Source organism: Castor canadensis, chromosome 4 (assembly GCF_047511655.1).
Source record: "Castor canadensis chromosome 4, mCasCan1.hap1v2, whole genome shotgun sequence".
Taxonomy (NCBI): Eukaryota; Metazoa; Chordata; class Mammalia; order Rodentia; family Castoridae; genus Castor; species Castor canadensis.
The window spans coordinates 131,732,805-132,309,520 of NC_133389.1; the positions used below are offsets into that span (position 1 = coordinate 131,732,805).

At 36.5% G+C, this 576,716-nt stretch overlaps 2 protein-coding genes, 1 non-coding gene and 1 pseudogene across 17 annotated transcripts; 1 reads left to right on the forward strand and 3 right to left on the reverse strand.

Moving 5' to 3' along the window:
- Positions 1-528: 528 nt before the first annotated feature.
- Positions 529-383,957, reverse strand: Znf385b (zinc finger protein 385B). 15 transcript variants are annotated; one of them, XM_074071212.1, is made up of 12 exons: positions 383,755-383,957; positions 299,331-299,482; positions 298,313-298,630; positions 290,758-290,776; positions 285,853-285,974; positions 101,643-101,785; positions 77,403-77,513; positions 41,534-41,696; positions 5,750-5,995; positions 4,356-4,534; positions 3,706-3,807; positions 529-1,995 (listed from the first exon to the last, which is right to left on the reverse strand). In XM_074071212.1, exons 3-12 carry the CDS (start codon positions 298,626-298,628, stop codon positions 1,774-1,776), a joined length of 1,623 nt encoding a protein of 540 aa, XP_073927313.1. In that variant the 5' UTR covers positions 298,629-298,630; positions 299,331-299,482; positions 383,755-383,957; the 3' UTR covers positions 529-1,773. The 15 variants fall into 15 exon arrangements, with proteins under 15 accessions (XP_073927313.1, XP_073927299.1, XP_073927298.1 ...); XM_074071198.1 differs by lacking the exons at positions 285,853-285,974; positions 290,758-290,776 and having other exon boundaries at positions 530-1,995; positions 383,755-383,946; XM_074071197.1 differs by lacking the exons at positions 285,853-285,974; positions 290,758-290,776 and having other exon boundaries at positions 530-1,995; positions 101,643-101,788; positions 383,755-383,946.
- LOC109694169 (acyl-protein thioesterase 1 pseudogene) lies at positions 209,748-210,414 on the forward strand (annotated as a pseudogene).
- Positions 347,834-347,997, reverse strand: LOC141422733 (U1 spliceosomal RNA). The gene has a single exon (XR_012447480.1). It is a non-coding gene; the product is annotated as a U1 spliceosomal RNA (small nuclear RNA).
- Positions 383,958-456,637: 72,680 nt separating the features above from the next.
- Cwc22 (CWC22 spliceosome associated protein homolog) lies at positions 456,638-538,003 on the reverse strand. The gene is made up of 20 exons (XM_074071213.1): positions 537,849-538,003; positions 517,301-517,444; positions 512,276-512,343; positions 511,980-512,090; positions 508,251-508,502; positions 504,792-504,920; positions 501,306-501,474; positions 500,906-500,959; positions 498,930-499,065; positions 498,627-498,833; positions 498,483-498,545; positions 494,244-494,351; positions 492,757-492,838; positions 488,731-488,791; positions 478,126-478,203; positions 477,316-477,468; positions 475,724-475,851; positions 473,903-474,004; positions 473,595-473,809; positions 456,638-467,933 (listed from the first exon to the last, which is right to left on the reverse strand). Exons 2-20 carry the CDS (start codon positions 517,325-517,327, stop codon positions 467,350-467,352), a joined length of 2,727 nt encoding a protein of 908 aa, XP_073927314.1. The 5' UTR covers positions 517,328-517,444; positions 537,849-538,003; the 3' UTR covers positions 456,638-467,349.
- Between the last annotated feature and the right edge of the window lie 38,713 nt (positions 538,004-576,716).

The following is a 576,716-nucleotide window of genomic DNA, read 5'->3' on the forward strand; positions in this document are numbered from 1 at the left end:
CTACATTTGAGAGTAGTTTGTTAAGCAGCAATAACTCACCAGAATAAACAGTGATGCATTAATATTTATACTTAAAAAATAGTAGAATGAGGTAAAAGAAAAGAAGCGTGTGCTGATTAGAGAAGGGGAGGGTGGAATAAAATTCTATAGAAAGAAAAAGACCGTAAACACTCTGGATACCAATAAAAGATGATGTGGAGATTTAGAGGACCTGCAGTCAGTTTTAAGAAATCAAGAACCACAAAGTTTTATCAGGCTGCTACCATAATTTTGGGCCAACTCACAACTTTGGCCCAACTTCTTAGATAGAGATTCAGAGAAAGAGCAGGAGTAAAGTTTTACCTCATGTAGCTTCTGTGAGCAATAATGAATAAACATGACAAATAAATATGCAGCAAATACCAGCTTAAAGTGCTAAATATGTAAGAAGCAATTTTTGTACCTACTAAAAAGCTTTCATCAGGTGATTTTAAACTGGAGGAATCACAGACGAAAACAACACTGGAAATACCAACAGATTTTTATTTTTTGTACTTTTATTGAAAAGGTACATTTAAAAAAATACACAGACATTTTACCATTTACAGATTGCCGATATAGATACTCTAAGAGAGTTCACTTTATTTTGTTGCCCCAGATATCACAAACACTCCAGTCTTGTTGACATCAGCTTAGAAAGGGGGACATGGGTGGGTGACCTGCAACATATTCAGTGAACAGAAAGACAAACTGTTCAATTATAAACTTTATATCTTCTGTACATTATTGCATTAGGGAGCCACAAAATTATGTAGCATCATTACAAATGAAAACAAGTTAAAAATGAAGATAATTACGTAGAAGTACATGGAGTCATTGTCTTCTTGCAGAATGCACAGGAGGTGCAAAAATATGCAATTTAGGAAGCTCTTTTTGTAGTTGTATATGTTCGCTTAGCAACTCAAACTGGTAAGGAAGCTACAAAATAAGTTAAATAAAAATAGCAAACAGGTAGTAAATATACCTATGTTATATGGCTTTCTATTTTGTTTAAATATCTCCAAATAAGATGTGAAATAAAGAAAATACATTATCGTTTGTTCTCTTAAAGAGAAAATTCAAAGCTACTTTGCTTCCTAACAATTACACAGCAATTAAAAATGTTGAATTCAGACAAGAGATACAACCTAGTACTACACAGGATACAAAGTACTTGGATCTAAAACAGTACACAATCCCTGTTGACAACAGTACACCAAAAAAGAAAACGTTGTGATCCGTTGGTAAGGTGGTATCCACAAGTAAGCACTTGTATTTGGTTTTTTGTTCCACACTAGCATACGCCTGGTTGGATTCCAGAGTTATTTACAGACATGTGAGGAAGATCCTAGTTTTCAAGTCTGTCAGGAAAATATCCCATATTGTTACTAAGCCATATTACACCCATGGAAAAATAGAGACTGATTTTCTTTCTTTTCTTGTCTTTTTTTGATCGATACTTGTTTAAGAAACCAAATATCTCAGGTACACCAATTGAATGGACTAAATGGGAGTGGGACCGGGCAGGGAGGATAAAGCCTATGTGCTCAAAATCCTAAATGACAGGAGCGGGCCATCACATTACTCTTGAATCTAGTGATGCGTTTTTCTTTGGAGGTGGGTTCGGTGGCAGGCTGCATTTTGCGGGTAGGTTGGTGGGATTACTTACTGAAACACAAAATGCTTACTTCACTGAATCCTTTTGGCTCTACTCAACTTTCTTACTGGCCTTCATTGTCTTGGGGCTTGCAGATGTTAGTATGGGGCGAAGAGGATGGAGGCTGGAGTGGCACGAATGGGTCCATGCCCTGCTGGCCTCAGGAGCGCTGGTGGGATGGCAGGAGCCTGGAAGAGCGAGGCAGAAGGCCGAGGCGGCAGTGACAGCGCAGAGGACACAGCTGCAGCAGCTGCCAGGGGCGAGGACAGGAAGGCTGGGGCCAAAGGCTTCATCATATCTTTCTGGAATGCAAGTTTTGCCTATTGTGGGGGAAACAAACCGGGAATGAGTGTGGATATTGTTTTTGAATAACTGTGCCACAGGTATCAGTAAAACACCAAAGTTAAGGAGTCCTAAATTTTAAAAACCTTTACTTTCAGAACTGAAGAAATGCTTGTTTTCACAAAACTGGTTTCAGTAGCTCTTGGCATAGTTTTACTTTGATTTGTTTCCATTTCAGTCTTTGATCCTGGGTTCAAGGGCAAAGGAAGTCTTTCTGAACACACACTAAGGTGCACAGCAGGAAAAAAAAATTGAGGCTTTTTTCAGGCAATGAGATCAATTCAAAATTCAGACTTGTCTAAAGCCATCATGTGGTCTAGGGAAAGGTTTTATGTTTTTGTCCTTTTTACTGGAAGGTGCAGGGAAGCATGACCTTCACTCCACTTCTCTTACGTAAACCGCAGGGAGGACATTAGGGACCCAGGAAGAGTTAAGAAAACAAAGTCAATTTACACGTCTCTTAACAGGCCACATAATGAGTATTCCCTGAAAAATCACAGCTAAGTAAAATTCGGTTCCTGGGAATGACTGTAAATTGGTTAGAAACATTTTCTCTTTAAAAGGAATCCCAGCGTGGAATCTTCCTGTGAAGGACGAAATCAGTCCTCAATTTCTCTCCTTTGCAATCAGCAGGAGCTTTGCAAGCTGGCTTTGTTTAATGCAGGTACCACCTGCTTACAGGAGGCTTTGGAGAAGCTGCGTGGTGATCTCAGCATCGCCTCCAGCTGGCCAGTCCCAACTTCATCTCAGCCTGAAAGCCTCGCTGTGCTCAGCCCCAAGGAGATCATGAAATTCGGGTATTTATATGACAACTATTGCTGACCTGAATAAATACCCTGATGTATTTTTACAAGGAAACTAAAACTAGTATATACTGAGAGCAGGTAAGACAGGTAAGTAGGTAAGACATTCCTGCTAGAATGGAAAGAGAGCAATACAAATTCCACTTTTTTGTACACACATGCACACATACACACACACAAGCCAGAAAGCAAGAGGACATTAAATTAAATGGATGGGTTTTTGCTTCATGAAAGTAACCCATCTTCCTAGGTTCTACACATTCCAGGATTCCTCAAGCCTTCTTTTACCTGAGCCTTTACTTTTCTTTATAGGCTAAAGAAGGTAGTCTTTGACAAAGTCTTGGTAAAGAGGAGGTATTCATTTTTAATTAAAGAGGTTCACCTTTTCTGGGCATGGAGGTACATACCTATAATCTCAGCTACTTAGACAGCTGAGGCAGGAAGATCAAGTTCAAGGTCAGCCTGGGCAGTTTAGTTAGGCTTAAACTCAGATCAGAATTTTTAAAAAGGCTGAAGATGTGTCTCAGTGGTGGAGCACTTACCTAGCATGGTACTGGGTTCAGTCCCCAGTAACAAAAACAAAAACAAAAAAGGGGGTTCACCATCTGTTTTCTAAGGAAACTTTCATTAAGGTACCTTGTAGCAGGAACTAAGCAGTTCATTCTAAAATGTCTATGAGGGGTGTTTAAAGAGAATGTGGCTTAGTGGTGGAGCACTAGCCTAGCATGCGCGTAGCCCTGGGTTTGGTCCCTAGCATCACAAAAATAGATAAGTAAACAAACAGATTCACAACCTTTCATGACAATTAGTCCATTGGCCCTCTTGATGGCACTTGCCAACCCAGCCAGGCTACTCCACAAAAGTGAGCAAGTGACAGAAACTTACTGCTAGAATGCTTGGGCTCCGCTGGAGTTTGTTGTAAGGGCTGTATTTCGGCTTCAGTGGTTTCCCTGCAACTCGGTCTTTATGCCTTCGGCTAGAAATGTGCTGAAAAAAATGTGACACATTAGCTGAATCTATGAAAGCTATGATTTCCTAGATAGATGTGATTTCTCCACTCCCAGCTCCAGGTCCACCTTCCAAGATGGCTTGGGTAAAATGTTTGCGATCTCTCAGTTAAGACTGGTTCCCTCCCTTGATTGGCTTGCCTCTGGCTCTCTCCTGTTCTCTGAAGCCTTAGCAGACTTTGCCTGGTGTAACCATGGTTATAGAGTCCATCTTCCTGACCAGATTTTGGGTTCTTGCAAGAGAGGCTTCACACCTCCCTCAGAGGCTCTGGCTGGACAAGTTCCATAAGATTGTTGTGCCATCCCTCTAACACCTCGCATAGAGCCTGAGAGACAGTAGTAGTGGACACCCAAATATTGGACACTGGCTTTCTCTTCTACTTTGCACTTGCATGTTGCAAATTTTTTGCATTCTATAAAGGATGGCAATTTGAATGAGTACTGTGAGAAACGATCTATACATGAAGAGACAAAGACAGTCAAGGGATGACCCCAAATGCCAGTGTATACTAACTCAGAGTACATTACCTGTTTGAGTTGAATTTCTGAGTTAACATGAACATCACAGATTTCACAATGAAATGTCTTGTTCTGTAGTCCTGATCCCTTACTGCCATTCTGCATCTTTAATCTTGATCCAGGTCTAGGATAGGACTTAATTGGACCAGCTCCATTACGAGCCTCAACCATAGTCTTGTGTTTAGATCCTAAAATGGAACAGATGTATATTAAATAGCTACTTGAGAACTATCGGAAGATCTTTGTTTTCTTTTTCTTGAGAAGTTTTTCAGGCTGAAGGTCTCAATTTTTTTTAATGATCATTTTAATGTTGATTATAAATTAAATCATTGCATTGTAAAAAATTAGAAAACATAAAATTATAGAATAGTATATGGAAAATATGTAGAAGCATAAGAAAGTTAAGATAACCTAGACATTTATAGCCTAAAAGTACCCATTGTGCTCAGGCTCTTTTTTTGGTATACTAAAAAAAAGTATATTTTCAAAATTCAGATTTTACTAATTAAATATCCTGAAATTTTCATATACCAAATCATAAACTACTTCTTTCTCTTTTTTGTTCCTTTGGTTTTTGAGATATGGTCTCACTATGTAGCCCAGATAGACCTTGAACTTGCAATCCTCCTATCTCTACTTTCCAAGTGCTGGGAATACAGGCATGTACCACCACACCTGGACATGTAGATATTTTCTTATTATATTTTAATGGCAGGCCAATATATTATATCATATTGGGCTACTATAATTTATCCAGTCTGTCTCTACTAATAGACTTTTAATCTGTTTCTCCTTTTTTCTCCTATGAGTGTATGGTAGTGAATATTCTGCATAAATACTTGTCTTCATCTCTGTCACTTCTTCAAAATGAGTTTTGGAAAGTGTTAGCTGCTTTTGAGGAAATGAAGAACAGAACCAGTTTTATCTCCAAACTGCTTTTGCCTTACTGTCTCCAAAATTATTATGATCATACTTTTCTAAAAATTACTCCATTTGAGGCAGATTAAAATTAGGGAAAGTTTGGGATGCTCATAGAAAAATATTGCATCTCAGATTGAGAATGCTCTGGCTCAGTGACCACCCTCACCTGGCTCAGAACCGCCCATGCGCCTCCCCACTCTACCTTCCACCCCCCCCCCACCGCATGCTCCCTTTTGTATTTCCCGTCCCTAACTTTTAATAAACTCCATTTATACCTATGTGACCTGCCATGAATCTTCCACATGGAACAAAGAACTTGGAAGTCTTCTGATCATACATTGCACCAGCGCTGTTAACACTTTGAATCAAAAATTAGAGAAGACACTGGACAAATGATGTCTGAACAAATGATGTCTGTGATATTCTGATGGACAGTTGGCTTTGTCATAAACATTATTTAAATTCGAAAGATAGTGGCTAACCTGTGTTGTGTGCCTCTAGCTGTGATAGGGAATTCACAGCCACTTTGCATAGTGAACAATAAAGTAATTTTTTGGCTTTTTCTTCTTCTGATTCAACAGCAGAGCCAGGAGCTCCATTTGTGCTTTTGGAGGGAGAAGCGGCTGCCCCAGGTGGCAAGGGTGTTGAGCCAGACTTGAGGAGGAATGAGACACCTTCAGAGCCTGATGGCTGACTGGAATCGTTGGCTTTTAACTTCCCTTTATCCTCTAAGAGAGACATAGAAATACGTCATTAAAACCTCCTATGTCATACAAACAGATAAATGAAAAACAGAGATTTGACTTCTATATCAAACAAAAAATTCAATATAGAGTTCTTACTCCAGTATAGATTTTAGTGCATTAGGCTTGATTTAAACAGAATTTCATGCTGTCAATTCTTAATATCATGATGACTTTGAAAAACAAGACTTTGTTCTCTCACTTAAAGCAGGTAATTTTCTGTCTGATATCCTTGAGGGAAGTCTTTAACATACAGCAAAACCTGCTGCTCTGCAGTGTGGTGACATGAAAGAAGTCATTAGGCAATGTTAGTTTCATTTGGCTACTTATGCTTTAGTTCTGACAGGATATAAAGTTAAAATTTAACTTTTACACCAAGTTAAAATTGTAAGTGGTTTGCGGGGCAGAGAAGAGGGAAGAAATTTGGTTAATTGTGGTTCTGGCTAGTTAAGTTTTTGTGGCCCTTTGAATGGCAATGCAGTTATTCCAAAATACAGGAAACCAGGGCTCTATTCATTATGCTTATTGGTGACTGCCAGTCTAAATCAGAAGTTTTAAATAATAACATCAACCATAAGCACCACATGAGGGTTAGCCAAATCATTTAAAGACATCTTGGCATTTTGATCACGTAGCTAACAAATGCTTATAATCCTCAAGGCCCATGTGCGGTTATGAGGGGTCAGAGTGACTCACACAGAATCTAACTCATAGGATTTCATTTGCTATTCAAGACAGGCTCTGTTCAGTGACTCCTTTGGGAAAGAAACTGGAGCATTGTCGGCAACAGCAAAATCAAAAACAGTGGAGCTGGTTCTCTTAGAAAATGTATGTAGATATGCTGATTGACTCTCATTAATAGAAGACAGAATTAAAAGTGAAAAAGTGTTAATATCTCTAGTTAATTCTAAACTATATTATCTTTGGCCTGGATGACCAAGAAGGAAGGAATGAGTAGGGAATGGCCATGTTCCATGTGTTTCTATGTTTATGTTACAATGTTTTGCATATGGACAAACCAAAGCACTCAAAATATGTTTTTTTTTTTTTTTTGGCACTACTAGGTTTGAACTCAGGGCCTCATGTTTGCTAGATGCTCTATCACTTGAGCCACACTCCCAGGTCTTATTTGCTTTAGTTATTTTATTTTAGTTATTTATGGGAGATAGGGTATCACATTTTTGCCCAGGGCCAGCCTCAGAGTGTGATTCTTCTACCTAAGCCTCCCGTGTGATTCTTCACAGACATGAGCCACTATGCCTAGGTTATTTGTTGAGGAGGGGGAGTCTTGCTAACTTTTTGCTCAGGCTGACCTCAAACCACTATTTTACTGATCTCAACCTCCTAAATAGCTGGGATTACAGGCATGAGTTACAATGTCTAGTCAACTAGTATATATTTTTTAAAAGCCTCATTGACTTGGGTCTCAGTTCCCATTTCTATCCTGTTCCCTGAATTGGATTCATACAGCCATGTCAAGACTAGACATAATAAGGGCACTATAGAGAGATTCCAGATCTGATTGTTGTTCAGAATAAATGGATACTGAGATCTTTTCTTATTCTTGGGTTCCATGTTCTATATTTTCTTTCAGCAAATATATTAAAACTTGAGGATGATACCACAATGATGGAAAAGGTCTTAGACTTTTATTAAACTGACCTCAATAGTGTGAGAGAAAGAAAGAAAATCATTCTCCTTAATTGGTAATAGTCAGTAAATTAGATTGGAGGTTATTAGGCCTGGAACTCTTTTATTTTAAGGATATCTCAGATTGAATTTGCAATCTTACAAAATTCCTACAGCAGCAAAATAATGCAGTAATCTTCATATTTGCCCCTTTGGATTTTCTCAGTTTCTTGTGATGAAAACATAAGTTATTGCACATCAAAATCTTTTTTTGCTTCAAGCATTTCATTTGAAATTTCATATAAATTTGACCTGAAAGAATCTGACCTATTTTGGTCATCTACTTACTCATTCTCTCTCATACTACTATGTTAGCATTCCTTGTTTTAAGGTCCCTCATATACACTTACATTTATGTAGAACTTTACAGCTTGCAAGAATCTTATTTCTTGCATTATCTGACTACCTCTCAAAACAAATCTGGGGAATATGTAGGGCTGAAATGCTTGTTTTTATGTTTAAGATAAGGAAACTAAAGTTCATCAAAATTAAAAAATGTCACACAGATTAGTAGGTGGCATAAATGAGCATGATATTTCTCTAATTGGTCACCATAAGGTGCACTAATCTTACATTATCTGCACAAAGGGGGCAGGATATACTTAAGATATCATTAATATTATAAAAACATCAAACAGTTACCCTAGCAGCTATTGCTTTGTTTTATAATTGCAGTTTAGTTTTAAAGCTTATTTGCCTTAAATGAATATATCTATTCTGTGCAACCTTCATTTGATCTGAGAAGATGTATAAAGTTGTGTATTTTTGTCCATATCCCTATTTCATTAAGAAAAATTAAACATATCTCCATTTTATGTCTCCTTTTAAAAACAGTCAATTTATTCATGAAAAATGCATGCTAACATTATGTTAATTGCCAACAATGTGCCAGACACTGAAAAGAATAGCAAGTAAAGCAGGTGTAGACTTCAAGAAAGTTGCAGCTTAGCAGAGATGAGCTAGTCACTCAGACACCTCTAATTTATGATAGAAACTAGGAGAGGCACAAGAGCATGGAGCAGAAAATGATTACCTCTGCCTGGGAGAAAGGGGGCATTTTTCATTAAGGAAGTGGCATTTTGAAGGTTTTGAAGGTCAAATTTAGATATGCATAGAATAGGGTTGAAAGGAGTGGGAAGTGAATGGTTAGAAGAAGAAACATAAAGACATGATCAAGGGTTAAGAAATTTCAGGATTTTCTTCAGGGTTTTCAATCTAGCTGTTGAGCACAGAGCTGGTAACAAATGTAGTGGGAAATATTACAAAGGTCAATTGAACCAAAAGACAGTGAATCTCTCAGACATATTAACATATATACTAAAGACAGTTTCCTTTTAAAAATATATTGAGAGGTACAGTGCGTTTTGTATTTACATTATCTAATATTTGGATAGATTATGCTTTAAGTGTTTTCTACCACATAGATTAGACTCTTAACGTTTTAGAGTATTAGGGAAAATTTTTGACTTTGGAAATGTACAAATGGATTTAACATATTCAGGGAATTCTGTTATTGGGTTGATATTAGCCAATAAAACAGTTCCTAAAATCAGAAGTCACTGATGCATTTATATACATTTAAATCGTGCCATTGGTTCTGTATATATAAACTTTTAAACTTCAAACCCTGATTTTATCATTTCTTATCTCAATGGCTTGATATTTTGATCAAAATCTACTCAATTATTTCTCTTTTCTTACTGGCATTTTTAAAAAAAATGTATTTGAAGGTTTAATTAATGTTGTGTTTACTTCTGTTTCCTTTAATAAAGATGCATGTCACCTGGAACTGTTAGTTAATGTGAATTCCATTTTCAAGTATTCCCTCACCGAATGTTAATTAGCAGGACTTCTGACTGTCTTAATTACTTCCTGGTTACTCAAACACCTTTTTTAAGGTTTTATCCTACAGGACTTCGAAGCAGAATTTGCTTAGCTACATCAGAATTGCCCTTTGTAACAGAAATCCATAATTTATGGGTCCAAGTGAACACATTTCTTCAAAGTAGCCTCCATGGATTACATACTCACTCACTTAACTTTCCAAAACTCAAAACATGTGAAGACCCTTCTTTTGGGAATTTTTCATATTCAGTTTGTAAACCATGTTCAGAAAATCAGTTGTCAGTATTTGTCATCCCTCTTTTTCACTTCAAAAACTATACTCAAATTAGGCCATCTTTTTCATCAAAATTACTTACACAGTACCCTGAGGGCCAGCACACTAACTCAAAAGATAAAAGGAATGTGTCAGAAGTGCTAGGCTAGAAGTACTTTTAAGAAACTAGTCCTGTTGGCAGCTGGAAGTCATCTATAGTTCTTAATTGTAAAAACAATCACAATAATATTCTACCTACAATGTAGATCTTACACTTTGAATTAGAACTTTGGAAGACATATCAAATTTTTATTATTCACTGACAAGTGTTACTCTTGAATTTGATTTTATTAATATAATAAGCTTTTTCTAACCTAGTTTTGAGGCAGGTTAGGATTAGGGAAAGTTTGGGACTGAGACCCCTTCCTGATTTACCTTAAGAGCTCCATTTTAATTACAATAAGTTAGAAAGAATAGGAACTTCCTCCCACAAGAGTGAGACACCTGAGAGTTAACATAGGTGTATACTGGAATCTGCCCAGCTCCTCCCCCTGGCTCGAAGGTCAATGGAGCCAGGTAATGAACCACCCTGGTTCCTCCCTTCGCACAGGTTAGCATAAGTTTTAAAAGCACCCAGAAGCATAATCTCTCTGCCTCCAGATTCCACCTGGTCCCTACCAGGCTCCCTTTTGTATTTCCCTTCCTTAACTTTTAATAAACTCCATTTACACTCACGTGTCCTGCCATAGATTCTTTCTGGGGGGACACAAAGAACTTGGAAGTCTTCTGATAACAGACTCCACTGCCACTGCCAATAGTTTCACTGGTTTAATTACAGATATATTTTTATGTAGTAAAATTATGTCACTATAGAAAATTTGGAAAAATTAAAAAAATTAAAATTACCCATGATTCCATCAAAATTTGTCATTATCTTACATATTTTTCACATACTTTAATAAGGCAGAAGTTGTTACTGCTCATAATTTTTTCTTAATTTCTTTTTAATTTGAGGCATAATCTGTATACCGTGAAGTACATACATCTTAACACATTATTGCGTATGTGTGCATTTGTATAAACATAACACATGCCAAACTATAGAATGTTTCTGCTACCCCAGAAGACTCATTTGAACCCCAACAGTTGATAACCCTAAAGGTAACCACCACGTCTCACATTTATCAGCTCATGTCAGTTTTGAGTATTTTTTTAAGTACTCAAGTGGAATCACACCACATGCATTCGTCTGTTTTCCTCCTAGGCAACACTATGTCTGTGAGATTCATCAGGACACTGCATACAGGAGGTTTATTTTTTTCACTGCTAGGCAATATCCCATTGCATGACCATGTCATAATTAATCTTTTTGCTATTAATGAATATTTGAAATGTTTTCAGCTTTTGCTTATATCGAATAAAGCTACTATAAACATTCTTACATATGTTCTTTAGTAGATATAAGTACTCATTTATGTTGAATATATATACATAGTATAGTCACTGGGTCACAAGATATTCATAGATCTAGCTGGGCACCAGTGGCTCACGCCTGTAATCTTAGCTATCAGGAGGCAGAGGGCAGGAGGATCATGGTTCAAAGCCAGCCCAGGCAAATAGTTTGTGAGACTCTATCTGGAAAAACTTATCACAAAAAAGGGCTGGTAGAGTGACTCAAAGTGTAGGCCTGAGTTCAAACCCAGTACTGCCAAAAAAAAAAAAAAAAAGATATTCATAGATCTACCTTTAGTAGATTCAGAAAATAATATCCCAAAATGGTTATACTAATTTATATTCCTATAAGCAACATATGAGGATTCCAATTTTTCCATATGCTTGCTAGCACATGGTAATGAGGCAGACTAGATAACACAGAGACAGAAGCAGCTGAATGGTGGGAAAAGGTTAATGCAAAATCAGAGCTGAATTACAGTAGGACATCAGAAAACAGTAAAAGTAAGACTGCCAAAATCAGGTGGGACCAATATGGCTGACTGAGAAAACTGCTGTTTTTTTGCTTCATAATAATGGCATTTTCATGTTATTAGTATCGCAGTTTTAACTGCTCCTGTCATGCATCTGAAACCATGACCCAACTGAAAATCCCAATTAAGACATAACATGGTAGTAGACCCTATTCCAGGAGCCCCCTCCCCATTCTGGGAATTCCCTGCCTTTCCCCTACCTTACTTCAAGAATAATCCTCCCTTCCATTAAGCTTGATCATAAAATGTGCTGTTCAAAACCCAAGAAGACACTACTCACTCTGAAAATGCCCACACTCATCCATTAAGTGTGTACTTTTGCTTGTCATAAAAGCTCTCTCCTAATTCCTTACTTCAACTTTCTCTGAATTCTTTTGCTGATGGTGACAAGAACCTGGAAATACTGGGTAGAGGTCTCTCTCTCTTTCTGACACTTCCTTAGTCCTCACACTAACAACAGTGTCGTGTCATCAGTCCTTTTAATTTTAGTAGCTGGAGGAGATGTGGCAGTAGTTTACTGTGCTTTAATTTGTAGCAGTATTTTACTGTGTTTTAATTTGTATTTTCCTAATGACTGATGATGTTGAACACTGTTGCATATTTTTATTAGCCAGTTATATGTTTTCTTTTATGAAGTGTTTGTTTGAATTTTCTGCTTATGTTTTAAACTTGGTTGTCAGCTTTTATTATTATTATTATTGACTTAAAGAAATTCTTTATATATTTGTATAGTAGGAAGAGGCATCCTTTGACATATGTGATACAAGTCATCACCCAGGTTGGGGTATGCTTTTCATTCTATAAATGTTGTCTTATGAGAATTTCAATTATTTAAAAAGAAAAAAATAGGAGACAAGGCAATGTGGCAGATTAGAGGATTTCTCCATTTCATTCCATGAAGTCAGGGTTACAAAGGACAGATCACATACTGAACAGAGAAAGAGAAGAACACTGGGAATCACAAAAGGGGTAGCAGGACAGCTTGTTGAAAAACACAGAGAAACAGAAAGTTGACAAAGAAAAAGCAGAAACCATTCTGCAGCTCCAAATCCCACCTCTCCAAGGGAGAGAGGAAGCCACAACCACAAGGTAAGCCAGGTGGCTGTATTGACATAGTGGTAGCTGCAGTATAAGTTTAAACTTCCCACTAACCTCAAACACAGTGCAGGAATTTGGTGTGACAGTGACTGCCCCTGCATGGCAGGCTAGTATTACAGAATAAAAACATTTTGTCGTTCCCATATCTTGTAGTGCTATAGCCCGGGCACCATCTTGGAGGGGATTTATTGTTTGAGACTGAGCTACTCTGGGGACCTGAAAAAAAGTAGTAATTGTAGCTCAGGAAGCCTAGGGACAATGTGCTACTGTGTCGGGGTGTAAGATGGTTATGAACAGGGGGTGCAGACCTGCTGAGAACTTTAAGCAACAGGAAGATGACAGGCATGGCAGTCAGTAGCCCTGCCCTCTGTAGTGAGGAGGGAACTTCATGGCCTAAGGAACATTGTGGAAACAGCTCAAAGCCCATGGCTGCAAGAGTGCTTGGCCTCTGCCTCCTAGCCTCATGAGGGTGTTACTGGGTAGGAGGACTGACAGCTCTAAATCCAAGTCCCATGTATCACATGATTGCCTCAGCTTCCTCTCTTCAACAGGGTGGTTAACTTCTGGGTAGTATTGAAACTGATGAGACCACCAGTTACAGTGTCTGATTCTTTAGTCCTCCCACTCCAGTCCAGAATTTGGTGCTCTGTTTGCTCTTCCACACTCTGATGCATTTGAGGATGCAACTATAGGCTTGGATGCTTGCTACACCTGGGAGCACAAATTGGGGCAGGGAAGTTGTGGAACAAATGGGAACCTTCCCAGCCCACATCTCCTTGTGGTCAGCAGAGGCTCCAGACACATGAAGAAGGGAAGCTTCTAAAGTGAAAGCAATGCTAAAGAAAAAAAATAAAGTGAAAGCATCCCTAAAGTGGACAATTGACCCTGAACCAGCTCTGCCCTCAATCCACACATAGCTCCAGCCTGTACACTATGAGTTACAAGAGACTCCAGCTAGTTTTCTTCTTTCTGAAGTGCTAGGGATCAGGCCAGGTGCCCTGAGCACATAGGTGAATGTTTGACTATTGAACTATACCACCAGTCCAGTGATAAGACACTGCACATCAGCCCTGACACTACTAGTGCTGCCTGAACCTTGAGAACACTTTAACTGAAAGACTACAGGTATTTAAAACCTATAGCCAATGACTTGGTAACAGATGCAGAAGCAGAAAAAATATGAAAAACATGGCGATGTCACTCCTCCAAAGGTCAACAATTCCACAATAATAAACTCCACTGATGAGGAAGTAGATGAAATCTCAGACAAAGAATTAAAAAATGATTATAAGAATGAAAAATGAATTTAAGAGGATACAATTAAACAGTCAGATGAATTCAAAGAAAATGCAAATAAACATCTGAGTGAAATAATAAAGACAATATAGGATAGGAAAGAGGAATTAAAGACAGAATATTAAATTAAAATTCTAGAGATTAAAAGCTCAATTAAGTCAAATAAAAAAGTCAGTTGAAAGCCTAGCCAATTGATTGAATCAGGTTTTAGACAGTATCAGGTAGATGAATTAGAACATTCAAAACAAGGAAAAAATATAACATAGAAATGGAGTATGTAAGACCTCTGGACATCATTAAAAGATGAAACCTATGAATCATGGGCATAGAAGAAGGAGAACTGGTGCAAGTTAAAGGCATAGAAAATGTATTTGATAAAATAATAGCAGAAGAATTCCCAAGTCTTCAGAAAGAGATGGTCATCCAGGTACAGGAGGCTTTTAGGACACCAAACAAACAAGACCAGAAAAGAACCTCTCCAAGGCATATTATAGTCAAAAAATTAAGTATACACAATAAAGAAAGAATACTGAAAGCCACATGAGAAGCACCAAGTCACATATAAAATACAAACCCATCAGAATAATAGCAGATTTTGCAATAAAATCTCTAAAAGCAGTAAGGGCATGGAATAATGTATTTCAAGCTCTGAAAAAAAAGTAAAAGCCAACTTATCTTATTGTATCCAGCAAAGTTATCCTTCATAGTTGAAGAAGAAGAAATAAAAACTTTCCATGGTAAAAACTAAAGGAATTCATGAGCATTAAGCCAGCACTATAGAAGATACTTAAAGGAAACCTACATAAAAAAGAGGAAGATAAACACATACATGAAATATGGGAAAGCATAAATCTCACCAGAAAAATAGATGAGCAAATGAGGATTAGGAAAGAGTAAAGCACTAAAAATAACAACAAAATCACAGGAATTACTATATAACTTTCAATAATAACTTTCAATTCTCCAATCAAAAGGCACAGACTGGTGGATTGGTTTAAAAAAAAAAGACCTAACATTTCTTTTTGTTATTGTTTATACATTTATTCATATGCGTATACATTGTTTGGGCCACCTCTTCCCCTTGTTCCCCCTTTCTATTCCCCCTACCCCCTTGCTTCCAAGGCAGAACCTGTTCCACCCTCTTCTCCAATTTTGTTGAAGAGAAAACATAAGAGATAAAAAGAAAGACATAGCATTTTTGCTAGTTGAGATAAAGATAGCTAAACAGAGAGATTCCTAGCATTGCTTCAATGCATATGTGTATTACAATCCGCATCTCTACCAGACCTCTTCACTTCTTCCTGGTCTACCTACAAGAAATGCACCTCATTGGCAAAACCAAAGATAGGCTTAAAGTGAAAGGATGGAAAAAGATATTCAAAGAAAATGGAACAAGAAAGCAAGCAGGAGTAGCTATACTCACATCTGACAAAGCAAACATCAAACCAAAATTAGCTGGGAGACAAAGAAGGTCATTTATATGGATAAAAAGAACAACCCATCAAGGGGATATATCAATTGTAGATAGATACGTACCAAATACTGGCACAGTCAATTTCATAAAAGAAACACTACTGAACATAAAAGTACAGATAACCCCCTAACACAATAATAGTGTGTGATTTCAATGCCCTACTCTTATCAATACAGAAACAAAACAAAACAAAACAAAACTTTAGAATTAAACAATACTGTAGATTAAGTAGACTAACAAATACCTATAGAAAATTCCAAAGAGATGTGAAATATACATTCTTCTCAGCAGCCCATGGAACTTTCTCCACAATAGATTATATTTTGGGACATAAAGCAAGTCTTAACAAATACAAGAAAACCAAAATAACTTCTTTTATTTTATCAGATCACAATGGAATAAAACTAGAAATCAGTAGTAAAGGAAAATACAACAAATATATAAACACATGGACCATGACGAATATACTTTTGAATGATCAGTGGTTCACTGAAGAAATCAGAAAATTCCTAGAATCAAATGATAATGAAAACACAACTTACCAAAAAGTTTGGGACACAGCAAAGTGTTTGGTAAGAGGAAAGTTTACAGTTATGAGTATCTACATTAAAAAAATCTGAGAGATCGTTAATAAATAACCTAAATGATCCACCTCAATAACCTAAATGATCCACCTCAAGATGTTATAAAAACAGTAAGCTAAATCCCAGATCAGTAGACAGAAATAATGAAATGAAGACTAAAAGAATGAAACAAGGAACTGATTCCATGAAAAGATGAACAAGATTGACAAAGCCTTAGCCAAACTAACCAAAAGAAAGAGGAATAAGACACAAATTAATAAAATTAGAGATGGAAAGGGGAAATCACAATAGATACCAATGAAATTCAGAGGATCATTAAGGAATATTTCAAAAACTTATATTCTATAAACTGGAAACTTTAGAAGTGGATAAATTTCTAGATGCATATGACCTACCAAAATTGAACCAGGAGGTTGTAAACCACTTAAGCACACCTATATTGAGCAATACTATTGAAAGTAATAAAGAAACTCCCAATAAATAAAAGCCTAGGATTAGATGGATTCACTGCTGGATTATACCAAACCTTCATAGAAGAACTAACAGCAATGCTCCTCAAACTACTTCATGAATTAGAAAGAGAAGGAATACTATCAAACTCATTCTGTGAAGTCAAACCAGACAAGAACACAACAACAGCAACAAAGAAAATTATAGATCAATCAATTACCTTGATGAACATAAATGAAAAAATTCTCAATAAAATACTTGCACACTTTAAAAAGATCATACAACATAATCCAGTTGGTTTCATTCCGGGATGCAAGGATGGATTATCTCAGCAGATGTAAAAAAAATCTTTGAGAAAATTCAACATCCCTTACATGATAGAAGTCCCAAAGAAAGTAGAACTAAGGGGAATGTGCCTCATCATAATAAAAACTATAGCCAATGTGCTAAATGGGGAAAAAAATTAAAGCATTTCTCCTTATTCTTTAGAAATGAGACAAAGGTATCCACTCTCTCCACTCTTATTCAATATAGTGCTAGAATTCTTAACAAGAGCAATAAGAGAAGAGAAAGAAATAAAGGGATACAAATAGGAAAGGAAGAAATTTAATTCTCCCTGTTTGGAGATGATATGATCCTATACTTAAAAGACCCTAAAGACTCCACCAAAGCCTCTTAGATCTGATAAACACTTTTGGCAAAGTAGCCTAATACAAAATCAGTGCATGAAAACCAGTAGCTTTTTTATATGCCAATAATGAGCACGCTGAGAAAGAAATCAGGAAAACAATTCCATTCATAACACCCTCAAAAAATTAAATACTGCTAGACACCAGCAGTTCATATCTGTAATCCTAGCTACTTGGCAGCTTGACATTGGGAGGATCATAGTTTGTGAGATGCAATGTTAAGAGGGTGGGGAGAAGTGGGGTATGGTGTAAAGAGGTACAATCATGAGGAAATAATTGTTCATCCATTCCATATTTAATAAGCACCTGTTATGTGATATACACTAAAGACTAGTTAAGGTTAGAAGTAAAAAGATAAAGACTTTGACTCAATGGAACTAATCATTTAGCCAGGGAGACAGAAAATAAGCGTGTGTGTATATGTGTCTGTCTCTGTGTGTATTATTGTTGCTCATAAAACAATACAGTTGATGTTTTAGTATGGTAAGTACTTTTCAATTAAAGAAAATTGGAAGGCCTTAGAAACTACCTCAAAACCATGGATTTTCTAACCTCCTGTACACTCCTCTTCCCATAAGCACAGAGAAGGGCTTTCTCTCGTTTCCTTATTGGAGAAGTCTACTTCCAGACTGTGTGAAATGAAGGATCACTACTATAGTTTTGGCATGAGCACTTGGTAAATGATTGCTGGCATCATTTATTAAGAATAGAGGTAGTAGTATTTAGGATACTAACAAAACTTTCTGGATTCTTGGGTAGGAAAACTAGGTTTTCTTAAACCTGCTCCAAGGAATCTCACCAAATAATAGAAAAGGTTAACTACCAGAGAAGAGAAGAGATTACAGATAGACACAATATCCAGGCTTTTTCATCTACTCACTGAGGTCAGCTAGGAGACTATCTTTGTTGGCAGTGAAGTTCTACTCTTCACCTTCCCGTAACCTGTGTCTGTTACCTCCTCAGAGCTGAGGAACTTTTTCCCAGGACATATTGTGTTCTTTGAGTTAATCTAGTTCTCCTAAAAATCATTTAATACCCCTCTAAAACTGCCTACACTCTTTCTCCTCTTCCCTAAGAAGAAGATATTTAAGCTTCTGTCATCTGATCCTTTCCTTGACTTTCATATTTTGTATGGCTCTGATCCACATTAAATAAATTTCTCCTCTTAATCTGTGTATTTCCAGGTAATTTCAGGTTTATGTGATCATAAACCAGATTACATATGGACTGGTAGAACATGACAGAAATTCAGATACAAGTTAAGTACGATTCCTGAGTAGGGGAGAGAGATGATGTGATTCAAATTTTCCTATGATCATTTTGACTGCTAGCGTGTGGCCACTCCTTTGTTTTTCTAAGCAAGTTTATGTCCACATCTTATGCCTTTGCAAGGATTAAGTCCTCTCCTCTTTGTCTTGCATTCTAAATTCTATAGAAGACACACCTAAATGACTAAAATGTTACCTGCTGCCTGGCCCTGGTGGCTCACGCCTGTAATCCTGGCTACTCAGGAGGCAGAGAACAGAAGGATCATGGTTCCAAGCCAGCCCATGCAAATAGTTGGCAAGACCCTATCTTGAAAAACCCTTCACAAAAAAAGGGATGGTGGAGTGACTCAATGTGCAGGCCCTGAGTTCAAGCTCAAGCACTGAAAAAAAGAAAAAAAAACCTGAAACAAATAAAATGTTAACTCCTAAATAATCTTTCTTTAGATTTACAGAGCCCAGAACATCTGGTGACTTCCAGATTACATGTTCTTTAACCCTGTGCCTCAATGAACACAAAGCATATAAATTGAACTGGGGTTTAACTTATAGAGAAGTAATGCCTCTGTTTAAAGAAAGTACAGGAACTAGCCCCAAGAGGTCAATGTTGATTGGAATATTCTGGGAGTGGGGGCAGGGGGATAAATAAGACACATACCCTGGATGTTTCACTGCACTTTCTTCCCCCTTATATAAAAACCCTTTGTATCTCTGAGTTCCCTAAATGGGACTTTGAGAAAAGCCCCTCTGTCTTTTCAGGATGCCAGCCCTTAAATCAAGTGATTTCCTTCCCACCAGCTGTCATCTCCCAACATTGGCTTTTGAGTGAGTAGACCAGGCTGGGTCCACTAAAATTATGTGGAGAATAAACCATGAAAGCATAAACAGAGAAATATCAGTTAACAGACTACTATGGTTATCCATGAAACAGCTGAGAATCATCTGAACCAAGATGGTAATGGTAGAAAATTGAGCAATAGTTTTAGGGTAAGACAAGACTTACTGACTGATTAGATGTGGGATATACAGAAAAAGAAAGGAATGAAGGATCACTACTATAGTTTTGGCATGAGCACTTGGTAAATGATTGCTGGCATCATTTATTAAGAATAGAGGTAGTAGTATTTAGGATACTAACAAAACTTTCTGGATTCTTGGGTAGGAAAACTAGGTTATTCCTAGTTCCATTCCTGGCTGATTTATTAATCTTAAGCAAGTGATTTAAGGGATTGGTACTTAAATCCTCAGACATACACAATATTACCCTTTTATTATTGATCTTAAGAGCCAGGGAGATTGTAAAGGTAAGGTGAGAGCTTTATGTGGAAGATACAATGAAATGTTAATAGTTTTTAGGAGTAGGTATAGGTGGCTCAAATAATGAGGTCAAGGTAATAGATTCTGTTCCATACTCAGGTGTTGTTGATTTCTAAATCCATGACATTTATTGTTGAGGAAAGAAAAAAAAAATGTGGACCAGCATTTTCAAACAAAATCACCACAGCTGGATTATCCTAGCTCAATACTCCAGGTTACCAAGTGGTGATTTTAATTATCAATTTTGGGGGAGCAGTTTACACATTACTTTTATCCTTATGATTTTAAAAGACTAAAATCTTATTAAGAGTTTACAGTGTCTTTTGCTTTCAATGAAAAAGTTGGTAGATTTCTCTGTTTATTGTATAGTCATTCATCATTAGTCAAAAAGAGTCTTTGAAAAATCATCCACTGATGTCTTTCCATGACAAGTCTTGCAGATTAGCAAAGGAGCACCAAAGCTTGAGAAAGTGCTCAGGACACTAAGAACACAATTTTAATAGAATCATACTTCATGCTTTCTGAGGTCTCTGAAGGATACTGCTTGCCAATCTAGACAATTTGGTTTTCCTTTTTGTCCTTAACATTTCACTAAAAACAGTTAGACAACAAAGCATCAGTGAAAGGATGGCAGGTCACATTCTTTTCTGAATTCACAAGTACCTTGAGCAACATCTCATTATTGCAAGTTAGCTCACTTTGATAAGGAATTCTGAAATCACTCTTCTGCCTTATCTCCCTACTTTCTGAATAATAAGAAATTAATGGATGTTAGTCAGAGTACCTATTTCATGTGCAGTCTTGTGAGAAATGAATTGAAAAGCCCATGGGGCTCCAGACTGGACCCCCCCCCCCGCAAAAAAAGACCCCTGCTGCAAACCTGTATCTTTGTAAATCGATGTGCTGTCAAAGACTTCTTAAGCCTTTGCTTCATTTGTCTCCTTCTTATCTATACATTTGGCACAGTACAAGAGATAGAAACCACTAATTGATGACAGATATTTTAAAGTTTAAAGTAGAGTTCCATTAAGATAGTTAATGGATTTGCAAAAAAATAAGAAGTATACAAGTAGCAAAATGAATAAGCCAATTTGATACCTTGGGGTTCTTTGCAAAACAAAATGTAGTAAGAGATGTGCAAATGCTAGAGCACCTTCACTATATTGTTGGATGCACAAAGAAAGTAGTATTCATTTGTAGTACAACAGGACTGCCTTGTCAAAAGACACAGGAAGAAAAGACCAGCACTGCAGATTACATTTAGATATAACAGTCACTTTGCCTCACTTTATTTAGTAGATGTTTTCCTGAAAGATTATGTGCAGAAAGATCTTGGAAAACAGTAATAATTGGAATCCACCATTTAAAAGATTTTTTGAAAGCAGAGCTTTCTTGGCTATGCAATAATCATACACATTATTTTTAAATCTTATAACCTTAAAGATTAGATTTGCATAAATTAGTGAAGATTAATGAAAAGTTCTGCATCTGAATAAGAGGTCAATAAATCAGCTAAACAAATGGGGCAAATGTGGTCATATGCAGGGTTATATACATATGAGCTTCCTTGTGGAAGCTTTATCCTTCTTAAAATCGCAACCAGTACTTCACCTCTTATTAGCAAATGTTTGGTCTCCTAGTTCTTCGAGAAATGGGGAACCTGGGTAAGTTCATCTATGATGTTACAATTTCTTCTATCTCTGAGGGAAAAGTTGCATATTTCTACTTGGTCTCCCTACTTTTAAAATCTCTTTTCTTTATCTTTAACTACTTTTTATTGGGTTCTTCTCTCTGTGTACAAAATCCCAAGACTACCATGTTCCAAAAATCATTGCCTGAATTGGTTCACTCCTGGAGCTTCCCATTGTTTTCTCTTTGAGTTTAGGTGGTCATGTGAAGTGCCTCTTTCTGCTTTTTCTCGTCCATCCTTATTCTACCAGTCAGTGGTCTCTGTAAGTTCCTCTCATATTGGGCACAAGTTCCTTCTTAAACCGTTTCGCTTGGTGTCCACATCATTTTCCCCTTAATGTCCATGACTCTTCGCTTGCCTACATCTCTTTAGCTTCTAAAACAATTCATTCTAAGTCCTTTGCCAGCTCCTATTTTTCTGCTTGTTCCTAAGTGCTGCATTCCTTAAGATCACCTTCTTATCCTTTTCTTGGTCATCACATGATCTAATTAGCTGTAGTGATTTCCTTTATCACATTGCCATAGATTCCTAAGTTAACCTTCTTTGCAGTGTTAAGTCCCTTTGCCCCTCTAGTTCACAGGCTATCCACTTCTAGATGTTTCAAGGGTTTTCAAATTCAACATGACTGATACTAAATGGACTGAGCTGCTCTACCTAGGACCTCTTCCAAGTAGTTCTCATCTCAGTTAATATGTTAGAACTGTCAGCAATCACTCTTGTGTTCTCTCTCTCTCTCTCTCAATTGATCATCTTCAACATGTAATTAACAACTAATGTTTATGGATACTATCTTCTAAATCTTTTTTATGAGGCTTATTCACCTTTTCATCCAATAGACATTTCTTTAGCATCTCCTATGTACTACTGTCTCATTTCAGACCCTCTTCTATTCTCTCTAAATTACCATAAAACTTCTGTACTGATATTGCTTCTTCCAGTCTTTGAGTGTATCTCCTCCCTCTTCCCTACTCTATGCCTTTATAATCCTCTTCACATAATTATTTTATGATCTTATATTAATTATAATTATTTGTACTTAAAAATCATTATCAGAATAGAGAAATTCTTGAGTCTTAATTTAGCATTGTGCCCACTTAATTTGTCTTTCTGTATACTTACAGAAAACCATAGGTGGGCAGTAAGTGTTGAGTCAAAGAAGGCTCAATTTCAAACTTTGTTCTCTAGGTAAAAAATTAAGAATAACTCACTGCTAGTAGATGAATCATAACTAATAACACAAATATACATAGAAAAACAGTTAAGAGTGATTTATTGATTGTGTAAAATACTTTAGTCATTATTGACAAGCTTATATCTTTGCAATAAATATTTAATGTCAGTTGAAGTTGAAATAATTCTCTTAAGAATGGCTCTCTTTGAGATATAGTAGGACAGAAGCAAACAAGCAATACATTCCTTTGCATCATGCCCAATCCTTTCATGTTTGACAAAATGAAAAAGTCTGTATATTTCATTATCTACTCTATTAGGAATTCTACCCAAGCATGCATAGAGATAAACAATATTCTCCTATTGAAGATATAGCTAAAGCATTTATTGCTGCCAGAAAATCAAAAGCACATGTGCAAAAAACCATCACTAAAGTATAAGCAGTCCTCTTTGCCGCTCAACTGGTGTCCTGTTTCCAGCAAGTTTTCCTTTTCTTTTGCAGTTCTGGGCATCCAATCCAGGGCCTTGTGCATGCTAGGTAAGGGCTCTACTATTGAGCCTTACCACCATCCCACTGGCATATGTTCTGATGGAACTATAGTGTTCTGTTTTTAGATTTATTGGAGGTTTCTAGCCCATCCCTGCAATGTTCTATGCAGTCAAAATTAACTTACATCATACTACATTCATTTGAGTTTTCAAGCAATTACATGGTTGATATTCTTATACCATGATGATCTTAAGAAATTCTAAGTACTATATCCTGTGCCATTATTCAGTACTCCCCGCCTTTTTAGGTAGCAGATGTTCATCACTGAAGGGACATTATGAAAGCTTTTGCATCTTAATGATGGAGCCCCTCACGGCTCACTCAAATAACCAAGGAACATAACTTTACACCTAATAGCCCAAGAGTGACCCAGTAGACTGGAGTCCTTTAGTCACCATTTAGGTTTCCTCCAACTAGATACCATTTTTAGATTGGGTCTAATTTCAAGTGTCCTCAAAGTTTACCCAGCACAGGCTGGTTTATCTCTCATCTACTCATTGGTTGACTTGCTTTATTAATCACAGGATTTCCTGATGAGAAATGTCTAACCTTGGTCCCTATGTAAAGGTGAACTGCTGGACTACCTCTTTAAACTGAAAGAGTTTTCCATAAGGCTTATGTTATTTTACAGATGTGGAAAACAAAGTAGAATACTGAAGCCATAAGCCTACAACACTAAGTAGCCAAGAAGAGATAAGGAAATTAAAGCTAGCTTTAAAAAATCTGAGAATACTAAAATATTACATCAATCTGATTCTGTCAGGTGCTTGACATCCAGTGCCACATTACCACATCCAAACTAAATTCCAGAAACCTTGTTTCTTCAAGCATCATTGATCACTGTGACGCTTACTAATTCCTAATTAACTATGTTTATGTCTGATTTTCATATCTTGGCCTTTAGACTAATCCTGAAAGCAGGGAAAACTGTCTATACATTAAAGTGACTCTTCACTAAATCAAAATCTGTATATCCTTTAGGAAAAAAAATACCATCAGAAAACCTCATTTATTTCACGTAATTTGGGGCTCATTAAAGCGAGGTGCCTAATTTATAAGCTCAAACTGGCTCTGCACTGTACTCACAGGTTCTAGTAACTTTACCAGTCTATAGTTCCACTTGGAGGTTGCTTTCAGTTTGAAAGCCTGTGTCACTGAGGTTCTGGCCATTGACCTTCCCTTGCATCACGTTTGTGGTTCAATGAAATGTCAGTTATTGCCCTCCTTATCTGAGCATGGCATGCCAATGGTCTGCATTGGCCCTTGAAACACTTTTTTGAAGAGCAGAGCTGCTAGTCTCATACTCAGATAAAACAGTTGAATCACAAATATATCCATGTTGAAAACTGGTAGTCCAAAACTCTGTATCAGTGAACTGGCACTGATATAAGTGAACTTGTCAGTTTCTCTGAGTGTCACAAAAGAGGGCTTGTTTCCTACAGTCTGACTCTAATGAGTAGCTTTCTCCTATTTTGTGTAATTTTCCAGCCATTTGACTTCTACAATAGAGAAATCATATTTCAACTTCTTTAGGTTGAAAAATTGCCCTTTTCTGATTTGTCACCAAGAGATGTGAAACAGTTATTTTTGAGGCAGCTTTATTATTGAAAATAGAATAAGTAACTCGTGTCACTCAGATCAAGTCCTCAGGGACTAGGTCCAGTAGAGATTCAAAAGCCAGGAATAAGATTAAAAACTAATTTTCTAGGTGGAATGAGGAACAGGGTCTTTTTTACTAAGTGAATGGCCCTATTTCAGAGGACTCATAGATTCACAAGGTACAAGTAAAATGTTTGAATTCAGTTCCCCCAGCCTCTTTCCTCTTCAGATGCAGAGATCTGTAAAGGGGGTTTGCTTTGATACTCTAGGCAAGGTGAGGTAGACACTAACAATGGAATGGTCAGCCCCACCGCTATTGAGGAAACTGAGTCTTTCTTCACCTAATCAGAGCAGAAAAATTGCTGTGAGGGAAACAAGCTTATTACCTCAGTTGCTCTAGGCAGCCAGATATCTGGCTTATACGCTTTTTGAACCTATACAGTTACTGCTTGTTGTAAAGAGGCTGGACGGGCATTTTTGGCCTATACTGTCCAGAATAAGAAAGTGACTAAACCTTTAAGAACATATTGCTAAAAGCCAATCATACTTTAACATTTCTGATCTAGTTTTTGTCTCTAAGTTCAATCTGCTGCTTTATGAAGTTGTCAAAGCCAGCTTTTTATTAAGACTTATACTTTGCCTTGGAAAGTCTGCTGACCATAGAAAGTCATCTTTAATTTAAAAGGCCTGGGCCCTCAAAGGGGTTTGTCTAGGGTTTCTTACCATGCTGGGTCTCAGAAATTGTTACAGTCTAGATTTCAAATGTCCCTCAAAATCCCATATCTGAAAGACCTGGTCTCCAATGTGGTGCAAGTAAAGGTGGTGGAATCTTTTACAGGTCGAGCCTCACAGGAGGTCTGCAGGTCATTGAAGGTATGCCGTTGACAGGGATAATACAGCCCCAGCCTCTGCTCTTCTTTTTTTCTTCTTCCTGTCAATGAAGTGAGCAGTTTTTCTCTGCCATGCACTCCCCATAATATATAGCCTCACCACAGGCTCAAAAGCAGCAGGGCCAATCAGCCATGGACTAAAACCTCTAAAACTGAGTGAAATAGACCTTTTCTTTTTATGTTGCTTATCTCAGGTATTTTTAGAGTAACACAGGACTATCACTAAATAGATATTTATGACTGAGTACCTTATGGTCACTTCTCTGACCCTAAGAGAATCGAGCAAGAAACAGATATGACATTTAATTGTAAACTGTGAACTTTACAACTGTAATAAAAAAAAAATCTCAGAGTTTCTTTCTTGTCCTACTTCTCTCTGAGATACAGAATCCTCATCAAGACATCAGAAGAAGTTAACATAATATAGCATATGAGACTAGAAAAAAAATGCTGTCATACTAAATAAAAGTTTTTAACCTGGTGTCTATGGACTTCCAAGGGGCCCATGAATTCAAGACATCCATGAACCTGGATGGCAAAAGTGTATCTTCTTTTTTTTCTGAGTATCAACTATATACATTTCTTTTTTATTAGCATATGTTAATTGTATAAAGGGGTTTCACTGTCATATTTTCATACATGCATATAAAGGACTTGGATCAAATTCACCCCTTCTATTATTCTTTCTTATAAAAGTATATCTTTATTTTCATTTATTTCTAATTGAAATTTAGTACTTCCTTCAAACACAAATGAATCCAGCAAACTGCAACAGACTTAGCGGTACTTGTAACTTTGTCACCAATAGAAATCAGTTTTAGAAGCTATTACAGTTATCAAAGAAAGCTTGAGTGCTGTATATGCTCATTGCCACCTCAAAATTATGGTAGACTTTAGGACTCACTGTATTTTATTAGTGTATTACTGCTAAATTATGATATCATAACACAAATTGACAGCTGTGTTTCAACAGAACTGATTTTCTTTGTAAAGCTATAACTTACATTTTATGGATATAAAAACTTCAGACTAAGAATAGGCTTCACTAGTTGGTCTAGTGAAGAGGTCAAGCACCTTTGTGTTTTATACCCATCATTTCATTCTGCCTTCATTTGTGTCCTTACCCATAAAACCAACCACTCTCTTACCAATAGTCTCAATTTCCTTTCTTACTCCCAGAGTCCTTTCATTGCATCAGCTTTTTAAATGAGGTAGTCTTACATATCATAAGTCCTATGAGGTACTGACCCCTCTATAAGAATCCCCTTCCTCTCCACCCCAAAACCAGGATCTTGTTTGTCTGGATAAATATTTTTCACTCACTAGGCAGAGAGAGCTTAAGTTCCCTATCTAGGTCTCCTCTGCCTTCCCAGACTATGTCAGTATTCTTTTCTTTCCACTTCTCGAGCTTGTCATTACAGTTCAGTAGCTATCCATCAAAAGAATAAGTTCTCATGAGAGCAAGTCCAAATCTGTCTTATTCACTGTCAGAACCCAGTGCCCATCACGATGCTATGGATTCAATAAATATGTAGATATATACAAATGAATAAATCATTTTGCTATTTTGTATTTAATATGTTTTATAACTTTTTAATATACTTTACTCATTATTTCATGTTGGTGATCACTATAAACAGCTTATTTAAATAATTACTCTGATACTGATCATCTTTCCATTTTCCATTAATACAAATAAATAATGGTACAATGGGCAGCTTCATGAATAATGTTTTATTGTTCTTCCTTAGTTTTTATTATTATTTATTTGGTATTAAATCCAGGAAGAGGAATTAACTGATCTAATGGAACATTCTTATGGTTCTTGATTTAGTCTGTAAAGTTGCCTTTCAAAGGGTTCTATCAATTTAAAATGCCACAAGTAATACAAGCAGAACAGCTGCTAATGATTTTTATCAAAGTATAGTACTTAAAAATTGTTTATTGGGTATTGATCATTTTATCTTTTGGGTTAGTCAAAGGATTAGGTACAATTTTTGTTGAAAAGAAATAAGCAAAGCCAGGCATGGTGGTCCAAACCTATAATCCTAGCACTTGGCAGGCTGAGGAAGGAGGATGATGAGTTTAAGGCCAGCCGGATCTATATGGTGAGCTCTGTCTAAAAAAATTTTTTAAAAAAAGCAGCAGCAAATAGCTCTTCCCAAACTCAAAATGCAGTACAGTCAGACTTCTATATTCCTGGATTTTGTATCCATGAATTAAAACAAACATGGATCGAAAATATTTAGGAAAAAATTGCATCTGCACTAAACATGTATAGAAAATTTTCTTGTCATTATTGCCTAAACAATATGGTATAACAGCTATTTACATAGTATCTACATTGCATTAGGTATTTTTTTTTTTACTTTAATCAAATTTTTTTTCTTTTATTATTCATATGTGCATACAAGGCTTGGTTCATTTCTCCTCCCTGCCCCCACCCCCTCCCTTACCACCCACTCCACCCCCTCCCTCTCCCCCCCACCCCCTCAATACCCAGCAGAAACTATTTTGCTCTTATTTCTCATTTTGTTGTAGAGAGAGTATAAGCAATATTAGGAAGGAACAAGGGTTTTTGCTGGTTGAGATAAGTATTCTAAAGATGATTTCAAGTACTTCGGAGGATGTAGATTGTATGCAAATACTTTGTGCCATTTTACATAAGGGACTTGAGAATATGCATGTTTTAGTATACTTAGGGGTCCTGGAGACAATCCTCATGGATAATGAGAGAATGACCGTACATTAATTAATTTCCATATGGAGTGAAATTATTTTGTTAACAGAGAACTATGAACAAAGATGTTGTATTAGGGAAGACATTATTTTAACTTAGATATGGATGTTTTGCTAGTTAAGTAGGCAAAAGTCATCATAAAACTCTGACAGAAGTTCAAATATTTGAAAGCAAGGAATAAAATAATCTACTGTAATAAGAAAATCTAGTATTTATGCCACTGACATTTAAAAGAAAACAAAGCATGTGTTTTCTAGAGACTAATTAATAGATTATAAGATATGCCCAAGAAATCATATGCCAAGAACAAATTTCACAAAAGGCTGGAAATAAAATATATGGGCTGGCAAGTCTTTCCTTATTTATTGTCATAAATGCCAGTAGGGTCTTTGCAGGAGGGGCTTTTTCTCATTCTGATCATATCCTTCCCTTTATCCTCCAGCTCAGTGGTCAAGCCCAGCTCCAGTTGGGTTACTTCTCTGTGTATATACCTAAATTTCTCTCTGAACAAGTGGAAAAGTGTTGGGTAGTACCTACTTTCAATGCTGTATTTGTACATGCAGCAGCCTGTCAACCTGTGAGGTGACAGCTATCATATTGAATACAAAAAGAAAAAAGAGCTAACCAGTGTCTTCTTGCTCTGTCCACATGCTAGGGAGCATGCCAGAGCTTCCCCAATTAAGTTTTACTTAATATCTTCATATTACACGTTAACTACGTGACTACCATGTGTACAACAGAGTACAGAGGACATAAGGGTTACACACAAAAGTCAAAATGGGAGGGTGAGGAGAAAGACATTTCTCCATTACATAAAATGTAAGAAAGACCAAGAAGGTTCTGTCACAGCTTAAATGACTATGGAGAGAGTTAGGCTCATCAAACCTTAATGTCCTGGAATGAAAACACACGTGTACATAATTACTGAACGATGATAAAATAAGCACATAAAGAGGAGTAAGGGCAGGTCACTGTTGCATGCTGGGATGGCATGAGATGATCATAGAGTCAACACAAGGACAGGGCCTGGAGTGTTTCTGAACAAATGGCTACTTTTTACAGCTACCATTTATTGTCTGTTACATGATAGGCCCTGAGCCAAGCACCTTGCATTTATTAGCTCATTAATCCTGACAACTCTAGGAGGTAATTATTAAACTCCCATTGTATAGATGAGGAAATATGTGAGGCCAGTGAAAGGTGGAGCCAACTTGTTTGACTTTGGGCTCATGCTCTTTTTACTAGTCTACAGATGCAATGCAGGTAAACGGCACTCAGGAGTCATACCTGGGGTAATATATCCTTATACAAGTCTACTTACAGCATAATTTTTTCTTTTCTTTTTTTTCAGAGTCAGGATCTTGCCTATAGCTCAGGCTGGGCTCAAACTTGCAACCATCCTGCCTCAGTGCAGGGATTACAGGTGTGTCCCACCATACCCAGTTTTTAACTTTTTTTTTTTTTTAGAACTGGGGTTTGAACTTGGGGCCTCTCACTTTCGAGACACTACCCACTTGAGCCATTCCCTTAATTCTTTTTGCTTTAGTTTACTTTTCAGATGGGGTCTTGTGCTTTTTGCCCAGGGCCAGTCCTCAGATGGCAGTCCTCCTACTTCTGTCTCCCAAGTAGCTGGGACTCCAGGTGTATACTACCATACCCAGTTTACAATTTGATTAAAAAAAAAAAAGTTGAAAAGTAGGTTGGAGGAAGAAACAACCTTCTGAGATGTGAGACTTCTATTATCACCTAGTAGAAAAACTCCCAAACAGCCTTCAAAAGCATATGCAGTATAGTCCACAAACCTTCCTCCGAGGGGAGCGTAACACAGCAGAGGAGCTGAGGGATGACCTAGTTGAGATTGTCACCTTGAAACTACCTCTTCTGAAGATAGTACTCTGGGCATAGTTCTTTCTCTAGTTCTCATTTTCCAGTGTCCGTCAGAGGACTTATAATCCTTAAATAAATGGTGTATATAAAATACTTGGCACAGTGTCAGACCCATGATGATCACTGAGTCATATGTTAATTGCTATTAGCATTGCTGTGTCTCAGCTGTTCTCTGTTGCTATGACATAATACTACAGAGTGGATAATTTATAAGTGTGAGAAGTTTGTTCCTCATAATTTTGGAGATTGAGAGTCCGAAATCAATGCAACAGAAAATTTGGAGGCTGATGATGGCCCACTTTGTAGGTGGCATTGGCATCTGGTGAAGGCATTTGTGCTGTGTCATAACACGGTGGAAAGGCGAGAAAGAGAGAGAAGACTGGGCCTAACTCATACCTTTTTATCAGGGATCTACCCGGTGATAACTAAACCATCACCATGACAACAGCATTACTTCATCAGTGGGACAGACACTGATGACCTAATCACCTCTTTTTTTTTTTTTTGCTTACTGTGATATTTACATACATGCCTATGATGCAGTTTGATCTTTGATCACATTCACCCCATCTATATTGCTCTTTCTAACCCCTCTCCCTTCTGCTTCCTGCCTTTTAACTGTTTTTAGTGGGTCTCATTATGCTATTTTCATACACACATATACACATATATATATATATATATATATATATATATATATATACGTACATATGTATGCATACATATCCATATATATAATGTGCTTCAGCACATTCACCCCCTATTACCCTCTCCTTTCCCTTTCTCTTCTCTCACTGCCCCCACAAAGTCTCACTTTCTAGTTGCCTCTTAAAGGTATCGCCTCTTAATATTGTTACAAAGGCAATTAAACTTTATCATGAGTTTTGGAGGGGACATTCAAACCATAGCATTCTGCCTTTGGAACCCCTCCTCTTTATTCCTGTCCTTCTCACATAAAAAAATACATTCATCCCACTACAGTTGTTCCAAAAATCATAACTCTTTTCAGCATCAACTCAAAGGTCCCAAATCCAGAGACTCATCTAAGTCACACATGCTAATGCAATCCCCTCTAGCTGTGAAGCTATAAGATCAAAATAAATGATCTACATCAAAATACAATGTTGGGACAGGTGATCCCATTCTAAATGGAAGACGTTCCTATTCTAGAAAGAACAAACAGATTTCAAGAAGCAAAGATTAACAGCTCCAAGTAAACCCAATAGGCAAAACAATATTAAACTCTAAAGCTCCAAAATAATCTTTCACTCCATCTGCCTCCTTCTGAATACAGTGAAGGGGTTTAAGCTACCCCATGACAGTGCTGGCCTCATTCTAGGCAGCAGCTCTCACTGGTTTGAATGTCATACCTGTTATTCTCCCAGGCTGGCACATACGAGATCTCTACAGTTTGGGGGGCTCAGGAATGGCCCTACTGGCCCTACTCCACTAGACTTTGTTCTATTAGGGCTTTCTGTGGTGTCTCTGACCCCACAGTTCTCTGAACATTGCCTGAGTAGGAGATCTCTGTGGTGGCTCTAACCTTGCAAGTAATCTCTGCCTGAGCACCTTCACAGTAGACAGCGTCCTTTGAAAAACAGGTGGAGGAAGTCATGTTCCCATAGCCCTAACAGTTTGCCTGCTTGAAAAATCAGTACCACATGACACTGACAAGGCTTACCCCAAACACCAGAGTGCCAGATCAAGCTGTATCTGAGCTTACTTGACCCACAGCTGGGGAGGCCAAGGAGCATTGTACCAGAATGCAGAGACCTGATGTGTCCCTGGGCAGCGAGCCTATGCAGGGGACCTTGGGCCTGTCCCCTGAAGCATTCTGCTTTCTTAGATTTCTCGGTCTATGATGGGAAGGGTAGTTGTGAAGGCCCCTGAAATACCTTTTGAGTCATTAGTCATGAAATGTACTCAACTTCCTTCTATCCCCATGAAAATTTCTTTAGCAAATGGTCGTTTGGTCACACTCTTAGTTTTCTCTCCCAAATATATATATTTTTTATCCTTTACATGGCCAGACTCTGACTTTTCCAGATCTTCTGCTAGGCTTCCCTTTCAACTATAAATTCCATCTTTAAGTCATTTATTTGTGCTCACATCTCACTGAATATGGTTAATGGTAGCCATGCAGCAGTCTGGATGCTCTGCTACTTAGATGTCTCTTCTGCCAGATATCCTAGTTCACCGTTCTAAATCCTATATTTCATAAAGTCCTGGGATAATGGACTCAATTCTATGAAATTCATTACAATTGCATACCAAAGATGGCCTTCACTCCAGCTTCCAGTACCATGTTCCTCGTATTTTAGACCTTATCAGAATGGCCTTTAACTGTCTATATTTCTACCAGTGCTCTGGCCACAACCACTTAAGTAAATTCTAAGAAGACTCAGACTTTGCCTATAGCTCTCCTCTTCAGAGCACTTACCAGAACTGCCCTTAATGCTAATTCATGGTAATCTAGACTTTTCCTAGCTTTCTCCTCCAAGTTCTTCCATTACCCAGTTCCAAAGCTGCTTTGACATTTTTGGGTGTTTGTTACATCAGCCCCATTCCTCAGCACCAAAATCTGTATTAGTCGGAGATACAACCAATAGGAGATAGAAAGAAGATAGAAGACAGATGGTTAGATAGGTGAGAAAGGATTAATTCAGGGAGTTGGTTCATAAGATTATGGAGGCTGAGATGCCTCATGATAGGCAGACTGTAAGCTGGAGACCCTGAGTTGCCTATAGCATTGCTCACTCCAAGTCTGAAACCTTCAGAAACAGGGAAACCAACAGTATAATCTGTCTGAGGCCAAAGGCTCGAGAACCTAAGTCCTAGAGTCGCAAAGCTGCAGTGCTTAAAGGATTGACGTCCAAGGGCAGGAGGAGGAGAGTGTCCCAACTTCAGGAAAGAGTGAAGAAATCATTTCCTCTCCTTTGTTGTTCTACCTGGAGGCTCCCGGGCTGCAGGATGGCATGCACCCACACTGAGAGTGGATCTTCCCATTCAGTTCCCCAACTCACATGTCAGTCTCCTCTGGAAACACTCTCACAGACATACCTAGTGGTAATGCTTTGACAGTCTCTAGATATTCCTTAAATGTAGACATGTGGACACCTAAAATTAGCCATCCATATTGTTAATTAGTTTTTTTTTGCATATAAGTCTAAAAGGCTTGTTTTTCTAGAGTTTAATACATGAGATTTAGAATTATGGAAGATGATGGCTGCTGATCAATACAAGGGGCAGTTCTTGTCTCTACTGATGGCAGGAGCAAGAAGGAATAGCTACAATAAGACACCATAATAAGACACCACAGGAGGACCATGAATAATTAATTAAACAAACAAAAACAAAATCTGTAAGAACAGCAACACTTTGCAAAGCTCTTACAATCATTTCATTTGATTCCCACATACTGCTGTGATATAAGCAGGGCATAATTTCTTCTTTATAAACCAGAAAAAGAGAGGTTCAGAGAATTCAATATCTTCCTTAGAGTCACAGCTTGTCAAAAGAGCAAAGAGTACAAGAGACTAAAGGTGTGCTGTTCACACACAGTGGCCACTAGCCATGTATGGCTACTTAAAGTTAAATTAGTTCAAATAAAATAAAGTAAAATGAAATATTCAGTTCTTCAGTAGCATGAGCAACATTTTCAAGTGCTGAAAAGCCACATGTGGCTAGACACACTCATGTTACACAGACAACACTGATTATAGACCATTTCCATTGTGGCAGAATCTTTTACTGGACAGTGCTGGTCTCTAGAAGGGACAGGATCAATCAATTACTGAATAATATTATGTCTAGTGTTCACAACAGTAATGTGAGTCTCAGAGAAAGGAGTCAGGGAAGATGAATATACTTTCAAAATGTTTCCAGGAAAAACATTTTCAGCTTAACGTTGTGTAGCACTAGACAGTAGTACTATAATTGGTTCAGAATCCTGAACAATGCCTAGCACATGTGCCTTGCACCTGGAATCTATAAATGCTTATTGAGTAGCTCTATTGATTATCTACCCATCACAGGAAAATACCACTGAAGGAGAGTTTTTCCAGAAGCAAATATGTGGAATGTCATTAAAATATAAATAATAACCATTGTTGAAATCTCAAGGGCATTTATGGTTATTATACATTTACAAAATTTTTCAGTGTATATGCAAGGTCCTTTTTTGTTTCAGAATCTTTTCAACGCAGCAAGGCTATAGAAATGCAGTCAAAAGAGATGAATATCAGTTAAAATAAATATGTTTGAATATGAGAATAGTTTTTAATAGTGATAGGCTCAACAAGGAGAAATCCAAGGTTCTGTTTTTTGGGGTGGTTTACAATATATCCCCAGTAAATAATAAATTGGCAGATCCTGGGAAAATCATAAATCAATCTTAACTTTTGGTCACTAGAGCAACTTCAAAAGTGGAGAAAGTAACAATATTTAGCATTCTCTCTCTCTCAAAGGAACATAAAATGCTCAAAAGTTTCAGAAGTTATTTTCCAGAGGATGGCAAACACTGAACTCAAAGAATCTTTAGCCTCACCTGGCAGGTTGCTCTTGTCAAATTCAAGGTGAAAGGGAAAAGATGGAGGCAGTTTCATTTTTTAAATAGACTTTGAAAGTCTTAATGATATATGCACTTTTTGTGAAGACACTAGCGTTAGTATAATGGTCTGTTCTCTTTAGACAGATGGGACTCATTTATGTTCTACACGACTGTACCCCAGAACTCCAGACTTAAGATGTTTGTCATAAATACAGTTAACCTATTACTTTATGAGGGCTACTAAACCTTGGCCTCCTAGATATGTGTATATGTTAAATTTATGATGGGACTTGTCTATAAATGACAGATTCTGTCAAAGCAGAAAACTATCATTTTTTTCTACTCAACAGCACAAGGTCCTGTTCTTAGAGACAGAAAGGGAAGAAGGTGCAGTTGAGACGACCTTGCTAGCTAACTGATGGAGTCCTATGGCAGTCAGTGGAAATGAGAAGCTGTCATTTGGAAAACTTGGTACCATTTGCAATACCACATAAAAACTATGAAACACACAGGGGAGCCCATAAAAATGATGAGGTAAAGGTCTCTGTTTTTATCTTTGACAGAAACACTCTTCAACCACATGGAAAGTGCACTTTCATAAGGCAATGGGGGGAACTATAAAAAGCTGAACTGCAAGCCGTTTGAGGTAAATTACACTAATCTACTAGCTCATAACTGCTTTGAGCTCACATCTGAGCAAGTGCCACATGCAAAGCATAACAACATGCTGACAACTAAAATGGCATTGACGTGTCCTGTCCCCTTTCCCTACTCTGTCTTTTTCCAGCCCCACTACCTCAGTCACCATAGGTCAGGGGTGTGGGATAAACAAAACAGTCTCCCTGCCATTGGTGGAAATTTTTTAGATGGAATGATTCAAAATTCTACTGAAAATGTGAACAGGGCTCAGAAGAACACAAATGCAGCTTTTAGGAGGTGGGACAAGGCTTGTGCCACAGTGGCAATGCCCTTTCCTAGGTGAACCTCCATCTCAGTAAACATATTTGTTGCTAGACACGTAAAGTCTACAACTGTCAAGCTGAAACATGGAGAACATTTGTCAAATGTCATTTTCCTGAACTGAGTGCTTTTATTTAAATTTTCCCTTGAAAAAATTTGTAACTTCCAAAGCTTTTCTCTATGACAGTAAACTTTACAGACAATAACTGCACAGGTATTTAGGATTATCAACAAAAGCAAACCTTAATGGACCCTTCACTACTATAGTGCCTACCAAAAAATATCAACAGCTACTAAGCAATTTTAAAGTAATACATGTTCCTACTTACTAATTCTGAAAGAAGTTGCTTAGTGGTACCTGACTTTGCCCATTGGAATATTTGTGTGGGTTTGTCCAACTCAGAGAAATTTAGAGGTAATGGGAACAATGAAAGAAGTCAGAGTTCCTGCTCATTCCTGACCTGACTGCAATTTGAATAAGCTGCGTCACACAAGCCACTTAGTCTTGCAAAACCTGGGTTTTTCAGTTACCATATTTTTGAAGAGCAGCGTAAAGGTGAAGATGAAATCTTATTGATTTTTATTTCTTTAATAGCCAACATGCTAAAAAAATCACTAAGTTGGAAAGCACCCCACTTTTATAGTATTGGGGCTTGAACTCAGGATCTCATTCTCTACCACTAGAACCATTCCCCCAGTCTTTTTTTCCTTAGTTATTTTTTAGGTAGGGTCTTGAATTTCTGTCTGGCCTGACCTCAGACTGTAATTGTTCTACTTACGCCTCCTACATAGTTGAAATCACAGGCATGTATCACCATACTTGGCTTGTTTGTTGAGATGAGGTCTCACTAATTTTTTGCCCAGACTGGACTTGAACCATGATCCTCTCTATCTCTGCCTCCCACGTGGTTGGGATTATAGGTGTGAACTACCTCACTTGATTGCAATAAAATGTCCTCTTGCTCATTGTTGCAGCCCAATGTCTGGTGAAATATATACATGTACTATACTATAGTATAGTTAATAACTGTATGTCCAGTGAATAAATAGAGATCAAGTTTGTTGCATGATCAAAGAAAAGATGTATGATAATTTCAGCCCTACCATCACAGGGTTGTTGAGGGGTCATAGGAAAACATCCCTGTGCCTGGATCTAAATCTGAGGTGTCCCTGTTGTTATATTTTAAGTAGAACATGCTGTTTCCATTGTCTTTGCTCTTAACTGCATTTACAAACATGCCTGTGGATCTAAAATCACGACTGACGTTTAGATAGCAACTGATTAAAGCCTGTTTAGCTCGGAGCAACTTTGTGGATATTAGACTAAAAATGTACATTTTTCCATGATATCTAATTAATTTTTAAAAACAAAATACTAAAGCCTAGACATATGGATTCTTAGGTTGACTACCATAATGTTTTATTATCTTCAAAATTTTTCACAGACTCTCTATTTTTTGGAGCTGCTAAGAGTTGTTAAATGTTGTCACAAAAAGCCTTCAATTTGATGTGTGGGGCATATTATTGCAGGGATGTGTACTGTCGTATGGCATTATGACACTTGAACTCCAGGGAGAAATTTGGGTGCAGCGTCTAGCCAATATGTTCTAGCCATCTTCCTGAAGCTGCCTAATGCTTGCTGTGTTTTGACCCCAATTCTCCCAAAGCACATTTCTCCTCTCTCATACCATGTTTCAAACTCCCACTGATGCATCATTAAAAGTTGGGGCTGATCCTAGGAGACCATAAAGCCATTTCTCTGTCTTGTACTTAGAATTCTGCCCCAACTTCTAAAAAGTGAATGGGATACCTATTCTTATTTGACTTTCTTTAAGAAAACATATTTAATTTAAAAAAATTATGTAGTTAGAATTTCTTGTTATAAAAAAGTTTCCTGCTAGTGTAGTTTTAGCACATTTTGTTTATTGACCTGAGAGAAAAAGCCCAGAAGGCTTGGCATGATACCCTGAAATTTTTATGTAGGTTGGCTTCATTATAACAAAGCTCTTTGTATTGCACAGATCCAGATACAACCTCAGCCAAATTATGTCTCCAAATGCAACATAAAAGAGAGAAACAGTTGTCCCAAATGTCAAAACAGCAGATAAGAAGGCTTTCCTAGCTCTTGGAAGCTTGTTAGGTCACGTCTTAGAATACATAAATTGTGCTATCGAGGAGCACTGAGAAGTCACCTGTGGGGACCATATTCTCATCAGATACTCTGAGATCACATCTTGCTTTGAGTGGTGCTCTGAATCCCAGGATGCTGCTCCCAGACGCTCCTTCTCCAACTAACTCCTTCTTTCTTCTCCCTCAAAATGGGCTCTTATTGACCAGCACTCTGCTGCTAAGTTGATGCTAAAACATGAGACTAGAGGTTGAATTAGTCAGTCCTATGCATGTTGTGAATGCTTGGATATTTGAAATCTGGCAGTTCAGATAGGGAGTAACATTTTCACTTCTCATTCATAAATCTCAGAATCACAGATACTACTTCAGACCACTTGACAGGAACTCTTCATTTAGAAGCAAAAGACCGATGCTAGGGAATTTCAGTCTTATGAGATTTGCCAACCAACAATGAATTTTCACTGTGCCTGTTAGTCTAATTTTTGGATGAGCACCTAGCAGCAGTGTTGCCTGAAATAAAGCATTTCAGTCAATTAAGTGCCACACTTGCCATTCCTCTTCCTACTCCCTTGTTCACTACATTCCACCCAGACCATTTATAAAAGACTCATCTTGCTGTCTTCTGTTTTTCAAAATGGGATTTTTAATTAAATGGAAGACAGATACCAACTGGAATCTATAACTCTGACAAAGCTGTAGAAGCTTTTCAAGGATTTAGAAATAGGTAGTTAGCAATACATTATGTTTTTCATTGTTTAGACTAGATTTCCCATCTAGGCAAAGCTCCTAATTTTCTAGTTTTAAAATTCTATAAAACACATGTGGGAATTCTTGTTTAAAAGCTACATTCAGGTGAAGGCAACAAAAGAATATTTATCTTTTTAGAAAATAAAACCCACTTTATTTTAAAATAATGTCATCTTTCAATAACTTTGGTGTTGCTTTTGTGGCTATAATAGAACAAATGGAATATTTCAATAGTATGAATATTTATACAAAATGTAGAGAAACAAGTGATTTGAATAATTTAATCAATAAGTTGACAAAAATTTGTACAGATTTTGAGTAAGGTAACATGAAAAATAAGATAACCTCAAAATACAAGTGGTTTCCATTATTTCTAATCCAAATCTGAGAGTCCCATAGTGAGTGAAGTCCATACTGTTAGATCCCAATACTGTTAGATCACAGGTACTTTGTGGGGCAGGCAGGAAAGGAGCACAGGAAGCAGAGAATGCAGGATTAAAGACCACTACACATCTACTGAAGAGAAGCTATAGCTGAGGTTTCTTTTTCTCATCTCTCCTTACTCTTATTCCCAGTACTCTTCTATATCTTAGTTCTTTTTCCTTATTTTTACCACTGCTATCTTTGACTTTGGTGAGTTCCAGTTGCTCACTAGGCAAACAGCTGCCTAGAAAGTCTGTGTTTCATGAGTGTCAATGCTCAGCGAATGCTAAAGGAAGAAAAACTGAATTATTAATTTTTATTTCAATATATGTTCATTGGGTACCCTATAGGTATAAGAAATGCTGGATTATGATCTAGGCTCCATCATTTGGATTTTTCTATCTCCCCTAGTCTTTGACATATGTTTTCTACTTCCTTTTCTGTTCATTGCTTTTACTGCTCTCCCTAGAGAAAACACAATTCCCAAATAATAATATAACTTAGTTAAAACACTTAGCACATTCAGTAGCAATGCTGGAATGTTTATAGTAGCTACCAGCTGTTTGATTATCTTAAGTCACAAAATAAGGTGAAAGAATGGAGTGACACTAACCTCCATTATTTTATCCTTTTATTTTTTAAGTTCTGGAGGTAAAGTCCATAATTCAGGTAATAAAACCTTTGGGTATTGTTTTATAAAGGCAACAGTATTCTGTGGAAAGTGAAACCAGGAAGGAAATCAGGAGATGATGGATCCTACTGTTCAAAACACTGGATAAACTCTGGAAAAATAACTGCCACAATGCTTTTGTAGCAGTTTACCATGGTTTGCAATTTTTGTTCAAATGGAAATAACATTTGATATTAGTATCTGATAGATATGGGTTAAACATTAATTAGATTAGATATATAATATGTAACATATATAATATATGACACATATATATATGTATATATATATTTTATATACATAAAGACTTTGTTCTCTAGGAGGGGAGAAATGCTATATGATAATCCAGTATTTATTATCTGTTCATCAGGTAACGCTATTTAGTGACTCTATCATATAAAGAATAGAAAGTCTTTATTAACAAATTTGGTAGTTCACTTGTTCTAGGCTGAAGTGCTTTTGGTACCAGCATCTGTGGAACCTAATCAATAATGGTCCCTTTCTACAGTGTCTGAATAGGTTTTCTGAACTTTCCTCTTACAGTAATGGATTTGCCCTTCTCTAAAGGCCCTGGGTGGCCAAGGGAAAGCATTCTTAAGCATCCTCCTCAAATGCTACAAGGATTGAGGAACAGAAGAGAATCAGAAGTGGATGTTTTCCATAACAGAGAAGTACCTGAAGCCGCAGTCAGACAAGAAAAAGGCACATGTCTTCTTAGACTCCTTTAAAAGACACTGTTGCTCATTTAGCCACTGATACAAGATGGTAGATCCATCATGGGCCCCAGGGGACAGATATGAGAAAGCCATTAAACCTCCAATTTTATGGTAGCCAGGCTAAAAAAATGTTTTTCCTCTTTCTGCTGAATGAATCTATTCAGAAATATTGCAGATTCTACATACAAGCTATGCAGACTCTTCTTATAAGGTACTACCTTTAGCAGCTTGTTTCCAATTATTTATAAAGTCCTGTTAAGCAATTCACAACTTTGTAAAGTTCCATTAAAATCTCTGGGTCCATTTGTAATTCTGAGAGGATCTCCATGAAAATATTAAAAATCAAAATTGTTTGCTACTAAGCACAGTTCCATATTCATTTAGTAATGTCACACTTAGAAAACCTCACTCCTTTGCCCCTCAACTCTCCTTTCCTAGAGTAAGAGAATTTAAAAATGTGTATTATACACAAGCTTAAGAATTCTTTCATCAAAAAAGTCTATAATACAAACCAAACATAAAAGGAATAGTATTTTAGATCCATTTCCTGATTTTTGTCTAAACATATGTGAGCAAGTAACCTCTACTTATTTTCATGCATATATACTTATATATAAGTTTACACACACATATATACTCTGATGTATATATTTTATATTTTGCAACATGGAATGGCAACATATCAAATGCTTAGATTCCGTGCTTACACATGATCTTTCCTGTGAAGGAAACATATCAATATTACAAAAATAAATCATGGAGAGTAACATGCAACAACTGAGGGAAGGAAAATAGGGTTGGGGCAGGGGAGTAAATAGGAAGCACGAAGAATGTAAAGAACAAAAAGTGTCATTGACCTGATTTGTCAGAGCTGTTGCCTGTGATTGGAGTGATGGAGCAGCTGGGATTAGCCTTTGCGCTGTCCTTGGAAGAAACCATTTTTGGTTTATTTTTCGTTGCCTCTAGTGCTTTGACCTTCTTGGCATGTTTACTTCCTTTGTAGTGGGCCTCGGCCTGGCTCTACAAAGGAGAACAAATCAGGCTCATTTTTTGCTACTTACAAACACTATGATGGATGATCATGCAGGAAAAAATACATTCAATCATAGGCACCACAGACATTTACAACTCAGCACTTGACTATGTTTCTGGCACTTAATGAAATGGTAGACCAGAATCTAAAAGGGTTTAGCATATCGAGTCCTTCTATACATCCCAGAGGACCTGTGTCTTCAAAATACTTGACATTACAGGAGTGGACCACAGGATTTGGGAAGAACTGTGATGAAGGCGAGCTTTGTCATCACTGCCTTCCCACCACTGCCCTTGAGGTTACTTTTGAAACCTCTGGCTGCCAGCAGTTGCCTGAGTGTCCTACCCACACATATGGACATGATCTTCCACAACCACTGCCCTTCAGTTAAAGACCTGTCTGCCGTATCTAGTTTCTCTGGGCTTTGCTTTGAAATCAACTGGTGTGACAAAACAACATGTATATAGATACTACTGAGTGGATAAAACACTATATTTCAGAGATATCTACATGAGCTTCATGTGTCATTTTGATGGTTCCAGTTCCAAGAACAGATAATAGGCACCACAAAAGAGGTTGGGAAAATCCTTATTTCTGATCTCACATGTGATCCTCAAGTCAAAGCAATTAAATTTATTTATACACAAAGCATATGTAGAACTCTAACTTCAATACTAGATCAAAAGGAAGAAAACAGAGCAAGACCAAAGACAAAAACAAATTATAACAAACATAGAAAACATTTAGTCATTTAATGACATTTGGAAAATTTCTCTCTGCCTAAATAAGGTTTTTATCTTTTTGACATCTAGCATTAATGTATGCATTAACAAAAAGAATCTATGTAAATTCACTTGGATCTCATCCTAAATAAAAAATATAAACATACATTTGGTAAAAACAGAATAAGATAAATCATCTATAGCATATTGGCTTAGTTACAAGGTGAAATGGGTGACAAATCTTATAAAAAACAAGATGAGTTTTTGTTAGAGGGTTTCTAAATGAATAAAAATGTTTTTTCGTCACTTTTCTTTACAACCTGTCTGTGTTTGAAGATGATAGGGCCAATGAGGCTTCAGCCATACATTAAGTGAGATAAACAGTAAAACATATTGAAGGATACAGAACAAAAATAAAAGGGACCAGAAAGGAGTGGCATTAATGAGGACTTCTAAAACTGGAAACTTTTGATTTGCAATCTGAAGAAAGGGACACATATGAGATATGAATTGGTAGTGGAAAGTACATTTCTGGTGGGAGAATTTTGGCTAAGGAAGGATTGATGCTGGAGTGGCAGAAGAGTGAGCAAGGCTGGAGAGGGGCTTATTAAACAGGTTCTTGTTGGAACATATTCAACAAGAGCCAAGAAAACTAGATATGCTGCCACAATGGAGTAGGATATCACTGAGATGAAACTGTGAAGCAAATTCATGATGGTACAAATTTCAAATGGAAAGATTTCTATAACAGCTACTTATAAATGTTGTTGCTTGAATATGAGAAAAAAGAAGGCAGACAACAAGGCAAAATCATGAGTGGAGAATATGAATATAATAAAACTGATCTAGTAATAATATCATGGATTTCTCTTTTTTTATTGGCAGTACTGGGGTTTGAACTCAGGGCCTCACACTTGCTAGGCAGGTGTCCTACAACTTGAGCCATTCTGCCAGTCCTGTTTTATGTTGGGTATTTTTAAGTTAGAGTCTTGTGAACTATTTGCCTGGGCTGGTTTGAAATGCAGTCCTCTTGATCTCTGCCTCCTTAGTAGATGACATGAGCCACAAGTATCTAGTTTATCAGGGATTTCTTGAAACTTTAGTTATTATCAGTCTTGCTGCCCCTTGTTTAACTGGAACCATTTCACTGATATTTACTAGATACCAAGCACTTTTCCAACAAGCCACAATTAGACTGAGCCATCCTAGGCTGGTTTTTGTGTTGTTGGAATGTTTTTCTGAGTTCCTGGTTTGTTTCATTCTATCTCACCAGGGAGACATTGCTTTGCTATCTTCAGACATCCAGCCATATTTGATTCAGCAGAATTGGTGATGGTGAGTACCACTTCAAACCTGACATCATGTGATTTCCAGTGTGGGTAGGGAATAAATCCAGTTTATCCAGAACTCATAAATGATGGTAATGAAGTAGTTTATGCTAAATGTTATGACTGATGCAACCACAAGTGTCAAGGGTCATGTAGTAAGTTAAACATGTATTTACTGTCCCATCAGATAGGAACTTGAAGATAAATTCATGTCATAGTCTGATATTCGGTAGTCTTTTACTGTTGTATTATTTCATAGGGCATGGAGAATTGTTATGAAAACAATGTATTGCTTTTGTAGTAGTGAAATCTGGGATAGTTTTATTTTTGTTTTATAGGTAAAGAGACAGTCATTTCCTTAGTTTATAACCTCTGTCACCCAAGGTCTGTAGTCTTGTGCCGACTGTTCATAGTCCCTAACTTCCTGAGTACCTTTCCACAGATATCTTCAGATCTTCATTGACTTATTGGTGCTCTTACTTAGTTTGCTCAAGGACTTCTCATGTTGTTCTCTGTCACGATGGGAAAAAAAGTCCCAGTGGAAGAGAAAAGTAACATTATAAATCATTCATTTATAAGTCAAGAATGGTTAAATCTGGCTAGTACAGTTGGGGAGTTATAAATTAAGAGAGCAAGCAAATAAAAAATTTAAAATGATAATAGAAAGCAATAATAATGATGACTACTATTATTAAGCACTGTTCCAGGCACTAAACTCATACATGAGTTATCTCATCAAATTCTGTTAATATCCCATGAGATGGGTACCATTATTGGCCAGCATTTTACAAATGAGAAATTGGACTTACAGAAGGTAAATAACTTAGCAAAAGTCAGTGAAAATGGTATGAAAGCCATTTAGTAGATCTAAAAATGCTTAGATGTATATGTCTAATTTTATATCCACCCATACATACATATAACCTCATTATGTTAGCATTATCATTTTATTAGAAGTGAAAAATTGCATATGAAGAAAAAGACCCTGCTTTTAACAACTCTGTAAGGGATTATTCCTTAATGCCACAGAAAATTCTGTGAGTAAGATACATCCACCTATTTTTGGGAAAAATACTAGTGTAATACATTAGATTTGATCCTTCTGGTGAGTAGCTACGAAAATTCCACTTCTTAGGATATAACAATTTTTACACAATACCAGCAGATCTGTCTCTCAGCCTCTCTCTCTATTTTTTGGTGGGGCTGGGGTTTGAACTCAGGGCTTGCATAGCAGGCACTCTACTACTTGAGCCCTACCACCAGTCCATTTTGCTCTGGTTATTTTGGAGATGGGGTCTCATGGACTATTTGCCTGTGCTGGCCTTGAACTACAGTCTTCCTGACTCAGTCTCCCAAATAGTTAGGATTACAGATATGAGCCAACAGCACCCAGCTCCAGAACATCTCTTAAAAACTCATCTTTTCAAGTACACTACCAATGCAGGGTTATTTAGTGTCCTTTGGCTAAAGAAACACTTGTTTCTCTAAATAAAACTTTCTAGTATACGATAAGCAGAGTGTGACTTCCTCATGACTACTTCCTGGCATCACTGCAGAAAGTTAACAGCATCAAATAGCACTTGAGATCAAGATCCAGCTAAGTGATACCTCATTGGGTGCCAAGGTGGAAAAAACTCTCCATAGCCATGACCCACTGTCCCTTTGAGTTCTGGGCATGGAGAGAAGGGCAACAAGGGTCCTTAGATTCCACTGACTGTTGCTGGGAAAAGTGGGGTGGAAAATAGAGTGGCAGGCACCATTCATTCATATTTGGCATCTTTCTGGTTCCCCTGTGGTATTCTTGGTAGTGGAACTTTGCTATCCTCAGTACTCTGAGGCAGTGTCAACAGCTTCTGCCTTCTGGGCAAATCTTCAAATGAAACTGAGACACTGTTAAGTAGCAAACAAGATTGACCTGACTTCATTATTTAGGAAGCTCCTTAATTGAGGAGTGAGAGAAGCAAGGATAAAAGCCAGAAATCCCAGGGATCAGGTGACACAATTTAAGCCCAGTTATCAATGGCTCTTGTATCTCCTCTAAGAGACTTGGTTGGTCAATCTGACTTACTTTCCTTCCCAATGAGTAATCAGCAGACCAATGGTTGTCTAGCACTAATGGCTCGCGTTCTGTTTCCCCTCCAGAAGTGTTGCTGTACCCTGCACCTGGCAGTGACCAGAGAAATCTTTCAGTAAGAATCACGGGAATTAAAGTTGGAGATGTTGTTAAGTGGCAGAGTGCATGCTTTGCAAGGCCCTGGGTTTGATCCCCAGCACTTCAAAATGGGAAGAGAAAGGAAGTTCATATAAAGAATTGTCAGAATCCATCCTGACCTCCTCAGAAGACTTCATCGGTCTGCAAGTCTTCTCTTTGGGCCATTCCAGGTGACCTGACCACCCAATGCCCAGTAGTAGAACAGCTTACACAGGAAATGACATTTGGGATTTTTTTCTTTTATTAATCACCTTTGGTACTAAAGCCCTTCACTTTCCCATATCCTGTACAATTTTTAGAACTCCATTGCTCCAAATAAAAACATTTTAAAAAGAGAGAGATAGGCATTACTTTAAAAATAAAAAATATAACAAAGTATTCCCATTGAGAAGTTCTACAACTCACTATGTTCTCATTTCTGGTTTTGACCTTATTTCTAATTTATACATCAGAGAGATGGCTACCATCTTGAATCATGACTTTAAAATATGTTCAGTATGCATAGAAAAAACAGTCCAAATACAAACTCATAAAGTGACTGGGCAAAAGGCAATGTCCCTGGAGAAAGTACCCTATTTCAGAACAGAACCAATCTTTTTGCATTTTAAGAAGTAATTAAATCAGTTCCCTTAATTAAAGGAAGCATATCATCAAAACTACTCACATCTGTCTTTTTCTGAGACCTCAGATATCAATGTGTTAAGCAGTGTTATGAAGGGTACAGCAGAGGTCAATTAATTAAAAAAAAACCCTATTCACTAATGTGCCAATAAAACATGTCAAATAAACTACTATAAACAGGTTATTAACAAGGGAAAAACCTGACTATTCTACAAAGAATTATTTAGCACCCACCATGTGTTAGACATTGTGAAAAATTTAAAATAAAGATGTCCCCCACACCCCCACTTAAAGAATGGTAGTTGGAAGAAAAGAAATGCACATATAATCCAAAGTGGAGGGTAGAAAATAATCCAAAGCAGAGTGAGGAAATTAGAAGGTACAGAGCAACAAACCGCTACGGAAGTCAGAGGAGAGGAACAAGCTTTTCACCTCAGAGGGGATTATGGAAGGTTCATGAAAAAGAGGCCTCAGAGTTGGGCCCTGCTCAACTGGCGTTTTGGGTTTTGTGGGGAGGGGAGGTGTTTTGTGGCAAAGAGAACAGCATGTGTTAGGGTGCTGAATCCTGTGAACTGTATCGTGCTCCCTGGGCATATCTGTTTATCAGCTTCTCTAGAACACAGAGATGTAAAGAGAACAACAAGGAAATGTTGTTACATTATTACTTTGAAAATAGTGTTCTCCTATAAAATGGAAACTATCAGAGTGTTTTTCAATTGAAAATATTCAGTGGGCATTTGAATAGCAAATGTTTATGCCATTTTATGAATGCTGCTTTTACATTACAGATTTTATCTTGTGATATAAACTATAATCCTGTATTAAACAACTAAATTACTTATTGTAAAGCTTTAATAATTATTTAGGACAAAAGCATTATTTAAGATTAAAGACTTATAGGCAAACATATTTACTTTAGAATAAAACTTTTTTTTTACTAATAAAATAAGATGAGGCACACCCAGAGACAAAGTACAACATGAGGAAACATAAAATACACCCAAGAGAAAGCCTTACATAATTCAGATTGCTAGTAAGTCTTTCTGCTGATACTTGCAAATTTTAAGGTATGCAATATCAGGAATGACATACTATAGCTTTGATAATCACTTCATTCAATTCTCATCTATTGGGATCTGTTGAAAACAACATCCAGACAAAATTGTAATCATGATGAGCTTTTCAGTTTAAAAAGGCACAATGTCTTTGCTAATTTCTAATTCCTATCTAATGAGTGCTACAGGTTTCTATGGCCAATCCAAGACTGCCATATTGCATAACTTCATGGGCCACTGTTTACAGACAGTTCTACATCACAGGAATCCTCCTGGGTTCTAACAGGCCAGGGTTCTGCACATGGCATTAGATACTTACTGGCTTTTCAGCATGGTATACACATAAAAAAACCCATTGACTCCAAATAGTTCTATATTTTTACAGAGAAAAGTGGTGGCTCTCTAGGAAAAAAAATGATGTGTACTCAAGACTGTTAATTCTGTTCAGACCCAATTTAAATTCTATCAAACAATGTAACACAGAAGTAGAGTTCTTAGTTATAGTCACTTTACAATACCACTATTAGAACACATGAGCATTACATATATATATATATATATATATATATATATATATAAATATATATATATATAAATATATATATATTTGTATATATATTTATTCACATTGTCAGAAGATTTCAATATAGGCAAATTAATACAATTCTTAAAATGCTAAGATCTTTAGTTGGCTTCAAATTAATTTTTCAAATGCACCCTGTTTGTCAGATGAGAGTCTTGATGCTCATGTTTCTGGTGCATGATTCATTGGTGGAATTAAATTACCATTGAAACATGGAGAAATTATAAATGGACCAAACAACTATGACAGAATTTATGTGATGAATTAGAGACATTGCAGTTTGAGTTAATAATCAGCTGGAATATCCTAAAAAGAGAGACTTTAAAAAACTGCCATGGTAAAATAAATGAAATGATTTTTATAGAGTTTCAAGTGAACAAAACTTTGTCTCATTTTCCCAGTTTTATATTTCACTTTAATCACTGAAGGTAGAGTATTAATTTTACAAGATTCCCAGCAATCTTTGCTTCTTCCTCAACCTATTCAGCAATATTCTATGTTACCACTTTAGTGTTGAGAAGGGCAGGGCATAAAAGAGATAATTATTGAGGGTGGCTCTACTAACTGTGACTTGAGTCCAAATCCTTTTATTTGTTCAATTCTGGGTCTGTCTCCTAGTTCTCTAATTTATTACAAATTAAGCCATAATTAAAAATTATCTTCTTTTAAAAACAAGTTTATCATGGAGATATGTTAAGGTAAATTTCAACCTAGAAGATTAATTTCTTAATTCTCTTCATGAATAATACAAATTATAGAAATTGTATTTTGAAAAAGATTTTCTCCACACCAACCTAATGAAAGAATATTTATGTGGAATTTTTCAACATAGGTAAAGGATTATAAAATGAACCTATATATAGTGTTATAATTTCTTTAGCACCATCACAATTTATGTAGGAATTTAGCAGGGAGTATCTAGCATGTTTACCCTAAGAAAATAAGATTATCTAATTCTCTATTTTACAGTATAATTTTTATCATTTTTGAAGGTGTATTTCCTTTGTCTCCTGGGTTGGGGTTCAATACCTGAGTCAATTTAATGATGTGTAAGCTCCTAATGTATGCACAAGAGTTTTGCTGAGGCAAGATGAAGTAAATGAAACTTGATAATGCATATTCTTAACATCTCTGAAACCAGATGGAGAACAAATCATTACCTCCACTGAGAATACACTTAATAAACTATTTTCTCCAAATTATATAGCCAGAGAAGGAAAATGACCACTCCACACACCAACATGATCTTATATATGAAGTAATGGGAGCATTTGTAATTTAGCAATATATCTAACTTTCTTAAACAACTACGCATATAGGGACTTAATCTTTTAGAACTTTTACACCTTGAAATTTTAATGAAACACACAGATATTATCTTTTATTTTTATAATGACAATGTTTTTGTTTTATAAAAATAAGACATTAAAGATTTGTTAATAATTACTTAATACCCTTCAGTTATTTATTTTGATTTTTCCAAAAGTACTTAAAAGTGGAAATTATCCACATCCCTCAAATTAATTTCACATATTATATAAAACAGTAAAATTTTAGTTAATGCTCAGCTATCCTGAAACACAATATAGATTTTGCAGGGATATTATAGTAACATCCTGAGTGCTGACACGGTTCTGAGTGCTGCTATAACCATGCTTCATAGTACATTTTTTTAATTTAATGATAAGTAATGAATTATAATTCAAGTTTACACATTAAAGCTGGGACGCTACAGCTAACTAATTCAAGTCTTCTGATGGTCTTTTTAATTAGGCTTTCAGGCTTCCTCATGTTAATTTTAATCAGTCCAGAAGGTATTATGCTTACTTCCATTTTTAAAGAGATTTACATAAATGATACAAAATAAATCTAAAATTGGAACTTGCATTGTGTCTCCTTATATTCTATGGATAATTTCCTTAATGTAGACAACAGTGGCAAAATAATTTTGAAACAGCAATGCTCAGAAAATTGGTTGAAGAGCAGTTTTAGTAATGATTTTGCATATTTTAATATATTACTTATTTATCATTACTTATTTAAAAACCTGCTTCACAAAAATCAGGTTTTTTTGTAAAATTTTACTTTAAAGTCCTAAACTACTTATTAAAATTTTATAATTTAGATTAAGACAAATATGTAAATGTGAAGATTAAAATATGCAAATATAACTAGGGGAGCATAATCAAACTGCACCTTAACTTGTTACTTAAGACAACCTGGGTTATATTAATACTATATCTGTAGTAAAGCACTATATTAAACTAGAAATTTTCATTCTAAAATAATCTGGTCAACCTTCCTCATATTTAAGAGTTTGGTCTACTAGAGGTGAAACAAGAAAAGTATATGTCTATAACTTTGATTCACCTGTAAAATCTGAAATATTTTAATAGAATCAGCAAATGCTAGCTACTTTCTGATTTTGTGTATGATCTAAAAGTTATACTGACCAATAACAGACATATAGCAAAGGCTATTCACAATAATATATGATACAATCAACATGAATTATTTTAATTCAACTCAACAATTTTTTGCTTAATGGGTCCAATATATGGGATTGAGTAAGCAGAATCTTCTAGGATTAAACATTTAATACTGAGGATCCATTCATTCTTTCCTGCAACAAATATTTGTTGAATACCTATTACATTCTAGGAATCATTCTAAATGTTGTGGGATATAGGTCTAGTGAGACTTGCGTTCTAATATGGGGACAGTCATGAGACATGATAAATTTGTGTATGTTTTGGTAATAAGTGTTACATGATATGTGGTACATGTATGAATATGTTAATTAGTGTTATAAAAAGTAGGAAGAATAAGGGATACACTACAATGACATGGTATGCCACTTAAAGCAGTGAGGAAACTCTGTCAAGGGGGATTTGCACAGAGATTCGAATGGGCTGAAGGAGCTAGATATCTGGGAGAAGAACATTTTGGGTACAAGGAGCAGCAAAAGGCCATTGTAGGGATTTTAGACTTCAATGGAGAGTAGATGAGGAAGTCATCCATATTTGATGTCTGTTTACTAAGGGATCACTCTGGTTGCTGTAGGGGAGACAAGATGTGTGTTCTGATGGGGGTGAGGCAAAGGAGAAGAGGAGGTTGTTATGATTATCCAGGAAATAAATGAAAAGGACTCAAAACCAAATGCCACTGAAGGCTCAGACAGGCTTCAAAACCAGGATTTCTAATCTTTCTAATCAGATCTGACTAATTCCATTTGTGTTTAGTTAGCCATTATTTGTTTCTTTTAAATTTAATTTTATTTATTTTTTAATCTACTTAATACAGTCACAGTTAAAAATATCAAAAGCATATGGCATAAAAAGTCTACCCCTGAGACTCAGCAATCAATTGTTTTTACTTTCTTGTGTATCCTGCCAAAGATAGTTTGCATGCCTATGAAGCAAATATATGCAAATATGCATATTTTTCCTTCTGTTTTTAGAGAAAGACCTACATAGCATATATGCTGCTCTGAACATTTTCTCTTCTATTTACAATAGATTTTAGAGATTTTTTTTTTTTAAAGTGGGATTTATTAGAGAGAAAGGAAAGGCTACAGCTAGAGAAGTACAGTGGAGCCCAGAAATCGATAACTCCTAGAGATTTTTTTTCAGAAGACGAAAAAGTTCTCTTACTTGTAAATAATTGTGCATATTTATCCTATTTTATAAATAAGTTTATAAGTGAATCATAATTAATTTTAATACTCCCTTATTGATGAATACATAGGCTGTTTTCTAAAGTGTGGTACCTATGGAACAAAAAAATGCTTGAAATGATTTTTCTTTTTTCATGACCAAAATTGATGTTTTTAAAAATTATTTTAATTGAGTTAAAGTAGACATTTAAGATGTGCCTAATTAGTATCCACCCTCTAATTTGTGATTACAGATGAATTGTAGTTACATATTCTCCATTTCTGGGAATCAGGCAACAAAAATGTACCTCTTCCCCTTCTCCTTCTTCCCTCTGAACTTAATAAAATTATGTACTTTTTTGGTGAGGAATAAAAGAACTTCTAGATGGGCCTTCAGTGGAAAGGATTTCAATGGCAGAGATACATAATCCCAATAAGACTCTGATAAGGGAAAGATGTCGGAAGACAAGTCTATGTATAGGGAAATGAGAATGATTTGCTTCAAATGAAATGTGGAAGCCATATTGGAAAGGGAAGTACCATATTATTTAGGCTTTAAATACTAAATATTGGGCAATAATTAACAAACAGCATAATTAGTTAGGTAGTCAATGAGAAGCCACAAAGGGCTTTTGTTCTAACATAATCTGATAGCAACAAAGACCCCACTGGAAGGAAAGAAAAGATGGGAGAGTAACTAGAAGGCTTTTACCAGAGAAAGATAGTGGGTAATGGGGATCTTAAGACACAGATTTCAGATTTCATAGGTATTATAAATGAAAAGCCAGGGCTTTTATAGAAAAGGAGACAGTGCTCTTATTAAAGTAATTCTCTGCAACCGGAGATAATGTTCCTTTTGTTTCTGCTGTGCCTATTATCCCTTCTCCTTTTTAGATCAATATTTATTCCCCCTTTCTAAAATACATCCTTAGCATCAACATTTAAATACATTCATATTTCCCTAATAATAAGCAAACTATCCCTGAACTCACATTCACTCTGATCTTTACCCTATTACTCTCTTTCTCAGGCGAATTTATGAATAAATTATATGAACATCCTCATTTTCTCTAATCTATTATGGTCCACCTCAATCTATGGATACAGACAATACCAAGACACCAATGCCCTAAATCCTAAAACTAAGTACAACTTTTACTCCTCACCTTGCTTGATCATTCAGGCATACTTCGTCCTGTTGATCTCTTGCTTTTCTGTTTGGAAGATACTGTTTTCCCAGGTTGGTTTCTCCTACCTTCATTTGAGAACCATTTGCAGGTTCCTCCTCTCCTGCCCTAAGTATTGATATATTACAAGGCTCACTCTTGGACTTCTTTTTGAGCTCTTCCTCAAAACTTTACAATCTAATCCCTCATCCATCTTCCCCACCTACATCTTTCACTTCCATTTCAACACCAACCACTCTTCTGAGCTCCAGTTACAGAATATGTCCTTGAATATTTCAAAGCAACTAAAAATAAGTTCAAAGCTAAACTCATGGTTTCACAAGTCACTGTTTTCCTACTCAATCTACCTACTCCTCTTCCAGCGTTCCTTTTCTGTCAACAGCATCTCTCTACATCTGTTAAACAAACCAAATCCAGGGGTCATCTTCATTGTCACACTCTACCCCACATTCAATTGCCAGGTCCTATATATTTCACCTCCTAAATATGTCTACAGTCAAGCTGATTCTTTATATTTACAAGAACCACCCTGGTCCAAGCTGCCAGCATCTTTTATCTACATTATACTACAGTCTTCTCTGTAGTCACACAAAAGCTCCTCTGGCTCTTGTTAGCATCTCTTCTCCACAGAGCAGTATTTTCAAAACACAAATCTTACCATACCATTCCTTAATTTAAAATCTACAAAGTCTTTCACTGTTCTTGTTTTAAACACCTAAAACAATCATATTCAATACCTGTATGGCCTACTCCCTTCCTGCCTCTGGTTTTGTTTGGTTCCTCTCTGTTCTCTGAGAGACTGAGTGTGGGTGCAGTATTGGTACCATGCTTTCCTTCTGTCCATGCCTAGTATACTGTACCTTCTCTCTTTTCTTAGTTAATTCATATTCATTTCTCAGAACCCAGCAAAGGCATCTCTTCCTGAAGAAGCTTTCTATGATCCCCTAGACTAGGTCATATGCCAACTCTTTGGATTCTTCCAGTCATAGTACTTCTCACCATTTAAAATTAATTAATTAATTAATATAATCATTTGATTAATATTTGTCTTCTCCCATTAGACAGCCTTCACTAAGGCTTGTATCTGTTAGGAGTTTTGTTCTTCATCGTATTTCATGCACTTAACACACTGCCCGAAACTTTGTAGGCATTTGATAAAAGCTGATTACATGAATGGATAAATGGATAAATGAATGGAGAAAGAATCATTACAACTTAGCAAAAGAATTAAAGTAAGAATAGAGGAAGGAAGTCAACCAGAGTTGACTTTAAAAGTTTCACATGAAAACAGTACAGACAGCAGCAAAAACATAACAAATGGTACAAATATGGGAAGTTTTGCAGAGGAAAATGAAGATTCTGTTTGGGCATCTTCTATCTAGGATCCTCATGTGATTCACAGAAGGGAGGTTCAACAAATGACTGGAAAGTCAACTGGTAGTTGAGGAAAGTAGCTTGGGTGGAGACAACTATTTGGGAGCCACAGGACAAGATGATGGGTGAAATTTTGGGGATGAATGAGGTTCCTAAGGAATTAAGCATAGGGAGGAGAAAATCTATTTGAGGAAAAAAATCTTGACAAAATAGCTATATTTAGCAGCAGAATGAGGATGAGAAGTCAGGACAAGATAGGGAAAAAGAGCCATCAGTTGATACCAGTGGGAGGTAGGAGGATATAAAGAAAGGGTGTAGGAGAGTAATATGGTGGAAATATTATGCATTTGGGTATTTACATGGAAAACTGAGACCTACTGAAACTATTTCAGGAATGGGGGAGGAGGAATAACTGAGAATGAAGGAGGGGGAGTGAATTCAACTATGATGTATTGTAAGAACTTTTGTAAATATCACATTGTACCCCCAGTACAACAACAATAAAAAAAATTTAAAAAAGAAAAATGGGATAGGCAAGAGGATAGAGAGAGAAAGATACAGAGGCTAAGAGAAGTGAAAATTTCAAAGGAAAGTAATTTAAAAACAAACACAAGTAACTGTCAATAAGGAACTACAGTTCTAGTGAAGTACAATAACATCTTAAGTGCTAAAATACTCATTTGTAACTTCAAATAACTTCATTAAATACCTGGAAAATAATATAATATGAGATCTTCATATTCTGGAGGAATGTTTACTAATGTTGCATAAAAAGTGGAGTGACAGTATATGTTTACATAAAACAAAGGTCTTACTTTTACAGCTGCTACTTCAAGGAAAATTATAGCTCCTTGCCTATCACTTCAAGGAGCTGAAGAATACACAGTCATAAGGACAATACAATGGCCAGCCAGAAAGGCTGTAAATGCAAAGTCAGGTTACAAAACTTTTTTCTGAATTCAGTAATAAAAATAGTGACAAATGGCTGCCACCAGTATCTGCTATGTAGCAGGCACAGTGCTAAGCACTTTACATGTGATATCTCATCTAACCCTGTAAAACCATATGAATCAAGTATTATTAGTCTGAGTTTACAGAGACTCTGAAAAGTTGTTACTGCCTAATCATATTGCCAGTAGTGGAAGACACTGGATTCAAATCAAGGATTGAAAGACTGGGCTTTTAGACATGTTGTCATAGCAAGTCCCAAGCCCAGGTTAAGACAGTACTCACATAGGAGGATCCAAAACAGAATAGACTTTTCAACCTTAGTCACCTGGTAAAAGATGATTGGAGAGCAGGTCATATAGAGTCATCTTCATTACAGAAAATGGGTTCAGTAATTCTCAGCCAATCCTCAGGTTTTCCCTCTTAGGGTCAATCATTCAAAAAATGTTTATGTACTGTGCCAGGCATTAGGGAGACAGAAATGGACAAAACAGACCCAATTTCTAACCTGTTATTTTCTTATGGAACCAATAAGTGTGTGTGTGTGTGTGTGTGTGTGTGTGTGTGTGTGTGTGTGTGTGTTGGGGGAATGCATGTTAAAAAAGTTATATAAATAAAGATAACATTGCTAACTTTAATACATTACATAATGTATAAAATGATCACTGAGTGTTATATAAAATTATTAGTGGAAGTGGGACTAATTTAGATTATGGAGTCTAGAAAAACTCCCCTTAGGAAAAGGATTTAAGGTGAGACCAGGAGGAGCAGTATGAACTCTACCTAAAGCAGGTGGGCCACAAGAGGCTTGGCAGGTTGAGGGAAGTGAAAGCAAGGCATTATGGCTAGAGTGTGCCAGGCAAGGTGTAGGTAGCAAGAACTAGGTTGGAGATAGGCATAACCTGTTAGGAAACTGAATTTTGAGGATACCAGGTGACTGATAGAATGAAAATTCTGGTATAAAGAATGGCTATAATCAAAAGTAGGAGTGTCTCCTACTTTTCATCTACTTTTCAGGAGATGCTGAACTTCTTTTATCAAAGATATAGCCACATGTACCAATTGATCACAAGGCCACAAAACTGTAAGTGGAAGTAGTGGGCTGAACCCAGGGTGACTGGTATAATGTTGGGAGATCTTGGTGTTCGACCAATCTCAGTATGGGGTGATAAGATTCACAAGGGATCAACTGATCAATTATTGAAAAAACAAAGCATACAGTGATTCAATCACTTATATGTCAAGATAGCCTCAGGTCAGAACATTTAACCAGTGATTTATGGCTAATTTACCCAAGTTGATCAGTGTAGATAACTTAATTGGATAATTCAGATGTCAAAACAATGTTTGGCCTGAGAGATGAATCTAGATATTATCTGGGTTAAGCATTTCACTTGAAAGACTTTCAGAGAAACATTAACCAAGTGACAAAAATGTTAGTTTTCTTAAAAGAGAGACCAGTACTAGAAGATATTACTAAATGGTTATAACTTTAGAAAAACCTCATTACTATGACTAATGTTAGTGAAGGGCCCAAAAAAAATTGTAAAAAGGTTCAAAAGAACATTTTTGATAACTGCTGGCTAACAGAGATTAAATGATTTGTTAAGAATATGTTAGAGAGATTCCAAGATGGCGGCCAGAGGGAGGAAGCAGAAAGCATGCCTCTTAAAGTGAATCTTGGAGAGACGTTGGAGACACACCTTGCAGGCAAAACCACTGAGAAGAGACAAAACTTTGACCATTCCACACCTCCAGCCGGCGCAGAGAATCTCCACTTCATGTTAAATGGAGAAACCAGGAGGGCCCCTGGGCGACCAGTCGCCCGCGCCCAGATGGCTTGGAAAGACGCAGACAAGTTTTGTTCTACTTTATGCATCCCCTTTGATGAGACAACTACAGAACAACATCTGAGGCACCATCTCCAGGATTGGAGACTGAGACGGACACCCAAATTATTAACACTGAAACTTCATTGCATTTGAACTTGGAGGTTTTTTTTTTAATTTTCTATTTTTCATTTTGTTTTTTTTTATTTATATATATATATATTTCTTTCATTTACTTATTTTTCATGTTTATTCTAATCTTTATTCTTTTTATTTTTTATTTTTAATCCTCTCTCTGTCTCTCTAATGCCTGTTCAGCTTACTGTCGATTAGTACACCAACGCTCCCTGTTTATACCTTTGAAACTTTCTTGTCTGATTCTATGTTTTGTTTTCTCCTACTTGTCTGTTTATTTGTTTTTCCCTTTTCTTTAACTTCTTGCTTTCCATCTCCTCTCACCCTTCCATTCTAAATATTACCATTGTTATTATTACAAGCTAGAAAATACTTAATTGCACACAGTACAGGGACAGAAACAACACCAAGGACAATGATGGGAAGACAGAAAAAACAGGGAAACCAGTTTCCCCACAGCAAAACATTAGTACAGGAACCAGAGGGAAATGAAGAAAACAGATACTCAGATCCAGACTCCAACAAAATGAAGATAAACTATGCCAAAGAACCCAATGAAGCCCACAAGAATAATTTAAAAGAAGACATACTACAGGTACTCAATGAGAATTTTATAGAGATGACACTGGGTATGGTCAACCAAAATGTACAGAAGACATTCAAGAAATTCCAAGACAACAAAAATAGAGAATTTGAAAAAGCAAAAGAAGAAATAAAGGAAACCATAGAAGCACTGTATAAACACCAAAGTGAAAGAGAGAACACGATTAATAAACAGATAAATGAACTCAGGACAAAAATAGACAACGTTAAAGAGGAAACCACCCAGGATATGGAAAACTGCAGAAAAAAAGAATGAAAGAGAACTGCAAAACAAAATGGAAGGCCAATCCAGCAGAATAGAACAAACAGAAGACAAAATCTCAGAACTTGAAGTTGAAATGGTAATTAAAGGAAAAACCAAAGAACTATTAATTAAAAACTCAAGACCTGTAAAAAGAAAATGTAAGAACTCACCGACTCCATCAAAAGACCAAACTTGAGAATCATGGGCAACGAAGAAGGAGAAGAGGTGCAAGCAAACGGAATGCATAATATATTCAACAAAATAATAACGGAAAATTTCCCAAATCTAGAGAAAGATATTCCCATACAGATGCAAGAGGCCTCCAGGACACCAAAGAGACCAGATCAAAATAGAACTACCCCACGACATATCATCATTAAAACAACAAGTTCAGAAACTAAGGAAAGAATATTGAGGGTTGTAAGAGAGAAAAAACAAGGAACATACAAAGGTAAACCCATCAAAATCACAGCAGACTTCTCAACAGAAACATTAAAAGCAAGAAGAGCGTGGGGTGAGATCTTCCGGGCACTGAATGAAAATAACTTCAACCCCAGGATACTCTACCCAGCAAAACTATAATTCAAAATAGATGGAGCAACAAAAATCTTCCATGATAAGCAGAAACTAAAACAATATGTGACAACAAAGCCACCACTACAAAAGATTCTTCAAGGGATTATGCACACAGAAAGTGAAACTCAACTTAACCATGAAAAGACAGGCAGCACCAAACTACAGGAAAAGAAAAAGCAAGAAAGTAGAGCGTAACTTCAACTTAGGTACACACAATCAAACCTTCAAACAACTAAGACAACTAAATGACAGGAATCACCACATACCTATCAGTACTAACACTTAATGTTAACGAACTTAATTCACCCACCAAAAGGCACTGCTTGACGAAATGGATTAAAAAGGAAGATCCAACAATTTGCTGCTTACAAGAGACCCATCTCACTGACGGAAATAAGCATAGGCTTAGGATGAAAAGCGGGAAGAAGATTTACCAGGCCAATGGCCCCCGAAAACAGGCAGGAGTAGCAATACTTATCTCTGACAAAGTAGACTTCAAACCTACATTGATCAAATGAGATAAAGAAGGACATTCCATGCTAATAAAAGGGGAAATAGACCAAAAGGAAATAATAATTATTAACCTATATGCACCCAATGTCAATGCACCCAATTTCATCAAACGTACCCTGAAAGATCTAAAAGCATATATTAACGCCAACACAGTGGTTGTGGGAGACTTTAACACCCACTTATCATCAATAGATAGGTCATCCAAACAAAAAAATCAATAAAGAAATCCAAGATCTAAAATATGCAATAGATCAAAAGCACCTACTTGATGTCTACAGAACATTTCATCCAACTTCTACACAATATACATTCTTCTCAGCAGCCCATGGAACCTTCTCCAAAATAGATCATATCCTAGGGCACAAAGCAAGCCTCAGCAAATATAAGAAAATAGAAATTATACCATGCATACTATCTGATCACAATGCAGTAAAAGTAGAACTCAACAACAAAAGTAAAGACAAAAAACATGCAAACAGCTGGAAACTAAATAACTCATTACTTAATGAACAATGGATCATCGATGAAATAAAAGAGGAAATTAGAAAGTTCCTGGAAGTCAATGAAAATGAAAACACAACCTACCGGAACCTATGGGACATAGCTAAGGCAGTCCTGAGAGGAAAGTGTATAGCCATGAGTGTATATATTAAAAAGACTGAAAGATCCCAAATCAATGACCTAATGATACATCTCAAACTCCTAGAAAAACAAGAACAAGCAAATCTCAAAACAAATAGAAGGAGAGAAATAATAAAAATAAGAGCTGAGATCAATGAAATAGAAACCAAAAAAAACCATACAAAGAATTAATGAAACAAAAAGTTGGTTCTTTGAAAAAATAAACAAGATTGATAGACCCTTGGCAAACCTGACTAAAATGAGGAGAGAAAAAACCCAAATTAGTAGAATCAGGAATGCAAAAGGGGAGATAACAACAAACTCCAAGGAAGTCCAGGAAATCATCAGAGACTACTTTGAGAACCTATATTCAAATAAATTTGAAAATCTTAAAGAAATGGACAGATTTCTAGATACATATAATCATTCAAAACTGAACCAAGAGGAAATTAATCACCTGAATAGATCTATAACACAAAATGAAATTGAAGCAGCAATCAAGAGTCTCCCCAAAAAGAAAAGTCCAGGACCTGATGGATTCTCTGCTGAATTCTATCAGACCTTTAAAGAAGAACTGATACCAACCCTCCTTAAACTGTTCCATGAAATAGAAAGGGAAGGAAAACTGCCAAACACATTTTATGAAGCCAGTATTACACTAATCCCAAAACCAGGCAAAGATACCAACAAAAAGGAGAACTATAGGCCAATCTCCTTAATGAACATTGACGCAAAAATTCTCAACAAAATAATGGCAAACCGAATTCAACAACACATCAAAAAGATTATTCACCATGACCAAGTAGGTTTCATCCCAGGAATGTGGGGGTGGTTCAACATATGAAAATCAATAAATGTAATAAACCACATTAACAGAAAGAAAGACAAAAACCACTTGATTATCTCAATAGATGCACAAAAAGCCTTTGATAAAATCCAACACCATTTCATGATAAAAGCTCTAAGAAAACTAGGAATAGAAGGAAAGTACCTCAACATTATAAAAGCTATATATGACAAACCTACACCAGCATTATACTTAACAGAGAAAAACTGAAACCATTTCCTCTAAAATCAGGAACCAGACAAGGATGCCCACTATCTCCACTCCTATTCAACATAGTACTGGAATTCCTAGGCAGAGTAATTAGGCAAGAAGAAGAAATAAAAGGAATACAAATAGGTAAAGAAACTGTCAAAATATCCCTATTTGCAGACTCCATGATCCTATACCTTAAAGACCCAAAAAACTCTACTCAGAAGCTTCTAGACATCATCAATAGCTACAGCAAGGTAGCAGGATATAAAATCAACATTGAAAAATCATTAGCATTTCTATACACTAACAATGAGCAAACTGAAAAAGAATGTATGAAAACAATTCCATTTACAATAGCCTCAAAAAAAATCAAATACCTAGGTGTAAACCTAACAAAAGGTGTGAATGACCTCTACAAGGAAAACTATACACTTCTGAAGAAAGAGTTTGAGGAAGACTATAGAAAGTGGAGAGATCTCCCATGTTCATGAATTGGTAGAATCAACATAGTAAAAATGTTGATACTCCCAAAAGTAATCTACATGTTTAATGCAATTCCCATCAAAATTCCAATGACATTAATTAAAGAGATTGAAAAATCTACTGTGAAATTTATACAGAAACACAAGGAGCCACGAATAGCCAAGGCAATACTCAGTCAAAAGAACAATGCTGGAGGTATCACAATACCTGACTTCAAACTATATTACAAAGCAATAACAATAAAAACAGCATGGTACTGGCACAAAAACAGACATAAAGACCAGTGGAACAGAATAGAGGACCAAGATATGAAGCCACACAACTATAAGCAACTTGTCTTTGACAAAGGAGCTAAAAATATACGATGGAGAAAAAGCAGCCTCTTCAACAAAACCTCCTGGGAAAACTGGTTAGTAGTCTACAAAAAACTGAAACTAGATCCATGTATATCACCCTATACCAATATTAACTCAAAATGGATCAAGGATCTTAATATCAGACCACAGACTCTAAAGTTGATACAGGAAAGAGTAGGAAATACTCTGGAGTTAGTAGGTATAGGTAAGAACTTTCTCAATGAAACCCCAGCAGCACAGCAACTAAGAGATAGCATAGATAAATGGGACCTCATAAAACTAAAAAGCTTCTGTTCATCAAAAGAAATGGTCTCTAAACTGAAGAGAACACCCACAGAGTGGGAGAAAATATCTGCCAGCTACACATCAGACAAAGGACTGATAACCAGAATATATAGGGAACTTAAAAAACGAAATTCTCCCAAAACTAATGAACCAATAAAGAAATGGGCATGTGAACTAAACAGAACTTTCCCAAAAGAAGAAATTCAAATGGCCAAAAAACAAATGAAAAAATGCTCACCATCTCTAGCAGTAAAGGAAATGCAAATTAAAACCACACTAAGATTCCACCTCACCCCTGTTAGAATAGCCATCATCAGCAACACCATGAGCAACAGGTGTTGGCGAGGATGCAGGGAAAAAGGAACCCTCTTACACTGTTGGTGGGAATGTAGACTAGTACAACCACTCTGGAAAAAAATTTGGAGGCTACTTAAAAAAGCTAAACATTGACCTACCATTTGATCCAGTAATACCACTCTTGGGGATATACCCAAAAGACTGTTACTCCAGAGGCACCTGCACACCCATGTTTATTGCAGCACTATTCACAATAGCCAAGTTATGGAAACAGCCAAGATGCCCCACCACTGATGAATGGATTAAGAAAATGTGATATCTATACACAATGGAATTTTATGCATGCAGTTCTTTTAAGAAGAACTAAATGTTATCATTCGCTGGTAAATGGATGGAATTGGAGAACATCATTCTGAGTGAGGTTAGCCTGGCCCAAAAGACCAAAAATCGTATGTTCTCCCTCATATGTGGACATTAGATCAAGGGCAAACACAACAATGGGATTGGACTTTGAGCACATGATAAAAGCGAGAACACACAAGGGAGGGGTGAGGATAGGTAAGACACCTAAAAAACTAGCTAGCATTTGTTGCCCTTAACGCAGAGAAACTAAAGCAGATACCTTAAAAGCAACTGAGGCCAATAGGAAAAGGGGACCAGGAACTAGAGAAAAGGTTAGATCAAAAAGAATTAACCTAGAAGGTAACACACACTCACAGGAAATTAGTGTGAGTCAACTCCCTGTATAGCTATCCTTATCTCAACCAGCCAAAACCCTTGTTCCTTCCTATTATGGCTTATACTCTCTCTACAACAAAATTAGAAATAAGGGCAAAATAGTTTCTGCTGGGTATTGAGGGGGTTGAGGGGAAAGGGAGGGGTGGAGTAGGTGGTAAGGGAGGGGGTGGGGGCAGGGGGGAGAAATGACCCAAGCCTTGTATGCACATATGAATAATAAAACAAAAAAGTGAGAATTTTTTGAAATTGTATCATTGCTTATGTTTGATTGAATAGCCATAGAGTGGTTAAGTATGCTTGAAAAATTGTTGCTGCTGGTGTTCTCAATTTCTATGCTTCATCCTCCTTTGCAATACTCATTAGCATTATCTTTGAAGAAAGAATTTGGACCAAGCAAAAATACAATTCATCCATACCTGAATTATCACTAATTAATGTAGTCCAAATTAGTAAGAATCTGCTGCATTTATTAAAATGGAAATTTATGCAAAAGGCAGTTATTCAATGTGAAAACCTCTAGAAAGCTAGCTTGAAAAGAATGTCAGATATTCAAATTTTTATTCTTAAATCTTCATCTGCAATAGACATCCATCATTTCCCCAACATTTATAGATATTATGGGATACCCCCTTCTTTGACCATCTGTGTACGCATATAAATAACAAAGGGTATTGTTAGTATTTTTAATTTAAAAGTGTACATAGGGAATTTTGTTCGCTTAAACAATTTCAGGTACAAAACCATAACTAACACTCTAACTACTCCTTTAGTGAATCTAATCTTTTCCATTCCTCCCAAATGACATAAGAAAAAGTCAATAAAAATTCATAGCAAAAAGACACCAAAATCATCACATAGGATTCCATAGGTGTCTCTCATAACGTAGAATGTTATTTTATAGTATAGAATGTTACTTCTTTTCTGGAGGCAACACCAGATAATCACTTCCAGCTCACAGTTCAAAGATAATGAATGCTATGTTTCAGAGAATATTCAGTGGGTGTCATAAAAGACTAAAAGGAAACTGGTGACCCTAAGCCAGCACTATGCATCTATCATGCTAAATATGGCGTTTTTAAAGCAGAACTAGAATTTCTATAAATTGAACATCAATCATCAGTAGTATATGAACGTAGAGCAGGGGGAGTGTTCATCTCAAATGCAATAAATAATTATCTGTAGATAATTTAAGCAATAAAACTGGCTAAAAAAACCAGTCCAAGTCTATCCCCCATGACTCATGTCTCTAATACTAGCTACTCAGGAGGCAGATGGTGGTTTGAAGCCAGCCCAGCAAATAGTTCAAGAGACCCTATCTTGAAAATACCCATCACAAAAGCAGGGCTGGTGGAATGTCTCAAGCAGTAGAATGCCTGTTTAACAAACAGAAGGCCCTCAGTTCTAACCCCAGTACCACCAAAAAGCCCCAAAAACACAGGTTTCTTTTTATTTTCATTATATGCTAGTAATTCTAAATGAGTAATAAATTACTCCCTAATAAAATCAGTACATTTTTGCTATTTATAAATTAACTATGTGGAAGTTAGTTTTAGAGAATTTGCAGTTATACAACTGAGCCCCTGATTCACACTGACTCTACCACACCTATTCTTTTTAAGAGTAAATTCCTAATGGTTAGAAATCATTAAAGTCATTAAGGATGCTGTTTAAGTGTGTAAACCCTGTGCTACTCATATTCTGTCATTTCAATTGTTGATTTGAAATAAACACATGATAAAACAGTGATTTTAAAGATGCATCTTGAGATATTTTATTTTCTTTATTTTAAGTGTCTATTTGGAATTGACACAGTGCTTATGGTGAGGCATAGTGATCTTGTTTGGTAAATACCAATTTTAGGTCATACATGAAATATCTTACTAACTAATATCATTACAATTATAATTTATGTCTCTTTTAAAGTTGTTATGTGCTTGAAAAACCAAGGAACAAAGAAGAAATTGCAACATCATATCATTGGTACAATTTAGAATTTAGTTGGGAGCTAAACTGTATCTTTATGTAATTGTGATTTTATTGAAATTCACTCAGTTGATACCATAATGCTATTATTCATTACTGTGACAGACTAATGTTTAGGTTTGAGTTTTTTCCATTTAAAATTATGTTAATGCAGTAAAAAAGTATTAATTGGTTACTTTTCTCTCCCTTCTTTCTATAATATTGAGGTGTATAGTATTATATGGAAACATTAATAAGAGATTCTATTCTAGCTATCATTACTTATGTAATTTCACGATTATTTCTGAAAATACCTGCATTCTGTACTGCAGGGGAGGTAGTGTTAAAAATGATCTGCAATGGGTGTTAGATATGTAAGCTGCATTGTTGATAAAGTAAAGTCATTATTTATCAGAGCTAAAGCACACTTTTTTTTTCTTTTATTATTCATATGTGCATACAAGGCTTGGTTCATTTCTCCTCCCTGCCCCCACCCCCTCCCTTACCACCCACTCCGCCTCCTCCCTCTCCCCCCCACCCCCTCAATACCCAGCAGAAACTATTTTACCCTTATTTCTAATTTTGTTGAAGAGAGAGTATAAGCCATAATAGGAAGGAACAAGGGTTTTGGCTGGTTGAGATAAGGATAGCTATACAGGGAGTTGACTCACATTGATTTCCTGTGTGTGTGTGTTTCCTTCTAGGTTAATTCTTTTTGATCTAACCTTTTCTCTAGTTCCTGGTCCCCTTTTCCTATTGGCCTCAGTTGCTTTTAAGGTATCTGCTTTAGTTTCTCTGCGTTAAGGGCAACAAATGCTAGCTAGTTTTTTAGGTGTCTTACCTATCCTCACCCCTCCCTTGTGTGTTCTCGCTTTTATCATGTGCTCAAAGTCCAATCCCATTGTTGTGTTTGCCCTTGATCTAATGTCCACATATGAGGGAGAACATACGATTTTTGGTCTTTTGGGCCAGGCTAACCTCACTCAGAATGATGTTCTCCAATTCCATCCATTTACCAGCGAATGATAACATTTAGTTCTTCTTAAAAGAACTGCATGCATAAAATTCCATTGTGTATAGATATCACATTTTCTTAATCCATTCATCAGTGGTGGGGCATCTTGGCTGTTTCCATAACTTGGCTATTGTGAATAGTGCTGCAATAAACATGGGTGTGCAGGTGCCTCTGGAGTAACCTGTGTCACAGTCTTTTGGGTATATCCCCAAGAGTGGTATTGTAAAGCACACTTTTAAATATGAAGGAAATACAAGTTAATGAGAGTTGAATCTCAGCCCCAAAAGTTACAACCTTAACAGTGTGATATATTCTTTGGAGCATCAGAGCTGTTTCCTAAGTGGTGAATGTGACATTTACTCTCCATGTGCCCTAGAACAGAAAGCTAAAGTTAAAAAAAAACCAAAACAACAACAACAAAAAAAACCCTAGGATTTTTTCTTCCCTTCTGTTTCTTTTTTAAGATTTAGGTAAGATGTAGTACTAGTCACTAAAAGTGATTAAATTCTACAACATGTTGATAAAGGAAGCTGTGGCACATTTACCCAAGGAGAAGGGAAAATCCAGTAACCTGTCCTGCGGGATCAGGGTTTTGGGAACGCAAACACAAAAAATTCTGTGTAGTTCTGGAGGGGTCATAGATTCCTTGTAGCCCGTCCATGGAATGCATATTTGACAAGCCCTGTTTTAGCCCTAGAATCTTAGGATTCTTCAATTTTCTCTCCCTCAATCTCAACTATCTCTCAAGCGTTTCTTGGCTTCACCTCCTCCAGTAATCTTTGTGCAAATACGTGTGGGGAATATGAGTACATGGAAGAGGCATTTGTTGAAAGCTGACTTTCCACTGTGATTACTCTGGCTATGGGCTAAATTTTATTATCCTGCAGTTAGTCTCCTACACTTCAGCAGTTTTTAAGGGCATTAGTTTTGTTTTCCCTAGCTAGATAACCATGTCCACAAGGGTATTTTTCATATCTTCTTTTGAGATGGAAATGATTTTGATGTTCTTTTCCTGTCTATAGCCAAGTTCACTGCCTCTCTACTTTACTAGACCAGCACACGTTAACTAGCCACTACTGTTTTGCCAACAAAGTTGTGAAAATTTAGTAACTGGCTAAAGCAAATACTTCCTCCTGTGCTTCCTTCCCTACCTCCCCACACCCCATACCATGCATCCTAGGGTTCATTATTGCCTTTTTCAGACTTCCTGAAAAATTGCTTCTTAAAGTTCTCTGGCCTCCAGGGCAAAAATGCTGTCATTTTATTCAAAGAGCTGCTTGAGAGGTGAAAGTAGCTAAAAGGTGCCTCTTTTGCAAATTGTTCTGAACTGTATTAAACCAGCCACTTACTTCAAGCAGCAGAATTGACAAGGTTATTTTTGGTTCCACCCAGCTTCTCTTTTGTTTAGTTTTACATCAATAATACATTTGTTTCTTATCATAAAGGTTGTGAACATTTTAGGCAATTGCCTTCTGAAGCATACAGAACAAAAGATCAGCTATGGTAAAGCAAATGCATCCTAAATAAAGTCTGAACATAAACTTCAAACCAGCTACTCATCATTTTGGAAACCTACAGATGTTCAGACTAGAAATTCTACCGCTCTTAATTGTACATTGAACAAACTTGTAGCTGAAAATTCCAAACCCCAAAAATCAACTTAAATGCTATTCTATTGCTAAGGATTTCACAACCAATTTTTTAAAAATTATTTTTGGTGGGACTGGGGTTTGAACTTAGGGCTTCTTGCTTGCTAGGCAGGTACTCTTGAATAACACTTGTAGACTTTTCTGCTATGGTTATTTTGGAGATAGTCTCACTTTTTGCCCAGGTCCACCTGAACCCTGATCTTCCTATCTTAATATGTACCAAATGAAAAAGTAAGATACACACCCTTAATAGTCTTTCAATTTCCAAATAGCAAGAAAAGTTTCAAATGAAAAAAATCAACAACAAAAGGACTTGAAAATCGGTTCAGGAATTTTTAAAGTTTTCACTAAAAGGGTTCTTAACACAGGAATTTTATATATATTTAAAAAAAACCCATAGTATTTTCTTTTTGTTTTTGGATTTTTTTGTTGTCTGTTTGTTTTTTGAGACAAGATCTCCCTATGTTGTCCAGGCTGGCCTCAAATTCACCGATCTTCCTGCCTCTGTCTCAAAAGTGCTAGGGTTACAGATGTGCCCTCCACACCTGGCTCACCCATAGTACTTTTTTAAAAAAGATATGCTAACATTTGATTGGCAACCCAAATACTTAATGGAAATGTACCAAAGTTTGTGTTCGTGACAGTGAATTGTAGCCACTTAATAGCTTTCTGTTGAGATATTTACATTCTTCACACCATCATATTTAGGCTAATCGTCCAGATTTGCGCTTAAAGAAAATCTAGAAAAATACTGAATTATATATGTTGATAATTTCCCATTAATTAAATATAGATCTGATGAGTCTTTAATGTCATAATACTCACTTTTTAAAAACTTCACTTTTGGCAAGATGCAGTGGCTCAAGTCTGTAATTAAGGATAACTAGAAGATGGGGATTGGGAGGATCATGGTTTGAGGTCAGCCTCGGCAAAAGTTTCTCGAGATGTCATCTCAACCAAATAACAGACATTGTCGTGAATTCCTGTCATCTTAGTTATGTAGGAAATGTAAATAGAAGAATTTGCAGTTCAGGCCTGCCCAGGCATAAACACAAGAAGACCCTACCAGGAAAAGAACCAAGGAAAAGCAGGCTAGGGGAGTGGCTTAAGTGGTAGAGGGCCAGCCTAGCAAACACAAGGTCATGAGTTCAAACTCCAGTACCTCCCAAAAAACCCAAGCTTCCCTTTTAACATAGTCTTCTCTTTCTCTCAGTGAAGAATTTAAAATCAGTCCTAAATTATTCAAATACCTATTTAAAGTAAGGCAATGTTGAGATTGTGATGTTGTTTTTGTAATATGCTACAGCTTCTGTGGGAGTGAGGTTTTTAAGTTTAATAAGGGACTACTATGTACTTCAAAACAGCTGACTGAACTTTAAGAGTTTTGTTAAACAACTGCTATTGAGCAAAGTTTTAGCATGGTATGTCCCTGTTCCTTATAATCTGCTAATATATCTGTCATCTCCAAGCAAAAAAATGTTCATCATTTTGTCAGCTCTGTCTGAATTACTTTCCTAGCTCTGAAGATTTATGCTTTTAATTACCTACTATCTGCTCCACTACCCTCCAAACTTAAGAATCAATATAAATAGTCTTATTTATGGGAAAAATGTAAAATGTTTGACAAAAGATGGCTATTATTTTTTAGATTCCCATTTGATTCTATTGATTCCTTCTATTTTCAGTACTGTACCTTTTTTTCTTGACAGAATCAGTGGGTCTTGAAAACTTACAATGTTATTAATTTAGCTAATAATTCATACTGTTTAGCAGAAGATATAAACTTTACAATGAGCTTTTCAGATCCCAGGCCAGCAATGAGATTATTATCACTGTGGTATCTCTTTATTTAATCATCTGCTGTGAAGTTCAATATAAGTGTAACCTACAAACTCCCTCATTATAAGCTCATCTTTCAGTGAGGACCAACTTCTAGGGCTTATTTTGTTTCTGAACAGGAAGCCATATAAGTATAGGTAAAATGTAGCAGGTTGGGCATCAGTCCCCTTGAAAACACACACATATATATCTTACACACAATTGTATGTATAGCAATTCCTCAGTATATCCATGAGGATCTCCCCAGGACACCAAAATCTGTGGATGCTGAAGTTCCTTACATAAAATGACACAGTACTTACATATAACCTACATATGTCTGCCAGTGTTCTTTAAATCATCTCTAGAGTATTCATAATACCTAATAAAATGCAAAAAACTGTTACCCTTGAGTTGTTTAGGGAATAATTCAAGAAAAAACAGGCTGTTTACGTTCACATGCACAGATGCAAGCAAATTTTCCCCAAATATTTTAGATCCATGGCTGGTGGAACCCATGGATGTGGATCCCATGGATATAGAGTTCTGAATGTATACAATTTATATGTAATTATGTAAACATAACTGTAAAGGAGCTACTAGCTATTCCAAGGGCTTTCAGGACAAATAGAGTAGACGTATATGGTTAACTAGAGGTGATTGTATACATATAAGTGAGGGAGGGAGCAATTAATCAGTAGCTTTATTTTTAAATTTTTTATTATTCACTTATTCACATGTGCATATGTGCATACATTGTTTGGGTCATTTCTTCCCCCTGCCCTCCCCTCCCCCCTCTCCCCCCTGGCCTCCCCTCCCCTCCTCCCTCCTCCCCTCTCGCTTCCAGGCAGAACCTGTTCTGCGCTTTTCTCCAGTTCCGTTGAAGAGTAGAAATAAGCAATAATAAGAAAGACTTAGCGTTTTTGCTAGTTGAGATAAGGACAGCTTATCTCTTATACAAAGAGATTCCTAGCATTGCTTTCACGTACAAATGTGTTACAACCCAGGTTGATTCATCTCTAACTGCTCTTTACACTGGTTCCTGATCCCCTTCATGTGCTGATGGTTGTTGATATGTGACAGTGGTCTTACAAAATGTAAATGTTCAAAATTTTTTCAGATATACAAGTTAGGGTAAAGTACCATCAAGTATAGTATCCTAAAACTCAGGAAGTATGTGATAAACTTATTTTAACACTATGCGGGCTACAGCTCCAACCTTCTAGAGGTATTTTCAAAGGAAGTACTTCTAAATTTAAAACAATGAATCAAGTTATTAAGCTACCAACTTAATAAAGACACCACAAATGTCTAAGAAAAATAGGTAAAATAGTATATTTACTGTACTTTTGTGCCAGCGCAAGAGGAAGAAGGAAAAAACAGAGGAATTGTAGGGAGAGAGAGGAGAGAAGATTGAATAGAAGTCAAAAGAAGGAGAAATATAATGGTGCAGAAAAGAACACAGGGAAGAAACACTGCTAACATGGACAGACTATCTGGAGTTAAAAGCAAGCCTGAGGAAGTCAACAGCAAATTGCAGAGTGCCCTAGAAGAATGTTGTATGGTGATCATTCAGAAAACCGAAGCAGGGGCCTCTTCTGCTTCTGCTGCAAGATGCTTGCATGATCCAAGGCTGTGTCTAACAGGCTTCTTTTTTTTCTGGTCACTCTGACTTCTCAGAAAAAGACATCTGTTACAGGGACTTGATGCCACATGATGGAGAAGTATGGTTAGGCCTGGTGGCCAAGGGAGACAGAGGACCAGCCAACTGTGTGTAGAAAAGGAGTTTATCTGAGACCCAAAATTGTAGCTTTCTCCACAGTTTTCTGAGTGCTGAGGGCTCCACTGGCTCATAGAGGATGCCAGGTAGCCCAGACAGCACCAATACTTCTTAAATGACAGATGGTGAGTGGGGGCAGTTTGTTTATACAAGACAGATGAGAGTTTGCTCTGTATTATTTTAACTGCTAAAGAAACCAGGTAGTAGGTTGGACATGGTGGTTCATACCTGTCCAGCTGCTGGGCAGGCTGAGGCAGGAGGATCTCAAATTCAGGGCCAGCCTGGACTACTCAGCTAGTTTGAGGCTGGTCTGGGTAACTTAGTGAGACTCTGTCACAAAATAAAGTTTAAAAAAAAGAAGGAAAGGAAGGAAGGAAGGAAAGAAGGAAAGAAGGAAGGAAGGAGAAAGAGAAGGGAATGGAGAGAATGGAAGAAAAGAAAAAGAAATCAGGAAGTATAAATAAGATTAAAAAAAAAGATACAGGCAGAAAGAACTAGAACAAAACCTAAATGACCTTAGCTAAATGAAAGCTGGTAAGATGATAAAGACACAAAATGAATGCTGATGTAGCACTACAGAAGTATTAACTGCACACAATTATAACCATGGGAATTTGAAATTACTTTTCTTGGGGATACTGGGGGTTTGAACTCAGGGCATCATGCTTACTAGGCAAGTGCTGTACCACTTGAGCAACTCCTCCAGCTCTTTATTGCTTTAGTTATTTTTCAGATAGGGTCTTGTGCTTTTTGCTTAGGCCAGCCTTTAACTACAATCTTCCTACTTACACCTCCTGTGTACCTTGGATTTCAGGCATGCACCATCACATCTGGCTTGTTCTTTGAGATAGGGTCTTGCTAACTTTTCCCCCCCTAGGCTGTCTTTGAACCATAATCCTCCTATTTCTGCCTCCCAAGTAGCTGGGATTATAGACTGTGAGTCACTGAACCCAGTCCCAGTCATGGAAACTGATTGTGGTAATTGAATGACTGCATTTTTCAAATCTCAGAGACTTATAGTAAAGAATAGGAGAGTAAGATCACTCAACAAGCCAGCTGTGGTGGTAATGGGGAGGCAGAGGTAAGAAGATCTCAATCTGCAGATGCCCTCAGGCAAAAAGGCAAGACCCTATCAGAAAAATAGCTGCTGCAATAAAATACTGAGAGTGTAGCTCAAGTGGTAGAGTACCTGCCTAGCAAGTATGAGGCCCCCAGTTCAAATCCAGCACTGCAAAAACATGTTCATGCAGATGGTTGGTTACCCTACCATTTTAACTTTTAAGCAAACCCTTCATGTCCTGTTCATTAGTACTTAATAATTCTAATATGAATCAATGAAATGGCTTGAGGTCATTTCCTGTATCTTCAGACATGAGGAAATAAAGCATAGCAAAAAGAACAGAGGGCTAAAATAAGAGATACTGGATAACCAAACACAATGTCAACAACAGTTGCAAACCCAGAAGTACCACAGAACAAGATGAAATAAAATGTGAATGACAATGTGAGTCAAAGTTGATGATGCTATCCAAAAATCAACACTGTAAAATTTTAAAAGTCAAATGGCTTAGCTCCATGAACGCAATAAGACACTATGCCATCAGCACTTTGGACCACTATCTCATGCTTCATCAATTGTGGCGTTAATGGTGAATTCCAAAACTTCAGGGTCAGTTACTGAATCAAGAGATTATAAAACTAAATTGGAAAGATCATTATGGTCTCATTTCAATTTGCCTATACAGCATAAGGGGCCCAGTCATGGACTAGTGTGTTTATAATGAGCTATGTTCTGAAATATAATTTTAATGATAGGATAATGATGATATAATGTCATCTCTGTTTTCAAATATTTAAGAAAAACAAGTTGAGCTGGGTGCCAGCAACTCATGCCTATAATTCCAATTACTTAGGAGGCTGAGATCAGGAGGATCAACCCCCGGTAAATAGGGTTTATAAACCGGTTTATACAAAAAGAAAAAAAACTGGGCATAGTGGTACATGCCTGTCATCCCACCTCTACAGAAAGTTTAAATAAGAGGAGAGCAGTCCAGGCTAGCCTGGACATAACAGTGAGACCCTATGTGAAAAATAACTACAGCCAAAAAGGGCCGGTGGAGTGGCTCAAGTGGCAGAGTACTTGCCTAGCAAGCAGCAGGCCATGAGTTCAAATCCCAGTACATCAAAAAAAGGAAAGATTCTGTAAGAATCTACATAAGTGGCTTTCATCTTTCTGCTACTATTCTACAAGGAATTGAAATTAATATATAAATTAGAAATTATTTGCTATCTGCTTTTTACCTAGTCTAAAAGGGAAAAATGTTAGCTTCAATTTTTTTTTTTGAAGTGTATGTTTACTTATTTCTCTGGCTAAGAGTAACTCTGGAAATGGCACTTTCCAGTTAAAAAGTGAAATTCAGATTTAGGTTTATCAATTTACCATAATTCAGTTGTGATTCATGCATTCATCAGATAATAAAAAACAACCTTGCTTGACTTTTTCCATGTTAGTGGGAAGAAAAGGTTCTTGGTGAAGAAGAAAGCACAGATGGGGCCTGCACACATTTGTGCAAATGTCTGGGACTTAGTTGGGAAGCTCTTATTCTTGGACTGCAATGGCTGCCCCTGGTAAGTTAATGGTGTTCATTTGTAAAGATTCATTTGGGAAATGTTGGTGATTAATTCTTGCTCATTTACATAACACTGTATTTTGTAAATAAAGCCATAGCCTTTTGCTTTCCAACACTGGAGTTTTACTGAGATAATAAAAGCTGCACAAAGGGGGCTACAGAAGACTTAAACTAGGTCACACTGAATTTTAATTCATGAAACTTAACCTGGGTACATTTTATATGGGTAAAGGAGGAAGGCAGAAGGCAGTCTGTCTACTGTACAAATTTGCCTTCCAGATTTTTCAATAAACATATTTTCTACACTGAAGAGTGAAGCCAATTCAGTCTGAGGCTGATTTAGAAATGTTATTAAGGAAAACTAAGGATGAGTATCTTCTTAATTCTTACATTAAAATGTAAATAAGGTGATTATAAAATAATAAACTCTCCCCCAAATAAAAAATGCTCAGTTTCAGAGCTCAGTTATGCAGATTACAGCACCATTACTAAACATCGAGAACATATACATGTCACATTTGTGAATTTGTCACCTAAACTTTGTGGCTTAACTGTCCAGAATCTAAGCATGACTCAGAAATTTAATTTCTTTCTTTATTATCAATGGAGCTTTTAAGTAGTGACAAAAACCTGGTAGTCTTATGCTTACTTGTGCATATTTTTCCAGGTCCCTGTTAGTACACACACACAAAAAATGGTTGATGCTGAATGGTGCTCAAGTCAAAGATGAAACTACTCCCAGAGGAATTCTGAGGCATAGAGAGAAAATTCCTATATCTCCTCTCATACTACCCATGATACAAATTAAAACAGAATTTGCAGTCATTCTTTCTGAGTCTTAACTGTTCCATCTGTAAGAGAGGTGAGGTGTTCATACCCCATTGATACCATGAAAATTATTTTTAATCATAGAGATTGAATTGTCCTCTCAAAGATCATGTCCTTTTTAGGTCATATTATAGAAGAGAAAGCTGAGGCTGACAGTGGTGAAGTGATTTATCAAGATCAGAATTAGGACTTACATCTACATTGAAGGACTCTTAATCTAGTGTTCTACATCGTGCTGCCCTAACTATGGAATAATAAAAATATATAGTAGAAGATATGGGACATGTTCTGGGGGGGTTCTACATAAATCAAATCCTAGATATTCTCACTCATAACTGTTTGCTAGTAAAAGTTGCTGATGGACATAGTGTTTATCTATATATAGCATAGTGTTTATCTTCTAGGAGGAGCTCAATACTCAGAACATGAGTAAAATTATTTGAGATGCACATAATAGGAAGAGCTAAGGGTTTAGAGGCAAGACATTCAGATTGTGTTCTAGTTCTGTCTTTTATTTGCTATAAAAATCTATGGAATACCAAAAGGCGAGAAACAACCTAAGTGTCCATCTATAGGGTACTAGGTAAATAAGCTATGGGAAATCCACGCATAGTCTACTATGTTAGTTTTCTACTATTTTCATAGCAAATTATCATACACTTGAGGCAACACAAATTTATTATCTTATACCTCTGAAGGTCAGAAGGCTGATGTGGGTCGCAGTGGGGCTAAAATTAAGGTGTTGGCAGGACTGACTATCTGTTTGGAGACTCCAGGAGAAAATGGATTTCTTTGCTTTTCCAGCTTCTAGAAGTTGTCCCTATTTCTTGGCTTGTGGTCCCCTCCTTTACCTTCAAATCCAACAATGGCCAGTCAAGACCTTCCAGTATTACATCACTCCGATGGCATTTTCTGTCTTTCTCTTCTCCTTTTCAGGTGCCTTGGATACAGTGGGCCCATAGTATAGGCCAGGATAACCTCTTTATTTTAGGATTGGCTGATTAGTACTCTTAATTCCATCTACTATTTTAATGCCCCTTTGCAATGTAAGATAACATTAACAGGTTCCAGAGTTTAGAATATGGACACTTTTGTCTAACACATTTGGGAGTGGTAAAAAGAGAGAGAGGGTAAGAGAGTTCTCTACGCTCTGATAAGGTAATTCTCAATGATATACTGTCATGTAAAAAATACAAGGCAAAGAAAACTATAAATAATATGCTACCTTGTATGTTAAAAAGGAAGGAAATAAGAATATATATTCACATTTAGCTATATTTGTAAAACAAACTCTGAAAAGATATGCACAAAATACTAAGCTGGGTGCAAATAAGGAATGGCAAGGAAGAATGATGGAGGAAAATTTTCAATGTATATAGGTTTTATAGTAAGTATGGAAATCAAAAGGTGTAAGTCTTCGAAATTTATACTTAAAATACTTTTTCCAGTCCAGGGATTTCTTTTTCTATGTATATTTAAGAAATAATGTGTAATTTTTTTTTAATCCGATAGTTTGAGGAGAATTTGCATATTAACAATATTGAGACTTTGAATGAACTAACATCACATTTTTCTCAATTTATTTAGGTACATTTACATCACTGAATATAAAATTTTATAGGATACTAAAAATTAACTGGACTTTTGATTGAAATTGACTAAATGTAATTTTACAAATCATGGTAAACATCTCCTTTTTAATTCAATAGCTAGTTCTTTTTCTTTTTCTTTTTTTTTAAGACAGGCTTTCACTATGTAGCCCAGCCTGTCCACAAACTCAAAATACTTCTGCTTCTACCTCCGAAGTGCTGGTATTACATGTGTGTGCTGCTATTCCCAACATTGTAATTGTTGAGTTATCAATACGTCATTTAGTGCTATATATAAAGAAAGATATTTACTATTTTTCTATTAGGAAAACATCAATATTTACTTTATTTTCGTATTATTTTATTTATACATTTTAAAATCTATGATAAAAGACAGATTTTTTTTTTAGCCCTTTTCTTATCTTTTTTTTCTTTTTTGGTGGTACTGGGGTTTGAACTTAGGGCCTCACACTTGCTAGGTAAGTGCTCTACCACTTAAGCCACTCTACCAGCTCTTATCTTTTTTTTAATCAGCATGTTTATGCTAGTTGGATAACATAATTTATGAAGCATTCCTTGTATTTTCATGATCTGGGAAAATACAGAGCATATAGTAAATTGTTCTGTGAGGTATTTAACAAGATTTAATATACACATGAAATCTGACACTTCACATAAAAACAATAATGGTTTTTCAGCACTCATTGCATTCTTTTTCATATTTTCTACTATTCAAGTATCTTCAACAAGAAAATATAATTACTGAGAATGAGTGTAAAACAGTACAGGTGAGAATGACTTTACAGAGAAATTTTTAATTTCTAATACCAATCACTTACTTTATTGTTCAAGTCTTAAGCATTGAACCCAAATCCCTTGGAAATCTGGCAGACTGAAATGGAGAAGTGGTGGGAGGTGCCCAAGAGTATGCATATATGAAGATATGTATGAATTCATTCACACCAGTCAGACTTTCAGCTTGATAAACTATGGAGAATCATGGAAAGGTGATACTCACATCTGAGTTAAAGCGAAGCTGACAGACGTTACAAGAAATAACTTGCTTCTTCTTTGGGGGAATGGATACTCCAAATGTGTGGTTAATGACTGCCTTTTGCACAGGATCCATCTGAAGAGCAAATGATAATATAGTCAATTTATACTTAAAAGGACAGACAACAGTGAGCAAATAAAAGTAGCTATATTATTCCTTAAGGTTTTAACTTTTAGTTTCTGAACAAGGATAGTAATCTCACTCAACAGTTATGTTCTTGTCTCTAGGAATTAAGGACAACAAATGACAAAAACAGAAGCAAAAAACTTGTTTGAAATCAGAACACAAAAGGACCCAAAGACATTTATCACATTACAACAAATCTAATTTCTATAAAAAAAGGAGCCTGATAAACCTTAAAGAATCATATGACAAGAAAATTTAAGCTGCTAATGTTTTCCCTGTAGGAGGTGACAATACTTAGGATGGTCTCAAATGACCTCAATGACAGTTATTACAGATATATTCAACTTCTTCAGTTTTGATTTATGGCAAAGTCATATATGTCAGGCTCTTGTTACAACATATAAAATGTGGATCTTTATTTTAAAACAAATATTAATTTTCATGTACTATAGAATGAAATTCATTCAAAAAATTCATTCTATTGGAAATGCATACCACTGTCGCACACTCAAGTACCTGTGAGAGATTGGTTAATATGAAACTTTTGTTTAAATATTGATCAAGTAAGGTTTTTAAAAATCTTTTCTGTTCATTATTGTTGTACTGGGGGTACATGGTACATTTACCAAAGTTCTTAAAATATATCATAGTTGAATTCACCCCCTCCATCATTCTCCTTTATCCCCCCCACCCCATTCCTGGAATAGTTTCAACAGGTCTTATTTTTCCATTTTCATACATGACTACATAATATTTCCACCATATTCCCCTCCTGTACCCTTTCCCATCCTCCCATTGGTGCCAACCCCCCAGACAGGACCGGTTTTATCTTCCTGTTCTCCATTGTTGAAAAAAAACCTTTTTCAAGTTTTGCTTTACAGCCTGTGATTCCCCCCCTTTTAGCTTACGTATATATAAGATGGTGAACACACTCAGAAAAAGTATGGCACAGAGCCATCCCAACATTCAGAGAAAAGCACCTCTATCTGCAAAGCATATAAAAAGACACTCAGCAGATAGTCTCTTGTGTACCCCAGAAAATAATCTCCAGCATTAACATCAGACAACTGGCAGTTCGAAAACCAATGCAGACGATGAACAAAGAATTATTCAGATGAAACATGAACAAGCCCAGATCAGCTGACACCAGCATAAGAAAATCCCCCGGGGTTAGAGTTTAGCACTGAATCAGTTGATGATATTTGATAGAGAAGAGAAATGAACACTATCCCTAACCAAGATCATAAATCAACAAAGGGCAAAATTAGCAATCAGAAGAACTTAAATATAGTAGAAAAGGAGGGTGGCTTACAGGGTTATTGAATAGTGAATTAGCCCATTTTGTGCTGTAAATTTAAGGGCAATGATAGGACAATTTGCATTCCACTATAAAGAACGGGTATGGTAGTTCACTAACAGGGGAATTTTCTAGAATGATAGAACTGTTCTTATATACTAACTGCACAAATCTACATGTGTATTAAAATGCACAAGATTATATGCACTCCCATCGATATCATATATGATAACTTAAAAAGTAAAAAAGAACAATTATTAAGTTTTTTGTTTAACTAGCAAACAGAAAATATATTACTGAAAAATCTTATGAAATCTCATTACGTGAAATCCTATGTTCAAGGTCATAATTGATTTATTATATTTTTTGGCAGTCCTGGTACTCAAACCCAGGGCCTTATAAATGCTAGGTAAGTGCTCTACAACTGAGCTATAGTCCCAGACTTGAGTTTTATTTCATGAGAATAAGACAAAAACAAAATCAAGAAAACCCTCCATGGGGTTAAAAAAAAATTCAAAAAGTCAGAAAAATAAAACGTTAGCTTACCTTCTTATTTTAATCACAAGTGCGTACACTTCAGCCCACTGAAACTATCCTTTTTGATGGTTACTAGAGATGGCATATCAGTTTGGAGAGGCTTAAAAAGAAAACATCTAACCTTGATGGCAGGATAAAAAACACCCAGTTTTGCAAAGTTGAAAAAGAAACACCATTTTATTGAGATATTTTCTGTTCCCAAACTCTGAAGAGCACTGCCCACCTGATGATGTATGGAATCCATGGGATGAACCCATATGAATATTTCCCAAGTACTAGTTTTCTGCATTCCACTTTTATTATTTCTACACTAATATTTTATCTTTAAATCAAATTAAAGTACTTTCAAAAACAATAATCTTCACAGAATCAGTTTTATTAGTGTGCATCTTTCATAATACTCATTTTTAAACATATTGAAAATGATCATTAAAAGTCAAAATGTTTATTACATAAATTAAACGCACAGTCTGGCATGGTGGTGAATGCCTGTAATCCCAGCATTCAGGAATTTGGGCAGGAGGACTGCCAGTTCAGACCAGCCTGGGAGGGTCTTGAAACCTTGCCTCAAAAAACACCATAAATAAATAAATAAATAAATACATACATATATCCTAGTTGTTTCCACATTATAATATAGAAACACAGACAAAAGAGCGATCCACCAAAAATGTAGTTTCAAATTGCTGAGGTTGTTAGCTGCCTATGTAATTTTTCAGATAACTACTGATACAACCTCAAATCTCACATTTGTACCACATCAGCCCACAAATAACTCTCTATGTTCCCCAGCCATTATGTTCCCCATTCTGAAAACTGAGTCACGCTGAGCACTCCCAACTTAAAGGCAGGCAAGGTCCCAGTCATCTGCTCCCAGAAAGCAAGGTCAGGTGCTTCCTTCTAGAGCTCTGCATGAAATCAGTCTTTCTGGTGCACACTCATAATTCTGATTTTTTTTTCACAGAATCAACTGCAGAAGCATAGCTCCCTCCCATTATCCCCTTCCTTGTTTCATATCATTAGTTCCTGCTGCCTTCCATCCTTTGAATGACTTGTCACCAACCATATCAAAATCTTATCCCCTATGTTTCTCACTTGGGAACATACTCTCTACTTTCCACCTGATCCTCTGTTTCCTAATAGAAATTTGGGGAAAAGTTCTTTTTTTTCCTCTTGTCTAAATGTCTTTTATCATCCTTATAGAAATCTGTAACTACAGTTTTATATAGGTTCAAATATCATTTGGAGGACATGATTTAATTAAAAGAAGACTTTAAATGGTATAAAAAAGAATTGTCCACTTGACAGTCTGATTTCTTGAAACAGATAAGGCTGAAGTTTTGAGTATTTGCATCTGGCTCAATGCCACCAAATACTTAAGTCACTTCAGTAGGCTCTAGACTTGGCAGTGTCATAAAAAACGTTTTCAGATTTTTTTAAAGTAGAAAGCGGTGAAATTCTAAACTTTTGTTTGTAGTATTCCTACAATGCTGTAAAAGTTCAATGAAGATAGGACACTCACTTACATTTAATTTTTCCAATAGTGTGATGTCAGTTCTCTGTATCATAATGAGATACAAGTAAGTAAATCAATGGTTATTCTTTTTTACTCAATCACTAATTTTCAAAATGAATGAAGCATTCATGATGAATAAAACATTCCTGTAAATCCTTAAATTTTATAAATGCAAATGATCCAACTTAGCAAAGTCAAGCCATGTATCTATGGAATAATGATTTCATATGTAGAATAATTATGTAAACTATTGGCTCAATTGCAATTATACAACCATCATATTTTTAAAGATTCAATTAGTATTACATAGACATTTATTTGTAAAAATGAATGTTTTCAACAACTTTACTAAAGAGTTTTCATGTTTTGAATGAACAAATATTTGTTAAATACTTCTATTAAGTTTGCTCACATCAGTTCACTGTGCACAACAAGTTGTTTGTAGATTGAGAATATTATAATTCATTGGGAGATAATGAAACAAGCTTTTTAAAGGGGAAAAAAAAACCTACCACATATCTATAGCTACCAGTATTCCTTACTTTGCAGAATTTATTGGTCCCAAATAACCCTCTTCTTTTCTAAAAAAGTAAAAGTTAGAAGTAGTCATCTAGATTTTGAGGTGAACAAGCACATTTACATGTTTTAAAGTCTTAAAGACCCATTTTCTGTGCTCATCTCTGAGTAAAAAGCCTGAAATACTTACTAACTAAAAGGTAGCAGGAGTTAGTACTTGCCAGTTTTTGTAATAAAAATCATGTAGAAATGAAAAGCAAAACCTATTAGTGCAATTAACTGGTAGGCAATAAAAATGAAAGATTAGATTGCAGCTGTTATCAGGAATTGAGGAGGTAATTGGAGGCTATGTATGGGTGAAATAACTATTATATTCAAGTGCTTATAAAATGAATTAATGAAGCTGGCCTTATCACACCATCTATTATATATTGAACATCAAAATAAGAACAAACATCTTTTTGGTATATTTGCCAAGATTATGAGGCCTACAAATCTGTGTGAATTTTTTTAAAAGATCATTACTTTCACAGTTATATCCAAAAGTAATTTGCATCTGCACAGTGTAAGCAATCACATAAAAATATGCAGCTGCAAATACAAGCTAGACACGGAGAAAAGAAACACTCTGCAGCACTTCACCAAGGGTAGATGAATCTCAGAGAGGGGTTATATGATCAAATGACTTGACATAACACGAGATGAGTTTCTAGATGGAACATTTGTAGAATTACAAACTACTCAAACATCTTAATACTTATGAAGAGGCTTGAATTGGGCTGTATTCTTGTATGAGACTTTAACTAATTTAACTAACTATTAATAAGGCTGGGAATGGGAATGAATTAAAAAATTATACAGAACTTTCTTTTATCCATACTGTTCTTAAGATGGGGGAAATCTCATCTTAAACTGAAACACCTATTAAACCAATGTTCTAAGTAGCATTTAGAACTTATTTCCTATGCAATTTAGTAGATCTGAGGCATGTTAAATTAGGGACTCATAGAAAAAAAAACATTGCATCTTATATTAACCATGCTTTGACTCAGGAACCACCCTCACCTGGCCAGGGTCCACCCATGCCCCTCCCCACTCATTGATTATTGGCTGGGAATCTCCTTCTCCCCGGCCCATACCTTATCATGGGTTTTAAAAGGACCTGAAAGGCAGAACCACACTCTCTCAGCTTCCGGCTTCCATCTGGGCCTTACTATGCTTCCCTTTCTATTTCCCTTCCCTAACTTTTAATAAACTCCATTTACACCCACGTGTCCTGCCATGGATTCTTCCTGGTGGGACACAAAGAATTTGGAAGTATTCTGATCACAGACTGCACCAGGGCCATTAACTAAACCCAACCTTTTTCTAAGCAGAAGTAGAAACCAGGTTTTTGACTTTTTTTTAAAATTTAAAACCAGTCATCCAATAAATTTATCTGGAGTCCAATCATGTTCAGATGCTGTCTGACACTAGATAGGGAAGTGAATCAAACATAAGAAAGGCCGTAATTTTAAAAGTCAAATGTGTAAAAAAAAAAGTACAAACTTTATTTAATTGGAGTCTGGGAAAAGAAGTCGCTGTTAAGCAAAATAACAAGGCATGAAAAGGCATAAAACGTGTTTCCTTTACCCCATCCCTACTTTCAGCTCCTCTCCTTTTTGTGATTTTCTTATACTTTATGAATCCAGAATCCTGCCTTTAACAGTGTGACATCAATGTGTCATCCTCCCAGGATATTTGCTTTTTAATCCCGTTCTTTAGCTGTGTAATAAAAACAACAAACAACATAATAAGAGCAGCTTAGATTTAAAGGGCCTTACTATGTGCTAGGAACTATACTAAGGATTTATCGCATGTATTCACCACCACATGAAAAAGATGCAATTATGACCCTTCTTTTACAAATGAAGACTCCTAAGATTTGTGGGGTTCAATTACTGATTATACTCAAGTTGGTAGCTGCTGGAGTCAGGATTCAAGCTCAGCAGTCTCTCTCTACACCATTCCCTGCTAATGAAACACTGCAAGGGATGATGGGGGATCATGAGTGGCAATGGTATATGGGATGTGGATATTGGGATGAGAGAATGAGTGTTCTAGAGGTTCTGCAGCCTGTGTACAGTTTGTGTCCACACTATACACAAAGTCTACTTGGTGATTAAGCAAAAGCATCCTGGGAAGTTAGTCTGGGTTTTCTCTTTCTGGTCCATTTCTGCTCTTCTTTGGATAAGCCACTGCAATTCTAGGCAGAACATAAATAAAAATTAGCGCTCTTCTATCTTCTTCCCCCATTATAGCTGTTCAGTTTGCACGCAGACAAAAAAGTTCTGGAAATACTTAGAGATTACATGTTAACAGGTGGCAGTCATCATTTGCACTATCTTTGATTTACTGCCAAGAGGACTTCAGCTACTAACCCCTCCGATTTAGGGCCTTGTGGAAGTCTGGCTACATATCAACTTTTTTACTGTGACATTATCTAATTACATTCATGCAAAAAGAATAATTATTTTTCATGCCTTTCTTTTTCAACATCAGACTTATGATGTAATAATAGGGTTTCATTAGAACTTCAAATATTTATGAAGTGATACACTTAGAAGTGATAGCTATATTATTGATGGGCAGTATTTCTCTAATGTTACATCTAAAACTGTCTTGCCTTTCATATTGAAATATCCTGACCACACCTTTACACTAATGTTAATGTTTTACTTTTTTCAAATCCTTAAAAACTTAAACAGAAACAAATTAGATACAATAGCAAAGACAAACTTCTCAAGGATGAAGAAAAAAATCGAAACTATTTCATATTGTTGGCAACATCAATTCAATCATACAATTTTGTACTATTCTGGATTTCAAATCAAAAGACTCAGTAAAAATAAACCTCATGGAACATTATACTGGGATCGCATGCTACCATGACACTTGCAGTTTTATATGTGGAATGTGCAAAAGCTGACACTTGCCTCTCTTACACAGAGCACCCTGACAAGGGTCTGCTTGAATGCCATCAATGCTGCTGAAAGGAAGATAAATGGCATGTCACTCTTGCCGCAGTCTGCTGATTAAACCAAGAGTCAAATATTTGGAAAGGTGCTTTCCCAAGAATCCCCAGCTCTTTCTGAAACCACACATTGGCCATGCCTTGCAAGTAGCATCAACTGTGGCCCTGTTACCCTGGAATATAATTTCCCCAGAGAAATGGTAACCAATCATTCAGAACTTGTATAAAGGCTAATATAACAGAGCATACACTGTTGAAAATAATATGCAAGTCACATGATAGCTTAGTGCCAGAGTCAATAAAGTTATTACTATTATTATTTCTACTGCTATTTTATCAAAATGTTACAAGCTTCCCAGTATTTAGAGACTGACTGACAATGGGCAGCATCTGATTGCTGCAGAAGTTAGGTGGGTCCCCACGATTTTGCCTTTCTCTACCTTTGCCCAGCCTCCCAAGTCACAGGCAATATTTCCTGTAGGAAACAGAAGAGGATAGGCCTGGAGGTAAGGCAGTCTATCAAAGCAGAATACAGACTAGTATTTCATTTTCTTCTTTCATCTTTTTTTTTCTTTTAAAATAAATTTAGAAAGCTTGATTTCTTTCACCTAACTTCCATATTGTCAACCCCTCTTTGAAGGCTCTGAGATTCCTCAAGCAAGATTTGCATATTCCATTGACAAAGAGGATGACTAGAGTAAGGAAAGACATCCTTGATCCATTTTGAAGGTCTGTTTTGAAAAGAAGACTAAAGTCTGCATTTTCCCTTAGTCTTTCTAGAGACATTTCATCTTGGTTTTGTTCTTTATTTTTTATTTAATTTTTTTGGTGGTACTTGGATTTGAACTCAGGGCCTACACCTTGAGCCACTCCACCAGCATTTTTTTTGTGTTGGGTGCTTTTGAGATAGGGTCTCACAAACTATTTGCCTGGGGTTGACTTTGATCCTTGATCCTCCTGATCTCTGCCTCCTGAGTAGTGAGTATTACAGGTGAGCCACCGGTGCCCGGTGGGTCTATTTCTCTTGAGAATCAAAAGAGCCATACAGAATGTTAAGAGAGTGGTGTTATGCTATAAAAGAATGCCCTCTTTCTAGATCACTCTCATAATAAAAGGTTTACTGAAGGTTAAGGTCCTTAGATTTGTTTAGGTTTTAACATTTTTGGAGGGTAAGGGTTTCATATCAACTTTAAATATATAGCTCTGCTCTTGAGAATTTTTGCTTCTGTACAACACATCCCACTTTTACAGATGCATGATTTTCCATTTGTTTATACAATTATTATATTTTTTCTTAAAACACTACCTATTAAATACCTAAAATATACTGGTTTAGGAGATGGACATAAGGTGGAGGATAAGCATTAAAATTCAACATTTTAGTTGGGGAGACTTGACTGTCTAAAGCTTTAAAAAGCATTTGAAAGTGTGGTAAGTACCACAAACATAATAAAAGTGGAGAATGGGAATCAAAAATATTAGATAAATCCTAGAAACGTTTTGGTTGCCTTGGTATCTTTACATGTGAAGACATACCAAGTATGCAAAAATAAGGATATTATTTCATGATCAAGGGAAATTGATCGAGAATTCTGTAGACAAAGAGGACATGCTCATGTTCCTCTTCTTTCAAAGCTATCTGTGAGATATCTGCAGAAGTCTTCCTTTAGCTAGTAAGTACCAAGAAAACAGGCGATCTCCGAGCCACAGCCATCATTATGTCTCCAAGAAGAATGGGCCACAATGTAATCTGTATTTGGAAGTTCTCTAAGGAAGAGTGCTAAGTACCAGGTGCACCTCATCTGGAGAACTTCCTCATGGGTTTCTGAACAGTATGGCTAGTCTGTACTTGGTTCTGTACCTAGTGGATAGCAAACTGAGTTACTTTTATTTTTAAAATAAACTCCTATTTTGTCTGGCTTATTTTCTAGTGAAATAATACTTCTCATATTTAATACATATAGAACTTTAAAGTACTGCCAAAGGGTAAAAGTAAAAAAGCCAAAAGCAAATGGAAGGTGGTTTCACCATCTTCCTCTCTGTAGAGGAAACCTGGTCAGTCTTTTGACCCATAAGTTTTAAACTGTTCTGAGCAGAAGAATAATTTTAAAGTTTTTTTCAGGCAGTTTTGTTGTTACTATGTTAACTGGAGGTGGCATGAGGTTAGACTTGTGTATCTTACTGAGGCTGACTGTCTAATTCTGACAGTGAGTCCTTGTATGTATAAATATTGTCAGTACAAATAAAAAATGTTCCATTTTCCAGGCTACTCCCTCATGTCTGGTGATTTTCCATGCGACCAGAGATCAGGAGTGATGTAGCAAAGCTGCAGTTATGCTTTGGGTAATTCAAAAAGCCACATTGAAGAGCTTTTCAAAGAGTTCAGTTTAAGGGCTTGGGGGCATGGCTCAAGTGGTAGAGTATCTACCTAGCAAGTGTAAGGCCTTGAGTTCAACAACACCCCCCAAAAGTTCAGTTTAACAAATGAAACTTTCAATTTATTTCTTCAGTGGGTATGGGACTTAGCCGCATGTGGACTCATACATGGTTGTCACCAACACACATGCACCCTGCAAGACTTTTGGGGTGTTGATTTTTCTATTTGAGCTTCAGATGAGTAAACGAAAGAAATGAAGTTCTATTGCACGGGAGTCATATTCACGTTAAAAATGCGCAGAGAAGTACATAAAGTAATGAGCTGAATTACGTTTTCAGAGAAAACTTGTGGTTTTCTTTGTTTGTTTTCATTCTTGAACAAGTAAATGCTAAGATGTGACTTGTAATCAAAAAGGGTGGGGAGACAGAGAGAGCAATCATCCATCAGGATGTAAGGACTCAAAGTTCTTGAAAGGTTTTCATTTCAACATTTGATGATTGCATAACTAAAATAATTTCTGGTCAAAGTACAAATAGAGAGCTGAGAGCTCTGTGATCCCTTTCAAAGATAATGTAACAAAAAGTTCATATAATATTGCTAGATGCCCCTTGGAAAGAATATGAGAAAAAAACGCAAAAATTTTAAGGGAAATTAAAAAAACAACTATTTGAAATCTTAATTGAATTAATAAGAATTTATCTCTCCTGCAAATTTTAATAGCCCATTAGAAAAAAATGAAATAGTGATATTATTAATATTTTTGTCTGTTTCTTTCCTCATGCTTTGTATTTCTCAATAAGTTATATTGACAGTTTAAAAAAAAGCATCTCAAGACAGGAACTGTTGACAGTAAAGTACATGACTCAAAGATAAACTCCAACAAAGCTGATTAGAGTTCACTGTTCACAGCGATGGCAACAAGAACCGGAACAACTGGATTCACTAGGAGAATCTAAAATAGATGCGTTGGATGTTTCCTGTTGTCTAGATTGTGTCTTCTCAGTGAAATAAAATGAGAAATATATCATTTCAGGAACACACACACTAAAGAATATTTTTCCAATAGATGTACAAAGAACTCAGTAAGATAGAAGAATCACTTGAGGATAGGCCATGAAAATGATTATTCTTTCTAAAACACAACTGAAGAAGAGGATAGGCCAAATATCCGAGATAAAGGATAATCTTTTGTTCTTTTAAAATTTGTGACTTGAAAACAGCTTCCCCAAAGCCTGCATGGTTAAATTTCCATAACATAAAATTCAGTCATAAAAATAAGCCTGACAAATATTTTTTAAAATAGAAAATTTTACTCTTAAGGAGAAAAAAAAAAAAAAACTCACAAGTAACCAAAGACTAAGTGCCGATATTTACAGGTGTAGTTTAAAGGACAGTTGGTGCTACATCTCCAAACCAAATCCAAGTATATAAGTAAGTAAGTGAAGGAGTGAGGGAGTGAGGAAGTAAGTAATTGGGGATGTGTTTGTTTTCTTTTAATCAGTTCAAAAATGTTCCAAGGACTTTCTAAGAGACTAGGGAAGTGATGAGCTTTCTTGATGTAAAACTCAATACACCTCCTGAACAGTCAAAAGCATTAGATGACATTCTTTCAAAACCATTCTGTCCAAGCTAAATTTGAATTGGTGTTCAGTAACTAATCAGATATATCCTGATGCTGAGGCAAAACAGGTCCATGGCACAAATTAAAAATGTATAGAGAAAAAGAAAACCCCACTAGATAGGACCCAGAAACCTGGACCTGTTTGGATACATTCTGAATTCTGCAAAACACAGTGGAAATGAAACATCCCCTCCCCCAATGGACCATGTTACATTTCTTCCCCTTGCACCAAGAAGACAATGTTAATTGGAAACTGGCAAGGCTCTTTGCAAAGCAACAAACCCGCCATGCTTTAGTCTGAGCATCTCGGCTCTTATTCCTCATCCACTTGCTCATTGCACAGTGGCAAGTGGCAAGAACAATCTACACTTTCAAATTTGCTTTTTTATTTGTTTTAGTTTGACCCCCAGAACCACCTATCTGAATAAAATCCTAACTTGAAATTCAATACATTAAAACACCAAAAACCGAGCTCTAATTAAGCAGGTAGGTCAGACTACAGATCCACCAGCATGACTTTCACTCAACGTTGTCGCTTGAAAATGGCGAAAGATTTTGAGAATTTTAGTGACTTGTTGGAGCTTTTTCAACCAGAATCCAGATCTCTTGCTATACCTGCCAGATTTAGCAAGTAAAAATATGATTCTCAGTTAAATTTGAATTTTATTTACTGTTTTATTTATTGGTGCTGGGGATTGAACCCAGGGCCTTGTGCATAACTAAGCATGAGCTCTACCACTAAGCTATGGGCCTAGCCCTAAATTTGAATTTTAAATAAACATTTTTTTTAGTATAAGTGTGTGCCAAACATTGCATGGGCATAATACTAAAAATAATTTGTTGTTTATCTGAAATGCAATTTGAACTAAGCATTCTGTGTATTATCTCCTCCCCACCCTTGTCCAAGGTTGGTCACTGTACTGGTGTTGATTCTACTGGTCCTTCTTGCAGGCTCATGGTGTTGCACTTAACATTTTAGGGTTTTAATTTACCAAATGATACTTGGATGTTTTTTGTGGACACAGGATATAAAAACTATTATGTCATGTATTCCTCTTGTTATTGACCTTTTTATAGATATGTGTGTGTGTATATGTTAGCTTTTCTCACTAGAAAACATTTTGGCTCAAGTTTATATCTGCATTTATATTATAAAATCTGCAATAGTTATGAAGTAAATTACAGAGCTGTAATAAAATGCCTCACTCAGCTTTCTGCAGTGATAATTGCTTTATTGAATAAGGCTCAGTTAATGGTACAGCTTGACATTTAACACTTGTCCATGTGATTTATAATTATTTTTACATGACTGTAAGGCATCTACAGTTCAAACCCAAAGTAGTTTTAAACTGAACTCTCTTCATTTTCTTTTGAATTTGTAAGAAATTGTAGTTCCTTCTAGGTGAAACTATTTTATCCACCAAATTTATCTCAAATATACACCAAGCCCTCTTTCCCTCTCTATGTTCTAAATAGAACCACACAAAAAAATAAGAGAAAGTGAATACAGTAAATTAAGTCACCAAGTTAAAATGCAGCATCATCCATTTTGCTTATAGTTTGGTCATGGATATAGCACCAAGATTTTCTGATCACGGAATGGAGAAAAACCTACGTGATCCACACAGTAACACTTACAAAAAGATTCAACATCATGAGACAAAAGGGCATTTGTGTTTAATGTATCCATGCGGAATGAAGATTTTCAGAAACATTTCTGAATTATTCTTCCCTTTCTGAAATTCAGTCTATCAGATGTTGGCCCTTCAAAGTCTTCATGATACTCATTGAAGTTTGTATTCCTTATTGCCCACCCCCACAATCTCTAGCATTTTTGCTAGAATTGGACAAATACCTATAGGAGAAGTTGGTGTGTTACTTGAAAAGATTTTGCGTAATTAGTTAGGAATCACTAAATGCTGCCCAACAGCATAATAATACCACAATATCAATCACCGGCAGTTATCAAAACATTACAGTTTGACTAGCCCTCCCAAAGCTGGGGTTAAAAGCTGTCCCTGGAAATCAATCATGCTCTGAGCAGAGAATATTTCAGTGATGTGAAAGCTGAAATGGAGACTATAATCTTTTGTGATTACCCTTGAGGCCGAAGTGAACGCAAAAAGAAAGTCTATGAATTGCTGATAATTTCCTGTGATGACCGACTCCCAGGAAATTCTGATATTACTCTTGCACTTTAACAAAAGGACTGTTCCCCAGGCGTGTAGCTTCAAAGAACTCCACATCTGGGGGTCACAATGCTTCTTCAAAAGCTAGTCATCCATTACAGGGGCCAGGCCTGTGAGGCAGCAGCTCTCTCTGAAGACAATGGAGGGTCTGATTGCACAGAAACTGATGAGCTGTGTGGTACATCCTGTCTTTCTAAAAAGTTCTTTTCTGAAGGAACTGATTTAAAATGTATCAGTTTTGACAACCAGACTGATACAGTCCTCTCCTGTTCCTAACAGCTATGCAGCTACAAATAGCTGGAATAATTTTTAAATTTTTATTCAGGCTGATTTTCTTCTGAGAAAGAAGTTTTCATATCAATGTACATCCCCTAAAAGCCTACACATACTTTAGACAGAACATAAAACTATTCATCTTTTTTGAGTAAACAGGAAACTTCGATGCCATTGCTCAGAATACAGGTTATAAGTGGATCTTTCTCAGAAATTGTCAATTTAAATTCAGGAAAAAAGGTGTGCCTGGGGGAACAGAATTATGGTAGATGTGTAAATCAAAGTTTGAGGATATTGTGGAATAAATTTCCATTATCAATGTGATGGATAATTTGATATGTTGACTATTGTGACTAAGTTAAAGACATCTCTTAAAATGCTCACTTTAACCTAATTGCAGGTTGATTAAAGAATAATGTGTAGCAAAGTTTCTATGGTAGAAGTCAATAGTGTTGTATAACAGAAAACATCATTGAGTCTTAACTCAATGACAACGTCTCATAGGTACATAGTCTCAGGTTCAAAATACCTTTCCATGTGGCTTTTAAAGAAAAATAGAATCCAACTAAAGGGTACACTCAATATACTGTCTTGCCGACATGAGTACTTCCTGAAGTCAGGTGATTCTGATCTGTTCTATGATAAGCTCACTCAGCTAGAATAAACTGGATACCTGCTAAGTACCAGGCATAACTATTTTAAATGGAACTGTTAATTTCTTAAACTCAAGGTCTTGGCCATATGTATATCCTTGGCCATCTACCTTAATTAGGTTTGTTCTACTGCACAAAGCCAGTCCCAGTGATAACTGTAATTTAAGGTAATTAGTTAGGAAGAGGAGATTTAATATTATTAAACTAATATTATTAGTTTAATATTAGTTTAAATAATACTAATTAATTATTAGTATTATTAAAAACTAATATTATTTATTAAGCATAGGGTGCTGCTATTTTGAGTTCTTTCATAAATATTTGATATTCATGGGTATTTTATATTATTAAAATATTGTGGCAATAAATTATATAATTATATAATTATTATGTTTTCTAAATACTGAGTCATATATCCAATTGTCCATGAATATGATCGAATAGAATTTCATGATATAATGTTTTAGACTAGGAAGAGATCACTCCCAGTTTTAAAATAGGGAAAAAGTGACTTTCTCAAGAGCAAAGAAAACAAGTCCATACCTGGGTCTTCTGACTCCTAGTCCAGCACTCTTTCTGGGTACTAAGCAGGGGATCACTCTCCCTTCTTCCCCTTCCATATGGTTCTGGCTTTCCTGGCCATCAGGATGAAGATCCAAGCCCAGGTAGCCCAGAGGCTTCCTATGATATCAGCCACATGGAGTTATTTCTCAGAGATCAGAGAGAACTCTCAAAATGGCTTTTGGGAGGAGAAGGGATGTGACTGATTAAATAAATGCCACCACCTCCTAATTTAGAAGGCCAGTACTTCAAATAGCAGCTATTAGTAATCATTTTAGTTTCTACTAGCTATAGTTCATTTTGGGAAAAGGAGATTTTGTGGGTTTGGTTATATCATTATGACAAGGAGCCATCTTACATATGATAGAAGCCTGGTGCCTACATAAGAAAAACAAAGAAGTTAGGCCTAGACACATGTTTTTAATTGTTGGAGAAATTCTGTGGACCTCTAATTATTGTAAATCATAAGCCTATGAAAGAGATAAGATATATTTTTTACTATGCTACTGAGACCTTTTACCTGGCTCTGGAAAATGCGTTCACAGTAAGAAAAAACAAGTGTGAGAATTGACAAGACAAATGTACCTTCTAGACAGAGTGTGCTGCAAAAGAGGATTTCCATACTGACTTTAGGATCCATGGGATGTTAGAAAAAAATATGTCCCACAGGAATAACCTGTGACAAGTACACACAGTTAAATTCAGGTTATGTTATGGGGAAACCAGCCCTTGATGTCTGATATTTAGATTCTTTTTTTTCCCTTTTGGGTACTAGAATTGTCTACTGGAAGAAAGGAGAAGACTGGATGACATTTTTAATCTTCTGATCTGCACAAAGGTTCAACAATGACATGGGTAGTCTATTATATTTGTAGGTACATTGAAAGAATTAAATGTAGAATCTCTTCAAAACATGCTAATACCCTCCGATTCTAGAATTCCATGGAAACAAGGTATCATTCATGTAATTTATGCTTTTTTTCATTTTATTTCAAGTATCAGAAAATAGAAAAGAAGCTATGAAAACTCAACGTGAGAGCTCAATTTGTGAAAAAGTGTTTTTCAAGATTCCTACTGAGCTTTGCAAACATGTTGAAACTTCACAGATTGCTAAACAGCACTCCAATTCATCTTCAGTACCCTCAGCAAAATTCTAAAAGCAAAGGGACTAGAATATTCCACAGTGTGTCCCTCATCCATAGGGAGACCTAAAATTTAATTCTAAGTGTAAGAATCTAGAGGGAGGGAAAAGGGAAAATAGATAAAGGCTCTGCAGGTACCATTACAATCAATTAATGTTTATAGAACAACAAACTTGGAAATACCTACTCTGGCCTGGAGAGAATGTTTTGTACAATAATATTTTTCTACTTGTTTTTTGTATTTATTAATCTTTCCTGCTTTACTAGAGGTACATAAAGGCTTAGTCACTGAGGCAAATTAACAACACTCAAGGTTTCTTCTTCTTCTTTTTTAATCAACTGGAGATTTAAGAATATTAGTTAAGAATAAATGAAATTTTTGAGAGGACCTGACATAGACTCTTTTTCCAAGTTGACTCTGCTCTTGAAAAATGCTGACCTAGGGCAGTGCCAAGACCAAAGACCTGTGTTGCCAGAAAATCTAATGAATCCTCCAAGTACACATAATCCTTGAAACTCTAGCAGTGAAGATGAGGCCCCAGAGCCATGCAAGGTTGAGGCCAGGATAATGAAAGGGACACACAAGAAGGACATAGCTTGGTGGGACTATAGCAGTCACTTCCCAGGCTGCTGAAGCCTTGTGATCCCTTACCTCATAAGGGACCATCAAAGTCTTCACGTGATGTTTCTTGGCAGCTTTTATCAACTAAATTAACTGTTCACTCTGACCAGAACCTTCTGCGATATTATGGTGAATTACAAAGAGTCCAGAGTAATTCCCATTACTAGAACATGTAGACATTAGTAAATTGTGAATGAATGATTTTTCCTGGAGCCTTAAACAAATAATTGAGTAGGCAGAGAGAACAAATTTGACAACCTGTTGTACAAACATACCTTTATACATACATACCTGCCATTCAAATAATGTTTACACATTCTAAAGGAGGCTCAAGAGTACATGGAGAAAAGGAAGATTAGAACACAGCCTGTAGTGAAATAAATATTAAGGCTTTTGAGTAAAGTAAGGAACAAGGGTCAAATTTAAAAAGGATCTGTTTGTGATTTCAAGGAGAGAGAATGTAGATGGTCACTATGTAGGTTTTTTCCTCCAACAATGTTTACATAATTTTTCTCTGTCAAATTTAATAGGGATGCAAAGTTTTCTAGGCATAGAAATACATGTATAAGTATTTGTACACAATCTTTGTTAGCTTTTGTAAATATTTCAAAGATTTTTCTATGACAATTTTTTCCAGTGATCTGGGAAGTGTTGCTGTTCACCTGTCTAAGTCCAACAGTAGTAGGTCAGCAATCTCTTTTCTTTTCAAGTGAGTTTGTGTAACCATAGAAGTGCTCATCTCAACATATTTTAAGAATATATATTTCTTTAGAACATATAAAAGATGATCCTTCAATATATTTTAAAGCACATCATGAAAAATAAAATTTCAACCATATTTTCTTTTTTATTTGACAGGCTTAAATGTGTCAGTTCAAGTGCAGTCATCTAGACGTACTAGTATCTAAGATATATGGAACAGATAACTTTTTAAGGACAGCCAGAACTATTAGAGTAAAAAGGAAGATTCGAAGGGCAAAAATCACATTTGAGTTGCATTAGCAGAGGTAAAGTATCTTAGTTTCAAAGAACAAAAGTGAAAAGCGTGTTTGAATGTTTAAATAAGGACTTCATTTAATAGAAAAAGGTATGAAAGACAGGTAAAATGTTATCTATCCTAGCTTATTTCAGATTTCCTTACATCTCTTAAGTAACATGACATAAACTAATAGCAAAGTAAATGTAATTTTAATTTCTAATTTCTTTCAGATCACCCTGATAAACACATTATTTTTAGAAAGAAAGAAAGACAAGTATTAAATGTTTGTTGATATTGCCAAGCTATGAATGACCCAGGATCTCAGAGGATCTAGAATGATAAAGTAAATGGTAAATTATCTCACAGCTTGTCATGGATGAGTCAAAGAACCATACAGTGGTTTGGGACTTTATACTTATAAATAATATTATACTGTTCCTCTTATTTGTTCATGTGTCAGGAAAAAAAATCATTTCACAGGAAGTAGTAAAAGCCAGATTATTTTTCACAAAAATAAAGGAACTGATCTTCTTGCAATAAAGAATCAGTGACCTCCATTATGCTTGTATTTTTCTGAAGTAGTCGCAAAACATGGCAGGACTCAAAGAGAATTTCAAATAGGCTCATATAACACCTGCCAGTCAGTTGAGAAATGGACAGGTGACTATGGTCCCAAGGTAGCTCTTGATTATAGCTATTGCTATGGAGAATTATGCAAATACATCTGTGTGTATATATAAATGGTGGCTGTTCAAAAGTAACTTTTCCTATTTATTTTCACATACATCATATAAGTTAGTATATGTCTAGTCTGCTCGAGCTGCTACAAAAAAATACCATAGACTGACTGGGCAGCAAAAACAACAAAAATATATTTTCTCACAGTCTTGGAGGCTGGAAGTCAGTGACTAGGGGGCCAGCACGGTCAGATTCTAGTGAGGTCCTCTTCCTGGCTTGCAAAAGGGCACCTTCTCACTGTCTTCACATGGCAAATAGAGAGGGAGATCCAGGTAGCAGTGGCTCACACCTATTATCCTAACTACTTGGGAGGCAGAGATTAGGAGGACTGTGGTTTGAAGTCAGCCTGGGCATATAGTTCATAAGATTCTATCTCAAAAACACCCAACACAAAACAGGACCGGTAGAATGACTACCTAGCAAGTGTGAGGCCCTCAGTTCAAATCCCAGTACCACCAAGGAGAGAGAGAGAGAGAAATCTCTTGTGTCTCTTCCTATAAGGTACTAACGCTATTGTAACAACCCCACTCTCATGACATCATCTAGCTGTCATTACCTTTCAAACACCATCATGTAGGAGGCTCAGGCTTAAAACACAAATTTGGGGAGACACATTCAGATCATAACAGTATGTTTATAAGTGTGTTTTTTAAATGGCCTTTTTTTGGATGTCAGTATTGGGGCTTGAGCTTGGTGTTTTGTGCTTGCTAGGCAGGTGCTCTACCACTTGAGCCATACCTCCAGCCCTTTTTGTTTTTTAATTGTTTTTCAGATAGGAGCTCATGTTTTTGCTTGGTCAGCCCCAGATGGCAACTAAGCTACCTATGCCTCCTGAGTAGAATGGGAGACATGAGCCACTGTACCCAGGTTATTTGTTGAGATAGGGTCTCACTGACTTTTTGCCTGATCTGGCCTCAAACTGTGATCCTTCTGAGTAGCTGGGATTATAGATGTGTGCCACCACAGCCAGCTTCATTTTTTATTAGTGTATATTAATTGTCCATAATGAGGGGTTTGATTATGACATTTCCATACATGCATATTAATATATTTTGATCACTACCTATCTTGGTTACTATGTGATATATTTTTCTATTCTGAAGAAGTCTGTTTTTAAAGGGAACTAAACACCAAGAATGGTTGTTTGTGAATAAAGAGGAAAATTGAGTTCACAGTAAAGGAAATAAGAGATTCTGATTCTAATGGGAGAAACAAATTGTGCATATTTTGGCAGCTCCCAAAATATAATGTACAATAAATAAGAGATGACCATGAAGCATTTGTCAAATTTAAAGTAAAGTGAGTAACAAAATAAGGAAAACAGCTCTACTTGGTAACAAAAAATAATTTCATTCTGGTATTTCTTGAACATTCTTTCAGTAACTATCACTTTGCTGATGTTTCTTGATCTTGTCTTTTTAAAGTTTATTTATACAATTTCTTACAAGTTTCTTGAGCACATAGGTATTTTCTTTTATTTATTTTGCTTATCCTCTTCTCCAAATCCAGTACTCTTTAGTGTATATATTACATTTTCAATAAAATCTAGCAAGTAACAACTCTGTTTTTGAACTAAATGTTTTTTCTTTTAAATTAAAAACAATTTTTTATGCTGGGCACCAGTGGCTCACACTTGTAACCCTAGCTACTCAGGAGGCAGACATCAGGAGGATCATAATTCAAAGCCAGCCTGTGTTGAAAAAAACTACCACAAAAACGGGCTGGTGGAGTGGCTCAAGGTGTAGGCCCTGAGTTCAAATCCAGTACTGCAAAAAAATTTTTATGAGACTTGAACTCAGGGCCTTGTACTTGGTAGGTAGATACTCTACACGCCTCCAAGCCTTAAGTAAATGCTCTTAAGACCAGAGTCTAGCACAAAGGCTGTAGTAGTTACTTGTCCAACTATCCACATCGTCCATGCAGGGAAAGCTGAGTACCACAGCTGGATAAAACTTTGTAATTAATTATTGACCTCAGATTTAAAAAATAACCACTCTCAGAAAAATAAAAGTGAAAGTAAACACCTGGGCTTATCACCTAGTACGTACAAGGGGCTCAGCGATGTTATAACATGAAGTGCTCCCTTTGCTGGATGGGGGGGAGTATGAACACTGGAAATCAAAGAATTACAACCCTTTCCCCTGTACTTTTCTCCCTTCCTTCCTTCCTTCAAAACTCTTTTATTGTGCGCCTGTGGCAGAACCCAAACATGCTACTATAAACAAGAAAACAGCCCTTGTCCTCAAAGACTTGCCATTGTAGTGAAGAAGATAGAAAATCAGATAATGAGACTGTGGTGTAACAACTTCTGTAATTTGGGGGACTCTGGTGGTAAATTTGGAAAGACAGAGAATGAGCTATAATTCAGACAGAAGACCTAAGTTGAGCCCTGAATGATCAATACCTGAAGGTAAGGTGGCAGTAGTGGAAGTAAGTGAACAGCAGTGGGGAGCCAGGTAGAAAATCCTATTAGATCCTAAACATGAAAGTCAAATCTTAAAAAAAAAAAATTCTGTTTGGCTTTGCACAGTCATCCATCTATCAGTGATTCAAAACAGCCTCTCTGTCAAGCTTAACTGATGAAGCCCTGAGCTAACATCCTCAGCCCCCACCAGCATCTTGACCCAGCGTCCATCATAACCACCAATCATGAGAACATCAGCTTCCTTGTCATGACTCTTCATGACTCTGTTTGGGCAGTGTCTCAAATTAATTGTTTATTCTTCATATAAAAGCGCTGAGACACTTTGTCAGTTGTGGAGCATAGAACAAGACAACCACTAAAAGAATGCTGTGAAGCGTATTTCTTCCTTGTGTAAACTTAGCACAGAATAACACACCTATTTTATTTTGGAAAAGAACAGAATTCTATTTCAGTTGTTTTGTTTCTCATGTAATGCTATAAAAAAAAGGAGGAAAACAGTACTCTATACATTTTTAAAATAATTTTTTAAAAAGTAGCAAAGGTTAAGAGTTTTAAACCTTTAGCTATGGTCTCAGAACAGTGTTGTCATTTTTCAGATAAAAATTAGATTAAATTTGACCTCATTTCTTGTATTTAATAACATCAGTCTTGGTTAAATATAAAGTGATATACTAGAATTCACTTTGATTTTCAAAGAACAAGTAAACTATTAGCACAATATACTTTTAAATTTTTCCAACAAGAAATTATAGCTATTTTTCAAATGTTTTGTGCTTCAGAGATATTGTTTGTAGAGGTCTATTTTTCATATTCAAAGAAATCCTTTCCTTTTTCTACTTAATGATTCTGCAGAAAATTGTCTATCATGCTTGCAGAAAAGAGAAGAAAAGATTTCTGATTGAGCTTTGTTCACAGTGAATGAGGTAGGAGGTGAAATGGGCCAAAAGACCAAGGTTGTGAAGAATCAGAACATGAGTTTCAAAGTTAGCAAATTACAATTCAAGGCTCAGCTCTTCTCTACCAATTCTCTTACTTCCTCTAGACAATAGGAGTAATAACCATGGCCTCCTAAAATGTTTTGAAGTCTGAATCCTGTATCCTCTGATGGCTAGAATTCATCACAAATATACGAAAATCAATTATAATTATTAGTAGTGAGATAACAATATTTTCCTAGGAAAATCAGGACAACTTTCCTAAAATTTTCCTGGGAAATCTACTGGATGAGTTGAGTATAAAAATGGAAAAGTCTATAGGAAAAAAGGAGTTAATTTAAATTGCATTTCAAAGTGAAAAATCACAGTAACATAATAAAGAAATTTATTTTTATTTCTTCTATTTTTTTTTTTTTTTAAGACAGGGTCTGGCCTCAAATTCAAGATCCTCTTGCCTCAGCCTCCCATGTACTGGAATAACAGACATGCCACTAAATTTCTTTTTTTATGATATAGAGCCCCACTTGAATTGGCCTAATTTTTAATACTCTATAAGAAGGGCTCTCTACCTATTAAATGACCTAGAGAGTAGAATTATTTCATGTAGTATTTTGTAGTATTTTTTACCTTAATAACCAAGTAGTATGATTATTTGAAAATTAAAAATTTAAGTCCTTCTAAGAAGAAAAAAAAGTGAACTTCTATTTTAGAATCATTCTTTGGGTTTCATTCTTTACAATTCATCGTAAGTTTAATTGTTATGCACAATAAACAAACAAACAAGGGATGTCACTGCACCTGCAACCCCTCTGCAACATTAACAAACCAGTACGAAACTTCATTTTCAATCTTAAAGAAAGTATTCTCTCCATTTTTTTTTTACAGTCCTTAAAAACAGAGAGGCATATATAAGACAACTTGATCATTGAAAACAGCACCTGACAGGATAGAGTTGTATGGACACAGCACTATTATTGCAGGTATGTGCATAATATACTTGTAGAAGGAGCTGGAAGAATGGATTCCAGGTGCCGACAGCACTTTCTTCTCCTGAAGGGAGAAGGGCAGAGAATGGCGAACTTTTCATTTTGCCTTGAATGTTAAGGTTTTATTTGGATCTCTGAAAGAAGTATTCCTGTAACACGTGCATAAAAAGAACAAACACAGAGAAGTAAAGCATAGGATGTACCATTTCTGCCTCCTCACACTCTCTACACACTACCGGACAGCACCTGGAGTTGTGAGGTGTCTACAAATGCTGTCTTTCAAACACACGGCAATCAAAATACAAATCCCTTGTAGTACTCTAAGAAGTATTGCTGAATTCAGTTATATTTGGATGTATCACAGGTGTTTTGATAGAGGACACATGGGCATGCTGGAGTTCAAGCTCTCTGAAATGGTCCCATGTAGTGCTTGGGAGAACTACTTGTCACAAGGGTCACTTGATGGATTAGTGTGGTCAAAACAGTCATGACTTCCTGAGCTGCTTTACTGGACTACAAACCTCTGTCACAAATATGCTTTAAAAACAAACAAACAAATAAACAAAGAAAACCTGTTTGACTCGTTGCCAAAAAACCCAAAGAAGACAAAAACATTCAACTGTTTACTCACTAAGTCAAAATCAGTGCTCTTTAAAAAGTTGGCTGATCCCCAACTCCTAATTACTTTACAACACTAAACCCAACAGAAGGACTGTCAGCAGATTTTATTTACAACCCTTGAGGAAAAATCCTCTTGCTGTTTTCACTTCATGCAGAAGATAAGTTTGCAAAGGGAAACGTTTGGCAGTACTTCAGATGTGCTGTCTGGTGATGCTGATAATGCAATTCTTTCTTGTGATTATGGCAGCATTTACAATGCTGTCTCATTCACATAGACCATCATGCCCCAACTGACAGCATTTATCAATGGAATAGACTTAATTTGTGCAATACCCTGAACTGTTTAAACTTTCTCTTACTATAAATTTAGACTTTGCGTAAAGACTGATTTTATGTGGAATTCTATTGTTGAAAGGTGTGTGTCTTGACACACTTACAAATTGTCTTTCATTCAAATAAAAGAAAGTCAACCTATATGAATGAAGAACATTGATAAATGATGGGTAATTCATGAATTTTTATCATAAAAGTTTAAAAGGAAATGTTAAGTATCATGCAGATAATTAATATGTAGATTTAAAGTGAGTATTTTTATTTTCCTCATAAACCACAAAGAGCCCCCAAATAAAACTTCTGTTTGTGTAAAAGTCACACTTTATCTAAAACATCTCCTAAATAAAAAGGCACCCAGGGAGATAAAGCCCACAGTCATTTTTTTTCTTTTTAGTAGTAGGGAAAAAAATCAATGTGGCTTGGTAACTGTAAATTGTGTTCCTGAGCATGTATGAACAGCATCCAGAAATACTATAAGTTCTAAAGCCACTGAAAAGTCTATCAAAATTGTACAATGCAACAGGTGAGAAGTCATCTGTGAGGATGTTGTAAAATAAACATTCTGGCTATTGTCTGGACCAACTCCCATCGGGGAAGCACCATATTCCCTAGCACAGCTGAGCAGTATAACCAATATATGGTCTAAAAGTACATTTTGGAAACAGACTACATTTATTGTTCATTTGCAAATGTAGTGAAAAAAAGAGATTAAGGAGGTACAAATTTAAAAATGCATTTACTCACTGTGTTAAAATTTGGAAAGAGCCCAACAGCAGAACTACTGTCCACGGGAAAAGACATAAATGGTTTGATATCCAGTGAAGGCTGCATCATCAGGGTAGGTGTGCGTACAAGAGCAGGAAGGGTAGTAGTATGGCATGTACCGCCTGCTAAGAACAAAACAGGAATTCAGTCTCTCGCTCACATCTACCTCCCTCCCGAACCTACAGTGCAAAAGACCACTGAGCAGCAACCTGCAAGCAAGAGAGTTATATGATGTAAGCAAGTGGTACAGGAGTAGTAAACACTGTCAAAAAGAATATTCTTCCTCATTGACTAACACAGTGATGCAGAACCCTTCCCTATGCGAGAGTCAAAGGGCTGCTCAGCCTCAGCCAAGACACACAGTGCACGGATTCCACTGGAAGGTGGAGGAGAATGAGAACATCCTGGTGTCCAACCCGTTACCTGAAACCAGCCAAAAAATGCAGGAGAGGAGAGGAGGGGCCTCCTGAAGCCAGATGCTCTTTACTATTCAGAGTAAATGGCTAGTCGGCATGTTTTATGCAAATCGGAGGTAATTACAGGGTTTTCACAAGACAAGAAAACTTGAACTTTTAGAGTTACTGTCTGCTCTCAAGAAAGTTATGACTCAGTTTGTTTCCTTCAAAAATGAACTGAAAGTTGCCTTTACCTTGAGGGAAATAGGCAGTCTAGACATTGGACAGTTCCAGAATCTAAAAGGATCTGTTATGGTCTGCCTGCAGACAAGGTGTGAGAGGACAGGCAATAGTTGGGACAGAAACTCATTTCTATTGAATTTGTATTCTCTTAGCAGCTACCCTTTGAACAGCACTTCTTTAGATATCTGGTTTAACATGTGAGTTGATACTATAAAATGCTCCCTTCCGGTAATAAACACTGTTCTTTAGCTGGTAATTTTCATGTAGTATAGCTCGGCCTGCTGGTATAGGTGGCTCTCTGAGAGACAGACTCTAGCATATCTTTTTTTTTTTTTTTAATGTAACAGCTTTATTGAGATAGAATTCACAAACCAGATAATTCACTCGTGTAAAGTGTACAATTCAATATCAGCATATTCACAGAGCTGTACAACCATCACCACAATTGATTTTAGAAAATTTCCATGGTCTATGAAAGAAATCTTGTACCTATTAGCAGTCACTCCTCATTCCCTCCCAATATCTCTAGCTCCTGCAAACTACTACTCTATTTTCTGTCTCTATAGATTTATCTATCCTGAGCATTTCATTTAAACGAACTTATACCACTTGGGGTCTTTAAAGACTGGCTTCTTTCATTTGACATGTTTTCAAGGTTTATTTGTGCTATGGCATGCATCAAAATTTCATGTCTTTTCAAGACTGAGTAAAATTCTATTGCATGAATGTCTCACATCAGTTCATGAGCATTTGGATTGTCTCCGTTTTTTGGATTATTATGAATAATACTGCCCCTCACATTCATTTACAACTTTTTGTGTGAACATATGTTTTCAGTTCTCTCAGCTTTAGACCTAGGAGAGGAATTTTGGCAATTGTTGGGCTGTAGGGTAACTATATGGACCAATCTTCTGAAGAACTGGCACACTGCTTTCCAAAGGGGCTGAGCCACCTCTTACATTACCACTAGCTGTGTACAAGGGTTCCAGTTTCTCCTGACCTGACTTTAAGGGAACTCACAATAATATGCCTCAAATCTCCTACTAACTTCAAGGAGAAATGAGCAGTATAAGAAAATGCTCCAACTATTAAAATGTTCACCAACCTCTTACACAGAGTCCCAGAATCATTAACATTCCTATTTCAGTGATACTTGTTTTGGTAATGGATTTCCTTAATAAATCCTGCACTGTATTTCAAATTATTCCAGGACATTATTGGCAGTAGTGTTTAATGGACTGTCATATCTCATTTACATTGATCCTAAAAACAGTAAGAAGAAAAAAAAAAAAAAACAAAAGAAAGGGGTGCCTAAAGCACTTATCTGTAATAGCAGATCTTCAAGTCAGCTCCATCTATTAGGAAACTTACTTAGCAGAAAGAGAAAAGGCCAAAAATATAGGTGGAGAAATAATTTTTTTTTCTGATGCCCAAGTGAATACTCTGACTTAGCCTGGTTTGCACATAACCTCACTGCACTTAATGACACATTGCTCTTCTAATAAGGTAATATTGCATACACTGGTAACTTTTGTGTTTTTCCAAGAGGGTGTATTCGTCAATACATCAAATGTTGAAAAAGCACATATTAAAATAGATATTTTAAAAACTTTGCCTTAAAATCTTAGCCAAATTGAAAACTAGAGCTATGCCTTACATTAGACCAACAGTCTTTTATAATTTATTATTGCTAAAATTATCAAAAGTCTAAAGTACAGAGTAAGTATACAGAATCTACTTTAACTGCCTAATGAACAAGTTTGTAATCGTTTAACCATTGTAGGTCTTCCAAAGGGAAGCAAAGTTGCAGCTCTGATAACACTCTGTAATACACGGCCCCTGAGGACCTGGTGAGAGTCACTTTGTACTAACAAACTCAAATCAAGTAGAATGCAACAGGGAACTTGACAAACAGATTGCTCCATCAACAAAGGTCAGAATGCACAACAATCCTCCTTACCCAATCAAATCTCTATGCTAATAAAGACTGAGGCTTGAGAACTACTTAGCTGCCACCATTCATTAGCATAAAAATTTAGCAGCTGTTTACCATTTCATTAGCATTTTAATGACAGACAATTTGCCATGTTAAACACGGATTGTTTTAAAGTACTGGTGGATCTTCTGAATAAATATAAACTATGCTTTTATCCGTTCCTTCACCTCAGCCTTGCTGTTTTCACTTTTAAAACTTACTTTTAAAATACTGCTTCACCAAGACTGAATGCTTCAAAGGAAGTTTTTGCAAATGGAAATAAATGGGGACAAAGCGCATTTCTTTGCACCAGTCAATTCACGCTTTGATCCCTCAGTCACCATCTTATGCCAGATTTTGCTGCTGCTGCTGTTGCTGCTGGGAAGCCTTTCTCCTCACCTTTGGGTGCCTGAAAATTAGTGGGAATTACAAGAAGAAATCTGGTCCAAATGCATTGCACCCTGAAAGAAAATGCTTCATTTCTCTAAAAATCAAAGATTTGCTGAGGAAAAGAAAAGGTTGAAAATTCAATAAGTGAGCATTTCAATGCAAAATTACAGCCTTTATATTGCTGTTCTCATGGGATGGTACTAACCTTTGACTTTCACAGAACCATTTGGTAACACTATTTCAGACACTTCCTATATATTGCTCTGTTTCAAATCATAGGAAAGGTGTGGAATCTGTCACGATGAATGAAGTCATAATAGAGCTAACCCTTATTTGATAAGGCTTTTTATATCATTTAGTGTACATATATTTATCAAACTCCCTGCACTAAAATTAAATATGCACCCCGACCCACACAGACATAAGCATGTATAAGCACATTTAACTCAAAGATTGGTCACCATTCTCATCATGGAAATTCCACTTACTCACAAACTCTTCTACAATGCAATTAACCTTCTCCCATAAATTTCATTTTGAGGAAACATGAAGGGGCAAGAGGGCATTTCCTCTCTGGCCTCTGATGGGTCCCTGAAATAACTGACCATAGTCAGGTTAACAGGAGGAAAAGCATACACACTTATTTAACATGCATAGGCTTGGAAGCCATATAAAATGTGAAACTCAAAGAAAGGTCAAATGTTTGAAGCTTAAATACCCTCTTCGTAGGGGGCAGGAAAATGGGGGGTTGCTTAGGAAAATTTAGAAGGGTAGTAAGTGATTTTAGAAGAAGTGGATGACCTCAACAGATAATGGACATTGACTGGAATAACATTCCTCTCAACTCTGGAGGAGGCAGCAAGTTACTAAACTGTGAGGGGCAGAACTTCACTGCCAACAAAGGTTCTCTCATTGTGCAGATAATGTCTCCCAGGTAATCTCTTGGAGGTGCCCTCAGAAGAATAGGCAAAAACTCAGTCTGGGTGGGATTAGGGTCTCTTCTCTTTTTGATGGTTAATCTTTCCTAGTTATTTGATGAGATTTCTAGAGAGGGATTATAAAACAATCATTTTAGAAGAAGTTTCCTTAGTCATACAGGGGAATTTCAGAGGCAGTTTTTGTGTTCAAGGTGCGCAAGGAGAAACAAGGTCAGAGACTTTAATTCCAAGTCAGGTTCTATGACATTTGTTTCCTTAATTCATAGTGGTCAGCATTTCAAAGCATCACACTTTGGGGTAGAGTATTCTGAGCCCAACAAATGTAAGTTATATTTATCTATCCTATGAAACCCATAATATGTGAAAGACATTCTGACTGTGATCAAAAAAAACAAAACAAAAAAACCCTATTGCTTCAGCCAATTGCATCTCTAGCATAATAGGTACTTTATCAAGTCAATGGATTATGTCATAATCCATCACAATAAAACCTTATCTGAGGGCCATTTGACACATGAAATTATTGCCTTAGTCTTTGACCTTTAGAAATAAGATTCTGAAGGCCTTTTTAAGGTTATAATTCCAAGGTTCCCTGGTGTTTCTTCTTTAGGTACCATAACAGAAACCAACAAAATACCTTACTCTTAAGAAGAAGAGCGCACCAGAGTCAGAAAACCTTCATGAAGAAGCATCTGCAGTATTTCTTCCTATGCCTTTATTATGTACTTAAAGGGGTGTCTCTTTAAGTAAGTACTGAATTAAAAAGCTTAACATAGCACAAAAATTTATTAGAGGGGGTCAATGTCAATTATAGAACTCCCAAAGATTTCTTTAAACACATTAAAATGAGTGGCATTTCAATTTTCTCTTTTTATTGCTTTCCCAGCATTGTCACCCCTTTCCAGGGCAGATCTTTGCTTTTATCCAGGACAAATACCAACCCAGCATCTCTTGTTCTTCTTTCTTCCATCAATCTGCTAAGTGAGGAAAATAATTTACTAAGGGACCACCAAGCATGCGCACCAGGGGATAGTTATGTGAATAAGGGAGGTGACTGATAAAGAGTTTTGCTTCTGAAACGATCACACAGTGATCATCCACAGAGGACATTTTTATAGCATCTAGTATGTACCAAGTATTCTCCTGAGCATAGTACACGTATGTAGACATGAATACACACACATAAGTATGTATACATCCATATATACTCATATATATTTCTATATTTACTCACACATATATTCATTTAATCCTCACAAAAAACCAATAAATAAGATATTACTATTATTTTTAATAGCCCAATTTTATAGAAGAGAAACTGAGGCACAGAGAGATAAAACCCAACCTCCCATACTTTGTTTCTGAAGGAGACAGTTTGAATTCTGAATTCTTAATTTTACTACTGTGGTATGGTCACCAAATTGGAGCTGAAACATTACAATTATATAGATACATGCTCTAGCTGTAAATAGGAGCATTTGCCATCAAACTGAGAGGTCTAAAATGCTGACCCTGCACACAGGAAGGGTATACAGTTGAGGATTAGTTAAAACTCTTATTTGACATTGACGTACTCTCTGATACTGAAATAACTAAAATATATGAGAGTTTTTAATGCTTTATGGGACCTAGTTCTAGGGCTAGAGGAATGACTTGCTTACTAAGTGTGAAGTCCTGAATTCAACCCCCCAGTACTAACAATAAAACATTCACAAGAACAATTCTATGTAACAACAAACAGTCTATGTAAACATAATGCTGGGGAACAAAACAAAATAAAGGAGTAGATGCCAAGTGATTCAATTAATATGAAATATAAAGTCAGGTAAACTAGTCTCTGTTAGGAGTGGCTATTCTTGAGGAAAGGGTAAGATGAGCGGGAGGGTACAGCGATCATCGCCCAAGGTGCTGGAAATGTTCTTTTCTTGATCTGGGGCAGGCTACACAGGTATGTAATGTTTGTATACATTCATTCAACTGTACAGTTAGGATACTCTTTTATATGCTATTACAGGAACAGTAAATTTTAAAAAAGAGGTCAGTGTTGTTAATTTTAATAAAATGTTTTGACAACTATAGGCAAAATTCCCAATAAAAGGAACATCTTCAAATATTGTCAAGTGATTAAAGTTTGTATAATGTTTTTGAATTCCTTTTTCTACTACCAGTCTGACCTTGCTCAAAATGATTTGTGAGCAAATAAAAGTTCCCTATAATGTTGATGCTTCCTTGCTGAATTTAGAGGAGGATAGAGGGGACTGACATAGAACCCAAGGATGCCATGAGAAAAATGTGTATCTGCAAATCTGAGTCTATAAAATCTTGACCATTGGCAGTTCTGTGCCTGAGTCTCCCTTGGGGCAGGTCAAGGTCCCTCCAGAGTCCCACAGCATCTCCCCTCCCCCTGGCAGAATGCTACATTAAAAGAGATCCTTTGAGCACCTCACCTTCTGAGTTCCATATTATTGTATAAGCGATAATGAAGTGCTGCATCAGAAACAGCCATGAAACCGCATCATTATAGACTGTGAGCCACAATGTCCTTTGGCTTAGTAGAAATATACCAGCATTTACACAAAAGGATGGATTCTCCACTAAGACGGCTTTTCAGACACTGTGGCAAGAGAATATACACAGCCAAGTGGTGATGTATTTGTACCTGGGTATCTTGCTCACATACTCAATTTCTTATAAATGCTGAAAAAATGGGTGAGATTGATTTATTATGTCGTACAAACTGTAGTTTGGTTAAACAAGTGACATACTTTAGTAATTCTAATCTTGTTAAAAAGCAACATTGAAAAATGTGAGGATTTCAGATTTAAGTAAATTTAGGTAGTTAAAACTGAAATTAAAATATTTTTGCTTTATTGTAGCTTCTCAGCTTGTAACCCAACAATATTAAACATGATTCTGCTAGGTAGGAAACTTCAAAAAAGGGAAAACAGGATCCTAACAAATGCTTTCTCAGGTTTTTCAAAATGTGTTTTAATATACCTGACTTGTCAAGAGGGAATGTCATGTGCTAGTTCCTAATATACTAAGTCTTTAGAGAAGCCAGAATTATCTCCAGACAGGGCTTTACTAAAATTGTCTGAGGTCAAGAATGGGTTGGGAACGTCACAGGCGCCTGACAAAATTTTCTGGCAAAAAGACTCAGGGTGACAGTCTTGAGCTACATCTGCCCAGTTACTCTTGTCAATGGCATATGGACTCCTCCATGAGATCAGAGGCCTTTCTGTGACAAACAGAGCAACTATTTGCTCTCCCTTTACAGCATGGTAGGGAATTAATGGCAGCGTGCAACTATAACTTATTTTAGAAACCTCTCTAAAAATACAGACTTTCCTAGGCGACAACTATGCCTCTCAAGTCACTGAATATTCCCAGAGAAATCGTGTTTCATAAAATTTTAGAGACAAACAAAATTTAGGAATCTACCCTTCATTTTATAGGGGTAAAATAAAATTAGGAGGGCTTGTTTTACCATAGGACCTGACTGAGGTAGAACCAAACCTGGAGCCAATGCCCAAGGTCACTGCTTTGAAACTAAAAGGTTAGTACAAGCAAAGAACTATAAGAATCATACGTTGTGTTCAATACCGTCTTTAAAAATTTAATCAGTTTAGTAGCCACTCTGTTTTCCTTTTTAATTTTGACTAAAATTTAAAAGAAAGTATTATATTTTAAGTGAGATTTTAATTTCAGTTTTTTTGTCAATATGAATAATGGAAGAAATTCAATGAAAGAAAAGCTGGTGTGGCCAAGAGCCAACATTTCTTTCCAGTTTAAAGAATGGAACCTCATTTTAAATAATTCTTTTAATATTCCAATGGGAAAAAAAGAGAGAACAACAAACTCTCTTAAAATTATGCTTTTAACCATACTGCTTGGATCAATATAACTAATTCAAATAGCCTCATGGTAGGAGGCACATTCACACTGGTGTTAGTGGGTTTTAGAAGGAAGTATTATCAAAATTGCAATGAAAATGCTACCTGAAAAGATACTTGCTTCCTGGCAATGGCCACTGACCTTCCACTGGAGCAGATCAAAGGAAGCAGCAGGGTCCTTTAGGCCTCTGGCTCTGTCTTTCAGCCTGTCCTCACACAAAAAGCCACCCTGAAAGGGGCCCGATACTGCATGCAGCTCCATAGCTGCTGCTATAAATTTTAGCTCCAGGATACTAAATATTTTCTACCCTCATGTCAGAGAACTTCAATGGCCATACCCAGTGTTTAGTCTGTTTACAGGTAAGAACTAAAAGAGGGACAAAGAGGAATAGTTGTTTATATAAACTAATCTTTTAAAAAGGCACCTCCCCCCAAGTTTGTTCAATTTAAAGAAACACTGTTAATATTTGCTCTCCTAGTGCCCTCTACTCCCACATTGGTAAAGGAAAAAAAAGTTTCCTAGGCTTAAATATTAACCAAACACTTCAAATTGGGGAAAAAAAAAAAGGTAACAGGTTCCCAGAAAGCACAACTTGGGTTGGTAATAAATAGAAATAGTAAAAACTACTAGAACCCTTCTTGTGTGTGTATCTTCATGGCCACCACAACTGTAATACAGTATAAGGCATTCAGGAAAAAAGAGTGGACTGTTCTAATCATGGCAGCCATCATAGAAGAGGCCACTCTTGGTATTCCATCATCAAAAATAGCCATTTTACCCAGGGGCAGAAGAGGTGTCTCCCAGCCTGCAGCCAGCATGAAAAACCACCATTCCTACCCCTGGTATGGGGTGTCTGATCTGGCCATGCCAGGGATGGGGTGAGCAGAGACTATGAGTAATGCTGTGCTATTGGGACTAAGATGGGAAAAAGGATGATGGGGCATTTGGAGATGGGAACAGAGAGTGCTAAGTTTATCTTAGCTTTTCAGAGTAGACTAGAATTAGCACCAATTCTATGTTTGAATTTCTTAGTATCTCCTAAGATGCTCTTTTCCCTTTGTTTATTCATTGTATGGGAGAAGGAGACAGAGCAAAAATTACATGAATAGTAACAACCTAGGTGAGCAGAGCCTCTAACACCTCCAAACACAGGAATTGGGCAACCGGCCAAGAATGTGATATTATCCTTGTCCTGAGAAACATGGAGTGTTCTGTGACTTGACCCAGGGGATGCTTAGATTCCAAAGGGTCTTCAGTGGTTATTTAGGAGGTTGGGCCAATGCCTGGTGTGGCTTCTTGGAAACCTTCCATTGTTCTGACATCCTAGAAATTGATGCTACTTGTTACAGTCATGCAGGCAGCTTTTGGGGCATCAGTGATATGCAAAACAGATCAGATACGGCCCTGAGCGGATACCCAAGGATCTTCTACACTGCAAGTGACTGATTCATCCTTAAGGTTGACTCTGTCCTGTGCATCATGTTTACTCTTACACTATTATACTAAATTTGTGCCAGCTTTTCTTTTATTATGGGATTTCATTGTCTTCTTTTTTAAAAAAAAGTCATCAGTCAACAAAGTTTTATTTTGCAATTTGATTCTCATATTCTCTCTGTACTAAAGTGTCTGTTTTTTAATGTTGTATAAACTTAAGATGTGCAACATATGGTGAAATGATTACTATATGTAAGCAATTTGAGGTCCATCATCTCATATAAATCTTTGTGTGTGAAATAAGAATACCTAAAATCTACTCTCAGAAAATTTCTAGTATGTAAATCAATATTCTTAAGTATAGTGTGTATGCAGAACTTTTGATCTCTAGATTTATTCATCTAATATAGCTGCAACTTTGTACCCTTTGATCTACATCCTTCCTCTGTGGTAACCACCTTTCAATTCTGTTTCTATGTGAATTTTTTTTTTTTTAAGACTCCACATGTAGCAGTGCGCTGCCAGTGGCTCACACCTATAATCCTAGCTACTCAGGAGGCAGAGATCAGGAGGATTGTAGTTTGAAGCCAGCCCAGGCAAACAGTCCATGAGATCTACCTCTAAAAAAACCATCACAGAAAAAAAAAAAAAGGGCTGGTGGAGTGGCTTAAGGTTATTTCGTGTAACATAACCTTTAGTTTCATCTGTATTGTTGCAAATGGCAGGATCTTCCTCACATGGAGTTTCTTTTTGACTTTCCAAAAAATTCCCAAGTAACCCTTCAGTGAACACCAAAAGTTAAAGCCATAATGATTTTCAATAGTGAAATCCCACTGAAAGTAAGACTTTAATCATATTCTTCATTATTTTTCTTTTCAGTTATTTATTTTATAAGGCAGCAAAAGAATGTAATTTCTTTTTAAAGCATTTGTTTTGACTCTTGGGCTCTGCTGTACTTGAAACAGTTTTTAAAGGTCCCTTTGCTTTAAAGACACCAATGGAGAAAACAAATGATAAAAATGGACCTGGTACTCAATGTGTTTAATTTGACAAAGCATGTTTCCAGTTAAAGGAAATGCAAAAAGAATAAAAAGCTCCAAAATTATGGTGTTTACATATTTTCAGACTTTGATTTATTTGTCTCTGTCTCTTTTCTTTAGCACCATTTTCTCTGTTCTCTTCCCCTTTTCTGTCTCCCTATCTCTCACCCATCTTTTCTGTCTTTCCTGTCGCTCTCAAGGCTTTGGTATCTCTCTGTCGCTGTATGGTACGTGCTTCTGTTTCTCTTGTCTCTTTGTCTCTGTCCCTTACCATAATGCTGCTGGGGAACTAGAAAACACTCAAAAATTTGTCATTTGCTTGGGTTTACAGCTACATTATATTAATCTTATTTTCATTATTTGCTTCTATAAATCAAAAGATTAAGAAACAGATTATGCAAGGATCAGGACATGATACAACAAATGAATTAAGTCATGTCTCTGGGTATGTCTCAAGTAAACATGTCAGTTGCAACAACTAAGCATTGTTTTTATATATGCCCCCTCATGGTATCTGCATAATAGAGTGGGGCAAGTTAGGAACTGAAATGTATCATATGATTCTGTGGTATGTTTTCACAGAAATTCAGCATCCTATCCTAAGTTACACAAACAGTATACCTTTCCACTGGAGAGCATGAGGTGTTTCTAGATATATGAAGTAGGCTTCTTACATATATTTTACATTAACAAGTTGTCTTCTAAACTCTGACATGGCTTCATTTTTCTTCTGATGAAGAAAATGACGCACATGGACAAATAACTATATGAAAAGCAAATATACAAAATGAAACTGTTGGTGGACACAGGATTACAAAACAATTCTTCCCAAATCAGGCATTGTAATAACTTTAAGCCTGTTGTAACAACTACACAACTGCATGGAACAACATTGTCTGCTAAGAAGTCACACATCACAGAGCCTCAAGGACCTTGAAAAATTAATATTGTGTTTTGTCTTTAACTTATGTGGTTTTTTTTGCAAGAGTTCAGTGAGCCCTCAGTGTTTATACCACTAATCCACCAATGAGGCAGAAAAAAAGAGGCTGATGCTCTTTCAACATTTTCCAAAGCACCTGAAATCCCACTGGGGACAATGACATAAAAACATCTCCAGTTTCTCAGTCCTTCCTTAACAGAAATACTTACTCATGTATTATATGAGTGACAAGATTGAAAGAAAAAGGATTTCTTGGATGAGAAAAACAAAGTGAAAACATTAAAATAGGAATAAGAATTTCCTAAGGACCTATCGTTTAACATATAAAATACACCTCCCTCATAACAGGCAATGCTCCCTTTGGAGATGCTAAACTTACTTGGTTACCAAGAGAGATTTCTGCACCCCAGGGTCTAAATAAACATGAAGCCACTGAGTCTGATGGAACATTTCAATTGAAACGTGCCTATCATAAAAGTCATGTGGCAAGAGTACAAATCACCCACGTCACTCAGTTTTATTACAGGCTACCAGTCACTGTGCTGTCAATCCGATATGAATTCTTGGAGATGTACAATCATCAGTTTAAATATACTTTATGAAGAGAAGAGAAAAAGAAGACAAGGTTCTAACATACTTAGGTTAAACGCAAAACTCATTTTTACCTAGTAGTTATTCTGAGACAAACTTCAAAAGAAAAAGGAACAGCTCATAAAGATAAAGGTGGGAAATTAGTAACATCTTTATTCTATTTAGCCAAGTCTCTCAATGGTATAATTCAGTTACAAACAGATTAGAAAAACCAAGCTAATAATGGACAGGACGTCTTGAAATTAGCAAACTCTATTTGTCCTAATTCTGATGCTTTTCTCTCTCTTTTTTTTTTTTTGAAATTGATTTGAACTCTTATATTTCTGTCACATACTTCATGAAAGAGTTCCCTGAGGTGTAAATGCTGATCGGTGAGCAATGCTTACCTTCGCTTTTAAGATTACAGTCCACGTTCACGTCTGCAGTCAAGCACTGTGCAAGGTATTACATTTAGAGATAAATAATTCCATCATTTCAACTTGGTGCTCCTGTGAAATGCGGTGCCAGGAAACAGTCTGTCTGAACAAGTCATACGTCCTGTAATTGCCGCTTAGCTCTAATTACTATTGAGGATAGTGTTTGCAACTTGATTCCAAGGAAAGGGCAGGCTACCTTCTGATGACACCGGACCAAATATATCCTAAAAGACTGACAAGTTACTTTCTTTCATGTAATTTTTCTAAGTATCTCCCAGGTACTCAAGAACTCCCACTGTGCCATGATAAAAGTAAAATCAAGAAATCAGACACCTGCTTCTCTCTCTCAACAAAACAATTCTCTCAAAATATCTATTTATTATAATAATTTGCAATTTTTGGTATCACTTAGATTTCAAGGCATTGTTTTTTCCCCCTAGGTGGGCAAGTAAATCTCTACTTAAAATTGCTTTTTATTTCAGAGATGAATCTGTTCTCAAAATAAACCTTATTTACATTCCGTTAGTACAGAACAGTTTATTTGCATACTATTTGGCCTGAAAAAATTGCTTCCTTTCCTATGGAACTTAGGTTTTAAATAAAGATTCAAAACATATAATTCAAAAAGACTAAAACAGATAATAATTTGATGTTGATAACAGTAATAAGAATGTTTATGCATTTCAACCTAATTTCAGTTATATGGGGGAATTTGCATGGTGAAATTATCAGATGTATAGGCTAAGAACTAAAATGATACATTATTTATTTATTTATTTATTTATTTTTTGTTCTTGGTGGTGGTGGTGCTGGGGTTTGAACTCAGGGCCTCATGCTTGCTAAGCAGATACTCTACCACCGCTTGAGCCATGCCTCCAGCTAGAATGAAACATTATTTATATCCATACCTAACTAATTTTTCTCTCCATCTAGTGGCACCTGCCTATGTGATCAGAATAAGGATTCTGATGTGGCCATGTTACACAGTGTGGCTATTACTGGACAGTTGTTTTGCTGATTGCCATTGGTACCTATGAGTTAGCTTAGTGGGCCTTTAACTGAATGAAAGAAACTTGAAATGACTGATGTTTGCAAAGGTTGGAAGGATTTTTCACCTTGAACTGTGTGACTTGGAATATTTGCCATCCATAGCCAACACTTTAGTGAAATATCAAATAAATTATACCTACCCAAATTCATAGATTTGGCATATCTGCTTATGTCAGATTTGTACAGTGACTATGAGGTACAGGTAACACTAAGTGAATAATTAGATGCAGAAATCAAGATGGTAATTCTAAAACCAACTCTTAGAAAGCATGCATTTCCCTGGGGGCCAATGAGCTCAGTCATGAATAACAACAAAATAGCACTCTAAATGGAGCACAGTATACTAGCTCTACACTTATTTGCCCCTAAATAACACTTGTATACTTCTTACTCATATAACACTTAGTTCTTCATCATTAAAATAAAATGATAGTCACGGCTGTGGTTTTCTCTTTTTTCTTAAATTGAAGTTTCACCTATGATAGAGCTTCCTCAGAAACGTATGCTCAGTAGAGTGTGCTGATGCCTCCTTCCAATGTTTTAGGCAAAGTATCCCATTTCTTTTTGTTTGCCTTAATTCATGACTGATTCTTGGAGTATTTTTCTAAAACATTTCCACACGAATGCATCCTCACATTCCTCAGCTCTCTTTTTTGTATCTCTCATATACTCTCAGTTTCACTAAGTAGCACACAAAGTGTGGGCCTCAGACCAGCTACATCAGCATCTCCTGAGAATTCGTAAGAAAACCAAATTTCCAGGCCTCAACCCAGACCTTCAGAATCCAAACTCTGGGGAGTGGGGCCCTGCAATTTGTGTTTTAACAAGCCCCCAGGTGACTTAATGCATGCAGATGTTTAAAAACCTCTGGTTGGTGTTGCAAATGTGTACTAAGAGCAGTGGGAAAATGGGGTAAGGAACATTCAAGCTTGCATGGAGAAATCTATGGGAAAGATAAGGGGTCAGTAGAGAGTGGTGGCATGTAACTGGTCATCTAAAGGATGAGTTTGGATGGATCTAGAGGAGGCACCAGACATCCCTTGCCTGGTTAAATCATCACCTTTGAGTTAGTGCAGCTCAAGGGTTTACTCTATCAAACCCCATCTATATTCAGCCATTCCATTCTTGAAGAAAACTTACTTCATTTCTATGCTTTTTTAGTCTGCCAGCTATTCTCTCTTTTCCCTTAATTTTTTTAATAATAAAACAATTATTTTAATGAAGTATTTGAAATAATTTAAAACATTTGGTCAATAAGATTATATACAAATATGGGGGTATGCTACACTTTGCAAAAAATAAAGCTAAGCATTTAAATATATAAAAAAACTAGGTATAGATCTCTTTTTAAAGTGGTCTTTTATTATACACATAATTTTTAGCATTTTACATAATAGCCTGTTGAAACAAAAAAAGTGGCCAAGTTTAAATCTTTCTGTAATATAGAATGTGGTCATACATGTCCTTTTCCATGTTGGTTTACTATTTCTCACTTTGTAAACCCTATGATCAGGCTTCAGATTTGTCCACCCTCATAAAACTATGGGTTTATCAGTCCTTCTTGACTTCTTTACCATTAGTTGAATATAATCCCAGATTTAAACTGCCCCTACTCAGTAGTACTGAGTTCTACTTTTGCATTTCCAACCATCTGCTGGACCCCTCCCACCAGCATCACAGCGGCACCTCAACTTCAACTGTACAAAATTAGTCATCCCGGTCCCCACCTCAACCCTGCCTTCTTATATCTCAGTGATGCTCCTGTAGTGATCTCTATTTTACCACCTAGCACCATGAGTCTTCGTCACACAGACTAGGAAACTTGAAGCTGTATTTGAAAGCTCCCTCTTCCTAGTTCCTGAATCAAGTTACTTATCCTTATGACATCTTATGACTGACTTCCCCTTTTCATAACCATTACAATTACCTTCACTGAGGTCCACATTAGCTGGCCACTAATTGTTGTATCAGTAGTATTCAATAGAATTCTCTCTTTTTTTTTTTTTGGTGGGAGTGGGGTTTGAACTCAGGGCTTCATGCTTGTAAAGCAGGCACTCTACCACTTAAGCCACACCCCCAGCTCAATAGAATTCTTAAGAACAGCTTGAATCAATGATTTTCCTGTTTAAATGTCTTCCTGGTTTCCCTTAATGAGTTATAGGCTCTGAAATGCAATAGACCTGTCCAAATCTCTACTCTGCTACGTACTAGCTGAGCATTGAGTGAATTAATTGTCAAGCCCCAATTTTCTCAGCTGATAAGTTGTAATAAAATAGTACTTATACCTCCTGAGGAGACCTGAAGGAAGTAATGTTAGTAGATTCTTACCACAGTGCCTAGGACATTAAAGGATTTAATAAATGACAAGCATTTTTATCACCACCACCAAAGTCACCACCAAAGCATCCAATTCCAACACCTAGTTCAGCATCCATCCCCATCTGTTTAATAACATTTATTAAGCAGGGGCTGTCACTGTGGCTCAAGTGGTAGAGCGCCTGCCTAGCAATGCCTTGAGTTAAAATCCCAGTACCACAAAAACAAAAACAAAAATATTCTTAAACAGAATTCTCCCCCAAGGACAATTATTTATTTGGTTATTTTTCTATTTTTGACCCCTTGGACAGTGTCTGACACCTGGAGATTAGTCCAGAAATGTCCACTGCAGGAAGCACTAGCTGGTTCTTATACATCCACAGTCTTAGATCTATTATTTTGCTTGCATCATTGCTCCCAAGATGCTCTTCTCTCTTCACTCCCTTTCAAGTTCCCTCCATTTTCAAGTGTCACTTTAAATGCCATTTTTTCTAGGAAGGCATGTCTCTTCCTCATAAGAAAGTATCTTGCTTTCGTCTGAACCTTCAGTACACTTCATTTTATATCTCTATTACAGTACTTAAGATACTTGATTTGTCTTATTGTGTAGGTGTCTTCTTCCCTAAGGAGCTCTAAGCAATTCTGCAATATATAGTAGACCTGCTGTTTGCCTTGTGTCCTGTCTAGAGAGGACACTTAATGATCGTGTTGAATGAATGAATGAGGTAAAAGGAATGGCACCTGTGTTTTTATTATAACAACTGTGCTGTTTCATGCTGCCTGATAATTATGATCTTCCAAGAGTACATAGACTGCTAAGCGTACGAGAGTACATGAGTAAGTTGGAGAGGATGCCTTACAAATGGGGTGCTTTCTTAACTTTAGTTTAAAAGTCAGTATTCCAGAACTCAGAAGCATTTCTCATGGAAAGAAAACTACAAGTGGCCATTACATTCCTGGGTCATCCTCAGGGGCTTAATCAACCCACAGGAAATTTGTACTGGAGAGAGCATTATGCTAGCAATAGCACCACAAGATCAACATTATCATACGGAGTCTTGAAAAGGAGTCCTGTATTTATGAACATGCTCAGTATTCCTCGCAAAACATAAAATCATGACTTTTGTTTTTTTCTTTATGTTTAAGACATATACAATCAGAGGCAGGAGTCAATTTTCTTGTGTATTCCAACAGTTACCTTCATTTCGAGCATGAAACGTGGTTTGGTTAAAGAATCAATTTATAATTGTTGATTATAAAGTACAAATTTTGAATATGGAAATCTGTAAAATTTATGTGTTTTTTAGTTTTGGAAATCAGAAATCATTTGTTTTTACTTATAATTGCAAATTTCAGCTTTTGTTTGACTTCATATAGGATTAACTTTTAATTGAAGGAGGCCTCTGACACTTTAGCTTCAGCATCTCCCTCTGAAATTTCCCTAACAAATAACATAATGATCTGTTGACAAACTTTTAATTACATCCATTACAGGGGAATGTTATTTTAAAGAAACTCTTGAGTGAGTAAATAATCCTTTTTTAATGGAAAAATGATTGCTATTCCAATGATCTGAATTGTAATTTTTGGATTTTCATAAATTACATACTTAAAGCAGGCAAGCCTATAAAAAAGTATTTATGAAGAAAATATATTTTCACTGCTACTTTTGCTTCCCCCTTGGCTGAACTAGACATTATGGTAAACTGAAAAGCAAGGTCCCTGGTTGTTAGGATGGTTTATTTGGAGAACAAAAATAATATAGCTGAAACGATTTGAAACTAATACAAAGGCACAAAATTTTGGGAACATACCAACCCAGCTATATAACATTAGTACAGGACAGAATATAATCTCCACAAGGACAGGGATTCTTTGGTTCACTGATATATCCTAAGCTCCCATCTAAGCCATGCCTTAGATGTATTATGAGCTCAGAAAACACCTGCTGCACTGGAAGGAGCGACAAAAGTGGGTCAGAATGGCTGGAACGTGTTTCACTGTAGTGGTAGGAACTGAGCAAGAATGCTGCCTTGTTCTCTCTTCAGCTCCTCACCTACATCTGGACTATCAGATGCTGTTTCTGCCTCCCACACAGATCACAAATCTTCCTGCTTCTTTCTAAGTCACTGCTGTGTTTTAGTTCCAGACAACATTTGTCTAGACTATGGCTAATGGCACTTAACAGGTCTTCCTGGGACCACTTAGGCTGTCCTATATTTGGGTCTCCACATAGTAGTGGCCAAGCAAACTGTTTTTTAAAAAAAATCTGATGATTGCCAGGCAATGGTGGTTCACACTTGTAATCCTAGCTACTTAGGAGGCAGAGATCAGGAGGATTGCAGTTTGAAGCCAGCCTGGGCAAATAGTTCATGAGATCCTATCTCAAAAACAACCAACACAAAACAGGGTTGGTAGAGTGGGTCAATGCTGGCCTAGCAAGTGTGAGGCCCTGAGTTCAACCCCCAACACTCCTCCCCCCCAAAAAAAAATCTGATGGTGCCACTCTAGTATAACAGCTTCCCACTGCATCTTCAAAGAAATCAGATGCCTTACCATAGCCCACAGTCACTCCTTGGTTAACTCCCTGCTTATGTCTAAAATTCCATCTAGTACCACCCCTCCTCCCCATCTCTCAAGCTCTTAGTTTCCTCTGTCTTTCTCAAATATGTCTAATTCCTACCTCAAGGCTTTTGCCTTTGTTGTTCCCTGCACACAGAGCTCTTTTCTCCCAATTCAGCTGTGTCTTAGCTCAGTTACCACCTCCTCAGCAAGGCCTCCTTCTCCGAGATTGCTCTTCATTGCCTCCTCTCACAAGAATACCATCTCCAGTGAGCAATGACTATGGTTAGGTGCTCTATGCCAACTTCTAGAATAGTGCCAGTCGGTTGGCAAGCACTCAATACAGATTTTCAATGAAAGAATGAATGGCCACACTTCCGCAGCCTTTTCCAGTGTGAAGACATGGTATTAGCGTCAAATAATTTGAAATACCTCTCACACATTCCTAGAGTTAGTTTTTCCCTTAGTATTCACTGATTATATTTTGAAGCTCTTATGAAGTTAGTAACATTTGAAATGGCATTTCAATATCGCAGGAGGGCTGATATATAATTGACAAAAAATGTTGGGTATATGTGAGGCATGGTATTTAGTGAATTCACCAAATACTTAGTGTATATTTCTGTTTATAGTTACATGAACATGAGCAAGCACCAAAGTCACAAAGCAGGCAAGCAGCAGAGCTGGGAGTCAAACCCATGTAGTTTGGCTCAAGAGTCCATACTTTGGGCATTTTTGCTCTATTGTTTTGATAATATAAGTATGCACCATCTTTACACTAGCAGACTATCTCTTGCACCATCCATAGCATATAAGAAAAATTACATATCAGAAGTCAGTTACTACTAAATATGCATATTTCTTTTCCATTCTCAAATAATGTCTTCCTCATTACTGACAGATAAAGGTCTGGCATACTTAGCAGCAAGTGACTTGAAGCAGTTCTAAATCATGTAGAAAAATCACAAGGAAAATTTAAATCAAATACCAAATCACACCGTGTCCTTAATATCACTGTGAAAACAGCATGATTTTTCTAGGACATGCTGTGAAGTCTGAGGTGATAAGATAGCCTATCTTAAAATGACTTGAAACCAAAAATGGATCTGTGAACATATTTCCAACTCACAAGAATGTTCTATTTTGACAGGTAAGAACATGGGGACACCGACCTCATCTTAACATAAAAGGGGTGCAAGCCACAGTGATTTCTGCAATTTCTGGGGGGTCAGGCTATTTATGAAGAAAGGTCAGTATTAGCTTATAGCACCAAGACAGAATTCCAATAAGACTCAGGTTGTCTGTCATTCATATAAGGCCCTTCTTTTCTTCCTCCACTTATTTCTCCTTTCTAAAGTGATTAATTAGCCATCTTATGTAACATGAATGAGTCAAGGAGTTGAGTTGACTGAGCACGGCCCATCTGTGCAACATGACCCTTGTGTAATAAATCTTTCGGGAAGCAGGTCTTCTTTTCCAAATGGGGCCTGTCTTCACTTTTCTCTGTGAGACTTGGCAAATGGGACATTGTGAATCTGACAGGCCACTTCTCTGCTCCTCAGCTGACAACTGTCTTATATAGTTGTCAGCTGGAAACTTTTACAGGGGCACGTAGGGGATCAGAACTTCTGAGTCATGTCCAGCCAAGAGAATAGATCATTTCTCAGCTCCCTACCCACCCCACCCCATCCCAACAGCAGCATGTCACTCCTGCAAGACAGCCTAGCTCCAGAGAGATGGCATGGAGCATGGGAGAGGGGAAGGCCTGACATCAACATGAAGCTGGCTTAGGGAGGCCCTTTGTGAGAAGTTCACAAGGAAGGGAAACCTCTGCATTTCTGTGATCTATCCTTTTATCAAGATTTTGGGGCTTGGGAGGAAATGTGAAGGAATGTATGGTCTTTTATTATAGTGTAGTAGCTTTAGAGCCAGATCCCAGTTCAAATGTTGCTTCTACCACTTATTAGTGATGAGACTTTGGAGAAATCCTTAATCTTGGAGCTGCAGTTTTCTTATTAGAAATAATATCTGCCTTATTCAGGTTTGGAAAGAAGAGAACAATGTAACATGCACAGTGTCTGGCATGAAGTTCTCTGTTTCTCTGAACCTGAAAAGGGCCAGGTGTTCAGAAGTACAAGTTAAGAAATGTTCCAATATCCTGGCATATTTCATTTTCATTTGTCTTTGTTTTGGCTTTATATCAGGGATTCTTAATTTAGAATCCATGGAACACCCCCTCTCTAGGAGTTGCCCACAAATATTTGCAATCATGCTAATTTGTCAGAGAGAGGAATCAAATTTAATCAGTTCTCAAAGGATTCTGTGATTCAAAGAGATTAAAACTCTGCATATGTTTCTGAAACATTGCAGGCAAACTGAATATCTTTTTGCAAATCAAATTTGATTTTTAATATCCTAGAAAAACCTGTGAGTGAATGGGAATTCTACAGTGAATCTTTCTGTAGGGAGATATTTGCTTCAAAAACTGCATATTTTATCCAGAGTTTATCAGTGTTTACGAAAGATTCAGATTTTCACACACCAAGTTTAATAAAAGTAGAATACATAGTGGTAGTACACACACACACACACACACACACACACACATATATATATACATTAGATGATTTCCATGAACAATTGTCAACAGAGCCTTGGGGGCAAGTTCAAGTTCAATGTAAACTGAAAGAAGGAACTCTATGAAGTCCCTGCTTTGAACTGGACAAAACTTTACTTATTCTCTGCTCCAAATACCTCATTATATGGATGAAGAAATTAAAGTTCTCAGAGATTATGTGACTTGCCCAAGGTTATCACAATAGGTCATCACAATGAAGAACAACAGCTGTGAAAATAATGATAGTGATTATGGTGATGATGACAGCATTATGATCTATTGAGTGCTTACTTGAGCTAAGCCTCTTAAAGACTTTAACCTCATGCACTGTGCTACAACCCTGGAGGAAGATTTTATTACTTCTATTCAGCAGATGCAGCATTCTTCCCAGGGCTCTACCACCAGTACATGCTCAACTCAAAACTCAGAACTCAGAGTTTAGAACTCTTTAGCTCTTAAGCTCTACCTGAAACTGCTTCCCAAAGCAAAACACACCAGAGAGTTACAAGGTCTTGAAAGATGAGTAATTAAGAGTAGTTACAACTGACAGATCACCAAGCTTTAAGGCCTATTCATATATTTGGATGGGGTTTTAAAAAATACAGTACAATAAAGTTCTTGCTAACACTACATCCTTAGATTTATACTAGGATTACAATCTCTAGAACATATGTAGGTTCGTTCTTCTACTACTTGTAGCACTGACTTTAGACACACCCCTCTGACCATGGCCAAGGGGAAAGGCCAAATGAAATCTATCCTCTTTCCTTCTTCTAGACTACATTCTGAGTGCCTGGAATTCTGTAAATCATGCCCTAATGATCCTCAAGCCAATTCCATGGTCTATTATTCAGATCCCTCATCCTGAGGTGAAAACACCTGTTGGGTCTGGGATTGGCCTCAGGTTGGCTGCTTCCAGGAAATTCAGATGGAGCTTTGCAGTGGGACTGGGGTATCCATATTCTTGTAGTATAGGATAAGGGGTGTAACAGGAGACACTTTGTGCTTCCACTTTCTGCAACAGAATGCTGAGGTATCTAGGAATTCTAGAATAGTATTTGGCCTTTTCAGAGTTTTATGAATGTATATTTTTTCAAAACAGAAGGATACAACATGCCTTATTTCATAGTTTATTGGCTTGATTTTTTTACTTTAAAATATTTCGATGTATGTGTTCCTCAATTTGTATTCTTATCCCAGGGTTTATTAGAGGCAGGGTAAAGCAGGAACTCTCTCTTGGCTTTCCTAGTCCTTTGATACCTCGCTGTGCACCCTATGTCCTTTTATTACTGTTTCCCTCACTCTGTCATTAGTAGTGACCTGGTATGGTGTCTGTCTACCCATACATCCAACTGACATTTAATGATGATGACTTTAAGACACACAACTACTAGGTGTTAGGGATATAACTGGACAAGAAACTTTCAGTCCTTGCCTTCATGAGCTTGTCTTATAAAGGATCTCTTGAACTCAGTCAGGTGGCAAACACCTGCAATTGCAAACACCTGTAATCCCATCACTTAGGAGGCTGAGGCAGGAGGGTTGCAAGTTTGAGGCTAGCCTGAGCTACATTTAGACTCAGTATCAAAAAAAAGGGGTGTGTGTGGGGGGGAGGGATTTAAAATACAGACTAACAAGTGTGATGATAGGAGCAATACTGTGTGTACTGAGGGAACATGACTCATTCATAGATATCCAGTAAGGTACTAGAGCAAGTATGGTATCCTCAACTGAAAGATCTTCAGTTTCGACTAAAGTTATCTCTGGAGTGAGAAGTGCTCCCAGAGAGGTGAGCTAGGACTAGATGTGGTCAGGTTAATGCAGTTAGACTTGTCTTAAAGGCAGTGCAGAGTCAAAGACAGATTTTAAACAAGGGCATGACATGATGAGACTTTTTCATGTTAGGAGCATTGGTGGTTGGAGAGTGGGTTCTATGTAGTAGGTGCAAGAGTTGCTCCCAGGGAAGGAGTGGAGCTCAGGAGTTCAAGAAGAAAATGTTACAGTGGTCCACATAAGAGACAATCTTGGCATGAACTGGGGGTTAGATGGCAGTGAGAAAATAATACAGATGAAAGAGGTAAAATCTACAGGATATGATGACTAATTGGATATGGGGCTGCTATATAATAGAATAAAGCAAAGCTTGAGCACATGGAAGAGTCAACTACAGAGAAAGAATACAGACGACTGATCTGAGCATCCCTCCAAGTCAGGGATTTTGGTTTTCATCTTGCAATAGGATACAGTGAGACCCAGGGTCCAAGGCCTGTGTGCGAGATTGTGCTGAGCTCTATCCCACTTTGTTGTACTTCTCCACCATCCAGAGGAATGGAAGACAAGTAACAGCCATGAATAAAGGGAATTCTTGAATGAGGCTGTAATTTTTAATTCCTTAGTCAAAGATAACCATTTATTTAAAATACTTGGCCATCATAAAAGTCACCAGGACTACTCAGTAAATGACAATGTGTCTGAATTGCTACAATTATATTTGATTTTCAGATGTTTCAATATTACAGCAAGAACTCAGATTTAGTCAATAGCTTAGGATCCTGTTCTCAACTATTTGATGTTAGCTTATTAATGTTGATCCTTCAAAGGTAAAAAGGTTAGTTAGGCTAATTCATGTCTTCCCTATTATTTCTTCTTAGACTTTACATAGTATTTCATATTATGCACTAGATATTTCATATGCAGTACAGTTAGGCCTTTTAAAAATCTAAAACTTGTTACTTTGGAACTCTTTAACAATTTTGCTATATGAATTTTTGAAGTTCAAAAGTAGAAATCAATTCTACATAAAGGAGAAAAAAAAAACAGATGAGAAAGCTTTCAAGGGTTTCATTAATATTTTAAGTCAGCTCAGAGGAAAAAGTCAAGTCATTATGTCAGCAATGCCAAGGCTACTCCGATCCCATGCTTAGATAGCTTTGGATAAACATTCTTAATTTCTTTACATTTTAGTTTCTTCATAAATAAGAGAAATAAAGTAAAAACAACTCCCAACAATGCCACAGAAAAGAGGGTTTATAATGAGCTCGACACCACTTAAAAAAAAATCCAGCATCAGTATGAGATTTGCCTTATTTCCTCTTTACACAGAGCTGTATCCCTGTGAACCAAAAGGAATGATTTCCAAAGGCTGTAATGCCTGTTAAGATTGATAACAAAATCTTTACCCAAGAGGAATGAAGAAGTAAAAATCAGAAAAATGAGGGTGTTTTAATAAAATTCTTACCTATATCTAGATTAAGAGCTTTGAATCCTATACACAAACTGCACTTTGCAGAGGGGTGAACCACAGCTAAACAGCAATCTACTTCTCGGGGACAGATGGGGCAGGGGCAGCATTACCACCTTTCTGTGCTAAAATACTGATCAGAACTGTATTAATCAGACAGATGCACCGTCCTTGCTCAGAACATAAGTCAACTCTCAGTATAATAAAATGAACTTTTCTGTCATGAGTCCTCTTAAGGCAAACAATGAAGTACAAAGTCCAGGAAAGCAGAATCTGAACTATATGTTTGGCTCTGAGCAAGGTATTTATCTATTTCCTACTGAATAAGGAGCAGAGGGGGGCTAAAACAATCCCCAATTAAACAGTGGTAAAATGTGTGGAGTAACCACTAAAATAATGACTATTGGAACACTTGCATTGTCATCAAATTAATTATAGCTACTTACAGGAAAAGACCATTAAAAGCCACAAAAACCTATAAACAAACTAGATGGAAGAGATATTAAGGAAGCTAATGTAAAGACATAATTGTACACAGAGGAAATTTTATTCTGCACATGAATATTCGTAAGTACGGACATAACAATGACTCACTACCATCTTCTCTGATGGTTTAGGAGAGTTAGGTAAGCATGGGGCAAGGAAGAGAAGGGGAGGGGAGCTCTTTACTTTACCTGCTGCCTCACTCCTTTCTTCTTTTGATGGTACTGGGGTTTGAACTCAGGGTCTCACAGTTGCTGGGCAGGCACTCTACCACTTGAGCCACTCCACCCGTCCTTTTTGTGTTGGTTTTTTTTCAAGATTGGGTCTCAAGAGCTATGTGCCTGGGGCTGGCTTTGAACCGCAATCCTCCTGATCTCTGCCTCCTGAGTAACTAGGATCACAGGCATGAGTCACCAGCGCCCAGCTCCTCCTTACTTCTTGGAATTAATTTTAGCCCTACCTTCTGGAATTTTTCTCTCCTCTACTTTCTTCCAGTCCTGATCAAGCTGCTCTCTCTGAGACCTGCTCTTCCTCTTCTGGTTCTACATGTATAGGCTGCTGTTGCTCAGGTTTTAGCACTGGTCTTCTCCTGGCAGCCTTCTATATTCTGTGTGCATGATCCGCCCCCTCCCCATCTCTCACATCCTGTCTTCCTGGGAATTATTGATACTCAGACCTTGGGCCTCTGCCCTAAGCCCCCAACTAAGACATCCAAATACCTGCCCCATGATTATAGCTAAAAACAAACTTATTTAGGCTGAGATTTTAGTCTGAAATGTGGCAGAATGAAATCACTCACACTAAAGGAATGTCCTGTGATAACAAATATATAAATTTAGAAGAGAAAAACAGTCTGTGCCAAAGACTGAGTGCCAGCATTCACAATGCTTCTTAAAAATCTTCAGTGCACCAGAATTAAATATTTTAATATAATTTATAATAACCTCATTACTGACTAAATTGAACATGACCCCTTACTCAGTTTGGGTTGTTTTACTCCTCACCAAATGTTAGAATCAGACTGAAAAACAGAAATAGGAATGCTATTTATTTGGAATTCTCCTTGGCCTCCAAGCATTGCTTCTTTCCCATGCAAACTCAAAAAGCTCTAAAACGTCACATGACTGGGAGTGAGGCTTCAGGTAATAGTGGATTCTGCATGCAGTCAGACAGGGGGAAGAATACAAAGAAAGAAAGGAAAGCAAAAGACAGGTGAGGATTAAGTTATTTCTCTCCCTACCAAAATTCTGTGTGAAGAATAAGGGTAACTAGTTATGTCAAAAAGTTTTACTGTCTTTAAAATAAAAAAGACCCCACCTTTTAAAAAGGAGGTGCCCATTTTTTTTGTGTTTTTTAAATTCATCTTTATGACATTTATTTTTTAGATAAATTCCTAACCGTGTTTATAATTTATACTCTTGATTTACAGGATATTTTAAACATTTGAAGTGCTACAAGAGTTTCATTGAAAAGCTATTAGAATTTCTTCATGGGTTCTTTTAAAAAGTGATGCATAAAATGTACATATTTTTATTGCACGTATACATTGTGCAGTGTTCAAATCAGGACAAGCACAGCTCCTCAAACATTTGTTATTTTTTGTGGTATAAAACATTCAAAATCTTTTCTTCTAGTTTTTTGGAATACATAATACATTGTCATTACTTATAGTTACCCTGCTGTGTAACATCAAAACTTTTTTTCCTACTTAACTATAACCCATTGCTCATTTTCATTTTTAGAGTCAATGGTGAAACAAAGTACAATAGTTTTGCAAAAAAACCCCAAACAAATCTGGAACTTGTTTCTTCCCCTAGATTATTCCTCTCCTTGTATTTTTTAAGTTACATGAAGGCAGTTCCACTGTACCACTTGCTCTTACCTCACCTTTTCTTTGCACAGGCACACGATCACTAGGTCCTAGATAACCTACCAAGAGGTCTCACAGTCATTCCTCTGTCTGTCCCTAGTTCAGATCCTTGTCTCTTCTCACCATTACTCATCTCTTTCACTCCAGTTTTACTCTCCTTAGACTTAGCATTATGTTGCTGCCACAGCAATAGCTCTAGAATCAAAACTGAGCCACATCACTCTTCTGCTGAAAAACCTTTCATTGTTCATCGGAAATGCAACACACACTTGCTGAGGACCCCGCCCTGTGAGCCAACTCTGAACAAAGTTGGGAATGTGATGTGAAAAGACAAATGAGGTTCCCAGGCCCATGGAGCTTTACTTTTCCCAGGTCCTTGGCACTAACATGGCTTACATGGTCTGCCACGATGAGGCCCTGACTGTCACCTGAGCTTTCTTTCTCACCATCATCTGAGCCTCATTTCTCATCCTCTCTGCCTCAAACACTGCATCAGCAATACTATTTATTTAGAGTTTTATGTATACATTACGGTGTTTCATACCTTTGTGATTGTCTTTTACTTCCCTTTGTTCTCCTTGTCCACTTTCATCTGACTATTCTCATTTATTGTTAGGAGAGGAAATCTCTTTTTGGACCACTTAGGCTAGGTGAAGTGTCCCCGTCTCCATATCCTACTACATTGCACTGTAAGGAGCTTTACATACAAATGCAGTCATTTTATGTGTACTAGTTCTAGACAAACATTTAATGATTACCTATTTGGAAAGCGATTCATATATTCAATAAATTCTATAATGATTTCAGAGAAGACTGGCAGCAGAGATACCAATAGTACAGAGTGATAATTCAGAGAAGAGGTAAGGAGGTAGGAAGTATCTGGACCCTAGCTCTAATTCCATATCCAGCATGGGCTTAAAAAATTCTGCTAGTTCAACAAATACAGAATAAACCCAACTGATTGTCTTATTCCCGTAACTCCTGCTACTGTTATGTTTGTCTTCCTGATTGAGGTGTTAATTGTGCTGTGATAAAACTGGTCTTTTTCATAGGGAAAATTTCAATAATATTTCATAAGAGATAGAATTTAAGAGAAAACTGGATATGAAAATATATTGAAGCAGTAGAAAGTAATGATTATCTGCAAATGGACAGTTATGAGATAGAGAAGCAGCTCCATACCAGTGGGTTCGGTAGGGTAAAAACTAATACTTTTCATAAAAGTTTGAGAACACTGTATGAGGCAAGCTGGATTGAAGGGATCTTGTTCTTTTTTAAAGGCCAAGATTAATGGGGAATAAGCCAAAGCTACTTCCTGAGGTAAGGTTGTAGAATAATTTATTTTTCCATTCTAAGTTACTTCTAATTTTAATTAGATGTAGATAACATAAAGTTGATTATATATCAGATATATAAATCTCATAGTGAAACATAGTTTCTCTAATAACATATGCCAAAAGGAATATATGAATATGGTTATTCTATCTGTAAGATCTATTATTATATTCTCTAATTATATAGAATTAGCATAGACTTTAAACAGAAATTTTGCCTATATCAATATATCAATATATTTCTAAAAGAATATGTGGTAACTAGTCCTGTGCTCTTTTATAGTTACCAATCCCAGGAAAAAAATCAGGTTAATTTATATTTTTATTAAAACCTTTCAAAATGCATAACTTCTTACTCTTAGAAAAAACTAGAATTGCTTTTTAACAAAAAAAATCAAGTATTTCTGATAAATTACTAAGATGCATACTAGTTATGTTTGCAGTAAGGAAAAAAATTAGTAAAATTAATTTGTAGTGGGTTGTACTGACAGTCTGTCTTCATTAAAATAAAGAAATAGTTGGCAGCTATGAATAAATGTCCAGTGCTTGAACTTCTGTAAGTTTTTGGGGGCTTATATGTTTTTAAAGACATATATTCATTTCTCATGTTAAGGAACCAAAAGGTTTTCCCTGCTTCAGCAACTCCTCACTATGTAATTATCGAGTGATATGCTATTATTGTTGGCTAAACACCTTAGACATTAATCACTTTGTTTAGTGACAGTGCTCTGAATGTGGGATGTATGTATATGTTTGCATCCATATATACATTAATAGATTCTTCATGTAATGTACCTATGTATGTATACTGCACACTTAAGTACTTTAGATGTCTATTAATAAGTTGCAATCCACTTTTTTTTTGAATTCCACTCATTCAAATGTTTAGTTTCATCTACTATGAGCCAAGCCTTGTGCTAATCTTGAGTAAAAAAATTATCCCTTTTCTCAAGAAGCACATTGCAAAAATAAAACAAACACATGTGACAATGGCAATGAGTGAGTTATGAACAATGTAATAAGTAACTCTCCTTTCTGAGCATATACCATGAATGAAGCCATATCTTAAAAGAATAACAATTATACAGAAAACCAACTAACATAGTGGGTATTTTCATATTGCCCTTCCAAGTGAAAACCATTACAGGATGTATGTCCACTTATGTACAATCACTGTGGGACTACCTAAGAGGCACAGAAAGAAATTGTATGTTCAAATCCATCTTACTCATGCACATATTCATACATGCCCTGCCCAGGTACTGAGAACCTTTATGACTAACTTGAATCATGACCAAAATTGTTTCAATTATGATCAGAATTGACTCACCTCAATACCAGGTAGGATGTGATCTTTTTGCCTTTCAAAGTCATTACACTCTGTTCTTAAAGCCTGAAAGTCACACTGGTACTTCACTGTTTATTCAATTGATCACAAATCAGAGATAATGACATTTACAATGCTAATAAACTTTGCTTCAAGTGTGTTAACTCTTGGTTTGGTGTAGTTCTATAGGAGAAAAGCTTATTTGACCTCCTACATGAAAGTTTAACTGGAACTAATTATCTGACTAAGAAAATTCCTTTACTTGTACACACGTATTAAACTAATTCCCTAATTACCACTTCCATATGAGGAACGGGACTGATGTAAAGAACAAATTAAAGTGTTATTAATTTGCCCTGGCATACACATTAAATTGCCCACAAATACGGGTACATTAAGAGAGTACTTCCTAGTCACTGTGTTTGACATAAACCTTTGAATGACAATGACATCTTATGCTGGGTATGTGTAATCAGACTAATAGGAAAATAGATATTTTTGTGGTGTCTAAATCTAGTTAATTTGTAGAAAACTAAGAATATTAATTCGGTTTTTTAATATACCAAATTTCAGGCAGTGAAATCTTTGTTTCTTTGATCACAGTTATAACCATATATTGACTGTTATTGGCTTACTGGTGTAAGATAAAAAAACGAGAATGTCCAACACAGTTTCTTTTATTAATGAGACTAAATAACCTCAAACCAAAAATAGATAATTAAAAATCCCCACTGGCTTACTTAAAAGTATGACTGGTAGCAGCTTATAAAATGTATGCTAATTGTCTACTGTTTAATTTGTTGCTTGATAGTTATGAAAAAATATATTCTTGAGCAAATATATGAATAAGTCAGTATACACACAGAGATGGGTATTGAGATGACAAGATTCTCATATCAGAATGAAATACTTGTTATGAATTTTATAAAACTTATAAACTTATGAAGTGTTTTAAGATCAGTCAATTGTTTACATAATTTGAATAGTACTTTATTCTAAAGTCCCATAAAATGTATAAATTTGGTTTCACAGTTAAGTTTAATGAAACAGGATCCAATATGTGTTCTAAAATAATAACCAATAATTTTGAGTAATTTTCTATATAGCAGATCCTTTGCTAAGTGATTTCTGTGCATTCTATAATTTTCTTTTTTTTTTTTTTGAGGTATGGGGTTTGAACTCAGGGCCTTGTATTGTCTAGGGAAAACACAACTATAATTCTACCACTATAATTTAATTTTCATTAGATCCCTACAAGCTGGACACTATTATTTCCAAATCACAGACAAAGTTTGGGGAATTTTAGTGAGTTAAGTAACTTTCCCACTTAACTGTTAATAAGTGACAGAACTTGAATTGACACCAAATTTTAGTGACTCTGGAGCCAAATTCCAGCTCATATTTGGTCTAATGTGGTTTAGAAATTGAAGGCCTGGAATGGAGTCTCATTATCAATCAATTATTAACCCTGAAACCTCAGGGAAATCACTGAACTTCTCTAAACTTCAATTTTTTAATATTATAAAATACAGCCAATGAAATGTCCTAACCATTCTTATCAGGTTACCATGAGGATTCAAAAGACAATGAAAGTAAGAAAGCCGTAGAGTACTCTACAAATATCTTATTTCATTACATTGTAATATCTTAGTATTTTTTAACTCTGTGAGGTCACATCACACAATGACCTTAAACTGGAGATCTCTTACAGAAAGAGAAGTTAGAAGCCATTGGATCAATCTTTTCTTGTACTGTTTGAAACTGTAGGCAGGTTGCATAGGACAGCATTGTGCAAGTATTAGAAAAGACTGTCACCTTTTGTGGGTATTAAGTTAAATGACAGGAAGACCAGTGTTATGGACTACAAATTTGTGCCCCTTTCCCATTGTGTTGAAGTCCTTACACAGTGTAATTATATTGGCCATAGGGCTCTTTCTGATACCAGGACACAGTGAGAAGGGAAACATTTGTAAGTCAAAAAGAGAGCCCTCACTAGAAATTCAACCGGCTACATTGATCTTCAACTTCCTGGCCTCCAGAAATGTAAGAAATAAATATTTGTTAAGTAAGTTGATAGTATTTTGTTATGGCAGCCCAAGCAGATTAATATAACCACTGTTATGTATCATGTTCACCCCTCATGTTGCCAATGTCACTTAAAGAGCAGGGCCAACTGATCCTTTTCAGCTGCCAGCTGGGTAGCAGCGTGGTCTGATAAATCACAGGAGGAGCTGACAATCTGGGGTTGTGGCCCATGAAACGTAAGAAATGTCCTAGGCAAGGTTAGCATGAATGGGGCTCAGTATACACCACTTTACCTAGAACAAAACTGTCCAAGTTCAGCAGGTTACTGTAAATATGCTCAGGAAAACAATCACATCAACTCATGAAAGAAAATAGGTCAGTAAAGTTATAGTTCCATATCTGTTTTAAAGTTATTGCTAAAACACTTGAGACTGAATCCATGCAAAGAGTAGATAGCAGAAAAATTCTGATTAATAAAATTACAGTGAACCAACTGAGCAAACAAAAGAATTTCTACATTCACAACACTGTTCACTTTGTATTTTTCCTTTTTTTTCACTGAAGCATGATTCCTTCTAAATTAATCTACTTGAGTCTCCTGAGCTAAAAGGGAAACTAACTGAAATTGTTACCTATAAAAACAAGTACACTTTAAGAAATTACTTCTGCAGCTTATTTTCCTTAGGATGAACATAAATCTTATTTCCTGAGAGTAGTGTTTTAATTTACAAGAAGATAATAAATTTTTCAAATGCAAACATATCTTCTAGAAAGTTCTACCTGAAATTCTGAATAATTCAAAAGTCACTGTTGATAAAATGTTTCTACTTACCTTCTCTTTTACACAGTCTTCCAGATGAATTAGAGAATTACTCTGGATACTTATGTCAGAAGCTCCTAGTTGCAATGCCAGTCACTATGATACCAGAAGTATGAGCTGAGCAAATTGCTTCTTGTCTAAAATAATATCTCCCAGCTCTCTTTGCAGTTAGTTGGGAACACATGACTAGGTCTGGCCAATTACATATGAATGGAAATGATTAACTTCTGGGTCATATCCTTAGAAGGAAATGTATACTTCCTCAATATTTTCTCCTTCCTGCAGCCTGGAATGTGGAAATGTGGTGAGTAGAGTCTGCAAAAAAGGAATGCAGACAAGAAGTGCCTAAGCAAGAAGATGGAGTAGTCTGGGTTCCCAACACACTGTCATATCTCCTAGGTTATCATGATAGACAGAAATCTCTTAAGAGAGTTATTGTATTCTTGAGCTGTTGTTGAATCAGTGCTATAAACCCTTATTTTTCTAGTAAAGAGCCTAGAAGTTAGTTACCACCTCCTCTGAGGCCTATCTTTTATAAAATGTTCCATGAGGAAAATTATCAAGTAAAATTATGCTGATTCTCCAGGACTGTGATAGGATGGTCTAATAGTTTATAGAAATAATACTAGAAAATCATAGTAACTCAGAAGCAGACCAGAGATGTGTGTGTGTGTGTGTATACACTGTTTTCCCTATTATTATTCTTACGTACTCATTTAGGCCCTAATCATATAGCAGAGAACAAACTAGACAATGTTATTCTATGCTTAGAGATTATACTAATTGTAGAGCACTGTATCATGAGTTGACCTAACAAGTTTGCATGTGTGCCAAAATATGTATTTTTAAAATTAATTTTTTATGATTTGGAATAATTTTAAATTTATAGAAAATATAAAGATAACACAGAGTTCTCATATACTTCTTACCTGGTTTCCTCTAATGTTAATATCTTACATTACCATGGTACCTTTTTCAATATTAAGAAACTAATATTGTTTTTGTTCTAATTGAGAAAAATTATAGATCCAGTATTCCCCTTTCCTTGCCCTCAGGGATATATTCTAAGTTTCCTGGTGAATGCCTGAAACTGTGGAGAGTAATGAACTCTTTGATTTAGTGCCTTTTCATCTTAACTAGGCACTTACCACCTACTGTGGCTATAACTTTTGTAGTCTGGGGTGCAACAGCAAAACCAGCACAGATTGCTTTTCTTTCTTTACAATTTTCACAGACAGAAGATTCTTCTCAGATCTTGGCAACCTCAATGTACAATTTTTTTCTTTCCTTACTAATTCAAGAACTTCTATCTTTTCACTTAAAGGAGGCATTTTACACTTCTCTTTGTCACATCTGAATTGCCAGCACTAGTACTCTTGCACTTTGGGTCATTATTAAGTGCAATAAGAATCACTAAATGCAAGCAGTCAATATGTCAAAAATGGATCTGATAACTGAGATGACTTCTGATTAACTACTATGCTGGACAGACAGAGGGATGATTCACATCCTGAGTGGGATGGGACACAACAGGGCAGCATGGGATTTCACTGTGCTACTCAGAATGGCATGTATTTAAAATGAATTCTTTAAGAATTGTTTATTTCTAGAAGTTCTCATTCAATATTTTCAGACCATGGCTGATCACAATGAAAACTGCAAAAAGCAAAATTTCTATACCTCAAATTATTTTGATATATATTTACCTATACCTGTCTACATATAGGTATATATCTATCTATTTCTCTATCTTTCTTCTTATCTATATTTACCTATTTACTGTAGAGTGGCTAAATTAAAGAAGAAACCAATATTAGTATATTTTTATTAAATAAATTCTAGACAGCGTTCAGATTTCACTTGCTTCTTTTCATGAACGTAATCTCTCTATCCAGTGTTCATTCATCATGCTTTTAGTCTCTTCTAGTCTGGACAGTTCTGTTTTTCTTTTTCTTTTTTTTCTTACTGTGGGCTTAGAAAGTTTGAAGAGTACTGGTCTGGTATTTTGCAACTGTCCCTCAGTTTGGGTTTGTATAATGTTTTTTTTCATGGTTGGATTGAAGTTATGACTTTCTTGAAAGAATATCAGAGACGTAAAGTACACTTTTCATAATATCATGTTAAAGGGATTGATGATAACAAATGACTTATCACTGGTGATGTTAATCTAGTCCCCCAGCATCCTGGTCCCTTTTACTAGAGAATGATATTTACAAATAGAGCAAGGCATAGAGTATGCTCGTTGCTACTGGAACATCAATATTTCTGGTCCTACCAGTGAGTAATTAAATAATCTTTGAGTGTCAGACCTAATGATGTCCATTTCTGTAAGTCTGCATTAAAATATCAATTTGTTTGAGAATACATAGATACACATACACAGACTTAGAGTTGGTAAAATCATGTTAGTTGTAGAATGATAAAATGAATTCTTTAAATGCTACAAAACTCCGGGCCTTTGTAATTCTAAGATGTTAGGCCTTAAGGAGTTTATAGATACGCAGAGATGCTTTTTGGCAGAGCTTTAGAGGAGGGCAGGCATGGCTGTCTTCATCCTGTTCCCCAGGCTGAAGTTTGGCAAACAGAAGTGGTGATAGGCATTTGAAGAATCAGGACCACACTTCAGGGATGGTAAGGTATCAAGCGAAAAGGAACCTGGATTCCTTAAAGACTTTATGGAGCCATCAAACAACCCCTGTACTGTAGACCTCCAGACTTCTTTTATGTGGGAGAATAATCAACTATGGTTTAACTGAAGTCAAATGTAATTACTAACTTCCTCTTCTGGAGAAGACACAGAGGGGGAAGTACCATTTACTACACACTGACTATATATCAAATACTTTATATACTTCATATAATCATCAAAACGACACTATGCATATAGTTGAGAAATTAAAGATTAATGAAGCGAAGACTCTTGCTTAGACTTTTGTAGCTTTTTTGATTTATATATAAACCAAACCCTGTTTTCCTATGACAGCAGGCTATGCATTTATAGTATGAGTCCTCCTACTTCTTTCCATGATCTAAACTTCAAACAGAAGAATTGGTATTAGGGCCACTTCCAGAAAGAAACCTCAGGAATCATTGCCCTTTGTCCACATAGAACCACAGGTTTTCTCTGTAGGTTAGAATGGGAAATCACTCAAACCATCCATCAAAACACTCACTGATCTATCTACTCAGTTATGCATTCATATTTACTGAGTATCTATGATATAATAAGCCCAGTACCTCTCTACATTGTTGAATGAGACAGTCTCTGTTCTCCAAAAGCTTATTGTCTAGAGGCAGAGACAGAAAAATAAACAGAAGTAAGGATTCTTAACGTCAGCACTAATGACATTATGACTACGTGACGATGTTATGATTTGCTGTGCATTGTATGATATCCAGCAGCATCTGTGGCCTCTATCCACTGAATGCCAAGGTCACCCCAACCCCTTGCTACAACCCAAAGTATTTCAGATATTGCCTAATGCCCCTGGGAGCTAAATCATCCTCTTATCCCTTATTCCCACCCTCCCACCTCATTAGAACTATTGCAGTAAGGTACTATTAAATAATAAAAGATAGGCATTTAATAACAGGGGTCTAGAAAACTCAGAAAAGTTTTCTGGAGGAGGCAACTCCTTCATAGAGGTGTGAAGTTCAGGCCTCAATTCAGTTAGATGACTTGTATGTGTATATCTGTTGAATATGTGCATAAAAAAGATCTCGGAACATGTGTAAACTCTGAGTTTATAAAGAACACAAAACATCTGGGGATTCAATGGTAGTTTAGCATGATTGGAGAGGGCAGGTATGCATGAGATGAAAATATGAAAAGGTGCATATACCTTCAGAGAAATGCAGGGGTCCAGTCATGACAAAACAAGAGACTATGATCACAAAAGGCCAAATTCAGTTTTTTGATGTGTTGAATTTGATTTGTCTGAGGGATAGTCAGGTGTAGATGTCCAGTAGAAAGTTAATTTTTCATCTTTGAAACATGGGGCATGACTCAGGCCACCTATATATAGAAGCCATACATACAGATGAAATGTTTTAGGGAGAGTATAAAATTTGAAAAAGGATGCCATGGATCTGACAGTGACAAAGTGGTCAGAGGTGAGGGAAAATCAGAGTAATCCTGATATCATAGAGGGCAAATGAGGAAAGTTTCATAAACACGGCATAAAGGTCAAATTAGATGAGGAGTGAGACACATCCACTGGAGTTGGAAATTAGGAAAACATTGACTGCCTTTGCAGATTGGTGCATTCTGGGTAGCAGCCAGTTTACAGTGGCTGGAATGAATGGGATGGGATCACGCAGAGATAGTTTCAAGAAATCTGGCAGAAAGTGTTGGAATGATGTAGACAGTGTTTATGGTAGGGTAAGTAAGAACTGCACCCAAGTAAAAATACAAAATTAGCATGAGTTTGACTTCAGACTAGTTGTGGATACTACTTATAGGCTGCTCTTATTTTAGTATCTCTGAGTCTCTGAGTATTTTTATTAACCTACCTCAAGAACTTGATGAATGTAAGTACAGCTGGATTGTTTTTACCTTTTCACAGCATATCATATGATACAGAATGACTTTGCTGTTAATTGTTTACTTGCTTGTGGTATGTCTTCAGAACAAGGGACTAACTTTAATAATTAACCCATTCTGTATTCACATTATAGACCTTCTTTTAAAAACAGAATGATCCCAATAGTTTAAAAGCAAGAATTCAAAACAGTAAATCATGAAAAAGCTCTAAAATTATACTTCCATTAAATATGCTTATGAAAATCCTTCAGTATGTAACTAGCAGCCTTGGAAGAACTGAATCATGAGAGATGAAAGCTAAAGGGAATGTTACAGAACTTCCTCCTCTTTCCTCATCCCTTATCGATTCATTGATTTTAAGAATCATTTCCCTTTCTTCTTATTGCTCCTTCCTTTCCACAACACCCTCATCATTCCTATTCACCCGTGCCCCAGACTCCTAACTGGGTTTTTAAACTTTAATCTTTACTATCAAGCCTTTGCCATACATTGCTAGCATGATGTTTCTAGAATACATATATGAACAATTCACAAACTACTCAGAATTGTGTCATGGCTTCTCACAAATTCAGAATTCTTATGCTGTACATAGCCTTTCCCATTTGTTCTAGCTATTCCTTGAATATTTCATTTTATACCTACCCTCCAGCCATAAGAGGGTTACAGGCTGTGCTCTTAGACTTGCCATCTATTTACCTGGACATTGGCAAGCAGCCCTAATTCAGGTATCTTCTCTGTAGATGACCAAAGTCTTTGTTAATCTCCTCTCCCTCTCTTAAACCCAGATGAGTCTGACCACTCTTCTATGGATGCGCACAACATATCTTACACAAATTTCTGTAGTAGTCTCAAAACCAGCTTTTTGCATGCTTTAGTTTTTCTTATTATTTTCTTGTAGTACTGGGAAGGGAAGTCAGGGCCTTGCACATGGTAGGCAAGTACTCTAGCACTGACCTACATCCACAGTTATACGTGCCTTCATTTTTACAGCTTTCTGTCCTATTGAACTCAGCTCCTTGAAGATGGGCTTCTTTTTATATTTTTATGTCTCTCCAAAACATATCAGGAGCCCAGTAAGAATCTGTCAGTTCACATGTGCTTGATACATGTGAGGAACTCAGAAAATAGCTGTTGAATAAATTTAACCTAAGCCTCTATTATTACTAACAAGGAAACAGGGCTCAGAGAAGTTAAATGACTTGCCCAAGGTCTCCCATCTAATGGGTGGCAGAATGAGGAATGGTAGACATTGTGTAACATTTAAACTAGGGCTCATATTACTATACTTGACCACCATACACATATTTTTAATGACCATGAAGATAACTAGGCTGGCCTTTTCATTCATGTCCATAAGTAAAACAGAACACTTAACTGATGAGTATGTTTTATTTGGGATGTTTTAATAGTTCTTAGTATACAATGTTAACATGTGAAGGTTCTAAAAAGCCCATTAAGGCTGTGCATAAAAGCTACATTTTAATAATGCAGAGACTATGAAACGGAAGCCAATTTCTGTTGTCTAGGTAACAAAAAAGAACTTCCTGAAAGAACAGAAGCTTATGAGTAAAAGAGGTTTAAAATGGTAGAACTTACCACCACAACAAAAATCACAGAAAAAAAAAATTAGACCAACTCCCTTCAAGTTCAGGATTCTTTCAAATCTTCAACCCAAAAGAGGATCAAGAGTACTAATGAATATTCAACTTCCATTCTTTTCTAATAATAAATCCCATTTTAAAATCCACGAAGTAAAACAAACTTGTTCTATGTTTAGAGTCTGTCAAGAGAAAAAGTGGACTTTTATAGTCCTGCAGGAATTTATGGCACTTGAATATGCAAAGACTTGACATACCTAGGTGTGAACAGGGGAGTGTGATTGTGTCAATACACCACTGGAAAGATGAGCATTTTGCTGGTCTTCTCTGTACCAGAAAAAATTTTGATATAAAGAAGTCCTGCTCTGCTGGACAGATTTTCATTTCAGAGAGGGAAATAAATAGACAAGATTATTTCTTTCATCTTTATACTGAGTGTTCTACAAGTCAAGACCTAGTACTGCCATTCCCCATGCAAGCAGAGAAGTAGGAGGTAGTATTTGAGTTCTGTCACATTTACCTATCATAATTGCTAAGATCATTTTCCAGCTTAGTCTCTCTCTCCTGGAAAGGAGCCTGAAGCTGTGAAAACCACTCATTTATCACATTCCACACCACAGTGATCCTCTGTGCAGACATTCTAGACTGGCACAATTTGCTTGACAGTCCTGAGGTCAGCCTACCTAGTGACTGAAGACTTTTACTTTCTATCTTCAAATGTTATAATGCATTGTCTTTTTTGTACCTGGATGTTTCTGACCCACCACCAGTAATGGTGAATCTGAAAATGAAAATGTAGTGACACAGTAGGGCTCAGCTTGAGGGCTATACACAGAAGAAGCATGTCACAAAATGACAGTAACTCTTAAAAAACAACCTGTCCAGCACTGCAGAAACAGCTCTGTATTAGTCTGCATCTTATGATTTCAGAAACCTGCTCTCACTTGACCCCACACTGCCAGCCTCTGGTATTTTTCACACTTTGGTCTTAGTTTTCAAGCCAGTTTCTGTTATCAGGAATATTTTCATGTGCTGGCTGGTACGCCACACATTTATAGTGACAAAGAAGCATTAAATAATAATCATACTCAAGCACCATGGGAAGAATTAAGGAAGGTGTGTCAGCTTGAATTCTGAATGTTCTTGTTATTTATCAGTTTGCCTCTCAGAGTTAATGCCAGGAGGGAGTAAAAATCATCATTTCTCTCTAGCATATACAGAATGAATAAGGGATTTAACTTTGGTCTCACTGGCTCAATTTCTGCCTGTATCAGCAGAAAGCCAAGGACTAGGTGATTCAGTTTCTCTTTTGTTCCCCCACCAAACATAAACCAGAGAAAGCTGCCCCCAGCATACACAGTCCACAGGGAAAAGGGAATATCCACAGGAGAGAACAAAAGAATGCTGGGAAAAAAGGAGAGCTTTATGAGTGGGCTTCTTGGAAATGGAATTGGCATTTCTATAATCTGTATAGCTTTTCCCTGTCCCTCAGTGATGGGGAGAGAAATATGTCCCACTAGAAAATACCAGAAATTAGAAATAATTATCAAAGGTTTACTCAACTACTAGAGCCATTATTAAAAACAGGAATGTCAATAAGATACATCAGCTTAGTCAATGGATTCCAAGTAGGTTTTCCCCACGTTTATAATTGGAATTGTGTTTTATGAAAAGCTATGCAATGGGAACATTTGAAAAGAGAGTATTATTATGATGTGAATGCTTACTGCTAATCTGAACCTAGTGTTAATCTGCTGATTTTTCCTTTGCAAGGCAGATCTAATTATAGCCAGGCATTCAATTCAGTATTCATTAAGCTGTCACCACAAGGACAAAAATTATAATGAGGAAAAATTAAGTATGATATAGTGAAAAGTATACGTTTATAAAGGCTTGAGTTGACATCCCTACTATTGTGTAGGGCATATGTAACCCTGAAGAAGTCACCTAGCCTCTTTAATCCTCTGCCACCACACCCTGTGATGGAGCAATTTGTATCTACATCAGCTCGTGTTAGATGGATGCCATCTTGAAGGTCATTAGGATGGAGGGAGAGAGAGCAAAGACTCTAGGGCCAGACCACCAGGGTGTGAACTCACATTCCACACCTTCAGAGATCTTGGGCAAGTAATGTGAACATTTGTATGTCTCAGAGCTCTCATTTATAAAATAGGGATTATGTTAGACTTCACTTCATAGGACTGAATGAGACAATGTGTACATAGAATGTAAGCCAAATGCTTCACACCTGGTACTAATACCTGTACCTTTCTACTTACTTTACCATTATTCTACTATCTAGAATGCACTAGTCCAATAAACAATGGCTTAATTTCTTCCTTTTAAATTCCCTTTCTAGTCCCTTTTCTGAGAATTTTATATGTTAATGCTTCATAAATATTATTTGATTATAATACCTTTCCTTTCAGATAAATGATTTACCTCACTCATATTTACTTATGAAGACTGATGGTAATAATAGTCCTAGAAAGTTCAGGTTAATGAGACCTTAGAGATTTTCTAATTATCCACTACTTATTACAAAGATAAAGTATCTCAATCCCAGAGTAGTTCATTCCCTCTAAGAAATTATGTGTTGTGTGTATGTATAAATTGTATGTATATTCAAACTTCTAGAAAATTTCTTTGTAATTATAGGAAATTCATTTGTTATTATTTTTTATTCTTTTTCTGTGTGTTCCATATGAAAATGTTTTTTTGTTTCTTTCTATATATTAGTGTGGTTTCAAATGAAAATTTTTTCAGATTCCAAATGGTTCTTGGAATAAACAAAACTAGAACTATTTTTATTAGGACATGTTTCACTTTGATTAGAATATTTATTAACTAGGGAAATATAGACAACCATTAATGGGTGGGGCTATGACTCCAAAGCAGACAGCGAGAACCCAGTGGAAGGCAGGGGTTGGCCTGGCTGATGCTGCTTACTTAAAAGACTTTGTGTAACAGTCATCCCTAGAAAGCTGTTCTCTGCTAATGAAACTTCAGCTTCCTCTTTTCCAAGCAGGGCTAATTTAAAAGCACCTCCACGGTTTTACCAAAATGCTGACCTTCGTACCGGCTAAGGCTGCAGGCAAGGAGCAAAGTGAGTGGCTGTTCACTCTCTCTGCTTTGGCTTACACATTATTCTGCTTATTTAACACTCTGAACCAGTTCTCTTTGACAATTCATAAAGATTCTCTTTTCCCTTCTAGATTAGATATAATGGAAATTTGTGGGTTGTCCTCACTCACAGATAAATGGAGGCTCAGGCAGAGTCTTTCACTGATTTATCAAGAGTCAGAGACGGGGACTGAATCTTGTCTCTATTTAGGGCCCATACATAAGGTCAAGTTGGACCCAGGGCTCCTTCTGACCAGTCACTCCAAGCAGCAGCTAATTTTCTATTGTTTAGTGGAAAACAGGCCCAGAGTCTGCCTAATAATCCATGTTAGTGCCAGCGGCAATATGATTTGGTATCCTGTGATTACAAATTAGGGAGAAGGGATATCAACAATTATAACAAGGAAACCTGCGCACAAGTGCATTAACAAAGAATAACTAGCTATGAATCCATTTAAAAGTAAGACAAACCTCCAGATTTCTTTCTTTTTATTGGCTCCTTCTCCATTTTTCATTGTCTTCTAGAAAACATGTTGGTCTTTCAGGGGTGATACAGTTAAGCACTCTTTACACCCTCTCCTGGTTGTTCATACAGGCAAACAGAACATCTATTTAAAAAAACAAAGCTATGTTTTTAAAGAACTGCCATTTTTATTAACTCATAAGTGTAGCACTAACCACTGTAACTTAAGAGTAAATTAAGTTACAGTAAATTGGGTGGCTAAAACACACAAATCAATCATAACAATCATAACACATGCACTTCTTTTTTCATAGAAGCCTCACCTTTGGCAATAAGTACACTTCATTAAGAGCCGAGAATGAAAGCATGGCATTGCGATTCACCCCATGTCATCATTACAATAGCAGAAGCTCATAGCAAATTCTACCCTATAAAAGTGTTAATATTTAGTAATTGGGAAAAAGAATATTGAAGAGAAGTATACAATAAGGTCTTTGAACAATAATGTTTGCAATAGGGACTATAGTATAAAAACTCCTTTGGAATTGGGTTCTATTATTTCATGATCCAGAAGGAGTTGTTGCATTATGTTAATTATTAACAAGATAGGAAAAATTAAACTGAAAGTGTGTTAACTCTAATTGAAAGCGGTATATATGAACTGCTTATAGAAGGTACTTGGCAATTGTAGTCATAGGATTCTTTACGCCTCTGTGTCTTATTTTATTGATAGCAGGCTCTAATGGATTCTTAAAAATCCACACACCCTTTTATTAAGTATCTCATAAATGAACACTGTGAATTTTCGTATGGGAATATAGTCTGTTATAACCTACTTAGGGACTCTAAAACCTAAGCATTTGCAGCAAGCTGTATTTATTCAATCCAGTATGAAAGGTATTGTTAGAAGGGAAGACAAAGAAAATAACTTCTCTAGGATTCAATTAAATTTTTCCCAAATATTAATATTGTTTTCAATTATTATAAAAATGAATTACTTGCTATCAGTGGAAATGAAAACCTGGTTTCAGGCTAGAAACATTTTCTTCAAACTATGATAAACACTGAAGCATATGAGAAAATAGCCTTCAGAAATTATACACTAAATTATCAGAAAAAGACACTACTCTATTGATTTTTATTCTTTTTGTTAGGTATTTCAAATATTTTCCTCTTAAATACTTTTTCTTTACAACAAAGTATTAGTAACAATAGTATCTTTGAGAAACAATATTTAAAAAACCTATGTTGAACACATTTGATTAAATCTCCATTTCTGTTTCTGAAATATAATTCTGAATAAGAATTTTTACTAGCAAAACTTTTCTTAAATTATTAATGGAAATATCCTCTCATTTACTATAAATCGGAAAGAATTTTGAGTAGCTCAATTTTCATACATGTAAACAAGAACAATTGCTTAAACATCTGAAAGCAATCTAAAAAAATAAAACAGTTTTAAAGAGTTCACAGAGATTCAAGTGTCAAGGCAGGCAATTGTGTTCTTGTGGTATTAATAAGAGAATAACTGAGCTTTCTTCCACCAAAATGCCAACTATCATCAACATTTTTACAGAAAGTTCTTACAGTTTTCTACACCATCCTTTGACTCATCTCAGTTATAACTGGGGTGACTACGTAATTTATCATCCAAACCAGGACACTTTGGAGAATGAAGGACACTATTAATAGGCATAGACTGAAAAGTTAAAGCTATCTTCCTTCATAATCTTTTTGCTGTTGGGTTGAAAGTGCGTACATACAGTAGTCATCTCCAAACTACAGTTTCAACTTCCAGGGCACGTAACTATCATGAGAAAATGGAGAAGGGGAAGAAAAACAACAGACATACTCCTTTCAACTTTGAAAACAGAGAAGCAGGCAAAAAGGAAAAGATCAAAAAAAAAAATAGATCCATTACTAGGGGAGGACAAAGGTTTTTTTGTTTTTTTTTTAAATCACACCATTTCCCAATTACTTGTTTTAAATTTGTTTTTGGCTTTTTCTTTAGCCCCTAGCCAACGAGTAGTATAATTAGTAGTCTGTTTAGATTAGTAGTTTGCTATTGGCATTAAGCATCTCTAAAGTCAACTTAATTTGGTGGTCACACAAATAAATTTAAATAAACATTAGACTGAGAAGCGGTTAATTCCCTCAGGTTTCATTAATGAACATATTCAAAGCTATTTCGAAGAGTCCAGTGCTTTCAAATGGCAGCTGTGCTAATTTAGTCATTGTCAACTCATCATCATACAATTTATAATACCTACTTTTTTTGCGTGTGCAGTGAAGAGACTGTTCACCATTACTGATTTCTAGTCTTCTTTGTGACAACCTATACCTAAGCCCCAGTGTTCTGGGTGTAAGTCACAGCAAATAATACCCTAACATGACTTGAGCCAGCAAATGGCACTTGGCCTAAGGTGACTCAGTTACTAAAACTACCATCACTGCCGTAAGCCCATTGTAAGCTGATGTTATTTTTGACATTAGTATTTTTGAAGCTAGATCAGATAAAGAAAGAGGAGGCTCAATGCCAAAAAATGCTTGTAAGTAGGACAATATGTTATACAAACCATGATACAAAGCTATTGTTTTAGGTGACATATGTGAACTCTTGCCATAAATTAGAAATGACTAGATTATTCTGTATATTTATGACAATATGATAAAGCAAATTCTATGTAAGCATAAAATCAATGCCAATGAAAAATAAAAATCTGATTTTTATCTTATTTAAGTATTTATCACTCAATAGAAAACTTATATTGGAAAAAAATGAAAATAATCATTTAAAATTTTAGTACAACTTAAAATTAGAACTATTCAGAGGAAAAACCATCCCTTAGATATCTTTTTTTTTTTTTAACTACCTCCCAAACAGAATTTGGCTTTAAGTGAAATGTCTTTCAAAGGCCTTCTTAATTTAAATCACAGGGTTTCTGTTGGGATTGGGGGTACTGTGGATTGTTCAACAACTACACCAACCTCCTAATATTCCTCCTGGAAGCCTATTTCCTATGTGCTTTTGCTGCTCTGGTTCCAGATAAAGTTTAGGTTACATCAATTAGGAATGCTAAGTCAATTCACATGGGGCAGAGATGGTTGGGCAGGGAGGATGGAGTAAGGCCCCAGTTGTGAGGCAGTGGGTTACAGCTGAAGTGCAGGGAGGTGATGCTTCCTAGTGGTGGTAGCAGCCAGAGCTCTGAACAGTTCAGCTCTGTGACTGGGCTTCAGACAATTCAAGCTAAACGCTATGTTTTCCATCCATCCCAAATATTCTGCAAGTCATTTAACATATTCTAATAAATCCCTTTCTTCTTGAATTGGCTAATGTAGGTTTGTTCTTTGCAGTTGAACCCTGACCAAGGAAGTATCCCTTAAAACAGGGATGCAAATTTATGAGTTTCCTTTTTCAAAAATTAGAAAAAAAAGTAGCAAGCATATACTTCTTTTATGAGAATGTTACTCCACTTTGGCCTATCACTTATCTTTCTCTGGGAATTTAGCAAATTCTTAGCACATCATAGAATTATACAACTCTCTCTCCTACTCCCTTATTACTGTCTTTTGCTGCCCTAATGGAAATACAAACTGATTCAAATTGGTGTGTTCTAGAATGTTGACTTGGCCATTCTCACACTCCCCCACTGTGTTGCCCCAGATATTTAAAAAACTTGAACATAGGTCACACCATTCTCTTCCATTTGGAGGCTTAATTATAATGTAATGAAAGCTGGAGTGGGAAATTCAAATTTTCCAAATGGACTTTTTCTTTAAAATGGTACTGCAGATTCAGATTGATATTTAGTAGTTTTTATAGAGAGCAAACAATTTAATGAATGACATTAATGGTTATAAAAAAAGCTAAGAGAAAGATTCCACAATGCTCTGTGTACAACTATGGCTCAAATGAGATTTGAAAATCCACTCCTCTAAATGTACATCAAAATAGATTTGAAGTACAGAATAGTCAAGGTGTAGGAATAAATGCATTTATAACTTAATGGAAACCATCCAGAAAACATAGCATTTAAAAAACTGTTTTCAGAGCAGGCATTTTTTAAACAGTTTAGGAGTGGGTATACATAAAAATCTCAAAGAATTACTTTGATCTCCTTTCTAAATTGTTTGAACTAAATGCTTTAGAATCTTTCAGTGAATGTACTTGTTAGTGTCTGTATTACATTACTGCATAATGAATTACTAATGAACTTAGTGGTTTAGAAGAACACAGATTCATGGTATCACAGTTCTATTGGGCAGAAGCCTGAGTGGACTAGACTGGATTCTCTACTCAGGTTCTCACCAGGCCCAAATCAAGGTGTTGGACAGTCTGGACTCTTAGCCAGAGGCTCTCAGTTCTGCCCTCTGGCTCTTCCTTCTAGAAATCCTTCCTTTTTCACAAATAGTAACATATGCTTGATAGAAGCTGAATAGCTTTATTAGCTGTCTTCCTGAAAGTAAACTGTACTCACTGTCTCTTTCAGTATAAGCTGGCAGTGTTCCTGTTGGTATAATTTTCTCAAGAACTTTGTGGTAGCTTGTGGAAGGCACTGTGATGCTCTCTGCTATACAGGCCATGTTCATGTATCTTTTTTGAGATAACCCCCTTTTAAAAAAATCTTTGGATTCTTTTGAGATGTCTAAGGGTAACATTTTTGAGTCACAGAAGCCCTCTAATTTAACTTAGACCTATGAGGCACAACCTTAATCTCTTAGGATGAAACACTCTAATCTTTTGATCTTTCAAAGTTTTCAGCAAAGAGTCATACCGTCACATGCTGGAAAACATTTTTCTATGCTACAGATTCATAAGCAATCTCTGTTTTTCATAGTTTGTCATCTAAATTGGCTGAGGTTTTCCCAAATCAACAAGTGTCTAGTTTTTTGGTTTGTTTGTTGGTTCAGCGTGTACCTCAACTTCTTTCTCTCCACTCACATTTTTCTCTAAGTCGTGAATGAAGCACCCAATTTAAACACGGCTTGGGAGTTTCCTTGGCTAGATTGATACCCCAGCTCATTGTTCCCAAATGGTTTCCACATAATTCAATTTGAGTAAGCTTCTTGCCTTACGTATCGAGTCTCTATCCTTTTAGTTCTTAATAACATACACCCCATTTCCAACTGAGCCGCCAACAGCAGTGTCTGTCCACATTTCTACCAAAAGTCTATTTGAGGAATTTTTTGGATTTTTCCCATCATGCTCCTCAAAATTCTACCAGGTTCTACCCGATTCCTAGCCTCTCCTATATTTTATGTTGTGTTATGGCAACACCCTGCTCTCAGGTATCTAATCTGTCTCTTCAGAAAGGTTCTATTTCTCTTCATTTTTATAACAGCCATAGTTTGGTTTTTATGTGAATTTAGTATGTCATCTTATCTTAAATGGTGAAGTAACACTTTAACACAAATTAGTAGTAGCCAGAGTTTATGATGCATTTACTGCTTTGACTATTTTTACAAATGAAATATGCCACATTAGCATAATAATTTGTTATAGGCATAGCTTAATTTGATGTTAATGACTGCAGATGCAGAGGTAATCTGTCCTTCACAGTTAGCGCCCCAAAGTCAGTAGCCTCATTCTTGAAATTATGCTTTCATCAGTCCTTCATGTTTCTTCTGTTCACTTTGTCTGTGGTTACCCTAGAGATTATAACACAATACACAGAGATCTTTGTGTCACTCATCCATGAGTCATACTGATTCTACTTATATCCTAATACCATTTACTGTGTATTTTAATGTGGCTTGGAAAATTTCATGAGGTAGAAATGAAGTATATGTTATATTCATGTGCTAGAAAAAAAAATAGGTTGGGTAATATTATTGCTCCATAGGTTTTTTCCCTACTTCTTTTGAATTTTAAGTTTTAAATTGAAGTGTCCCAAGACAAAAGTTCACCATATATAAAGGTCCATAAAAAGATTAGTTCAACCATTTCCCAATGTGAAGAAGTAAAAATCATCACACTAGAGCTCAAGATCTGAAAATGTCAATCCAAAGAAAGAATTTTGAAAAAATTCTCAGCTAGCCAAAAGAAAGAATTATGGTTGCTATGGTAACTGCAGTATACTCTCTTACAAACTAATATGTGGTAAGTGAAGTGCCTCTGAATGAGATTCTTTAGGATGAAGACATATTCAATAAATGCAAAGTTTTGAGAGCTCAAAAATAATATTAGCAAATCGTAAAATACTTTCAAGAAGATATCTTAAAAAAACACACATGTAGCCAAACCTAAAATCCATTCAAATGAGTTTAATTTTGGCATACCTGAGACTGTTAAATGCCTCCTCTGCAGCTGGGAGAACTCAAGATCACATGCTTTGTTGTCTGTATCCTGCTCCACTGTGATGAGAGATACTACCTTGGGCAGGGTAGGGACTGAGTTTTTCTGTGATTAATCATTATCTTATGGAGCTTACCACAGAATTTTCCTTCTTCTTTGTTCTCCTCACCATCACATGCTTCTGATGCTGTTTAGTCTTTTTTTTTTTTTTTGCAGTACTGGCACTTGAACTCAGGGCCTACACTTTAAGCCACTCCACCAGTCCTTTTTGTATTAGGTATTTTCAAGATAGGGCCTTATGAACTATTTGCCTGGGCTGGGTTCAAACCGCTATCCTCCTGATCTGTTTCCTGAGTAGCTAGGATTACAGATGTGAGCCACTGGTGCCTGGCTAATGCTGTTTAGTCTTAAGTGTCTAAAATATGTTAGGGTTGTTTTTCCATGAGTAAATTATTTGATACATTTGAATATGTCAAAGATGAAGTCTATTTTACATATTTATAATGTGCAATATTCTGTGTGTTTTTTAAAAAGTGAATCCTGTATATATGGGGTGGGATTGTACACATGATACAGCCGAACAATGAATCATGTATTACACAGTTTTGAATGTAGATTCTGAAAATACCATAAAGTTGGAATACATAGCATAATAAACTGGAATTAAAGATTTATTTGCATAACGACTTTCAAACATTCTGACATCTTTTGATACTTAGATGTTAGGCACTTTGAAAAATTAACCTTAGTATAAGTGTTATGCTTCTAAAAAGAGTACTAATTCTTATGGGTCAAAAACTTCATTTTGAAAGTAAAAACCATTTTTGTAGTCATTATTTTTTCATTTAAATTTACTTTTAACTAATACATAAAAACACAACAATCATATATTGTGATGTTTTGCTACATATATATACACACACACACACACACACACACACACACATTGTATAATGTTTAAATCAGGTTAAACATATCTCCTCAAATATTTATTATTCCTTTACTGTGAAGGCTTTCCACACACTTCCTTCTAGCTTTTTGAAATACTACCTACAGTTACCCTATTGTGCAACAGCACACCAGAACTTCTTGCTCCTACTGAACTCTCACTCGTTATTTTAATAAATAGTGGGACACTGCTATAAGCAAAGGAATTTTAATTAAATGCTTTAGATGTTTACAATGAGAAAAAGGAAATGAAGAGTTCTAAAATATTCTAGGAATCATGGCTTAATCCATATATAAAAGGAAAGCACATTTGACATAATTAGAAAATAAATGAGTAAAAGAATGCTTGAATAATTATATTATTAAACACTGTATGTGTTGTGTGTTAACAGGTAACATCTTTGCAGGAACAAATAAGTATACTCTTCTCAGTTACAAATGGTATGTGAATTTTTCATCAGACTTCCTCCCTATTTGTTATACTCATAATTGGCACAGAATCTTTTGAGTGATCTAATTACAGTACACTTGTTTGTGGTTCAAGCAATACCCACTTTCTGGATATAGAACTACAGCTAAGGGACTTGCTCAAAACTGTGCTGTTGCATTTCCAAATCAGATCAGACCCAAATCTTCTGACTCCAAAAATGATGATTTATGAATTTTATCACTTTGTGTCACATTCATGTAGATGAAAGTACTTAAAATAATGAAAATTAATGGAAAGATAAATTCCTTATCAACTTAAACTGCACAGGTCATATCAAAGAAAGAACAGCTGAATGTTTAGCTTTAACTAATTGATGAAGTTTCTTAGTCACAGTGAATTACTGGGAGAAAATGTGGAGAAATCCTTTATTCTTTTTTCTTAATATTCCTTAAGAAATAACTTAAAAATAGGAACATATTTTATAGTTTTATATGGAACTATCTTCTCCCTAAACTTTTTTGTCTGTTAAAGTGTCCCCACTGAGGAAGAGTATTTTATTTAAATGTTATACACTGAATGTTAGTACAGTGTTTTTCCCAAAGTGGATACCCAATATCCACTGTATCCCAAAAGCAGGTCCTAGGACTTTCTTAAACTGCAAACAAATATACCAGTAATGCCTGCTCTGCACAGGTAGGGTTCTTTATATTGAAAGTATAACTATTGTAACCACTTACTGTTCCTTCTGCAAGGGGCATAGCCATTTAAGTTGATTAACCAAAGTAAAGTAACTGTCTTGCTTTTCTTGTTTTCTGTAATATTGCTTGTTTACATATCTGTCTTAACTATTACAATGTGCTCCTTGAAGGCAAGAGCCAATCCTAAATTATATTTTTCTCTCTTCATTTTAGAAACCAGCACATGGTAAGTGCCTAATAAAAGTTCCAAGAACCATATCACTCTAGTAGAAAGACCCACATTCCATTTAAGAAAATCATTCATTACCAGCCCCTATTTTCCTACATAATAGCAGCACTTAAACTTCCACAGGAGAAGGAAATGGTAAAGTGCAGCTGAGTTTCTCAAGTTTTATGGATTTATGTAGATAGAAAAAACGACAAAGTGAGAATGACATTATAAACACATTGGCTGTTTCATTCTTGGATGAATGAAGACATATAACCTACTGGGTATCTCAGTGGCATCATTTTCATTGAATATAAAAGACAAAAACGCATATTCTTCAAATCTTTGAAATGCATTAGAGACCCTGAGTGCACTTCTTTAGCAACATCCAGAAGCTACATTTAGTTTTGGGGATGTGGCCAACTCATTTGATAGTTTTTTTGCTGAGGAAAGAGGACTAAGGGTTTGGGGTCAGGTGAAGCAATAAGATATTTTGAAGTTGTCAAGGAAAATTCTGAAAATATCTCAAAGCAATAATAAAATATTTATTTATGTTTAAACTTTTTGGTTATAATTCAGGTTGTCACTTTTGTGCCTTATGAAGCTAGATAACAGGTGAAAAAAATAAACAATTTTTTTACTTTTAGCATAATAACAAGTAGGATACAAAGTCCCTAAATCTAAGTATGGTAACAGTTTTGAAGTTTTGAATTGCCAATTTGTGTGTGTGTGTATACATATGTAAGTATATATAATACATACATATATAATAGCTTTGGAATGATGTACAAAATAGAACCTGATATAAAAAGTGATAAAGCTATAAAAAAAATCCTGTGTCCAAATTATCTGAAGAATCCTCCATCTCACATTCACCACTTGTATCTAGGAGCAGTTATGACACTGTGTATATTTGAGTTACTTGAAATTTTGTATTCATTGCAAAAGACCCATTATGCATATTCTGTGGAATCAATAGCTACAAGGTCCCATAAAAGAATCAATAAAGGCAGTAGTATTATCATACTAAAAATGTCATAATCAAATGAAAAAGTCTCAGTTTTTAAAAATCTTTTTCCCCAAAATATGCCAGTAGTACAAAATGGGTTTTTAATTATCTGTTTTTATTGTTAAAGCTATGATCTGTTGGACCTTTTCTGTGACAAGCTTTGAATAGTCAACATGGAAGAGATTTCAGGGACAGGATTAAAACAATTCTATTTTTTTTCTGTGACTAATCTACAATTCTTACCACAGCATAGGAGATGTACATAAAGTTTATAGAATCAAATGAAATTAAAAGTCTTTTTATAGTGGGTTCTACAAGAAAGAAGGAAAACGTTCCAAAAGAAAGGAATATTCTAGTATATCAGGATTTTCAAAGATATTTATATGCAATACTTAAAACAGCAGTAAAAAGTGTGAAATTAGGATCATACTATTTTAATGAACTCAGTTTTAAGATGTGCAATTATGGCTTCAGAGTCACATTAACCACAATACAAAATGCATACTTTCCTTTCCTTTCTTTTTTGCAGTTGTAGGGATGGAATGCAGGGCCTTGTACCTGCTAAGCAAGCACTCTTAATTTTTTTCTTATTTTTTTAAAGTTACAATAATTATAAATATTCTACTCAGAAAATCACCTAAGATTGCCAAACTGGAATTGTATTTTTGATGATGAGAGTTTGTTTTTCTGTTTGCCCATCTAGCTAAAACTAATGAATGGATAAAGAAAATGTGTGTGTATAGTAGAGTTTTACTCAACTATAAAAAAGAATTAAATGACGCCATTTGCAGGAAAATGGATGGAACTGGAGATCATATTATTGAGTGAAATAAGCCAAGTTCAAAAAGCCAAATTCTGCATTTTTTAACTCATATGCAGAATCTTGGTCTAAAATGATAAAATAACAATAGTAATGGGACTTGAGTGCAAAAGGGACACTGTGGGAAGGTTCAATTAAACTCACCAAATATTATTTTATTTTTAAATATTATTTTTAAAAGGGAGAGAGGAGGGAAGGTGGTTAAGGGAATACAATAGAGGTGAACTTACTCAAGATACACTGTGCTCATATATGGAAATTTCACATGAAACTCCAAAATAAAAAATAAATGATTTAATATTTTTTGCCTTCTACTATGGTAAGTACCCTATAATTTTTAAAGAGAAATCATCATCTATCTTGTCAACAAATGGAGTCTGGGAAACCCCAGTGATGTTCAATGGAGTCAAATTATTTTTTTTAAAGTGAAAGTTACCATGATTCAAATGTTACATTAGAGAACAAAATCATGACATTAGCACATAAATTAAATATTTAGAAGTTTATTCATTGTCACAGGCATGTCTTAATCAATCAATAACTCATTCAAGAAACACATTTTGGTATTTTCCATTGATGATTAGTATTTTAAAAGTTCCTTATGTGTAGAGAGGATAAAATTTTCTTTAAATACCTCTAAAGATCCATGTGATATCACAGGAATATCCATGTCAATTTGAAATGAAAGAATATGATTCTCACTATTTAATTTTCTTCCTCATAGACTTGGATAGCCCTTTTTGACTGAATTTTATCTAACAATATTTCCAGGACAGAAAAGGGGAAAAGAGTATTGGTGCTGAGGCAAGACAAATGTTGATTCAAGTCACTGTGCTCTTATTGATCCAGATGTCATTAGACACATTAGCCTATCCAAGACATAATTTCCTTACAAAGTGAGGTTAACAATATCACCTAACTTTTAAGTCCTATACTGAGGAGTAAATTGAGACAGCATCCTAAAGTCCTCAACACAGGACTTTGAGGAGTACACACAATCAATACACTTAGCTGGTGTTAATAAGCAACTTCTAAGGCAGCTTAAAATATTAAGTTAATTGTGGTGGGATTTAGCTAAGAGCATAAACCTCATAAAGTTTTGGTTTTTAAAAACAGAATTTCCAGGTTCTCATGATTCAAAAGAAATCCTTTTCTATTCTAAAATCAAAGCAATGGCTTAGGATCTTAAAATTCCTAGTATTACTATTTTTCTGGAGGTACTGGGGTTTGGACTCCGGGTCTCATGCTTGCTAGACAGGCGCTCTGCCAGCTGAGCCACTCTGTCAGCCCTTAAAAGTGCTAGTATTATTGTTGAACTGTCACTGTGCCATGGTAATGAATGACAGCATAATCATGCTGTACATTTTGGTTACGGTGTTTAGTACCCTCAGTGGTAACTCATATATTACCTCATGCGATTGTAGCAATAATTCTCTGAGGCAGGTCAAGTGAAAATTGTCTATAATTGACCCTTGATAAGGGAGGTTGACAGTGATTGCTTACTTGAAAAAACTCACAGGCTACTCTGATCGTCCAGGATGAGGCTCAGTTCTTCTTAGTCCAATACCTTCTCTATGCATCCTCTCCTCATATTCACTACCACCATTCTCTGTTTATGGGGCAGTAAAAAATATGCTACATTACTTGCCAATATTTCTCCTATCTTAGCTAATTTTTTGGAAGTCAAATGTAATCTCCAGGATTGGGAGTGCCCTGAGTTCAAATCCTAGAACAAAAACAAAACAAAACAAAATCCCGAAACCAACAAATCAAATTTCCATTGAGAAGCATGGCAATTTATGACCAGGTTTAACGCTGAGTCAATTCAGAATACTTGTATCAAAAGCATTCTTTAAGGGTTAGCACTGCTCTGGACCCCATGGGAGATATCAAAGCAAGGTAGTAGGATCTCAACTCTTAATAACTTTAACAGCCAACTGGAAAAATTGTCAAAAAGCAAAAGAAAAGTATAAGGCTACAAGAAAAAGGTGTAAGGGTTTTTCAAAACTGGATTCCTAAGGAAGGGCTAGCTAATCATGATGGGAAAAGGAGTATTCTCAAAAGGGGGTGGAACTGAAAAGAAATAATAATAAAAATAATTATGTCCCATTACAAGAACCATTGTATTATCTGGAACCTGGGAGGTAACCAACACAAGATAAACTGTAGTTGGAACACAGAACTTCCACCAGTCTTCTCTGTAATATAAAAATATTTAGGTTGGTAATCTTTTTTGAAACCTGTTCATCATATAAATTCAAATGCAAATAATTTATCAGTATGTCTCAATACCCAAAATAAAAGTTTTGCCTATGATAAATGTTCCAAAGCTATACTACAGTACCTACATGGATTTTAATTTGTTGCAAAGTAAAACAGCGGGACTGAGAGGAAACTTTCTTGTCTGCTTATAAATACTATCCTTGTCAAACTGGTTTTGGGGAGAATATCTCAACTACATTTCTAAAGAGTACTGTAACATTTAAAATTGTAAAATGTCTCTGTGCCTACACATACCTCTTAACTCAATCCAAAAACATTTTATATTCCATAGCACAAGAGTAGAGTAAGCATTTTCTTTTCAAGCAAGGTACAAAATTGTGGAGTAATTTGTTTCCCACATTGCATATTTTAAGAAGTACTTATAAGATGTTATTTTGCTCCATATGTACTGTAATAATGTATCCTGTATCTTTTATATAAAAGTCTCTCTCTCTCCCCATGTTAAGGATTTTGGATGCCTAATGGAAGCATGCTTAACACATGTAGTATCACTTAAAAAATACACAGCAATATGTTCTGAAGCATGAAATGTTAAGAACAGATTTCTGTAGAAATATTTAAATTTTACCACATGCCATTTTCTTACCACTTTTAGGCTGGGATCAAACCACTTTATGATTTTTCTATTAGTAACATTTACTTTTTGATTAAAATAGAGCACCAAATCAAACTGTTTTCTGTGCTGTTTTATTGTCAGATGCTCTGGTTTATAAACCAACCGTCTATTAACTTGAAGAGTGGCTTTTCAAACATAAAAAGCTCTGAAACTCACCTATTGTGAGTAAGTAGGTTTTAAAAAATTACTCATACTATTTGGAGTGTATTTATGGGTAATCAGTTATGAAGATGGACCCTAAAAACATCATGATGAATACCATATCCACTGTTTAACAAACAGGATGACAGCAGGTCCCAGTACTTATAAGATGTGTGCAGTGACAGGCACCTACCTGAATCTCTCCACCTATTAAGGGATTTGGTTCAGCGTGAAACGGAATGGCCAGGAATCACTGACCCATCAGATGCATTTATTTTCATAAATTATCACATAAGATTAATAATTAGAGGCTATTAATAAGTGATGTCCTTAAGTATGGTATTCTCAGGTCAATTAACTGCTTTTAACTTATCAAACATTAATGCTTTTAGAGGCTAGTAGCCTCTAGCAGCCTAAAACAATGCTGTAGACATAATAAGAAAACCAACATTCCCACTTCTTGCAAAGAGACTTTGCTTTCAGACCTGTGATTTTTTTGGTTCGTTTTTAAGGGTACTAGGGTTTAAACTCAGGGCCTTGCACTTGCTAGGCAGGTGCTCTACCACTTGAGCCACATAAACAGTCCTCTTTTGCTTTAGTTATTTTTCTAATAGGGTCTCATGCTTTTGTCTCAGACTGGACTTGGATCAGGATTCTCCTATCTATGCTTTCTGTGTACCTGGGATTACAGGTGAGCCCTACACCCCCACCTTATTTGTTGAGATGGAGAAGGGTCTCACTAACTTTTTGCATTGGCTGACCTTGTACCATGATTCACTTGATCTCTGCTTAATGAGCTGCTGGGATTACAGGTGTGAGTCACCATTTTGGCTTGACATCTTCCAAAGGAAACATTAATTTCTACAGGAAAAGGACGTTTGGTACTAATGAATTCTGAAGTGATTTATATACCACCATGGAAACTAAAGACCCATTGACATGTAAATCTGAGTAGAGATGATTGCATCTGTATTGGCATAAAAAGTATAATCAGTAGTCGGCAGTCAATACATTCACAGAAATAAATTAACCATATCTGTTATCAATTATATAGAAATTACTTCTGACATGTTGATCAGAGTTGATCAAGTGGTCAACTAGGAGAACATGTTTCTGGATACATAGTTTGATCTGAAATTTCAAGTTGAATTTGAAAAGAACTCTTTTTGTTCAGGGAAGAACAAATTAAAAAAGGGTTAATAGTACCTGTGACTCTGAGGACTTCCTCAAAAGGTTTCTAGAGTGTAAGACTGACCAACATCACAGGATGACATTTCTGATTACTGTGGAGCTGCATAGCAGCATCTGTGTTTTACCCATGAAGAACTCACGGGCATTCTTGAAGTACCTCATCAGATAGTACTGCCTTCAGAAAGCACAATGTCTGTTCTTACTCTTCATGTGTGCCTTCTCTTTTGCTCTGGGAAAGAGACACCTCCTTTATGTTTTCAGGAGCTGTGGAAAACTAGAGGTTTTCAAACTTAGAGTTTAGGGAGATTTATTGAATGTCTCCAAATATGAAAATGATTTAAAATTTAATGGCTACATGTCATTCTGAGTTTTCCTGTTCAAAGAGAGTTTCCTGGGAAAAATCTATTACTTTAAAAATATTGAAGAGTTTCTCATTATAAAAGCAGTACAGCTTTATCACAGAAATTTTGAAAAATGTAAGAAATGATTAAAATGAAAATAAAAACTATATTCTCATTGTTTGGGGATAACTACTCACAGTTTCATAATTTCCAATGACTCCAGACTGAGTGAAATCTGGGTGGTTATGAAATTTTCTCACAGTAGAAGCACTTGGGAGGGCACACACCCAGGACAGTGGGTGTCGAGGTACTCCTGATGCTGGATCTGCTTTGCTCTGGGACCTGTGGCTTCTTTGATATTTCTTGCATTTGCTCATTTAGACTTACTGACCCAGATTTTTGGCCTAAGAATAAGGATGTGTCATGACATCAAAGCAGACATGTGTGTGGTATGATTTGGGCCAGTATACTAGGTGAGTAAGGCTGAGCTTGCATATCTGAGACTCACAAGATATTAATGAACCATGGACATCAATAAATGTGGGGAAGAAGGACTAGAAATTTGGAGTTAGGAGAGGAGCTAATGCAATAGAAGATAAATGGAAATCCAGAGTGATCTCAAAGGAACAGTAGGTCTTAAATCAGGGAGTCAGAGAATACTAGCAAACATTGAAAAAGACTTCATTAATTCCTCATCCTGATGGCAATTTCTAGTCTAGCATTCAAAATCCTATAGTAAATTATCTTGTTAGACAGAGGACTTTTTGTGCTTCAGCTGACTGACAAATAAATGTCATATCTAAGGCCAGACATCGTGGCTCACACCTGTAATTCCAGCTACTTGGGAGTCAGAGATCAGGGAGATCATGGTTCAAGACTAGCCCTGGCAAAAAGTCCACAAGACCCCATATTGCTGAAAAGTTTGGATGTGGTGGCACACTCCTGTCATCACAGTTACTTGGGAAGCATAAATAGGAAGATCATAGTCCAGGCTGGCCCAGGCAAAAACAAAAGACCCTACTTGAAAAATAACTAAAGCAAAAAGGGGGTATGGCTCAAGTGATAGAGGTTAGCCAGTGAGTACAAAACCCTGGGATCAAACTCTGGTACCACCAATATTTCTTTTAATGCAATTTCTACTCCCTTCTACTAAGCACAATGGAATTTTCCACATACATTATCTTGAAACTTCAACTTTGCAAGTTCTCAGAAACTCTTAGTTATGCCCTTCTTTTTCTTGTTCTGCATCCACCTTTCCACCTTCAGACTTGGATACTGAAGCCAAGAGCAGAGATAGTGCTTCTTAATGATGTGAGCCCCAATCAGTGGGAAGCAGGAGTTGGAAGGAAGGAGGTATGACTCTTCCTAGCAAACTATTTGCAGAAGGAGTTCCATGTACACAGCAAACCTACCTGCTGAAGGACCTGCTGTATCTTTCCAGACTCATTCTGAAGTAATAGTCAGGCCTGCATCTCACTACTTTGCAGCTTCCCTTGTCTTGTTTCCCTTTCCCCTTATTCTTACTCTCCTGGGTGTATGCTCCTAAATAAAACCAGAACTTTTTAATCCTGTTTTCTAGAGCTGAGATTCTCAGATTGTTATGTGGGTTCAAATCATTTGGTGATCTTGTAAAATAAAATGCAGATTCTGTTTGAGGACATCTGGAATGGGGCTGAGATTCTGCATTTCAAAGTGATGCAGGACCAATAGGTCCTTCAGATAGCAAGGCTCTCGAAAATCAAAAATAAGACAGACTTCATAATCACTACAATGCAAACTCCTTGAGTATCAAGATTTTGTGTTCGCGTGTATGCATCTGTGTTTATGTTTGTGTATGGCGATGCATTTTTTCCACTGATCTATCCCCTGAATCTACAATAATTTTTGGAATGTGGGAAGTGCTCAACAGGTAATTGACTGAAGAGTAAATAAAGTAATTCTCCTAGATGACTTCAGCAATTCCTAGTCTTGATGAAAGTTTCTAATTTTAACATTCAAAATTCTAGGACAATGTACATTGTCTGGCATCAGGTTTTCTGTTTCTGGTGATTGAAAAGTAAGTGTTGAATGCCAAATATAGCTTTACATTTGTATTGCCCCAGAATTTAGGAGTTTTCCAAAAGCCAATAAAATGGTAAAGGTGCATATTAGAAACTGGCTGTTGGTTTGGAAGCACTAGGCAACAGTAGTGAGGTGCTTAGTTCAGGAAAGTTTCCGCTGGGTTTCCAAAGATCAACCCTACTTTGAGAAGCTTCGATGTCTTCTGTCAGGTGCTAGAGAGTGAAGAGAAGTGTGCTTAAGGTCCATTATATTGGGAGCACCTCTTGTTTACTCACCCAGAACTTCACTTTTCATATAATAATTTTTATTGTAGAGGGTAAGTGGCAGTTTTCTGCTGAATTTTAAAATAATGCCTCATGTATAATTCATAAAAACTGCCAGTAGCATCAACATCCTCCTTTGGAATTTGTCCTACTTAAGAAATGTCATGCATTTGACTTTTGTGATAGGTGTTACACATGTTTATGGATGTAACTGACCTTGTCCCGCTGTCTCTTCCATTGCCACCAAAGAGTCACCTGGACATTTAAGATTTGTTAGCAACAATGTCAACAGCTATTCTTTTTTGTCTAATTGTTGTCATAGAGACATGGAGAGAGCTGAATAGAGTTCTCACTGTGGAATTCCTGACAAAGGTAAAATACTAACCATGGTAGTCTATGCCACTGAATGTGTTTCTAAATAATTGTCTCAAGGTCAGGCTCTTGCACTTGAGTTTTAAGGGATTTCCAAAGACCACAAGAAGAGTTTCTACCAGGAACTCTCATTTAGAGGAACTCTTCATTACAGTTGTTTTTAAAGCATGGTTCATGTACCAGAAACACTGGCATCACCTGAGAACTTATTAAAATGCAGGTGCTTGGGCTCCATTTCAGGCCTGATGAACCAGAAACTCTGTAGTATGTCTTTTAATCAGCCCATCAGATGATAACAATGCATCCTGTTTGAGAACCACTTCTCTGTAGATAGCAAGGTGCTTTAGAATTCAGAGATAAATGGAACACAGGATGTTCTTCACAGGAATATTTGAAATCTAAAGTACAAACCAGTGTTTTTAGAACTGGGATTGAATGATGGTACTAGGAAAGAGGTACTTATTAAAACACACAAGCCTTGACTCCACCTAGCCCTAGTGAATCAGAGTGTCTGGATAGGAGCTGACTGCATGTTCTAGGGCACTTTAGACAGATCTGAGGCACCAAGAACAAGAATAAATAATAGTGTGTGATAACACTTATTTTCTATATACTCTTTGAATATTCTGGGTTGGATGCAATGATATGTATCGCTTTTATAATTGGAAAATAACAAAGGAATTATTTTAAAAGGATGATAGCACACAAAATAGCATCAAGTCATCTTAGGGACCTGAGACCTTGAGGGATTATGTTTTCCTTGTACTATGTTTAGCAGAGCAGTACAGAGCTCAGATTCTGAAATAAGAGTGCTTGGGTTCAAATCTGAGAGACTTACTAGCTGTGTAACTTTCCTTCTAAGAATCTCAGTTTCCTCATCCCACAAGCAAAGATACTAATAACAGTAGGGTTACTGTTAGAGAACTTAGCACATAAAGAGAATTCAGAATATCAGTTATTTAGTAATGTAAGGCAAACAATCCTGAGTCTCAGGTGAAGAATTGATTTAAAAGCCATTATTTCTGCATCTGGGCATCCAGGGTAGGGAGTGATGCTGTGCCTGATACAGACCAGCTGGGTGCTCTTGCAGCTGCTCTCTGTAGGTCCACAGCACAGCTAAAGCTGTTCTTGCCCTCAAAGGGAGATTAATGTGTCAAAGGCCTAGCACCATCTGATTTTGTCCTCCCAGATTTAATCAGAGAATTTTAAAGCACTGAGAAAAGAAGTTCAGGAAATTTGTTGAATTTCTACTTTCTAGAATACTTTTATATTGGAAAACAGTACATTAAGGCAATGTTCTTCAGTTTTTAACCTATATGAGTATTACCTGGAGGGCTTGTTGCTGGGTTCCACCTCAGAGTTTCTTATTCAGTAGGCCCAGGATGAGGCCCTCATAATTGGCATTTAAAAAATAAGTTTCCAGATGGTACTGTTGTTCCCAGGTTCTGATGCTGCTACTTCAGGGAGCTCACTTTGAGAACTACTTATTATAGTGTGGATATGAAGTGGCCCCCAAAGCCCTGTGATGCTATTGAGAGGTGATGGAACCTTTAAGAGGTAGGGCCTCGAAGAAGTTAGGTCACTGGAAGCATGCTCTTGGAGAGGATACTGGGACCCTGGCCCTTTTGGGTTACTCTTTACTTCCCAATCACCACACTCCTGCCAAGATGTACTGTGCTACCACAAGCCTAAAGTGAACCGAAACTCTGAAACTGTGAGCCAAAATAAACCTTTCTTTTTATTAGGTTGCTTATCTCAGGTGTTTTGTTGCAATAATGCAAAGGTGACTAACCAGCTACTCTTTCATAAGAATATTCAAAAGAATCATGAGAATGTGGTTCCCCTAAAAAGGGAGAAAAGTTAGCATCAGCTGTTCCAGACCTCAAACTCACATCTTACTCTCACTAATCTCTGCTCATCTTCATCTCTTGCTTTCTCTTTCTCTCTTTTCTTCTCTGTGTATTGCATAGGATTCAGACCTGCTGATTCTAGCCTAAGAAAATGATCATTCCTGTACTCAGTAAATATCAGAACCTCATCAACAAAGTGTAAAAGTATTCCAATCTTTACCTTAAGAGATTGATTCCCAATTTACCAGTGATTATAATTTTAGCAGCAAAATTTGAAATTTAGTTCCCCTGTACAACTATTATATATCAATAAAATAAATTAAAAATAGTTTTGCCTATTAGTTTCCCATCTCTACAGATCTTTTCATAGTCAATATCTAAGGCTCTCTCCTGCTTTAAGCTTTTGTACTTGCAATTTCCCCTGCTTTCAATGCCATTCCATCCCTGTTCTCTCCATGTCTGTAACTCCTTTCAAAACAGTTTCTTAAGACTTGATTCTTCAAAAATGCCTAGAAACTTTGATTCACACAAATAAATTGCTTGTTCTTATTTTGCAGTGCGTAAATATAGCTCATAGTTCCTATCTTTCACGTTCTTCTCTTTTCTAATAAACTCTGGCAAATCAGTCTTATTTTTCATTTTTCTATTTTCCTTTTCTTCCTCTGACCATGGCTCCCCTCCCCTACAAGCAGGAGGGGAAGTCAGATCTGGAGACAGCACCTCCTGTCAGTTTGAGCTTCTGGCATATGATGCATGGAGTGGGGGAAGCTGGGTTATTCATGAATGGGAGACCAAGAAGAAGCAGGAAACTGTAGACTAGGTTTTATTTCCTGTAAGTTAAAAAGCCCACACTCCCACTGCTAGCAATGACAAGGTACCCTATACTTCATGTCTCCAGCAGCCCCCCACATTCTAAACAGCTCATTCTTCTCTTCTACTTAGAACAGACACAATTATTATGCTTAGGAAGGTACATAGCCAGGAGTGTAGTGGCTTTTGTTCTGTTTCAATTTTTGCTTCAGTGTACAGAGAATATAATGCAGATACTATGAAACAACACATGGTCTGTTTACTAAAACAGTATCATAAAATATGATTACAAAAAAAAAAAAAAGAACTGAATGATTGGGCCCCAGGACAAAACTCAAGCACAGATTATCACCTCACACTCATAATTACCACAATAATTTGACCACAGAATAGATGCCATATGATTCAGGCCAACCAGGTGAGATTCTCCTGCTGTGCTAACAGACATTTCAGGTACATCCTAACATTACATTGATGTGACTATCCAGGGCAAAGCATGAGTCTCCAGGAATCTGCAACAGCCAATAAACTCAGGGACACACAAGCTTCTGGGAGAAACACATTTCAGTATTTGTTTCCCTTAAATAATTTATTCTATCAGATAATTGGTTTGCACATTTTTACTTCCTTCTTTTCTAATCTTTTTATAGCTTTTATGTTCAATATGTATACCCAACATCTCTGGCAGAAGCTGGGTAGCCAAGTTCTACTGTCTTCCTTATCCTTAAGCCACCCAGCCAAGAAACTCTGAGAATCTGGAAGAACTCCTACATATTCCTCAGGGCCCCAGAGAGCAAAGATGAAAGAGAAACAATGCTACTTTATATTAGAATATACATTATTGATTTTTGCAAGAGTAATCACTCTATTAGTTCACTCTAAATATGAAGGAACTAGGGCAAAATTCCATATCTATCCCTGGGGATTTAATTGAAAGGTGTTTATTTATGAGGAAGGAGCTATGCTCTTATTTTAAACCACCTTGTGAATTGATATCTGTCAATTCTCAACATTTAGACCTGGTTCCAAACTAGGAACTGTGTATATGAAAATATACATATAAAAAATAAATGAAAGTTCTACTAGTCTTAACATTTGCTGTGAAAGCATTCACTCAATTTAATGGGAGTATTATGGCATAGTAAAAAGACAGCCAGAAAGCTATGGGATGCAATTCCATTCTTATCATTTGTTGTGACTTGGCAAGTCTCTCAACTTCTCTGAATGTCAATTTCTGATTTTTAAAAAATGGTGATACTGGCATATTTCAAGTAACTGTGAAGTTTAGATCTTATAAGGTCAAACATAGTATTTTCCCCCTTTGCCTGAACCTGCTAGACATAGACTTCTCCTTTTGCCCTGGTCAACTTCCAGTGGATTAAACCAAGGTCTCACACACTAGACAAATGCTGTACCACTGAGGGACACCCTCAGCCTAAGTTCCTATTTCTAATGAGTGATTGGCTAAAATTATAACTGCTTTTTTTCCTGAAATTAGCTTGACACAGAGACAAACATTTGCTGTTCAGATGACTGAGGTTTCCATGATTGTAAAATTTCAACTGAAAATCCCTACCCACCCCCGTAACTCATTAACTCCTCCCTATAAACATAAGGCAATACCACCTTGCAGAGATGCGCTGATCTTCAGATTAGGGGTGCTCTTCCTATTGCAATCGCCTAATAAAATCATTCTTGCATTTCTGATTTTTGTCTTTGATAATATCATATACATAAAAGTGCCTGACATGTAATCAGTCATCAGCAATTGCAACATTTTATTATAGGCCTCCTTTGTGCAGTGCTCTGAGTTTAATGCTTGGAAGGCACAAAGACAAGCAGAATTCATTTTCTGCACTGGCTTCTCCTGAATCTAGTAGCTATTCCATGTATTCATGATCTACAGTCTTAGTTTTGTCAAGTTTTCTTGACGTCCATGATGATAAGATAATTTTGGAAAATTAATAAACACTATGAGTAAAATCATAAAGCACTTTAATGTGAACTTCATTATATATTCACAAAACTATAACGTTCAGCTTTAATACACAAACCAATTCTTTGACTTAGTTGAGATAGCACTGTCTCCATGAAGCTTCATGAAATAATCTTTAATCCCTGTGCTCTAGCTTGGGTGAAAAGATAACTAACTATGCATCGAGAAAACTGTTAAAATTGCACAGCAAACAATGCATACTAGATAGCTTTTAGAAAACTTAGTGCTCCAACTGTGAATATCTTTTGTATACGAAGATATAAATAAGACATATAAATTATATATAAATTATAGCTTAGGTCTTGAGAAATTTTACCTACTGATAAGGCAGAATTAGGAAGCAATAATGGTAAGGCCATACACAATGTATTCTTTTCAACAGCAGTAATCAGGGGAATGCTAGTGAATATTAACCATGGGGGACAAGGAGTCTTGATTAGTAGCACTGCCAATGCCTATAGTGTAAATATTCTCACCATGGCTGATTTTAAGCTATCAGCATGTCATTTAATAGAAATTTGGGAAGAAAGGCACCAAACTGTCTCTCTTAAGCTGGCAAGAGATGGTTCCATTCCACCCTCCCATTTGTTTTCTTGTTCCCTTCTTTCTGATGAAGAGTGTTGATGTCATAGCAGGTTGAGGGGAAAGCACAGACAAAGAATATGGATTCACATGGGATCTTGCTTCTCAAGGTGCTCGCTGGACAATAGATCACCTTCAAGTCACACTCTTGAATTCACTTTTTAAAGCAACTTACAAATCCAAGAGGATTTTGGAAATAAAATGAAAACCTACTGATATGTTTTGGGCCACTGATGAAAATGTTTGGGATACTTGATTCATGTTAAATGTTACTATCACTCTGGTCTTATGATACAAACTTAGTGTTCCTGAATCTTTTAGAAAGCATAAAATTATACAGTCACATGTCGTTTAATGTGTTCTGAGAAATTGCCATTAAGCAATTTAATTTTTGTGCCAACATCACAGGGTGTACTTAGAGAAAACTACATGTCATAGGTCAAGCAATCAAGAGATGAGGTAAAAAGATGTATGAAACTTCTGCTGGCATAACTGGCATACTGTTTTCTATATGGGCTTTGTTTTAATAAATAGAAAGAGTACACTCTGAAATAACCAGAAAAGTATAGTATAGTATAAACCACTAACAGAGTTGTTTAGGACCATTATCAAGTATTATGCACTGTGCACAATTGTGGGTGCTACAGTTTTACATAACTGGCATCACCACAGACAAATGTGTCATAATGGCTATACCACTAGGAGATAAGAATTTTTCAGCTCCATTATTTTCTTATGGGAATCACAGTTATACATACAGCTGTTGACCACAACGTTAAGATGCAGCACATGGCTGTCCATAGGGAAGACTGACACCACTGGTTTATCAGGATTTTTGCCTCTCCACAGCATACTAAGCTGTAACTTTCTAGCTATAAGTTATGGCTCATTTTTTCTCTTACCACAAATGACACTGAAAAAAAAAATTAGCACAGTTCTGAACATTTATGCAAATTACTAAGGGGTTAGGTGCTCATGGCTAGGAATGAATCAGATCTCAAGACATGCAACCATTAGTAAAAATTTGATGCCTAGTCCCAGAACTAGTTCATGGATGTCACTGTCAGATAATTGTATCCTGACATCTTGCAGCCTGGCTTAGGCCGGCGTAAACAACAAGCCCATGGAATTCCCTGGATTTATTTTTAAGGATAACACAGACAAAATCCTGATTTATGCAGCATATACTCTGTCTATGGCATTTAACGACACTGGAAAATCCTTAAGAAAAGCTTCCTGGAATAACTCAGAGAGGTCCCAAAGCTAAAAATAAGCTTTCTTTCTAAGTTTAGGCTCAAATAGTTTGAGAAGGCATCCTCCCAGGAAGGGTTATAGGAATTATTTTGGCTCCAACTATGAATTTTAGAACCTAGGAAGAGTTATTTTGGTTCTCATTCTGAACATGCAGAATTTTGTGACATTTTAAGCTATGTAAATATGAGTAAGAATTTTTAATCACAACTAGTTGGATATTTTTTCTCTGTTGCCACTTGTATAACTGCCATACTGGAGAGTGGTCTGGCAAGTTTCCCTGTAACTGGCATTGTCAACTAGCAGGAGATGGAAAGAAGACTGGCCTGCACTCTGAAGGAGCAGCTGTAGAAAGGACCTATGCAGGCCAGTTCGTGTTCTCCCATCATTATTGAGGCTTTCCTGGGAGCCCTTGGAGGGCATATGGATGGTAAAGTACTGGACATTTTGATTTGCTTTCAATTATTCCATTTAAAATAAAAGCTGCAACAATAGAGTGAATTTGATGTAAAAACTTAAAATCTTGGCACTTAGCATTAAGAAATTGTGATGCACTTGATGCTTAACTGGATCTTCCAGTGGCTGATGGCTACAGGCATGTTTGAACTGCATTATTTAGAACTGGAAGAGAAAATTAAGACTCAATGGATTATCTTTTTCCTGACAGTTTAGCTCTTAAAATCATCTAAGAACTCAAAAACATAAATGTTTGAAAGGAAATTTTAGCAGACATTCGTCCCCTCCTGTTGCCCAAAATCTAAACCTTGTATTTCTCTGAAGAATTCTGCACCTTGTGGGTTTTAGTGGGAGGTAAAATCCACTTCTCATTATAAGCATTCAAGTGGCTAAAACTCACTTTCTCAGCATTCCTTGAGGCCAGTACTTAAGCATATGTCTTAGAATTAGTCTTTTTTTCCCTGCTGTGGTGGTAAGGATCAAGTCCAGGGACTTGTACATTGTAGGTAAGTCCCCAGCCAGCCACCCCTTCTGTTATCGAGACAGGGTCTTGCTGTGTAGCTTAGACTGGCCTGGAACTTACCATGCAGCCCAGGCCTTAAATTTGGGATCCTCCAAGGATATTTTCTGGTTCAGACACTCATGGTCTCTCACATGAAACTTCATGTGAGAAATGCCTGTTGCTGTGTTTACAAGGGAAACCTTTGTTTTCCTTGAGGCTGCCTCTTTTTCTTTAATAATAAGAATCATGTAAGTGATTTATGTTCCTTTTCAGTTGCCTACGGAAAAGTTCAGGTGCAAGAATGAGGGTCAAAGAGAGAACTGCTCATTTATGCTTTTTTTTACTCTGTCTTATTTTATGACATATAAATGTGTATACAGATACACACACACATATATATTTATATAATGGTTTGTTAGTTTTTAAAATAGTGTTATTTATTCATGCCATAATCTGTGGCAAATTTCTTTGTGGAAGGTAGAATATGCATAAATACATAAACAGATGAATCAAAGTGGTTAAAAAGTATGTTAGAATGAAACTTAGAAATTATCACTAATAGAAACAGTTGCTCAGTCTATGGCCAAACCACCCTGAATGTGCCTGATCTCTTCCGATCTCGGAAGCTAAGCAGGATTGGGCCTGGTTAGTACTTGGATGGGAGAAACAATTGCTCAGCACATACAAAGTATGTGGAGACATGTAGGTGAAAAGTTATGAGAGCCCCACAGCAAGACATATGATCTAAATATCTTATAACCTAATTGGGGTAACAGGGTTGATCAAATAATACAATATAATAAATATATGATTATGTGTGTGTGTGGTGTGTGTGGTAGATGGGCAGACAAGTCATGTAGTATCCTTTCTGCTTATAGAGGATGAAATTAAAATTCTTCTCTGTCTGTCCTGAGTAAGGCCTAAGCAGGCTAACAACTCCCCTGACCCCCCTCAATACCTAGGATGGTATTTAAAATAACAAGAAACAGAAAACAAACATATTTTAAGATTTGTTAATGAAAATATCATTTTCACATGAACTACAAAATAGAGAATTGTTATTTTACTTCAGTAACTCTTTTTCAGTGCACATTTTAAAGCATCAGCTTTCTATTTTTAACCATCACTCAGGAAAAAAATTTACTTTACAACTCAGAATATATATATATATATATATATATATATATATATATATGTTCTGTATATATATAAACATAACATCTGAAACATGTTTACCAAAACACTACTTAATCCCTCCCACATGTGACACATTATAGTACTTTCTATTCGATTTTGTCTCATTTTATTTCTTAAAAAACATATTTAATGACCCACTAAATTTAATTTAATATAAACAACATTCTTTAAGTAAACAAGAAATTTAAGTTTCTAAGGGGCAAGTGTTTCAATTGTCTAAAGAACAGCTCTTCTTTATAGATCAAAGGAGACTGGGGTGAATTGGTGCAGTGTACTGGATGATGCAGCCTGCTGCTTCTTATCTACCTAGTATTTGCTTAGCAATCCAAACTATACAGATTTAAGATTCATAAAAGTCTCGCTCAGAGGGAAAATACATCCCCAAGTTGTATTCCCAGTAGGAACACATCAGTCCACATATGTAAATCAAACCTCCAATGCAGTATTAGGATCTTGGATTCTAAAAATAGGCTTAATTTATAGAATTCAGCTTCCCTCTAGCCTTAATTATAATAAAATTATATATATACGGCAAATAATTCAGTGATTTTTAAAACTGCATCATTACTAACTAATTAGTAGCAACTTGATTTTAGGTTTCTATGCAGAAAAGAAAAAGAAAATTTTCGGGAAACAGAAGAAAAAATACCCTCTGTATTAACTAAGATCACGGCTCACCCAACTTAAAGGGTTTGGAAAATAAAACATTTTTAATAAGTGTGCTCAAGCACAATCAAAATTGTGAATGGAAGGAAACATTTCCAGTTTGCCAAAATAACTCTTAGGCTTATTCATTACAGAAACATCTTGGCTGGGTCTCTACATTCCCTAGGAAAAAATTGAGGAAGTTATAGCCATTTTGCTCTACCACCTGGAGGATAATACTAACTTCTCCCTGTGTGTTTGCAAAGCTGGATCCCCTTGGACAGATGGCCCTTCCTTTCACAAACAGGCCCATTCCAGCTGCAGTCCTATCCCATTAACTTTCCAGCCTACCAATTAATACCCAACCAAATTAGAGCCTGGTGAGTGTCTGCCAGGTATGTGACACCGTGCCCCAAACCTATAATTTTAACTAATTATAGAGATTCTGGGAAGGAGGCCTTTTCGTCAGCTCCATTCCCTTCTTTGGAAACCTTAAAACCACTCCAAAACAACCACTCTTCCTTCTATTTTTACTTGTAGAGATTTTATCTGTGACATATCAGTTTGTATTTCTAATAGATAATCTCACTTTAAACATCATAGCAATACTGTTACAACACACTTTTTTCTTTTTGTAGTACTAGGGTTTGAGGCCTTGTGCTTGCTAGGCAGGTGCTCGACCACTTGACTCACTACCCTAACCCTTTTTGCCTTATATTACTTTTCAGACAGGGTCTCACACATTTTGCCTAGGGCTTCCAACCATGATCCTCTTACCTACACCTTTGTTGTACAGCTAGGGTTATAGGCTTGCACTGTGATGCCTGGCTTATTTGTTGAAATAAGGATTCATTAACTTTTGGCCTGAACTGGCCTCAAACTTCAGTTCTCCTGATCTCCAACTCCCTAGTAGCTGGGATTATAGCATGTACCACCATACCCAGTCCAATTATAGTTCTTTTTAAAATGACAGTTTGTAATAATTCTTCTCTGTTTTTCTCTTATCATTTATTTGTAAAATAAATTGCATCATTTGTTCCATAGAATGGCTTATGTTTTGGATTTTCCTGATTGGCTTTCAAAGGCATTATATTATGTATTCCTCTTTTTTCTGTGTTTCTTGAAAATTGGTAATTAGAACTAGAGGTTTGGTCAGATATGTGTTCCATCTTTTGGCAGACAGGCTTCATGAGTATTGTATTTGTTACTCCATCACATTGGAAGGTGCATAATATCTGCTGTCTCTCTCTTTTGTAATTAGTGGGTTTTGGTTTCTACCTAACTCATAAAGATTCCCCATTAACCTTTCACCAAATAATTTGGACAACAATTGATGATCATTTCCTAGGTTCATTATTGCAACAGGAGTTACAAAAAATGATGGCTTAATTCTTTCATTATTTAAGCTAAAAGTTGGCTGGAATTCTTCTATAGAGCAGACGGTTTTCTTGTCAAGTATTTGGATAATCTGAACTACAGTTTGTACTGAAGAGATGGGATTCCTGCTTATTTTATCAACCAGTTTTCAGAATGAGTTCAGAAGGATTTTTTTGTTTTTACGGGTTGATATCATTAGGCAATCACAGATGTGATTTATATTTGATGTGTTTTAGCAAGTTGCAGTCATTACTTATTGTTTCTGATTCTTTCAGATTATTTTCAGTGTATGTTTGATATGAATCTAGTAGATTTTTAAAATTACTGTATATTAATTATACAAAATCGTGGGTTTTGTTATGACATTTTCATACTTGTATATAAGTACTTGGATCATACTCTTACCCCTATTGCCCTATGTTGATAGCGTCCTTCCTTTTCAATATACCCCAGGGTCTTGTGTATCTCCTGACCCAGTCCTAGAAACACATTTTTTTGAGGCGACTGATGGGAAGTGGCTATGCTCACCATTTAAACAGGTTCTGTTTTACCCAGGAGAGATTTAGCACACTCAGGGTACAGATGAGGTACAAAATATTGGCAGCCAGCATCTGAAATTTCATTTCTTAGAGCAAAAGTTGTCAACTCATTACAGTATCTGTCATATTGAATTTAGAAACTATAATTCTTACTCACAACCTAATCCATTATTGGTAGTCTTAAGCATATGAATGAGTGTTTGTCTGTAAGACCACCCTGTATGCACACTTTACATCTGAGTAGAGGATTGGGAAAATTCAGATTATGAGTGAACTATGTCTAAACAATCTGTTGTCTTGTAGACAACAAATAGGAAATTACAAATGCAAAATTAGGCAAAGGAAACAGTCACCAGACTCAAGAGACAGCCCACAGAATAAAAGAAAATCTATGCCAGCAACCCATCTGATGAGGGACTAATGTCCAGAATTTACAGAGAACTCAAAAAACTCAGCCCTCAAAGAATCAACATCCCAATGAAGAAATGGGCACATGAATTAAGCAGGGAATTCCAAAAGGAAGAGGTTCGAATGGCCAGTAAATATAAATGACCAGTAAATACACGAAGAAGCTCAACTTCTCTGGTTATAAAAGAGATACAAATCAAAACAACACTTAGATTTCATATCACCCCAGTTACAATGACCATAGTCAAAGGTAATAACAATAACAAATGCTGGTGAGGATATGGTAAAGCAGGAATACTCATACACTGCTGGTGGGAATGCAAGTTAGTATAACCACTAAGAAAGCAGTATGAAGATTCCTCAAAAAACTAGAGATAAAATTGCCATGTGATCCAGTGATACTGCTCCTGGGCATCTGCCCAAAAGAATGTAAGACAGGACAAAGTAGAGACAACTGTACACTGATGTTCATCACAGTACTATTCACAACAGCCAAGCTCTGGAAACAATCCAGATACCCTATAACTGATGAATGGATCATGAAATTGTGGTACATATGCACAATGGAGTATTACTCAGCCACAAGGAATAATGACATGGGATGTGAAGGTAAATGGATGCAACTGGAGGAAATCATGCTAAGTGAAGTTAGTCAAGATCAGAAACACAAAAGATGCATGATTTCATATAGGGAAGATAGATCCAAAGATAAACATATATACAAAAACAAGCATGATCATATACAAACTCAAATGTAGAACATGTTTGTAACAGTGGATCTACTCTGTGGAATTCAGAGAAAGAGGGAAAGAAAAAGAGAATGACAGCACTTCAGAAATATCGCATAAGATGTGAAGGTAGGGAAAATAAAGATGTGTATTGAAAACTGTTGAAAAACATGGGGAGGGAGGTAAAGGTGTAAAGCAGAGTGTTCAAAGGGATTGAACACATCAAAGTGATGCACACCCACAGACAGCATACATTGAGACACCACTTTGAACGTCAACTTAAATATTAATAATGAAAGTTAGGACTTAAAAATAGGCACAGTGTGTGCGGGGGGTGGAGTACTAGTGGGAGGGTGAGGGTGAAGGAAGAAGATTAAGGTGATTGCATATGGTTGATGGACTTCAAATACCTGTATGAAACAGAACTAAATAACCTCTTTCAATTGGTTTGAGTGGGGGTGGGGAGGGGATGAGGGGAGAGATGATGGGGGTAATGTAAATAATGTACGATATAAGTCTAATCAGAATTGTCACTATGATTTCCCCTGTATAATGAATATTTCCTAATAAAAATTTATATAAAAAAGAAAGTGAATATCTAGGTTAAGGGGAAAATAATATCAAGTTATAAATGTAAAAAAATTAGAAAACATCCTAATACATTTATATAAATTTACTGCCTGACTCCTACATTTTTGGTTGCCTACTCTTTGTTCTCCTTTTCATACGATAATGATTTTGTGATATCACTACAGAAACATCAGAAAGATAACTCAGTCATTCCTCTAGCATGACTAACTATACTTTCCTTTAATTGTTGGTAATTGGAAGGTATAAAAAGTTGTGACCTAACACTCAAATGTACTCTTATTGATAGGCCTACTATGTTTGTGCCTTACTCATGAATTTTATCCTACAAAAAGTTTATATTCTACTTTACACAACTCTAATCAAAAAGGAAAATTCTATATGCCAGTATATTTTCTAGTATATTTTGATAGGTGTGAACTTGCATTTTTGACTATGGATCAACTAAAACTTAATCATCCATTTACATGTCTTGTGATTGAAAGGGTTTTCACAGAATAGCTTCTGGTTCTATACATTCCATCATCATTTCTGCCCTACCGATCATGTATTTCCAGTGTTATGTACAGGATTAATAACTCCATATGGTTGCTGGCCCTGCTGGGTAAGCCAGCTGACTATGTGGTAGGACCTAGAAGCCATTTGTTTCTGGGGTGGCTGGCAATAGCTTCACTATACACAGAAGTGATTGCAGATCCATTTATATCTCATAAACCCTGAGTAAATGCACATTCAAACTTTGCTCTCCTGTGCCCAAAGCTATCTCCAATGAGATGAAAAACAGAAAGTTGGAGTTGAAGAAAATACTGGTGTTTAACCAATATTGGTTGAAATATCTTACTATTGCTATATTAAAAAAAACACAGGACCATCTGACCAAACATCTCCCACACAAGTAAAGAGCCCTGACATTTAAGCTTCATAAGCTTTACAGTGATTTTACTTCTTAAAAGAATCATCACTTCAGTGTCCTGTCTTTTTCAACTGTGAATCAGAATATTTTAACTTTTCTACCTAGAATCTTTTCCTAGTTCCACGCAAATTTAGTGCTCTCTGGGGCATCTTCAGGGGACCTCTGTGAAATGTACAGAAGCCAGTCTTCCTCATGTCTATTATACATTTCCCACCAAGCCTTCCCCATGAATGCACTATCTTGAAAATAATCTCTATATATGGTATAGCAAAACAATAACAGTATCAGATACAATTTTTCCTTTATTGCATTGATGAAATCGATGGTTTATATGAATCTATAATTTATAAGAAGCTGTTTGTGAATTAAATGTATAGAATATATATAACATATCTTGTAATTCCTGGCTATAATCTAAGAGCACTATAAGTAAAAACATAAAGAAGTCATAACAGGGAGCTAGAGATATAGTTCAGTGGCACAGCACTTGCCTAGTATTCATGAGGCCCTGGGTTCCACTCCCAGCCACACACACACACACACACACACACACACACACACACTCACTCACTCACTCACTCACTCATGGCAAATGATTTTCTATCTATCGTTTTGGTTAGTACTACAGCACACTCACTTGCAAGAGTATGAACAATATACTTGCTTTCGTTATATGCTGCGCCTGTCAAGTCTGGGAGTTGCCGGCAAGTGTTTAAGGAAAGTTTCCAGAGCTATTATTAGATACAATACAGACTTTCCTACTTAGTTTTTAGCCATGAGATCTCTGGCAGATGCCTCAGTGATTACAGAGGCAAGCATGCTTGGCATCCTGGCACAGCCTGCTCCAGGATCATCATCAGCAACTGACTGGGATCTTGTGGGAGGAATTTTTATTTTTATTTCGCAGATACTTCAAAAGAAAGACAAGGCCATTCCCAATGCCAGAACTCTGAGATAAGCTATAACTTTTCTTTGTGTATCAAAAGTAGTGTGTGTGTATGTGTGTGTGTATGTGTGTGTGTGTGTGTGAGAGAGAGAGAGAAAGAGAGAGAGAGAGAGAGAGAGACAAAGATAGAGAACCAACCCACAAATTCACAAAAACCTAGTTGCCAAGGAAAATGCTTTTAAATTTAGGATTCAGAACTCTGATTATCTAGAATATAGTTTCAAATTTAGCATCATCAGGTAATATTTTTGGCATGTATTATTCATCAGATATTGAACTAAGTGCTTTGCATTATTTCAGTTCTGCAGTATCCCCACTTCCCAGATAAAGAAAAAGAGGATAACAAATCTGACCTGGTTGCAACCAGTAAATGCAGGGTGTGGTGGCATGGGGACAGGATTCCAGAGACAGTTTGTTAACCACGACTCTACACTGACTTGCAGCATTAGTGAGCTAAAAATTCTCTTGATCCTGAATTCAAGGAATAACAAAAATGTAAATCTTTTTTTAAATGTAAATCTTTATCAGTGCAAGAAGGAAAAATATTTATGTTTTCCCTCTCTTCAATAGTTTCAAACAAATCTTACATATGATCATGACAGATTTGGACAGGTTTTCATATAGTTAGCAATGTAACATTTAGGTTTCTTAATGTTTAAAGGCAGAATTAGTGTTCATATTTTTAATATGAACACTAGAAAATAAAAACTTCTTAAATAGATCATATTAAAAACAAACATAATAATAAAGTTTCAATTACACAAGATGAATAAGTTCTACCAAAAATTTTCTTTACAACACTGTACCTTTAGTTAACAATACTGTATTTGACACTTAAAGTTTATTAGGAGACTAGGTCTCATATTAAGTGCTCTTGATACAATAAAATCATATTAAAACAGCATGAAGAAACCCTAAGCTTATGCCAAACTGGTAAGAGAAAAAATAATTTATATGTTTATTTTTAAAAAATCTGATAATAGGTAGATAGACAGATAGTCTAAGGACAAAAAGGATAATAGGAATTTTTGAGCCTGACTTAGTTTGCTGTTAGTAGTGATCTTGGGGCAGCAAAGGAGAGACTATTTTGTGTGCATCATAGGACTGTGAGAATGAGGAAACATGTTGACACCGTTCTCTGCCAGATTTCTCACTTGGGAGAAGGGAAACACAAATATGGAATGGAAGAAGGAGAAGGATCCTTCAAGTGAAGGACCCTTGTTTCATTGCTTTTAGGCCCAGTCAGTGGATACTACAATACACACACACACACACACACACACACACACACATGCATAGAGCACTACACCATACAGCTACCACAGTACTCTGTGGCTGTGTATCCTAACATCCCCTGAGAACAAGCTGAGAAGCAAAGGCATTTCAGTAACAATGAGAAAACAGAATTTCCAGATCTGAGTTTTTGATTACTATCCTTATTGAAAGGAACCAGGCCTCTTGGAACAGAAAAGTACAAGTTAAGGCTAAAGTATGTGGATGTTTGTCTATACGCACCATAGAGGATGTGCTCTAACAATGAGGACATGTTAAAAAGAACCAAGCAAACACAGAAGGACTCCTGCTGATGGTCACATCGGGTACAATCTGAGCATCAAAATGAGTAGTGACAGGGATAAATGATAGTAATATTGAGTTGAAAAGGTGGTCAAATGGTATAAAGTTTTAGACAGACAAGGTGGAGTTCCAGAGATCTATAGAGTGTGCTGTGCAATCGATTATAGTACAATTAGTATAGTTCATAACAATGGATGGTATACCTGAATATTGTTAAGGGAGCAAATTGTAAATGTTCTCACCACAAAAACTTAAGTATGTTAATTAGCTTGATTTAATTGTCACACAGTTTATACATATGTCAAAATATCACATTATACTCTGTAAATGTATACAATTTTTATTTATCTACTAAAAACCTGGCAGAAAATAAAATAGTCACATTAAAAATGGGAAAAGAGAACAAAATATACTCATAAGTACATAGTACTTCTAAAAATATGTTTTAAGGTCAGAGGAAACAGAAGAAAAAACAAGGGAAGCCAGGCATGAGCCCAGCTACATTGGAGGCAAAGGCAGAAGAGCTATGGTCTGAGCCAGGCCCCCAACAAAAATCTTAAAAATCACTAATGCAGAAAAGGGGCTATGGTTGTGTCTCAAGTGGTACAGCACTTGCCTAGCCAGCATGAGGTCTTACGTTTAAACTTCAGTACTGCAAAACAAACAAACAAAACCCAAGATAAATTAGCTAACAAATGTAAAAGTAACGACAGAAGGCGAAAACTAGAATTTGACTACCACATAGTAAAAACCAATCAGGCAACAATCAAAGGGTGTTAAAACCACTAAATAAAAACTAGGGATGAGGATATTCACAGTCTTAAAAGTGTCACAGTAGAGATTGTATTTGGATTAAAAAAGGAAACTTTTTTTGTACAATGGGGAAAATAGCTTTCCCTTAACATCACAGGTAAAAGAACACACTGACATCTAACATCCTCCAAGAAAGACAGTGGGAAGGACATAGCATTGCCTATGCAGATATCCTGCCAGTAATGTTTACTCTGAATCTAATTACGAGGAAGTAATGAAACACGTCCAAAATGAACGACATTCTGCAAAGCAGGTTGTCTGTAAATATCACCATTACATGCTGCAGCAGCAAAAGCACAACCCAGAAAAGGAAAAGCACACTAAAGAGGTAAGACAATGAAACACAACATACAATCCTGGATTGACCCTTACATTGAAAAAAGAAGGAAATGGTTCAAATGCCATTGCTGGGACACAATGGGAAATACGAGTAACCTGTGTGCTACACACTAGCACTCTATCAACATTACTTTATTGGTGCTCTCAGGTATTTGAACTCACTATGGAGCCCAGCTTGGCCTTCTTCAGCCTTCTGAGTGCTGGGATTACAGCTGTTCCTACCACATCTGGTACCTACTCACTTTTAATTGCTCTTCTTAGGACTTCCCAATGTAGTTCTATTTTTTAGAGGCAAAACAACTGAATAGAACTTACTCCTCTAAGTCTCTTTATACAGGGTAAGATCCATTTATAGTATCATTTCTTAAACCTTGGTGACATTTGGCAGTTATTTTTTTCCTAATGAAATATAAGTATTGTTTGCAGCTGTATCTCAACTTCAAGGCACAAATTGCAACACTTTTCTTGAGGCAAAAACCAGGCTCTTGGAAATAAAAATTTCATAATTATAAAATATAATTTATATCTTATTCCCTAAAAGTATTTTATTATACATGCACACAGCAAAATTGAACTTCTGTCAGAATGTATTTCTGATACTTTCAATTCTATCATGTAGTTCTCAAGCTCAAAATTGGAGAGGGATCAGAAGTGAATCTGAAGCCCAGTTGTCCTAGAGGGATATCTTACCAAACAGCAAAGTTTGTTCTACTCTCATATCTGGAGCGCCACCAGTCTAGCTGGTTCATCCCGGGAGCCACAGTGCAGGGTGGACAGTGATCAGACTCTCATGGGCTGATTTGCTTTCAATGAAGGTGGGAGGAAGGCAGGACTCTGGTGAGTATCCACTCCCATTAATCCTTAGTATGTGTGTGAACACCATGTGGCTCCCTTAGCAGTAGTATCTCTCTCAAAGTTTGATTCAATTTTAACCTGCAAATTGTTAAGGACAGCATCTTGCAAGGGGCTCTGAGAAAACATATGAAACTAAAGCCTAATTTGGAATGAAATTGAATTGTCAGATATTGAAAACCAAGGTCTGAAAAAAAACACCCCAAAACAAAGGCAAGTATACTTAGAGATATATTATAAATCCTACATTCTTTGACCACAAAAATGATAATATTTGAACATAGAGAATCCACAAGAAATCATTTACTCCTCTTTTACCTTCAGAGATTTGAAATACTAAATGTCTTCAGAGACTAAGTTGGATTGCTTTGAAGCTCTCTAGGGGAAAAGACACATCATCCTTCTTTCTAGGGTCAGTGCCATTCTCCCCTACTTTCATTTACATCCCCACACATGGAGAACAGCTGGTTCTGCATACATCTGAAGACATGACTCAGGCTACTCCATTGCCCATGTATTCTTATGTATAAACAACTCAATTCCTCAGGACCTATAATCCATACTGATCTTGGTATTCTTCTGTAAACCAGCATGAAACAATCTAGCGATTCTCCAAGTATACTTTGTAGATTTTTAAGGGCCCCAAGACACCATCAGAAGGTCTGCAAAGTCAAAACTATCTTCATCACAATATCAATTGCTGTCTTTTTCAATGTGTTGGCATTTGCATGAATGAAACAAAAGCCATGACTCACAGGGTTTATTTATTTATTTATTTATTTATTTATTTATTTATTTAGTGTGTGTGTGTGTGTGTGTGTGTGTGTGTGTGTATTCATGAATAAAAAGGTTCAAAGCTTTCAAACAAAAATTAAAATTTTAGAAAACTGATATTCACCAATACTTAAAGTCTTTTCTAATGAAAATGATAAGAAAATGGCTCAGCATTTGTAATGATCTGCATATCTCAGGAAACTACTGTTCTTCAAATGATCAATTGCAGGAAGTTACAGAACCATGCATACTTAGAAGATACATTCAAAATCTGACAAGTTAATGCATTTAATACTACATGTATGAAAATTCACTGATACTTAGGCTTCATGTTGCAACTAACATTTTAAAAAAAGACAACTTGTCAAATTCTGGTGTAGTATCAAAGGGATGAAATACTACTCAGCAACTTTTTATTTCTATAATTCCTTGATAGTTGGTGATAGGATTGGGACAATATGAAGAAAGTTTAATCCCATCACTGGATGAAATAAGTCTACTCATTATTCATGCACTCCATCAAGTTCTACATCTATTCTTTTTCCCACTAAAAACTATCCCTTTTGTATCTCATCTACCATAGTGTAATGATAATTTAGGATCTTATTATCTAAGCTTCTTGATTTAAAAAAAGCTCCACTTTTATATACTTTGTTATATCTTATATAGAACATATAATTTTTAAACTTTGCCATGATGTTAAGAATAATATTATATTTTACCTTATACTATTTAAAAATGTTTGTGTACATTTTTAAAGAAATGTAACATATGTAATATAATTTCCCATTATTATTTATTGGCAAAAGGATGACTTCATGATGATGCAGTGTCATCCTTCTTTAGAATTACTGTGATAAAATGAGATGTTGGAATTTTAAGGGTGGAGACGTTTGTGAAAAACATGAAAATACTATGATACATTCTGCATTACCACTTTATTAAGTTTACAAAGCCAGTGGGAGAAATATCTGACTTCAAGTGGCTCAGCATGGCTGCTGGAGCATCTGTACAGAAAGCATGCATTGTGAACCCAATCGTTCACAGAAGAAACTAACAGCATGGAGAAATGCTAAACTTTCATGGTTGGCTCTTACCCAGTTGTTATTTCTAAGTCTGGGGACTGCTGATCACTTAAACCATCATCATTGTCAAATAACTTTCCATCAGTCTGAAAAAAACATCAATACATCTGTCTTTTATGCATTTTGATGTGATTAATAATGAGGGGTAACTATCAAGCAATATATTAAGGCTTTCATATGTATGGTCACATACTACGATGAGGAAAAGTTCTGAAGAAGCTCCTGAAAACAGGCTACTCTTGAATGTTCCCATATATACTTTTTGAAGACCCTTGTAAGCCAGAGCCTGGTTACTGCTTATGCCATCTGAAGTGCCTTCTCTCTTCTGGTCTCAGGGCTCTAGCTCATCTACCACCTCTTCTGTGAGCCTTCCCTCATCAGCTCAGTCTCAAACCAGCCCGGCCTCTAAGTTGTCTAGGGCAGGGCTCATGGACAGGTGTCCCTCAAGAATCTATCAAAAAAATTCCATTGTGTATAGACACCACAGTTTCTTAATCCATTCGTCAGTGGTAGGGCATCTTGGCTACCCTACCATAACTTGGCTATTGTGAATAGTGCTGCAATAAACATGGGTGTGCAGGTGTCTCTGGAGTAACCTGTGTCACAGTCTTTTGGGTATATCCCCAAGAGTGGTATTGCTGGATCAAATGGTAGATCAATGTTTAGCTTTTTAAGTAGCCTCCAAATTTTTTTCCAGAGTGGTTGTACTAGTTTGCATTCCCACCAACAGTGTATGAGGGTTCCTTTTTCCCCACATCCTCGCCAACACCTGTTGTTGGTGGTGTTGCTAATGATGGCTATTCTAACAGGTATCTATACACAATGGAATTTTATGCAACCATGAAGAAGAATAAAATGTTATCATTCGCTGGTAAATGGATGGAATTGGAGAACATCATTCTGAGTGAGGTTAGCCTGGCCCAAAAGACCTAAAATTGTACATTCTCTCTCATATGCGGACATTAGATCAAGGGCAAACACAACAAGGGGACTGGACTTTGACCACAAGATAAAAGCGAAAGCACACAAGGGAGATATGAGGATAGGTAAGACACCTAAAAAATTAGCTAGCATTTGTTGCCCTTAACGCAGAGAAACTAAAGCAGATACCTTAAAAGCAACTGAGGCCAATAGGAAAAGGGGACCAAGAACCAGAGAAAAGATTAGATTAAAAAGAATTAACTGAGAAGGTAACACACACGCACAGGAAATTAATGTGAGTCAACTCCCTGTATAGTTATCCTTATCTCAACTAGCAAAAACCCTTGTTCCTTCCTATTATTGCTTATACTCTCTCTTCAACAAAACTAGAGATAAGGGCAGAATAGTTTCTGCCGGGTATTGAGGGGGTAGGGGAAGAGGGAGGGGGCCGAGTGGGTGGTAAGGGAGGGGGTGGGGGCGGGGGGAGATGACCCAAGCATTGTATGCACATATAAATAATAAAACAAAACGAAAAAAAAGAATCTATCAAATAAAGCTCATTACTTATGGACTCCATCACATGCTACATTTTCTTTGTCTTGTATTCCTAAAAATCATCCTGTTTAGCATGTCTTCTACCACAGTGTGTTAGCCCAGGCCTGGGCCCCACTTTCCTAAAGAGGACTACATAGGTGAGCCTTGACGACCTATTTGCACAAACATACCACATGTACTTTTCTTTCTGTAGGGAAAGATCAAATGTTTTCATCTGATGATCCAAGGGGCTCATAATCCTGGGAAGTTTAAGAACCTAACAGGGTCTAATCTATTCCTTCCTTTCCATCCTATTGCCCCACCTCCTGTCAGCACCTTCCACGTGATTACCATAGAAGCCAAAGGCCTCCTGCCTTTGTCTACCCTGCTGTGCTCTATCCTCCACCATGCTGCCAGAGTGATCTTTTAAAAACCTAACCCTAGTGTCATATTCCACTCTATATCCTGTTACATACTTAACACTATATTGAGTGCAAGAGGTACTCAATAAATACCACTAAAAAAGTGAATGACTAAGTGAGCACCTGCTGACAGCCTGAGACCTCCCCCAGCACCCAAAAATAAACCTTCCTGACTTACTCCCTATAATACCCTAAGACCCTTTGTCCATGGGGTGGGAACTGTACATAATGAATGACACACTAATATACCAAATGAAAAACATAATCTCCTATTTATAAAGTGAGTACATTACAAATATGTTCCTAGTTTAAATGTCACAGCTAAAGAGATTACAATCAGGTTAGCAGATATGTGGTTTTGATTTATTTAGAATGACAAAGAATACCTTCATTTTGGGGAGGAGATTTCAAAGAGCTATTTCATAAATACATTTATACACTATTTAATATGCAATCATAGGTATAAGAAAGGCAAACGTAGGACTGGAGAATTTTAGGGATTAAAATTTCATGCAAGCATTGTTTTTGGCTATCAGTGTCAGGTGTCACAGCTTTGACTTTGAGACAGAAACAATCCTCCTGCCCTCTAGGTCAGGCTGACATTAACTTGCCCTACAGTTCGGCAGTACAAACGTCCCATGCTGAGTATTATCTATATGAGAATAGGACACTTTACAGTTGCATACTTGTGCTGCAGTCTGGAACATTCCATAGAGAAAACTACTTGAGTTCAATAGTTAGCCCAAAAGAGCCTAATTAACTCTTAGTCACATAAGGCTAAGGTCTAAATTGGAAAGAGGTGATCAAAGAGAGTCAGCAACTCCTGCTTTAGTGGTTGTTGCACTGGATTGAGGTTTTCCTCAACAACGGCTGTAACAGTCATAAAAAACAAAACAAAATGCCAGGTGTATGGCTGGGAGAGCCTGGGATAGAGGAAACCAGAGAGAATGTTCTGGTATACAGAATGTCTCTATAAGGCCTACCCACAATAAAAAGTCAATGTATGATCTGATAGCATCAGTAGTCATAGCCAGAGAAAGATTGACTCAGAAAAGAAGTGGTCTAAACTATATGGGAATGATTATATTTAGTGATCAGTTTTTAAACTTTTTATTTTTTAATTGACACATACTAATTAGAAATATTTATGGGGTACAGTATGTTATTTCAATACATGTATACAACGTGTCATGATCAAGTCAGGGTAAGTGACATATCCATCATCTCAGATATTTAGGTGATCATATTTTTTATTCCTCTTCTACAGTTACTTGAGTTGAAATACTGGCAGATAATGCATTGAAAGGACTCACTCTTTCCTTCACTTTCTTAAGTCATTTCTTTCTAAGGCTAACAGGGTAGTGATAGGTAGAATGTATGTCACAATGGTAGGCAAGCCTTGGTGACACAGAATAAGATGTCAGGGCAGAATAAGGTGAGAAAGTGTCTGAAGCAGAGGACTGCCCAGCACATGGAGTCATAGCTCTGGCACAGGGAGGAAAAGGAAGCTTGGATCCCATGCTGGAGCCTACCCAGGTGGGGACAATATTCATATGGGACTTGGAACTCTCTTTGCAATAAGCTGGTAGAATATGGGAAGGACAAGGAGGGCTTCCATATGGGAAAGGAGTTATGTTTTGCTTTAATTTGGAAAAAAAAATGTAATGTTCACCTCAGTAAAATAAAATCAGTACAAAACAAAATGTAAGAACATAATTCTAACCATAATATCTATTTATATTTTCCAATTTTTTCTGCTGTCACTTTCCCGGGTTAAGAGAAAAGAATCATTGCCACTAGAGATCCAGGGCTTATCATTAGCACAGAACCTGGCACATGGTACATAATAGCTACACATTGTTGAATAAATGCATGAGCCAGAAGCTCATGTACCTATTGTTCGCAGATACATGATTTCAACATTTTTGAGGCAAAGACTTGTGCTCATTGTCATGAATATAATGTGTAGAATACACCGAAGGTGACAAACTTCTTCTTCATGAAGATCCTAGAAGACTGAGTAAGTACAGTGAGAGATTTCCCCTGGAAAGACGGTGTGTATGTATATGTTTTAGGAGGTGATATGGTTTGGATGTGATTTGTACCACAAGGGTTCTTGTGCTGAAAGGTTGGTGCTTAGTATTACAGTGTTGAGGTGGCAGAACCTTTAAGAGGCAGAGACTTCTAACAGGTGCTTAGGTCATGGCAATACTGCTCTCAGAAGGGATGAATGCAGATCTCATGGGGTGGATTAGCTCCCACAAGAGTGGGATGTTATAAAGCAAGGCCACTCCACATGCTTTTTCTGGATATGGCTGTTTCTCTCTTCTTCTTTGTCATGTTGTGATGTAGCCAGGAGTGAGGAGTTTACCAGGAGCTGAACAGATAGGGCTGACCAATCTTTATACTTTCAGTCTCCCTAACTGTGAGCTAAATAAACTTATCTTCCTTATAAAATACCCAGTATCATGTATTCTGCTATAGCAATACAAAACAGACTAATACAGGAGGGGAAGAGTGTGTCCAAAATATGAGAAAAGGAAGTAATTTCTGATTTACATACAGTTCCATTATAGTAACACTCTGTTTAGGATACTGGTCTATGGAGAATGTTTCCTTGATAAATAAGGCTTATTTATATGTAGAGGAAATCACAAAAAAATATGAGAGCAGGTGACATATATTATTCAAGATAAGGGATATTTGAAGACAAATGAAAGCCCAAGTAACAGGTACTGTTAAATGCTATAAGGATAACATGGTATCCTTCATGTTGGAGCTTGGTGCCAAGGCTGTGGAATGTTATCACTGAAAGAAGAATCCTGCAACAAACTGTCATTTTGACAGTGACATTGTGCCTTTTTCAGATATTTGGTTATATCAGTAGCCTACATTTGTCTACACAGGGTGGATATTTCTTTGCCTTTATCAGAAGTAGAAGAAAAGCAAATCATTAAGGTACAGAGGTAAAAAACCAAGAGACAGTGGTCTTTTCTGGTTATCTACATAGCATTATGAATTTTCTTTGAATCCATGTGTCACAGTACAATACTTGTCTGACCGATAGCTAAACCGTTCCCTGTATTACTAGATAGCTATGAGACATTAAATCCACTGGACAAATGATACAGTCATGGCCTGAGACAATGTAAGAATTGACTAAGGCAAAAGCGTAACAGTTATCTTCAGCAAACATTCAGAAACAACGCCTTTTGGTTTCCCTGAGCCACTCGTGTTACTCAAAGATTAAAAGACATACATTACTTTAACTGCATAATAGAGAAGAAAGCCATAAAACTGTTTACATAATTCTGACTTTCATGCCTTCAGAGTACATGTTTTCTCCCAAGATTCTTTACCATTTGAGGAAAATCTGTCAAAAGGATCAAATTATACAAGTTGCCTTCAAAATTATAAGTAATGAAGGATAAACTTGCTTTCTCTAGTGTGTAAACTACATTTTTCAAATAGTATGTTCAATAATATGTTTTCAGGTAAAGGACTTATAAGTATAAAGCAGTGCAATGCAATGGTTTATCTGCAAAAATGTTGATCAAAAACAGATTGTCTAAAAACTCTGGAAATACAGAGAAAAATGAGACATTTGTTGTACTTTTTTAGATTAATAATTAGACATTTAATTGCTTTATACTTAGAGGTCCCTTACTTAAAAAGGTATCTGGAGACTGAAGAAAACACCCCAAACATATTTTAAAATATAGCTAAGATGCTGCATAAAAGCAGGTTTATGCTGTTTCTCAGTTTCATATTATATTATATTATATTATATCATATCATATTATATTACAGCCCACAACATTCTCTTTCCTTACAAATTTTAAAAAATTTAAAAGAGAAGCCCCCAATCACATTATGATTGTCCCCAACACTTTTTTTTAATGAACTACCATTTATGGATCTATAGGAGGGCAGAGAAGGACAGAAGGTTGCCTTGTTGAGGCCTCCTAGTCTTTGAGTGCTAGGCCACCAGCATGGAACATGTATATTAGGTGCTGTTAAAGCTGGAGATCAGGTATGAGCTCTTGACTATTATGGTGAACCTACAGAGGATTACTCTCTGAATGGAAAATAGTTGATATTTGTGCTATAATTTGAATCTTGACTATCCCCCAAAAGCCCATGTGTTAAATGCTTGGTCTGAGTATGGTGCTAATTGAGAGGTGGTAGAACCTTGAAGAGATGAAGTCTCATGAGAAGTCTTTAAGTCACTGGAGGTGTGCCCTAGAAGAGGGTTATGAGACACCAGTATCTTCCTCATCTTTTGCTTCTTGAACAGGGTTTTATTTTGTCACATGCTCTCACCATGACATGCTGCCTTGCCAGAGGCTCAGTGCAGTGGGGCCAATTGATTGTAGACTGAAACTTTCAAAACTACAAGCCAAATAAACCCTTTCTTTTTATAAGTTAATTGTTCCAGGTATTTTGTTGTAGTGATGAAAAGATGACTAACACAATTAGTTTCCTTTGTGTTGTTCAGGGACACATTTTCTTTAAAAAGTAAAAGTAAAGAGAGTCAGGAAGAGATGAAGAATACATTCAATAGGAGTGCATCTATCACTTAGAAAATAGAAGGAATATCATTGGACATGCCAAAACTTTATTATCAGAGAAAACATTTAGCTTTAGTAAGATTAAAGAAAACTTGGTGAGTTTCTTTTTCAATCACTACATCAGAATACCAAAAAACTCTGTCTTAGATAAAAACATTTTCAAGGGATATATTTTGAAGCATGGAGAGGGCTCTGACATAGGAGCTGAGCTATATAAACAGTTATAACTATTATAATATATGAAAAATGCCAATGACTATTAGGACATTTTTATGATTACATGGTCTCTTTCTTTGCGGTTTCTATCAGTATCTTTCTATAGTACAGCACAATAGTACTAGTATATAGTGCATGTACAGTGACCTCAAAAATCATTGTTTCTACTGCGCCCCCTACTGCAGGGTCATGTAACACTGTTTACATCAGTGTTAACACTGCTTGGAACTGTTTTGTGTGTATTTCAATGAGTTGAACAGTTTGTGCCAATTGATTCTGGGAAACTCTGCTTTTACAAGTGAGTACTTATGGGACTCCTATTACATAAAAGCATGTGTTATGAACAGTGGGGCTTTAAACTGCTTGCCTGTGCAGTCAGGAAATTAAATGTTATGATTATTACCACAACTCACCCTCATCTAAAACAATGAAAACATTTTCTAGCCCCATGGCTCTTGCCACTTTGTAATAGTAGTTCTTTGCACACCTGCTTCCCAAAGAGATGAGCAGCCTCTGAATGTTAAGATATCGCATTAATTTCTCAAGCCCTATATAACGCTAACTCATAATAAATGCTCAAAATTATTCTTTGCATGCATGAATAGTAATAATAAGTAGAGAACTATCAATAGCTCACTTATTTATTTGGTAACCATAACTGTTCAGAATTTAAAAACATCAGAAAATGTGCTGATTTTGCTGACCCCAAAGGCATCAGAAGATGATAGATTCTTGAGTCCCTGAGGTCTTGAAGCTTTATTTTAGAAAACAAAAATGAAACATAAATTGTTTAACGGCAGGAGCTTTTTTGCTTACTTTCCTTGATATTATCAGGGCCTACCTAACATAGTTTCTGGTGTATAAACTGATCATCTCTTTTCTAAATTCACAGAGGAATAAAAAAAGTTGAAGAAGTAGAAGCTAGAGAGGCTGTAGACAAGCCTATAGATGGCAATGACACATGTCAACTGATGACACAGAACAACAACGGATCATAAAAAAAGTATGTTGAAATGCAGAATCACAATAAGCTGTGACCATTGTTTTTAGGAGCCAACAAATCTCCCTCACTAGACCCTGTATGGCACTGCTTCACAGCATAGCTAGTAACAATTGCATTAAGTATTCTGAGTTAAAATAAAACATTCTAAAAAGTCAAACATGTCTAGAAATTAAAGTAGAGAAGAATATGATACACCAAAACAACATTATTTTGCTTAGATTATATACTACATGAGGAAGATGTTCTGGAATGGTTCAGGAGAAACAATGTTGGCAGGCTAGAGTTTTGAGAATTTATCACAAAAGCAAAACAAGTATTCAGAAGAAAAGGGGGAAGAGAGAGAGAAAGGCAATTGTGGACACTTTAAGGAAATAAAATTTTCCATAGAGTTACATCAATACTGAAATTCACCCAACTCCATGTATATTCTGATTTTTAAATACTCATTATTTCAGTTAGCTCCTTTGTCCAATAACGCTATGCATGTCAGTGAATATCTAAGGGCAAATGCCATCTCTACAGAGAGAGGGAATAATATTCTAGACAAAAAGTCATAAATGTGAATTCTAACTGTACCACGTTTTCAAAGCACAAAGGGAAACAAAACAATGACTTTATAGCTAAACACAATGTAATATTTAAAGAAAACATATTTCAACAGAACTGTCAGGACAATTATTCTACGTTCAACAGAGATTACATTAGCTCTTGTGATGTTAAAAGTTTAATTATATTATCCTGCCTTTGGTTTATATTAATAGGTATGATTACTGGTTTAAAGGAATATTAGAAAATTATATTTTATGGGTCATACTAACATTTATCCTAGAGGAACCTCTGTCATTCTTGGACAATAATGCTTTTACCTTCCAGATCTAAATTTCTTTTCTTCCAATAATTTTAAAGCCTGTGGATGATATAAAATGGTATAACACATAAGATTAAGGCTACTAATTGGTATACATTCACCATGTGCCACGTAACATGCAGAAGATTTTATATTCATTATTTGATTAATCCCTATGAACCCTGGAATTTTACCAGGTCGACATTATGATCCCCAAGCAAACTAAAGATAAGGGGACAGGCTAAAGAGGGCAAGTGACTTGCCAAGTGTAACAGAGCAAATAAGAGGTGGGACTGGGATTTGCATTCAAGTACATCTTGTATTTATCTCTTATAATTAAAAAGAGTAATAGCATCGGTTGATGAACATATTTATTAGAACCTAAGTAATGATTTTAAATCTAAACACTAAATTAGGCATAAGTTACTTCAGAAATGCTGTGAAAATTCATACTGAACAGGTTTAGGAATCCTTCCATATTTCACTGAGAGCAGTGCTTCTCTACCTTTTTGTCATTATGGCCTCTCAAAAGGGACCTTCTTAGGCATTTTTTTTCTTAATCATTTCCCATGAAATTTTAATACTATAGATATAACAAATGCCAATTTACATATATGTATCCGTGCTTTATAGGTGCTTTGTACATAAGAAAAGTAAGAACATTTGCTCCTTAGAATGAATTTTTGCCTTTTGGGGCCAATGCGAATGCATGATCTAAAGGATATACTTTTATGTTCCTCCAAAACTTCATAACCACTGGCTTTTGCTTACCATTTCATGGGATTAGGGCTTTTGGTTTTCAGCTTGAAGTTTTTCATCATGTTAGAATGCAAATACATGGAAAATGTTGATGGATCATTACAAGCCAATTATAACCATGATGCAAATAGAAGAGAGTCACAAATCCAGTTTGATAGGGGAAAGGATGAGAATGTGAGGCCTTTCAATACGGAATAGGACACAGGGGAAGAACAGGGCCCCTGGAGAAATGCCTGTATCACAACTGCACTTCTGTCTAATCCTGTTGAACACAGGAACACAAGTAAGTCCTGTGAGAAGAGATACTAGCTCCCATTCACTAAGAACAAGAAAATGTAGTCATAAGCCATCTTGGTGACCATCACCCTATTGATTGTTGTGTAAATATTAGATTTCCTGTCTGGGAAAAATTTGCTGTTTGGTTCCTTTCAGGCCTGTTTGCATATTTCTTAACTGCTATGTGGCCAAGAATAAGTGAGTTTATGTAATGTTCCAAAGAAACTGCTCAACACCATGGCTCATTTTAACCAAGGTATGAATAGAAGACAGAGATGAATTCACAAATACTTCTTTCACATGCTCTGTAAAATATAACTTTTACTCCCAGAGGCCAAAACGGTCTTAACCATTGAAGTAATTATAGCTCGCAACTGTAATTTAGTTAGCTCTGGTTGACTCTAAATTCACACAGGAAAATAATTCACACGTCTTATTGGAACACTGAAGTAAATAACTTCATAAAACCATAGCGTTTCAGTACTCCTAGAAAGTGTGGTAAATCCAAAGAGAAATTGATGGTTGATAATTTAATAAGACAACAATAATTATCTACTGTTTATTGGTTACTGATTTAAAGGCTAAAGTACCAGACTTGAGCCTTTATAAATGTTTCTTATTTGATCATTATAACAATCTTTAATATTTATATTCTCATTCACAGTGGAAATGAATGCAGAAAGGACAGATTTTCTTGACACTCCCAAGAAGTGGAAGAAAAGGGATTTAGACTTCTGTCATCTCAAGTTCATTCCTCTTCACCTCAGCTACAATGAATGATGAAAAACTCCACATGTGCAGATTTCAAATTTTAAATCAAATGAAGGAAATACTGGGTAAATGGAAAGATTATGGATATGGTGTGAAAATATTTTGAGACCTCACATGTAAGAAGCTACTGTAGAGATGATTTCAAGTGAAGGATCACATTTTAAAAAATAGTATCTTTGAGGTGGCTATTGGTCAGAATTATCTGGCTTTGAGGGCCAGAAACATACATGTGTTGTGGTCTTGGTACGTGATGAACAAAATGGCAGCTAATTTACATGGGTGAAGATGCACTTTCCAGAAGACTGAGAGGATTTTCCTAAATCACCTACATAGCTCATCTCCCATCAATGCTATTGAACCTTTTGACCTGAAGAGAGATCCATGTGAAAGGATGGCCCAAATTTAAATTTCCAATGAATTTTATATTTGTATACAAATGTCTCCAACATGACAAGATAATAGAAAATGAGAAGGCAGGAGTGGAATAGAGTAAAACTTTAAGAAATAATTTTATAAAGAAGGTAACCCAATGGTTAGGCACAGTGTTGAAAAACCAGGACCAAAATTTGAGTCTCCTGAGTACTTAACTTTCTGTATAGTGTTATAAGTAGAATAGGCTTAAAATTGCAATGAAAATTGTACATTGTCAATTATAGGCTTTCTCTGTGCAGACTGACCTAATATGTAAGATATTTAAACACACTGACAACAGGTAAAAACAATAAACCATTACCACAGTTTATTATATATTTACTATATTCCAAATGGGTTACCAAACATCCCTCACAGTGGCATTCTTAATAACTCTAAAATAAAGACTGGAATTGTTCTTACATATGAGGTAATGTGTGCAACTGGCCAAAACATAACCACTGCAATAAAAGATGTTTTCACCTAATTTCCTAGAGATTTCAGATGTTAGTGTAGCTGTTATTAACTGGAAAAGTCCTCAACTCATTGTGCACTTACTTATATAATGTATTAGTAAAATGTTTGTTTTCCAAATAAAAAAATCAAAGCCATAAATTCATTTAGTATTTTACAATACTGACTTGACAGTAAACGGATCATTTTATCAATGAAGCATTTTAAATATTCTTATTTAATTATGTCCCTTATTTAATTAAGTCTCCTATGTCAGATCTTGTTTAAAAGGTTTTGACAGATTTCTACTAAGATTAGTACATGGAGATGTTATATTTAAAATATTTTATATCAAAAAAAATGCAATTGTGAATATCACTAAAAATATGTGGGATATTAACACTTCACCTTTCCAATGTTCCACTACTTGAAATTAATTTTGAATCTGACAGTCTAAGCATTTCAATTATTTTAAATATTAGTAAAGACATAATCAGAGCATTTAACAACATGTAGAAGTCCAACATATTTTTATAAATAAGTCATGTTTATATTTACATCTTGAAGACTTTATTGTCTCTAACAACTACTAGCGAAATTTTAAAATCTTATGCTCACCTTGATGGAAAGAGAAAAGTATAGGTCAAATGCTAATCATGATTGCTTCTTTATACACATTTCCAAGATTGTTCTAAATTGCCGAATCTTGCCACCTGAAAAGCTGGTAGGATAAATAGTACTAATTATAGCATTGTCTATCACTATTTGAAATCTGTACAACCCTGGAAAATTAAAACTAAAGCCAAGTACATCTATGTAGATGTTTCTTACACTTTAGAACAAAGAATTTACCATTTGTAAGTTATGTTACTTACCTAGAAGCATGTTTCTTAGCAATATTCAACACAGCCAGCCTGTAATTTCTGTATAGCAAATGTATCAAGAGCTGAAGTACGTTAACCTGCCCCAAGTTTTATTACAGATCGAGCCTTCACAAGCTCTTCCTTGTATCCTAATCCTGCTGGAGTACTGGCCAGACTCCACTCACTGCCTATGTACTTGCTTGAAACGAACAAACAATACAGTGACTGTCAGTAGATGGTACCTCCTCAGCCTACAGAGCCAAAAATAATTATGGAAAAGTAGGTTAAATTCTCTGGAGTTTGAGATATACTGAATTGATCATTCTATTTCTTTAAAATTCCAAGTAATATTTTCTACTCAATTCACAAAGAAAAAAATTAGACTTTTGCAAACGAGCTTATAAAATCACATTTAAAAAATGTAATTTTAAGAAAAGGTACCCTCTTTCTTCTGTTTTTCCCTGTAAGAAATTAAAATATACTTCCGTATAAACTAAAAAGAAATTTTTCCACAAAAGGGTCTGTTATGTATGTTTTAAAGGAAGATTAGATATTAAAATTGCATTGTTCAGGAATGATCAGAAAATGCAAATATATATTTATTATTATGAGCTTAAGTATCTAATAAAATTTCAGCTTCACAACTGATTGACTATAATACAAAGATAATTATTCCAGAAATAGGTCTTTCCAACAGAAGAACATATCTTACAGTTAAGGATATTCTAGTGTTTACCTAACAAAGAAACATCTCAGACCTTTTTATTTTTCTACTGGATGTGTATTAGCAACTTAGAAAAAAAAAATATGTCTGGGCCCAGAGGAAGAAAATACAACATTCCAGTCAGTACTAAAGCCAATGAGATAAATGAATTTCTGAGACTATGCTTTCTAACATAGGAAATAAAATGACATGTCCAAATATTTTATATTTTAGCAATTTAAAAAAATTATCCTCTGATACATACTATCTTTTGCACATTATAATGGCAGAGGACAGTGGGTAATCTCTGCTTTCCTGTAGTCTACTCAGTGAAGTTTTCAGGCTTTTGTTCCTGGTTCTATAGTCCTTTATTTCTTGATTTGGGGATTCAACTTTGACAGTACTAGCTACTTTTTTTTGGTAAAAGAATGGTTAAAAAGTTAAAAATTTAAAAAGTGAGGAGAGAATAAAAAAACATATAAAAGGGAAACAAATCTAGATCATAAAGGTTAAATGAGCAAAGACTAGCTACTTGGGAGGCAGAGATGTAGAGATCTTAGTTCAAGGCCAACACAGGCAAAAATGTTCTTTGGTTCATCTCAGCAAATGAAAAGTTGGGTATGGTGATCTGCATCTGTCATTCCAGCTATATGGGAAGCACATAATAAGAGTAAATAAGAGGATTGTGGACCAGGTCCCCCTGGGCATAAATAGAAGACCTTATTTGACAAATAACTAAAGCAAAAATATCTGGGGAATGGCTCAAATGAAAGCAAAAATATTTGGGGTATGCCTAGCAAATGCAAATCTCCAAGTTTAAACATCAGTACCACACACAAAAAAATGACAAAAGACTATAAAGAATAATTTGGAACAAAAGGAGTGAGATAACTAAGGATATTCTTATTAACAGGAATGTGTCTGAAATGGGGACAGAGACCTGTTTTCCACCCCATGACTTCCCATTTGCTTTAACCAAAGTTCTCCCACTTGAGTGTACATCAGGATTCCATGGCGAGCTTGTTAAAAACAACTGCTGGGCTCTATTCCCAGAGATTTTTCTTCAATCTGTCTGCAATGGGGTCTGAAAATCTGCATGCTTAACAAGTTCCCAAGTGCGATGGTTAATTTTAGGTGTCAGTTTCATTGGATTAAGGGATTCCTGAGAACTGGTAAAGCATTATTTCTGGGTATGTCTGTGAGGATGTTTCCAGAGATTTGTGTGAGAGTTGGCAGAGTGAGCAGGGAAGATCTTCCTTCAAGGTAGTCAGGCATCATCCACTTGGCTGAACATCAAGCTAGAACAAAATGATGGCGAAGGAAAGATGAATTAATTTTCTTTCTCTCCTGGAGCTGGGATACCCTGTTTCTCTTGACCTTGGACACCCAAACCCCAAGTTTTCTGTTGTTTCAACTCTGGCACTTGCACCAGTGGTCTCTCAGTTTCTTAGGCCATCAGTCTTGGACAGACAATAACATCAGCTTCTCTGGTTCAGAGGCTTTTGAAGATGGACTTAGCCATGGACTTAGGTTCTCTAGTCTTGCAGATGATTTTCCAGAATGCAGATGGCCTGTCATGGAACTTTTTAGTCTCCATAATCACATGAGCCAATTCCCCTAATAAACGTCCTCCCATCTATCAAGATCTCTGCATATCCTATTGGTGCTACTTCTCTTGAGAACCCTGACCAGAGCACGAGGTGATACTGATGTTGTTTGCCTTGGAGCAAACAACAGAACCAAGGTTCTGGCTCAATATGTTACACTTAATACCTAGAGAGGACAATTCCCATTGTAAATTATTTTACTAAGTCATTATGTATATTCCAAGTCCCTCTTCTTCACATTTGTCACAAGGCTGCCTAAGGATGCATCCACAATTAATCACATCTTATAACAACTATTCATGAGGCAGCACTCACTACTGCAGTGGTCAATGTCAATGCATGCATAAACTTAGTCATTGCTACTCATATTGTCTCTTTAGGTGAGTGATATCATTTTTGAGTAATATAATATATTGAGTTTAATTTCCAGTTTAAAGTGTTCTCAGAAACCTATACTTTAACAACAACAAAATCTGTACTATGATTTTGACATTAAAGCCACTTTTTAAAAACCATAGTGATTTGGCTTTAAAAATAAAAGCCATTGCCTAAAAAGAATGGCATGTGAGCAGGTGTAGGGTACATATTTGTTGTTAAGAAAGCAGATGTTCATTTTTGGGGAAATGACAGCAATTTCATATTGTCTTGCAAAATTTCAATCAATTTCAGTAAAGTGCAGAAGAAAGATAATCACAAGTGGAAGCAGCTGTGGTACAAGCAGAAGTTGTGCCATCACAGGCCCAGCAATGCTGCTGAGGGCAGAAGAAACTGCCAATCCCTCTGAATAGAAACTTCAATGTAGTGAGTTGCTGGTGTGCATAATTCAGTCCACCAAACCTTTTTGTTGCTAAAGTCGCCAAGTCTGTGGTGTGTTAGTATAGCAACCTTAGCAAATTAATACAGCAACCTCACCAGCTGCTTCATATTAAGTATAAGGTAATTTCATGAAAGGAACTGGAGAACTGATCATATTCTCTCTAAAGTTTGAGCAGTCCTAGGCTAGCTCCATTTGGAAGGTTAGGATTTGTGTGTTTGCAGTTTGCACTTTATTTTTCCCTTCCTCAAGTTGGCCGTGGATGTCTCTTTAAGTAGATTGCTCTTGTCCTCAACAGAACCAGCTGAGTTTTTTGGTACTGGCTTTAGTATTTTACTTCTTGTGTTTTCTATTCCATTAATATTTGCTTTCTCTTTATTACTGTCTGCCTCCTAACTTATTTTGATTAATTTTGAAATGGTTTTTCTAGTTTTTAAAGATGCATACATGGCTCATTTAGTTTCAATTTTTGCTTTTTAATGTTAAAAACCATTTAGGAGTGTAGTATTGATCAGAAGTTTTCCCTTCCATTAACTTTTACACAATCTCTCATTTTAATTTTTGATGTTCCTCTTTTCTCCTTACTTGATCATTAAAAGACCTGAGAGTCTTTAGTATTAGCTATTCAGCCTCAGACAGATCATTCACGTTCCATGAGCTTCTGGGATGTTGATGAAGAGAATCGAGCAAGCTAAATAGGACAGTATTTGAAACTATAAATTGTTATACAAATGTAAGTTATTGTTTTAATTATTTCTGAACAATAAAGCAACTACTCATAAAAAAAAATCAGTATATCCTGAAGACATGAGGTTTGCTGTTTTAAAATGGTATGTGAGGTGATAAAGTACCGAAGATCTTTTCCCCATTGGGTAAGCATCATCCCATTGGCTGGAGGTTCAGAGAGAACTTTCTCTTTCTCCTGAAGCTGGGACACCCTTTTTGTCTTGCGTTTTGACACAAGAACCCCAAGTTTTCTGACGTTTGGACTCTGGAACTTGTACCAGCAGCCCCCAGTTTCTCAGACCCTCAGGCTTGGACAGAGAGTAACATCATCAGCTTCTCTGATTTTGAGGCCTTTGACTATGGAACAAACCATATAATTTTAATTTTTCATGTTTTGCTTGGTGTATTATTAATCATCTGTCAGGTTATCTCTGTGTTTATGATTTTACAGGAAAATACTAACCACCTACTAGCACAGTTTTACTTGATGACTTTGAGTAATTACTTTAAAAATTCATCTTTTGAAGTAATCAGACATTCTCATTTAAAAGCAGGAGCCAGGAGGAGCTGACATTGAGCACTATCCTGGGGGCTTCACATTCAAGTCTCATGGCAGCCATTGCACAGATAAAGGCATTAGAGCTAGGCTAGCACAAACCAACGGCCCAGAATTACAAATCCTAACATAATCAGTGCTCCTTCCTAGCTCTTTCCATATAAAAGCCAAAAAGTTTGGAGAGCAGGGCTGAACCAAAGAGTTTTTGCTTTTGTTTGGTTGGCTGACTTTTTATTTTTTGGTAATGATTTTCAGATAACATAAAATATTTCACATTTTTGAAACTGATAATATAAATCATGTTGAGTAAAAGATTTTTTTCCCAAAAATCAAAAAGTCCTTTTGTTTCTATGTTTTGTTTTTAACTTTGAGGAGATTTTTGTTTTTCATTTTTCCACTTTCTATGGAGAATGAAAAGTCTGAGAATGAATTGTATTACTTTGAGCTATACAATTATTTCAGATTTTCTATCAGGCTAAATACTAAGTTATAGCATACTTTATCCATTAATTCAAGAATTTTCATACTTAATTTCTAAAATACATCTAAAATTGTTCAGTAGCAGTCATTTCGTATTTAGGAATTAGGTTTTACTTAAGACCACCTAAGTGAATTAACTACTATTATTTCTGGTGAAATTATGCTTAACTGAGGAAGAATTGTAGCCTAATCAGCTTTTCAATTTTCCACAAGTACAGCTCTCTGTAGATGAAAGATAATTGCTATTAACTAGGTAGCCACTTATTTGAATAGAGTGAATATTTAGGGAGTATATGAGCTGAGTTTGGAGTCCAGAATGTACTCAGAAAAAAGTAGGAAGAAGGGGAAGTAAAATTTTATATAAAAATATGCATTGTATTATGTATAGTCACAAACATGTGGAAATATCCTAAATGCTTAAGAGCAGAGGAATGAATGTGTCTGTTTATGAAATATTATAAATCATATTTAGTGATGTAAATGTGTATTATGTGACAAGTAGGGAAAATGATGAGGAAATGTTACACAATAGAGGTCAAATATGTAAAATGTGCATATTATATATCAATGTGAGTATTTACATATACCTATATGCATATAAATGTATATAAATATACAGAAACATGCCTAGAAGAAAATCAACATATGTTGCAGTTTTATGGAAGATTTTACTTTATTCTTTTATTCTTTTCTGTGTTTTTACATTTTGGGGGCACTAAATTGAAAAAAGAAAAAGACTCATTTAAAAATGTAGTGGGAGAAGCTTGACTATTTAAAAGAAAACTTACACAGTTCATATAGCCTGGATAGAGAAGTAGCTGATTTAAATAATCTCACTTGAAAACCTTACAGTTAAATGCTGAGCACCAGCTAAGCTCTCAGGTTCTTGAGGGCCCTAATGATTGTGACTTGATGGGGATAAGGCTGCAGAGCTGGGCAAGCCTGAGGACTAACAGCACATAGGAGGCTCTTATTGATCACTGTCACAACACTAATGTGTAGTAAGTAATGCGAAATAAGTACGATAAAAGGGAATGTGGATAATGATAACAGAATATTTATAGTGAGATTAAGCCATCAATTCTCACAATTCTTTGGTGACTTTGTCTCTTCACCTATATTAGGTACACATCTGCATCCATACTGCTGCACCTCAGGAGACTACAGAGAGGGGATTATGTTAATCCAGCTCCAGACTGGCTTAAATGCATGAATTTTTCTCCCCCCAAGGCACTAAATCTTTTTTCCAATATCATGTATTTTAATGTACCATACAAAAACAGATCAGTATACATCACACAGTATTTCTGAGTATACACTCAGAAATTTTGGAATGACTAACAAAGATCATTATGGTTATTTCCAAAGTAAGCTCGCTTTACATTTCTCCATTTGAATTCCTAAACTGATAGCAATCCAGGAGATTGTCAACTGTAGAGTAAATAAATAAATTTTATAAATTTTATACTATATAGTGGAATAGAATTCAGCAATGAAAATGAAGTTCACGCATAACATAGATGAATAATCGCCAGTATGACACTGAGTGAAAGACTCAAGATATAAAAAGGGCAAAATAGTTTCTGCTGGGTATTGAGGGGGTGGGGGGGAGAGGGAGGGGGTGGAGTGAGTGGTAAGGGAGGAGGTGGGGGCAGGGGGGAGAAATGAACCAAGCCTTGTATGCACATATGAATAATAAAAGAAAAAAAATTTAATTCAATTTTTATCATACACTTCAGGAAGTATTTCTTTATCTTTCCAGCAGAATCTTAATTATGAACCAATTATTATTAATGTATTATATGCATATAAGTTAAGATATTACTCTGGCTGGTAACTTGTTAAATACACCATTTAAAAAATGCTTAACACAAAATAAGTCTGTTGTACTTTTATGAAAATAAAAAATTGGAGATAGGCATAACCTGTTAGGAAACTGAATTTTGAGGATACCAGGTGACTGATAGAATGAAAATTCTGGTATAAAGAATGGCTATAATCAAAAGTAGGAGTGTCTCCTACTTTTCATCTACTTTTCAGGAGATGCTGAACTTCTTTTATCAAAGATATAGCCACATGTACCAATTGATCACAAGGCCACAAAACTATAAGTGGAAGTAGTGGGCTGAACCCAGGGTCACTGGTATGATGTTGGGAGATCTTGGTGTTCGACCAATCTCAGTATGGGGTGATAAGATTCACAAGGGATCAACTGATCAATTATTGAAAAAACAAAGTATACAGTGGTTCAGTCACTTATATGTCAAGATAGCCTCAGGTCAGAACATTTAACCAGTGATTTATGGCTAATTTACCCAAGTTGATCAGTGTAGATAACTTAATTGGATAATTCAGATGTCAAAACAATGTTTGGCCTGAGAGATGAATCTAGATATTATCTGGGTTAAGCATTTCACTTGAAAGACTTTCAGAGAAACATTAACCAAGTGACAAAAATGTTAGTTTTCTTAAAAGAGAGACCAGTACTAGAAGATATTACTAAATGGTTATAACTTTAGAAAAACCTCATTACTATGACTAATGTTAGTGAAGGGCCTAAAAAAATTGTAAAAAGGTTCAAAAGAACATTTTTGATAACTGCTGGCTAACAGAGATTAAATGATTTGTTAAAAATATGTGAGAAAGATTCCAAGATGGCAGCTAGAGGGAGGAAGCAGAAAGTGTGCCTCCTATAGTGAATCTTGGAGAGACGTTGGAGACACACCTTGCAGGCAAAACCACTGAGAAGAGACAAAACTTTGACCATTCCACACCTCCAGCCGGCGCAGAGAATCTCCACTTCACCTTAAATGGAGAAACCAGGAGGGCCCCTGGGCGACCAGTCGCCCATGCCCAGATGGCTTGGAAGGACACAGACAAGTTTTGTTCTACTTTATGCATCCCCTTTGATGAGACAACTGCAGAACAACATCTGAGGCACCATCTCCAGGATTGGAGACTGAGACGGACACCCAAATTATTAACACTGAAATTTCATTGCATTTGAACTAGGAGGTTTTTTTTTTTTAATTTTTAATTTTTCATTTTGTTTTATTTTATTTATATATATATATATATATTTCTTTCATTTACTTATTTTTTATGTTTATTCTTATCTTTATTCTTTTTATTTTTTATTTTCAATCCTCTCTCTGTCTCTCTAATGCCTGTTCAGCTTACTGTCGATTAGTACACCAATGCTCCCTGTTTATACCTTTGAAACTTTCTTGTTTGATTCCATGTTTTGTTTTCTCCTACTTGTCTGTTTATTTGCTTTTCCCTTTTCTTTAACTTCTTGCTTTCCATCTCCTCTCACCCTTCCATTCTAAATATTACCATTGTTATTATTACAAGCTAGAAAATACTTAATTGCACGCAGTACAGGGACAGTAACAACACCAAGGACAATGATGGGAAGACAGAAAAAACAGGGAAACCAGTTTCCCCACAGCAAAAAATTAGTACAGGAACCAGAGGGAAATGAAGAAAACAGATACTCAGATCCAGACTCCAACAAAATGCCAAAGAACCCAATGAAGCCCACAAGAATAATTTAAAAGAAGACATACTACAGGTACTCAATGAGAATTTTATAGAGATGATACTGGATATGGTCAACCAAAATGTACAGGAGACACTCAAGAAATTCCAAGACAACAAAAATAGAGAATTTGAAAAAGCAAAAGAAGAAATAAAGGAAACCATAGAAGCACTGTATAAACACCAAAGTGAAAGAGAGAACACAATGAATAAATGGATAAATGAACTCCGGACAAAAACAGACAACATAAAAGAGGAAAACTGCCAGGATATGGAAAACCTCAGAAAAAAGAACAAAACAGAACTGCAAAACAAAATGGAAGGCCAATCCCGCAGAACAGAACAAACAGAAGACAGAATCTCAGAACTTGAAGATGAAATGGTAATTAAAGGAAAAACCGAAGAACTATTAATTAAACAACTCAAGACCTGTGAAAAGAAAATGCAAGAACTCACTGACTCCATCAAAAGACCAAACTTGAGAATCATGGGCATTGAAGAAGGAGAAGAGGTGCAAGCAAAGGGAATGCGTAATATATTCAACAAAATAATAACGGAAAATTTCCAAAATCTAGAGAAAGATATTCCCATACAGATGCAAGAGGCCTCCAGGACACCAAACAGACCAGATCAAAATAGAACTACTCCATGACATATCATCATTAAAACAACAAGTTCAGAAACTCAGGAAAGAATATTGAAGGCTGTAAGAGAGAAAAAACAAGTAACATACAAAGGTAAACCCATCAAAATCACAGCAGACTTCTCAACAGAAACATTAAAAGCAAGAAGAGTGTGGGGTGAGATCTTCCGGGCACTGAATGAAAATAACTTCAACACCAGGATACTCTACCCAGCAAAGCTATCATTCAAAATAGATGGAGCAATAAAAGTCTTCCATGAAAAGCAGAAACTAAAACAATATGTGACCACAAAGCCACCAATACAAAAGATTCTGCAAGGGATTCTGCACACAGAAAGTGACACCCAACTTAACCATGAAAAGGCAGGCAGCACCAAACCACAGGATAAGAAAAAGCAAGACAGTAGAGAGTAACCTCAACTTAGGTACACACAATCAAACCTTCAAACAACTAAGACAACTAAATGGCAGGAATCACCACATACCTATCAGTACTAATGCTTAATGTTACTGGACTTAATTCACCCATCAAAAGACACCGTTTGACAAAATGGATTAAAAAAGAAGATCCAACAATTTGTTGCTTACAGGAGACTCATCTCACCGACAGAAATAAGCATATGCTTAGGATGAAAGGCTGGAAGAAGATTTACCAAGCCAATGGCCCCCGAAAACAGGCAGGAGTAGCAATACTTATTTCTGACAAAGTAGACTTCAAACCTACATTGATCAAATGAGATAAAGAAGGACATTCCATACTAATAAAAGGGGAAATAGACCAAAAGGAAATAATAATCATCAATCTGTACGCACCCAATGTCAACGCACCCAATTTCATCAAACATACCCTGAAAGACCTAAAAGCATATATAAACGCCAACACAGTGGTTGTGGGAGACTTTAACACCCCATTATCATCAATAGATAGGTCATCCAAACAAAAACTTAATAAAGAAATCCAAGATCTAAAATATGCAATAGATCAAATGGACCTAGTAGATGTCTACAGAACATTTCATCCAACCTCTACACAATATACCTTCTTCTCAGCAGCCCATGGAACCTTCTCCAAAATAGATCACATCCTAGGGCACAAAGCAAGCCTCAGCAAATATAAGAAAATAGAAATTATACCGTGCATACTATCTGACCACAATGCAGTAAAAGTAGAACTCAACAACAAAAGTAAAGACAAAAAACATGCAAACAGCTGGAAACTAAATAACTCATTACTTAATGAACAATGGATCATTGATGAAATAAAAGAGGAAATTAAAAAGTTCCTGGAAGTCAATGAAAATTGACTTCATTGAAAATGAAAACACAACCTACCGGAACCTATGGGACACAGCAAAGGCAGTCTTGAGAGGAAAGTTTATAGCCATGAGTGCATATATTAAAAAGATTGAAAGATCCCAAATCAATGACCTAATGATACATCTCAAACTCCTAGAAAAACAAGAACAAGCAAATCCCAAAACAAATAGAAGGAGAGAAATAATAAAAATGAGAGCTGAAATCAACGAAATAGAAACCAAAAAAACCAAAGAATTAATGAAACAAAAAGTTGGTTCTTTGAAAAAATAAACAAGATCGATAGACCCCTGGCAAACCTGACTAAAATGAGGAGAGAAAAAACCCAAATTAGTAGAATTAGGAATGCAAAAGGGGAGATAACAACAAAAACCATGGAAGTCCAGGAAATCATCAGAGACTACTTTGAGAACCTATATTCAAATAAATTTGAAAATCTAAATGAAACGGACAGATTTCTAGATACATATGATCATCCAAAACTGAACCATGAGGAAATTAATCACCTGAATAGACCTATAACACAAAATGAAATTGAAGCAGCAATCAAGAGTCTCCCCAAAAAGAAAAGTCCAGGACCTGATGGATTCTCTGCTGAATTCTATCAGACCTTTAAAGAAGAACTGATACCAACCCTCCTTAAACTGTTCCACAAAATAGAAAGGGAAGGAAAACTGCCAAACACATTTTATGAAGCCAGTATTACACTTATCCCAAAACCAGGAAAAGACACCTCCAAAAAGGAGAATTATAGGCCAATCTCCTTAATGAACATTGGTGCAAAAATCCTCAACAAAATAATGGCAAACCGAATTCAACAACACATCAAAAAGATTATTCACCACGACCAAGTAGGTTTCATCCCAGGGATGCAGGGGTGGTTCAACATATGAAAATCAATAAACGTAATAAAAAACCACATTAACAGAAGCAAAGACAAAAACCACTTGATCATCTCAATAGATGCAGAAAAAGCCTTTGATAAGATCCAGCATCATTTCATGATAAAAGCTCTAAGAAAACTAGGAATAGAAGGAAAGTTCCTCAACATTATAAAAGCTATATATGACAAACCTACAGCCAGCATTATACTTAATGGAGAAAAACTAAAACTATTCCCTCTAAAATCAGGAACCAGACAAGGATGCCCACTATCTCCACTCCTATTCAACATAGTACTGGAATTCCTAGCCAGAGCAATTAGGCAAGAAGAAGGAATAAAAGGAATACAAATAGGTAAAGAAACTGTCAAAATATCCCTATTTGCAGACGACATGATCCTATACCTTCAAGACCCAAAAAACTCTACTCAGAAGCTTCTAGACATCATCGATAGCTATAGCAAGGTAGCAGGATATAAAATCAACATAGAAAAATCATTAGCATTTCTATACACTAACAATGAGCAAACAGGAAAAGAATGTATGAAAACAATTCCATTTACAATAGCCTCAAACAAAATCAAATACCTAGGTGTAAACCTAACAAAAGAAGTGAAAGACCTCTACAAGGAAAACTATACACTTCTGAAGAAAGAGATTGAGGAAGACTATAGAAAGTGGAGAGATCTCCCATGCTCATGGATTGGTAGAATCAACATAGTAAAAATGTCTATACTCCCAAAAGTAATCTACATGTTTAATGCAATTCCCATCAAAATTCCAATGACATTCATTAAAGAGATTGAAAAATCTACTGTGAAATTTATATGGAAACACAAGAGGCCATGAATAGCCAAGGCAATATTCAGTCAAAAGAACAATGCAGGAGGTATCACAATACCTGACTTCAAACTATATTACAAAGCAATAACAATAAAAACAGCATGGTACTGGCACAAAAACAGACATGAAGACCAGTGGAACAGAACAGAGGACCCAGATATGAAGCCACACAACTATAAGCAACTTATCTTTGACAAAGGAGCTAAAAATATACGATGGAGAAATAGCAGCCTCTTCAACAAAAACTGCTGGGAAAACTGGTTAGCAGTCTGCAAAAAACTGAAACTAGATCTATGTATATCACCCTGTACCAATATTAACTCAAAGTGGATCAAGGATCTTAATATCAGACCCCAAACTCTTAAGTTGATACAGGAAAGAGTAGGAAATACTCTGGAGTTAGTAGGTATAGGTAAGAACTTTCTCAATGAAACCCCAGCAGCACAGCAACTAAGAGATAGCATAGATAAATGGGACCTCATAAAACTAAAAAGCTTCTGTTCATCAAAAGAAATGGCCTCTAAACTGAAGAGAACACCCACAGAGTGGGAGAAAATATTTGCCAACTATATATCAGACAAAGGACTGATAACCAGAATATATAGGGAACTTAAAAAACTATATTCTCCCAAAACTAATGAACCAATAAAGAAATGGGCAAGTGAACTAAACAGAACTTTCTCAAAAGAAGAAATTCAAATGGCCAGAAAACACATGAAAAAATGCTCACCATCTCTAGCAATAAAGGAAATGCAAATTAAAACCACACTAAGATTCCACCTCACCCCTGTTAGAATAGCCATCATCAGCAACACCACCAACAACAGGTGTTGGCGAGGATGCGGGGAAAAAGGAACCCTCTTACACTGTTGGTGGGAATGTAGACTAGTACAACCACTCTGGAAAAAAATTTGGAGGCTACTTAAAAAGCTAAACATGGATTTACCATTTGATCCAGTAATACCACTCTTGGGGATATACCCAAAAGACTGTTACTCCAGAGGCACCTGCACACCCATGTTTATTGCAGCACTATTCATAATAGCCAAGCTATGGAAACAGCCAAGATGCCCCACCATTGATGAATGGATTAAGAAAATGTGGTATCTATACACAATGGAATTCTATGCAGCCATGAAGAAGAATGAAATGTTATCATTCGCTGGTAAATGGATGGAATTGGAGAACATCATTCTGAGTGAGGTTAGCCTGGCCCAAAAGACAAAAAATCGTATGTTCTCCCTCATATGTGGACATTAGATCAAGGGCAAACACAACAAGGGGATTGGACTATGAGCACATGATAAAAGCGAGAGCACACCAGGAAGGGGTGAGGATAGGTAAGACACCTAAAAAACTAGCTAGCATTTGTTGCCCTTAACGCAGAGAAACTAAAGCAGATACCTTAAAGCAACTGAGGCCAATAGGAAAAGGGGAACAGGTACTAGAGAAAAGGTTAGATGAAAAAGAATTAACCTAGAAGGTAACACCCATGCACAGGAAATCAATGTGAGTCAATGCCCTGTATAGCTATCCTTATCTCAACCAGCAAAAACCCTTGTTCCTTCCTATTATTGCTTATACTCTCTCTACAAAAAAATTAGAAATAAGGGCAAAATAGTTTCTGCTGGGTATTGGGGGGGGGAGAGGGAAGGGGCGGAGTGGGTGGTAAGGAAGGGGGTGGGGGCAGGGGGGAGAAATGAACCAAGCCTTGTATGCGCTTATGAATAATAAAAGAAAAATGAAAAAAAAATGCTTAACACAAAATAAGTCTGTTGTACTTTTATGAAAAAAAAAATTTAAATTAAAAAAAAAAGATATAAAAAGGAAACCTATGAGACTGTAAGGCTCTACAGCATTGTGTAGTGGTGACTCTGATGGATGCTCTTGTGTTTTTTATTGTTGTGCTGGGTGGGGTACATTGTGGCATTTACAAAAGTTCCCATAATCTATCAAAAATGTGCTCACCATCTCTAGCCATAAAGGAAATGTAAATTAAAACCACACTATGATTCCACCTCATCCCTGTTAGAATAGCCATCATCAAAAACACCACCAACGACAGAGATGTTGGCAAGGATGTGGGGAAAAAGGAACCCTCATACACTGCCGGTGGGAATGCAAGCTAGTGCAACCACTCTAGAAAACAATATGGAGGCTTCTTAAAAAAATAAACATAGATCTGTCATATGATCCAACAATCCCTCTCTTGGGGATATACCCAAAGGAATGTGACTCAGGTTACTGCAGAGGCACCTGTACACCCATGTTTTTTGCAGGGCTATTTACAATAGCCAAGTTATGGAAACAGCCAAGATGCCCCACTACTGACAAATGGATCAAGAAAATGTGGTATTTATGCACAATGGAATTTTACTCAGCCATGAAGAAAAATGAAATCTTATCACTTGCAAGTAAATGGATGGAACTGGAGAACATCATCCTGAGTGAGGTTAGCCAGGCTCAGAAGATCAAAAATCATATGTTCTCCCTCATATGAGGACTTTAGATCTAGGGCAAATGCAGCAATGTTGTTGGACTTGGGTCACACGTTAAGGGGAGAGCACATATACTGGAATGGGGATAAGTAGGAAACCCAAAACTTGAAAGTGTTTGATGTACCCACTGCAGAGGAAATAATACAGTAACCTTAAAATGACAGAGGTCAATATGGGAAGGTGACTGAGAACTAGTGAAGAGGTCTGGTAGAGATGAATCAATTCAGGTTGTAACACACTTGTGCAGGGAAGCAATGCTAGGAGTCTCTCTGTATAGCTGTCCTTATCTCAACTAGCAAAAACACTTTGTCTTTCTTATATTTGCTTATGCCTTCTCTTCAACAAAATTGGAAAAAAGGGCAGAACAGGTTCTGCCTGGAAGAGAGGTGGGTGGGGGAGAGAGGGAAGGGGTGGGAGACGGGGGAGAAATGGCCTAAACAATGTATGCACATATGAATAAATGAATAAAAAATATTTTAAAAAGTGATACTTGAATTCATGTTCTCCACAGCTCTCCTTTATCACCCCCCCATTCCTGGAATAGTTTCAACAGGTATCATTTTTGTCTTTACATACTTGTCTATGCAGTTTTTGCACCGTATTCACCTTCCTATCCCCTTCCCCACCTCCTCCTCCCTCCTACTGGCACCACCCCCTTCCGGGGCAGGACCTGATATACTCTCTATGTATGCATGAATATAGAATTCTTAAACCAGCTGAAACCACCACAAGAAAGGGACTAAGGTAGAATGAAGAAAAAGAGAGGAGATGAGCAAATTGGGGTTATAATACACATATACATGGAAATATCACAAGGAAACTCCCTGTGTAGCTACCTTTATCACAAACAAGCAAAAATGTCATTTTTTTCTTTTTTCTTCTACAAAATCGGGGAACAGGAGGGCATTAAATCTTTTTAATCACTATGGTAGCATTGCCATTTCTACCCAAGCACTCCACTTACACAAAGACAACATTTATATACTGGGAAAATGTGGCTTCCTAGAAACCTTGTATAATGTAGTCCTCTTATAAAACTATTTACACCCTATCATATTCTCAGATTTCTGTAACATCATGCCATCTAATTAAGAGAGTTCAGACCCATCGGATCTCTGCACAAGTGGACACATCAAAAGAATTTTTATGTCATCAGTGATGCCATCAGACAGAGTACCAGGGCTCCTCCTATACTGGATAGCAGATGTTTAAATGAAGTGTACTTTTTTAAAGGTTAGATGTATCAAGTGCTTCAACTGGGTAAATTAGAAGTGCCATCATTTTTTCTTTTCATTTTTTAAGTTACCTTTCTAGGGTGCACCCACTCTACCATGTTTGTTTTTATGCAAAGCCAGCTGGTCCTATTGGGTGGAGTTTGCCAAGGGCAGCAAAATGCTCTGTGACTGTGTATCCCTTGTGAGTGACAGCCAGCTGGAAGAAATGTGCTTTTCCTAGTTTTCCTATGATATATATTTCGAAGAAGATGGATGAGACCATAAAATTGAACAAGGTGAACAATTCCGAAGTAAGATGATATTCTGCAAACAAAAACATTAAGGTACATTTAATTTTGGGAGAAGAAACCTGAAGGGATTTAAAGATTTTTCTATTAAAATAACATCTACAAAAAGAAAAAAGTAATTGAAAAATTCACCAGGGCAATGGGTAAGGTTGCGGTTGGGTAGGAGGAAAAACCTCTACTGTTCTACAAAAGTAGGATGAATAGAATAACGATAGCCCACAACAATTAATGGTGTATTTCCAAATATCTAGTACAGAGCATGCCTACCAACACAAACACATGAATAATGCCTGGGTAACAGATTATCTATTACCTAGATCTGATCACTACACACTGTGTATATATACTGAAATGTCACAGCACCAGCAGCAGTCTTTGCAGATATAAGAAATTCACATATTAAATGTGTCTGCCCAAATGTGCTAGTCATGCCTGTTACATTAATTAAATATGAACATGGTTATGCCTTCCTTGCTTGATATTATTGGGGTGCTACCAGATTCATAGGAGGATGAACCTACAATTAAGCAACAGAAAATGCAAAAGCTTTGCTAGATGAAAAGGTGAAGAATGGCCTTCCCTCTAATAGAATTACTGGGGGGTATTTTCTTAGGGAGGGGTATAACTTTACATATGTGGGCATATCTTACCACATAGCAGAGAGTGGCGACTGCACCTAGTTGCTGGCTTCCACATTGTTTCTATAGGTCCTATCAGTGATGCTAACTGGGATATTTCAATTTTCTCATGCCCTGGAGATGTGACCCTTCAGTTTCCCTAATGTTTGACTCTTTTACTGTTGAAAGACCCCAAATGCTGATAAATCCAGTCAATGCAAACTTCAAAACTTATGAAGGCATGATTCCCAGTTCAAGACCACAGGAAAGGATGGCTGTGAGGCTATTCATTGATAAACTCCTACCTCCCACTGACTGGTGCTTGTGTCAGCACAACAACATCACTCTGGTAGACTTCAAACTCTTTTCTCTGCCTGACCACAAAACTTCTATTTGCAATTTTAGAATATTTGCAAATACACACCAATGACAAAAAGTAAATGTGTCCTCACAGGAAATTTATAACCTTTTAAGTTTTGATAAGTGCATCTGTACATTGTTAAAATAGGTGACAAAGCAAACTTCTTTTTATTAAATGTAATTAAGCAAAATAATAAAGTACTACAACCAGGTTTTTCTTACATCATTTGGAAAGTGCTAGTATGCTTAATGAAAATGTGTTCAAGAGGCTGGGCACAGTGGCTCATACCAGTAATCCCAACTACTCTAGAGGGGGAGATTAAGAGCATTGCATTTCAAGGCCAGTCTGGGCAAAAAGTTAGTGAGACCCCATCTCAACCAACAAGCCTATCATCTCAGCTTGTGAAAGAAGTAAATAGGAGGATGTGGTCCAAGCTGGCCTGGGAAAAAGTGCAGGACCCTATCTGAAAAGTAACTAAGAACAAAAAGGGCTGGGGGTGAGGCTTAAGTGGTAAAGCACCTGGCTAGCAAGTGTGGACCTGTATTCCAGCATCACCACCCCTAAAAATTGTTTGTGTACAAATGAGCAGTTAAAGTAAAAACAATTTATGCATGCTGTGACTTAATGAATTTATCGCACCCAGGGTATTTTCTATGCATTCATATATATGTAATGATTGTAATGCATAAGAATGGGATGCTCTTACATTATTCATAGTAATAGGGATGGTGCCTTGAAGTGCCAATAAAGAGTAACACCACACTCTGCTCTCTTCAATTAATAGCCCTTTTGTTTTGGGGACCAGGCTCTTCTTTTCCCTAACACAGTTTTTATTTAATATATCTCTCATCTCTTTTTGTCCCTTATAGCAGACCAAATATTGTTTCCCTGGCATAGATATCTGCTGTCAAAATTGCTGTAATTTAACATTCCCAATCACAGACATTTAAAATCTATTTGCACTTTAAAGAAGCCAAACTCAACTTAAAACTTTCTGCACTACCTAGTCAAGTGAACTATGCCTTAGGTCAAATTTCGACCTACTTAGTTATCAGAATCTTCAACTCAGGTAATAAGATTAATTATTTGGTTTTATTGTTCTGCAAACTGAAAGAATAATTAGACCATATATCCTGATATGTTATAAAATATTTAAGATTGATCTTCAAAACTATTTTTTTTTTTCAGTACTGGGGCTTGAACTCAGAGTCTACACCTCAAGCCACTCCACCAGACCTTTTTTGTGAAGGGTTTTTTTTCGAGATAGGGTCTCTCAAACTATCTGCCTGGACTGGCTTTGAGCTGTGATCCTCTTGATCTCTGCCACGTGAGTAGCTAGGATTACAGGCATGAGCCACTGGTGCTTGGCATAAACTAATCTTTATGATGATTTGGTCCCCTTGTAGCATAGACTTTAAGGTCACTTTTTATGTACATGAGTTTGTAATCAACTACTACAGAAGATGAGCAAGCCATTCTTTTTTATTGCCAATGAACTTATTTGAATTTTTCATTTTAGTTGATTTTTTTTGAAAAATTATTTTGTATAAACATAAAAACAGCAATCATTTGATTTTAAATAGTTATAATTTCCAGATAACTAGTCAAAATTATTTGAAAACAAATTTATAGTTAATAAAGGCCAGTTAGAACCTTACATGTATGCTGTAATTACCATACTTTTTAATATAAGTGCTGCTAAAGTGAGAATACAACACATTTTAATATGCAGCAAAAATGTTTGGTCAATATTTCTGAGCTGTGTTAATTTTTCTGCTGTATTCCAATTGACCAGTACAATATTGAGAGTACATCTTTATAAATGGTTACTAAATGATCAGGAACTAGTTTTGTAATGGACTATCTATGATGTTAATTATGAAGCCATATGTCTATGTCTGCATTTAAAATCTTTAAGCAATCATTAATTAAACCATTTTGCTTTACCTTGAAGAACTGAACTGTTTTTTCAGTTATAGAAATAAGCAGGAAGTGTTGTGTTGTAACATGCAAAAAATGCAAATGTTTTTGGTGGCTTTTATCAATGTGAAATTAATTCTGAAACAAAAGAAAAAAGTCATTCTGTGTCCCATAATACGTAAAAATATTGCGTATAAATTAAAAGAAAAAGAATCACCAGTTGGCTTTGTTTTCTAAGAGCTGGTTAGAATAGGTACTTGAGTATAAGAATAGAAATAAAATAAAATATTTTACAAGAGTTGAGCTCACTAAGGTCAAAATGCTAATAAAGCTTTGGAGGCATATGTCGGTACAGCTCTTCCTCCTCTGGTTTTGTAGTGTTAAATTTGCTATAAAATATTTGTAGCAGTAACATATGTTTTTCCAAGATAATTCCCATATACAAATTTGAACTATCTTACTGTGGAAAAGATAAAGGACAAAAAAGATAAAAAGAATAAAGGGCTTTACTTGATTCCAAATAGAGAATGCAGCTTGGTTTGTTTGTTTATTTGTTTTGAGACAGACCTCCCTGTATAGCCCAGACTGGTCTTGAACTTGCAGTCCTCCTATCTCTGCCTCCCAGGTGCTGGCATTATAAGTTCTACCACCACACCCAGCTGAGAATGTACTTCTAAGAAAAGATTTAACAAACAGATGTTTTAAAATTTTGAAGACATGTCATTCAGTCATAGTCCCAATAACTTAAAATACTAATTCCAAAACCACTTCATTTTATGAAGAAATAGAGAGACCCATGGAGAGAGGCAAATAACCTTGTCTATTGTTACTAGCTGCTTCAGTGAAAAAAAGTCATAAGAAAGAATAGGAATAAAGTCCTCTAAATCTTTCTTAAGTCCCTATTCAGCACCAAGCAGTGAACTGAGTGCTAAGGTATAGGTGTACCCGCTCTCGTGGAACTTAACTTAGACTAACATTTACAGATTCTGATCACAGGGCTCTTTTTGTTTGCTCACATATTTCCCTTACTAAAAGGGTTAAGCTATACACCTCAAGAATAGGCTCCACTCTCTGATAAAAATGCCTATGGGTTTTGTTGTTGTTGTTGTCCTTTAAAGAATATTTCCTACATTCATCTACTCTGGTTGTTTTCTTGAGAATTATGTCATCTTTCCATATAGAAAATAAAACTCCTTGCTCTTTTTGTGATGTGTCTTTCAGTGAACAACCTACATAATAAATTCTATTTTATGTTTCTTGTAACAATTAACATATTTAGTATATGGTGGCATAATACAAGTTGGAAGGACTTATCATCTTTCCATACCCCTTCCAAAAGGAAAAGGTTCTGAAATTCAGGGATATTGATTTGCTCTTTCTTATCCAATTCAATCTTGGGTAACTCCATTAACATTCAGCAGTCATCATACTGTGTGATTCAAGCATATGATTTGGAGAAGATATATCTAGACAATATCAAGTGAACTTGAAACAGTCTGCAACTGCATCAGTAAATCAGGAAGTCTTTTGCTCACTAGTATTCTGCAGAAATCACACTGTACAAATGCTGCAGTTTTTATCTGGAAAAACCTGAGATCACTACATTTTGTAATTAGGGCAGAATATATGGCATGTTTCCAGTTAGTCCTCCCTCATCCCCTTCTGTCTAATGTGACCCCTCTTTGTACCAAAGACTACAGGATTCCAGTGATGGCCGAGGACCTGGAATAAATAACTGACTTAGGGGCAGTTAATCATTAGTGATCACTGGCCTGATTAAAAACAATGTATCAGTCTATTCCTCAGGAATCTGGAAGATGTGAAAACAGTGGGAGTGTTACACTGCAGAGCGTGGGTCCCTGACCAAGTTCACTGGGAGCCATGTTCAAGTCAAAGTTTATGGGAAGAAGGACGGATCACTAGAAAGAACAGAACACAAACTGCTCAGAAGGCAAGAGACCACAGAGGTAGAGACTGACTCTAAAAGAAAGACGGTTTCCTGCAGTTTTCTAGGTCATTGACCCCTGTTTCACAAGCCACAGCCAGTTATAATTATTGGCCATAGGTTTACTGAGATTCAGTGCTGTATTCTCACAACACTTCCTCCTTCAGTTAGCCTAGGTCTATCTGTTGCAACCACACAAATCCTGGCCAAGAGCAATGGCCTCTCAGGAATCTAGACTTAGGTTTTACCACAAGAAAAGAACAAAGTCAATCATGAGTGATGATGCTCAATTCCTCTTCAGTCTCTGATTATCCTACTCATAAGTCAATTTGGGGCACTGGTTACTCTGTCATTAATATTAATGGCGTAATATTTAATTAATTAATTTCTACAACCTTCTACATGTAAAATCATGTAAGGATCACAACAGACCACAGAACTGAACTAATCTTTTCCAATTTTCAACCTCAAAATAGCTTGGGTCATGCATATATATCTACCTCTATTTCTCTCTTTTTTTCTTTCAAAGGAATTGAAAAGCAGGCAACCAAGGAAACCACAGTAAGTACTTTAAATTTGCCATGTTCTCATACTCTCATCTATCTAAATGCTTTTCAGCTGCATCTCCCAATGAACTGTGCACTTAAAATAGTATATTCAGGAAGGGGTTCTACTTTTTCTGATTAAATCATTGGTACTCTTCCTGATTTAATAGATGGAGAAAATACACTGTCCTTTGTTTTAGTTTTGCTTATAAAGATTTGGTGTGTTTTGCTCTACTTGTTTATCTTATCACACACTTCCTAGAACAAACGTGTTATTTTCTTTCTGCACATGTTCTGCTCCTATTGAGAGTAGGATCAACAGCAATTTATTGCTACTATTGCATAAGCCAAGGGGGAAAATAAAAAGAGTTTAATTCTTTGTCATGTGAAGGAGCTATCGCTTTCAGCCGGTGCAAATGTTTTAATTCCAGAGATTTATTAAAATGTTACAGTAAGCATTCTCAGCAATGGCTTTGCCGTCTAACTTTACCACATCTCACATTTTCTAACCAAAGGGAAAAATAAAGAGTTTGAACAGTAGAAAGGGGGAAATACTGGTATCATTAAAAGGTGAGAAAACAGAAGGAAAGATGAAAGTATAGTAAAATGAATATCAAGGTTCAATCTTCAAGTATGTAAATTGCTCTATGTTACAAATCATAGAGATAACATAGAAGTAGGAAGAGAGTATGCAATGAATACTGGAATACCAGATCTTGCTCTAAGTGGTTGACCTATATTAACTCATATACTCTTATTGTTATTATTTTGCACATAAGGAAAATGAAGTATAGCGATTGTAGGTGACTAATGCAATATTACACAGTTAGAAAACTGAATGAGAATTTCCAAGCAGGAGTTCTGGTCCTGCAGCTTAACTACTATTCCCCATCTCTGTGAACATCTTGACCAGCACTTTTGAAATTGGTTACATATTAAAACCATCTCAGGAGCATTTCAAAGCATACTAATACCGAGGCTCTACCTCAGAGATTCTGATTTAATGGCCCTTAGGTGTAGGTAGGGTCTGTCATCAGTATAGTCATAGTTCCTGACTTATGACAGGTTGACTTAGGAATTTTTTACTTTGATAGTACAAAAGAAACACACATTCAGTAGAAACTGTGCTTCAAGTTTTGATTTTTTTTTTATCTTTTCAAAAACATCCACATGCAGTATGATACTCTCACCATGCTGGGCAACAGCAGAGAGTCACAGCTCCCAGTTGACGATGCCATTTTAAGGATGAACAACAATACTCTACAGACTACTGTGCTGCTAAGCTAGAATGTGCCATAAGTTAGGTACATTAAATGTATCTTCAACTTCTGATACTTTCAACCCACTAAGAGTTTATTAGGACATAACCCCATTCTAAATCCCAGGTGATTCTAAAGTAGAGAGGTAAGCCCAGGTCACCTGGCTGTTTATTAATAGCCTCATTGGAATCCAAGTATCTTGACCTTTTCCTTTATGTTACAGTAAATTGATGGAGGAATGAAGAAACAAGTTTTTACTTTGGAGTGATGAATATGAATTTCTTGAACCAAAAAGGGATCATTGGGGATCATGAAACACAAGAATGGTGTATCTTTGGTGGTTTCAAAGCTAGTAAGATTACCAATTATCTGAAATAACTCAGTTGAGTGTACTAATACAAAACTGATGGACATTTACAAACTCCATATTATTAGGTATTGTAGTACTAATGTAAAGGTCTAAATTAACCACTCTACGTAATACAGAGTCTGAGATGCATAGTAGCACACCCTACACAGGACTTCTCCCACTCAGATACAATGTCATACATTCCTCAAGAGCATGAGTAAAAGTAAAATGACTAGGAAGGAAAGGATTTTGAGAATTTATTAAATTTATTTTAAATATAATTTAATTTTAATAAAGGGCTATATTTAATACCTAGAAAAATTCCCAGAAATGGTCCTTTTGAGCTAGTCCATTGCACCACTGAAAAGGCATCTATCCAATCACACATTTTTTTCTTGGAAGGCAATATTTAATTAAATAAATTGAATGAGTCCATTTTTATATTACATACAGCCTAAAGAGGAGATAAATTTTCTTCATTAATTCAGCTTTCTCAAGAATGAGAAGTTTAACTACACCCTTCAGAGTAAATCCAGACTTCCCTTTGAACAAGGACCATAGAGGTAAAGGGTGTAGTCTCTGGGATCAGAATGCCTGGATTTGAGTCCTGGCTTACCTACCTATAACTCTATTACCTTGGCAAAGTTACTTAGCTACAGTTATTTCATCTATAAAATGGGATGGTAATAGCACCAGCCTCATAGAACAGTTGGAAGAAATGAGATGAGTTTATTCCAGGTGAAGCACTTATAAGAGTATCTGGCATTTATCAAGTGTTCAGTGATAAATGAACAGTAAATGTTTAGTAGCTATCAAGTGTTAGCTACTACTTTCATGGGAAGTACCTTCAAACATAAACTTTGTGTAGTTCAGATGATTCTGGTTACTGTTAGTTTTCAAGTGTCCCTGTCTTTTCTCATGCTCTGTTCTCTTCCTGAAAGGTTGAACTGCATATCTTTTCAAGCACATCTCAAAAATAATACTTAACTTTCTCTGATTAGCCTGTGTCGTGGAAGCAGTCTACTTCCTCTTGCAGATTTAATGGGTGTGAAGAAAGAACCAATTTAAAGACCAAATTATTAGTAAAAAGGGTCACAGAACCTAAGAATTTGGAAAGTTCATCACCTATCCATTTTGTAAAGAATAAGACAGCATGTTCAAGACAGAATTTAAATGGCATGGTCAAGTAAGTGACCAACTGACAAGAGTATTTATTAGTCAGCCATCTGAACAAGAACCAGGACCTAAGGTCCAAGATAATAGGAAAATGACCCCAAAATCAATTTAGAAATCATCAGGGCTTCCACCCCTATCATATCTCCAGAATGTAAAAGTCTGGAGAATACAGCAATTTAAAAGAAGTGGTTCGAGATACCTATGGAACTTTAGGGTTTGCTGCCCTACCCTGTTCTGTTGCCCACATTGTGCCTTCTGCACTGCATACTGTGCTCCAGTGTGTTATGTGTTAGGTTCAGCAAAGCCAGTGGAGAGAGCTGGCTGCCTCAACTTATTTCAAAGAATGGCCTGGAGAGCCTTGGAGCCCAGGTAGAGAACTGCTACCATTGCAGGGCTACTGAGAACAGCCCACACTAGGGAAATGCCCAGCACTGGGCTTGTCCTCAAATACAAGCCTGGTAGTGCAATGAGAGTGAATGTTCAGTTAGAGAGAGCCATAGGTACCAGACTTGAGTCCATGACAGCTGTAATACAGGCTGTGTCAGCAAATCAGTGAGTATAGGACCACTTGGGATCTTGGGATTCAATTCCTAACCCTATGTGTCCAGAAGGTGGGGTCATAGCTCCAGGAGGACAAGCTAAAGAAGATGATTCTTGAACCTTATTGTTTTATACTTGCTCAGGATCTGTCAATCCTTTCTTCTTTCCTATTTCTTCTTTTTTTAATGGGACCATCTGTCCAATACCTGTCTTACCATTATATTTTATAAGCACATAATGTTTGATTTCATGGACTCACAGCTTGAGGGGAATTTCTTCAGAATGAATCATACCTGGAGTCTCACCTACATTTGATTTAGATGATATTTAAATGAGACTTTGGACTTTTGAGTTTATACTGGGACAAGCTAAGGCATTGGGGCTATTGGGATGGAACGAATGTATTCTGTATGCAAAGAAATACATGAATTTTAGATGGCCACGGCAGGAATGCTGTGGTCTAAATGTCTGTGTACCCTACAAATTTATATGGTGAACTCCTAACCCAAATGTGAAGGTATCAGAAGGATGAACTTTTGGGAGGTGATTAGGTAATGGGAGAAAAGCTCTCCTGAATAGGATTGGTGCCCTTTGAGAAGCTTAAGGGACTCATTGCTCCTTCAGCCATGTGAGGACATAGACGAGGTACCATCTATGAAGAAATGGGCCCTTACTAAACATGGAATCTGTTGGTTCCTTGATGTTGAACTTCCCAGCCTCCAGAACTGTGAGAAATAAAATTTTTGGTAATAACGCACCTAGTATATGACATTTTTGTTATAGCAGCCCAAATGGACTAAGATAGCACTACTGCCATGGCTTCCATGAGGGGATTTGCCATTGTGGGTATTCTACAGTTTTGGTTTTTGACAGCTGAACATGAGCAAAAATCAAGACTTTGATTCCTTGTGAGGTGGGAAGTTGAAAATGAAACTCAAAGCTAAATCTTTTGAAGAGTATCCCTGCAGAAAATCTCCTTACCAGAAAAGGGAATGACAAAGCAACTTGCATGTTGTGATTAGAGAATGGAGAAAGGATGACTTTCTGAGAATTTAAAATCACAGCCTTATATAGTTCAGGATTTATATATTCACTACCTGCCTATTCACTACCTTGTCTGATGTCAAGAAAAGCATCATATCTGGTCCAAGGTTGGTCATGTCTTAGGGCATGTGAAGAAGCTGAAGTAATTCTTTCTAAAGGAGTACATCCTTAACCCATGCTTGAAATTCCCACAGAGAAATCTCAATGAAACATGAGTTCACAATACAAAATTATAACATACACACACACAAAAATCAGACAACATAAGAAAGAGACAGGAAAACAGAAAACAGCACACTGTGAACTCTTTCATAGGTCTGTTATATTAGAGCTGTTAAATGCAGAAGATAAAAATTTATAAAATAGTTGAAAAATTATGGACTGAAGATCCTATAAAGCTCATTAAAAGATTAAATTTAAAAGATTAAAGGACTGCTATTGACATTCTATAAGGAGGTAAGGTATAGAAAGAATTTGAGAACATCTGTTTGGCATTATGGCAGTTTTCAAATGAAACCCAGAAAAAATTTAAAGGGCATTTTTCCCCTCGTAGGGCAAACCCTCCTTCCTGCCTACTTCACTTGCTCTTCCTCTTCTCCAGCCCCTTTAGAAAGCCAGGAATATTCATTCTGATTCACCTCAAAGTAAGAGTAACCAAAATTGCAATATAAGCATCACTGCCAACAATGTACTGGAGACTTCAAAAATGGAGACAACAAATTCCAGTTTTATTTGAAGATATTATTTTACCAAATTAATTAAAAAATATTCTCATCATAGAATATTTCTTAATGTTGATAAGGAACCATATCATTTCACTTGACTACAGTAGTAAAATAAAATTTATAAACCTTTTTATACAATGTGAAATCTCATAGATTTTTATATGACAAATGAAATGTTTGGTGTAACTATCAAAAGACACAGCTATGATATACATGATATATGGTAACAATGTTTATAAATGCCACAATATACTCCCAGCATCATAAAAATAAAATTAAAATAAAAAAGCACAGTATTTTTGATGCACAAAAATACTATAAACAAATTCATATATTCTTATTATTTTTACAGAATTATATAGTAGATTATAAATAGCTTTCTTAAGGCTGAGGTCTGCAGGCTATATCATTATTATATATTAGGCAGCTTATATTCCATTCCTTTTAAAAAATTTATCTAGTCAACAACATTTTAATGAACATCAGCATTGCACCTGGTACTGTACTGTACTCCACAGATAACTAATGAGCAAAAATGGTGACCTTTCTGCTCTCATGGAGCTTATAACACTACGAAGGAGACAAGTTATTATTCAAATAAAAACCTCAAACTGCAATAGAGAAATGATGACATATTCTTCTTGACTATAATAAGTAAATACATTAGTAATAAAATTCTCCTAAAGAATATTTAATTTTATCCAAAGCTACAGGGCATTGAGTAGTTTAATCTTATTGCAAACTCATTCTTCTTATAAATACAACTCAGACTTCACATGGGAACGCTCTCAATGCTAATTCCTATTAAATCCTTTTAAAGCCGTCATCTATTTTTCAATACTTTTGAATTTTTAGGATCCTACATTTTAATCTAAAATGGCAAATTGCTGAATTTATTAATTGAAACAATTTTACAAATTTAGTTTCTTTACTAATAAACTTTAAAGCAATACATATATGTGGAACATTGTAATAGTTTTTGATTTTATTCTTTTCATATTGTATCATAACTGTATTTTAAGGAATTCTTAGCCTGAATGTGACGTCAACTATCTGCTAGATGGTGACCAAAGTCAGCACACGGGTAAGCTAGTCTGCTAGATGGTGACCCAGGTCAGCGCACATGTAAGCTAGTCTGCTAGTCCCGGAAAGGGGAGACTGAATCTGGAGATAGGGCTCACAGATATGGAGACAGACTGACGGCCCCAGAATTCCCAAGTTCTGACATCTTACAACCCTCATAGCTCACTAAAACTCCATCCAATCTATGCAAAAATAATTGTAGGAAATTAAATCAAGGTTTTGTTAAATCTGTATTTTTGGTGACTTAGTTCAGTAATTTGGTCTTTTGGTAAATTGTTTTTACATAATTGGTTCTAACGCAACTGGCCTCAAATAACCTACAAGTGCCAATCTGATCTAGTTCTAAATCATCAGATAAAAATACCCTAGCAGCTTGAGACTGGAACCAGAAGTGTGAGTGGAGTGTGAGTAGAGTGGGGTGGAGTAAGGCAAGAGCTGAAGGAAGGATGGCAGGTGTAAGCGCCTGACTGTCAAAGCAAAATGGGTTTGGATAAAGGCAAGGGGAAGTCTAGGTCCAACTACAATGAACACTGTGGACTACTTTAAAGAACTATATCTTTGTACTAGAGCACTGCAAAGCACATAATGGGATTAGATTTTGCAAAGACCATTCTGGTTACAGTATAGAAAATGAACTGGGGCGCACCTGGGGTATAGACAATATGACCCTGTAGAAGACGACTGTCTGGACCATGGGTGTAGTAAGGGAGAAGGACAGAAGTGGATGAGAGAGTAGGTGATTTCGTGCCTCAGGTCATTTGGCAATGTCTGAAGACTTTTTTTTTTTTTTTTTGGCTGTTGCAACTGGGAGGACAGAAGTATTGATGGGTAGAAGCAAGGGATGTTACTAAACATCCTACAATGTACAGCCCCCATCACAAAAACTCATGTGATCCAAAATGCTAATAGTGCCAAGGATGAGAAACCATAGAGCAGATACTTAGTGAGTGATATGGAATTAATATCAGAAATTGTTATTCAGTATAATGCCAGATTTATCAAAATAATTGCAATGACCACAAGTATCAGTACCTCTTTGGGAACAACACAATTTAAATGACAAGATGCAAATCAGGCAGTCATTAAATACACATGTATAGTATTAAAATGCTTAGAAAGGATGGAGCTGTAAACTGCTTTCCCAGCTTGACAGAAATACATAGTGACTAAATCTAGTATTGCCTGCAAAAGAGACACACACTAGCTCCAGTAACAGTCAGCAGGATCTAAATTTAGTTTATACTCTTGGTGCATTAAAATAGCATCAAGAAGCTCGGGAAGTCTAAAACCATCACACTCCAGGTTTCTATCTGTACTGTTAATAGGTACTTGCCAAGATCCCATTGCCTGTATGACTATAGCCTATTAGAAACACGTCCTCTGGGAAGTCCTCCCAAAAACAGGAAATGGAGTTAAGGGAATAATTCTAAATAAAATAATTGGTGACACAAATATTACAATACAAGCATTCGGGAATATAACTTAGATTCTAAAAAGAATGAAGTTTTGTAAGAAGCTTTATGAGGCTTCTTTATAGTTTACTATAAAAGTTTAAAATGCTTTCTCTTAGAGTTCTAGTGTTATAATAGTAAATTAGAAAAATCAAATAAACATTTTACTTGAAAAGAAGATTTACTAATTGCCTATCATGTGACTTGGATAAAAGTTGAATTGGGGAAGGGCAGATCCATGCTGATGACTGAAAATAAGAAAAGATTAAGTGCCTTGGTATCTTCATTTATCTGTTAACAAAACAAACAAAAAACAGAAAAACCTGAAGAGACTCATTTTTTTCTCTCCATTTTGCAGGATCTTTAAAAGTGCAATTTGAGATTTAAAAAATGTTACTTTATTTTCTGAAATGAAATGTTAGTTCATATATATTTCTTCTAGTAGAGTGCTCCCCAAAACTCCACTTGCATTCTAAAAGCCATCCAGGCAAATATCAAGAGAAGAATGACCCTGCAGAGTTCACAATTAATTATCTTCACCAAGGATGATAAATAGGTTTTTTCCCCCAACAAGGAGCATGAAAACTCAGCCACAAAAATGAGAGCAATGTTTTAAAGTCAAATTAAAATAGCAGTGGCTTTTGCTTTGACAGAAGTATGCAGAATTCCTTCCACTTGGGACCAAGTTATTTTCCTGTTTTACATATATGAAATACAAAAAAAAAATCTGCATCAGTCAATGTGTCTTGTCACATTTGTCCTATTCTCCTCATGCCTCTGGTGCCCGTGATGTGGATAGAGTGCTCACAGTCTCTCAGTATATGTTTATCCTTTCTTTATAAACAGATCAACAGTCTTCAGCTAGGTACATGGCTACCTAGAATAAAGTCGACATTTCCTAGCTACTCTTGTAGCTAGATGTGGCCACATGACAAAGTTCAGGCCATGAAGGAATTCCAGGTATTTCCTTTATAGACTGAGAACATACCTATGCTTTTTCTTTTTCTTTTTTTCCCCCTAGAACACAGATATCATGACTAGTGACTGAGAAACCATGTATGGCACTGAGTGAAAGACATGTGCTTGAAGATGTCAGAGAAAAAGAAAGTTGGAGTCTGACTCCCTGGCATCATGTAATATCATACCAGATATAAGTGAGCAAATTAAGCTGGCTTCTCTTCCCAAAATTGTCCACCAGGATAAAATGTATATATGGGTCACCCCACAGGTTTCAAAGGGTGGGGTGTCCATGAAGGTAGAAGGAGACTCTCCATCGGAAAGAATTTCAGGTAACAGGGAGCACTCAAGTTTCCATGGAGCTGTTGTGAACATATTTGAAGTTAAGATGGGGCCAGTATGATGGGACACTTCTGATGTTTGAGCATATCTGAGGACCAGGCAAACTGTCTCAGATTTGGGAAGCTACGCATTCTGCAATAGCCAGTCTGGCTGCCGCTAGCTGCACTACAGGAAAGCCCTTGTGTGGCTGGCCTACCAATTACCTTCATCTGCCCCAGCTGGAGAGCCATGTGTTTGAGCACTCCAGAGCTGAGGACACTTTGTGACACCCTTTTACCCAGAAAATATGCAACAGACCAACATTACACAATTTCACATCAATTATTTTAATATTCTTAATAATCTCGTGAGGATAAGAAACACTGAAAGTTGCTTTTATTTGTTTTTTTAAATGGGATTTCATTACATTTCCCAGGCTGACTTTGAACTCCTGGGCTCAAGTGATCCTCTTGTTTCAGCCTCCCAAGTAGATGGGACTAGAAGTGCACACCACTTTGTCCAGCTTCTTCACTAAAAGTTGCTTTCTAAAAATAGATACATAACTGGGTGTGGTGGCTCATGCTTGTAATTCCAGCACTAGAAGGCAGAGGCAGGAGGATTCATGAGTTCAGGGTCAGCCATGGTTACACAGTGAGTCCCTGTCTCAGAAATAAAATAAAAGATATATAAACTGAGACTCAGAGATTGTTAAAATTTCCCCCCAAGTTCATTCATTTAAAAAGTGGCAGAGTACTATCTAACATGTGATCCTTAGTGTTGTTCTTTCTAGTACACATATAGTGATTTAAAATACGGAACTAGAATAAATTATCTATGATTCAAATAACTGACAAATTAGAATCTGACTAGACTCACTGTGAGTCTTCAAAACTGGCATTGCTATTTTCTCCCAAATCTCTTTGTTTAAAAAAATAAACACAAATGCTTTCATTGAGGTCCACAACAGAAGGTTGACATTTCCATTTATTTTTACTTTTAATATCAAATATTGTTCATGAACAATGCTTATTTCTTCCTAAATATAACTGTAAAAATTTTCAAATATGGGTAAGATTATGTTTTGAATTTTCTTTTATAAAACTAAACTATAGTATCATAACCAGGGTCCTTATGTTCTAAAGTTCTTAAGGAAAGGAAGAACTGTTAGGTTCCTTTCCGGTGGTTATACAATAAGGAGAATAAAGGACAAAGAACTATTTTAGATTGCAGTTAGAAGACCATATTCGAATACTTTGGTATAAAATAATTTCACAATTATGGCCACTATGAATAGTTTAAATATTCTTTGATCACAATAGAATATAGTTCTTACTCCAACAGGTGTTTTTATTTCTTTTCCTTTCTTTTATTTTATCATTTTTATATTTACTTACATGTGTATACATTGTTTGGGCCACCTCCTCCCTCCTCCTGCTGCCTTCCCCCACTTTCTGGGCAGAACCTGTAAGATTTCTTGTTTCTTTGCCAGCCAGGGCAAAAAAACAAGAAATCTTACCTAAAAAATAACTAAAACAAAAAGGGTTGATGCATGGGTCAAGTGGTAGCAAGTGTGAGGCCATAAGTTCAATTACCAGTACAGTGGAAAAAAAAAAAAGATGGTGTGTTTTTTAATTTCCAAAGAGTCTATCTCTATCCAAACAACAGTTAAGGGATTTTTAAAATATATTTTGTAAATAAGTGGTCTGGCACAGAATTTGTAAATTTGTTATTACTAAACTATATCTCCAGGTCAGGGAACAGAAATAGTACAATAACCTAGTAAACAATTAAGCTAGTCACAGCATAGAAATTAAGTCAAGGCAAAGAAAACAGGTGATTAAAACCCAGAATTAGCTAATCAACAATGCAGGAGCAAAGCACAAAATAGAAACATGGGGAGAAGAAGAAAGCAAGGGAATACAACTCCTCAAAAAGGCTAACAATAACCGAGTAGAGGATTTGGCAGAAAGTGAAGTAAATGAATCCCCAGTTGCTGACCTCAGTAGATGATGATAAGAATGTTCAATGAGCTTAATGAGGAGCTTAAAGAGGTCCTTAAAGAAGAGCTCAAAAAAGATCTTAAAGAGGAACTTAAAGAAAACATATAAAAACAACTCAAAGGATACTAAGAGAACAAAGGTAAAAACTCAAGACACAGAAACAACTAAATGAACTCACAGAGGACTCCAACAAACTCCAAAATGAAACTAAGGCGATTATAAAACAAGAGCTATATGAAACAAAGAAGACAGCACAAGATATGAAAGCGGAGTTTAACAAAGATATGGAAAGTCTCAGAAAAAAGAATCAAACAGAAATTCTGGAAATAAAAAGTTCTTTAAATAAATATAGTTATAGTTGAAAACCACTCCAGGAGACTAGAACAAGTAGAAGACAGAATTTCAGGGCTGGAAGACAAAATAGATACTAAGGAAAAAGTAGAAAAATTCTTAGACAAAGGACTCAAGAGCTGTAAAAGGAATATGCAAGAACTCTGCAACTCCATCAAAAGACCAAACCTGGAATCATGGGCATTGAAAGAGAAGAGGTACAAGCCATAGGTATATGTAATATATTCAACAAAATAATAGGAGTAAATTTCCCAAATCTCAAGAAAGAGATGCACATTCAGATACAGGAAGCCTCTAGAGCACTAAACAGACATGACCAAAATAGGACCTCTCCATGGCATATTATACTTAAAACAAACAACACAGAGAACAAGGAAAGAAACTGAAGGCTGTAAGAGAGAAAAATAAAATAACATATAAAAGTAAACCTATCAAAATAACAAAAGATTTCTCAATAGAAACCTTAAGAGCAAGAGGACCATGGAGTGAGGCATTTCTAACACTGAAAGAAAATAATTTTAGTTCTAGGATACTTTACCCAGCAAAGCTATCATTCAAAATTGATGGAGGAATAAAAGTCTTCCATGATAAATAGAAACTGAAACAATATATGGCCACCAAACCACCACTACCGAAGATTCTGACTAAAATGAGGAGGGAAAACACTCAAAATAATAAAATTAGAAATAACAAAGGAACGATAACAACAAACACCAAGGATTCCAAGTAATCATCAGGGAATACTTTGAAAACCTATATTCAAATAAATTGTAAATTCTAGAAGAAATGGACAAATTTCTAGATACATATTAAATTAAACAAAGAGTATTAATTACCTAAACAGATCTGTAACACACAATGAAATTGAACCAGCAATAAAGAGTCCCCCCACAAAAAAAGTCTAGGACCTGATGGATTCTTCACTGAATTCTACCAGACCTTTAAAGAAGAATTATCACCAACACTCATTAAACTTTTCCATAAAATAGAAAGGGAAGGAACACTGCTCAACTCATTATATGAGCCAGTGTTACACTCATCCCAAAACTGGACAAGGACACAACAAAAAATAGAATTACAAGCCAATCACTTAATGAACACAGATGCAAAAATCCTCAATAAAATATTGGCAAACTGAATTCAACAGCATATCAAAAATATCATACACCATGATCACATCTGTTTCATCCCAGGGATATAGGGATGATTCAACATATGCAAATCATTAAATGTAATACAGCATGTTAACAGAAGCAAAGAAAGAAACCACTTGATAATCTCAATAGATGCAGAAAAAGCCTTTGATAGAGTTCAACTTCCTTTCATAATGAAACTAGGAATAGAAGTAATGTACATCAACATAAAAAAGGCTATATATGACAAACCTATAGCCAACATCATACCAAATGGAGGAAAACTGAAACCATTTTCTCTAAAGTCAGGAACAAGACAAGGGTGTCCACTTTCTCCAGTCTTATTCAACAGTCTTGGAATTCCTAGTCAGAGAAGTAAGACAGGAAGAAGAAATTAAAGCAATACAAATAGGAAAGGAAGAAGTCAAACTATCCTAATTGCAGATGACATGATCTTATACCAAAAAGATCCATAAAACTCCACCAAAAAACTCCTAGACACCATAAACACCTTCAGCAGAGTAGCAATATACAAAATAATTTACAAAAATCAGTAGCCTTTCTATACACCAACAATGAATAGATTGAGAAAGAATATAGGAAAGTAGTTCCATTTACAGTAGCCTCCAAAAAAATCAAATACCTAGGAATAAACTTACCAAAGGATGTGAAAGACCTCTACGAGGAAAACTACAAACCATGGAATAAAGAAGTCAAAGAAGATTACAGGAGATGAAAAGATCTCCCAAGTTCATGGACTGGCAGAATCAACATAGTGAAAATGGCTATATTACCAAAAGCAATCTACATGTTCAATGCAATTCCCATCAAAATCCCAATGACATTCATTACAGAGATTGAAAAACCAACCCTTCCAAGTTCATTTGGAAATACAAAAGATTGCAAATAGCCAAGGCAATACTGCACAAAAAGAGCAATGCTGGAGGTATCACAATACCTGACCTCAAACTATTCTACAGAACCGTAGCAATAAAAGCAGCATGGAACTGGCACAAACATAGATATGAAGACCAGGAAACAGAAGACCCAGATAAGTATCCATGCAGCTATGCCCACTTAATTTTTGGCAAGGGTGCCAAAAACATATGAAGAAAAGACAGCCTCTTCCACAAATGTGGGGAAAACTGGATATTTACCTGCAGAATACTGAAACTAGATCCACGTCTGTCACCCTGTACAAACATCGCCTCAAAATGGATTAAAAAACCTTAATATAAGACCTGAAATTTTGAAGCTAGTGCAGGAAAAAGCAGGAAATACACTGGAAGTAATAAGCATAGTCAATGACTTCCTCAATAGAATTCAAAAGGCTCAGCAACTAAGAGAAAAAATGGGACGACTACATGAAATAAAAAAAACTCTGTACAACAAAAGAAATAGTTTCTAAATTGACGAGGTCACCCACAGAATGGGAGAAAATCTTTGCCAAGTATACATCAGACAAGGGACTGATAACCAGAATATACAGGAAACTCAAAAAACTAAAGTCTCAAAAATCAATGACCCAATGAAAAAATGGGCAAATGAACTGAACAGAACTTTTTCATAGGAAGAAGCTCAAACAGCCAACAAAAAACACACGAAGAAATGCTCACCATTCCTGGTCATAAAAGAAATGCAAATCAAAACCATGTTAAGATTTCACCTCACTTCTGTTAGAATGGCTATCCTCAAGAACACAAACACAAGAAATGTTGGCGAGGATGGAGGATGTGGGGGAAAAGCATGCTTAAACACTGCTGGTGGGAATGTAAATTAGTAAAATCATTAAGGAAAACAATATGGAGGCTCCTCAAAAAACTAAAAACACAACTACCATATGACCCAGCAATACTACTCCTAGGGATATACCTGAGGTTACAACAAAAAGGTACCTGCTCACCCATGTTTATTACAGCATTATTCACGATAGCTAAGCTATGGAAACAGCCAAGATGCCCCACTATTGATGAATGGATTAAGAAAATGTGGTATTGATACATAATGGAATTTTACTCAGCCACAGAGAAGAATGAAATTTTGTAATTTGCAGATAAATGGATGGAAGTGGAGAACATCATCTTAAGTGAAGTTAGCCAGGTTCAGAAGGCCAAAAACCACATGTTCTCCCTCATATGTGTAATATAGTCCCAATACAAATACAACAATATTATGGAAAACAGCTCACACTAAGGGGAGGTCTTATATGAGAGGGGGAGGGTAAAAGAAGAAAATTAAGAAGGTGAATATAATGCATGTACTCTTTATACAAGAATGAATACAGAATTTTTAAACCTGTTAAAACCACCTTAAGAAAGGGACTAAGGTAGAAAGAAGAAAAATAGAAGAGAGGGACCAATTCAGGTTACAATAATACATATATACATGGATATGACACAAGGAAACTCCCTGTGTAGCTATCTTAAACAAGCAAAAATGTCATTTTTAAAAAGTTTTTCTTCTACAAAACTGGAAAATAGGAGGGCGGAACAGGTCCTATGGGAGAGGAGGTGTCTTGGTACCAGTGGGAGGGAAAAGGTGGCAGGGAAAGTGTGTAGGAGGATGAATATGGTGCAAATACTGTATACACATGTATATAAATGTAAAAATGGTACCTGTTGAAACTATTTCAGGAATTGGGGGAGGGGAGATGAAAGAGAGCAGTGGAGGGGGAGAATATAAGTATGATGTATTTGGTACATTGTAAGAACTCTTTGTAAATCCCACAATGTACCCTCACCCAGCACAACAATATAAAAAAAAGATGGTGTGTTTTTCAGTCTCACCTTTGAAAGTACTAAATGGTTGCAATTCCATCAATGGCAGCAGTGCACACTGACATGAGCTGTATGGAAGAAAGTTTGGCAAGAGACTCTCAATGTACAGGAATTTTCCATTAGAAACAATGAGTGATACATCTATTTATCTATAAGGATATTTAGATAATCATAATTTATAACAGTAAAAAACTTAGTGTAGCATAAATGTCAAATAAGGAAAATTTATTAGATTAACCACAGCTGAGAACACTTTGTGGTCATTAAAAATAACACTATCCATTTGAAATTATTGTGAGGTAATATTTGTCTAGGCAGACCAATATTCAAGTCCTGTCCTCAATCAGTCATGTTTCATCTGTGATGCTATCGAAGGTCCTATGTGCTATGTGGCAGGGTCCAGCAAAGCAAAGCTAATCTCTCCTAACCTTCAGTATATAAATGCAGAAGCAGTTCCTTGCTGATACCTCTTTCCTGTACCCACAGGACCTTCCTTTACTCACTTCAGTGATCCACTTCTCCCCAACACCCCTTTTAGTGACCCTCATCCCTTCTAGCAAGTCCAGAATGCAAGTTTTTAATTTCTTCCCCATTTTATTTGATGATTTTTACCTCTGCTTTTGCAGGTTGGGTTAGTGCACACCTTGCAGGTTCTGTGTGTCCTTCTCCTAGCTTCTTTCCATTTCCTGCTGCTCTTGTTACAGCTACAAAGGAAATATCCTTTTATTTTAAAAACAGACCTCTTTAATCCCTTATTTGATCCTTATGTTCTGATTTCCAAATCCTAGCAATAGTGTTCTTGTACATTTACCACATTCTGAAGTCTTTTGTCTTCTCTCTGTGGTTCATTTCCTCTGAAAAAACCTATTTACTAGAATTCAGGCTGATTATGGCACAGACCTGTGTAATCTCTTTGTTAGTCCTTGGGTTTGTGATCATTTCACTGAGTTTTCACTCTTCCTGAATCCAACAAGAAAATGCACCTTCCCAACTTAGTATCCTTTTATTTATTTATTTATAAAATAATTCTACTGCCCTCTGAGGTTGAATCAATACTTTGGACCTCTGAAGCTCATCCTGAGATCAGGTATGACAGGTGAGGGTCCCTGATCGAGAAGAACAGTCATCCCTAAAGCTGTGGGAAGCAGCTGGCTAGTAGAGGAGCAACTAGTTATACAAAATACTACATTCTTCCTCTCTCAGTCTGTCTCCCTGAATGCCTTTAAATGACTCACAGACAAACAATGGCAAATAATTAAGTGCAACATAAAGTACTTATCAAATAATAGGTACAGCAGCATCCTATTTTTAAAAAAATGTATTATTAGTCACTGTGGCTAATAGCAGGTATCTCTCTCACTGGAGAAAGCCACAGTGGGAGAAGTTGTTAGTTTCATCTCTCTTATCTTTCCACATCTATATTTTGAAATAGCTTACAAACAACAGCTATAATAATAAGCATGCACTACTTTTACCAACAGGAAACATTCATGCTCATTTCTTTTTCTGAACTGAAAATTGGCTGCTCTATCTTGAACACCCTGGATAAACAATGTTAAAAGCCTCAATTTGTTTTTTAGTGTTCTCAATTTTCCCTGATTCCTCAATTTCATCATCTTTATTACCATGCTCATATAGTGTTCCCGTAGTATAAAAAATGTTATATACTTTAGAAAGAATAGTTGTTCATATATCTGGAAGGTAGACCTTAACACCTTACAATTATAGTAATAATGAGCACATATAATCTGATTGTCAAGACCAAGTTTTCAAAATCTCCCACTTGCAATTACATTTGCTAGCAAGAACCTCCAAGAGCAGATCAAAATCAGGCCAAATGTCCACGCCTCTATTCTAAATGTAGATTCCCAATCACCTTTATAGTCAGATTAGAAATAATTTCTAGACAAATACATACAGTTGTAAATTACCTTAATTTTATCCTGCTGAGATAAACAGTTACATCTTCATACTCCCTCAGCAACATATCATAAGAAACTAAACCATAAAGAAAATAAGAAAACCTTATGTTACTTAAGTTCACCTTCTAAGCTTGTTCTACTTTAAAAAGGTAAAATAGAACATTTATGTGTTACCTTTATGTATTTTAAAAAAGAAAAAGCTATTTGCTCTTATTACTATTAATCCATGATCTCCCACAGCCTCATACTATGTCAAACATTTACACTCACATCTATGTCAAATGTGAATGAGAAAGGCAGAAAAAATGCTTGTGCAAACAATGCTTGTCAAATAACATTAAAACGGTGAGACAACTAATCAATCTTCTTAACAGCATGACACACCAAATCACATTTCAAGCATTCATCGTTGACACCTTGGATACAAACACTACCTAGTTATTTCATAGCATAACCTATTTCCACAGGGGATGTCCAAGGATGCTAAGGCAATCTACCTTTCCTGAGAATTTAGGAAACATTAATAAATAACTGAATGCAAGCTTATATTTTGAACTAAAATTTTAAACCCTCTATGTGAAATAGCAATACTGAAGGTAATTTAACATCTTTTAAGATAATTCAAAGTACTTAACTTATTTAATATAATTATCTCTTAACATTGTCATACAGTCTCTATTTTCCTAGTGCTCTTTAGAAAGGACAAAATATCATTCCTTTTACTGTAATTTCCCCCTTGTCTATATCTAATTGAAGAGCTGCTTTCTCTCAGGAAACTTGAAAAATGGATAATTATTGCTCTGGGGCCTTCCATCAACTATGAACTTGGGAATTGGGGTTTCTGGCCTTGCTTAATGAAAAGTGGCTGAATTAAATTTTCTTCATCTAACAAGTATTACTTCTTTTTCTTTTGGTAAAAAGTTTCTTACAGAAACTCTCTTAATAGCCACTGGCAAGGCCCGTAATTCTACTAGTGAAACAATGAGACCTATTTTCGAGATCATCAATCTTCATTCTCCAGACAGATACAATTGTTTGAAGAGTCACAATTACATTATGCCTTGATGCTTCTTCAGCTTCCACATTTGGCTGGTTCCACATTTAACAATTAAAAGGCCAAAGGAATTGAGGATTAATTTTTATCTCTAATAATAAATAAAAAGTTCATTGCATTGAATTTCTTAATATCAGTATCATTGCCCTCCTAATTAAAAGTGCAATAGTTATATAATCTTGCAGGAGAAATGGAAGTCAATACTCATTCATGGCCTATATATTGAGTGTGCAATTATCCTGACTTCATGTATAGAACAATTTTTAATGCCTTTAAAGTGCCTAGGACAGTGATTGACACATATTATATGCACTGCCCCCCAAACTGGTCTCTTTTCTCCCTTGCTAAGCTTAGCCCATACAGCTAAATCTTAATCTACCTTCTGATGTTAAGAGTTACATGATTTTGAAAAGCAAACTATACTTAGAAGAAAAAATAGAGCTGGTAGATTCTAAATAAAATGCTGATAACCAAAGTGGGTCACACCATAATCACACATGTGATCACACATGTGTTCTATGTTAGAGAAATCTAAAGCCAATAGGATCCAGGGTAAAGTTCCTATGGAAGACTCTTCCTAGCTAGCTTCTAATAATCAGCAAGGGTTTAGTAACCACCTCTTCTTCACATTCCCTTTTCTCCCTTTCTGCACCAGTGTTCGTTCCTTTCAGATACATACTACTCTTTCACTTTTCTTGTGGCTAACCTTGATTGTCAACTTGAGTGGATTGAGAAATGCATAGGAGATTAGTAAAGCATACATCTGGGTATGTCTTTGAAGACATTTCCAGAGATAGATTATGGGGTTTCTCACCTAATGAATGGTTTAATCTATTTATGAATTCAAAATTTGAATAGACTATTGAGAAGTGCTGGATACATACACAAAATTGAGGGAAGTATACACAAAAGGGGAAGGGAATCTGGATTTTATGTATCCTCTTCTGCCTATTCAAGAAAATATAGTAAAAGAAAGAAAAGCCTCCGGCTGTTGGACTGTTCTTTTGAGTGTCAGTGCTCTGAGGCTGTGCCAAACATGTCCTGCATTCTACCGGACGAAAATATTAGGGACCGAAGGACTTCCACTTTCCTGGGACAGAAGTGCAATAGCACACGTAACATCCACATTAAAGCATTTTCAAGAATGTAATATATCATTATTTTCATTATTATGTAACAGATCTCTCAAACTTTTTCTATTTAACTGAAATTTTTTGTCTTGTGACACCCTCACTGCCTGTCCTAGCCTCTGGTAATGATGATAAATACATAAATTTTTACTGCCAATTTAAAAAAGACTTTTTCCAGACAAGGTGGTGCAGACCTGTAATCCCAGTTACTTGGGAGCAGGGATTGTGGGGATTATGGTTCAAGGCCAATCTAGGCAAAAAATAAGAAATGTCCAATCTCCACAAACAAGCCAAGCATGGTGGTGTGCATCTGTCGTCCCGGCCACACAGAGGCATGTGTAGGAGGATCACTACTGAAGGCCAGGTCCAAGCAAGCATGAGACCCTATCTGAAAAATAACTAAAGTGAAAAAGGGTTGAGAATGAGGCTCAAGTAGTAGAGTGCCTTCTTATAAGCATGAGACCTTAAATTCAAATCCCAGTACTGCCAAAAAAGTAAAAGACTTTAACAATGATTTAAAATTTCAAATTCTGGCATTTTATTCTAACAGTTAACCTACAATGTTGAATATCAGTACAGTCATTCCTCTATAATCACAGGTTCTACATCCATGGGTTCAATTTACCACAAATCAAAAATATCTCAAAAAACATTTCAGAAAGTTCCCAAAAGCAAACAATTTTCCACATGCCAAGCAGTGAACTAAATGCATACAAGTAGAGAAGTGATGATAGAAACACTGCACAACAGCCTCCTGCCATATCACAGGTCCTCAGTCCCCCAGAACTCATTGTCAAGGCTCCTTTGTGAACTATGTAGTTGAACCAATAAAGGCTGTGCCTACACTGAATGTGTACAGATTTTTTCCTTGTCACAATTCCCTAAACAATACAGCATAATGACTTATGTAGCACTGACTTTGTATTAGACAAGTAATCTAGAGATGATTCAAAGTAGACAGGAGAATATGTGTAGGTTATGTGCAAATACTATGCTATTTTATATAAGGGATTGAGCACCCATGAGTTTCGGTATATGTGGGGGATTCTAGAGACAATCCCACATGGATACTGAGGCTCAACTGTATGTGAAGAGAACTCTTCCTGGACTTTGTAGTGATAAGATTTGTGTCACATTGTCCCCAGTCTCAGTGAGAGTCTATTCTATTGTATGTTTGCAGAATGATATGTTGATAATTTTATTTCAAGGCATAATGAAATAAATACAATTTAAGAAGAAATGCCATAGGAAATCAGCACTGCCATGACCATAGGATCTACTTAATTTCCCAGGAGGGTGGATATTGAAGGGAAATAGCTTTAGGACTCTAATGCTGTGGAACACCTTGCAGGAGATAAACAATCTTCCAATGGTGTGACAAGGAAGGTAATGTTCACAGGGAAATTCTGAGAACCAGATAATCAGGTGACCAGGGATAGGCATCTTAGAGAGAGCTGCCCAGAGTGTGTTCCCTCTGGAAACAGAGGTGGGAAGCACTAGGATTTCCACAGATACTGAACCCAGTCCACACGTAACACTGGCTAAATGAAGGAAAGGAGCAAGAAGAGCCCTGGCGCAGAGCAGGGCATGGAGGAGATACAGCAGAAGACAGGGATGGAGTGGGGGCAATAGGGGTTTTGGAAGAAAAACAGGGGTACATGGAAAACAAGTGTGCAGGAGAAGGTAATGTAAGCTTACTGGGGCATACGACCATGGCAGTGAGGCCCTGTGGAATGGTCATTTTACATTTGTCCTTCCAGATCCAATATTCCCCATTCTCCACCCTATACTATGCCTAGGTAGCTGACTTTGTGGACTAGATCAGTTGCTCCATTGTACCCTGGTTTCTGATTGAGTTCAGTTAACGTTGGCTACCAGCAACAGACACAAAAGCAAGGAGAGCATGAGGGTAGGCGTGAATTTGTTTTTGTTTTTACCCCAGACTTCATTTGGTTTTATATCTTCCTGATAGCAACTTGACTGGATCCTATCTGGAAGACGGCCACTCCTTACTTGTTGGTTGTCCTTCTCCTATGGCTCCAGATCTCTTTCCTTGACCCTTCAGCGACCAGCTGTTGCTAGTCTCTGGCCCACCCTACTTTCCTGTTGTTTGTTTTGCAGTACTGAGGATTGAACTCAGGGCCTCATTCTTGCTAGGCAAGAATGCTCTTCCACTTGAGTCATCCCCCAGTCCTTTTGCTTTTTTAATTTGTTTTTCAGATAGGGTCTCAGGCATGCCTTGGGGCCATGATCCTCCTACCTCCACCTGTCAAGTAGCTGGGATTATAGCTGTGAGCCACTACGTCCAGCTTGTTTTAAAGATAAGGTCTCATCCTTTTGCTGGAGCTGGCCTGGGACCACAACCCTCTACCTCCATCTACAAGTAGCTGGGACTACAGGAGTAAACCACCATGCCTAGTCTCACATTGGTTTTTTTAACCCTGCACCTACCTTTGAAAATGTTACTAATTTCTCTTCAATTACTCTCCCAAGAATACCATCTGCTACCTGGCTGGACAACAACTGATTGGCTCAGGTAAAATGGTAACTGCACAACGAGAAAATGCAGAGAGAATATCACCCTACTGAAGAAGGCAGAGGAGGAAAAAAAAATATGACAACTGAGATACCGGACTAATGTCCTTCTGTTACAGGATGCTTATTATCCTCACGTGAACTTAAGACTAGATTCATGGTACCATGACCTATTTGTAATTATTTTCAATGATGAATTTTAGGCAATACATATTTCAGAATCCATTATTCTAAGAATGAGTTGCTATGAGTATTGCACAATTTTCACCCCTTACTATGTCAACTCACTATGCATTTTTGTAGGCCTCAACTTTCTCAACTGAAAAAATGAGGGCCACAATAACTTCTTCCTTAGTTTCCTATAAGATTGATAGATGCATGCTTGCTCACAATAAATCCTGAACCAACAGCAGTTGTGCTTGTTATTTTTGTACTTCATGATCCTTTTCTGCCACAGTCTCAGTTTAAGAATTCTAAGAAGACTAAGGTTTTATCAGAGGTGCTTCAGGCTGGATGAGCCCAATCATTTCCCTCAGCATTGATTTAGATCTGGATGAAGATGAAGATGACTTTGATCAACTCCACCTGCGCCCACCTTGCCAGCAGCGAGGCTGTGGCAAGGCTCCAGTAATCAGCACCTCTGTCATGTTTCCCTTCAGTGAAAAATGAGCTCTGCAGTGCTTTTGTTCAGAAATATATTCCAAATCACATCAATTTGTGCTACATGCCACACTTTAAATTTTAAAGATATGAATCAGTTAAAGTCCTGAAAATCACTCTTGAAAATTCTAACAAACTATCGATACAGAACTTACAAACTCTAATATGACTCAAATATTCACTTTTGACATCTTATCTAACCTTTGTACTCATACTTGCCATAGTGAACATTCTTGAGAAGTTTGTTTGAGATCTTCTCTGCTGAAAAAATAATGAACTAGCCACAGGAAATATGTTTATGAAGCAATATCTAAGTGTCAAGATCTGTTCTTTGGTATGTTAAGCATTCTACGTGCCACAGTATTTTAAATACTACCACACCTTCATTCACTCATTCAGTAAGTATTTACTGAGTGCCTCACACTTGATTAGGTGTTCAGGAAACAAAATGCACAAATGCGCCCATCCTGATTGAGCTTTTGCTCTAAATACAAGATTAACAGAAGCCCAGGCAATGTGTTTTCCTCCTCTCTCTGCTATCTCTACTTACTAAAAAGTACTGAGTTTTCAATGGGTTAAGTGTTGTCAGATAAAACACAGTATGCCCAATTAAATGTGAATTTCAAATCAACAACAAATAATGCTTAGTATGAATATGTCACATACATTGTGCCTGATCAGAAGTGTTCATTGGACATATTTATATTAGAAGCTATTTTTGTTTATCTGAAATCTGAATTTTTCTGGGCACCACTGCCTTTTATTTGCTGTATCTGGTTAATGCTCTGCTCCCCTCCTGCTGAATGACTTTTTGCAGATGATTTAGCTTTACTGGACCTTGGTTTGCTTATACGTAAAATGAGGAATTTGGTTCAATGGACACTTAAGGTCCTATACAGCAGCCTGGTTCCAGTTTTTCCTGAGCAAGTGATCTTGTCACCACATGCATCCTTCCCTTCTCCTCCATTATCATGATGGATTTTTAAGCTGTCAGTCTATTATTGCTCCAATATCTTATTTCCTCAGTATCCCTTGGTGGTAATATTGGTCTGATCCCCTACCCCATGTTGGTTCATTTGCTTGAGGCTATTGATTAACGTTAAATGCCACAGTAGCACTTTATGTTTCCCAATGTGCTTTCACATACATTACTGCATTTCACAACAGTTTCTCTCCCAGTTTTCACTTGAAAACGTGTTGTTAAAGTTGTCTTTCCTGCCACGCCTCCTCCTGTCTAAGCACTCTCAACCTTCTGAGAAAATTTCTCTCAAGTAAAACAAGTCTGTGAAGATTTTCCAGGGATCTCAACTCAGGAACCTCCAGCTACTGTCTCTCCCTCTGCACCTTGGGAGCTTCCTCCTTGCCCCTGCCATTCACAGGAGTGGCTACCTACCGGCCTTCTTTCATGACAGGTTCTGGTCTTCCACCTTCCAATGCTAGTGCTTGGAGAAGCTTACCATGAACCCAGCTCACCTGGGCTCTGACTACTCAGTGTGGTCCCTGCATCAGCAGCATCCATCAATGGGGGCATGTTAGACTCCACCCTAGATGTATCAAGTCAGAACCTTCCTTTCTTAAGTTCAAGAAGCACTGTTTTAGAACACCTCTAGTGCGACACAATTTTTCCATATTCCCCCAGGGACTGGAAGTGCACAATGTGATCAGTATTTATTAGAATATCCCAAGATGAATGGTCCCCAACCTTGTTTCTACTAAGGTACACCTGCAAGATAGCAAAAACTCACTTAAAGAGGAGAGGCTGACCTCTGTTTTATAATTCTGCTGCCACCCACTGCACACATTTCTTTGCAATTCTCTCCTGTTGTCAGCCAGATGCCAAATGATCTCAGGGAGGGGAGGCAGAAACAGGGCCACATGAGTCAAGTTGTTGTACTGCTCCCTAAGTAAAAGAGCAATGAGGAAATACGAATCATAATCATCCATCCCTTACTGGCCATCTGATATGACCAAATAAATTGACTCATTTTGAAAATGGAGAGAATAATGAAATAACAAATTATTTCTGATGCAGAGATGCTTAAAGAATAACTTAAAAGCACTTCAAAATTTCAAAGTTCTCAGAGCTTGATAACTAATAAAAACAACCCAGAGTTTCATTGACTAAATGTTTGTTGTTGTTGTTTTAATGGAAATGAGGTTTAAACTCAGGGATTTGTGCTTACAAAGCAGGTGCTCTTCCACTTGAGTCATACCCCCAATCCATTTTGCTCTGTCTATTCTGGAGATGAGGTCTCTTGAACTATTTGCCCAAGTTGGCCTCACAGCATGATCCTCCTGATCTCAGCCTTTCAAGTGACTAGGATTATAGATAGGCAAGAGCCACCAGCACCTAGCATCAGTGGCCACCTTTTTTACATTTGTGTTCTACTTCACATAGCTGTTCCTAAACTGATAAACATGTAACATTATTGAAAACACTTTTTATGAAGTAATCACAGGCACAAAAAGGTTGACAAAACCAAGAAAGCAATAACTGTCATCTTTGTAAACAGACATTTGATCCTAACATCTCCTTTAGCCCCCAAGGGACAACGCCAAACAAATGTGAAGCAAACAGATTTTGTCTAACTCTAATATTAATTTTGGATAATAAGAGACCAAAGGACAGAAAAGATTTTTTTCTCTATACAGAATCCTTTAATATAACTTTGCAAAGTTGAAAATACTAACACATTGCCTTTTTTCTTATGGTAACAGGAATGTCAGCAAAAGTATATGAGGTTTGATATATATGGAGCCTAAAAATATCAATACAATGATTAATGGACTTACATTCAAACATAGACGTTTATCTATTTTGGTTCTACATTCAAGGATGAAAACTCAAAGAATATCCAATTATTATTAAGAGATAAATGGGAAAATATTTCTTCAACGTTCAACTTTATTACTTTTACTTAACGTCACATAGGAGTTTATCACAGATCTAAGCTGACTTATAACCCACTCATAGCCAGGAAAATTTCTGACATCAGGCTTGAAGTTCACTACTGTAATTTATTCAAAAGAGTCATACGGTTAGGGCAACTCATATGATAGCCTTAGAATTGGTGGAGGGATGACAAGTCTATGGTTAGACTGCAGAGAATCTGGAATAGCTCTCAGCTTAGCTGCATTATTACACACACACACACACACACAGCTACCTTTTGTTTTTACTGTGCTTTACATCATTGAAGCAGCTGTGTAAATATGAATTGCTATTTCCAGCAAGTGATGAAATTAACTTGTAAAACATGTATTTAAATTCATTAAAACACAAAATTTCCCATGAACTGAAAATTTATCTATTTAAAGTTAGTGGACACCCTATGAGACCACTGACATATAGCCATGATGTTTCAACAGCAGGCATTGAATGTTCTAGTAATGGAAAAGGCACTGGACTTTGAGGCTTTAAAGTATAGGTATAGGCTTTTAAAAGACGATGTCTGTGAGCCTCAGTTTATCTTCCTACCCTTTGACTCATTCTTGTCTTTAATTCTTGCTTTATGTTTCCTTAGAGTCGTATGACTCTTGCTTTTATTTGTGGCTAATCTGGGTTGGTCAGTGGCACTCGCATATGATGCTTCTGAGATCACAACGAGAGTCACAGTGTTCTCACCAGTCACAGGGAGCGTTACTCTATTCCACTGACTGCATCCCTCATTAGGATGACCGCATCATTTATCACCCAACCAGTGACATTTTTAAGAAAGAGTGGATAAAGGGCTATTAATAGTTTTGCCAGCTTAATTTATGCTTATACGTTTGATAAAAATGGATCAAATACCTAAATGCAGGAACTAAAAATATAAAAAATTTAAAAGAAAATACAGGGCTAAATTTTCATAATTTTGGATTTAGTAAAAGATTCCTGGATTTGATACCAAATGCATGAGAAACAAAAGGAAAAAACAGATAAATCTGACCATGAAAATTGAAAAATTTTGTGCTTCAAATAACACCATTAAGAGAGTGAATCCAAAGCTTTGGTGTGTTGGCACAGACCTATAATCCCAGCACTGGGGAAACTAAGGCAAGAGAATGATAACTTAGAGGCCAGCCTGGCCTACATAGTGAGTTCCAGGTCAGTCTGGGATATATAGCAAGATCTTATCTCAAAAAAGCAAACAAAAAAGAAAGTAAGGAAAGAAGGAAGGGACAGACAGTTCACTATGGACTTACTCTATGACTCAGTAATCCTACTCCTAAATATACACTCAAGAGAAATAAAAATATAGGTATACACAAAATCTTTTATATGATTGTTTATTGAAGCATTATTCTCAATAGCCAAAAGGTAAAACAACCCAAGTGTCAATCAACAGATGAACGAATGATCAAAATGTGGTATATTCACATAATGGAATGTTATTAAGCCATAAAAAGGGATGAAATACAAATATATCCTCCACCATGGATGAACCCTGAAAATAAAAAGGTTAAACAAAAGAAGCCAGACACGTCAGATCACATACTATCTTATTCCAGTCATGTGAAAGTTCAAAATAGAGAAATCTATAGAGACAAAGTAAATTAGTAATTCCTTAGTGCTAAAAGTACTTGGAGGGAGGAAGGACAGGGGACTGGGGGAGTGGCAGCTAAAGGTAGTAGATCTCTTTCTGAAGTCAGAAAAATATCCTAAAGTTGATTAAGATAATGATTGCAAGTATTTGTGGATCTACTAAAAAACACTGAATCATGTGGCATATAAATTACATCTCATTAAATCTGTTGAAAAACAAAAACAAAAAAAAAATAAGCTGTCCATTGGTACAAACTGAAACTATCCTGGGCAAATGTTGATATATTGGGACTTACTTCAAATCTCCACTGAGCATCTAACCAACTCACTTTCCATTCTTCCAAAGAAGGACTGGTGAGAAAGTCTGGTGAGTTTTACACTTAAATCAGCACAAGTTAAAAGAAAATATGTCCTAATGAAGAGGCTGGGAAAATACTTCAAATACTAAGAGAGAATTTCAAATCATTTAGTGATAAAATTCTCATGCACAGTGACTTCTGGGTTACACTTCAATAAGCCTGTTAGTCAACAGCAGTGGCCTCCCAACAGGTGGATTAAGCATGTGCTTAGGGCACCTACAAAGCCACAGTCCCCAAGTCCAAGGTTCAGCTCCAATGAGCTTCTCAAGAACTTTGCATTTTAAAAAATTATTTTGAAAGAATCTGTTTACTTCTCAGCAGAGATTTTATGCATACACAATTATCCTTTGGTATATAAAGGGCACTGGTTCCAGGAGCCCTTGTGGATACCAAAACCTATTGATGCTCAATTCCCAAGTATGAGTAGTATCTGTAAATAGTCTATACACATCCTCCATGTACTTTCAACCATCTCTGTATTACTTAGAACACCTAACACAATATAAATGCTAAGTAAATTGTTGTTTTACTGCATTGTTTAGGGAATAATGAGAAGAAAAATGGTCTTTGAACATTCAATGGTAACACACAATTTTTCCCAATATTTTTGATCCATGGTTGGTTCAATCTACAGATGTAGAACTCACAGATAATGGAAGATCAACTGTAGTACCCGAAATCCAATGGAACTCAATGATCCATATTCTAGATGGAATGTTTATGAAACTGTCAAACAACAATACCAAAGTTTGGTATCGGCACAGACAAAGGGTCATAGCAAGGACCAGTGATAACCACGACCAAAGCTTCATGTCCATCCTCTACTGTTCCTTTATCAGAAGCTGGTAATTTCAAAAGACCCTCAGGATTGGGGTTCCTCCGATGAGTGAACACTAAACATCTTACCACCTTGGAGTTAGATTTGATTTTCTTTATGAAAATGAACGTACATGCCATTTTTTGTACAACTGATTTTGTGGGATAAAATTCATAGTCACCTCACTACCTATGTCCATATAACTATGACTGTAAACTGAGACTCTGGTTTCTCTGCAGTCCAAAGGGAGATTAGGACATAAGACCCTTATGTGTTATAATTTTAAGTTGATTTTCATCACAAGAAGTTTATGTGTTCCTTTCCTTTCACAGTAAATTGAAACAATGTTTGTGAATGTGTGAATTTTACAGCTTAATTCTCTAAGAAATGGAACCATAAAAAACATGAAGAAGACAGGTTTAAGTGAGTCCTCACAAAAGAAAAGGTAGCTTGTTATTATAAGCTATTCTTCAGTAGAATGTGGCTAAGCGATAGGCATGGTGAAAATTAACGTATTTCTGACAGAAAGGTTTTAAATTGTGTTTGAAATAACCATCATACATCCTGAAGATTCTTGAAGGCAAATTATTATTTATCCAACTCTGACATCTCAAAAAAGCACTTCAGCATCTGAGAGGACAGGAGAACTTAAGAGTATCACATAAATTCCAGAGTCATTTATTCAAATCAAACATCCACTTTTACATCAAGGGCAACTACTTCTTCATAAAAGAATTGTATAATATATTATCTAGAAATGAATGTTACATATTTATAACTCTGGCTGGTAAATCCCAGTCTTACTATTATTATGCCATTAAACTTGAAATATACAGAGTTGAAAAGAGGAGTGATCATAATAAAAGCACTTTATTCTGCACATAATACCTGAAATTCAATCTAATACAGCTTCCAAATACCAGAAGCTTAATGTTTATAGTCTTTATTGAAAAATCTCCTTCTTTGACTAAAGTCAATAAAAAGTCATCTCTAAACTTTTCAGTTTAGCGAAATCAGTATATTATATAAGGTCATCAGGATAAGAATAAAATCCAAAGAGCATCCTTCCGATCACTTCTAGCTAATGCGTCAGTGTTTTTCTTCTAAATTTCAACACTGGTTTGTTTTAACAATTTCAACAGATTGAAGTTTGACCAATGCTTTATGTTAATGCACTTTTACTTGCAGACTCACACTGGACTTAGAGTAATTTTAACGAAAGTAATGTTCATAAAATGTCATAAAAATACTGGAAAGCAATAAAATTAGAGATAAGGGCAAAATAGTTTCTGCCGGGTATCAAGAGGGTGGGGGAGAGAGAGAGGGGGCGGAGTGGGTGGTAAGGGAGGGGGTGGGGGCAGGGGGGAGAAATGACCCAAGTATTGTATGCACATATGAATAATAAAAAAATAAAAAAATACCGGAAAGCCCTTGAGGTTTGGTGAAGACAATTTTTAAAAAAATTATGTTGTGGTAAAATACATAACATAAATCTACCATTTAAACCATTTTAAGTGTAGAGGCACCATCACTGCCATCCATCTTCAGAACTTCTTCATCTCCTCAAACTGAAACTAAGTATCTATTAAATAATAACTTTCCATTTCCTCCCTCTTGGGGAGGAGAAAATTTAAATGATATGTCTTTCAAAACCATATACTCATAAACTGGAATTACATTCAAACAGAAACCTTCAATTAAAAGGTGCTAGTATTTCTGTTTCACATTTTAGAAGCAGAGGTTGAACATGATCGTTTGTTGACGTGTTGCTGCTCCAGTGACACATGCAGGCATGTTTGTTGATGTTACAGAGCAGTTTCATATGCTTTGGATATTGACTATACACTTATTTGAAAATAATACTATAAACATTATGAATAATTTCTCTTATGAGTGAATAATTATTGCTTTTAACCAAAAGATTCAGAATACATATGGGAGGCATGGATATAAAATAAATGGGACGTTGCTATTTGCCATACACACACGACAACCCCATTCTACTTGAAGGAAGCTTCTCGTATAGCTTTCTTAAGGATGCTTATACATAGACAAGGGGTTCCTTTATACTTTCATTTCCCAATCCTCTGTCAGCAGGTAGGTAGCATATATTTTAGAATAGATGAATACACAAAAAGTATATGAACAGGAAAAATTCAATAACAGTAAAAATTATTTAAGAAATAGACAAGGAAGAAATAATTGCTTATAAATGTCAATAAGGAAAACGTGAAACAGGACTTGCAGACAAAACCAGCATTTTAGGAAAAGAAATTTTCCAAAAGCACTTAATGCACTGCCTTAAATTGAAGAAAGCATGTAATATGTCTGTCTTAAATGACCCTTCTCTGTTTGTATTGCTCCTTAAGTTCATGACTCCAAAACGTACCTTTGCATTATGAAAAAGTATTTGTTGACTGCATGCCCACAGGACACATTCATTCTACTCAGTTCACATTCCATTGCTCACATGCTAAGGAACCCTTCAACCAAAATGTTCTGCTATCACCAGCTTTTTCTTCCTCGCTCTCAAATCCAAACTACATCAGTATGCCATGTACCATCGACTCCCAGGCCTCATACACTTTCCGTTCTTTTCCAATGTCATCTTTTTATATTTGGATTATATTATCAGTGCCTATAAAACCTGGAGACCTTCAGAGACAATGGATATCTAGAGGGATCTTGTTTCTGTAGATAATGTGTTAACTACAGAGACAATGGTAGATAGTACAGTAGGATGGTACAATATGATAGCAAAGGAAGATACAATGAGTCTCGATGGGATGCTAACAAATTCAGTCTGAGGAGTGGTGAGAGTGGGGAAATAGAGACAAAGTGGATTCACGGTGATCATGAATGCTACTTCAACAATAAAACTCACTGGTATCGTCTGACACTGCATGTTGACTTCATTTTTCAGAACAAACTAAAAATTATTGTAACACCAGCCACCTTATTAATTTTAACATGCTATTACTATTGATGCAAGCTTTTAAAGTTCAGGCACATTGAAAATCTCACATGCAGTTTAGAAATCCTCACTACTTGACTTCTGGCAGGAAGATCACTCATCCATTGATGAAAATACAATAATACACCAACAGTAGCCAGGGTAAGGATTCCCTTGGAATTATTTTCTCTCTTCACTTTAACACAGTCTCTTCTTAATATGCAATTTATATGTAAACTCAAGAGTCCCATTATATTCTTAGACAACAATAGCAGCTAATGATTATTGACAGTTTACCATGTGCTAGGAACTGTCCTAAGAGTTTTACATTACACTGTTTAGCACCAACAACAGTCCTATAAGGTGGAGACAGTTATTATCCCCAATTAATTCACAGTATAAAGAAACTAAAAGAGAAATTAAGAAACTTAACACCACCCAGACCTCATCCAAGGTATCAAGACATGCTCAGTCACACCAGTCACCATCATTTTAAAATGTCAATATTATCTCCCACATGTAAATGGTTTCTATGTTCCAGTTTTACCCCTTTAAAAAGAGTTTGAAGAGGTGAATGGCAGTGTGTATCATTAGTCATGCCTGAGACCTCTGCCATGTGAGGTTTCTGCACTGAATTGTTCTGGGCAGCTTGGACATTTCAATTCAGTAACTAGAATCTCAACAATTTTTACACATATTTTATAAGGAATCCACTGCTGAACCTCATAAAAGGGTCACGTACACTTGTATAGTTGGCAGTCACGATCCTGTCTGAATGACTTTTCAGGGTCTACATTCAAAATTGGAGGAATCCCTGCATAAACAGAAGGTAGGCATTCCATCACACCTGGGCAATGGATGTCACCTCACTTCATCAGATAATCTCATAGGAAGGCAACACTCAAGTAGGAACTGCTTCTTTCCTCTTCACCTCAGAGATGAAGCCTCAGTTTATAAAGGGAAGAGGGAGCAACCAAGCACTGATGCTGCCCCACAGTGACCACAGAGGACAGTTTTCTGCTTCAAGAGACTTTTTACATTTTCATTATTAAAAAACAACACTCCTTATACTAGATCATTCTGTGATTATATTCCTAAATAAATCATATTTGAATTATTTTTAAATGTATACCAGTGCAAATATATTACTATTACCCTGAATTTTAAGACTTACAATTCTATATGACTGTTTAAAATAATCTAATCAAAATAGAAAACAATCAGATTTTAAGTACAGTACTTTTATTTATACTTGTTACTATATTCACTTGAAATTTGTGAGTAAAAGGCAGGCTTGTTTTGTTTATTAGTTCATTTAGAGTCATCCACACTTGTTTATCAAAAAGCAATCCAAGTGCTAAGCAAATGCAGCTGCAAAATTCAGGGAAATTTTATTACTGGAGGAACATGGTCCAAGACATTTTATGACAAATATTAAAACTGGGTTTGGGTATTGTGTGTGATATGCTTATTAAATGAGACTGATTCATGTTAGACACATACACACGAATGAGTTTCCTTAATTTATAATGACACCAGGTAAACAAAAACAAAAATGTTCACACATAGAGAATTCTTTCTGACATAACTGTAACTAAATATGGTCAGGAGGAGTCTAGAGGCTGAAATCAGGCCAATGGAGAAGGAATCACTAGTTCCTGGGTAAACAGAAGAGCATTTTTCTTGTTTTTATGTTCTGAGGGATTGAGAACTATGGTGCTTCCTGCTTCTGTTCTTTCTCTCATATCCATATCAGGCCCATAAGCAAACATCTTTCAAAGAACTCTGTAAACTGGTCACTTGTTGTCTGGATTATTGTGACAGATGTCTAACCGCTGGCTTTCAGCCTCTTTTCTGTTAAAATAAGCATATAGAGATACATTACTAGATGTAGCTCAGTGGTACAGTATTTGCCTAGCATGCACAAGGCCCTGGATTCAATTCTCAGCACTGCAAAAAAAAAAAAAAAAAAAAAGAAAAAAAAAGTCATAGTATATAATACCCTGCCATCTCTTTTCAGTTAGGGCAAAAGGCTAAGTTATGACAATGCGACAGCGTGATGGCTTTCTGTCTCACTCTGACCATATCTACTCTCTCTTTAGATCTCTCTAAAACATGGACACTAGCTTCCTTGATCTTCTTTACACCCATATGTCATGAACCTGCCTCAGGGCCTTTGAACTTGCTCTCTCCTCCACCTAGAAAGTTCTTTCTCCAGAAACTTCATTTCTAGGTCCTTCCCAATTTAGATAAAAATATTTACCACAAAACCTTTCTTCCTCACTTAATTTTGTCTTAATGAAATCTTTAATATAGTATACATGTCACTTAAGTACCTAATTTATTATCTGTCTCCTTATTAGTAAAGTCTAGAGTTTGACTAACATCTAATAACAGGGCCTAACATAGAGAAGGTGCTCAATCAGTTCCTGTTAAATGGAATGAATGAATTCATGATCAGAAGAAAACAAAAGCTGTGACCAAAAAAGTACTCATTAAATTTCGTCCAGTGAAAGGCAAGGAGAAATAAAGAAGAAAATACTGGTGCATGCCTACATTCATTATCTTTCTTGCAAACAGACAAGTATTGAGTGCCCACATATAAGCTCTTCTCAGGAGATGAAGCACACAGTCCATCAAGGATTTTATCATAAAAGGACAAGCAAGCACAGTTTTTGATGCACTGTAAAAAAAGTTGATTTTACAGTTGATTATGCACTGTAACAGGTGTATTATTGGGGCATCAAGAAGAGCTTCTGAACAGAGTGTCTGGACAGAGATGTATTGAGAAATAGGCTGCACAGGAAGCAGGCCATAACCAGATGACAAAAACCTGTCTGTCACTGTAAGTGCTTGGATTTAATCCTAGAGTCACTGATGAGTTTCAAGCAAGAAATTATGACATGAACAGATTTTTGTTTTATGAAAGTAATAAAAGGATGTTGTTTATATTGCTATATGTAGTAGCAAAAATATAAACCATATCCAATGCTATGCAATTGAATAATAAATCATGATAAATCCGTATCACAGAATACTCAGTCTGCACTAAAATGATGTAAGATAAGTATTTATTGACAGTATGAATTCCATCATATATTGTTAGAAAAAGATAAATTTTAAGAAAGCATATACAATATGTTTCCACTAAATTGAAAAAAGAAGTATCTCTGCATAAGTCTATAAAGACATAAAAATGATAAGAGTAGTAATCTCTAGGTTGCAGGATTTAAGATAAATTTCCATTTTTATTATGCCTTCTGATATCCGAATTAATTTTATAGTAAGGGAGTATGGGTTAAAAGAGGAAACAACTCTGGGGGACTCAAATGGAGAAAAGAACCCTGGTAGGAGACCCTGGTAGCAAATCTAGAGGGATCATGAAGAAGAAACCATGGGAAATTCAGAGGACAAAAGGAAGGTACAGGTCACAAGGTTTCTGTCTTGAGAAGCTGTGTGCTTGGTAGAATCACTGGCTAATAAGCAGATACCATGGTCTAAAGTACACTAAGGAAGCCAGAAGGTTCTTATCTACCAGGATCTGTAGTCAATTCAAACATTTGGTTAGAATACTGGGCATTTACTTATACCATGGGCTGCCTGCTCACCTGGCTGGGATTTCTATGTGATGACACATAGAATACAGTATTTTTCAAAAAGCATCCTGTCCTCTGTCTACTAGATGATCTCTTTTGCCCAATCTTTGGAATACCTGCAGTTACCTGCTTATTAAGCACTCCTGCCATCTATTCTTTCCTGTACTGCTCTGTCACCTTTCTCTCCGCACCTCAAACCACTAAATTTACCTCATTCTTAGATCATTCTATTGTTCATTCCAGAATTGCTATTCAATCCAGAACAAAACAAAATACTCTCTACTACCTCAATTCTATTCTAAAGGTTTCCTTCATCTTTTTCCCCTAAATGAAACTTAGATCTCTGGAGGGATTGCTCCCAGTACCCCTCTTGATAAGCACTGCTCCTTTCGTCTGGGTTGGAAGTGGATCACTGTCCTCCCTGCTCTCAAATCCACCTTAAGATCATTAACTGTTACTCTGGATATGTAAAGTACATGTTCATAGGCCACATTTCTTGTCCTTCTTTGTTTCTGGCTTCCAGAGTCTTACCAAACATTTTTCTTTTGGTGATGGTACTAAGGCTTGAACTTAGGGCCTACACCTTAATCATTCCACCAGCCCTTTTTATAATGGTTTTTTTCAAGATAGTGTCTCGTGAACTATTCTGCCCGGGCTGGCTTTGAACTGACATCCACTTGACCTCTGCTTCCTGAGTAGCTAGGATCACAGGCATGAGCCACCAGTGCCTGGCTTTCAAACAGTTTTTGTTTGTTTGTTTCCAATACTTTGGTGTAGGGTTCACCATATTTTTCCCCATCTTCAATCTCATCAGTATCTTGTGATCTCAACATCCATATGAGCATCCCACTTTATATTCTCAGGTCCTTTATTGAAGAAAAAGTGGAAGAACTGAAGAGACCCAACTTCACCTTACTATCTACTCCCAAGATCTACCTTGGCCTCAGCAAGCTCAGAAACTGCCACTCTCTCCTTTTTACTTCATCTTTTTATCCTTTCTTCTCTCTAACACTACATCTGTACTTTGGAGAGAAATCAAAACAAAACAAAACTATCTATAATGGGTCAGATTTGCAAATGTATTGTTGCAACTATGCAACTCTGTCATTATAACACAAAAGCAGTCACAGAGGACAAATACTAAACAAATGGGAACTTTTTGTTCTAATCAGACTTCATGTTAGAGGAAACTAAGGGAGGAGAAAAAGAAGATAAAGATGATAGAATATGATTAAAATAATGACATAACATCACATCTATGTAGTGACAAGACACAAAGAAACACACTGAAAACTGTTGAATGATACAGGGTAGGGGGAAAAGGTTATGAAGAGTAATGGAGGGGTTAGACTGATTTAAGCACAATATACTTACGGGTGAAATGCCAAGGCAAAATTCCCACTGAAAAATGAACAGATGTCTAGACAATGAAGAAGAGGAATAACAAGCAAGTATGTTAAAGGGAGGGCATGAGTGGTAGAGGGAAGATAAATGAAGAGGGAAAAGGTGGGTGAATATGGTTGATGTATTTTCTATACAAGAATGAATATGGAACACTGAAACCTATTGAAGTCACCTTAAGAAGGGGGGGAGGGGAGGGGGGGAAAATAATGAAGGAGATGAACCAGTTAGAGATATAATACATGTATATGTGGAAATGTCAGAACAAACCCCCTGTATAATTATCATATATTAACAAAAAATTTTTTAATAAAGGACAGGAAGACAAAACAGGTCTTGGCCAGGGGTGGGTACTAGTGAGATAGGGGAGGACATAAGGAAAGGGTGAAAGAGGGCAATATGTATTTTGTATTTGTGTATGAAGACAGAACAATGAAACCTGGTGAAATTGTTCCAAAAGGGGGAAAGAGCAGATGAGGGAGAAAGATGGAGGGGGTGAATCTAAGATATATTGTAAACACATATGTAATGTCACAATGTATCTTCCTGTACAACTATTATATGATAGTAAAAAATAAAATAATAAAAGACTTTGTGTATATAAATAAGCAGTGAGTTGGGTTTGGTTATCCATGAGCAGATAGTTTTCAGATTCCTGAAATACATCTTTTCTCTCTTCCCTCTTTCTTCATATTGGTTGAGCCTTAATCCCCCCTTATGATTCCCACCTCCAACATCCTCTCATTAACAGTGACAACTCCACTGATATAAATTCAAATGATAGATTAATTCAACTGGGTTATCAAATGTTGATAGAGAAAATCATTCTTTCTCCCATCAATAATACTACAATTCCTAGAAATCCTCATCTTTTATCCCTAACTTTTAACAATTCACTTTTTTATACTTTCCCTATCAGTTTTCTCTATAACACTGTCTAGAAGCAGCTCCAAACCTTTTTCACCTTTCTCAGTAATTCAACCCTACTTCTATTCTCCTTGTTCCCAGCATATTATCTCTTACCTTTTAGACAAAATAGAATACATCAAAAGGAAACTCCCTAAGCGTTTTGCTCTCCCACCTACAAATGTACTACCATCCAAATCTAGATTTCCTTCCCTTTCATCTTACTGGAAGAAGTTTTTTCTTTCTTCTTTCCTCCTGTGCATTTGATCTCTTCTTCATCTGTACTGGTTCCTTTCTACCAGCAATTTAATTTCCTCAGATTCTCAGAAGAATATAAGATTTATATATGTATGTTTATTATACACACATACAATTTCATGAAACAATTTTAATCCTTACTACATGTGATGTAGTCTATAACATTTCATTTTTGGTATATACTGATTAAAACTCACTCATTGATTTCAAATCCCATTAATTGATTGTTACCTGAGACATATGCACACAAGTAGACATGTGTCAGAGTTCACAATACCGTATCCCTACAGTCAAATAGAAATATAGTGGTATTCTCATTAAAAGTGAGAACAACCTACATGTTTGTGAGCATAAGAATAGATATATAAATTAAAATATGCTTGTCACAGAATACATGGCAGAAGGTAGTCATGTTTGCATGCATCAAGTATGGATAAACATCAAAGACAAAATACTGATCAATAAAAACAATTTGAAGAATTAAACTATAATATAATACCTTTAATAAAATTTGACAACCTAGAAAATAGTACTATATGTTTTTATGACTACATGGATAGACATATGAAGAGACACACATAAATCTAAAATAAATACATAAATGTGCATAGAAGCAATAAAAAGCAAATTCAAGATAGTGGTTGCCTTAGGCTTGGATCTAGAAAGATCTTCACTTGTAATGTTCCATTTCTTGAATATCTGAACCAATATGGCAAATGTTAAGATTTAACAAAGCTTTGTGAAGGGTACATAGGAGGTTGTTCTATCAATATATTATATTAAACACATTTAAAACATTCTGTGAAAGATATGACTTGCTCTAACTACAATGGCTTTCTTTTGGTTCCTCTAATACATCATTATGAGAGTAGATACCCATATTTAACTACTTAGTGAATGTATGCTCTTCAAGTCCCATACTCACCCAGTGGTTCCTTCTTTTTTTACTCTACAAACTGTCCACAAGACATGTTCACCTGGTGGGAATGTAAATTAGTACAAGCACTATGGAAAACAATATGGAGGCTCCTCAAAACACTAAAAATAGACCAGCCATATGATCCAGCAATACCACTCCTAGGGATATACCCGAAAGAATATGAGTCAGGTTACCACAAAGGTACCTGCACACCCATGTTTACTGCAGTACTATTCACAATTGCTAAGCTAAGGGAACAGGCCAAGATGCCCCACTACTGACGAATGGATTAAGAAAATGTGGTATTTATACACAATGGAATTTTACTCAGCCACAAAGAAGAATGAAATTTTGTCATTCTCAGGTAAATGGATGGAACTGGAGAACATCATCTTAAGTGAAGTTAGCCAGGTTCAGAAGGCCAAAAGCCACATGTTCTCTCTCATATGTGGACTAGAGACCTAATACAAATACAGCAATATAATGAAAAACTGGTCACACTAAGGGGAGGTCACATATGAGAGGGGTGGGGTAAAAGAAGGAAATTAAGAAGATGAATATTGTTGATATACTCTCTGTACAAGAATAAATATAGAATTCTTAAACCAGTTGAAACCACCATAAGAAATGGACCAAGGTAAAAATGAAGAAAAATAAAGGAGATTAACCAATTGGAAATATATGGAAATATATTTATATATGGAAATATCACAAGGAAACTCCCTGTGTAGCTACCTTTATCTCAAACAAGCAAAAACGTCAATTTTTCCCCCCTTTCCTTTTTTCCTTGACAAAACTGGAGAACAGGAGAAAAGAATAGGTCCTTCCTTAGGGGGGAGTTGGTACCAGTGGGAGGGAAGAAGAGCGGGGAAAAGGGGATAGGAGGCTGAATATGGTACAAATACTGTGTGCACATGTATGTAAATGCAAAAATGATACCTGTTGAAACTATTCCAGGAATGGGGGGGGGAAGGGATGAACCCAAGTATGATATATTTGATACAATTTAAGAACTTTTGTAAATGCCTCAATGTACCTCACCTACATTAAAGGAAGAGATCCTCACCTGGGCTTATTGTCTGATCTGAACACTTATCACACAAGTTTATATATCCAGCCCAGATAGATCTCTTTTTTTGAGCTCTAAATCCTTTTAACTGCCAAGTGACTTCTTCACCTCAAAGTTTCAAAAGCACTTTAGCTTCAAAACACCCAAACTGAGCTCAGGATCTTCTCTTTAACTCGGTACTCCTCCAGTGTTTCCACAGTGAGTAACATGACCACAGCCAGTTACACCAGCTATGAAAGCAGAGGCTGTCTTTGATAGTTCATCTCTTACCATGCTGCCGTGCTAATTCTTCACTAGGCCATTGAGCTCTTGCTTCCCTAATCTGTTTTGAACCATGTCCCTTTCTTTCCATTTCCACCACCACGATAGCTTCCATCTATGCTGTCACTGCTCAGATGGGGTGAGATTGCTGGATAAGAACCACCAGCACGACTGGAGCTTGTAAAAAAAATGCAGACCCTCAGGCTCAATCCCAATTGTACCGGATCAGAATTTTCATTCTAACAAGACCCCCAGTGATTCATATGAACACTAACATTTGGAAAGCATCTCTCTCCTTCAAACTCTTCATGTCCCTTTTACAAGAATAGGAAATAGGATGGATGGGTTGAAAGAAACGAAAGTAGTTCCTTAGCCATGTTTTACCTCTCCAACATCATTTCTACCTCATGCCCTTCTCTCACTTAGCTCCAGACATGATGGCTTCCTTTTGGTTCTTCAAATGCATCATGATGCCCCTCCCTGTGCTTGCAATGCTCATTTCCTTCTACAACCACTTAGCTCCTATTTAAACTTCAATCTCAGCTAACCTCCTCTCTAACTACCATAAACTATTACCTCTCTTCCTTCAACTAGATCCATTTTCTATTCCATTTATTAATCCATTTATTAATAATCCATTTATTTCTATTCTCATTTTCCTTAGGTGTTTCCCTCACAGTACTTACCATGTATTTGTGTGACTATCTGATTGATACTGGTCTTATCCATCTTACTGTAAGCTCCATGAAGGAAAAGTCCAAATCTGTTTTATTTACCATGTATCTTCAGTGCCTCACATAGGGCTTAGCAAAGAGTAGTAAATAGTAGTGACTGTCTGGCTGAATAAATGAGTGCTAAAAAAGGACTGACTCTACCTACTTGGGTGAGAGATGGGAATGAATGATCCCTAAAGGCTACCTAAAAGGGTTATCTATGCTTCCTCCTTGGCTCATAAACCTTTACTTTGGCCCCTCACAGTATAAGAAATCTTTTGTAATTTCTGTCCTCCCTATATGCCTTAGGTAAGTTTAAAATATATTAACTTACTTTTCACAATCTGGTCTCCAGAACAGACATTATAAAATAATATTCTTTGATAAATAATTTGTCATTCCAAGAAAGGTTCTAAGCATAGCGGAGACTGTAGTAAACATGAACGTGGGAAGTCAAGCAAAATGGCAAGTCAGTTTAACCTGCAAAGAAGAGGATTAAACTTAGAAAGTGTAAGGCAAAGAAGGAAGAGCAGGAGGGTGTCAGGGAACAAGTGAATAATAACAATGTAAATAATAACAATCATCATAATTCATACTTATTGAGTACATGTGCCAACATGTGCTGTGTCAGTAGCATATCACTTCTTCCGTCACGATAAAGTGAGAACTATTGTTATTCCCATTTTACATAAGTCAACTGAAGAAAACTGCTCTTAAATGACTGACCAGGACATTTAGTAAGGACTTGAATCCAACAGTGTGCTCCATTTAACCATGCAATGGTACCCTCTTAACCAAGGTAATAGTTTAGGAAAGGAAGATTTAGGGCAATTGTTGGGTATACAACATGGAAAAGATGGGGAGGAGGTCAAAATCTATGGCCTTTAAAGGTTTAGGGTTAACAGCCAGGAGTACTACTCTAGGAAGATAAAATTTACATTATAATCCCCCAAACCTTAAGCTTTCTTGCTTCTAGAAGGACAGTTTTCTGAATGTATTAATGGTTAATATTGACAGTATCATTTATGTCTGTCATAACTTTCCTGCTTATGTCTACTTCCCCAAAGTATACACTATGCACACACAGTTCACTAATTACTGATCACACACACACACACACACACACACACACACACACACACAATCTAGCCATCAAGCTACATGACCTCAGTCTCAGAAGAATAGGGTCATTTTTATGTGCTAGCACCTCATGCCAAATCCCTACACTTCTTGGTATAATTTGATCCCCTCTCCCAGGTTGGCTATGTCCTACAACTACCGTTGATGCCTTCCAAATTCACATTTCACTTCTAGCCCCAAATAATCCCAGAATCCTCATTCCACTCTGACTTCCTAACAGCCAGATGTTTGTTCTTCTATATTTAAAATGTTTAAGAGGCCATACTTAGAGTAAACAACCATATACCCAAACCTACATATTTCTTCACAAAAACCTTGAGAAGAGCATTTGCACAAGGACTATAGGTAGCTCTGCACAAAGGGACTTAACAAGAAAGCATTGGTCCCCAAATCATATTTATAGTTGCTTTCTTGAGTGAAGAACACTAATGTATATATACCCGCACCTAAAATTTTCTAAAATAATCAAAATCTATTTTAGTTAACATACAAAAAGCCAGAATTCATTATTTGCCCTGTGTGATAAAATGCTAAATTGAGGTCAATAGCTGAAAAATCCCCATTTACTTTACGATGCGAAAATAATATGTTAGTTATTACTAAGTTTTGCTTTTATTCTTTCTTTCATTCCAAATAAAACATTAAAAGTGATATGCCCATATAAATAATTTATGCCTGTATTTTTTCTACTTCTCAATATTGTTAAATTCCATAGTCTATAATAACCACACAGTATAATGAAAAGCATAAAAAATTTTGTCTGACAAAAATAACAGCTAAGTATGGTGGTACACACCTGGAATCCCAGCTATTGAGGAGATGGAAGTAGAAGGATTGTGACTTCAAGGCCAGTCAAGTACAAATAGTGAGTCCCAGTCTCCCCCCCCCACCCGCCACACACACAAAAGGAATAGAAAAAGAAACAAAAGGCTGGGGGCATAGCTCAAATGGTGGAAAGCTTGTTTAAGATGCACAAGACCTTGAATTTAATCCCCAATACTGCATAAATAGGTAAATGAATGAATAAACAAATAAGTAAATAGATAAGTGAATAAAAATTCCTAGCAAGGATGCACAGAAAGAGGAACTCCATACACTTGGTGGTAATATAAATTAGCACAGTCATAATGGATAACAGTATGGAAGTTCCGAAAAAAGTAGAACTAGAACTGCCACATGATCCAGCAATTCCTTTACTGAGTATATATCCAAAGAAAATGAGATCAGTATGTCAAAGAAACATGTATTTATTGAAACACTATTCACAGTAGCCAAGAGTGGAAGCAATAGATGAAACAATATAGAAAATAGTATATAGATACAATGGAATATTATTCAGCCATAAAAATAATGAAGTTCTGTCATTTGCAGCAACTTGGAAGAAGTGGAGGACATTGTGTTAAAGAAGTCAGACATTGAAAGAAAATAACATATTTTCTCACTTATACACAGAAGGTAAATGTTGATCTCAAAGAAATAGAATAGAATAGTGCTTACCAGAGAGGCTCAGTAATGGGTATAGGAATGAAGTTAGATAAGAAGAATTACTCCTAGTATTCTATGGGACAGTAGGATCCATGGTTGACAATTAATTAAATATTTCAAAAAAGCTAGTACAAAGCATTTCAAATGTGCCCAACACAAAGAAATGATAAATATTCAAGGTCGCAGATATGCTAGTTGCCTAGATCTGATCACTATACAATGTGTGTATGTATTGAAATATCACACTGTACCCCATAAATATGTTCACTTACTGTGCATTGATTTAAAGTATGGTTTTAAATGAAAATAAAAATTAAAGCAACAATAAAACACCCCACTAAATCTAATAAAAAATACGATTCTTTGAGTTCAATGAACTGTGTTTGTGAATATACACTTATTGCTTTTGAGGGAAGGCTTTTGAAGACATCCATCACTATTTTCTTTCCTCTCTATCAAATTAAAGAGTTGTCTCCATCAATGCTATAATGACACATCAAAAGCGAAGGTTTAGGAAAGATGACAGACACTCCAAACTCTCATTTGGACCTAAATATAGTTTTAAAAATAGAGTAGGCACTTTTTATTCTTAAAATCTCAGTTGTAAAAAGAAAGATGTCTTTGATAAATCTCACATGCTTATAAAACTGTGTGTAATCTTTGATCTGTTCATCTATTTTATGTGGAAGTTCTATTATGTGGTAATGTACACATTTTCCATGTTAACCTGAGAGAATACTTTAGGGGACTGAAAAATTTCTTGAATTAGATTTTGTTCATGATGTCAAAATGTTGCCTACAAATTGTGTGTCTTATCTCACTCCCAGTTATGTAATAACAAGTCTGTACTATCAGAAGAACATAGTATGGATCTTCTGGAACCTTCACATTCTACTAACAAAAGGCAGTCTAATTCTTTTCTTTTTTGATTCAGGGAGTTTGAAACTCACTTTTAATGAATAGAATGTGCTTGAAATAGCATCAAATGTCTTTCCAAGACATGGCCATTAAAGGAGAGGCACTTGAGATGAAAGCTGGGACACTTTTGCTTGGACCGCTGAGCCACCATCTAAACAGTCAGACTCCCCTGTGGTTGGTTTCCCATGGCCTCTCCAGAGTCACCTGCTATGAAGGAAAATGTGATAAAGGGGAATCCAGAGCTGAAGAAGCCAATGTTCTTAACCAATTGTGAGTAAAATACCCACAAAACATATGCTGTGCAAACACACTGAAGAGTTACCCAAGTGGTTTTCTTGGGGGGGGTTGGGGAAATGAGGGCTCTGAAGCTGAAGTTTCATTGGATTCTCAGTAAATCCACCTTTGCTATGATTCTACGTATTTTTCCACCCCCTTTGGAGAGTTTTAAGATCCTCTAGAGGAATTTCTCATTCCCCGTTAAGCCATTTGGGTTGTCATTGATCCTTTCCCATCACCAGAGGGCAATATACCTAGGTTAGCCCCTGAAAATAACTGTTCTTAGACATTGTAATTAGTTCATGTAATGCAGGAAAGGTCAATGAGAATTTGCTGAAATTGATATATTGCTGTTTAGTGAAAGACATTCTTTCTTTTTTTAAAAAAAAGTGTATGTTTATTATACAAAGGAGTTTCATCATGGTATTTCCACACATGCACATAATGTACTTTAACCAAATTTACACCCTCTATAACTCTTTCTTAGCTCCATTTTTTTAAACAATTTTAGTGGGTTTCATTATCATTTTTTCATTTATTCATATGAAGTTTTTTGATAATATTCATCTCCCCATCACCCTGTTCTTTTGTCATTCCCACTTTCACTGGTTCCCTCAGCAATAGGATTCATACATGAGAAAAGATTTTATATCTTACATGAAAGTAAAAATATCAAAATATAGATTTAAAAGAAAAATATAAAAAGGCAGTATAAAACTAAACACAATGACAAACTGGACCACTTTATTCTTAATATATATGATAGAATAAAGTTAACATGTAAAGAGCTGTTGTCAAGTAATAATGAAGAAAAAGTAAAACCACTAGTAAAAATATAAAGGGATTTTTCTCTTCCCAATATAGATAAGAATATGGTATACATAAAATGTTGACTGCAGCCATATCTGAATAGTGGTATTACAGATGTTTTTTGTTTGCTATTTTGGGTTTTTCAAGATTGAGCACATGCTCCTTTTGTAATTAGAAAAAGCAGACAATATTATATAACCTAAAACCTTATGGAAAACAACCTGTAGAAATTTTACTCTAGAGGAAGACCCAATCTGAATCATATGTGATTGTCTATAAAATCTTAGGCACTAATTTTTTCCATCCCACATTGTGTTTTAGAAGCAAAACTAATAGAATAGGAAAGTATCTATAATGTAACTATTTTATTAAGCTTAATGCACCTGATCCCGTTACCTGTGGTTTCATGGACTCGATACAGACTGCTCTCTTTGCCTTCCATTATTAGGTTGAGACTAATAACACCCCTCAGTGCCCTACCTCCCACCTAAGTTTCAGTGCCTCGCATGTGCCATTCTTATCTCTGTGAGACAGCGCCCACCTTAAAACGGGGTGCTTAATAGCTTTTGGTCCAATTGACCACAACCAAGCTCTTAGGATTATGAACTTGATGCAGCAAGAGATGGGAAAAGAGTCAGTTAGTTACTCAGTAGCACTTTACACAGTCAAGTACTTTCATGGAAGCTCATTTACTAATTCATTTCAAGTCACTCATATTTTACACTTATTTTTAAACTAGTTCATGTATCCAAAATAGAAATAAATCAAGTCATTTGTGAGATTTTTAGTCACTTACTGTAAATAGCAGAAAAAACACAAAAAGTTCACATTTTCCCCAGGTACTTAGTACCACAGTCAAGACTAACTCAGACACAATATAGACACCTACACAACCATGTTTATTGCAGCATTATTCACAATAGCCAAGCTATGGAAACAATCCAGATGCCCTACAACTGATGGATGGATTAAGAAAATGCAGTGATATATACAATGGCATATTATTTGGCCATAAAGAAGAATGAAATTTTGCTGCTCTCAAATACATGGATGGAAGTGGAGAACATCCTATTAAGTGAAGTAAGCCAGGCTCAGAAAGACAAAGGTCCCATGCTTTCTCTCATTCCACATATAAAAGGTAGGACAGATCCAAATATATATACAAGCATTAATATGTATATACATATTTATATATACATATATATATATAAACATGTTTCCAAAAGTGGGACTGTTAAAAGAAACTTAAAGGAGGAGGAAAAGAATAGAATAATAGAAAATATTTATATTGCAATACATCACATTCTGTGTAGGAATAAGACACAATGAAACACATTGAACACTGTTGAATAATAGAAGGTAGGGAAAGGGTAAGGGAGAGCCATAGAGGGGTCAGTCTGATTAAAGCTGAATATATTTTCAGGTAAAATACCAAGGCAAACCTCACAGAACAATGAACAGGCACTTGAGAGACAGGAATGTAAAACAGGTCATGTTAAGAGGAGGTAGAGAAGGGATGTTCACACAAAATCAGTACAACTAAACTCTTGATTATATTAAATGATAAACACGGAATGGAGGAGTGGCTCAAGCAGTAGAGCACTTGCTTGCCAGGCGCCTGTGGCTGACGTCTGTAATCCTAGCTACTTAGCAGGCAGAGATCAGGAGGATCGTGGTTCAAAGCTAGCCCAGGCAAGGGGTTCGTGGGACTCTATGTCAAAAAACTCCATCACAAAAAAGGACTGGTGGAGTGGCTCAAGTTGAAGACCCTGAGTTCAAGTACCACACACACAAAAAAATTATAAACTTAACTTTCACAAATATTCATAACCTCTAGTTAATATGTGGAGCTTCAGTTGGAAACATTTTGGGTAGGAGGTTGTACTGGGGTTTGAACTCAAGGCCTCACTCTTGTTAAACAAGCACTCTACCAATTGAACTATTTCTCCAGCCTGGAAACATTTTTATAAATATCTAATTTATCACTGGTTGTTTTTATTTGCATAAATATTTCAAAATCCTTGAAAGCAACCTGAGGACTTACTTTTGGTTAAGTCTTGAATTACATGGTAAAGAGGTTTCTTTTTTTTTTTTTTGTGGGATGGGGTTTGAACTCAGGGGTCTACACCTTGAGCCACTCCACCAACCCACCCCCCCTTTTTTTTGTGATTTTTTTTTCAAGATAGGGTCTCGTGAACTCTATTTGCCTGGGTTGCCTGATCACTGCCTCCTGAGTAGCTAGGATTCCAGGCGTCAGACACTGGCCCCTGGCAAAGAGGTTTCTTGATAGGTAGCTTAATGTCTGTGATATGCTGAGTCTCAATTAGTAAAGCACTACATGATGAGGTGTCATTATTCTACCCTATATTTTAAATACAGTGGAATATAAAGTATAAGTTAATAAATAACCTCAACTACTGCAGAGTGATATTCACTAACACAAAAGGTATTATTATTTAATGTAGAAAGATCTTTACTAAGAGTATTGTTATTTAAAGTAGAAAGCATTTACCTAAGATTTTATTCATCCATAAGCATGTTAACACAAAAATAATGAGAATTTTAGCTTCATTTGTTTTGAATACTGGGACTGTGTTTTCCTCACTTTAAGATCAAAGATAAGTATTTATTTCTTTCATGATAGGGCAATTGTAATATCTGTATGTTGAGCTGTTTATAAGTGTATTACTTTTACATTTCATTACACATTAATTCATCAAAATAAACATTGAGGATTATGAATGTCTTGCTTTTACAAATTACTGTTTTCAAGGTCATCACTGATAGAATCAGATAATAACAGAAGTGAAAGATTCCAAATTTACTCAAACATATCATATATGTTATTTTATGTATAAATATACCTTCTTCCATTTCATGAGTAAAAAAAAAATGGATCTCTTACTCATGAACCTCTCTTACTGCTCTAACTTTATTTTTCTCTTCCAGCTCTCACTGCACTGGGATGAAGGAGGGGGAGCCTTTCCACCTTCTCTTTCACTATACAACCATTATAAATATTGAGGTGGTACTGTGCACTGCTTTTTTCTTCAAGGCTTTAACAGCAAATGAAATACATGGAAATACTAGCTTACTGAAATACAAGGAAGTATTAGCTTACTGAAAAACAAGGAAATACTAGCTTACTGACATTTGAGATTTAACAAGAAGGATAAACAAAGTTATTGGAAAATATGTGGACTGCAATCCCCCTCTGCATGGCAAGAAATGGTTTGGGTTCAGACTGACATCTACATTTATAGGACATAACAGGTTTTAACTGCCACCAGGTTTACTTAGAAAGATACAGCAGGGAACACAGCATGTCAGCATCAAATACATCAATAAAAGTTCTTACAGCAGTCCTGTTACTGTTTCCCAGATTCCATAAAATTATGCTCAACTGAATTGTAAGAAATAAGATCCCACAGATGAATGCAAGGCTATTCTGACAAAAGAAAGCCTCACCCATGAAAGGAACCACATTTTCTAACTGCCTGTGAGTGTATTTTCCAACTCCCTACAAGTGTACACACAGAAATGAAAGAACCATCCGGGTAGCTCAGGTTATGTTCCATTCAAAAGATTTTCATAGTCGTAATCACATGAGTTCTGGGTCTGTTTGTTAATTAACAGTTCTCTTTGTCCAAATCAGGAACTGTTTTCACAATAAACAATACCAAATTTGTATTTACCTTTAGTATGTTTCTAAGGAAAAACCATCAGGAGACGGCAAACCCAAGATCACTGTCACATGCAAAACAGGTTAAGACTTGAAAACTCCCCTAATGATAAATCTAAAACTACACAAACAATTTAAAACAGTAATAACAATGCCTAGTTTGTAGGGGTAAATGGCCTGAAATTAAAATAATGACAATAGAACACAAAATTTCAAAATATGATTGCATTTTTCTTTCTTTCTTTTTTTTTTTTTGCAGTACAGGTGTTTGAACTCAGGGCCTACACCTTAAGCCACTCCACCAGCCCTCTTTTTGTGATGGGTTTTTTCTTTTAATTTTTAGTTTATTCATATGTGCATACAATGTTTGGGTCACTTCTTCCCCCTTCCCCACCCCCTCCCTTATTCCCCCCTCCCTCCCTTAACTCTCCCTTACCCCTCGCTACCCAGCAGAAACTATTTTGCCCTTATCTCTAATTTTGTTGAAGAGAGAGTGTAAGCAATAATAGGAAGGACCAAGGGTTTTTGCTAGTTGAGATAAGGGTAGCTATACAGGGAGTTGACTCGCATTGATTTCCTGTGCATGGGTGTTACCTTCTAGGTTAATTCTTTTTGATCTAACGTTTTCTCTAGTTCCTGGTCCCATTTTCCTATTGGCCTCAGGCCGGGTATTGAGGGAGTGAGGAGAGGAAGGGGGCAGAGTGGGTGGTAAGGGAGGGGGTGGGGGCAGGGGGGAGAAATGACCCAAGCATTGTATGCACATATAAATAATAAAACAATAAAAAAAAATAAAGTATCTGCTTTAGTTTCTCTGCATTGAGGGCAACAAATGCTATCTAGTTTTTTAGGTGTCTTACCTATCCTCATCCCTCCCTCGTGTGCTCTCACTTTATCATGAGATCAAAGTCCAATCCACTGTTGTGTTTGCCCTTGATCTAATGTCTGCATATGAAAAAGAACATATGATTTTTGGCCTTTTGGGTCAGGCTAACCTCACTCAGAATGATGTTCTCCAATTCTGTGATAGGTTTTTTCAAGATAGGGTCTCATGAACTATTTGCCTGGGTGGGCTTCAAAACACAATCCTCCTGATCTCTGACTCCTGAATAGCTAGGATTATAGGCATGATGCAGGGTACCTGGCTTGCATTTTTCAAAAAAAGTAAAAACTATGATTAATTTCAGACTCTAAATATAATGATAAAAAATATATGGAGTAACCACTAAAAGAATAAGTGTAGAATATAAAACTTAGACATACAGGAAGCTGAAATGGGATTTTAAGAAACATAATGTTCAGTCCATCCAAAAGCATGTGAAAAAAGAAAGATGAAAAAGAGAAGAAAAGAAAAAAGAAAAAAAAAAGCATGAAATAAAATGGTGGAAGAGAAATCCAAGTATATCAGTTATCTCTAAATATAAATGGACTAAACTCTGCAGATTAGATTAAAAACAAAAATCATAAAAAGTTGAATTATATGCTCTTTATAGGAAGTATAAAAATACTAATGAACCCTCAAGTAATATGTTTAAATCAAAGAAAACAGATTTTAAGGCAAAAAGCATCGCTAGAGGTAAAAAGACATGCAAAATAGTTTCAATGCATGACAAAGGCATACACAAAATGAGCAATGTTGGCAAGAAGAGAATGACATAAAGATGTTTCAAAGGTTTAGCTGATTATTATGGGTTATAATTAATAAACTTATAATTTGGAAATTAAATGGAAACAGTTCTAGAAAAATACAACTGAACCAAAACTGACTCAAGATAAAATAGAAAACCCAAATATTTTATATAAAATGGGATTTATAGTGAGTTTTTCAATAATTTAAGGAATAGATAAATTCAATCTCACAAACTCTTCTGCAGAATAAAAGACATGCATCCTTAATTTCTTAATTCATTTATAAGGTTAGCCCATACTCAAATAAAACAAAATGTGGAAATACTAGATAAAAAAATCAGCCATTCTCCATTATGAAAACAGCATGAAGAAAATTATGAAATATTCTGAGTTCAGCAATTCATTCAAAGTTAAACATTACGAATTAGGCACATTTACTCAGAAATCATAACTGGTGTTATCAGAAAATCAACTAATATAATCCACTATACATATATAAATATATTAATTATATATAAATGTATACATACATACAATCACTTTAATAAATATGCATTTAATAATAAAAACTATTAACACACTAGTAATATAAGGGACCATGGCATAGGGAAAGGCTTCTTAGAATACAAAAGGAGAAATCATAAAAGCAATAGAAACATTTGATTACATAAAAATTAAGAATTAATTTTCTCAAGAGACACCAAAAGAATAAAAACCCAGACCATGTACCAAGAGAATATACTGGCAAATAAAAGACTGGAAATAGATCAGTTATCTCTATCACATAAATAACTCATCCATTAATTTTTAAAAAACATGGTTCTATTAAAGATGGCCATTGGATATGAATAGAAAATTCCTAGAAGATGAAACACAAATGGCCAAACAAACATGAAAAGATGTTCAACCTCATTAGTTACAAGGGATATGCAAATTAGATCCCCAATGATATAGCATTTCACAACCACCAGACTGTCGACACCTTTAAAAAGTAAGACAATCCCGGAAGTGGGGGTGGGGAGGGAGGTTCCACATGTAAGTAAATGTAAAAATGCATCCACATGTAAGTAAATGTAAAAATGATAAAATAAAAAAATAAAAATTAAAAAAAAAAAAGACAGTCTCAAGTATTGCCAAGGATATGACACAACAGAATACTCATCTGCTCCTTGTTGGAGAGTAAATTGCTACCACGACTAGGGAGATATTTTGGCTTTTGTTCCTTCATTCCACATACGTTAACTGACTATTTGCTATGTATCGGCTACAGCCTAAACAAAGCAGATAAAAATTACTATTTCAGTTTGAACATGCCCATCTCTAGCACTCTAAATTCTACTTCCTAGAGGCAATTTTCCCTACAGAATACAGGTATGTAACCTAGATAAATCTGTAATTTGTATACATGTGAATGCTCATAATGGTTCTTCTAATCAAACTAAGAAAGACAAATAATGAACAAAATGTGTATTCTCAGAAGAATGGATAAGTAAATTTGAGTACAGGACACACAAGAACATAAAACAGAACTGAAAATGAATGAACTACAGCTTAGCTGCCAAAAATATGAATTTCAAAAATTATTTTACTGGTTGAGTATGTGACAACAGACAAAACTAAATACATTTAGAAATGTGTTTATTTAGAGGTAAACTACAAAGTGAAGCAAGGAAATTGTTAATACACAATTCTAGAGTTCTCTGGAATAAGGTAAGGTTTTATTTTTGAATCAGGTGTTAGCTACATAGGTATTTGGCTTCTTTATTCAAAATTATATTTGTGATTCTATCTTTTATATTAAAAAATACACTTCGTCCACAATACATTAATTAAGCTAAGTTTCTTTGTCTGGTTATCAAGTGGGTCCCAAACAATAAAGTAGTAAAACCAAGGACTTGTTCACATGCCATATAAAAACTAGTATATCCACGTATTATCAATTAGTATAATCTTGTCTCCATGAAAATTAAAAGAAGCAATTTAAAGTGATTAGAAAACTGAATGATCTATGATAACATGTTTATCAAGAACAAAAGCTACAGTATTGAATGACACTGCCTAAAAGTTCAATTGAATTGCTTTCAAAAGATATTTCAGATATGTAAATTCTTCCAGACACATGTCTACCAAAGCAAAATCAACTCTATAATTCGTTCCATTAAGAAACCTTAAAACCACTAATAAACATGTCAGAAAATGATCTGTAATGGTTTACATAATAGAATGCCATTTTATGGATTGATTCTGCACAGTGTCTGGAAGGTTAGAAATCATATTTAGTGAACATTATTTAGACATAATTTCAACTTAAGACTAGCAGATGAAGCTAAGGTTAATACTTTATAGAAAAGAAATATTGTAATGGAAGCTCTTTCTTAAAGGTTGATAATTATTTGACCCTCTAAGCCAAACTGAATAAATGCCCTCTGGAGCTGGGAAGGTAGGGAAAATAGCACATCTTCCATGTCTAGACGAGTGTTTGCACACATTAATGTGTTATCTTTACAGAAATCCTTAATATAAGATTTTTACGATTTAAACTATTAGTTTTTCCATGAAATAAGCATATTGAATAATCAATAAGTATTTTGAAAGCAAATTCTAAATCTATGTCACTATATTGTCAAATACATAATTTGGAGGAAAGTCCATAATACATATAAATAAATGATCATTGCAATGAGGCAATATTACTATGCATCTATAGAAAACTAATCATCATTAAATTCATTTAATGCATATTTAATTCCACCTATCAAATTAGGAACTACCTAGAGATATTTTCAAAACCTCATTATAGTAAGAAAAGTAGCTTCTGTGATTAAAGGTTCAGTGTACATGGTTCAGTGTACATTGTTCAATCAAATATTCTAATTTCAAAACATTTATTTATTTAGAAATGTTGAGTGAAATTATCTCAGCCTAAGAGAGTCACAGATTTTCAGTGAAAAAGATAGTTACAAATGAAATACTACTTTAACTGCATATTCCTATGACATACTTTGTCTAGTCAATAACAAAAGATTCAGTTACCATAAAATTACTCACCACATAAGAATGCTTACAAGTACATATGTGTGCATGCACACACATAGTTTTACTTTTCTTTTGAGATATACATACATAAGATCATTTTTGGACATTTTTTTCTGTATTCTATAAATTAAGGTGCTGGGTTTTTTTACAATATATTTTGGTATGTAGTCAAAGTGTCCTCTATTTCTTCAGCTTTGACTGTCAGTTTCACACTGGTCTACAGTGGGAAATTGACAAGGAATGGTGCAAAACCAGCAAATAAAAGCACAGAAATTTAACAACAACAACAAAACTTTGCAAATTGATATTGGCTGAAAAAAATTCAAATATTTGATAGCAGTAACATTGATGAGATGTTTCAGACAAAGAACTTCAGATTATTCTAAATGTATGAACTTTTATATATTATAAATATTATAAAGAATGACAGTAGGATAATCCAGGCAATAGCTCATTACCTTACTACCTTACAGGAAAAGATGCAGAATACTCACAGAATGAAATCTGAAAGGCATGGCTTCTGCTAATCTCACTAGAATAAAGTAGTGGTTCCTACTTTTGCATTTCCATGGATAAGATGATTGTCATCTTAAACTCTCGCACAGCAACCTTTTAATTGCCTTACAACAAGCGTACAATACCAGTTATTAAAGGAGCGATGCAGTAGTATCTTCTTCAGCATTCTGCACTCTTCCCTTCATTAAAATATCTTGTCTATTCATGGCCCTAACAAACTACACACACACACACACACACACACACACACACACACACACACACACACACACACACACACTTTAATGTAATGGTTTGTATAATACAATGAATAAGTTATAAGTCAATTTGTTTTTTTGAAACAGGGTCTCACTATGTCACTAAGGCTGGCCTCAGGCTCACCACAGCAATCTAGGCTAACCCCAGACTCACCATCTTCTTGTCTCAGCATCCAAAATGCTGGGATTACAGTACACCACCATGACCAGATTTACAAGTTACTCTTTAGTACTCTTATTCAAGAATTTTTATTTACATCATTTCATGATGGTAAAAGCCAATATTAATAACATAAAAGTAGCAAGAAAATTACAGGCTATATTATTAGTAATAATACTGTTTTTGTGCTTTATAAATACCTTTATAGACACCATATTGTGTAACATGCACAGTATCTGTAGATTTGTAGAGTGGCTATCATTTTCCTTATTTTATAGATGAAGAAATTAAATTGCAGAGATATTGATTAAATAGCCAACAGGATACTGACTGGACATTGAGTTAGTTAAGTCAGAGTGGAAACCAGAACTAGTATCATTTTAACCCACCTACTCTATAATGTGTTCCCAAAGATGCTATCCAACCTGAAATATAAATCCTATGGTCCAAGTAGAGCTTCATGTATAAGTTTCATGGAACACCCGGCCTACAGTGGTAAGTTCAAGTGAGATAAATAAATACTCAACATTTACAGCAAATTACAGCTGCCTAGAAGCATGGTTTGAGTGAAGCAGAAAAAGGATATTTTATCTAAAAATCTGTCAATTTCTGTGACTTTATTTTTGTGAACCTTAAACAGACTCAAACTTGTTGTTATCCTACCTAAAAATTCATCACATTTATGCTTCCAAAAAGTAAGTTCTTAGCAACATAAAATTAAACTGACTTAATTTCTTGTCCACACAATTTTCAAGAGAAGGGGCATAATCTAAGCAATATTAGGATCATACAGCATGAACTATCTTATAATGGAGCACTCTGGAAAAGTCTTAGACAACTGAGAAAATATCGAAAAGAATATGGTAATACTCACCACCCAAACGCATTTGTAGTTGACTTAAGTAGACTATAATAATTTCACACTTTCTGCTTAGATGTATTTCCATCTTATAAATCTAGAATTATGTACAAAATAAGGACAAGTTGGAAATCATATGATTTAAAGTATAACTAGTGAACATGACCAAATAAAAGCTGATTTGAATAACCAGCATGGAAAAACATCATGTCACACCTAAATTCTATGTATTTAAGCCATATGGAGCACATCAAAGTTATCATAAAGTGACTGAAAAGATTTATTTTGAACATTGGGGAAATTTTACTAGGGTGCAGATGCTCAGACTACCTTAAAGACAGGTTTTCACTGGGTGACTAATCACATCACTGGGGCATTTCTGTGAAGTCTATAAAAGGATAGTTGGTAGTAAAATACATGAATATTGATGATAGCAAACAATACGGGCACTTCAAGACATCTCAGAAGAACACTGCAATAAGTGCCCAGAATCTTGAAGCAAATTCAGCTCATTCCCATTCTCAGAGAGCAGTCACCCTTCCATCAGGTTGCACTCTTTCAGACAAAAATCAATGAGAAATTTGCCTGAGTCAAAGGCATATCATTAAACTCTTTGGGCACAGTTAACTCAATAACAATCTCTCATTTAATCCTTCATGTTCATAGAGCAGTTAATTTTGGAGAAAATCAAAATCATTACAAATCCTCTTTTTTATAAAAAACTACTAATGCAGTTAATCTTCAAGACTCTATCAGAAGAGCAAAAAGCACCTATGAAGTGAGGTCATATGAAAAGTATCTCTAGAATTTTCTTACAGTTTAAATGGGTAGTAGTCCAAATCTTCCATTTTTGAGAAAAATACTTTAAAGCTTAGTGAATTACATGACTTACTTAAGGTCTCAAAATCAAATGATGGCAGTCTCAAGATGAGAATGCAGAAAACTAACTTTCATCTGATGTTCCTGTCTCCACACCATGACGTCTTTTATGTAGAAAACAGCAATGAGTGTGAAAGAAACACATTTATGGAGTTGGGAGCCTGAAAATTTATCTTTCTCATAATTAATCACTTTTTCATCCAAAATACAATAGCATTATTTTACATGTAAATATTTTGAAAACCTTTTGTTTTTAAATCTTCAATTATCTGGTCTCAATATGTTTTACTTTCTTTGGGAAGAACTGATGTCATCAGAAATCTTTATACTGGTTAGCAAACTGTAGTCTTCAGTCACTAAAGATGACATCTATAAATTGTAGGTTGCAAAGACTTGGGATAGAAAAAAAAAATAACACTAAAGCATGAGTGAAGAAATCAATGTAAAAACACTATTCAAAAGCAGTCCTGAGCAGGTGACACACATCTGTAATTCTATCTACTAAAACTTGGGAGGCTGAGATGGGAAGATCAAGATTTGAGGCCAGCCTGGGCAGATAGTTCGTCAGACCCAATCTCCAAAATAAACAGAGCAAAATGGACTGGAGGTGTGGCTCAAATAGTACAGTACCTGTTTTGCAAGAGTGAAGCCCTGAGTTCAAACCCCAGTCTCACCAAATATAAAACAAAACAAAAAACAGTCCTGTTATTTTATACTTTCTTCTGGTGGTACGAGGTTTTAAACTCAGGGTCTAGTGCTTGTTAGGCAGGCATTCTATCACTTGAACCATGCCCCCATTTCTTTTTGCTTTAGTTATTTTTCAGAAAGGGTCTCATTGGTTTTTTTTTCGCTTTTGGGGTTTTTTTTGGCCTGGGGCCAACCTCAGACCACAATCCTCCTACCTATGCCTTATGTGTATCTTGAGTTATAGGCATATGCCACCACACTCAGCTTATTTCTTGAGATAAACTCTTGCTAACTTTTTTCCCAGGTTGACCTTGAACTGCAATCCTCCTGATTTCTGTCTCCTGAGTAGCTGGGATTACATGTGTGAGTCAGTCTTCCTGGCTATACTATTATTTTTTAAAGCCCAGTTTTGAATTCTTGACAAGAGATCAAGTCAGGAAATTATTAAAAACTGTCATAGAATAAATAATTTTAAAATTTTTCTTAAATCCCATATCCAAAGTACTGTCTTTAAAAAGATTAAAGAAGTTTATGATTTAGCGTATCAGACAAATAACAGGTTAAATTCTAACATAGTAGAGTGAAAATAGAACTTCAAGTAAAATCTAGTTCACATACAATATTTATACAGGAGTCAAAACTGGATTAAAGAAAACTAATGAAAATATTCTTCTATACTCAAAAAAGCAAGGGGAATTAACTTTCTTTTTAGATCAAGTTTCCTGAAAATCCCAAAAGGAAACGTTTAATTTTCTAGGACATGCTGAAAGAAACAGGTAAAAAGGCAACACAGCTAGAACTGAATTAATCAAGCAAACATCACTGACAATCAATAGAACTTTCCTGGTGATTAAACACAATTTGAGACAGCTGGAGATGGACCCAATCTAGTTGGAAATTCCGAGGGAACAGATTTTATAAGTGCAAAATGGTCTCAGAAATCGAATTTGTAAACAGATGTAAACCTTGAAGCATTTTCAACACTGTGGGGACAAAAACAGGAAAAACCAAAAGGGTAAATGTTGCATTTTTAAATTTAGAGATATATTATTTACTAGTCAGTTTCTTAACTGGTCTTGTTGTTACTGCTCAGATTGCATAATGTTCTGTGAAATACTCATCTCCTCCAATTTCCTAAATACAGGAATATTGGGTCGTACAACCATTTGCTCTCAGGAAGGTAGGAGATGAATACTGTACTATTCCAAGACTGGAATTGCTTTAGTTGTTAATTATAAATTGTTAAATTAAAAACATCTGGATTTTTATTCTAGCTATCTGACACTTGCACTGGGAGAATTCAAACACTGATCGCACCTCTACTTAGAGTGGCCATACATTCTGGTATAAAGCAACACTGAATTTATGCCTGAACCCTAGCATAATCATTAATAATTCTTAAAAGTGTATCACTTTGATGCCAAATCCACATGGCCACCGACAAAGAACTTTACGTAGCCTTCTCCCTCATTCTCCCAGTCCTTAAGAAGACTTTCTTCCATGTAATGCACTGCTAAAAAAGGAGTTAAATGTTGACCTTATCATAATAGGAACATTCAATACATACCTTGACTTCTTAGACCCTACCTTCCGTCACCTTTTCTTTACTCCTTTCTATTAAAAGCAAAAATTGGTTCTTTCTATGGAAATCATGCATTATATTTTCTGAAATATTCCCCCTAGTGCTTAGCTGACCAAGAAGCAGAGACCTAACATAAAATACTAATAATTCTGTAAGAAAATCCTTCAAAACCAATAATTAACTAACAAATCAATTATTGCAACAGAGTTCATTCATATATTATTTACTGCTTCTACTCTGATAAAAGAAAAATTTAGGACAAAATTTATGCTTATAAAGGCTTCTGAATAATCATGTGAACGAATGAATAAATGAGTGATTAGAAAAGGAATTTATAGACGGGGGGTTAGTGCACAGCAACAGAGAAATTGTTATGCTATATAAAGAGAAGCAAAATCAAAGGTTTGAGTTTGAAAGGATCTTTGCTGTGCACTGGTGATCCACAGTGACCAGTACTTCCTAAGGCAACAAAAGATATAAACTCAATCTATTGGGAATTTTTTTTTCTTTTTACCGTAAAAATGTAACTCAGATTTTATCATGGGTATCAGAAATTCAAATGGATTAAGTTTTTAGAAATATGTATTTACTGACTGAAATGTACCCATTTCTTCAGCAAAATATGCATACATTTGCTTTCAATCCATAATGTTTAGATCTGGCTGGTGTTACTGCCATTTTCTTTAGAAGAGTGGATCCAACCAAGGCTGTCCACTTACAAAGGCTACTTCTGTCTTTATTTTTTCCCACAATATGCATGTTTGTAAGCATTGTTCCAGGGTATGTGACAGAAGTAATTTCAGTTGATCCTTGCACCTACTGGATGAGGTACATCAAGGAAATTGAGTTTAGAGACGTTAGGGAACTTTCCCATGCTGCCAATAAGAGTCATATCATCTCACTCGTAATAGTTTCTTCACCAATTCACTTGTGATGCTTCTTTCAAAGACTCCATTTCTTACACTGTAGAGTGCAAACCCTATTAACCAATGATTTACAAAGATGGCTTCATAACAAACCAAGGGTGTCATAAAACACTCATGCCAGTGATCCTGACTTAATTGAACAGGGTGAGGGCTTGGGGTGTAACTCAGTGGTAGAGTGCATGCTTAGCATGCATAAGGCCCTGGGTTCAATCCTTAGCACTCCAAAAAATAATTGATCCGGGTGGAACCTGGGCATTAGTAGTACTTAAAACATCCCCCTACTGATTCTAACACAAGGCCCAAGCTGGGAAGGCACACTGGACCCTCTGTGATTAGCTTTCCTGTTTTACCAACACTTTCCTGACTATTTCTCATAGCCACCCTATTCTCCAGACATGCCATAAATAGACCAGCATTTGGCACAAATATACCTAAAGAATAAATGCCGATCAAAGAAAGAAACTTGCTTATACAGATTAGGATCTACCTTTTTTGCATGATGTTCAGTCTTTGTAGCTTGTGCATTTATTCACTGCATTATATTCCGTACTGATTCACCTACTAAAACTATCTAACAAGGAGAATTTAGTAATCTTTCCCTGCTCTGCTTCTGCTGCCATTTTTACAAGGCAAAGAAAGATGGAGATTCACAGAATACTAATTAGCATTAGGGAAAATATTCATGTCCGTCCAGTTAATTCAGCCAGTCAGACATGGTACTAATGAGACTAATATCACGGCATTTCTAGTTGGCTCTATGTGGATTCACAACCAGACTTTACCTTTAATCCTACTAGGCAATACACAAATGCCAGCAATTATGCACTGATCATAATAGGGAAAGAGTGTGTGGCTTGGTGAACATCCAATAGCATCATCTCAAATGCAGAGAAAGGAATATTTTAAAGAGCAGCAGTCCAAACCAATTAGGAGGCATTTAGAAAAAAACTATTTTGTTAATCAAGTTAGCTGGTCATAGTATTAATCAACCTTTCATGCTGTAGTTTTGCAAGTTGAAACTGAATGTAAGATAAAATCACTCCCATTTTTGTTTGGATGGACTTTTGAGCTTATAAACAAAAAGAATGAGTTAAAGTAATAAACTATTAGATGCAAGAGAATTTATATAAAATGTTCACCATCTCATCATGACTGTATACAACCCCAAAGGGAAGATCACCCCATATTATGAAATTCAGTGTTATGAAACAATGTGAAATGGGTAGATCTCTCCTTTGGGGTTGTCAGATTTTGAGGTTTTTGTTATGTGTGAAATCATCTAATGCTGTGAAACAGTGTTGTGTTTCTCCACTCAAGAACTGAAGACTAAAAAACAAGTACACTGCACAATAGTAAGCTCAATGTAGCACTAAACACTATCATGTTTTTCAAACTTAAGGAATGCCTAGCTATTATTTTAATGTGTTCTTTGTCTTTCTTCCTCTTTTTTGTATATTGTAGTATGACTGAGTTATTTCAGAAGTCTTCATTTCCATCTTGAAGCTGAGGTCACCTAAGGGGTGTTTTACATGAGCACTCAAGAGTAAGACAAGTGGGAGGGTTTGATGGAAGGGACACTCAAGTGACTATGCACCATAATGAATACCTAAGGAGTGGATTTCCAACACGCACTAGAAGGTAAACAAGCACAACCAGACAAGACAATGAGAATAGTTGTGGAAAGCCAGGGCAATACCTGCGCAGGACTTGACCAAACACCAGATTTTCACCCAGACCTTTAGGAAGTAGACAATGAGAGACAAAGGACATGGGCTGGTCATGATTTAATTCTGAGGTGGGATGACTTCTGCTCTGTTTCTTTTCCATCCCATTGACTGTGGCTAGAAACCCTAAAGTCATCATCTGGCAACACTACCAGTTTATTATGTTTTGATTACATATTCCTTCCTAGTTCCTTCCACTTCCTGCATCTTTCCTATTCTTTTTTATATGAATACTTTTGTTATTCTCAAAACCATATACATGTTAAAAATTAAATAGTACAACATGGTGTAATAGTTGAATATAATTCTACTTTAAACAGTACAAAGGTTATATAGTTGAAAATAATTCAACTTTGAGCACAGTCCCCAGTCCCTATACGCCATAAATCCATTCATTCCTTTTCTTTCTCCTCTCTTCCTCTTCTCTCCTTTTCTATGTATGCTCATACACATAAGAATGTATCTTACACAAATAATATATACTTTGTTCTGTATACTGCTTGTTTTGTTCATAGCTTATACATTCTTAAAGGTGTTATCTTATTATTTTAAATTACTGCATAGTATCACACCACATGGAAGAACCATAAGTATTACCATCACCTCTTGCTGAGTATTTTTTCTTTTTTCATTTTATTTTTAAATTTTTATTTTATCATTTTTACATTAACTTAATGTGTATACATTATTTGGACCCTCTCTCTGATTATTCTTTCTAACTTCACCTGCTGCAGATTAGCATTCTAAATGTATATGTCTACATACATACAAGAAAAATTTTTGTTTTATGCATCTGCATGTATGTATACAAACATGTGGTAAGTAAATCTGGTAGAGAGATTGCAGTGCCAAAAGATATGCACATTTAAAATTTTGATAGTTTTGCCAGATTGCTCTACAAATGCATGAACCAATCTAGATTCCATATGATAAATGTATGAGTCTACACACAAACTGACTCACTGTGTTACCAGTTTGACCTTACTCATCTGGTAAGAAAGTGGTATCTTACTGTAATTTTAACTAAAGCGAGTATTTGTGTAGACAGCAATATCAAACAGTTTATGGAGCTCTGCACAAGTATTCACAGATTCTGTATGCAAGTGTCCTGTCCTTTGGTCAATGTTGCAAGTACATAATTTACTATGTTCCAAGTATTGTATTGAGGGTCACATACTTAAAGGAATCAGGACACAGACCCTATTCTCACCTACAGTCTATTATGTAAGACAGATATTTTAAAAATAAATAATATGCAGTGTGATAAGTATAACAGAATATGTGTACTGTCTGAGAAGCAGTTAATTATGGGTAAAGAACTTGTTCCTTATATCAACCTTACTTATTCAAAATAGACCTTATGTATTCATTTTTTAAAATTTTATAAACATATTTAAATGTGATTAAAGGAAAATAAATATAATTACCAGGTCAGTGAGAATCATGATTTTTGGCAATTGTGGCTAATTATTAAAAGTTTTGATCAGGTGAATCTATATTTTATCAATACTTATAACCTATATTTATTGAAATAAGAGTATGCAGAATGATTTTTTAAAGACTCTCTGCCTTGTTTGACACTTGTTTTTTGGTGGGGGAGGGTCTCTTACATCTTTATCTAAAAAATAAAAAATAGCACATCTTTCTCCATAAATTTTACAGATATTTTCTAGCTCTCCTTTTGATTAACAAATCAAAGCACACACTTTAGTTTCCTGCCTTCCTCTTCACAGAACCATTAAATTTTTAATATACAGTGATCCTGTTAATTTCTGGATTTTTTATGCCATGCTAAGAAGGCTTGCCCTTTAGCATAAGGTATATCAAGGACAGTTAATTATACTACACAGACAGCCTGTTCAACAGTCAATACAATAAAATGTGCTACTAATGTTAACATCATTGACTGGTAAGGCTACTTCTTGAGCCTTGAGTCATCATTCCAATGTCCTTAAGTACTTCTTCTAACCAACTGGGTAGCTTTAAAACTTTATCCCCATACTAAGTGAAACTCTTAAACCACATTCCCTTTTCACAGCTTACCTTTATTTCCAAACTTCATCACATTGTTTATGATCTCTACTGAAAAGTCCTCCTTCAAATGCACACATTCAAGCTGCACCCTGAGGGGGCAAAAGCCTGTGTGATGTGTGAAAGTTGCTGACTATGGGGACATTAGGTCTAGATTCAGCAAGAAAGCATGCCGGTCAGTTGCCGTTTTGATGATGCTAAATTATTATTAGTATAATGAGCAAATTCTGCCTTCTCTACTTCTCAGGATTATGGTAATGATTAAATGGAATACTGGTGGAAATTTATGAAGAATTAATAGTTTCCTCAAATCTCTACTTAGAAACTCCCTTCCTTTCCTGCACCCACTGACTCTTCATGTGGCCTCCACCTATTCTAAGCCCTGCATGCTCTGTCATCCAACTTTGGTCTCCAGTGGTCAAGGCCCATGTCTCTCAATAACACTGAACTGGCTTACGTTTTATCTTGCAGAACCTAAAGAGAGCTATAATAGAAGAATGAATGATTTGAAAGCAATAATAGGCTGCATTTATTGACCAATTATCACATGGCAGGCCAGAAATTCATCACCTGACAACTCTACAACTTTTGTTATGATAACTTCTGATTACATTGCATTCTTTCCATTTTATCTCTACTTGTCTCTACTTGCCATATTAAGGCCTTTGTGTACATCATTCTCCCTGAATCTTTATAAAAACTCCATGTGGCAGAGTCTGTTATTATCCTTGCTCTACAGATGAGGAAACTAAGACTTAGAAAGTGAAGTAATTTGACCACAATGGTGCAGATAAGTTGTGGTGGAGATGGAATTTAATTCATAGGAAACTGCTCCCGTAACCCTCAGGTAGAAGCAGAACTAAAGTACTGAACAAATGATCATTTATTTGTTACCTTTTAAATTTAACATGCTCATATAATCATGGAGTGAGAGGTTGGACTACTTTTACCATCCAACTCTTAAATTACATGTCTAAGTCACAATCTTTTATTGATGCTTTCTTTCAATAAAACCAATGAGGGATGTGCACAGTGAAAAAGTACTCAGTGAACCTTGTCTATACTGGTCATTCAAATAGAAGCAGTGGAGGCCCTCTGCATTTTACCCATACTCTAGTCATGCTCAGAACAGGATTCAACCTTTGTTGCTAGATACTCTTTCCATGAAAACAATCTAAGATATCATTTAATACTATAGGGGGAGGAAGGCAACCATATCATGCTTCTGACTCAGATATGAGTCTATATGTCATCTGTATTCCCCTATCTTTTTTTCATTCCCTCCTTTATTTACTGTTAGTTTAAATTAATCATGTTGGAAGTTAGTCACTTTTCTAGAACAGTGATTCTTACTGGGGTTGCACTTTGAGAGCTTAGAGTTTTAAAAACATTGATTTCAGGCTGGGTACCAGTGATGTACGCCTGTAATCCTAGCTACTTGGAAGGCTGGTATCTAGAAGATTGTGATTTGAGACTAGCATGGGGAAAAAGTTTGTGAGACCCCGTCTCAAAGGAAAAAATCTGGGCATTATTAGTCAGTGTTTTTCACAACAAAATATCAATAAAAAGACTTTGTTAACTCTTACTCAGAGCTAGACTAGGGCAGTGGTTAAAATCTTGGATTCTGGAACCTCCAGAAGTCAGCTTGGTAACTTTAGACAGTTGACTTCACCTCCCTGTACTTCAGTTTCTGTAGCATTCACTTAGAGGATTGTTAAAATGATTAAATGAATTAATAAATTAATTAACACATGATAAAGTATATAGTTAGATTTAAAGTTAACCATCTCTACAGTCTTATAAATTAACTATCTCTATAGTCTTATATAACATTTTCTGCATTCATTCTAATAAAAAAGAAATAAAATGTGCTGACAGGATTCTAATGCTGGTCAAACCTGTTGTGGTTGAAGCAAGAGATACATGTTAGTGGTCATTTCTAAGATATTCTCATTAGAGCATTCTTCACAACCCAGTGTAGGACTTCTAACTGCTACAGTAAGAGCATCAACTGCTTATGCCCCTTAATTTCGGCAAAAGTAGCCATGTACTTATATTATATAGAATCCAGTTAGATAAGAGTTGACTAATTTATTATGAACATAATATTATCCCTGTTGCACAATATATAAAGTTTAGAAAAATGCCAGAAAAAAGAGGTCACTATGGATTCATTTCTGAATCTGCCTACTCCTGTCCTTTCCCAGAAACGCACTACCCCCCCTGCAAAAAACAAAGCAAAACAAAACAAAACAAATTTGAGTAAAGAAATACCACCTTAACTTCTAAGGTGGAATACCACCTTAACTTCTAAGGTGGAATACCACCTTAACTTCTAAGGTGGAATACCACCTTAACTTCTAAGGTGGAATACCACCTTAGAAGAAAGAGAAGGTAAAGATGTAGAGCCATTCTAAAAAACCAACAGTAATGGAAAGTGAGCCAGAGAAAAAAAAACAAAACGGAAAAAAAAAATAGAACTCCCATTTCCACAGATCTGCAAGTGACATTCACATACCAAGTGTGAAATGTCAGCAAAAAAGACATTTGGCTAAATGCCTCAGTGGTGTTAAAGACTCCCTAGAGGATATCAGAAGACAGAGGCTTCTAACCTCTGACAATTTAGGTACTATATGAGGAAGACATCTATTTATTACTGAATTGCCATTTGCTATTGAGCAATCTCACTCTCTTTGTCCATTTTGTGTTGCTATAATATCAGAGACTGAGTAATTTATAAAGAAGGGATTCATTCCTTTCAGTTCTGGAAGATGAGAAGTGCAAGATCAAGCGGCTACATCCAGCAAGGGCCCTTTGTTATATCATAACATGGTGGAAGCCATCAGGCACGAAGGCAAGAGAGCAAGAAAACTTACTGCCTCAAACCCTTTCCTAATTGAATTAATCCATTCATGGTGGAATCCTCATGACCTAAACACTGTCATCAGGCTCTACTTCCTGGTTCTCTTGCATTGGGGAAAGTTTCCAATACATGAATTTGAGGTGACACATTCAAATCATAGGATTCACCTTTTTTTTTTTTTCATTTTTCTTTTATTATTCATATGTGCATACAAGGCTTGGTTCATTTCTCCCCCGTGCCCCCACCCCCTCCCTTACCACCCACTCCCCCCCTTCTCCCCCCCCTCAATACCCAACAGAAACTATTTTGCCCTTACTTCTAATTTTGTTGTAGAGAGAGTATAAGCAATAATAGGAAGGAACAAGGGTTTTTGCTGGTTGAGATAAGGATAGCTATACAGGGCATTAACTCACATTGATTTCAGAAAGTTTGGAAATAGAGTCCTTCAAACTAGCAACTTAGTGCCTTTCCAATATCAAAAGAAAAAAACTGGATGCAATCCAGTGATTGAAATTTAGATTATGGATTCACATTGGTATTTTGCCATAACAAATATGCTTCCCAGCAAAATACAACTAAAGTTAGTAGGAGGACATTGAAAATGACATGGGGATTGGAGTAAAGATATAGTTAAGGTAAAGACAAATCAGATCTTTTCCCAAAGAGCATAGTTTAGATATCAAAAAAGGCCACCAGTACCATTTCAAACAATTAGAAGAAGCAATGCATAGCACAGTAACATTCATGACTAGACAAAAGTGGAAAACAGATTGATAAGGAAAGACAAAAAATGTATGGGAGATCAAAAAAAAAAAAACTCCTCAGATTGTGTTAATAGAGTCATTCCTTTAAAAAGGAACAATGATAAAATTTGCTGGCAAATGGAAAAAATGGAAGTAAATAAGAATTTGTCCTCTAGAGCAAAAGATAATTGATAAATGAACCAGATCATCAGAAGAAATGGTTTATTAAACAATACTTTATTGAGAAGGTAACAGTTAACCATTTTCAAAACTTAAGTTAACTGCATTCACATTCAACTGACCAATTTGGGCTGAAAATAGGATTCTTGGTATGACATCTCACATGACTAATGAGAGAGAGAACTGAGGTGGCCTTTTAGACTAGAGACAAAATGGTTAAATAAGTTATTTCAATCATTCTCTTTATATTATTCACTACCCAACTGCAAAATTCTATTACAGTATTTAAAGTTCACTTCTGTTTATTTATTTATTTATTTTGACTCTGAGAATCAAGTTACACATCGATGTGTAGCCACTCCTATTAGGGATTTTTACCAAAAAAAGGAGGACACTAGGAAGTGAGAGGAGAGTGAAAGGTAATATGGAGGTTGAATAAGCAAAGAAAATTTGGCAACATGACCTCAGGTAGGACGTAGAGCCTCAAAACACAGCCTTTTTATTCTTCTGCAGAAAGCATGAGTGGTATACACAGGCAAGTCAAATGTTCTGCTGTGGTCTAGGGAGGGTAAAATTGGGGTAGCTTAGGGCTAGGAACAAGGTTTCGGTAAACAGATTAGCATATGTTCAATTTATACATAAATATGTTAAAAAGTTATTGCAAGAATTCAGTAAAAACCTACATATAAATATTCTGGCATCACATGAGACACACAGTAGACAAATAAATGTCTTTCTTTTCCTTTGCTATGGTGAGTTCTATTACTAAGGACTTGTGCAGATGTTCTTCTAAATCAAGTTTGCAAGTTTCTTATCTCTCTGAGGAACCTATGGGATGGCAATCAAAAATGAGTCCCAAAGTCAAAGAGGCAAAGAATATCTGAATAAAGGATAGATGGAGGGAAAAGGGAGGGGATGTTAAGGGAGGAATTTCTCATTATCCATCTTAGATACAACCAAATGAAATTAACTTACAAGCATTTCAAAAATGGCTGAGGGAATAAAATTCTGAAAATGTTCTAGTTGTCAGGTGATAACAATAATAAATTAATTGTATAATACTTATTATTATTTACTTGACGTGTCACTGACAGCTAGTACTTATTGTGCTGCTTTTATTGTTTTATCTTAGTAATTATAAGATGCTTTCCTGCACTTTCTTGTGCTTTCCACTCCATAATCCTATATTGTACCATTTTATGTTTCTTAAGTGTTAACTTATGATAGAAGTGATGAGGCATAAAATATAACAGTAGAAATGGACTGCTTATACAGGGATGTGAAGCCTCTATTTTGGCTTTCACTGAACCAATGCTGGAAACTGGAGACTCACCTTTTTGTTTAAAATGTAAGTAGGGTTGAGTTTCAGCTGAACTTGAATTTCAACTAAACAAAAAGTAATTTTCAGTATAAATATGTCCCAAATGTTGCTTGCACTATAATCATAATAAAAATGTTAATTATTTTAGCTAAAATTCAAATTTAATTGAAGCCCTATTCATTTTTATTTACTGAAGCTGGCCACCATAAAACTAGGTCTTCCTAGTTCACTAATAGTAAGTAGGAAAAGGAAGCCAATGAAAAGGCTGAAAGATAGGAAATAAAGCTTTGAGGCAAGAACCTACTTTCTCATAAAATATATTAACCTTGCTACACACCTCAAAACAAATGACAAACTCATTCAAACTACTGAATGTATACAATTGGGAAAGTCTAATGAACTTGGAGAATAGTTTGATTTTGCAATAATATTCTCAACAGGTTTACTACATCTGCTATATGTCATAAGCAGTCATTTAAAAAATCTACTGCAGAACAAGTCAAGATCACTAACCCTTGACATAAGTGAAAAGTTACAGGTTAATCACTGAAATTCATGAGATTCACTTTCTCATGATTTCCTACATTTTACTTCTTGTTAAAGAGAAATTGTAGTAAGACTTCAGAAAGATATGCCAAATTATTCCTTACTTTCCGAGTGCATTTTCTATGTTCTGTGTAATATGACAAATTTTACTATTTTAAGAGAATTCTGACATTCTAAAAATTCTTTGAAGGTTTTAATGTACTTACTAAAACACGTTCTATCATCAGGAATTTTAATTCTAAACCCACAAACCCTGACAAACTGATGATGGCTTATAACAAGACAGTTCCAAAGAACAGAAGAAAAAGAAGTTGTTTAAAATTAAGTTTCATCCATAAAAAAATCTTTTTCTAATTAAAATGGAACCTGTGCATTCAATAATAACATTTTTATCTCAAATCTTTAATCACGTGTAAGCAAGCACTTAAACTAGGCAAACATCCAAGGATTAACAAGAAAAAAATCCTATGAAATTCAGTATTTCAGAGGTGTTTTCAGATCATTGTCAAGCCCACATGAGAGAAAAAGTGTATTAGCACCATCCCAAGGTGCACAGTAATCCACCTACATATCCATTGCACTTGCAGAGAAGAGCACAATAATAAATATTCCCCCAAATGTCTTGGTAAATTTAATCACCTCTATTTCAAAAACTTTTAGTAAGGGTTAATTTCTGACAGAAAGAAAAGGCATTCTTACCACATTCATAAGTGCATTTCATTTATTAGACTCAGTGGAAACAAAAAACTGGACTTAAAATTTCAATACAAAGCCATTGCATAAAAAAGCACTTTTCAAAATTTTAATGTATCTCCAGACTGTTTTAATTTGATGCCTCAGCTCATCCCACTCATACCACATATATGTTCAACAAAGGATGGGTGCTTTATATCAAATATAGAATGGATAAAAGCCTCCCACCTCCTGCCCCAGTACTCTAGGATGCACCTCCAGCCAAGCAGATAAGCACAATGCTGAATTGCATGATTTGTTCATGGTCTCTTTACAGATGAATTGCCAAAAGAAAAAAACATACTTCACATTTCAGAACATAGCTGTTTTGATGTCACGTGTTAGGGAAGGTCCACAGTGGTAGGTATTAGTAACTTTAAATCTGAAACAACATGAAGAACTACAGAAAAATGACAATGCTACCAAAGAGTAGATGAGGCCGAAGGTAAGATTTCCTTAGTGAGGGTCTAATTAGGTTCTTCCTACCTTTCCACTTTTTTTTTTTAATCTCATAGAGACACCTTAGCAGAATCAATCAGCTTTGACAGAACACTGAAATCCTGGCAGTCAACCATAAATTGACCATTACCATAAAAAGAACTGCTAAATGAGAAACCATGTGCTCAGTATAAAACTAATTTCATGCTTTCAAAAGCACACAGTGGCTTCTAGCAAGATAGTGGCCCTGGGACTTGCCGAGACAGATTGGAGAACACAAATGGTTTGCTCCTGATGTGTCTGCTTAGTCAAGCTTTACATGTACTGGCAGTAAACGGAGTTCTCGAGTCTTCTGTCAAGCAAATACACACTTACCTATAAACTTTAAAGCTATAAATGCTATAAAACAGCTGCCTCAAATAAATTTAGCAGGAAAAACACACGCACATATATACACACATACCATGTTAGCTTCACATCAAATAAAAAATTGCAGACCTAACACACTAAACACTAAGCATGTTATTTGAATACCTCCTAACCATGAGGCTCCTTTCTTGTTTAGAAACAGCTTCTCATCACATAGAATGAGAGTGTAGCAGAGCCTAAGCAATAGGTCCCATCTCCTAGGAGGCTGTGAGCCTGCCCTTATCTAGTTGGTTCTTCAATATCCTACACTGAAAATGTTACCTCAGACCTTTCTGAGCATGATGATCTAGTAATTTAACTTCCCCAGGTGAGCACCAGGGGAAGTCCCATCTAAATGATAAAATCTGATACATTTAAAATATCACCTCTAATTAAAACATGCTTTGTGAAGAAATGCTGTTATAATTTCCTCCTCTCGTTCAGCACACCATCACTAGAAACTAATTACTGTAGGTTGTCCACTGCATGACAGGTCATAACTTTTAATTATTTATAATGTCAAGCTTAACAAGGTGTCAGTTCCAGTATGTAATCCATTTCTCTTACTTTCTTAGTTATCTCGTAAACATGACTTGTTTCCTTCTACATGTTTTTCATGTCAAAGATTCTGCAAAATAAATTTACTTAACAGCCTTTTTTATACACCTGAAGCACATAATAACACTGCTAATTGCCTGCTTTCAGTAATGATAGCAAAACGCATAATATCACTGACTCGTTCTGAATGTTTAAAATGCAAAGGAAGTCACCTACTGGTAAGATGTCCTCGGCACTCAGCTAGTACAGAAAGAAAAGAATGTTCACCACATCCAGTTAAGTAGTTACTTCTCAATAAAATTACAGAATCTTCTATTTGCTCTTTGGTTTTTTTTCCCTTCAGATGTGTCAGCACGACATGATAAACACCACTGATGACTCCACAGGATTCAGAGCAACGATGGAAAGAATCTGTTACTGACATTCCAGACCCCAGCATCCAAGTTTTAGAATAAAAAAATGCTCACCTCTGCTAGGAAGTCCACTCCACATCCTGGCAGGGCTTTCACCAGCTTCACGAGCAACCAAGTTGGGTAAACAAAACTTCCAGAATGTGACCAGGGCAATGCACAGTGCTACCGGGACTTGGCTTCAGCCTGATTATCCGTGTGACAGCACCACGTTATATCAGTGCCGCTCCAAACCTTCCCAGTTGCTGGCTTATTGCACTGATCATTGAAAATCCTTTACACGCTGGCAACATTGTAGAGAAGGACAAGCACACTCTGAGTCATTTGTAAAGAAAGCAGAGCAATTTCAATTCTGTATCTCCATGCGTGCTGAAACCAGAAGCACTGTCAACGTGCAAAGTCTGAGGTGGATTTGTGCCGAGAAACAGGCAACCTAAGCCTTCATTATCGATGCATGAAATCAGCCACTGTGATCGAATTCAAACAAACCACAAAAAGAATATAATTATGAAAGGCTCCACAGACTTAGCACCAAACCTTGTGGAATGAAGAATCGTCTTTCAAAATTGTGAAAATGTGAAAAATAGCTCAGATTTTCAACAATAAGCAGGACACAGAGAAATCAGTAGTTTATTTTATAAGGACTTATCATAAAGGCTGCAAAAAATGAAATAAGCTGTAGGTTCCTGGGACTTCTCTAACAACAATGAAATCACTAGAGGCTATGACAATTTACAACCAAAACAAATTTCCATATATTTGGCACAGATGTCCCTTACAGTGCAAGTTAAGTATCCTTTAACTCCTAAGTGCCAGTCTCTAAATTAAAATGATGATAGCAAAAATGTGCAGGGTTATATTAACACCAAGAGAAAGTGCCATCAATTTTACTCTAAGACAAGTTCTTAACAATAAAGATCTGAATATACTCTGTGTGACAAAAACAGAGAATATTTTCAACACTGTAATCTTCACACATCATTAAAAAAAAAATCAATAGCTCACTAAACCCATACATCCCACCTCCAGCCAACCACAAAGTTTAAACCTTTACCTTTTAGACTTTCCTTCCTCTTTTTTTTTTCACTAGAATATAAGATGCAAGAGCCAGCTGACACAGTCTTAAAAAGGCAAAAGGTAGTGATATCCCAGAAAGCAAATTTGAAATCACAAAACAGAGCTTTGATGTGTTCATGCAAAGTGCAAAGCACAAAAAGGACATAAAACATCTATCAAAAACCCACAAAAATAATGGGAAAGAATTTGGGTAGACAGTCTTGACCAACAACACATTTAAGGTTCTATTTATATTTTTTTTAATGGTTTTTAGGTTCTCATTAAGACTGCAAAGGCAGAGCAAATCAGGATACAATAAAAGCAAAGCTTGCTTTAAGGAGTTTCTGTGAATGACTGGGGTCAATTTTAGTAGCACTACTGCCTCTCAGGTGGCACATACAGTAGTGCCTACAACCTAAAGCATCTGTGTAGAAATAATCAACGTGACATAACATTCATTTACATAACACCGCATTTCATAACACTCTTAAACAGGGCACTGCCATAGGTATCGTCACTATGTCCCCATTCCAGAGTTCAATCCTTGGAGGCTGCTAGTTAGACACCCTTCCTTGGAGATCTAAATCCTATCACAGAGCTGTACATGAGTAGACACATGCACACATGACATTTACCCAGTGTCACTGTGTGATCACTTTTGCCACCTGAATTCTATTTTTTGTGAAGACCTTAGGGCAACACATGAATGTATCATGAAAAATGGTATTGGACACACTGATTTCAAAATTGCCCAGTGTCTTCTCTCTTCCCCCACCTTCCCCCTCACCCCTCCACACAAAATCAGAAAATAGTCTCAGAAAATAGTTCATGGAGGATTATACGCCTAAAAACCCTTTTATTATTACCACAGGCCAAGCTCCCTAGCAAAAATTTGATTATAGCTCCTCACTTCTTATCTTAAAACCTTCAACACCTGACACATTTCAAAATTCCAATGTTTTCAGATTTTAGAAAGGTAATCCTCTGTGGATACCATGAATCACATAACATCTTCACTGGGTTCTGAGGCAATAACTCTGTAATCAGATGTGTCTGTAGTAGGCAAACATGCATATTCACATAAATGGTAGAAATAAGCACTAGAATTAACCTCACATCAGTTCAGGCCAGGTTTTTCCATCAGTATGAATTACAAACCCTATCTGTTTTCATAGCTTCTTGGATTTCAGGAGTTACAGGTAAAAGACTGGGAATCTGTCAAAATGTTTCTACTTACAAGGTTCTGGATTAGAAAATGGTACCTAAGCAGGCGTTCTCTTGTGTGGAAATGAAATTTGGGGGACAGCATTGCTTTAGCAGGATGGGAAAAAAATATGAGGGAAGGTGCTACTTAAACTGAGACTCAAAGTAGAGCAGAAATGTGGCAATAATGCATGATGACAAAACTAGGGCATGAGGACTGAAGGCAAGAAGAAGCACCCAGGATTGCTGAATCAAAAACTAAAACAAACCATGGTAACATTAACCACTCTTTGCCTACTTTATGCCTACTAGTGCGAAGATACTTGGCATAAATGCTTTTAGCCACATACATTAAATTCAAAAAGACATTTTAAAAAGGATGCATCATTCAGAAAGAGACATTAAACACTGGATTTTACTCTTTTCTTACTCTACCCACAAGCAAAATATCTAGAATGCTAAATATCACTTGTGACGCTGTCAGAAACTAAAAGCTTTACCTTATGAAGTAAAGGTCCCTATTTTATTTATTGTGTGCCTTATGCTGCTTGGCAAGGGGTTCTTCAAAATCACTTGTACATATAAATAGAAATATCATTCACCATCATTATTTAAGCCATTTAATTTTTTAAAACAATTTTCCCAAGAAGTACGAATATTATGTTACATTTACTTGGGAGTTTTTTCTATGAGTGTATTTCCAAAATAAATACTTTGAAAATTCAGAACATTACAGAGCTTAAACACAGCTTATCACAGCCCTGGACTGAAGACCTTGGTTCTGTAGAACATTAACCATCTTCTAGAACATTTCCTGATTGTCTTTTGGGGCCTAGATTTCCACTGGGGAGAATTCCAGCCACAAGGCGTTTATGTGAATAGAAGCCTTCCTAGTCACTGTATGAAACTCAGTGAAATGTGTGGCTCTAATCATAGCATCTAGAATATGATCACCAAGCCATTTTCCATGTGAAGGCAGAAACTGCATTTATTTGGGGTTTTTTTTGACAGTGCAACACAATTTCATGAATTGTTTCTGTAGCAATCAAAATGATTTGGTAAAGGTATTGAAGCTTCTAAAAGTTACTATTACAAATGGCAGGGAAAGTTTCAGGATTAAAATTAAAATCTCCTTTTACTTTTGACATCATATCCATTGAAGACTAGATGAACTTCCAACATCTATAGGCCAAGAATCTCTGCATTTGCAAGACAGGCTCATCAGAGAGCAAGCTCCCAAAACGTAGATCAGCGCGATGTGGACACTGTCACACTCGGCAAACAGTAGGCCTTCCAGCATCTCCAAACTCTTTGTGTAATCAAGAGAAGAGCAAACACCTTCCCAGTTGGCTTAAGAACCAGCTCCAGAAAAGCCGTAAGTGCCAAGGGTAAATAACAGACCCACAGCTCGCTTACCTTCCACAAGGACACCTAACTCAGGTCAGTCTCCTTGGCTGTGTGGCTGTTAAAGTATGAAAGTGGAATATTTATATGAAGAAAGTTAGTCAGGTGACAACACATTCACGCCACAGTGGAAAGTGAACTCGTTAATTTCACATCTCCATTGAGCCAGCTACCCAAAACCTTTCCCTGTAGGTTAGTTTAAAACAGCTAACACTTCTATTCAAAAAAGGCATCAATATTTTAAGAGGCTGATTGTGGTGGTATGTGTGTGAGGGGGGGAATTAGCAAGATCCCATCTCAACAAAACAAGGGTGGGTGTGGTGATTCATACCTGTAATCTCAGCTACAAGGGAGGCACAGGTAGGAAAAGGTTGGAGGATTGTGGTCTGAAGCTTGCCTTGGGGAAAAACCTGAGACATACCTCAAATAGTAGAGTGCTTACCTAGAAAGTATGAGGCCCTGAGTTCAAGTCCCAGTTCTTCCAAAAAAGATTTTAACAATATTTTTGATGATTCAAATCACTCATCTTCTAAACATTTGCCATAATTGTCCTAGACTCAGTTTTTACACTGAATAGTGCCAGTTTCTTGCTTTCAAAATCTAAAAACTAACACTTGATGTTAAACAACCCTTATCTCTAGATAAATATGACATACATTAAAGTTCATAGGCCCAAGCATTCTTAAAGCTCGACTATTCATCTTTCACTGAAAAAGGACCAACCGGTTTCCTATTTTTTAAACAAAAAAAATCCATTCTACGCAAGCTCTCTTGCCACTGAGGTACCCTTACCCACTGCTTAGCACTTTTAACCACCCTGTACAGAACATGGAGTTGTTTCATAATGACCTTTTCAAGTTTAGATATAGTTCTAGATTTCTAACCCAATCCAAAATGGCCAGGACTCAGTCTCAGAGCTGAAGCATTTTGGGGAATGCTTGTGTCTTAACCCCAGTTCTAAATTGCTCTGTTCTCCTTCTTAAAGATTCAATCTCAATAAGCTCTACATTCTAAATCTCAATTAAATTTCCCTAGTGGGAACAGATAGCCTTGCTTTAGAAGAACAAAGTCAGGATTCTGCAAAACACTTCAAATTAAATAGTGATCAATTCTGAGTAAGACGAATCAGAGAAGTACGTCAATATTCCTGTACTTCATCAACTGGGTCTGAAATAGTCCAAGAGACAATTTCTAGGTTCTCTTACTTTTTATTTAATTATTTTATTTTTTTGGTGGTACTGGGGTTTGAACTCAGGGCCTTGCACTTGCTAGGCAGGTGCTCTACCACTTGAACCACACCTCCAACCTTTCCTAGGCTCTATTTATAAGGATCTGGGATTTATGGCAAAAGAAGCAAATGCTCTGTTCTGAAAGGTCCAATTTGGTGTATTTGACTTAGCCCTTTCTCAGTGAACTCTATATTTTATTGAAAAGCCATACAAATTCATATGGATACTACCTTGTAAAAGGACTACAGAATAATTATCCTATGAAATAAGTTTTATAGACTTATACTTAAGAGGCTTGTGGAAATAAGTACATGGAAAATGTATTCCTGACACCACCTCAGCTACAAAGCAAGATTTACCTGCTTCACACTGAAATGACTTATTTAATGTTCTTACTCATAGAAACTCACAGATACTTCATCAATTATTTCACCATGTTATTTTGCTTTCACCATGTTATTCTGAAAAGATAAGGTCTATTTATTGAATGACAAATGGAAAATTTTTGATTGATCAAGAATGAAGAAAAATGCACGTGATGGAGAATGCCTGTAATCCCAGCACTCAGGAGGCTGAAGCAGAAGGGTCATGAGTTAGAGACTAGCCTTGGCTACCTAGCAAGACCTTGCCTCAAAACAAAAGAAAAGGAAAGGGAAAAAGAAAAAAGAAAGAGGAAAAGAGAAAGAAAGCACTTAAAAACTATGTTACTACAGTAAAAGTAAAAGACAATACCATATTATTGGATTCTATCTCTGAGTCTATCAAACAAATACCTAATGTTCCTTAAAATTGCCTACAATTTTAAGTAAAAGTGGTCACTTTTACTCCTGAAAACTGGAGAACACACACACACACACACACACACACACACACACACAATCTCCCCTATAGATTCTGCCTAATGCATAGAAGATGCTTAAAGTCTGTCCAGAGAGCATGTTCCTGCCTCTAACACACACCCCCCCCCACATCGTATGTGGTAGTTTTGTGGTTTTGTTTGTTTTCTTTCCATATAGTTAATAAGCTCCTCAAAATGTTGACATGGGAGTGAGGGAAAATCTCTTATTTTCAGTAGGCTTTTGGCTCCATCATGTGGTGATTCTGCAGTGTTGCAGCTTCAGTTTGAAAAGTTCTTGGAAAATGGGAAGACACACTTAGGCGGCATTTGCATTTTACACACATAGGAGATGCAAGGTGAGAAACTAGCCAATGTCTTTAAGACCCCACCCATACATCTTGGGATTGCTGTCGAAGGAAGCCAGGCTTCAGCTCCCTGGAAAGGAGCGTCAGTCAGGATGAGCCAAGTCACAGCTCACACAAATGGCCAGAGGGGCGCCTGAGGCCATGTTTAACCACTCCACCAGTGAATGCATGGCCTCCTGCAGCTGCAAGATTGAGTCCAGGACAAGAACCACCCAGCTCATATTTCTGACTCACAGAATCATGGTTAAATTAAAATGTTTTAAAATTTTTCTAAAAACTCTGGCCATCTCCCCAAACTTCCATACTTCTGTGTTTCTTCTCTCAGTTACAGCCACAGCTCCAGCTTCCAGACATGTCTAACTTATCTCAACTTGAGATTCTAAACATTTCCTTCTCTTCCTTCAGATCACTTTTCTGTACTCTCTGTGAGTGACTAACTTCATTTTAGCCTTAAACTTTCAACCTTAAATGAGAAGTAGAAATTCCTTTAGAATTTAATGCAGGTAACAGAGAAAATGGCATAAGCAACTGGAGGAAAATGTTAGATAATAAGAAAATATCCCTGAATTCTTTTCATTTTTACTTTGTGAAGAATTTGTTGCAAAAAAAAAAAAGTCATGAGAGGAAACACAGAATATAGGGAGGATCTCAGACTTTGAACCATTGTGAAGATGTAGGAAAGAATTCTAATCTCTCTAGTTTTTCATTTCCTCATCTACAGTATGAGGAGAATCATGCCGACCCACTGGCTGGGAAGTGAGGACTAAAGTCAAAATTCCAATCTTTTCACAGTAACTTCTATCTCCAGTGCACTTCAAATCAAGTCTAGGCGTGTCTGTCTTGCCACACTATGGCAGAAACTCCATGCTTTTGATCTGACCTTTCTAATTTTTAAATACTATTTGTGCCACAGCACTGCCAAAGGCAAGATCAGAGATGACCCCCTAAGAGATCCTCTTCCCATCCTGAGGAAATGTAGATCCACATATCCCCAGAATAAAGCCAACTGCCACTATAGTCCTCCAGGCAATGTGATTCTTCATGACATGCACAAATATTCCTTTGAGGACACAGGGGAGATAAAATATAAAATTAACACCTTTTACTTTACCTGGTGATAAAATGTAAAATTAATACTTTTTACTCTACCTGGTGAATAGCCTGCTTCTGATTGCAAGGTGGAAGATATCAGGGTACCAGAGAAATCACCTATCATCTGATGATAGGTGACCTCACCTATCTATGTCTACAGATCAGAGGCAAGAATGCCAAGGTAAGGAAGCAGGTCACACAGTCAGCTTTGTTCCAAATCACAGCCTTGCTTCCTCCAACAATCACCTAACCTCTTTTTTCCTTAGTCACTTTGGATGTAACACTAAACAGTATCTTCCTCACAAATCTACAGTATCTTCCTCACAAATCTTCTAGGAGGATTCTATGAGTAATCCATATCTGGTAAACAGTAAGGCCTTATTTAACCACAGCCTTTCCATCTCATTCACCGAGTTGTTTATAAAGCTCCCAGAGTATGGCTATGCTCTTTCCATGAAACCATCCCTGTGTTTCCTGGGTTACTGAATATCCCAGGAGAAAACACAGGAGCACAAGAAGGCCTCTTTTCTCTTCCCTTACCAATTCACAATTACATAATTATTTAAGATAAGAAGCTCATTTTCTGGGTACAAATCTTCCTCAGTGTGTTAGACTGGTGTTCTCAACAAGCAGTTGTGGAACAGCAGCTTCAGCATCATCTGAGGAGTTGTTAGAAATTTAAGTTCGCAGACTTCACTCCAGACTTACTAAGTCAGCAACTCAAGAGGATGGAGCCCAGAAATCTGCATTTTTAACAAACCTTCCAAGTTGCTCAAATGCAGGTTGAATTTAGAGAACCACTAGGTTAGACTATCACTCATTCACACATCAACTGCTTTAAATTTCATAAATTTAAATCCTTCATAAATTTCAGATCCTTTCATAAATTTATCCTTTATCCTTTCATAAATTTAGATCCTCAGAGGGTGAGAATTGTGAATTGGGTAGGAATGGTGGGGACCTATTACAACATGCACTCTCGATGAACCTTTAGATAGCAGAGGGCAGAAGCAAAAGTTTTTAATTTTGAATGACTTCAATTTATCAATTTTTCATTTTATGAATTATACTTTTGGTTTTAATTCAAAACATTTTGTATAGCCCTAGGTCCTAGAGATGCTTCTAATTTTTTGCTTTAAGTTTTATTTTTATGTTTTACATTTGAATTCATAATCTATTTTGAGGTAATATTTAGATATGGTATGAAATTTAGGTGGATTTCTTTTTTTCTTGCTTATAGATGTCAAATTGCTCCAGCACCATTTGTTGAGAAGGCTAACTTTCCTCCATTGGATTACTTTTGTACTTTTGTCAAAAATCAATTCAGTATATATTTACACGTTTATCTCTATGTTCCCTATTATTCTGATTGATCTATGCATCTATTTCTCCATTAATATCACACTGTCTTGGTTACTTTAGCTATGTATTAGGCCTTAACATTGGGTAGAGATTCTTCCTGCTTTATTCTTTGCCAAGATTGTTTTAGCTATTCTAGGATTTGGGTTTTTTTCCACATAAATTTGAGAATGTCTGAAAAAAGAAGAAACCCTTGTCTCATCTCATTCCTATCCTTTCTTGAACTTTGATAGGAAATGCACGAAACCTAAACATCAAGTTTAAGGAGACAAGGCATCTTAACTATATTAAGCGTTCCAATCCTCAATCATGGTATATCTATTTGTTCAGATCTTTGATTCTTTCATTAATATTTTGGAATTACCAGCATACAGATCTTGCACATTTTTATGTATATCTGAGTATTTTACTTTACTAATGGTACTGTCTTTTTAACTTTTAGTTTTCGTATGTTCATCTTTTGGTAGTACATACATGAGTGACTTTTGTGTTCTCTATTCTGCAACCTTGCTGAATTTGTTTACTATTTCTAAGATAAGAATTCTTTTGCGGATACTTTGTGTCTCTGTATATATACCATCATGTCATTAGTGAAGAAAGATAGTTTTATTTCTTCCTTTACAATCTCTATGCCTTTTGTTTATTTTTATTGCCTAATTCAGTGTATAGAACTCCCAGTACTACACTGAATAAAAGAAATTACAATGAGCCTCTTTATCTTGCTCTAGATCTTAGAGAGAAAGCATTCAACTTTTTACCATTAATATGTTACCTATAGGCTTTTTTATAGATTCTCCATTTTAAATTGAGATAATTTTATTCTATTTTTAATGAGTATTGGGTTTTCTCAGCTGCTTTTCAATAAAATTTCAGCATCAATTAATATAATCACATTAGTTTTCTTCTTTAGTTTGTTAATACATTGGATTATATTTATTGCCTTCCAAATATTGAACCAGCCTTGCATACCTGAAATAAATCCTCTTGGTCATAATTTTTCTTCATACATTGCTGGATTATGTTTGTTTATATTTTGTTGGGAAATTTTGAGTCTAAGTTCATGAGAGACATTAGTCTGTAGTTCTGTCTTTTTTATTGTCTTTGTCTGCTTTTAGTATTAGAGCAATCCTGGCCTTATAAAATGAGAAAGTGTTCTTCCTTTTTTATTCTCTGAAAGAGAAAAGGTAAAATTGATGCTAATTCTTATTTAAATGCTTGGTAGAATTCTCCATTGAAACTACCCACAGTGGTTTCATCCACCAATCCCAACATTATAAGACTGCTAGAAGAAAGAAGTTACCTCTTATAAACATTTATAAAACAGCATTACTATCATATTGTCCCCTTTTGGCATGAGGCAGGCTATGATGCCCTCACCCTAAGTATGCTAGAACTATCGTATGATGTATAGGCTGGGTGACTTAAACAGCACAATTTCACCATTGCACAATTCCGAAAGTCAGAAGTAATAAATCAAGGTGTCTGATGGATTGGTTTCTTCTGAGCGCTATGAGGGAAGCATCTGTTTCAGGTCATCTTTTTGCTTATATATAGTATCTGTCTTCTCCTTGCATCTCTTCACATTATCTTCTCTCTGTGTTCAAATTTTCCCTTTTTATAAGGTCACCAGTTATTTTGGATTTAAAGACAGCTATGATGATTTCACTTCAACTGAATTACTTCTATAAAGACCTTATCTCCAAATAAGGTTATATTCTAAGGTATTGGAAATTAGGACTCCAACAATATTTTCATTTTTGAGAGAAACACAACTGAATGCATAATACTCTCTAAAGCCAAACAATGGATGGAAAAGGGAAACTGTCATTTTGTTTCCTAATTAGGTGTCTGTTTTATCAGTAAGATTGCCAGCCTCCCCTGTGCTACCTGAGCATGAAAAAGAAGCTCCCCACAGCCCATTCTACCTCTGTCTGCCTGGACCCCACCAGTTCCAAGTTTTCAAGATGGATTCTGTATGTGCCCTCAAGTCCCCAAAGTGGGTACATATGAGAATAGAGGGCACAATCTTGCCAGGACTCCTAGAGCTGGGGAGAAAGAGGCACACATAGTTGAGGAATGGAGTATTTTGCTGCTACCTGGGGGTAAGCTGTCTCATAAAAGAGACCTCAAAGCCTAAGAGACTACTATCCACAGGGTAAAAAGTGTCTGTAACCCAGAAAGATGGCCAGAATAATGATCACCAACCAAGAACAGCATTGCAAACCAATAATTTATCCTTGCATAGTTCCCCCATCTCATGGGTTGAGCAGCAGCCTGAGATGGAGGCAAAGTGTACTGTGCCTGACCCTTCACTCTACAATGAGATGAATGTTTTATAAATAGAGTAAAATCTTCCAGATCACAGAGTCCTTCTGAATATACAAAAGTCAGAAGTTATGGGCTGAGAGAATGTTAAGAAAGCTGTTACCCAGCAGGAAACAGAAGTTTGGTAAATCAAAACTGAGATAAGTGACTGGAAAACCAAAATGATGTCAGGCGTGGTCCTCATTAAGTCAAGACTCGAAATAGTTGATGATGGGCACTAAGGTATGCCCACTTTGGTTCCTGCTGTTTTGCCTAGTATGTTATCATAGGCAATTTTCCCTGTCATCAGGTATTCTTCAGAAAAATATTTTTAATAACTATGGTGCCTACGTATATTTGAACTCAAACGTTTCTCAAGCTATTTTCCTTCTGATTTAGGTATCAGTTTTTAACCTAACATTAACTATATTCTTATATGTAAATACAAGCACATTAATGCATCTGTGAGTAATTATAATAATAGATAAATAAATGGAAAATTCAAAGTAAGTTTTTACCATTGTAAGAGTGTGTCTCATGTAAGTTTCTTTATATTCTTTCACAGTATGATAAAATTGATTGGAGAAAACAATTTAATGAAGTTAAACCATATCGTAGATAAAATGCAGTTGGGTTTAGCTTGAAATATAAAAATTATTTAATTGCAACAGACAATATTCATTTGTATTCCATGTGGATCACAGTATAACTTACAAAACCAAGAACCATACAGCAGCACTGAGTGAAATTCCAACAAATGGCTTGTCTGCATCATCACCTTAAGTTAAGGCCTTGGATCAGATCAAACCCTTGCTAGGGTGCAATCTGGAGCTTTTTCACTACTTTAAGGAGGAAGCTTCTCTTGGCCTGAGTAGAAGGCCCACCTTCTGTAGAAATCTTCATCTTGGATAACAGTAAATTTCAGTTTTTGTTAGTTCAGCAAATGAGACCACCCAGTGTCCAGCAATGTGGAGGAAGAATGGCTGCCCAAGGATATGATAAAGGATTAGAAAAATTGTTTAAAAATCAGGGCAGATGCAGGAAAACAAAACTCCTAAGCTTCTGCCTCTGCCTGGCTCATGAGGAATGGGTGAGAGAGAAGTGGAAGTGATGACAGTTCAAGCTCAGGGTAAACCTTGTGGATGGGAGAACGCCTGTTCTTATTTCAGAACATCACTGGCTCACTGCTGGCAACTCTCTAAAGAATATGACAAGAACAATGCACTCCTTTTCTGCATCATGAGACATTATGAATAAGGCTGCAGCTTATCAAGTAGTATGCCACCCAATGAAAGCAAATGAAAAAACCAAAAAACAAGAAAGCCTAATTTTGCAGAGTGGAAAGAAATTGACATCACTGATCCATTTTAAATGCATTTCCAAATACATTAAGAAAAATTGACATACAGGAAATCTATGGCCCAATATTCAAATTGCATGTGTTTGTGTGTGTGTGCGTGTGCCTTCATGTTTGCATATGTGCATGTATGTGTGGATGTGAGCATATGCTGAGAGAGGACAAACAACTTCCAATTTCACCTGTAGGAAAAAGAGTAGATATTGTAGTCTAGTTTTAAGGTGAAAGATGCTTGCTCCTCATCCTTCATTTTCTGTAACAGAACCATTTCTCCCAGAGAGAAACAGAGCCCAAAGCCCCCTCTTCCTACCTGCACTGGTGTTGGTGCTTGGGCTGGCCAGCACTGGCCCCGAGCCCTGGGCTGGGGGTGGGGGCTGCCCATCACTCAACTGCTTTACTCGTTTGCGGTGGGATTTGCCATTGTAATGGACCTGGGCCTGGGCTGCAGAGTTCAGTTGGATGTTGCACACCTCACAAAAGGAGAACAGAATTTTCTTTTTCTCTTTATTTAACTGGTCCTCAGACCTGTCATTTTTTATACCCTTTTCTTCACAGCCCCGTAGAAAAGTTGCCATATTCATAATTCCATCTTCATGGTGGTTGTCAGGGCTTAAGGAATATTTCATACCTAAAAACAAAACAAAGTACAAATGCTTATGAAGTCATATGTGCTTTCTTATTTCTGTGTGGTTCATAGCTCATTTTTAATGATATGGTTTAGGCAGAAAAATCTCCCAGCTACTCAGTGCTCACTCCTGGAAGAAGTCATTAAAATACCTAGCTGAGCACATATGGTCTTAAACACGACATGAATCCCCTTGTCTGCAGCACTTTAAACTTCATCCTTCCTCTTCCTCCATCACCCCCATTCTCTTTTCCCTTTTAACTCCTGCCCACCCAGGCCATCTCAGTTAGCACATGGTTCTCTCCAGGGAACCCGTTCCAACCCTGGAAACAAAACAGGGCCTGGTTTTATGCTCACATCCAGCTATGTGACCTTCCTTCACAGCACCTATCACAGCATGCATTTCATATGTATTTGTGAAACCATTTGGTTTTTGTATGTCTCCTCGTTAAGAGTGCACACTCAATAAGGGCAACAACCCCATCTCTGCATAGCTCTTAGACCTAGAATGCTATCTTTCACATAATAGACATTCAAACATCTGCTGAAGAAAGAAGTACATACTATTAACCCATAATTGTGAAAAAGAACATGTGTAGACACAAATGTACATATAGTCCACACATATCTGTGCATACACAAGTAGACACACACTGTAACTGGAGAGTAACAATGGCCAAAACACAGTACGGCTGAAACTTACATTGGGTTGTACTCTAAAAGCCCCTTTACAAGTCAGCTGATGGGCATTTACACATATTTTCTTATAAATGCAGTGGAACAGACTGTTTTTAGGATTCCAGATTAACCTATGAACATCAATTTAATCTTTGATAAACTTGAAATGTACAGCATCTGAAATAGAAAAAAAAAAGAAATACAATATTGTTGTAACTGGTACCTGAAAAAAAAGAGTAAAACAGGGTAAGACACAATTTTAAGTGCTGGTTTCTTCCTTCATTTATTTAGATAGGGGTATAGTGATGGATTAGACCTTTCCTACAGAAAGATTTCAAGGAGAATTTTTCAGTACCTTGAAATTCTTGCTTATTACTTTTCTAATTTAAAATACATATTTTTTATTTGCACTAATATCAAGATTATTAGGTTTTCATATTATCACTGTGATTTATGATGATGTTTTTGTTTCTCAATTTAAAAAGAGAAAGCCACTCTTCAAGAAGACAAGGGAAGCTGCACATAGTGGTACATCCCTGTAATCCCAGCACGCAGGAGGCAGAGACAGGAAGATTGGAGTGCAGGGTATCCTGGGGTACATATCAAGACCCCATTTAAAAGTTAAAGGAAATGAGATATGTGTAACAAAGAATGGGCTGAGGAGGACAACACTGTGCTATGAAAGACGAAGAAGTTACATACAGGAAGGTGGATGGTTTATAATATATTTCTGTCTATGGGGGAAAATCTCAGGGGGTTGAAAGATATTGCTTTGAACAATTCCTGTGTTCAAGTTGGCTTGAGGCTCTATGGGAAGGAAAGAGCCATGCAACGCAAGTTCATAAAATCAGAAAGTTTCTAAGTTGAATGATTAAAGTTCAGAAAGATCAAGACCATAATCTTTTTTAATGTACAGTACACTAAAAATATCTTCTCTTTACCCCAAATACCTAATTGTGAAGGTTGTCTGAATACTGATAATTTGATGTGTAAAACGTATTTGTCCCACAGAGTATTTTCCTCAGGTGTCACCATTTTAAAGGAATCTATTGCACAAAACTTTCCAGGTTAATCTATTCCCTTCATCTCTCTACAAAGGCAGTTTTCTTTCTTAAAAGCTACTTGCACAATGAATGTATCAGATTTAAGTGATTCCTGCAGCTAAGCTGGAATACTTCAATTATTAAAATGTGATTTGAATTGTACACATATAAATATTTTTGCTTTTATCCTTTAAATCCAAAATCTCTTAAAACTTTAGAGAGGACCAGTGCCACATAAAAGTTATGTTCAAACATACTACTGTACCCTCTTAAAATATTAAAATATATCATAAGAATTAATGAACTAATTGATATAATAAACTCATTACTATTAGGCCCTGTCTAAAACACTAATCTATTATAAAACATGAGGAAAGTCAGTAACTTTTAACCTTGCAAATCTAACTCAGGCACTATCTTACTGAGTCATTGAAACCTAAGTGTTACATTTCAACACAAGCAACCAAGATCCTTGACTCAGATGAAGGCTACTGACACTTTCATATGAAAATTGAACCTCCTTGGAGATGTCTGGCCTCGCCTATGTTGAAAATTAACACATGACATTTCACAAAAACAGAATGTGCACTTTAATGTTCCACTTTAAATTTGAAATCTAAAAAAAATACCTTTTGTTTTCATTATAAAAGATAAAGACAGCTTATCTGTGCTTTTCTGATTGCTATTTGGCCTAGAAATAATATATACATCCATGAAAGAATGAGATATTTTGATGCAAGTGAAAGAATGAAAAGAGGTGGTTGCTGAGGAACTGAAGGATCCACAATGGATGATCAGGGCACATTTGAAAGAATGACCAAGAGGTGATTATTGATCATGAAACTTTTCTGGGACAACAACTTTCTCTAGGTCCAACCCTGACTTGTGTAATTTTTTTTATAATAACTTGAAAGAAATAGGAAACTGATTTAGAGGCTACGCATGTAGAGAAATATATCTTTGACCTAGAGTGGCTGTGTCCAATGGGGAACAAGGAATGAGAGAGTCTCACTTCTGCCTAAGTATGCAAAGGCTTGCCTCTGCCATGATTTATGACCTCATTCCCCAACTCTAGCCAATCAGTATGATCCACTTCTCATTCATTCCCCAACCCCTAACCCTAGCTCACAACTCCTTTCACAATATAGTGCTTTCTTTGAAAAGCTGCTGTGCAAACCTCCTCATTGCCAAATCCTAGAATATCCTCACTTCACTTCTTGCTTCTCTTGAAGTTCTCATGATGTTCTCCTTGCCAGGACCTCTTTCCTATCTCTGAACTCCTGATGTATTTTACTCATATAGTAAGGATGGTACAAATTCTTATATTATCGTTTTAACTGTTTATACAGTTTTATTATGCTTATACAGTTTATTTACACACTCATTTCAATAAATGTTTATTGTCTATGAAGGCAGGAGACTGGATTCCAAAGAGCAAAAATGAACATGGTAGGTAGTACCTGCCCTGTTCTGAGGGGACCCTACAGTCCAACGATTAATACAGAGGAGAAAAGAGGATTTACAACAGAATAGAATAAGTACCTTCCCGTTTTCCTCCCTTGCTAAATTTCAAGTTCCTTGAGGATAAGAACTATTATTTATTCATCTTAATATCCTCAGCATCTAAGATTTTGTTTAGTATAAAAAGGTATTTGATAAATATTGGCTGAATAAATGAATGCATTGTGTGTGTGTGCGCGTGTGTATACGTAGCACTAGATATGAACACAGTAACCAACATCAATGTTTCCAAAGCCAAAGCTTGAACCTCAAATTCTTCTTTCTAGGGTAAGTCACAAACTAACAACAGTACATGTGCAACAATATGCATGTGGTATCAACTCTTTTTTTTTTTTTTTTTTTTTTGGTGGTACTGGAAATTGAACTCAGGGCCTTGCATTTACTCTACTCCACCACTTGAACCACACACTCCCAGTCTCTTTTGCTTTTTTAGCTTGATTTTTAGATAAGGTCTCTCTCTATTTGCCCAGGCCAGCCTTGACTTGGGAATCTCCTACCCATGCCTCCTAAGTAGCTAGAACCACAGGCATGAACCACCACGCCTGGTTTGTTTTTGTGATAGGGTCTTGCTAACCTTTGCCCAGGCTGGCTGGCCTGAACTGTGATCCTCCTATTGCCTCCTGAGTAGCTAGACTTAGTGCGTGAGCCACCATGCCTTGGCCAGCATCAGTTCTTTACTGCAATGAACTTTCACAGGGAATAGTGCACTGGGTGCCAGGGGAAGGTTTGGGCAAAACTTCACAAAGATGAAAACACATAGAGATATTCATGGCACTGATTCTTGCCTACTTTAATATGTGGCAAATACCTAGTACTGACTCCTAAAGTTTTACTTCGATGAAGGATAAAAAGTTGATTTCTTGGGTATCAGGCTACAGATAACTTCTTTCTCTAAAATAGAGTTTTGGAGGAAAGAGGTCAGTAGAACATGTTAATTCTGTTGTGTGTTTCACCATTTATTTCATGGGAGGATCTAGTTATGAGAGGGTATATTAATTCAACTAGATATTCGTTTATTAAACACTGACCATTAATAATATACTCTCTTTGCCCTATGATGACTAAAATGTTTAAAATAAAGAACTTTAAAAAATAAAGAGCTCATAATAAACTAGAAGAGGTACTCATTCTGCTGCTCATTGTTCAAGAAAGTGACTGTGGAGAATTCCTTGCATAATGATCCCCAAGGTACTTTGAGCACACTTCTATAGCATTTTAGTTTTATACAAAATAAAATTATTGTTTAGTGTTTGATTTCACTAGACTGTCATCGCTCTCATTTTTTCCCAATCACCTATTGGCACTTTGCTGAGAGCTAGTGAAATAGATGGTGATGGTATGCTTTGGCCTTTGAATCCCAAGAGATGCTAACACCAATGGTTAAGAAAAACTGACATTCTAATTCTTCTGGCAGTTTGCTTCCCTTGCAGAAAAGTTTTGAACTCAGCTTTGAGGGCACACTGCTCTTTCTGTTCTGTGAAGGTAGCATATAGACTTATAGACTCTGGTCTACAATGGAAACTCTGGAGATAAAATAGCACCAAGAATCTTAATCTGCTTTCCATAGTCATGGAAAGAGGTTGTCCCCCATGTAGCATAGTGGTCATCTCTGAAAATTACCTTTTCTTTCAGAAAGTATTTATTTCCTATAAGTGGATTTTAATTGTATTGTCCTTTAAAGTTTTTGTCAGATCCTGGAAAATGAGTGTGTTTTCTTGTGCAAGCAGTTACCATGGTAGATGAGTGGAGGCTGGATGATGTAGGAAAGATGCAGACACATCACACTTTAGAAAGAAGAATGGCCTGGAACTGCTGAAGCTCAAAGTAGATGGTAAGATAGACTGACTCGTTATTTTGAGTCGTTCTGGATTGAATAAATGCAAATTTGGGGGAAGTACTACTTTGCTGTAAATTATCGTACAGGCTACAAGGAAATGGCACACATCTGTGGATGGGGATAGGAAAGAAGAGATATTTCCACCGTCAGTAGAAGATTGAGGAATCAGGCAGGAAACAGAACCTGTGAATGTCGCTGGGCCAAGAGGAACAGAGACCTATGATCCAGATATGAGAGACCCTTTCTACTCATTCTTGTGTGAGAAGACCCCTGAATCCTGGTGACAGCCCTGAGACGGGCAGAGAAGTCTTTGAACAACGGGGAGCACCTGTAGAGGCTTTGGTCTGTGAACCCAGGAAGCCTCTGTGTCCATCCAGTAGCAGCTGTGGAGTCTGAGTTCTTCACTTGCGTATCTTTGCCCCATTAAAAAAAAAAATCTTCAAGCCAGCACTGAAGTTATTTAAACATCACAGCTAATCATTTTATTGCTGCAGAGCATTGTGCAAGGCTGAGATGGCACTTGGAATAAAGACCATATTTAGGAGAGCAGTAGCAATGAGCTGAAGGATGCTAAAGACCAACAAAGATGGAGGTAGTGGTCCACAACCAGGTAGCTGGTTAAAATGTCAGATAACAACTATCTTGGAGTATCTCTGGGATTCAAAAAACCCATAAGATGAGCAAACTGATAAAATACTGGTATCGAGTAGGGGTTTAAACATTTTTCTTTCATATGTGCAGTGCTAGAGATCAAACCCAAGATCTTATGCATGCTAGGCAAGCACTCTATTCCCAGTCCCAGATTGGAGCTGTTCTTCATCAATGATATGATGGGTAAATAGGCTGGAACATTTGAGTTCCTTAAGTGTAAAGAAAACCAGCATATGATAATCTCATTAATTAATATAGATGCAAAGGCAATTAGATGTCTAGCACTTAGAGGGCGTTCTGTAAGTCTTTTCCAAAATAAGTGCTACAATTAATTTAGCTGTAGCTCATCTTTAGCCAAAAAGCTACTGGTCTTGGCCTTCAGAAGGCCAAACAGCTGAATGTTTATATACACCAATGCCTTTTCTGGCATCCTGAATCTTCAAAATAGTCAAACACCATCATATACAAATAGCATAACAATGACAATAATGAGAATAAGGATTGCATTTTATTTTTAATGCCAGAGTATCAACTTCAACTATGTATCTTTATTTCAGATAAAAGTAGGATTGAAAATATTCTTATATGTTTAATATTTCAAGGTTCCATCAGCAGAAAGAAAAATATATGCTTCCCATTTTACGTATAAAATGTTACAATAATTAATGTTAATCATGAAAGCTGTTAATTTTATGTAAAAACAATTATTAAAAATTTCAGTTAAAGAGAAATAGATTGCCAAGCTAAATAACTACAGAAATAACATATACTTATTTTGAGATATAAATATTTATAATCAGTTAAATAATATTAGGGTAGAAATTATACTATACCATAATTACAATCTTTGCAGAACTATATGATGTACTAGCTTTCATGATATCAAATAAATAAACTTCAAGAGCCATATTTAATTAATTATTTAACTTCATTGCAACATGAACCTTTCTAGAAAAAAAATCTTATTCAGGAGTTCCTCTTATCTTTTGAGGATGAATCAAAAGCAAAACTAGCTTTGCTATCTCAAAATGATTTCCCCAAGGTGATAATTAAATAATACTTAAACTCAAAATATGATAGTTTTCTGTTTCTACATCAAGAGTTACTTTAATGATAGAACTGGGCTTTATTCTTAGTCAAATGTTCGTTTTAACAGTTGGCTTTTGGTTTTCAACTAAAATGTGTACATGGTATACCTTAACTATAGGAAAGAGAAATGTTTATTGACTGGGCTGTTTATTGACAGTCTTCGTTACAGTAAGGGTGCTGGACCCCATTCACCTTCAGCCCTGCCTGGCAAAGCTTTGCAGTAGAGCTCAGGAGAGTGAACTTCAAAACATAACTGAGTATAAATTCCTGGGCAAGAGAAGAGACTACAGCCCTGTTCCTGTCATTGCCATTGACTGGGCAGGGGCACAACCTTAAGCTTCTTCCCAATAAAGACTTGAAGCCATGTCAGCAAGTCAAGAACTAAGTCATTGCATTAAATGGGAGCAAACTCCCTACCTGCTATTGAAACTTCTATAGATGGAAGAGAAGATGGGAAATTCAAAGATGGCTCCACAGAAGACAGAAACAGACATCAAAGTAAAACTTTCAGTTCTTTGCAAGTATTGGGCCTCATCATAGATTGCAGGCAATTTCCCCATTAAATCTCCAAGTCAAGAAGGCATTTTACCCCTAGCATCACCATAGGGTATTCTTCCTTACTCTTCCTGGGAGTTTTATTGGTAATATAGGTTTTGAAATCAAGTATATGTAAAGATAATTTTTCTAGAAGTATCATTTAGAAATGTTTGAGAAATTCTAACTTAGGAAAACTTTTCCCAAGCAACAGTATTTCCTTAGTGGATGTCACATAATAAAAATAATAATCACATTGATAGAAGCCCTTTATATGATTAGTCAGTCAAATCAGGATACTTTTACCCAGGAAAAATGACATAATGGATAGGATGCACAGTCTACTGTAAACTGGAGTTGCCCTAAGTAAACTGCAGTATATGGTGACCCTATACTCAAACACACTTCTTTAGACATGAAGCCACTGAAGAGTAACCAACCTGCTGAGAGCACAAATTCACCTTAGGCTGTTCACATGCACCTGCTCCACATTTGTTACATAAAGAAATAAACCATAAAATCTTGTAATTTCTCTGAAGTCCTAATGACTAGATTTTACAGTTACTTTCTTATCTAATAAAGCACACTTAAACTGTATATGCCTTGAATACACCTATTATTAGAAATTATAGACATTGTTTTCTTTTTAGAAAACAAACCTGATAAGAGAAATCTTGAGCTAGTAGTATTTCATTTTTAAATTTTTCATTTTCTTATTACAAAACCAATGTGTTTATTGTGCATAGTTATAAGCTGACAGTAATCCCACATACTTGGGAAGCTGAGGTAAAATGATTATAAGTTCAAGGCCAGCTTAGGCAACATAGCTGACCCTGTCTCAAAACAAAACAACACAACACAAACAAAAAAGCAAAATGTATATGGAAGTTCAAATAACAAGGCATGACCAAGGTAATTTTAAGAACAATAAAGGTGGAAGACTTGAGCCACCAGATATCATAGCCTTTTATGAGGCTAATTCAATTAAGATAGACTGGTTTTAGCCAAAGGAAAATGAACCTCTTCAGAAAAGAAGGGACAGTACAGGTACAAATTATATGAATCATATGTATGTGTGTGTGTATTCACATACATGAGTATATGTGTGTGTATGGACAATTTATGACACAAGTGAGTGTAGGGGGTGAAAGAATATCATTATAATAAATGCACTCAGTTGACCGGATAATTAACTTGGAAAAAAAGAATCTTGATCCTTACTTCACATTACATATCAATTTCAGAAGGATTGTGAATCTAAATATTAAAGGAGAAATGATAAAAATTTTAAAGAAAAAGATAGCCCGTACCAGTGCCTCACACCTATAATCCCAGCTACTCAAGAGGCAGAGATCAGGAGGATTACAGTTCAATGAATCAGGAGGATTCAAGTTCTCATGAGGTAAATAGCTCATGAGACCCTATCTGGGAAAAAACCATCACAAAAATAGTGCTGATGAAGTGACTCAAGGTGTAGGCCCTGAGTTCAAACCCTAGCACTGTAAAAAAAAAGGAAAAGAAAGAAAAAGTTTTCATGACTCTAGAATAGAATTAACCACAGAAGACAAATATAAACTGAACTAAAAGTAAAACTGTTTCTTCACATAAAGACACCATTGAGATATTAAGACAATTCACAGAGTGAAAAGTTATTTGCAATACATATATCCAACAAATGACTCCTACAGGAAAAGTCCTTTAAATCAGCAAGACAGACAAAACAATAGAAAAAAAGAATGAAAACTTTGAATTTAGAAAAGATAACACGCAAATGGCAAATAAACATACGGAAAGGCACTAACCTCATTTGTCCTTAGGGAAATGCAAATTAAAGCCACAGTGTGATACCACTACCCTTACCAGAATGGTTAAAATAAAAATAACAGAAAATACAAAGGTTTTGATGAAGACATGGAATAACCAGAACTTGTACACAACTGGTAAAAGTATAAACTGGTAAACCCATTTTGAAAATCTGGCAATATCTACCAAAGCTGAGCCTAATGCATATCTAAAACCCTGCAATTTTATTTTTAGGTATACAGTATGTTCAATAAAAATGTAGTTATGTTCTACAAATGGACAGTACATTCAGTAGAGTGTTCTTACAAGCACTATTCGTAACAGTTCCAAACAGAAAGGACCCAAATGTTCATCAACAGTATAATTGGTAAGCATATTATAAGGTATTAATCCAAAATATTGATTCTCACAAGGAAATAACATACAGCAAAAAGAATGAATGATTTATAACTACATGCAACAATATGGCTGAATCTCAGGAATAACCACAAGGTTACAAATATTTGATTTCATCTATCTATATAAAGTACAGAAATATGTAAAACCAATCAATGCTGCTGGAAATCAGGCTGGTTATCAGCTTGGAGGATGTGAAGGTGGTGAGGGGTGAATGTGGGGGCTATTACCTGGAGGTGAGCACAAAATGGACGGATAATTATTCTGTGCCCTGATCTGGGTGCTGCTGACAGGTGTGCTTAGTTTGTGAAACTTCAGTGATCTGTACATTTAAAACAGGTGCACCTTCCTGAATGTGCCTTAAATTTTTAATTTTTTAAAAAGTTATGTGTTCAACAAATTTGGGAAATATTACTTTACTTGTTATTATTATTATTTGCAGTGCTGAGGATTAAAGCCAAGAACTTGCACATGCTAGGCAAGCACTACCCCCCTGAGCTACCTCCCCAGCCCCAAAATGACTCTTAAAAAAACTCCCTTCAAATCTACCACAGACATGTGTATTTTTATTACAGAGCATATTTGTCTAGATTTTCCCTCATGTGAGCATATACTTATTAAAATTTGATTTCATACAATTTTGTTTCCTGCTTTTCCACTTATCATGATCATCTATAACATTCATCCTACCAACAGCAAAATATGGCTATCAAGAGATAATTTAGCCAAGTTGATGTCTCATTCTTGGGAGGTAGGGACCCCAGGAAGAGAAGACACAGGCAAGATCAAGGAATACTAGATAATCCCTAAGGCATTCCTAGCCATTTTCCCCAAACACCCGCAGATAGGGACCATCAACCCTATTCTGGAACGTGGAAATGGCAATATGACAGGTCCTCCCCCCCTTTCACTCTTTGACTAATATTCCTAGAAATGATTTTTTCTCTTATTTCTATGCATATCTATGATTATTGCCTTGAGATAAATTTGGAGAAGTAGAATTCCTAGGTCTATTTTAAATACATATAACCACGTGACCTCCAGATAAGCTATGCTGCTGATTCACATTTCTATCAGCAGTGTATGAGAGTATTTATTTCCCACGCTCACAACTAAGAAAGCTGTTTAAAGAACTTAGTCCGTCTTGACAAGCACTGCATGTTTCCAAATGCACTTATTTGCTAACATAATTGGGCAGTTTCATGTGCATACTGACCAAGTATTATAGTGAATTTCCTATCCATGACTTTTGCTTTTTTTTTTCCCAATTGGGCTTGTCTCCTACATTGATTTTAAGGGATATTTTTTGCATATTAAACACATTGCCTTTGTCTCTCATATGTTACAAACATTTCCCTATCTAATTTACCTTTTTTATTTATGATTATTTTTAGAAGTACTTAAATTTTATATGTAATATATTCAAATCTATTCACCTTTTCATTTCTGACCTCTGCCTTTAGCTTAAAAATGTCCTCTCCTCCCTGTATTACAGGAATTCTTAATTCTTAAATGTGATTTTGAAATTTCCATTATAATTGTAAACATGATATGTATCAGAAAATGTATGGAAGTATAGAAGCCTAAAAACCAATACATATACTTTAATGTTGTTAAGGAGAAATGAGACAATTGTGTGAATGGTTGTGGCCACCATTGTGTTACTTCATTGAAAGTCAATCAGGAGCAGTAACAACAGCAAGAAAGATTCTTGTTAATGCCAATAAAATGTCCCTAAAGACTGTGGCAATGCTCTGTACTCCTCTCTGACTTGCTGAAAAGGGGCTGGGCTCTGTCTTGAAGACCATTCCCATGTAATCTCATCAGAGGCAAAAGGACAGGGCTGCCCAGCTACCCTCCCAGTGCTCCGATTCCTCTGAACACATGTCCAGTAAATAAAATCTGTCCAATCACATTAAGTGAAGTAAGCCAGGTTCAGAAAGACAAAGGCTTCATATTTTCTCTCACATGGACGACAGGTCCAAAAGATAAACATATACACAAAAACAAACATGAATCATATGCAAACATCCTTGTAATAATGGAATTACTCTATGGAACTTGAGGAAGGAGGGGAAAAAAAAGCATAAACAATATTGTATAACATAACATCTATAAAGGTAGAAAATATAAGGATGTGTATTGAAACTTGTTGAAAAATGGGAGGTGGGAGGTAAAGGGTAAGGAAGAGCAATGGAAAGGACTGAGTGGACCAAAGCAAAGTATATTCACAGTGGGGATACACTGAGAAACACCTTTGAACATCAACTTAGATATTAATAACGAAAGACAGGAGTGTAAAATAGGTACAATGTGTGGAGAGGTACTTGTGTGTGTGTGGGTGAATGAAGATGAGGGAATATGGTTAAAGACCTTCATATACTTACATGAAATAGAACAATAAAATCTCTTGCAATAGCTTTAAGTGTGGTGGGGAGGGAACCGAGGTGGAGAGACAGTAGGGGTGATCTAACCAATGTACTTAAGCCTATTTGGAATTGTCACAATGAATCCTCCCTGTACAATGAATATAACCTAATGAAAAAATTAATGAAAAAATAGTATCTGTCCAGCTTTCCAAACTTCTTTACTTCACTTATAAAATCTAGATAGTAGAAACTTGTCTACTTCACTGTTCTGAAAGCTAAAAGATGAACTGCTGTGAAACTCTGAAGAACTGTCAGATAAAGGAACAGCTCTAGAATTAACTTACTGAAACAATTTTTAAGTATCGTTTATCATTTCTTTTTTCAAAAGTTACCAATGTTACGTTATTTGTGCAGCAGATGCAAAATTTTAACAGTTGTGGATATTCAAGTGTAGAGGAACTATAAGGTTTCCTATAAGCTTTTTCAGGTCTGAAAGTAATTTAACAATAATGTGATTTTTATTCTTTTCCTCTGTTGTACTATCTTAAGACTCGGTCTGGAAGAACTGAAAATATACACATATGCACACACACTCACACATACATTTAAGTAATAATTAATATGGGAACATGAGTGAATTTGAAGTCGGTGCTTTCTGTGAGTAATTGTATCTGCTATCCCTTTGGCAAGTTCTTATCTTCCCCTTGTAGTTACCCTGTTATAAGCTACTGCCACTAATAGGAAACAAAGATGGTTGTAGATAAGGGACTGTGTTCTACTGGGTCAAAACACACAGCAAGCACAACATGCTCAAGGGTAACACGAGAAGAAAATAGCCATGTGTACAGCTCTCTTGAGAATTTAGAACACCAGGTCAGGATTCAACACTGGCAGTGCTGGCAATGGGATATGGATGCCAGGAAATAGTTCTGCAAGCAGTGATGGAGAAATTAATCCCAAAGGCAGTATAGTCAGACGATGACCCAATTACTGAGAAGTTCAGGTATATAAAAGACAATGATGAGAACAGGCCATGATGACTCAACTATCAGAGCAGCTGAGATGGTGAGACATCTGACTGTAAGACTCAAAGTCAGAAGCTGCTCAGAAGAGCCAAGGAGAAAATGCCTTGTTAAAAATCAGTGTCTTGATGGTACTGAGGGCAACACCAGCCGTCCAAGTCACAAACAAAAGACGATGTTCCTGTGACACCTGCTCATTATGTATCAGCCCACTGTTAGTTGGAATCCATGTGAAACAGGGAAGGCAGGTAAAGATGACCCAGAAGGGGACACACGGAACAAGAGCTGATTTTCCTTGAACTTTTAATTTATCACTGCTCTTGACTACCTGTTCTTCCCATATTGATTTTCTTTTAAATCATCTTTTGCCCTTTTAAAATTGATCTAAAAAAATGTTTCCTTGCCAAATATCTCTCTACTGCTTCTGATGTTACATTTGATGACATTTAAAATCTTTATATATATATTCTTTCTTTTCCTTGTGAAAGAAATGATTGACTTTGACTTAATAATAATTCTCTTATTGGAAAAAAACTGAGAAAAATAATGAAAAACAAATTTATTTGTTGCCCCCAACTGTAATTACTAAATTTACTCTATAAAATGTTCATAAAATATATATTCACAAATTATTTTTAGCTAAGTTCTTAATTTCAGAGTTATGAAGCTGTTAAAAACCACTCTGACTTAGGTTCAGAACAAAACTTAAGAAAGAACAGCTTGCACACAATTTGTTCACCCACTCTAATAAATCCTAATATCCACTAGTAACTGTATCAGACTGTAGACCAATGTCATGATTTTCAAATATATAAATGTGTGCAAGTCATTTTCAATGTAGAGGCAGCTGGCAACCAACTTTCCTATGCATCTAGGAAATGTGGAGAAGGTGACAAGCAAGGTGGGGCAATGCCTAGACTAGACTGAATTTCTTATCTGGAATCCCTGGGACACTAGTACACATCAGCAAATGAGATTCATGTGGTATTGTAGCACTAAGAAAAACTGACAGAGGACTGTAAAGCATTTTGGAATGAAGCATCCAATATTCCATTGAAAGTGCATGGAAGCATCCATCAAGCTCTTTCTTCTTTCTCTCTCACCTCCTAAGACCCAGGTGAGGAATGTAAAATATACTAAAGTACTAAGCATATTTACAGTATGCTGAAATTATTTTCAAAGTATTTGTGCCAAACACATGAGAATGTTTGCCTGCTTAGAGATGGGAGAGGGAGAAATGGGAATATCAGGAAATACATACATACTAAAAAGGACCCAGGGATGAGTGTTAGTGTGCCAACATATGGGGAGTGTGACTAACTAAATCTTCTGTATCTGTTTTAGAAAAAAAGATCAAAACCAGTTTTTATTCTGAAACCATTCAGAATAAATGAACGAACACTGTAGTATTATGTCCATGCTAACAGGATGGTATAAGTAAGATGTTCAAGTAGTTCCAAGTGAGCATTGAAGAAGTTAGTCTGGCTATGAGCAGAACAAGGAAGAAAACCCTCGCTGCTAACTATGAATGTAAGTGTTTCCCATTCTTATACTGACTGGCCACACGGAACAGTGGTAATACCTACTTTTAAATAATCCTCTTCATCTTTTCATATTTCTTTCTTTCCTAAAGCTCTTACGCTTCACCCTGCATCCCTAGTTAAGTCTACTCTTGAATTAATTTATAGAGTTGTAATTGGTATATATACACACCTATCTATTTATCTATATTGCTCAGGAAGAAAGAAACCGCCAGTGAAGCTCTGTTTAGTGCAGGGGCAAATCAGAAAAAACCCAGAGAGCTTTAATCAAAACACATATGCCTGAGCCCTACCCCGTAGACTAATTCAGTAAGTTTACATTAGTGTAATTGGTAGAATGAGGCAGAAAGAAATCAAAGTGTTTCTTAGAATGCTATGGTGCACAATGTGTTCAGCCAGTTCAGGAGTGTTGCCCCACTTCACAATTCCACAGTATCAGACCTAATGGCTTCTGAACTCATTTGCTTACAAGGCACAGGACACCAGGACCACTTCTTGCTCTCCTCACCTGTTCCATAGCCTACTAAACACTTCCATTACCAGGTGGAAGAAAATGACAGCTCTGTCAGTCACCTGATAGTTAAGTAACCTAGAGAAACCATTCATCTGCCTGGGCATTAAATTCCTCTTCTGCAAAGGAAGGAGAATGAACTAAATGACCGCTAAAATTCTTCCCTGTTCCATAATGCCAAGTTTTGTTGAACTTTGTTTTGTTTACCATCTATTTGGTTTTGTGTACAAGTATATTGTGCTAACCAATTGTGACACTGGAGCTCCTATTTGCTTTTCTTACACAAGAAATCATAATGTCCAGCATGGTTTATCAGCAACATTGCGCTGCCTCAGGAAAACGATTTGTTCTGCTCCTTCAGCTCTAGCTCAGCCTTGATGGAGATCACTCGATGAGTGCTGCTGTCAGTCTGGGATTGCACAAAGAACCTTCCCTCTCATCTCACTTGGTGATGGAGTGGGAGGCAGCAGGCAATATTTCAAAATGCAAACTGACATTTAATTATACGAAAATCTCCTTCCGTGATCGCTGCTCTTGCCAGGCTGATTCTGATCTACTTGAACATTTCTCCTGCTTTTCCAGTTCCTGTTGAGAACAATTGGAAATGAGCCCCAGACATTAGATTTACAGTCTTATTACTTCTCTTTCTACCTTGTACAATCTTTAGGTGACACAGTCGTTTGCAAAATCATGGTTCTTTCTGAGAGTTATCTGAATCCCTGACATCCACACGGACAGTCTAAAAATGCAGATATTTTCCAATATCTTTATCACAAAATAGAGTATTTGTACAAATGTCATGAAAAAATGTAGTAGACACTCATGCAAAAAATGCACAGAAATGGCCTGTTCTGTTTTAGCTAATTAAACACTGAAATGATTCAGCATGGAGATGAGAAAGGGCCAAGAAGACAGAGAGGTAAAATGAGGCACTTGTCCCAAGCGTGAAATTTAAAGGGGCACCAAAAATCTTAAAAACCAATACAAGCATTTTAATGCAGTCTTTTAAGACAGTAACAGTGCCATGGAAAACCATAATAGAACCTGAGACAAAAGAAACAATCACAATACTGACCCTGTTTTATTTAAAATAATGATATTTTGTTCATTGTGGAATTTTTGCACAGATTTTGATTTTCTGAAAATATTGAAGTAACGTTATTCAACTTGATTACTGGATTTTTGTCATCCACTTCAAGATTACACAAGATAAGGGCCTTGTTTCCTTCACTTTCATCCTGGCACTGGGATAGCGCCACATTCTGTTATAAGCCACACACAAAAATTACTGCATCTTGTTCTTCATTAAGAGACCCCTACATCAACTCTATTTATTTGTTACAGTTGTCATTTGTGTGTGCACCTTTGCTAAGCAATCCATATCATTTCAATAATTTATTCCAAGCAGTGACTGGAGAAGTAGGCAATTTTCTTTTTACATAAGAGAAAAATGAAAGTCTGAAAGGTAAAAATGAGTTGACAAAGGACATAATGCATTTAGTAACTTAAACTTCTTATGTCTCATGCACATTGTCTTGTTAAATGAGGTAAAAGGAAAAAAGAAAAGAAAAAATAGTAAGAGAAAGGAAGAAGGGATTTTCAAACTCAGTCTAAAGGCTCATCTGGTAAATTTGCTTAAAAGTTAGCTTCTCAGGCACAACCCTGCAAAACAACAACCCCCCACCTCCACAGTAATCTTAAAAGCAAGAATTCATCCCCCTTTTTCACACATGAAGCAAAACATTCCGAGATGATAAGAAAAATACAAATTCGCATGTTGAACAATTGGAAAAATCAGAATTTAATTCAGATCTGTTCAACTCCCAATCTCAGGCCATACCTACTATGGTATATGACTTCTATGGGAAAAGAAAGGGATGCTTTAGCTCCGTGAATGCTACCAGTTACCAGGGACAGTAAATGGTATCAAGGAATCTGGCTATGGTTAAAGTGTCAGTGTTCAACAGTTGTGGTGGCAGGTAACTGGGGTTGATGTCAGTGGTGTGCACAGGTGAGAAGTAAAGGTAACAGAAATGTGGGAGTTACGAGGTGAGGCAGAACAATTCAAGAGGCAGGGAGAAAGTCATATTTTACATGTGCAATGGCTTTGCTTTGCACTTTCAAATTCAAAGTGAGAACTGAAATCATTACCTAATGCTAGCTATTAAATGAGCAAATGACATATTTATCATTAAGACAATAGTTTCATAAGGAAAGAACAAAATCTTGGACTCAGCCTGTCCTCAAGTTTAAGCGCACATCTCTGGATTTATCTCTACCCTACCTTTCTGTGCTGACTTCAATGACTGCTTTCTGTCTTTGAACCTTAACTCGAGTTGTTCTTACTGGGCCAAACTTCTGTTTTGATAATCTTTAATAGGAATCTGCCTGAAATCCATCTCCCTTAGGGAAATCACTCTGCTTAACTAAACATGGTCCTCTATTTGACATTTTATCATTATGCCCACCACACTTCCACAAGTGAAAATGTGCTTTCACATTTACTATCTAGCATATTTACTATTTCTGCAAAGAGACCTGTGTTGTTTGGTATATTAGCATATCTAGATCATGACTAAATTTGTAAGCAGATTTTCAGTTTCTGGATATGTCTGAATATTTAAAAATCCCATAACCTAATGAAATCTACCTGCCACAGAAAGGTTCAATGAGCACTTATTACTGAGAATGATAATAAAATAACTACAATTTTGCAGATCAATAACTCTGAAAGGCTATCACTCACATGCCTGCTAAGTGATGTTTTCTCTGCAAAAGTATACATTTATTGACTTCTAACATTTAATAACCATTTGGTTCTTGCTATTTGTCTAGATCTGGTGGGAAGTATGGGAAGAGGAAGTGGGGAAGTATATGAAATGGCCTTAGGAAACTTAGTATCTTACTGGGGAAATAAAAATCAGCATACATTTGTCCATAATTTTAGGCCTAGCTGCCTTGATCACAATCACAGCAGAGGAAAGAGAGATCAAGGCAACTCCAGGAGACATTTTAGATGAGATGAGAACACAGCTGGGCAGGATCTGACTGGGTATAAAGGAGAAACCAGGCCTAACACACAGAGAGAAGTGAAGGGTATCATCAGCCTGAAGGCTAGGACTTGAGTCAGGCATGTAATAGAGACAGTATGTATAGTTTTATGTATGCATAATATGTAGAGTTCAAAATGAAAATAAAAGTTTAAAATGAGAAAAAAAAAAAAAAGGATTCTGGCTTTGGAAGAGGTCACCAGGGACAAATGAAAAATGCTTTTTAAGAGGAATTCTGAACAACTTTGTAGACTACAAAGAGCTGAAATTAAGAAGGCTAAAAACAAGAAAGAGATACTGATGGCAATGAGTTCTCAGAAGGATGTAGGGAAGGGATGTGGAGTGTAGGAAGTTTTAAGGGAAGACAGGCTTAACAGGAAGACATGAATACATGGAACTTTGGAAACAGTTGGAGGCAGAAGAGGGAATGTAGACAGAGGTCTCCATCCTTCTCCGTATGGGGTAAGATGCCCGGAGGGAGAATGGACATAGGAAAAGGGAGACAAACTGGCTATATCACTGCCACCCTCCTCATCTATGGTGGCACTGTGACATGTATATTATAAATTATTCTTATATAATGAGATCATACATCTGACATAAAGAGATAGCCACAGCTTCTCTTTCAAGATCACAATGTAAAATAATACAAAATCTAAATCTATTTAAATATATAGAAGGAAGTCAGTATTCATTCTTTTCAATTCATTCAAAACAATTCACAAAATTGCTTTTCATAATCTAGGAGTTAACCAACTTTAAAAAAATTCTTCTTTGCTAATTTGGGTTGTGATTATATATTCTTTGAAATAAAGAAAAGTATCTTGTTTTGTCAGAGTTTAATGAATGACATATACGTTTTACAAGTAATAAGTATTGTTGAGCTAATGTTAAACTTTTGGTGGGCCAAGTAACCATATTTTAAGTTATGGAGCAATCCCTAATTTAGTTGAATTTGTGACCTTCTATATGTCTGGAGGCTGTTCATTAACCTGCTTATTAACCAAACACAAATGTAATTATTGCATATAAACCAAAGAACAAACTGCTATAAACCATGCCATGAGCCAAAAACCCATGGGGGCTTAATTTGGTTGTCCTTCCTGGAGATGTAGAGAAAAGAGGTGTGGCGAGGGGAAACTAATTTCAAGTTGGAAGGGCCCACAATCAGGGAAATTTGTAATAAATTTCTAAGTAATCATTAGGTAACTAGGAATTATACTTTATATAAAGGATGTGTGTATTAATTTAATTTAATTTTTTGTGGTGCTAGGGATGGAGGCCAGGACCTTGAACATGGCAGAGGCGAGCACTGTACCACAGAGCTACCTCTCCAGCCTACTGAGTACTATTTCTACTTTCCTTTATAGCATTGCTTCATTATGTTTTATATATGTCATTCATTTCAGCAAAATTGGGCAAGTTACCTCCATTTCAATGACATGGAAGATAAAAGATGCCTGACCAATCAAGGCTTCTCAAATCTCTATAGTTTTATGTGCTTAGATTCAATCATTGAACCTCTTGAAGCACAAAACTTTTAGTCATGCTCCTGGGCTGCTACTTACCAATAACACTTCAATTATCACAAACTATAGTTACTCCAAGAATGAAGAGGGCCGTTTTTTCACAAAACATTTCAGCAACTTGAGGTTTTTTAATTTACTCACCTACAGATGACTTATGTAAAATGTTCTTGAAAGTTCACAGCAGACTTGAACATTTGCCTTTTAAAAGATTTTATAAGCTCCCCTGGATCATAGATGTGGGAGCTGTTTCCCTGAGGCAACATCAGAGTTTTATGCAAGGGCAGTTTTCCTTTCTGAGTACTGAAACTGTCATTTCTTACTCACCCTAGGTTTCCCTCCTCCTTTGAGCACATGCATAATAATGAGAAAGTCTCACATTAGGATGCAACAGCCTACCCCTGTCTAACAGCAAAACTTCAACTGAATACACTATACCAGGGAAAACCACCTTGGAACAATTTAAGATGAATATCAACCAAAACTGTGCTAGCCACCCCTCCCTTCATCTCGTGGGGAAGGGAAACAGCTTGCCTCATTAAAGGCTCAGATGGTGGCTAATAGTGCCTTGCAGAAGGCTGGCTAGTTTTGGAGTCTCTTATTTAGCCAAAATGCAAATTACAAAGTCCCCCAAAAGACTTGAATTTTGACAAAGAATTATGATCAAGAAAATGAAAAAAAAATACCCATAAAACAGCAGATCCCATCACTCAAAATCTCTACTTTTGTGGACTGTCCTGAGTGAGTAGAGGAGGGGTGCACTCTGTACTGAAAGCCAGGAGGGCTGCATTGCAAGACCTGCTCTGCTCTGCTCTCTACTGGCTGTGTCCAGAGTCAAAGATATTTAATCTCTCAGCATTTTCTGAAAAGGGAAGACACTAGAATTTCTTCATAGAATACTGGTAAATTTTAAGTAAGATAATACATGTAAAGTGACTAGAACGACTGTCTGGCACATGCTTGACATTTAATAAATGCTAACTACATCTCATTATAAGTATTCTTTGGGGAACAGAGTGAAAAAAACCTCTAACCTGAGATCTTTCTTAATATAACAACTACTTCACAGAAATAATTACTTATCTCCACAATGTGATCTCTGTGATCGATCTTAATTGACATACTCTTTTAAAAAATCTTATCATAAGAAATCTAAAGCATTCATAGAAGTACAGAAAACAGTGTAGTACATTCCCAGTTTTGACAGTTATTGTGTGTTTCACCTAAACTCCCTGCCACTTCTCCTTCCCCTAGATTATCTTGGAGAAAATCCCAGAAATATCATTTTATCCATAAATATTTCAGTAGGTTTCTAAAAGATGTGGATCTAAAATAATAGAATCACACAATACTGTTGTACTCTAAAAGTGAATAATTCCTTAGTATCATCAAATATCCAGTCAGTGTTTAAATTTCCCCAATTGTCCTATGCTCATTTTTACCTAATAATTTGCTGAATCAGGATCTGAATAAGGTCCAAATTGGTTGATATGTTTTCAAGACTATTTTAGTCCAATAATTTATTTTCAGTGCTTTTCTTCTTGCAATTTATTTGCAGAAGAAATCAGGTTATTGGTACTTTAGAGTTCACCAAGGCTGGATTTTGCTGATTGCACCCCTATGGTGCCTTTTAATGCATTCTTTTGTTTTTCTTTTCTTTCTGAAAACTAGTAGTCAGATCAAGAGGTTTGAGCCCATTTAGATCTAATCTTCCTCACTAATGCGTTACAAGACTTCATCAGGAGGTACATGATGCCTTTTTGTCTTTTTTTGTGACATTAGCACCCACTTGATGGTCATTACTTCAATCTATTATTGCAAAATGGTAATATTCTAATTCTATCGTTCATTCTTCACTTATTAGCTAAAAGATTCCTAGAAAAAAGGAAAACAGAATATCCTAAGGCACAGTTCATATAGAAAAGACAAGAAAATTGCTTAATTTTTTCCCCTTTATTTTAGAATACTGAAAAGTGACCACTGGGAGGTCTACTTTTTAGTTTCATTATAAACTTGTGGATTTTAACATATCTTATGTATTTCACTCTATTACAGATATTATTTTAACTGATGATCAAACTGTTTTTGATGAGTAAAGCCTATTCCAGTCCTTCACTGGTTCCATGCTTTCTACCTCTTGTTTACTTCCTTCCTGGCCCTAGAATCAACCAGTTCTTCATCTAGTTCCTTCTAGTGAAAAATCTTTAAACACCACAGTCTGGTCACTAGGGACACACTTTGCTAGGCAATTAGTCATTGTTTCTGGGCCTTTTCAGTGAGCAGAGCGAGGAGAATTTTTTTTTATAAATAAACCACGTCACAAGTTCATACCGATAGTATCATTCATATTAAGAACTATGAAGATTCTATTATCCTCATCATCTTCACTAATTTCCATCTGTATCTTCTTTCTCCAATGCCCAAAATTTCAATTCTCAAAGACAATTACTCACCTGCTTTTCCTCACAAGGCTAGTGTCAAGATCACAATGTGATTATTAATCCCAAGTATACACTGATCATAAATTATTTAAATTATGTTTGCATTTTTTTGTTCTTAGGGAATTACCCTTAGATATAGTCAAATTACTGTGGTTTACAGGTTTTTTAAATTTTTATTTTATTCATATGTGCATACAATGTTTGGGTCATTTCTTCCCCCTTCCCCCACCTCCTCTCTTACCCACCCTGCCCTCTCCCTCTCCCTGCCAACCCCCTCGCTACCAGGCAGAAACTATTTTGCCCTTATCTCTAATTTTGTTGAAGAGAGAGTATAAGCAATAATAGGAAGGAACAAGGGTTTTTGCTAGTTGAGATAAGGATAGCTATACAGAGAGTTGACTCACATTGGTTTCCTGTGCATGTGTGTTGCCTTCTAAGTTAATTCTTCTTAAACTAACTTTTTCTCTAGTTCCTGGTACCCTTCTCCTATTGACCTCAGTTGCTTTAAAGTATTTGCTTTAGTTTCTCTGCATTGAGGGCAACAAACGCTATCTAGTTTTTTAGGTGTCTTACCTATCCTCATACGTCCCTTGTGTGCTCTCGCTTTATCATGTGATCAAAGTCCAATCCCCTTGTTGTGTTTGCCCTTGATCTAATGTCCACATATGAGGGAGAACATAGGAATTTTGGTCTTTTGAGCCAGGCTAACCTCACTCAGAATGATGTTATCCAATTCCATCCATTTACCAGCGAATGATAACATTTCATTCTTCTTCATGGCTGCATAAAATTCCATTGTGTGTGTTTTACAGTTTTAAGTTCTTTCCTATGTGCTTATGTTACCAATTTGTTACACAGATTATTGTTTTATTTGTTTTTGACTTTAAAAGATTTTTTTATATTTAATCTTGTTTTATAACTGTTTAAAATATTTATGTTGCTTCAAATTCATATCTACAAATTAGGCATATTCAAATTATTCTAACTTATCTACTTGCCTCTTCCTTCTCCTATGAGAATCATATACTTAACAGCTTATCTATTTTAGTTTTTATTTTAACAGTGCAAATTTATTGGTCCAGTGTCATAATTCCATACATGTACACAGTATGTAATGATCACATCACAGTAGTTAACATTTAACTCTATAACATTAAAATTTTTTTGATTCATACATAATGATTATACATATTTATACAGTAGAGTGTGATATTTTAACATGCAGACAATATGATCAAATCAGGGTAATTAATGTTTCCATCTCCTTATCATTACTTTGTATTTGGAGTCTTCCAGCTCCTCTCTTCTAGTTATTCAAGAAATAGGTGCCATAATTATGAACTGTAGTTTTCCCACTGTGCCTTACCCGTTCATCTGTTGATGGGCATCCAGGTTGATTCCATATCTTAGTTATTGTGAACAGTGCAATAAATGTGAGCATGCAAATGTCTCCCTGATATGCTGATAATATCATTCCCCTTGGACATGTGGGTAGGCACTTCAAGACATTGGTATAGGCAATGATTTGGGGGGTAAGATTCCCCCAAAAAACAGGAAACAAAAATGAAAATAACAAATGGTATGATATCAAACTAAGAAGCTTCTGTATGGCAAAAGAAAAAATCAACAGAGTAGACAATCTATAGTGTGGGGGGAATTTTTTCCCAAGTTATTCACCTGATTAAAGATTAATATCCAGAATATATAAGAAAATTTTAAAACTCAATAATAAAAACCCTCAAATAATCAAATTTTAAAATAGGCAAAGGCAAAGGATATGAAAAATTTTCCTTTTTTTCACTTTTTTATTGCAATAGCTTGCTATTTTAAAAAAAAATCACAATATGTATACTCAAATCATCTAGCTTTTCAGGAATAAGTTAAAACTCACAACAAAAATGTTGGAAGAGGATCATAATTGTAGATACTTTTGTATTTGCAAGTTAATTTTTTCTAGGTGTTGAACAATTTCTAGATAAAAATTATTATGAATTCATCTCTACACTTAGGTATCTGTTAATGGAACACATCATATTATATACAAACATGATCATGGTAGTATTTAACTCACAATGTGCATCGTAACCTAATTATGTATTTTACTAAACTTCATTTTAAAATTTTTATTGTTGTTCTGGGGTACATTGTGACATTTACAAAAGTTCTTACAATATATCATAGTTGAATTCACCCCTCCATCATTCTCCTTTTTCCTTCTCCCCCCATTTCTGAAATATTTTTAACAGATCCCACTTTTCCATTTACATACAGGTGTACATATTTCCACCATATTCACCCTCCTACACCCTTTCCTTAAAAGAAGAAACTCAAGTGGTCAACAAATTTATGAAAAAATGCTCAACTTCTTTGGCCATGAGTAAAAGGCAAAGTCTAAACCATAAGATATCTTCTTAGTCCAGTTAGAACAGTTATTCCATTTTACTTTTAATATAAGCAAACACATCCCCTTCTCAGATGTATGATAATGTTAATATCCATTTATTTATCATGCCTATTTCAGTCAATAGTTCATACATCATACAACGTTCCTCATTATTATGCTAAAACAATTGCTTATGTTGCCTAAGGTAATGCAATGAGTAGCAGACATTAGTGTCACACATGTGAGACTCAGCAATGGGGTCTAGTGAAAAATGCATACTGTTTAAAGATTCAATAATGATTAGCTTTAAAAGTATGCTCTATACCCTATTTAAATTAGCAGTGCTAAAAATTGGCCTGGGATGTAATTCAGTGTCAGACTGCTTGTCTAGCTAGCATACATGATGCCCTAAGTTCCATCTCTAGAACTGCAAACAACAATAATTTTTAAGTGAACAATCATGTCTCTTAAGAACTGGTTATAGTGGTACATGCCTGTAATCCTAGCTACTCAGGAAGCAAAGGCAGGAAAGTCAAGGGTTTGAGGCCAAAGTTAGTGAGCTCCTATCTCAAAAATAAAATAAAGCTGGCTGCTGGTGGCTCTCCCTTGTAATCCTAACTACTTGAAAGGCTGAAATTGGCAGAATTACAGTTCAAGGCCAGCCAGGACTAATAGTTTGAGAAACCCCCATCTCCAAAATAAGCAGAGAAAAATGGCCTGGAGATATGGCTCAAATGATAGAGTGCCTGCCTTGCAAGTGCAAAGCCCTGAATTGAAACCCCAGATCCACAAATAAATAAATAAATAAATGAAAGGTCTAGGGGTATGGTTCAAGTAGGAGAACACTAGCCTCGCAAGTGCAAGTCCCTGGGTTCAATCCCCAATACCACCAAAAAAAAAAGAAAAGAAAAAATTCTTTACATCTGGATTTGCTGGCATACACTTAGGATCCCAGCACTGGGAGGCTGAGGCAGGAGGATTGTAAGTCCCAGGCCAGCCTGGGCTACACATTAAGACCTTTTTCAAAAACAAAATGTTGGTTATTTCTGCTAGAGTCAGTGTTATAAAAATCTGCCCAAAATTAGCATATGAATACTCTTTCTCCTTTAAGGTACTTATAGGAACAAATATCCCATTAAATAAAATTTTGAAATATTTGTATGTAAGGAGTTCTGGAATACACGTAAATTATTTTTCTTTTTTTGCCAGATCTTTGTGTTTGTAGAAATATGAAACATAAATTTTATAGTGGAAAAATGTGGAGTCAAAAGAGCTGAATGGAAATTTGAGTTAAGCTGCTAACTAGCTGGATGGTTTAGGCAAGTCATTTCACTTCATAGCACTCTTACTTTCTCATCAGTCAAGTGGAGAAGGTGCTACTAATGCCAGCGTGTTATGAAGAGAGAGGAATGATTTTTCAAAAGCAACGTACAAACCTCAAAGTACTCTGTCAATACAAAGCATAACAAACAGGGAATTAAATGGCTGGTTTGCTACAATTCAATCTTAGAGCTTTAATTTGTTTGTTTAAAATAATGACTACATTGACTGTGAATGAGAGCTCTAGAGTCATCTGAGCTGGGTTCAGGAGGCTGTGTGTTTGTCTCAACAGAATTCAGTTAAAAATATCTGTCTTTGGATTTGACATTCAGTTCTGATATGAATCAAACATGCTTTAGAATTTTAATCTGACATCCAAGATCTAAAACTGAAAGCAGATAAAACATTTTGGGAGAAAAAAAAACAACTTGCTAGTCTCAAGTGACTTTTAATTCCAACACTGATTATTCAATATAGAAAATTTATCTTCAGATAGAAACTCATTTCTGAAAGTTCATCTGTACAGCTTTTATATAATGCAAATTAGAGTAGAAATGTATCTATATATCATATTAAAGAGAATAAAAATAAAATTAATCATTTTTAATCTTAAAAATTTTTAAACAGGCATTAAATTTCATGAAAGAAATATCTTACATGAACTTTAAATGTGAAAATGATAAAGCAAATAAAAAAATAAGAGACTTATGATAGTGCATTAAAAGTCAACTATCTTCATAGTTGCCTTTTTTAGACATTACAAGTCTTATATATTAAAATTATTCCTTCTTGCCAATAACTCTGAGTATGATTTCTACTTGTAATTGAAGCTCAAGAAATCTGTTTCTGTGTTTACCTTTAAGGAGAAATCTGCTTTAGGGATTACACATTAAAGAGTTATGCCTAAGCATACATGCAAACATCAAAAATAATACTATGTATAGATTTTTGGCTCTAAATTTCACAGTTGCCTATTTGTTTTTTCTGTTTCCAATTAAGTCCTGCATGCTGCCAACAGTTATATGTCTATGCTACCAATCCAGTCTTGAACACTCACTGGGGAGGAAGGATAGAGGAGTTTAATTATCAAAATTTTCAAAAACACACAGAAGCAGAGAGGAGAGATCAATGAACATCCACATGTCCGCTATTCATACTTAGCAATATCAAGAACATACCACATTGACATCATCTTCCCTTTATTGCTTTCTGGAAATCTTTTAAAGCAAATACCAGTCTTTAGACACATTTCAGCACATATCTCTAAAAATGATCGATGTTTTCTTACATAACCACAGTTATTTTCACCATACTAAAATTGCCAAAGGTTCTTGATTTCTTCTGTTACCCAGTTCATAATCAGAGTTTCCCAGTTGCTTCAAAATAATCACTTCACAGTTGGTAGGTTCAAATTAGGATTCAGAGTCTACACATTCCATTCGGAGTTGCTCCCTTTCTTTTAATACCTATTTCTTGGCTGCCTGTTTCTTGCCTGGTCCTTTTGCAATTATTACTTAATTTAATCTCAAAATACCCTTAGGAGACAATGTGCCAGAAACTTGTCTAATAAAATGTGTGCTTTCTCCTTCATAGTGTGATGTTATTGTTGGGAAGGATCTACCAAGGAAGGCTTCGCCAAGATGTGATCTTCTGAGTGACAGACCAAAGGGGTCTAAGGCATTTCCTAGTGCTTTAGGCCAACATTCTCTTGACCTGACCTAGAGACTAACCTGGTGGCAAATGCCTCTGTGACTTCTCCCATCCACATGTATACTCCCTGCCAGATAACTTGATTTGTGCGTATTTGCTGACACGCATATTTTTCCAAAACAAAGTCCTTCACTCCCTACTTTGTACTAAGATGCCCTGCCTCATTTCTATTATGTCAGACCCGGCATTTTATTGTAGTTGTTTATCTTTAACACACTAAATGGTAAAAAGTCCAATAAGGTAGAAATTATGCCTCAATTAACTTTGAATCTCTAGGGTTTAGCATACTTTCTAACATATAAAATTACTGGAATAAAAAAATGAAATGAGTCAATTATGTATCTCATTTTTAGAGTATGTTTTGAGAGGCAGGTATATCGTTTATCTGAGAGACATCTTCTAATGCAGTCACAAAGAACTCAAACATTATAGAGGAACAGGGGAATGAAAATTAGTGATATCCAAAATTACAGAGCATCTGGAGGAAATAAAGGAAAAGGGTCATGAGGGAAAAACTCTGGAAGAAAATCTTATACTTTCAAATAAGAAATTGTGAAATACTGAAACATAAGGCAAACCAAATTGCACTTAATAAGAGGCCGTGGAGCCATCATTCTGTCTTTGCATGGGAAAATCTCTGGCTGATTGGCAGTTAAAGACATTTTTCAGCATTGCAGCACTGAGATTACAGAATTCAAATCAATGTTTAACAATCTTTATTGTGTAGAAAGCTGAGATCACTTACACTTCAGCTTAAGCTCATTTCTTCTTATTCCATCATGAGAGGTGAGCAGCTGGCTGCCATGCTAAACAGATCTCTTTATATACTCTGAGACCCTCCAAATGTGCACTGCTTATTCCAATCTTTAAAATATGCAGCCCTCTTCACACCCTTCTTTATGCATCCTGTTGGGAATGTTCCATTATGTAATTCATTTTAAATCATCCTCTTTTTCGTTTTTTGCTACATTCTTTAACATAACCTCTCTAAGCCCTTTCAGTTAATGTTTCCAGTTCACTTAATACATTAATGCCTTCCCCTCTCAAATTTGCATTCTGTTTTCTACATTTTAACAGAAGTGTTGAGATAATAATTTACCTTACATTGCATTCCTTGTTTTGAAGTATCCAATGATAAAATTAAAACAGTCCCAATCAGAAGCATGCAACCAACTTTAAAACAGTCTCCATCTGTCCTGGGAAGATTTGCCTTGCTAGAGATGTGTGGATGAATTTTTAGCACGAATTAAACCTCACAAAATCATTTCAAAAGTATTTGCACAAGTGTTTCTAGTTCTGCCATTATGTCACCCTCTGATACTTTAGAACAGTACAGCCATTTTGAAGTTGAATGATAGCAATTCAAACAACCCTGCTTGCAAGCTGCAAATCTGTGGAAAATGTCTGAGAAGTGAAGAGACTGGTCTTAGGAAAGAGTCCAGCAAGAGTGTTCTCCATTGTACTATGCTGCTTGTTATAAGGTTGCTATTCTGCTTTCTTTCACTGCTACCCCAAAGATTAGTCAGATAAGCCTAGATAAAGTGCAGCTAAAAAGAAAATGCCTTTTAGCCTTAGAAACTAACAGTAAATAACAACAGAATAGCTGACCCTCATTTTATATTGCACTGTGTACTGAGTAACAGTAAAGTAGCTCATTCAACAGTTAACACATTCAAGCTTGAGAACACTCTTGTGAGGGAGACATTTTATTGTCTTCATACTGCAGGTAAAGAAACTGAAGCCCAAAGAGTTCCAGTAAATCGCCCGAAGGCATGTGTGATTTGGCTGCAATAAATTCAGAGAGTCTGGCTCCAGAATGTGCTGCTCATCTGACCCATATTGTAAATGGTTCAGGAGATTCATTTTTGTGACACAGGACATTTGTTTGCTAAGGTAATGCATTTTTAATAAATATAAACATTTCAAATATAACGTTTCATTTTATTTAACAAAAAAACCAGAAAAAATAATCCACATGGCATCAATATGGCTTTGAAATGGCTATTATTCTCATCCATGGGCAGCAATAAACTGCTGAGAACATTTTTACTAGTGCCTGTGTATGAATACCTGATATCTGAATGATGATCTTTTTAAAAATAAAAGACAATTCGCAACACAAACATCAGGTTTTTATGTGAAATTATTTTTAAAAACTTAAATAATGTTTAGAATAAATGCTTTTGTCTAACTAATGGAACTGTTCAGAAGTAGAAGCACAAATCTCATACAATGAAATTTATAATCATCCCTGGATTGTGACCTACAAACATTTTCAAATTCCCAATAGAACAACTGATCAGCAAATATAAGCTTGGCATTTATTGAGTGAAAAGTCTTGGACTTGATCTTATGAAGGACTAAAAAGAGTCCTGATATAAAGAGGCTTGGCCTCTATCCTTAAAAAAATATAACCAGTAATGGAGTGACTGATAAGAATTAAGTATCTCTGTTAGTCAGACTCTTTTAATTCTAAGAGAAAAGAGTCTCTCAGGGTATGGGACATAATAGGGGTTGATTATAAGGCTATATTTAGAACTAAGAAAGATAGGCATTTGTATGTTATTAGGTCCTGCACAAAAACTCAAGAACCATTTGGTTCAGGCTTGGAGAGACAAAAATGTGCTGACTGGAAAGTCATTTGGGATCCAAAGGATCTCCTGCAATTAGGCTACCAACATGAGTCTGCTTATGTTATGAGCCAGATTATCTCTGGCTCTCTGTCATTGGACCTCTGTTTCTGCTTCCAATTGCTTACCTCTCTCTCTGTTTTCCATTCAAAGATCCCCAGAGACAGAATTTGATTATCAAATTTGTCACCATAATCTTTGTGGTGTTGATTGTTCCTACTAATATGACCTTCAACATGTCCAGAAGATGTATCCAGAACAAGGGTCAAGGGTACGTGCTTAACCTAGACCTCTGGAAATGAAGGAGCCACTATGAACATCAAAGGGTTTCCTAGACTCAGCAGCTCCTAAGAAATCTGAACCAGTGTGAGGAATATAGCAATTAGAAGGCTAGTGAGATGACTCCAGTTTCTTATTTGGGACCTGAATTCCGTAAGATATATGTGATCTGTGGGAGTCAGGATATAATTTGGAATACACATAATTTTATAACCCATAGGAGCCTAGAGGGTATAGTGGTTGACAGAATAACCTCTAAAGACATATTGTCCATGTCTGAATTTAGCTCTAGTGCTTACAAGGGTTGTGGCCATGTGTAAATTATTTAACATACCTGTACCTCAGTTTCCTTACTGGAAAAATGAGATAATGACAGTTTCAACTTCATAGGATAAAAGTAACAAATTATTCAAAGGACAAGTTAAATCTGGCACAAACTGATGAATTTCAGCTATCATGTTCTTATAATTTCTAATATACTTTATTAATTTTATCCCTTGTAACTCCATAACCTGAAACTCTTATCCAAACATCTTTCACATATCTGTTATTATCTGCTGCCTGGATCTTCTTACCCCAATTCTCTCTGGTGACTCTTCTCATCTCTTAAAGTTCAGATCAAATTTCCTTTTCTGAACAATGCCCTCTGTGGTTGACAGTTTCCCCAGCCCTGAATGCTCATGGCACCTCAAGAGGCAGCCAGTTCAATGTCCTCCCAAGTTCAATACCTAGTCTTAGGGCTAGCTTAAACTACAGAATGAAGTAAAAGTGACATTTGGAATTCTCAAGCCTAGGTCTTAGGAGGAGAAACCTATGTCACATGAAGAGGTTTCATGTGAATGGCAGAGACAAAGGTATACTGGGTAAAAACCCCAGATCAGTTTTCAGTTGATGTCCATACAAACCCTCACCCACAAGAATGAAACACTTTGAATGGCTTAACCCAGTAAAGCTGCAAATGACTGCAGTCCTGAACATTCTCATACATGCAGTTGATGAGCTAAGTAAGTCCACAGAAACATAAGAGATAATGAAATGATAGTGGCTTCAAGTCACTGCTTTGATTTATTATAGCCATAGATACTCAAAATACCATTTGTGAAACTCCTGGACAGGGTATTTCTAGGACTAAGCTTTCACAAAACCATTCTGCAATTTTCAAGCTGTATTATAATAATTTATTTTTTACAAATAAAATACTCCTCTGCTGAGGAATTGAAGAAAAAGGATCTCTAGACTAACCATTAACTTAAAGAATAAAGCTTTTACAGAAATAATACCTAAAGAAGCAACAGACTTTACAGTGGATAGAACAAAGACATAACAAAGTAGACATATTCAGAAATTGTTCCTAGCCTGTCATTTGGCAATCTCTGACCCTTTGTAAATTTGAAGCTACAGAAACAGTAAGTATTATAACTCCAAAACAAAGATTAAACGATTTAATGTTATAGTTTACATTTAGTGTCCTGTTTACACCATCAAAGTCCTTTGTTGATAAATGAGAAAGACAGAGAGAGAGGAAGAGGAGGAGGAAGAGAGACTAAAAACAAATGAAACAGAGAAAGGGGCCTAATTTAGCCCAAACTGCTTTTGCTTGCTTGTTTTTAAAAGAAGAACAAGAAGGAGAGGGACTATTCACCTGGTCAGCATGACATTTTGGCATGCTGGGGAGAGAATGGCTGGAATCATGGGCTCTGGAGCCAGGTGGCTTTAGATTCCCATTCACCTTTACAGTCTGGGTTTTGATTCCAGCTACACATTTGTATGAAAAATCACCTTCCCTGTCTGTGCCTGAGTTTTTTTATATGATGGAAGTCTTAAGAATGTCTTCTTCATAGAGTCTTGCTAAGGATTAAATAAACCCACATAGGTAAAACACAAAATGGTGCCTGGTGTTCAATAAAACCAGGTGAGGGTTAACTACTACTGTTTCTCCCTCCTTTGTGTTTGTAAAACACAAAAACTTCATAACATTTTGAAGAAAGTGTGGTAGAATATCTTTAATAGTTTAGTTCATGGGAGGGAACCTTAAACTAATATAAAAAGAACAAACCATTGAGAAAATGAATGTTAAATTTGACCATATTAAAAATTTTACAGCATATATGGACAAAACACCATAAACAATATTAAAAGGCAAACCAGAGACTGAGAAAAGAAATTTATAGATTAGTGCCCAAAATATATAAAGAACTCATATTAATTAATTAGTACTATTAAGCAAATAACACAATACAGAATGGACAGGATGATAAGTAAGCTATTTGCATATGGGAAACTCAAATGATTAATAACCATTAGGTTGACCCCAAAACTGCAAGATAACATGGCCCTTATTTTAAATGGTAGGAGCCTGCATATTTCATAACTGGCTCCTTGTCCTCTGTCTGAACAGTGAGCTAAAATAATTCTCTAAATAAGTAGATGAGGGCTAATCAGGGAGATGGAGCAGAGAAGACCAGGTCTCCCAATCTTTCCATATCAGGCTGATTAGCACCAATAACCTTTCAATGATATAACCTGACATTTTACATAATTAAAATCTTCAATCTTACATACCACATTTTGGTGATATTTTAGAAAAGCAACAACATCTTACTTAAGCCTGGACATGGGTTTAAGAGATTCCTACATATTAACTCAGAAGAATCACGACATAGACATAATTATTATCCATATTTTGCCAATGAGCCACATGGCAAAAATAGTCCAAGGTCACCCAGAAGACTCAGGGTTTACACCCAATTTATCTGGCTCCAGCCTGCAGCTCTTAACCATGTGTTAAGAGGACCCATGAGAAGAGGCTCAGTCTCAGTAACTAGGGAAATGCAAACTGCAACCTACTACTTCATATCATAGGTAGAACGGCAAACACTTCAAAGTCGGACAACCACAACCACTGTGAGGATGAGGAGGAATGGCTGCCTCAGTCTTCCCGAGGGTTTATGGACTAGTGCAAATACTTCCAGGGCATTTGCTAATATCTACTAAAATGGAAGGTATATCTCCATGATGTAGCAGTCTCACTTCCAAGTATATGCAGTACAGAAAATATTTGTGAAGGAGACATCAGACATGTTTATAATGTTATACATGTAGACACATTTATATTTAGCACTGAATATGTGTGTGCATGTATAATATAAAATGTATTTACATATTTGTAAACATCCCAAAATGAAAGACTAGATAAATTTGGCAAGGTCACACAACAGAAAGCTATTCAGCACTGAAATGAATAAATTGCAACTGCTAGCTTCATAACAGACAAATCCTAAAATAAGAATGTCAAATTTAAAAAGTATGTTGAAGAATGATCGGGGGCTACCATCTATATAAGCATGAAGGCTGGGAGCAGCACTCATAACAGTAATCCCAGAAATGTGGATCAGGAGGAACGTGGTTCAAGGCCAGCCTGGACAAAAAGTTAACAAGATTCATCTCAATAAACAAGCTGACTATGCTGATGCACATCTGGAATTCCAGCAACATGGGAAGCAGAGGTAGGCAGACCACAGTCCAAGGTCAGCCCATCCAAAAAGCTCTCTGGAAAAACAACTAAAGCAAAAATGGCTGGGGTTGTTGCTCAAGTGGCAGAGTGCCTGCCTAAGCAAGTGCAAGGCCCTGAGTTCAAACCCCAGTACTGCCAAAAAAAGTTACACAGAATGAAAAATACCATGTATTATCATATAAAATATCATGTATCATTCTCGAATGATACAGGCATATTTAGTGAAAAACACATGCAAGAATAGAGATGATAAACACTAAATTCAGGATCTCTAAGCCATGGTTACCTCTGGAGAGAAAGAGATGAGGCAAAGGCACACCAGGAGCTTCAACTATATGTGAAACAGTGCTTGCTTTAAAAAGCATAGTTAAGGCAAATGTGTTGATATTTAATAAAACTGGATAGCAGGTGCCTGATGTCAAGCTCATTTATATATTTGTCTCTACATTTAAACTATTTCATAATAACAATATAAAAACAAATGAAATATGGTGTAACAGAAGGAGGAGATTTGCATGTATTCCATCGAAATCCTCTTCTGAGGAACGTGGTTTACAGGAGCATCTGTTACTGTGTCTGGGTCCTTAACTTTGATGGGTCCTGCCTCTTTATAGAGTCTTAGCAAAATAATTTGTTTGTACTACAGCAATAATATTATAGTGTTGCATAAAACAACAAATAGGAAGAGTCTCCAAACATACATTATTATAAACAGGAAAATAAAATTAGTGGCAAAATGTTTATGAAAATATCAGCAAAACCTCAGGAGCAGTGGCCCACGCCTATAATCCTAGATACTTGGGAGGTGGAAACAGGAGGATCACAAGTTTGAGGCCAGCTCAGACAAAATTAGTAAGACCCTACCTCACAAACAAAATATAAATAAAAGGCGGAGGGTAGCTCAAGTGGTACAGCCCTTGTCTAGCATGGGCAAGATCCTTGGTTCAACTCTTGGGGATATACCCAAAAGACTGTTACTCCAGAGGCACCTGCACATCCATGTTTATTGCGGCACTATTCACAATAGCCAAGTTATGGAAACAGCCAAGATGTCCCGCCACTGACGAATGGATTGAGAAAATGTGGTATCTATACACAATGGAATTTTATGCAGCCATGAAGAAGAACGAAATGTTATCATTCGCTGGTAAATGGATGGAATTGGAGAACATCATTCTGAGTGAGGTTAGCCTGGCTCAAAAGACCAAAAATCGTATGTTCTCCCTCATATGTGGACATTAGATCAAGGGCAAACACAACAAGGGGATTGGACTATGAGCACATGATAAAAGTGAGAGCACACAAGGGAGGGATGAGGATAGGTAAGACACCTAAAAAACTAGCTAGCATTTGTTGCCCTTAACGCAGAGAAACTAAAGCAGATACCTTAAAGCAACTGAGGCCAATAGGAAAAGGGGAACAGGTACTAGAGAAAAGGTTAGATCAAAAAGAATTAACCTAGAAGGTAACACCCACGCACAGGAAATTAATGTGAGTCAACTCCCTGTATAGCTATCCTTATCTCAACCAGCAAAAACCCTTGTTCCTTCCTATTATTGCTTATACTCTCTCTACAACAAAATTAGAAATAAGGCCAAAATAGTTTCTGCTGGGTATTGAGGGGGGGGCGAGGGAGGGGGTGGAGTGGGTGGTAAGGGAGGGGGTGGGGGCAGTGGGGAGAAATGAACCAATCCTTGTATGCACATATGAATAATAAAAGAAAAAAGAAAGAAAAAAAGATCCTTGGTTCAATCCCCAGTACTGAAAAAAGAAAAAAAGAGAGAAGAAAGAGGGGAGGAGAGGGGAGGAAAGGGAAGGGGAGAGAAGAAGTGGAGAGGGAAGGGGAGGGGAGGGAAGAAGTGGAGAGGGAAGGCGAGAGGAGGGGAAAGATATCAGGTACATGTTTGTCCTAGCCTGTCAAAGTATACCACAGGACAGATAAAATCAGATGAAATACATAAATGAAATTTGCTTCTACCACCTTTTTTGTAGAGCTAGTTGGAAGAGAAAACACTATGGTTAATGGCTTTTAACTGGATTGATAATTACTGAGCTATAGTTAATGCCTCTAGAATATAAGAAGGCAACTCTTGGGGACACAACACAATTCAATTGTGTCCCAGTATGAGTTTACTAGTCTGTTACTCTGAACATTCCACCATCTAAGGGTCAGGATAAAGAGTGATGTGGTTACAAATCCTGACATTCAGTTATAGGAAAGAAGAGCTCAAGAAGTATGGCACGCAGAGAACTTTGCCTCATGCAGAAAATTGAGGATTTCAATAAGACTCTCTCCTTTCGCTTTGTTTTTCTTTCCATTGAGTTATGCTCCATCACCTTTATAGTTTATCCAAATTCATATTTCTTCATATTCATGTGCAAACACAGCAACACTACACTTATCAGATTCATTAAAACGGCAATCTAAATTACTGAAACTTGACCTTGAACGCCCAAAACAATCTTAATCAAAAAGAACAAAGCTGCACACATCACACTACTGAATTTCAAAATACCGTACAAAACTATAGTAATGAAAAGAGCCCAGTACTAATTCAGACACATTGACTAATGGAATTTGATTCAAGGCCCAGAAATTCATGCACTAATCTATGGTTAAAATATTTTCAACAAAGAGGGCAAAAATACATATGGAGACAATCTCTTCAATAAACAGTGCTGGGGAAATGGAATACCCACATACAGAAGAATAAAAATGGACCTTTACCTCTCTCCTTATACAAAAATTCAGTAAAAATGGGTTAAAGACTTAAACATAAGACCTGAAAACTATGAGAAGAAGACGTAGGAAGAAAGCTCCATGGTGTGTATTTGGGCAGAGATTTCTTGGAAATGGCCCCAAAAGCACAAGCAATGAAAGAAAAAACTAGATAAAATAGGATTGAGTCAAACTAAAATTCTTCTGCTTAGTGAGGGAAATGACAGAGGGAGGAGGGACCCATGGACTGGGATAACTGATTTGCATCAAACAAGGGACTGATATCCAAAATTTACAAATAACTCAAACTACTTACTTATAAAATTAGCTCTATTAGAAGATGGGCAAAGAACGTAATATAAATTTCTCAAAAGAATTCAAACAAACTGGCAAAAATAATGAAAGAATGGTCAACACTTTTAATTACTAGAGAAAAGCAAATTAAACCACAAGATACTACTTCTGTTAGATTGATTGCTATAAAAAAAAAAAGATCAAAAAATTGTTGAGAAGTACATGGAGAAAGGGATTTTTTTTTTTGTGGGACTGGGGTTTGAATTCAGGGTTTCACACTAGTGAGGCAGGTACTGTACCCCCAAGTCACACCTATAGTCCTTTTTGCTCTGGTTACTTGGGAGATATGGTCTTGCTTCTGCCCCAGGTGGGCCTGGACCACCATCCTCCTATTTTAAGCTTCATATTGTCACTGGGATGACAGACTCACTGCACCACGCTCAGATTTGAGATAAGGTCTCGCAAACTTTTTTGCCTGGCTGACCTGGAACTGCAATCTTCCTGATCTCAGCATTTCTTGTAACTTGGGATGTTCACCAGGCCCAGATATTAGTTAAGATAGGGTATCATGAACGCCCTGCCACAGTTGTCCTTAAACTGCAATCCTCCTGATCTCAGTCTTCTAAATAGCTAGGATTACTAGGATTACAGGCAAGAACCACTGGTACTAGTTAAGAAAAAGGAATCCATAATATATAATATATATACATATGGATATTATAAATATGTATTTATGTAAATAGATAAAATATTTTATATATAGGAAAAACAGTATGGAGGTTGCTCAAAATCTAAAAAATAGGATTCCCATATGATGCAGCAATCCTACTACTGGGTATATACCCAAAGGAAAGGAAATCCATATACCAACGTGAGATCTGCACTCCCAAGTTCACTGCAGCATTAATCACAGTATCCAGGATAATCAAAATACAAGGGACTGAGTTCATTTAGTTTTATTTATAGAGAATGCTAAAAAAATTTAATTATGTGTTTCTACTACAGCTGGATGTTATTTTAAAAAGCAGAGATAAAACATCTGGAAATATCAGTAAAGATATGAAAAAAACTAATCACAGAGATTTTGGAAAACCTTATGATCAGAAGTCACTAGTAATATAAGGAAAAAATAATCTATCACGTTTGAATAACTAACAAGAATGCTATGGTATCTATGATGATTCATAAACAATCATGGCCTTGAATTATCAAAAAACCCATAAATTATGTTTATTCAATATACCTTGACAAGAAGCATGGGGAAGTGACTTTAAGCTCCTGATTCTAAAATTCATCTGGAAAAATAAATATGTATGAATGTTCTGGAAAAGAAAGAAATGACGGGATTTGTCCTATTAGTATTAAGACACAGTATAATGACATCATAATTAAAAAGGAATGAGACAGTATCACAAGAGCAGACAGCTGGATCAACAAAACAGTTATTTCCACACAGATAGTAAGATAAAGAAATTAATGCTTTAATTCACGGTACTGAAACACTTGGTCGAGTATTTTAAATATTGTCTATTTAGGGGGATTTAGTTTGATCCCAGACAATACATTAGATAAATTACAGATGAGAAGAATTGAAAACTTTTTTTTCAAAAAGATCACTATTTTATAGAGGAAGAACTTCAGGCATTGAGAAAAATGACAAGAAAAGAAAAGCATAGTTTTTTTCAAAATGTAAATATCCTTATTTCTGAAACTATAAAAGTAATTTCTGAGAAATTCTGAAGCTTAAAATGCATTAAAAAATTAAGACTTGTTGAAGAGAAAATTTTATTACATTTTAGAGTACATTTAAAAATATGTAATATACAGGCTTTCTATTATTATATGAATAGGATTTGAGTTTCTTTGTAATTGAAAGTTTTCAATTTCTACATTAAGCATCTTTTCTGTGACAATGAAATAGATATACACTGTCATCATCTTCCAAGGTTGCAAGATATCTTATTCCATTAAGAGTAATCTTTTGGGATGAAAAACAAAAATAATTTCCTTTCAGCTTCTTGGCTTCAAAAGCCAATTTTGGGAGTCCTCCTCCATCCTGCTTGCCCATTTTAACACTTCAAAAGCACAGATGTCTGGCTCAGGAAGGTTAGTCTCACACCACACAGTGGTGGCAAGCAGAACACGCTTAAGTACTTCTCAAGATTGTCTCCGTGCACTTGCTTTACTTTCTTTCAAAACTAATACTGGACTTTTTAAATGTTTATTAGTCACTGGTATTTCTTCTTTTTAAAGCTATCCCTTATATTCTTTCATCAACATTCTATTTGGATTTTAAAAATTATTTGTAAGAGAGTTTTCTAACAGTATTCATAAAATCAATAGTTTGGATATATGTTAGAAACAATTTTCCCTGCTTGTCATTTCATCTTTGTTAAATTGTACTTTATGAAAAGTTCAGCTCAGTCACAATTCTCAATACCTACCCTAAGGCTTTCTACACACTTCATTATATCACATATTGTCACACTTATGTCATTACTATCCCATGCTGATATCATAATCTACCAAAGAACTTTCACATACTTCTTGTGGTTATTATTTAACTTTGAAATCCATGGTCTACTTGAAATTTATTTAGGTAACAGGTGTGAAAATAATTCTAATAATGTTCTCCCCCAAATTTGCACATTTGTCCCCAGTGAGTTAAGTTCCTTAAGCATGTCTTAAAAAGTCCTCATAGGGAGAAGAATGTAAGAAGACACTCATACCTCTCACCCGGCATATAAATTGGTAGAATAATTTTTAAAGACAATCTGGTAATATCTAACAAGAGTCATAAAAAATATAGATCCTTTGACTCAGCAATTTTTTTCAGGCTCTAGGCCAGAAAAAATATTCTGAAATGTAGTAAAAGATTTATGTAAAAAGATATTCACTCTAGCTGTATTCGTATCAAAAGCAGAAACTAGGTAAAAATCCAATAAAGTAATGAACATATAAATCCTAGCACAACCATAGTATCTAATACTCTAGCTATTAAAATGGTTATTTACAAAACTGTTTAATGTCATCTGGAAAGAATTACAATATAATACTAGGCCAATAAAAGAAAGATTTTACGTCTATATATAGTTGGATCCAAATCATAAAAATATATATGGCAACAAATGAAAGTAAACACGTGTAACAGTCATCTCTGAGAAGCAGAATCATGAGCATTTATGATGTTCTTCATTTCCTTACTTTTAAAATACTTTACAACAGGTCATTATTCATTTTTGTCTAGTTAGATAGGGACACAAACTTGAGTGCCCGTGTTTTAAAGATGGGGAAAACTACAACAAACATACTTACGAGCTGACTAGAAGGAAGGAAGACAGGTGGTCAGGGAGAAGAATGATGCTGATTAAGAAAGGGGAATGGGAGAGAGGTTAATTAAAAAGAGCAAAAAGATCTGTCCTACTATTTCTTTTTTTCCAAAATATAAATGAAGATCCTTAAGTCATTTGGTTTGGAAGACAAAATGCAATCATGGTCTTGTTTATCAGAAAACAGTATCTTGACTGATTGCTTGATTCATTGATTCAGATTCTTTACTTCACTCAAGATAAATGGAGCAGGTGAAAGAGGTCATGAATATGGTCAATGTACTTTGTATACATGTATGAAAATTGAATAATAAAACCTGTCGGAATTGTTTTAAGAAGGAGAGGATGAGGGAGAATGATGGAGAGGGTGAATCTAATTAAGATACATTTTAAGCATACATGTGAATGTCACAATGAAACCCCCTGTACAACCAATATATGCTATAAAAAAATTTAAAACCTCAAATCTTTACACAGGACACTAAAGCCCTCCACACTTGTGTGTTTAATAACCAATTCACAGCCCCCACATTATTTGACATTTTATCAATGTACAAGACAGTTAGGAAATCCTCATTTTTGAAAATCAAAAATTCATTTGTTTCTGGAACATTGCTGTCCCTTAGTTCTTCCACTGTACTGCTAATCCTTCTGCTCACTTGCTGATGATCCTTCATCTATCTGATTGTACAAGTTAATATGCTCCAAGACTCAGTCTCTGTGCCTCTTCCCTATATGCATTCATTCACAAGGTGACCTCATCCAGCTCTTGATTTTCAAATACCTTTTGAACACTGAGAACTTGTATATTATACATACATGCCATAAACATGGACACACAGGCCTACAGTCTCAATCTCTCCCTTGAACTTCAGAGCTGCCTACTGGAATGATTACCAAATATCAAACAGTCCATCAGCAACTCCCAAGCACTCCTCATCCACAAATTTCCATGTAACTGGCAGGAAACTCCAACCATCTGGCTGTTTAAGCTAAGAGCTTTGCAGGTATCATTAACAGGTTTCCATCTTCTCTTTGCAAATAGAACTACAAATCCTATTTATTCTATTTTCAAAATATACCAGGCTCTAACCATGTCTCAACACTTTCATTCTAGTCTTAGCCACAGTCTGGATTACCCTGGTCCCACTAAGGGCCATCTCCCTCATCTCTATCCCCCACAGTCTAATTCCCCTCAGTAACCAGAGTGACTCTTTAACACACATGAATCAGATCACTTATGTGATCTCGTACTTCCCACTTTGTACTTGGAGTGAAATTCAAAATCCTTATTCAGACCTTAAAGCCCAATCAATGGCCCTGAGATAGGAGGGAAGCAAAGAAAGAAACCTCTCCTAGGTTTCCATATGGGAGAGAAATAATTCCTATGAAGACAATCCAAATAGGAGCTTCCTCAATAGAAGGTTGATGTCCACCTACCTTGATTTTTCTCATCGAATTTGGTCATTATACAGTGGCCAAATAAAATGGATATGTAAATAAAATATCATAATTTTTAAATATTAAGTTTCAGAAATAGTGATACCTTTTAGGATACAATGTATCATACTTTAATTGCCATTCTCTCGTTTCATTTTGTTTTTACAAGACATGCACCAATGGACTGCTGTAATTTATGGAAGATTTTCTCCCTTTCTCTTCACCAGTAACAAAATCTCGGAAGCATGGTTTCCAGATTCTGTTGAAGAAACGTAGTGTACAATGTGTCCCAGATGGTACTTTCTGATCTTTTCCCACAAACTGAAGCATTCACCATGAAGCACATTGGACACTGTGAACTCTGTTGAAAGCCGAATGACACATACCTGCTCTTATACAGTCCACAACAGAAGCTCTCAGTTTCAGAAAGGTAAGCCCACCTTCTCCTTCAGTCTTTTACTGAGAAACTAAGTTATATTACTGTCTTGATGCACAGTATTTCTTAATTAGCCAACTGTTATAATCAACGAAAGAAGTAACAAAAAAGCAACACATGGTGACAGGAGAACACTAATCTGCAATATGTCAAAGTAAAGACAAGAATTGCTTCTTAAATTTCATGACACATTCTTTGTCAACCTCTCCTCTGACCCTGCACACAATAAATATGATGCAGGGTAGGCAATTTTTTCATCTACTTACTTAATCTCCTCCTCAACATTCACTTTTACAGGTTAAAGTAGAAAAAGTTCGTGAAATTAATTTTCTTAAATTACATGCAAATAATAAAAATGAGCCAGTATCAGAAAACATCAGTCTCTCTCCAAATGTAATTACATGAAGTAATTGGTCTGAGTGATCCACTTCTAAGTCCAAGATCAAGAATGGAAGCCAAAGACAGAAAAGCCAGAATTAGTTATAAAACAGTGAAGAGGAAAAGAGCCAGAGCCTAACTGTGTATGTGTAGGCATTACTCATGTGTGTGTGTGTGTGTGTGTGTGTGTGTGTGTGTGTGTGTGTGTAACCTGCTGTATATGAAGGTCAATTTGAACAGGTCCATATGGGTATATTGGCATGACTGGCTGTGTGTGTGCTTACATGTGTATGTGTACATATCACAGACCAGCTTGAGTTTGTGTGTGTGCCAACCTGAGAAAGAGAAAGTGTGTGTATGTGTGGCTGACTACAAAAATTTTTACGTTGTGTGTTTTGGCTGAGGAAGAGTTTGTGCATGTCAGCTTGAATAAGCAAGCATTTATGGGGGGAGGAAAAGGACTGTAAGTGTGTGGTGCTTAATGAATGTGTGTGTGTCTGTGTTTGTGTGCATGTGTCAGAATGTATTAGGTAGGAGGAACTAGGGAGACTTCTCTTTCCCTGGCTCTAATGTGATGGGAGAGTTATATGGAAATCATGAATGTGCAGTTTTATTAAAATTTGCCTTTCCTATAGAAGGTCCTTCCAGGTGTTTAATTAACCGCAATTAGAAATTAGGTGTAAAAAATATGCTAAAATGGTTTAGTAGCAGGGCATGGAGAATTCAGTCAATTTAAACATTGCCACTTCATATGTTAGCAGAATGCTATTTTCTCTTTTAGTTTAAAATAGCCTATTATAACTATTTTTCAATCACTAAATGGATCTTTAAATCAGAATTACAACTGATTGTTTGTCAATTAAACATCATTTTATTTTAAATTACAGTTTAACTGACAGGTAATTTCTGAAGTCATGGTTAAATCCCTTACTAGTATGTTAGTGTTACTACTTAAACATAAAACACATCCTTGCTAAAAATGTTTGAACTTTTAAAACTAAGTTCCACGAAGCACTGGCACCCAGTCTGTGGATTATAACTTTGTTTCAATTCCCCCAACACTTGTTAGGTGAGTTCAGTCCACCTGGCTCCTCAGAGCTGACTAGAAGGGTTGTACCACACAGGTTATTCACCATATGAATGTGCAAAAGCAAGGATGGGAAGGTTTTCACCCTCACTGCTGCTTCTAATGCTCAACAGATTACAAACCTCAATATAAACCTGAGAAAACATTTACCTTATCCGTGAGAACTGATCTTCCCCACAGTTCTACCCAAAGGCCTCTTCAGTGATGGAAAGTAACAAAGGCAGGCATTCTTCTTAGAACCCACCTGCTATTTCCATGTTTTTTTCCCCAGCATCACATAGATACATGTGTTGAAATGCATGGGTATTTACAAATATACACACACACAACTCACTCTACAACCTAGAGCTTGGTGTTGCCTTGCTTTATTTTCTTTAAAAGTCTGGCTGTGAGTATCCACTTGCTATCAGTGTTCATTATTTCACACTCCTTCCTGTTTTGGTCTGGCGAGAGCAACAGGAAATTCAGCAAACTTGAGGTTAGCCTGATGGCTTTCAGTCTGCTGTGGTCACCATTAAGATGTTGGTATCAAACCCCAAGGACGGGCTGAAGGTGGGTGGCTCCACTCCCTCCACGCAGACCTGGAATCCTTAAAGGCCAGCAACACAGTGGTCTCCCTCTCCACAAAATCTCCTGTCCTACCATATCATCCATGTGCACACAGGTTCTCTACTTCCTGACATGCCCACAGAAGTGGAGCTGAGCCTGGCACTCTCTCCTCTATACTGCATCGCCCATAAATCTGGTGGGACCTTACTGCCCCTTCTAAGCTTAAACTCTCCCTCTTGGCTACTGTATCTAATGCTTCCCTACAAGAAGAAATCCACAAGCCTTGACCTTTCCCGTTGGAGAGGCAGGTGAAACATCACGAGATGCTTGATCCTTACAAACTTGAGAATGGGTTTATGGCTTTCAGTCTGTTGTGGTCACTACTGAGATGAGTATCCAAACCCCAAGGGCAGGTCAAAGTTCTTTTGGTCTGTCCTTCCTGGGAGGATGTGAAAAAGGTACACTTTAGGCAACAGCAGCCAAACTGCCAAATTCTATTCAACTACTATTTTTGTCTGGGTTTACAGACTTTCTAGACACCCTGTGGTACGTGATTTTATTTCATATTAAAAACTAGACATATTATATCAGGTACTTCTCTTGAAAAGGCATGTAGGGGGTCAATGAAAAATACTGGCCATATTTTTTATAAATTTAATTAGCATACTGTTGAAAATAAGTAAGTTTCCAGATTTTTTTCAAACACAGCATGTGATACATATGTACATGTACATACATACACACACACATAGGTTCATACATATATATATTGCTCAAATTTTTCAACTGATATGTTTGAGCTATTAGAGCTTTTTCATAAAAGTATAATTTGTTAATAGCTATTTTAAAACCTCTTTTCTAGTTTACCATGTGCCTTTAATTTTATTAATGAGAACTAGCATACAAAAGAATTATCAAGATTTTCAAGGGTATCTGCCCAAGTTACACAGAGTATCTGCACATCTTTTAACCTCCTCTGTCTCAGGCTATATGTCTCATTCTTAAATACATTTGTGTTCTCTCTCTCTCTCTCTCTCTCTCTCTCTCTCCCTCTCCCTCTCTACTCCCCACTCAATTCAGCTTACCAAGTGTTTACTTCATTCTTTGATTTTAAATCAGTCTTACATTAATCAATCCTACTATTTTTCTGTTTTCTAACATTAAATTTTGTATTTTGTCTTCATAATTAACTTATTCTTACTTGCCCAAGTTAAGTTTGTGATTATTATTTTTGTTTCAGGATTTTTCCCCCCAAATTTTCAATTTTTATTTTTAAACAATAAATATTTTAGGGTTATAAATATCTACAAATACATTTTGTTGCAATGTACAACTTTTCCTCTTTAATTACTTCCTTAAATGTGTAACTATATTTTTTAATATGTGCATTGGTCTAGTAGTTTTGACTATTTACTTAAGAAATTTTCAGGGTTCTACAAGTGGGAAATGGCTGGTGGATGTTTGCTTTTTGTTGTGAAGATTCTAAGTCTGGAAAAAAGTCAAGAACTACATGCATTAACATCCTAATGACACTATTAGCTACTAATTCCACATTCCTTTTCCACATTCCTATTCTGTAAACCACTGAAAGATTTCATGTCTGTGCACCTAAACCCAACTTACTTAACCTGACAGAAAACCTTGAATGGAACTTTTAGCAAAAGTTTTCCATGAAACTTTCTTTTTCTACTCAAACTATGGATTCAAAGATTGCTGATCTTTACAGGTCTCAAATCATACTACTCCTGACCAGTGGACACAAACTCCCAATTGTCAGCATGGAGCACAGTGAATACAAATTTCTGATTATCAGGGCCTTTGCCACCTTCCCCTCTCTTCCCATTTATCTACTCCATTTCATAAGTAATGATAACTGAAGTGATTTGGGGGTAATTAGAAAGGTCTGTCCAAAATCAGAAATGTTTATAATACCCATTTGAGATGTCCCTTTAGATGCTTGGGTTTCCTCTAACAAAGAATAGCTAGTAACAGAGTAGGGGCTGCAGAGAGAAGAATTAAAACCTCCAACTCAGAGCTCAGTTATTTTTGTTTTATACCCTTTGGATTAAAAAAATGATACATGAAACTGAAAACAATACTCTTGTTAGTGACTTCTACTTTTGGTGAGAACACATTTTCACAGGAGATTCTTCAGACCTTTGAACGGATCAAAATAAGAAGCAATTTTAAGATGCCATTCCTTACCCAACCATTTTAACAAGATGCACTGTACCCAAAAGACCACCGGTTCCACCTTGACAATAGTTCTTGCAGAATATGATTAATTACATATTGCAAACAGACATCCCCAAGGAAAACCTCTTCCTTTAATTCTTATTATCTCAATGAAATGGCAATAGTTCATAATGTGTGGTCTGACTGGAGTGACAATATAGGCTGCAAGAAAAAAATGCTTCTGTAGTGTCCAGAAACCAACTTGAGATAATTTATTATCAATAACATATGCATAAAATTCATGATGGCCCACTAAATAGTGCCAGGTTTCCTATAAAAAAGCATATTACGTTCCTCTTTTGGAGGAAAATGGTCCCCTCCAAAGAAACCTACCAAATTCTTATTAGTTAGGTAATTTAAGTTCTTGGCTTTCCATAAAAGAAAGCAATTTCCTACATAATAGATTCCTAAGATGAATATTATACCAAGGTAATAAGTTATATAAAATTCCACTGAGCACAGTGATTTAAACAAGATAGTAAGAAATGGTGGGCCAATAGATTTTTGTCCTTTCTTTCCAGATTTTTCATGCCTCCTCTTCAAAGAAGATTGCGCACCACTCCCATTAACTATACATTTCCCAAGTGTGAGGAATTCCACTGTGTAGAGCCCTTATTAGTGGAGCTTAATATACCACCTTACTCCAAACTAGGTTTTGTGAAAAGCAACAGACTGACACATAAAACCAATTTCTTTTGGTAAAGTACTTTAATGCTAAAAAATAGCATGAAGACAATAATGATTAAAATTATAATATTCTGTCTGATTCAGTATAATACTAATTAGCAGCAGCAGCAGTAACAAAATCTTGGTGTCATGAGAGTTTGGAGGAGTCCTGAAGTGACAACAGAAATGTCCACAGAAGGTGACACTTCTGAGCCACAAAGGACATTTGCACCCTGAATGTCATTGCCACATACTAAGCCTTAAAAAAGACCTTCCCTTAGTTTTTGAATTTTAAACTTGGGTTGACATGTGAATATCGTTTGGGCAAAAAGACAAGACAAAATGTGCCTAGACATCTCCCCCTAAGTGAGGGGCCAAAGATTCCTGATCATTAAGCCTTAAAATTTTATCACTAGAAACAATATTCTTTTGCACACAAAAATGAACACATCAAAATAGGAATTCCAAGCTTTAAAAAGTATGTCATTGGTTACATATAAAGCATGATACTGGAGCTAGACTTCTTGTAAAATTTTCTGAAAACAGGGCTTTGAAGATATCCAAGTTTCTTTAGTGATTATATAACTTAGTAAGTTGTAGGATGGGTGGGAAGCAGGTTTTAGCCCATGTGTGGAAATTTTTCTCTACAGATAGGTTCTCTCCATTTGTAAAGGAAAAAAAAAGTAATAAAGTATTAAAGAACTCAAAATTCATAATGAATCAAAAGATAGCTTTGTGCTGGTCACAAAATCCTATCCAAAGAAATATCCCAGTTTACTAACTTTGATTTCATAAAGATACAGTAGTTGAGGTGGTGAGAATAGACTCACTCTTTTGTCTGGATTTTGTTCCCACAAATCAAATTCTTCTATCACCATATACACTGCATAGAGTTGCTATTACACAGCTGCAGTGCTGGTCTCACAAACAGGTGAATTTAAATTATAAAGATGAAGATACTTATTATAACTAGACAAGTTTAATTTTATATCTACTATCTTTTTCAGGTCACCAAGGCCATGAGGCTAAACTCATTTTTAAATCTTCAGCTTTTTGTCAAAATTTGGTTCATCAAGTGTGTCTGTAACCTTTTCCTTACCACTCATTTCTCTTTTTTCACCATTGTTTCTCTTTGTATGGAAGCATCCTGACTGAATGGTTTTTCTTATATTTCACTGTTCATCCCACGTCTGCCTCTCTAATCCAATACACACATCCTGAGATCTTTCCTATCAGTCATTGGATAACATAACCCTTCTTCCAAGAATCAAGTAAGGGTTTTAAAATATTTGCAATTATTTCTAAATCTTGTATTTGCTGAAAAGTTTTAGGTTACAAGTGAGTTTTTACTCACTTGTAATTTTTTTGAATTTACCAATTCAAAAGGTTTGAGCAATAAAAGGAATTTATTGGTTTAGGTTACCAAAAACCTCAAGGGACAAGATTTGGCTTGATTCAGCAGCTCAACACTGTCACCAAGACTAGCTTTATACCAACCTTCTGAGTACAGGTGTTGTATCCACCCTGAGGCTTTTTTTTTTTTTTTAATTCTTAGCATGATTTGTAGTACTTCTGAAGGCTATCACTTCAGTTACTACCAATGGGAAAATCAGTCTTTTCCCAGTAGCTAAGGGAATGAATACATGATTGCTTAGGCCAACAGGGCCCTTTTGGACCCAAAGGAAAAGTACATGTTACCTAAATTGCAAGAGTTAGAAAATTTGGATAACTAGTTGGAAAAAAAGAAAAGAAAATGAAGAAGGGATGCTTAGGAATTAGCCAATAATGTTAGCTAAAAAACTAAATCTTTCACATTTGTCAGGTTATAAGTCTCTGTACTTTCTGTTTCTTAAAATATCCCATACAGACTAGCACAACACTCTTAACTATACATAGCTGCACTATGAATAATGATATTAGTGAAACACAAGCGTACAGAGAATAAATGCTGATTACATGCTTCCTAGGCTAGTAATACATTTAGGAATCACAAGATAGAAAGAAAATAAAATTTTTAGATCACGTTTAAATAAAGTTAGTACTTTAAAACTCATTGTGATCATAGGCCATGACCATGGTTTTTGTTGTTTTGTTTTTCCACTTCCAAAACACAACACATTTTGAATCACATTTGGAAGGGACATTTGGTTCTCTAATATTTTAAGTGAGACTTTATAATTATACTGCAGGATTTTTAGAAAGTTAAGAACATGATTTTTTTTTTCCAGGGGAGAGCGCGAACGCAGTCCCCCACTACCACAAATTATGCAGTCGAGTTTCCCACATTTGGGGAAATCGCAGAGGTCAGCATATCTGGAGAGCAATGGATAAGTCTCGCCTCGGGAAAATCACTTTTGTGATCATGGTATCTCCCCTGCCAGGTAAGTATAAGAACATGATTTTTAAATAGGAGAGATGCACACTAGCTTGACCGGGAGATTCTTAATTTATGCTTTTAGTCCCTAGGCTACTGCTAATAACACTCACTTTCACTCTCAGAACGGTCCCGCTTTGGACAATAAATTATATGGTCAGCCTAGTTTAAAAAAAAAGATGCACACATGTTGGAAACACCTATATTATATTCCCCAAAAATTGAGATAAGAAAACTACCTAACCAAACTTAAGTAGACATCTTCTTTGTGTATATAAAGAAAATTATAGTTCAATTTTCAATGCTGTAAGACACATAATATCTCATCTGAAAGGAAATTCATTTGAAGCCACAGATGTTGTGCTTTAGGGATCTGGATTAAAACTCATCATTGTCTTTCTCTTAATACTCTTCCCTGGACCAATCAGTGGTCACATGTTGTTTACAGGCCCCAGACACTGAGCAGACTTGAATGGCCTTTGTACTGCAATACAATCAGATTATGTCTAATCTAAATGCTGTGTGTCCTTTACAGAACAAATCCTAATCCCCCCATTTGCAAAAGCAAAGCCAGTCCAGTCTCTAACGGCTACCTGTTCACTCCTTTCTGTTTTCACTGTTTTCGTTTTTAAGTGACAGAAGTAAAAATAAATTCATGCAGTCAAAATGTAACCTAAAAATAAATATTTGATGGTTTTGAGTTGTGGTTAAAGCACTTCTTTCTTAATAGTTTAAAATGTGTTACTACCAAATCATAATTCTTTACCTTCTGAAGAATACAACCAAACAAGCTACCCTACTATTTTTAAAGTATCTAATTTTTTAAAGCATCTAATTTCCTTTTTTCTAAATTCCTTGAGTATTTGTCTTAAAGTCCTTACTTTATCATTTGAGCAGCAACAATTCTTTAAGGTAGATGACTGCTTAAAACATTCTAAAAGATGACTCACCAAAGCATTCTGGAATGGACCATTTCAGCAGGTTGTTACCCTGCTGACAAGTCCTGTTTCTTTGTTTTGAAGGGAGTGGTGGCAAAGCCCCTTCTTCTCCTTAACTCATGGCATTCAGACAGTGATCTGCCAGCCCAATTTTCTCCTTTTACCGCCTCAGGAATGCCCCACCATCTCCTTCCTCCCAAGACCTTAAAATTCATTGTCAGTATTATGGTACCATCTCCTCCCTCAGCCCTGCAGGCTTTATTGACACTAAATTTTAAGATTCCTCCTTTTTTATATTGATGAATATACATTCAAAATAATAATGGATTATAATTTCAGTATGAATTTATACCATATTTTTTCATTTTTACTGTACAAAATAATGGGTTTCATTATGTCATTTTCATACATGTATTTGATGTACTCCAATCATATCCATCCCACATAAGCCTCTCTTTTTTTTTTTTTTCATTTTTCTTTTATTATTCATATGTGCATACAAGGATTGGTTCATTTCTCCCCACTGCCCCCACCCCTTCCCTTACCACCCACTCTGCCCCCTCCCTCTCCTCCCCACCCCCTCAATACCCAGCAGAAACTATTTTGCCCTTATTTCTAATTTTGTTGTAGAGAGAGTATAAGCAATAATAGGAAGGAACAAGGGGTTTTGCTGGTTGAGATAAGGATAGCTATACAGGGCATTGACTCACATTGATTTCCTGTGCGTGGGTGTTACCTTCTAGGTTAATTCTTTTTGATCTAACCTTTTCTCTAGTTCCTGGTTCCCTTTTCCTATTGGCCTCAGTTGCTTTAAGGTATCTGCTTTAGTTTCTCTGCATTAAGGGCAACAAAGCCTCTCTTGTCCTTCCTCCACCCTCCCAGAGCTGGTTCCCTTCCCCTCCAGGGATTCCCATTTTAAATTTTGCTCCACCTCTGTGAGCCACATGACCAGGAAATGGGAATCTAAAATTAGAGGAGAATAGATAAAGAAGTAACTGAAGTATGAAAAGCAGCTGCCCAAAATATAGCTACCACCCTCATACACAACAAACTTTTGGATTTGGAACTGTCAAACAATAGTAAAGTTCATTTTTTAAGTGGATAAGGAGGATTTTTTCCTAAAGTACTAGGAAGGGAAAGAGTATTTTAACAAAGACTGATAATGCTCTCTTTCTTGATATAGAATCACAAATAAAGCAACAAAGCAAGTAAGACCTTTGATGTGCTCATGGGTTTTCTACAGGGATAAAAGTAGAAGGAGGACTTGTTAACAATGAAAATATACCATTTCAACTCTTGACTCCATAACAGACTTAATCCTTTTAGAATACTCAGACACCACTTACTCAAGCCCCATTCATCTCAATGAAGCAAGGAGTTGTACTGATATCTTTGCTGAAAAGCAAAAATATTCCCAAGAGGTGTCATTAAAGTACCCAGCACTCTCATTTAAGACTGGGGGTCAGGAGTAAAATATTTCTTCACAGTATACACAATGGATATATACCTAAAATGATCTGGGAGTTTTGGGTTTTGTTTTGTTCTATGTTATAAATTTTGCTTTGAAAATTATACATAATAAAATGATTTAATTTGCCTGGATTTCTTTCACTGCCTAATACCTACCCACAAAATCTATACTAAAGTAAATATTAACTGCTTTGTACCTATAAAAAATAAGCAGGTAAATTTGAAGCTGAAATATCATAAGACAGATATCAAAGTCAGATTCAGTTGACTTGTAGTTTATATGTCAATTCAAAACTTCAACTCATTCACCCATTCAGCCCCTATTAATTTCCTACCATATTTTAAGTACAATAGTAGACAAAAGACAAACTCAAGACTCACACTGCACTTAGTGTTCTTAAAATCTAACCAAAAGACATGTAATTATCTATGGAGATAAAATGCTATGGTATTATAAGACTGATAAGTCTCCATGCTACCTTCAATCTACCAATACCTCACCATGTGCCACATATTGTGTTAAGCACTAGGAGAAATACAGAAGTCAAAAATACATGAATATGGTAGTGGCATGGGAAAGGAAGGCACAAAGAGCAGCCAGAATAAGGACTCAAGGTATGGGAAAACCTGAGTGTTCAGAGTACTAAAAACAGCTAAGGCATTGTGGAGAAAGTCAGCATGATGATCGGGTCAAGAAAGGAAAGGGAAACAGAGGCCTGGAGAAAGTCCAGCTCACAGTGTGCTTGTATGCTTCCCCAAGACATCAGGATTCTGTCCTGAAGGTAATGGTATGTCATTGAATAAAAGATCACTCATCTCTTCATTTGAATATTTGATAGCTTATTTCATAACAGGATGTATACCATTTTTAAGGAAACGATAATGCACCTCCAGCAATAGGAAGAGCTAGTGTTTTATATTTATGTAAATATAAGAATATATCACAATTTATTTTTATACTCTACTGTAAATTTATATTTGAATTTTTTCCAGTTGGGACTATTATGAAAGATGCTGCTATTATATATCCTTATGTTTAGGGGACACAAGTATATATGCCTGTGAAATTGCTGAGTCTACCTCACTTATTTATTTTTTGTAATGTCAATAAAGTACTTTCAAACAGAGGACAAATGTGATACAAGGATAAATGGGAAGCCACAGAAAAGCATCAGAGATTGAAAAATACAACCTACAAAGTTTAATGATTAGCATTAATTCAAATGCTAATCATTAAACTGGTCCTTAATACTTTCACCATGAGCTCAATATATTTTACATTTAATTTAGAGCTAAGGGCCTCTACCTGGAAACTCCTAATCAAAAGTACAACATGACCCCATTTCTGCTTTCCAGATTGATTAAATCGTTTAAACTCTTTATTCATTTTTATCATTCAGATAATTTGGCTTAGCACTAAGCAAATCGTAACACTGTGAGTGGCTACATTACTGCTAAAAGATAGTAGAAAAGGAAACATTTGGAGGAAAAACTGGCTCTTAGTTTTCATGAAGTTGGAGAGTATGAAAAATACAAATCACTTCAAGAACTTTAAAGCCTTTCCTTTACATGGGCCAACATAACAAAATCATTAGCAACTGTAGTTCTCAAAATATTTCTCAAAACTCACATGATTTGAAATACATGGGTTTTATGGATTGCCTGGGTTCTGTGCCTAGAAATAGTCCCAAATATCATCTCACGTTTTTATTCCTAAAATCAGTAATGCCAGCAGATGTTAAGGACTGTTGATGTAGGAGAAAGAGAATGGAGGAGGGAGGGAGGAAAGGAGGGAAAAGAAAGAGAGGGAGAAAAAGATAGGAGGAGATGGAGGAAGGAGAGGAGGAAGGGAATGATGGGGAGGAAAAGAAGGGGAATAGGAAGGGGGAGGGGGAGGGAGAGGAGAGGAGAGGAGCAGGGCGAGACAAGGCAAGGAAAGGAAAGAAGAAAGCCAAGCATTTCAACAATCTTTTAAAGCAGCAGCTTGAAGGATGGGATACACACAAAAAAAAGTCATAAAAGAGCACAATTATTGGAACAAGACTTACACAAAGCATTTTGTTGAATAATTAGGTTTTAGTTAAGAAATACAACCAAATCTAAATCATGCATGTCATTTCAGTCTTTCCATATCACCCTAAAATATGATAAAAGGACAAATATCAAAATGCTTCATTGATAATTTTATATCCTAATGTTTCTTCATGTATTGAATAGACTTTGTTTATGAAAAAAAATTGTCCCAAGTCTTTACTGATTAAAATAGCCTCTTACATGTTTCTTTGGGAATACTGTTAATTCATTTACCAAAGTAAAAAATTAAATGAACTAACAACTGTACATACACATACAAAACAACAATAATCATAGTAATTTAGACACTCACCTTAGCTCTTTTACAAAAAATTAACTCAAAATTGACCATAAACCTACATGTAAATGCAAAACTATAAAATTTCTAGGTGAAAACATACAGTGAAATTTAAGTGACCTTAGATTTGGAGATGAGTTTTATTAGGTGCAACACCAAAAATATAATCCATGAAAGGAAAAAAAGAATTCAGATGTGGAACTTTATTGAAGGTAAAATAAACTTTTGCTAAGCTGGGTGTGATGGTACATGCCTGTAATTTCAGATAAGTGGGACATGGAGATGAGCAGCATCAAGGTTTGAGGCCAGCTTGGGCAAACCAGGCTCAACTAACATGCTGAGTGTGGTGGTGCACATCTGCAATCTTACCTGCTCAGAAGGCACAGATATGAAAATCCTGATCAGAGGATGGCCCTGGGCAAAAATCTAGACTGTATCTGAAAAATAACTAAAGCAAAAAAGCCCCAGGGCATGGTTCAAGTGATAGAGCACCATCCTAGCACATGTGAGATCCTGACTTCAACTGCCCCCACCCTCCAAAAAAAAAAACGCCTCTGCTGAGAAAGCACTGTTAAGAGAATGAAAAAAACAAACTACAGACTGGGAGAAAATATTTGCAAAACACTATCTGATAAAGAACTTAAATCCAAAATATACAAAGAACTCTTAATACTCAAGAATAAGAATTCAACTGAAAATGAACACAATATCTAAGTAGCACCTCACCAAAGAAGAGACAGATGACAGATAGCATGTGACAAGATGTCCAATATCATTTGTCATCAGAAAAACACAAATTGCAACATAAAGACACCACTAAACACCCAGGAGAATGGTTGCAACTTGACAATGTCAAATGGTAGTGAGGATGCAGACATCAGGAACTCTCACCCATTGCTAGTGGGAATACGAAATCGTATTGCTAGTGGGAAGATAGTAGTTTCTTACAACCTGAACGTGCTCTTGCTATGGGATCCAGCAATTATCTAAATTCAGGTATTTACTAAATGAGTTAATAAGTCCTGCCTACACAAAGACTTGGCTAAAAATAATCATTAAAGTTTTAATAATTCAAAAACTTTGCTCAAAACTAAGCAACCAAGTTGCCCTTCAGTAGGTGGATAAACAATTTATACTGAATCCAGACAATGGAATATTATGTAACAATAAAAATAAATGAGGTGTCAAGTCACAAAAAGACATAAAAGACCTTCAACACATATTAGTAAGTGAAAGAAGCCCATCTGAGAAGGGTACATACTGTATGATTCCAATGATATGAATCTGGGGAAAGCAGGACGATGGAGATAGCAAAAAGATCAGTGGTTTCCAGTGGTTGGAGAGGGAGAGCTGACAAGGGGGAGCACAGGGCAGTACAGCAGCTCTGTGATGATGGATACATGCCAATATGCAGCCACCCAATCGCGTAGGATGTACCACACAGAGGGAACGCTAACATCAACTATGGACTGTAGCTGATAAAGCATAGTACTGTGTCAACAACCTTAACAAATACATCTTTCCAATGCAGGTGTTACCAACAGAGGAAGCTGAGTCTCAGAACAGAGAGTATATGAGAACTCTCTGCACTCTTTTTTTTGTTTGTTTGTTTACTGCAACACTAGGGATCGACCTAGGACCTTGTGCATGCTACACAGCGTACTATACCTGAGCTATATCCCCAGACAATTCTCTGTACCTCATGCTCAACTTTTTTTATAAAACTAAAACTTTTCTAAGAACTAAAACCTGTTAATTTTTTAAGTGAACTTTAAAAAAAATTTCAATTAAAACACCCAAAAAATATATTACCAGACTTTAAAACAGAACACAGAGAAATTGTACTTCAACCTTAAGGCAGGAACACCTGCTCTATATAGACTTCCCTAGCAGTATTAGTAATGACAATGATGATAGACAAAGTTACTATGCATTTACAAAATGCTGGGCACTTTGCCACCGACTTTGCACATTATCTAACCTAAGCCTCACATAGCCTTATGAGAGAGATACTGCTATCCTTATTTTCTAAATAAGGAAACAAGAATGTTCCCCAATTTGCATAGTTAATAAATGGCAAGCAGGCAGACTGACGCCACTATACACTCTTCATCACAGTGCAATTGTGCATTTTACTGACAAAGTGGAGATCTAAAAAAAAAATAACACGAGCATCTCCCAAGGAATCCAAAACTTACTGAATCAAGTTGCCTGAAAAAATGGATAAAAACGGGCTTATCGGCTAATTTTTTTAATTCTCTCTTGTCATTTTCATAGCCTTAGATGTCCTTGCATGAAATGAAAAGGAAAAAGAGTTCAGTTCAGTAGTAGCAAGTAATGGGTATGCGGGCAAAAAAGCCAGGCCCTGGACCAGAGACCAAGGGTGAGGAAACCAACATTGTGGGCCAAGCTCTACCACTCCTGTGCCAAGCATGACTGTCTTGATACCTCAATTTATTGACTCATAAAGAGGCTGACAGAGGAAAATCTCTGAGAGCCTGCTCTTTCTCTGATTCATGCAGTTTGGAAACTTGGATATTATTAATTCTTATGACAGAGAGAAATAGTTTGGGCATAAGACATGAACAAATTATGATAGGGCGTGGAGTTTCATTTCAAGTTAGGCAAGACTGCCTTTAGGAAGCATTAAATGCAGGTCTGAGGCTCTGCAGTAGAGCCTCCTCCCACAGACAAGTCTCAGGAGCAGAACACTCAAACTAACTAAACTGCAGAGTTAGTATTAGGAAGATGTGCTCCAGGTGGTATCTTGGGTGATTTTGGGTAATCAGCAATCATCGCAAAACTGAAAAACATGAAAAACCTGGCCTTTTGCTGTATTTACTAAGGAATCTTCCCTCAGCTAACATGCGCTCCCCTGCTGCACTGGGCATCCATCCCAGGGTATTCCATGAAGTTCTCGATATGCTGCAAAATGTTCATCTCTACCTTTTAAAATGCAGTCTCATTGCAGCTCTTCCGGGATTTAGAAGGAAGGCAATTAGACTAAAATGAATCAGATTTCACTATAAATGACAGAGGAACTTAACCCTTCCAGGGTCAATATTTGCATGTAAAAAATGTTAATATACATAAGCTTTTTAAATGTGGAATGTGGACAAGAGGAAGTTTTGTAGACAAAGAAAAAGATGAGGTTTTAGGAAAGGAAAGGGCACTATTCTGGACATCATGCTTCTTTAACCAACCTACCATAGCCTACCAAGTCTGAAAAACAATACCGAACATGGAGCCACCCACTCCCTTAGTTCTGAAAGCTTGCTAGTCCACAGCCTGGCCACCACACAAGACACCAGAGTTGGCATGCTCTTTAGGCAAATGATTGGTTAAGTATACATTTTATAATAATCATCATATTCCACACTACTAAACAAGGCCTCCAAGAGCTAAAGTAGAATACACTCAGAGAAAAAATATTCAAGATCTAATCAAACGCACAGTATGCAATTAATTTTTGTGCATGAGTAAACAAACCATCCTGAGAACTGAAACAATTTTGCTGATATTACTCAAAGAAGAAACATTTTATTCCTCTAAAACTTCTCTGTATTGGGCAAAAATAACAATGTCATATAACGTATTTTTCAAAGTTATTTTGCAGTTCTCAAAAATCTGTACAATACATTCTTTTACATTTCTCTAGATATATCATCCTGAATATTCAGAGAGAGAGAAATTGAACCAATCAAGTACTTTGTATGATTTTAATTTACTTTAACACAATTCTTGACCATATTTTTCAGTTTTCAGTTTTCTATTTTCCCAAATGTGCCCATATTTTGACTATTTCAGGAGAATAAACAAAAAAATAGCATAAATAAAACATTGTGTTTTTTCTTTGAAACTATTTCCATGTTGTTAAAATCAAGATTCTGAGGGAAAGGAGAGCTACAATTACAGATTGCAGGAAGAACAAAGAATGCTGTAATGTTGGATTAGAATTAAAGGTGTCTATAAGAACTCATGACTCATGATCCTGTGTGTGTGTGTGTATGTGTGTGTTGTGTTGCATGTTGTGTGTGTGTTGTATGTGTGTGGTTTGTGGTATGTGTGGTGTGTGGTATGTGTGTGTGTGTGTGTGTGTGTGTGTGTGTGCATGTGTGTGTGTATCAGCTCTGTCAACAGTTCTAGAGCTATTCTGGAACCTCCATTCTGGAATCAATGATACTCCTGTAATAATACACACCTGTTCCCAGATGTTGGTTTCTAAATACCATTCTGCATTAGAAGAAACAAGAATTTTTTGGAGAAATCATTAATTCTTAGTCTGGGGCAAGGAAAATAACAAAGTGAGCTTGAACATCCTTTGATGCTGGGAGTAGGAAGAAGAAATGCTAAATAACTGATTATAAATGTCAGCTTGAAGGGGCTCTTACTAGTCAAATTTGGTACAATTACATCATCAGAATGTGTAATGACAGGAATACATAATGACAAAATAATGTTTTAGATGTGAGTCCACACTGATATTTTAAAAGGGGAGGAGGGAACAGAGAATAGACAAAGCAAAAGTGACAAACTGTTACCAAGTGGTGAACTCACATGAGGAGTTTACACAAAATTTTTCATCTGTTTGTAATTTTTCAAAATTAATAGTTGGGCAGGAAGAGGTTGTGAACCCTTGAGGTCATGGGATACTTTTATCTGCTTTGGCCCTAGAATTCTCTCTACTCCGTATTACTCAGTTGGGCCTAATGGAGGACGCATGACTTGAACACATGCACCATGGTTCCTGTGGGCTGCTGGGACCTTGGCAAAGGTCTTAGGAATGTGACACTTGCTGGTACTTTCTCACTGTGGTCTCCAAAGCCCTGCACCATTGCCCCTTTCTGTGTTCAGTGCAATGTCACTCTTACGTGCTACCCCTCAGCCCCACTTGCTTTTCCTAACCCTCATAACTCTTAGGCTTGTTTCTCTTTGCAAATTCTGTCACATGTGACAATAAGCATGAACCTTTAGGACACCATGCTAAGTGAAAGAAGCCAGTCACAGGAAGACAAAGGCTGGCCGGCCCCATCACCTGTATGAAGAATCTAAAACAATCACATTCATAGCGTTGTTCGTCAGCACATTCCCCACATGGAAAGGCAAATGATCGTGTTTATATATTTATTTACTGCTTGTTATCTGTCCTCCCAAAAAGAGAACCTGTCTCATCCACTGCTATAACCCAGTGCCTTGATCGGTGCCAAATGTACTCCACAAATGTGCGCTTAATAGACCAACAGCGGAGAAACGCCCCTGACTGAAGATCAAATTTGTATTGCTTCCCCTGCAATATTTGCATTTACAGTGATAAAATAAAAATGCAAAATAACAGAATTGTAGTCAACAGCCTCTCTCATATTTCTTTTTAAAAATACTATTTCAAGATACCTGAATCAATATTTTTGTGTTTTCTACTGAAACAAAAGTAAATTTGCAAAAATCCACAAATCACAGGAAACTGGACTTTGTAGTTCTTGTAAGGATAAACGAGTGCCACTTTCCTAGCCCCCAGTGCTCCAGTTACCAGTCAGAAGAAGGCATAAACAATTGGAAGTAAGAACTTATTCTGCCTTTCCAGTCCACTAAATCATATATCATTTTTACATGTGAGCCACCAGGCTATAAATCATGTGAGACAGAATGAGAGCTAATTAAAGGGTCAGCTGAGCATATAATTTTGAATTCCTCAGCACCCAAAAAACTGAGATTGACAATAAAGTGTGATAAAATCCAGAATCATTTGCTAACTAATAAAGCAAGGATTTTCAAGCTGCCAACTTGCTAAGCCAACTTTTCATATTTCAGAGAATCTATATTGAATAGGATACTGACATGGTAATGAACTTCTAGTATTTATTCCAGAATACTTCATTAAATCCCAAATTTAATATTTTTGGTAAGGATTACAAGGTCAAAAGAAATATCAATGAGTTGTGTTCTCAATACACTCCAGAGCTAAAAGGTATTATTGTAAATTGGAATGTATATTGCATCTTCTTCCAAAGTACCTTCAGGGAAAGCAGGTTAGTGGAAAGAAATTCCACTTGTCAAGGGGGAAAATTAAAAGGCAATCAGGCCAAGAAGGCCAAGGTCACCAAACAAGTCAGTGACTGTTCTGAGACAAGAGCAGAAGAGACAGCTGACTCATGGTGGTTTGCCCTACTCCAAATCCACTGCTTCATCTAAAAGGCATTTTGAGGGTGTTTGAGTTGATGCATTTTATACCTGCATTCATCAAAACTATGAGCTTTCACATTAGGAAAAAAATACTATCCTATTTACACATAACAATAAACAGTGCAATATGTATAAGTTTTTTATAGTTACAATATAAAATATGGCTTTCAACCTAGTATAGAACAACAGTCTGACTAAAAAAAAAGGTAGTCTTATTTAAAAGAAGAAAGATACTAACTTTCTATCATTAGTCTAATTTAACAACCAAAACAGGTGTACAGGTGTGGTTTCAGAGTTGTTGCATTACAGTTAGAATTTTTAATACTACATCAGAATCACAGCTAAAAGAAAATAAAATTGTATTAGTACACCCACAGTTTATTAATTCTTTCAAAATGAAAATCTCCAATATTTCCTATTCAAGTTCCAGTGTAGGAAATAAAAATCTTTCCCTCTGGAATACAGAGGTAAACCAAGTGAGAAATATTGAGTTATACTGCTCAAGGTTCCAGGGCTGTGTGTTTTTAAATCTTCTCTCCAAACAAAATGATGTACATTTCTCTCTGTGATCAAGTAACCCTGGGAGGCTCAAAGAAACCACAGCTTGAAAACCACATAATCAAGAGATTACCTGGATCTTTCCTAATCATAGTCCTATGCACGAACCACTCGTTACAATGCTGATAACTTCAATATGCACAAAACAAGGAAAACTGCACAGCAAATCCTGCTTATGCAACAGACTTGTCTTTTCACCCCTCAGCCCACAATCTTCATGCACATAGAGTGCTTCCCTGATAATCAAGTGGAAAATGTGGTTACTATACTTCACTGTACCTTACCCCAACATCATGCATACATAGGCTCCTCCCCCTTCTACCACTCCAAAGAAAATGCATATTACATTGCCAGTTTCACGCACGATTTCTCAGGAAAAGGAAATCATATGTGTCTATGGGATGCAGAGCTACATATAAAGACAGATACATAGATATCTGTATGATTAGATCTATAAGCAAAAGTAACCAATGAGAATCTTGGAAGTTTCACAGTATCTCTAGTCTGTCAAATTTGAGTACCATTCATGCTTCCCTGAAAAGTGATCAGTTATATATTTTTTCAAGACTAGAACCATAGAAGCTGAATTCACTAATTACAAAACTACATTCAGAATTTTTGCTTGAAATATGAACCAATAATTAAGACTAAAAGCTAAAGATCATTTGTTAACATAAACCAAAAAAAAAAAAAAGGCATTTTCTGGTTCCTTGCAAGAACATGGTCCTTTCAGCTTCAGTGTTATATTTTCTATCCTAACTCATAAGATAGTATAAACAGTCTGAAGAAAGAAAAATATCTGAAATTAGCATTCATTCCTACCTGGATTCTCTCTGAGGAATTCTTCTCTTAAAGAAGATTCACACCTGAATTCAGAAAAGAACCACTTAGCTGTAGCCAGCTAAGTGCCTCTGACTTACCCTTGAAAAGTTCATTTTGCTTTCATTAAAGACCAGCTGCAAAATCTACAGCCACTGAGCTACTCAATGATTTGTGGGTCTCGACATGCCAACTGACTTCCCCCAGACATCTAATGCTGTGGACCTCACCAAAGACAACTGTGTGCAGAGTCCATCCCACCACCCAAACCACCTCAGAGAGATCTTCCATTAATTTTTATTAGAGAACAAATTGGAAACTTTTCCAGTCAATGTGTCACAAAAGAAAAATGAATAATGTCCTCATGCAAAGTTACTTTCAAATTTAAAATTCCATTTTGTAGTTTCATGATATTTGAAATAATATGAGGTAATACAGAAAATGGACATTTTGTGATAAGTGCCTCTGTTTAGTTCAATTCTTTATCATTTAAATCTTTGCCATTCATTGGCACTAAAAAACCTCAGTGTCTCTGATGGCCAATTGTGACAGTTAAGATTCCAATGAGAAAGAAAAGCAATTTTCGAATTGGAACAATTTGCTTTTAAAGGACCATCTACAAGTATGTAGGCACGATGTAGAGAGAACACAGGATGCTACAGGAACCAAGAGAGGTTACCACCCCAGACCCAAGTGCAAGAAAGGAAAAGACAATGACCCAAACCCAAACAAAGCAACTGTGATGAGGGAGGCCACCCTGAGAGGAACAGAGACCATTACAGGACATAACCAGGCTACAGTAACTTTCCAGGGGTGGATATGATCTTGATCTTGTTCTCCTCCCTCCCGCCTGTCTCCTGCCAATATTTCCTTTAACAAGCTCAACTTAACACAGAGGGCAGGAGAGCCCATAGTGGTCAGCCTCCCAGAGCACAGGACAGAATAGGCAAGGGTGAGAGTGGATCTGGTAGAGCAAGCAGAAGTTATCCACGTAGGTGGACTGATCACAAACTCTTGTACTGCAATATAGTTATAAAGCATATAGAATCAAGGTATTCATGCAGGTTGGAGCAAGCACCAGAATCTCTAGCACAATCTGCAGGTCCTCCAGAGTCCTAAAAGGCACATTTAAGCACATAAACACTAGAAGTGCATGGCAAGATCTTGCCTAGTAAGAACTGCTCATTTCTTGCCAAACTAAGCTATACCCATATTCAGGAAGATTTTGACAAGAGCCTGTGAACACTATGCAAAAGAGTCTGGGTTGTCTACATACAAAAATTGAACCACTGAAGTTCTTTCATCAGAACAATGTCATGATTAGGCCTTTATTTAAATATTTTTGGTGACACTGTAGAGTTGAGATTAGAAGAGGAAGAGAATGAAAGCTAGGAGACCATTTAGGAAGCCATTGCAATAAACCAGGAGAGAGATAAATTCAGTATTGTCATTTTGTGGCTTACACTTTTTAAAATTCCTGGTGAATAATACTTTGTGACATAGAAGGAATGATACAAAATTTGTTCCTTCAATTTTTAAGTTTCTATATTCTCCCACTGATTTCTCTTGCTTTTTTACCTCCCATACTCAATCATTCATCAAGTGCTATTGGATCTGACTTTTAATATTTCTAGAACCTGTCTTCTTTCTGCAAATATTTTGATAAAAGTCAACTCATTTCATAGACTAACATTTCCAAACTATTCACAAACTGTTTGGGGGAATTCCATGAAAAGGAAAGGTTTCTGGTCAAATACCTTTGGGAAGCCTTGCACCAATTAAAGTTTGCTTTGCTGAGCTTTTAAGATGCTTATATGACTTGGGAATTCCTGGGTGGGGGTACCTCACTCCCCCTTTTTATAGAAGACCTATTGACAGTGGCCCATCTCAGCATAGAGTGAAAATGCTGACATGAACAAATAAAGGTTTTTCCTGAATTTCTTAAAGCTGCATTCAGTGCTGACTTTTCTGAATTTACTGCCCCAGGAAAGGGATTACATAACATAAAGAAGAAAAAGAAGTAATCAATTCTTGCAGTTTGAGTTTGAAAAGTTTAGGGGAACAATAGTTCATGGGCAACAAATTTGGAAGAACACGATGAGTAAGAGCAAAGCTTCCTACAACCAGACTAGACAAAAGGAAGAGAGAAGGAAACAGTCAGAGATCAAGTATAGAGTTTCAACATAAGATGGCATCGGAAAGGCGGGCCCAGGTCTCCACCCACTCACCAGCCATGCGCTGAGCCCTGGGGGAGGGAAAGGTAACTGAAATCCAAAATAGTTTGGTGGGATCTAACAAAGTGATCACGTGCCCTAGAAAAGCGAGACAGAGCCCTGGAAAAAAATGCAAGATTTTGCAAAGAAAATGAGCTACTAAAATGTAGCTCAAAGTTTATGTCAAGTTTTTTCAGCCTTGGTACCACTGACATTGTCATTGACATTTTGGCCTGCATAAGTCTTTGTTGTGGATGCTGTCAGGTGAACTGTAGGATGGTTAGCAACATGACTGGCCTTTATCCATCAGATGTCTATAATATACTCCCTATACCCAGCTGTGACAACCAAAAGTATTTCTGCACACTGCCAAACGTCCCCTCTAAGCAGAATTCCTATTGAGAACCACTAGTCTAGGTAGTGCTAGACAGCCACAAAGAGTTTCCTTCTGACATAACATAGGTTGTGAGAAACTGAATGAATCCGGAGTGAACTACATGGAGGATGTCCTAGAACCCAATGGAAAATAAAGCAAAAACCAAACTTCAATGACAATGGCTAACCCAAGGACAAAAGAGCATTCTCCCCACAGATTTCTCCACACTGCAGCTGCAACAGTGAAGAAACCAGATACTGGAGAAGACTGGAAGCCAAGCTGCCTAAGTTCAAAACCTAGAAATCACTCGTTTCCTCATGTGCATAAGATGGAGGTAATAACAGTACATACCATACAGGATTGCTATGGAAATTAAATGAGTTAAATTTTATAAAGTGTCTGCTCTTTACATAATTAAGTTTTGGGTAAGTGGTGACTTTTACTGTGTATATACAAACCTCTGGGATTAGATCCAAGTCAGAGAGGAGAGTGTGACTGAGTTATAACTAAATTTCTATCATCAAGCCAAATGAGGTTCAAAGTAGAAACTGAAATTCATAGAAAAATAGTTATTTTTACAAAACTAGTTTGTATTCAGAAATTTCTCTTCACTACATCTGCTCTCTTTCCATTCAGTATAACATTTCTTATCTCTGTCCCTCAATATATCTTCATAATGTCTCTAGCAGCATCTTTTTTAAGTCTCAAATCTGATCAAATAATGGGCTCCCTATTGTCCACAGCCAGGGTCTCACAGAGAAACCTCAACAACTCAAGGAGATGTGTGGAGAGGGCAGAGCACGAGAGTTTCTGGTGTGCTTCTCCACCATTAGCTATTTCCTATTTGGGGTTTCTTTGTGAGATTTTATTTGTAAAGTTATGTATGCTCCTCAAAACATTTGAAAGTCATTGGCCCAGAAAGATTCCACCAGGTGGCAGTCAAGGCCACCCATAAGCAGCCCTTGACCACCCCTCCAGCTGCTCAACACAGACCGTAGGTTGCAGATATAGTCGATGTGCAGAGGACATGGGCTGGTAATGTCACAATTTGCACATGTGATTTCATATTCTTAGAATACCCTTCTCTGTCTCCTATAGATGGAAAGTCTTTAAAGGGATGTTTTGCTGAGAAATGTGCTCACATTTGCATTTTTAAGAGAAAACTGATAGACTGGAAGCCTCTCCAGACTTTGGAGTTGAGGGGCCTGAATTATGTGCTGTATGATTCTTTGTAAAAGGAGAGATATGTAGCCTATCTAGACATTTCATTCCCTTTCCCCAACACACACACACACACACACACACACACACACACACACACACACACACACGTCCTTCCCTAGCACTGGAGTGCTCCAAAGAAGCAGACCACTTGAATAACTAACCTTAGAGAATCTCTCTCTCTCTCTCTCTCTCTCTCTCTTTCTCTCTGTATGTGTGTATGCGTGCGTGCGCGCGCGCACGTGTGTGTGTGTGTGTGTGTGTGTGTGTGTGTTGCTTTTTTCTATCTCTCTTCAACAGGTTACTACTGTTTCTTTCTTCTAGGATATAATCCCCTCCAGGAGCCCCTAGAACACTACTGCTAGTTCCTTCTAATGTGGGCAATTTTTATTGCTTCTCTGTGAAACCACTGTTCCCTGAGGCAGGGGGAGCTTAGGAGGCCTGGCTACCTGCTAGGAAAAGGCAAGTATTACACATCCAAAATAAAACACAACTACGTCAGGCAAACCACCTTTTCAACCTTTCTGTGTATCTCAGTGAATCACAGCTTCTTTCTTCATACTTTCCTTGAATAGTTTAGGTTGATTTTAGAGACAGAAAAATTCAAAATTAAAAAGTCCAACTGGGTCATACATCTATGTTGAAGTGCTATCATACAAGTTAAACACTGTCTGAACTACATATTGTACAGTGTCTTATATATATATGTTTATATATAAAATAGCTATCTCTATATATACATATATAAAAGTTACTTGTGTGTGTGTGAGTGTGTGTGTGTGTGTACACCTATCAGGAAGGAGTATCTTTTCTTGTCCAGTAAACTGCCTTTTCCTTTTCCAAATCTTCAACACAGTTCATTCAGTGACATGAAATACTGCTGTGTCCTCAGGAGGGTCACCATTCATTGTCTTCATTTGTGCATATGTCTGTACCCTTTCAGTTCAATGCCAAGCCCATCAGATCACCTCGTCCCTGTTCCTATTTGGCAGCCAGTCTCAAGACTGCTGCTGGTTCTCCATCTGTCAAACTCAATCTACTTTGCACACAGAGGCAGGGCCTGGAGAGCAACTGAGAAAAGAACAATGAGGGCAGGCTGGCTTCATCCTGGATGTGCTCCACTTTGAAGGGACAAGGAGTCCTAAAAACATGGAAAATTTCCTAACAGGGACCTGCTTCCCAGCTTTGTGGAAGTCTGACTTGAGCTGGGCCTCAGCACTGGAAGATAATATTCTCATATACGGAACAGTTTTTGCAGTATCTGCCCAGCTACAAGGATTCCTCTTAAACCCAAGAAATAAAGGAGGGAGGTGGCAGCCATTTTGAAAGGTTCTTTACAAAGAGCCCAAACTCCTTGTTACAGCAGATTGGTCCAGAGAAGATACTTGATCCAAGGTGGTCAATCAGATGAAAAGGGGTATGTCTCGTGAAAATGGACACCAATGAAACTGCCTCTTTCATTGGCTACTTAAGCAACATCAAGTAGAGACTTAAATATTTACTGTCATATTTCTTCATCTGTAAAAACAATAGTTTCTACTACATGATTTCCAGACTTCCTTTCTGATCTTACATTCATGATGAAGGTGAGTTTCAGAGTTAGTGAGTCCTGGATTCAAAAATCATGTTTGGCAGGCTGTATGGTTTTAGGACTTAAAGTTCTTCAACTATCTAAATATCTGTTTCACCAACTGGAAAATGGAGATGAAGACAGTGCCTAATATGTCACCAAATGATATAATACATGGTAAGTGTTTAGAAAACCGCCACACACAGTCAAGCATCCCACAGCATCTGGTTGCTACTGTTGCTATTTCTGTAACAAGATTTGGGATTAAAGAAGAGGAAGAAAGGAAACAAGGGTGAAAACATCATAACTGTTCAGCAAGAAGAGAGATTTAAATGAGAAGATCAAGTCATTTGTCTCATCAGTGGTGTAAAAAGGTGGAGGGAAGGAGAACAATGAATCAATATGACTCTCTTGGCATGTAAAAAATATAAAGCATGTTTAATTGTGGCCTGTTAAAAGAAAACAACACTACTAATCCTGAGCTCTAATATTCTCAGAACACAAATAAAAATCTAACACAAAGGTTCTCCAAACACAAATAGCATTGGGTAAAATCATAACTCATGAATGATAAAGTATATCAATTATTAAACTTGAAAAACCATGTTCAAGACTTAGTTATTCCATTATCCTTCTTTGTAACCTTGACTTGGTGACATCTAAATTTCTAGGATAGTGCTTCATTCTTATGTAAGGAGCATTAATGCTCACTAGCCAAATGTCATACAAGAATAATGATGTCAGACTGAACTGATTATTTTGACATAGAAACTACCCCAATAACACTAAAGGTGGCAATGCTTTAAGATGTTCAGAAGAACAAACTAGGATAGCAATCACAAAATAATTTTCTCTGTGCAGACAGTATACTCTCACAGCAAATTACTGGCACAGGATTTGCTTAAATATGCAGCCTCCTCCCAGTTGTGTTGTTGGTGAGTCATGTGACTTTTTTTGAGTACAATATAATAAAGTTGGAGACAGTTAAGAGCACACAAGACAAGCAATAGAAAAAATATTTTAAAAAACTGATGATACTCAATGTGGCATAATACAATGTCAGCCTCAAGAGGTGGAAATTTTCAACAGTACATGGGCTGTGCTTAGTGAAGGCAGTTTGATTCAGGGTACTCAGCCTGAATAAAAATGTTATTCTACCTATAAATCTGAGAGCAAGTGCCAATAAAATTGATGGGATAGGGATCAATGATAAAGTCATCATCCAAAGGACATGTCATATTTGCCTCTCATATAAAAGAACTATATGAACCATATGTATCATGGTTTTCAAACCACAAGATTTGAAGCTCGTGCTCCATTTTCCAGGCTAATATATGCAAAGCAACATGTGCACAAATTACCCCTTCAGAGAGTCAATGGGAAACTGGCAAGAGTTTCACTTTGAGGGGATCCTAGAGACCTCCTAAAAACATGAGAACTAAATCATATACCATCCGATATTTACAATCTGAAATCAGGTGCTCAACAATCAAGGTATGCTTAAGGTGGCCCTGGATATCTTACAGCAAAATAAGTCACTATTGCATCTGTTCCACTCAATTATCTTGACAATATCAAGAGTTGCCATGCTATACGACTGGCAGAAATTTTTCGAAGCCAACCTGTTCTTGTTCAAGATGATAAAAGATAAAGGGAACATTTCACAGATTCTCTTCTTAAACTACATTCTCTCCTCTGGCACACTTGCACACATGCACGTTGACTATGGAAACTCATTTCCTTAGAGAAGCTGCTGACTTTCTGAATAAAAAATGGTAATTAAAGCATTTTATGTCCCAAATTTTGTGCTATTCATTTACTTTTATGCTTATATTTCAAAGCTATACTCTTGTAAAATATTTATATGGCTATTTTCAGAATTTGGAACAAACACCCAAGAGAATGTGGTCTAACAACATCTATGTCTGAAGTAATTTCAGTCATAGAGATATAAAACTTAATTTAAATTGTTCTAATCACTCAGATGTCTGGTCTGATATGATGCCTACTCTTCCTACTATATTTGCACATTTTCAAATGGGAATATACTGATACAAGGTGGTGATATTCAAATAGAGTTTCAAGGAGCTAACTGACAAAGGCTTAGAGTGAGACAAGGATTCCGTACCATGCTTATCTACTTGTATGGTTCTAAATAGCTTTCCTATTTATGTGGAGAAAATAATTATTTCTGTTTTATTTTATGTCCAGTATCCAGGAAGTTTTCCTGGGGCACCTCACACGGGTTTTTCTTCTACAAACTGGCCTCTCAGTGAACCTAGAGGGCCTGACCCATGCCAAAAGCATGCAACAGAGAAGAGTCTTTAGTGGAAGCACTAAGTTACTGTATTTCTTAGACATTAATATTCAGATAAAACAGGTACAGGTTTAAAATAGAGATTTTGACCCAGTCGAGTCTGAGATTCTGCATTTCAAATGAGCTTCCAAGTGACCCTGGCACTGCTGCTGTCCACGGACCCACCTTGAGCAGCAAGAAGCCCATGCATGCTCCTCAGTGAGAAGTCAATCGTACCTACCACCATTGAACTGTGCCACTGTCAGCCCGTTATGTCACTTCTTAGTCATTTAGTTTCCTCCTAAACATAACTAGGCAACACATAAAAGCTTTTGCTATATTGAGGGAGTTGAAAAGAATATGAATGAATAAATGCAGATGAAAGTGCTTTGAAAAAGTTTAGCAAGCTACTCAATTAACAGTCTTTAGAATTATTGAAGGAAACAAAGACAACTCTTCCCCTAAATCCAAAAGCTTGGATGTCATTACTTCTGCAGCCTGTTTTAAGTGGTACTGAGCATTGCATTCTTATATTCTCCATTAAACTTCTGCTCTAGGTGCCTGCTCTGACAGGTCACAGCTGACAACCTGGCCTTCTGCAGAAAGGCCAGGTTTCTGAGAGGCCTCTGGACTACAGCCTGAAGTGTGGCACAGCCCTCTTGACGGCTCATCATTCTAAGCCTCAGATTTCATTAGCTTATTCTCAAGACACCTTCTTATGGAATTCACTTGTAGGAAGGAAGAGAGAGCAACACTCCATGTCTATACAATTCATAATTTATAAAGTGTTCTCTTAAAAAGTACCTATTATTACTACCTGCTTATTTTATACATGACAAAAATGAGGGCCAGTAGAGATAAATTCCCCACAACAATTAAGGGTGGAAAGAAGACTGGAAACCATGTGTTTAATTTCAAATTTAATGCTATTGTTTCTACTCTGCCTTGGAGGAAATTTTCTCAAACCTTTCTTTTTTGGCCAAGTTCCTTGTAAGCCACTGCAGACACTCCTGATTTCATGGGCAGTGGGTAGAGGTAAGCACCCGAAGTACTATTCATTGGACCTACATATGTACTCCAGAGAAGGTGTTAAACAGGGTATCTTTTATTAAGTCTACTGCAACAAACGGGACACTCCATAACCACCCTAAGTGTTTGCCATATGATCATGAACAGATTGACCCAGGTTCACAATGCCACGCAGCTCCAGGAGGGAAGCTCGTGAGCACAAGAGCATGCCAAGTAATGAGATCTGGACAAAGGAGGGATTGCACATGAGAGGTGCCAGCCTGGATACGGCCTATCTGCTGTGAAACAATGGTCATAGGAACCAAGCAAAAGATGAATTATGGAGCTGTGTGGAGAAAAATGGGCTCAGGACAGATTTTTTATGCTCCATTTCCACTCTGCCAGCAAGCTGTCCAGAGTCTCCAAGGTACAGATTTACTCATGACTGGAATTTTACATACAGGGATGCTGTCTCAAACAATCTAATTTGCTCAGATGAGAAAATCATATCTCATAAAACTATCATCCCTTTCCAAAGGCCGATATAAAAGTTTACAGGCTGCCAAGGTGTCTAGACATAGCATGAACTTCTATTGCAGGTGATACGAAGGCAGTGGATGTAAAGATGAAATTGTTTTAATAAGAAATGCTATTGTTCAGTAGGTGCAGTTTGTTCTTTGCAACTCAAACTTCATAAATTTTTATAAGATATCCATTCATTGTCAGGCTCAGGAGCTGCTATGTCACTGTCTGCCAGTCAAAGCTTTTTGCAAATAAAGGAATCTTGATTATGGTGTGATATATTATATGCTATTAAGATATGAATTCTCAACCCACTTCCACTGTCTCCTCCATAGCATTTCTGTCCACCATGCAAATGGCAAATTGAATACATACCCAGCTACTGGGAAAAGGGTTGTTCCTTCAGTCATTGTGCATGTAGAAGCAGAATATCCCAGGAGGAAAGGACCTTGGCTGCCCTCTATTACTTCTAGATGGACAAGGAGTAATGTTCAAGACCACAGCAACAGCCATGCCAAAAAAAACTTCTTCTAAACTTTTGTGGCAGTGCCTTTCAGGGGGTTTGAAGAAAAGAGGAGGAAATGGAGAGGGAGCTATTTTCAAGTAATAGCAGCTATCATTATTTTTCTGACAAAGGGTAAACATTTCCTCTACAGTATCTCATTGGGTCTTTGCAATCTCACGAGATATTCTGCCCAGTTTACAGGAGTAGAATCTTCTGCTTAGCAATGTTTATAAGTTGTTCAGGGCCATACAGCAGAAAATCAATCTGGATGTGTCAGATCAAAAAGAACATTGTCTTTCACAATGCCACCACCTAGAAAGAATTCTAAGTTCAGCAATCTTGTCAGTGTCTTTTTGGTTATCCAAAGGATACTATGTAGAAGAAAAGAACTCCAAAAAACCTTGAAAGGGAACATAGATTATGAGATACAGAATTTAATATCAAATGAGCTCCCAGAAATTGTCCTGAAGGAAACAGTGAGGAAATAACAAGACTAGTTTTGAGTCTCACAGCTAGTTAACAGCAGGAGCAACTAGTTCATCTTACTTCTAGAGCTGCAGAAGGCAACTAATTTGGTTGAGGAGCCACACGAGTTATATAAAAGGTGGTTTCCCTTCTCTAATGTTGGGGATTCTTTTGGCATCCTTCTCCTCACTATCTTTCCCCCCTTTTTGAGACAGAATGGATGAGAGAGATAATTAGCATGTGGTAAAGTCAAGAAGAAAAAGAATATTGTGGGTTTTGTTTTTTTAGTTTCCTACCTTGAAGATAAAAGTCATTCAGGTCTTTTCTTTTTTTTCTTTTCTTTGCTTTTATTTTGTTGCCTTTCCTTTCATTTTCATTTTTCTTCTCCTTCCTTCCTTCCTTCTTTCCTTCCATCTGTTCATGGCACTGGAAATTGAGCTCAAGGCCTCAGGTGCTTGCTAGATAGGCGCTCTACTTGAGCCACTTTACCAGCCCTTTTTGCATTGGTTAGTTTGGAAATAGGTTCCTGCTTTATGCCTAGGCCTGCCAAGTCTTTGGTACTCATATTTGTGCTTCCCTGCATAGCAGGGATGACAGACGCACACTACCATATGCAGCCATTGGTTGGGATGGGGTCTTGTTAACTTTTTGCCCAGACTGGCCTTGAACCACCATCCTCCAATCTGTGTCTCCTAACCAGCTAGAATTACAGGCTTGAGGATCATTCCAGGCCTCATCCAGGTATTTCTTTTGAGGAAGGAATGAGATGGAAGATCAAACAAATATTTAGTCAACAAACCTTAGCATTTACTATTTGCCAATACCTATACAATCACTGACTTAATATATAAGCCAGCAAGCCTGCTGTCAAAGAGCTTGCAGTATAGTGAGGAAAAAAATCATTATAATCTAATATTGCAAGCACCACATGAGAAATAGAAAAAGTTCTATGGGAACATGGAAAGATTGCCAGGAAGTTCACTTCAGGTACGACAGGTGTGCAGGACAAACTGTGAGAAGTAACAGAAGACAGCACAGAGCTTGGCCACTGTGTAAAGAACAGGAAACAATTGCAGAATTCTGGCTAACAGAGTTCTGTGCCTTTGGGCTGTTGAATGAGATAGTGTTATGACACATAATGGGTGCTTGATGCACGCAGCATGCTAAAATCCAGGGGAAATGGTTAAATAATTGTCCTTTTATCTTTTAAGAAGTCTAGGAACACCTCTTCCCCTTCTTTTTTCTTGTATATCTTGTCCCTGCTTTTAGTCAACCTTTAAATCATTTTATAAATAATGTCAAGAGAACAGATTGTAGTGCTCAGCCCAACTGAGGTTCCAGTCAATGTAGGAATTCCTTCTAAGCCATTTCTGGTGGCTGATTCACCCACTGCATACTTTCGGCTCAAGGGAGCATGAAACTTCAAGACAGTTGTACTGTTTTTGATTAGGTGGAATCACTAGAGGTTCTTTCTCTTATTGAGTAGAAAACTGCCTCCTTATGATACCACCCACTGAATGTGTTCATGCCTGCTGGAACTTCAGAAAACAAATCTACCTCTTTGTCCATGTCACTCTTCAATGTTCATAGGCAAATGTCCTGTCTGTCCAAGTCTACTTACCTGACACAGATGGCAAGGCACATGCCTTATGCTCTCTATAAAGGGGTTAAGAAACAGCCACAGGGGTAAGAGAGATTCCCAAGGTTTCTTCTTTGCATCTTTCATCATGCTGGGCTGCTTAGAGTGGTTTCAACCAGTCCTGAATCCTGCTCATGTTCATAATGAAGCTTGAAAGGGATGAAGAAGTGGGCTAGTCAGAGAGGTCCTCAGAATGGTATGACCTTCCTAATTAGACACAGGCTCTGCAGGCTATTAAAAATCCATCCTGTGGTGATGTCCTCAAACCATCAGCATAATTAGTACTATGGTACAGTTCAGATGTTGCCTTTTACATTTTTTCTTAATGTTAGAAAACAAACTTCCCAGGTGGTCAGTAATTTGCCTCTATTTCCTACATGTGTAACTCCCTCTCACACTGACTTTGGTTTGTGGTATCATTTCTTGAGCAGATGCCTTTATATAAATCTTTCAACTTGCTCAACCCCTACTCCCCCAAGGTACCATAGAGCCTTTCCTTACAGTTGAGGAAAGAAGTTGGCCTCAATGAGAACTAAAAAGGTTGAGTGTCCAGTCCAATCACAGCATGAGCCTACAGCAAGGGTAATGCTAGCCTGTCAAACTTCAGGTTACCTGTTCCTCAATAACTCTCCAAAGTCTGATAGATGACAAAAGTGCAAGTTAACAAAACAAAACACTACGGCTGAATTTTCAAATAATCAACGGTCAGAGTTTGAACTACTGTAGCACAACATTTAGTACTTTTAAGGTCATTTTTGTAAATTACTTTATATCACAACATAAAAGTTCTGTAATGTGTTTGAAATAGCTATGTTGAAGACTCAGAAGAGTTGTTACACCGTGTAGAAAATTTTTTGCTATAATTCTTGATAATTCAGAATCATGGTCTCACCAATCAAGTGTATCTGAAGATCAGGTTTCCCTTTGCCTGTGCCAGCCAAGAGTGCATTATACTGCTCCCTTTCCAATGCAATATGAGGAAGGCAAAAGATCTGAGAACCCGTGAAATTCTCAACAAATTTAAACCTTGCTTATGTAAGCTGTACACAGTGAGGCAAGACAAACTTCAAGGATCTGAAGAGCTTAAAGGGTCTCTGCCAGTACAGCAGCAGCTTGAACGTGTGCCATCACATCTGTACACTTGGCACAGTCATCTCAGCCTGTACTTGGCAGCTGTGGAAAAGGGAAGACAGGAAGAGAACCATAAAGAAAGGAGCCTGTTGTTTCCCACCATAAAATGACAAGGACAGGAAAAAATGGCTGTTCCCAGGATGCAAAGAAGGGAGAAGCCTGGAAACATGAGAGGGAAGAGACACTGCTGATATTCAATAGTCATATTGGTCTCTGTGCCAGCTGAATGGTCACTGCAGTCCATGTAGTTACCAAAATCACTGAGGTTGTCTGAAACTGTGAGTCATGAAGACAAAGGTGAAACTCCACAGAGTTCACCTGTGGAGTGACCTGTGGTCAGAATATTTCATTCAGGCCTAATTATCATCTGGAGAGCCAAAAAAAAAAATTACTGCTTTCAAGACAACACCTTCTACTATCTCCTTGTAGATTTTGTAAGGTTTGAGTTCTGAAATCCAAGGGTCAATATGCAATGCTGACAGGAATGCTGAGATAGGTTCCTGTGGGAACCTGTGCATCAACTATGGTGGTGCACTGTGTGGGTCATGGTTACTTTGCTAATGCTGGCAACTTTTGGCCACGAAAGTCAAAGTGCGTTGGTTTCAAGTAGATTGGGTGGACCCCGTAGAGCTTCTGCCTACAGCTCCCAAACCCTTGTCCTAGGAGAAGAGTTGTGGAAGCAACTTCCAGACTCTGAGTCAAGTAGGTCAAGGTCAGCAGCTCACATAGCTGGCCAGGCCCTGGAGTCAGATCAGGGGCAAAGTGGGAAGGGGACAGTGACAGCGGCCCCTTAGCTTACCACAGACATCTTCAGGACCCTGGCTTAGCGTTCACAGTGCACACTGCCATGGAGACTGTGGTAGGCTAAAGCCTTGGGTAAAGGCAGTGAGTAGTTAATGTTAGAGCTCAGCCTGATTCTCCAGAATCCCCATGTGACAGGCTCCATGTGGGTAGCACTCAGTGCAACGTGAGAGTGCCATATAGCCTGGGGAACTGAGCTCAGCATGCTTCACTGGGCTTTTACCATGAACCAGTAATTCTGATACTCATCACCAGTCAAGAACCAGTGCTAATCTCCAAGTGTGGTCTGGGTCCCATCTCAGACCTGGTGAGTCTGAGTCTTTGCTATGGTTTGGATGATAAATGTCCCCCAAAGCCTAGCCTGTGGCACTACTGGGAGGTGGTAGAACCTTTCAGAGATATTGCTTCATTACAGGAAAGCAGGTCATTGCAGACATATCCTGGAAGAGAATATTAGGACCCTGGCCCCTTCTCTCTCTTTTGCTTACCAGTCACCATGAAGTAAGCAGCTTTGCTTCACCATACACTCCTGTCATGGTGTTCTGCTCATCACAGGCCTTAAAAAATGGCGCCAACTGACCACAGACTATGGACTCTGAAACTATGAGCCAAAATAAAAGTTTCCTCCCCATAAGTTGTTTATCTCAGGTATTTTGTCACAGTGATAGAATGCTGACTAGCACAGCCTTTAAGAATGAATACCAAGAATTTGCATTATGGGTTGGGTCTTGAGAATTAAGAACTACAAAACACTTTTGTACACAACTGATTTTTTAAAAAATAAACACATTTTTAAAGATGTTGAAAAAAAAGGATTTGCATTATGAAGAAGCACTCGGTTTATTTCACATGCTAAAGCCTAAGCGTGATGGAACTAAAGATATTTTAGCTTCTTTTTTTCTTTCTTTTTGGGGGTGGCACTGGGGTTTCTAGGGTTTGAACTCAGGGCCTCATGCTTGCTAGGCAGGTGCTCTTACCACTTAAGCCACTCTACCAGCCTACTAAAGATGTTTTAGATCCAGCCTGGTGATCACAAGCAAGGGACAGAAGAAGGCTATGAAAAACAAGAACAAGACCAAGACCAAGACCTTATCTTCCACATTCTGAGTGTCAAAGATTTTATTCTTATGGAAGTGAGATTAACTGTGAAGAACTGTATGTGCAGTAATAAGGTAGATGTGGACTTAAACGCTTTATAAATTCAACAATTATATTTTCCTCTTGCAAATTATTTTTCTTTCTATATTCTGACTTAATAAGTTCAATCCAAATGTTAAAATAAATGCCTATAAACTCAGGTGAATTCTGCTACAATTCAGGGGCCCAAGAGACTGCACGTAAATGGTATGTTATTCATTTTTCTTGTCACATTGACAAACACCTGAGAGGAAGGACTTAAAAGGAAGAAAAGTTTCATTTTGACTCATGGTTTCAGAGGTTTCATCCTAACGCTGGCTGGTTCTGTGATTCTAGAAGAGGCAGATATGTTGGTGGTGGGAGTGTGGTAGTAGAGCAAAGCAGTTCATCTCATGGCAGACAGGAAGTAGAGACAAGGCCTGTGCTAGCTGGCTTCCTCCATCTTTTTATTCCATCCAGGCCCCCAGCCTATGGGAAGGTGCCATCCACATTGAGAGTGTCTCTCTCCAAAACTTAGTTAATCCTCTCTAAAAAAGGCCTCACAGACACACCCAGCAGTGTACTTTATTAATCTCTTAGACTACTCTCAATCCAATTCAGGGACAATCAAGATTAATCATCATATTTAGTTACACAGACCCTAGTTACAGGAACTAGTTTGGCTTCTATACCTGGATCACTCCAGGATCTGAGTCACTTCCACACATTCAAGGTTTCCACATGTGGACCAAACTCAAGAAGCACATTCATGCAGAAGCTGTGTACTCAGCCACTTGTCCTTCCTAAAGTCCTAGAACCCACTTTTGTTATGCAAAATCCACCTGGGCTTCACATGGTTCAAGAGTCTTTGTAGTGTTTTTGGTTGCACATCTCTGTTCACCCTCTCATTTCATTGTTCTGCTAAAGTAAGCAAGGAGAAAATAGAAAATACATAATTGAAAAACACCAAGTAAGTTTTTCAAGCTCAAAATTTAGAGCTGCAAAAGTTCTCTTGCTAAAGAAATCAGTGTACTTATGTGGTATTTGATATCAGTAAGAAAAGTATATAATGTGAAGTTGTACTTACCTCTATGAATACCATAGGTGCCAGAACTTTGTTAGGCAATTATGTTGTATATCTCATTTTATCTGACAACAATTCAATGAAACACACTTCCATTGTCTCTTAGCCTTAGGAAACTAAGACACAGAGTTTAAGTAACTTGGTCAAAGTCACAGAGCTAGTAAAAAGAAGAGCTAGAACTTGCATCTACAAAGTCTGAGTCCAGAACATGAACTCAACCTTAGGCTATACTACTTTCCATCTTCAATAGTGCAACACAAACAGGGAATGAACACATTTAATCATCAGCATTTCCAGGTATCTAAGTACATGTGACATGATCAATGATCTAACTAAAACTATTTCATGCACATAAAATAAAAATGCCTTTTATTTAAAGTATATTATTTGTACACATATAATAATGTTTTATGCTTTGTATTGTTATTCTAAGCATTAGATTCTTCATAACATGTAAGGCAATATCTCTTTCCCTATCCCTGAGGAAACATTGTGCTTCCAAAGTATCAAAGCAAAGGACAGAATCCACATTTCTGAATGATGTTTAAATGTTGACGTGAACACCTGTAGATGTTTTCTGTAATGACTCCTACTATTTCATTAACCTAAGCTCAAATTTCACATATTTAAAATTTTCTGGATCTCATTTTTCTAATTTATCAATGAAAGTTTTATACAAAGCATTACTTTTAACTCTGAAGACACAAGGGATAACTTTGAATGGCTGTCATTTCCATAACTCTATTATTTCACAGAGATAGCAATCTAGTAAGCCTGAGAGTAATTAGAATCTGAACCCTAGTTAGAAGCCAGCACAACCTGACCAAGCATCCAGGCTTCAAGGCTCTAAGTACCTTACTTAATGGACTATCCATCAGACTGACCACTTAACCAACACACATCAAACCTCACAGCTCTCTGTAGAATTTTACACAATTTCCACACTAGTCTACTCAGCAAAGATTTAGAAGAATTGGCTCATTATCTCTCACAATAGGTGCTAGTATAACTCAATGTGCTTTTTCACATTCCAACATTTCACTCTGACTTCTTAATTGTGTTATTTAAAAGTACACATCACAGTGTGAAGAATAAGCATTATGCTGTTAGTGAATTTTTAACTGAAAAATATTCTTCCTTATCAAAAAGTAAACACTGCAGAAATTAAATGTCGTATTGCAAGAGGACAAAGGTGGGAAATAGGCTCATCTGCAGCTTGTTCACATGCAAAGGGAGTCAGCATAACAATCCCTTGATAATCACGACTGGGTACTTCTGCCAGGCCCACTGCAATTACAGGATACTCTTTTATTTATTTTCAGATGTATGCAGAAAAAATGGGCCCTCAGTTAATATTGGCTATATCCACTTATCTAATCTCTGTTTTGCTGATAGAATGATAACATAATAACATAATGGCCATTCAGAATCTCAGCCAAAAAGAGGACAGTTGACTAGCACAGGATACAATATCTCTGTGTGTGCTTTTTTATTTTTAAATTCCATTTCCCATTATAAACTCAGAAATGTAAATGCTTTGCACATTCATATTTATTACCAAAAATAAAATGCTTTCTTAGGCCTATGAATTTCAATCCTTTTTTTTATTTGTTCAGGATTGAACTGTCTTTATTAAAGGGCTAAGTCATTTTTCATTAAGTAGGTATGAAACACTGGCCATCTTTTTGTATCAGTTTATAAGTATTTTAATCCATCTCTGCTATTTATGAGATCATAGAATTGATGTGGCACCAAATGAATCAAAAACAGAAGAGTGATTTTTCTATTAGGTATATATGCCTTCTGTAGTTTTTCAATGGCTTCTGAGAAATATGCTCATAAATTTCTTTTCAAAGTGATGACACTGTGTCAAATCTTTTGCAGCTGAATAGAGGATGAGGGCCTTGTTAACTAGGATAAAGCATGGTAACCCTTAACTGATCTGGGAAGTTGAAGTGGCAAAGGTAGGACTATTTTGGTGAATAACTGCCACCTTATCTAGAACATCCAATGTGCTCAGCACTACAACACTGGCCCTACAGACGTCTTACATGCTTTTCACCATAACCAAGCCAACTCACATCACAGAAAAGAAATCAAGGTCCAAAGGATTTAAGTTACCTCCCCAAACTCTCAAAACTGATAATGATGCAGTATGCCCTCAGCCACCACATCACACTTACTCTACAGACCAGATACTGTGGCTGTCCACACAAGCTGGGGATTAAAATCACTGGGGGAGATTTTTTAAATATTGAAAATTAAGCCCTTGCCTAGAGATAAGCTAAAAGCGTCCATATTATTATTATTATTTCTAACTCCTGAAATGACTGCAGTGTGAATACAAGGTAAGAACTGAGTGAGAGGATCCCAAGGAACAATAATTTTCTTAAGAAATATGAATATATCTTAAGTTAGTGCTGGAATGACCATGCAAGTTCACCTCTGGAATGGGAATGTGAAATAAAGATGGGGCATAAACCAGCCCCAGCCACCTCAGTTAGCTGGCACTCTCCACCCAGCCTACTTCTTCTGCCCCACAGGAAGATCTCACTGTGTCTTTATCTGAAGCACACCCAGGAAACTGTGTCACCCACACCCTCCATCTACTTTACCCAGCATCTCACACTGCAGGAAATTCAGCATGAGAGCTTGAGGCTCCTGTGCACTGACTAATTCTGGAAGTGGTTGGAAAACAGGTGGGGCCGGGAGTCAGCCAAAGCACCTGAAGAGAATTTCAAGAGCCAGAGACAGCAAAGACAAGGAAAAAATAAAAATAAAAAAAAAGCAGAGTGAGAAAGGAGAACAGTCACAATCTGCAATAATGGGAAAATGAGGAGAAATGTATAATAAAGCACTGTAACTGGACTGAAAAAAATTCAACAGGGAGAACTAGCAAGAATGTAGCAGCAAAATAGTAGGGTAGTGCATAGGAATAACCAACCCTTCCACTTGGCTTTGGGAAGCATGTCCAGGCCTCAGATACCTTCAAAATAAAAAGTGGTATGAAAGCAAACACTAACTGTATGAAAGTCACCAGGCACAGGCAGGGGCTGCCAGAAACCCCAACTGCTAAGTATCTTCGACTGTCTTGATGCCCAAAGTGTGCTTCAAGGATCAGCTATTTCAACACCATCTTCAGGAGCTCCTTAGAAATGCAGAATCTTGAGCCTAGTCCAAGACCTCCTCAACCAGAATCTGCATTTTAATAAGATTTTCAAGTGATTTACATGCACATTAAAATTTAAGAAGCACCAGCTCTCCCATAAGAACCAAATCAAAGTGTTAGGGAAAAAGAGCAGTTATTATATAAGCTGAGACTAGAGAAGTAGGTAGAACTTAACCCAACTAGCTATTTACTGATGACTACGATATGCCCTGAGCTATGTATTTTTTAGGAAATGAAGGTCTAAGTGTAGGCAGAACTGGTGCCTTTGGGAAGAGTGGGGAAAGCAGTAAACATAGGTGAGGAAGATTTGGACTTGTGCTGCAAGAAGAGGTCAAGCAGAGGGTTTGGTGGAACAAAAACTGCATTTCAAAGGGAAATGGAGAAGAGGGTAGCAATCATGCTCTCTGATAGTGGGGATGGTTGTAGGGAAGTAAAAGGGCCAGTTCTGGGCACAGTGCAGAGACCTACAGTGTACTAGGGGAGCATGGCCTTCAGCACAGGGCAGCAACAGACTGTTATAGAGGCTCAGGACAGGGGTGACACCTCAGGATGACTAAGGGCAGACCACAGGGACTGTTGGGCCCCATTGCAACCACATATCTTTATATTTTAGCAGTGAATTCCAGCACTGAAAAATAAAACTTGAACCAGGTGGAGTGGTGCTCACCTGTAATCCTAGTTACTGGGGAGGTGGCAGAGGGAGGAGGATCAAGTCCTAGGCTAAGCACAGCATAATGCCCTATCTGAAAAACAAAGTAAAAAGTAAAAGGACTTGGGGCATGGCGCAAGGGGTACAGTGCAAAAAAGTAAATGAGACCCCACCTCAACAACAACAACAAAATGCTCAGTATGGTGGCATGGGCCTGTCATACCAGGCATGCAGGAGACATAAGTAAGAGGACTGTGGTCCAGCATGGCTGGGAAAAATGCACAAAAAAATAACTAAAGCAAAAAGGGCTTTAGTTAGTTTAGGGGCATGGCTCAAGTGGCAGAGCCTAAGTTCAACCCTCACTACTGCCAAAACAACCACAAAAAAAGTTATCACCCAAAGCTATGCTTTGGTGTAGTTAGGCACACCAATCTTCATTGAGTAAATTAATAAATGAGTGAAAGAATCGGTGAAATCTAAGTAAAAAATGTGGAGTTAATTGGGGCTTAACTATGTGAGAAGTTTATATACCATTTACTAGAGCATTGTGGAAAAGTTTATTAGCCAGTAACAGCCTGGCTGTGCTCTAGGAAGCTTATTCTGCAAAGGCAAGTGTGAAATGCACTGGGCACGAGAGAGAAAAGAGATGGGAAACTAGTCAGGAAGCCCAAGAGGTAGTATCTAGGAAGAGAGAAGACTGAACAAAGACAGTCACCGTGGGAACAGGAAGATGAAGAAGTAGACATCTAGAGTCATTGTGGAGACAGACTCTATGGAATCGTTTGTGAATTTATGTGAAAAGCAAAGATAGTGGGGAGGTCCTGGATGACTGGAAGAATTACAAAAATTGACACAGAGTCATCTCTGTTCATTAAGGAGAAAGACACTGATGAGACTTTAGATTTAGATTTTAAAACTAGATGTTAGATTTGAGGCACCTGAAAATAACATAAGGGCATCAATTAGGGGGTCAAAAATGTAAACATGAAATTTAGGAGGGAATGCAGAACTAGGGTGTCACTTTAGGAAGACATAATTCTCTACCACTAAATAAAAAAGTAACATACAGAAAGAGCAAAAGGAGAGAATCAATAAAGCAAAGAAAATCAAGAGAAATCCCTAGAATTAAAAACATAATAATAATAATAATAATAATGAAGAAGAAAAAGTAGGGAAAACAGCCTGTATTGAGAACCATGGTGAACAGACACAGATATGGGGAAGATGACAAATTCAGGTAATGAAATAGTGTGGAGGGGCTTTAATAAAAAATGGAAGCAACTAAAAAGCAGTGGGAAACTGGTACACACACACTCACTGTTCTTTAGACCTCTGAGGACACACAGGATCTTATAGGAACAGCAGAAGGCAGATTTTTGTTCCTTATTTCTGTGAACAAAGGTTATTCACAAATGAAGCAGTCACTCTTCTGAGAAGTTAGCTATTTGCTCATGGTTTTTAATATAAATTATTGCCATTTAAAATCTTGCACTGACATCTTCAAACAGCCAGAAGAAAAATGTCTCAGGGTAGAAGGCAAACGGTGAAGGGGTGTATTCCTGGGGCAGAAGATCCTTGTCTTTTTCACGGTACTCAATTCCACCCAGCACTAATCTGGGAAGAAAGGATAAAAACCTTTCAGATACGTTTGTTTTGAAGGATTTTTTGCCCAAGGATGGGACACTTGCCTGAGCAAAAGAAAGTTCAAAGCACCTGATATACTTTGACAGATCGTCACATCACAGTCACACTTTGTGAAGTTATCCTCCAAGTGTTGACAGGTTCCACTCATAGCCACGTTTTGGTGACAAGTACTAATCATAGTTCCTTCTCTGGTTTACTGAAGAGGAAACACCTTCATTCCTTTCTGCCTCCATTCAAGAAGGATACATCAGAGGTACTGTCTGGAGGAATTAGAGGAAGGGGAAAAGGAAAGGATACTGCAGTCTGAAGAGGATGACAGTCACTCTATATTTATGAATGAAGACAGCATAATGAAACCCACCAGACACTGTTCTGAAGAGAAGAGAGGGAATAGGAATATAATGAAGGGGTGAACGTGTTCAAAGTACACTGTATGCATGTTTGGAATTATCACAATATTAATAATGTACAATAAATCAAAAATAAAATATATGTATACACATTATTCCCCCAAAAAATTATACATTAAATCCAAGCTTTCTTTTGCTCTGTCAATATGTATATTGTTAAAACCCTATAAAGCATCAACATTGGTTTCCCTAATTTAGATGATATTTAGTGGTTATTAAATGTCTCTAAAAGCCATTCCTTATCTAATGTAAAATAATATAATGCAAATGAACTGCATAAGGGATTATACTGCAAAACACTGATATTGCAGGATGATTCTAGAAAGGACAGAAATGTCTCCTTTGTAAGAAGAACCCACCTTTCCAAAAGCATTTTATTACAAATGCATTCAATAGAGCTCAAGCAGATCTCCAAAAATGACTGATATGTGGTTTTCATCCTAAAGTTCCTCAAATAACTTTTGGAAATTGTAAATTACACATCCACAAATACTTGATTTATGAAAATAGAGAATATGAACAACCAATGCTCTCACCCAATAAGCATTTTTTTCATCTTACAAATCTCAGATAGCAAAACTTGCAAGACAGTATTTTGCATTCCAAAGGAATTCATCTGTTGCAGGGAAAGGGCAGTGCATATGGCATCAAAATAACATTAAAGGCCTCTAAAATCAGGTTAAAATCTGACCTGAAACACTTAAGGGAGCTCCGTCAAGCCAAACCTTTAGCTGCATCTAAATATAGCATATTGACTTTATGAAAGGCTTTCCTTTTAATTTGATAAATGCATTTCCCACAGCTTCATGAACTGTGTGGAAGCTGCCAGTCTCCACACTTTAAGCTGGACGCTGTAACGCAAACGTTTTGTCCCTTCTATTTGAGTATCCTTTGCTCCATCTTTACAAAGTTTGCATTGCCCTTGGTATGATGCTCATCAGGAAAGCACAACCAAAGAGAAGGAGGCAAACCTCATCTCTGTGTGAAAATGAAAGATGTTTCCCAATCCAGGAACTTTGGAGAACATTCCAAAGCTTCGTTTGTTTGTACTCATGGGGTGGAGGTGGGGACCTCGTTGCCAATTTATTTTCCTTGATGGACCCAGGACGCTCGCCATCCAGGTTCACCATAAAAACCGTCCTCCAGAGCCTGAGGAAGCAGTGAAGGAGCATCTTCCTGCCAGCCCTCCCTTCATCCCACGGGGCCCTGCACACAGCAGTGGCGAAGCAGATGGTCCTCCCCCTCCCCTTCTCATCCTCCCTTCCTTCCGCCGCCGGCCCACAGTGTCCTCCCACCCTGCGCTGACACCTTTACCAGCGCTCGCTAGCCGATACTGACCTTTAGGGCTCCCAACAAGTGCCAACTTTAAGCACCTTCTTTCTGCCTCATCGTCCCCACACCTCACCTTCGTTCAGGGGCAGAACTCCCCTGGGAGAGTTAGTCTGCTATCCTCCTCTTATACCTCTGCACCTAAACCTCCCATTTCCCAGTAATGAAACCAGAGATGCAAACCCCAAACTTCCCAGCGGCAGAGGCGCTGCGGATAACCACACTGGGGCACTCTCCTTGTCCTCTATCCTTCACCCTCTCTTTCCGTCCTTGTAAATCCAAGCCTACCGGAGGGACTCCACTGCTCCTCTGGCTTCCAACACCCACTCTTTAACCCCGGGGACTCCAGGAGCCTCGCGTCTGCAGCCTGGGGAGCGGCGCCCGGACGCCCTCCTCTACAAGTGGGACTCTGGGACAAAGTGCAAACTCTTTCGCGAGGGGGTATCCCAGCCCGTCCCTCAGCGGCGCGCCCAGATGCCCAGTGGCTCTGCGGAGGCGGGCGGGGGACGCACAGGAAGGCGGCACCTGCTCTGGGGACACCGGGTGGGCTGGACTCCCGGAGCTTACCTCTGCGCGCCGGCCGCGGGCGCGTGAGGCAGTGGCTCCTCCAGCCGGGAAGCTGTTGCTCGCGCTCTGGTGGCGGCCGCGGCCCCGCCAGGGCTGCGCTGGGGCTTCTCGCAGACGCTCTCCGGTGATCTGCGGCAGCCCCGGGCGGTGGCAGCCGCTGAAGCGGTGGCGGGAGCGCGGGCGACGGCGCGGCGCGGTCCCGGAACTGTCCAACTCGGGCGGGCGTGGGGCTCAGACGCCCGGCCGTGGCCCCCGCGCTGAGCGCCTGCGCGCCGGGCCTCGCCCAGGTGAGAGGCGTGTGCCCGAGCCCGCGGGGCGCGCCCCGCGGGGACCCGCCAAGCACCCCTGGGTTTGGATCCCGAGGCTGGTGACGGTGCACCCAGGACAGACTTGCGACGCACCCACACTAGGGCGACCGAAGCGGGATTGCTTCTGGCTGGTGACACTGCAGAGCCTCCCGCAGCGGCGCTGCCTTAAATCCCGCCTTTCTAGGCGTGCGCGCTCGGCCGGGGAGAGGAGGCTCGGTGAGCCCCGGGGGTCCGGCGAGGTCTCAGCCCAGAGGCTCAGATCCCCGGGACGCACTTGGCAGTGAGAGGTCCCCAAAGGGGGCTGCCGAGCAGCGCCAAGGGGCGGATGTTGTGCGCGTTGGCGGAGCCAGAGTGAAACTCTCTTTTGGCGATGAGACCGTCACGCCAACTATTTGCGTTTCCTTCTGGACCAGCTCCGGGCTCCACAACGCACGGAGCAGCCCGGGCTCTTCGACCGAGCCGGGCAGACCCGCAGTGCCGAAGGCATCGCAGCCTCGCGTGGACCTCCACGACGGAGGAGAGGGGGAGGGGATCGTCCTCCGGATTTCTATTCTATATTTAAGTTTCAAAACTAAAATGTGTCACAGGGCTACCCTGATGTAGGACATCTTCTGAAAATATTGCAGACATGGCCAAGGTGCTCGATTCTGCAAGGGAAGACACTTGAAAACGTGGAAAGGGAGAGGAAACACAATTTTAAAACAGCAGTCTACTGAGATTACATATTTGGGAAGAAATTCAAGGGTAATATATGACAAGAGAGCGGTGTTAGACAGAAGGGATTTGCTTTTCTTTGACCAGTTATTTTAAAATAAGATTCTTCGGTTTTTGTCTCAGATGATTGACACTAACGCCATAAATAATTAATCCAGCAACTGTTAATGTCTTGGCATAATCGTCCAGAGTAAATACCTTAGCGTCCAGCCAAAGCTAACGCTGCTTTTCAGGCTGGGTATGCGATTTGACAATCGCATACTCACCCCATCCTAGAGGTTTCTAAAGGAGCAGGTTGTGTTTATTATCCACCTTGGAATTCAGGGTTATTGCAGGCGCCAGCACACCTGAGGTACCAGCATAAGAAGGGACATTAATCTGACTGATAGTTTTTATATTTTTAGAATCCAAAATCTTCACATCCTGCTAGGCAGTCTCACCTATTCACCACTAAGAACAGACACTTTTTGGTATGTTTTTTTCTTAAAACTGCCCTCTATGTGAAATTACTACAGGAGGCAAGCTCCAACCCCAAAAGAACATGAAGAGTGATAATTGCTTAAGGAGTCTTTTACAAAATTACACCGTTAGGATCTCTTCCCATCAGTGACGGTTATATTGAAAATAAGTCTTTCACAAGTTCCTGAAGACAGCGTTCTGGCAAACTGAGACAAGCAGGAAATTCCAGAAGCAAAAGCCTTCCTTGAGAAAAACACCCAGCTTCCAGTGCTCTGCCCTTCAGAGCTGGTAACTGTGTTGTTGCCTTGTTAGCTATTGAGCACAGGTAAGTATTGGTAGCTCCAGGAGTGTAAGGTGCAGAGAAAAGGGAAGGTCTCCTCAATGCCTCCAGTCAACACCTTGGATTGTACTTGGAGGCAAATGAGTAACCTCTGCAGAGTGGAACACCTGTGAGAAGTGCTCCCTGTGGCTTGCACAATTTAGCAGCATGTGCATTTTTTATGTTCTGCAAACTGCAACTACATCCTTCTATTCTCCTTGTCTATTTTTAATCACCTATAGCTAAAACTTGTGGTCGAGAATAATTTGAGGGTTGCATTTCCTAATAACAGCTGAAAGAAGCATAAAATACTTGCAGACAACTCCCAATTTCTCACCTATGACATAAGTGACTAAGAACTTTGTCCTTCATGTCCTTAGTCAGTACAGGATTAAGGCCTCTAGTGGCCCAAAAACAATACCTGTACTCTAAATGTACTTCAATATGGAAACATTAAGCAGAGAAGGAGAAGAAGAAGAAAAAAGAAGAGATGTAGAGAAAATTAAAACAGGCCCTTTAAGTATAGTGAATGAGAATGCGTGCCTACTGGAAAATTTGGCATTCAGCGTGCCTTTCCAGTGCTATATGGTGTAGAGGAGCCGCCTGTCCTCAAGCGCTCCCATCACCATTTCCTAAAACCATTATTCATTCCTGGCATCAATGGAGTAAACCAACTCAGAGACCTACATGTAGCCCTAGGTGGTCAATATAGTGTACACAGAGGGTTAGCACATCAAGGAGAGGGCCCCAACACCAAGTGGGAACATAGCAGAAAAGGATTCAAGTCTTTTTCTACTTTTTGTGCTTATGGGGTTTGTGTTGCATTTGTTCCTAAATATTTATTGAGTACCCATACTAAAAGCAGAGAAAATCCTTTCAATTACCTCTACAAATTCATACTTTCCATTGGATAGAAAACTTGGTGGTGAAAAGACCATCAACCAACTTGAGGACTTCACAAACCACTTGGTTTTACTATATAAGAAATATATATAAGATGTTATTTTAGAAAATAAACCCCTGTAGACATTTTAGATTGATTTGCTGCCATTGGTAACACTCTGGTCTTGGAGATGGGGCCATATTTTGAAAACCACTCTTGCAATGGAAAAAAACTGGAGCAGAAATAGAATAACAGAATTCTAATTTCAACTGTTCCTTTCAAACCTAGGACTTTGGTCCTGTAAGACAAGACCAATTGCATCAACCTTGTCTCAGTAGATGACTACAATACTCGAAAGATATAATACATGCAAAATACTTAGGAAACTGTGTAGGAACACAAGATAGCATTGGTTGATAGTTGTCTTGCTTATATTTCTCTTTTCCCTCATTGCTTTTGCAGTATCCTGCAAACTTTCCTTCAACGTGTTTTACATTTCTGTTTCGTTTTTCAACAGTCTCCATTAGGAATCTTAGTTAACAACTTTATTTTGCATGGCTGCAGTGGGTTGTTTTCGGAAAAGCAGGAGATCCTATGTTGGAGGAGCCTATCTCGAGTTCTGACCTTACACTTCTAAGCTGCATGATATTCTTCTCTCTAAACTTCAGTTTCCTCATCTCTAATATTGGCAAATAAACCTACCTTCCCCATAAGGTTAGCCAGAGGACCAAACCAAATGAGAAAACGCTTTGCAAACTATAAAACACGGTTCATTATCATTTATTTTAACAACTGCTTGGACAATAAATAAGAGCTTTATCTTCAAATTTGGCAAAAAGGTCTAAAGTATATCAGAAATGCAAAACAAAAAAATCATGCCTGAGGCTTTCAGAGCAACTTGCAACTAGAAGGAAAATAGTATAATAATTTTTCAATAGGCTATTAAATTGTATTTGTTTATGAGAATGTATGACTATCTAGCAAATGTCACAAAATCTTGTGTTGTATTTCAGTGTCTATATATTATGACAAATTAGTGGAATCCATGTTTTATGTTAGTGTTTGAAAGCTCTAACTCATGTTCAGTAAAAAAAAATTGTATCTGTTCAAAACCACTCATATTAATTTAAGGATCTATGCTTGCTCAAGAAGAATAATGATGAATTACAACAAAACTTTTTGAGGTTTTATTGATCAGGTAATTTTCAGTATCATTTTCTCATACAATCACTTTAAAAATAATGGAATTGCTAGGTCTTTAAGGATAACAAGTTGGTTTTATGTAGAAGTTCCCAACTTGACCTAGACATTTATCTCTTTAAAATCAATATGAAAAAGTGGAGGAGTTTGTTTAAATGAAAATCTTAAGGTTATTTCTGAGCTGTCAATTTGTGTCTTGTGCTTCTTTCATTTTAAAATCTAACTGTATTACCTTTTAAATCTAAACCGTAGTAGTTATATTCAGAAGGTAAAATGATAGAGACCTCGTGAAATGTCAAGCTTATTGTAGGACTGTGGCTAGTCTTTTTTCTGTCTTGGGGGATCATTTTTATGTGCTTCATTAGTATTCTTTGAAAAACAGTTGTCCTTTTGGCCTATAATTATTTTTTAAACGGAGGTTTGGAAGTCCTTTTCATCTTCCTTTTTTACTCAAATGCTCTTAGCAGAAAAAGATCATGTATTTAAATTTCTCACTAATGTAAGTCTTCCCTGTTCACAATGAACACGATTTATCTTGATATTTTTAAATTAATAAACTGTTTTTCCCCAAGTGTAACTGAGCTCTGTTTGTTTTCATCCCTTCCTCATAAAAATTTATTTTCTCGTGCTCTAGTGGAATTGGTGCTTGGCCATGACATTGTGCCCCTCTCAGGCAGTAATATCTTTTGTGTCCAGGGGTAACCAATAATATACAGTATTCTTCTGCACCCTGGCCACAGCTTTGTAGTAATAACAGGCCTCTTGTTAAGCATCAGCCCTGTGGAAACCTAAGCCAGCACTGTCTTGGGCCCTGAGATAAAGGTTGCAGAATTTCACCATACTCCCAAATCCTTTCCTGATTAGATTGCAAGGTGATTACCCTGGTTAGTACATATCCTCCTGTTAAGCTCTTTGCCCTGAGACAAATATAAAATAATTAATCTTCTTTGAACTGCATCGCAATTTTGATTTTCATACACTTTTTATAAATCTGAAGGTGTGGTAATGCTCTTTTCCAAAACATTATCTAGATTCCTAGGCTCAGCTCTTCCTTTGACTCCTTTATGCACTTAACTTACAACTGCCTCATAATTGTGGATGCTCCCAAGGAGTAGTGCCTTTCAATTTCAAATAGTTTTCCATTTTAACCTTGGCTATACTTTTAAAACACATTGCTAATGTTGAATTTACTGTGTTAAATAGTTTTCAGAAAGTGTCAGTGTCTGGATAGCCAGCACTGAGCCCTTATTAAAGAATACTGTGTTCCAATCACTCTACATGCATTATCCCATTTTTTATATAAATAATTCTGAGGAAGAAGAAATATCATTTTAAATGAGGAAAGTGAGAAATAGTAATTTTGAAATGTGCTCAAGATCACAAATGGGCACAGCCATAACTCTAACTCTGGTTTATCTGATTTTATAACTCTTTTCTTTGCTATTAGCATATAGTAGTTGTACCGGGATATACATTGTGATATTTACTTATGCACTTATAATACATCTTAGTTAGAATTGCCCCCTCTATTTTTTCCCTCATCCCCTTCCCTCTTCTTAGAACACTTTCAACAAGTTTCATTCTTCTATTTTCATATATGAATACAAAATACATCCACCATATTCACTCTCACTCACCCTTTCCATATGTCTTCCCCCTTCCCACTAGTGTCTACCCCCAGAAAAGACCTGTTTTTACCCTCTGATTGCTGTCTCTTTTATTCTACTTCTTGGAAGCTAATCAGAAGTATTAATTAGATTGCAAGTTCCACTGAATGTGGAAATCATATCCTACTCATTCTTAGTCCTTTATTGTGCCTTACAAAGAGCAGCTCGGTCTCTGTTTGCAGGGTACATGGTTTCCTTTTTCAAGTGAACAATTACTGTCACCAAAACTTTTAAAGTTATTCTCAACCTAAACCATTAAGGCAGGGTTGCAGGAAAAGAGTTAAAAGAGCTGAAGAGGAAGACCCCTATTTCTTGAGAAGTTCCAAATAACATCCTTCGATTTTGGACAACCATCTGAATTTCCTTAAAGATAGTAGCTGTCTCTCATATCATCTCTCCAATAAATTGTCAGCCCTTAAAAGTAGTGACTGTTTCTTATATTTTCCTTGCATTCATCCCCAAGCTGCACCAGGACTGCACCCTATCAATTGTAGGTGTTGACCACACACTTAACTGCAGCTGGAGATTTTCTGTTCTCATCACACATGTGTAAAGAACAGGACCTGATTCCCTGCTGCAACAAAAGATGTGACTCTTAAGAAGCCAGGCTCAGTCAATCATTTAATTATTTCTTCAACAAATATTATGTTTTAATATACAAGTATATGATGAGATACCAGGACACAGGATGAACAACATGGAGTTTATAATTTACAATCTGTAACAACAGATATGGTTTTACTATAGACCAAACAATGGTTGCTACTTCTCTTTTTACTCTAGTACTTAATTCCTTGGAATTTTACATTTGCAGTTTGCCCCTTATGTCCCTACCCCTCCCTTATTTTCTAACTCACTAAATTATTTTCCCCACCTCTCTTTCTTATTAAAGGTAATATGCTAATTATCTACTCAGTTTGAAAATGGCTTTTGCTCACATTTTTCATTTCCCTACTACTGGTCAAAGTTCATCTTTTCTTTTCTTTTTTAATAAGGGGCCAGCACCACTTGGCCAGTTTAAGGGAGCATCATAATCCTGACAAATGATGATATTGAAGATGTCCTACTTGATAATGCTTTGTACTCGCCCTTTGTTGTGAAAACCTTTACCCAAGTGCCTTCCAAGAGCTATTGGGATCAAGTACAGAGGACAAGTACCAATCATTGAAATATCATCACTGAAATGTTACCTGAAGAACTCCATGCTTTTGTGGGCATATTCTAGGGGTCTGGCTGAAATTACTGTAGCCTAGGTTGGTGATCTGAAAAGGATCCCTTGGAGGAGACAGACCTAGATGAATTTTAAAGTGCAGCAAGGATGTCATGAGCAATAGGCTGAGTTATGAAAAGATCTGAAGCCTGGGGGACAAGATTTGCCTGCTAGCACCAGCTTCTTGGACAGTGATCCTAGGCAGTTGAATCTAATTTCCTACCTGTTCAGCTTTGGTGCTATCATGAAGCTTTCTGAATTGACCTCAACGAACCTCTTTATGTTTTAGCCTGTCTTCACTTGCAGTTATTTCACACTTGCAAATGAAATTTTCTCTCTTGACATACAAATATCTCAACTTCGAAAGCAGATCAATTAAGTAGGTAGTTTACTACATTTAGAAAGTGTTATTTACTTGAAAAAAATCTTTGGAAGTTCTGATTTTATTCCCCCTGGAGTAATTGGCAATGCCTGGAAAAACTTTGGGTTGTCATAACTCAGGGATATGGCTAAACAACTTGCAATGCCCCAGACAGCCACCTGCAATGAAGAATTATTCTTTAATAGTTAAGGTTGAAATGAATTTAAAGGACAATTTTGTGTAAACAAAGACAGGTATACGCAATATTCACTAAAAGTTAAAAAATTATTTTAAATGGTATATCAGACAAGTTATGAAGTAGTTTTGGTAAAGATTTGATAAAATGGGTGTCTTAGTCATTGTTGCAACTTTTCCAGAATGTGGTGCACACCATATTTATTAAAATCTTAAAGTGATTATTCCTGTTGACTCGGGAGATAATTTCAATCTGGAACTATATCTTATGGAAGTAATATTAAATGTGGGGATATGGCATACCAAAATTATTTATAATACCTTTATGAATGATAGGCAAAACTGAAGACAACCTAAAGGAGACGGTTGAATGCATCCCAATAACAGAATGTTACGTAGTTATTCCTAATAATGGTTGTTAGAACTTTGGAGTAACATGCGAAATTACTGATTATAATGTAAAGTAGAAAATATAAAATAACTGTAATATAGCATGATCATAGCAAAGCAAAAATTAAATCAGTGTATGAAAATATTCATAAACCCACTCATATACATTGAGTCTCAGAAGTTTTGATTGATAAATAACATTTTAAGCACACTATATAAGTCACATTATATATATGTGTGTATATATATATATATATATATATATACATATATATATATATATTTGAATGTATTTTCACACTTGTATTTTGTGGTGCATACCATTTGATGTTCCATTTGCATATGTTAACTCTTCCTAACCTTAAAATCTAAGACAAAGGCTTTACCTTTTATTCTCTTTAAGGATATAGTTATATGTTATATGAGACTATTAAACAATTGGGCATACTCTCATACACTATTGATGGGACTGTAAGTTGACACAGCCTCTCAGGAAGTTACCTTACTAGTGCCTCAACAGAGCAATCCCACATTATCTTAGAGACACACCAATATACTGAAGCAAAGTAGAATGTACAAACATGTTTATAATATTGTGGTTTGAATAAGAATCAAACTAAGTGGTTAGTTGGTCAGCAGCAATGAGGTGATTAAATTTTTATCACTAGAATGTATTTGCCTATTAACTTGTGTTAGAAAAGTAATAAAAGCTCCTCAAAAAGCAAAAGACAGAAGATGATGTAATGTGTACTATCAGCTTTGATCACGTTGTGATGCTCACTCATACTAGTTCAAATGTCTGCTGAAATGTCACGGTTTTAGCAACCTCAAATTTATCTGTTCGTACCTATGTAGTTTGTTAAACAAAATAAATATTAAACACATTCAGACCTACTTAGGTTAGCAATAGGCTGCCACTTAAGTTTGTCCAAAGAATCATGAAAATGAAATGAATTCCATTTGTTTTAATTACCAGCAATCACTGTAGTTCAGACCTACTTCTTATTGCTGGGAACTCATGCTTCTCAACACAGCCCTGCCATCTCTGGATAAGTTCAGCTGTTCATGTTTCTTCTTCATAGTAATTTCACATTTAACATAATAATTTTCCTCACCTGTATTTCAAAAGTTTGTTTCTTATAAGCAATTTGTTTAAGTTGCATGCCTGACTCCCATTGAAGGAAAAGAATGTACGGTCATGGTGGGCTGTCTGACGTGCAAATTTGGTGAGGCATCACTAGGCCTGTCTTCCCCTGCATATACTTTAAAAGAACAAAGAAGTATCTACCCATCAAGCCCCACCTCTCCACTATTTCTAACCTGTAGGTCACACTCAGTCTTCTCTTTTCATCACTCCTGATATCCTGATATCCCTACCTCAGGTCCTTTTCAACTATCCATTTCTTCTCTCATATTAACTTCTTGTGGAACATTCATCCAGATCAAAACCCCCAACCCACTCTCTTATTCAACAGGAAAAACTTAACTCTTGCATTCCTGGAAGCTAGAACCATCTGACTAGATCATCATTAAATTTCTTCCTCACCACAAGGAGCACCTCAGAATTTCTCTTTTCCTCTCCAAGGTAAAACCACCTCTGTGTACTCATAGTGCCAATTTCTCTTGCTTCCTTTGGTACAGTCCTCAGTATTCTTGGTCTCATTACTTTCATTCGAGATAATGAGTACTCCATCATTTGAGACAATGACTACTTTTATTCAACATTTACTCTGCTCACTCTGCCCTTTTCCAATTAATAAATTCAAAATGAGAAAAGACAGAAAACAAAAATCCCTCCTTGACTTTGTTCCACCTAATGCTTTTGTTTTCTTTTGTTCTTTCCTTTGTCATTAACATGTGCTTAAGTAATATTTAAGTGACGATTTGTATTCAACACCCTGCTATGTACTTACTTAGAGTAGAAATATACACAAAAATACACAACATACAATCTCTGGTTTAAAAACCTAATTTAGCTGGTGCACGCCTATCATCTCAGCACTTGAGAAGCTGAAGCAAAAGGTTCAAGCGTTTGAGGCTAGCTTGGGCTACATAGTGAGACGCAGTGTTTAAAAAGCAATGAATAAGTAAATAAAATAACTGAATGTATTTTCACATGCCCAGGAGACTTCTTGGAAAACTCTGTCTCTACTTATTTTCTGCGCTTTCTCACCTTCTCTTCAATCAGTCATCAGTCTTTAATCAAATGTTCACTTTCAACACCAACAAGGTTTTATTGATTCCTAAATCTAAACCTTCTCAGTTGTCATCCTCTTTAACTGTTCTCACTTTAGAGGATGTCTATGATTTTTAAAAGTATTTTCATACCCTGATCAAAAATTAATTCTTGCAAACTGCCTGTAAAGAATGTGTTCTTCCACCATCCCAAACCCAGAGCTTGTTATCAGATGAGGCTCAGAAAGGGTAGCTGATTTACTCAACATCACTCAGCAAATATGTGACAGTCTGGACTTGGGACCATATTTTCAGACTTCAAAGCCTCTGTGTTTCTTAATTCCAAGGATACTTCACCATGCCTTCCATGGATGACAAAATGAATGATTGATGCCTCTTTTATATTAGTAGCATCTGCATACAGAATGCAGAACATTTGAAAATGGTTTTCTATCTCTGACTTGATCTGAGAGGGTGTCCTGCAGCAGGGGGCATGGAATTACTTCTCAGTAATTGTTGACACCCAGGTTTCCACACACGATGCCATCTGAGGGGAGCAGAGGCAAGCCAGTTGTGCTGCAATGTTATCCTCAGAATTTTTGTCATGAAGGTACCTTTCATGAGAACTTTTCAGTGCCTGAGTAACTCAATAGCTTAGTTTAAAGAGCAAGCGAACCCTCATTTCATTATATTCTACTACTAGAAGGTAATGTTTGAGTGGAGTTCTAATTTACAAATAATCACTTTCATTCAAGCATTTTTGAGTAACCAAAGAAACTGGAGAATCTTAAACACCCAAACTAAATTCACTGCTTGACTTTACAAAATGATTCGGTCCCACTTTCTTATATTCTAACCATGCTGAAACTCTTATGACCCTGATATCATCTTAAAATGGTTAAGCCAATGCTTTATCACTTTCTTCCTTTCTTATAAAACTCACAATCAGAGTCTCTTTGGAATTGCAATCTTGTCTAATTTCTTTATAGGTAACTTTTTTTTTTACTTGCTACATATGTTGTCTTAGGAAAATTATTGTCTGGTAAATGTACCTCTCCACCTGCTTTTTCTAAAGTAAGAGGCATAAACACATCTGGGTTTTTATCTTCTAAACAACTTCTTGTTTGTAATCCTAATTAGTCCAGTCATTTACCTTCATTTGTTGCCATCATGTTTGAACATTTGCTACCATTTGAAATGTTTTCAGAAACTTGCTGGTTATTGTCTTTTTCTACTCTAATATGTAATTTTTCTTTAATTTGGCTTATTTACATAACTTTCTTCCTCCTTTCACAACTTCTTTGTAAAATAGCTATTTTTAAATCTCTTCCATATGTCTACATAACTTGTCTGAGATCTCTGTTAGGCACTTATTTGTTTGAACTGTTGTCTTTTTCTTTCTTTTTTGCTTCCTTGGATAAATCCATCTTAATTTGTCCTACTTTTGAAGGGTTACAATTAAATTGAGTAAAATCTTTATGTTTGTAATCAGCACATGAAGCAAACTGTCATTTACTGGGTAAATGCACAACATTGCTCTTAGCTATGGGATGGAAAAGTCAGGCAGAAGAAAACCATAAAAACAGAGGTAATGCAGAAGTTCTTATGTTCAGGGAAAGTTAAAATGTAACAGTAGAAAAGATATCTAAAAAATAGGAATTCTCAAGTATATAAATATAGCCAAGTTTTAACTGCTTCTCTATGAATTCTAGAGAATAAGCAGTGATGAGTTGTCTTCATGAGGGAAGGTGTCATAGGTTCAGAAAAGAGTTTGGGGTGTTACTGATTGAGCTGGGAGTGCCAGGAGTATTCCAGCTGGAGGAAGAAATAGAGATAGAAATGAGCAACTTGCTCAGATATCCCCAACTCGTTGGCTAGATGAGGGAGTCAGAATCAATGGAAAATGAGTAAGTAGTTAAGAATCAAAGGAAAGAGGGATGTTGATTGTTTCTAAGTTGTGAGAGATTGTCACATAGTTTTGACTTTGATTCTTGGCAGTTATTTGTATTGCCAATATTTTCCCCAAGTTCTATCTTGTCTTCTATTTTTTTCTCTCAAGATGACTTAATGAGCACAAGTCTTTAACTTTAGAGTAGTCAAATTCATCAATCTTCTCAAAATTAGCACTTTTGTATCATCTTTAAAAAATTCTTTAGTGCTGGAAAATATTCACCTATATTTCTCCTAAATGTTTTCAAGCTTAGATTTTGACACTTAAGTTCTTATTCCATCTATAGTCAATGCTGGTGACCCACAGTTTTGTCTGGCTCAGCTTATTCAATGTTCCCTCTTTTCCCCTTCATCTACCATATCCCTTCTGATGCAAACTCACAGTTAAACAAATCTATTTCAGGTTCCCTGTTATGTTCCACTGGTCAACTAAAAAAGTAATGATTCCAACCACTGACATTTTTTTTTTTTTTGTGAGGGGGTGGTACTGGGATTTGACCTCAGTCCTTCATGCTTGCTAGGCAGGCACTCTACCATTAAAGCCACACTTCCAGCCCACTGACACTTTTAAGTGCTATTCTTAATTGCAATAGCTTTATACTATTATATTTTATATAATATTAAATCTGTAGGTAGATGAATGAGTCCTGAGTGGATCAGTGATGATAGTTTTCATGAACCCTGGATTATGACTAATCTAATTCTATACATTGAGATTCAAAGGTTGAAGCTGGCAGGAACACAGCGGATTCTACTGAGTTCAATTTTTGTATTTTAAAATCCAAATTTAATCTGTTTTATTAAAGACCAAATTTGTATTGGCTCTTTTAAAAACCAGTATTTACAGGTTGGTGTGCTGGTGCATATTTGTAATCTCAGCCCTTGGGAGGCTGAGGCAGAGGATGCTGAGTTCCAGTCAACCTGAGCTACATAGTGAGACTATTTCAAAAGCAAACAACAGCAACAAAAAATCCAAAAAACCAGTATTTATTTTTTAAAATCATGTCATATTTTATATTACCTGTGACATTGGAGAAACAACATAAACACACAAGATCTATACCAGCCAAATCAAAATTAGGCAGTTCAACTGTTAGTCTGAATAACCACAATTCTAAGAAAAATCTGTTACCTGTTTCTCAGCCCACATTCTTGGAGGGCATGCATGTGCATGTCCAGCCCCTAAAGTCATACCTGGCAAATAGTAGTCTCTGTTTTCTAGTCTTCATTTATGCTGAGAATACAAAATGACCCAAAGAGAAAATGTCAGGAGAGTAAAAAGCGTAAGTTAGCACAGTGTAAACTGTGTGCACTAGTGTTGAGAGAATGCGGGCAGAGCACCAGGTGCCCCAGAGGAAGGTGAGAAGCAGTGACGGTACTTGAGAACTTTCTCGTGCTGTTGAAAGTGTTGCTGTAGCTTCTCACTTGTTTCAAACTGCAGTCACAGCCCACTGGTGAGTCATGAGTAGCATTTATTTAAATAGATAACATCATATTATCTGTATTAATATTTGTAGGTAAATAGATAGATCTTTTATTTATAATTTATACATTTATTATAGATCTAGTTATTGCATATATTTTTATAAATAGAAGAGTTTCATAGAGTAGAAAATAAACAGTGTAAAAATTAGAAGTACCAGTTTTTTAAACCTTTATTTTGGTTCTTTGTATGGTTTAATATATGCAGATGTGGACTGGCTATAATCCATGGGTTGGTCCACCATGTTCAAAAGCCACAGTAAACTGAATAACAAAGGAGTCTGTGTGGCCTGCTGCAAGCCCTCAAGGCCAGGCTGCAGTTGCTCTTCTGCAGCCTTATACTTTGTTACCTTGTCTATTCAGATTTGCAGCCAAGTAAAACAGGTGCCTTACTGCTTAAGCCACACCTCCAGTCCATTTTGCTCTGGTTATTTTGGAGTTGGGGTGGGGGGCATCTCACAAACTATTTTCCCTGGGCTCACCTCGAATCACAACCCTCCAGAACTCAGCCTCCCAAGTAGCTAGAATTTAGGCGTGAGCCACTGGCATTAGGTAACTTCTCTCAATTCTTATAGCTACTTGCAAAGCCGAGAGTTCTGGTGGTGGCTACTCAAATATTTAAGCTCTGCCAGCCGATTAGAGTTGTTCTCCTATCTTTCATATCTTTATTCTGTCTACTCGCCTCAGAGCAATCCCGTTTAACAACAGTGTGGGTATCCTTCTCTTCCTACCCATTCTCTCATTCAGAGTCCAACAGAGTAAAATCATGATGAACTCTACAGACAAGAGTGGATCTCATACTGTAATTTCTCAAATGCCTGTGGTCTATTGTAATGACACTATGTAGAAGGAGTTTATATTCATGGAATGTACTGCCCAGGCAATTATGTTATCCTCTAAGAGTAAGTCTGTAATTATTCTGAAACAACTGCTTTGGATCCTTTCTTTCTTAGAGAAGCTTTGCAAGTTTTTGAAATTGAGAAAATAACATTTGAACTAATAAAGTTGAAATTGTCAGCACTTTTCCTACAATGCTCATTTGTCAAAAGTTCTTCAAACAATGAAAAATAAATCTTTGCAGAAACAGGATAAATGGATTCTATGTATGGAGCTGGGTCATGTTAGTTTTTTAGTTTGTTATTTTAGTATCTTTTTTAAATACCAAGAGCAAAACAAGACAACCCAAGAACCTTGATAAGGTCAGTCTTAGAGATCAATTCTGAATACTTCAAATGAGCCCATCCTTATCATGTTTCTGCCAAATGAGGAGCAACCTAGAAGAGAATCAAAGAGTTAGAACAAAGAGCCAACAGAGAGCAAAAGGCCAATAGGTTAGAAACTGAATGCCCAATTCTTACCATTGTTGGATCTCTAACTTCAGTGAGAACTCTATGTACCAGTGGACTTCACTTGTACCCATGCGAGCAGGAAATTGCTCCTGCAGGTGATAGAACACGAAGCTGCAATTCTATTGATGACGTGTTACAGGAGATAGAGACAGAAACAAATAGCACATGGGGTAATGGTTTTTAACTAAAGCTAATACATGTGAGTAACCAGAATACCCTTTTCAATTTGGTTTTTATTTTTTTCATAAAAAGAGAGACAGAAAATAAAGAGGTTCTGAAAATAACATTAAACTTATTTTGGATAAGTCAAATATATCCTGTTGTACTGGATGGTATATTTTTGAGATAATTTGAAAAAGAGGCATGTTTTTCAGCAGACATTGCATCTATAAAAGACTAACCCTGCCCTTTCCTTTAGTGCAAGACTCTCATGAACACTACAACAGAAGGCATTTCATAATTCCTTTTCACTGTTTTCAGTGCTCATGATACATTTCATCATACTGTGACTTACTAACAATGGCCCCTGAGTGTCCTCCAGATTGCCCTCGGAATAGTCTCATTATACCAATATTTACAATAATGTCTACACCTTAATTTCTGGAATAATTTAGATCGATGGCATTTCCCAAAGATGTGGTAGGTACATCGTCAGAGCCTTTTATTCTGTTAAGATGTACCATGGATTTCCGAATCTGAGAAGCATGGGCTGTCTCATAAGAAAACATGAACTCAATTCTTCTCCACAGTAGAAGCACTGGCAAACTTGTTACTGGGACTTAATACACAAATCCTTTTAAAAAGACAACTTTCCCTCTGAGTTATCTGTTGTTTTTGTTTTTGCTATTTTTTATTGTAGATACTCCTTTTATTATTGTGTAGATAAGGAGTGAAATTATATATTTCATTAAAGATATCTAATGTCCCTCATTGACTTTACCTTAGGCCTTTTTCTTTGAAACTTTCAAACTCATCACAACATATTGGATGAAATGCACAATGTCCTAATGACTTGCTGGATTGGTTTAAAAATATAATGCTTGCCATGAGAGAATTTGTCCAATATCACCTTTGATCTTGGTGCTCACTCTGACCTCAGCATTCACAATTTGTAGAAGTGAATAGTACTTATCATTTCAGTTCTATAAATAAATTGATACCTAACCAGGATGATTGCTCCTTGTTAATGAAGGGCCACTCAAGAATGGGTTCTTGGCTTTCTGTCATTGTACATCTACCCTTTTCAGGGCGCAGGATCTTTACATTTAAAGAAAACACATATGAGTTTATACCAGATGCTATGTGACATTTCCTATTACTATTAATTCTTCTGTCCATTGCTACACATGTTGTAAGCATCTTTCACACTTCTCCTCACTCCCATGGGCTAAAAATAGAACTTAGCATTAAACTTAACAGTAAAGGAAGAGGCAAAGGAAAGCTAAAATGAAAACCAGATGCATTATAAGATTAATTTGGTCACCTTGACAAAACATTAAACTTGCACTGTAGGAAAAGCTACATTTTGTTTTGGTTGCATAGATAACTCTAGAAGAGACTCTTCCTTTCATAAATTGGACATTATATAGTATCATGTCCATAAGAGATTATAAATTCCAGTTGGAAACCTCCAATCTCTTTTTCCAGTCCTTATTTAGGTCTGTTTATATCCTAAGAGCTGTATTAATCTCATAATGAACAAACATTTGACTCATATTTTCTAACTCTACACTGTTCAATGTTTAATTTATTGTTATTATTATCTGGAGTCAAGTCAACAGTAAATTCCATTACCAGAGAATACAATGACAATATGCAACCCAGAAATGAAGCTTAACAGGAGAACCCAGTAAGATTCTTCTTACACAATGGTTCTCATCAGAAAATGCTGAAGGCTTACCTGGTCACATTCTCCTATATCCTGCACTATCTTCTTCTCTTGGAGACTCAGAATGAGGGTGTAAACTCTGTCCTATTCTCAGCTCCACTAAGTCATTGAATAGTATTTGTTGAGGGTCTGCCATGGACAGAGTTTGCTCAACAACTTTATTTTCAGTGTCATTTTCTTTCCATGACTTCAAGACTTTGAAGAACTTTGAAAAAATTTTCATTACTAAAAGCTTGTGAACCTCAGACTTGAGAATGAATCTAAGTCTACTCTGCATAAAATTCTTTCTAATAAGAAGAAAACCAACTCATTTGTTGATAGCTGATAGGCCTAAACTTGAGTACCAACTCTATTGTAAAGATTCCTAAGGAAAATAAAAGCAAAAGACAGTTATCTTAAAGTACTTCATCTAATTGGCCAGTGAAACGGCATAGATTTTCTTTTAAATGCTGTTATGTAACTAACATTTCCTTCTAAAAGAAGGAAGGGGAAATGGCATTGCATAAGATCACAGAATAAAGGACGTGTGTCATTTGGGGCACCGTTCTTAGGAAATTAATAGGCTCCCAAATCAAGCAAGATGATTAATACTGACTTTCATTTGATCTGTAAGCCCACAATGGCAGTCACAGCATGCCCCTGACTTTGCCTGGCATTGTTATTTAATGCAAAGAGGGAGCTTAGAAGAAGATGATGAAGAGGTAAAAAAACATAAACTCTTCTGTATTAGGTCAGAAACTTCCTGATTGATGTACACAGCTTCTGATTTGGAAACCTCTATCTACTGTGTGTATGGAGATATTCTCTTTCTAAGACTGCAGGATAAAAGGTGTTAGTATTTTTAAATGCAGATGACAATTTTATAGGAGGAAAGTGATGGCCAGTTTTGCAGTTTCTAAAGGCAATGCCATTTGCAATGATATAAATAATAGTGCTGAGGAGAGTAGGGGAAAGTGGAATTGTTAATCATGGATATACTTTTACAATAAAATTACTATGAAATTTTGGCTAAATAAAATCAGTTTGGGAAGACTGATAGTAAGGCTTAAGTAGAAATTGGTTAAGGCAATAGAATACATTGATTTGAATAAATATACCCATCATTCTCTATTAAGTCTCAAGATCTAACTGGGACCTGAAAAATTAACCTTCCTAGGTCTCTGTCTGCCCCTGACTAGCCCTAAAGTGGAGAATTCAGACCTAGAAGCTATATAGGACTGGGGAGGGCACGTGTGTGTGTGTGTGTGTGTGTGTGTGTGTGTGTGTGTGATAGATCACTTTTGTGGATAAGAAAGATGGCCTATTCAAGCTCTTCAACTAAGTGCTGATGCCATTGTCGGAACCTAGAACTGCCATAAAAGCAACATGGCACCACCCTCACTGTTTTCCTTAAGATTTTTGCCCTGGTTGTTGCTTACCATAGCTCAGAAATCTGCTACAAAATAGTTTACACACATTGAATGACCTTTTCAATTCTACCTCTCACTCTGGCTCCTGTAAAGGCTTCCATTCCCTTTCTCCTTCTTTGGCACTATAGTCAGAGCATGAGCCCAGGTTCTTGCCTAATTTTGCTCCCAAAGATTTCTTCAGAGACCACAGCTTCTTCCCTACCCTACACAGCCACTCTGTAGGGGATTCCTCAAGTCAACACCAATGTGCTCTACATCTTTAAAAAGTAATTCCTTTATCTGATATTCGATATTCACATCTGCCTCAATGATTTTTTTAATGCTTTACTATTTTCATTCATTATTCATTTTTTCTCCATATTCAGGGAGTATCTGCTATATGCTCCCACCTCCCTCTCCCAATTAAAGATCTCACTCTCGAGGTTAGCCTGGCCCAAAAGACCAAAAATCGTATGTTCTCCCTCATATGTGGACATTAGATCAAGGGCAAACACAACAAGGGCATTGGACTATGAGCACATGATAAAAGCGAGAGCACACAAGGGAGGGGTGAGGATAGGTAAGACACCTAAAAAACTAGCTAGCATTTGTTGCCCTTAATGCAGAGAAACTAAAGCAGATACATTAAAGCAACTGAGGCCAATAGGAAAAGGGGAACAGGTACTAGAGAAAAGGTTAGATCAAAAAGAATTAACCTAGAAGGTAACACCCACGCACAGGAAATCAATGTGAGTCAATGCCCTGTATAGCTATCCTTATCTCAACCAGCAAAACCCCTTGTTCCTTCCTATTATTGCTTATACTCTCTCTACAACAAAATTAGAAATAAGGGCAAAATAGTTTCTGCTGGGTATTGGGGGGGGAGAGGGAGGAGGCGGAGTGGGTGGTAAGGGAGGGGGTGGGGGCAGGGGGGAGAAATGAACCAAGCCTTGTATGCACATATGAATAATAAAAGAAAAAGGAAGAAAAAAAAAGATCTCACTCTCATCCTCCTGTGGAACTTAAACTGGGGAGGAAGACAACCAGTGTAAATGTCATGACATGGAGGTGTCAAGTCCTTTGGTCTGTTTTTAGGCAAGTTTTACCCCTAAGTCTCTGGTATTGATCATTCAAAGGTGATTAAATGTCTACAGCAAGCCAGACACTTTCTTATGTGCTATAGTTTTAGTACCAAAAAAAACAGAGAACATTCCTACCTTCATGGAGCTTATTATATTCTAGTAAGCCAAAAGTCAGCTAGATAATACATGAATTAGTAAAACATAGAATAAGGAAAGTAGTGATACATGCTGAAGAGAGAAATAAATCAGGGAAGAAGAATATAAAATATAAGAGGAAGGACAATATATTAGGGTAAGCAGGAAAGAATCCCTGCACAAGCGACCTCTGTAATACTCTTCACTAGGGGCATTTCATTCCATGACTATTCCTCTTCCAGGAAGGAGGAAAGGAGGCAGTAATCATAACAGAGAACAAGAAGAAAATTAAGCACCTCAGGCATATTTAAGGAAAAGTATAAAAGAGGATAAGATTTTACACAGTGAGTATTTAACTTTCCCCTGTTTTCTCCCTGCTGAAGTCCTTCTTCGGTCTGGCATTATCTTGGGAAGTTACCATTTTCATTTCCACAAAACAACTTTCTACAAGACCTGAACCAATTACACTAAAGAATTGAGTCACCAGAGATCTTTGACCCCAAATTGGTTCACTGTCTTGAAAAACAGAGGAATACCAATTAAACTCTTTGGTCTCAGAAAATTCAAACACACACACACACACACACACACACACACACACACCACACTCCAGGCCAAAACCCCAGACACAAGAGGAACAGGATCCTCTGTAGCCCCTGAAGCAGTAGTTCTTATCCTTTCATCCATTGCAGTGCTCTTGGAGAAGCTTGTGAAACATATAGAGCCAGGATGAAGAAAATGCCTGCTTTTAATTTCAAGGGGTTATAAATCTCACAAGGGGGGATGGCTTCATGGCATTGGGATTTAGGACACCTGCTTTAAAAGGAAAATTCATCTTTTTCAGAAAGCTAAAAATTTCTCATATTTAGATTTGTCAGCACCCTCAAACTTTAGAGTTGCAGATTTACTATCTCCGTTTGCTACAAACAAACCGTGGCTTACAATTCAATAATTGGAATCGAATCTCTCCCTCCTCCCAATATCAGAGCAGTCACAAAGACTAGCAGGAGCTAGACAAGTCAGTTCAGACTACCTGTGTGCCACCATCAAACAATTGCAGGAGTTACCCTCTGGGCAGTCTCTGTAACCCCTTGCCAACATCTCTGTGACCCTGCTAGAAGCCCTGTACCAGGAGAAGGACTGAGTTATGCAAACAGATTGAGCTGTCTTAGAAGATTTTTTTCTCCCTCTTCCTATCAGTGGGTGTTCTCTGTCCTACCATTTATTCACTATGCTCACCTGGAATGGCCTCGAAAATCTCTTTGTAAGCACTGAAGCTCAGCTCCAGCATGTCAAGGAGGAAATTAAGGAGAGAGGAAGAGAAAGATTTTGCCTGCTGAGATTTTTCTCATCTGTGTACCTGCCAACTTCCCAGTAGTCCAGTGAATTTGAGCTTAAACACTGAAGTTAAAAAAGAATCACCATAAAATAACACATCTTGACTGCCAGGAAATAGCCCAGAAGAGGAAAGAGTTTAGGCTTGCGTATATCCTTGCTTTTTGTTTTTGTATCAGGGAGAGAGGTGCTGAAGCTCTTATTTTCATAAATTGCAAAATGCTTCTCCCACTTTTTTCCTGTTCCCACACATCCTCTTTTCTGGCTGCATTGGTTTGTGAACTTTGTGTTCTCTCCAAAGGAGTTAGCTAGAGAGGAAATGGTAATTTGTTTAGCATGATTGAAATCAACACTGCTTTGACAAAGCAGTCCCCATAGTGTTTACGTGGTATGTGACATATTTGCAATCCATGATTTTGGGTGTTTGGGTGGGGGGACACTGTCATTTAAAAATTATTTTTAATAGGTGGATCTCCAGTATCTTCTGGGAATGAACTGAGTTACTATCAAGGAAATGAGTCAGCCCGAAAACCAAGACCTAGGCTCCTAAATACGAAGAAGGTTCCCTCTCTGCTGATTGCATGCCAGGGCTCAGCCTGCTTACTCTGCCACTGGCAGAAGAGAGAGGGGACCCCCAAGAGGAGATGCTCCGGTTCCTTTGATAGTCTCCAGCTCTGTGGAGAATCTTCTTGTCCTTAATGAGGACAACCTCAATCAGAGACACTCTTATCACACTATAAAAAAAAAACACAGTGGCCACAGTGACCAGAAAAGAAGCTTGTTAAACCCTTTACGGGACATTCTTAAGTGTCTGTGGCTGATGTAGACCTCTGAAGTTGCTACACACGGACTGCACATGGCAGTGCTGATACTGAAGCAGATATTATGGGTCACACAGAAGGAGCATGCTAATGCAGTTTTCAAGCAGGGATGGCATCTGCAAATGCTTTGATATCATGACTGGTGGCAGGAGTGCTACCAGCATCTGGTGGGTTACAGGCCAGGTTTTTGGCTAACTATCCTATCACACACAGGACAGCTTGCCACCAAATTATCCAGCCCAAGATATCAACAGTGCCTAGGTTGAGAAATACTGCACTAGAGGGGATGAGGGGGTAGAGATTTGGCAGCCAGGAAAAGCAGACTGTAGGAGGAAAATAGAGCAGAGGCGCCTATAGATACAGACGTTTGGCCTTTTCAAGAAAACCTCAAATATTGGATGCCAGAATGAGGTAGAGATGTTTTCGACTGAATATTTCATGTTAGAATTGGACAATGGAATCAAGTTGTTGATAAAAACAGGAATATTGTTCCATGGCTTGCTAGAGGTTAATGATTCCGCTCTCCTGGTCTTTCATGTTCTAGTAGGGTATGCATGAATGTCAAAAGAAGGCAACAAATTCAGACTCTTCACCCCTCTGGAAGCAGGCAGTATATAAACTATAAATGAATAAAACTTGGGTCCTTTGTGCCATAGACAATGCTGGTTAAAAATAAGGTTATACATTCTTTTCTGTGCAAAACACACTATCGACAACAGTAGGCTTAAAATGAATGAACCATTTCCTGCCCCTCTAGACTGCAGAACTAGGTCTGAAAAATGTCCAAGGAAGGATGTCAAGGATTTTGCAGGAGGTGCTTTCCATGGATAGGCCTGGGTCCTTGCAAAGAGCTCCCTCCTTTTCTCACTAAATATCTCCTTGGGAGAATTACTGACAGAGGGCTGGTTGGTGGTGTGGGAGCCTATGTGCATTGCATTTCTCTGCCTTGACTGTCACATGCTTTCTAGGCCATGCCTACTTGGCCAATAATGAGCCTGCCACCTTCCTTTTGATCCTCAGCTACCTCAAAAAGAGGAGTTGGATTTGATGATCTCTAAGGTCCCTTTTCTGTGCTAATATGTCTGGATTCTACAAAGGTGATCATTCTTGTGCTGGCAGAGGAGTCCTCTCTATTTTCAGTGGCCTTGTGAAGTTCACTAGCATAGTAGACTGCTCTGTACTGACAAGTAGGGAGAAGCACCCAGAACATCCATCTCTCTTATCCCATCCTTGCATTGAAGTAATGCCTTACATTGTCCATTGTGATTATGTAAGAAGGACTTTAATGGACTAGTTTTATGAGAGGATTCAATGATAGAAAAACAGATTTTAGTTAGAGCTTTACTTAGAGGATCATTCCACAGAAGCTGAGGTGACTTCTAAAACAGTCCCCAGGGTGGCTCAAAAAAATAATGGAGAGTCTAAAACTAGATCATTTCCTGGTGAAAACTCCAGAGCCTGTTCAATGTTTAATCCTTTCTGTAATTGGATGGTTTTCTTTTTCTCATTATGGTATTTAGAACAAAGTCCTTGACTTGTCCATTGGACACATCTTTATGTGTCTGACTTCCTAGTTTTTTAAATCAAGGCTTTCCCATTTTAAATATAGTGTCTGTATTTTGGGGAATTAGGGTATTTATTCCCATTTTTCTAACAAATATACAGCATTAAATATTTATCATTTAAAGACAATTAAAATGTAGAATCATGAAAACATCATTTCAATGATTTAAATTGTAACAGTGCTAACATAACAATGCACAAATAAGAAACCATTAATTCTATAGGTTTTTAAGCATTTAAAAGGCCTTGTGACTTTAAAGATAAGAGATAGGTGTGTCTGTTTGCTAGAATGAGTAATAATGACACTGGAAAAGAATAAGAACACATGCCTAAGATAAATTAAGATGAAGCTGTGCCAAAAATTTTACTTGCCCAGTGAAAATTTCCACAGTTCGTAATTCTACCAGATTAAAAGCAATACATCAGAATTAAACCTCTTATATGAGTATAATATGTAATTCAGCGAAGTTATTAGGAGTCATATTTATACTTTTAAAAATCCATATATGTGTGTGTGTGTGTGTGTGTGTGTATTCCTATTTCACTGAGATCATCTTAATTTTTTTTTATGACTGTGGGGCTTGTAAGGTCACCTTAATTTGGATGTTTGGAATTGATCTGAGATGTGGTCTGTGATGATAAAAGCCAAACATGTAGCAAAAAACTTTAAAATTGACACTTTCATTATTCAGCTGACCTTCAGAATGACTCCATATATACAAATCTATATATTGCCATATATAGATTGCTTGAACTTTAACTGTCACATTTTCCATATAGACCAGCAGAAGCTATATGCAGTGTTAAGAAGCAAAAAAAGGTGGATTCCCTATGGAGGCTCAAAATGTGAAGTAGTTCATTAGTTTTAGCCTTGTGTACCTCCAGCAGCACCATTCCTTACAAAATTTTTAAACAGCGTGCTGAGAGAGGTAAGCCAAACTCAAAAGGCCAAATGTCACATGTTCTCTCTCATTTATGGAAACTAGACCTAAATGATGATGATGGTGGTAGTGGTGGTGGTGATGATGACGATAGGACATGAATGTATGTGGGGTAGTGTCTTAAGGGGGTGATCAACAAGAAGGGGGAGGGAGAAAGGAAAGGATATTGAAGGGTGAGAGGATGGATGTATACTCCATATATATACATAATGAAACCTACCTCTTGCAAATGGGGAGGAGAAGAAAGGGGGTTGGAAATATAATGGAGGGGGTGAACTTGTTCAAGGTACACTGTATACATATATAGAATTATCACAATAAAATTTCCTCAAATTATTAATGTATGATAAATCAAAATTAAAAAGTATATCAGTGCTTAATATAATAACCACAGTTATTGGCTCTGAGGCATACATGCAGGGCACATCCTGATGCAGGCATGTACTGGTTCTCCTTTGGACTAACTTTAAATTGCTGAAAGGATAATTGGGCACTGTCAAGGGCTGAACATTCATGTACATTTTTTTCTCGTTTATTCATATGTGCATACAATGTTTGGGTCATTTCTCCCCCCTATCCCTTTATACATTTTTAAGTGGACACTTGGACCTTCAGAGAATTTTTTAAACAAAAATTTTGGGAGATCACTTGATAAAGCATTCTGACCTTTAGTGGAATAACCACGTCATCAATATAACATAGTGATCAGGTTAACACTATTATCAAAGTGTGCTGGAATTGTTTTGTTCTTGAAAGGATAAAAAACCTGGGAAAGGGTGGTATACACCATCTCCCAGAAAGCTTTGCTTAGCCACAGAGATTTAGCAGAGATTCAAGCAATGGGAATTAGATTTTCACAACTTGCATTGGTAATGCCTCTAGAAAGTGTAAAGAAGTTCTCTATTCATACATGGGAATACTACGCAATAAGAATTAATGATCTACAACTACATGCAACAATAAGAATTAATCTTCGAAGCATAATAATATGGTGTGAGAAAACAGACACAAGAAATGTGTACATCCAATTACATACAATACCAAAAAAAAAAAAAAGTCTCGTTGACATGAGCAGCAAAGAGTCAAGATAACATCTCTGGTGGACACAAAGAGATGGGAGACAACAGGGATTCTGAATGTTGGTTGTGTTCTATTTCTTGAACTGGATGTGTTTCATTGTGAAAATTCATTGAGCTGTATAATTACAAAATATTTATGTTGCATATACCATACTTTACTATCAAGCTTTTTGTAAAGAAAGGTAATATGCAAATTACTAAACTTCCACATATTTTTGTTCTGGAATACAAATATATATAATATGCCAAACAACATTATTAAAAAGGTATGTGAATACTTTTAATATGATTAAATTTTTTGTTCCAACATAAAGTTAGAACAAACAAAGTCAAAGCTCATAAATATGGGTTTCAGGTCAGCTTCAAGGGCCCATTACATGGGCACAAGACAGAAAAGGGACTGGGTTCAGGAGTAGCTTAACAACTCTGTGTGTGGGTCAGACTTGGAAGGGGCATGGCAACCCACTGCACTCTGTCCTTTCCTCTGAAGAATGTTCAGTAGTCTTGTCCTGAATTTCCCTAATAGGCCCCATAGACCTGAATTTAAAATCTGCAACTGAACCTAAGAGACAGATATCCTCATGAAGAAAACTTGCTATTAGGCTTTGAAAGAATAAGTTTGCAGCTGAAAGTGTGGTTCAAGCAGTACAGCATCTGCCTAACATGAATGAAGCTATGAGTTTAAACCCCAAGGATCACCAGAAAAAATAGAAGGAGGTTATAGATGACAAATTGAAGCAGTGATAGATTTGAAACCTAAGCATATCTGATCTCTAGCCTGCTGACAGCTCATAGCCATTACCAGTGAAAATATTAAGAATATTTCTTCTTTATACATACTAAAGATCAGTATTTTTTAAAAGTAAGGTCTAGTCTTGAGAAGTTTTAGCCCTTGAAAAAACTACTGACACTTCTTAACTATTGCTGATTTATTAATAGCCAACAAAATAAAAAGGAATGATCCATCTTGTAGCTTGGATTTCTGTGACTCATAGCTACCCTCAAACCACTTCAAGAATCCACTTGGTACATAGTCTCTGAGCTAAGAGAGCCTAACTGGAGAGGAACCTCTAGTTGTCACAGGTTCTCCTTCCATCTACTCAAACCTGAGCAGATTCCTCATCAATTCAACTTACATGCCATTAGGATTGGGAATGCAAACAAAAATGCTCATTTGTTGAATATATAGAGTGTTGAATGATGTCTCAACCCTTCTGCCTACGGCTTCCCATACACCACCATACCCATTAGCATCTTTTCTTCTTAGCACCCATATGTGCACAGCTGACACTTGTAGATGTTTTTGGAGAATGTTTTAATAGTTGATTAGATGTCTGTCATGATTAGAGTTAAGACTATGGTTTAATCATTTTTATATTATAGCAAACCATTTTGAATAAATTCCTGGATACCATAAATCTGTTTTGTTGAATTAAATTCATAGCATTTGAAGAATACAGGTTAGACTATATAAAACCATGCCCCTTCTTAAAACACTCCTAAAGAATTGATTTTGTTGGTGAAATCTCATTCATATTAAAAAGTGAAGCTGCCAATATTCAAGTGTAAGGTTTAAAAATTGTGACCTATGTAATACAACTTCAGAATGGAAGGAAAATCCAGCCACAAAAATTAACTTCCCAACAATTCAAGTCTTGGAATATATTTCTTGAATGTCAGAAAGAAGTGTTGAGCACAGTGATATTTCTTCAAATCACCTTTCCATCCTTAATATTTTCATTATTTGACACATCATCTCCTTCATCTTTTCCCAGAAGGATTCTGATCCTACTCCCTCTACCTTTCTTCTTTTATCAAAACTCTGCAAAGCAGTATGCTGCTTGTAGGAGGCTGAAGTGGCAAAAGCAAGCATATTCTGACTCCTCTTTGAAATAACAGGGGGAAGGAATGTTGGCAACAGGCTTTTGATCATTTTCTCCCATCACACGGTGTTCTCATCATCAGGGTACATTGTTTTAGGGAAAGAGACAGATTTGCTTGCAAACGGGGAGCTCTTAGAAACAATACCTTCAGAAGCGTGAGGAAGGCAGGATAGGGCAGAGCGAGAAAAGCTGCAAGGCAGCTGTGACAGGGACATCTTGTAGTCCCACAAGCAACTACAAAGTTGTCCTGGATCAAGACTAGTGGGCCATGCCATTTGTAACCCTTAATTGACTAGTCACTGGACGGGTCTGCCCCAGAAGGAATCGACATTAGGAAAGAGGAATCTATATTGAGCAGAGGGTGTGAGAACCAGCTTGAGGTGGCAGGCAGCTGAGGGAAAGGATACAACCTAGAGTGGGGTTTATGGATGGTACATGAAAGCATCCACCACAAGTAAAGTATTATTGTTCTTTTCACACCAGATAACAGGAATTACCTGTCCCTATGATGTTACCCATGACCATCAGTCTTCACTGTATATCTCTGGGACATTCTTGTTCCTAATTACTGTTTTGGAAGACTTCACATGAAGTGTGTTGTTTCAGATCAGGTATTGGCTACCCTTTACATAGAAATTGTTCTGCCAAATGTCTTTGAGTAAGTCTTTATGCTCAAGCTTCTTCCTATGAATGTTCCCCTTTAGTTTTCTGCACTTATATCTTCTTGTCATTTACCTCTGTACATTTTCAGGCCAAGAAAAGTTCATTTTCAGAAGTGAAACTGCAGTGTAGTTATGCAAGTTTGATGTTGGTAATGAAAAAAGTAGCCAGCAGAAATGAAATAGCTCTAGAATTGAACTGCTCAATACAATATACCAAAGTCTCTTAGGCCTTTGGGAAAAACGTTTTTTAGTACCTCTCAAGTTTGGCCTGAATTTCTGAGTTATGTGATGCCGATCTAGTTTCCTATCCAAAGGTTTCTTTGATTCTGTTCTCTTGCCCAGTCTAGTTAGCATGTTGTTTGACTGGAATCACAAAAATGTATATTTTTTTTAGCTGAAATGGTTAGCTTACTTGTCCACAGTACATGGATGTCTAACTTTAATTTCCGTTAGTCTGATATTCATTTGACATGATAGTGATTCTATGCTTGTCTTAATGTATGCTAACGGCCAGCAATAGATATGAAAATAGAGCAGTCCTAAATCAGTTACCAACTAATGGATGAAAGTAATGGGTTCAAACACATTGAATGCAACTGGAAAATTATTTATCAACCATAACACGACAACCCATGCCTTATTGCCATGCAGTTAAAAGGGTTGTTGGAACTTTGTGGTAAGCAAACCTAATTAGTAGCTGCTAAATTACCTGAATGTCAGTGAGTATCCTTGATGTTCAGCTATAAAATGAGGCCTTGCATAATACATGGACATTGCATTTTAGCAAGTTCTCTCCTTATAATAGGGCCATATCCTTCCTGGTGAGAGGTGTGTCAAAGAGTGAAACTCTATCCCCATTGGTTGCTATCAATAACAGAATCAGCCTGGGCAGCCAAAATTGAGAACCAAGAGGAGTATATCCTGGCATAAATTTCAATGTCAATTATCAACCCAACCATGAATTTGCAGCTCAGATAAATGAGAGGCCGAGAAAAAGAGAGTCCCTAGAAGTTAAGACAAAGAAATGACTGATGTAGAAGCCACTAGATTTCATGAGGATGTCATAAATTCCTGCTAATGTCAAAGTCATTGGATCACTTCAACCTTGGCTTTCCACAACCAGTCACATTTCAACCCCTCCAGGTATGGACCTTCCATGTAAGGAGCTACAAAAAGCAATCACTCTGTACTATTCAAGGTTATAAAAACAGTTTTTTTCCATCACAGAGAGTTTATAAGAAGTGACTAACTAATCTTCACAATATCTGTCAGTTAAGTAATAGATTGAAAGAAAATACATCCCCCAACTGGAATAAAGCCTTATTTGGAACGGAAGCTTTTTTGAGCTATATCTAGATAGCAGCTTAAGACAGAATGCTGAGGACAACATATGGGACAAAAATCCAAATGGATGGAAGTATGAAAATAGGACAGGAAGCTAAAATAGATGTGCACTCAATTTCTTTAGTATAAATAGCATTGTCTGTAATCTCAGGTATATGATTCAGCAATTGCTAATGGAAAAGCATTTCCAGTATAGCAAATGGGCAAGGAAGAGGGCCTTGGATTTTTTAAAAAGAAAGCTGGGGAGCAGTGTCACTGAAAGATTTAAAACACACAAAAGTTACAATTGTTAAATTTTTTCATTTGTTAATATGATTGGCATCTAAATCCCCTAAGCCTAGTAGGAATGCCTGGTAACTCCCCAATACTGTAAGTTTAGATTGCTGAGGGAAGCCACTATTCCATCCATTTATCCTTCTCAGGATGAATTTTTAATCCATTCATGATCAGTCTTTTTTCTGTCCTGTTTAGCTCACAGCTCCTTTGTACAGCCCTCATTTTCAACATAGCACCTGTCTAACTTGAATTGGTCCAGCTTCCTGCCCATCCATATGTAAACTTAACTTTATGGTTTACCTGTCCTTTTCTCATCCTTTCTGCTTCATAAAAAACAGTGTCTTCATCCACTTTCAACTTCAATCCTCTGTCTACCTATCTCCGCTCACCTTTCGGGGTGCCTTATTACATTCATCAAACCTAACATTTATTTATTTTTATTTTTATTTTATTCATATGTGCATACAATGTTTGAGTCATTTCTTCCCCCTTCTCCCTGCCCCCTCCATTACCTCCCCACCCTGCTCCCTCCCTTACCCCCCCTTACCACTCGCTACCCGGCAGAAACTATTTTGCCCTTATCTCTAATTTTGTTGAAGAGAGAGTATAAGCAATAATAGGAAGGACAAAGGGTTTTTACTAGTTGAGATAAGGATAGCTATACAGGGAGTTGACACGCACTGATTTCCTATACATGTGTGTTACCTTCTAAGTTAATTCTTCTTGAACTAACCTTTTCTCTAGTTTCTGGTCTCCTTCTCCTATTGGCCTCAGTTGCTTTAAAGTATCTGCTTTAGTTTCTCTGCATTGAAGGCAACAAATGCTATCTAGTTTTTTAGGTGTCTTACCTATCCTCACACCTCTCTTGTGTGCTCTCGCTTTATCACGTGATCAAAGTCCAATCCCATTGTTGTGTTTGCCCTTGATCTAATGTCCACATATAGGGGAGAACATACAATTTTAGGTCTTTTGGGCCAGGCTAACCTCACTCAGAATGATGTTCTCCAATTCCATCCATTTACCAGCGAATGATAACATTTCGTTCTTCTTCATGGCTGCATAAAATTCCATTGTGTATAGATACCACATTTTCTTAATCCATTCGTCAGTGCTGGGGCATCTTGGCTGTTTCCATAACTTGGCTATTGTGAATAGTGCCGCAATAAACATGGGTGTGCAGGTGCCTCTGGAGTAACAGTCTTTTGGGTATATCCCCAAGAGTGGTATTGCTGGATCAAATGGTAGATCGATGTCCAGCTTTTTAAGTAGCCTCCAAATTTTTTTCCAGAGTGGTTGTACTATTCTACATTCCCACCAACAGTGCAAGAGGGTTCCTTTTTCCCCCACATCCTTGCCAACACCTGTTGGTGGTGGTGTTGCTGATGATGGCTATTCTAACAGGGGTGAGGTGGAATCTTAGCGTGGTTTTAATTTGCATTTCCTTTATTGCTAGAGATGGTGAGCATTTTTTCTTGTGTTTTCTGGCCATTTGAATTTCTTCTTTTGAGAAAGTTCTGTTTAGTTCACGTGCCCATTTCTTTATTGGCTTATTAGTTTTGGGAGAATTTAGTTTTTTAAGTTCTCTGTATATTCTGGTTATCAGTCCTTTGTCTGATGTATAGTTGGCAAATATTTTCTCCCACTCTGTGGGTGTTCTCTTCAGTTTAGAGACCATTTCTTTTGGTGAACAGAAGCTTTTTAGTTTTATGAGGTCCCATTTATCTATGCTATGTCTTAGTTGCTGTGCTGCTGGGGTTTCATTGAGAAAGTTCTTACCTATACCTACTAACTCCAGAGTATTTCCTACTCTTTCTTGTATCAACTTAAGAGTTTGGGGTCTGATATTAAGATCCTTGATCCATTTTGAGTTAATCTTGGTGTAGGGTGATATACATGGATCTAGTTTCAGTTTTTTGCAGACTGCTAACCAGTTTTCCCAGCAGTTTTTGTTGAAGAGGCTGCTATTTCTCCATCATATATTTTTAGCTCCTTTGTCAAAGATAAGTTGCTTATAGTTGTGTGGCTTCATATCTGGGTCCTCTATTCTGTTCCACTGATCTTCATGTCTGTTTTTGTGCCAGTACCATGCTGTTTTTATTGTTATTGCTTTGTAATATAGTTTGAAGTCAGGTATTGTGATACCTCCTGCATTGTTCTTTTGACTGAGTATTGCCTTGGCTATTCGTGGCCTCTTGTGTTTCCATATAAATTTAATGGTAGATTTTTCAATCTCTTTAATGAATGTCATTGGGATTTTGATGGGAATTGCATTAAACATGTAGATTACTTTGGGGAGTATCGACATTTTTACTATGTTGATTCTACCAATCCATGAGCATGGGAGATCTCTCCACTTTCTATAGTCTTCCTCAATCTCTTTCTTCAGAAGTGTATAGTTTTCCTTGTAGAGGTCTTTCACTTCTTTTGTTAGGTTTACACCTAGGTATTTGATTTTGTTTGAGGCTATTGTAAATGGAATTGTTTTCCTACCTTCTTTTTCCGTTTGCTCATTGTTAGTGTATAGAAATGCTAATGATTTTATATCCTGCTACCTTGCTATAGCTATTGATGATGTCTAGAAGCTTCTGAGTAGAGTTTTTTGGGTCTTTAAGGTATAGGATCATGTCATCTGCAAATAGGGATATTTTGACAGTTTCTTTACCTGTTTGTATTCCTTTTATTCCTTCTTCTTGCCTAATTGCTCTGGCTAGGAATTCCAGTACTATGTTGAATAGGAGTGGAGATAGTGGGCATCCTTGTCTGGTTCCTGATTTTAGAGAGAATGGTTTCAGTTTTTCTCCGTTAAGTATAATGCTGGCTGTAGGTTTGTCATATATAGCTTTTATAATGTTGAGGAACTTTCCTTCTATTCCTAGTTTTCTTAGAGCTTTTATCATGAAATGATGTTGGATCTTATCAAAGGCTTTTTCTGCATCTATTGAGATGATCAAGTGGTTTTTGTCTTTGCTTCTGTTAATGTGGTTTATTACGTTTATTGATTTTCATATGTTGAACCACCCCCGCATTCCTGGGATTAAGCCTATTTGGTAGTGGGAATGATCTTTTTGATGTGTTGTTGAATTCGGTTTGGCATTATTTTATTGAGGATTTTTGCATCAATGTTCATTAAGGAGATTGGCCTATAGTTCTCCTTTTTGGAGGTGTCTTTGCCTAGTTTTGGGATAAGTGTAATACTAGCTTCATAAAATGTGTTAGGCAGTTTTCCTTCCCTTTCTATTTCCTGTAGTTTGGTGCTGCCTGCCCTTTCATGATTATGTTGGGTTTCACTTTCTGTGTGCAGAATTCCTTGAAGAATCTTTTGTAGTGGTCACTTTGTGTTCACATATTGTTTTAGTTTCTGCTTATCATGGGAGACCTTTATTGCTCCATCTATTTTGAATGATAGTTTTGCTGGGTAGAGTATCTTAGGGTTGATGTTATTTTCATTCAGCGCCCGGAAGATCTCATCCCAAGCTCTTCTTGCTTGTAATGTTTCTGTTGAGAAGTCTGCTATGATTTTGATGGGTTTACCTTTGTATGTTATTTGTTTTTTCTCTCTTACAGCCTTCAATATTCTTTCTCAGGTCTCTGTACTTGTTGTTTTAATGATAATATGCCATGGGGTAGTTCTATTTTGGTCTGGTCTCTTTGGTGTTCTGGAGGCCTCTTGCTTCTGTAGGGGAATAGATTTCTCTAGATTTGGGAAATTTTCTGTTATTATTTTGTTGAATATATTATGCATTCCCTTTGCTTGCACCTCTTCTTCTTCAATGCCCATGGTTCTCAGGTTTGGTCTTTTGACAGAGTCAGTGAGTTCTTGTATTTTCTTTTCACAGGTCCTGAGTTGTTTAATTAATAGTTCTTTGGTTTTTCCTTTAATTACATTTCATCTTCAAGTTCTGAGATTCTGTCTTCTGTTTGCTCTATTCTGCTGGATTGGCCTTCCATTTTGTTTTGCAATTCTGTTTTGTTCTTTTTTCTGAGGTTTTCCATATCCTGAGTCATTTCCTCTTTAATGTTGTCTGTTTTCATCCTGAGTTCATTTATCTCTTTATTAATCATGTTCTTTGTTTCACTTTGGTGTTTATACAGTGCTTCTATGGTTTCTTTTATTTCTTCTCGTGCTTTCTCAAATTCTCTATTTTTGTTGTCTTGGAATTTCTTGAGTGTCTCCTGTACATTTTGACCACGTCCAGTATCATCTCTATAAAATTCTCATTGATTACCTGTAGGATTTCTTCTTTTAGATTATTCTTGTGGGCTTCACTGGGTTCTTTGGAATAGTTTATCTTCATTTTGTTCTAGTCTGGATCTGAGTATCTGTTTTCTTCATATCCCTCTAGTTCCTGTACTAATTTTTTGCTGTGGGGAAACTGGTTTCCCTGTTTTTTCTGTCTTCCCGTCATTGTCCTTGGTGTTGTTACTGTCCCTGTACTGTGTGCAATTAAGTATTTTCTAGCTTTTAATAATAACAATGGTGATATTTAGAGTGGAAGGGTGAAAGGAGAGAGAAAACAAAGAAGGTAAAGAAAAAGGGAAAAACAAATAAACAGAAGTAAAAAAAAAAAACAAACAAATATTAAAAGTTTCAAAGATATAAACGGGGAGAGATAGTGTACTAATCAACAGTAAGCTAAACAGGCATTAGAGAGACAGAAAGAGGATTGAAAAAAAAATCTCCAAGTTCAAATGCAATAAAGTTTCAGTCTTAACAATTTTGGTGTTAGTCCCTCAGCCTCCAATCCTGGAAATGGTGTCTCAGAAGTAGCTCTGTTGTCTCATCAAAGGGGAAAAAACCAAAAAAAAAAAAAAAAAAGAAGAACCAAAAAAGCCAAAACACCACAAATTCAAATGCAATACATTTTTAGTAAGTTTTTCAGCATGCAGCTGTAGTTCAGTTGTCTCATCATAGGCAGAGAGAAAAAAAAAAAGTTTGGAAACAGTTCTGTGAATGTCTATCCGAGGCTATGGCTCACCTGCCCGCTGCTGTCAGCCTACTGTTGCTGGAGGCTTTATTTATGCAGATCTCAGGGGTGAGCTTAGCACTCACCTAGACCCACAGGCTTTGTTTACTTAGAGTTCTCCTGGGAGCGACCACCACTGCTACAAGCTTTCCCCTTTCCAAGCACACTGGGGGAGGTGTTGCTGCACCCGCTTTCTCAGGCCTTCGTGTTTATTTACAGTTCACATGGGAAGTGGGTCTCCCCCCCTCTCCTGTGGAGTTTTCCTCCCACCGCCGCTTTTACAAGCTTTCCTGCTCCTGGTTGCTGGGTGAGTGCCCCCGCTCCTGCCTTCTCTGGCGGCTTGTTTATTTACAGTTTCTGCCTTCTCTGGCAGCTTGTTTATTTACAGTTCCATGAGGGATTTTCCCTCCCCCCTCTTTGGTGCTCAAGGCACCTCACCCTCTTTGCTATGTGTCTTTTTTGTTGTTGTTTATTATTCAGTTTCTCTTTTTTCCCTGAGTGTGAGTCAGTTTGTCCAGGGGGCAATGCTGATCTGGCCCAGGGTTGTCTGGCTTACCTTGTGGTCCATGTCTTCCCAAGCTGTCTCAGCACTGGTGTCTGGTGGCCCGGGGGCCCTCCTGGTTTCTCCGTTTAACGTGAAGTGGAGATGCTCTGCATGGGCTGGAGTTGTGGAGGAGTCAAAGTTTTGCCTCTTCTTGGTGGTTTTTCCTGTAAGGTGTATCTCCAGTTTCTCTCCAAGATTTTACTTTAGGAAGCATGATTTCTGCTTCCTCCCTCTATTCACCATCTTGGAATCTCCTCCACTTGTAAAATTTTTAACTGTTCTTTGTTGATATTTTGCAGAAGTACAACATAAATAGCATGTTTAAAAAAATGCCCCATTACCTCAGTGGTCATCTTTATTTTTACTCATCTGTGTCATCTATGACAAATGAGAATGGTTTTTATCACCAGCTGTTGTTAGCAGATGCTTGAATGATGTTCCTTTAGTTGCTCCTTATTTCTCCTGGGAATGAAAGCCTTAAGTCATCTTTGAACAATTCCATCCCACTCAGATGGAAGTTTGGTGTCTCTGGTCTCTGTTGCTGGCTTGGGCAGTACCTGGCAGTTCTGAAACATTTTTTTTAATTGCCTATTTCAGGCACCTATAACTGCATAACTATCACCCCAACATGTAGTGGCTTTTTTTAAAAAAAGCACTTATTTCTTCATAAGTTTGCAATTTGGGCACAGCAGTGCTCCTCAGTTGATCTAAGTGGCATCTTCTGAGACTGGAAAGTCCAAAATGGCTTCCTTACCTATGTCTGGTGCTTAAGCTGGAATGCCTAGAACAGTTGCGGGGAGTGACAGACTTCTCCTTCTGGGTCTCGTTCTCTGGGTTGTAGTTCCATGTGGATAGCATAGGCTTCTCCCACAGCAGATTGGGTCAGTCAGTATTCTTATACAGCATCTGGCTTCTTTCAAAGCACAAAAGTAGGAGGTACCAAGTCTTAAGACCTTGGCTTAGAAGCCTGTCAAAGAGGATCACAGTCTGTTAGTGACAGGGTGATCCATGATTCAAGGGGAGGGGAGTTCACAATGGCACAAATACTGGGAGAAATAGTTCATTGAGGGTTGTCATTTTAGCAGATTGCCACCCACCTCTGCATTTTGTCCTTAGAGTCACTTTCCATTTTCCTAACAAAACTTTCTTTCCAACCTTACCTAAAGAGTTATAACCCTCTTTCAGTTACACCTCATCTCAAAAGCAATTTTTCATTCTTGTTTCCTCCAGAGTAATCTCTTTTTCTTCTCAGCACACTGGAATGTGGCCTTCAGTCTTGTCACATTATTAGAACCTAACAGCAAATTTCTAATGACTAAACTGCATCTTTGCCCTTATCTAATTCTGTTTCTCTGAATCAATTGTTTCTGTTGACTTCCTTGAACCCCTCTTCTTATTTGACTTCTTAAATATTTGTGTGGTCCTCCTTGAAACTTATTCCTTTTTAAATAACTTTCCCATCTTCTGTATAAATGTAGGAGGCTTCAGCATCACACCTACTCCCATGCTACCAGAACGCCATTAGGTTATCATGATCCTACCCCAGTGAAATCTAGAACCACTCCCTCTTTCCACTCTCTTTGCTCTTACACTAATTCTGAGCCTCATCCTCTCCGCATTTGCATGATCTTCTATTTGATGCCTGACACTCCAGTTTCTGCCTCTTCCAATCTTATATTAGTATAAAAGTTACCTTCATTAAAATGGTGCAATGTATACTCAAGACCTTTCCCAGATACCTATTCCCAATTAGAAAAGTCTAGTTTTCTCATTTTAGTTGGCCAAGCCCTGCAATTCTGGTCTCAAACCAAATTTCCAAACACCACAGATAATTCCCATTGCCCAAGCTTTAGTCCCTAGGACATGTCACAGTTCTCTAAAGAAATCCAGTTAGAAGAAATATCTGTTCATTTACTTTCTACCCACAGAATTTTCTTTAGGTTTTGCTTTTAGAGTATGTCAATCACAATTTATACTATGTTATTATTCTGGTGTTCCTCATTAGCTTGTAAACCTATGAGACTGAAGACTGGGTAGTCCCAGCACAGTTGATAAGAGCTCAGTATTGTTGAGTTTAATTGCATGTGTGTTATGAAGTATTTATTGGCTTTCAACATTTAGCCAAATAGTTGTGTAAAATGTGAGAGTTTTCTTTCAATACCTGTGAGTCAGTTTCTGCTCAGTACCAAAGCTTTCTGTGAACAGGGCTGCTAAAATTCTGCCCTACTTAAATCACTCAGTGTTGTAATTACATTTGAGAGGAAATTAAAAAAAAATATAAAAGCATAAGGCAAAACAACTCTGAATTTCCCCAAATTACCTGTGTAATTGCCTTACTTTGCCATCTTGTTTTAAGTTACCACTCAAAGATTTATCATCATCTGATACTCATTAAATTTTAATAACTCTCTGGGATATGCATAACAGGGTGACACTACACTTTCACTAAGTAGCATGTGTATATGCATAAAAATTTCAATTAAGTGTAAAATAATGTGCAGATAAATCTGTAGAGAGGGGTAAGGAAATATTGGTGACAATTTACTGTGTTAAGAAGGAAATATTTGATTATTGTCTGTAACAACTACAATAAAATTATATCATGTGCCTGGTGAGCAGAAATTAAGGCTCTACTTTACTCTCACAAATTGATTTATTTACAAGATATATAGATCAATAAATCAATTCCATTTTCATATCTTCTATAATTAATTTAACATGCATTTCTCATCCATCTTTGTCTAATAATTTCCAACTTTTTTACATTTAGGCTCTTTATCCCACCTTGGATTATCAAGTAGTTAGTGGTCTGGAAACAAACACCAAGGAAGTTCCATTTTAAAGGAATTCTAGAATGAATACTTCTGCAAACTGAGTGATTAGATACTAATTTATACATTGAAAATAATTTTTCATAAACAACTCATGCAATTTATGACTATGTTGGGTTCCAATGATAGTTTGAAAAGTGTAACTGAAAAATTAGAGGAAAAGTTTTCTGTCAAACTCATTTTAGTCAGCTTCTCCAAATTGATCCTTTTTAACTGCAGTGAGATGACTGGCAGCACATTAGTACTATTAATAAGTAGATCAATTTCATGATACTATGATAGAAAAGACTGGGATGACATAAGAAGAAAGAAGAGAATGGAAAATAGTTTCTTCTTCTAACCTTTGAAGGGTAGTCCTAAGCAGTATTTCTAAACTGCAAGATTTCTTATCAACACTCTTGCAATACCTTTATCTCTTTCTTTCCTATCCAGTTCCAAACCCAGAGTATTGCCCTCAGAGTCTCTTTGTAGTCCCCTGCTAGAATGGCATTAAAGGATGATTTTCAGGCTTCAAGATGACTTTAAAACCTACCCTATAGCTCCCATCCAGATGGACCATGAATAAGGGAACAGGGACTCAGGTTGAAGAGAAAGATTGTAATGATCTCACTTACCAAATCCATAACAGACCTAAGGATGGTAGGGTGAGTTCACATGCTGTTGTATTTGAGCATTCCATGGCCTCAGTAATATGGTGAAATGGAGATTATGACAAGAGAAAGAAATGAGAAGAGATGATGTTATAGGATCTGCAAAAAGAGGAATGATTATGAAAGAACAGAAAAGGATATAATTCTTTAGCCAAGTAAGACAAAATGGAATGGCCAGCCTATGGTTTGGGTATGATATTAGGATTCTCCAATGGTCCATTTTGATTGAAGTCTTGCTCTATGTGATGCTATTATAGGAATGTGGTAGAAGCTTTGTGAGGTAGAATGCAGTGGGACACCTTTGTGTCATTAGAGAATACTCTCTAAAGTTAGTTCTTGTGGGACTCCTTGGTAGGTCTCCTGAGAGGGTTGTTATACCAGCTTGAGTTTGGCCCCACCCAGTTCTCTCTGCTTGTAGCTCAAGACATGATCATTGCTCTTATCTGTACTCCTGCAATTGCCATCTGCCATTAGTCATGTGGTCCTCACCAAAACTGAGACAATGTAGATGATACACCCTTCAACTTCCAAAACTATGAGCTAAATAAACCTTTTATCTTTATAATTAGCTACCTCAGGTATTTTGTTCTAGCAAAACAGGTCATTTGTACATAAGAACATTCAAGAATCAAAACTTCATTGGTTGAGAACTTTTTGACTTAAAATGAGAACCAACAAAAACAAATAAATCACAAGATCAATATTTTCCTGATTGAAAATATGTATTTTCAAATATACCAAGAATAAATGAATATTGTACTCACTTTGCAAATTAAAAGAAAAATACTTCAAAATAAGTAATTTTAATCTTAAAGTTCAGTTATTTTTCTTTTATATTTTAAATAATTCTTGGCAATCTATCAGCAATATCAAAAGTATGTATGCTGCTAGTCACAGTTTTTGTGGTTTTATAGTAGAGGTTACTTATGGGAAAAATGAAAGTGAACTTATAAATGGGAAATGTGCTAATTTAACCCAGAATGATATAAGCAATATTTTATCCATATGGCTCCTATACTTTATAGCATTTGACTTTGCCCATTGTACTGTTGTACTGTTACAATAATGAACTGCCTCTATTCCAATGTAAATCCAACATTTCCACTTATCTCATCCTCTCTCCTACTGAAGGAATGTGCTCCTACAGTAATCTTCTCACAACTACATTATTCCCACCAATATACAAATGTGCTTTAATCTCTCATTTAAAGATTCTTTCTGGAGAAATGGATGACTTCAGGTATAAGATAGGAATTATGCAAGATGATCCAAGAACACCTGGTTATACCAGATAGCAAAGAAGTTATAAAAAGCTACCAGGGCATGTCAAAAAGAGTCCAGGGCCAAATTAAAGATGCTCCCACTACACACATATTGGGACAATCTGAATGTCAATATGGATAATAACTTCAAAGTATTGAAAGACATTGAATATATTCTATTCATGAGTTTATTATTTTAAAAATTATTATTTGTCGGAAGATACTACAGAACTTATTTATTATTTTTAAAGCAACTAAAAAATCCAACATTTATTGTGCCTTTTCTAAACAAACCATAACAGTGAAAACCAAATAAATATTGAGGAAAGTAGTCTAGCTAACAAATGAAGAAGGAAGGATATAATCGAATGTCATCTCTTGTAATCTTGTAACCTCAAATGAATTAACAATAATTCATTCATGAGCATCAGTGGCTGCTAACATCTCTCTCTCTCACAAACACACACACACACAAGGCATGCAGACATTATACTCATCCTAAGCTCCAATATGATCAAACTATTGGATCCAACTCTCCTTGCTAGTGAAATACAAAAGAACAGAAATGCCTTAAGCAAAACAATAGAAGTTTAATTATGAATATTGCTATGGTCTGAATGTATCCAAAATTCATGTGTTAGAGACATAATATGAAATGCTGGTGTTGGGAGGTGGGGCCTAATGGGAGGTGTTTAGGTCTCGAGGACTCCACCTCCTGAGTGGATTGATGCTGCATATAAAAGGCTGTAGCGAGTGTGTTCTTTCTCTTCTGCTTTTGTGCTGCATGAGCACACAGTGTTCCTCCTCTCCAGACGATGCAACAGCAAGGCTCCTTGGAACATGCAGATGACCTATGAAAAATAAATTTCTGTTCTTTATAATTTATCCAGTCTCAGGGTAAATTATAGTAGCCCCAAACAGACAAAGACAAACGTCAAGACAATAGGAAACCATAGCACAAACAACCTGGTTTCTTCAAAAGTAAATTGCAATGAGGGAGAACTATGGAGAGGAAATCTGTAGACCAAAAGAAATGTAAAAGACATAGCAATGTTACACCAAAAGGAGATGCATCTTTAGATGCTGTTTGTTAATTAAGTGAAATAAATACAAATCTATGACATTTATGAGGCAATTAGAACTTTGAATGCTGTTTTAAAATTTCAATTTAGGGAATTATTGTCAGTTGGTTTTACTTGTCATAGGAATATTATATTTCTTTGCAAAGAGGTCCTATCTTTTAGAGATATATTCTGAAATATTTATAGACAAAATAATGATGACTAGGATTTGCTTCAAAATAGTATAGGAATAACTAAGTACATAGCAGTACAGATTAACAAGATTGCTAATTCAAAAGCTGTTGATAGGTGTATTTGGCCTATTGTACTAGTAGATCTACTTGTGTATATTTTCCCCATTGGAGCAAAATTCCACATAAGCCTGGTCGCCACACTTCACCTTTTACTCTCACTTCCCAATCAGGCCTTTTCCTTCCCCTTCCCCTCCACTGAAACACAGATGCCACACAGATGCCCTGTGACCTCATCTGACAAATCTAATTCCCAACCTCTCTTCTCATTTCACTCAACTTCTTAGTGGTATTTGACAGCACCTAGGCTGGTTTCTGGTTTCTGGTATTCTCCCTGCCTCACAAGCTTCTTTTAATTTTACTGGTCTCTCCTTCAGTTTCTCTCAGAATGCTGGAATGCCTCTGGGCTCCCTGTCAATTCAGGATAATCTTATGCAGTTCCACAACTTAAAATCCAACCTAAATGCTGATGGCTTCCAATTTGACATCCTTATCCCTGAACCCAAATGTGCATGTCCAATTCCAGAGTAAAGTACAATAGGTAGACATCTTAAGATGAATAAATGAACAATGAAACTCCTGGCCATGCTTTCTCCCTATACATACTGCCCTACCTCACCTAGGTCTTCCCATGTTGATTAATGTATCACCATTCCCCTGGTCATTTAGGCATAAAGAGTCAAAGTCATCTTTGATTCTTTTTTCCCTACTCTGCACAGTCAATCTGTGAGGAAGTCCTGTAAAGGTCTAACTTACACAGATCCTAAAACTGATGTTTTAGACATAGCAAAATACCACAGACTTGGTGGTGCAAACAAAATTTTTATTTTCTCACAGTAGTTACGTAGACTAAAAAGTTCAAGGAAAGTGAGAGAGGAAAGAGAGAAACTCTGTGGTCATGGGTTTTTACAATATCAGAACCCTGTCCTTGTGACCTTATTGAACCTTAATTATACTCTGGGGTTATGGCTTCAACATACAAATGTTGGGGGTGACACAATTCTACACGTAGTGCCTGATCGTCATTTCAAGGAGTTTACATTTTTTCCCTCTGCTTAGAATTTTTCTCTCCCATCCCAGGGCTAGCACCTTTTCAACATTCATATCTCAGAACAAATGCTCTTTCTGAAAAAATCCCTTCCCTGACCACCCTGTCTTAATTACTCACATAAGCTCAACTATCCTCACTTTCTCCTGCCATTGCCTCTGCCTTGTTTTATTTATAACTATTATCACCATCTGAAATGTATTTATTTATTTGCTTGTTATCTTTATTATTTCTGCCCCATCAGCTTCATAGGAGCTTGTATCTTGCCTTGCTTGTGTTCCCCAGTATTTAGTACCAAAGGAGAGGTGCTCAGCAGGAAGGGTTGAGTAAGTGAGTCAGGACAACCCCAAAGCACTCCACAAGCGCTTCCCAGCAAGATCCTGACTGATCTCGTCATTCCTGAGCTCCAGCAGCTAGAATATCACTAGGCACTGATTAAGTGAATGAATGAATGAATGAATGCATCCTTAAATTGTGCCTTATTAGCCCCTTCATACTAGTTCTAATCTCCAGCATTCTTTGAGACCTATATAACTCTCCCTAAAGTATTCAGTTTTTCCTCCTTTTCTTAATGATTTTATAACTTCCAGATCCCTGTACCTTTTTAATGATTTAAAGAATAAATTATTAGAAGTTTATTTTAAAAGTATAAGATAATATGTGATCTTCCAGTAAGCATTTTGACAAATTAGCTATGTACTATGAATTATTTCTATTTTTCTATCACTGAAGTTGAAAGGAAGAAATACAGTATTTTTTTCTTTTATTGATTTATTAATATACTGTAGTTGTGATGGGTACATAGTGACATTTATAAAAGTGTTTACATATATCTTAGTTAGATCCACCCCCTTCTTTCTCCTTTATCTCCTCTCCTTCTTAGAACAGTTTCAACAGGTCTCATTGTTCCATTTTCATACATGAATACATAGTACTTCCACTATACTCACCTTTCTTCACCCTTTTTTTATGCCCTCTCACTGGTACCAGACCCCTGGACAAGATTTGTTCTATGTTCCTGTCCTTCATTTGTTTTTAAAAGACGTTGTTTTTTTATGATGGTTATATGGGGAGTTTCATTGGTAATATATATATTACCCAGAATTAAGTATATGTTAGTCCTCTTCTTATGGAGATTTCAACAAATTTGGATGCTCCATATTAATACTTGTATAGAAAGCACATCAACCATATTCACCTTCTTTACAATCATTTGTTTCCTTACTCCCCTGAGTGCCCTCACCTTCATGTGACCTGTTTTACATTCTTGTACTTCATTATTTAGGTGTCTGTTCATTGTTCAGTGGGATTTTTGCCTTGGTATTTTACCTATAAACATATTCTGCTTCAGTCAATCCACCCCCCTTTTCACTGCACTTCCTCACCCTTTCCCCCTATCCTGTGTTGTTCACAGTTTTCAGCATGTTTTATTGAGTCTTGTTCCTACACAGATGTGATATATTTCATTATTGTTCACTGTCTTTCTTTCCTTCTTTCCCCCAACCCTTAAATTCCTCTAACAGTCCCACTTTTAGTACATGTTCTCTCTATCTCTCTCCATATATATATATATATATACATATATGTATATATATATATATGTACATATATATATATATGCATTTATATTATTGCTTCTATTTGTATTGGATCTATAGTCCACATATGAAAGAGAACATGCAGCCTTTGGCTTTCTGAACCTGGCTAACTTCACTTAAGATGATGTTCTCCAGTTCCATCCATTTGCCTGCAACAACAAAATTTCATTCTTCTTTATGGCTGAATAAAATTCTGTTGCATATAAATATCACATTTTCTTAATCCATACATAAATTGTGGGGCATGTTGGCTATTTCCAAAGTTTGGTTATTGTGAATAATTTAGCAATAAACAATGGTGTGCAGGTGTCTTTATTGTAACCTAACTTGCATTCCTTTGGGTATATCCCTAGGAACGGAATTGCTAGATCACATGGAGTCCTATTTTTAGTTTTTTAAGGAGCTGCCATACTGTTTTCCACAGTGATTGTACTATTTTACATTTCCACCAGCAGTGTATGAGGATTTCTTTTTCTCTACATCCTTGCTAACATTTATTGTGTGTGTTCTTGTATGATAACCATTCTAACAGAAGTGAGGTGAAATCTTAATGTGGTTTTGATTTGCATTTTCTTTATGGCCAGGGATGGTGAGCATTTCTTCATGAGTTTTTTGGCCATTGGGACTTCTGCATTTGAAAAGGCTCTGTTTAGTTCATTTGCCCATTTCTTCATTGGGTCATTGATTTTTTGGGGGGGTTAGTTTTTTGAGCTACCTGTATATTCTGGTTATTAATCCCTTGTCAGATGTATAGCTGGCAAAGATTTTTCTCCCATTCTGTGGGCTGCCTTTTCAATCTGGTAGCCAGAAATACAGTATTTCTAAAGAAACCAAAATTTTAAAAAGTTTTTATTAGTATCCCAATCTTCCATTATTTTATATTAGTTGTAATAATTCATCATATACATAAATTTTCTTTCATTTATATATTTTGAAATAGCTATCTAAAATGAAAAAGTAAAAATCATGTACAATATCAGTCTACAAAAATAAAATGATACAAAGTAATAATTGAACATCTAGTCTACCCTCAAAATAATTTCTATTAGCACTGATACTTATCTATCAGACTCTTCTTCTTTAAACCCACATGCCCACGTACACACACACACACATACACACACGCATGTAAGTTCATTCTTTTTTCTGATGAAAAATGAAATGAATAGGTCCTACTACCTATGTTCTCGCTTAACAATATGCCCTGGACATCTTTCCAGGAAGGTAGACCTACCTTGGCCTTTCTAATGATTCCTTTCTATTCTATTTTATGAATTATAGTTTCTTTATTCATGCCTTTACTAATGGCATGAAATTATTAATTGCTTCAATTATTTATTATTGATTCAAATTATTTGTTTCTGAAAAGACCTTTGCTTACATGTATTTACAGAGTTGTGTTTATTTTTATAGGCTACGTTACCCACTTTGAGATGGCTGTACTGATGAATGAACATTGTCCTCAAACTCATGTACCTGTTTTAGTTCCCATCAGTAATTATGACATTCAGCTCAAAATGCTAAAATGTTACCAGATTTTCACATTGTACCAACTGACAAAATTATCTTACAGTTTAATTTGCATTTAATTCTTAATGAGATAGAAGATATTTACATGTATTCATTGGACATTTGTACACAGATAATTTTTACATTCTTTTTTTATGTATAGAACAAAACACCCCCAATTGAGATTAGTAATTATTTATAATAGAACACCTATTATAACTATTAAAAATGGACTAAAGGAAATTTTAGGGAGGGTTAGGCTAACGTACATGAGGAACAAATACACTTCACATGTGCACATTTTCATAAACATTTATGGGATATTTACTATTAACCAGGTATTCCCCTAAGCTCTTGAATACAAAGATTAATATGACCCTATCCCTAAAGTTGGAGCTTTTCCATCTAATTAATTAAGCATTCTAAGATGGAAAATTAAAATACCAAAATGACCAGCTTAGAAGCTTCTCATAAAAAATTGTAAACCTACAAAAGCATTCGGATAGAGACCCATAAATTGGATCATCAGTAAATATGCTAAAGTAAAGCTCTTAACAAGAAAAAAAGAAAATGAGAGTGAGGTCCATGTGTGCAATTTTCTGCAAAGCAGAGAAACAACATGCTCTCTTTTTAGACACCTTAGCAAATGCTGCTAAAGCAAAAAAAAATTCAGCTCAGGATTTATACCCCAAAACCCGGATGCTGCACAGCTGGAAAAGTGGGTCTGCCCTGCTTCTGGCACAAAGTGGAAGAATTTGATTCAAAAAGCAGTTTCCCTCCTCCAAAACTGCCTCAGATTGTAAAAGATCCCATTAGGGATGACCCTTCCTGTCCTTCCAAACAAGACAGTCAAGTTGGATGAAGAGAGAGGTGGGTAAGGAGCCCTCCAGGAAACCTTTCCTCAGAAGAGGTAGCCATGGCCTTTCTATGAGGAAACCATAAAGAAAGATCTCATTCTCTCTCTCTCTCTCTTTCTCTCTCTCTCTCTCTTCCTCCCCTCTTTCTCTGTTTGTCTCCTCTCTCTCTCTCTTTCTCTGTCTTCTCTCTCTCTGTCTTCTCTTTCTCTGTTTCTGTCTCTGTCTCTCTTTTCCTCTTCGCTTTCTCTGTTTTCTCTGTCTCTGTCTTCTCTCTCTCTCTCTCTCTCTCTCTCTCTCTCTCTCTCTCTCTCTCTTTCTCAATCATCAATAATAGATGGGATAAGTTTGGACAAGAAGACATGGAAAGATGACACCAAAGAAGTAAGGAAGTGCAGTCAACTTGGAGCTCTACCAGACTTCCTCCTACTGAGTGGAGCTTTTTGCAGACACTCCATCACACAGCAGTCTCAACACTCCATGCTGTGGCATATCCTCACAGATGGGAAAGAAAGTGGGCTATAAAGGGTATAAACTCTCATCGGAGCATTTCTGGGGCATCTCAAGTTAGGATCTCAGCACCACTTCACTGGCTCCAATTAACCTCAAACTATCTTAGGGACTGGACTTTGTCCCAGAGACAATTACAGATGAGCTAAAAAGCCAGGCAGATTTGCTAGCTTGAGACAGAGATTGATGTAGCCACTTTGGCTTTTTTTCTATTTTATTGAGTTACGACTGGTATATGAAAAGTTGCAATAGTAATGTATAAAATTTGTCAAGAGCAAACATATGTATATATTAACACTATCATCACCACAATCAGGAGAATAAAAATACTCATCACGTATCACCTCCAAAAATTTCCTTGTATACCTCTGTTTTCTGTGGTAAGAACACTTACCACAAAGCATGCTCTCAACAAATTCTTAAGTGCACAATACCTTATTGCTAACTATATGGACTATGTTGCTCAGCAGATCTTTGGAACTTTTTATAACTGCAACTTTATACACATTGGACAACTCCTCTGAGGCCCCTCTCCTCATTCCCTGGGAAGCACTATTCTATTTTCTACTTCTACACATTTCACTACTTGACATGCCTCAAGTAGGAGGGATTATGCAGTATGGTCCCTTCTGTGAATAACTTACTTAACACGATGCCTTCCAGGTCTATCCATGCTGTAGTGCATGACATGATTTCATTCTCTTTCAAGACAGAATAATACTCCATTACATGCATATATCACAGGTTCTATACTCATTCATCTCTTGATAGACCGTAGGGTTGTTACCATATTTGGACATTTGTGAATAATGCAACTATGAACGTGGACATGCAGATCACTTTGCATGGTTCCAGTGCAATTCCAATTCCAGTCTTGATTCTAAGAGATTGAGCTTTGGTATTCACTGAACTCTTGACTTGCAATGGAACTGACTGCAGTTTGGAAAACTAAGAGAGAATTCTTTGTAGTGTGTGGAGCTATGGGCCCCAAAATTATATGCCTAAGTCCTATGCTGCATCTCTTGACCTTATTTGCAAAAAAAGATCATTGTAGATATACTAAAGTTAAGGATCCAGAGATGAGAACACCCTGGTTTTAGGGTAGGTTCTAAATTGAATGGCCAGGGTCCTTATAAGGGAGAAGGAGAGAAGTCACAAAAGACACACAGAAAGGGAAAGGAAGGGTGAAGATGAAGGTAGAGATTAGAGTGATGAAACTATAACCCAAGAATTGCCAGCAGCCACCAAAGATAAGAGGCATGGAAGGAACTCTCTCAGTCTCCAGAAGGAACTAGCCCTGCCACAGACTTGACTCTAGATTTCTGTCCTCCAGGGCTCCCAGAAAGTGTTTCTATTGTTTTAAGTCACTCAGTTTATCATGATTTGCTATGGTAGCCTTAGAAAACTAATACAGCCCCACAATCCAGATCCAAAAGATTCTGGTGCTCTGGGTTGGCAGTCTACATCAGAAACCCTATAAAATCACACTTTTAAGGCACAGTGGGGTACAGGTGATGGAACACAGGGTTGGGAATGGACTGACCTTTTTAGTTAATACTGTATGTACTTAGTAAAGTCCCTCTTTATGCTTTGGTGTGTGGGAAGCCCTCAGGATCCCCAAAGCCTCTTGGAAAAGAGTGGAGTCACTGTAGCTTTTGTGCAACAGCCCTAAGAGAGATTGTAACCATCCAAGAGGACAGTTGCTGAACTCCCCTGTTCTCTCTCTGCATAGGACCAGGAAGATCCAGTCCCAAGAACATGATGTTCTGCACTTGGACTCTTAGCCATAGCAGCGTGACAGCCAATCCTAGTACAGAGGTCAAGGGAGACATGGGGACTGCCACATAGTCCTTCCTGCTAATCTGCATTGCTTAAACACTCTCTTCAGAAAACAAACCGCACCACTGCTGCCCAGCACAACCCCGAGTTCGTGTCATTATCCACCACTCAAGCACCCAAGACCAGAGGTGGAGCCCCCGCTGCAGCTGGACTGCAGCATTGGTGTCCTCATATGAGACCAGGAAAGCAGCCTGGGAACATGGAAAAGAAATCATATAGCATAAGCCAAGAATATATTAGAGATTATGAACCCTGGCTTCCATTAATATCACCTGGGAAGTTTTGCAAGAGCTCTGTTAGCAAGGCCTAACCTCTGAGCATTAAAGCAATCTCTGGAGCTGAGTCGTGAGCAGTGGTGATTTCTTTTTTCTTTTTTGGTTGTACTTGAGTTTGGACTCAAGGACTTATGCTTGTTAGGCAGGTGCTCTAACACTTGAAGCATGCCCCCAGCCCTTTTTACTTTACTGCTTTTCTTTTTCAGGTAGGGTCCTGTGTTTTTTGCCCAGGCTGGCCTCAACTGCTATGCTCCTATTTATGGCTTGCCATATTGCTGGGATCAAAGGCAAGCATCATCACACCTGACTTATTTGTCTAGATGGGTCTGGCTAACTTTTTGCCCAAGCTGCCCTTAAACCATGGTCCTCCTGATCTCCATCTCCTGAGTAATCGAGATTATAGGTATGAGACACCTTGTCCAGAAGAGCACTGGTAATTTTTAAACTCCTTGGGATTTCATATCCACTAGGATGGCTATTATAAAAACAAAAACAAACACACAGAAACAGACAATAACAAGTGTTGGCAAGGATGTGGAGAATTTGAACCATTATGCATTGCTGGCGGGAATTTAAAATGGTGCTTCTACTATGGGAAAGAGTGGCAGTTCTTCAAAAAAATTAAACAGAAGCTAGGCATGGTGTAAGCCAGGTATCTGCATGTATTGCTGAATAAATGGAAAAGATGAGAAAAAGTTCTGGAAATGAATAGTGCTTAATATTACACAACAATCAGAGTATGGCTAATGCCACTGAATTGTGCATTTGAAAATGGTGAAAGTGGTAAATTTTATATCATTATGCTTCATTATAATAACAAACATACCAAACAAATACTCTCCATAGACAATATGGATATGCTACCAGAGCTCAGAAACGAGGATAAACAATGCCGGAGTTCATTCAGAACACTAAGCCAGCTTAGGCAAGTCATGCAAGAGACTACCTCATCAATGGCCAGGCAGGAGACTCAAGGAGACACAGGACAGGGACTCATGCCTGAGACTTAGACGCTGGGTATCAGAGCCAGGAAAGTCATCACTGCAAGCCTGGATGGCCAAGCTCTGAGGGACCAACAGCAGCACTGATGTGATATGGATCCGTGTTCCCTCCCTGCACTCTGCAGAGAAAAAAATAATCCATTCCAGCTAGAAGACAAAACTGAACTTGTGGGAAGGGGAAAGAGGAGTAAAACTGACAGGTACTCCAGAAATGGAAAACTAAAAGACTGTTACAGTCTCTCATCTGCTTTGTTTGCTTTACATCTCAATTGTACATATTTTCTTTATATGTACTAAGAAACCCTGTGAAACCTCAACTCTTAACCTCTTGGGTAAACTCTCACTCTGAACATCAGTATGAGAGAGGTTTAAGAGCCCGTAAGCCTTGCATAAGTCTGACAAGCAGTCTATTGATCTATTTCCAGCACAGAGTGGGTTGCAGGGAAAAGTTGAGCAAGGGTGCGTGGGCGAGGGGTGAGGGTGTGCATGAATAGAGGCCAAGGAACTTCGTTTCCATTGCAGAGGGAATCATCAACCTTGTTCCCAGATGTGGGCATGCTCTCTGCTTGGAATGTGTACACTGCTGGCACTGCTTTTGACTGTCTTCTTTTAAAAAGTGGCAATAATGTCAGAAGCAAACTCCAGCTGTTTTATTTTAAAAGATTTCAGCAGTCTCATTAGCAATGAAGGAAAATACAGCCAGTTTTACCTATTGCATGCATTTGGTCTCACATGGGTCTGTTTCTCCCCCAGCATAGTGGCTGTATTCCTTGCTCCCACGGAGGTTAGCTGTTATATGGAGGAGGTGGTTCCTTAGTAAACCTCTTCAGGGAAGTATGTCAGTAGGAAGAAGAATTACCTTACAGTGCCACCTCGGCCAGCTTTCCAACAGCAGATCACACATAGAAGGAAAATATTTCACCATTGCTATTGTAATGGCATTATTGAAAATTGTAACAGTTCCTTCAAATAAACTAAGAGGGAAAGATATGAATAATACCTAACTCCAAGAGTTCTTCATATGGACAGTCTGCATTTTCTGTGCCTTTACACTTATGTTTTTACATAAATGGAGTTTAATTTTGTTAATCCTGTGCTCAAGGAAGGAGCAAGGGCAGAGCACAATGGCTTGTGACCCCATAAAGGGAGCTTCTTCATTGATTTAGCATGAATGCAGTGAACAGCTGTGCAAGATGAAGAATATGCAGTAGTGTGAGTGGATACTGCTTCCAGGGCTCCTCTGTTCTTCCATATGCACTCCCCAAATTTGGAGTCCTGGCAGCTGTGTGGAGTGAGATGTACTCACTGTCTTTCATATGTTTTATAAAAGGTGATCAGGTCATCACTCCAGGTTTAGGTTCAGGATTCCTTGATGCATCACACAGACATTATCTCCTATGTCCTCCTTTGCTTCTAGTTGAGCCACAGGGTCTACTTGAGACTTCAGTGCAACTGTCATGGCCACGAGCTATTGTAGTTAAAAATAAATATCACCAGGCCATGGACTCTATAATGTACCCTTTCTTTATGGCGAAACAAAGAAAAAATAAAGCAGAACCCCAATAACACAATAAATAATTGTCTCTAATACTATGCCATTTCCATCAAGAAAATCTGACTTGACAAGTGGCAATCTGTCACAGTAAACATCTCAGTGCAATGAACACTTTGGCAATATTTAGGGACTGGCATGTTTGATGGTTAATTCTGAGACATGATTTAGAAACAGGTCTGTCTTGATAATTTGAATTCTCTGCTTGTTCTGAGGACTGTTTCATCCATACATTCCCCTATCTATGCCATAAAGTAGACTTTTTTGAGCACCTAGAATAATGTCTGCCAGAAAAGTCTTAGCTAATACTGGGTAACACTTACAATTTTTATTATTTATTGTACCTTCTTTCTAGATTACATACAGACCCTGACTCATTTATGTAGCTTCTAACATTTTCTTTTAAAAAAATTTTATGAGCATATTACTGTTGTACAGGGGGGTACATTGTGATATTTACAAAGTCCTGACAATATATCTCAGTAAGATTCAACTCCTCCATCATTCTCCTTTATCTTCCTCTCCCTGTTCTTAGAACAGTTTCAACAGGTCTCATTTTCCTATTTTTATACATGAATACATAATATTTCTACCATATGTACTCTCCTTCACCCTTTCCTCATGCCCTCCCCCCACTACTGTTTTCCCATATTTTCTTTTATTTATTTATTTTTATTTTTTATTATGTGCATATATTGTTTGGGTCATTTCTCCACCCTGCCCCCCTCCCCCACCCTTCCTCCCCTTCCCTCCTCAGTTTCAGGCAGGTCCTGTTCTGCCCCTGTGACTGATTTTGTTGAAGAAAAGACACAAGCATAATAAAAAAGACAAAGTGTTTTTGCTAGTTGAATTAAGGATAGCTACACAGAAAGATTCCTACTATTGCTCTCATGTACCCATGTGTAACGACCCATGTTGATTCAACTCTAACTGATCTTTACACTGGTTCCTGATCCCCTGCTACTGATAACCTGTCATTTTAAGGTTTCTGTATTAGTTCCTCTGGAGTGGGGATATGAAACACTTTTATGTTTTGGGTTTTCTACCTATTCCTATATCTCACATATGTGCTCTCCTCTTTTCTTGTGATCCGAGTCCAACAACATTGCTGCATTTGCCCTAGATCTAAAGTCCTCATATGAGGGAGAACATATGATTTTTGGTCTTCTGAGCCTGGCTGACCTCGCTCAGAATGATGTTCTCCAGTTCCATCCATTTACCTGCAAATGATAAGATTTCATTCTTCTTCATGGCTGAGTAAAATTCCATTGTGTATAAATACCACATTTTCTTGATCCATTCATCAGTAGTGGGGCATCTTGGTTGTTTCCATAACTTGGCTATTGTGAATAGTGCTGCAATAAATATGGGTGTGCAGGTGCCTCTGGAGTAACCTGTGTTGCATTCCTTTGGCTATATCCCCAGGAGCGGGATTGCTGGATCATATGGCAGGTCTATGTTTAGATTTTTAAGAAGCCTCCAAATTTTTTTCCAGAGTGGTTGCACCAGCTTGCATTCCCACCAGCAGTGGATTAGGGTTCCTTTTCCCCCATATTCTCGCCAACATTTTTTGTTGGCAGTGTTTTTGATGATAGCTGTTCTAACAAGAGTGAGATGGAATCTTAGTGTGGTTTTGATTTGCATTTCCTTTATGGCCAGAGATGGTGAGCATTTTTTCATGTGTTTTTTGGCCATTTGAATTTCTTCTTTTGAAAAAGTTCTGTTTAGTTCAGTTGCCCATTTCTTAATTGGTTCATTGATTTTAGGAGAGTTTAGTTTCTTAAGTTCCCTGTATATTCTGGTTATCAGTTCCTTGTCTGATGTATAGCTGGCAAATATTTTCTCCCACTCTGTGGATGGTCTCTTCAGTTTAGAGATCATTTCTTTTGTTGTGCAGAAACTTTTTAATTTTATGAAGTCCATTTGTCCATCCTTCCTCTTAGTTGCTGGGCTGCTGGGGTTCTATTGAGGAAGTCTTTGCCTATACCTATTTGTTCCAGAGTGTTTCCTGTTCCTTCCTATAGTAACTTCAGAGTTTCAGGTCTGATATTTAGGTCCTTGATCTATTTTGAGTTGATACTAGTACAGGATGATAGACATGGATCTAGTTTCAGTTTCTTGCAGACAGGTAACCACTTTTCCCAGCAACATTTGTTGAAGAGGCTGTCTTTTTTCCATTGTATATTTTTGGCACTTTTGTCAAAAATGAGGTGGGTGTAGTTGTGTGGGTTCATATCTGGGTCCTCTATTCTGTTCCACTGGTCTTCATGTCTGTTTTTGTGCCAGTACCATGCTGTTTTTAATTGCTATTGCTTTGTAATATATTTCGAAGTCAGGTATTGTGATACCTCCAGCATTGCTCTTTTTGCTGAGTATTCATGAATAGCCACCTTGGCTATTCGTGGTCTCTTGTGCTTCCAAATGAACTTTAGGGTAGATTTTTCAATCTCTGTGATGAAAGTCTTTGGGATTTTGATGGGAATTGCATTAAACATGTAGATTGCTTTTGGTAGTACAGCCATTTTTACTATGTTGATTCTACCGATCCATGAGCACAGGAGGTCTTTCAATCTTCTGTAGTCTTCCTCAATCTCTTTCTTCAGGAGTTTGTAATTCTCCTTGTATAGGTCATTCACATCCTTTGTTAAATTTACTCCTACGTTTTTGATTTTTTTTGAGGCTATTGTGAATGGAATTGTTTCCATGTGTTCCTTCTCAGTTTGTTCATTGTTGGTGTGTAGAAAAGCTAATGATTTCTGTAAGTTGATTTTGTATGCTGCCACCTTACAGTAGCTGTTTATGGTGTCTAAGAGTTTTTGGGTAGAGTTTTTTGGGTCTTTAAGGTATAGGATCATATTGTCTGAAAATAAGGATATTTTGATGGTTTCTTTAGCTATTTGCATTCCTTTTATTTCTTCTTCTTGCCTAATTGCTTGGCTAGAAATTCCACTACTATGTTGAATAGGAGTGGGGATAGTGGGCATCCCTGTCTCACTCCTGATTTTAGGGGGAATGGTTTCAGTTTTTCACCATTAAGTATGATGTTGGCTGTAGGTTTGTCATATATAGCCTTTACAATGTTGAGGTACATTCCTTCTATTCCTAGTTTTCTTAGAGATTTTATCATGAAATGGTGTTGGATCTTGTTGAAGGCTTTTTCTGCATCTATTGAGATGATCAAGTGGTTTTTGCCTTTGCTTCTATTGATGTGCTGTATTACATTTATAGATTTGCGTGTGTTGAACCATCCCTGCATTCCTGGGATGAAGCCTACTTGGTCGTGGTGAATGATCTTTCTGATGTGTTGTTGGATTCGGTTTGCCATTATTTTATTGAGTATTTTTGCATCAGTGTTCATTAGGGAAATTGGCCTGTAGTTCTCCTTTTTGGAGGTGTCTTTGTCTCGTTTTAGGATGAGAGTAATATTGGCTTCATAAAATGAGTTAGGCAGTGTTCCTTCCCATTCTATTTCATGGAATAGTTTAAGGAGGGTTGGTATCAGTTCTTTTTTAAATGACTGATAGAATTCAGCAGTGAATCCGTCAGGTCCTGGACTTTTCTTTTTTGGAGGCTCTTGATGGCAGCTTCAATTTCTTTTTGTGTTATAGATCTATTCCGGTGATTAATATCCTCTTGGTTCAGTTTTGGGTGGTTGTAAGTTTCTAGAAATCTGTCCATTTCTTCAAGATTTTCAAATTTATTAGAGTATGGGCCCTCAAAGTAGTCTCTGATGATTTCCTGGATTTCTGTGGTGTTTGTTTTTATCTCCCCTTTTGAATTTCTGATTTTACTGATTTGGGTTTTTTATCTCCTCATTTTAGTTAGGTTTGCCAGGGGTCTGTCAATCTTATTTATTTTTTCAAAGAACCAGCTTTTTGTTTCACTGATTCTTTGTATGGTTTTTTTTGTTTCTATTTCATTGATTTTAACCCTTATCTTAATTATTTCTTTCCTTCTGCTTATTTTGGGGTTTGTTTGTTCTTGTTTTTCTAGGAGTTTCAGCTGTAGTGTTAGGTCATTGGTTTGAGATCTTTCTGTCCTTTTGATATATGCACTCATCGCTATAAACTTTCCTCTTAGGAGACTGCCTTTGCTGTGTCCCATAGGTTATGGTAGGTCATGTTTTCATTTTCATTAACATCCAAGAACATTTTAATTTCCTTTTTTATTTCATTAGTGATCTATTCATCATTGAGTAACGTGTTGTTCAGCTTCCAATTGTTTGTGTGTTTTTTACTGCTGTTTTTGTTTTTGATTTCTAGTTTTAATGCATTGTGGTCTGACAGAATGCATGGGATTATTTCCATTTTCTTATATTTGCTGAGGCTTGCTTTGTCCCCTAAGATATGATCAATTTTGGAAAAGGTTCCATGGGCTGCTGAGAAGAATGTATATTGTGCAGAAGTTGGATGAAATATTCTGTAGACATTATCTAGGTCCATTTGCTCTATGGTGTGATTTAGTTCTAGGATTTTTTTATAGATTTTTTGTTTGGATGACCTATTAGTGATAGAGGTGTATTAAAGTCTCCCACTACCACTGTGTTAGGGTCTATATATGCTTTTAGGCCCTTCAGGGTAGGATTGGTGAAATTGGGTACATTGACATTGGGTGCATATAGGTTGATAATTGTTATTTCCTTTTTGTGTATTTCCCCTTTTATTAGTATGGAATGTCCTTCTTTATCTCATTTGATCAGTGTAGGCTTGAAGTCTACTTTGTCTGAGATAAGTATTGCTAACCCTGCCTGTTTTCAGGGACCATTGGCTTGGTAAATCTTCTTCCAGCCTTTCACTTTTAGCCAGTGCTTATTTCTGTTGATGAGGTGGGTCTCCTGTAGGCAGCAGATTGTTGGATCTTCCTTTTTAATCCAGTTTGCCATTTGGTGTCTTTTGATGGGGGAATTTAGTCCATTAACATTAGTGTTAGTATTGATAAATATGTGGTGATCCCTGTCATGTAGTTGTCTTTGTTGATTAAGAGTTTGATTATGTGTAGCTGAAACAATGTTACTCTTTGCTTTTTTGCCTTTTCTTCTGTGGTTTGGTTTTGCCTGCCCTTTCATGGTTTTGCTTGCTTTCATTTTCTGTGTGCAGAATTCCTTTGAGAATCTTTTGTAGTGGTGGCTTGGTGGTCATATATTGTTTTAGTTTCTGCTTATCATGGAAGACTTTATTGTTCCATCTATTTTGAATGATAGTTTTGCTGGGTAAAGTATCCTAGGGTTGAACTTATTTTCATTTAGTGCCCGGAAGACCTCACCCCATGCTCTTCCTGCTTTTAATGTTTCTGTTGAGAAGTCTGCTATGATTTTGATGGCTTTGCCTTTGTATGCTATTTTTTTTTCTCTCTTACAGCCTTCAATATTCTTTCTCTAGTCTCTGTACTTGTTGTTTTAATGATTATATGTCGTGGTGTAGCTCTATTTTTCGCAGGTCTATTTGGTGTTCTGGAGGCTTCTTGTACCTGAATGGGCATAGTTTTCTCTAGATTTGGGAAGTTTTCTGTTATTATTTTGTTGAATATATTATGCATTCCTTTTGCTTGCACCTCTTCTCCTTCTTCAATGCCCATGATTCTCAGGTTTGGTCTTTTGATTGAGTCAGTGAGTCCTTGCATTTTCTTTTCACAGGTCTTAAGTTGTTTAACTAATAGTTCTTCAGTTTTTCCTTTAATTGCCATTTCATCTTTGAGTTCTGAGATTCTGTCTTCTGTTTGTTCTATTCTGCTGGAATGGCCTTCCATTTTGTTTTGTATTTCTGTTTCATTCTTTTTTCTGAGATTTTCCATAGCATGGTTTACTTCCTCTTTAATATTGCCAGTTTTTTACCTTAATTCATTTATCTCTCTGTTTGTGGTGGTCTCAGTTTCAGTTTGGCATTTATTTAGGGCTTCTATGATTTCATTTATTTGTTTTTGTGTTTTCTCATTTTCTTTATTTTTGTCCTCTTGGAATTTCTTGAGTGCCTCCAGTACATTTTGGTTGACCATGTCTACTAACATCTCTGAAATTCTCATTAATTACTTGTAGGCTTTCTTCTTTCAGGATGGTCTTGTGGGTGGGCTTCATTGGGTTCCTTGGTATAGTTTATCTTTGTTTTGTTGGAGTCTTGGTTTGGGTATCCGTTTTCTTCATTTCGCTCTAAATCCTGGAGTACTTTATTTTTTTGGGGGAAAAGTTTCCTTTCCTTTTTCTTCTTCCCATATTTCCACTAGGTAACGTTTCTATTCCTGGACTATGGTAATTTAGTATTAGCTGGGTAGCAATATTAATACTAACAAAACCAAGAGAGAATGATAAAACAGAGAGAGAGAGATGGAAAGATAAAAGGAATAGAGTAGAGAGTAAAAGAGAAAAAAAAATGGTAGAGATGGTGGATGATCAAACAGTAAACCAGACAGGAAATCCCTTAAAGAAGGGAAAAAAACATTACAAATTAAAAAAAGGAAAATCACCAGTTCTGGAGCAGTAGAATTGCTTTCTTAGTTGTTCTGATGTTAGTTCTTTAGCATCCAGACCTGTCTGTGTGTATCTCTTAGGTAGGCTTGGAGCCTTCCTGTGGCAAGTGGATGGTGGGTGGGGTCCCATGGCCCTAAGGGTGGAGGCCTTTAGCTAAGGTGAAGTAGCAGGCCTTTGGAGCATGGGCTTGGTGTACCTGAAGGACACAGGCTGGCGGAGTGGAGATCCTGCGTGTCTATGGATCCCTGGCTTGACAGGCTTGGGGGTGCATGGTCGAGCAGAACAGAGATCTGTGTGGGGGTGGGGGGGTCCCTGGCTTGGCAGGTCTTAGGGGCACAGCCTTTCTGAGTGAATATTGTGCAGTGCTGTGCAGGCCTTGGGAGCTTGGCCAGCAAAGCAGAGATTGTACAGGGCTGGGGAGTGTGGCCCAGTGAGACGGAGTTCCTGCAGGGCTTTGCAGGCCTTGGGATGGAGCTCCTGCAGGGCTTTGCAGTCCTTGGGAGCCTTGCCAGCAAAGCAGAGATTGTGCAGGGTTGGGGACCACAGCCCAGTGAGATGGAGTTCCTGCAGGGCTGTGCAGGCCTGGGGGGCCATGGCCTGGTGGAGATCATAAGTGTTTGTGGATCCCTGGCCTTAAGGGCTCCTCCCATGGAGAACTTGCAGGTCTGAGGGGTGAGAGTTTGGGGTAGCACAGCCCTGGTGGGGCAAAGGAGCAGGGCCGGAGAGATTGGAGATCCCACATTGTATGGAGCAGCAGCTCTGCTGGTCTATGGGGCAGGGCTTGGCATGCAGCGCCTGCTATTCTTTTAGTATATGGTGGGGTGGAGAGGCCTCCCAGGAGCTAGGGGTTCAGAGTGCTGATGTTGCAGCTCTCCCTGGTGTTTTACCTCAATCAAGCAAGTTTCCAGCTTCTTATCAAAGTCCCTGGATCACAGAGGTCAGAAGGTCTGTGGCTGTGTTCGGTTGTCATCTTGGATTCCCCCAGGGTATGGTTTAAATCCATATTTTCTTGATCAAAAGACTTAACTCTATGCTTTTCATACTTTATATTTCTCTCTCAAATCATTTGCATTCACCCCTTCAAGTAACATGTGTAAAAGTGTGTTTTATTTCCCAATCAGTGTTCTATGTACTGAGGAAAACAAGAGATAAAAGATATTATTTTACCTTTAAGGTTTTCATATTCTATTTAAGAAGGTAGACAAGTAAATTCTCAATACAGGTCTTCAAATATTCCCAAAACCAACTGTGTTAGATATTGTTTATAAGTCATTCTCATTTTGACTGGTGCTGTATACAATCTCCAAGATTGCCTCCAATAATCATCACTTCCTGGTGTTTATCTTCTTGTAATTCCTTTTCCCACATTAACTCAATGCAAGCCTGTGTGACCAATAAAATACAGCAGAAATGAATTCTGAAGTAACAAAAAGTACCACAGTTTACACCATGGCCTCTTGAATTGCTTAGCAGCCTACCATACACCATTAGGGCATTAAAGTTGCCCATGGAAACTATTCTAGGAATAGGGGGAAAGTGGGAGAGAGGAGAGTGATGGATGGGATGAATTTAACTATAATATATTGTAAGAACTTTTGTAAATGTCACTATGTACCCCAGTACTACAATAATAAAAAAAGAAGACCACTTAAAAAATAAATTGAAGCCCCTGGACAGAGCTACCACCAACTTACTAGTGCCATGATTTGGCTACCTTGGAAGCAAATCCTGCAGCTCCAGTCAAACCTTCAAATGAGTGAAGTCTCTGGCTGCCATGAGACTGCAACTCCATGCTAAGACCAACCATCTGAGCCAACCTAAATTACTCACCCATAGACACCACGAGAGACAACAGTGTTTATTATACTTCTGAGAAAGTAGGTTTTAGAGAAATTTCTTATGCAGCATTAGATAATACATATAGGCTATGATTTTGTCTGCTATTTGTGAGCTTTTGTTCCACCTGGAAATCCATTCATATATGTTCTCCCATTTCATCTTCCTCACCTTTTAAGGCACACCCCAAATATCACCTATTCTAATAATACTTTTCTTAATTACACCAATCTGAGATCTGTATCAGTTACTCAGCCCATCACAAATATGTAACAACTTGTTTTTTTTGTTATAATTATTTCTACATTATGAGCCATCTATGGGCAAGGGTGCTATATTCAATATCTTTCATAGCACTAGCCTAGGGTCTGACACATTTAAGGTGTATAATAAATATCTGTTAAATGAATGGTATGAGTGATAAATGATAAACTTTGGTACATACACAAGAAAGTGCTTTATTAATTTGTATATTTGTATGTTTCACTTCAAGGGTTCTTTTATCTTTTACATTTATTTTTCAGAATCAGAATTACTCTGGGGCATGATCTTTATCATGTCTTCTCTGCCTGCCTACAGTATCTAATATAGTGCTGGATAGTCAATGTGCACTCAATAAAGGTTGACTGACTCAGCACTTAATACCTTAAAACAGAAATTCAATAAATGTAGTCCCAGTGACTTGAAAGAGTAATGCTTCTCCTTGTGTGTCTAAAGGATTACTAAGACACCCTTGGAGCCAGGATTTTAGAAACAATTGTCAATGTTGGTCTCAAGGAGACAATTATGACCTGAAAGGGCCTGTCGCACAGACAGAAAATTCTCAATGGACAATAAAGGACTGAAGATATCATCTTACATTCAGTCCCTAAAAACCTAGACCCCTTAGATGTGAAGGATTCCCTATGACCACTGGACTTACTCCACAATCAGAGACTCTTTTAAGAGAGTTAGTATTTGAATAGACTCATTCCAGATAAGGAACCAATCAGAGTCTAAAAGAAATTCATAATGAAGTTATCTAAGAACTATCTGAATTATCACAGATTAAGGCAGATCTCTACTGAAAATTCTTGATAAGGTAGCCACACCCACAGGGCCCAGCTGTAGCCTATACCACAGCCCAGTGCCCACCCTGCTAGTCCAGAAGTATCCATGTGTCTTTTCTCCGGCCCTCCCCTGGACACATTGTACTGACCTCTTCACCATTTACCCTCTGCGGTTCAGAATCCTTGGTTCCAGCCTTGGCTCTGATTGGTTTCATCTGTCTTAACTTTCCTTTATTCATGCTGTGTCCTAGCCTTGATTCATTGGCTTACAACTTCTGGAATTCTTTTTAAGTCCCTCTTATGATCTTATGATTGAATAATTCCCACTCAGGAGTACGAGTTTTATTAATTATGGAGTAAATCCTGATGTTATCCAAACTTTTTAAAAAGAAAGCAAGTCTACGGCCATACCACCCTGAACGCGCCCGATCTCGTCTTAAAAAGAAAGCAAGTCGAATTCTGATAATAAAATTATTCTTTCAAAATACTTCTTTTTGATATTTGATTATTAAGGACTGTGGAAATAATGATGTTTTTGTCAAGTGAAAGAAAAATACAAAAGTAGAAGAAATACAATGAATATTCAAGCCTTATAGTATGCTAATATTTACTATGTGGATTTTCAATAATTTAATACAGAACCAAAACAGATTTCTATTATTCAATATCTCTGCCTCTGGATTATCCATCAGAGATGGAAATGTCTCTAATTCAGCCATGCTTATCTTGTAGGTATATTAATAACTTCACTGTTGATGGCTTTCTTGTTTTATATCCAACTGTATATTTGTTATTATAAGAACAATAAATATAATTATACAAAGGAAAGAGACAAAATTGAATAAAGTAAAGTGATATTTAAGAGGAATGAAGTAAAAACTATTAATAGAAACAGAGCTTTACAAAATAAATTAATTTTAAAATTAACATTGTGGTACAGAAAGTTAAAAAAATTATTTACCCTAAAAAGAATTAAAATGATTCATGAATGTATTTTGGCTCTGAAACTCTCTTAAATTTAATACTTTAAATAGCCTGAAAAAATTCTTAGTATTTTACAAAAAAAATTCAATAAACAATAGCAAGTAAAGTATGATTATCAAAAATTCCAAGTGGTGTTTATTGAGCTTCTCTCTGCTTTTTTATATATCAAGTACATAAATAACAAAGAAGTATATTAAAAGTCAAACCTTATGGTGTTTCTATGTTCACATTTCCCCTACCCTCATTTATAGCATTACTTTAAACCACCACAGCAATGCTTATGAAGCACTCTCCATGGTGGAGAGCTGACTTAAACACTCTCATGCATAATTTCACTTAACATTCTGAACAACCCGATGGCTGGGTACTCACCATGATGCTGAGTGGGAAACTGAGGGATGGAGAGATTAAGGAATTTGTCTTAAAATACATGTAGGAGATGACAGAGCCAGAACTCAAATTGGATCTATTTGATTGCTGAGCTGAGCTCTTACTTATTCTACCGTGTCTTTGAGAGTCTGAAGTTCCATCTTCCTCAAAAGGCCTGCCCACTTCTCTAGGCCACACAGATCTCATTCACTTTTCTAAATCAAAGCTCTTGTCATTGACTGAGAGTGAAGCTTGTAGGAGAAGGCTTGCCTAGCATATGTTCCACCCCCAGTTCTGCAAAAATAACCAAAGAAAAACATTCTTGTCATGGATAGTATGACCATACACTATATTATATTGTTATGCACATGTTCAGATGTGAAACCTGTTTGTCAACTAGACTGAGAACTTCATGAAGGCAAGTTCATGTTTAATATGAACCATATAATCTTAAAATTTACCAAAATACAGCAATACTCAACAAATACTAAGTGAATTAATTGAGTATAGCCATTTAAAATAGTTGTTGAGTGTTAACGAGGTATTTAGCTTATCCTAGTATCATACTAAGTACTTTACATATATTACCTCATTTAATCCTGGGAGAAACCTGTGAGGAGGCTTCATCATGTTAATTTTCAAATGTAGAAGTCACATAAATGTTAAATAACTTTACCAAGTTCACAAAGGTACTAGTAACAGTCTGAGATTCAGATCCAAATTGCCTGAAAAATACCCGTTCTTATCATCTACTAAATTATTATATTAGAACTTTATTAGGATAAGTGATATTAACAAAATTGTTTTTATTGCAGGGCAAAGAGCTGACAAGAATTGGTCAAATAGGTAACACTGTGCAAGTAATTTGTATGCTATATGTGTCTGTGAAACAGAATTTGAGGCATATGACTGACTGATAATTTGATAATTGCTAAGTAGTAAAGGACAAGGAGATGGATAGAACAGAATCCTATACATCCCTCACTCAGGAGAAAGAAAATTAAATTTAACAGGAACATTTCTGAAATGCTTCTACAGCTGAAGCCTAACATAAATAATCCCTGATTTCCTATGAGGTTGGGGGTGTAGAGTTGCTTTTATTTCTACAATTTAACTTTTTGAGAGTTAAACTTAGTTTCAATGTGATATATTCTATAGTCCATTATTATTAATTTATTAAAAATAAGTCTTGAGTGTTGTCTTGAGTATTCTTTTTTTTTAATCACAAATCTCTTGAGAAACATGACCTACTCTTCCTACTTCAGGTTTGTAGCATACTAAATATTATATTTCACTCTTTCTCAGGGGTCACTCTTTTTTGGCTTCCTCTTGCTTTGGTCTTTCCTGACCCCCAAAAAAAGAGCCATTCAAAATGAGTCGCAGGACAGTGAGAACAGTGCTCAGGGAGAAAGGAATCACCTCTGTATAATTTCTCATAAACCAATGACTCACTTCTCCTACTTCTCCTGACTCACTTTTGGCTTCACTGAGGCCAGATGCTCTGCTATCTCTGTTTCTTTGCCAAAGATGTCCACAATGGACTAGACATATTTTCATTTGCTGGGAAGCAATGTTTTTCTTAGTTTACAGGAGGCCGTATCAATAGTTAATAGAGTCATCAATATCCAGGAGCAAAATTGACTTTAGTGAGTACATAGCTGGAAAAAAAGATTTTTCTTGACTTCTTTAAAAATTACATTTAACAATATGTGCCTTCATGGTACCATTTCTAAGTGGCTCATATATTTATCTGACAAAGCAAAATATATTTCTATAAATAGGAGTATTAATGATGAGGAATTGGAGATACAATAGGAGAAAAGTGAATTGCTACAGAATGACATACAGCTGAGCAAGGCAAAAACAAGAAAGGAAGAAAATGTTCTAACACCATAGAGGACAATCATCTCAATTCCAAGGTGGGAGAAAAAATTTCATGACCCCAGGGAAGTGACCAGAAGCATACTTTCTATGTTCATTTCAATATTACTTATAATGGTGAAGACCAGAATGGCTGGTTCACTCATGTGAGAAAACACAAGGCAGCTCTAAAAATGAGGTGTTGAGGAATATTCAACAGCTTGAGAAAAATTTATGAAATATTATAAAGATAAAAATCAGGTTACAAAACAGTAGACCGAGCATGGTGCAAATTAAATAAAAACACAGATATTTTCACACACATGTACAACACACAGATGGCAAAGATAAACACCAAAATGTTATCAGCTAGGAGATGGTTTTCATATTCTTCTATGTGCTTTTGTATATTTCTCCATTTTTCTAAAATCAACATATATTATCTTTATAGTCACAAAATAGCAACAGTAATTTGCAGTTTTAAAAGAGATGGTGATGATATAGAGAAGGGCTTCTATTTTTGGCAGTAAGACTAATGAAGTACCTTAAGAACTAAAACAAAAGTAAGAAAACTAAGTAACAAACTAAGAAAACACTCCCCGCCCCCACTTTAAAACCTATTTCCAAATGAGTGGAGATACTCAGAAGCCTAAACAAAATCAAAGTGCAAATCCAGATAGGTAAGCAATTATTCAAATGTCTTTCACTTTGAGAGCTATATGAAATGACAGAGAATTAAGCTTCAGTTCTTACCACCACATGTAGTGCAAGCATGGTGTGGTGCAGCTGCCTACTTCTAGCTCTTGGAGTTGATTTTGCACATCTTTCTCCCAACTGCATATTCGGTTCATAGCTTGAAGCCGACCACAGGAGTATTTACAACACAGTAATTGACAAATGATACAGACCAGGATCTTTTTTCAGTCAGTCTTTAATTATTCACCAATACATAACTGAAGCCAAAGCTTATGACACAAATCCTAGGGTCCTACAAAGCAGAGTATAATCACAAATCCTCCGTAAAGGCTGGACTCCGAGGAGCTACATACTCAGTGTAAGAGTAAAGTAGGAACAAGCCCGTTCCACAGAAGAAATCATTAAGGAAAAAAGTTGATGCTGGATGAGGAGCAAAATAGTCTTCGGAAAACGTTCCCACAAGCTGATCTTCATGAAAGTTTTAGGCCCTGAAACGTCTACTGATGATGTGGCCCACAAAACATTAAGATAAAACATGAAAATGGTTAAAGTTGATGGTATCCCCAGGCTCCTTGCTAGTTCAAACACAAATTCCTTCTGTGACCTATAATTCAGTCCCCCAAATTAACACAAATAAGGAGTATTTGTGTTAATACAAATACAAAAATGAAGAGGACAATAAAGAAAATAGGTGCTTGAGTAAGAGAGAACAGAAAGAAAATCCAGCTCTATCAAAGCTGTGAATTCTTCATCTATGCACAAAATAGAAAATATGTTTAATATATTTAAAGGAATAAAAGAATTATAAATGTGAGAATCTACTAAAATGATGAAGAAAGAAATAGGCTTGAAGGAAACAAATAGAAATTCTGGCAGTAAAAAATAATGTAATAGAAATGAAAAGCCCAGCAGACAAACTAAACAGAATATTAGACACAGCTAAAAAAGAGAATTAAGGAAATCAGAAGGCAGATCTAAATAAAATATCAGAATGCAGCAAAAAAGAGAGAGATGAAAAATATGTAAGAAGTTGAGAGATATAATAGAATGACTAAAGGGATACATGTATGCATCAAATGTGTGGCAGATCCATAAATAAATAAAAGTATAGGATGTGAATATTAAACTTAGGATAATGGTTACCAATGGGATGGAATAAGACATTAGATCACATAGGGCTTCAGAAATACTGGCAGTGTTCTATTTTTTAAACAGATGGAGAGAACATTGGCATTTCATTTTGCTGTTTTTATGCCTTAAAACATATTACAAATATTTTTGGTATGCAGTCCATATTTAATTAAAAAATTTGAAAAGTAGCCCGAAAGAAAATATTTAATTGTATTTGAGTCATAAAAATGCAGCTACTTTTACATTCCTGTCTTTTCTGAAACTTTCAATTATTCCTTCATGATACTATTAAATTTACAATGAAAACATGATAAACAAGTTTTTCAAGGAAGGAAACCTCTTTTCCCAACATAATAAATGTTTTTGTGTAAAAGAGAAAACCCAGATGATGCTGTTTTCCAGGATTTCTCTTTTATTTATAGACAGAACAATTTTTAAAATGCTGTACACCAAAGTGGGAAAGCTCCTTTGGGTTCTTTTTCTTTAGTTTTCAAGCAATTAAAGAAGGCTTTTAATTACTCTCTGGATCTTATGCAAGTTCTTTAACTGGATTACTTCTGTTTCTTAATTATTATTTAATGAAAAAATTAATTAGAGATGTGGGATTGGTAAAATTATGAGAATACTGCTGAGATTTTGACATGCTTCAAATAGAGTCTGTGGCAAAGATAACACTGATTTCATTTTTGACTTAATGTGCTTGTAGAATGAGAGGGATAGAGTAAGACTCTTTAGTAAGAGAAATACTGACCCTGACAGGTTTTTAGACTGAAAATTTCCTTAGGCTTCAAAGCAATTTCAATAACTCATGATTGACCAAATCCTAAAAGTAAACAAAAGGACTTCTTTAAAGTCTCAAATATGACTTGCTATAAAACTACATATCAGGGAAACAAGAAATAAAGCTTTTAATAATCTCATTAGAAGTTAATTCAGCTTTCTTCTGTTTTTTTTTTTTTTTTGGTGGCACTGGGGTTTGAACTCGGGGCCTCATGCTTGCTAGGCAGGTACTTTACTGCCTTAGCTACACTTCCAGCCCTTGCTTTAGCTTTTCTGACATAAAACACAAGCTATCTTGTAATGTGCTTACAGCTGAATACTGTTTCCCATTTGAAACATATAGTTCAATTAAGAATTGTTAAAGTCTTGAAAATAAGTTACCATATTTTGTTTGTTTCTAGTCATATTTTAAGGTATAATTCATGTACAATGAAATGTACAGCTATTAAGCGTAAAGTTTCATCTATTTTGATAAATTCATACAGCTATGTAAACCCCAAACTGATAAAAATTAGATTATTTCCATTACCTCAAAAAATTCCCCTGTGGCCTGTTCTAGAAGCCCTCAACTCCAGAAAACATGGTCCTGTTTTCCATTGATGAGATTTGATTTTCTTCAAATCATAATATTCACTCTTGTGTCTGGATTCTTTCATTAAACATAATGTTTTTAAATGTTTGTTTCTGTTTTTGTTTTCATTTGCTTAAGATAGTCTTGCTATGTAGCCCAAGCTGGCCTAAGCCTCCCAAGGGCTGGTGAAATGTTTTTCAAATATTCTATTGTATACTACAATGTGTTTATTAATTTTCTTGCTGTTGATGGCCACCTAGGCTGATTCCTGCTCTTAGCTATTATAAATAAAGCTGTTCTGACTATTTTTATATAAGGCTTTGGTAAACAATGTTTTCATTTCTTTTGGATTAAATACCTAGGTGTGGAATTGCTAAGTCAATTGCTAAGTCATAGAGTAAATATGTGATTAGCTGTTCTAAAGAATTGGTGAGACAAATAAATACATGAAGAAATGTTCAATATCCTTAGTCAGAAAGCAAATGCAAATCAAAATGACATTGAGATGCCATCTCACCCCAGTCAGAATGGCTGCCATTAAGAAAACAAACAGTAAATGCTGATGAGGAAGTGAGGGGAGGGGAAGGAAACCTTAAATATCTATTGGGAATATAACTTGTGAAGCCCCTGTGGAAATCAGCATGTAGGTTCCTCAAAAAACTAAAAATTGAACAATCATATGATTCTGCTACAACAGTCTTGGGCATATTTCTGAAGGTACCTAAGTGAACATACAATAGAGTTACCTGTGCACCCATGTTTATTGCAGCTCTAGTCACATTAATCAAGCTATGGAACCAGCCTACATGCCTGGTCAACAGATGACTGGATAAAGAAAATGTGGAATATATACACAATGGAGTCATAAGGAAGAATGAAATTATGTTGTTAGCAAGAAAATGAATGAAACTAGAGATCATCATGTTAAGCAAAATAAGCCAGACTCAAAGACACTATCACAAGTTTTCCCATATGCAGAATCATTTTTTAAAAAAATGACATGAATGTAAAAGAGGCACTATTTTGGGTGGGGAACCAGCAGGAGGGCAAAAGGATGATGGAGGTTAAATACATTCAGAGTACTTCAGATGCATGTATGAACATAGAATAATGAAACATATTAAAATTGTAAAAGAAAAATGGGGTGACATGAGTGATAGAGGCAGTAAATGTGATGAAAGCACATTATATACATGTTTGGGCATATCACGATGAAACCCCTTTGTATAATTAATATTCACTAATAAAAAATCCTGCCAAAGACTTCTCCAGAGTGGTTGTACCATTTCATCTCTCCTATGTATGAGAGCTTTGGTCAACCCACCCTTTGCCAGAATTTGGTAGTCCGCCCCTTTCATTTTAGTCATTTAGTCATTGTAGGGACATGCAGTGGGTTGTAATTTTTCTCTTCTTATGTTCTTTTCTGGTCTGCATATGAGGGCAATGTGTCTTGTAAAACAAGTTGGGAAGAATTTATGTTTTGTCTTAATTGATGATTTTTCTTTCTTTGACAAATGTAAAGCTGTTGAGATTCTCCATTTATTTGTATGTTAGTTTTTGTAATTTGTGTATATTTGGAATTTGTCTATTCACCTATGTTGTATAACTTATTGGTATAAAATTGATTATAATATCCTTTTCCATCTTTTAATACCTATAGAATTTATAATGTTATCCTTTGTCATTCCTAATATTGGCAATTGTAACTTTATTTCTTTTCTTGATCAGTCTTAGTAAATATTTATCAATTTTATTAATCTTTTCAAAGAATCAACTTTTAAATTATTTATCTTTGTTAATTTTTTGTTTTCTTTATTTCAATGTTACTTATTTCATTTACACTGGGTTAATTTGCTGATTATTCTCTCTTCTTCTCTGTTAGCTTGATTATGCTCCCTTCTCCTCCTTTCCTGTTTTTCTCTTCCTCTTATCTTGGTCCCCTCCTCCTTCTTATGGTGCAAAGGATCAAACCCAAGTTTTAGCACAGGCTAGGCCAGCACTCTACCACTGAGCTACATCTTCAGATATATTCTAGCTTCTTAGATTGGAAGCATAGGTCATTTAATGTACATCTTTCTATACTTTTCTGATATTTCCTATCTTTCACCTTTTCTGTTAGTTTCTTAAACATATTTATCATGGTATTTTAAATTCCTGGTTTGTACTGTGTAACATTTCCACCATTTTCGGTCTTGTTCAAGTAACTGTTTCCTTCCTTGATGATGAGTTGTATTGGATAGTTTCTTTCTATGTCTCATAACTTTGATTAAATGCTAATATTGTGTTTTAAAAACAGAGAATCAGAAGTCAGTAAAACTTTCCTCCAGCAAAGGGTACTCTTTCTTCAGTCAGGTTATTAATGACAGGGTTTAATCAAACTATCTGCAATTGAGATGAGTACAGACTTTTTGGTACATTTGATTTAGTTTACTGCAGACTTCAAAAGTTTGAGGGTAAGATTAGAACATTCTCTATAGCATAGCTTGAGGTATGAGTAATTGAAGAGTTTGACCAAGTTCTCCTTCTCTGCCCTTTAGCATGTCTGATGCACATGTCCTTCAGGGGATTATTTATTGCACTGTAAGTCTTCTGACAGCCTTGGATGTGATGTGGGATCTGAGGGGAAGGGACGAGGCCTTAAATTCCTGCACTTTCGTTTTTCGCATTTCTTCTGCTTTACCATGAGAATTCAGCATGCCCAGCATCCTCAGGGTCAATCCAATGAAATCATGGTTTTCTTTTTCCCCATTTCCTCCCTTATACTGAGGTCTCATTCCTGATTGTCACTGGTCCTTCCTGGAACACTTCAGCTATGACTACTCCTCTATGCTGATAGACCCTGTGATTTCACCTTTATTGTGGGATTCACACTGCATTTACTGCTATGGTCTCTTCTCCCTCTCATGAGACCCAACAGCAAAAAATCCACAGGTTCTCAGTGTTGTCTTCATAGAAAAATCTTTTGACTGCTTCCATTTCCTGGTTGAGTCTGAAAGGAATCTATAAAACTTCCTAAGTTTCCTTTGTCTAGTCATTACAGTATTCAGAATTTCCTAATATACTCTGCAGTGCTATGGTAATGTAAGTTGCAGGGCTTGCCACCTACCCAGGCAACCCAAAAGGCCAGCAGGGTGTAAGAGTACTCCATTGTGACAACTTCAAACTTATATGGAGCTTTTTATTCTCCCTTGAAGTTCTGAAAAAGTTTTTCTTAGATGGGAATGATAAAAATTGATTCTGCTTCATTGCATATTTTCCCAAATATTTCTGCTTAGCTCTTGAACTACCACTTTTGAAACTCTAAACCCAAGACTTGACATCTTTGTTCTGTAGTTTGATTGGGTCAACTTCTATTGAGAACAATGGGGCCTCCTGTCTAATAACTTGAAAGTGGAAAGGACACACCAGTTAATAGGACATGATTGGGGAGGTGGTGAAAAGAGAAACACATCCCTTCATATTTTAAAACATTTACCACATTAGCTTGTTTTTATCCTTTTCAAATTAAAGTACCTGGGAAGAGTAGAAAAGGAAAGAACAGAGATATCATTCTCTGAAATATTACTAGAGAAAAACAACGTGGTACTGGGGTTTGAACTCAGGGCCCTGTACTTGCTAGGTAGGCACTCTGCCACTAGAGTCATGCCCCTAGTCCTTTTTGCTTAGCTATTTTTTGAACAGAGTCTTACATTTATGTCTGGGCTGACCTGGACTGTGACCCTCTTAGTTACATTTCTTGTTAGTTGGGATGTGAGGTGTGTGCTAGCTTTTATTAGTTGAGATGTGGGTCTCAGAAATTTCTTTTTTTGGCTGAGTTGGCCTAGAACCACTATCCTCTGAATCTCTGCCTTCCAAGTAACTAGGATAGTTTTGAGCCACCACACCCAGCTTATTGCTAGAAATTGTTTATGTATGATACCATTGAGCCTATATCAGTAGAGTCCATATTTGGGCTAGTTTTCTGGTTGTGGCCACATAGTTGTGTTAATCATTCATCAGTCTCCTCTACTCTGCAATTCTAATTAGAAATACCCATCAGAGGAATAGAGGCCAACAGACAGGGGTAGGCTCTACAGTAGTACAGCTAACAGAACTAATTAATTATGCAGGATTCTCCTAAAAATTAGATTATGAAATGAAAGTATCTTAGAGCTAAGAACATTAGAAAAATTTGTGGTAGTCTACTACATTACAAAGGGATGCATGTAGACTTTTCCTGGGTTTTCTTCTTTATGCTGCATTTGTGGCCAAAGGTAAAATCATAGGGTCAACTGGGCTTAAGAAATCAAAGGAGATGCCCTATGTGCCCACTCCCTCAATTGTAAATTTGTTCAACCTTTTACTGGCAAAGAGATGTATTCCTTAAAAAAAAATGCAGTTGCTAAAGAACACCTTTGACTATTATTTTCTAAACAGATAGAAACAGTGACCACCATGGTTTGTTGGGAAAACCTTAACATATGTGAAGGTCATTTCTGGGGGCTTTGAAAGAAGATGGTATATAAAGCAGAACAAAACAACAACAACAATAAAACCTGACAATGATAAAACCAATGAAATGGGCATTTTAAAATATTTTACATTTTGAGGCTAAATATTGGAGTTTATGCTATGTCATAAAACTGACTACCTAGAAAAAGACTAAGAACAAGAGAAAATCTGCATCATCACTAAAGTATTTATTAGATTGTAATAATGTATGCTATTGTACTAATTACTATGCAAAAACTTCAAGGATCATTATTGTGTCAGTTAGCTTTTGTTGTGCAGCAAACTACTCTAAAACTAGTGGCTTAAAATAGTAAGTTAACCAAGTGGATGGAAGCTAACATTTCCCATAAATACAGATGCTGTTTAGATGAGTCAAGGTATCTTCAATCTGGCACCTATAATCACAGAGTTTGTGTTAGCACAAATGATAATTAAGAGAAGTATGGATTTGTAAGTTTTTAATCAATAAAACTGTACAGAAGAGCTACTAAAATGGAACTTGTATAGGATAACAAAGAAAGGTTAATATTAAGCCAGTAATCATGCAAAGTTGTATTTTAGGAAGAGAAAGGAACACAGGAACATCTACTCCAGTGATTCCTATATAATGTGTCTAGGTCCTTCATGATCCTGGAAATGTGCAAGGGGTTCTTCAAACTGTTGTTTTCCCCTTTTTGAACATATTTTTATTCTATTAAATTAATTTTCCACAATGAAAATCATTAATCAACAATAAACCTCTATTCATTGCAACTACTGATATAGCATAAAGCTATAAATAAAAAATGCATAGTTATAAAAAAACTAGTGGCTTAAAAGAGCATCAGTTCTTTTTTTCTTTTCTCAGAGCATTTTTATTAGCACATATTAGTTGTACAGGGGATTCATTGTGACATTTCTGAATATGCTTATAGTGTACATTGGTTAGTTTTGCCCCCACTGCACTCTTTCCCTCATCCCCTCTCCCCTATTTAAAACAATTGCAAAAGTTTTCATTGTTCTGTTTCATATATGTATATAAAGAACATCGACCTTATTCACCTTCCTTTATCCCCTCCATTCACTCTTCCCCCTCCTAAGAGCATCCGTTCTTAAAATTCTGAGAGTTGACTGGGTGGTCCTCTAGTCCTTACCAAGAGGTCCATGCCCACTCACATATCTAGTGCTTGGCAGGCTGGTTGGTCTAGTGGCCACTTGTGTGGCAGTGGGTTCAATGTTGGTTACGGGGTTGACCACAATTTCTCATAATGAGCTAGCCAGTGCTCATTCTTTTGGTGGTGTCAAGTACAGCTAACTCCCAATATACAAGTATGACTCAAACTTCTGTGTGTACCATTGTTGATGATGCTCCATTGGCCAAAGAAAGTCACATGCCCAGATTCAAACCACTCACAGAGGCATGACAATATATTTCTGTAAAAAAGACTGTAATTCTAGCTCTGGTTCAGATAACAACAAAGATTGAGTATTTGCTATCTGTTCTGATCTCAAGGGTGAAGTCATAGAGTGTACCTCTTGATAAGAGGCATTCATAGAGATATTAGAGAGATTTATGGACATGCTATAATCTCACATCTCACATCACACATTTTTATTTATGGTTAACAAGAGGTAATGAGTACATCAGAATTTGATTTGGAAAGAATGTCAAAAAACAGTTTACTATAGAAGATTTTACAGTTTTTTTTCTTTTTTCCTTGATTTTGCTACTGAAATAAAAGTTTACAAATCATAAAGTTTTACAATCCGGTGAATTTACAAAATGAATATATTTATGCCACTAACATCCACATCTGGAAATAAAACATTACTAACTTCAGTATTCTCATGTATCTATTCTTCCACATTATCCTCCACAAAGGTGACCCTATTCTAACTAGTTTTGTTGTTTTAGAGCTTTATACAGTTAGGATCATATAGGGTGTATTCCTTTGAGTTTGACTTCTTTATTCAACATTTATAATTATTAGGTCAATCCGTATTTTTGAACATAGCATGGTTTATCCTTCATTTCTGTATAGTATTCTATCACATGAATATAATACAAATTATGGGGTTTGCTTCCAGTTTTTGTCTATTATGAATAAGGCTACCATGAGCATTCTTCTACATGTCTTTTGGTGCACATTTACATACTTAATGTATATCTAAAAGTGGAATTGCTGAATTGTAGTGATACTGTCAGACAATTTCCCTCACCACATTTATGCATACATTTTACCTCTACTTGTTGTCTGAGGTTTCAAGCTAATGAACTCTTGCCTTCTCTTTCTCTTGCTCTACCACAAAATACTTATAACTCCAGTTGGGTTAATAGTTGACCCTGCATTTTAAAATCCAATAAAATCTCAAGAATCCTTAAGAGTGTCAAATCACTCTGCCAAGCAATAATGAAAATAACTGTTTCCCCATTCATTAATCGAAGGCTTTTTGAACATTTTCAGGTGATTTCAGATTTGAACTGGGGATATAAAGAAATGTAAAATTGAACTTTCAACTTCCAAGTTGGAACCGTAAAAATTAGTTGATGACTTTTTTCTGTCTTCCCATCTCAGTACCTCCCTCTCCTCTCTCTCACCGATGCTTACCTTTGGCCTAGGAAAGCAACATATAGCAGGTTGGCAGCTAGAAATAGGATTATTTATGCTACTGTAGGCAGTATTAACTACAAACAGATTTTTCCTCTACTCTTTTATCTTTATGGGTAACTATTCATAAGTTTTGTTCTTTCTTTTCTTGGATAAAACAGTGACAGTAAAAGCTGGGACTGGAGCCTTATACCTATAATCCTAGATACTTGGGAGGTTGAGATCAGGAGGATTGGAGTTCAAGGCCAGTCCAGCAAATAGTTCTTAAGACCTCACATCTCCAAAATACTCAGAAAACAAAATGGACTGGAGGTGTGGCTCAAGTGGTAGAGCATTTGCTTCACAAGTGCAAAGTCCTGAGTTTAAACCCTATTCCCACCCCCCGCCAAAACAATGTAAGGACATGAGCAAAATTATTCTCAAAACTTAAAGAATAGTGGTAACACTTAATTTTCACTGCTTTCTGTGTATTTCATGGAAGGAAATCTGCATGCATTTGTGTAAAATGGGATTTTCAGACTACATTTATATTGTGGAAGAACATTGAATGTTCAGTGTTCTTAATGTTCAGTATTTCATAGTATAATATGATCAGGAGAATATGTTAGTTATTAAGGTAATGTGCTAAGTTAATGTGGCTTATGGAAGGTACAGAAGCTTCCAAAAGAGCCACAGTCAGTCCTTCTCACTGGTAATATTAAATCAATTTTTTATTTTATTTTACCATTTTTACATTTACTTACATGTGTATATATTATTTCCCTGCCCTCCTCCCCACTGCTTCCAGGCCAACCTATTCTGCTCTCTTGTTCTACAATTTTGTTGAAGAGGAAACAAGTGTTAATAAGAATGACATAGTGTTTTTGCTAGTTTAAGATAAAAATAGCCATATAGAGAGATTCCTAGCATTGCTTCCATGCACTTGTGTATTATAACCCACATTGGTTCATCTCTACCGGATCTCTTCACTACATCCTGGTCCCCTTTTCACAGTGGCCTCTGCAGTTTAAGATACTACATTCGCTCCTCTACAGTGAACACATTCAAGTTTTAGGTTTCCTTCCCTTTCCCTATTCCTCCCGTGCGTGTTCTCCCATTAGTTTGTGACCCATGTTCAATAATATTCCTGCAGTTTTTAGGTGGATAATCCACGTATGAGGGAGAACATATGATTTTTGGCCTTCTGAGCCTGACTAACTTCACTTAAGATGATGTTCTCCAGTTTCATCCATTTACTTGCAAATGACAAAATTTCATTCTTCTTTGGTTGAACCAATTTTTGTTTATGAATTGAATTCTTTTGCACCTGCGAAGAACATTTCAAAGCCTAAGCATAGTAGGTGAGGTTCTCTGTAATTTGTAAAACTAGAGCACTGATTTCTAGTAATACAATTATCATCTAAAATTATTCATTTAGGTGTTTCCATAAAGTACAAAGAGTCAGCCAAAGATACTCTACTGCATTTTTTTTTTACAGATATCTTTATTGGGTTTATAGTTATTTCCATTTATAGTCAAAAAGATGGGTTGCAAACAAAAGAATGCAAGCAAAACTTAGTAAGGCGAAAATGGTCGTCCTTACCAAGTGACTGGAACATGTCCACTAACAGGGATCACTCGGAGTTAACACTGACACTGTAAGTCCAAGAGTACAAATCCAAATCAAAGTAGCTTAAGCAGAAAAGGGAGTTCACTTATATACCTGGAAGTGTAGCTCCAGACACAATTCAATTCAGAAACTGAATGACACTATTGGGATTCTCCCCTCTATCTGGCCCTGCTTCCTTTCCTCTCTCACTGCAAACTAGTTTTTTCCATGATAGAAGATAATGAACATCCACTAAACACCCTGCTCTGCATATCCCTACACATAGCCATGTGTTTCATGTTCCAAATGGAAAAACTACTGGGCAAAGATTCTGAGCGACCCAGCTTAGGTCACACACTCATTTGGAATCGGCTATTATATGTGCAATACTGGGAGTTCATTAGCTGGCAGGTTCACCAGAATCATCTAGCTGCTCATGGAGACAACTAATCCTTAGGCAAAAATGGCAAATGTCCAGGGTTGCCCCCACAGGGGCTTCACATGTATTGGCCACAAAATAGTTTAGGGAGTGAAGATATCTGGTTAAGTAAAACAGAGTGTTATATAAGGGATGCAGTTCATAACATCTCCTAATTCATATCAAAGATGCTATTCCAGGAGTTAATTTTAGAAGAAAGTTGACTTACAGCAGATCCAGTTCCATTTGCCCCAACTTTTGATCTTGTAATGCATAAAATTATTGATTAAACAACTAGTTAGTTGACCCTAACAACTATTTAACTGTCAAAGAAGTACTTGATCAAAAATTAAGGTGTTTGCTAGAATATGTACACTATGGGATTTGGGTGATAGTGTATCAACACAGGTTTATTAACTGTAACAAATGGACAACTGATGGGGGATGTTGATAATGGGGGAGGCTGTGCATGTGTGGGGGCAGAGGGCATATGAGAAATCTTTCTATCTACTGCTCAATTTTGCTGTGAACCTAAAATGATCTTTTTTAAAAAAAAAAGTCTGTTAAAACAAGATAACCTAGTTCTGTAATGTAGGATTAAAAATAATTCAGTAGTCACAGCTGGTTGTTTTCCATTCTTGAGGTAAGCATTAATAAATAGCTATAGTGAGAAAGCAGAACCTGTATGGGACAATTATATCAATAGGCTAATCATGCTTTCATTTGCAAAACTTATTAAATGTCGACCAGACTGTCTTAACAAACACAGCTGGAATATTTCTGTCCACTGCTCTGTTAAAGGATGAATTCTTTATTTAAAACAAATCTTGTCCTCATGGAAACAAGAGGGTAGTATAAGTTATCACAGCTTTAGCTGAAGAAACACAGGGAGTTGCACAGAACCTGCACTATCATGGCCATCCACTAAGAAGTATTTTTTAACTAGTAGGTCCATGGCAGTGGTAATCACCTAGTGCTCACTCTGCCCCATCCCCATCCAGGGCATATTTGGCAGTCTGGAGACATACTGATTGTTAAAATTGGGAGATCTGTGTTCCTAGCAGCTACTGGGCAAGATCAGGGACACTGCTAAGCATCCTATAATGACAGAACAGCCCTACACAAGATTTAGCCTTACACAAAATTTAACTGGTCCAAAGTAACAATAGTGCTGTGGTTAAGATACGAGGTCTATAGTGTGGTACAGAGGAAAAGGCAATGTTTTAGACAAAACTCCTGCCTGTGATGAATGTAGAACCTAGTTGGGGGATGGAAGGGATGAATAATTTTATCACTGTACAATGTGTAAGTGCCAATTATAAGACCTTTACTAAATGAGCTTTGAGTTGTACCAACTATTAGAGAAGGAAAGGCCTTTGCTGTGTTCTATATCAGAGAAAGCTCATGAGTGTGAGCTAAATCTGTTGTATTGAAAGCAGACAGAAAAGACAGAAAAGGGTATTTTAGGCAGTAAGTATGAGAGAGGTAGACATTCATTTAGTACTAACAAAGAACAGTGTCTTTTCATGGCAGTAGATAACCATAGTCACAGTCAGATCTATGTAGCAAGGCAATCAAGAAACACATGCTTTTACAAGTTGCATGGGGTAACATGGCAGATGGAGTCCTGGCCGTTACATCTTAGCTGGATATTCATCAGTGTGTGAGCTGCAAAATTGGGATAACTTTACCTTTCAGTTGTTCTTGTAAAAATCAGACACTAAAACACCTGTCACATAGTCATGCTCAAAGGATGGCAGTTCCATGAGCAAACATCAAAGAAAGACATGTTGAACTTGAACTTTGAAGAACCTAAAGCAACAGGCTGAGGATTTACTTCAATCCCACAGTCTAGGTGAGTTTATTAATGCTTCAGAATCATCTGAATCTAGGTACAGTGGTGGCCAGTACACTATTCTCTTAGCTTCCTGAATTGCTAACATTTTCCAATGTATAAATTCTTATTTAAAAAAAAAAGACTTGATTGTTTTGTTTCCTCCTGTATGGATTTAGACTTATTTGAGAATAGGTCCTTGTTTGCTCATGGCTCCATTCAGCAACTAGAACAGTACTTGGCACATAGCTGATACCAGTAAACTATTGTTTCAGTTAGTTAAAAAAGTAAAAAAGTGGCAAACCATGGTGACCACATTTGAGTGGAAAGACAAGGACATATACTGAAGCTTTCTGAAGCAATATTGAAATAATTTGCTGATTTGAAGATAGAAGAGTAGCAGTAAAAACTCTGAAGTAACAGGAGACTGGCTGAACAAATTGTAGAGTAAAAAAGTTGTACAATTTCAGGAAAGAAAGTTTTGTGGGTACCAAAAATTAGAGAGAGGGATTGGGCCAATGAACTAAAACTTCACACAAGTTTTGTAGCAATAAAGCTAGAGGGGACTTCAGAGGTTAGCAAAGTAAACAGGGATTCTTAAGAAAGATGAAGGGCTTATCTTTCTGCTGCATGAAGAGAAGAAACTGAAAAAAATCACCTTTGTATAATTGTGTCATTTCAAAATTGAGACGCAAATAATTTTTGAAGATGTAGAGTTGAATCACATCCCAAAGCTAGTACATCTGTAGATAATTTTTTTGAACTGCATATATATAAAAAAAATAATTTTTTTTTTTTTTTAAAGAAAGTTCTCACTGTGCTGCCCAGGGCTGGTCTTAAGCTTGCAATCTTCCTGCCTAAGCCTCCTGGGTGCTGGGATTATAGGCATGTAACACCTCACCTGGCTATTTGGTCCATTTTAAACTTAAATATTATTATGAACATTTAAAAACCAGAAGCTACATAAAATTTCTTATTCTTTCATTCTCTTGAACACCAGAAGATGGCCAACCTTGGGCTTTATTTCTACAGGTAGGATTGGAAGCAGCTGAGAAATGCTACCGCTTGGAAATGACTGCAACTTACCACTCAAGGACCTTGGTCGCATGTGTGCCACCCATCTGGCCCCATAGATGTCTGAATTTGCAACTCCTGGTTTATGGCACTAGGTCAACTTGAAAGACAACAATACAAATGGTGACAGAAATAACAGCACAGAGCACTTAGTTTAAGCACCGAGAACGCCACAAAGATTTTTCACCACTTGAAGGACTATGGATGTGTTATTGCACCACTGCACAGATGGAGAATTTGAGACAAAGGATAAGGAGACTGTCTAAAGGTCAACAGCCAGCAAGTGGTAAACATGAGACTTAAATGAGCAGTTTCCAGCTAGTGTTCAATTCATTTAAGTAGTAATAAGTTAGTGTATTTTTCTAAAAGCAAGCACCTCCACTTTCACCGCAGACTTCCGGTCTTTAGTGTTGGGACATGGCCACCGCTGTGACTGGGTGCTGAGTGCCTCCTTTCTTCTATCTGTGCATAGCTGATCTAAGGTGTGAACTTGACAGTAAAATCCTCACCACAAAACATGGACTTGGGGTGGTGGGGAGAGCAGGTAGAAGTGGCAGAAACTTGTCCTCACTTTTTTTACCCAGTAACATAAAACACATAAGTATGACTAATTTCAAGAGACTCACATTCTGTGATAAGCACCACCACATACAAAGGTTCTAGAGGACATTTGGAAATGTGGATGGCTATAAATGGAAGTTGTAACACATCCAAGGCTGAAGGGATACAAGACTTCAGGGTAAGGAGGCCCAATTAGGGTCTGGAGTGTGTAACTTCCAGGTGTCCACCTTAAGGGGACACAGGTTTCCTAGAGGTCACATGGGGCACTCTGAGCACCCTCTAAAGTATCAGTGGGTGTTACAGAAAATTTACTTGGCTGAAAAAATTCCGCCAATATGAGGAACAGAATAAAAGAATTTGAAGGACAGACAGAAATGACATTTGACTACACTGGAAAAAGTGAGAATCAGAAACAGAATTATAAGGGCAATAAAAACTCGAGGCATAAAAGCAGCTATGAAACTAAGGAGGATAAAATGTCAGTCAAGAACAAGAACAGTGTAAACAAATTTGCTCTTAACAATCTGATAGTCAAAGTATCTTTTTTTTTTTTTTTCCCCTGCAACACACTTGAAAAGTATAAAGTGATAGAAGCAGGTTGTGAGGCCAGGTGCAGTGGCTCATGCCTTTTATCCCAGCTACTTGGGAGGGAGACATCAGGATGAAGATGGTTAACAACCAGCCCAGGCAAAAAGTTAGCAAGACCCCATCTCAGTTAATAAGCTGGGTGTAGGGGTGCTTTTCTGTCATCCCAGCTACATAGGAAGCATAAATAGGTGGACTGCAACCTTGGCAGGTCCAGAGAAAAATGGGAGAAACTATTAGAAAAATAACTAAAGCAAAAAAGGGGTGTGGCTCAATGGTAGAGTGCCTGCCTAGCAAGCAGGAGGCCCTGATTCAATGCCCAGTAGCCCCCTCCCTCTGAAAAAAAAAGGAAAAACAAAAAGCAAGTTGTTTCAGCTACAAAGATACGTTCAGCTGGAAAAGTACTGACAGAAATGTAATGGAGAATTACTCTTTACCACACTGTAACTCCAGAAATCCTCACATATTTTCTGTGTAGGTACTTTAATACACTTAAAAGAATTGTAATAGGTTGGAATGAAAGCAAGCCATTACAATGAGCCAGACAATGAACCTGAGTTTTCTTCTAAGTTGCTGATGCATAAAAGGGGAAAAAGAAAACTACTTGCTAAATGTCCATTTTGTGTTCCATGCTACTCTAGGCTCTTTGACTTGGTTAATTCATATAATCATCACTTACACCCATGTAAGTTACACAGAATAAGAATTGTAAAGATGAATCTGGGGCAAGAAGGGAATGAACCTACTAGGTTCATACAGCTGCTAGGTGGCAGAGTTGATCCTCGAACACTTCTCTCAAGCTCTTACCTATCCTTTAGTCCTAGTTTGAATGAAACAGATCTGCTTTAAAACCTGACCCTGCTACTTACCAACTGACACCTAATTAGCCTTTTGGACTTTTCTCTTCTGGACAATACGAATTCTCATAGGGTTGTTTTGAAAGAATTAAAATTGGTTGATTTGTTCCACTCAAAGGATTAGGCCATGGAATAATAAGGGAAAAAATGGGGTGGGTGAGGTAGTAACAAAGTTAATGGATCAGATGTTTTGATGAGGTGAAAGAATTCCCAAAACAGCACTATATCAGGTGAGTGGGATGGGGAGTGGTCAAAGTGTAGTGCTTCAAGGAGATTTCAGATGCAGTATGGTTTTTCAAGTCAACATAAAGAGGATGACAATAGGAAATGTAGTAGGGATGGAGGCAAGAAGACAATTTAAAAAAATGAGTAATGTGTACAAAATAGCTAGAATTCAGCCCTTAAGAAATGCTAATTATAGGCTGGGCACAGTAGTTCATGCCTGTAATTCCAGCCACACATGTGTATGTAGGAGGCTAGCACTAAGGAAAAAGCATGAGACCCTATCTGAAAAATAACTAAAAACAAACAAAGGACTGGGGGTGGTAGGTAGTGAAGTGGTGGAGTGCCTTCTTAGCATACTTGAAGCCCTGAGTTCAAACTCTGGTAACCTAAGGGGGAAAAAGTGTTAAATTATAAAACACAGTGTAAAAAAATTAGAAATAGCAAACATAGGCAATGTGTTTCTTGTCTGAATATTAGAAGGATGGAGGAAAACCTGGCAGACAGTACATATGAACTGTAGTTGATGCCGTAGAAATACATTTTATAGGCAGAACCGTACGGGTCCTCATCCTACCTCCTTATTCACCTTGTCTGATATGATTCGATTATATTCAATTACTTCCTGTGGTGGTATCTGGGTGTTCTGTTAATTGCTTTTGTAAAAGTAAATGTAATAGGGGGAAAATCCAAATTAATTGGAATAGAAAATGCTCCTTTCCAGGCAATATTTTCTATTGATAAACATCTGTACTTAAACTCTTCCTTCTGCCTAGAAGGTTCCTCTGATAGGACTCCACATGGCAAAGCCCTCACTTCCTCCAGATTTCTAGCCAAACATCACCTTATTAGAGAACGTCCCTGACCTCAGGTCACCTCCACTCACCTTCACTCACTCCCTTTCCACTCTTAGCTTTGCTTTTCTTCAAAGCTCTATCACCCTTGGATATATTATACATTTATTTGCTTACTATCTTTCACATTCTACCTCCACTCAACCATTCTTACCATAAGACTGGAAACTCTGTTCACTGTTTTATCTCTGGTTCTGGGAATAGACTGGGGATATAGAAGTTCAATAGATATTTAGTTAAATTCTAAAAATAATTTACTTCAGAGTTTTGAGTTTGTAAGTATTCAATAAAAAGAATTGTTTCTCATTTTTACAATTAAAAGTTAGACTAAGGTTAAAATGAGGAAACCAAATGAAGACTGTGTTTTTCCTTTTCACCACCTCAAAAGATCAGTGTTCAGGTTAAAAATATATATATTATTTATTTCCTTTAGGACTCATCTATATGCTCCTTAAACCCAATGTGCTCAGCTGCAGTTCTGTGAGACAATGACTACTGTCTATGCCCATGACAATATCTTCTAATGATGTTTGTCTTTTAATGATCATTGTAGGAAAAACACTAAAATACTTTTCCAAGCTGTCATATCTAATTATTATTTTTGGGGAGCAGGTAAGTTTATTTACATAGACTTTCTTGCTACTTATACTCAAGTTTTTATATAACAAAAATAGCATTTTGAATCAGAGTTTATATAAAAAAATAGCATTCTGAATCAGAGTATGCCCAAAAGCTAAACATTAAGATAGTAAGGCTACTAGTTTTCATCCTAGACATTGTCTAAAATGGACGTCTACTTGTAAAGTAAGCAAGCATAAGAATTCCATTAATAAGTTGACATATTTAATAAGTTAAATATGTCAGCCAATCTTAGAACTCAGTGGTAACATTTTATTTCAAAAGAAGTAATATGCCTACATATTATCTGCTGAAAATTACAGTAATAGAAACCCTTAAAATTCTTATAAAATTAAAATTATTTCAGAGGCTGTTCACATATCTTATGACTACATTTTTTGAAGACTTATTAATCCAAATTAAAAATTAAATATATATTAACCTACTAATAGTGATATAACTTCAAGGCTGAGAAAAAGCACTAATCACAAATTCTAATTTAATATAATTAGCAGTCCAGAGAGAAGAAATGTGACCAATGAAGAGTCCTAATTATAAATATAGCTGTGCATCAGCTTAAAGACTAACATACACTTAGCTTGAGAAAAAAAATTACATATTACCCAATTTAAGACATAATATGAAATTTATAATAAATCTTCTAAAACTTATAATATTTCATCAATAAAGCATAAACTTAATTAAACTGAAATGGTTCATCTATTTTGGTCTTCAGTTATATATAAAAAGCCGCTAAAAATTACAATACTTATAACTAGAAACATTATTATAGAAAAAAACATTTTTGTCAATGAAAAAAATCACTGATTTGATGAACATTTGATCATTTTATTCACAAAATATACGCAAAACTTACATTTCCTTTCTGTGGAACTTTTCCAATAGTTTTACTGGGAGGGTCTTGAGATGCATCAATTATAAAACTTGTTGAAATGAAAACATTTTCAAAATTTACAAATACAAACAAGTATTTTATACAAGAGTTCTCTATAAAGTTCACCAATGTAAAAAATACTACGTTTGAACTGAGTATAAGGCATGTTCCGTTTGATATTTTGTAGTTATTTTTGCTTTGTTGGAGACTTTTCTCTTCGATCCCGATTTTCCCTTGATTCTCTGGAACGTTCAGAATGCCTGCTAGATTTCTCCCTTCGCCTCTCGGTACCATTCTGATACCTGTCTTCATCACTTTTAGAGCCTGAATGTTTTCTATTCTTTTCCCTTGACTTTGATCTACCTTTTCTTCTAAAATTTTCACTGTCCTGATTTCGGATTCTGTGCTTTTCATTTTCAGAAAAAGAATTTCTTCTCTCTCTTCTCTTCTTTTTTGGATCTCCACGGTTATTTTCCAAATCTATGTGCATTTCTTGGTCTCGGTCATTCCCAACTCTACTGTAAGTATTTCCTTCAAAAGGAACACTTCTGTCTGACATGTGTTTTATTACAGAATCTCTCCAATTTGGATCTCTTGAGTTCTGACCTCTGTGTCTTTCTGACCTTCTTTCTCTCTCAGTCCTTGTTTCCTGATGCCTTTGTTCTGCTCTTCCTTCTTCTTGTCTTCTATTGTTTGTTTGTTGGTTTCTGATCAATTTATCTACTTCTTTACTCCTGATCTTTCCTTGTCCCTTCTTTCTTGTATCTTTAGCTGCATGCATAAAATGAAAGAGTTAGCTTTTATTTTACTCTTAATTTATAATTTAAGCCAGCATTTACTGATACTTTGTAGGTTTTGCCTTCATATAAAAAATGATTAAACAGAAAATCTGGTAACAGAATGTTTTATAAGATGGGTAATCTTTAAGAATATCCAATGTCTCAATGTTAGTTACAAAAGTATTGTTTCAGACTCAAGACAATAAACAGGAATTTTAAATAAACTATAGCAAATGCTACAAAAAAATTTATGAAGTGACTAGAAATGGTACATTTTCACTTATATACTTTATCCCAAAACAGAAATTCTAGCCCATGTGTATTACATCATATGAAATATTAATGCTAAGTCTAGAACATAATCAAAACACAATGATTACACACACTAGAAACATCACTTTCTAAAGGTAGAAGGAGTGGAACAACTGCAATTATAACAGCATAAATGTGTGTTTTCCAAATAAAAACTTTTTCTATGAAAACAATAGTTCTGCTCTGTGATGCTTACCATATAGTCACTAGCTGTACCAGTAAGAGAAGCTGTGTTAGCATATATAGTTACAGACTTTCTGAGAATCACAAAGGCTTGGTTTCTGCAAAAACTTAAAAAAAATCTTGAATGATTTAATTTTACTGGTACAACCACAAATATAAAATATAGGCGATACCTCATTTTAAGTTCTAAAATAAATTCAATAACTTTGTTATTTAATTTGGGAACATAAAGCAAATGTGCTAAGGTGAGTAAAATTTCAAAACTTCCTATGTATACAGAAAGAAAAAGGCATGGCAGAAAACTGCCAATTCTTGCTCAAATACTACCCAAATCTCACTGCATTATCTTCTATTTCTATTGCTAAATGCCTACCCTTGTCACATGGTACAGTTAGTTGGTTTGCCACTAAGGACTTCTCTCTCTGGTTCCTGTCAAACAGCTCCAATGAATTGCAGCTACCCAAGCAGAAACCATCTGGCTCTGTGCTAAAGCAACGTCTCTCTGACCCTCCTCTACACACTCTCACAGCTCTGCTGACATTAACACTCAGCCACAAAACAATATTCACTCTACCCTCTGCCTGCTAGGCTTGCTTTCCAGCTTTCCAATTTGGAGACAGTTCATACTGCTTTTATGCTATTTAATATTTTATTAATAAAACAAAGTTCTCTACTAAAATTGTAAGATAAGATAAATTAACTTTGAATCAGCAAGCTCCCTTACTGCAGCAATTCATGCTGTGTTATCTGTTCTCAAAATGGATACCATGAAATACATTCTGTAGAATTAAGAAGCAAATGTTAAATGAACAGTGTTCGTATCATCTCAATTCAAGAACAAAAGTTCCCATGAGCAAATGGAATCTTGTTTTAATACAAACACTGAGAGCCCCGTAATGCTGGATGTCATATAGTATGTAAAACACTTTGAAATGTAACAGGCTATGGAACGAGTGTATAAAGACTAGCCTTCTAGTTTAAGGCTCCAGGGAAAAGTGTACCTTTCTGAGATAAGGCATAAAAAACAACAAAGAATATGCATTTTAGATAAGCAGACAATCCCTTATCCAGATCAAGATATTATAATGCAAGAAAGCAGAGCTCATCTTGTGTAAAACAATACATATCTTCAGAAAATGAACCAGGATCGAACTTTGAAAAACTGCTTCACTACAACATTTCCATTTCCAATTGGGATAAGGAAGAAGACTATAGAAAATCTATGCTTCTGCTGAAAACGAGAAATATCAGGTAAGATTTTAAAATTTTCTGTTTTTAAAGGCACTGAAGATTTGACACAACTTGTGATGCTATAATGGAACGAAATGCCCAAGGAAAGGACAAGGATGTCAAAAGAACACAGGAGTCAAGCGAGAGTAACTCCTAATTGCCAAAGGTAAAATAACTTGAACAAAATAAATGATAGCACTGGACTTTAAAATTCGGAATAAGGTAAGTATGTATGAGTCCATACTGATATAAACATATGGCTGAATAAATGAAAGAGGGAAGAGGACAACTTTCTTACATAAGAAATTGAATTACTAATTGCAGAAGAAGATATATCAATAGAAAACTAACCATAAGGCAAACACCACAATAATAAATGTTACAGACAAAGATCCAAAGATGGCTGGCAAATTTAGTAAGTGAAAGCTGGAGGAGAAAGATTTGCATAGTATTAAAATATCTCCACATAAGATATTAATTAAATACAGAAAACAGTTTCTGTGAAGACATCCAGCAAACATCATCCCAATACAGTGATCAAGGATAATGTCAACAAAAATAAAATATACTAATATTATTATGAGACCCTTGATAAAAATGCACTAAGAAGATATCATCTGTATGGCATTCTTGCTAAAAATGTCTACTCTCATTCTAGGCATAAAAAAGCATCAGGTAAGTATCTACACTGAAGGACTACAAAATAAGTAACCAGAGAACTTAAGAGAGTCAGACAGTAAGCACAAACAGCCTAGAAAGCTGAAAGATTGAGGATTATGCAATTCATGCAAACAGGATCCTGAAAGATGAAAAAGGACACTATTTGTTGGTTCCTGACGAATTCATCTGCTTCTTTACTTCTGGTGAAATCCAAGTAAGATCTGTATATCATTTAAAAAATACTGTTAATAATATTAATCCAATGTTAACTCCTATAATTCAGTTAATATAATTTAAGTTATATAAGCTAAATAAATATAGTTTAATCTATGTTTATATAAGAAGCTAACATTAGGGGGACCTGGATGAGTGGTATATGCAGATTCCATCTGAAATTAGTTCCAAATAAAAGTTAAAAAATAACAGCATCAGAGAACTGGTTATAAAATGAGGACTAGAAGGGCCAAAAATTCAGGAGAAAGTGGAAGTACAGAGAAATTGGCTGACATTCTACAGCCACTTTCTCCCTGGGACCATCTGCTGATTGAGGGCTGCTTTTGAGGGAAAGATAAAAAGATGCAGAGCTGTGGCAGGTTCATAGGGCTTGAAAGGTAAGAATGGGACTAGTTATTTGCAATATATTATATACATACATATATACACTATATATACATATATGTGCATATATTTTATGCAGCAAAAATATATATCCAGAATACAGAAAGGTCTATAAATCAATAGAAAATTTAACTTAATAAAAAACAAAATAAAAAAGGGGGGGCAGGGAACTTGAGCAGCCACTTAGCTAAAAAAGAAAAGAAAATATCTTAACGGCCAATAATGAAGTGATGCTTGACTTCATTAGTGATCACAGAACTGTAAATTAAACGTAAAATTAAAACTAAAACTACAAGGTAGTATCGTTACATAGCTATCCGAATGGCCAAAATGAAAAAGATGGCCAATACATAGATGGTAGTTGTGTAACTTGGAATAACCACTTAGAAAACTGGCAGTATTTATCAAAATCAAGTATGTGTATATCCTTCAACAGAGACTCCATTTAGAGGTACATATCCAGAGAGAATCCAATGTGTACACACGCATATACATCTTCCTCAACTTAAGATGAGGTTATGCTCAATATTCAAAAATGGCCTACCTTCCTGCCTGCTCACCTGCTGGACTCCTGCCCTCACCGGAAGGTTCTGAGCTCCTTCCTCTGTCTTGTGTGTTCTGGCTATGGCTTTCCCCACACTACTCCCAAAATCAACCAGTAAAGTAACCTACCAGAATCATCTAGTGATTCAGAGTTAACTGCCGGTCTAGGGGTAGCCAAGATGCAACCACTGATCCAGACTGGACTGTAGACCTAGAGTTGACCACAGATGTGTACTAGGGGAACACATTCAGACTTTGAATTTTTTGGTGACTTGGAGTCAGCCACCTCCAGCTTTGTGGAAGAAACCAGTGATGATTACAATACAATTCAGACAGCTTTGTAAATAAAGTTTGACCAGAACAGTATGTCTGAGTTGACCTCAGTGTACCTTTAAAATGAAGCAAAGTCTCCATTAGCTGTGACTATCACTTACTATCCACCACTCTGAAAAGACTCGAGCTTTTGATCAGGCCTACCACCATGCTGTGGATATTACATAATTGTAGAGAACTAATGAAGCCAGCTGAGGAGAAACAGCAAGACAATGATCATGAAGAGGGTGTTGTGAATTATGCCTACAAACGAGGAGAGCAATTCTTAGCTCTGTCCTATTTAATATGAGCCTAAGTAATATTCACTGGAATTGTGAAAAAAAGAAAGAAAATACCATAAAATGCATTTAAGACACTTAACCCGGTAAACACCATACTTTAGTACAGCCTACCTTAAACATGTTCAGAACACTTACATTAGCCTACTGTTGGGCATTGGAAAAGAACATTATGGTACATATTGCTAGCTTGGGAAAAGATCAAAATTTAAGGCATTGTGGCATATGCCTATAATCCTATACTCAGGAGGCTGAGTCATGAAGATCATGATTTCAAGGCCAGTCTGGGCTATAGAGGAAATTCAAGTCGGTTTAGGTTATATAACAACACTCTGCCTCAAGAAAACAAAAGATAAACAAGAAAGAAAACAAAAATGAAATAAATAAAAAATTCTTAGCATAGTTTCCATTGAATTCATTATAGCTTTCACATCATTCATTGTAAAATTAAAAAAAAACAAATGAAATTATGAAAGATTAAGGACTATCTGTATATACGAATGGTCATCAAAAGATGCAGGGGTAGGCGTGGTGACCGATACCTGTGATACTCTCTACTTAGAAGGCAGAGATAGGGAGGATTGCAGTTCAAGGTCAGCCGGGCAAAAAAAAGTTAGTGAGCCTCCATCTCAATTAATAAGCTGGGAGTTGTAAATCTAAATGACCACTGAGTAAAAAAGATAAATATATATCATAGCACATTTATATATTAGAAAACTATGTACTAATGGGAATGAACTATAAATGCAATAATATGAACATAACTTAATGATGAAATAATGATGAAAGAAATAAGCTACACATAAAGGAATTCATAATGTGTAATTCTAAAGTTAAAAATAAGCAAAACAACCAGGTGTGGTAGCACATTCCTATGATCCCAGCACTTTGGAGGCCGAGACAGGAGGATCAGAGTTCAAGGCCAACCCGGGCTAGTGAGTTTAAGGCCAACCTTTGCTACAAAGTGAGACCCTGCCTCAAAAAAACTCCCACTACCCCCCTCAAAACAGATAATACTAATTTATCAATCACAAATCAGAAATCAGAACAGCAGCTGTCTTGAGGATGAGAAGAGTGTAGTGAATGGGAGAGAACAGATAGCTTCTAGGATTTGGGTAATTCTTGATCTGGGTGCTAGTTATATGGGTGTGTTCTCTACAAAAATCCACATACCATACAAGGTATACACTGCATGTGTGACATATGTAAATTACTAACATAAAGCTTTACTTTTAAAGAACTAAAATTTCTTATAAATATAAGCATCTGGATAACTCCTATAAACTAGATTACAGAAATGAATGGTATTTCAGTCATCATTCAAATAAATACTTGCCATTGAAATATCTTTATTTCTATGAAAATGGTGATAGATGGTCTTATAATATTAACTGTGACAGAAGCAGCATCCAAATGATAGTCTTCCCTTGTTATAAGTATCAGCAGCACTGTATTATTAGAAAAGAGCAGGATATATTATAAACGAGCTGCAGTACCTGAACCAGAGCTCTGACTACTGGAGGATGAAGAGTCACTGTCTTCACTGGAGGACTCTGAGCTGCTCTCACTGCTATCAGAGTCAGAGTCAGACGAGTTGGACTCTGATGAGGACGATGCTGAAGAGGTCAGGGAGGACTTATTTTGCTCAATATCTGGTTTCTGTGCCACAATGACCTTTGGTGTATTTTTGAGATGCTCTCGCAATTCATCCCTAATTAGAAATATAATCTGTTAAATTCTGCTTCAAAAGTAATTGTGAGATAATTTTGTAAGCTGAAAATAAAATTCCAAATATAATCCTTACGTTAAGCCTCCAAGCCCTATTGAAGTAAAGAAGTTGATGGCAAACCGAGTGTTTCTTGGATTGTCTCGGGGTAATAATCCTTCAAAGAAGGGTTGTAGGGTTCTAAAAAAGAAAAAAGAATGAACAAAATAGAACAGATAAAGATATGTCCTTATGTCATTTTTTAGATTCTCTGAATATTAAATTATCAAGTGAAATATAATCAACTGAGTAGTTTATGCATTTACAGTTGGGTCAAAAGCTATCTAAATGAAATAAATAGCATAAGAACAATTTACTAAACTTGATTTTCAAAACTATACAATAAAGATTTTTTAAAAAAACTTTCAATATACAAACACACACAGAATACATAAATATATACAGAAATACACATATATGTGTGTATATATATGTATGCATATATACCTATGTATATATATTTTATGTGAGTATATATAAAAGAAAATGTTAACACTTCCTTTATTTTTACAACATCTACACATTCATATATAGCATTGTGGGAAGCACTGGGGAAGAGGTAGTCAATAAAGATCAAAGATGACGACTGAGTACATAATTATTTATCTTTAGAAGGGAACAAACAAAAAACACTAATAATACAATATAGTATGGGACATGTGTTTTTGAGCGCCACATTAAGTGACAACCAAATGGGAGTCAGGAAAAAGTGTTTCACAGAAAAGGGTAAAATATAAGAAGACTGACTAACTATCTGCTAAATAGGTCAGGAAGAGAGGCACTGCGAGCACTAGACACAGAGGTAAAGGGAAGCTTCAGACATGCTTAACAAGTGTGGCAATATTGGTGTGGCTAGAGTACATCTTGGTGAAGAGGGACCAGATGAGCTTGATAAAACAGATAGGGATGAAATACAACTGTATGAAACCAAGAGGAATGGAAAGAATGGCTCAGATACAGCAGAGAGAACCGAGTGGGGTCATTTGGTGAACTAACAATGGAAAGCAGGTTGAGGGGATAGAGACTTAATAAGAGGAATGAGAAGAAAGTGAACAAGTGATCAACTGTTAACTGAGGCAGAGAAGTGAAGGGAAATGAGGACTGAGAAAGACTACTGTGCTTGGCAGTTAATAACTGAGAAATTGAAAGGATGACATCAGCAGACTGGAGAAGAAATCTATCTATGTAGCAACAAGTGATCTGAATGGCTAGGAAGTAACAAAGTTGAGATAGGGATTACATAATGGTCCTAGAACAAAAGTGTAGTTCCATGTAATAATATGAACAACGACATGACTGATATTTATCTATATATGCTGTTATCCATTAATAACAAAGTATTGATTATTTTGATATTTTACTCAGAACTAGGGTAAAAACAAAAATAATAAATACTAATTATTAAAGATTCCCAGTGACCATGAAAAGATAATTTTGAGTGTTCTTTTTTTTTTTTTTTTTTCCCATTTTTGTGAGGTCTCAGATTGAAAACTTGAGATCATACACTGTTACACCCTTCCTGCCACTCCTCAAGCTTCTTCATACCTGGCTGTGACAGTTACTTGTCACATGTGAACCACCACTCACTCTTGGAACACACACACTGACAGAATCCCAAACTATCAGCAGCTCTCCCATCCTGAGCACATGACTCAATGTGCTAAGGGGAAAAAAAAAATGAAGGGCTGCTGGGTTGTGTGAAAGAGGTGTTAATTCTGTATTCAAACTATTCCGATAAAGAAAGCCCTAGGGCCTTAGCTCTTATTTTTCATAACCAAAGATAGACTTGCATCTGCTAAGATGGGGGAGAGGGGAATGTCTAAGGACAATAAAACTAAAATTGTTTCATGGTTAACTTACTCATCCTTTAATCTTGCATTAAGTTTAGGAAGACCCATATATTCACACAGTTCCTGGAAAAATATTTTAACAAAGATTCTACTAGATGATGTAGTGGTTTCTTCACTCAGTTTTATACATTCAAGAACCTAAAAATTAAAAGTTTAAAAAAAAGAGACAATTTTATTTGGTTTTCAAAAATAGGACAAAATGATCAATAAGTTTAAGTATCTCTTAAAATTATGATTTATTTTTACCTCCCACCAGAATTATCTCTGAATATCTTCCCTTATGCTGACATGTATTATCTCTTGGCAAAGTTTAAGACTACTTCTCTATTAATAATTTTGAAATGTTAAGATGTTACAGAAATGGATTTTCATTTTCTTTCTTGAGTAATGTGCTTTTTATAGCAGGGAAGACATCTTGTCTTGAGCATATAACACTGAAGTAAAGATTACTGCTCTTAAACTTCACTCATCAAAGTATAGTGCCTATGAGGCTTTGGGACAAAATGCTACTGTAGCATTAAGCTGCAGTTTTGTACAGCACATATAATACACATGAAAGTAAAGACAGAGAGAAACTGCAGGTTAAAAACAAACTCATGGAGAGATATTTTGGGGCAAATTACGACAATTATTATGATTAGGCTTCTGGGTTAGCTTACAAATGCCTATTTAACATAGCCTGAAGTGCTACTAACGTTATCCCATATATGTAACAAAAATGGTATTGCCTCATTCTGCCAATAGCTTATGATAATTCTACAATGTGGCCCTCTTTTGTCCTCTTATATATTATTTTTCTCCCTCTTTAAAAAAAATAAATTTCTCTACCAAGTTTGCTTTTCTTATAATTTACCAATTTTTATCCTGCATTATTGCCATGGATATACATTACCTCTTTCATGAAATGAATCATTGATTCATTTATATTCATTTCTAAGCCTCCTGTGACTGAACACACAGGTAGTAGCTAAATAACGGTGGTTGAGTGAACATTAACTGTGCAGTAAATATTAGCTTAATAAATACATTTCAAATTCTAATTTAGTGCACATTTCTCCATCAAGGATACCTTTTCTTTGTTCTTTGACTATGGCTCTCTTCTCTACTGCCTACCAATGTCAATGTCCATTCAAAAGAACATATCCTCCTAGAACAATGATTTCTCAAGTCCTACCAAGAATTATAGAAAGTTATCCTCTTAGGAAATAGGCACAATAATTCAGAGACACATAGGCCACTAAAATAGGAGAATACATCTCTTTTTTGTGATATGAGTGTGCACAAATGTGTGTATGCACAGAAAAGATGAATACACAATATTTTCTAAGTATAGTCCCAGCATCGCTATTAAAAAGCACTTTGATTTGGACCGCTATATAAATCCAGGATAGTATTTCTTATTCTTGCATCTTATTTAACCTAGTTTTTTGATCCCATTCTACATGAATATAATCTCAAAGACAGCAGTTACAGTAAAAGCATACTACTTTCATTTTAATTCATATTTCCTAACAGGATAAGTACAGCTAGGTTATAATTAGTACATATTTGAGAATAATAGAGGATTAGGACAGAAGTATAAATATTGACCCAACTACTTACACTCCATGGAAGTGAATCAGTGTATAGAAGGTGAGCAAACATCTTGGCAACATTTCTCAGTTTATTTGTTTCCAAGCGATGGATGGTATCATATTGCTCTTTGAATATACTTTCAAAAGATTCCATATATTCTTTTTTTAGCATGCAAAACCGCTAATAAATAAAAAATTATGTTAATACCAGTAAAAAGTGAATGCCAATATAATTATAATCATATTAATCCTCTTAAATTTACTGAATACAAATGAAATAGTTTTAATACTTTAAAAAATATATCATTACTAAATCTTTCTGTGCTATATGATGTTCACCAAAGTTTTATATATATGATCTCTATCTACCTGTATTTTATAAGCTAAAACAAAATTATACGTGTAGTTGACCCCGGACATATACATTTGTATACTATGCATATATTCTTCTACCTTGTGGGTAAAGTTTGGGTTTAAAAAACTGTTTTAGATCATACTTTATAATGCCTGAGCATGTTCCTAACTTTAGAAAATGCTTTGAGATTTTGAAAAGGCAGAGTTTAACTGTCCTCTACTAGGAAATTGTTACAAAGAAAGTAGAATTTCAAAAAGTACTAAAAAAATGACATGCAAAGTGAAGTGACTACAAACATGCAGTGGGAAAAAAGGAAACTGAAGGGAGAGGGAAATCTGAACCAACGGAGAACAGTTTGCTTTCAGCAAAGATATATTGTTGTATTAGATCACAAAGCAGAATGACTGATTCACTATATTCCTGTTAAGAATTCTGTTAGGGCTTCTATTAAATTCCAACATGAATAATGAGGCTAGAACTCACCCCAGCTAATAAGCCAAAAAATTTCTCATATGTCCTTTGTTGGGCACAGCAATCAAGTATCATATTGCAGAGTTCTTTCTGTTTGGAGAAAGAATTGGATTAATGATTCAAAACACGGTGGATCTATGCTATATGATGATTTACTAATGTGACTGCCTGTGTTTTTATATACAAGTTTAAAAACTTTGTTAACTTATTTAAAAAACTTCAATGTTCAGCTCATAATATTACAGTCTTTAGCCTGGCTGAAAGCATCTAAAGCTGTTTATGCTGATTTGATTAATTATAATATTCTAAGTACATTTCTTGAAAACCTGGTATATGAAACAGACAAATCAGGGAGACAATGAATATACTTTATTCTGAAGGATTCTATGTAGAGATCTTTGAACTATAGATTCACCAACATGTCATCTAGCAATTTTGTTGTACATCTATCAAAAATAACATATTTGGTGAGTACAGTAAAGGCAGAACATGATGAGTCTTCACAGAAGCACTAATGGGCATAACTTTAATATTAACCTCTTGTGATTCCAAGATGGCGGCTAGAGGGAGGAAGCAGAAAGCGAACATCCTATCGTGAAATCTTGGAGAGACGCTGGAGACACACATTGCAGGCATAATCACTGAGAAGAGGCATAATTTTGACCCCTCCACACCTCCAGCCAGCTCAGAGAATCTCCACTTCAAGTTAAACGGAGAAACCAGGAGGGCCCCTGGGCTGCGGGTCGCCTGCGCCCAGACGGCTTGGGAAGACATGGACCAGGTGAGCTTTGCAGTACTGCAGTACTCCCACAGACAAGCCTGGGCCAGAGCAGCATAGCCCCCTGGACAGACTGACCTCCACCCAGGGAAAAAAGGGAAACTGACTAATAAGCAATAAGAACAAATAAGATGTGCAGGAAAGAGGGTGGGGTGCACTGAACACCGAAGATCGGGGGAAGGGAATCCTTCCTGGGGCTGTAAATAAACAAACCAGCCTGGCCGGAGGGGCTATGGCAGAAGCAGGGGCGCGCGCCCAGCAACCAGGAGCAGGAAAGCTTGTGAGAGTGGCGGAGGGAGGAAAACTCCACAGGAGAGGAGGGAAGACCCACTTCCCACGTGAACTGTAAACAAACATGGCAGCCGGCAGGAGCAGCAGCACCACCCAGTAATCAGGAGCAGGAAAGCTTCTGAAAGTGGCAGTGGGAGGAAAACTCCACAGGAGGGGGGGAAGACCCACCTCCCACATGAACTGTAAATAAACACACAGGCCTGACAATGCTGGTGCAGTGTCACCTTTCCCAGTGCTTGGAAAGGGAAAGCTTGTAGCAGAGGCTCACGCACAGGAGAAATCTGAGTAAACAAAGCCTGCTGGGCCAGGTGAGTGCTAACCTCACCCCAGAGATCTGCATAAATAACACCGCCAGCAAGAGTAGGCTGACAGCAGCGGGCAGGCAAGCCACAGCCACAGATACCATTCTCAGAACTGTCTCCACACTCTTTTTTTTTCTTTTTCTCCCTACTCTTGATGAGAGAACGACCGAATTACACCTGCATGCTGAAAAACTTACTGAAACTGTACTTCATTTGAACTTGGGACACCTGGTGGGGGTTTATTTGTGTGTGCGTGTGTAGTTTTTTTCTACTTTATGCATCCCCTTTGATGAGACAACTACAGAACAACATCTGAGGCACCATTTCCAGGATTGGAGACTGAGACAGACACACAAATTATTAAGACTGAAACTTCACTGCATTTGAACTTGGAGGTTTTTTGGTTTTTTTTTTTTAATTTTCTATTTTTCATCTTATTTTAATTCATTTTTATATATAGATATTTCTTTCATTTACTTATTTTTTATTTTTCTTATCTTTCTATTTTATTTTTGATTTTCAATTCTCTGTCTCTCTAATGTCTGTTCAGCTTACTGTCGATTAGTACACTAACGCTCCCTGTTTATACCTTTGAAACTTTCTTATCTGATACCTTGTTCTGTTTTCTCCTTCTTGTCTGTGTATTTGTTTTCCCCCTTTCTTTACCTTCTTGCTTTCCATCTCAGCTCACCCTTCCATTCTAAATATTACCATTATTATTATTACAAGCTAGAAAATACTTAATTGCACACAGTACACAGACAGTAACAACACCAAAGACAATGACGGGAAGACAGAAAAAACAGGGAAACCAGTTTCCCCACAGCCAAAAATTAGTACAGGAACCAGAGGGGAATGAAGAGAACAGATACTCAGATCCAGACTCCAACAAAATGAAGATAAACTATGCCAAAGGACCCAATGAAGCCCACAAGAATAATTTAAAAGAAGACATACTACAGGTACTCAATGAGAATTTTATAGAGATGATACTGGATAGAGTCAACCAAAATGTACAGGAGACACTCAAGAAATTCCAAGACAACAAAAATAGAGAATTTGAAAAAGCAAAAGAAGAAATAAAGGAAACCATAGAAGCATTGTATAAACACCAAAGTGAAACAGAGAAAACGATGAATAAACGGATAAATGAACTCAGGACAAAAACAGACAACATTAAAGAGGAAACCACACAGGATATGGAAAACCTCAGAAAAAAGAATGAAACAGAACTGCAAAACAAAACGGAAGGCCAATCCAGCAGGATAGAACAAACAGAAGACAGAATCTCAGAACTTGAAAATGAAATGGTAATTAAAGGAAAAACCGAAGAACTATTAATTAAACAACTCAAGACCTGTGAAAAGAAAATGCAAGAACTCACCGACTCCATCAAAAGTCCAAACTTGAGAATCATGGGCATCGAAGAAGGAGGAGACGTGCAAGCAAAGGGAATGTGTAATATATTCAACAAAATAATAACGGAAAATTTCCCAAATCTAGAGAAAGATATTCCCATACAGATGCAAGAGGCCTCCAGGACACCAAACAGACCAGATCAAAATAGAACTACCCCGCGACATATCATCATTAAAACAACAAGTTCAGAAACTCAGGAAAGAATACTGAAGGCTGTAAGAGAGAAAAAACAAGGAACATACAAAGGTAAACCCAGCAAAACCACACCAGACTTCTCAACAGAAACATTAAAAGCAAGAAAAGCGTGGGTTGAGATCATCCAGGCACTGAATGAAAATAACTTCAACCCCAGGATACTCTACCCAACAAAACTATCATTCAAAATAGATGGAGCAATAAAAGTCTTCCATGATAAGCAGAAACTAAAACAATGTGACCACAAAGCCACCACTACAAAAGATTCTGCAAGGATTCTGCACACAGAAAGTGAAACCCAACTTAACCATGAAAAGACAGGCAGCACCAAACCACAGGAAAAGAAAAGCAAGACAGTAGAGAGTAACCTCAACTTAGGTACACACAATCAAACCTTCAAACAACTAAGACAACTAAATGACAGGACTCACCACATACCTATCAGTACTAACACTTAATGTTAATGGACTTAATTCACCCATCAAAAGGCACCACTTGATGAAATGGATTAAAAAGGAAGATCCAACAATTTGTTGCTTACAGGAGACCCATCTCACTGACAGAAATAAGCACAGGCTTAGGATGAAAGGCTGGAAGAAGATTTACCAAGCCAATGGCCCCTGAAAACAGGCAGGAGTAGCAATACTTATCTCTGACAAAGTAGACTTCAAACCTACATTGATCAAACGAGATAAAGAAGGACATTCCATACTAATAAAAGGGGAAATAGACCAAATGGAAATAATAATTATCAACTTGTATGTACCCATGTCAACGCACCCAATTTCATCAAACATACCCTGAAAGACTTAAAAGCATATATAAACACCAACACAGTGGTTGTGAGAGACTTTAACACCCCATTATCATCAATAGATAGGTCATCCAAACAAAAAATCAATAAAGAAATCCAAGATCTAAAATATGCAATAGATCAAATGGACCTAGTTGAGGTCTACAGAACATTTCATCCAACTTCTACATAATATACATTCTTCTCAGCAGCCCATGGAACCTTCTCCAAAACAGATCATATCCTAGGGCACAAAGCAAGTCTCAGCAAATATAAGAAAACAGAAATAATACCATGCATACTATCTGATCACAATGCAGTAAAAGTAGAACTCAACAACAAAAGTAAAGACAAAAACATGCAAACAGCTGGAAACTAAATAACACATTACTTAATGAACAATGGATTATCTATGAAATAAAAGAGGAAATTAAAAGTTCCTGGAAGTTAATGAAAATGAAAACACAGTCCTGAGAGGAAAGTTTATAGCCATGAGTGCATATATTAAAAAGACTGAAAGATCCCAAATCAATGACCTAATGATACATCTCAAACTCCTAGAAAAACAAACAAGCAAATCCCAAAACAAACAGAAGGAGAGAAATAATAAAAATAGGAGCTGAAATCAATGAAACAGAAACTAATAAAACCATACAATGAATTAATGACACAAAAAGTTGGTTATTTGAAAAAATAAACAAGATCGACAGACCCCTGGCAAACCTGACTAAAATGAGGAGAAAAAACCCAAATTAGTAGAATCAGGAATGCAAAAGGGGAGATAACAACAAACACCATGGAAGTCCAGGAAATCATCAGAGACTACTTTGAGAACCTATATTCAAATAAATTTGAAAATCTTAAAGAAATGGACAGATTTCTAGATACATATGATCATCCAAAACCGAACCAAGAGGAAATTAATCACCTAAATAGACCTATAACACAAAATGAAATTGAAGCAGCAATCAAGAGTCTCCCCAAAAAGAAAAGTTCAGGACCTGATGGATTCTCTGCTGAATTCTATCAGACCTTTAAAGAAGAACTGATACCAAGCCTCCTTAAACTGTTCCACGAAATAGAAAGGGAAGGAAAACTGCCTAACACATTTTATGAAGCCAGTATTACACTTATCCCAAAACCAGGCAAAGACACCTCCAAAAAGGAGAACTATAGGCCAATCTCCTTAATGAACTTTGACGCAAAAATCCTCAACAAAAAAATGGCAAACCAAATTCAACAACACATCAAAAAGATTACTCACCACGACCAAGTAGGCTTCATCCCAGGGATGCAGGGGTGGTTCAACATATGAAAATCAATAAACGTAATAAACCACATTAACAGAAGCAAAGACAAAAACCACTTGATCATCTCAATAGATGCAGAAAAAGCCTTTGATAAGATCCAACATCATTTCATGATAAAAGCTCTAAGAAAACTAGGAATAGAAGGAAAGTTCCTCAACATTATAAAAGCTATATATGACAAACCTACAGCCAGCATTATACTTAACGGAGAAAAACTAAAACCATTCCCTCTAAAATCAAGAACCAGACAAGGATGCCCACTATCTCCACTCCTATTCAACATAGTACTGGAATTCTTAGCCAGAGCAATTAGGCAAGAAGAAGGAATAAAAGAAATACAGATAGGTAAAGAAACTGTCAAAATATCCCTATTTGCAGATGACATGATCCTATACCTTAAAGACCCAAAAAACTCTACTCAGAAGCTTCTAGACATCATCAATAGCTACAGCAAGGTAGCAGGATATAAAATCAACATAGAAAAATCATTAGCATTTCTATACACTAACAATGAGCAAACGGAAAAAGAAGGTATGAAAACAATTCCATTTACAATAGCCTCAAACAAAATCAAATACCTAGGTGTAAACCTAACAAAAGATGTGAAAGACCTCTACAAGGAAAACTATACACTTCTGAAGAAAGAGACTGAGGAAGACTGCAGAAAGTGGAGAGATCTCCCATGCTCATGGATTGGTAGAATCAACATAGTAAAAATGTCGATACTGCCAAAAGTAATCTACATGTTTAATGCAATTCCCATCAAAATTCCAATGACATTCATTAAAGAGATTGAAAAATCTACCATTAAATTTATATGGAAACACAAGAGGCCACGAATAGCCAAGGCAATACTCAGTCAAAAGAACAATGCAGGAGGTATCACAATACCTGACTTCAAACTATATTACAAAGCAATAACATTAAAAACAGCATGGTACTGGCACAAAAACAGACATGAAGACCAGTGGAACAGAATAGAGGACCCAGATATGAAGCCACACAACTATAAGCAACTTATCTTTGACAAGGAGCTAAAAATATACGATGGAGAAATAGCAGCCTCTTCAACAAAAACTGCTGGGAAAACTGGTTAGCAGTCTGCAAAAAACTGAAACTAGATCCATGTATATCACCCTATACCAAGATTAACTCAAAATGGATCAAGGATCTTAATATCAGACCCCAGACTCTTAAGTTGATACAAGAAAGAGTAGGAAATACTCTGGAGTTAGTAGGTATAGGTAAGAACTTTCTCAATGAAACCCCAGCAGCACAGCAACTAAGACATAGCATAGATAAATGGGACCTCATAAAACTGAAAAGCTTTTGTTCATCAAAAGAAATGGTCTCTAAACTGAAGAGAACACCCACAGAGTGGGAGAAAATATTTGCCAACTATACATCAGACAAAGGACTGATAACCAGAATATACAGGGAACTTAAAAAATTAAATTCTCCCAAAACTAATGAACCAATAAACAAATGGGCACGTGAACTAAACAGAACTTTCTCAAAAGAAGAAATTCAAATGGCCAGAAAACACATGAAAAAATGCTCACCATCTCTAGCAATAAAGGAAATGCAAATTAAAACCACGCTAAGATTCCACCTCACCCCTGTTAGAATAGCCATCATCAGCAACACCACCACCAACAGGTGTTGGCGAGGATGCGGAGGAAAAAGGAACCCTCTTACACTGTTGGTGGGAATGTAGAATAGTACAACCACTCTGGAAAAAAAATTTGGAGGCTACTTAAAAAGCTGGCCATTGATCTACCATTTGATCCAGCAATACCACTCTTGGGGATATACCCAAAAGACTGTTACTCCAGAGGCACCTGCACATCCATGTTTATTGCGGCAGTATTCACAATAGCCAAGTTATGGAAACAGCCAAGATGCCCCACCACCGACGAATGGATTAAGGAAATGTGGTATCTATACACAATGGAATTTTATGCAGCCATGAAGAAGAACGAAATGTTATCATTCGCTGGTAAATGGATGGAACTGGAGAACATCATTCTGAGTGAGGTTAGCCTGGCCCAAAAGACCAAAAATCATATGTTCTCCCTCATATGTGGACATTAGATCAAGGGCAAACACAACAATGGGATTGGACTTTGAGCACATGATAAAAGCAAGAGCACACAACGGAGGGGTGAGGATAGGTAAGACACCTAAAAAATTAACTAGTATTTGTTGCCCTTAATGCAGAGAAACTAAAGCAGATACCTTAAAAGCAACTGAGGCCAATAGGAAAAGGGGACCAGGAACTAGAGAAAAGGTGAGATCAAAAAGAATTAACCTAGAAGGTAACACACACGCACAGGAAATTAATGTGAGTCAATTCCCTGTATAGCTATCCTTATCTCAACCAGCAAAAACACTTGTTCCTTCCTATTATTGCTTATACTTTCTCGTCAACAAAATTAGAGATAAGGGCAAAAATAGTTTCTGCTGGTTATTCAGGGGGTGGGGGAGAGAGGGAGGGGGCGGAGTGGGTGGTAAGGGAGGGGGTGGGGGCAGGGGGGAAAATGACCCAAGCCTTGTATGCACATATGCATAATAAAATTAAAAAAAAAAAGATTAAAATAAAAATATTAACCTTCTGGTTGACAAAGGAAAAATGTAAAAAATAACAGGACAAAAAAAAAAAAACCACATTGGTGGCTGAATTTTCTAGCCTGAAAATAAATGTTATGCATATAAGTTTATCTATACCTGTATCTATATAAATAAATGGAATCACTATATGATCAGCTATTTAGGTTCCTTGAAAAAACTTGAAAATTCTGTTCAACTAATAAATAAATCCCTGATCAGAAAATATTATCATCACAAGTGATTTATACTTAACTAATTATACTTTTAATTAATAAATGTTATTAATTCCTGAAATAATCCTAATGATTGCAGCAGCTTCATAGATGAAGTAACTTGGGCAACATAGTGAATGGAGAGGAAATGAAATAGGCAGAAATTCATTTTTGCACCATCACTATAGAACTGACTATCTTTTTCTAGAAAACATTTATTAGAAATATCTAAAATAATTTTTACAGAAATATAGTAACTGGAATTTATTTGGTTTCTTTAAATAGAAAGCATTCCTATAAAAACAAAATATATCTTCTTTCACTTAAGTTTTATCTTTATATTTTCAATTAACCATTTTGTCATAGTCAATAATACAGATGTAACCTAAGTAAAAATTGTAAATGTATACAAAATTAGGTAAATAAGCAGTTACTGTACACATCTATGTAAATTTATGTCAGAGAGTTCAGGGCGAGGGGTTTTCAGTGTAGCCAATCAGGGAAACCAGAGAAGCATAAAACAAACACTAACTGTGCTGTGCAACATGGGAGCCACTAGACACATGTGGTTATTTAAATTACTTAAAGTTACATAAAAGTGAAATTTTGGTTCCTAAGTCACAATGGCCACATTTCAAGTAATCAAAAGCCACATGCGACTAGTGGCTGCTGTACTAGACAGAATGGAAATATTTCCATCAGTACAGAAACTTCTACTGGACAGTGCTGCTCTAGGAACTGAATAACTTACCCTGAAACAACATAGGCAGATGCCTTACTCTAAAATACAAGGTATTTCAGATGACATAATATTGATAGCATTTTTTAAAAAGCATCCATTACAAGTTAACTCAATTAAATGTTTATAAATGTCTAGTCCCCAAAACATAAACTTTGTTAAATTCCTTATTAATTAACTTAAAAAGAGGCTTTTCTAAATTCTTCTATATTATGTTAACTGGATATATTAAAATTCACTTTCAACTTTTCCTACCAAAATTGTGTTTTGCAACATGGCAGTTAATCAGATTATAAACAAGAAAATATGGTAATATGCCAATGCATTGCTAAAAGTCAACACTACCTGCAAAACAAATTACTATCTTCCCTACACTAAATGCAATGATAAATTATTCCCTATGGATTATCATAATTAATTATTTTAACATTTCAATTAAATGTTAGAACAATTTTAGGAGCTTCTGATTGCTTGAAAATAGATGCACTAAGATACCTTCAAATATCATCAGAATATGGTGAGACTGACTCCAGAAAAACTGTCCCCTGGATTAATTTTTATAATGACTTAATAATTTTGCTCAAATGAAACAAGAGCATACATTAATTACTTTAATTTCAGTGTCAATTATAATTTTAAAGGTTAATTTACTATTTACTTTCTTCCAAGGATGACATGCCAAGTCCAGCCAGAGTATAAACAGGGAAACTTATTAATATATATCAAACAAACTTTAAAAAAGAAAACCAAATTTTTAAAATTTGAAAAGAATAAATTTTCTCAAAGTTCCATACCATGACATTTTAGGAATAAATCTACATTACAGAACAAAGATTAGCAAATTTATTCTGTAAGGGACCAGACAGTAAGTATTTTAGGATTGAGAGCCAACACAATGTCTCTGGAAACTACTTATTTTGCTATTGTGGTTGAAAACAGCCAAGGCAGGGGGTAGAGGGTAGGGGAGAGTCTGGCTGTGTGTGTGTGGTGGAGGGGTGGTGGGGGGCGGAGGAATTAGTAAATCAATGAAAAGGCATTATTTTATTCTAATGAAGATTTATTTATAAAAATAAACAATGGGCCTGGACCACAGCCTACCAATCCCTTAAGCCTTAAGACAAACAGTGACTTAGCTCAGATAATCAAGAACTAGAAGAGCTAGAAACTGAACAGACCACTCTAGCTGCTACATTCAATCCAGCATCTGTGTGGAATGTACTATATGTAAGGCAAAGTGAAAAAATAAAATCACCAAATCTTTGCCTCAGGTTCCCAGGGCCAAAATCTAGAGGAGCAGAGAGCAATAAATGTAAGAAGACAGCCAGTAAAAAAACATACAATATAATTTAACTTGTTCAATTTGATCTTTATTATATTTGGGATTAGGGTTCTGATACTTTTGAGAGTCAAGTATATTGAGTTATAAGACAATGAGTCCCATGAGGTTAAGAGAAGGCCCTATTTACTTTATGAATTGTTAAAACCCTGACACATGGCAAAGGGTATAGTGTATGCTGAATACACTGATTGCTAAATGAATTAATGAATGAAATAAATAAATGCTTCTATATCCAAGTAGAATAATTTCTACCAGAAAAGAAAGCTTTAGTGAATAAACACAGTGAACCAGGAATTAATTAATGAACAAATTTCCTATTGTATTTAAGTCACAATTTGATTTATAGGCAACCACCCAGAAATTCTATGTAAAGTGTGGTGTTTCTCAGAGTATATTTTTCAATGTATTATTCAATCAGACAATTCACTGGAGTGATTTGCATATATGAAATAACTATAGGACTCCTATAAGCTTTGAGTTATTTTCCAGTTGCAGAAAACCTAAATGTTAAAAGTGAATATTTAGCATTGAGCTATTGTTCCAATGCATAAAACCTACCTATTAAGTGCCTTAAACACTTTTATAACCAATATGTCCATGTAAATAGGAAATAAAAAGTATTAACGTACTGTTTGACTTTCAGGAAACTCCATTTTCAGCAACTTATGAGCACATTCTTCAAAATCTAAACTATGGAGATAAGATAGTCAAAATGGTTAAAAGTTTACAGCAATAAACTATAGCAGTCTTTTGTATACATGGTTATTTTACTACTGTTTTTGAATCATTTTTTAACTGTATGATTCTACTGCATATATAAAGCAAACACAGCTCTTGTCTCATAAAGACTGAAGTACTAATACATACAACAGCATGGATGAACCTTGAATTATGGTAATTAGAAGAAGCCAGACACAAAAGGCCACATACAATATGAATGTATTATCTATTATCTAAAATGTTCTGAATAGGCAAATCCACAGAGAAAGAAGGTGAAGGGACTAGGGAGTGACTGCAAATAGGTTTAGGAGTGAGAAAAATGTTAAAAAATTAAAACTTTAAAATATTACTACTTTGTCTTAATAAGCTTAAACTTTTAACAAATGTATTTTCAATCACCAATCACAAACAGACATCTAAATTAGTAACAACTGGAAGTAAAAACACCTGTAGGTTACTCTCCTGATTTAGGTTCATAAATAATTAGAATTTCAGAAGGACTTAGAGATAAACTGAGTCAATTCTTTCATTTTGTAGAGGAAAACAAAATCCAGAGGAGTTTGTGAGATTTGCTCCTAGACATAATCCCAGAAGTGAGACCTGAACACAGGGCTATTTTCCATTGTGAAAGGCTATAAAAAGCAGTAACTAATATTTAACATGAAAAGTAGTTTCTTGAAATGTATATTATGTTTACAGAAACCAGTAAAAAATCTTAAGACAGGAACAAACATAAGCCAAATTTCTCCTGCTTACATTAAAATCTCAGCCTGGAAGAGTAAATGATGTAATAAAACTTCATCTACTTTTACTAGATGTTGCAAACTTTTTTACATTTTCCTAAGTATTTTCACTATGCCCTGATCCAAGGCAGGAAGAGGCAAAAGATGTTCCAGGAGCCCAGTATGACATCGCATTTAGTGTTTAATCACCATTTTTACAAGTGATCTTAGTTTACCCCCAAACAAGGCATCTTCATTTTAGTTTTTAAAAAGTGTAAAAACAGTAAATAAAGTAACTTGTATAGGAAAAAATGCCTTTAAAGTGTTCAAACAGATTGAAAATACTTTCTATATACTTTGCCTAAGAAAATTGGCAACTTAATATGAACTCAATGCTAATATATTTGTACCTTTTGTAGAATGCTCAATCTCTTCTTCTCTTGAGATCATTAGTATAAAATCATCATCCAACTAAACATAATGATTATGAATCTAGTTTTACAGTTATTTTTCAGCTTATATTACTCTTATGCTTATGAAATAAGCACAATTGGGTAATAATCTAAGATGGCACAAGACAATGGAATAAAAAGAAAACTAAAATAAAAAAGAAATAATCCACGCAGGAGATTTTTGTAATAGTAAAGAATATCTACCATTGACAAACTTCAATAATAAAATAATAGAAAATATTTTAAAAGATGTTTTCTTTTCTCGTTCTAGCAGAATGAAGTCTCAGGAAAAAAAAAAAAACCCCGCCATTTCTGATAAACAAGTTAAATAAGTAATAAAAAAAAGTTACTACTTTCCTTTTATCTAATAATTATGAGGGAAAAATTTTGCTTGTTCTATGTTTTAAAAGTATATGATGACTCTATACCCAGGCTTGTTTTCAAGTTGCACGAATTAAAAATAATAAATGAGTTAAAGTTGCTTGAAAATTTAGACCTTATCTTATTAGGATGCTAAATCAAATGATTACCAAGTTTAATACAAATTAGTAATGATTGAGGGGAGGGTAAGGAAAAAAAGACATTACTAATTTACTATATTCTTGATATGATGCCATTTTTCAAGTTGCATTTAAAAATGATTTTGTTAATGTGTCCAATTTAAGAAACTTTAGATTGGTGAGGACATGGTTGTCCATCTCTGATGCTACAACTTCAATAATGCAAAGCCAGACTACAGCATCACTTAAAGTAAAAACAAAAACACTTTCTGATTGTCTCCATTTGAATTTTTTTGTACTGATCAATTGTGCATTAATTCTTTATCAACATTTACTTCTTAGGAAATATAATAGTGAAAAAGAAGGGTCAAAGGGCATAAAATAGTAAACCCTTAACTCATGTTTCCTTTTTTTGGACAGGGTCTCACTACATAGTCTAGGCTGGCCTTGAATTCTTTTTCTTTTTATTTGTTGGTGGTACTGGGATTTGAACTTAGGCATCTCATGCTTACTAGGCAGGCGCTCTACTGACCCATGTTTCTGAAAAGTTTTCTATAAAGAGTCTACCCATCAGTAATGTTTATGTGTATCCAACAAAAATCAAGAGTATATTACTTAAGAAAACAAGCCACCTTGACTATTTTAATGACCAATAACAGCACTTCTTTGCTTAGAAACTTGATACTATTTTAAATGTTTTTCATCTCCAGGTCCTTTAAGTACATGTCTATTGAACTCTTTTGTGTTTTTCTTCTAACACATACATGAACCGTTTCGTATGGTAACCTTTGTTAGCATGACAGGCATTTAGGGACTAGGACTCTTACTGAAATTAAGTTTAGTACCACTATGTAACAGAAGCTGCCACTTATTTCTTAGTACTTAAATTTTTCATCTTTTTTGTGATATAGAGATTACCAAGGTTAAAGGTCAACTTAAAAAAAAGTTTCTTTTAAATAATTATTCAAAGATTTCCACTGAAACTTGTCAAAGTCAATATTAATAGCAACACTAAATCTGAATCTACTGCTATACCTTGTTACTGTTGAATTTCTTAAAAAGGACAAACGAATGAAAGGTCAAACTATAAAAATATTTAACTTTAACAATAATATGTTGTCTTCTACTTTATGCAAAAAAATACTGAATATTTTTCCATGTGAAAGGCAAAGAAAAAAGTTAACCCCCCCAAAATTTCTAACCAATGTTCTGCAGTTTAACATTCCTTTTTCTGAAGATGAATCTAAAGCAAAATTTTTAAGACAGACTGAAAACAAGATGACTCCTACTTAAGAATCATTATTTTTATTACATCATACTAAATGAAGGTATACAAAACCTAGCAACATAAACTGAGGAAAATCTTCCTCCAGTGTAAAATGTAAACACTGTTCCACTAAATCAACAGGTTGATCTGCATACAAAATAACAGATGCACTAAGCATTTATCATTCTCATGTATTGCTTTTTAAAACCAACTCATAGCCTTTAAATGAAACAGGTTTTATTTTCATGGCATTCTAGTACCTCTTAATACTGTTTTAAAATTAGACTTCCTAAGTCTAATTTCCAATTCCACTTATATTTATTTACATCTGAATAGCAAATCAGAGTCCTAAAGTCATCAAACCAGTGCTTCTCTTCTTAAGAATCAGAATTAGACACAATAAGGGGCTGAGGGAGTGGCTCAAATGGTAGAGTGCCTGCTTAGCAAGTGTGAACCCCTGAGTTCAAATCCCAGTACCACCAAAAAAAAAAAAAAAAAAAACCCACAAAATCACAAAAGTAGGGGGAAAATTACATTTTCAGTATATATCTAAATACTGTTTTAGCTTTTAAGACAGTTACTTTCAGGATTTTATTAGTGATATTTAACTATGAGAAATGACAGTTAACAATATTTACTTATGCAACACAAGTAGTTCTTTTGAGTAAATTCAGACAATTCATCCTTAAAGCAAAGATTTCATTAGTGATATTTAACTATGAGAAATGACAGTTAAAAATATTTACTTATGCAACACAAGTAGTTCTTTTGAGTAAATTCAGATAATTAATTCATCCTTAAAGCAAAGAACAATCAGGTGGGCCAAGTGACAGAGGTACAGGTAAAGTAGTATGAGAATGCTGAAATGGTATCTAAACAGAGTCTGGTCTTCTGTTACCAGATTCTAAACTGTATCTCTGATCCTGATCTCTTTAACTATACCTTATCGAAAAATTTAAAAAAATAAAAGGTTGACTGAGCTACAATGTCTTACCTTGACTGGATAGCCAGATATATTGTACGACGAAATGAGACAAGATTAATTTCGGTTTTGTCATGAATAGTCACTTTTTGTCCTAAAAGAAATTAAATGTAACTATTATGAAACAAAAAAACATGAAGAAATGAAAATGAATCTCTATATAATATTTCCCATAAATCTATTTAGAATCCCTCAGAATTTAGTAACAATAGATTCTTTTCTATTGTGTAAAATAGCATTTATTTCAAGTTTTTTGCAATATCATTTTCTTAGTTCAAAATTGAGAACCAGGCCATAAAAAGTATTTTTGTTTGTATCATTTGTTTATTTAGATACTATAAAAGGCTCTACTCATGCTCTTATGTGATGAACTGTAACTTACAGGTAGAAAGTCAGGATTTTTTTTCATGGGCTGGGGTTTGAACTCAGTGCTTTGCACTTGCAAATCAGGTGCTACTTGAGCCACACCTCTAGTCCATTTTGCTCTGGTTTATTTTGGAGATGGGGGTTTTGCAAACTATTTGGCCAGACTGGCCTCAAATCGCAATCCTCTAGATATCAGCTTCCTTAGTAGTTCGGATTACAGGTATGAGCCACTGGCACCCAGCTTAGAAATTCAGTTTGAGAGCACACTCGATCTGGATTGGATGAATCCAACATAAATATGTGTATTTGTCAAAATTTTGGGTTTTTTTGTCAAAAAAACTTTCCTTATACTATTTGCTTTTATGTCAGCAGTATTTCCATATAAAACAAAGGAATTCTAAAGTAAAACGTAGTACATGAATAGAGGATTTTAAGGAGACACTGGAAAAGAAGTAAACCCATTATATAAAATATATTACAGAACAACAATTTCACTATAAGGCAGAACTAAAACACACTATATCCTAAAAAAGAAAGATACACTTTTAATATGTTAAATGTGCATTACCTGTAAATAAGGACCAGTTTATGTATGTTCTGATATTTAACAGAAGTAAAGTTATGAGCTTATTTTTCTGTGAAATGATGTAATCAAAACTGAAGAAGAAGAACATCATGCCTCCTTCTGTATAAATATAGCTTTTGACCTCCCCACTCTTATTTTGCCAAAATGAATAGCAAATACCTAGTCATTCACATCTGTCACATTCATTCCAGAGTTATATAAATCACATGCACTTAACATGAATGTACCTTTTTTATAGGCTTAAAATGTCAAATTAAAAGTATACTGATAATAGAGTAGCTCAAGAGGTAGAGAGCTTGCCTAGCAAGTGCAAGGCCCCAGGTTCAATCCCCAGCACTGATAACTACAACAACAAAAACTCATGACAAATAAAGCTTGCTTCCTGGGGCTGACAGTATTTTGTTGTTAGGTGTAGACTTATGTTGTAGGACATTTAACAGTATCTCTAGTCTGATACATGTAGCATTCCTCTGTCTCCCAACAGATTAAAAACTTTAGAAATAATTTAATTCTAGAGCATTTATACTATTATTTGAATAAGATTTACCTTCTTCATTTTCTTCCCCATCTTCTTCTTCTTCTTCCTCCTCCTCCTCGTCACTACTTCCAGCATCTTGGTCTGTGTTTGAATCACTGTCTCCTTCATCAAGTATTTCTATAAGGCAGAGTAAGTTTAAGAAAAAAAATAAAATAAAATAATGAGCAAGATAGATGTATTTCATTCTGAGAAGGTAACTCTCTGAATTATGTTTCAGTTCACTGAAATCCAGTGTTGTAACAAGGATCATCCAGCAAGGATGATTACAAGCTTCATGTTATTACCTGGATGTTAAAAAAGCACTAAAACTGATTTTACTATGTATCATTCTTCTGCCATAGAAAAATGGCCAAATGCCAAGGAGATGAGAAGAACAAAGAAAAAGTAGATAAAGATTTTTCTGAATGAGAGCACTGGGGAAAAAAAAACAAAACTAGAAGCTAGCATATAAGAGCAAAAACACTGTCTCATAGTCTATTATGAAAAGCTAAGGCCAGATGTAGAAAACAAGAATTTAGGGTAAAATGCACTTGGAAAGGCAAAGAGAAGGAAATAAGTCCAAAATTTAGTGTTCACTTTAAATAAATTGTAATGAGATTTTTATTAAAATGTACACTTGGCAAATTGAACATTACAATTTATCTGAAGCTTTTTATGGGGCTGGGCCATTGTTTAAGTGGTAGAGTGCCGGCCTTAGCAAGTGTGATGCCCTGAGTTCTAACCTCAGTACCACCCAAAACAAAAAACAAACAAACAAACAAAAAAACCAGAAGTTTAAAATCCTTTAAGAAAATTGGTAATATAATCACTTTATTGGAGCATTTCATAAAATACAACTCATACAAAAGCGTGATGTACCTAATGGACTATATAAAGTCAATCATTGTATTAATAGAAAACAAATGATGGAGGCTAAAATTATACTTTGCCCAACATTGCCGTTAGCTTGACAAAAGATTTTGCAAACCTGGTCAACACTTCTATTTCTATTTTTAGTAAGCTTATAATACCAAGTTTTAGAATCAATGGATTTTTAGGAAAATTCTAGTTTCTTTGTATTTAAGTACCATATAAATCAGGAGTCACATATTTATTTAATGTTAACAGAGAATGTCATACTGTAAGGAACAAATCATTTTTTTACAAAATTTTGGAGTTGTCATTCGGCCCGTATCTGATTATTTCCAACAAATGTGACTTTGATAAATATAAGTCTAGTTTATTATGCAACACAGCTCAGACAGACTTTTAAAAGAACAAACTTATTTAGTATTCATAATAGGAAGACAGGCACTACTACTGTTTTCCCAAATGCTGTATAATCTAAAACCTAAGTACACCTGGATCACTCTAAGGTGCTAATTACTAAAGCTGTGCTCACTTCCTGCTGTGGCTGGTTTTTGAATGTTAGTTCTAGAAGAACATTTTACTAAAGAATGAAGGTCAAATGAATTATCTAATAGTTTACATCATCTTCTGCTTCTCTCTCTACTTTAGAATCTACTCATTGAAATCAGGTAATCACAACTGAACTTCATTAAATGAGTATAGCAGTGGTTTAAAAGAATAGTCTAGGGGATTTGCAGAGTGGCTCAGGTGGTAGAGGGCCTGCCTAGCAAGCATGAGGTTCTGAGTTCAAACGCCCAATAATGCCCGTCCCCCCCACCTCAAAAAAAAAAACCCCACAAAGAATAGTCTAGGAGTCTGTTGGGGATCCTGAGATCTGTCTGGTGGTTTGTTAGGTCAAAACTATTTTCACAATACTAAGATATTATCTGCCTTTTGTGCTGTGCTGGTAACTATGATGTTCAAAAACAATGCTGGTTAAAACTGCTGTAATTCAAGCATAAATTGAGGCACTGAATTGCACTAGTAGTCCATGCATTCTTTATAGTCACGCAGTACGGAAAAAAAAGCCTATTTCACTTTAAAAAGTCCTTGATGAACACATAAAACATTAATTTTATTAAACTGCAGTCCTTGAATATAGGCCTTTGTCATAATCTGAGTGACAAAATATGAAGTTCAAATATGTAAAACTTCTATTGAAAGTGGATTGTGCAGTGGTGGTGGTTATCTCAAGGTCAGCTCTGCTGTAACTACCTGAACTACAAGAAAAACAGCTGCTTTTTATTCATTTTTACTTGGACTGAAATGGCCAGCAATCTATAACTGGTATATAGATTGCTGGGATATAGGTATTTGGTAGGCATTTTCACAAATACAAAGAAAGACTGTCATTTCAAGGAACACAACTATTTGCATCATGATAAAATTCAAATTTTCAAGAGAAAATTTGATTTTTGGAAAACCTATATCCATCTATTATTCCTCTGAGCTTGACAGTTTCCCAAACTTGGACTCTGCTGAGAAGGTAAGAGCAGTATTAACAAATGTGATTTCTTGATACTATATTAACATGTTAAATTGATTTTGATAATGCTCATATATAAACATTTAGAAGATGTGCATAACTCAGCAAGTCACTATTTTACAAATGATCAATGCAACATGTTATAAAATGCATGGCTTAATCCACTGAAAGTGACATACCACTGGATTTAAAGGTAACAGTATGAAAGTTCATTGATACCATTTAAGATTTCAAATTCAAATTAATCTTTAAGCAACTATTAATTGTTAAATATTGGCACAGAATAAAGGAAAGTACATGTTCTTATCTAAAAAGGTACACTCCTCTCTTTCCTACCAATGTATCTATGTGACACTGGACAGTGAATTGCAACAGAATGAACATAGAAACAGATAAGGAGTAGCTACCTATTTTCTATTAGGCCAGACATTAATTTACAAAATAAATATGCGATTCTCCTCATTATATAAATTATATATAAATTTGTTTTCTAAAGTAAATACTTTCATAAAAATCTGTAGTTTATATCATGTACCAGTTTTATTATTTTGAAATGAGTTAACATTAAGTATTCTTTTATGTTCTCAGGTTTTATTTCTAGCATAGTAAATACCAATAGATAGAACACATAAACAGAAGCTCTGTGGAGTCAATAATAATTTTCAAGAATGTTAGGGGATCCTGAGACAAAAGAATTTAAGATTGATATAATAAAGGAAAAGCGCTGTATTTCTAGGTATGGCCAAACACCTAGACCCTAATGAAACAGACAGGAAACTCCCAAGTTTAAAAAAGAAAGAAATCATACCAGGCATAATAATTTCAGAAAAACTACTTGGCACCTTTTAGGGAGACTGTAGGAAAAGGAAGTTCATAAGAAAAGAAGGCAATAGATTTAAGAAGTTGTCTATGTTTGGAATGGAATAACAGACAAAGGAATCTGGCCAATGCAGTGAAAAGCTCCCAAGAGATCAAAAATGAAAAAGAGAAACCATTTATCATACCAGATTTTTAGGATACTGTATAGAAATGGAAGGCTTTTTACACTTTTCTTTCCTTTACTAAACACAACTAAAACACAAAATGGAGGTAGAGACAGAGTTTGATGGGTCTTCCCTCTCCTCTCAGAAGTTCCACAGAACTAACTACTTCTCAGAAAAAAATCCCAACTCTAGGGGAAAAAACCCAAAAACTACTACAGAAGTAGACCTGGATATTAGCTTTAGGAGAAAAATAACAAAAATATAATAATATGAATAGTAATAGCATTTTCTGAATACTTGACCTGTGGCAATACAAAGCACACACAAAATACTTTATGTATTTATTCTTCCAATAACAAGTAACATTTATTCTTTTATCAAAAATGTAGTTTGTTCCAGGCCACTTAGCTAGTTAATGTCAAAGACAAAACACAAACCAAAATCTGTCCAAAATTACTATACCTAATGATGTACGAATAGTGATTATCAATTATGGTTTATCAGGAACTAGCATGTGATCAATGTTATCAGAAAGATATCAATCTCTCATCAAGAGATAACAAGTTACAGCACTTTACAATAAACATATTACTTAACTGAGCATCAACTGGATGGCAATGACTCAAAGTGGTAAAAAAGTTAGATAGACTATTGGTCATCTATGAATACTTCTTACGGGTGAGATTTAAGGGTTGCATATCTTAAATGGGGAAAAAGAGGAACAATGGAGTAAATAACTCAGAATGAGTAATACATGGGAATGCAGTAAAGAGCACACATTTTAGTCAATGAAGATCAGTGATAAATAAATATTCCTTTCTACCAATATTACATAAGTATCTACATTGCTTCTACATTTCAAAACAAACTATTTTGTAAAATTTTACATACCTTTCTTAATAGCTTTGTACTTCTCTTCATTCTCCATAAAGTTAGGATCCATCTTGAAAACATCTTAAAAAATAAAAGTTAAGTGTTATTTTCTGTATTTATATTTTTTGGTGCCCTAGTTCCATCTCCCACCCCCAGACTTACTAAGAACATCTTCTGGATTATACTCATCCTCCAAAGGGAGCATGTGGGTAAACTGATCATCTTCTTCAACTAAATCAAGTCCGTCTAGGATAACAGGGTGGTCCTTGAATCCATCCTTCCGTACGGCAAACATCACTTCAATCATATACTGAACTCTTTTGTCAATTTCAGACTCATGCAGAATGTTTCGAAGGCGTTCAAAGATAGCTAAAGACAGAAAGAAAAAGACAATGAAACAAGTAATAAATGTTGTAATAGTAAAATAAAAAAATAAGAATATGTAAATCAAGGATATATACTTACCATTGATTCCTCTTGGTGACACTTGTGTTAATTTGAGGCCACATTCCTTAAGAAAACCAATGGCTACTTCAACACTATCATCTGTTGGCCTTTCCAGGAGCAAAGTGAGCATCTCTAAGCACAGAACTTCATGTGCCTAAACAGAACGCGTGGAAGAGAAAATGCTTTTAGATATTAACCTGGTGTTGATAATTTTTAAAAAATTAGTAAATATTTTCTATAATGATTATACTGTATGATACAGTTTTCCTGTCACTTTCATTATGAATCTATTAAGAATTTACAAATGATCATTCCCAAATCTTAACTTACAACTACTTAAGTTAATTCTAGAAGAAATATTCATCTTAGCCATTATGTACAGAAAATACAAGATAAAGTCAAACTGTATATCAAAAATCATGAGCTTTTTTTTTGAGACAGCATCTCATGCAGCCCAGGTTGGCCTCAAACTCACTATGCAGTCTGAACTTATGATGCTCTTGCCCCAGACTCTGAGTGCTGGGATTATAGGCATGATTTCCACACCTGGCTTCTTGTACTAATTTTTAATAATTATTTTTATAATCATTATATAGGGAATAGTGATATAATTCCTTCTATAATATCCTTTTCAGTAACAACTTTTTATATCCAATTCCCAATACATTCTATAAGCAACTCTCAAATAGCAACTAGTCCTTGTAATAGTTCCTCTTTTGTAAATTAAGATAAACTATTTACACAGGTTATGTTCAAAACATATTTATTAACAGTGTCAGTTACAGTGGCAGTAAAAATGCACTAAGATGTTTTCCTGTGAGAAGAAAATGAACTACAAAGAATATTCAAAGTACCATCCTTATATACCTTCTTAAGTCAGATACTTTTTGAGATGGGAAGGCAAGAAGTCAGAATTTCAACTCAGGAGAAAATTCTCTACACCCTGTGTACAAGATCAAAAAAGATCCTCTTTTTTTTTTTTAGGTGTGTGTGTGCGGGGGTGGGGGGGGAGGGGAGGAGGGTGCTAAATAGCCTTACATAAGTGACAAGAAAATAATGACATGTGCCTAGTTGGGAAGGTGAGAATTTTAACTGCTTTGTAGCAATATTAAATCTCCAATATAGGTGTAACACACATTCAAAACCAGAAACATATCTCTGTTGTTACAGACACGTGATACTGAGTTTCCCTGAGCCTGAGCAGCAAATTATGATTATAGTAATTGTCATCATAGTGACTAGTTTAAAATCTAACACATTTCTAAGAGTACACACTGGAAATAAACTTCAGAGGTAAGAATTAAAATATTGTTCAATATTAGAGAAATAATAAGTATAATTTTAAAACTTTTCCTCACATACATACATGACATTGGATATGATAATATAAGATGGGCATTCTGATGTGTGCCTGTAATCTCAGCACTCTGGAGGTAGAGGCAGGGGAATCGAGTTTGATGCCAGCCTGGGCTACCTAGTGAGTTCGAGGTCAGCCTAACCTACATAGTGAGACCCTTCAAAATATCAAGTGCTCAGTGGTATAGCCCTTGCCCAGTATATGCAAGGCTCTGAGTTCAATCCCCCAAAACAAAAAATTTATATACCTATTAACTATGTATTAGCAGGGATTAGAGATTTTGGTTAGAATACCGAATATTTTCATGAACACCAGGCACAGACAAAGGAGTGGAGGAGATACGAACCTTTGATTTTAAAAGCAAAAGGATTAGATTCTTTAGATAAATAATTTGAGGTCAAGTAGCCATATACAATATTAAGTTAAACCAATCTGAGAAAATACCTAAAAGTATTCTGATTTCTCATTATAGTAAAAAACTGTGCACATTTATTACAGTTTTTAAAATTAAAGTTTCATCCGAGGTAGTTACCTCAGTTTATAAATCAAAAACAAAACAGAAATGTATCACTGACCCAGTGGCATTAAGCCATACATGTGGCCACTACAGGAAAAGTTTTGAAGATAATTAACTTACCACATTTTGGTTAATAAGATGTGCCACAAATTTTGAGGCAGTAAGACAAAGTTGCTGAAAAGTGAAAGTAGAGACAAAGTCAATCCAAAAACTAAAGCCAATTTTCATGTGTCTGTAGGATCTATAGCCTTCTAACACACTCTTAAAATAAGTAACACACGAGGATAAACAGTGCCATTACTGGCTAAATAGTTTTAAGTCTACAGTTATAGTCATCACTTTTCTGGCTCATCTTTAGTGCCAGCCTGGGCTACATCTGAGGTAAACCTTAGTAAAATCCAGTTCTCATGAAGTAGTTTTTAAAAAGTATTCTAATGCAAAAATTAGCATTGTTTAATTTTGTTGATACTGGCTTATTGGTCTGTCCCTATGTGACAGCCCACAAGCCATTAATATATACCTTATCATTTCTTCGATAGCCTTTTCGAAAATTAAGAATTAACCTCTTGAGGATTAATTCTCCAATTTGTGGAAATTTTGAGTTGATAATTGCCACCAATGCTGCATAAACATGGGTGAAGATTGGAGAAGCACTCTGAGCTTGCAAAACAGACCTAGACAGCAGTCCTCTGTTTATAAAAGAATAAAAACAAGGAGTCAAAAATAATCAACTGAATTAGGAAAAATACTTAAAACCTAGTATTATTCCTCTATAAATAATCATAAAAGTGGGCTGGGAGTGTGGCTCAAATGGTAGCACACCTGCCTAGCAAGCACAAGTCCCTGAGTTCAAACCCTAGTACTAAAAACAAAAAGCAAAAAAAAAGAGTTTGAGGTCAGCCTGGGATATTACTGGCTGTTTGTCTCAACAAAATAATTGTAAAAGCCGAAGTAGGACTAAATTTTCACCACATTATCTAGAAAAAGGGTTACTCTTACTAATTAAAAAAAAAAGTTTTTAAGAAAACCAAACTTGAATTTGTGCTTCTGTATAACAGAATGAGATAATCCGGGTGTGGTGTGGTACACACCTATAATCCCAGCACCCAGGAGTTAGAAGCAAGAGGATTGTTTCAGGCCAGACCAGGCTACACAGTGAGTTTGAGGCAGCGTGGGTTACACAGGAAGACTCTGACTCAAAAATGGAACAAACAATAAACAGAATGAGGTATTATTACAATGTGGTTTTTAAAATTTATTCTCTAAATATAATTCCTCTTTTCTTCCTTCTATTATAACTTATCATAAATTTGAAGATTTTAAAGTTCATAAAAAATAATTTACCATTTTCAAAGAAGTGAATATAAAACTTGCTTATAAACTACAAAATTTAGACAACATACAGCTTCTACTATGGCTTCATCATTTATATAAAAACAATTTTGTAACTGAAAACAAATTAGGGTTATTTCTATCTGTAGGTCTAAGTCCAGTGAAATAAAAATGAAGATGTGGAATAATCCTACAAGAGAAAAAGACACAACCAAAGCACTTCAAGACTGATGCTATGTCACTGACAGGAAAATAAAAGGTACCTGAGAAGCCTATAGCTAACTTAGACTCAATGATGGAAAGCTGAAAGCTTCTCAGATCAGGAACAAAACAGGGATGCCCCCTCTTCATGACTTCTCTTCAACTACTAGAAATCTTAGACAGAATAATTAGGCAAGAAAAATAAATACAAGGCCTTCAAATCTGACTAAAAGAAGTTACAGTGTCTCTGTTGTACAATATAATCTCATATACAGAAAACCCTATGGACTCCACCAAAAAAAGGTTGGAGTAAATGAATTCAGTAAATTTGCTGGATACAAAACAATATTAAAAAACTGGTAGTGTTTTCATATTCCATATGCTAACAACAAATGATCTGAAAAAGAAATTTTTAAAAAACCTTATTTACAATAGTTATCAAAAGCGAAAAAAAGCAGTAACAAAAAGCCCTTAGGAAGAAGTAAAAGATGTGTACATTGAAAACTATGCCCCATTGATGAAAGATATTAAAGACACGAAAAAAATGGGAAGAGAGTCCATGTTCATGGACTGATATAATACTGTGAAGATATCTATACTACCCAAAGTGACCCTAGAAATTCAATGCAAACCCAATCAAATTTTCAATTACGTTTTACATGGAAACGGGAAAAAAAAAAGTCCTAAAATTCTTATTGAACCATAAAAGACCCCAATATAGCAAAAAAACAAAAAACAAAAAAAAAACCACAAGAAAAACTTTAGCGAACAGAACAAAGCCAGAGGCAAGACACTATCTGATTTTAAAATCTACTACAAAGCTATAGTACCATCAATAGATGGGATCAGGAAAACTAGACTCAAAGTGCAGAAGAAGAAAAGCAGATCCTGATCTCATACCACATATTTAAAAAATCAACTCATAATGGTTTAAAGACTTAAATGTAAGAATGGAAACCATAAAATTATTAGCGGGACTGCTCTGAGACACTGGTCTGGGTAATAAGTTTTTGGATATGACTCCAAAAACATAGGAAGCAAAAGCAAAAACAGATATTGGGATTGCATCTATCTAAAAAGCTTTTGCACAGGGAAGGAGAAAATCAACAGACTCAAACAATAACTTACTGAATGTTTGAAAATATCTGCAAGTGTACCTCTGCTAAGAGGGTTAATATCCAAAATATAAGGAACTTAAAATAGTCAATAGTCAACAGAAAAAGTAAAAACCTTAAAACCAATTTTAAAAACTGGCAAAGGACCAGAACAGACACTTTGCAAGAACACACACATAGCTAACAAGTATATGAAAAAAATGCTCAACCTCAACTACCATAAGAGAAATGCAAATTAAGACCCCAATGAAATATCATCTCACATCTGTAGAATGGCTGTTATATGAAAAAGACGAAAGTACTACTAAAGGTGTAGAAAAAAGGGAACACTGTACATTGCCAGTTGGAACATAGATTAGTTAGGTTAGTATGGAAAACAGTAAGGAGGTTCTCTGAAAAAATTAAATATAAAACGACCATATAAATCAGCAACCCCACTACCAGATATACATCCAAACACTATGTCAGATGTATCTCTACTCTCATATTCAATGTAGCATTATTCACCATAGCCTAAATGGGACAATCTGTGTCCATTGATAGACAACACAATGGAAACTTTAAGAAAGAAGGAAATTCTGTCATTTTTGACAATAAGGATAGATCTGGAGGATATTATGTTAAGAAATAAGTCAGACACAGAGACAAACAGCATGTGAATTCACTTGTATCTAAAAATTCTAAAACTTCTGAAAATCTAAAAAATCTAAAAATTCTGAGCTCACAGGAATAGAATAAAATGGTGGTTATCAGAGGATGGGGGTAGGGGAATAAAGGAGATACTGTCAACAGATACAAAATTTTGGTTAGACAAGAACAAATTCAAGAGCTCTATTGTATATCATGGAGGTTATAATTAATAGCATATACAGCTGAAAACTACAGTGTTCTCACTATAAAAAATGGTATTTGAGGTAATGCATATACATAAATAGGTCGATTTAACCATTCCACAAAGTACAACATATATCAAAACATCATGCTGTTCATCACAAATATATTATCTGTCAACTAAAAAATAAATTTAAGGAAATTAAATTGATTTGAGGTAGCATATTTTAATAGCCATCATTCCCCATAGACTTAAATTATTGGAGACATTTGGTAAACAAATGGTGAAAAAAATCATTAGGTGGTATCAAAGCTTCTCAAAAAGAAAGAACTCCATAAAACTGTTCACAGTGAGGTACTAGGTATTTCTTAGTAACCTACGTTTTTATAAGAACTACATTTCAAATAAACATTCTCAATTACCTTAAAAATGAGGAAGTATAATAAATCAAGATTACTGCTCATTGAGGTATCATGCTTCTTTGAAAAAATTATGAGATTCTACAAATAGAATGGCTAATACTTACCTTCCTCTAACTATATTTTCTTGAAGAAGCTCCTGAATAATAATCTTTATATTGGAAATGTTGACTTTGTTGATAAGACCATTGATTGACTTCTTTAGGGCCTCCCAGCTCATCCTTTGGTATGCTAAGCTAAACAGAATTGATTTTAACGAAGATTAAAACTTTGCCAACAATTATAAAAGAGCTACAGTAAAAACACAGTACTTAGTATTTTATTTTGAACATTATTTTCACAAAATGACTCTAAAATACAGAATGTATGATGCTTATAAGAATAAATAGATTACATTAAGCCAATTTGATTTACTATATATGTAATACTGAGGTACAAACCATTTCCCTTCAGTAACAGAAAGTAATTTAATATAAGAACATGCAAGGATGTTTTGTTCTCATGCCCCATGTGTATTGTGACTTAAACCATCTATTAGTCAGAATCGATACATGCTTACTTTGCATTATAACGCTTCATATGTCATTAATGGAAGACTTTTAAAATAACTTCAATTAAAAAAAAATTATAAGCATCCAAATGTCACCAAAGGAAATTCTTATTATGACTTTTCTTATAAAAGAAAACAACAAAATGTGTTCAACTATGATAAACAACATATGCTCATTTATATTTAGCTCTAGAAAGTCTAGTTATTTAATCTCTTAAACTGCCTGATGTTTCCATTTCTAAATAATTGAAATGATAATAATGAGCTAGAAAACAAAACACTTTGATGGAAAACAAATGTGATTTGAATAAAATGGAAATGTCAAAAAATAAAACAAAAATAGTACTAATTACATAAAAAAGTGAGTCACATAGAATCTTGAGGTTGAAATATTATTTTATGTATTTTAAAGACCACTTCTGTTAATGCAGTATTCCTACTACTGTAGCAGATGAATGTTAGATGGCTGAACTGTTTTTAACTTAGATTTTGGTATTTGGCCTCAGTGAGTTTCTTTATGGTGAACTTGATACTGTCTAATGTCTTTTAAATTTAAACATACAAAATTCTATGGTTTTTATAATTGTTTCTCTGTGGAATTTGATTTCAGCTGCAGGAACTCTCAACTTTTTTTCTTATACCTCTCTGGAAGTCTACTAAAGCCAGTGGACTTCTTGAAATATGTACAATACACAGGATTACAAAAGATATTGAAACAGTCTTCAAAACATGAAAAGAACATGTTTGATTACAGTATCCAAGAGCTTCTCAACACATTAAAGAAATAGCAGTAGGCCTAATAACATTATACATTATCAATAGAAAGAAATGTTAAATTTTATTTAGAGATTAATAAAAAGTCAAATGCAGTTTGTCCTCTTTACCCCCCAGCCACATGGGGTGGAATGATCTGAATTCTATTGTAGATAGATATTCTATGGACTTTTTGAAAGTCTATAGGTTAAAAATACCTGCTTGGAGTAGTATGCCAAGGTAGGGTGGTAAGAGCAGTGCTTAGAAGGTAAAAGTATTGTATCACTAACATTGTTTAAAACTGTAGGTAGACAGTGAAGATAAAAGGCAGACTGACTTGCCTTTATTTACTTTCTGTAGTAATGGGGGTCAAACCCAGGGCTTTGCTCATGCTAGGCAAGCTCTCTATCACTCTCTAGGTATCATACAACTAGCCCCTTACTGCCTGCGTCTAAGGTGGGCTACTCCCACTGTCCCACAACTCAAACTCTTTGATATGTTACCATCTCTAGAGAAATAACATCTGTGACTTAACATCTAGTCTAATAAATAAGATATTGCTGATATATAGCCATAATTTCTCCTGATCAAAAGACTATCAAGTTTGATAAGCCTAATAAGAATGCCTTCAATTCACTCAATAAAGTATCTATTTAAGGTGGTAACTACAGACTTCTCTTATAGACATTTATTTCTCCTTATGTCCTTTTCAGCCTATGAACAACCTTCTGTATATAAAATTATCCTCCAGGAATCTGCTTAAAATTGCATATATTGCTGACTCTCTTCTTGCCTACTTTACTTTCAAGGAAGCAAGACTGAGATTAACAATGTTTCTGGTTTTTATAGTTAGGACAAAGTGCTTCGGGTTGGATTTGAGAAAGAATACTTCTCACTAATGCTGTCACTTATGCCTACTGTAAAAAGAGAACACTGGGATGATCATGAAGTACCCACTAACAGAAGCCACCTCTAAATTTGTTCTCAATAAAACACTCCAAATATCACTACCAAGCCCAAGAATGACACAGAAAGAAAAACTTTTTGTCTGGAATTCCATGTCATCTAATGTCCCTTTCTACTTGGGATACTTGTAAATTTATTTCAAATCTTTAGCTTATTTTGCATTTCATTTCTATTTAAATTAATTCTTGAAACAATCTAAACTTCATTTATAAAAGTTCTCAAATACTTTCAATTTACCATTGAAACACCGATGAAGTGGGGCAGGGTGCCAAAAATCTGTAATCCCAGCACTCCAGAGAGTGAGATGAGAGAACAGTGAATGGAGACTAACCTGGGCAACATGAGAACCCTGTCTCCATATCTAAACAAAACAAAAACCCATGAAAAGATGTGAGAATAATCCTCCTTGTCTCATCTCAAATCTGTTTTTCTTAAAGTGTAGCTACTTTCTATCCCAATTTTAATTTTTTTACTACCTACCTGGCAACTGAGTTACCACCATTCAATCTGGACCACACTTTTCCTAGTTATCATCTCAATCCACTAGAGAAAAAGCCTTTGATAATTTAGTTGCAATTTCCCAAACAGTTTCTCCCCACCCCAATTACTTTGAAAAGGGAAGATACTTTCAATATGAATGTTCAATTTTGCTTGTTTTACAGTAGCAAAAAGGTAGGCTAAAATGTTACAGTCCAGAGAAAAAGGAAAAAGAAAATTACCATTTCAGTTTTTTACATTAAAATAGGGTTGGCAAATTATATAGATGATCATATCTATCCTAGATGATTATGAAGCCTCTACTAATAGAAGCCATCTCCAAATTCCTTTTCAAATGTAGCCCGCCACCTCTTTTTGTAAATACTGGGAGACATGACACCTACTTATTTATGTATTATCTATGACTGTTTTCACACTACAATGGTGCAGTTAAGTGGCTTCAACACAGCCAGAATGAGCCACAGCCTAAAATAGTTCTAATGTGGCCTTTGACAGAAAAACTGTGCTAACCTCTGGTTTAGAACTGGAAAGGAGCCATTTTTTACATCTAAAATATTGATAGCAGTCTTAGCTATGTATAAAACATGTACACCATCATGTTTTTGAAATTCATTTGTGCAAAACAAAATTTAAAAAGAAATGAGTCAATGTCAGGGCAAGTATTACACAGCACTCCAATGGAGTGTCTAAAGAAGAACAGAGGTCTCTAAATTTGAGGTCTCTATCATTGTAGACAAGTGTACATGATGTATTTACAATGAGGATGTTATTGCCTCGTAGACTTAATATATCAACATGCCTGTTTTTGTCTGTAATCTGTTCTTGCATCATCCTGAGCTTTGCAGGAGGAATATATGCTCCACCAGTACGAGTAAGGAGAGGATCCAGCTCATCTTTCTTCTTTTTTGCAGCAGGTTCGTCCTGAGAACTCTGGGCTACTGAAGATTCTGGGCTTCTTCTCCCAGGAGATGGAGATTTCCGGGATCTTTTCCAATCCGTATCTTTTTCTCTGTCTCGTTCTCTTTCTCTGCGTATTTCTCGGTCTCTGCTTCTATAACATTAATTTTTTTAGTGAAGAGAAAAGACATCATAAAATCATTCTTACAATGAACTATATACCAAATGGGTGAGAACATAAGTGAGTCCTCCAAATTCAGACTTTGCAAAGTGGTTTAGGATGGTGAGGTAGTGTTTCATGGAAAAAAAAGGAACTTATGTTAGGACTCAATGGCTTTACAGAATTCAGCCTGGGAGCTGGGGAGGAAGATGGAGGATGGAGGATGGAGGATGGCATTCTGCAACTAGTACAAGAGGGAATAATTAGTGAAAAAGCATGGTAGTGAAGTCAGAATGAGTAAATCAGGAAACAATAAAGAATCATGTATGACAGATGCTGGAAAGATGAACTTGAGTAAAGACTGTGAAATCTTAAAAGACAACCAATAGATTTTAAGTTTTTATACTAAAGATAATGGGGGATCATTAAAAGTTTCTAAGAGAGTGACATGATAATAATGCTTAAAAGAAGACAAATGGGCCCATGATATATATGATAAAAGTACATAAATGAGTTACCGGAGTTTATTTCCAATGGCAATTTTAGTTGTAAGAGTGCTATAAAATATAGTATTTGAAAATGTTTCTTGACAGAATTGACATTTTTATTAGAAATCTCAACAGATCATGGTTGAGACGATGTGAAAAATATTTTTCTAGTCATATTTACTCATCCCTTTAATGAAGCTGATTATCCTTTCTTAAACTAACCCTTTCAAACAATGATGATATTGTTCTCTGAAACTATCAAGAACTATTGGAAAGGAAGTCCTCACTTTTTGCTATCTTTTCCTAGATAACAGTTTGTCCACTTAGATATTTTTATACATTGTTTTGAAAACTCTGATCATTCTGCTCATGCTTTGCACAAGAAGGAATAATTATATAGACAAAATAAATGAAAGTAAGTTTCATATTAACACTGCATCACTAGAAACCTATGGATTTTGGCAAAATCTAAAGGGTAAGTTAACAAAGACATGTTTTAAAATATAATAATTCCCCTTACATGGATAGAGAAAAGCAGTTACTTGCCCAAGCAGCTGTGAAGGGATAATTTGGAAACTGAAGAATAAGAGACCTGAGTGACTGTCAATGAGAACAGACTCTGTACACTAAGACACAGTGAACAGAGGAGAAAAAAGTGGCCCCAAGTATAATCCCCAACTAGTCATAAAGGCACATACTCCAACTTTTACCCACTGATTTGTAAAAGTAGCTATAACAAGCAGTTACTGACACTGGTTATGATTCTTCTGAAAACATCAGATGAGACAGCTAGCTGTCTGACAAAAATCACATCCCCACAATTACTGTGTTTGCTCTTGTATAGTGCAGAAGGAATATTATAGTTAGAGTCTAATTAGAAGCATTTGTTGTTAAATGTTTCTGGACTATTAGCCTTTATGTTCTACATAATACCTATTCTGCATGCTTCATGATGTGAATCACATGAGACTTACACTCCTACACTGGACCAAAAATTGTATTGAAGTAGTACAGTTAGGGATTGTGAAAAAACCAGTGTTGGAGTCAGAATTGAGATCAATCTACAAATCTCAGGTTAATCACCTCAAACCCATTTTCTTACTTGTAAATAATTATTTAGCTTATATGAGTTTTGATAGTATGGAGAAAAGTATGCAAAATGCTTAGCTTACCCTTTGAGTGGTAGTAATTGTTTTTATAAAGGTGTCATTAAGGCAACAGCTGATGAGTCTGGCTTTTGGTGACTAATTTAATCTGACATTTTAAGATTAGTTATATATTAGAATGTACTGAGGAGGAAATTTTTTCTGTAGATAATAGAAAAATAGAAACATGTACTTAGCTCCAAACCACAGAAGAATTTAATTACACCAGTGAGAGGATTAGTTTTGGTGGTAGTGGGGTATATAAGGTAAGAAATATCAAAAAAGGACTTTAGTGAGCAATAAAATATGGGGAACAAGTTATTCAAACTGGGTGATTAATAAAAGCAAAGAGGAAAATCAGAATAGCTGGTTTTATGAAAAATGATAAAGATCAATTCCTACAAAGGGACAATGGAAATTGTTGGAGAGAAACAGAACTTAAAGAGACAGACTACAGCTTCTTCATAGAATACAAAAATAACAGAATTTGTTAGTTTTGTCAGATTAATTAAACGTACAATCAAGGGCTAGAGGTGTGGCTCAGGTGGCAGAGACAGCACTTGTTTAGCAAGTGTGAGGCCCTGAGTTCAAACCACAAAGCCACTACCCAAGGAAAAAACAAAATGAAACAAAACCAAAATACATACATATGTATGTATGTATGTACTTTAGGAAATTTGAATTCTTCTAATATTTACTATGATATTCAACATGCCATTGGTTCATTGCTAATCATTAGCTTAAAACCAGGTATGTGGAAAAAAATACACATTAAAAATTATAATTTTCTGCATATTTACTATGCTTAGACATGGTGGTAGGACCGATTTTAAACTTAAAACATCAGACAAAACACGTCATCACATTAATTTCAAAGACAAGGAAATTGGGATTCAGCAGGAAGTTAGTAGGATACTTTACCAAATGAGTGTAATTTTTAGTAACTAAAGTCTGAACTCTAATCTGTATGGATGTGAAATCTATTCTCTTTTAGCTATGCAACACTGCTTCATGAAAAAGGTTAAATTATGGACATTCCAAAGCCAATTACAAGCAAGTAGTAAATTGTCTGCATCATTTCTTCTCTTGTAAACATGGACACATGCAAGTTAACAAAGTACTATCCATATGGTGATTACGGTTTAAAGCAGCTGGGAATATTTTCATCTCCTGTAGAATTCTAGTTAACCTCTTTCCCCTACACTAAGCATCCCCAGCTATTTCCTTTATAGTTTCCATTACTTCTAGCTGGGGATTTCTTTCTGCAGATGCCTTAAGTAAACTTTTTATCCATTACATGCTTTATCTTGAGCAAATATAGAGCCCTTTAGTAAGATTTCTAAAGGGAACTCTAAAATGTTGGCTCTTGTAGATACTATTGACTAGAACAACTGGGCAACCAGGTTCTCCAGAAGAGTCAAGTAAAACTCATTTACATTTACAGAGAAAAAAAAAAACACCTACAAACGAGCAGCTTCATAATATAAATTTCTTTCATTTTGTAAACAATCTCCAAAAATAAAAGTCTCATAAAGCAACCTGTCAGTAACATACTGAATAAAAGCTTGGGCACTAGGTCAACAAGTCTAGTCTTTCTGCTGATAGCTTTCAAGATTACAAATAAATTACTAAACTTCTCTAGGCCTCAGTTTCTTCAGCTGTTAAAACAGGCATAACAGTATCTACTTCACAAATTTATAGCATTAAGGAGTGAATTAACACCTAGGAATATCCAATTGATGCTAGTTGCTATTTGTGTTGTGTTAATTACAAAAAGTAAAGAAAAAGAAAATTTAAGCAAATGTAACCTTTCTGTAATTAAAATTCCCAATACTCACCGTGATTCCATGCTGCCATCATAAGAATGTCCTCTCCTTGAACGCTCATAGTCTGACCTGCTGTAATCAAAGTAATCTCTCTCCCGGGGGGATCTTTCTTGTTCTGCATACCTAACATATAAAATAAGAAAATAAAAGCTGTAAATTGGAAACAACTATGTTATAAATACTTAGGAAAGTCATGTAATGACTAATTGGTAATGCTAAAGCAACTAAGTGACTGAACAAACATCCTGTCAAATTGTTTTTAACAAACGGCCATTTAAATTGTACTCAGAACATATAAAACAATTTACCTGTCTTCTGGAGAGGAGCTCCTCTGATATGAATTATAGTTTTCCCTTCTGTCATGACCAGAAGAATGCTGTCACAAGGAAAAAAAAAGAGGGAACATTTAAAAAATTATTTATATTTACAAATATATAGGACTAAATGCCATGGCTCAAGTGGCAGAGTGTCTACCTAGCAAACATGAGACCCTGAGTTCCAATTTCAACCCCAGTACAAAACAAAGTATTTCAGAAAGTTGGAACCGCTTTAGCCATTATTTCAAAAAATTTTTAACCTTAACAATAATTCATGTAACCTAAACAATTTATAAGATAAAACAAAAACTTTAAGTCATTCCAAATAAGTGCCTGTGGCAGGTAGCTATTTTTACTATAGACCAAATACTTCTTTTTAACTGGAAAAAAAAAAACAAAATCAAGGTAGAATAGGGTAATTCTCAAATCTCTGATTCCTGTGTGTAAGTTATAAATTGATAGGACAGCATTTCTGTATTGGGCTCCTTTAGGTGAAAAATAAGACCAAGGCCAGAAGTTTTTTAGCAAGTGCTCATGTTTAAGTTAATGTTTAAGTTTTACAACAATGCACTTACCTCTTACCTCCTTTGGATTATTAAAAAAACCACACATTTAAATCTACATACAATAAACAGGTAGGAAAAACTGACTCTAACATATTTATCAAATACATTTTTGCTTTCAACCACCATTTGAGTGTCTGATATGTATGGTGCTATGCTAAGGCTTTAGGAATTTAAAAAACAAACATGACTCTTAAGATACAAATCATATGCCATACAGATCATATGCCTAGTCCCCTAAAAAAGAACCAACATACAAGCCAGGCATGATGGTTCATGCCTGTAATCCCAGCTATGTGGGAAGCAAAGTAGGAAGATCATGCTCCAAAACATACCAGTGCAAAAATGAGACAATGTCTGAAATATAACTTAAAGCAAAAAGGGCTGGAGATGTGGCTCAAGTGGTAGAACCTTGAGTTTAAACTCCTAATACTGACACACAGACACACAGACACACACACACACACACACACACACACACACACACAAACACAACAACAGATTCAACATACAAATAAGTAACTTCATGTAACCTAAGAATGACAATCATGATATAAGACAGATCTGAGCCATCTAGTTCAAGCACATATTCTAATTTAGAACTACTAATACATTAAAAGAAATCAAAATATTTACTTCTACATATAAGTAAACAAATGTATAAAGCTAGTCAGTGACATTGACAAGCTATTATTTTAAGAATTCAAATAATTTTAATTAACCCTTCTCAAGAAAGAAAAGCATTTGTTAAAGTACTTTAATCTTGGCATATAAAAAATAAATCAAACAATGAGTAACTTTTTCTGCACACTTGCATGCTTGCTTCCTTAATGAGAAAAAGACACATTTAAAAATAGAAACTTATTCTGAATAGAAACGTAAACAATTTCTACTGTTTTTATGGTTATCTAATCAACAGCAGTTAATTCTAACATTACACAAACTGCCCAACAGTCTCACAAACTATTCAATTTTTTCAATAATGTTCACTAATTACACTAATCTAAGTAGGTAAATACGTATTTAAAATCTAAAATATGAAGTAGCTATAGTTTGGTTGTTATTTTACACTAAATGCAACCATCTTAAAAATCTGGTTTCTAAGTCTTCTGATCTTTGACAAACCACTCTTTGGTGTATATCTGAAGGAGTGTAAATCAGTACACCAGAGAGATACCTGCATACCCATGGTTACTGCAGCTCTATTCACAATAGCCAAACTGTGGAATCAGTAGAGTTGCTCAACACCTGATGAATGGGTAAATATGTATATGTACACATCCACGTGAGTGTATATATATACACACATATGCAAACATATTCATACACTCACAGAAAGTTACTCAGCCTTAAGGAAAAATGAAATTATGTCATCTGCAGGAAAATGGATAGAACTAGAGATCATAATGCTAAGCGAGCTCAAAGGGCCAAATATTGCATAATTCTCACTCATTTGTGGAACCTAGACCTAAAATGATGATAGTAATAATGGAACATGTTTGTAAATGGTGCATTGTTGGGGAGAATCAGTGGGAGAAGGAAAGGAAAGAATACTGAGGGATGAAGAGGTTCGAAGTACATATACACTACATTATGTTACATACATATGTTACATGAAGGTAGCATAATGAAACTCACAGACACTGTCTGAAAAAGACAGGAAGAGAAAGGGGAAAAATAGAAATATAATGGAAAGTGTGAAACTGTCTGAAGTACACTGCATAAATCTGGTTTTTAATATATACTATAAAGTTTTTTAAAATATCACTTAGCGACACAATGAAGAAGAATTGATTAATATGCTTGACATAGTTTTCTATAAATCTATTCATCAAGATCAAGCCATTCAGCTCAATGATAATATAAAATACATGGACATTTATTGCAAGACATAGTCTTTACTGAATAGACTTAAAGGATACAAATGATAGGAATGACCCTCAAGGAGTTTATGGTCTTCACATTTAGTAGGCAGCCCTGTTTAGTGTGTTTAGTAGGACAGAGAAGCTTATAAAGATTTGCATAATTAAAAAAAAATCAGATCGTATGTCCCAGAAAAAGCTAGAGAGAGGAGGAATCAGGTAACAATAAAACTGTACTACCTACTTTTTCTTTTACAAAGCAGGACAATTATTTTGACTACATCAAGGAGAGGGCTACAATTCTACGTTAATGATTTTTAACACATCTCTGCAACATCTATTGTGAATGAGAGGAAGAAACCAGAAGCACTGAAGTTGTGAATCAGAAGGATTTCATAAATATGATCAAGTACAAATGACTGGCACACAGAATAAGTGCTAACAGGAGATTGTGAGTAGGGCACAATCCCTGTAATATAGCACTGAGCAATTATAAGACTTGAATTCAGCTTTGGTGGATTATAGTATTTCATTAAGTTAAAAATCATTTTGGGGTATCCAAGTATTAAGAACATGAATTTCCCTTATAAAGTTTAGATAAGTCAGTACAACAGTTATACATAATATAGTCAAAATTACGTTTAAAATTCTCCAAATTGTTCATTAAGCAAAACAAATATGATGACACTGTGCAATCACCACAGTCTCTAAACAGTACAGAGAAAGTACTATGAGATGGCCAGTGGAACAGGGTATTAATGCTTGAGTTCAGTGGCTCTGAGCATCCACTAGGCTCAGGAAAGAAATCTTCAGAGGGGAGAGAAAGGGCTGGAGGAGGTGGAGAGCTTGCTTCTAGTTAAATAAAGAAGCTGGCCAGTTCTGTTCAGTCAATGTGAAGGGCATGCTGAACTGAAGTATGAAGAGTCCCTTCCAATCTGAGATGATTCCACAAAAGACCCATCAGGACCACAAGAGGGACACCCCTGAAGAAGTAGCAGGAAGCAGATTATGATGTTTCTCTCTCATAAAAGGTCAGTCTAAAGATCTGAGTGCTCTCCGCTAACAACTCACTCAAAAGTCAGTTGTGTTCAAGTCTTCTTTCTCTTACTATACCCACCTCCTAACAAAGCCTGCCACCTACTGGGCCCTCAATAAATTCACTGTTTAAGTAACAAAGGACCAATGACTAAAAGAGGCAGATTTCAGATCAACAGATGAAGAATCTACTATCAAATGGAAACAGCTTATGAGAAAGATTCCCCTTTCAAAGAAGATATGCAAGCAAAGGATGGATGTACCTACCAGGAAGGCCAGATAATGTCATCTCACACCCCCAAAAATGGAAAATATGGCAGCAGGTGCAGTTTTGATACACACTTACAAAGCACCAGGCGTTGTCCTTACTACTTGGTCAAGGAGCTTGCAGTCTACTAGTTCACTTTAAAGAAGGGATACAGAGCTGTTGGAGAGGAAGAGAAAATGCCTATACTTATAATTAAATAAAAATAGTCCTTCCCTTTACTGAATCTAAGGACCAAGAAGTGATGTGCTGGCTTGTATATCTGTGCAGCTGAAATGAAAAAGAAGTTGAATGATTTGCTCTGTGAATACCACTCACAGGCAGAACAGTTTTGAAAGCACATGAGTCCTGTCACAGCTGGACTTCCCTTCTCATAACCTAATCCAGTCACACTAAACTCTGCCTTTTCACTTGATGTCCCCACTTTCTGGTAGTCTTCTCCAGATATCTGAGTGGCCAACTCTTGTCTCCTGTGTCTCTGCTTAAATAGCTACCTTCCTCTCCAATGGGCTCTACACTCACTTCCCTACTACAAACTGCAACCCTCAGTGTTACTGACACCCCTTACCCTATCTTATCTCTTTTCTCCACAGCACAAAGTCTAATGCTTAACACCCTAACATACTATATAGCTTACTTAGGTACCAAGTTTACAATTTATTTCCTGTCTCCTCACACTAGAATGTAAATTCCATGGGAATAAAGATTTGTTTTTGTTTGCTATTTTGCTCAAAATGCTTTAAAAGTCATTGCAACATAGTAAGAATTCAGTATGTAATTGATGAATAAAAGAATATCTAACATAAAGTACAGCATATAATAAAGAAACCATCTATGCATATGAAATATGCAGTAGGAAGCTCACACTGCAGATAGACACATAAGAACCTAGACCAATAGAAGGAGATACCTGCCTTCCATGTCACACTTACTCAGGAAAGCATGCCCCTAGAGGGGAATAATGGCAGAATTTCATGTACCATTTGTTATTTATTTTCTATTACATTTGCCTTCTCACATGATTTGTGGAGGCACCGATGTGTACATGCATGTAAGTACACATACACACACACACACACACACAGAAATACATTCTGTATCTTCTCTCAACAACCTTCTGCACATAATTATTCTCAACAAGCCAAGTATCTACCTTTGAAACTGAATGAAGTTAGAATTATGTATGATGTGACTCTATTTTCTGATTCTAATGATATAAATGCACTGTTTTTAAAGGATAGGTCATTAGTTGACTATAAGCTTATATCTATCATAAGTTTCAAACACTTACTTTCATATGTGCCACACTGCTTTTCATTTTCTGTTACCAACTGATTCAATAAATCAATGACTCCCCAAGGTGTTCCAAATAATAAGTACTCAAAAGTCTGGTTGGAATTCCTTGAAAATTACCTTTTCTGCCTTCAAATATCACCTATAAGATACAACAAAGAAAGCTTTGTTAACACTGACAGAAGGTATGTGAAATAATGATCTATTGCTCCCACATAATGGACATTTGACCACCTCAATTTTCTTAATCAATAAACACAAACATAATCAACAATCCAACAAAAAACTTATAAATCCTTAAATGGTTCCATAAAAACTAACACATTTTAGTTAAAAAGAAGAACGACTCCATAAGCATTAGAGCTTTATTCTAATGACTGAGAGAAACAAAAGTTAATTTAAAAGCAAAGGTCTTACATAACACTTTTATTGAAAATGCTCTCAGTAAAGGAGACACAGTATTGTAATATTGTAAGAATGAGCTCATTGTAATAGGAGACAAGACAAGATGATGGAGGAGTAGAAAGCAATAGAAAGTCTGGAACACAGAGAAAAGCAAAAGAGAACAGTGAAAACCACAAAAGAGGGACAAAACAACTAACAAATACAGTGAAACAGAAAGGTGACAGAGTAAATTAACAAAAATTTTGCAGCTCCAACCTCTCAGCTTGGGGGTAAGTGGTTACAAAACGCCCACCCCAAGCTCTCTCTCATACTATTATCTCCTGTACCTAGCTCCCCTTCTATCTTCCTACTTTCCTCTCTTCTCCACGCCCATTTCTTATATTTCTCATTCGAATGTTAAACAACCAGATCATCCCTCTAGGAACAGGAGTTTTGCTTCCATATAACCTCAGTGGGGAGACAGATAAGGATTCTAATTGTTTCTTATTCATTCAAATATGTGGATTATTGCTGAACTGTTGACCTTATAACTGCAGTAGTTTCTCTTCTTAAGTGAGGAAGTAAAACAAAAACTTAGCTCAACAAGTGTGCAAATCACACCATAAAAATTTAAATATGAAAAACTAAGCAATGTCTCTCTCCCCTTCAAAATCTCAAAAAACTGAATTCAAAGATGAGTTGGCTAAAATGTCTGCTAGAGAATTCAAAAGCCTACTGTTAAAAATGATCCGTGACTCCAGAGAGGATTAAAATAAATAAACAAATGAAGTTAGGAAATCAATCCAAGGTTTGGACAAGAAAGTCAAACATGGAAGAGAAATTCAGCAAAAAAATGGAAATCATGAAAAAAAAAAGTAGAAATGTTAGAAATGAAAACCTCAATAAATCAACTAAAACCAAGGTGGATAATATTAACAGCAGACAAGACCAAAAATATTAGAGATGGAGCATGAGATCAAGGAGATACTGCACACAGGCAACTACAAAAAAAAAAAAAAAGTATACCTATGATTACAACATACAAGAACTCTGGGACACAATCAAAAGACCAAACCTAGGAATTCATAGGGAGGAAGAAACTGAAATTCAAACTCAAGGCATAAGAAACATATTCAATGAAATCATATCAGAAAATTTCTCAACTCTATGTAATGATATAAACATCTATGTACAGGAAGCATTTTGAACTCCAAATAGACATGACCAGAAAAGAACAACCCCATGTCACATAACTAAAATGCCAAAGTTAGAGAACAAAGAAAGGACACTGAAAGCTGTAAGAGAAAAATGCCAACTTGCATACAAGGGTAAACACATAAGAATCACTTCCGACCTCTAAGCAAAAATACTATACCAGGAGAGCATGGAGCAGTATAATCCAAGCTCTGAAAGAGAATTAATTGCCATCCAAGAATGCTATATTCAACAAAGTTATCCTTTAGTCTTGATGGAGAAATAAAGACCTTCTAAGATAAGTTTAAATAAAGTGGTTCATGTCCGCCACGCCTGCATTACAGAAGATAACTCAATGGAATATTTCACACAGAAGAGAAAGAAAAGCAATCACAAACATAAGAGGTCAGGAAAGAATAAAACTCAAAAGGAAATTGATGAACCGATGAGAGCTAGGGAAGTATCAAGTATGATCAACTCAGTAAACCAGCAAAAATGAACAACGCTAAAAGGAAAGAACAATCAACAGGACACTCAACCTGGATGTTGGGGGATGCAGGGGAGCAACAGAAACACAGGAATACAATAAATTCTTCTCAATTATAACCCTAAATGTAAACAGACTTAACTGTCCAATCAAAAGACACAGATTGTCTGATTAGATCAAAAATCAAGATCCACAATCTGTTGTCTGTAAGAAACATACATCAAAACCAAAGACACACACAAACTAAAAGTGAAAGGTTGGAAAAAGATATACAAGGCACGTGGAAATCAAAAGCAAGCAGAAGTAGCTATTCTTATATCAGACAAAGCAGATCTTAAGCAAAAATCAGGCAGGAGAGATAAAGGTCTACATACTAAAACATACATACTAATAAAGGGGAGTGATCCAGCAAGGAGATATAACAATCTGAATATGTATCTGAACTTTGGTGCCCCCAACTTCATAAAACGAACACTTCTGAGCATAAAGGAAGAGACAGGTCCTGATACAATAGCGGGAAATCTCAACACCCCAGTCCCATCAATAGTAAGAACATTCAGACAAAAAAAAAAAAAAAATTAACAGATATCCTACGACTAAACAATACCATAAATGAAATATTATTTATAGAGTATTCCATCCTATAGCATCAGATTCCACTTTTTTTTGGTAACAATCCATGGAACTTTCTCCAAAACAGATCATATCCTGGGTCATAAAGAAAATCTCAACAAATACAGAAAAACTGAAGTAATCTCACATATCCTAATAGACAATAATAAAATAAAACTAGAAATCAATGGTAAGGAAAACCACAAAAACCATTCAAACTCACAGAGATTGAACAACATACTTCGGAATGTTCAAAGGGTCATTGAAGAAATTCGGAAAGAAATTAATTCCTAAATTCATAGAACAAATCAATGAAACAAAAACTTGGTTCTTTGAAAAAAATAAACAAGCCCAACAAACCTTTAGCCAAATTAAGTAAAAGAAGGGGAAGGCTCACATTAATAAAATCAGAGCTGAAAAAGGCATTATTATAATAGATAACAATGAAATTCAGAAGATTACATGGGAATATTTTGAAAACCCATATTCTAGCAATCTAGACAACCAAGAAGAAAAAGATAAATTTCTTAATATATATGACCCATCAAAATTGAACTAAATGGACATAAATAACAAACAAGTAATGAGATTGAAATAGTTATAAAGAACCTCCCAATAAAGAAAAGATGGATTCACTGATGAATTCTACCAGATCTTTAAAGAAGATCTAACATCAATGCTCTTCAAACTATTCCAAAAAGTACAAACTCATTCTATGAAGCCAGTATTGCCCTAATATCAAACCAGGTAAAGATACATTTCCACCCCCACCCCAGAAAACAAGAAAGAAAGGTCAATATCCCTGATGAACACAGATGCAAAAATCTTCAGTAGAATACTTGTAAACCAAATCCAACAACACATCAAAACGATATACACCATGATCAAATAAGTTTCATTCCAGGGAAATAAAGATGGTACAACATACATATAAATCAATAAACATAATACAACACATAAACAGAATCAAGGACAAAAAACACATCATCACCATTTCAATAAATGTAGAAAAAGCCTTCCACAAAGTCAACATCCTTTCATGATAAAAACTCTAAAGAACAACAACAACAACAACAAAAGTAAAAAGACAAAAACAACAAAAAGATAAAATAAAAGCTCTAAAGAAACTGGAAACAGAAGGAACATACCTCAACATTATAAAGGCTATATAGGACAAACCTGTAGCCAACATCATACTACATGGGGAAAAACTGAAACCATTTCCTCTAAAAGCAGAGAAAAGGGTGTCCACTATTCCCCAATATATTATTGGAATTCCTAGCCAGAGCAGTAAGGCAGTAGAGAGAAAGAAAAGGGATTCAAATAGAGAAGGAAAGTATATCCCTATTTGCAGATGCTATGATCTTATTTCTAAAAGACACTTAAAACTCCACCAAAAACCCCTTAGACCTATCTTGAACACTTTCAGCAAAGTAGCAGGATATAAAAATCAATAGATAAAAAAACTAGCATTTCTATGCACAAACAATGAATAGTCTGAGAAAAAAATCAGGAAAACAATATCATTCATAAAAGCATGAAAAAAATTAAAATACCTAGGAATAAATTTAACCAAGGAAGTGAAAGATCTGTATCACAAAAACTATAAACCATCAAAGAAAGAAACCAAAGACAACATTAAAAGATGGAAGGACATCACATACCCATGAATCGGCAGAATTCACATTGTGAGAACGGCTATACTATTGAAAGCCATCTATATGGTCAATGCAATCCCTGTCAAAATTCCAATCATATTCTTCACAGAGATAGAAAAATCAATCCTAAAGTTGGAGGACAAAAGAGCTCTTTAATATCCAAAGCAATCCTCAGGAAAAAGACCGATGCTAGAGGTATCACAATACCTGACTTCAAACTATATATACAGCCATGGTAATAAAACCAGCATGGTACTGGCAAAAAAACAGACATGAAGATCAATGGAACAGAACAGAATGCCAAAATACAAACCTGCACAGCTACAGCCATTTGATTTTTGACAAAGAAGCCCAAAACATGCACTGAAAATAGAAACTCTTCAACAAATGGTACTAGGAAAATTGTATATTCACCTGTACAAGACTGAAGCTACATTCCAGTCTTTTACCTTGTACCAGTATCAATTCAACGTGGATCAAAGATCTTAATTTAACATGTGAAACTACTATAGGAAAGAATAGGGAATACATTGGAACATATAAGCATAGTTAATAACTTCCTGTTTACAACTCCAATAGCTCAGCAATTAAGAGAAAGGCTTGACAAATGGGACTGCATCAAACTAAAAGCTTCTTCATAGCATAGGAAACAGTTACTAGACTGAAGAGACAGCCTACAGAATGGGAAAATATTTTTGCAAGCTATACATTTGCAAGGGATTAAAAAAACAATATACATGGAGCTCAAAAAACTAACCCACAAAGAATAACAAACTCAATAGATAATGGGGCAAATGAACTCAACAAACAATTCTCAAAGGAAATACAAAGGGTCAATAAATACAGGAAGAAATGTTCAATGCCCTTGGCCCTAGAGGAAATGCAAATCAAAAAAATATTGAAATTTTACCTCACTCCAGTCAGAATGGCTATCCGTAACACAACAACAAATGTTGTCAAGGATGCAGGGGAAAAAGGAACCCTTATCCACTGTTGGTGGGAATTAAAACTAGTGGAATCATTAAGGAAAATAGTATAAAGGTTCTTCAAAAAACTAAAAACAAACCTACCACATGATCCAGCAATACCATTTCTGGGCATATACCCAAAGGAACGTAAGCCAGAATACAAGAGAGCCATTTGTACACCCAAGTTTTTTGCAGTACAATTCGTAACAGTCAAGGTTTCGAAGCAATCCAGTTGCCCTACGCCTGATGAATCAAGTAACACAAAGGAGTATTATTTATCCATAGAGAAGAATGAAATATTTTTTGCAGGTAAGTGGATGGAAATGGAAATCATTATGCTAAATGAAGTAAGCCAGGCTCAGGACAAATGTCACATGTTTTCCCCTCATATGTGGAAACTAGACCTAAAAGATAAATGTATACATAAATATACATTTGAGACTTTTATGATCTCATATACTCATATATATTATCTTATACATATGTAGAATGAGAGAACATGATTGTAATAGTGAGTCTGTCTGAGGGAAATACAGGGAGGTGGGAGAGGAAAAGAGAATGAGATAATGAATAATAACGAAATACATTGCATCTGTGTATGAACACAGTATAATGTAATATACCTAATGTTGAACAGCAGAGTTGATAGAGAAAAAAGTAATAGAGAGGGCTAATCTGATTAAAGCATGATATATACATGTGTAAAATATCAGGGAAAATCCTCTTGATCAATCAATACACGGGTAAACAGGTCCTGTCTGGGTGTGGGTACCCACAGGGAGGGTGGTAAATAAACAGAAAAGGTAAAGGAGGGTGAAAATGGTTTATGTACTTTCTATTTGAGTACGAAAATAGAACAGTGAAACCTGCTGGAACTGTTCTAAGAAGGGGGTGGGGGGACGAGGGAGAGTGATGAATGGGGTGACTCTAATTAAGATACATTGTAAGCATATATGTAAATGTCACAATGAAACTCTCCTGTACAACTAACATATACTAATATGTGGAGAGTAGAGCATGAGAAGCCTATGAGAACTTGACATGAGCACAGCTTCCAGCTGCAGAAGGGAGTGAGAGCAAAATGCAGCACAGCTGCTTTGAGTAAGAATAAGGATGTTTACACCATGACCTTCAGACAGGAACAGAACAAGTAACTGCAGAAAGAAGCAATCACAGGTTCCCCCTGGGAACTGTTGCTATGCTGACTTCGGTATCCCACTTCCTTGTTTGTCACTGTATATAATATACCCGCTGGAGGTGGTCGAGGCTGTTGTGTGTCTCCACCAGAGTACCCAGCCTACGTGATCCCAGCTTTTTGCATGTTTGTCTTTCGTCCTTTCTCAATCTCCTGTCACTCTCAGTTAGGTTCCTAGGATGACCTCCTGCAGGTCGAGAGATTAATAAAAATGTAAATAAAAATGAACTGAGGAAACACTCAGAAAAGAAACTTTATTAGAAAATAAAAGAATTAAAAGATGCAGAAAATAGAGAGGAAAAAAAACTACTCAGTACCAAAATAAATGAATATAACTAGGAAAAGGATTTTTGAACACAACAGAGAGTATTACAGATTATCTGATCTAATTCCTTCTTTTTAAAGATGAGACTACTGATGGGGGGGAGAGGGAGGGGGCAGGGGAGGGGAGAGGGATGAAATGGCACAAACAACATATGTACATATGAGAATACTGAAAATCATATAAATCATTTCAGCATCCTCAATCATAATACTAGTTAGCAGTGGACCTGTAACTAGAAAAGGCAGCCTAAGGATATCTAGTTTTCTTTTCTAGACTACTATTTTCTAGAACACTATTAAGTGATGTATAGCTGCTATCATTTATGTGGATATATGTAAGTTAACTAAGTAGTCTCTACTACAATGGTTAGCATGGAATCAAGCTTAGTAATAGCAATATACACAATTCTTTTACAAACTTACCAATTATGAAATACTGTTGCAATGTAATGTGGCCATTTATGTATCTGCAGTTAAATAGACCAACCGCCTAACTTTATATAAAAGAATATAAGAATCCACCTAAAGCTTCTTCCTTTCATTTCATTAATTAATACTGCAGTGGTGTGCAAAGTTTAGTCTTCTTTTTTTGGCTGGCAAGATATCCTGGAATGTTCTTCTTCTTTACCTTTTTTAAAGGAGCTGTTCTGATCCCAAACTTAGCAACCAAATAAAGACCAGTCCATCTGTGACCTTGTTATGCCTATGCCCATCACATTATTGTTTGAACCCAGCTTCAGTGTTTGAAGAATTTCAGAGTAACTTTTCCTACTACATTTTGTACTCAAACAACTGAGAAAGTCTCAGAATAACTTGTGTAAAACACTTCATAGAATCAGATTTTATGGTAGTAGTAGGGAGAAGAAGAGACATGCCACCTTTCTTAAATATCCTATTCTGATATACTACAAGAGTTGTAGCCTTAATAAACCTGTATTAATAAGGCAAATTATAAAAATAAACATTTCTATGAGGAAAGAGGAGTTTATGGGCCAGAGAGCTTCAGATATATAATTATACTTTTTTTCTATAATAATCTAAATAAAAAGGTAGTGGACAGTCTATGTGGCACCTTTGCAAATTTTCAAAAACAGATACCTGGACCTCTACATCAGAAACGGCTATGCAGTTCCTACTGACCCACTCTTTATAAAATTACACAGCAACCTGGACGTCCTGAGAATGAACAAAAACACACTGATTTTAGAGAGGAAACTCTGGGAAAAATAACTGAGTTACTGTCATTATTATGGCTTAGCCTGGAGGCAAGCTCAAGTTTATACCAGGTGTGGACACTAAAACTCTTACAGAAAACTACAGTCATCTTCTTTTGAAGAACAAAAAGAATAGAGTTTGAGGTATCCACAACTGCTGGAAAGAAGGGGGAATCCTGGACAGTAGTGGATCAAAAAAAGGAAGGCTCACATGCAGAGTATGAACTCTCTCCAACTCTCTTGCTACCTCTGAACCAATACCTGTATAAGGCAAATTCCAGCTGAACTAACATTTGAAGGGCAGCTCAACACACTAGAGTTAGCAATTTAAGTCCAAACATGTCAACTGCCTGAAAACTCACCAATCCTCAGAGGAATGTAACAGAACCCAAAGTCCCCTAACATAAAAGTAACAACATTCAGGATTCAATTATAGTAACTTAACTTCTAAAAAAAAAAAAAAAAAAGTGGCCCTATCTTAAGGGAAAAAACAATGGAGAACCAATGCTGAGATGACCCAAACATGGATGAGTATGTGAGTTTTTTAAAGTGTGGTTTTTAAAACAGGGAAAGATGCAACAGAAAAAAAAAAAAAGCCAAAATAACTTTTAGAAGGTCTGAAAATTTCAGCAAGGAGAAATACTAAGAATAGGATCAAACAGAAATTCCAGGATTTCATCTTATATATAAGATGAAAAATTCAGTGGATATACTTAACAGAAAATTGAAGATAAAAGAAAGTCAGTGGACTTAAAGATAATCAATAGAAAATAATCAACCTAAAGAAACGAGACACAATTTAAACAAAGAGTGTCAGGAACATGTGAGATGATACGACCAAAATATATATGTAACAGAAGTCCAAGAAGAAAAAGAAAGAATAAGATAAGAAAATATTTCAAGAAATACTAGCAAAAATTTGGTGGAAAGATAAAAATTTACAGATTCAAAAGGCTCAGGCAGAGGATATATACCTTACTCATACATAGTCATGGCCATAAATCAACACAGATTAAGCATCCTTGGTAAAAATGGTCATATTACCAAAAGTGATAAATAGATTCAATGTTATCCCCATCTAAATTCCAATGATATTCTTCACAGAAATAGAAAAAAACAATCCTAAAATGCATATGGAAGCAAATGATTCCAAACAGCCAAAGCCAAAACAGCATACTGGAGGTAAATGCCTGACTTCCAACTATACTATAGAGATACATAGTAACAAAAACAGCATAGTACTGACACAAAAACAGAGGACTACAGCAAAGGAATAAAAGATCCAGAAATGAGCCCACACAACTACAGCCACATGCCTTGACAAAGATGACAAAAGCATACACTAGACAAAGACCACCTTTTTAAAAAATGGTGCTGGCAAAAAAAGGGCTATCCACATGTAAACTGAAACTAGATCCCTTTCTCTCACCCTGTACAAAAACCAACTCAAAATGAATCAAAGACCTTAATGCAAGACCTGAAACTGTGAGACTCCTAGGGGAAAACTTCTGCATAGCAAAAGAAAGAATCAACAGAGTGAAGAAAATCTTTGACTGATACTCACCTGAAAGGAGACTGAAATCTAGAATAAAGAACTCAAAAAACTAAACAAAGAAAGTGGAAGTAATGCAATCATTAAACAGGCAATGTAAACAGGCAAAATGACACTTTTCAAATGAAGAAGAACAGATGCTCAATAAATACATGGAAAAAAGTTCAACAACTTTAGCAACAAGGAAATGCAAATCAAAACTGCTACACTGAGATTCTGTCAACCCAGTCAGAATGGTTATCATCAAGAAAACAAAAGACAAGGGAACCCTTAATCACTGCTGATGGCAATATAATTAGTGCAGGAACAATGGAAATTAGTATGTAAATATCCTCAAAATTAAAAGTAGAACTTCTATATGATCCAGCTATATCACTCATGGGTATATACCCAAAAGAATCAAAGTCAGCTTACTACAGATACTTGCATACTCATTTATACTGCAATAGTATTCACAATAGCCAAATTATGAAATCAGCCTAGATGTCCATCAACTGATGAATGGATAAAGAAAATGTGATGTATCTACACAATGGAGTACTACTCAGCATAAAGAAGAAAAAGAAGCCAATTCTATAATGACAAGTGTTGCTTGTTTTCTCATATGTAGAATCTAAGGGGCAGGAAAGACAAAGTAAAAGGGGTACTTTATGGTTGTGGACAAGAATGGAAGAAGGGTGAAAAGGGAAGACAGATAAGAAAGAGTATTATCTATCTTCCCTTCCCGTATGTATATATATGGAAATGTCGTAGTTAAACCCCTTGTTTTGTACAACATATTTGCTAATAAAAATTTTTTAAAAAGAGAATATCTGCAGCAATGCTTTTTAAATTTGCAAAATTATGGGCACAATTTATATAATTTATATGATATTATTCAATCCTCATAATTACCCTGCTTTGTTGGCAGTATTGGGGTTTGAACTCAGGGCTTCACACTTGCAAGGCAGGTGCTCTATGCTTGAATCACACTCCTAGTTCTTTTTGCTCTGGTTAATTTGAATAGGGTCTTTCTTTTTGCCCAGGGTAGTATGGACTATGATTCTCCTATTTTGTTTGGATAACAGGTATGTGCCACCATGCCCAGCTGTCCTGGAACTATGATCTTTCTAATCTCAGCCTCCCATGTAGTTTGGGATGACAGGCACATCTCCACACCTAGCTATTGGTTAAGATGGGGTCATGAAAACAATTTGACCAGGCTGGCTTCAAACCATGATCCTCCCAATCTCACTGTGGTTGGAGGTTTTTTGTTTTTTTTTAATTCTTATTTTTCAAAGGGAGAACTAAGAGGGAGTTGAAAGAATTTGTCCAAGTAAATTATAGCTAGTAAAAGACAGCTAGAATTCAAAGCCAGGGTTATCTGACGCATAAAAAAATTAACAAATATTGCACCATAATGAAAATGCCAACCTTAACTGATGCCAAATTGGTAAATTATATTTCTCCTATCCAGAAAACGTTCTTATACTAAACTGATTAATTTCCTCAAAGCTCCAGATAACAGATTGGGATGTTAATAGAATGAAACATTAGCTCTTTTCAAACATACATAAGAATAATTTCAAGGATTATTTAATTAGCATACCTAGAATCACTGTGACCAGACCACATACAGTATGAACAAATACATCATTTGACTCTATTGTGCAAGATTTAACATGTTACTCTGATATTTCATAAGCGCAGTTTCTCTTTCCAGCTTATCTAAACATTTTTAAAAGCAACTTTCTATGCATTTTATTTCAAATTGTGTCAATAATTTACATTTAATGAGTGTGTTTCTGATTGGTGTTATCTTTCCTTTTTTACCTTTCAACCTTCCTCGAGAAATAATTTCTGGCAATGAAGTATAATCTTTTTACACTTCCATGTTGTAAAACTGACAATATTGTCAAGTAGACTGCTACTACAGTTCCAACAAAATATGGATAAAGTACTATCACTGTTTAGATTTATACAGAATATGCCTATAGGACACTGAATTCAACATGTGTGAGCTTGATACTTAGACTAACTGCAAATTCCTGCAATGAGAGCAATTTATCTAGAGTTTATAGCTCTCCCTGCTCTTCTTAGTATCACTATGTGGATTTTAGGATGAATTATTAAATTTCTCACCTTGTCACAAGTAAGCAACTCAGCAAAACCACATGTGCTTTCCTGAGCAAAGAGGATACTTTACAAAAGGAGATGTAGCACTCCCAGGAGCATTAGTTTTAAAGGAGAGCATTAGTTTTAAAATCGTAAAGTTTTTCTCTCTGTTTCAGCAAGCATCAGAAAGCAAAATACTTAGTAACATGTGAAAGAATTTCAGACTGTTGACTAGAAGGAATGAAATGGAAAATTTTGCAATTATCTCAAGAAATTCAGAACATAAAATATCAACAAATTGCTGAAATGCACAGCTTCCCAGATTACATGAACAGAACACTTCTACCATTGTTAAACTTAGTGTCTGCAATCCACCTTAGAGGAACTCACTGGGAACATATTGTCATAATACTGTTAAAAGAAAAGGGGATCAAAGTGAAATCCCTTTAGTTTGCACCTCTGCATTCTACAGACTTACAGCATGCTTGGTAAATTTTAAACACTATTAACAGTGCTTTTAAAAAAACTTAATTGCCTGGCAGAGAAAATGGTAACATTAAGAAATATTCAAAATAAAACCTGTCTTAAATTGGTACTAAATGCAAAACAGAGAGATGGTGATGGGATTCTCAGGAACATTCCCCAATAGAAGCCAAGCCTCTGCCCCTTCCAAATACTGATTTTTCCTTTCCAGGGAACAAACGGGAGGAACAGATTGGCCACAATTCTTAAGCAAGGATTACTATTTATTTTCCATAGCTGTACTGAAGAAAAATTCCTTTCTTGCTATTTATTTTTTATGTACATATTAGTGGGAAATTTGCCCCATGACATAACTACATTAAAAAAATGATTTGAAATTTGATTTCACCACAGATTCACAATTTCAAGGAAAAATAAAGGTCAAAACACTTCTGCTGCTTTCTAAAAGTCACCAGGTACAAGTTGACAATCTTTTATCTGTAATTTTGAAATCTGGAAAGTTCTGAAAACTAAAAAAATTTTTAAGTTTTTGGCAACTCATTTAGCTGTAAAACCTGACAGGCACTGACTTGAGAGTTATTATGACTCCTGAAACAATGCAAAGATACTGTGTTTGATTAGAGGATGCTGACCTGTACTCCAAAGGGCATTCTGTATTTCTTCTCTAAAATCTAAAAAACCTAGAATGCCAAGGCAGTTCTGGCTGTAAGAGTTCTAAGTAAAGACTCGCAGGCCTACACTCCCAGGTTTGATCCTAGTCACTATGTAGTCAGGTGTGCTCTTTGACTCATAACAACTTGAAGGACTAAGATTCCCATGTTGGAGTACAGAGCTGGAAGTATGAAGATAGTTCTGGATATTGTTTGTTTTTTATTAAGTGATAGGAATAAACACAATATAAAAACATCTGACTGATTCTTTGTGTAAGGAGACACTATAATTTTAGAGTTTCGAATACTTTTAAACAGTAATACTGTTTTAGCAACTGTGCTAAATAAGCATGGTAGCTCACGCCTGTAATCCCAACAATTTGGGAGGTGAAGTGCAGGAGCATCAGGGTTCCAGGCCAGCCCAGGAAAAAGATGTCAAGACTCCATCTCAGTCAATAAGCCATATGTGGTGGACAAGGCTGTGATTCCCAGCTATGTGGAGGCCACAGGCAGGAAGAGTATGGTCCAGGCCAACCCTGGGCAAAAACAACCTACAGCAAAAAGGCTGGCAATATGGCTCAAGTGGCACAGTGCCTGCCCAACAAGTGTAAGGCCCTGAGTTCAAATACCAATACCAGAAAACCAAAACAAACAAAAAAAATTACACTCAGATGAGTTTTAAAAAGGTATTTTAATGAGCCAGGTGGTATCAGTATTTAGACTGAAAACTACTCACTAGAAATAGAAAGTATTATCTTCCATCATTGCCTATATCTTGAAACAAGACCATACTCATCTATGTTTAAGTAATCAAAGAAATTAAGGAGTGAATGACAGAATCACTTGGATAATACACTGTTCAATTGTTTTAAAAATTCTTTTGTTGGTTCACAGGCAGACTCCTGATATATTCCTTTTCACCAGAAACATAGGATCTACAAGAGCAGGAATTTGACAATTTTTGTTTCAAAATTCATTTACCTACCTCTTGATTGACACTATTGATATCCACTTAAATTGGTTGCAAAGTAAAATTCTGCATTCAGTACTTCATTACCAATTCACTTAAAAAATAAATTATTACATTTGTAGGGCAAATACCTTTTATCCTGTCCCCACTTTAGTTCCACTTTTTCATACATAGCTGAGATATTTTTTGATAGGTCCATACTTGATATCACCAATTCTTAACCTGAAGCAAGTTTTTTCCTCACCTCTTGTTACTATTGAACCTAACTGGGGCTATTTGGCAGCAACAGGAGATGCAGAAAAGACAAAGGATAGACACACAGACAAAAAGTTGGGGGCAGGTGTGTTAGGCACTCAGATGGAGACGCACAACAGTTTCATTGCTTCTGTTCTCTAGTATTCTCTTCACTCTGCTTTTTTTTCTCTATCTTTAGTCGTTAAGGCCTTACTCCTTTACGATTCTTTAAAACCTTGTTTATAAAGTCTTTCTTCTTTCTATTCTTTAAAACCTCACTTCTAAAGTCTTTTCTGCTCTTTAAACTTTTCTTTCCTTAGATTCACTGTCCCGTGTTTTCTCTTAGCTGTTCTTTAGCATAATCTCTCTTAGTCTTTGCCCTCAGACTTGCACTGTCCCATGTTCTCTCTTTAGCTTTCTTAAAGCCTCAGTGCTCAGACTTGATCTGTCCCATGTTCTTTTTCAGCTTTTCTCTAGCTTAGCTTTTCTAAAGCCTGTGTATAAAGTTCTTGGTGCAGACTTGTACTGTCCCATATTGTCTTTTAGCTTTCTTAAGGTCTCGGCCCTCAGGCTTGCTAGCAATTCCCCTTTAGCAATTTTCCTTCAGCAATTCTTCTCCCTTCAGCCATTCATTTTCCCCTTCAGCAATCTCCCTCCAGCACTTCTTCTTCCCTTCAGCAATCCTTTGCCCTTCCAAAGTCTCCCACATCAAAAAGCCTGCCTTCATCCAAAAGCCAAAAGCCTCCTTCAGCAAGTCTTTTATACCCAGTGGTAAACAAGGAGGGTCAGAGAGAGGGGCATGACATTGTAACAGGAGAAACATGCTTTAAACAACTTAGGAAAAGCAGCTGAGCTGCATCTTGCTTTCTTGCTCTCTTCTGTGGCTGGGACTGTGCCAAATCTCAGCCTACAAATTATTTGACATAAACATTTTAGGAAAAACAGCTGCTTTGCCTCTTATTCTCACCCTATTCTGCAGCTGGGGCTGTGCCAAACTCAGCCTGCACATTGGGCACAGCTGTGCTTATGTCCAGTTCTCACAGGTTTTTCATAATCCACCCCGACATTAACTTCACTAAACCCCTTACTTGCTGTATTTGGTTTTTGCATTTCCACTCCACCACAGCACTTAATCAAGGTTACACAATGACCTTTTTGTTGCTCAATCCAGAGGCAACATTTTCACTTTAACCACATATTGCACTAGTATCTGGTGCTGCTAATACTCCTTATTCTTGAAGTTCTTACTTCTCAACATACACACCATCTTCATCTGATTTTCCTCTTTTCTTCCTCTGCCCCTCCTTTAATACCTGCTCTACTATAGAGTATAATCTTTGCTATGGATTACTGTCTGTTTTGTTCATTGCCATAATCTCAAAACTGGAGGTTTTCAATATTGTTTAAATGAACAAATGAATGAATTTGATCTCTTCTTTCTCCAAGTTCTCTCTGGAAGACCATCTCTATTCTCACAGTTTCAACTAAGATAAGAGAACAACTTTTCATGCCAACCCAATCTTCTGATAGGAGTTCCAAACCCTGTCTTATTCACTACAGGCAACTTCTATTTGGATATCCCAGAAGGGTTCCAAATGAAGGAAGTCCAAATTGCAACTTCTAATTTCCTTCTCTCCATCTCCAACCCGCTGTTCCTCTAGACTGCTACCTATAAAGCTTCCCACGTGGGAATTTCCTTTTCCTCACTCCCAGTCAGTCACCAAATCCTGATTCTACCTCTTCGGTTAATAGGAAGAACAAATCTGCCTTGGCTTTTCTCTCGATGGATCTGCCATTTTATACAGGAGGTTGGGGGAAGGCTCCATTTAGGGAAGAACACTAGTTAGACTACCTTAGTTTCATTTTAGAAGGCAGATTGGTTTTGACCTAACAATTTCTTGCACAAGGTCTTATCTCTAGGCTATGAGAACTTTTCCAACTTATATTAAAAATATAAATTTCCTATGTATACTACTGACTTGCATTCCATTCGTGTAGATCAAGAGGATCCTTTAAATATCTGTAAAGCTGCCCAAGGGAAACCAGGTTTTCAAATTAAAAGCACACTCTAAGGCAAATTCAATACCATTCCATATATTCTAGATGTTCTTTTAAAAGGTTTTAACATGGTAACTCTGCCTGTTAGCAATGTTTCTCTGTATACTATTTTTAACAGAAAAAATTCCTCAGAAGCAGCCTTTCACTATTAAAAAACAAATCCTAAGAGACATCCTTCCTGCTACCACACTATTAAGAACTTGTACTTACATCCTCCTAAGCCTACCTTTTCTTGCCTGAGTTTCCCTACACATCCCTTGGTTTATGGCTTAGCTGCCTGGAAAAAACAAGATTTATTTTCATTCACTTAATCCCAGCATTTCATTCACTGAGCAAATAGCATCATTATGGTTTTCTTGGTCTCATGATTAAACTAAATTTTATTTCCATTTTCATAATAAAGACCAAACAAAACCATAAACTTCAACCCCATATCATAGTCCTCATCACTCTATTGAATACTAAAGAAACAGTTAGTGTTTCTAAACACATACTGAATGCTTCTCTCTTCATTTGCTATAGTTTGTGTTTATGCAGAAAAGTCTCTTTGTGAGACAGTAACAATTAAAAATCTTGTATCAAAAACATGATGAGGCTGGAGCTATCATTGACATATTAAGTGCTGGCTCAGAAAAGTACTTAGAAAATGAGGGAGTATGGAGCTAAAAGAAAGTGAAATATGGTCATGGTTTTTGGTAAAGGCAGGGCCTATGTGTATAGTGGGTGATACATGTGTTAAAAAACAAACACAAGACATCAAAAGGTAAATGTTCCTATCCTCAAGGTACAGAACAAAAGTCTAAATACTATATCTATGTTATAAGCACATTATTGCTGAAAAAAATGGAAGTGCAGCTAAGTGAGTCTGGGACGTATAGAGGGCAGCAGTCCTGAATCTGAGTGTTGAAGGACAAGTAAAAATTACCTACATGGAAAGGGGGAGGTCATGAGTAAGAAACCAGAGACACAAAAGAAGATAGGCAATTCCAGTTGGTTAAGTAAAGCAAAGAGTACATTTAGAAATGTGAACATAAATGAGATAGAGGGTGAGAGGCTCATGTAAACCTAAAGTATGAAACACATTGTATGAATAAACTGGAACTTTGAAGTTCTTAGCTACTGCTATATATCCAGAAGCTGGGACAATACCTAACATTTAGTAGGTTCTAATTCTAAAATTTAATTTAAGAAGGGGAGTGTGGTTTTGTAGTGATTATTTCTACTCCTTTCTACACAGTAACCTCTGTAGTGCTACTTTGACAACTCACTTATCAAGTAATACCATGGGAACCTTGTCACACCCGTTAAGTCCTTCTTGTTGGAACCACCAAACCATTTGTTACCAAATACATCAGGACAGCACTTTCAAATACCATCCTCTATTTGTCATCACACTATGTTAACCTGGTGAGCAGCTAGAAAAAACTACTCTATTGAGTGAGATGAAAAGACACCAGTTCCCTCTCAGCATTTCAAGAGGAAATCTGACCCTGAAGACGCAGTTTGGTCAACATACTAAACCAGACCTACTTACTGAGTATGCCATACGCCTTTATCCTATCTTCATACCACTTTTTCTCCTCCCCTCCCCCCAAATCTCTTCCTCAGCTTCCAAGTAAAGGCTAAATACATTCTGCCAAGTTTTATGGTACAGCTTTGAAAATGGCCTTCCTGATTTTAGGGAGCCATTTAGATATCCATTTAAACCACATTCTTGCTTATAAAGACAACTTGGAAGTATTGGCCTCTATAGAAATGTGTGAAGTAGCCCCTAGACCTATAGACCTACATCTCACTATAGAGGCGCCTGTCACCAGGTCTAGAGTGAATCTGCCATAATAAGCTAATTCAAGGAAGAAGTCACAAGACAACTTTTCAGGTGGAAGTGCTGAACTCTGGCTTATCTTGATCCATTCATGAGTTAAGTTAAAAGACAGGCTGACACTGTGTCTCTTTCTCCCATTAGCTAACTCATTCTTTAATCACAGAAGCTGTTCCCAAGCCAAGGCAGCCCATGTTCCCTTTTTGTTATCCATTCACTGAGACAGACTTATTAGCCTGGCTACAAATAGCAAGAGCTTGCTTTAATCCTTTGCTCTCCTCATATATTATTTTGAAGAAGAATGCTTTGAAAGTTTGCACTATGCTTTAAGCATTCCAATGTCTCTTCTAATGTCCACTAATGTCTGAGAATTTGCTGTAATTCTCATGCTAGCGGCCAGATTGTTCCATCCTAGGAGCCTCAGGCTTAAGTAGAAGTGGAGAGAAATTCGAAAAGGGAGCCCTTAAAATCAGCTGAGATCAATAACCACATCTTTCTTATGAACAAGTTATTGATATATTAGGTAGTACAAAATTCAGTCCACATGCAACACAGAAAACTCGATTCAAGTTAGAATATGGTCATTACCAATACATAATGTGACACTGTCATCTTTCAGGTAGTCTCAGGTACGAACCACCGTAGGCCACTCAGCAACATAAAAATCAGCAGGGAAGAGAGTTAACCTCTAATAACTCAGCAACTGGAAAAACTGACAGCGTTAAGAAAGCTGGTTTAAGAAAGATAAGCAGTCTAAGAAGTGTCAAAATTCCAAGTGACTGGAGCTAAACTGTTCAAAGTGGGGAAGGACGTGGTACATAATAATATGGGAAACCTGGCTGATCAACGATCAAATACTTTGAAGCAAAGAGGGTAGCAAACCTGATTGTGAAGTGGGGCAGACCATATCACAACCTGAAGGGATGAGCTACAGCAGTGGTTCTCAAACTGGCATGAGAACCACCTGGATGATTTGGCAAAAAGCAGACTGATGATGGATTCCCACTCCCCAGTTTCTGATTCAACGGGACTGGAGGGAAGCCCAATCATAGACTGGCCTTAGAACACTGACAACGAGTTCCAAAGAGATACTGATGCTGATTCAAGAACCTACATTTTTGGAACCATTAGGGTAGAGTATTGAATCAAGTCTTTGGCCTCTAAATTATCAGCAAGACAGTCTCATAGTCCTTGTTGGGAAAGGCTACATGAAAGCGGCATGGGCATTCAGAAGTGGTAGGGTAACATTCAGAACCAAAGAACAAAAATTGAAGCACAAATAGAATTCCTCAATTGCATCATAGTAGTAAAAACAATAAAATAACTAACCCTGTATTCCAGGCAATGTGTGGTGCCTTATATATATTTTTTCTTCATACTTAAAACAACCCACAAAGACAGTCTTAATTGTTTACATTTTTGCAGATGACAAAGCTTAGACTAGAGATGTTAGGTAACTTGCCCCAAGTGATAAACCTAACACTTGCTAGACCAAAACTGAAATACTCACATGCTACTCCATCACCCAGCACCAACATAAGTGGGTTTCTTCCTCCTACAGACACAGCCTGTAACAATGCTACTCCTGGTTAAAACCACACATTTAATGCCAATTTAACTAAATCTTCTTTCCCATAGTAGTATAATTGATGCTACCTCCCGCATTCACAAGCAATCTGAAAACACGACAGGTCTAAATACTGCTTTAAAAAAGAGGAAGCAGGTTAACTGATCTTCTGAAAACCAAGCTTATCTGTTATTTCTAGTCATCTAACATCTAAAAAACGAAAAGGAAATTCTTGCTGCACTGTAAAACACTTAATTCTTGCATCTAGAATAGTTTTTCCTGAAATCCTCCCTTCTCTGCTTTCTTCAAAGAATTGTGAGGATGAAGTAATAACAGGTAAAGGGGTTATTTCAGTCAGACTAAGTGAAAACTATTACATTATCGCTTTGTGAAAGTATATCACAGGACCTGCAGCTCGGCAGAGGTGAAGACTACAGACCCAAATTTGCGAGTTATAAATTTACTGCAGGAAGTTCAAATTATGGAAGGATAAACTATGACAGATGAAAAAGCACACACACTAAGAAACAAAGCATCCCAGGACTAATATTCACCGGTCAAATAAGTGAAAAAGAAACGTCTAATGAAAACGTGTAGACCCAGTCACGGAGATACTGCGCTGAAACAAGTCAAGAGCAATACTTGTACCACTTTTTTATATTAACCCACCGCCAAGGCCCGGAACGCACACACTAAGAAAGGGGCCGCTGCAAGCCCGACGAACAGGAGGCCCTAAGTGACCGGCGCCAGAAACACTGCCCAGGAAACGAGGGAACAGCGCGGTGCTGGACTCCGCAACACAGACTGCGAAGACGCGGCGCCGGGCCCTCCTAAGAAGCGAGGTCCAACCGCGCGGGCGGACACCGAGTCCGCCGCCCAGTCCGCACCCGCGAATTCGGGGCCCAACCGGCTCTCCTCCCCCAACCTCGCGTGCTGAAGTGACGAGAGCAGCGCCGCCCACGGCCAGGCCATCGTGGCGGCACACACCCTCCAGCCCCTTGCCTATCCACACAATCCGGTAACCCGCTACCCCCACTCGGACTCGCTGCCTGTGGCGAGTCCACGGAGTTCGAAAATTACCTAAAGCTCCACCGTGCCGCCATAACACAGGAAGTACGTCACTTCCTTTTCCCGGGTACCTGCAATAGGAAGAAGGCGGAGCGTGAGAAACAAAACCATGACACTAAATTGGCTTTGATAAGTTATATTACTAAGTTAATTGTAATATCACAGCGTCATGCCAGATTGAAAGCAGTCTATCCGGCCATACATTTTCCTTACTGCGACACGACAAAAGAAAACCCAATGTGAACCACAAGGTCCAGCATGCACCGGCTGGGAGGAAATTACATAGCAAGATTAATTCTTAGCGAGACGGCCGCAGGGTTTGATGGGAACTGTAGTTCTAACAGATAAGCTTCAGCGCGCGCTTACAGATCCCTCAAAAGAAACTTGGTAATGATCAGGGTTTAGCAGAATTTATTGTAATCTAAAACGCCTTCTCTTTAGTTTCATAAAAAGTGTTCTTAGTATTCAGTTTTCTGTAAAAAAATTTTTTTGTCATGTTGGTGCTTAAGCCAGGACATCTCACGTGCTAGACAAGCTCTGTAACCAGTCTTATCGTTCCCAGTAAGAGTGTAGACCCTTTTCATGTTTTTTACAATAGCCTGACCAAAAACTTGTTAAGAAAAAAAATCTTACTAAATGTTGAGTACCTACTAAGTTTCATGATTTCAAGACTAAGTGAATAGGAGACTATTAGGTCATAAATAGAATAAAATAATAAGAAGCTAATTTTGTAGGAAGTATGAAGCTTTTATTTTAAGTGAAGGTACCTATTGGCAAGACACTGTAAGAATAAGGAGGTGATTACCTGTCAGAGTTGGAAATAGCAGTCTATTGACTGAGGGCATCCATCAAACTCTTTCCTTAAGCTTTACTTTACAATGGTAACAAAAACCTAAAAATTAAACTATTTGTTAATGTTACGGGAATTCTCTTCCTAAAACAATGGTATCTTTATGTTACCCAACCTTTTATAAACCAGGCCTGGCTTCTCCAACCACTTCTCTGTTACATTAAGGTGCTTTCAGCCCTTTCCTAGAGTCACAGAATAGTGGGTAAGGTTAGAAACACTGTAACTGGAGCTGAACTAACTGTGTTTGAATCATGGCTCTTCTGATATATTCAAAGGCTGTTGATCTGGCCAGGTTACTTCACATTTTGTGTTGCCTTCCTGATCTTTTAAATAGGAATAATAATAATAATGTTCATCTATACCATAGTTTTAATAACCAAATTAGTTGATAGACAAGATATATTGAAGGTAAGTAAGTCTGAGCACCTAGCAATAATCCCCTTCTCAGTATATAATAGTGTTACCAATTATATTTCATATTCATAATATTTGGCCATTGTTAAAGTTTCATTTTGGTGGCTTAAATTATTTAAGTGAAGGGCTGGCAGAGTGGCTCAAGTGGTAGAGTACCTGCCTAACAAGCATGAGGCCCTGAGTTCAAACCCTAATACTGCCAAAACACACACACAAAATTTAAGTGAATATATTTCATTTGTGCCAATATAGGTCACAGAAGATGAATCTGGTAAACACATTTATGCATACCTGAAAAAAACCCACAATACCACCTCTACCATTACCAATAGAAAACAGAGTTGGAGTTGAGCCTATGGGGGCTGAATGGAGCTGGTTTGATAGTTTGATTCTCTAGGAAGCAGATATTGAGGTAGAATTAGGAATATTAAAGGTAGAAAGAAAAGAGGTAAGCTAAATTGAGAAGGGTAGCTCTAGTGAAGCAAAAGTGAAGAAACTCACACTAGGATAAAATGGTTAGACCTTTGTACCATAGTCTTGCTTGCTCAGTAACTGGTCACAACCACCCCAAGAAGTATGTGGCCTCAACTCAAAACCAGAGAAAGATCTGAAAACATTAGCTACACTCTTGGTAGCTGGTCAATGAGTCCTGTCTTGAAGAGTTATTTGAGCAACACATCTCTGTGCCTGTCACAATCCCTTTCACAAACATTCAGGTAACTGTTCGGGGTTCCAGGAGGCCTCTTTTTCTGAGTGGAAACTTAGAAGAAGAAAGTCAGTGAGACAGTACACATCTTTATAGTTCATCTTGAGACCATAACTGGACTTATTGCCTCTCTTTGCCATTCATCCACATTTCCTCTGGTGGCCTCAGTAGTTAAACTGGTGGTGTAAAAATCCTAATTCCTAGGAAGTCTGAACACTGATAATGATCTTCTTCTGTGGCAGCTGTTGATGTATTTGTCTATTTACTATCTACTGTCACTGTTTGGTAAGGGGTTATCAAAAGATAGAAGTGGAGAACATTAGTACCACACATATTCTTACTTACCCCCACTGTGTAGACTTGTCCTTTCCTGCCAAGGCATTCTGTCCTTGTCTTGCCTTCTCTCCTTGTTCTGGTTCCTGAACTGAAGAAGTCCAATGCTCTCAGGCAGCAGCTGAACCTTAATTCAGTGGGATATTTGCTGTGTTCCCTGGCAAGAATATATCATCTCTGGATATTAGTGTTACTAATAAACTGGCTGGGGTCATTTTCCTCTACCCAAATAGAAATTATAAGTAGGTGAGCAGAAGCTCTTCTAGTGTTGGCAGCCCTGGGTCCTTGAGTGTGTAGGGGCTGAAATGGCAGACCCAGAGACTTACATCCCTAAATTATGAGAGCTAGGGGCTTATTTCTCCAGACCTTAGAAACCAGAGACTTGTGACTCTAGGTATTCAGTTTGGAGGCTTATTGCTCTGAACTTGAACCACCAGTGGTAGCTATTGTAATATTCTTCTTCCAGCAGTAGTGAGCAGCAACAGCAGGCAGTGCCTACTAGTGTTACAGCTTCTGAACAGACCACAGGCATTGGAACCTTCAGATTCTATAGAAGCTAGTGTTATAGCTCTTGGGCCTAGGGTGTCAGGAACCTTGGCTTTAAGGCATGGCAGCTCCTTAGAACTATTCCAGTAACTGGAGCCCACAGTTTCTCATCTTCAGCTCTTCACAGCCTTCATTATCTCTGCTGCTTCTGTTCACTGCATTGGTCCATCTTTGAAACACTTTAATTGCCCTCTTGCCACTATTACTGCTGCTTCCACTACTAACATGTTCACCTCCACTGTTGCTACTGCTCCACTGCTGCTTCTGACATCTCTTCTTTGTGTTACCAACCCATCCTGCTCTACTAATGATGAAAATAGAAAATAAAGTAGAAGAGACCATTTGAAAGAAGCCTTTTAATGGGCATAATATTGAACATTAAGGCAGATTTGAGGGAGTATCCAGGCTGACTTGAAAAGTGAATTGAATAACTGGGAGGAGGTTGTGGCAAGGGTATTTGCACCAAACATGACACAGACCTTCATGCAAATGATGGATTGGGTTTGTACCAATTACAGGCTTTCTGCTTCATAACAACGAAAAATACATTTAGTCAGTCCATTTCCAAGACTCCCCTAAGTCAACTGTCTCAACATTGTTCAAAAGTTAAAGTCCAAAATCTTCTCTGACAGTCAAGGCAAACTCTTAACTATGATCCCCTGTAAAAATTAAAAAGAAAGTTAAATACTTCCAACATAAAATGTCACATTTGCACATTTCCAATCCAAAAGAGAGGGATGTGGGCATAGGAAGGAAGGATGGGACCAAATTAAGACTGAAATCCTCCATTTCTTGCATCCATGGCACATGGAGGTATAATGTGAGCTCCAACAGGCTTGGGCAGTCCCATGTTTATGGCCTTACCATTTGCAGCCCAAATAGCCTCTCTTGGGTTGGCTCCCCTCATTGCCAGTGGCTTTCCTTGGCAGAAGTCTGACTTTCCTGGCATCCCTAGAACCCCTATTGCAGCTGTTACTTCACACTCACACCTTCACCTCTCCATGGCTACCTGCAGGCATCCTGTTCCTGCCACATATTACCTGTTGTTTCAGCCTTTCTTTGAAATCTGGGTGGAAGCCTTCATTACAACATGTCTTTTGGATTCTAAATACCTTTCTAAAACCAGTAACAGATGGATGAGTTCAAGGTCTGTTGCCAGTTTCATCAATAACCAGACCCATTTGGACCACACCTAGACTAGCCTCTAAGTGCCATTCCAGCTGAGCACAGTGAAATGAATCCTGGGGAAATAATTTCCTAGGCTGCCCTTTGTGAGCAGAGTGCACTGAAGTCCTTCTCTTTTTACTCTTTTCAAATGAGTTTATTCTTTCATACCCTTGAGCCTGTGATGGGTAAGTTCTGGTCAAATTCCTGAGTTGCCCTCCAGTCATCTTTTCTATTGTCCCAATGCAAAGTAGTTGGCTTCTTTTTAATGGTGCTAGAAATCATGCCTTCTGAGCCTAAACTTTATTCAGGCTTGTCTGACCAAACTGCAGAATTTTCATGCCCTCTGCTTTGCTTTCTGGTCTCTATTCTCATTGTAAACATGCCTAAAAGCAGCTAGCAATAACCATATCATAGCCTGAATTCTAAGCCTCAAAAATTTTCTCTTCCAGAATAATTAGTCAGTCACCTTTAAACCCAGCCTCATTCGGTCTCAGTACCTGGACAAAATGTAGACAAATTCTTTGCCAGAATGTAATATGAATGGCCATTAGTCCAATTCCAAATACAGTCCTAGTTCCTATCTGAAGTCTCAGGAGCCTGGTCTTCACTGTCCGCATTCCTGTAGACATTCTGATCTTTTGAGCTCCCACTCAAATGAATCACCCATTAAGCTCTGTCAACAACATTCTTGGGTTTCTCTAGTCCACATCTCCAACCTTTTTCAAATTCCTCCCACAAACCAAGACTAAAGAACCATACTGTCAGCCTTAGTCACAGCAATGACCCTGCTTTTCTGTTGCCAATTTTCTATATTGGTTACTTTTATCTTTGATGTGACAAAAATATCTGACAGAAACAACCTAAGGGAGGAAGGATTTATGTTGGCTCAGGGTTTCAGAGGGTTTAGTCCAAGGTTTCTTGTTCTTCCCCATGATTTTGGGCAAAACATCATGGCAGTGACAGTGTGTGGCAAGGGAGCTTTTTCACTTCATGGTGGACTGGAATAAAAGAAGGAGAGTAACACAGGAAGAATAAGAAGACAGGAAGAACTCAAGGCAAGATAAGTTCTCAAGGAAATGACCCAAGTGACCTACCTCCTCTAGCAAGACCCAGTTCCTAAAGTTTCCAGAACCTCCCCAAATAGTAGCACCAGATGAGGAGTAAGCATTCTGCATATAAGCCCTTGGGAGACATTGCATATTGCAAATCTTAACATAGTGTAAGTCCCCAGATAGTGTTGTTATATGAAGCTCAGTGGGTACAATATGTAAATGCAAACCCCAAATAAGTTACCTAATCCTATGAGAGTGAACTGTACCCCAGGTAGAATGGAAAGGTCCCACTGTGCCATTGAGTGCTACTTGATCTCAAGAAATGGTGTCATATTAAGGGTTCAGCATGGTAGGAGGAAATTTTAGATGAGACGGTGATTAGGAAGGTCAGCTGTGATAGGTGGGCTTCATTCTGATGGACTCATACATAGACTCCGTTATAGGTACCCTGGTCATTAGTTCATATGCTCATTTTAGTGGACTAGCCACTAAAAAAGACACACTGTCATCTACTAACTACATTCAAGCATATGCTTTCTTGTGGACATATTGTGTGATTAAAATGGTCTTCACATTTTTTGCTCACACCAATGTAATTGTTCCTTTTATATGTGGAGAATACATTCTAAAACATTCCATGAATGCCTAAAACCTCTATGTACACTGTTTTTACTTACACATACATGCCTGTGAAAGAGTTTAATTTAAAAATTAGGTACAGTTAGTAATTAGGTTATTAACACTAATGTCTAACAATAAAATGGAACAACTATAATATAGTGAAAATTATTTAAAAGTTATGAATTGTTTATTTCTGGAACCTTCTATTTAATATTTTTGGACCATAGTTGAGTGTGGGTAAGTGAAATTGTGGAAAGTGAAACTGGATGGGGGGAATTACTTTATTTTACCTACATACCTCAAGCCCTTTCAGATTTCCTTATCTGTGATCTAATCTCTTCCTTTTTAGGTCTCTTACTAGCAGGCAAGCTATTTACCTTTGCCTATAAGTCTATTTATAATCTAACCTCAGGCCACTTCTACAAAAAGTGGATGACCAGGTGCACTACCCAAAGCACTGCCCATTGGAAGATTGCCCCTCTCCACTCTTTTCAATGCTGTTTCCTTGGTTAAACTGAAATGTGGCTGTTGTCCAATTTTAGTTCTCATTCACATACTTAGGCAATCCATCTATAAATTAAGCTCAATCATTTTTTTGCTTCAGCTTATTTTTTGAGACTACCACCCCTACCCCTCATAGTGGCAAGTATGAGCTGAGAGAGGGGTATTAGTGCACCTGTGATGGGAAATGTCAACGTCTGTGCTACTTTCTCACATAGATTAAATGCTGCCTTCTTTGTTTTTCATTGCAAATATAATACATTCATTTTTTGGTAAATTAGAGTAGAGACCTTAATTCATGACATGGTGGGTACAAGAAGACATATACTTCTTTTAAAATTTTAAGTTATATCCATTTTTAAATAACACATAAAATAAAACAGTACATATTAATGGTGTATCAGTGTGATGTTTTGATACATGCATACATTGGGTGATGTTTAAATCAGGTTAAATTTATCTATCTTTTCAGCATTTATTATGTCTTTATAGTGAAAACAATCAAAAACCTTTCTTCAAGTGATTTGTAATTATGTTATATTGTTGTTATCTACCCTACTGTGCAATACCACACCAAACTTCTTATCCTTAGCTTAGTAATTTAGCTCCTGTATTAGCCAGTTTTATCATTGCTGTGACAAAATACCTAAAGAAACAACTTAAGGAAGGATTATTTTCTTTGGCTCATGGGGTCAGAGGTTTCAGTTTATGTATATTTGGCTGTGTTTTGGATCTGTCATGAGATAGTATTTCATGGCAGTGTAAACATGTGGCAAAGGCTGTTCACCCCATGGCATATAGAAAGCAGGAAGAGGAATACAGGAAGGGGACAGGGAAAGATAAATCCCCAAAGATATGTCCCCAAATAACCTACTTCCTTCAACTAGTCCCTACCTCTTACTTTTCACTACCTCTCAATAATTCCATCATATGACTCCATCAAGGCATTAATCAATTCATTAGGTTAAGCCCTCAGGATCCGATAATTTCTCCAAATCCCATCAGTTGGCAAACAAAACCTTAATATATGAGGATATGGGGGACATTTCACATTCAAACCATACCAGTACCCACTGTTCCCTGTTGCTACACTCCTCAATCTCTAGTAACCACCACTTTACTCTCAATATCCATGAGATCAACTTCTTTAGATTCCACATATGAGTCAGATTATGCAATACTTGTCTTTCTTTGCTTTGTTTCTTTCATATAATATAATGGTCTTTACTTCCAATCATGTCAGAAATGACAGAATTTCCTTCTATTAAACAGCATTTTATATATATATATATATATATATATATATATGCACCACATTTTCTTTATCCATTCATTCTTGATGGATATTTTATTTTCATTTCTTGGCTATTATGAGTAGTGCTGAACTAAGCATGAGATTGCAGATATCTCTTTGACATGCTGATTCTCCCCCCAGATATATGCACAGTAATGACGTTGATGAACAATACGGTAGTATTATATAGTGTATCTGAATTGTACAAAATAATGGGTTTCATTATGACATTTCATACATGTATATAATGTAATTCAATCAAATTCATCCCCTTCACCCTCTCATACCACCTTCCTCTTACCTTCCTACCCCCAAATAATCTACTTTCCACCATTAGGTTATTTATTTATTTATTTTGGTACTGGACATTGAAGTCAGGGACTCATGCTTACTAGTCAGGTGCTTTACCAGTTGAGCCACACCCTGAGTCTTCATATATTTTTTAAATCTTGATTCCACATAAGAGAGAAAACATGAAATTCATTTTTCTGAGTCTGGCTTATTTTACTTAACATGGTGATCTCCAGTTCTATCTACTTTCCTGCAAATGACAAAATTTTGTTATCTTTTGTGGCTGAATAATAATCCAATGGTATATATACCACATTTTCTTTAACCATTTACCTGTTGATGGGCACCTACACTGATTCCATAGCTTGGCTATTGTGAATAGTGTCACATAAAACTTGGAAATGCAGTTATCTCTATTGCATGCTGACTTTGATTCCTTTAGGTATAAACCTAGGAGTGGTGTTGTAAGATCGCATGATTGTTCTATTTCTAATTTTTTGAGGAACCTCTGTATTGACTTCTTTTGTGTAAGTTACATTCCTACTAGCAATGTATAAGGTTTTCTCCTGTCTTTCCCCTCCCCACCCTTGCCAGCCTTTGTTCTTATTTATTTTCTTGAGGATAGCTATTCTGACTGGGCTGAGATTGAGTTGCTATGTCATTTTGATTTACACTTCTTTTTTCGACAAAGAATGTTGAACATTTGTACTTCTTTTGAAAACTCTTCAATTAATTTGCTCATTTATTGGTTGGATTATTAATTTTTGGGGTGCTTAATTTTTTGAGTTCTTTATATACTTTAGCTGTTAATTGCTTAGCAGATCAATAGCTGACAAAGACTTTACCAAATTCTCCATTCTGTCTCTTCACTCTAGTAATTTTTTTCCTTTGCTATGCAGAAGCTTTTCAATTTGATGCAATGTTTTTCAATTCTTCAAACTAACTCTTTCTTTGAATAATCTTTTGAATTGTTTATAGAGACTTCTTCATTTATTTCTGCTGTGATGTTTATAATTTCTTTCACTAATTTTGAGTTTGGTTTGTACTTGTGTTTCTAATTTCTTGAAATGTGATAAGTTACTTATTTGTGATCATTCTGCTTTTTTGATGCAAGTGTTCATTACTATAATGTATTCTCTTTGTATTGCTTTTGCGGATTTCACGTGTTTTGGTATTTTGTCTCATTTCCATTTGTGCAAAATTTCGTAATTTGTTTCTTGATTGCTTCCTTGATTCATTGGTTGTTCAAAAGTTTTGTTACATATCCATGGATTTGCATAATTTCCAAAGTTTTTCTTGGTATTGATTTTTATTTTTATTGCACTGTGTTCAGAAAATATAATCAATGTGATTTTAATTTTTTTGCAATTTTTTGAGACTGTTTTGTGGCCTATAGCATGATCTTTCCTGGAGAATGTTCCATGTACTGATGAGAAGAATATGCATCCTATAACTGTTGGATGAAATTTTGTATGAATACCTGATAGTTTTATGCACTCTACCACTTGAGCCACTTCATCAGTTAAGGTGCAATTTTTTCTATTGTTTCGTTACTGATTTTTTATCTGGATGGTTGGTCCATTGCTGAAAGTGGGGTAATTAAGTCTACTAATATTATTTATTGGAGTTCATCTTTCCCTGGAAATCTATTAATACTTGCTTTATCTATTTGGGTGCTCTGATATTGGGTGCACATAGATTTAAAATTTTTATTTCCTCTTGCCAAATTTACCCTTTTGTCATTATACAATGATTTTCTTTGTCTCTTTTACTGTCCTGAATTAAAATTTAATTCTTCCAAGACTTCTTGGGTTTTTAAAAACATGGAATGTCTTATTCCATCCCTTTACTTCTAGTCTAAGTGTGTTCTTAGAGGTGAAGTGAATTTCTTCCAAGCACCATATAGTTCGGTCTTGTCTTTTTTAAGTCTTGTCTTTTGGAGCGTTTTATCCATTTATGTTTTATCCATTATCCAGGGTAATTATCCATAGAAAATGTCTTATTTTGGTTTATAACTTGTTTTCTAGTTTTATTGTAGTTCTTTTCTTTTATTCCTATTCGTTTACAGTCTTCCTTTGTACTTAATGGATTTACTCAACTAGTATGTTTGGATTCCTTGCTTATTATTTTTGGTTTGTCTATTGTCAATTTTTGAATATTCTGTCATGTTTACAAAAACAACTTTATAAAAACTATTTGGAAATGACAGCACTTAAAATGACAGCAACTTAACATGGTCATTCAGACAAAAAGAGAAACAAAAATGGAGAAAATATATTAATAAAAATATCTGTTACACTTTATTTCTCCACACATTTGGAATTTTGATGTCCTACTTTATAACAGTCTGTACTACTGAGCTTTAAACATATTAATGCAATTATTATTTTGAATATTTTTATTAGTCTGTGTACTAAAGATATGAGTGGTTTGTGTACCAGATTTATGTTCATACGTTTAATTTGTCCACATGATTACACTGAATCATAAGTTTTATACCTCTTCATCCTTTCTTCTTACTCTTTATTTTAGTTTGGAAAACTAAAAGAAAGTATTAGTATTGGTATTTCTTGTTGGACATGTGGTGGAGATATATTCTAGTAGCTTTTGTATTAAAATATCTTTATATCTTCTGTGCTTCTAAACTGATTAATGGGGTTTTCTTTTTCCTTCCACTGTGTGGAAATTTCATGCCACCTTCTTCTTTCCTGTAAGACTTCCGATGAGAAGTTTGTTGTCAGGCAAGTTGGGACATCCCTATGCGGTGTTTGTTTACTTGTTTCTTTTTTTATTTTACCAACACTGGGATTTGAACTCAGAGGCTTGCTTGCTTAGGCAGTTGCTCTACAACTTGAGCCATACCCAGCCCTCTTTTTAAATTATTTTTTCTTCTTATCTTTCACCTTTGAGCAATTAATTATAATATGTCTTATGACAGACTGGGTTGAATTAAGATTGACTGGTGACCTTTGGTATTCCTGTACCTGAACATTTGTGCTCATCGAAGCTATGAGAAGTTTTCCATTATTATTTCTTTGAATAATCTTTCTGCCTTTTTGACATTATCAAGTCTCTCTTAAATCCCAATAACCAAAGTATTTGCTCTTTAGTACCATCTTGAAGTTCTCATAAACTTTCTTTAGTCTTCATTCTTTTGCTCTGATTTGAATTTCTATGTTTAAATACACAGTTTTAAATCTCACTAATTTTTTCTTCTTCTTGATGAAATCCTACTACTGATACCTTCGATCACATTTTAAATTTCACTGGATGTTTGTTTTTTAATTGGTTTCATTTTCATATATTTTTTGGAGGTATTGGGGTTTGAATTGCACTTGTTAGAGCAGTGCTTCAGCACTTGAGACACAACCCCTAGCCTTTTTCATCTTAGTTATTTTTGAGATAGGGTCTCACTTTATATTAGGGCTGGCCTAGACCACAATCCTCCTTTTTGTGCTTTCCTGTATAATGGGGTGATAGGCACATGCTACCACTTCCAGCCATTGATTGAGATAGGGTATTATGAAATTTTGGCCTAGGCAGGTCTTGAACCACAATACCCCAATCTTCACCTACTTAATAGCCGAGGTTATAGGTATGCACCAACATGCTTGGCACTCTCATCTTTTTGTTAAGTTTCTCCAAGTATTGAATCATTTTTTTACATTTTCTTTCTTTCTCATTTTGGAGGTACGAGGGTTTGAACTATGGACCTCACACTTGCTAGGCAGGCGCTCTATTGCTTGAATCACTACACCAGCCTTGTCTATGTTTTCTTAAAACTTGAGTTGTCTACTTTAAATTCTTCATCTGAAAGTTCTCCAATAGTGATTACTACCTAGTGGGTTCTGGCTTCTGTTTTGATGACTAAGTGAGGTCATGGTTTCCTAAAATCTCTTGATGCTTGTTCGTATGTGACATATCTAGGCATTGAAGAACTGAGTATCATTCTAGTCTTCATAATCTGGCTTTGTTTGGATCTATCTTCCCATAAATCTTAGAAGGCTACTTATTCTGAGACTTTAGTGATTTCTACTATTTCAACTCTAGTTAATGTCCTAAGATCAGGTTACTCACAATTCTGTTATTGGTGTGTTGTCACTGGTTCAGCATTAGAAAGCCATCCAACCCCCAGGTTTGTCCCAAATTTGTAGTTGGTATGTTGTACTGTAGAATGAACTGGGGGAGTGCCTACAAAGGGTAATTGTCTCTCAGGAGCCTCTCCCTGGGGCCAGGATAGGCCCTGATGCCTCATTCACAGACACTGACCTATAGTCAGGCACTGTAAAAATTCTGCTCACCTTTGGGAGGAATCACTGAGGATGTGTTGACCCGAGGCTTCTAGCCATGACTATGGCCACTAGTGCCACCAAGCTGTGTCACACCCTTGAGCCCTCAGCCTGCTAAGTGCAGCACAACACTGGGGTGGGACAAAGGCTCACACTTTTATGTATTGTCTTCTTCTGAACTGGCTCAAGATTGCTATGAACAGCCCCAAATAATATTGACTGGAATAGCAATCTAATAGATTGTGGCCACCTGTCTCCTCTTGGCACTACAGATATTATGGAAGCTGTGTCCACAGGTAGGCCTGAAAATTGAGGGGTTTTAGTGTTCTCCCAATGTTAGATTTTAGCAGCCCAGCACTAAGTTCCAGGTTAAGTTTTGTGTTTACTACCCTCTCCTACCCATTGTGAATGGGGTCTTGCTCCATGTTTTGTTGCCTAAGGTTGGGGTAGTGTTGATACTACCCCATGACTGATACTAATCTGGGTCACACCTGAATCTTACAGCCACTGGGACCTGGACAATCTCAGGGTTGTACCCAGGCCCATGCATAGGTGGAGGTGATGCAGACCAAAATATGTGTCCATCCCACCAAGGTGAAGATAAGTCTCTGCCTAGTGCTGGAGCAAGTCTGGAAGCCCTGACTGTGAACACTGGCCTGGGGTAGCTATGCTGTTTGAGATTGGGAAATGGGTGATGGAGATGATCCCTTTGTCACCAAGGCTGACCTTAAGCTGGGTCACACTTGAGTCTTATAGCTTCAGGGAACTTCATAGTCAGAGAGGGATGCCCCAGGCTCACTCTAAGGGTGGCAATGGCATAGGATGAAACTTGAGTCTGTCCTATCAGATACAGTCTCTCCTGGTGCCAGTGTAGGTCTAGAGTCTGTCTCTGAGCTGTGTCCTAGGTAGTTGTTCTTGTCTCTGCTGCCCCAGGTTAGAAGCAGTCTCTTTGCCATTTGACTAATATAATTCTAGCAACTTCATGTTTGACTTTGGCCTGGGGTACAGGTCAAGAGGGTCTGCCCCACACTTGGTTTCACTGTGGTGGGCTTGGTACTGGGTTTCAAGTTTAAGGCCTGGACTTAATTCCCTTTCCCTCCACTAAATGGGAGAAGTTTCTTTCCACACTGGGTAGCTTGGAGTTGGGGAGGGAAGACATTAGTAACTCTTTCCTTCCTGCTTTCTTCAATGCTTTCTTCCTGATGGCACAGTGGTCTCTCACCTGACTTTCTTGGCTCTAATCAATATAATTTGCTGTATGAATAGCTGCTCAACTTGTTGTGTCTCTGGGCAGAGTATTAATGGAGTATCTTACTTAGCTGCCTCTTGCTCCATCTTCCAGTACATTTTATGTCACTTAGCATTCTGTGGTCAGGTATTCCCTCTTTAGAGTAGCATGACAAGAGCTATTTTTTAAAAAGCCTGCAACATTGATCCAGAACCCCAGGCACCTAACCTGTAATTCTCCCACAGAGATTGCTATAAACTCTCTACTGTATCTTTTTCTATTGTTGAGACTTCTAATACCATAGCATCTTCCAGACACATAGCCTAAGTGAGCCTAAGTGTCTGGGATACTTGTACCACAGCTCAGACCTACTATAGTGTCTTTCCCTGTGCCAGGCTACAAATTGAGACGCTTTTTATGTCCCCTGGTATATAGGACAAAAAAAATATTCCTAGGTGTGGAATATGGTGTGTATAGAACCTAAAACAGACTCTAAGCATTGTGCTGTGCTTTCTTTCTCCTTTCTTGCTAAGGATGCCAGATGTGGCAACTTGTCTTTTACTTTCAAGGGAGTGTCCTAACCCTGAATACTGGTCTCTTAAAATCTTTAATGAAAAAAATCCCTGGTTTTTCACAGGGTTAATTTCTCACTCTCAGAGCACATGCCTTCAGCCTATTAGCCTTTTGCTCAGTCTTTCTGATCAGCATGATAGCACTGATATAAAGGATTAATATACTATTCAACAGGATTTACAGATGAGGCAAATCTCCTTGGACTGTATTATGAGACTATGAGAGTTAAGATAGCACTGGGGCAAAAGTACCAATGTATATTGAAGTCTGTTTATTTCAGGTGATCACAAAATATTCCTAATTGTCATTCTTCATCAAGATAGAAATGAATATTTCTCCAAATCAATGGCTGGATAGCATGTATTGGGAACATATTGTCTTGCTTTAGCAATGATATTCTGCTTTACATGAAAACTACAATTGGGGCTGCTTCTTGTTTGAACTTTGGTGGTTTATAATTATTCTCCTAATTCATCTTATTTCTGCACAAGTCAAAAAACTGTTAAATTAAATGGAGATGTGATGATGACTATCACCTTCACATCTTTTATATTTTTATGGATATTTCTTTTTTAACTTTTTAAATTCATTTATTCATATGTGCATACATTGTTTGGGTCATTTTCTCCTCCCTGCCCCCTGCCCCCTGCCTTTCCTCCCCCCACCCCCCTTGTTTCCAGGCAGAACATGTTCTGCCCTCTTCTCCAATTTTGTTGAAGACATAAGCAATAATAAAAAATACAAAGCGTTTTTGCTAGTTGATACAAGGATAGTTATACAAAGAGATTCCTAGCATTGCTTCCATGCACATGTGTATTACACCCCAAATTGATTCATCTCTACCTGATCTCGTCACTATTTCCCAGTCACCTTCCCATATTGACCTCTGTCATTTTAAGGTTACTGTATTAGCTCCTCTACAGTGGGCACATCAAACACTTTCAAGTTTTGGGTTTCCTACCTTTCCATATTCTTTCTGTATGTGTCCTCCCCTTAGCGTGTAACTCATGTCTAATAATATTACTGCATTTGTTTTAGATCTAAAGTCCACATATGAGGGAGAACATACGATTTTTGGCTTTCTGAGCCTGGCTAACTTCACTTAAGATGATGTTCTCCACTTTCATCCATTTACTTGAGAATAATTAGATTCCATTCTTCTTCATGGCCGAGTAAAACTCCATTGTGTATAAATACCACATTTTCTTAATCAATTCGTCAGTAGTGGGGCATCTTGGCTGTTTCCATAACTTGGCTATTGTGAATAGCACTGCAATAAACATGGATATGCAGGTGCCTCTGGAGTAACCTGAGTCTCATTCCTTTGGATATATCCCTAGGAGTGGGATTGCTGGATCATATGGCAGATCTATGTTTAGTTTTTTAAGAAGCCTCTATATTGTTTTCCAGAGTAACCACTCTGCTTGCATTCCCACCAGCATTTTCCCCATATCCTCGCCAACACCTGTTGTTGGTGGTGTTTTTGATGATAGCTATTCTAACACAGGTGAGGTGGAATCTTAGTGTGGCTTTGATTTGCATTTCCTTTATGGCCAGAGATGGTGAGCACTTTTTCATGTGTTTTTTGGCCATTTGAATTTCTTCTTTTGAAAAAGTTCTGTTTAGCTCAGTTGCCCATTTCTTTATTGGTTCATTGATTTTGGGGGAGTTTAGTTTTTTGACCTCCGTGTATATTCTGGTTATCCATCCTTTGTCTGATGTATAGCTAGCAAATATTTTCTCTCTGTGGGTGGTCTCTTCAGTTTAGAGACCATTTCTTTTGTTGTGCAGAAGCTTTTTAATTTTGCATAATCCCATTTGTCCATCCTTTCTCTTAGTTGTTGAGTTGCTGGGGTTCTATTGAGGAAGTCCTTGCCTATACCTATTGCTTCCAGAGTATTCCCTGTTCTTTTCTGTATTAGGTTCAGAGTTTTGGGTTTGATGTTAAGGTCCTTGATCCATTTTGAGCTGACACTAGTACAGGGTGATAAACATGGATCTAGTTTCAGTTTTCTGCAGGCAGATAACTACTTTTCCCAGCAACATTTGTTGAAGAGATTGTCTATTTTCCATCATATGTTTTTGGTGCCTTTGTCAAAAATAAGGTAGGCATAGCTGTGTAGATTCATCTCTGGGTCCTCTATTCAGTTCCACTGGTCTTCATATCTGTTTTTGTGCCAGTACCATGCCATTTTTATTGCTATTGCTTTGTAATATAGTTTGAAGTTGGGTATTGTGATACCTCCAGCATTGCTCTTTTTGCTGAGTGCCTGGCTATTCATGGTCTCTTGTATTTCCAAATGAACTTTCAGGTAGATTTTTCAATCTCTGTGATGAATGCCACTGAAATTTTGATGGGAATTGCATTGAACATGTAGATTGCTCTTGGTAGTGTAGCCATTTTTACTCTGTTGATTTTACCAATCCATGAGCACAGAAAATCATTCCACCTTCTGTAGTTTTCCTTAATCTCTTTCTTTAGAGGTTTGTAGTTCTTCTTGTAGAGGTCATTCATATCCTTTGTTAAGTTTACTCCTAGGTATTTGATTTTTTTTTGAGGCTATTATAAATGGAATTGTTTCCATATATTCTTTCTCAATTTGTTCATTGTTGGTGTATAGAAAAGCTAATGGTTTTTGTAAGTTGATTTTGTATCCTGCCATCTTGCTGAAGCTGTTTATGGTGTCTAGGAGTTTTTGGGTCTTTAAGATATGGGATCATATCATTTGCAAACAGGGATATTTTGACAGTTTCTTTACCTGTTTTCATTCTTTTTATTTCTTCTTCTTGCCTTATTGCTCTGGTTAGGAATTCCAGGATTATGTTGAATAGGAGTGGAGATAGTGGGCATCCTTGTCTTTTTCCTGATTTTAGGGGAAATGGTTTCAGTTTTTTACCATTAAGTATGATGTTGGCTGTAGCCTTTATAATGTCATATATAGCTTTTATAATGTTGAGGTCCATTCCTTCTGTTCCTAGTTTTCTTAGAGCTTTTATCATGAAGTGGTTTTGAATCTTGTCAAGCCTTCTTCTGCATCTATTGAGATGATCAAGTGGTTTTTGTCTTTTCTTCTATTAACGTGCTGTATTACATTTATAGATTTGCATATGTTGAACCAACCCTGCATTCCTGGGATGAAGCCAACTTGGTCATGGTGAATGATCTTTTTGATGTGTTGTTGAATTCCTGTACCTGAATGGGCATAGTTTTCTCTAGGTTTGGGAAATTATCTGTTATTATTTTGTTGAATATATTATGAATCCCTTTTTCTTACAACTCTTCTCCTTCTTCACTGCCCATGATTCTTAGGTTTGGTCTTTTGATGGAGCTGGTGAGTTCTTCCATATTCTGTTTGCAGGTCTTGTGTTGTTTGACTAACAGTTCTTCAGTTTTTCTTTTAATTTCCATTTTATATTCAAGTTCTGAGATTCTGTCTTCCACTTGTTCTAGTCTGCTGGAGTGGCCTTCCATTGTGTTTTGTATTTCTGTTTCATTCTTTTTTCTGAGGTTTTCCATATCATGGTTCATTTCCTCTTTAATATTGTCAATTTTCCTCTTTAATTCATTTGTCTCTATTTATAGTGTTCTCTGTTTCACTTTGGTGTTCATGTAGGATTCCTATGAGTTAATTTATTTGTTTTTGTGTCTTCTCATATTCCTTATTTTTGGTGTCTTGGAATTTCTTGAGTGCCTCTTGTACAATTTCATTGACCATGTCTAGTAACATCTCCATGAAATTCTCAGTGATTACTTGCAAGATTTCTTCTTTGAAGCTGTTCTTCTGAGCTTCGTTGGGTTCCTTGGCATAGTTTATCTTCATTTTTTTGGAGTCTGGAACTGGGTATCCATTTTCTTTATTTCCCTCTGAATCCTGTATTAAATTATTTTGGGGGGGGGAGAATGATTTCCATCCCTTTTTCATCTTCCTATTGATCCACTTGGTACTGTGTAACTATGTTTTTGATAGGCTATTGGTGGTTTCAGTCACCTGTTTTCTTTCCCTTGGTTTAATTTTGTTTTGTGGTTGTGTTGGGTTTTTACTCAACTCACCACTATCGTAAGAGTTTCAAGGGAAGATTTGTCAAGTCAGAAGAGATATCCAGCCTTCTGTACGTTAAGTAAATATAACGTACAGTAAGTAAATAGCCTTCAGGGAAGGCCCTTGAGACTTGACACTGCTTTCACTGTCCATAAATAAGCTCTTTTTTCACGAGAAGCATTGCTCTAACCCTCATGAAATAACAAATACAGAATTTTACTCCCCTTTATTCTGTTCTTAGTACTACAATAAATTGGCCACAGCTGTTCGGTTTCATTACCAAATAGAGACATACTTTCCTCTGATGCTTGAATTGAAACTCTAGTTTTGGCAGCAGGGCCATCTTTGTGTCTCGATCAAAGACAGTTTCAGAGCACTGTAAAGACTGTACTAGATTCACTGAACTAAGAATAGACTTTGGGTACAATCTTCCATGGTAAAGTTGCTTAGAAAAATTCAGGCTGTACCAATGGACCAAGTCAGGATTTCCAGGACTCTTCTCTGCCCAGAAGTAGATATAATTCATCAAATACAGCTGCTTAATCCAAGGTCTGGTAGAAGTATTAATTACAATGGATTTAATAAACTAATAACATAAATTTTTTTGTAGTACTGGGGTTTGAACTCAGAGCCTTATGCTTGCTAAGCAGGTGCTCTACCATTTGAGCCATGCCTCTAGCCCCTAAGGAGGGAAATTTTAATGTAATTATTTATTCAGAATATTTTTGATATTATTTTCATGCACTATTTTTCTTTGGAGATACATGACAGCTCCCTTTCTTTTTCTTCTGAAGTTATTTCAAATTCTCAATTTAGTAAACTATGCCCTTGGGATCTCATTCTTACTGACACTTAAGAATTGAGAAACAACTATTTTTTTTTACTTTCATAGTTTTCTTTACTTTCATAGCAATATAATTTTTGCATAGGACCAACAAGAATGTTTTCACCTTTTTACCAAGATATACTTGAACAAATAAATTGTGTAATAAGTTTAAACATGAAGTATCAAATTTGAAAATTGATCTCATTTAAATGTGTATCAACAAGGGTTGACTTTATATGTGAAGACTAGCTCATGAATGACTCTAGCTATTGACATTAACTGTGAAAGCCAGCCAGCTGAGAAATGAGTGTTGCTTTGGAGACCAGAGGACCTAGGAACACTACACTGATGTAAGGATCCTCACTAATCCCTTTTCCCATAAAGCCTAGACGCCAACTTGGAGAGGATGTGAAGGAAGGATGGACTATATACATTGGATGGATTATTAAGACATTAAAGCATTACTTAGTGTTTTTTTACATTGTTGCTCAAGGGGGAGGGCAGTACTGACCCACAAAAGGGTGTTTGGTAACATGTAAGGGGGGTTAAGATTGTCCTCATGTCAGGAGATTGCTTCTGGCATTTTGTCAAGGAAAGTTGTAGGAATAGAAAGAGGACAGAGGATGCTAAATGTCTGCAGAGCTCTAGTAAGAGTGGTTCCACCATGCATGCCCCTTAAATCATCATGAGTAACATGCAAGGTACTCTTTAAATCATACCATCCATTGTGGTCCAAGGGAATGGCTGTCTAGGTTTTCTTTTTTTTTTTTTTTCCTTATGTACAACCCAATGGGTGGTCTCTTAAGAAAGATAAGATTAGTTTAAAGCAAACAATTATCTTTGCTTCCCATATTTAATTTATAATGTGACTGGTTTTAATATAATATACTTAAAAACATGGCTAATCCAATGCAGAACAATTGTAACCATATTTTTAAAAAGCTGGGTGTATAGATGTCTGCAATAAAAGATATTCTTTAATGATTTTCTTAAGAATTTTTTTTACAAGGTGCCTAGATCTCAGATCATCATGTTAGTTACCCTGAAAAGTTAAAGCTTGACTCATTGTTGGATGACTCAATTCATGTCATATGCTGAATGTTTTAACAAGTCCCCAGTGCTTATGTAACCCACATGTAATAATTAAAAAGTGCTTCTGGAACTATTTCTGACAGCTTCTACAAAAACACTTTAATTGGGGTAGCCAACAACTTTTAACTACCACAGAGAATGTTTTGATATGAGAAGTAGTTGGAAATAAAAACAAAAAACCCACTAAAGAGGGTTCTCTGACATCCCTAACTCACCCCCACCTGTGTTTTTCTTTCTAAAGCTGTTTCCAAGAAGCTGTTCTTTGCAGACAAATGTTAAGTTTCCAGAAGGTAAATAGTATTTTCTTCTGTCAGTAAAACCAGAGGCAGGAGAAAACAGTTCACAGGAGAAAGTAGAGGAAAATAGAGTCTGAGAGTAGAGAATAGCAAAAAGAGTGCAAAAAGTGCTGAAAAGAAGCAAGTAGAGAAACAGAAATCAATGAGGGGGTGACAATTGATATCTCTGAGTTGTAATCTAACAGGAACAATCACTAATGACTTTGTGGGGCAAGCAAGAGCTCAGGAATCTTTCTTTTGAACATGAGGAAGAGTTGTAATGTATGCTATGTGCTAGAATCTTGGCACTACCTGGGGCCATGGGAAGCAGGAGAGAAGTTACTCAACAGGTCTGGCTGCAAACGTTGACCTCAATGAGGGTAACTGAGAGGACCAATAACAAACCATCAGTATTAGACTCAAAAGCACAGGGAGATAGACAAAGAGATGGCTAAACACCAGCACAGGTTTATTTAGGAGGAGAAGAAACCTGTGGAGGAGGTCCTCCGGGTCCTCCAGCAGATGCTGTAGCCCACTACTGCTTACAGACTGGGGATTTTGTAGAAGAAGGACCTGGTAAGGCGTGGGGGAATTTTTTCATTGTGACTTGACCATTGTCTATTGGGAGGAGTAGTCAAGGAACTAGGTCTGTTATCTGGTACAGGTGCTAGGAAACAGGACATTTCAGTCATGGACCCATGGCAAAAATATGATGCTGCTATGAGTAGTCAGGAACTAGGTCTTATGTTCTGGCACAGATGCTGGAAACGAGATGTTTCCCTTGGGAGTCCATCTTTACTGGAGCCAAACAACTCTACAGTCATGCAGATTTTAAGATGGCCTAAGTGATGTCAAGTTGGACCTAACAACAGGGATCATGATGGTTAACAGGTGACATTCAGAGCCAGATTGTCTACATTTAAACTCACCAGTGATATTGTTAGTTATTCCTATGAAACAGATTAAAATAACACTTATTATCTCAGTTTCTGTGGCTCTGGAATCTAGGAATAGCTTAGCTGGACCCTTTGGCTCTTGTTCTCTTATAAGGCTGCCATCAATGTATAATCCAGGGCTTCAGTCACCACAAAGCTTAATTGGTAAATGATTGCTTCTGCTATGGTCTGAATGTTTGCATCTCCTTGAAATTCATCTGCTGATATTGTAACATCCAAAAGGTGACAGCATTTAGGAGGTGGTACTTTTTGGGAGACAACTAACTAGGTCATGAGTGTGGAGCCCTCATCAGCAGTGTTAGTGCCTTAATAAAAGAGGCCCAAGGCAGCTTATGGCTTTTCTACCCTGTCAGGACACACCTAGAAAGCTATTTATGGGGAGTGAGCCCTCATTTAGTTATCAAATCTAATACTTTGATCTTGACTTCCTACCCCTCCAAATTGTGAGAAACAAATGTTTGTTTGTTGTTTTTTTCCCTATGTATTTGTTGTTTATAAGCCACACATTTATTTTATTTGATTTATTTATTTTTTTTATTTTTTTGCTTTGGCAAACAAAGGAGTCTAAGACAGTTTCCATGCTCACTCATGTGGTCATTGGCAGGCCATAGGTTCTTACTGTCTGTTGTCCAGAGACATTAACTCCTTGCTACTGATGTGGACATCTCCTTAGCAAAACATAGCTGCTAACTTGCATCAGAGTGATCACGTGAGAAAGAATGAGAGAGAACACAACCTAATCTCAAGAGTGATGTCTCATTTGTTAGAATTGTTAAGGTTGGGGTGAAAGGAAAGGCTTCCCTTTGCCCTCTGAAGGTTCACTGAAACAAACTGACAATATACAGATTAGAAGAAAAAGGTATACTAATGTGTTAACATATACAGGGAAAAACCACAGCATGGGAATCATACACAAAGTATAAGTCTGAGGGCCAGGTGTTTAAATAACTTTCAAGCTATAGAAAGGATTAGTAGGGTAGAGCTTTGAGTGTTTCAGAGGATGTTGCTCACAAACCATGGAGGGTCCAAGAGAGGAATATGTAGCACAACACTGTCCTATTATGTAAGTAAAGTCTGTCAGATAATTTCACATAGCTGTCCTCAGAAGAGTGGATGAAAATTCTCTTCAGTCAGCGTATCCTGGGCATGGAGACTTTTTGTCTGTTCTTTCCTCAGAGTTCAATCTTTTCTGATTATTTGATGAAATTATTTGAGAGGAGGTTTAAGCAAATTGCTTTTGTTTTAGTTTTTTAACATTTTAAAAATTTTTATCTGGGTGTAGTGGCTCACACCTGCATCCTAGCTACTCAGAAGATCACAGTTTAAGGCCAGCCCAAGGAAAAAGTTTGCAAGGCCCCATCTCAGTCAATAGCTGGTATAGTGGCAGGTATCTGTCAGGAGGATCATGATCCAGGCTGGTCCTGCCAAAATCACAAGACCCTATCTGAAAAACAAAACAAAAAGGGCTGAGGGAATGACTCAAGTGGCACCTGCCTAGCAAACACAAGGGCTTCAGTTCAACTCCAGTACCACCAAAAATTATTTTAAATTTTATTTGTCTACAATTTTCATTATTATTATAGTTGCCTTCCTTTTAGAAGAAGCTTTCCTCAGTCAGATAAGGAAATTTCAGAGAAAATCCTTCTCTGTGCTTAAGGAGAAGAAATAAGACAAAGTAAGAAGGGTTTTGATTACAAGGCAGCTTCTAAGTCATCTTGGGATATCAAAGTGCTAGTCTTTGGGGTTAACATTTGTTGAACCCCAATATTAAATGAAAATGAAAAGATTGTGGAATCACTCACACTAAAGTTTCAGTTCACCAAACTAAAACTGAACTGTAAACTGGCCTTCAGGAGAGAAAAAGAGCCACATTTCCCAAGCAGGCCAGTTTTAAGGTAACTTGAAGTGACCTGGTATTACCTGGTCAGTTATATTTTTTCCTCCTGTCTCCCTGTCCCAGCCTCATATGGAAAATAACTTTGAAATGACCAATCTGATTTTTACTCTGCATTTCTGCTTTCTTCAGCCCTTCTTGACTGGGAAACCAGTCTCTTATGTTTAGTCATTGGATCATTCATTCTGTTTTACAGAATGAACTGTTGCCCAATTCTAGATTTGTAAGTAAAGCCAATTAAGATCTTTTAACTAAATTTGTTAGCATTTTCTCTTGACAGAATCAAATAACCAGAGCCAGCCATGCTCAGGGGGAGGGAATGAAGGATCTAAGGGAGTGAATGCCAGGGGGGTCATCTCAAGTTTGCTATATCACAGCAGCTAGGTAACACAACCTACCAAGACCTACCAAGCCTCTGTTTCCTTAATTCTAACACAAGGATAAATATTAGCATTTTGGATGTTATACTGCACAATGAACAATAGTAGCATTAGTATAAAGTATGTAAATTGCTGACTGAGCACAGGCCTTACACAAGATATTTTAAAATATTTATTATATTTTCTTCTAGACATATTCTTTTTCTCTTCCTCATACAATTGATTTCCTTTGATCATGCATCAGAAAAGAAATATAATAAAATAAGAAGCTCAAGAACCTGCTCGTCTTGCCTTCCTGATCTGGCTTTCAAAAACAATTCCCTAGGTTCTTATGACAATAGAAATTTTGGGTGGAGACCAAACATTTGGGGAAAATAACAGAGAAAGAACAGGTTCCAGGAGGAAAGAGTTGGGCAAATGCTGAACGTTTGCTTGCTCAAATTGGGTATAATGTAAAAAAAAAAAAGTCTTCCTTTTCTATTTCTTTTGATAAATTTGGTGAAAATTATGGACACGTGAATAAGCAATCCAATGAAGGAAAACAGCCAGACCATATCACAGAAGGAAGGTCTCGCCAATCTCATTTGATCCTGCAGCATGTGTTCTATAATCCTTAAATTAAGTCAGAATGAAAGTGCCTGGAAAAAGCAATAATGGGGATTTTGCTACCTGATTTAGGTTTAGATTGAGTCAAAATTTAATATCACTTGGTATTGTTTTTAAAGACATGTATCTGTAGTCAGGAAATTAATTAATACTACAGTACAATATAACAAATATTCTCTCAGACAATCAAAACTGCTCTAGGAAAAATGCTGACCTAAAAGTTAGTGTTCAATATATTGGGACATTTCAGGATAAAAAAAACCACACACTTACATATTTATGTTTTTGATCTGCAAATGGGAATTATTACAAGGTATCGTGCATAGGGGCACCATAAGGAGCATAACATTTAGGAAATGGTTCTCTCCTTTCGAATGTTCTATCTGTTGGGAGCTTTTATGATATGAAGGACTTAAATTGACATACTATGACTTTTACCAGCTTTCCCTCCTGATTTCTGAAAATCTTCATGGAATTCCTATTCTTTTTTTTTTAGAGAACTATGTCTTTTATTTTCAGGTGTGAACATTAGAAATACATAGTCTACAGAGCTACTTCAAGAGACCCATGGATAAGCACAATATAACTTTAGAAGATTTCCTTCAGGTTGTGTGATTTGTGGAATATTCTGCAAAAATTACTTTGTATCAAAAGTCATTCGTATGATTCCACTACAGAAGGAATTTGGAAAGGAGGTTGAACTGACACCTTGGTTATCTTCTTCCCTATTCTGAAGGTTCATATGGTAATGAGGCCTTTCCACACTCTATACTAAGGTATTCCCATTCTCTGTCAATGAAATTTGCCCAGTGTGGGTTCATTCAGATTTTCAAACCTGACTCAAACAAGACAAGCCTTTCCCACACTGCCCATATACATAGAGATTCTCTCCACGGTAAATTTGAGGCAGGCTAGGACATACAAAAATGCCACAGAACTCCTCAGACCCCACATGTAACTTATCTTGGTACGTATCATGCTAAACTCCTTGTCTCAGTCCAATGCTCTCCTTTCCTGTTATAAATTGTAAGATAAAAGCCTGTGGGTGATTCTACCCTTCATCATCCCTCAGATAAAAATATGAATATTGATCACACGCTAGCCTGGGGACCACCTAACCCCTTCCCTACTCACTGGTTATTGGTGATCAAAAACTGCTCAAGTTTTTCCCCTCCCACACACAGGTTAGCAGTGAAACAGAGCGCTCTCTCTCTCTCTCTCTCTCTCTCACTACTTTCAGCTTCCCTCTGGCCCAGCATGGCCTTTTGTAACTCATTTCCCTAACCTTTAATAAACTTTAACTATCATCCTCACTACTTTGACAAATCCTGCCTGGATGCATCCACCTAGGGTGTAAGAATAAGGATGTCTTTACTTTCCCACACTGATTACAAACACAGCGCTTCCCTCCAGAATGAGTGTGTTCACGTCTCCAAAGCAAACTCACACGATTAAAGGCTTTTCCACATAGTTCACAAAAGTAGGGTCTCTCTCCAGTGTGTGTCCTTTCCTGGCACAGAATAAAACTGGGATAAGTAAAGACTTTCCCACAGTATTTACATATATTCTGCTTTTCTCCAGTGTGAGATTGTTTATGCTTCTCAAAGCATTTGGCACAGCTGAAAGTTCTCCCACATTCCAAACATTTATATAGCTCCTCTCCATATTCCAGGTGTTCATAATTTTTGTGTCCTGTCTGAACACTGGTGGGCACATTTAGTGATGAATGACTCATGAGGACTTCTCCATACACATGACTTTCACACAGTTTTACTGTAGTTTTCCTATTCACAATTATGTGTGGAACTCACTTGATGCCTTTTTTTTCACAAAGTGTTTTCAAGACTTGACATCTTACATTTCTACTGGAATTATTTGTAGTCATCTTCACTATTGGGGTCTCCCTGTTTTCTTCCTACAGCAGCCAGGCTCCTGAAGATTTCCAGCATCACATCTTTTTTTTTTTCATTTTTCTTTTATTATTCATATGTGCATACAAGGATTGGTTCATTTCTCCCCCCTGCCCCCACCCCCTCCCTTACCACCCACTCCGCCCCCCTCCCTCGCCCCCCCTTCAATACCCAGCAGAAACTATTTTGCCCTTATTTCTAATTTTGTTGTAGAGAGAGTATAAGCAATAATAGGAAGGAACAAGGGTTTTTGCTAGTTGAGATAAGGATAGCTATACAGGGCATTGACTCACATTGATTTCCTGTGCGTGGGTGTTACCTTCTAGGTTAATTCTTTTTGATCTAACCTTTTCTCTAGTACCTGTTCCCCTTTTCCTATTGGCCTCAGTTGCTTTAAGGTATCTGCTTTAGTTTCTCTGCATTAAGGGCAACAAATGCTAGCTAGTTTTTTAGGTGTCTTACCTATCCTCACACCTCCCTTGTGTGCTCTCGCTTTTATCATGTGCTCATAGTCCAATCCCCTTGTTGTGTTTGCCCTTGATCTAATGTCCACATATGAGGGAGAACATATGATTTTTGTTTTTTTGAGCCAGGCTAACCTCACTCAGAATGATGTTCTCCAATTCCATCCATTTACCAGCGAATGATGACATTTCGTTCTTCTTCATGGCTGCATAAAATTCCATTGTGTATAGATACCACATTTTCTTAATCCCTTTGTCAGTGCTGGGGCATCTTGGCTGTTTCCATAACTTGGCTATTGTGAATAGTGCTGCAATAAACATGGATGTGCAGGTGCCTCTGGAGTAACAGTCTTTTGGGTATTCCAGCATCACATCTTTGTAGAGCTTCTTTTGAGAAGAATCCACCAGAGCCCATTCCTCCAGGGTGAAGTTCACAGCCAGATCCTCAAAGGTCACAGCCTCCATTCCTGACTGCCGGGTGTCCTGCTGTCCACTCCTGCTCCTGGGGTCAGCGTCACACAGCTACCTGACCTGAGCCAGTGGACTCAACTCGGCGGCCAGGCGTTGACACAGCAAAGGCCACAGCTGAGACAGAAAGGCGGAATTCCTATTCTTATTCTTGTTCTAAAAAATTGTCTTTAGAGACAGGGAATAGTGGTTGAAGTTAGTGGCCTGAGGCAAAGCTGCCAGAATTTGTACCTAGGCTCTGCCACTTACAACTTTTTGATCTTATTATGTTACTTAGTATATCTGTAACTCAGTTTCCTATTTATAAAGTAGGAATAATCACATTGGTTGGATTTTATGGGTATTGTGAGAATCAAGTGAAATAATCAGTGAGAATTCTTAAAACGTTAGCTCAAAAGTGACTGGCCCAATAAATATGAGCACATTATTTTTTAAGTGGTTGTTGTCCACTTTTCTTTGTGGGCAACAAAAGTGTCTGAAGTATCTGTTCAAGGCATTTTTGCTCAGCATCTTTTTACATCTTCTAAATCCTTCAACTTGTTGGTGTTTTCTTCCCATTTTACTTATATCCCAAAGGTCAGCATGAGTCATAACCTTTAAGGGCCTAAAGCACAGATGTAGCACTTTGTATTACTTTACTAAGGCATATAGGAGATGATAGATGCGTAGATGAGCATATATGAGATTATAATTCAGTAAAGGAAACCCTAAAACAAAGCATTAGGTACAATTTCTCCTAATCTATTATTCACATCCTTCTAAGAGACTCCCCAAAAAGCCATCTCTGTCCTTTTCTCTTTTTTCTGCTTTGCTGCTATGATCTGAGGATTGGCCCACTTTCCTCCTCAATCATGTCCTCTTAGGGTCTAGGGTCTCCAAATATGATCTGATATCATGATCTCTTCACAGGTGACATTGGTCACTAGGGAATAGAGCATATTCTTTTTTCCTTGTCTCAATCATCCCCAGTCCCAGTTTCTCCTGTGTTTTACATAACCTAATGGCCCATAAAAATTCATTTTTACTAAAGAGTCATCTTTCTCCAAATATTTCTGCCACCCCAAGAACAAAGACAGAAATTTCAGTCTAATGTTGTCTATACCAAACACCACCCAAAAAGCCTCTTTACATTCTTGGTCACAATTCCTGAATTAGTTTTACCAGGACCATGGAAGGTAGTGAAGATAATAAGTCAAATCCACATCCCAATGACTTACATCCTGTGTCAAATCCCACTCCCCTTCCCTAAGCTATCGCTCATCTGACATCTGAAGCTTATCAATTATCACATCTTTTTATAGGAGCTTGTGCTCCTGAATAAACACCTTTACTTTCTTTCATATATTGAATAGACTAGGATCCACCAACCCATGAATTCTAGGTGAGTTAGAATTTATTGTCTGATCTGAAGCAAAGATTGGTTGAACATTTTTTTTATTCTTCATTTATTTTGTTGTAGATAACACTTTCATTTAGAAAAAGGGATATGATGCTGGAGTTAAATTTGGGAGCTTCCTTTCAGGATAATTGAATTGTGGTTCTAAGCACAGCTGTGATAGAATCATATAAAACCAATGAAGCACACCAAGGACCTTCCATCACTGCAGCTGAACTGCTAGTGGAATGCAGCTGAGAGGTCAGAGTGGTCTTGCAGAGATGGAAAAGCATTTGAACTAACTTCTTCAGTTTGGTGGGTGGGAATCTGTTGCTCTGTAGGAGTCTGATGGCTACTCTTTCAGCCTAAGGAGGAGGCAGCCTTCTTTCTACAACTTTCACCCAAAAGGAACAAACAGTATTTGATCTGTAGAAACTTAGCCTCTCCTCTCCCTGGAGGTTGGGGAATGATGCTGAAAGTTCCAAGCTTCTCATCCAGGCTTGGGTTTCTGGTGGCCAGCCAGATTCTAAAGCTATCTAGTGCCCTCCCTGCTGGTTATCTCATTAGCATACAAAAGACATACTCATCACTCCAGAGATCCCAAGGGTTCTAGGAGCTTTGTGCCAGGAGCTGGAGACAAAGGCCAAATATCTTTCTACAGTATCATAAGAGAAAAATCCTAGAAGTACACAGAGAAAAACCAAGATGCTTACACAGAACAAAATCAAAGCTGCCCCTTCTCCCTAGACTAAATGCCACAAAATAATGATGTCAGATTATAAGACTTTCAAGAAATGTTATAATGCCCCAAGTTTATGTCAGTTCAAGTTGCAATATTAAATGTTGACCAAAAAATATTTATAGACATTCATAAATTAGGAAATATATTTTTCATATATCAATCTTTAAATTTTTTTGAGGAAGTCTGATCTGAAAAGACCATTTAATAAGGGTCTTATTGTATTTACCTCTTAAACACAGAGATGATTTCATATTTACCAGAAAGATTCTGTAGATAACAGAAGCTGTTTCTCTCTTCACTTTATAGGAAGAAACACTCTTTACTCATCCATAATCAGAAGGAATCTTTTTTGATGATCACTGTATTAGCTTGGTTTCCTCCAAACTCAAATGAGCAGATGAGAACATGGGAATAAATAGTTTATATGATCATAGGAAGCATAGCAAAGTTTCTGAGAAATAAAGGAAATGGAATAAAGTTTGTATTGAAGGTTGTGGACAATTGTAGCTAAAGACCCTTTAATAAACTGTATGCAGTGTTGTCCAGTAGAAATAGCAGTAGTACAAGTCACATATATAATTTTGAATTTCATATTAAATAAAAAAAATTAAATTTGACAATATATTTTATTGATTATAATATGTTGAAATATCATTTTAACATGTAATCAATAAAAAATTAATGAGGTTATTTTAATATTACATCTTTGAAGTCTAATGTGTATTTTATACTTATAGTGCATATTTGCAGTGTATGTTTATATATTTCAAGTATATACTTTGAGTATAGTTGAATATTCAATACTCAATAGCTACTCAGTACTCAATAGCTACTTTTACTAGTACCTACTGCCTTGGACAGTATAGAGAGCATGCCTCAGAACTACTTCCTTACAGGATACTTGGTCTTTCATTGACTGAAGACTGAGTCATGCATGGGCAGTTCACTTCTCAGCACTTGTGAATGACCTGGCATTCCACCTGAGCTTGCTCCTGCAGCCAGAGAAGGGCCTAGGCAGAGAAATAAGTAAAAGTCGTGAAGAAAACTGTTCACTAACTGCAAATGACCTATGGAGAGGCCAATGGATATGATCATTGTATAAAAAGTACTTGCTACAAACACATAAACAATAGTTGGCACCATTCTATTCTAGTGCTAGCAAAACATGGCTAAATTAGCAAGGAAGTCAGGACCTTAAGTCAGGGAAATTACTAAACAAATGTTCATTTTTCCTTTTCAACAAAGAAGTTCTCACAAGTGATTATGAAAAGCTAATTAATATACTAAGTTTTTTCCCTACAAATTGTGTTTCTTCCATATGCCTGTAAGTAGGATAGAGACCATGACCTGGCTTCAGGTCAGGTTTGTGAGAAGTCTGAAGACAGAATCCATTTTACCCCAACTTTCCTTGCTTTTTATTTCTGACTCACAAAGCTCTGGAGGGGAGTTTGAAGTAGTGAAGACATAAAAATGGTCACATAGAGGAATGATTACAGGGACAGAGATGAGTAAAGGGAACATGGGCTACATTGAATGGCAGTATGTTGGGGTGTGGAAAGGTAAAATGGTCAGATCACTACAAACATTGCTTGAGAAACCTTGGTAATAATAATTATTACCTTGGTAATAATGTGTGTATACCTATGTGTGTATGTATGTGTATGTGAGTGTGTGTGTATGTGGTGGGGGTAACGAAGGCCCATTCCAGGGCTTTATGCATACTAGATTCTATCACCGAGTCACATCTCCATCACCCAACACTGGATTTTTGAGGTTGGCAAAGATTACGTTGTGTCTAAGCCTAATTCAGTAGTGCCAGTCATTACAAGCCAGATACCAGTGGGCATTTCTGCACTGATCACTGTGGACCACACATTGGATGGAGCCTACCTGGGAGTATTGTTCTATGTGAGACATCTGTGTACTTTTAGGGTCCTAGGTACAAGTAAGTTTGAATTCATATTTTCTGGATTAGTTACTTAATAGTGTCAACATATTCTCTAGAAAAATTTCAGGTTTTCTAGAAGCAAGCACAGAATTTATTTAAATCCCAGATTTCATGAAAGCATATAAAATTTTCACTATATTGAAAGACTGTGCCTATGTGTCTGTTTTTTGGCCTCCTGTTATCATAATCAGAGCATGTATATTGACTTTTTTCATGCATGCACATATTTATATATATCAAATATACCTACTCTAAAAATAGTATAAGACCTTAAGACAGTAACTGACAAATAACATATGCATTCTTCCTCTGCTATGCAAGAATATATATAGCAGTGCTAGGGATGGAACCCAGGGCTTTGTACATGCTAGGCAGGCACTCTAATATGGAGCTACTTTTCCAATCCATAGAAAATATTTTCTATGGAAAATATTTCTCTTTGCAAAACCATTACATAGTTAACAAAATCAGGAAGTTAACAGTGACAAAACACTATCACTGAACTGGCAGAACTTTTGTCAATTTTCCCAGTAATTTTCTTTGTGGCAATGGGAATTTTTATTTTACTTTTATTTATTTTTTAAAAGAAATTTTAGAACACAGTTGCTTTCAGTCAATTGTTGTAATCATATCTCTTTAGTCTCCTTTAATTTGAAAGTTTCTCAGTCATTTATAACATTGATATTGTAATTTTTTTGGTGGTATTGAGGTTTGAACTCAAGGTCTCACATTTGTTAGGCAGGTGCTCTTTCAGTTGAGCTATGCCTTCAATCATTTTTTAGGTTATTTTTTAGCTAGGGTCTCTTGTTTTCACATGGGCCAGCTTTGAACTGTGATCCTCTTCCCTATGCCTCCCTGTATAACTGGGATGACAAGGGCCCATTCAATCTTGTTGATTGAGATGGGGGGGAGGTCTAGCTAATTTTTTGCCTAGGCTGTTCTGAAGCCACAGTCCTCCTCATCTCTGCTTCTTGTGTAGCTGGGATTATGTGCTGCCATACCTAACAATGTTGGTATTATTGAAGAGTATGGATCAGCTATTTTGTAGAATGCTGTTCAATTTGGATTTGTTTGATGCTTTGTAATTATTAGATTTAGGTTATATAAACATTTTTGTTAGGAATGCCACAAAAGTGCTGTACTTTTTCTCTTGTATTAAATCAGAAGGCATTGAAGGTGGTCTTAAATATCAGCTGAACTAAGCAGTATACCCAGTGACATGGTTGGTTTACATTCTAGTATCAGTCTTTTAAAATTATGTATCGTATTTTTGGTCCAGAACAAATAATTCATAGACTGACATTTTGAGTTGTGTTTGATAGCTACATTCTCAGTGTCCACATTCCAACCCATCCCCTTCACTGTAGCCTCTAATTTTCTTGGAAGATGTAACTCCAAACCTGGTAAAATCAGTTCTATATGTCACACCATCTAGGTCAGGAAAAGCATTGTATCCCTCTGAATACTCATTTCAGTCATGGACGGTGATCAAGGCAGTCCTTGATCACAAGGCAGCTGGGTCTTTGGATGGTACTATTTAACAAAGATGCTGTTTCCTTTGGCTAATGTAGGAATAGTGTGAAGTTTGGAATTGCCACAGCCCTTGTTGTTATGGGAATCAACCAGAGAGCACAGGCCAATGAAGGAAGAACAGTAGAGGAAAAACTGAACAAACTAACTACATTATTGAGATTTTGAATGCCTAGAATAACCCTGACCTGAAACATACTATTAAATTGTTTAGCAGAAGTTCTAAACCAAGATATTTACTTTCCACTATGGAAGGAAATGTGGAATATCTTTGGTTGTGAGGGACTATGGGACATTACCACCAGCATTTAGTTCCTAAGGCTAGGAATTTTAAGCATTTTAAAATGTAAAGTATTGTTACGAGGGCTGGGGTCTTGCCTCAAGTGGTAGAGCACCTGCCTAGTAAGCACAAGCCCTGAGCTGAAACCTCAGTACTGCCAAGAATAGTTATGAATAATAAAGAATTGCCCCAGGCAAAAGGTCAACAGCATACCCTTTCATTCATACATAATTTTTAGATTTGACTTGGAATTTTTAGTTATTTTAGACTAGAGGGATACTATTCAAGGAGAATTTAGTGACCTAGTGTTTATTATGAGTCTGTTTTGACAGTTAGGGCTAATTTTTGCTGATTATTTACTGTTTTGCACGTTGCCCTAGCCACCAGACTCACAATTCTCTGTTCTAGGTCTGCTGTGTCTGGGGTGAGCCTTATTTCTAAGCTTCAGTATTTTCAAAGCCCCATATGCTAATCTGATTTTCATTACTATAATGTAACTTTTGAGATAGGCTACTTTGTAGAGGAAATGGGGGGATTGGCTCCTGGTCCTGGGGGTGCAAAGTCTAGGAGCCTCATCTAGTTATAGCCTTCTTGCTAACAGAGTCCCAAGGTGGTGGAAAACATCATGTGGAAAGAAAAAGGGGGCACACATGTGTGTATATGTATTTTTCTGGTCTCTCTCCCTCTTCTTACAAAACCACCAGGATTCAGTAGTGAGGTCTCCACTCTAATGATCTTATATAAACCTAATCACTCCCCAAAGCCTCCACTTCTTAAATCATTGTCAGCAAAAGTTTCAATTTCCATACTTCAGATTGGTGCTGAAATTTCAGTACATGAAGTCTTGGAGAATGAAGGATGCTCCTATCACCAGGAAATCTCAAGGGATTTAGAAGCTCCATACTAGATATTTTGCCTTAGTTCACTTATGCCATCAAAAGAGAATACCATGTACTGGGTAATTTGCACAGAACAAAAACTTATTTCTCACAGTTTTAAAGACTGGGAAGTCCAGACTCAAGACACCATCATTTAGTGTCTGGTGAGGGTGTCTTTGGTGTATGCATGGTGCTGGGGAGCAAACCCAGTGTTTCACACATGCTAAACATTCTCACTTCCACAAGGCTACATCTCCAGCCTAACCGCTTCTTTGCTGCACCTTCATGTAGCACATGGTGAAATGGCAAAAGGGGAAGAAGTACAAAAGAACTTTTAACATTAAGACTACTTTTTCAACCTTAAGTCCTATGCAGTGCTATTCATGAGGGCTGAGCCCTCATGATTTAATCACCTCTCAAAATCCACACCTCTTACTACTCTTGCATTGAGGATTAAATTTCCACATGGATTCAGGAGAGGACACCACCATTCAAAACCATAGAATGCTCCTACCATTCAGCAAATCATGAGAACCTTAAGGGTTCAATTTCAGAAAAAGGAATTAAAGAACAAATACTAAAAGAAAAGATTCTTCTACAGTGTTGGAAGTTTTAGAAAGGTCATTTACTCAAGAAAAAGAAATAAAGACATCCAGATTGGAATGGAAAGAATAAAAGTATTTCTATTCACAGATGCCACAATGCTATGGGTAGAAAGTCCAAAAGAACCCTTAAGCATCCTTAAATATAATTTAAAAGGAATGAAATATTTAGAAATAAGTTTAACAAGAGAAGTGCTAAACTAATACTTTGAAACACTGTCGAGAGGAATTGAATATCTAAATAAATGAGAAAACATCCATCATTATGAATTGGAAAACTTAATATTGCTATGAAGGCAATACTCCCCAACTTGATCTGCAGATTTTCAGCAAAATCCCTATGAGAATCTCAACTGATTTCTTTGTAGAAATTGACAAAGAAATTGTTTGGATTCTAAAATTCAAACAAAATTGCATGGGATCCAGAATAGACAAAACACTTTTGAGAAAGAAAACAAGCACTTCCCAATTTCAAAACTTACTACCAAGGAGTGGTAACCAATACTTTGTAGCTCTGGTAAACAGATAGATCTGTAGACGAATGGAGTATAATTGAGAGTCCAGGAATAAAATTATGTGTCTGTGGACAAATGATTTTTGACAAGAGTGCCAAGACCATTTAATGGGAAGTCTTTTCAACAGACAGTACAGGTTTTATTATATAACAACATACCAACAAAATGAAGATGGATCCTTTCCTCATACCATACACAAAAATGAACTCAAATGTTTCAAAGAACTAAATATAGAAGCTTAGACTATAAAACTTTTACAAGAAACAAAAAGGTAAATAAACCCCATGATCCTGAATTTAGCAAAAAATTGACATCAAATGCACAAGCAACAAAAGAAAAAATAAAATGGACTTTATTAAAATTAGAAACTTTTGTGCTTCAAAGGCTGTTATTGTGAAAGTGAAAAGGCAAACCACAATATAGGAAAATATTTCAAATCAATGCATAATAGAAGACTTACATACTAAATATACAAAGAAACACAACTCAATAATTAAAAAATAAATTAACATAATTTAAAAATGAGCAAAGGATCTGGATAGACATTTATCCAAGGAAGATATACAAATGTTCAATACCCTCTTGAAAAGCTGCTCGACATTACTTATGAGGGAAATACAAATCAAAAGTGCAATAAGTTATTAATTTACATCTACTTGGAGATTAGAATCAAAAGCCAAATATAACAAGCATTGTCAAAGATGTAGCAAAATCATTGCCTCATATATTGCTGATAAGTATGTAAAATAGTGAAGCCACTTCAGAAGTATTTAGCATTTCCTCAAATATTTAAACTCAGAGCTATAACAAAGCAATTCCACACCCTGCTTTCACCCAAAGGAATTGACAATAGGTATTCAAACAGTTGCTTGCAGATGTGAATAACAGTATGGTTCTCAATAACCAAAAAGCACAAACACTGCAAGTGTCTAGCAACTGACGATTGAATAAAAAACATGGTATATGTATACCATTAGTCAACTATAATAAATAATGAACTACTGATCTGTATTACAACATAGATGGATCTTGAGCACATTGTGCTAAGTGAAAGAAGCTGGTTTCAAAGCCCACATTATTATTCGAGTCATATGAGATATCTGTATTTAGAAAATCTATAGATAGAAAGTAGGTAAGTGGTTGCTGAAGACTGGAGAACAGTGGAGGGTGGGAGGGATAATGGCTAACGTGCATAGAGTTTCTTTCTAAGATGATGAATTGTCCTAAAATTGACTGTTATGATGGTCACATATATCTTTAAATGTGTTAAAAACATTGTAATGTACACTTAAAATGAGTAAATTGCATGGTGTGTGAATATCTCAATAAGCTTCTTTAAAATTTTTTTTGAGTCAGGGTCTCACTATGGAGCCTAAATTGGCCTCAAGCTCATCATTCTCCTGCCTCTGCCTCCTAAGTGCTGGGATTACAGGCATGCACCATCACATTCAATAAACTGCTTTTAAAAAGACATTGTTCTATTTTAAAAAGAAAAAAGTTATTGGCTCTAAACCCAAAACAAAATAATTAAATACCAACAAAGAGAATGTTACATTTGTTTCATTAACCATTAAATTTAGTATTAGTAACAATTTCATTGCCTTGGAGAGAAAATTATAGGTTAGAAAATTATAGGTTATTGTCTCATTTCAAGGTAATTCCTTAGTAAGCACAATAATTCTTTAGAAATTGGAGCTAATTTATAAATTAGATAATTTTAAAAACAAAACCATAAAAGCACTTTCATTCTGTTCATATTACACTTAATGTGGCATGTGGGTACATTTTAATGAGTTTGATATAATGTGAAGTAAGATTTCCAAGAGTAACTGTTGGGGGAAAACAGTCTTAAGATGTCTCTACTTTCACCATGCTTTCCCCTACAGCGTCATGCCAAGATGCCTTACTGATTTCAATGTCATTCCTTTTGACTCACATCTTGATTTCCAACACTAGTTTTCTCCTCCAGGGTTTTCATCAGTAATTCTTAATTTGGAATCAGTAACCCACTAAGCTTTGTACTTTCACATAAGAATAGGAAGATATGAACTGATAATCCACTGAGAAGTTAGCTCATTTTCATGCAAATTTCCTTATTAAGAGAAAATGTCTGTGGAAAAAGAGAGGTAAGGCCTAATTTAGGGAAGAATGAGAAATTAGACATTGTACAGAAAATTATTCTTCCTTGGGGCAAAGTTAGATTATTTTAGTATTTTTAGTTTGTCCAATTATATAGAAAGTTAAGAGAGACCTTGGAGGCAGAAGGTCCTGGGTCTGGATCCCTCATCTTTCATTCACTGGTTTGTGATCTTGAACAACTTGTCTATGTATTTGAACCTCAATTTGCAAAAATATGAGATAATAACTCACACATATATTATAATATAGGAAATAAAAGCAAGACTATGCCTAATAATAGTAGGTAATCAAAAATTTTCTATCTTAATATTTTAAAACCTCAATGCAAAATGACAATGTCAGTAAGAGCACAATTGGGTCTTTCAGGAACTGTTGCTGGAGCACTAGTAACTAAGAAGATCTATTTTATTTGTTATAAATACTAGGGATAGATTATATACTTCTGGCAGATTACATATGCATCCTCTCTATTCTTTCTCACTCTCTAACCTTTTATATCTAATTCTAATTGAGAATAGATTCAAAGGAGAGCAATCATTAGAGTATAGCTGGCAATGAACAGGCAATAGTCCCCCAGTTTTGCTATAGTAGAATAGTATCTCTTCGCTTCCTTCTTATTGTGTAGCATTGAACCTACAGATTGCTTTATGTCACAGGGATGTTGCAAAGAATTAAAGACCTAGTTAAAAAAAAAAACAAAACACCCTCCATAACCTGAGTGTAGGCACCTGACACCTAATGAACTAATTAATAAACAAAGCAGAAAATTGCTAAAGGAAGGAACAAAGGAAAATCCAAGCAATCTTCAGCTGTAGAATCAAGAAGTAGCAATTAAATGAGATCAAGAAACATGTTAAGTGGTTGAGACAAACTTTCTAAATATTTACATATGCCAGATGTAGCTTCTTTCTTTCAACTTGCATTTCTTCTATTCTTTACTTTCCTTTATGAATCAACCATATGAAGCTATACTACACTTCTTTAAAAAATTTTTAATCTCCTTTTCTACTTATTTTTTAAAACTATTTTTATTATTGTTGTACTGGAGGTACATTGTAACATTTACAAAAGTTATTGCAATATATCATATTTGAATTCACCCTCTCTATCATTCTCCTTTATTTTCCCTTCCCTCCATTCCTGGAATAGTTTCAACAGTTCTCATTTTTCATTTATGGTCTAACACCTAGTGTTAGAACTTTTCTACTATGGTGTGGTGAATTAGATAGATTTAGATCCTTCATCCTGCATCTTCTCAAAATAAAGCTTAAAGGAACTGGAGTCTTAGAGGTGGGGATTGGTTTAGTCAAGTCATCTTCTAAATAATCTGAAGATGGACCACATGGAAGAGAAAGATGTTTGCTTATTTATATATTTTTCCTTCTGCAACTAAGAACTGTATGTCCTACTAGAGGAGAAAGGAATCAGGTAAAGTTTTGAAGCTATCTTTATGGTCAAAATCATTTGTGAAATGATATGTGAAATGATTTGTGGCACATCTTCAATTGATACATAATCATGTAAAGCTAGATCTTAAAAGCTGACCTGATAGGTCTGAAACAATTTTATACCGGGATTAAAAAATACAAAACACTCAACAATTTATCTTAATTCTTAAATGTACAGCTCAATAGTATTAAGTATACTCATACTGTTGTGAAACAGATCACAGAACTCTTTCATCTTTCAGTCCCCAAACTCAGTATTTATTAAATAATATCCCCTCTCTGCCTTCCCATTACAGCCACTGGTAACCACTACTCAACTGTTTCCATGCATTTGACTACCTTAGATACTTCATATAAGTGGAATTGTACACTATTTGTCTTTTTGTGTCTGGCATATTTGACTTAGCAGAATGCCTTCTAAGTCCACCCATGATGTAGCACGTAATAGGTTTTCATTCTGTTTTGAGAATAAATAATATTCCATTTTATGTATATACCATGTTTTGGTGTGTACATTCATCTGTCAATGGGCAGTTAGGTGTTTCCATCTCTAGGCTAATATGAATAATGCTAAATATCTCTTTGAGTCCTTGCCTTGAATTAGTTTGGATATATGCTGAAAATTGAAGTTGCTGGATCATATGGTA

Bases quoted from the DNA above. Each gene is read 5' to 3' on its own strand.
- Znf385b (XM_074071212.1), bottom strand. From the start codon at position 298,628: ATGAAATATTCCTTAAGCCCTGACAACCACCATGAAGATGGAATTATG. The intron at 77,514-101,642 runs GTGAGTAAATGC...TTTGCTCTTCAG, and splicing joins TCTTTCCAAATTTTAACACA to ATGGATCCTGTGCAAAAGGC. The intron at 41,697-77,402 runs GTGAGTATCACC...TCTCCTTTGTAG, and splicing joins AGCTTCGCTTTAACTCAGAT to AGCCAGGCCGAGGCCCACTA.
- Cwc22 (XM_074071213.1), bottom strand. From the start codon at position 517,327: ATGAAAAGCAGTGTGGCACATATGAAA. The intron at 508,503-511,979 runs GTGAGTATTGGG...TTAATGTTATAG, and splicing joins GATGGCAGCATGGAATCACG to AAGCAGAGACCGAGAAATAC. The intron at 500,960-501,305 runs GTATATATTAAT...TTCACTTTTCAG, and splicing joins GCTATCGAAGAAATGATAAG to CAACTTTGTCTTACTGCCTC.